Genomic DNA, 485476 nt, shown 5'->3' with positions numbered 1-485476 from the left:
AATTAAACATATATAAAAAGATCGTGATACAAACAAGAGCTTTTAGGAATGTGTTCAACAAATTACTTTTATCTTTCTTGTAAAGATCATATCTAAACTTGTTTATAAATCGCTGGTCCTTTATCAACGCTTTATACGACTGTTTTAAAAATCCGTGCCAGGAAAAGAAATACGTCTGTCATATTAAAATGCCATTACCTCGTATTTACCATCTGTAATGTCCTCCACGGCATTTTTGTACGCGATAAAACTGACATTTATGTATACCTAACGCGTTTCCAATTTCCTTTAGAGGTTATATTTTTATTATAGTTTGAAAGTGGCAATTAGAATTCTTTATCTGGATATTTTTTAATTTAAAAATTCCGATCGTTACTTAAAATTGTCAATTATATCAGTTTAGTAGCGATCAAAGCACTAATTGGAAGTATTTAAATGTACATTTTAACACTTTCAATTAGTTTTTTTTTTTTAACTATGTTAATTTTATTACAATGTTAGTTGGCGTTAAATATAGTTTCAAGACTTGTTTTGTTACATTTTAATTATAGCGATGATAAAAATTATTGGTTTCTATAAAAAAATTATGTCACCGACGTTTTACATGCCCATAAATGTATGAATAATTTAAAAATCATGCCTAAAATAGTACAACTACGCATGTTCAGTCGTTGTTATTATATTCTGTATAAAGTCAAGTACAGTCATGATTTGCTGTCCAAAATTCAAACTTCCTCACTGCGTTAGGTCTTAGGTCTTGTATTCAGACTTATGTAACCTGAATAATTGTGGGCTGATGCAAATCCTAACGACATGATGTGAATACGGAATGAATTCGATGATGCCATTTGATTTATTTTAGGTGGACAAATATTGATGGTATATGAAGAATCAAATGTATTCGGACGCTGACGTGACAGTTGTGATGCTGTCGTGACACTTGTATACCCATAGTATTACCATCTCCAGCATTTTGTCTAAAAACAGAGATAACGATATGTTTTTTATATATCATAAGGTGGCAAACGAGCAAGCGGCCACATAAAATCATAGAACATAAAAACATACGCAAAATTAACGAAGCGACGTTGCTCATTGACATCCGCGATTGCAGATGCGTCGCCTACTTTTAATCGACAAAGAGGGGACGCACAGAAAGAGGATATGTTCTCTTCCTATGCGTTCCCTTGATCGTCTAATCCACTCCCAAAAAAAGGGTGAGATGAGAAATAGAACTAAAATTAGGCATCCTGCACTACACTTATCAAACGAGATGCGGAATTGCTTCCAATTCACGCCTGTCGTCTGTGTGGTCGTGGTATTTCATCGGGCGAGCCGACCAATTCGTGCAACAGATATTGTTGCTGACGTCTACCACGGGTAAATAGTTTTAATGTGTAGAATATTTCTAGCATCAATGTAAAGCAGATTTTCAAATAACCTTTGATAACGTCCTGTTAGTGTAAACATTCGGCAAGCACAAAGGCGATCATCTCAAAGGAACTACGGATGGTAGCGGTCACGTAAACATTGCCAATAAACAATTTGTGTAGCAAATCTGTAGTCAAAGGAATGCGGAGTTAGGGTCAGCTTACGTAAATAATAAAGGGGAAAAAAGTTATTTCTTAAAGTTGTTGTCAAGGTCTGTTTGTGCTGGACCCATCCTCTTTCTGTACTCTCCCTGTCTGTTCTTCTTGATGCCATCTCTCTTCGCATCTCAGTCCTAAGAAGGTAGTAACTACTACTCTGTCATTAAGAGGTAACAAATAAATTTTCCTTAGTCTAGATTTAGTATGAGAAATATGCTCTGAGGGATCTGTTTAAGTAACCATAACATGACTCTGAGTATAGCAGTAATTAGTAGTGGAGTGTACTGATGGTACCAGGATCACATAACTTTCGACTAGTTAGATTGCGATTACTATTTAAAAAATTAACTGTGCTTGTTTTTATATCCAACAATTAATTGCCCCTATGTAATTGAAACTTGTGAACGGATCGAAATGTCTGTCTGTCACGCACGTTAGTGATCTGATCTTGACATTGCAAACGCTTGTTCCGCGGGAAAGTAACCTAACACCCGGACAACGGTGACACATGTCAGTCATAATTAACACAGCGGAAAACAAACGTTCGATTAAGTTGTAACTAACAACAACATACGGGTGGAATAGTTAACTAAACTACTCAAAACAAAATAGGGCCCACCGAAACTTTGTCTCTAATCGTGTTTATAAATAACTCATATACTTATCATTGACTAAATGAAGCACTACCACTTCTAGCACACATGTTTATTAGTTCATAATGATGTTTTAAAAGTTAACTTTTTTGTTGATTTCAAGTGGGGACACAAAAAAGTAAAGTGCTTACCCATTTACCCATTTCTTAAATTTTCAATCGTTTGTGTTCTCATTCTTGCTTTAAGCGCAATACTTTGATCACACTTTGTTTAGCTGTGTTTTTTCGTTTCGGCATTATTCCCGATTACAATGCCAGGTTCTCGTCGTCATATGGATGTGGAAACTTCGACAAGGGCAGTTCTTTTGGTTCAAGAGGGAGAATCGCAAAGATCGGTTGCATCTCGCCTTGGTGTGTCACGGCGAGCCATTCGAAACGTATGGGAGCGGTTCCAGGAGACGGGTAGTGTGGCTAGAAGACCTAGATCAGAAAGGATTCGAGCCACAACTGCTCAAGAAGACCGGTACATTCGATTGACTGCGCGCCGGGACCGCACGACAACCGCCCGGACCTTGCAATCCCGGCTAAGGCAATCTACTGGCACACGCGTTAGTGGTCAAACCATTCGGAATCGACTCCACGAGGACGGGCAACATTCTAGGATGCGTGTTATTCGTTTAAAATTAACAAGGGCTCACCGGGCAGCACGTTTGAGGTTTGCGCGTGAGCATTTGCACTGGACCATGGACAATTGGAGGACAGTACTCTTTTCAGACGAGTGTAAAGTCAAGTTTTTTAGCGATGACAGACGTGTACGTGTGTGGAGAAGAGAAGGAGAACGTTTTACTGAACCATGCATGCACGGTACTGATCATTTTGGGGGCCCGAGTGTGATGATATGGGGCGGTATAAGCTTGTTAGGCAAAACAGAGCTGGTGATCTTGAACGAAGGGACGGTCACTGCAGCCAGTTACGTCGAGCAAGTAATCCGACCTCATGTCATCCCATATTCACAAAGAGTAGGTGATAATTTTGTTTTTATGCAAGACAACGCTCGTGCGCATACAGCTAGGGTCACTCAGAGGGCACTTTCTGATGCCAATATCTCGGTTTTACCTTGGCCAGCAATGAGTCCTGATCTCAACCCGATTGAGCATTTATGGGATCAATTGAAAAGAAGTCTTAAAGAGACCCATAGCCACGTTAACAGCCAACAGGACCTCATAATCGCGCTGAAACTCTATTGGGAACGAATACCCGACCAAAACATCACTCATCTGATTGAGAGTGTTCCAGATAGGCTCAGAGAGTGCATACGGAGCAAAGGAGGTCCTACTCGATACTAAAGAAAAGCTCCCGGCAAGTTTATTAAAAACAAACAGTGACTATAAAAGTTTTTATTGACAGTCTACTAAGTGCACATTTTCTCTAAAAATGAGTATTTGAGTGTAATGCGATCAAATTAAACAATTCAAACGTTATTTTGTGTTTACTAAATGTGTAAAACCCTAATTCAACATCGACTAATTGTAAAAATTTAATAATCATGTATGCACATAAATTAAGGGGCAAAAAGATGGTGGGCCCTATTTTGTTTTGAGTAGTATATTTTAACGGCATATAACGATATATTAATTATTATGTTTATCTAACTTAAGTCAATGATGTAGTATTTCTAGTGCAAACTTTAAATTAGGTAATAAAAAATAACGAGAATTTAAAATCAAACAAAAAACGGGTAACTTGATCTTAAGTGAATATTGCCGTCGTCAAATATTAAAATATCTGAGCTTCAATGAATGAATAAATCTTAAGTCCTATTTCCACTAGCATGACTGCTGTCACTTATAAATACTGTTTTCAAATGCATGTTTTTTTTTTGTTCTTATGTGTTAAGCCAACCAGAAGTTAATTTTCTGAATCTCAACAAGTAACAAAATTTCTGCAATTGTCGATGTCACATTATGATATCACTATGACAACGCGGTAATAATAGAATATCATAAATTTCATCGGACGACACGACGATCGCACTTCGAATATTAATATTGTAGAATATTGTAATGGGTCATGCGCTATTGTTTTTTTTTTAAATAAATGTAAGTTGATAGACATATTTGTATTCTATGTGTGCTGAAGTAGCATACAAATGCACTGTTTATGTCAAAACAACGACTGAAGCGATTTTTATTTGTCGGGTCAATGTTTAGTGGCTACAATATCGTTGTGAGCGCGTAAAAGGAATTTAAAAAAAACTTAATAAGTAGCCTATGTGTTCTTTCACACTATGTTCTACATCCGTGTCAATTTTTTATTTATTTATATGTTGACAATAATATATGTGCATAACTACCTCGCCAAACCACTTACGTAGTTTGTAGGCGTCGCACAAATTTAACTAGATTCGTTCCGAGGATACCTTAAAACTTCATCCAAACATTCGCATTTATAATATTAGTAAGATTTGACGAGATCTAAAACGACAACAATAAATAAATTAATAAATTCAAAATTCATTTCTGTTTATAATATTCTGTTATTGATCGAATGAGTTCTATGAATAACGGATTTCAGAGATGATCCTAAGATAAATGGTTTTCAAGAACCTTTTATTCTGTTGAAAATAGACTATATACAAAAGTGTTATACTGCGAAACATATAAGTTAAGATCAAAGCTTTTCTGAGTTTTGTGGCAAACGTGTGAAATTCAAATTTTAAATTCAAATTGCGTTGACTGTAGTGTGATGACCGCACCGCACGAGCAAAGCTTCCGTTCGTTATTCAATAGTGATGTAATGATTTACCGTAAGTTCAAATCGATGTCAAGGTAACAAGGTGTAAATTCTCACCGCTTTGTGATTGTGCAACACGTTCGGACAAGTAATAAATTCTTGTAAACACACTTACAGAAGAGTTTAAATAAGAAAAACACCAACTGTTTTACAACAAAAATGCAGTAAGACAATGTTTAAATGTTTCATATAAGCGTGCATAAAATTATTTAAATATATGTTTAAGCTACTTACATATAAATATACCATAAAAAGTAATTGAAACACTTGTCAATTTTTTTATAGTTAGGCGTAAAGTGTCAGGGTATTGGAACCCGTTAAATTCTATTGTCGTGACAAGTGTAATGATGTTTATTTTTGTCTCGATTTTTTAAGCCAATGATAGTGTTATAAGAGGAAATATTATCTACTAATAAAAAGTCGAAATCGTAGCTTGAAGTAATTAAAAAGATCAAAACTGGCTCCTGAGATACAGTTCAACGTCAGTTCTTTAGCCAGAATAGTCGCCGAATTAATCTAAAGTCGATATTCTAACCAACTCGTGCACATCACTAGTGACGCCAACACGTCTACGCGGGCGCAGCATTAGCATTCTTTATAACGCGCTAAAAATACGCGCCGATGATAGCGCGTGTTATAACCATACCATTGCTAAGTGCTAACTTGTCTATGCCTTTAATGACTCGAAATTATAATGACTTGTGCAGCATTTGTTATAAACCATAGACTATGGTCTATGGTACGAAAACGACAATAAAATACACTGAAAACTCAAATCATAAAATAAATATTTTTTATTTTTAAGCCTCAATTTAAGCTATACAAAATCAATATTGTTAATTGCTTTTACCAAAATTGTTTAATTCCAAACATACTCAAGTAAAACTAATTTAGTTTTGCATAAAAACTGACAGTAGATAACTTTGCGTCCTATTTCAGTTTTAAGGTACCAAATGATTTATTAATTTTAATCTTAAATTTCTAAAAGGAATGACTTCTTAAACTAGATAGAAACTAAACGAAGTGTCCAATTTGTATCTAAATTAAAAATTTAATAATGACGACATGTTTCAAAAATTTTAAGCAAAATTTTTAGGTTAACAAGCATGGGAAACATGTTCCTAGAGTTTATTATAGTCGTTAAAGTCAATTGACACTTCAAGTCTAGCACTAAATACTGGCACATCTGTAATAATAATCTACCCGTCTGCCGAAATTGTTTTAGCCTAATTTAAGATTAACATAGCCACATGTGTAGCCTAAACTATCTCAGTATATGTCCATTTTAATTTAATACATAAGTAAATTCTTAAATTCTCTCCTTATGTGTATATTTTTTTATAAAGAGTTTTTAAAAATAGACGTTTACAACAATACTTTTCGATTACACGACGCGACGCGACCTAAACTAATGAAAAACTAGAGACAAATATGTCCTAAATAGATAATCGAATTTACCTAGTTACGAGTTAGAATTGCTTCTTACTTATTATTATAAAAGCGAATGTTTGAATGGATGGATGAATGTTTGCTAGAAGGTATCTCCATAACGGCTTCACCTATCTCCATGAAATTTGGCTTAGATGTAGAGTATAGTCTGGAAGAACACAGTGGCAACTCATTAACATTTTTTTAATCCCGCTCGGACGGAGTCGCAGGCGAAAGCTAGTCTTTTATAAAAGGTAATATATATGGAGGTTTAAGATAAACTTTTTCCATGGTCTCATTTTAAATAAAAATATCGAGATTCGTAAAGTAGCGCGTGAGTCAGAATCTCAACACATATAAAATCAGTTAAACCGCCTGTCAGTATCCGCACGAGGCTAAGAACCCGAGCGTTAAAATAAACTTATTTTTTCATTCTCCCAGCATTTTGCTGTTGAATAAATAGAATAAATAAACATCACTATGAACTTGCTCCGGTTATTGCAATAAACATACGGAGATTTTTTCTGTTCTGCTTAGGCCTATGATGTAGATATTTGTAGCAAACGGAGATATTAAAAGATATAGAGTCATTCCATTCACAAAACGTCCAGGATATTCTTGTATAATTTTCACATAGTATGTCATGTCAAGCAACTGTAGCAATTATTAGAGTCTTCGCTGTAGCAAATGATAAAAATAACCGAAAGATCGAAGTAGTAGCCAGCGCCAGTCGCCTTCTGTCATCTGTCAAAGTTTTCATAGAGTAGTTTTCGAGTTTGTCTCTTGTCAACCTTGAAAACTGGACTAGAAACTTAAGTGTCGTATACTGAAATTTTATAGTTTACACAAAAAAAAGCAGTGATAAAATGTAAGTTTTTTCAACGCTATTTTAAAACTTACGATAATTTCTTCTTCTCCTAAATCACATGTCAATGAAACTGTTAGTTTAAAATAAAACCATTATATAAACAAATACTATTTTTTTGTTTATGATTTTTCAATGGGTCGGCAGGAGTGCGTTTTAGGCGTTGATCGATCGCGTATCCAGACATTTAGTGTTCCTACGCACTCGCCCACAGAACTGAGGTGAACGCCTTTCGCTACCTAAATATTCAAATAATGTTAAACTAGACATAGACAAACCACTATTGGCACGACCTTGATGAATGTATACTTTTTTTTTGCTATAACGTAGTTTAGTTATCATCGTTATCATCATCATCAGCTCACTATACGTCCCCACTGAGAAGCTCGGAGCCTGCCCCAAATTTGGGGTGACTAGGACATAGTCAACCACGCTGGCCAAGTGCGGGTTGGTTGACTTCACACATATCATTGATTTTTTTCTAAGATATGTGCATGTGCATCACGATGTTTTCCTTAACCGTAAGAACGTCGGATAAATGTACATATGTAAATCGAGAGTCGAAAAATACATTGGTACATGGCGGGAATCGAACCCAGGACCTGCAGATTGCAAGTCAAGTGCTTAACCCCTGAGCCACCGACGCTCTAGTTTAGATATCGCTTATCGAGTGCCGCTCGAATAATTCTTATCATTTGCATAATGACTCATGAAGTTCACGCACCTACGAGATAGTGATGTACGTACTAAGCAAATACAGTATCGATATTTGTGAAATATTCTATGTATATTTTACTACTATGAGTAGGTGAATAGATGTTTATTTCCAGAACGGCTCAACGGATGTGGATGAAATTTGGCGTAGATATAGAACATAGTCTTGAAGAACACATAAGCTACTTTTTAATTTTTTTTTAATTTCACACAGAAGAAGTCGCAGGCAAAAGCTAGTAAATATAAATTGATTGTCGATTTGTTGCTTTAAGCTTAGATTATTCCCAAAGTGGTCCAGGTAAAAGGTCCTTCTAAGGTCCACGGAGGACCAGTCTAAATTGTATGATAGTCGGAAATAGAGTTGTGGGTTCAAAGTTGAAGAAACAATATAGCAGCAAAGGGTTTATCGAAACCAGTCATATTGAAAAGGGTCTATGAGGAAAAATTGTTTCAGCGAAAGGGATGACAGGACAAGCTGCGAACTCGAATCACAACTGTGAATCGTAAAAATCGTTTTCGTGTGTAGCAAGCATAAGATTACGCGGTAAGTAGTGATGTACCAATGAAATGAAACGATTCCTCCAACATTATCACAGATAAACTGTATCCGTTCAGTTTTATAGCATTACTCATTGTTTTATTGCGCGTAACATTTTGAGCGGCAAAACAAATTCACTATAAAGTTGCTTTTATCGCATTTCCAGAGAACTAAAGCGTTTAAATAATGATTTATAAGAACGTAATAAAGAATACAACGAACTTAGCATCATTTTGGAGCAGATTTGTTGATTAAATATATAAAAAAATCTGATTTTATCATACTACAAACTTAACGGTTTAAGTAAAAGCGCCGCAAATCTTCTAAAGTCAAGAATAGCCAAAATAGCTATCTTTAGAGAGATCGTGCATTGTCACGTCTTTGTCTAAATCTAGACACGGGAAAGATATTAAATTATTATTAAATAGGATCGCACACGATGAGATGTTACATCACGTATACATAACTATGTTAACAATAATTGTACTTATTTTGATATTTTATAGTCTACTAGCTTTTGCTCGCGACTCTTTCCGTGCTGAATTATAAGTAGCCTTTTTAATCTTCCAGACTATGTTCTACATCTGCGCCAAATTTCATCAAGATTTATTGTGCTATTCCGGAGATATCTTCAAACAAAAATCCATCCATCCATCTAAACTTTTGCATTTATAATATTGATAAGATAATATGATAGAAATAGTTGGAGCTTTTAAATATGAGGCCTCTCAATCTTGTTAAACTAAACATCAATAAAAAAACAACATAAAATGAAGACAGATTATTTCTAAAATGATGCTAAAATAATAACTAAAGCATGACCGGCAATATTAAAAACCAATATTATTCTTGACGTGCTAGCTAAGCTTTTATCAAATTATCAAGCATTAAGGAAAGGTAATACAGTAAGTTGTTGCGAAGCGCGAAACATTTCGACTCGAGTTGCAATGACTTTTTAACGGCAAAGTTACGATAGCCATAGTTACAGCCAACCAAAATAACACGATGTGTCATATTTGACGTCATACAGTTCATAGACCGAGAGGAATGAACTAATATATTACACGTAAACATAACGTTGTGAAGACAACCAACCCGCACTGGGCCAGCGTGATTGACTAAGGTCTAGTCACCCCTAACTTAGGGTAGGCTCCGAGTCCCTCAGTGGGAATGTTTAGTGGGCTGATGATGATGAAGAAACATAAAATTCTTATTTGGGAATTGTATAAGCTGTAGGTTTCCAATACGCTGCAATTTGTCATTATATTTTTATACAAGGTCATAAGCATTTTACCATACATATATGTTAAGAAAAGGCTCATGTAATACGATAAATAAAACGGCAGTTAAAGCCTTAAGTGGTTCTAAATCTGTCCTAAAAGGATCTTATGTCAGGGTCCATTTTCGTCAAATTGTCCGAATTGGTGCCACTTCGCCCAACAGGGAGTTAATGTGTCCCTGATCCATTTTATAGTATGCGGAACTGTATACGCGTTATTGTCTCAACTTATAAGACCTAATTAGTGCATGAGAACTGGGTTTGTTAAGACTGAATGCATCATATTAGGGTTTATGGTTGGTTTTATTTGGTTTTTATAGCGAACTAGCTTTTACCCGCGACTCCGTCCGCGCGGAATAAAAAAATGTACACGAGATAAAAAAGTTCCTATGTCCGTTTCCTGGTTCTAAGCTACCTGCCCACCAATTTTCAGTCAAATTGATTCAGCCGTTCTTGAGTTATAAATAGTGTAACTAACACGACTTTCTTTTATATATATACTAGCTTTTACCCGCGACTCCGTCCGCGCGGAATAAAAAAAAAATAGAAAACGGGGTAAAATTTATCCTATGTCCGTTTCCTGGTTCTAAGCTACCTGCCCACCAATTTTCAGTCAAATTGATTCAGCCGTTCTTGAGTTATAAATAGTGTAACTAACACGACTTTCTTTTATATATATACTAGCTTTTACCCGCGACTCCGTCCGCGCGGAATAAAAAAAAAATAGAAAACGGGGTAAAATTTATCCTATGTCCGTTTCCTGGATCTAAGCTACCTGCCCACCAATTTTCAGTGAAATCGATTCAGCCGTTCTTGAGTTATAAATGGTGTAACTAACACAACTTTCTTTTATATATATACCTAGAAGATAGATAGATGGTGATTTGGACAATTACATTTACAAAACATACTTTTTAAATATAACTTACTTTACCATAGATTTATGTAATTGGATAAAAATTGCAATATGTAACTTAACTTGGGAAAAACCATGTATTAAAGATGTTCTGATATAGAATATCGTAATTGTTTTTTGTAATCTTAAGGTCCGTATTAATTAAAAATTATAACATCACTGGATTATAAGAGTTTTCAGTGAGCAGTCATCCTAAGGATGAGCTCCAAGTAAAAGCGTGGAACTTTTAATCAAATTGGTTTAATTGTTATTCGCGGAACGGCGCTTGCTCGCTTGATCGACGGCACGAATATTGTTAATGTTAATTGTTGCCCCAGTTTAACCAGTAACCAGATATGTTTAAGCCTAATTATTCTGAATAATCTGTTTAAAAATTAATACTTACAGACAAATATTTTCGCTGTTGATTTATCAGATATGATCAAAATTTTAATAAATTTGTTGACAATATGTGGAATGAAACTAGGAATAAACTAGAAAGTAAGCAATATCGTTAAATTGTAGCCAGAATTTGGGTACAATTATAACCTAAAAATACTGTTACTAAAAATAATGTCAAATGATTTACGGCAGTATTTCTTGGCGACAATTACATTTATCAATTTATTGTTTCTATAAAAAGCGCCATGTCTAATTGGTCCGAATCTAGATAGGTCACGGGTGGTACGATCTAGACAAAATGGATCGCATGAATCAATTTGTATCGCGCCGTCTTAGATGACTGACTCGGGCATCGAACCCAATATTGTACATTAAGATTCCCATCTTTGTAATCTACACGAGTTCAACGACTGTGAAAAGATTCGGTTAGTTATTTAACGTGTTTCTGTGAGATAATTTAGAGGTTATGTAACCGGGCGTTTTCATTGCCGAAACATCAGCACAAAAATATTGTCACTCCTTTCATTTTATTTGACAAAACAGAGATGGATAATATGTTTCGTCAGTGGAAACTGACGCTTATGCTTTGTCTTCCTTCAGGAACGGGTACCGGGTACTAGGCTATCATAAATTCGAAGTTGTGTCCTCAATTAAAAAATATCAATAGCACTATAAAAATTAACCAAAATTAAACCTATTGTGTGTCCACGAAACCACTATTTGTGAATTGTGACGGCTGTGCCATAAAAAAGATTTATAGGTCTATTGAGTTTATGGTCACTGCCTACAACATGATTCCTAACGACAATGCTTTAAGTTTCCAATTCAATTTATACTCGGAGCGATATTTATGCTAAATTCATGAATCTGGAATCATTTGATTTTGTTAAGCCTTCGTTTTGTCACACGTTTATTTATTAATATAAAAGGTTTGGTAGAAAAAATTTAGGAGTAATTTTTTTCTTAATCACAATTAATTAACTATCTACCTACTTCTACTTGCCACATAAAACTTAGAAATATTCTCTAAATTATAAAGGCAGTAAATTTTAATAATCCGAAAAAGAGTTACCCACTATACTTAGAATTAAACGGCAACTTAAACCATTCCTCGCCTACGAAAAAAAAGACTATGGTTTTTCATAGGGGCATAAGAACAGCCCTCGCCGCGGAGGTCTCAGGGGTCCATTCGGCTCATTTTTACGACCTCGGGGGCGGAGTTTTATTTTTAAGGTTCTAGATAAACAAATATTAAAGCCATCAAGTTATTATCAAATTACTGTCGGATTTTATGGATATTAATTATGCGTTTTATATGAGCTTTTTTTAATTTTTTTTTTAATTTAATAGTATTTTTACATTATCAAGCAATATAACTGATTATTAAACAATACAATATCTTTTATGAAGACAATCGGTTTTAATTCTGATTCAATTTTGAAATGTGTTGAAATTCAAGAAAAAAATTACGAGTTAGAAAAAAGATTTTTAAGGTTACATCACTTCCTTGTCCAAGTTAGGCACCCACCGACAACAAACGAGCTAATGATATAAAATTTATATGCAAATCGATGTCTTTGTCATCGTTTCGACTACAATCTATTTGATACTCGACATTTACCTTTTATATTTAATGCAATCAAATAAAATACATATACCAAATAGGCCTGTCGTGGCGAAGACATAAACGAATTTATACCTTTTTGGTATTGGAGGGAAATCTTCGTATGATACCCTGCCTTTGAATACTTTACTGTTATTAATTATTTTTCGGAGTATCGGAACGTAATGTACTCAAATTTCAAATTTGGAACAGTTCTCTTTAACTTATTTTTCAAAAAATTCTATCAAAGTGGACAGAATTATTAGGTAACTATGAAATTAACTAATTTACATAAACCCTGAGGGTCTGCCGTGTGGGGTCCAAAATATACGTAAACAAAGACCAAACGAAACTAACAGTGATTTGACAGGTTTCTGGTTAATAAAAACAGGTTATAGCGAATCCAATCCGATAGAAACTGGATCTTTTATACACTCAGAATAACCTACCACAAGATAAAACTCAATTATTATAACTCTACCATAGATTAAAAATATCTTGTAATACTTAAGAAAAATGTTCTGCATTTTTTTTTAAATATTATCTGTTATAATAAAAATAATTGTTAATGTACAAAAATAAGGCAACAGAATATAAGATATTACAGGATATTTTAAAACTGAACAGTAATTAAGTTGGTCAAAACAAAATATACATGAGTAAACTTAAAAGCCCGTTTCAATTTATTTTCATTCAGTTTTAAATCTTGACTTGTTTGGAATAAGGCTTAATATAAAACAACTAAGCAACGACTATATTAAATCGATAATGTCCTATTTGCGCTATCACTGTATAACCTCTTCCAAGGTCAGGGTCACCAGGTATCCTCTCACCCTGGCCACCTTTTGGGACCGTACCTGTGGCAAGATGCCAGGCTAGTACCAGGAGTGCAGAGCCTAATAGGAGTTTGTTGCCTCACCTGACGCATGCGTCCTGTAACTCACCTGACGACTACCTGCTATTAACCACTTTATATAGACCTTCGTAAACTGCAGACTCATCACCGAATATGTAGTGAATTGTATGGTACTAGAGGGGCAGGGAAGGTCCACGAATCACGCATGCGTTCTAGTATTCAACTTATTTTTCCATCATCCGATTGTTTTATTCAGACGCACGTGATTGCTGTCTAACTTAGCGAAAAACTTTTTAAACATACAATATTATCGTTAAAAGCTACTTGAGGCTCGTGGAAACGCACCTTAATTTACGTGACGTAAAAAAAAGAGGAATTCTATTTCGAGGATGACAGCGTTTAAATAAGTTAAACGTTGAAAAATGAGATTAAAGTTATTTTAATCCGACTGGAGGAAGCGCGGGCGTACGGCCTCTGACCCGAAATGCCGACAGTGAAATATATTGAAACATTTACATCTCTGGTTACTAATACTTTATTAGAACGTATTGTTCTAAATACGATTTGCTGTAGAAGTACTCTAACAAAAAAACCCGCTGGGAAAAACTTTGCTATCTTTACAATGAGTCAAAACTCACACACACAAACTCACATACAAAACAATTTTAAATGGCTCGCCACAATTTTTGTTAATATCTATGAGATTATTTTCCATAAACGAAACTTATTTGCAACAATGTCAAATATTTGAAAAACAAATTTTGGGCAATATACCAATAGGTAAATGGCTTTGCTAAATTAAGTCAAGAGTGATTGTTAAGAACAGAATAAAGCAATTAACTGCTCGTATGGACAAACATTCGCGTTCTATTTGATGAGGAAAACATGTCATTTTTGCCTGTTTGTATTATAATATTTACTTTTGACTCTTTTTATATTTTCCAAGAAGAATAATTTCAAGGAAATGTTTTAAAATTAAAGAAAAATACCAGCATTCTAAATCAAATGCATTGTTTAAAGTTTATTAATGAAAACAACGAAACGTACCACCTGTCCAGTGTTATGTGGTCCTGGTGTAAAATTAGTTCAGGCGACTCCTTTCTATTAACTCGTTTTATCAATCCGCCAATCAGTTAACCATTTTAAGAAAAAAACCATTTTAGTAAAATAATATCTTTCATATATGCAGTTTCAAAGAAATTAAATTTCTTATAAAATATGACAAGCAGCGTGAAGTATAAAAAACCTGGCCTCTTGTGATCTCGAGGGGCTTCTAAGAAGGAAATGTTACTTACACCAAAAAGATTTCGAAATCGAGCGTGTCATACAATAACGCTTTTTTCAAAGGCACCAAAATAGAGTTGTGAACTTAATGCATATATCGTGTTCTTTAAACAAAAAGTGTACGAAATGATTTTTGTTACGTGCTTTAGTGGATTTTTGGTTGAATCACATTTGATTTACTCATGTTTTTTTTTAACACAGATCTTACTAAAATCATGAATGTTTGTTTGATAGTATCTCCAGAATTCCTCAACGGATCTGGATGAAATTTGGCATTGATATAGAACATATTCTGGAAGAAGACATAGGCTACTATTTAGGTAGTTTTTTTTAATTCCGCGCGGACGGAGTCGCGGGCGACAGCTAGTATAATAATAATATCAGAGTCGAATAGAACGACACTGTTTGTTTTCTTTTTCTTAATGTTCTTAAATCTTTTTGGTAAAAGAAAGGAGGCTGTAAACAAAAATAAAGAAGAAACTAAGATGTTGCTGTCAAATATGATTTATAGAAGTCAATTTGGTTGTCATCATATAGTTTTGGTTTAAATAAATGTATTAAGAGAGTTGAGAAATTGAACATATAATAATTAATTAAAATGGATTACATAATTCATTTAAATAATATTTTATTATTTACCAATTACTTTACAAGTTTCCCACAGAAATTATGTGTCTTATTAGAATTGTTCGTGCATTACCTCGTGTATGTTCATGTTGTCCTGGTTGTCGCGGTTACGCTGGTAGGTGTTACATTCAAGGGACATACATCCCCAAACCACACACCTACACATAAATAACTAAATCGCAGCGTTTTTCTGTGTACAACAGAGTTTGTCAGAGTTATCGAGCTCGTCTTGTAATACGTCTCTGTTTGAAAATGTATTATGGTTATAAAGAGTGACATTAGCCGACGATCAAGGGAGGTAGGGAGGTGGGCTGGTAGTAAAAGGTCTGTCTGTCTGGAAGTTCACATTTGTTCCGGGTAATCTCTGAAATGATTGGACCAATTTTGACTGCGCTTTGGAAGGTAACTTATCTTTTATTCTGCTCTGACGAAGTCGCGATATATCTATATATTTACTTATCTATAAATGTAAAAAGACTCAACTCAACAGCCAAAAGTACTAGGTCTAAAGTCTAGACTTGAATTGAAATTTTGCATATTGGTTTCTGTTATTACGTAGGCGAAAAAGGATTTTACAAAATTCATCATCTAAAGTTCTAAAATGGGGTAAAAAGTCTGTATGAAGTCGCGGGAAACAACTAGTAGTCTAATATTATAAATGAGAATTATTAAATACAGTAAGTAAATAAATAGATAAACATGTTTATAGCGACCAATTACGTCACACTTACGTCACTGTCTCGCATCAGATGGGTAGACATTGTACCAAGATAACATAACTTATTGGATACTTGTTGAACGTGGGTCGCGGTCGCGCTAGTTCATTTATCAACAACCAACAACTAATACGTAATTACATAATCCATAACAATAAATTAGCGACATTAATTAAAATAAAAATATTCAATTTATGTTGTTTTTAATTTATAAAGCCTGAAAGTAAAAATGTCTCGCATTGCAGTTTTTAGGTCATAACAAATCTGGTCTGGTTAATGTGATAAACGTTGGAATTAAGTGGTCAATACACGTGCAGATAAATGACTGTTGGCGATTGAGGGGGTGATGTTAGTAATAGGAGGTGTGGGGGGGTGTCCCTGGGCGTGGGCGTTTGGTGGGCGGCGGAAGGGCGGCTATCAGCTCGCGGCTGGAAGTCCGCTCCATATCGCCATCGCATTTACACGCCATTTGCCAATTACGCGCATTTTGTTCTAGCGCTAGTTATTTACTCACATACGAAGAAATTACTTATAGTACTTGGTTTTCCTGATACTGAGTACAGATCATAAATCTGTGGTATAAATCTCTATAATATTTTTAAATCCAACAATTAATATATACTTACCGCTACGAAATCAGCTACGAGTACAAACATTTTTTTAAAGTCTCATTTTTCTGTGGTTGGTTTAAGTCTTGATGAAATATTATAGACATATCGATGCGATACGATTTGAACTGTATTGTTTTACCTGGAAAAGAAAGAAATCACTTTATCTTTAAAGTTCAAAAACTCTAAAAAAATATTTAATTTTTAATTCAGCGCGGATGAAGTCGCAGGCAAAAGCTAGTTTCTAATACGAATCCTCTCATTTATATCGCTCAACGCTACGCGCGTACTAGGATAACATAGAAGTGACGAATGTTAGATTTCTAAACAAGAGTATTAGAGCGCCAACTCTGGTAAGAAGTAATTTTATAAATCTTCAATTTATTCTTGTTGACTTCAGTGACGACTGACGACGTTATTTTGTTTTAATTTCTTAGATGTTTTTTGTTTTTCTCTTTTTGCATTCTTCGTCGATTATAAACTTGTCAAGTGATTGGTCTATTGGTAGCTCTATAGTGCCGTAATACATGTTTACTGTTTTTATTTAGTTTTTAAGTGAATACCTGCTTTATCGTAGTAATTGATGTCATTGAATCGTAAATGATACAGGTTAACATTGTATTCTCATTGGATCTCGAGTTTTTTGACCTCTAACTCACACATTGACTATTATTGACAGATTGACCTACGTGTTTGTGTTTGGGGGGGGGGGCACAAGAGTGTGAAGGAGACAAAATAATTATTTATCTCTTTCGTCTAATCGGTCACATTGAAAATCACTTGCAGCTTAGTATGTTTAGAGAAATAACCTTGACATGCGTTTCGATTCGAACGTTTTGTTATCAGCTACTTTGTTAGATAACACGTATGAAAAAATGTGTGTTAGAAAAAAGACCGTTTGCTTAGCAAATTCTAATCTCTACACATACTCGTGTACCAGGTATTCAGAAGTTATCAGGAAGTATCCTAACGTATGCCTTCGTGTGGGGCGTCACACACTCCACTGCACGCAAGAACTAATGCCAAGGGGGTGTCGTACATGGGTGCTCTCTAACCTAAATTCACACATCCACACACGGTACGCAACCCTATCTAAGCATGCGGAAAAGAGACGTCATATCGTTTAACTTGTGAGGTGTTAGAAAGAGTTAGATATCTGAAGCGGATTGCGCACCAAGACAAGTCCGAGTCTGCGCATCGCGTCTTAAGGTTATTCTAAGGGTAGAAGTGATTTTACTGCTCGCGATATCTGGGTACCTGGTACATGTTTTCCATTTTAGGACAAAACTCGGTAAAAAAGGGCACCCCGAGTTTGGGGAACTCCACAGAGGGGGAGGGCGTCTGGGGGGTCGAAGGGTGCGTAGGCGTAAAGGTACGCGTCGTTATTGACATCAACATGTTTGTAACGTGGGACTAACAAAGATAAATTTTCCTTTACTTTTTACTTAATATTACCAAATAAAAGATTACATTAAAGCTATTGTTTTTTGGACAGTCATTATTTTTTGTTTTTTAACAGATCTTTTGGTCATTTTCTCGAATGTATTAAAGATCCTTGTTGATTAAGAGAAGAATTTCCCGCCAAAATCTTCTAATTTCATTGCTGTCGATTTGTATGAATCACAAAGTATTCGTATATTTAAACTTCTGTAAATATTAGGTAATACTTCATACCTACGTATCTTGACTCATTTAAAATCAGTTTTATTATTCGCATTTAGATTTAATCATGAATCAATGTATATGACGGCCATTTTAGCGTGTTGCCATGTTTAAATTCAAATAGCTGTATTGATAGTTCGCGTGCGTTCGATTCGGACGGTCAGTATAATGAGTACATTTCGCGCTCGGTTACCCAAACCGTCCCCATTGCTGAACAATTGTTGCCCGACGCGCCCAACGTCATTATTACTTCTAAAGCCCTAATTATCATGCTAGACTAGATAGTAATAAAAGATTTACTAGGCAGATTTACCCTTGTTAATGTTGATTTCTTTATTGCAATCAATACTGTTTACCGAACCTATTTTCGTTTTACTATTTATAATAACAACAAGAACAACATCATAGGAAATTCACGCCTTCATTGCGTATTCAATGTGTATGCATTTTAAGAAAGAAGAAAATCATATTTATTCACAAAATCTTACTGATATTATAAAAGAGATTGAAACACGCTTCGTGAGTCAAGCGAAATTATCACTTCTTTCTCTAACTTCCGTTGCCCATTCTTATGCTGCATGGAAATTCGACGGAACATTGTTTGCTCGTTAACCTGCAGCGTGAAACGAAACGCGGCCGCCATGTTTGTTTAACTGTCAACATTGACAATTGATAGGGTCTGTGACATCTCAAAATGCATAGTTATATTCAAAGAGATTTTATATTTCCCATAATATTACTAGTTAATTACTCCCATAATTTACTCTTTAATATTTTATGTTTCGATATTTCAGCTAGCAGCTTTTAACCTATATATCTAAATTTATTCCCTTCGCACGCATATCTTCTTTCATGCATTCCAACGATACTTTCTTCGGTCTTCCTATACCTTTGAAGCCATCTATAGTCTACCTCTATACATTTTAAGATACCTTATTATTGGTATAAATAATTTTGATATCAAGATGCAACACAATTATATGTAAAGCAAACAAATGAAATAACCGTTCCGTTTTTAAAATTTATTAACAAATTTCATTTTTATAGCGATTCAATAGGCTATTGTGGCCAAGAATTTGTCAAGGTTCTCAAGTGGGTAAACGCAACTATCCAAAAGTATGATTTCCGTCTGTCCACGTGGGTGTTAATACCGTGGGATTACTACAAAAGTAGTTGACCCACGGTAAAAGTTTATCATAAACAACTTTTGAAACATGCACAGCCCTTTGAAAACAATATTTTAGTATTAAAAACTTGTGTCAACCCTACGTTTGATGTTGCAATCAGTAATTATGCGTTCTATTAGGTTACAGGCATTTTATGACAATTTAAGCTAATCAGGAATTGTCTCTGAACTGGCGAGTCAATCGATCATCCAATTTAACATGATTGTGATGTGTTGAATCTATTATTCAACCATTACCGATTACAATGGACAACAAAATCTTAATTAAGTTTTCTTAAAAAGTTCAAATGAAGCGACAGCCAATAAATATTTGAAGGCGAGATTGTTTTCTATTTTTATTGAAAGCGTTATTAAGTATCGTAGTTTAACTTCTACTAGGAGTACATAAATAATACAAAAAACTAATTTAAACATTTCCAATTAACAGCATCCTTTTGATTGTATACCAATAAATAAACATCAACAAGATTTTTTTGTTCGTTGATCTTATTCTCACTTTCGATAACGCTGATCCAATTTATAACAATGAGGAAAAAACAAAAAAAGTTACACCTCATTCTGATATTTTAATAAGATCCCGTACAAAAAAAAAAGAAAAATTTCTTTCCCTTTCATCAGGAATGCACGAGCGGTGGAATCTGAGCCTGTATTTCTTTCTCTGTTGTATTTACTGTCCCTTTCTTGCACGTGGATCACAAACTGGTTACGATTTGATTAATTACTATTTTTTCTATTACATGTATGTCTTAAATAATAATTATCTATTGATACAACTCTTGTGCACGATCGAGTTCAAAGTTTGTTGGTAATCATTTTATACCCCCAGTCGCTGAGGGCGTGACCTCTTTGAGATTTATGTTTGCCTGGTACTCAGCTCGAATATGTTACGTCACTGTCGTGTGTTTGTTTAGTATAGTGTGCGTGTGTAGGAAAATTAATTTGTGGCTCTTTGATGATATAACATAGTAACTAGTTTCACACAGAGTCGTTCAAGTGGCCACTAAGGGAGACACACGAGGCTCTTACATTATAAATTTACCCTGAAGGGGCTCAATGACAACTCTGGGTTCGACTGTAAGACTTAACTTATATATTCTTCGCAAATTTAAAACTTTATTTCTAATCGCAAAATATTACAACGTCCGTTCTTTGCACGTGTTGAAAACAATTGGTTCATGAATGTAGAACAGGTCGGCGTTGGCGCCGTAATTCATTGATTACGTGGGAGTTACGCCTGGAACACCTTACGTTAGACGGTTTTAGGTTACTGTACCTATTATAAGATAATAATAGAGCGATTACTTTTTGTTTCAACAATGTTCTATTTTATGGTCTCCTGGTAATCTCAAAGTAAAAGTTACGTTATTCATAAATTATTTTTTTTAGTATATTTGCAAACGAGCGGCCATTACTGTTTGCTAGTTACATTTTTAATCTAATTAGAACCTAAGTTGTGTAGATTTTTAATTTTTTAACGTTTTAACATTATCCGAAAAGGGATAGTTTATTTAAATGAAAAAAAAAAAAAACGTTTGTCAAGATCGAAAACATTATTCAAGAGATTTGTTATTTTAGCTTACAAATTAAAAAAGTAAATAAACACAAAAACATTTAAAATAGGAATGATATCATGAAGTATGCAAAGTACTTTAAAGTGCGCGCCCAGTGACCTACATAGTTACGGACTGGACTGACTAACACGGGAGAGGTGTGTTTATTTGTTCTATCTCTATAAACTGCTCTTAGCAACGGTAGGAATTCGACGAGCCTCTAACAGGATGCCGGGAACTAATTCTGTGGTTCATCACCTCACTCGAGTTATCTATAACTTTTGAAGTCAATAATTTGGTAATTTTATTTCTTTTTTATTTGGATTCCAGCCAGATTATATTGATATGATCTCCTTGTCCTTATCCCACTAATATAGGGTCGACACACCTGGTTTAGGCCTCCATATCAAACTGTCTTCCATCATTCTAACCTTGTTGCATGTAACACTTCAAACTATCCATCTCTTAATGTTCCAATCCAGGAATATGTCAAAAGTAGTTAAAATTAAATTGGAAGATAGTATCTTTACACCTCAACTATACTCATATAAATCGATTGTACTGAGGCTAAAAAACAAAGCATGTTCATTTTAGAAACATTTTGACATTCATTTTCGTCCGGTAACAAATATAAACGAATGAATTTTGTTTCTCAATTCAAACTCGTTTGCACGTTCTTATTACAATGAAATAAGGTACATAATAGAGTAAGTAAATAACAATAAAAACCGGTTAATTCCGTCTTAATAAAACGGTGTTTGTATTCTCTATTCTTTTATTTATCAAAATATTGAATCTTATGTGTCAAATGACACTGCATTGATGATCATAAAACATAGCACAGTCGGTTTGTTTATAATTTTATTTATATCTGAAGTATTGTATAGATATAATCAGTAATGGATATACTTTTGTTTTCAATAAATAACTACAAAAGAAAATTTGAGTATTATTTGGAAAGTCTTGTTTATAACGCTCTTATCAACACTCATCTGAAATCCATGTTAAAGGAACAATTTTTAATAAAGGTTAAATAATTAAGGCTCCTGCATAAAAAGTAGTCTAGGATCAGAGTATAAAACGACGCATACAATAATATAAGGCATGAGGAAATTAATTGTTTCAACCTAATTTACTAATTTATTTTTGAATAACCACCAACACATTTACTGTAATTTAATTGATTATTAAATAAATATTAAACCATAAATAATATAAGCACAAATAAAATTAACAAACATCAAAAGACGTCAAACAAATAAACCCGTTTCTCCACAATTTAAGCTCACAATTGTGAATACAAAGCTCGTATTTGTATTACGTTTTGTTGAAAATTAAAATCTCATTTAGACTAACAAAAAGTTTTTCGGTCTGATGATTTTTTAATAATAATCCCTTTGCAGTTTTATTTCGTAACGCCAAATCATAACTTAGGTCTAGTAGTATAAAGTGCATATATAAGTGAAATAAAATCAAGCGGGACATTTCTTTTGATGAGACGATGTGCAAAAAATGCTCTAAACCGATCAAAGGAACAATAGTGATGCACGTATATCGATTTACCTATCGATAAATTGAAAAATAAATAAAATAAAAGTTATATTTTCCTCATTAAACGGTAGACAATTATTATTCAAAGTTTTTAGTTTTTACACAAGCTAGAAGGAAAAAATATTAATTTGATCAACTAAGTAGTAAAAAAGAAAAAATAATAGAATATTAAAATAAGAAATTAATAAAAAATAGTTGTAGTAGTTAACTAGCTCTTGTAAAAGCACGAAATAAGGATGTCTTATGAGTAAAATATTTTTATCGATAACAAACAACACAACATTAACAAAGAGAGGCGTATCCTAAAGGAACCCGGCTTGTTATCTCAAAGATATTTAACTTACTAATTTCATTAGGGGAGATATTCCAAGAATACTGTCTGGCCGTCTTTATATCAACTTTCAGTTATAAAAGTAAAGTTGTAAAATAGATAAACATGTCTATCAAACTATTCTTTGTATTTTTTGAGACTTATTAGAGCGATGTATAACGAGCATACTAAGTTCTTTGAAAAACGAATTACGGTATAACTTTGTTACGACACCTTTTTACGGAAATTAATTAATATTATAGCTTAAGTAATTGGTTTTTTTTAAATTACCCGTTGTGCGAGTAATTAGGCTCTTTTACACAAGGCGACGTACATAAGAAAAGGTTGGTTGTAATGTAAAATGTTAAAATAATTAGTAACCTTTAGCAGTCGTAGAATTTTTTCAAGTTCGTACCTATTTAAAAATGGGAAGTAAAAGAAAATAACAAGCGCCTTGTCTAATTATTGTAGTCATGGAAATTATTTTTCTTTTTTAATGTTTTCTTGCCCTTTATCCGTAAAACTTACTCGTTTAATATTATCACGTATACATTAAAGTGCCAAAATCCAACGTGAAATGTTATTAAAAACCTTCATAAGTACAACATGTTGCGATAATAAAATTTACGATAGCAATAACAGCGTTTCAAGAGAAGGAGAGTGGGACCATCAAAGGTCTAGGTTGTAAAGGCGATTAGCGACGGCACTAAACGGACTAACGGCGATGGTGTAAAATACGAAAGTCTGACAGGAAAGAGAAATTAAGTGAAATTTTACCGTGAAATTCAAATGACGTGATATTTGTATACAAACACTATTGTTGTCTCTATTTTTTCAATAATAATTATAGGGATGGCAATAGTATCTCAACACATGTGTCACGACAATGGAAATTCATCATACACATATTAAAAGAAATATTTTTACATAATCTGCCGGTTTCTTTCTTTTTTTTTTGTAAAATCGTTTTTACATTCAATGAATGAGGTTAAAAGGGTTATTTTTAAGGATAAGCAGTTTGACAAGTACCAGGACCTCATAGATTAAGAGAGATATCTTTATACATTTCCTATTTGGATTTAATAGATCATTTCTTCCAGTGATATGACAGTTTTTATACTAATCATTTATAAGTTATTTTGGACTAAAACTCGATAACTTGTAACTTAAGCCACTTGAACCATTTAAGGAGAAATTGTTTCATACTTATTTTGTATCTGAAAATAAAATGAGATTTTACACTTTAATAAAAGCGGCGAGGAGCAGACGGCGCGTGCTAGTCCGCCATTAAGTTAATGTTAAGTTAGCGTTAAGTTGAATTTAAGTTAAAGTGATAGGTTACATGTTTTATAATAAATTTATATGAAAATTACATTTAATGGAAATAAATCAGTGCTTTGATTTTTATACAAAATTATTCGATCGCCCTCCAAACTTTTCATTAAACATTTAAATTAATTATTAAAACAAATCATTTAAATAAACATTTAGGTCCTTACCTAAGGACCTAGATTTAAATTGATAATTGCAAATTCTGCGGATAAACAAAAATGGTTCAAGACCGACTATTTCTTTTGGAAGGTGTTAAAACTCTTTCGTTTCATTAAATTTCTTCGATCATAAAGCACTAAGAATGCCGTTACAGTACGGGAAATATGATTCATTACATGTTTTTAAGTTTCACGTGGCCACGACACCGTGGGAGCGGCCATTAGCAGCCCTGGGCGCATTTAAAAGCACATCAACTGCAAGCAACGCAGTTCATTAAGATAGAAAAAGCATTGATGAACTTTGGTAGAGGGATCCTATTTATAAATGAAGATAATTTTAAACTGTGTATACGAATAGTTTGACAGAAACTACTTTCTAAATAAAATAAATAAACTGTAAATCAACATGTCACGTTACAGTCACTGAGCGAAGGAAATAAGTGCTCGATTTTTTTGTTTGAATAAAGACAATCTTCAAATATGTTAGTCTAACCGTGGGTTTTTGAGCCCAATATCTCTTGATAAATCATATCGTCATCCCTGTTATTAACATAGAGATAAGAATATGTTTTAAAACAAAGATTGTGGTCTCAGAAATCCACGGTAATTTAACTAAACTAAGCTTTCCAATGTTCAGATAATTTTGTTACATATTAAAAGTGAGTATATTACGAATCTTGAAAATAAAACTAACTACTGAAAACTTATGATTAATTTTATAGTGAAACTAGCCGTCGCCCGCGACTTCGTCCGCGCGGTATTAAGAAAATAATTAGTACCCTATGTTTTTTTCTAGACTATGTACTACATGTATGCCACATTTCAGCCAGATCCTTTTAGCCGTTCTGGAGATACCTTCAAACAAACATTCATCTATCCATCTAAACTTTCGCTTTTATAATAGATTATAATATCTCATAGCCCGAATGGTTGTGCAACGATTGCAGTTGCAGTCAGTTGATCTGCGCCGGCGCATTACCTCAAACTTCACCGGACTGAATGGACGTGACGAAATTACTTCGCAACGCTTCTCGAAATGGTAATTATCCCGATATTAACGGATATCACATTCGACACAGTACAGTGTAATTATAGATTGGTTATTATAAAACATGCTAAGTTTATAAGTTATTAATTCATAAATGTTTAATATAATTAAAGAGGGTTAAAAATACTACAGACTATAGGGTTACAATTTTCACAGCAAAGATTTACTGTATTACTGCAAAAATACTGTTCAACACTGTTTAGTTAAACACGTGTTTCAACCCTTTGATCGCCGCTGAATGATATTATTGTCAACGTGGTTATATCTATCTATCTTATATATATAAAAGAAAGTTGTGTTAGTTACACCATTTCTAACTCAAGAACGGCTGAATCGATTTGACTGAAAATTGGTGGGCAGGTAGCTTAGAACCAGGAAAAGGACATAGGATAATTTTTACTCCGTTTTCTATTTTTTATTCCGCGCGGACGGAGTCGCGGGTAAAAGCTAGTGTTTCATAAATATGTATCACCGCAATACTTTTGGTATAAGTACTTCATTATTTAAAGGTAAATTTCACAATCCTACGCATAATAATGTCAAACAAATCGTTATTTTTCAAAATCCGCGCCAAAATGAATTTGAAACACTCGTAAGTTTTTATGACAAGGCCCTTAGAGGTCATTAAAATTAAATGACATTTAAATTATAATAATCAGTCGTCTTTCGTTTCTACTGTCTTTAAATCTCTGTAGTGGAAACCCGTAGTAAACTTGTTGTTGATCCCGTCACGTAATGACGCCGCTAACCACAAAGTAATCCCGACGCGACGCCGTGTATTATAATTTAGTTTTTACACAGAGTTATTTTTGATCCATGCACTTAGTGTACGTAATAATCGATCATCTACGGAAAGATTAAAGGCCTTAGTGAACTTTTTACTGCATTTAAGTGTAAAGACAGCCGTACACGTTTAAAGCAATCTGGAACGTCAAACGGAAGTAAGCTGCCGGGTGCTGGAAAGTGTACGTGTATGTTGGCCCTTATGCTGTCATAATTTATTTCAATTATTTCATTTTTTTATCTGTAATACTAAAATATCTTTAATCTGTGAACAATGTTGAAATTGTACTTATTAATTACTAGTAGTTTTTACTTACCATAAAATAACAATGTTGACAACCCTAGTACCTTAGTTACATATAAACGAGGTTTAGGCTAAGCGCCATCTGTGTTAAAGCCCGGTGAAACTGTAAATGTCTCTTCAAGGCAAACAGTGGCTACTCAGTCACAAAGAAAAACCTAGTGAAAAAAGTAATTCCTTGGAATATTAGTACCCATAGCTAATCTACATATATAACTTGACTTAACGTACGTAATTTAACATTTTCTATTTTTATATTTTCGTGTAATATATTGCAAACATGTTTTAAATAAATATTGTTAACGTGTTTATATTGTGAATGACTAACGGACAAACAATTTAAAATGTTTTCATTATACCTTTCCTCATTATAAGTATTTACATATTTCATTCCTGTTTACAAATTCAAGATAATTTAAAGTGTTTTGATTTGAAAGCCTTTAGTAATCGATTTCGTATTGCTTGCACGTGTGATAAAAGCAAGGATTACATGTTTTATGGCCTAAAGAAGAGAAACAAAAGTTTATTCTAAATTCGGATTTCTCATTTGCTGCAGTATTTCATTGGTATTTTGACACCAATGTGCAGCCATCAATTTTGCAACGTTTAATTAATCTAAAACATTACATTAGTTAATCTAACATCAATTGCGTAATTATTTTAAATTAATCACAGGATGTGACGTGAAAGAATTCAAAGATTTATAAAAAAAAAAAACTTTCGAGGCGATCATAAAAATGGCGCCAACAGACGCCCATAACCTATAAAATTGGAGCAACTTTTTTAACTTCAGCCGCCATACATCAAAATGGCGTGTTTTATTTTAAATAAAGAAAACAAACAAATTCTTTAGGCGAAGGGTTTGCATGTGCGGCCACATGCCCGCGGCACCAAATCCTGAATGTAAAAAATTCAAAGCAAAGAATACGTTTAATAAAATTTTAATAAAGTTAAAGCATTTCTTGACACAATAGTATTTATTTATTTTTATTTTATTTAAACTTTGTAGACATATAATTTTTTGACATTACATTAGAAATGTAGTGACGTACTAGAGAGCTTAACCCTAAAAGAGTTCTCTTATAGCTAACCACACCACAAAGAGAGGATGTTTAGTGGTTTAGTAGTTTTTAATGATAAAGAAATATAGGTCAGGTAATGCGAAAATTCAATTTTGTTTATTCAATATGTTTTGATTAATTATTGTACATAAGAATAGATATTTGAGTACGACTAATATTTTAACTGACACAAAATGAAAAATCTACTATTAATATTTATTTATTTCGGTATCAAAATTCTTTAAAAATTTGGCAAATATAAAAACATAAAATGAAGGTCTATTGAGTGCGTAACAACTGTTAATATAAACATTTCAAAATAGTTATGAAGTAATTTAACACGTGGTGCTGTTATCATCGCCCAATTAATATTGCTTAGCAGATTGTTTAGCTGAGTCTAGACCGGTTCTGAAAATTACGGACTAATATAAATAATGTAGTTAAAATGTAACGATGACGTAAGTTTACGAGATTGTTAATACGGTGTCATAATCTGTTCTAGCATTATTATGACAGGAATGATTTTGATGTTTGTAACCTGACTTAAAATACTTTTTTCAGTGTTTTTAAACTTGTGAACGAAAGAAAATGTCTATATATATATTAGTTAGAATGTGTTTTTATTTTCAATTAATTAAATTAGCTTTTAGTATTGTATAATGAATTTTATTTATCCAGTACCAAGGCATCATAAAATTAAACTAACTGTCTCTAATATTATGATGGGAATATGCAAGCACTTATGCGAATGACGCAATACAAAGTTATGTCATTTGCACGCATGTGCATTCATTGATAAGCCATATAAGCTATTACGATTCCCGTCGACATGTGCCAACTATTTTAACGACAAAACACAAACACAGAAATACCATATTTAGTCCTCATTTATTAAGCACTACAAACCCTTAAATTTTTGGTTCAATTTTAAGTGTTTGAAAAATTATTTGATAATATGTGTCACTGTATGACGATGTTTGAATTCATTTTGATACGTTTTATGATTTTTTTAATCTAATCTGACAAAAAGACTGGTGTTTTACTGACAGACAGTCAGTATACTTTAAAAGAAAAATAGGTAATTTTCTTCTCATTAATTTACTCAGAAATAGTTTTTAAAATATAATCTATCAAACTTTCATAAAGATCTTCAACTGGCATACAATTTAATATCAACTTAAAGTAAATTCATCATCAAGGCGTAGTGAAAGTCTATTTCCATTATATTAATCTTAGCTAGTAGATACGTATTTAATTTGGATTATATATTATCAATTAACCTCTGCACTTTGTATGGAGAAATCAACATGAATAGAGGCACAACCTCTATTTGCTACAATCTACAATGTCTTCCTGCTAGTTTATATTTATAATTGAAAATAACAATTATAATTAACTGTAAAATGTAGTACATAAAACTATGTATAAAATTTTATATGCTTTCTCTGTCAATCATGTTATGATTTAAGGTATTTTATAAGGAATAAAACTTTATTTATCTATGTATTTTAAATTCAAAATAAATAATATTGAAAAGTAAGTTATTCTCAATTATTTATCTTCAAATCTATATCTTGATATTATCCTTATTTAAACCTAAAAAATAAGTTTATTTTTAAACCAAATAGCTATTGGGTTTGCTCGCCACATTCTTTCAAATCATTCACGTAGTGCGTATGGGCACGCTGTTTATATTTTTTACGTTAATTGTATTAAGCAATACTGGCTGTCAGTGTCCGACCTGCCGACAAGCCAATGTTGAATCATTCTATATCAATAGGGTTGTCATTGGCAAAAATTATTCATAAAAATTCTGTAAATGTATTTTTTTAAGGCTGCGCCTATTCATTTAACGATTTCGTTACTAGATAATATACTGTTAGGACTGTTGAGGGTAGTCTCACAAAAGGTTTTATAAGGAAGCGTGCGCTGCTGCTCGAGGCAGTCTCTTTCCATCGGTCATTACGGAACGTCTGACATTTTTGTTTATTTACGTTCGGTTTGAGTTTATACTACAGCGAGGATTATTATGAAGTAGAGTTAAATTCATTATTTCGCTGTTAGTTTAATTCTTTTAAAATACTTTTGCATCAAATATCTTACAATACTTAATTAAAAAAAAATTAAAGAGATGTGTGAATTCCTGAAAGAAAAAGATGACGACGCGACTCGCAACCCGTCACGTTCCGTCTCCCGAAATGGCGAAATTTGGATTGCGGAGATTGGTTTGGCTTAGTTTGTAGTAATACAGTTCTTACAGCCTTCGTAGTATTATTTGCAAGTGGATTACTTTATAATTCAAAAAAAATCGTCTTAGAATAAATAGAATATTTTGAATATTTTTTCATAATTTTCACAGAATTTTCTGACTTGTAATTAATTATTAATAACAACTCAACTTCCACACTATTAAAAATCAACTTCCTTTTTTATTATGATAAGGGGCAACCCTAACACTGGTAGTTCATGTAGAAGAATTATGAATAGCTTTCAGGAAGCGGCGGTACACAAATACGCAAGAACGCGAGCAAGCTGCTATGTTTCACGCATAAAATTTCGTTGGGCGGAATGCCTCTGCCATCTTTAAAGCGTCATACACGCGCTTGAACTTGTTAACGTGAATTTCTTCGACCGAATAACTTGTACAAAAATCCAAACTAAAACTAAACAGAGTCTGCTATTTAAAAAAAAATAATTCGCGATACTTTTTATATTAAATACCGATGTTCAAAATCTTGTCCAAACCATAGACTAATGAATGATTTAAAACATACAGATGGCAGGTAATACATAAGTATAATGTCTTATTTCTACTATATGAAAGTTTCATCACAACACCATTGTCTATGAATAAAAACACCTACGATGTTTAATATAAATGGTGTCCATATAAAATGTTAGATAAAATCTAACATAATGTTAACTTCGTTAGTGATAAATGTTGTCTCTTATACATCGTGTTCCAATTTCCAACTATAGCAAAAAGATTACAGATAATTTTTCTTTTAATTTTTTTGAAAAATTACCAATATATTATGTATTATTGATTATATAAAAACAGTGTCATCACTTATATTCTTTCTCTGTTCTATCTATGTAACTGATAGTTACCATTAGTGACTAGCTGTCGACCGCGACTCCGTTCGCGCGGCATTAAATAAAACTTAATAAATAGCCTATGTGTTCTTCCTTTGATCTACATCTATGCCAAATTTCATCGAGATCCATTAAGCCGTTCTGGAGATACCTTCAAACAAGCATCCATCCATCCATCTAAACATTTGCATTTATTAGTAAGATTAAACTTCGTCAGTAGAAAATTGAATATAAGATCACTTTACTATGATTTATAATATCTCTGTCAGTTTGTCCAGGTCATCGTCTTCAAGCTATTTAATCAAATACGTATATAAATTCATACAAAGCGATCGAGCTAATTGGCCACAATTTATCGCCTAGGCCTTGTACAATAAATTGTTTTTAAATCAACCATTCATCAATATATACTCATATATGCAATTTTCAACTATATGGTTCGTATTTTTAAACTATGACAGATTTTATAATTCTAATATAAAACGCATATATTCAATTGAGGTTCGTTAGAGAAATGTTAAATAATCAAATCTTTAGAAGTAATGATATTTGACGTTTACATGGGTAAAGTATACGTAATATCGGTCAATCATACTCATGAAGAGCGGAAAACAGTTATTCTCAAAGTGGTCTAGGTGGACACGCAGTACTGGTATTAGGACTATAAGCGCTCTATGGTACGGGAAGTGTGCTGTTGCCCTCGTGTGTTTAACAGGGTTTCGTGAGACGCCTTGTTCTATTCAGCGCCCTGGGCGGTCACCTAACGGCGGTACTGTGGATATGCTTGGTTCTTAGTGAAGACTCGATAGGGGTGTACGGTAAAAGAAATAAAACAAGGGTTCATTGTTTGAAGAAATATAACAGTAGGGGTATTCCGCAACCACTCAAATTTTGAAACTGTGAGGAAAGTTTGAGAACCTCAGGTGTATAGCAAAGAAAGTTTCTTCAATTCGATTGTTCGACAAAGCATACGTTTTTTTTTGTACCATCCCACGCGAACTATTGACCTTATCCGCGGTCGCCGAACTGCCAGATGTTCTAAAAGTTGACCGAACGATATTCTATTTTCTTCTTCAATTATAACCGAATGCATACCGGACTCTCACTAACATCGCTAATTCATAGCGCAGCGGCATTCTACTGTTTTCGGTAACAATTACACCATTTAGAGCGCTTGTACGTATGCACACCTTTGACTATATAAAAACGGACTAGGTACAGCCGCGGTTGTACTAGGTAAAATGCGACATGTCGCTAGGTGTATGGTAAAGATACAAACACATTTGCATATCATTTATGACCGCATACTGACTAAATATGTACACACACAAATCACACAAGCAAGCAAGTTTAGAACTTTACATTTTTATTTGACAGATCCTGCCTCTTAATAGTCGAAGCCCAACACCATATCACGGTTCCATTTGCACTGTTTATCTGTTACGTAATAGACCTGCATAGCAGAATGTTTTGACAGATGCACATAAAATTTTGAAAATATTCGGTCATGTTTGCGTTACGTTGTCATAAAATGATTTGACGTTAACGAGCTCGGCTGCCGATTTTTTATTGAATACGTAACTTATATTAAAAAAATACTAAATTAGCATTTTGTTCAAGACGTGAATAATTTTTAACATTCACCGACGTATCTCTGATGTATTTTTTACAGTTGCGACAGCGGAAATGCATAAAAGGTTTAGGACAATGGCGTCGTTGATTTCAACAACCGAAACGGCCTGTTATGGTCAACATATTATGTTATCATTAACCTTGTAATTGAAGTTAATATGGGTGATATAATTCAATGTTGTAAAATAACTTATCCGACATAATTCTATGTAGAGCTGATAAACGGGGGCACATCAAACTCCATACATGGCAGCCATTTTGATATTTGACCTCCCATTAAAATCGGTCCAGCCGTTCTGAAGATTACCCGGAACAAACGTGGCCTTGTGCCAGACGTACAGACAGAGCAAACATTTTAAAAATGGATTTTTAGATATATGCAACCGGAAATACATCCTGTAAACGAAATATGACTTTTTTCCTTATTGCCCAATTTGATTCGTCTATACTATATATATAAAAGAAAGTCGTGTTAGTTACACTATTTATAACTCAAGAACGGCTGAATCGATTTGACTGAAAATTGGTGGGCAAGTAGCTTAGAACCAGGAAAAGGACATAGGATAATTTTTACCCCGTTTTCTATTTTTTTTTATTCCGCGCGGACGGAGTCGCGGGTAAAAGCTAGTTTTATATATTTACAGGTTTTAGTGTAAATTGTAGTTTGCCAAGTTCAGGGTTTTAGTTGGAATCTGCTAAAATAAGTTGTTACAAAACTCTGTGAAGTATTAAATGCGGAAAGTGTTCAATGTTCATCAAACAACTTTAGAACGGGTAACTTAATCCCGCGGGATAGATCAATCCCGTTGTAATCTTGTGGTCTAAGTACTGTTACATACTGTAATTAACTTTGATGTGGTTAACACGTGCTATTCGCCTTTGAAACCACAAAAACTGGCTTTCAGATAACGGATTTTTAAAGAAAGAAAAAAACTGTTATTAATTAAATAAAGTCGGGCGTATTTCATGTTTGGTAATCCAATATTAATAACGTTTTAAGTGTTATTATATGAACTTGGTGATATAAGTGACTAGGTAACAACCTACTAGAAACAAATAACAGTAGCTAAGGAAGTAGAGAGATAGTTTTTTCTAGTTAGTGTTGACAATTGAACTTTGACGTTGACAATTCTATTGAACAATACCAATATTTCAAATACTAAAAAAAACATTTTAAAACTAGAAATTAATGACACATTAATAAAACAAAGCCACTGCTACCGTAACTGTATTTTTAATCTGTCCCTTATAGCACTTCTCTACTACGCATGTGTGCGCAGTATGGGAGTGCGTCGGTCACAGATGACCGGCGAGTACCAGGCGCACAGGAGCATGCGGAGGTAACTTGTCACCTGTCTGACAGACAGAGGCAGGAATAGTCGTGACAGAGAGATCAGAGAGGGGTGTGTACTATGCCAAATTTCCCTAACCATTGAAGAATGAATGAAATGATCGATTTTCATCGAAAATGAATGAATGAGTAAATGAAATTTATTGGCTGTGATGTGAATTTAAACTTTTTTATACATTCAAGAGTGCCATTAATATGTTTTTTCAATATTTATCTCAAAAAGGTGATGCTTTTATACATTGACTTTTAAAAATCTTCAAAATAAACATTGTACCGGTTTTCGCAGTGAACACTCGTGTTCTACTAAGTAGTAAGCTAAACTTACACTGAAATAGCGTATGCGAAACTGTTCTTGTACATTACGAAACGGACGAAGCAATGGTTGCAGTTCAAACAATCTTTACGATTCGTTACCTAAGGACGCAGCAGCTATTCCGTTGCGTAGTTGGGTCACCGCACAAACAATATTTATTTATCACTCAACCCGGGAGCTAACAAATAATTACGATATTTACATTTCTTCTTGATAAATATTAGAAATATTTTTAAATTACTGAAAATTTTACATAAACGAGTAAATCTCTAAAATACCTGTTACACTTTGGTAGATAAATAGGTTCCAAATGTGAAAAATGGAAATTCTACTACTTTGAATCGAACTAATAATTTAACTACTAATTGATCTTGGAATTGAACTCGGTACAATAGCCGTCAGGTACAAAAAAAGTTAAGAATTTCTTCGATCAGTCGGTCGTTATTGGTGAAGTTACGTCACTACTCCCGCACGCAAGTACCAGGGAAACATAAATAATAAAGGTATGAAGGTATTCAAACCTTCTGTCATTCCTAAGATTCTTTTATAATTTCTATGCGTAAAAAAACTCTGAAGACATCAAAAAGTCTCACACGCCTTTGAACTAAACAGGCACCCAGAGTTAGTTTAGTAAGTTTGTCAATTATTGTTTTTTTCTAATTCATCAGATACAAATTATATCTTGCTTAGTCGTTCAAAATTAACTCCAATGCGTCGCGTCGAATATGAAAACAGTGTTGTGAACAAATAGCAAAGTTGAGTGTTTGCGAAGTATACTTGTGGGTGAAAGGCAAACATTAGCACAGTCTCGCTTTGCATTGAGAAGAAAAGCGAATATTTTATTGCACAATTTGTGCCTCAGAACTGGAGAAATAACTGTCAATGTCAGTTTACACATTGTTTATCATTTTTTTTTCATCATGTTTTTATTATTTTTCCCGGAGATTTCCACGTTTAAATAAAAAGGTACATTCAGGATAAAATTTGCTCATAGAGGCACATTACCATTGTTTTACCTTTTTGTACTTTTAAAAATGCTTATGGTTTCCTTTTCACATGATCCAAAAATATTTATAAGGTTTCCTATGGTAATACAAATTAAAACCACATCCTTAACACATTCCATGTTGGTTTGAACGGATAGTAAAAATAAAAGCTTTTAAAAAATTTAAGTAAGTCATACTTTCATTTCACTTGTAAAAAAAACTTTAAAATTTTGTTTGACACGTTGTTACAAAATTTGGGATTCTTGTAAGTTGTCTTGTAAGAGGTACCAGGATATTATACCTTAAAGGATATTAACGTTTTGTGAGAGAGATCGTTCGCTCGATATAGTCCGAAGTTGGTGAGAGCGATAAAAATAATTGGCCGGCAGCCGTGCCCTTTGCGTTGACTGTTATTTGTTTTTATTTATAGAGAGCACATGGCGAGATTAAGTGCTCCCAAGCCCTTAATAAAATGAGATAATAAAGTTTACCTTACACCGCCGCCGCTGATTGTAGTTCTCGGTAAACCGCGAATTATTCCTCTATTCGATGTAATTAATTTCCTCTCTTTGGTACACTTTTGGCCAAATTATTAGAATAATTTCGTTACACTGTTACATTATTATTTTCAAATGTAATATGAAGGAAGTCTCCATGGATGACTTAGTTCCGTATCAGAACTCTTTGTATTTTTGCATTCCAGTATATTTTATTACTGGACAATATAAAGTGCTTTCCTATGTTTTAATCTTGCATGCATTAAATCTTTACAACTGCGCTCAAAGATTTCTTCGTACTTTATAATTACTCTTTGATTTTTATAACTCAAGATTTTTAAGAACCTTTTCAGACGTTTTCTTTTTAAAATTAAACGTTATTGTTTTGGAAATTAAATCGAGATTCTAAACAATAAGTTTATGTGGTACTTACCACAATTAAAATTTACAATACCAGGCAAACATGAAAGTAGAAAGTTGTCAAATATTTATGTATGGGAATGTTTCGCAAGGGGGCAGGGGAACATGAATGGCTCGCAATAAAACTTACACAAGCGACTGTCAGAGCATGCGCCGGCGCAGCTCTGCGGGTGATTTACAGTTCATTGTTTGTCAACACTAGGGCTTACATCAATAAAATATTACATTTTCTATATAATTCAAAAAAAAAAAACACAACTTGTAATAACTATGTTTTAATGTATTTATCAAAAACAGTATGGAAGGTAAATTAAACTAAAAAACTAGGATATAGTCCGGTCGCGGAGCAGGAAGAATTTCGTACAATGACCTCTTTATCTACTGACAGAGGTTCCAAACGTTTTTGTATTAAGTGCGGTTTACATGAATTATTTGAAAGTGAAAGAAAATTTACCAACTTATAAAATATAGTTATTACTATATAAATCATTTATTTAGATTTAATAATACAAGTAAAAATAAAAATCTAGACAAGTATCTAATAATAAAAAATCAAAAAACAGAATCTGATTCCTCTGTTTCGGAGTAACTGTTACTTTGCTCTATTGTTCAATTTCGAGAAGTGAAGAATTCATTTGCATAATATTTTAAAACCAAAAATTAATTATCGGAAAGCCGGCAATAAAATAGATGAATGCCTGCACTTCCGTCTTTCAAATATTCGTTTCGATTGTTCATTTCGAACTAACCAATAATTAACCTTTTCGGTAATCCTTCTAACGGAGCCCATAAAATTTTTATTATGCAAACAAACAAACTAAAGGTTTAGAATCCCTGAGGACGGCGGCCTTTGTTTCTGTGCGAGCGAGACTCATTGTATTTACGCGGGAGCGACAGAGACAGGTAATGCGAGTTCAATGTACGAAATTCTTCCTGCTCCGCGACCGGACTATAACTATTTTGTATGTTAATCGACAAATAAATTAAGAGAAATATAAGTAAATAGTCCTAAATGTTAACCTTATTAATTTGCATACCTATCTATGCGTCAAAAATCTTAACACCAAGCACCAGGAGATCAGAAACTAAAACCCAATGTAGAACTAAACTGTTAATTAATTTCGTAAAGGGTATATTATTATCTATTTAAAATCATTAAAATGCAATTAGTAAACATAATCAAAGTTTTGCCGACGACGTCACAAAAAAACTTTAAAATGTTAAACATTTTTTACACTAGCAACCCTAAAACAAGTGCATATGTCAACCCCCGTGGGTGACACACATGGTACCCGGCTGCGACTCCCCCCTCCCCGATGATAGTTCCCACGTCAGTCATTGGTTACTTTCAAATTACACGTTTTAGATGAAAATTATGACATGTGCTGTCTGTAAGTGGTCTTAACTAGGTTACGAATATTTTAAAATGTTTAGTGTTTAAACCTTGTAGAGAGGTCTTATTAGACTAATTAGATCTTACACTAATAATCTTACTTATTGCCTACTAATATTATAAATGCGAATGTCTGGATGGATGGATATTTCTTAGAAGGTATCTCCAGAACGGCTAATTGATCTCGCTCAGATTTGACATAGATGTAGAACATAGTCTTATAGAACACACAGACTACTAATTAAGTTTTTTTATAATTTCGCGCGGACGGAGTCGCGGGCAACAGCTAGAGCAAGAGTATATAATAATTCATAAAAACAAATTTTCGTTTTATAGTACGTTTAAAACAAAAGAAATGAATCAATTTTCATAAACTTAATTTATTTATATTTATTATTATTATTATTTATATGGAGTTATACAGAATTGTCAAGAAAAAGGCTACTTAAATACAATATGAGTGATATAAAACGGTATTAAAAATACTAACAACTAAAACACTCGTAGTAACCTTCAAACTAGTTTATACAAATCGAATTCGAATTACGTTCTGGAAACATCGGAACATGGTTTTCAATGGCCTGAATTTAGTTTGCAAAATACGAAATTTGAATTTTATTATTCTAAATACATCAATATATGCCATTGTAATATTTCAATGTACTACATACTCGTAGAAGTAAATACTTCTTGGACTCTACAAGTCATCAGTAAACAGGCATTGTAAACACAAAACTATAACTGTTTCTAAGACATGTTTCCGTACAAATGTGTATTTAACGAACGGACACACTTATGACTAAACGTCCTAAGTTTCATGTTAATAGTCATAATAAACAATTTAGTTTAAAATAATGTAATGCTATAGAAAAAGCTCATTGTTTAAGTTTACTACTTATAGACCAACGATAGGTAGGTAAGTCAAACAATTATCACAAGAGCCCACTGTCACAAGATCCTTGTTCTGTCCTTCATGTTTTTTTTATGATTTTATGATGATTTTTATGCCAATGTAATGAATAAGTTTTACATATTTTTTGATAGTACTCCAAACATTAAAAAAATGCGATTTCCTCACTCAAGGTGTTGGAAATTTTACTAGAATAACATAAATATAAAAAGCCCACCAACGTAAACTTTTTGCCACACCTAAAGTTATGGAATCCTGGTCAAGTTTAAACGAAACATGGTAATTCCAGAACTTTCCCTAATTTCCAGCGATCGATGTATCCGGGAATGGGTCGGTTACCCGGGAATGCGAGACTCATGTTTTGTGCGTAACGAGCCAAAAAGAAACAAGACGGAACTTCGCGTGAGATTTTTACACGCATCGATAAATAAATGCGATATTTTGAATTAACGACTTGTAACTTAATTTAAGTTTTCCCCGAACATTTCATTAATAAACTTAGTTCTTACCTAAATTGAAATTTTATTACATAATATATTCACATATTTAATAGTTTAATTACGAGATTCGATGGCAGAAGCTTTTTGTAAGATTAAAACAGACAGACAGAATATGATGGACCAGTTCATTTTGTTGCAGCTCCAGGAAATGACGTCAGTTTGACACACTGATTACATTACATCCAACATACAAGTTCTCTTTACAATGAAATCATTTTATTTATCATAGAATAAATTTATTCGCGGTCAAAGGAAAAAACTAACAAAACTTTGAAATTGGGCAATTCCGAACAATAAAATAGTGAATTTTATCCCAGGACCTCACGAATTTCAATCCTTATTCTACGCAAGTCTTAACTATTGGTCACTAGCCGCTGCCCGCGACTCCTTCACATGTCAGACATGTTCTACATCTATGCTAAATTTCAGCGAAATTCGTTGAGCCATCCTGGAGATACCTTCTCAAACGTCCATCCATACATCCCAACGTTCGCATCTTTTGAGGTTTTTGTTTTGATTAACCCATTTACCTAATATATAACATTTCCATGTAGTTTTTAAACAAAACTTCAGTTAATCAAAAAAATCTCAAAAACGGATCGAAAACCTATAACATGGCGAAAAATCCTTAATTTACCTCTCTTTAAAACGCATATATAAAACTAATCTTTTATCTGGAATAGTAGAACAGTAATTGAAGACGGATTGTGTGTAGAATGTATTCCATCCCGTCGTTATCCCTGAATAGCTACAACGCTATACCGGGAACGTGGCAGGAAAATCTTTTGATATGGTTAACCAGAAATTTGACTATGAATATCCGGTTAATATTATAATTCTGTTGAAATTTAATAAAAGTGGCAAGATTTTAATTAATATACCTAAATAAATAAAACTACCTTATTTTAAATGTGTGTAGTAATTACTCGTATGTGCTGTAATTATATTTACGTTGATTATGAAGGTTATTTATATATTTTTAATTAACAATTAAAGTACTTTAAGAAACAAACGACTGTTTGTTTTTCCATGAAAAAATAAAAAAGTAATCCTAAAAGTCAAGAAGTAAGGGGGAAAGTCTTGAAAAATTAAGAGACCTAAGTGTTTTCGTATTAAAACCTAAAAGTACTAGGAAACCATAACTTAGCAGAGCACTATAAACACTAGATTTTATACACAGTTTTTATTCCATTCATTTTACATGCTGTTCATTCTGCGCAAATTACATTTGTTTATAAATAATTACTATAGAATACTTTTGTAACATTTGAAACCATGTATTCCTTAATTTTAGATCATATATCTTCCTTAATTACTTTAGATGTTACCAAAACATCTAAGTTCTTTTAATTTCTGATAAAACTACCACGCTCAAAATAAAAGTTAACTGTGGTCCCAGCATGAATATTTGTAACAATCGCCTTCGTATCGTCATCGAAAAAAAATGTTGTATTAAAATATTGTCGGGTGTATCGTTGTATTGTTATCTCTCTCTAAAAAATCTAAAAAAATCTCATACTAAATTTGTCATAATTGACGATGAAGATCCGAAGGCGATTGTCACAAATAATCGTGTTAAGTTAAATAAACTAAACGCAAAAAAAACATTGTACAACAAAACTAAACAGAAAGTTTGGATTCTGGTGTCCACAACTACAAGTACCAGGCGAACATAACTATATGAGATATATAAGCACTGGACTTGCTAGATTGACTATGTACAAACTCACTCGACGCGCGCATTAGTTAAACAAAAAATTGCGACAAATGCCCATTCATTAAGTCATTGTGTTAAAATCGCGAGTCATCTGTTCAGATGTTAACCAATTACTTGAGTATTATTTCAGTTTAACTTTGTGTGTGGCCAATTTGTATTTGTTAGTACGCTATTCATTATGCGACATTACGAAATTGTAGCACTTAAGCTTTGCGCGATGCGACCTAATTTCTGTGCGAGTATCGAATATGAAATTAATCTGAATAGGTCCTATAATGTGTTTGAAATGGGCCAATTTCGTCCGGTACACAATGCTTGCACAAGGCGTGTAAGGGTCGTGCCCCAGTTTAAAATTTAACGGGCACGAGAATATCTCGGCTTTGATGGCTATCACTCTATTGCGTTCGTTTGTTGACCGGAGACGACTGTTTATGTGCTCTAATTGTGTAAACCGAAAATGTGCTGTAAAAAGTATAAAAAACCTTACTAATAATATAAATGCGAATGTTTAGGTGGATGGATGGATTTTTGTTTGAAGGTATCTCCGGAACGGCTCCAAGGATCTTGATGAAATTTGGCACAAATGTAGAACATAATCTGGAAGAACACATAGGCATATTACGTTTTTTTAATAACGCGCAGACGGAGTCACGGCGATAGCTAGTATTCTTATAAGATTATAACCAATAAAGATTTTTCATAAAACTATTCTGATCCAAACAAAAGAGATGTAAAGATATAAATTGCGTAGTATGACTGGCATTTAAAAAAAAAAATCTGACAAGTTTAGGTCGCACGATTAATGACGGCTTCGATAAAAAATTCAAGCAACCCCTTCTCAAGGATCATGTTACAGAGGAAAAAGTAAAAATAATAAGTTTTAAAATTATATATAGCTTTTTGTCAAGCAAAAGTTATCAATAATAAATAATTGCAATTACTAACTTCATCAGTATTTAGTAAAGTAGTAATAAGGTCTTAAATATATTCATGATATACTAACTTTAGTTGCTTGTCAGTTTAATCCTATTCCTAGAATGAACCCAGATATAGTGTGGGTGAAATAAACGGCCTTATTTTTTTAACTACATTTATATCTTTCAATAAATCTTTCATTACAATTTCAAGTACCGACAAAACAGCACCAAAATAATCACAAAACGGAACATAACAATAAAACTTAAAAACGAAAGACTATATTCGAAGAAAACTGTCCATTTGACGCTACTGTTTGTAAAAAACTAAATTAACAGTATACAGTAAACAGTACTCTATTTCTATTGAGATTAATGCTATTTTGCTACGATAGTAATTGAGCTCGTATCTAAATCTTCTAAACGTTCAATTATACGAATCTGTTGTGACAAAACCGGAGATGAATTTATGCATGAGCGAGAGAAATTCCCGGCTCGGTAGCGGCGAGGCTCGGGTTAAAGGAACAATAGATTTAGTTTTAATCTCGCCTGTTTTATCCTTATTTTTTTCCTGTCCTCTCGGGATCCAGTTCGTGTGCGGGAGTGCACCCCGCCACCCCGCCACCCCGCCACACCGCATCCCCCTACTCCTTTAGACGTTAACATGACATGACCGCCAATTTGCGAGTTTTCGATCGCGTGCATTTGTTTCTAAAACTGGGCTGTAATTTAAATTGTACTGTAAATAGTTTTGTATATGTATCGAAAACACAATTAAATATTTTCATAGATATTTTATAGCAAAGAACAGTTTCGAATAAATTGCCTATTCAATTAAATATTTCTTACAATATAAAAATGAAAAGTTAGAGATGCGCCTCTGTTTACTTTAAACATTATTGAAGCCTTTTTGCCCTTATTCTGTGCCTGTTCCGGTATCTTTATAATAAATGATAAATCATCTTTGAAAAATCACTGAAGCATAAATTCACCAGCGATTGCGTTGATCCCTTAATAAGCTTTGATATGTGGCTTTGTAGAGCTTAAATTCCCTCCAGCTAAGACCACCCAAATTGGGAGATATATAGCCTTAGATCCAAAGTGGTTCGACCTATGTGTGATACTCGAAAAATTATGATTTATACCATTATATGTTGTTCATATTTTAAAGAAATATGAATTATATGATATATAATTTTCTAGAAAAGTTATAATACCAATTACAAACTAGTAGATTATAGCAAAATCAATTTATTTAAGATCAATTATAAAACACGGTCATACCTTAGCGTAATTAAGTTTTTCAAGTATGTTTAAGGCGCTGTAAATCGTACGTCGACAGGTAATTTTAGAAAATAGTAGCCCGTTAATGATTTAAGTGCAGGTGGGGCCGCGCATTCGCTGGCTAAGACCTGTGTGATGGTTAAATTACTGGGAGCTATAGTCAGCGGCCATTATTGTTTGTGAGTAACAAGGTGCTAGATTGTGGTTCGAGCTAGATGTTACACAATTTACCAATTCCGTTGGATTAACTAACAAGATTAATAGCTTTTAGTCTTCCTTGATCAAAATTCTGATAAGATAGTTTATGTGATAGTCCACTCGTTGAATAGCGCCTGGTACAAAACATCCGCAAAAAGTGATGACAACAAAATTTTTGCTATGATAAATTGAAAGGATGATTTTACGATGGGTAAAACTATGCAGCAATAAATTAGAATTTGATATGCTTTATGTGTATAGCTGGACCATGAATATGAAGAAAGTACCCGTAAATTAATATACTTTATCTATACCCGTTCTTTTGAAGTGGTTAATTGCTAAGAAATGTTCGATTCGATTCTCGATTGATCGATTCTAGATTAGATTAAGTTTTGTTAGTTATTTTTTAATTTTTTTTTTATAAAATGAAGATGATTTGCCGATTCCCGTTTCTTAATCGGCTTGAAATATCGTGAGAACTAAAAACAGGTTGTTTAATATTTTTATTTCTTGCCTCAATTTGATTGCAGGCTAAAATGCAACTTGCATTTGGCGCCAATAATGCAAATAACTAAACAACGCAGAATTTGACATTTGTTTTAATAAAGACAAGTTTGCGACCTTGGAATGAAATAAATATAGAAATATTGCCTTGGAATAAACCACTGTGATAAAACTAAGATTTTTAAAGTCTAGATTTAGCTTGTATATTGATAAAATACCGTATCCATTTGGTGCTTAAATAAAAAAATTTGACTAAGCTATGAACGTCAGCATTCGACAACAGTGAGTGTGAGTGAGTGAGATGGTCAGTTATGTCAAAACTAGTATGATATTTTTGATGTATTTTACGCCCGATACGCAAAAATTTGGGGCGCCGCTGTACAAATTATAGTACAAATTTCGTCAATACGATGGCAATTTCCACAAATATTCGTATTAGGCCCACAATTCACAACAATCTTGAAGAGAATCCTTCTAATATCATTAAATATTCACACTAATTATACGAATGATACTAAAAAATACAAAAATAACTTCAATAAAACTATAACTTTATTAACCAAATCGAAGGTTTTATCTCATATAATTAATTTCAATTAAGAAATCACGATTATTCGAAACATATTTCTTATTTTATTTGTGGTGAACATAAGTAACTAACTAATTTGTTTGCTCCTTTATTATATACTAGCTTTTACCCGCGACTCCGTCCGCGCGGAATAAAAAATAAAAAACGGGGTAAAAATTATCCTATGTCCGTTTCCTGGTTCTAAGCTACCTGCCCACCAATTTTCAGTCACATCGATTCAGCCGATCTTCAGTTATAAATAGTGTAACTAACACGACTTTCTTTTATATATATAGACTAGCTTTTACCCGCGACTCCGTCCGCGCGGAATAAAAAATAGAAAACGGGGTAAAAATTATCCTATGTCCGTTTCCTGTTTCTAAACTACTTGCTCACCAATTTTCAATCAAATCGATTCAGCTGTTCTTGAGTTATAAATAGTTTAACACGACTTTCTTTTATATATATAGATTTTCTTAGTGCTAAATAAAATTTCGCAAACCGTATAAACTAGCAATTTTAGATAGACCATTCGAAAAAGGTTTGAACCACGCGAACGTATTTTATATGCCTTATGTGTATTTAGTTTTTATCTGAATAAATATTAGGCATTGAATAAGATTTTAGTTTTTATAAATTGAATTAAATATTGTAACTCCAGTTGTGTTACAAAGAGATAAGAGCAGAGAGATAAATTGTCCACCGGACATTCGCTACTAGCGTTTTATTTATGGAATGTACGTCAAATGTACATCTTGTTACTATTAAATAAAACCAATATATAAAAGCTTGTGTGGCAACTTACAGACGCTTGAGTGGCAGAACAAAAGCAAGTGAAGCAAGGAAATGATCCCGAAGCAGCGTCACCTTTCTAGGGTTCCGCGAAAATAAGTTCTAAACATAATTAATGAAATACTAAAGCGGTACAATAAGTTTCCAGAGGAAAAATACGTCATCAGTTTCATAATACGTATCTGAAAAAAAGTTAGGACTTGAACGATCGTCACGAGAAAAGAATATCAAATAAATCGGTGTTCGATTATTCTAGGGCCTAGAAAAATCAAACTTAGAGTCTACGATTCTGTCAAATACTCCTCTTCATAAAGGGTTACGTAGCCAAAAAAGTTTGAGGACCTCAACTATAAAGTAACGTTGGTTAGGTCTTAATGTTCCACTGCCAAGACGAGATCTGTACAAACGGTAGAGAAAAATCACGGTTAAGATTATAAATCACTAGCTGTAGCCCGCGACTCCGTCCGCGCGCAATTAAAAAAAAATTAGTAGCCTATGTGTTCTTCCAGACTATGTTCTACATCTATGCCAAATTTTATCGAGATCCATGCAGTTGATCTGGAGATACCTAAAAACAACCATCCATCCATCCATCCATCTAAACATTCGCATTTATAATATTAGTATGATAGAAAGCTATAGGTAGAACTTTGTGAATCCCAACACTGTATCGTTAAGTCAAACCTCCTACTAGGAAACTAATATTACTTCGTTTCTTCCCTTACTTTGACGAACAAGGCAGATTAATTTGTCAATTTTCTAACATAAGTTACCATAAACTAAAAACACTACAAATTAAATGATTATTATTAGATTAAACTTTTTGGATAAAGTTACAGACTTTGTTTTGTTTTTTCTCAACAGGTTATTTCTCATTGAGTTATAACAGATATTGTTTATTTTTACTCTACGATAGTGTAAGATATTACTATGAGCTGTAAAAGCTCCTTGAAAATTTATAGGTTGACAAAGTAACTGATTTATACATTTTAAAATAATCTATTTTATTTATGCTACTAGCATTCTCATGATTTCGTCAGCTTGGAATTAAAAAAAATGTAACCCAACTTCTTCCTTCATGCATCAGTTACCTTCTAGTACCTAAAAGTCCCATCAATATTGGTCTAGTCGTTTCGAATATTACAGGAATAAATGCGGACTTTCGGTCGGACAGACAAAAATTAGAAAATTTGGTTTTTCGCTTTAAGCAACGTAAATATGTAATGTCCTTAAACAGACAGACGCTCAAATTTTATGTATTATACGAAAAGATATTTTTTTTCGTTACACTATTAGTTTTCAAAGATTTACAAAAATTTCTTTGCCTTAAATCGTCAAATATTTATGTACGTGTATATATTTATTTATCTCGCGGCAATCAATTTACGTTTGGCGTTCTTTACGTAAATAAAATATGGTACTGGAATAATTTGATCCTTATTAAAATTTGACTAGTTTTGTACTATTTTGAACAGACAAAGTGTAAAAACGCTAATATAATTTTTTCGTTTTTGGAACAATTTCAACGCTAAATAAAAAAATTAAATTAATTAAATTAAACATTGTGTTGCACATGTAAGTAAAAAATAACTATTTCTCAACTAATAAAAAAATACGCAACTATGAAAACAAAAATTAAAAAAAAACAAACCTTAAGCTAAACGGTGCCATCACTATTGCTGCATACCAGAAAAAGTCCGTAGCACTGAACACAAAGATTCACAAGTTCGGTTCCCGTAGGAGATGGGATGCGCGTGCGCAATGAAGCGCTATGTCGGCTGGCCGCGCACGGAGCGTTTGCGTCTCCGTCGAGTGGCGCCGTATGGCGAGCGCGTCGGCTCATCCCCACCAGTAACTCATTCATGAAAACTATCAATGGACTTAAGTTGTATTGCTTTAGGAGCTTTTTCACGAAATTATCTTTAAATGTAAATTATTATATGAATTACTTTACATTTAAAAATCAAATTAAACATACGATTTTAATGTATGCAATAGGAATATCGTTATTAAAAAATACAGTAATTTTATTGATAGAAAATATATTTAAGTTTGTAACGAAATTTCAAAGTTTGGAGAGTTCAACTGCAGCTCTACTATTTATTAGGAATTTAATAATGAAAATACTAGTAAATCGCTATGGTACTATATAAGCTTATGATGCTTTTAAAAAAAATCTCAAAAAGCAATGAATCAAAGTTTAATATCATGATCAAGATCACATATTGTTTATTAAGTAAGTTAAGAATTAAAACAAATGGAAAATGTAAGTTATCGATACTAAGTTAATTAACTTTGCCAAAAGTTACGTAACAACTGAGAATAGAATCTGGTTTTTTTTTTCAGTTTAATATATATTCTTGAATTCGTAAATGACAAAATATTTAAAATTATTGTAATTTCAAATACCTTCTCATGTATTATATATGACGTACGTAAATAAAAACGTTTGGATATAAAATAAAAGAATCGAATTCAAATCAGAATTGTTCACGTAAAGGTCACTAATCAATGATATTTTTTTTATATATTTATTTCTATTAAAGTTCTTAATAAAGCGAAATTGTTTTTCTTACTAACATTATAAATATGAATGTTTAGAACGAATCTCAGTAAGCCTTGATATAGAACATAGTTTGAAAGAACACATAGGCTACTTATTAAGTTTTTGGAACGAAGTTCCTTATCGCGCGTTGTGAAAGGGGTTAGACGGACAAAATTCTTACGAAAAGTTGTCACGACACTTTGTGCTATAGTAAGCTATTGTAAGCTGTGCGGCGTCGCATGTTTCTCTGTCTCTCTTATAGAAAGCAATCCAGATATTTTCATTTTTATTTCGCATTGAACAGTGTGGAGTCGCGACTTAAAAAAAAAATTATTACAATTCCTTCACTAATTAATTGAAAGGAACTTCGTTCCATCCGGGTGTCCCTTGACACCTCTCAAGTTTTTTTTATTTATTCCGCACGGACGCTGTCATGGACAAAAGCTATTTCTGATATATTAAGTAAGACAATGCTATTTTAACTAAGATCCAGGTAAAAGTATAATATAATGTTCGTAAGAAACGGGATTCTTACCTTACTTCTTACTATACTTCGAGTACGCGCACAAATGTGGACACAGTGTGTGTAGTTTGTCGACAAACAAAAATAACATCGAGTGCGGACTTAATGTACAGTGAGAACGCGGACAGTGGTAGTGGTCGCCGAATCAGAAAGAAGGTAGACCGATACGGCTACCTTTAACATTTTTTACACTACCGCACAACATCAGTCAACCCGTGAACATGGCGCATGCAACTGTGCCGAAATATCGGGAGCTCAAACAACCTAATCGTGGTAAGAATCCCGTTTCTTACGAACATTATATTTGTAAAAACCACGAAAGTTTGAAGTTATATAAAAGTATATATATATATATATATATATATATTATACTTTTATATAACTTCAAACTTTCGTGGTTTTTATATATATATATATATATATATATATATATTTAATCTTCACAGCCATATAGCTGGAGGTGTTCTACTTTCCATTTATCTTAAACTCAAGAGTATCACTAGGTCCCTTCCCTTTGAAATAACAGCACAGGAATCATCACTGGGTTCTGTCTAGGATGGAACCACTCAAGGTCAAATTATAAAACAAGCTGGTAGTAATAGTTGATCTAGTATAGGAAATAGTAATAACTATGTCTTTGTACGACTGATTAAAAATTAAATGCGATCGTTTCGAATCTCGCTCTGACATTTAACAAGAACGCAACAGCTGTCAGCAATATAAATGCAAATAAAAACAAACTTAATTTTAATGAAACATACATTTATAAAACAAAAAGTAACAGAACAAGTTTAAGGGCAGAAACCTATGAACAGCATTTACTATATTAAAAATTCAAAAAAAAATCTTTAGGTTGATCACAGTCTTTACATTTACGAGTACTACAAAAGTTTGAGTCTGGTGTAGACGGAAAATAATTTTAGGTTACAAAGAGTTAACTACCTTTTAACTATCACTAATACAAGGTCGGTATAGGGATTTTGACTTGCGTACTACCATTGCAATCACTTTGATAAACAATACTACTAAATAGGAAATTATGAAAAAATTGCAAATTAACTTATAAAATGGGAAAAAACTTCGGGATTTTGGGAATTACGACGTTTTTATACATTAATAATCATTGCGGTACGAACATCCGTCAAGTTTCCCCAATTTATTGAAGTAAAATAAAAATTGGTTTATTCGTGTAGCAATGTTATAAAAGTTTTGATAAGTCTCCTATGTGTTATGTGGTCCTGGTACTTGGATAACAGATCCATTCGTTCAACTATTAACCGCGTGGCGCTGGATGTGTGGCCTATGATAGAGATATTTAAAAACAGTTGTAATTTGTATAGTACAGAGGAGCCAATTTTGGCAATATTTCGCAACAATACGCACCTTATCAACAATGATGGTCACGGAAGCATTCTATGCTTTGCGCAACTTGCAGGAAACAGCGTATCACCACATCCGCCGGCCCCGCACTTACACTAATATATTGTTAGATTATAACAAGTTTTTTTATCATTAACAATTATATTTCACAGGTTATAAATAGGTGCTTTCATATTTATAAGACAATTTTATGTGAATAATTAGGACAAAATATTATATAATTTTTACCAAAATTATTACGTTTATGATCAACAATTTTCATACGTAATTAAAGATTCTATTCCCAGTCTGCATTATTTGTAAAAAATACCATTTTGCAACTACACTACCATGACCTTAGCAAAGAATACTAAGATGAAAGAGTATAAACTATTGTATTTGTCTAATTTCCAAAGATAATGATTTTTTGTTTTTAATTTTTTTTCTGTTTCGTATACATGAGTAATCGAATAGGTCACGCCTTTATAATCTATCAATGAACAATCAATAAAATTTATTTTAAATCAAATAAAAAGTATTAATTTACGCTTTAATTTATAAATACATGGATTATATTTTAAAACGGTAAGAAATACAAAAAAGGTGGAGGTTTAAATTTGATTTTAGCATGAATTAATATTTGAGAAATTTATTATCTTATTCCTGAGTACTCTTTCAGAGTGCCGGCGGGCGCGGGTGCTAGCGCGGGCGCGTGTAAATCAAAATGTATGCAGACGCCATTTGCGTTCACAGTGCTCCCGCGAGCTGCGCGTCTTCATGAGGCGGGCGCGGGCGCGCGTGGCGCGGGAGTTTCTAATGGCTCAGTCCGCCCGTATCGTTCACAGTGATATAGCGTCTGTTAGGCGACTACGCGTGTGGTTCTAAACCATTTTGATTCACCCGCCGAAGCGTCGCCAGTCGTCATGGATATCAATACTGAAGAATTTATATCTGCAGTACAACATCGCACTGCTATTTGGCAAAGCAAACATCTGCAACATTTAATAGTAATAAATCAGCGTATAATACATAAAATTCTCCAAAATTTTCTCTTCCTTTATTTAAATAGTGTGTGCCAAACTTCATATATTGAAATTTCCATTTCAAGTATGAATTTTCCATTAATAAAAACAAATCTTCATCCATGTCTTCATCATGTAGCAAAGTTTGAGAATGACCTATCACATGTGCAATGACACTCCTAGCTCGATCGCCACTGTGAATACGCAGACGCCAAGAACCGAGCGCCCGCGCCCGCCACCGCACCCGCTAGTGCAGTCTGAATAGGTCGTGAGAGTCACGACTCTTCTTGACCATCTATCGTAGAGTGTTGCTACTCTATGTGCGTTTCTCAGTGATGTGGATGGCATTGTACTATATTGCCTGTGACTCCGTACGCGAGTAATTAAAAAAACGTAATAATTAGCCGATGCATTCTTCAGGACTATGTTCTACGTCTATACCAAATTCCATCAAGATTCGTTAAGTCGTTTCGGAGATACGTTCAAACAAACATTACCTAATACCTAACAATACCTAAACATTCGCATTTATTAAATGCGAATAACTAGGTGTATTATTATTACCATTTGATCAGTCTAGGGTTAGAGCATACAGCAGCGCCATCTGGGTCTCTTCTCCTCAATTTTACTACTAATACTTTTACTACTGTTTTACTACTATAGGTGTGTTTTTCTAGGTTTTCGGAGGATCGATTTGTGACGTGACCGAATACTAAAACAACTGAGTCATACGGTGGATAGGCTTTTAGTGACTTGAGCTCTACAAGTATCGAGAGGTTTGTCCCGTATTTTCAGCATTTTGCGCCACCTCGAAGACGTCTTTGCGTTTACGATCCTCACTCAAGCTTAAGGTTCTACGTCTCTTCTTCATAAAAATATATTTTAGTTGGAATTTCTTATTGGAAAAAATTGTTTTTTGTTTTATTTTCGGTACTATTTAACTTATTATTTAAGTCTTAAATCTTATATGGATTGTTATTGTTATATTATTGTTTATATAGAATAGTAGTACTATAGATAAACATTTTCAGTAATTTATTCCTATATTTTAGGAAGCCATCCAACATCTTACTTTTTGTTTAAATGTTAATTCTTAAATAATTATCCCCATTAAAATGTCAGTTAGCTACACTCGTTCAGCTTTAATTGGACACGAAGGTGAGAACGTATTTAAATTCCCAACGTTTTAAAACATCCTTTGTATTTAAAAAAAATCTGGAATGGTAAAAGTTGAACATTCATTTATTAAACTTAAAATCAACACTACTTCGATTTAATATAATAAAATATAAGAATTCATTCAATGATTTGAAAATCCATACTGATCAAAATTAGTGTCGTTTTTATTTCTGACTAAAAGCTGAATAATCACTTTCATAAGAGTATTTATTTCAGCAACGTTATTCTGGCAAGAAACTGTCATCTGAGTTTTTATGCCAATTAACCGTCAATATCTGTCATAATTAATTTACTAGTTTCGTGACTTTATCTAAATTTATGTTTTTAAAAGATACAAATGTAAAATAAATAAAATGTGCGACAATAAAGAAAGATGCGAGCCATGTCGCACTATCAATTTGGCGAAGCACATAAACCAACCAAAGCCCGACATGCAAATATACGACAAATGTACTCCTCCGAGGAAGATAGAATGCGGTCGCGTTACAGGTATCTCCTCGTCTATTATGGTGCCTTGGTATAAAAATAACAACGTACCCCACACGTCAACTTGCTAAACAAATAAAAAAATCTCCCTTATTTTATTGGGTTTCTCTTAGCTAGCTGCTATCCCAAAGTTCTAGGAAAAATATATGCTTGCCTAAGAACAAAAACCCACTCACGCTCTGAAATATTAATAATTAATCAACCAATAAATATTTTAGGTTTAAATCTTTCGTCGAGGAAAAATATTCATAACAAAATAACTCTGAATATAAAGTTCAGAAACTTAAACTTAACGTACATCAGACACGAGTTTCGCTATCCTCCGTACAGAACCATCGTTACCCTCTTTATGCCAAAATTCACGGTAGCATCCACACTATTTTGTTGGTGTCTACTGGAATGTGTTTCAAGGATATCACGGCCCATGTCTGATATCCTGGTACAATAGGTGTCTATTTTGATCGGACAATAAATCGGCTTACCCATCTTCTCTTACCGGTATGTAAGGTTGGAAATGGATTTTCATGATTTGGTTCAATCTAACGTGAAACTGTTTTTCAAATAAGCAAGCGTACGTCATAGTTTCCTTACCGCCCGGCATCTCTGCAACTATACTTATACTTATGCTACACCAATAAGTCTGTCCTTGTCACTTACGTTAAGCCGATATTAGAATATTACAACAGTACTTCTTGAAGGCAATGTTATCCTGGTACTTATTACAAGTAATGTAATGCTGCTTGCCCAATATTTTTTTATAATAAAAAATCTTATTACATTAACAAAAAATTAGTCGCATTAGGCCATGAAAAAAATCGCTCTACTGTTGCCGTCGTGGTTTTTAATCTTGAGCTAACAATAAATTTTTAACGTTATCGTGGATTTTTCAACCTTTATAAAAATACACATTGTGGTCTCTGTTTTGTCAAAGAGAATGATAAGGTTGACATATGTATTATTAATAATTGTCCACAATTGAAATGTCACGTTAAAGTTGGGTATGATAAGATCAAATCCTTTTATTATTATAATGTTTACTACACGTTTTACACATTTTAATAATTTAAACTTTTTTAGAGCTTCCCATTCACCCCACGTGCATAAACATATGCACCAAGGAATTACAGTTAAAAAGTGCCAAGAAACTGCCTAAAGTGACTGCACCTTATGCTCACGGCAAGCTTATGTATTTAGTCAAAGTAAGTGACAACGTAAATCAGTTTTGTTGACTTAATAGCGTTTAAACTCCTCGTAACTTATAATTCTTTGGTACCCTGTCTAGGGAATAGGGAGGGGCGATAAACTCATTAATTTACTCTCTCCCCAGGCTGGTATCCTGGTAGGCACTGCGTATTTCACTTACTCGCAGGGAGTGTGGGGCGACCAGAATGACTCCACGGAATGTATACGACGCTGGCAAGAATACATGCGCAGCATAAATACGAGAAAACCGCCCTTATTCGACAAGTGTGGTCGTGTTGTTGTAAGTGTGCTCGAACTTGTTACCGCCCGATATCATACCTCCATTTCATCCGACCCTGGTAACAATGTTTACGTCATCAGCGAATTTATTCACAAGCTCTACGAACTAACTAACACAGCACGTTCGTATCAATTCACTTTCAAATAATACATGACACAATATTGTGTAAATTTTGTAAAATCCTAAGGACTATAAGTTTATTGTCTTAAACATCTGAACCATATTTATGAAAAATAATTAAATTAAGTTATTAAATTTTGTGTTAAACACACTTTCAAATAAGGATACGAGAACAGAATTAGATGTAATTCGAATTTATTTTCACCATAAATGACTTTGATTTTTTCTCTTTTAACATGCCTTTTTATTATGATAATTTTATCCTAAATTTCCTAAATTAATTACAAAATTAATCATAAATTGATTACAACTGAATCTAGTAACAACATTTACAAGAGAAGTCTTGTCTTAAACAACCTAGATGTTACTTCTTGCACAATTATGCTATCCTAGTTGTAGTGGTCTCTCACTGCAAGCATGCGACATCGCAAAACCTGCTCTCTCATTTCGTAAGATCTGTCCGCTTCCTACGATAGGCAACACGCCACTGAATTCTGCCGAGTATCAAAATCAACTTTCGGTGCCAATTCGATTATTAGATCTGGTATGAATTCCTAGTACATGCTACGGATAACTACAACCCGTACGAATTCCCACTTCGAAATTTCCTGTTTTATTTATTGTACTTGTAAATCAAGAAATGTGTTCGTAATATTTTTTCAACGTTTCAATAATAAATTAGAGTAATACTTATTTTTACAGAAAAAAGAAAATAATGAAAGCTTGTTAGCACCTTTGTACTCATTTTACAAGAGCTTTGTGACCACGTGTTTTTCAGGTATGCATAATGGAATACCTATTTTCAATAAAAAACAGTTTTTTTATAATGATAATAAATAATAACTTGGTTATCATTTCAAATATTACTTTAGTTACATATTGTCAAACTGAAAAAGTCCAAGTTCATATTTGAAATCCGATGTTTTTTGTAGTATTTTTAGTAAGAAATGTACTAATTTTGATCTTTTTGCTTTGTTATAGGCATCGTAAAAATTCCGGTACATGTAAAATGTGCATACCTCGACTACCTGAAGGCGCTGGAGAGGAAGGAAGCTGAAGAGGCAAAGGAGAGAAAATTACGGAAAGAAAGAGGTTAAATCTGATGTGATATGTTTTTTTACTTCTTGCAACATTGTTTAAAATTTTTAATAATGGTTATTTTGTACATTGCAACACTGTTTTGATAATAAAGTTTTGTCTTTTATTTTATTTTTTGATTGATGATTGCTATTAGTCTATGCGCACCTGGTAGTTGAGTAAGGAATATGAAGGGATATAAACAGCTTTTAAAAGCAGTCTTGATAAATTTTCTAGCAATTAATCCTACAACAAATTGGGTATAATTATAATATGTAATTATATTAAAAGTGCCAACCTTTAAATAACAAACCCAAACAATAATGTAAAAATTTTATCTAAATCTAGTCCTATAAAGTTCTTCTGATCTATATGTTTTTTACTTCTTTTTTTCTCTTTTTTTGTGATGAATCACTTTGCCATGTGAATTATTTTAGTACCTTTGCTGCTTTTGCCTCTCCGCGGCTTGCAGCTCGAAAAATGCTGGGTTATCTTCCGGTGCTCCTCCTGATAACATGTATTCTAAATGTCTGATGTAACATATAGCTATCCTGTAAAAGAAACAAATTCCCAAGAGGAATTCTTGCTTTTCCACAACTCGTTATGCAATTTAAATAAGCATCATGCAATATATCGACTGAATTTAAATATAAAATATTTCGTAAAAATTTGTTTTAAAAAATTTGAAAACATGGAACATTTAAGTTAAAAAAACTTGAGAGGTGTCAAGGGACACCCGGATGGAACGATGTTCCTTTCAAATAATTAGTGAAGGAACCAATGTTTATTCTATGAATAAAAAACTTTAGTCTTCACAAGAAGTACATTTTATTTCTATGAATTTTCGTTATATATTTTCACGTCATTGCCATGGTGAAGTAGCACTCATTCGTCTATAGCAAAAAGTGTCGTGACAACTTTTCCTAATAATTTTTTCCGTCTAGCCCCCTTTCACAACGCCCGATAAGGAACTTCGTTCCAAAAAATTTGAATGAAAAATTGAGAATATCTTGCAGTGGGGTAGATGATGTATCTTACCTAAGGCATTCGATTTTTGAATATTTCTTTTTAGACGGCTTGGTGACTGGTAGCTTGGAGCGCAGCAAGTCGAAAGCGCGGTTCATATCGCGCATACGAGTTCGTTCTCTGTCGCAAGCCGTCTTTTTATATTCTGAAATATTGTTAAAAGAACATTACTAATTATCTGGTAATTAATTATTTAAAAAAAACCTCATGGATAAGGTATTATTTAAACGCAGATACTGCAGTATTAAAATATGATTACATTGTATGATGGAAATACCTTTTTCCATTTGTAATGCTCTCTCTTTCCAATTGGTGACGTCAGTCTGGTGGTCGTCGTATTTGCTGTTGTCCTGTGACTCGTGCGAGAAGTCCAGCGACGACTCAGAGTTGGCCGCATCCTGCGCTACTATCGCATCTCTGTAACCCTCGTACTCATTGTATTGGAAACCTATATAAAGAATAAATATGGTACATGAATAATTTATGTACGTAAATCACTAAAATAACGGAATTTTTGATTTAGGCATAAAAAAAATTGTAGTTTTTGTTGCTGTTTTTTACATGATATTTAGAATTAAAGACACTAAACATATCGACAACGAATCAATTATATTTTTCCTTACTTCTTACTTTAAATTAACATACCTTCTTGTGGTAACGATTCCAACTCATGAGGTCTGAAATAAGTGATCCTTCTCGGTTCCGTATATTCATCTAAAACATAAGATCGATGATGTGATATCGTCTTGTCGTATTTTTTATGTGAGAAAGTAAGTTCTTCACGTGGCCTGTCATCTGGGCGTCCTATTTCTAGAATTACTCGATCCTCTTCCCGTTTTTCTTCATCAACGCCTTTAACTATTGTATAATTTGCTACTAAAGGTATTGGTGTTTCTTCGTATGTTTGATTGTACATTTTCACTTCTAAACCACTGAACTGTTGAATCACTTTTAAAGAAGATTAGTTATTTTTATTTTTCACAGTAATATTTACGTCCTCTTTCGTGTCTACACTGCCCGTAGCTGGTTAGGACTGTGTCATCCACATTTCAGTTCTATTGTCATGCATATTGGATCAAAGTTGTGTACACAAGTGTTACCGTTTAAATTTCATTTTGTATAAGGTTCTTCTTTTTGTCTCAGTAGCTGTGTCATACAATATGTATTTTTTCATAAGTCGTAGTAGGTACTTTTATTATAAACGAAATTATTCTGTTATTGTTACAAAATAAACTTAATATTCTCAATATTACTTTATACGTTGTACTTAACATAGGGACTTAATTTTGTGTTACTGTCGCTGTTCCCTGGACCCTTTAATACCGTTAGGTTTATACAATCCTAGTCCAATGGCAACGATTCGATTTAAAAATATTTTTTAAAACATTTCGTCCCATACGACAAAACCCACGATATCTATGATATCCTGGTAGCAAATAGAAGAAAAAATCACTAGGCGCAATTACAGTTATTATTTACGATTCATATTTAACAAAACTATATGAAACAGGATGGATGTATGTTTGTTACAAGTTACAAGGTATCTCCAGAACGGTTCAATGGATCTTGATGAAATTGCGCACAGATGTAGAACACGGACGGAATCGCGGGCCACACCTAGTATTATCTAAATTAAATTACAATAATTTTTTTATATGAAAAACCAAAGTCGAATCAAGCTCAATGTAGTATACAAACAGTAAAAACTCGCGTTGTTTTTCCACTAATAAACCTGTATCAACTTTCTTGCTTATTTATAGTACTGCAGTGTATTCTCGAACAAACGGATATACCGTCCTAAATTTACCTCGTCTATTGGAATTTCCAATTAGACATCTGGATCTTGCAAGCTGTAGTTACAAAGTTCGTAATTTTTACATCCCACAGTATTACGCCTAAAATCCCTAAAGCTATTGCAGTTATCATTGGTTTCTGAGACCAAAATATCAGTGTAAAACGTATTCTTATCTCTGTTTTGTCAAAGATACTGAGAAGGATGACGATATGTTATACAGGGATTTTGGTCTCGGAAACCGACGATTAATTTGTGTAATTAAAACTGAAATAACTACTGTTTGTAGATCTCCTAACTTAGGTATTTTCGAAGATTTAAAAAAAAACAGTCTTAATACCGCAAAGACATACCCAAAGTAACTTTTGAAGTAACATTTTTAATAAGTTCTTTTCACTAAACAAATTCTACAATCATGTATGTTTGTATGTATGATGAAAACAATTTAAAATGGTCCTTGTTCATACAATCAGTAGCTGATAGCGGAGGGATATCAAAACATTGAGTCACTCGGATGTGACCGCAATTTATATGTCATGGTCTATATGTGTCAAGGTACCCCTGTACCTTACATTCAACCCTATGTATTTTATATATTTATTATTGTAGCTGTTGCCCGCGAGGAATTAAAACAAAGCTTAATGCCTATGTGTTCTTCCAAACTATGCTCTACCTCTATTTCAAATTTCATTGAAATCCATGCAACCGTTCTAAAGATACCTTCAAAAAAACATCCATCTATCTAAACATTCGCATTTATAATATTAGTAAGATTATTTATTTTAAAAATTTGTAGTGTGTGTAGAGCTTATAGAGCCGTTGCCTTTTATAGTAAGAAACATATTTTTGAAATGGCAGAGCGAAATATCTTGTCTCTAAAGTCGTTAAAGAGTTAATCTAAACTTGACGACTCACTTAGGGGCCTCGGTTAGGACCGTTACTTTATTATTAGATTGAAATATAACCGTCCTGTCGCTCTAGATTGCAATAACTAGGCGCTCATAGATCATGCATGGTGTGATGTGGTGGCACGATTCGCACATGTACTCGCGCCATCTGTTGACAATATCGAGCCATTTGTCATGCACTCGCTTACAGGAACTAGGCCACATTTAGCAGGATGCAGCTGGCTAAGTAAAAATTGACCGGGTAATATTTTTCGCGGGTATATAATTTAAGGCCATCTAAATGCGATTTTCTGATGACTTTATAGGTATTTGCTCATTTTCAGTGTTTTTTTTTTCATATAAATAAGATAGTCCCCAGCATCAAGACCGGGATAGGATATTCGAAAATAAAACAGAGTAATGTGACAAGCTGTTTATATTTTGCAAGTTTTGGAAGGATTTTAAATACATACGCACTTAAGATATTTTTAAACTTTACGCGCCTTTTGCTAAACAATAGCAAAAATTCTACAGCATAACAATGTCAATAAAAAACGAAAAATTTAAATAACCGGAACTATTAAAATTTACTGTTTTTTTTCTTTCGATGTCTATACATTTACGCTTATGCTCTCCGGGTACTCCTTCTATCAAAATAATTAATAAAAAAATTGTCACAGATAAATAAAAATAAATAAATCATATGTTAAACATAGCATTAAATAGGAATCGCATATACCATAAAAATTGCATTTTCAAATACGCTTATATTTACAACAATAAAATATAGCATACATTTTGAGGTTATACTTTAATTTGTCTGATTTTGAAGAACTCTTGCATGACGTCATCGGTGACCTTAGCTCTGCGCGCCTGGTACTCCTGTATGATAGGTGTTATTGTATCTATCGCGATTTTCTTCAATTCTCCAGTCAACATTTCTCCGGATTCGTAAGATTTTTTAATCTGTGAAGAAAACACACAAAAATATGATGACGTTATTAAAAAAAACAAGCGCTTTGTTTGTGTTAGTTAAGCGTTCGAAATAAGAATGTACAAAAAAGGGGGTTGCGTAATTATTAACTAAGTTACGTAACCTCTATTTTTTTTTTTATTTGAGAGCTAAAATGTAATTTGAGCGCGGATTAATGCATATTATATTTCGAAACATAGCGTTTTGAAAAATAATTCATATATATATTATTAAGGTAAGGCAACATGTTTAGTTAATCTTATGTTATATTTAACATACCGATGCCAAATAATCGTCGTCTTCAAGGAAGAAGGTGAGATACTTGAAGGATATGTCAACGTCTGTGTTACCGCCTTTCTCCCTGTGCTCCTCTACCGTGGCCTGTCCGCCAGAGAACGCGTATTTGTTTATCTGAAATTATACCTATTTTAATACATTGTAAAGAACTCCACAACCAACCTTACCAAGTTTAATAAAAAAAATAGCTCTAATAAATTGAAACTATAGAATAAATATTTATTAAATATAGGTATTTTGTTAGAATTCGCACTTTCCTAAAGATATTTTCCGCACATATTTTCATTTATCAGAAATAAAAAACCAAAAAAACCTGAATAAATGATAATTACCTTGTTCTTGATTTGTTTAGCAGTATCATTAAGGAATATAGAAGCGTTGGGGTCGCTGGCGGACATCTTGTGCTGTGCGCCCTGCAGTGCGGGCAGGAAGGTGCTGTGTATGAGCGCCGGCTTCGGCAGCTTGAGGCGCGCCGCCACATCGCGACTCATACGGAAGTACGGGTCCTGGTCGATCGCGCACGGCACCAAACACGGCACCTACGGTATTGAGTATAGGAATTTTATGAATAACTCTTTTCAAGTATATTAGCGACACAAGGTCATCGGTGCCCTCCACAAGCATCCCTCTACGCACAACACATAAATTTATATTCTGCGCAGTGACTCGCCCACTGACTGATATGGCGATTTGAAAGCAAGCAAACAGAACTAAAGAAATTTCGTTCCAGCATGTTTGCCTGTCTGAACTGTTGTTCAGACAGGCTCACTACGTGAATATGAAGCGATATTGATGTTTCGTGTGGGCGTAAAATATAATTGTCAAAATCAATAATTGCGTAAATTATTTAAATTTCTAACATAAAATTTTTCGCTTACAACTTTATCGCCGAATATAAAAGGGAAAGTGGTTGAGAATGCCGGAGCTGCTTCTATTGAGGGGAATGTTATCTTGCCGATAACGTCCGACTCTCCAAAACCAAATATACCCTTGACTTGATTGAAGGTCACACACTTCTGTATCCTAACCATGTTCTGGTAGAAAGCTGGGCACTGCCTGGAATAGAAATATGCATAAAATACATCGGATTAAAAAAAATTAAAAAATTTCATATAAATTTACTACCCTAGAGTTTTCACTACTGAAAGACCTGTGCAAAAACATCTCTTCAAAAGACAATAAAAGATATTAATATTCTTTTGTACAAGTGTTTCAGCAGTGGAAACCTAAACAGATTAACACAAACTTGTACTATCAGTGAATCTGACAATATTGCACCTCAAACACTGGCAACACTCTTTTGAAATTTTTGTAAGCGTTGAGACAACGACACGGAAACAATAACCAAAAGGACTCAGTTTATAAAAACGACTCCAAAAAATGGTTGGTCCTCAACTAAATTCTTTTTATTATTATTCCATCTTTTTTGTCAATTTACTCTTATTTAATTGGTTAATTCGTAAGAAGAGGTGTAGCTTCTCCCGTTGCAAGGAACAAAGCAATATTTCTTCAAGTGGAACACTGAAAAGGGCCCTGACTGTACATATCAATTCTAATGTTTACACTTTTTATAACATACCCAATAAAATCCAAATCATTAAATATAAATGTGTTTGATGGGTCAAAGCCGACAGCAATAATATCCTTCGCGTTGCTGTGTGCCATCTTGCGTGCATCCTCAACTTTGATGTCTCTCCACATCGCCTTCTCATCATCGGTCAACTGAATAATCAGAGGTACATTGAAAACATCCTGCAGCCATCTGGAATGTGGAAATTTTTTATATTATCTACTAGCTGTCGCCCGCGACACCGTCCGCGCGTAGTTAAAAAAAAAAAAAATTAAAAATAGATGTTGGCCGATTCTCAGACCTACTGAATATGCTCACAAAATTTCATGAGAATCGGTCAAGCCGTTTCGGAGGAGTACGGGAACGAAAACTGTGACACGAGAATTTTATATATTAGATAACATTATTAAGAGTTAATTTTGACAATCAAAATTGTATTGGTACAAATTAAGTTTAAATTGCTCAATTGTCCCTTTGTTCAGTCTAGAAGTTTTTTGTAGTTAATAACAAGATTTTCTACCCAGAGTATATCCTAATTAACATACTATTTATATTGTAAATTCGTAAACTCAAAGTTTGAGGTCAAAATTTAAAAAAAACATGTTAGGAGCAGTACAATACTTAACAAAAAAAGAGTGGTCTTCAAAATTACTTACTTTGTAAACATAAATGGTATCATGTGACCAATGTGCATGCTTTCAGATGATGGGCCTCTGCCAGTATATAAATAAAACTTCCTTCCAGACTCATGTAGAGACAATATAGTGTTCAAGTCTCTGTGAGAGAAGAATATTCCTCGTCTGAGAAACTGATGTGCTGTGGAATAAATAGTTACATGTATAATGTTTATAATTTTGTAGTGGTTAATTTCTTAACTTATGAACGCTAAAACAATCTCCACTGTGTGATAGCAATTAAATTAGCAAAAAACTCCCCTTGCTATTTTTTTTAACTCCAATTCTTAAAAGTTTTGATGTACAAGACTGATGTTTATAGTGCGCAAAAGTTCCTTAAAACCTTGTTTTACGAATCTTTCAATAAAAACATGTTTGCTAAGAAAATTATTCAAACACAGTTTTGCCATGAACCATACCTTTCTTCCCAGTTACTTTTTCAAACTTTTCTATGAGTTCATCATCTATTTTTTGACTTCCAAACCTTTCTGTAATTAAAATAAAAATTATATTATGATAGAACTCTAACAACATAATTTTTATTACATATTCACATCAATTTTGGTTTACTTACTTATTAGTTTGTCATAATCAAGTCCGGTTTCCGATTTGGTTGAGACATTCCATGGGTCTACAACATCGTCTTCTTCATCTTTTAACGATATGTTATTCATTTGATTATCTACCATTTTTGAAACTGAAAAACATTTTTGTATGATCACTATTGATTTATCAAAAAGAAGTAAATATTGCAGCATGTCCATGCAAATGAAATAATAAAAAATAGCAAATAAAACTAACCTAATATATAAATGACTGATAACTTTGTTTATTATTATTTACAATTACTTATTAAAATTAAGTATTACACTTTTTATTAAACGTAGCCAAATTTAATAGCATTCAGTATTTCAAGCAAATTGCAACGTTGATGAAATACCGACCGACACTCCGCACGAAATGTCAATGATATTGAAATTGATAAATGACAAATTATTGCCAAACACAAACTACAGAACTACAATGTGGTGTTATTTATTGATATGAGACATAATTATTTTATTGTGATTTTATACGCTTAAAAAGTTATCTGTGCGACAAATAAGTATAAACTCCAATTTAGAAATGATCAAAATTGTTTTTGAATTTTAAGTTTTGACACAACACTGATCTTTGACCGCGTTTAGGGATGAGTCGTTGTCGGTTTTAGCGTTAAAGAAACGAAACGGTTAATTTGTTTTTTTTTTTCTCCTAATCGAAAAACTTGTTGAATTTGCTAACTAATTAACCATACATTCAATAAACAAAGACCCAACACCGGCGGATAAAAAAAGACGACCAGTGATTCCTATGTAAATTTACGTTGAATGTAATTAGTTAAATGAAAAAACAGTTAAACGTAAAAGGGTGATCACCGGTTGATTCAACTAGTTTGTTAAATCAACGCTCATCCCTAAGCTCGTTATTCTCCCTCCCCCTCTGCTCCTCATTACTCATTGCTTATTTTTCCAATGGTCACATTTGCGAATAGGATGACAAACGTCAGAAACTCAGATATTGTCAATAACCATCACACACAGCTTGCGCGATTTAGTTTATTTTAGAATTATTAAATAGAATAACAAACGTGTACGTCTTTGTCTTGTATGGCATTTTCGTGTTAAGCTCCTGGGAGCGTTAGTGTTCTTGATGGTTTCGGGTGACGATTCCAATGGTGGTCGTTTATCACGGAAAACTACGAGGTCTCCGAACCGAAAATCGAAAAAGGCAGATGCGAACCTAGCAAAGGGTTCAGCGTTGCGACATGACTCGCAACCTTCAGTTCATAAAAGAAATCTTTACGTCGTTTCTTACCCTATCATTATTTTGTTCAACGTCCTCAGATCTATTTTGTACCAGTTGTTTATAATTTTTAAATATTTGTATTCGGCTTCGCACCGGTTTATGCATAAGCCTCGTAAGAACGGCGAGTGTAATTTGGAAGTGGTGGTAAAAGACGGCGTGATATCGACTGAGTTAGCTCCAGAAGACATGTCTCACACACACAATGTGGGACCAGGGGACCCTCTACTGGCCAAACAGAAGCATCACCATCGCAAGGCTTTTGAATACATATCAAAAGCCTTGAAGATTGATGAGGAAAATGAGGGTAAGTGTTATTAGTCTATTCATAAACCCCATTGTTTACTTACATATGTTTTAGACATGATCTTTGTTCTTTTGTCTTTTGAAAGAATGATGTCATAAAACAATGAATCCTGCATTTTTCATATTTATAAAAATATTTTTTGAGTAAATACTCCTTTAAGATATAGTAAAATTTATTTATTTATTTATGATTAAAAAAATGGACATTAATGTAGTTAATCATTCAACTTTAAATACCATTTTAATAAATAAAAATAAAGTGATCACATATTTATATTATTCACTAACATATTTTTTAATTACAAAGTATATCACTGCTTTTATGATTTTCAGAATTATAAAACTAACTACATTTTTATTTACAAAATTATAATTTCCTAACTAAAGTAATGTTATAGCATATTTTCAACTCAATTTAATCCCAAAATATTCAATATTTTCATTTGTTTCAAGTGAACCTTGAAAATATTCACAATCACAATTTATGTTAAATCATGCAAATATTCAAGCAAGCAATTATGGAGCTTGCTATTGCAGAATATTAAAAAAAAGATTGACATTGGAACACAATAAGACATCCCAAATACAATATAGTATGCAAAATGTACATTTTTATGTGTAGATTTTTAATACCTTATTCCATTTATCAAAGTTTCATGAATATTAAGATAACTTAATTGGTAACTTATGAAATAAAATGTATCTTTAAGTGATGATTTTTCAAAGGCCTTAAAAATGTATGACGGAATAAACACCTGTCATTGTTGAATTAAACAGTGATAATTTATATCCCTGAAAAATCTATTGTCATAATACAATGAATGTTTATTTTTATAGATAAAAATATTTAATTTGTACTATTTATGACATAATAATAGGAACATGTCATTGAGATAATATGTTATTCTTTCTGAAATTACTGAAATTACAATATGTTTTTTTATTTATTTATTTAAGCTTTGTACACAATAGAATTTTTGTAACATTACATTAGAAATGTGATGGTTAGCTTAACTCTAAAAGAGTTCTCTTACAGCTGACAACACCAAAAAGAGAGTATGTTTAGTGGGGAATAACTATATATGTGTACAAATCGTCGTTTTTGTAGTATTTTCAACATATTAGTATATTATTTCAACTATATAATTGAATAAATTGTTGTAAATAACAAAGCACATATTGATATTTACTTCATTAGTTATATTAACTTTTTCACCAGTTTATGTGATGACTATTTTTAACAATAAGGCTCTTCTTACACAACAAGGTAACGTAAATCGTCGAAACTAATATTGTACGGTTGCTACTTGCGTTGCGCGCACGCCACACAAATAATGTAGAATCGTCGACATGAGTCGTCTATTCGGTCAGTACAAGCATAGCGAATACATGTCGACTATATAAATTTGCTCCACCATTTTGAAAATTGCACCTACTTTTACTGGCGATGACAGATAAATATGTCGGAGCTGTGTATGCTAAGCTCTATGACATTGTATTGCGTAAGTCGTTGCAACTTAAATCGCCCGGTTTTGAAGATTTACGTTGCTTTTGCTATTATTCATTTTCTTAAATTGAAAAAATAATAAAATATATATGTTTACTAGATTACTTCCTCAGTATATTAAAAAATATCATTAACAAAATTTTTGTTAAAAATACTCAAATGAAAAGTTATTATTATTTCTTTTACGCCCATCTGTAATCACGAAGTTCCCAAATAGAAGAATATTAAAGTCTCATTAACTTTTGAATTTTATTAATTATTGAAATTTTATAAATAACCATTTTAAAATATAAAAGAAAACTAAATCAATCATTAGGTAGGTTTACATCATCTGAATTCTACTGTAATATTCATACAGCATATGTTGGCTTCTCATCAATCTTTTATCAATGTTAATAGGCCAATAATTGTGTATTTATTTGATTTACTTTTCTAATTATTATCAAAAAAAAAAAAAACAATTGCCTACAAAATACAGATGCCAAGGCTTATACGAGGGGAGGTCCAAAAGTTCGCGGAATGAAAGGGTTGTCAATGAAATATAACAATAAATTTATTTTTCCTTTTCAATATAATCACCCTTAAGTCTAATACATTTATTCGATCTATGAATTAATTTTTCTAAACCATCGAAAAAATATTTTTTGTCTTTGGCCTCAAAATGGGCCGAAATTGCCTCCTTCACTTCATTATCGTCGGAAAATTTCCTTCCCCTTAGCTCTTTTTTTAAATTTGGAAATAAATAAAAATCGCTAGGAGCCAGGTCTGGACTGTAGGGTGGGTGAACAAGTGGTTCGAACCCATGTGTGTGCAGAGCAGCCATGGCAACTCGGCTCTTGTGAACCGGCGCGTTGTCTTGCAAAAGCAACACACCCTTGGCCAATTTTCCTCGACGTTTTTCTTTAATTGACTCCTTTAACTTTTCTAATATGAGTGCGTAGTATTCTCCGGTTATAGTGGTACCTTTTTCTTTATAATCAATGAGTAATATTCCCTTACAATCCCAAAAAACAGTGGCCATCAACTTTCCCGCCGATTCTGACACCTTGAATTTTTTGGGAGGTGGTGTACCCTTTTTGTGCCATTGCATGGACTCCTGTTTGGACTCAGGTTCAAAGTGATGAACCCATGTTTCATCTCCAGTAACAATCCGCTCCAAAATCTGCACGGGCTCGTCTCCACACAACTCCAAAAAGTGCTTAGACGCGTCGACGCGCTGCTGTTTTTGAAGCGGCGTGAGCATTCTCGGCACCCATCTTGCACTGACTTTTGTTATGCCCAGGTGGTCGTGCAGGATACGCAAAATAGTTGTATCTTATACTCCAACAAATGCAGATAATTGTTTCTTCTTCAAACGTGTGTCTTCGAGTACAAGTTTTTCGACTTTTTCGACGATGTCTGATGTGGTGGCGTCAGCTGGCCGCCCAGAGCGAGAGTCGTCTTCAATTGAATCTCGACCATGTTTAAAAAGACCATGCCACTTATAAACCATTGTTTTACCAGGGCACTGATCTCCATAAACGGCTTCCATTTCATTTAAAATGGTTTGAACGTTTTTTCCTTGCTTGGTAAGGAATTTTATCACAGCGCGATGTTCAATTTTCTCCATAGTTGCAGTTTGCTTCCGGATTGACTTGTTCAGCAGGCGAGTACTCGTAAACGAATGGCACTATAGGGTTGAAATGTTATATATATACTAATTATGAGTGCCCAATTAGTATGACACTAAGCGAGCTACCCTATCCCCACTCCATCCCCTCCATTCCGCGAACTTTTGGACCTCCCCTCGTACCAAACCTTTGCTTTAAGCACTCATTCAATGTCACCAGCTTTTATTTACATTTACTATATGATGAGTGACTTATTCTTACATATCTAACAACCTGTGCTTTATTTCTTTAGCCTTAATTAGTAATTTGGCATTCAGGTAATCAATGTTAGTTGTGCTAAATAATACAGTGCCCACAATAAGAATGTGAAGACTATATCATAAGTCTGGAATTGGGTTTGCGAGGGATATAAAGTTAAGGTATAGCAAACTGATATAAACAAATCGCCACAGGTCAGAAAGAGCTAGCGATAGAGCTGTACAAGAAAGGCATTTATGAGCTGGAGAGAGGTATAGCTGTTGACTGTTGGGGCGGCCGCGGCGATGCCTGGCAGCGCGCACAGCGCCTGCACGATAAGATGAAAACAAACTTGGGCATGGCAAAGGATCGATTACATTTCCTTGGTATGAATGGTGTCATTATCCCCTTTTAATTGCAATATGTTTCGAAATTTCTTCACCGCTACAATTATTTCAGCTATTCAAGCCTATTCGGTTATTTTAAAATTGGCTGTATGTCCTGCATGATTGCTTTTTTTATTATTATTTTTTAATACTCCTAACACCATACAATATTGTGAAGTTAATAGAAAACGTTGTCTCCGCCGTAGCCAACCTTGTCGCCCTCAGTAAGTTGGGCGTAGAGAGTGAGTCCGAGCGAAGCGACAAAAAGGCCACGGAGTCGCCTCTAAAGGGGCGCAGGCCCTTAGAGAAGTCCAAGACGACACTACTAGCGCATACAGAAAGTAACAGTGGTCAAACGAAGCCACCGAACGAAGGTAGATCACAGATATGTTTAGCTTCGTTTGACGTAACCTACAGCAAATTAAAACCAAAAAAAACAAACTCACAGACAATCACCATAACTCGTTTTGTGTTAACCATGAATGTTGGATACTGAATAACGATAATGTTTTAAGTACAATTGGCATGAGTGTTCATACGGCGATGTTTGCATGTGGGTTCACTGTGCTTGTCACGTTTTTTTTTACGCTTTCTGTGTTGTACACGGCACCCTATCATTTGTAACCGTGTCACGAAATTTTCCCGCTTAAATTAAAACATCATTGCAAACAGATTACATTATACTCTATAATCTAATTTTCATCGTCGAAGTAACCAAATACTTAAATTCATGATTTAAAATATTGAAAGAATATTTGAATACATGAAAAACAAATGTTTTTCTGTCCACAAAACCAAGATTTCATTAAGTTCAAAAAACCTACTCAAAGTGGACTTTCTCACGTCTATAGAAGTTCAGAAAGTTTTGTAAATTAATGCAAAATTATGGATATCATTATCATTAGAAACGTCAGTTTCTTTTGCGGAAATGTCTCCTGATCTTCACATTTAATACTTCAACTTCTTAAAATGCCTAAATCGGATTCGATCAATAGTTTCAGACGAGTAAAAAAAATTAAAATTAATTACGGAACCGGATAATCCGTAACGGATTGAAAATAGAATATGAAACACATTTTCAAAACAAAAAATGTTGACAGTAATTCAAGGACGATCAATCTTATATATATAAAAGAAAGTCGTGTTAGTTACACTATTTATAACTCAAGATCGGTAGAATTGATTTAGCTGAAAATTGATGGGGAGGTAGCTTAGAACTAGGAGATGGAAATAGGAACTTTTTTATCTTGTGTGCATTTTTTTATTCCGCGCGGACAGAGTCGCGGGTTAAAGCTAGTTAATAATATTTTTCGATCAATTAAAATTGGTTTATTGTCAGACTTTAACTGCTACCGTAATAAAATCGATCTCATTTTTTTTTTTGTTTTTAGGTCACATATTATGTCTCAATAATTTACATATATAGTATTCGTGTTAAAGTTCTTAAGACATTTACATGGCCTGAATTATGAAACTTAACCTTTCATGGTCGTGAGAAATTTTACGTTAATTTTTACGATAACTGCTTTGGACAGTTTTGAGGGTCGTTAACTATCGAATAACTTTTATGTATTTTTTTTGTTCTTACCAAATGTATCGTTATCAATTTCTCGATCAGTGTGAACGGGTTAAAATAACAATTACGCGAAAAAGTAATTTTACTGAATTGGGTATAATTTGCATATCAAGAACATTTTACTTGTTTTTTTTTGTACGTAAGAATTTCCACTCACTTTAAACTTTACAAAATTGAAACGATAATTACGTTAAATGGCGCGAAAATTTTTATATTTTGTAAGTTGAAAGAATAGACAACGTTCAACGAGTTTTTACGCATTTTAGGTGGAATAAAAACTCCTTGATACATTAATTTGGCGTCAAAATTAATTTTCAAATTGTAACACGTGGTAAATCTACTGCCGGATCAAGTCAAGGACCTTTATATGACTTCCGAATGCATTGACCGGGATTACATTCAAGGTAAAGAATTACATTATAACATTTATGATTTATTTCTTATAGTATCTTAGTTTATTCGTGATATTATAAATTTTACCATTGACTCCAATTTAACCAATCAAACTATTGCAATAGTAATAACATGATTTATTGTTTAGAGGGCGATCTAATAATTTTTGTACTCCGTTTCATGCAAAGTAATTAAAAATATCTTTCGGATCAAGCATCGGATTTTAATTTCGAACATAAAAGATGACCACTGCAGTATTCCGCGCGTGGTTAGTCAGCCGTATTCTGCGTTATTATTTACTAAACCACGTTAAACAGTTGAAAGAGATAGTCGTCCAAGGTGCTCATCCAACGTCGGAAGATTTATCGTGCGTGTAAAACAAGAAATTGGAGAATTTTCAACAATTAACCGTATGAATTTCTCCCAAACATCATTGCAGTTCTCTACCAGTGTAAATTAAATATGTTTCCAGACATCTTTGTGTTAGAACACAATGTAATTTCGAACAAAAGCGACCGCTGGTTGCTTTAAGCGTAAAAGCAAAGAAATATGAACGGGCTGTTTCAAAGAACATTTCTTTTATTCAACTTGTGTCTACGCTTTTCTGGGCTTAATCTCAGGTTTCTCATTTTTTGTCATAATAGTTGGTTGACTTATCAATTACTAGGTTCTTAACAGTAGGTTTATCAAATTATTCACTAACAAACAATTATTTCAAAACAGTGACAAATAATACAGCTATGACAATGTAAAGACAAGTCGCGATATGTTGTTAATAACAATTACTTCAAATTGAAGACAATGAACGTATTAGTGACAACAATGAATAGCCTAGACTATAGCAGACTGGCGAGGCTAGTATACCGTCATGCTAGTTTCACATTGAGGTAATACAGTAGAGCAGTGCAGTACTGCTGTTTTACCTCACTGGTTTGCCCTTGTGTGAAGCAAGCACAGACTATATCGATCGATTACTATCTCTGAACGGAGTGAGCTTGCATTACAAACTTTTTTTTCACATTTTAACAGGAAAATGTTGAAGTTTACAGCCTTTAATATTTAATATGTTAACTTCTATCACATCTCAGTTAAATTCGATATTAGTTATTTATTTCAAGTGTTTTAAAAATGTACGCGTACTTCATAACAATTGAATAACGTTATGTGACGTAATATAAATAGTCTAGCATTAAGTGTTTAAATTACAAAAAAAAAAACATCTTTCTTCGACTTTATATTGTCGTCAAGTCAAGCTACACTTATAAGTCTAAAAATATACTACGTTTATGTCGTTAATATTACAAATACATCTATAATCTAAGTGGAAATCTTTAAGACAATAAACATTTAATAAGCTTGATTTTGTTAATCTGAAGGCTGTTATCGACATGCACTTTTATATTCGAGGCCACATGCGAACAAAGTGAGATTGATCTTTAACACCGTTTCAGATTCAACTGGGTTACCTAAATCAGTGTGACCTAGTCGAGTCGATTTACTATTATCTCTGATAAATTTAATCGTCGGTAAATTAATTTCTAATTGTTTTGTGCGCCGCAATTCGATTTTAACGACGTAACGAATTTATTATTAATACATCGATAGACTAGTGGGTAGGAGGTTAGTTTTCAACTGTAGTATTCTCAGATCAAATTTGAACTTATTGAATGCATACGTTATTTTATTGTCTCTTTAGACTATTGTGTTTCTTGTTAATTTAAAACAAAGATTTTAACTTGACTAAATTTTTGTCTATATCTTTCCGAATTTATTAATTGTAAATAAAAAAGTCGAAATTAATTGTCGTTAATTTTTCACTGAGCTTTTATCTTGTTGTTTGAGGTCTATAAAGACCTATAGATCGGTAATTAATAAAAAAAAAAAACGATTAACTTTTAAGTGACTGATTTAATACTATGTTATAATATAAGTAAAACTGGACTAGATATTTTTTGCGTTTCAAAACACAGTCGAATGACCACTAGTCAACCAAGGCGATGCGTAGGTTCAATGAGGCAATTTACAGAGATTAAAATTGCAGACACTGGGTGTGGTCTAGTAATAGGTAACTATATGATATTTTGTTTGTCTCGAAAAAAAAAATGTTATGACAATTGAAAGCAAGGGCGCGAATAAGTCGGTACATTTTTTTTTTAAATAATAGAATCAATTTAAAAACTTCGCCCCCGATACAAGTAACATAGGCTTTTTGCTTTGTTATAAATTTTTTAAAAAGTAAAACTTCACCCGTGGAAAATAAGGACATGCCGCTAGTAATTATAATACCTACATTATAAATGTCATATGAATGCTAAGGATATTTATTTTCTTACACAACTTGATTATCATCTTGAATGATTTATGTCATATGGACCGGACCGCCCACACCCAAACATGACGATCTTATGTCGTAACACCTCTCGAGACACAAAAGACTCGAGAGAAACTTTTGCACTTCTATAAAGAACTCTTCGATGAGCTGAAAAGCTTCGCAGCCGCTTTAAAGTAAAATATAGCCAGGCGTTTTTTTGTAATGGAGTACCGAGTACGAATTCGTGAGAACATTTTTAGTAACGTCATCGACAAAATTTGTTGTAAAATTTTGACGTAATGTTTTATCGATAACAGTTCGAAAGCGCGTGTTGCAAATATTCGTGCTAGGTCCTCACATATTTCTTACAAATTATTAGTAATAATTTTTCATACTTGTTTTAGTTGTTAATATGGAAAAGCTACTGTTTTAGCTAAACGATTTTACTACTCTATCGTGGTTTTTGTTCTATTTAGAAGAAATCAACCATCATAGTTTTCCATGATTCAAACATAACTCGATTCCTAACGATTTTTAACCTCGCTATCGCATTTACCGAAGTGTGAAAACACGTATTGCGTATCTTAATAGAAGGCGTTATAAAGAAACTATAATGTACGTACAGCGTAAGATTAACGTTATCCCTTTTATATTGGGAAATGAAACATTACTCATGAGCGTGGAAACAACCTATACTGGAAAGCTTACTCACGCACCCAATATCTGTGCAGTCAAGGAAACAAATTCGTCTTCCACTTTGGATATTCATGACGCATGACATTAAAAGCAACCGAATATAGCTAATTAGTTGTCGCCTGCGACTCCGTCCGCGTGGAATTTTTAAAAAAAGGTAATAAATAGCTTATGGTTCTTTCAGACTATGTTCTACATCTGTGCCAAATTTCATCAAGATCCGTTGAGCCGTTTCGGAGATACTTTCAAACAAACATCCAACATTCGCATTTATAATATTAGTTCATACATCCGTCCTTGTACGGAATAAACCAATTTACACGCATATATTTTTTATAAGAGTCCTGTTGTGATGAGTAACTGCAAAACTTGTTTTATCTTACATTTTAAACATAATAGGAACAAAAAAACATAACTGCGCATTGCATGATTTCTATGTAACGTATGTAGGTCGGGTTGTGTACGGTTTTTGAGGTCGCCTTATTGTCCTTTTATAGTGCATTCACGAGGTGGACGGCCATGAGCTAAGTAAACATAGCACATAACTGAACAGTACTCTAATTGTTTTACTGCCATTATGATGTTTTATATTAGAATATACCTACTCTACTAAGTGGCCATGTCTGCCTATACTCTGGTTCAAATTTAATCCTAAACCATGTTAACAAAGAGTACATATCCGTTCATCTCTAAAAGGACGCTCGGTTTCAATTTAAGTTCACTGAATATCAAAATTGCCAAAGTTACATTAGTAAATGGCGACTATATTTTATCTCGAAATAAAGTCCTAACAAAACTATTCTTATACCTTAAGTAAAGGTGTCCTGTTTTAAAATGCGATTGTAGTTTAATCCGCAAGTTCCGGTTGTAACGACAGGTCAACGACTGTACTAAGGAGTAAGACTGTTAAGAAACTATTCATACGCCTGTTTGAATTTAGTAATCCTATTAACTTACAGTAGAGGACATTTATTTCCTACCCACGATGAAATGTCATTTGATGCTTACAATGTCGTTAAATTGACATAGCAACATCTTACTAATATTATAAATGCAAATGTTTGGATGTATTTATGGATGGATGTTTGTTAAAAGGTATCTTCGGAACGGCTGCATGGATCTCGCTGAAATTTGGCATATGTGTAGATCATAACCTGGAAGAACACATGGGCTACAAATAAAGTTTTTTTTTAAATTGTGTACGGACGGAGTCGCGGGCAACAACTAGTAGCATCATACATATGTGCTAAATTATTAAAAAACTCTTATAGTGTCAGTTTGCTGTACGATGATCGATCTTCAATGGGAAGCTAATTTCTTTCTTCGACTGTACAATCCAATGGCTGTCATTATTTACTTAAGCTACAATTACTTAATGCACTCTAAAACGCGTCTCAAACAGTAGGACGCCTGCTTTTTTTCATTTCTCGTTACTTACCGCCGACAAAAGAAAGTTTCTAGCACACGTCGTGAAGGAAAGAGTTTTTTTTTAGGTTATCACAGAAGTGAAAGAGATTAGAATCATATCAGTTATAGACCTACTTACAAAGTTTTTTAATGCACATTTTTTACAGTTACCTATTAAATTTCAACAATAAAGATAAGATTATTTAACTGGTAACTTACCTACTTTTGATATTTCCGTTAGTTCAATGGTATTTTCAGAAGCAAACAAGTTTATATTAATATTTTTAATTTACTCTCGGTTGTAGAAATAAACGCCTCACTTGTCTAGACGACGACAAACATACTGGAGGTAATGTATTATAATACTCGATTACGAAGTCACTGACTTAACTCTAGTTAGTTTACGCTTAATAGTTTATTGTCCATAAGCTAGAAATAGTCTCTCATAATCAGCTCATCCCACACAGTAGTAGTTTTTATTGTTATATAAATTTAATATTGACATCCCTTTCATTATTTATGAAAAAAGTGAGATAGTTATTTGATTTTTTACAATTTTTTTTTGCATTGGTAATACTATATTTAATATCGAAAGTTTGCACGCGTTAAAATAAAATGCTACTGTAAATTAGCCATGTACAAAATAGCTATACTTGTTCAGTTGTTTTTCGGTTCAGTGGCTCCGAGCCGGTAGGTCCTCTTTTTACCATGTCAGTGCCGATAACGGCATCATCGAATGTTTAACTTTTTTCATACTTCGCAACAAGATTGTCGCTGATGGATACTGTTATAAATCTTTTTGATGAATAATACATGTTCTGTCGATCCCGTCGTTGTGAAATGGTGTAATGATATCCCAGGTTCGGGAAAGCAGTCAAACGTGGAGACACGCATACGAATTTCACATTCGAGTCGTATTTCCGGAATGAGATCGTCATGGTTCATCAGACCACGATTTAGTTCGAACATTGACTACGCCTTATTTAATAATTATCAATAATCGCCCTTATTACATTGAGTTAAAGATGGAATTACTGTGATGTTGTGTTGATTTCTATAGGTCATTCAGATACGATTCCGTTTGTGTATCAGTCATCGTATTACAGAGATTTTCAATACCCAAAGTTACGGTCTGTTATCGTGAAAGTAAACCGATATATTTGATTTAGATTGACTAGAAATGAAATTTCAAATGTATCATTTATTTTGGTCCTTTTATGAATCATTTTTAACTTTAGTTTTTTTTTTGATTTTGGTTAAACGAAAAATAGAATTTAACAGGATTGATACAATGTGAAATGGAGTTATTTAAATAACTAAATTAATCAAACGGAAAAGTGACTTATCGTTGGTAAATTTTTTTTTTTTTATTTATAAATGTTATAACAATTTTTCGTAGTCGCGTCATAAGGCATGTTCAATAAATGCTAAAATAGGAATAAAACTGAAAAGTAGGGAGATACTATTAGTAAAAAAAAAAAATTGAACCACAAACAAATACTATACCAAGGTTATGGACGAAGTGATGAAGACAAATAAAAATCTATACGATCTATATTATTTCTTGTTAAAAGTGTCTCAGACCACTTTCTCTTGTAGGTTCTCAAAATATTAGCAACTAATGTAACTATAAACAAAGCTAAATTCTAATAATCCATCTGAAACTATTGATCGGTATCTTAGTTTAAATGCTAGCTACAATCTAGACAGAAACTTGCTAAAAAACACTAGGTGTTATTACTTTATGATTCTATATAATCCTGTGTTAATTATTTTTAAACTCTACTACATGTGAAAATTCGAATTTATCCATCTCAAAATTCAACAAAACATTGAACTTGTAAATGATCATTCAAACTAATGAACATTATATACATAGACTTGCACAATAATTTTGCACGTATTCTAGCATAGTCATGGAATATGTATTCAATCTACTGGCCATTTTCAACCCTCGTATTAACATATTGAGTTCAGACGAGCATTTTTAAAGGGGCGTTCAAAGGTTTCTTTCAACGACACAAAAAGCTCTTCAATTTAAATTTAGAACACACTTAATTTTGCATTCCATTTTTTAAAAAAATAACCGTTTAATAGAATTATTGGCTGTTAATAATTTGACAGTTGAGTGATGTTAAAATAGATTCGACCCTTGTTTAAATATCGGTAGTCAAGCATCATTAATTTCAAAGTGATGAAGATTTACTTGACAACGTTTCCATGTTCAAACTTGTACATACAATAAGGGACACTCAAATAAGATTTAAAAAAAAAGATAGAACGAAATATTAAAAAAAAATCCAACTGTACATATGTATTCGTAGAGGCTAATTTGTATACAGTACAACTTATATCGCTATTTAATTACATTTGCATACTTATGCTATTAAAATGTAAAGATCTTTAATTTCAAACTGTTCTCTTCATATCTCGTCACTTTAAAAAAAACACTTTATTTAGTTATACATGTGTTTTTTTAAAGTGACGAGAACTGAAACTATTCAGTCTAAGAGATCTTTATATCAAAATTTTTTTAGATCTCCCAAGGGACTGTTGTTCTAAATTACGCCTTACATAAGTTTAAACGAGAGCACTACACGAACGACCTTATTTTTACTTCATAAAGTTTTTAGCCAAGCCTATAAAAATAGAGCTAAAAACTAAAGCAATCTCTAAAGTATCTAATTAATTTTATGCCCGAACGTAAACTTTTAGCAAGAAAATTTAATTCGCGAATAAAACTTTGTGTGTAAATATTTAACGTAATTAAAAATTATGCTACTAATTAAGTTTAATTACTTTTCAAAAATTAAATTAGCAAGGACCTTATAAATATTAAATTGAATTTACGATGTCTATGTAACCCCACGGTTAATCCCCATCCCTTTTCCTATTATACTGCATCTACATACTTTGGCTTATCTCTACTATGTATTGTTAGAGACAAAAATCAACACTGTGCCGGTGTATCGGCGCAGCACTAGACATGTCAAATATCAACGCTTACGTCGCCTCACTACAGCTATCTGTCACTTGGTTTGGTGGTAACTTTAGCGCGCAATATGCTCGAGATGATCTTGACTAATAATTCTCTAAAAGTATTAATATTGCTACAAAGCTCTTTGGTAATGAACTAATTTCTACATAAAGTAGTGAACATCTTACATCTATACGTAATTAGATCTCGCGATAAACTCAAACCCTTATTGGGAGGTCCGAAGTGTTAGTTGTTATTCATGATTTCCAATTCATGGATTCCTGGTACATTTTTTTCGCTTCTCCATTCTATATGCATGCACGACCGTCAAAATACTTCTTGAAGGTTTTTTATTTTCGTCCCAAACCAAAATAATAAATATGAAAATCGTCATGAAAAACTATGAACATAAAAATATTGCCGTGTACTTTGAACGCTTCTTGTAAATAACATTAATTTAACCAAAATCACTTCAAATATCTTTGTACTAATTTAACTATCATAATTTATACTAAATTTCTATATACTAAATAATATTAAATATACTAGTTGCGGGTCGCAAGCTGACAACCGCAAGTAGACGTGTGCCGGGTAACGGCGGTGGACCCCTCATGAAGTCTCAGACACTACCCAGGTCCATGGGACGCTCTTCATCCCAGCCGAACAGTTCCAATGGGGGCTACGGTCGGTACCCCCTGAAACCCGCATCCACGCCCCCAGCAGTTAAACGACAACTTTCGGTGAGTTACGAAAAAATACCACTGCTTTAAAACTTTTATTAAAACTTAGTATTGTCCCTCTTTTTTGCAAAAAGAGTGACAGGGACAATGTTTTTATGCGTGGATAATATTAAACGCAGTTACTAGTGATATATTTAAGAGTCATTCTATAAAAATGTCTAGGAAGAGATTTGTTGTGTGTTTTCAATAAATGTTTGTAAATTAAAGCCTTACATGACATAGTTGAATTAACTAGTCAGTATTGTGACAAATGTCATTCTTATCTACAGTTTACCGATATGAATGTAGAAATATTGTTTTTTTGCATTATTGGTGTGTTCTCAAAAACCCAACTGGCATGTATTCATTAAACAGGATGTGGTAAAGACCAGAAAGGCAACTCCCAGACCAAAATATTATCGATCGGTACATGTAACTAACATGAATGCTCCCCATATGTTAGATATTGATGTGAAACATCTAAAGGCTCACTTGTAAACCGAATTGTTGGCGTGGCGACGCTTGCCGTGGCGACGGGTCGCCACGCTATACTGAGGTATTGTTTTAATTATTTAAATTACACACACACGGAAGTGTCCACTAGCATACTAGCTGTCGCCCGCGGCTGCGTTGGCACGGAATTTTGCTATATTTAATTCCTGTAATAATATTATCTTTTATGCATATTACTTGTACACACACGATGTTTCACATCTGCCAGGCGTCCCATGACGGCTCACATTTTTTTTAATTATAAAATAAGCTTAGACAACATAATTTAGGTAGCCTGTATCCAGGTTTCTTTTAATTTATACATATTTTAGTTTATTACAAAAATAATGAGGTAAGATTAGTTTCCTGATACCAGGAATTCAACACCGAGGTGAAACTACGTTTGTTGAAGTTGTCAATATAAATGGTAGATTACGCGGCGGTTAACCGCTGATCGGCAACTGGTAGCGACCGCGTAGTGCTACTAATCCCGCTTATGTCCACTTACATATTGCTGTGATCAAATGAATTTGTGATATTGTACTTTATAAATCAGCAAGTATGAATAAAAAAATACGCAGACGATTATAAGGATACTTGCCTTTGAATGTTGATTAAAAAAGTTTTTTCAATGTCGAGCAACTTTGGATGAAGTTCGTAGAAATTTTTATTATGAAATTATATCGTACTATTGTAGATTTTTGTAAGTCTAACAAAAAATCTTATTAAATAATTTGCTTAGATAGGGGTTCACCACAAGACATGGATTTTTATTTTGTACACACATGACATATTAGAATTTATCAGTCATTGCTCTCAAAACGTGTTTATAGTTCAATAGATTAGTGAAGTTCTACTTTCGCATCGCACCTTTAATATAGTCAATATTGGGTACGAAGATTAGTAATTAAATAAAACGAAAAGTATATCGTATTGTTTTCTTCCAACCAATTTTTCCTTTTAGGGTGGTTACCAAGTCCCAGTGAACGGTTCGCCAGTCCGGCGCGCGGGGTCACAACGAGGCACGCCGACCCGCAGCCGCACGCCGCAACCCCTCGCCGTGCGCGGGGTCGACCCCAAGCTTGTGCAACTCATACTAGACGAGATCATCGAAGGGGGTCCTAAAGTGCACTGGGATGATATCGCTGGACAAGAGGTAAGCATATGCCTTCTCTAATGCCTTCTAGAGTATGCGGTCTTCTGCTTCTTTTTTCCTTCCTATATACAGTATAGCTTCGTAAATTTAAGACCGCATTCACACAAGGAAAAAAACAAGGCTATACTATAGTAACTGACCAGGTGATTCATTGGCATGTAGTGCGAAAAACTTTTCTGGCTGACTGTTATCGTTGTTAGTTCTGTTAGAAAATATGTAAAACCTACCTAGACACAGAAAATGATAGCTGCGTCTATTTGCCCGCGACTTTGTTCCTGCGATATTAAAAAAAACTTAGTAAGAAGCCTATGTGTTCGTGTAGACTATGTTCTACATCTATGACAAATTGTATCAAGATCTATTAAGCCGTGATAAAGATACCTTCTTATAAATCATCCATCCATCTATCTAAGAGTCAATTTTAGTAATAAATAAATAGTGTCTGAAGGTTATTACAAAGCTGTATATTTTGAATTTTCTCTTAACAATTAGTAAACTCCGAAACATCAACGTTATTTCTCTTTTATAATTGCAGTTAATTAAATCGCAGACCTAGATAAAAATGTTCCCTTACTAATTAATATCTTATTGTTTCATTTTAAATTTTCATTTAAATGGTTGAATAAATGGAAGACATCCAAATTTCTTTTTGCCTTTTCAACCAGTGCACTAAGTTAAGACATTCATAAGTTCAGGTATCACGTAATAACTATCCAATTATAAAAATAATCATTTATTTAATAATAGCTTAGAAGCAGGAAACGGACATAGGATAATTTTTACCCCGTTGTCTATTTTGTATTTCGCGCGGACGGAGTCGCGGGTAAAAGCTAGTAAGTCGTGTATACCAGAAAATTACGAAGCAATAATTCGCAAACAAATATAAAATCTCTCTTCCCCACATTACATCACATACTGTGTTTTACGATGTTCTAGCGTAATCAATTGCTCATATAAAAACGTTTGTCGCAGTTTGCGTTGAATTTATGTTCGTTTGTTGTGGCTTACGTTCCCACAAACACAAACAGAGCATGTTAATGACAACGTAAAGGTCGGATTTTAACGCAATTAACATCCGCATTGTTTATAAAAGATAAAATCTCAAATACATATATGTATATAATGTAATGCAATACATATATGTTTAAAACGTTACTTGCACAATAATTAACGTATGTCTTAGGTACTAATGTTATAAATGCTAATGTTTAGATCAGGGATCCCCAAACAATTTTTATACGAGTGACCCCTTTTCCAAAATGAACTGTTACCTCAGACCCCCCATGACCAAATTACCTACTTTTAAGATCAACCCCCTTGTTCATAATGGTCCGCTAACTTAAAACAGCTGCTACAGAATGTTATTTTTCATTCTGACTTAGGTGAATAGAAGAAGACAGACTGAGAATTAGCAATGCGTTAAGTTAGCAGACTATTATTAATAGGGGTCTATTTTTAGAACTCGTCGACCCCCAAAATCAGTTTTCGTTTATGTCGACTCCTAGGAAACCACTCCGACCGACCACTTAGGGGATTACCTGGTTTAGATGGATGGATGGACGGCTCAGTATATTTCGATGGAATTTGGTATGAATTTAGAACAGTTTAAAAGAACACATAGGCTTTTAATTAAGTTTTTTTTTAATTCCGCGGGGTCGGAGTCGCGGGCGACATCTAGTCATTGATATTTTTTGTTAAATACAGTTTTACCAGTCTATATTTATTAAAATTTTCAAGCTTATGTTGAATTTTGATGTTTTAGATGAAAAACAATATACAGTCTTAGCTGGATAAGTGAAAGTCCAAGGAACCGCAATATTTTTCTCGCTTAGGCGTGTTCGAGGACAGAGTTAATTCGAAATTTGATCTTATTAAAATACAATAAATATCCGGCAAAATGATTAAAAACGTTAATTAGAACTGAATTTCGGATGGTTTTTTTATAACAGTTGTTAGATTATTCATTATCTGATAGTTCATTTTAAAGTTATTTATTCCAGGCAGCTAAACAAGCATTGCAAGAGATGGTAGTTCTTCCTTCGCTCCGACCTGAGCTCTTCACAGGTCTTCGGTCGCCAGCTAAAGGATTGCTGTTATTTGGACCTCCAGGAAATGGTTAGTTATTGACTGATTTGTCACAAATGATAAACAGACAATATTGTTCAGAGTTGATTTTATATGCGCGTAAACAGTTGACAAGATGTGAACAACAGTGGGTTTCTAAGACCAATACATCTGTTTAAAACAGAATTTAGTTTCTGTTTTGTCAAAGGTAATACCAGGTATGATAGTATGTTTCATATAGAGATTTTGGCCTCAGAAATCCACGGTAAGTTTGGCAGGTAAGTAACAAAATTATTTGGTGGTAAACAGCAGTAACAAATATTACACTTGTATACATTACATCGGATTAACTCAATTTGTCAAGTTAATTCAAATTTTATGCAATTTTGTTTGAATTATGTTTATTTTAAATAATCCGTGTATATTGTCAGGTAAGACGTTATTAGCTCGATGTGTGGCAGCGGAGTGTTCAGCGACTTTCTTCTCAATATCGGCAGCGACTCTCACAAGCAAATACGTGGGAGATGGAGAGAAGATGGTGCGAGCTCTCTTCCAGGTCGCCAGGGAACTGCAGGTGAGGGGACATACTACACTAAGAATCCGTAATCGATCATTAGGGGAGATCTTTAGTGTGGATTTCGCGTGCCGGAGGCCTAATTTTAGTTCTCTTTCCCTTTTTTACCTTTTTCTTGTAATGAAAAGATGGCAAGGGGACACTTCCCCTGTGGATTTGGCGGAGGAGGGGACGCATGTGAAAGGGAAATATTATTTTTGTGTGCATCCCCTCTTCCATCGATTTAAAGATAGGTAATGCAACTGCAATTGCGGATGTCGATGGGCAGCGGTCACTACGTAGGCGAATTCAGGACTCGCTTGCCACCTTATTATATAAAAAAATTCTGCATCTAGCCGTCCATAATATTTGTGGACGAAGTGGACTCTTTGCTGTGTGAGCGGTCTTCGGGTGAGCACGAGGCATCTCGTCGCCTCAAGACCGAGTTCCTGGTGGAGTTCGACGGGCTGCCGGCCACGGGAGCCGACAGACTTATAGTTATGGCCGCCACTAATCGACCACAGGAATTAGATGAAGCTGCCCTTAGGTAAGTTTAAGTTCTGAACGGATAGAACGCCTTCTAAGTAGTAGCGAAACCTGACAGTTTTTGACTATATTGTTATACTTATTGGTCATATAGAAAAAAGGAAGGGATAAAATAATAGATGAGAAATCGTGACGTCACAATATGGTGCCTGTTTATGTTAATTTTTATTTGAAACATATTGTAATTAAACGACTTCTTTCTGACTTCATTCAGTGTTATTAAGATAGCCGTAAATACTGTTTATAGAACACTAAGCTAACATTGTGTAGGTTTTACTGCAGTGAAAACTCACGGTAATATAAAGAATAATATATACCGCATTATCTTATATATACAATTTTCGTGTCACAATGTTAGTTTCTATACTCTACTGCAGTGATTCTCAACCACTGTGCCGCCAAAATTCAAAAGTGTGCCGCCAAATTTTGACTTTCGCTGACTTGCTGCACACGCACACTGTGTCTGTATTTCTTCGCATAAAAGAACAATGACAGAAAAATAGTAAAAAAAAAAATAAGCGTCTAGAAATGTCATACAGATACAATTAATTTTATACAGTAGATAAACTATTTATGCAGTGTGTTGTAGTAAGTAAATAATTTTTATCTTTTTCTTTGTGTGCCGCCAAATTTTTAAATCGTTAATTATGTGCCGCAACAAAAAAAAGGTTGAGAATCACTGCTCTACTGAAACGGTTTAGCAGATTTTTACCAAGTTTTATATGTATATTCAGTTCGTCTGAGAATCGGCTACTATCTTTTTCATACCTCTATTAAGTTTTGTCGAGGGTTAATGGCTCTGAGGTTAAGCACTTGATTTGTAATCCTTTACATTCTGGGTTCGAATTCCGCTATGTACCAATGTGTTTTTCGAATTTCTACTTATCAATGTACATTTATCCGACGTTCTTACGTTGAAGGAAAACATCATGATGCAACCTGCACATATTTGAGGAAAAATACAAAGTTATGTGTGAAGTCAACCCGCATTGGATCAACATAACTATAACTTAGTCACCTTTAACTTAGGACAGGCTATGCCCTCAGTGGGGATTTATACAGTTGATTATCATTAAGTTATTTTAATTCGCGGACAGAGTGTGTGGCGACAGCTAGTATCGATACATTTTTGTGCAGACGTTTCCCGAAGCGTGTGTACGTGTCGCTGCCGGACGCGCGCACGCGGGCGACACTGGTGCGGCGCGTGCTGGCTCGCGGGGCGGCGGGCGCGGCGCTGGCGGAGGCTGAGCTGGCGCGGCTCGCGGCACTCACTGACGGGTACTCCGGCAGTGACCTCACCGCGCTCTGTAGAGATGCAGCACTAGGACCTATTAGAGGTTAATACTGATTATAACCTAACTTAGAATCTTATCTAATCAATTCTTTATTAACAACTTACTATTGTGTGCAAAGAAATTAGTTTCATATTATTCCGCAATATGACCAGGTTTTTATATTTCTGATCAGACTATCTTACTAATATTATAAATGCGAATATTTAGATGGATGGATGTTTAAAGGTATCTCCGGAACGTCTCAACGGATCTTGATTAAATTTGGCATAATTGTAGACCATAGTCTGAAAAACACATAGGTTAATTATTACATTTTTTAATGTCGCACGGACAAAATCGCGGACGACAGCTAGTATTTAAATATTTTACAGTATAAAGGACATCTCTCCACTGCTGTTACGTAAACTTATGACATGTATTGTCATCCTTCATCTAAAATATTGTATATCTTAAAAAATACAGATTCAACCCATACTGAATCACGGAAAACATCTTTGCGATGACTTAAGTTATTTTTTTACTGAGCTAAGTTACAAATAAGTAATTTTTCTCATATAACTTGTATTTAACAATTTAAGGTACATTAATAATAACTACTAGATTGGATGTTTCAAGTATAACATAATCAAGTAACAACAGAAAATCTAGTTTATTCTATAAAAATACTACAATCGTGTTCCAGAGTTAGACCCCGAGGAGGTGAAGTGCCTGGACTTGTCTCTAGTCCGCAGCATTACATTCCAAGACTTTATGGACTCCCTGAAGCGCATCCGACCTTCCGTGTCCCCCCACAGCCTCGCCGCATACGAGAAGTGGTCCGTGCAGTATGGAGACCTCGGCCTCTGAATACAGGTACTATCAGGGAATATGGCGGTATTACACTTTAAAAGCGACAGTTGTTAGAATAGTAAACATTTGGACGTAGCTTTTAAATGGTCATTGGTACATGACTTGCTTTATACTATTGGAACGAAGTTCCTTATCGCGCGTTGTGAAAGGGGGCTAGACGGAAAAAATTCTTACGAAAAGTTGTCACGACACTTTTTGCTATAGTAAGCTATTGTAAGCTGTGCGGGCGTCGCATGTTTCTCTGTCTGTCTCTCTCTCTCTCTCTCTTATAGAAAGCAAGCCAGATAATTGAGCCTACTGATTAAGTTTATATAACATATAAACATTTGTTAATAATAAAAAAATGTTATTATAACTTAAAAAAAAAATATTACAATTCCTTCACTAATTAATCGAAAGTAACTTCGTTCCCTCCGGGTGTCCCTTGATACCTCTCAAGTTTTTATTATGTCGTCGTTTCCCCAACTCACTGCTACATCATTGGTTATTTGGTGAGAAGGAACGCAGTTTGTCTCGTTGAACAGAACAAGGCAATTTGTCTGTAAGTGGAACACCGAGCAGTGATCTGACTGTACTTTTTGTAGATTCGACTGCATTAATATTTGTATTGTAATCCCATACATTTTCTTTGACAAAACGGATACAACATGACTGATAAACAATTTGACTGTTATTTACAATCTTATATATATAAAAGAAAGTCGTGTTAGTCTATTTATAACTCAAGAACGGCTAAATCGATTTGACTGAAAATTGATGGGCAGGTAGCTTAGAACCAGGAAACGGACATAGGATAATTTTTACCCCGTTTTCTATTTTTTATTCCACGCGGACGGAGTCGCGGGTAAAAGCTAGTCTTTTATATTTAAAATTGTCTAAAGATGTCGAAAGTTAGTTGCAAGTAACTAAACGCAGTATATTTTTGTAGCCATATTTCTCTAGTGGAACTTCTAGCGCAATTTAAACTTTTTTTTTTGTGATTTTGTTTGCTATAAATTATTAATACAAATTGTTTTTTTACAGGTATTTACTACATTTAAAGGAAGTAAGTGTATTTTTACTCCGGGATTCCGTGAGTTGTTTCAATAGGAAGGGAACTATGACGAAAATACATCATGAATAAAGCCCTACGAAGATAACAGAAACGACGTTAATTCCATATTTATATTAAAAAAATGGAACTCCATTCGCACTAGTTTTAATAGGAAAAATTTTTCATTTGTTCATTTATATAAAAAAAAAAATTACATCTAGTCAGTATGATCAACTTGACAGCATTTTTTTTATTACTGCATCATGATGGCCATATAAAAGTGAGGAATAAAATTAGTGACGAAACTTTAGCAATATTAGAATTTAAAAAATCTGTTTTTTTAGAACTGCTAGCTTTATCTGTAGTAATGACAATTCGCCGGTACCAAAAAGGTCCAAAACATTTTTTACAAAAAAAAAAATCTATGACATGTCCACCTTTCAAATTTCGCCATTTTTTTTTCTTTAGACATTGAAATGCCTTTTATACAATTATGTTGATATTTAAAAAAACTTAATAAAAGGCAAATTATACAGACCAGTCTATGTCTACATATAAACATCTTGCCGTTTAATAATAATCTATCTATGTAATAAGATTAACAATGTTGCCAGTATGTAATAATATGTAATAATTCTGTTAGGAATTTTACAATAGTTTTGCCATTGTAAAATATTCATATTACAAATGGCAGTCAATTTGAAAAATATTATGAATTCATTTTTTATTTTAAACCGGAATATTTCTATTATTTTTTAATATGGCAATTTTTCATTATGACATTATATTTGAAAAATACTTTTTATTAGAATAAAATTGCATTTAAACTTTAAATTAATATGAAACAATAATTATCTTTTTTACTTGATTCTTTATGTGTGTATTTGCTTGTGTGTGTCCATGTAAATAAAATTTTATTGTTTTTTATCTAAAAAAAAAAAATTTGCCAATTATTGTTTTATCGATTTTTTTTTTGTTTGTTCGATTCGATGTTTAATCGTGATGAGTTTTATTGTTACCTTTTTTTATTATTAATTGTAGTTACGTTAATTTTGTTTTTAATTTGTATATTGCCAGCATAAGTATATATATAATAAAACTTTTTTCTTGTATATTATTAAAAAAAAACGCTTATGATAAATGGACGGGTACCATACAAAGACTAAACGCGGCATTGTCTGCATTTTGCTCATAATCGAAAAACATCCTCATTCCGAGTATTTATTAAAATTAAATATTTTTATAATTCATTATTAGAATGGAATAAGGTTGAAAATACCTTGGCAATGTTTAGAAAAATGCGGGTACTCACATTTTAGGAAGAGAAAGCATGAAGGAATGTTAATTGTAGTTACGTTAAATTTGAAATAAATTTGTAAGTGTTTGGTGTACAGTCGGGGAAATTTATTTCCTATCCATGTCCATGAAATATTTGATCGAAGACTTGTCAGCAATATATAGTGCGACAATCTTATCTGGCCCGGTAAGAGAGCTGTTATCACGGTTACTTCTGTCAGAGAACATATGAATAAAACACATACAAAATTACATGAAATAAAAATTTACAAAGCTACAGTACGACTAAGATCTTGTGATACTTCTTTTCATTGATAGGGGACGCTAGTGAGCTTTATAAATATATATATATTTTTTTGCTCATCGGGTTAGATAACTTTGTCTTTAAAAAAAAATCGAATAAAAAATTTAATATCGTTGATTAGCAAATTTGTTCTTAATAAAAGATAATTTTTGCGTATAACGTCAAAGTGACATATTGTGACGTTACAAGAACAGTGTTGCCAGATTAAAAATTTGATACCGATGATGAACGAAAGCTACAGTTATCTATAGTAATCGTTATCTACCTCAGCCAAAAATCGGTTGCGGAAAATAACTTAATTCATATGCACTCATCGAAACCAATGTTTTATAATTAATAATATTTTGCATAGCTGTAGTTTAGTGAATAGTAATAAATAACATTGCTCAGTAGCCCATATATTTTAGTATTTTAAACAAATAACCGAACTACAAATGAATCAATTACATTACATAATTATAAAATGGTTGTAGTGATAGAATAATTACAATATGAAAAATAGTGGCTGAATACTCCATAGCTTTTTATACAATTAGATTTTCTCTTAAACTTGTGTAGATTTAAAAAATAGTATCTATTCTTATAATAAAAATCTTTGAATCACACAAATAGTCTTTCCAAGTAGATTTAAAAATATGATCCTTTATCAAAACATCTGTCTTCTTGTATGGCAGAATCATAAAGGTCTTTCATAGTTATCAGAATATAGTTAGAAAAAAAATTTTATCAACATTCCCGCTTTTAAATTATCTTGTCAGAATTAATTTTTTCACAGTGTAGTATTTAGTCTGAAGCATCTTTTTTGTGTTGTTAGAAGTTATATATATTTTTTTTCACTTTCAACTAGTCAAAATATAAGTTTCCCGTCAACACTGACAATCTTCACGACAGTTTAAAAATCGTAATTTTATGACAAAATCGTGATTTTTTTGTATAATTCGTGGAATAACCTGGTTGTGGTATTTTCTATCTGTTTTGCTGTGCTTTTTTTTTAAATCAAAAAAAAAGTCAAATTGTTATATTTGGTGATTTTACTAATTGTCATTGAATTTATTGTTATGACTTTTTCTGATAAAACTTATTTTAATATTAAATCTTAATTTCTTGTGTGTTTGCTAATTCTCGAATAAAATTTTCTAGTTTGTTATATTATTCGATTAAGTTGTTATTGATAATAACGTGATCATATTTTGCACAAAACTTCAATAAACTTTCGACTGTCTTACATTATAACTTTTCGAATTGAATATTTAATATAAATGTTGCAATTTAAGAACAAAAAAAACAATAATTTTAATCGCGCTTTTGCGTTAGTTTTTACCTATTCGTGTAAGGCGACCAGGGAAATATATTAAGTTCTACTTTTTAATTAAAGCGGCAATTTGTCAGAAAATATTCTATAATATCGTCCTTAAAATGCAGCAACTGAAAATTAATAAGTTGTGGGCGAAATGACCATAAAAAAGCCGCAATTTCCTTGTAATCAGAGCTTTGTATGTCTTTAAATATATAAAAAATAACATTTTAAGAGTACTAACAATACATCACATTACGATTGTTTTAAGTTATTACGAATATGGATGAAAAAATCATACTTAAAAATATTAACCATAATTAACTTCATATTTTTCAAGTGGCAACATTCATATTCGTAGATGAATATTGTGTTTTTTTTTTACTTGTTACGAATTTCGAGTTGAATATGTCAGCTTCATTGAACATTCGACCATTCATAGATTGCCTTTAAACGAGTCACTTATTATTTGAATAAATATTTAAACCATACGGCACTGTGATATTAATAACGAAAGCTATGTCATGTAATAAACACACGATACTGTCATAATCTTTGACAAAAAGAGATATTCAATATGTTTCAAAGGGAGATTTTGGTCTCGGAAACCGACGATAAATGATTAAACAAAATGAAATCTACTTATGTGGTTATGTATGGTATCATAATAAGTACGTATACACACTTATAGCATACCACATATATTATGTTCGTGGACTTATACTGCGTTTTTTTCACATAGAGAACAATTCGCTGACCTCGATAAATGGGCTGGCTATAAGACGTAGTATTTTGTGCCTATTTGATTTTTGCCATTTTGTCGCTGATGGTAGCAGTGGTATGGATTCGAATTAATAATTTAGATAGAATTAACCGTCACGTAACATCAACAGGCGCTTTTAAATCGGAACAAAACAAAAGCTGTCATTTCTAAGAAATAGCCTATCCATTTATAGAGATCAGTGGAATAACTCCATTGGCTCGTGTTAAAATATATTGTCATCCCTTTCTTTCTCTTTGATAAAAATGAAACAATAATACAATAAGTCAGCGGAGTTTGACAGTAAGATGTGTGAATTACATGACAAATGGCGCCCAATTTAAATGTACAATGTTGAATCAATGTTGAATCTTTCATATGAATAATATTCTAAATAATTGAGGTTGTAATTAATTTTTACACGGTCGCTTTTACGCTAAATATAGTTTTAGTTTAAGCGCACGAATTTATAATCTCTTATCTCTGTTTTGTGTAAGTTCGCAATATGAAAGAGAGAAACACAGGGAGTGTATATTTTCATAATGTTGGTAGACTAATTACACTTTTGCCTAAAACGTCGTGAATGTACACAATGTGATACACGATTTATGTATATAATAAATAATTGATTTGTCATTATCTTGTTTTATTTGATTTTAACCTTTCATTTTTTATTATTCATTGTTTCAAAAGTCTTTATTTCGTTATATTTGTTTAATAATTACGACTACAAAATAACTACAATTTAATAACTTTTATGTCGAAGTATAAAAGTTAGACTATTTACCTCTAATAAAATATTTCTGTCATAATGAAGTTTTGATAAATGTTTTGTTTGCTAATTCCCACCTTTGAATAGTTTCAGAACAAAAGCAATTATAATTGTAATTTAAGCGAACTATTAAAGTTTCACTATACAGCGTGTTTCAAAATAGTGTACCTATAATTTCTACGACACACATTATAAATAGTCGTAGCCTTTTTTGCTATTCAATTTTGTGTATCCTCTATCTATGATATTTTTCTAAAGTACAAAGGACCTATCCATTAAACAGCCTTTTTTTAAAATAGCAAAATTCTCTACTTAGGTTAAATCTTAGTAATCATACTAATGGCTAACACTCGTATAATTAACCGTATTATAATGTCTTACGAAAATTTCAAGAATGTAAAAGATATTAAGTTAGTTGTTATAAAATTACACAAATATGAGAATTAATTTATACTTGTAATACCTTTACTAAAACAAAAACAACAGCCTGTGTACATAATACCATAGATATAATAAGAAATCCACTGGAACTAAAATCTCAATCCTTCACAGCAATGGCAGTAAACAGTATCGACCTATTCCTCAGTAGACCAAAGAGAGTATTAAAAGCTCTAGGAATATGGCTAACACCTGAAAGACCTATGTTTCTACATTCATTTTACACGGCATTTATAATGCTAACACAATATGCGTTTATAATATTTGAATTTGTCTATATAGCTGGTGTATGGGGGGACCTAGAAGCGATGTCTGAGGCGTCCTATCTACTTTTCACGCAAGCATCCGTCTGTTACAAAGTTACCGTTTTTCTTCTTAATAAAAATAATATAAAGGTCCTAATAGAGTATATGGAAATGGATATATTTACGCCAGAAACGGAAGAACAACAAAAGTGAGTATTAAATAACAAAAAAAAGTTATTTGTTTTATTTGCAGTATAATCAAGGCGTTTTATTTATCAATCTACATTTAATACATTTGTCTAAGAGCAGAGCCGAGGCTAGAAGTTCTTCAGCAAAATTAGAAGTTTAATTACTCTTTTACTCCCGTGTTGCGGATGTCCATGAGTGTCGGATCAACTGTTATTAGGCGAACCACTGTTCGTTTGCCCCTTCTGTATAAAAATTATTGTCGGAAAATATTAAAATCAAAGACATCATAAACTATACTTGGTTTATAATATTTTGATAATGAAAGAAAACCAGGTTTCTTGTTAGAATTTTACGCAGTGTGTTTAATGGACCCGATATATTTTAGAATTATGGTAAAACTGTCTAGTCAGATCAAGAAGCTGTGCATGTTCTTCCTGACCAGCGCTCTGACGACATGTACGCTGTGGGCGCTAATGCCTCTACTTGATGATACTGGAGGCAGGTTTTTTCCATTTAGAATATGGTAAGTAATTAAACAAAAAAAAAATGTGAGCCGTCATGGGACGCCTGGCAGATATGAAACATCGTGTGTGTACAAGTAATATGCATAAAAGATAATATTATTAAATTAATATATATATATATATATATATATATATATATATATATATATATATTATATACATATATATATATGTATACCTCACTATTGCGTGGCGACCCGTCGCCACGGCAAGCGTCGCCACGCCAACAACTCGGTTTACAAGTGAGCCTATAGATGTTTCACATCAAAAACTGTTTTAGTCGAATTTTATATTTAAGTCCTTGAAAAATCTCTTTTGAAATTGTATTTTGCGGGCAACACATAACCTTCAAACTCTATGGAAGGTTTTCTACTTTAAAAGTGTGTCTAAAATAAAAATATTTTTGGGTTGAATTTGAGTCAAAAAATAATGCCACCGTGGACAAAAAAAAACAAAAGATTCTACATGAATTACTTTTAGGATGCCTTTTGGGCCGGAGAAGTCACCTCAATTTGAAATCGGCTATGTATACCAGATGGGCAGCATCTACATCAGCGCTTTCTTGTTTTTTGCTGTTGACAGCATCACCCTCGGCATGATCATGTTCGGCTGCGCACAACTTGACATTATCATTGATAAAGTACAGAAGGTTGACCGTTTTCTAATTATTTTTATACTATTTATACGACGATTATTTTTTACAAATAACTACTTTACTTTCAGAGAAAAATAACAAGTCTATTTTGAATACCAAATGATTCCCCTAGTAACACAAATAATAATATTAAATTAATTCAGATGCAGTCAGTGTCATTATCTTCAAAGTTAACGGACGAGCAACGAACCATGAGAATTTCAAACAATAACAAATTATTTGTCGAGTGCATTGACCAACACCAAACTGTTATTAGGTAAACATGTATTATTGTACGATGAAAAAGAAACAAATTCTAACCTTTAAGATCACTAGCATCAACAAAGGAAAAAACAATGATACAAAGTTGACTCACTCACTGTCTCACTCAAAATCCTTTAAAACGTTAATTAAACCTTACTTAAATTTCTCTCACTAAATCTATAATAAGTACTACTTTAGGGACCATTTAACGTATCTGAATGTGGGAGTTAGACCTTCATCGCAGTTTTTGACGATCTTGTTTGCAGATTCATAGAAATAGTGGAAGACACATACCACGCAAATATATTTTTCCAATTAAGTGGTACTGTAGCTATCATCTGCATTATTGGACTACGTATTACTATGGTTTGTATTTTTTTTTATATCATAAGGTGGCAAACGAGCAAACGGCCACCTGGATTCGCCGCAATAGCGAGGCGACCGTTGCCCATAGACATCCGCAAATGCAGATGCGTTGCCTACCTTTAATCAACGGAGAAGGGGACGCACAGAAAAAGGAAGTTCTCTTTCATATGCGTCCCCTCTTCCGCCAAATCCAATTGTAATTGTATCAACTAATATTATTAATACGAATGTTTAGATGGATGGATTTTTGTTACTACGTATCTTCAAAATGGCTTAACGGATCTCGGTGAAATTTCGCACAGATGTAGAACATAGTCTGGAAGAACACATAACTTACTAAGTTTTTTAAATTCCGCGCGGACAAATTCTAAGGAAAAAGCTAGTCGCAATATAAAATAGTGTTATGGCTTCTATGACAAATTACATTTGTTTGTACCAAGTTCAAGTCATGATTTGATATCTATATATATAAAAGAAAGTTGTGTTAGTTACACCATTTATAACTCAAGAACGGCTGAATCGATTTGACTGAAAATTGGTGGGCAGGTAGTTTAGAACCAGGAAACGGACACAGGATAATTTTTACCCCGTTTTCTATTTTTTTTTATTCCGCGCGGACGGAGTCGCGGGTAAAAGCTAGTTGTTTATAATTACGTTGTTTAATGTTGTTCGTTAATTTTGAAAGTCGGAGCCGAGCAGTATTCAATTCTATTCTATGCTGAACTACATGGTGACAATGCTGTCGCAGCTTCTTCTGTATTGCTGGTGCGGAAGCGAGCTAACTACAAGGGTAATTAAACTAACATTCTATGGTATTCATTATGTGATGCTTTGACCTATATACATGCACAGATAAAATAATCTAAATTACTAGTACGTATCAATTTAAGCAATCTTAAGTCAATAAAAACAATGTTATATTACCTGCAGAGTCAAGAATTAAGAGATTCCTTATATCAAAGTCCCTGGTACGAACAGGATAGAAAATTCAAAAAGTTGCTGTTCATAACAATGGAGTGCATGAAAAAACCTATTGTATTCAAGGCTGGTCATTACATTCCGCTCTCTAGACCCACATTTGTATCGGTTGGTATATTATGACTAATAATTTAAAAAAAAAATTCTACGTTCAGCTTCCGTTCTTTTTTTTTTTGTAAATAACTCGATTTTAATTTTTCCAGATTTTACGTTCATCCTACTCGTTTTTCGCGGTATTAAACCAAACGCACAATTAATAAAAATAATCGAATAATGTTTTATTAAATTGTAGTTTATGAATCGTTTATCAACACTTCTGCAGTGTGTTAATCTTAAACCACATATATTCTTCTTAATATGATCAATAATATAGCACAGTTTGACTACATGGTGTGTTTCTTTTACTATCCTTTATCATTAATAGATTCTTATAAGAGGTATTAAAGAGTAGGAATGAATATTTTAATTCTAACGAATAGATACTACTTCTGAGGGGTAACTAGATATTCAAAAATTTCAAGGACCCGAAAAGCGGAATGGAAACTTTTGTCACGTTCTAAAGAGTCAATCAGACGACTATCGCATCGATAGGAATCGATTCGATAGTATATTCTGTGTCATCAATATGATGTGTCAAGTTGTCAAAATCAGCTTACGTCAGTAAAAGAAATGTCAACATGATAGCGGAGTACAAGAGTAATTTCTGATAAACAATTTTAGCGAATTTATAAAAAGGTGCCTTTGTAAAGCAATGTTGTTACCCCGTTAGAATGGAAAAGAATAACGCCGACTTTACTTTGCCGCCGGCACGAGGCTTATGTTTCGATCGGAATGATTTCATCAAGGTATTACTCATTATTTGTGATAAAAAAGTACAATTTCAACTTAAAATTTATATATGCCTTTAAAATTTTGTTATAGACAAATTTTTCCGTCGATACTTTTCTTACGGATCATCAAAATGTGGCCTCCTTGGAGAAAATGCGCGACGACCTAGGCGTGTATCTCAAAGTATTGAGGCTGGCTATGATAGAGTTAATTAATAAAGATTACGCTAACTTCGTTAATCTATGTGCTACGTTGATTGGTTTTGATAAGGCTATAGTAAAAATTCAAGTGCCATTGGAGCAGCTAAATGAAGAAGTGTTTGTAAGTTGCTATACTTTTTATTATTCAATAAAATAAAATCATAAAGCATAGATATTTCTAGGCATGATATGAAATGACATTGGCGATTTATAGTTTATTTTATCAATATCTAAACCATAGTTATAATTACATTATTAAATATGTTATTATAATGTACTTTTAGAGTGTGAAACAATGTTTAGAAGATGCAATGAAAGAGTTATCAATTTGGCTAAACCAAAGACACAGCCTGTTGAAGAAGAAACAACTTCTCAAACACTACAGCCAAACAGTAAACAGTTTAAGAACATTGGAGACTGTATTTAGAGACATTTCAGACAAGAATAAATTGGAGCAAATTATTGTAGCCGAGCGCACTGCCTTATTATACAATCAATTAAAATTCACTTTTTCTAAATGTGAAAACTTACTTAGTTCTGAGCAAAAGGAATTATACAATGATATTGGTGGAAAATTAATTCATATTCTAAATACATTGCTGTTTCATTTTTGGAATGAAAATGATGAAAATAATCTTCTAAAAACATTATTAATATTGACAACATTAGATCGTATAAATGAAACGGAATTATTAATACGAAAGCAAGCAATAGCTCCTTTATTACAGGACATTATAAATGAACCAGCTTTACAGAGAAGCAAGGATGGCTTGCAAGGCATTTACACCAAAATATTGGCATTATTAGAAACAAAACTGAAATTGTTTTTAAAAGTAATGCAACATTCCACTTTAACATTTCTTGCTAAGAAATATATATTTTTAGTGAATTGTTTTTGGTGTGAAGTGGAAAGTAGAATAGAAGTAAATTTAGCATCTATCTTTGCACCGGGAAATCCACAATTATTTTATAAGAGATATAGTGAAAGTATACAGTTTGTCAGGAAATTGGAAGAATATTGTACCGCTGAAGGAACTGTTCAATTATTACATGATACAATAGAATATAAGAGTTTTCAAAAGAGATGGAATTTACCAGTGTATTTTCAAATAAGATTTCAGGAGATTGCAGGTACCTTAAATAATTTCATTTTCCGTTTCACAAATAGTTATGGATAGTACATATACGTTATTAATTGTAGGTGGTTTTGAGTCATCATTGAATAAGAGTCCAACAGTTGAGAACAAAGATGGGTTTATTCATAAGGAAACACTAAAATGTTGGGTCAGTCTGCACAATTGTTGGTCAGATGGTATCTACATAGAAGCATTGGCGCATAAATTCTGGAAGCTATCATTGCAATTGCTTGCCAGATATGCATCATGGTCAACAAGTGTTTGTTCCCAGGTCTGTAAATTATATTTCTGTTCTATGTTTACACATATATGTATACATTTTTTATGTTCTGTACCAGGGTTGCAAAATTTCATGAAACATTGCAACAAACCGTAAGTTGTTTCAAGTGAGGACTAAATTGCATTAGATAATATTGTGACATCTTGTTTCAGCAGGATTCCATGCAAAAGTTGGAAACAACTGGCATAAACAACACATTAATACACAACAGTTTAAATATCTATGTAGACACTCAAACAATATTGCAGAAACTTCCAAGCTTTCTAGCGCATGTAGAAAGCAAAATACCAATCCAGAACAGTAAATCTCTGCTTAAAGAAAGCTTAAATTCTTCCATAGAAATCTTACAACAAACTGAAAGTAAAATAAGAGATTGCATTGTAAATGAATTGTATGACAATTTCAATATTCAATTGAAACAAGTTAGTGACATACCAAGGCTCTATAGGAAAACCAACCGCAGTATACCTACGAAGCCCTGTCCTTATATTGATGTGGTTACAAATTCTCTTAGAGAATTTAATGAGGTTGCCGTGAATAAAGTAGATAATTTGTTTTTAATAGGACTTTATGAAGCTTTATTTAATGTTATGACCGTTTCGTAAGTATTAACTACCACTTATTTTTATTGTAATATTTATCGCTAATATTCTATATGGAATGTTCCAGTAATACTTAATATCTGCTTATCTATTCATTTGTCGATCTATGATGCAAGTCTAGACCTTTCTTTAGCTCAAATTTTATAGTACGACCTTCTTTGAACTTTTATCTTGTAACATTATTATTTCAGGTACTATAAATATGTAGAAGATGTTTTAACCTCAGTGCAGAGAACCGAAGAATCATTGAGAAGACTGAAACAAATACGTGACATGGCCTCACAGCAGAACATTGAGAGCACCGGTACTACGGATGGTGATAAGATCCGTTTACAACTGAATGTAGATGTGTTGTCGTACACAAGGCTGGCCCAGTCCCTATCTGTTGAAGTACATAAGGTACACAAGTTCAACGAACTCTCGTCTATGATCACTGAAGCTGTAAAAAATATAGAAATTAAATGATATCTCAGTTATACATATTAATTGTTATTTTTCTTTCCTGGCCCTGTGTGCATAGAGGTAATCATATTTTTTTCTATGTTTATTAATTATTCTGTTATTGTTTATATTATATAAAGGTTGGTACAATAAAAAGCAGAACATTTTATAACATAAACATTGTATTTGATCTGCCGAATAAAAATTGTATGATTTGAAAAAATAGAAACCATTCATTCACTTATCACTTAAAGTAATAACCAAAATATATAACTAATGCTATTTGTGAACAAAATATTTCAAGATAGTGTTGGGTTTTGCTTTGTTCATGTTTCTAGGACTACTTCTAGGCAACTCTGAATTGGATGGATTCTTCCACATGGCCTTAAGCTCTTGCTGCATCTCATCAGGTAAGGCATTAAACACTTCTTTATCAACATAAGTTGGACAATCATCACAATTACCAGCATCGGAAACATCTTTCATTGTGTCTGTATCAGAAATTTCCTTAGCAGGGCTTGCTCTTGGAGTGAGAGATCTGTCCCTGGAGTTAAGTCTTAACTCGGAAACTTTCTCCAGCTCCCTAGAATTTAATCTGAGCTCACTAACTCTTAACTTACTTGGAGATGCAACTTCCCCTTTAGATAAACATCTCTTTTTAGCTATCCAATTCACTTTTTTAGGCTTTTTTGGTGATGGTTCAACTTCAGCATCAGAAAGGTCTGTTGTTGTACTGCTACTAGGCGATGCTGCTGAGTAGTCCATTGAGGAAGCAGAAGTATCGCAATCATTTGTGATGTTAAGCACAGATTGTACTGATATATCATTCATTAAATAATTTACAATAGAACCTCTGCCCGTCATTCGCTCCTGAAACTTTGTAAAAGCCAGTCCTACTAATGTCAAATGGAATGGTTTGCTTAAGTCAATGAGTTTGTTGAATAATCTCATAATTGAGGTCATTAACTTTTGCTGTCCCACTTCTGTTACAGTGGGTGTACCATTGTTTATGGTAAAGATGGAGGGAGAAACCTGACACTGCCTAGACTCTCGGTGACTGCATAATCTCTTGACATCTTTCTTTCTTAAAGTCACTCGTAGTGAAACTGGAATCCGACCATCCTCTCTCACCAACACGAGTAACCTTTGTAGTAATGTAGCAAATCTTTCTTCAACCTCACTCTTCACACTGACAGTTTTGAAACTATCTTCTAGGCCTATGCTCTGAGGTTTACCTGTTTGCTTCACTGGAGTATTATCTTCCCCTAAACTAAGATTTTTAAGTCTTACTGCCATATCACTACTAAAATGTTTTTTCAACACATCAACAGATACTTGCTGCAAATCACTCACAGTAACTATTTTTTGAGATATAAGTGCCTCAGTTGTTTTAGACCCAATACTTGGAATGGCCCGGACACTTTGCAATGTGGACATAAAACTGGCCCCATGTTCTGGATAAATTGTTGTTTGGTCATTTGGTTTGTGAAGTGGACAGATTAATTTTGCTAACAATTTGTTGTGTGCAATACCAGCACAGGTTGTAAAACCCAACTCATCAAATAGTTTCTTCCTCATCTCACTGGCAATTTGTGAAGCCACTTTGAGGCGCGTGTGACATCCACATATACATTCACTCATTGGCTCGCTGTACACATGACCAACAAGTGAAAACCCATCACCACCATTCTTAACTCTTTCCTCAACTAAATTTGTGACATCTATAAAATTCTCATCCATTCCAAGCTTTTCAACTGGACACTTCCAATGTAGAAGTGCAGCGAATATATTATTAGAGGCCGTCCTATAGTTGTACAAGTCTTCACCATTCAGTAATTTCAAACTGGGACAAACTTTCAGAGCATCAGTTACGAGCATACACTTCTTTATACCATATTTTCGGGCTTCGTAATTACTGGTTACGACGATGTTTTTTTGTTGTATACCAAGAGGAAGGGAGCGCAGCTCGGGTTTTCGCACCATCTCCACTTGAGCATAAAAACAGTCTACATCGATGTGTATGATACTTTTAGGATGATCGCTGCTGACCGACGAATGGTTGTAACAACTAGAGCTGCTTGATTCCATAATTCTGCGAATAAGACACATAGTTTAAAGAAAAATAACTTTGTTCTCTCTTGGTTGTTACCTGTTGCGATGTAACTTTGAACTATTTTTCAGACGCTCACCTATCGTCCATGGAAACTTCATTGAAAGACGGAATAGTTATTATCCTTTGTAAATACGAAAAGTTTGATTAAAATTATTGTTTTTCTTTCATAAATTCCAAAATATTGATATTTTATATTGGACAATCACGACACATCAACAGAGATGATGTTACCATAAAAAAATATTGTATAGCGGCACTTTTGGCATAGACTAAAAATAACGGGACTTGCAAACATGACGTTGGTTTAATAAAATCGGGACTGCCTCTTTACAATTTAAATAACAAATCATAGCAAAACTTAGTAATGCCCCATATGATTTCTCAGTTTTAAATCCAGAATACTATTTTGTTTGTATATCTAAAATGTATATGAATGAAGAGAGGAATGGCGTTACAAGTTTAGGCTTAGGTATATCTATTTCAGTGTGTTTTACACAGTAAATTTATAATATTTTTGTCATGTTGGAAAGTATTGAACTAAATATATAAACAAATAAAGAAATTTAAAATCAAAATCTTAAAAAAAATCTATAATGAAAAGTAACGTTATGAATGAACGTCATATTATTGTCATTTTCATTTTGACATTTGCAAGAAAGTGGGTGTTCAACTTCAACATTGTAGACAATCGAACAAATAAACAATATTCTTTATTACAAAGAACCGTAATGATCTCTTGAAGCTCTAGGGATGGAGGGCTTACCTTCAGGAGATATACAGGCAAAGTACCAAAAGTTGGCATCCGAATATTCAAAGGTACACAATATAGATCAAACATCGAGCGGCTTTTTGAAGCAAGTAATTGTGTAAATTTATTGTTTCCGCTTTCAGTTAAGAGTTCACGTGAAGGTATTAAAAAAAGGGGTTTTAGATGAGCAAGCTAAGTCGAATGAACTAAGAGAAGTATTAAAATCTAAGGAGAAAGTTATAAGGCAAGATGAATTGGAGATAGATTCATTAACTTTTAGAAATCAGCAGTTGACGCGGCGCGTGTCCGTCCTTCAGGATGAGCTCGATGCTTTGCAGGTCAGTGGGCTTGCAACAAAGCATTTGATTATGTTCACTATTTAGTATATGTATATATGTATATTTATTTTGGCAAACATGTAATATTGTTTGAGGCTTTACTAACTATATAGTTTTGGTATTTTAATCATGTTTATTTTCTTTTTAAAAGGTTACTTACAATGGCTATAAGCCATAAAATTATGTTCCCCATCTCATATGTATCCATCAATGTTTTACAGAATAAGTTAAGTAAGAAAACAAAAAGTAAAAGTGATGAGAAACAATCGACCAGCTCTGTGCCTGCACCGCTCGACCCTGGCCTGCTGCAGGAGGAGCTGCAGAAAAAGATTATTGAGAATGCACAGCTTGCATCACAGGTATAACCACAAACAATTGTTATCATATCTAAAGTTTATGGTGTCTCAAATCACATGAGATCCTGGGTAGAACATAGTTCTACATATTGGTGAGTCATAAAAAAATGTAGTGACTGGACCCATACATATGCTCACTTTCCTCCACATGCACCTTACTCAGTTTGACAAAAACAAAAATATATAAATCAACAGTTAAAATAGGATGATGTACTAATTTAACCAGCAAGAAAGTAGAACTAAACTGTCTTTTCATTCATTGACTTTCTAATGATGGGTTTCCGAGACAAAAATCTCCAAACAATACATATTGTTATCTGTTTTGTCAAAGATAGTGACAGGGATGTGATATGTTTCTTACAGAGATTTTTGTCTCAGAAACTAATCCTTTAATAATTTTGCTCGAAACTTAATAAACAAATATTTTTTAGCTTTCAGATAAGACTTTTGAAGTGGCTCAACTTAGAGCCTCCTTAGAAGACTATCAGAAACACTTTAATGAAAGTGAAAGTAGATATAAATGTGAGATAGCTAAATTGAAGAATAAAAACCAAGAGATCCAATTTACATTAGAAGAGTTGCAGAAAGATAGGGGTGGTAACAGGGCTGTAGCAACGGGCAGCCAAGCAAGTTGCAATGGTGACTTCTTGTCAGAGGCTGGTAGTCTGGTAACATTAATGTTTTTTATTCTAACTTATTTGTCATACTTACTAATAGAGTATTAGAACAGGATGAGGAAAGCAGAAATGCAAAAAATTCTGGGATTAATTTGGGTTTCATCTCCCTAACCTTGTTCCACTCTATGTGGGGGACATCTCACAAATTTTTCATCCAGCAAATTGATTATCCATTTAGTATTAGTTGCCACATCCTAGTAAAAGTATGATTCTTGAAACTAACAAATTATTCTTCCAAGATTTCCCAGACAAAAAAAATCTTCCATTATTGGCTTTGTGCTGACAACCTGGTCAATGTAATGTAACTTTACTGTCTTACTTTACTTACTGAACTATGATTTTTATAACCTAAAATCCCTTCTATAGTTAGCTATTTCATGAACATGAACTATTTTACTACAGTCAAACCAGGATAAGTGAGAATCTAAGGGACTGCAAAATTTTTCTCTTACTGTCTAACCCAAATTTCTCGCTTGTAAAGATTGTCTATTGGCTTTCATAAAGATATCTTGCTTATCCAGGTTCGACTGTACATAGATAAATAAAAATTTCAGATTGGCAGTGAAGATGCTCTTAGTTCTGTAGATGAGTTGAACATCAATGAACAACTCAGTACAAAAGCACTCACATTGGATCAGGTAAAAAAAAAATATTTTTGTCTTAACACATACAAGAGAGAAATCCAGACAAGCTTTTTTAATTTTGTAACTAAATGGACATGAACACTTTATTTCTATATTTTAGGAGAATCAGAAACTTCGGATGGAGTTTGAGATACTGCAGATGGAGAATGAAAGCCTTAAATTAGAAATAGCAAAGCATGTGTCCGCCGCTCAGAAGAGGAAAGGAGAGAGTCATGATTCGGGAGACTTCAATACATTTAATGAGACCTCTGTGGATGCCGAGGGAAAGATGACGGGGCTGCTTGGTAGTTTAGAGGTATATATTTATAACAATAATAAAAAATAAAATTATTTAAAGTGAACAACATGCTTTAGGCTATATATTTTCAAGCCATTTTTTAGGTTGAGTTCGTTGAAAAAAATTGTTTTGCATGAAAGGGATAAAAATTGTTGGCCAATAGCAGCAAAGATGGATAGTTGCCATGGTAACGGTAATTCTAAGTCAATTACGAAGGCCTTCATTGTCATTTGAGCATTTAAATTTTGACATTTGGAATTAAATGTTTCACGTAATGTTATTAATAAAAAAAAAAACTTCGAATGGAATGCGGATGAAGCCACACTAAAACAGTTAGTCAATTAGGGTAAAGTCATATGTTATTTGTTTGGTCTAGGTCCCATTCCTTCTGAATCATGAGGTTCAGGTGCGCGAAGACCGCGTGAAGCAGTACTTCCGCAGCAAGCTGACCGCAGCGCACGCAGACCGCGACCTCCTTAACAGCAAGACTGAACATTATATTAATGAGGTAATTAGTAGACCTAGTAATACTTAAACCCTTTTTCCACTTAGCTTCTAGCATAATGAGATAAGTAGGCAAAAATTTGATTTAGATGCCTTTTATTAGCTATTTATATGTCTAAATTGTCAAGTCGCAGCCGCTGTCAGTAGAATAGAAATCGATCTTTGGATATAAACGAAAATACTTCTAAATATGACCACACAAGACAGGCGTCAAGTGGAAGCAATTCCAAGTACAGTCTGATGAGTGTGGTACTGGAGTCCTAATTTTAGTCCTCTTTCCCTTCCCATCCTTTTTAGGAAAGGATGGGAAAGGGAAGTGGAATTGGCGGAAGGGGTGACGCATAGGAAGGGGAAATATCCTCTTTCTGTGCGTCCCCTTCTCCGTTGATTAAAGGTAGGCAACGCATCTGCATTTGCGGATGTTTATAGGCAACGGTCGCCTCGTTATTTCGGCGAAATCTGGTGGCCGTTTGCTCGTTTGCCACCTTTTGATATATAAAAAAAAATATGAGGAAGTTGGAATTATAAATATTTTTCTTACGTAGCGTAGGTATGATATTATGTGACTTTTAAGCTTGAATTTTGTTACGAAATTCTGACACCTGTCAGTGTAACACAATTAGTGATGTGAATAAATATTCTCGTACCGATTTCAGTGTGAGATGTTGCGACTGCGTTTCGAAGAGATGGAACGCGAGAGAGAAACTGACGCGCATACGATTGAAGAGAAACACAACACTATAAGCAGATTGGTTAGTATGATTTTTTCTAACGCTTGTTTAATTTAATATACTTATGTATAATTTTTTTATTTAAAACTAGCTTTTACCCGCGACTCTGTCCGCGCGGAATAAAAAAAATGCACACAAGATAAAAAAGTTCTTATGTCATCTCCTAGTTCTAAGCTACCTCCCCATCAATTTTCAGATAAATCAGTTCGACCGTTCTTGAGTTATAAATAGTGTAACTAACACGACTTTCTTTTATATATATAGATATAAAATATAATTTAAAATAAATTACTTTGAATAGTTTTTTCTGAGATTGAATAACGCCTTACTCTTTAAAATGAGTGAAACCGACATCACACAGTCTACATCACGATCCCCAAAATATTTTGAACAAGACCCCCTTTTCCAAAATGAACTGTTACCACAGACCCGCCATGGTCAAATTACCTACTTTTAAGATCAATTATTATTATTATTTTTATTATACATTTTGACTTAGGTCAATAGAAGAAGACAGAGTGAGAATTAGCAATGCTTTAAGTTCGATATCCACCCCTTTAGGAATCCCTGGTCTATGTCAGGAAATAAGCATAAGCAGTTGTTACTTATAAGTTATTGCGTTGTATTCAGGAGGAGGAGCTGCATTCGACGTCTCACAACTACGAGCAGCAGATGTCAGTACTGACGGAACACGTGGCAGGACTTAACGAGCAGCTCGCGCGTCAACATGACCAGCTCGAGCTGCTCAGACACCAGCTCGCAGCACGGAGGAAGTGACGTCACATCCCCACCACTACCAACACACGGTAATACCACAATTATAAACTAAAGAGCAATATTTTATTGAAAACACCAATTTAAAATGCGATCACCAACTAAAATGTTGATAGTTGCATGTAAAAGGATGTACTTTAACTTTTTCAAGTATATGTAAGTATGAAAAAAAGAAACGAGTCGTTTAAAAAACCAATATATGATAAAATCGATTCGAATTAAATCGATTTTAATGACAATTCCATCAATTTATTGTTTGACATCCCTAAAGTCGTTGATCTGACAGCTGTCAAATCGGAAAATATATGTTGCTAGATAGAAATATTTAATCCGTTAAAAAATTTTACTATTTCAATAATAGTGATTAAATTGCAATTATAAAAATGTATTTGAAATAATTTGAAGAGAATTTTAGATAATTTTTCGTAAGACCTTGAGATTTTGAGTGGAGATTTAATAAATAAAAAAAAAACTAAACAATGAAAAGAATATTGTAGACTCCACCGTTTCTTTAGTCTTTAAATAGAATGGCGCTATTATTCTTGATATTTTGATTTAAACATTAACTAAAAAAATGTGCTCCTTTTATGTAATATTAAAAATACGTAATAATATAATATGGCGGAAAAAGTCATGAGTTTTTTTAACATGTTTACTGCCGTCCAACCGTTCTGCGAGTCAGTTTTAACACGAACAATTTGTAGTGGCATTGAATGTGTTAAAGTTTCGTATATGACGTATTCTGGATTTCATATTCGAGCTGTCACAAGTAGTTAGTAAATTGTTTCCTTTTTATTTGAAAAAACTAGAAATAAATTCCTTAATAAAACGACGAAATCTTTCAGTACGAATAAAAAAAAATGATACTTTTTGACTTCAATCGATACAAGTTTTGGTTTGAGACTTTAAACGGTATACTGCTTATTTTTTACTATGGGAAGTAAAATTTCTTTTTAAACTTGTACATTCCCAACGTTTATTTAAATTATTTTGAGCTCCAAGTTACGTTTATGTTAACGAACGTTAAAACTTTAGTGTCCATTTCCACTTAGTGCTTTGTCGTGCGATATCACCGCACGCACTTTTATCACGATAGCAAAATAATACTGTATACTATTACTAAAATATGTAAGCTTTATTTCTATATCCAAAATTATTTTCTAAGGATATTATTTCTTTAAGGCCTAATCCCTATTGTATTATTTACGAAGCGGCTAGTGATATATATATAAAGTTTTAAACAAAGTGTATTATAGAAAATATAACGAACGTCTATGTTATTGCTTGTTTCATTAGAAATTAAGTAATTTTCTGTTAATCCGTCACTAAACTTTTTGGCAACATTCTGTTTTCTTACCATTAGTTTTAACTGCAAAAATACACATCGTTCCTTCCGTTTTATTACCAATAGAATAAAAAAGACATTGAAAACTTATAGTTAATAGTTATTTCACCTTATGTGTCCCCGTGTAGCACTAAATTTTCTTGTTTCCCATTCTGCGTTCAATTTGTGATTCAATTGGATTCCATATTAATTAATTTCAAGCTTTTGAATAAGGAAGTATAAATGATTGTGGTTATGATAAATTTTAAATATCTAAAAGTTAATTTTCCCGAAATAATTTATATTAGTTTTGAAGAAAAATTGAAACAAACTTGATTATTATAGTTAATTAAAAGACGTTTAATCTTTGGTCTAGTTTACTAATTGATATTAATATTAAAATTTTATATAAAGCATGTCAAATGTAAACTAAATTCGTCTTAAAGTACAGTACAAAAGCAATAATAGCAAGTGCTGTTTTAAATCTTTTGATATAATGTATATTTCGGCAATACATCTTTAAATGTTAATTATTTTATTAAGCGTATAAAAAAAAATATTCTGTACAGAATTCACGGGTTTTCACTACCGAAACACATGTAGAAAAACATATCGCCATCTTTCTCTTTGAATAGAGATAACATGTTTCTGTAGATGTTTCGGTTGTGGAAACACGGAGAAGATATAGGAATCGTGATTAAAAACTATATGCAATTGTAAAGTGTGTATAAAACTGTACGTATTTATAAATAATTTTAAACATCTGAAATTTTTGTATATTTATTTATCCCTTAATAATCGTTGATAACAAACTTTGTTGGAACACTCGTATAGTTATTTTTAAATATCTTGAAGGCTCGGAACACCGTACGAGTTGTTGCGCAGAACATAAATGCTAGATGTAAGCTGAGTGAAGATGACGCAAATTACCTTGAGTTGACAAATTATGACCTTGAAGGCTGTTGCGGCCTCGGGGTTGGATACAGCTTTATGCCTTTTTAAAAATTCTTCTATCTTGACATTATTTCAGTTTTGACGTTTTGTTTTTATATCTTATTATTTTTTTTAAGTTGTGCCTTTTTATATTAAATTTATAGTGTCTCGGGGTTGCATACAAAGACCTTTAACCCTTACAAAACCATAAGATTTCCAAGTCTAAATATGTCAATACAACACAATATTTTAGATACAATACCTTAGCACAGTTCTTTTTTTTAATTCGTTCAGAAACACATTTGCTGCTTTGGAAATGGGTTTTCTTTTGACATTTAGTAAATAAAAAATATAACTAACTAACTAACTAGGGTGACGCAGTGACCCAAAGTGGGCCTTGGCCTCCGACAACAAAAGTCTCCACTTTCCCCGATCCCGCGCCGTCCCGACCCAATCTCGGACCTGTAGGTCCCGAAGATCTCTAATAAAAAATATAGATTAAATAATAATTGGGCAATCGATAACGATTTTTGTAGAAGGGAAAAATATTTATCTTGAGCGTGAAAGGGTTAAAGCATATTGTTATACTTATTTTGCAATAAATATGAGACGATGAGAGAATTTGTGAATTAAAAACTCATTTATCTGTTCCCAATAAAACGCAAACTTATGCACAACTTTGTATTTTAACGATAATCATAAGCACCTTATAATATGTCATCTGTTACAATACTTTGATTTCAACAGTTACATTATATCGTTATAAATATTTATACAAAATTTATCCAATTTGTTAAATTATCGCGAACTTTCCGCAGTCACTCGCTCGCTCCCTCACTTCTTCACTTCACTCGTACAACAAGCGACTGCAGACATTGTGTGAATACAGCGACGGACGTAACGGAACAAAAAAAAAATCTTCAGTGACCCTTGTATATAGTTATATACATATTGTTGTCTATTTTTTTTCAAGAGGGCGAAGGCAACTAGCCAACTATAAAACTACAGTTTAATGGCCACTTAAGGAGTCCCATTAAATATAGACAAAATAATCTGACTAATTCTAATACTATAATTATCAAAACCTGTTGAAACATTCTAACAGACTGCGGAAATATAATTTTAAAACAAAATTAAGCATAAGTAAAATAAGACTAGATTTAAGGATAAGGATAGAAAGTAATAGATAAAAAATCTGTTCCGCCACGCCCTTAACACTTTTAATGCTACTTTGAATTTCACGTAATACGTTAACTCAAGGCGAACTGGTGGCAGTGAAAGTGTTAAGTCTTTGTACCCTTACACAATGTCTCTTTATTTATTACACGACATAATATGTTTACCACACTTTAGATTTATATAACAGTCTAATACAGTCACTTGCCTTAAATTTATATTCTAATTTAGGTAGACAAAGTGCTCGCTCCCAGACAAAGACCTCGAGAAAACAGTTTCTGGAAGCTTCAAAGCCAATAGAAGTATAAAAATATTACAACGATTCTAAATATATACACACATCAAAAAAGTCTAAGCAACACATACTATTTCAAGTTATTAATCAATTATTTTATCATTTTTTTACTAAGTAGGTAATACTTATGTAAACTTTTTTGATCTATAGGACATACTGGTGGGTGTGAAAAAAAAAAACGAGCATCATTTGTTTTTTTTTTTCACAAATTCAAAAGCGAATGCATTTGTTCGAATTTTACAGCGTTTTCTTTGCTTGTTAAAATTTAGTATTCGGTATCAATTTTAAGATTCAAACAATAATTAAAAAAGTTTTGAACAAATTTGAATTTTGAGACATTTTTTACGTTATGGAGCGACGTCATTTGAACGCAGATGAAATGCAGAGAGCTGTAGGGATGTTGCAAGCAGGAAGAACTCAATCTCAGGTATCTCGGTATTTTGGTATCAACAGAAGCGTTATTTGCCGTGTTCATCAGCGTTAAACTAACACGGGAGATCCTGCTGAGCAGCACCCAGGTCGAGGAAGGTGTACAACAACACGGCAAGATCGATACATACAACTGACTGAAAGACGCCAGCCGATGTTAATCGCCCGAGAGATAGGTTTGAGGCTACAAAATTCAAGTAGTGTTGTTGTTAGCTGCCAAACTGTGTGAAATCGATTGCATGAGTATGGCCTACGAGCACGACGGCCAATTAGGTGCCTACCGATACGTCACGGGAATCGCGCTCGTCGAAATTAATGGTTTAGGGAACACATTATATGGACCCGGAAACAATGGGATAAAATTTTATTTTGCGATGAGTCTCGATTTGGGTTCTAGTCTGATACTAGAAGGGTAAGAGTGTACCGTTGTCCTGGAAATACTGAAAGACTGAGGTGGCTTCAGAAAGTGGATCCATACAACGACTTAACAGTTATGGTATGGGCGGGTATTATGAAGAACCGAAGAACAGAGCTCGTTTTTGTAAATGGTAACATGAACGCTGTAAATTACGTTGAGGATGTTCTAAGACCTTATGTCCGTCCATTCGCACAAGCGCTTGGCTTCGATTTCACCTTGATGCATGACAATGCGCGTTCGCATACAGCTTTGCACACACGGGAGTACTTGGCAAGGGAAAACTTCCTGGTATTGCCTTGGCCTGCACAATCGCCAGACCTCAACCCCATCGAGCATGCACGGGACATGCTCCAGAGACGTGTTTTAAATGACTTGGATGGAGTGACAACAACCCAACAACTGATGGACTTACTAAAATTTCATTGGGAGCAATTACCGTAGGATCACATTAACAGTCTCATCGATTCTATGAATAATCGGTGCCGGCAAGTTCTCCATAACAGAGGAGACCACACTTTGTATTAATTTATGCAATTTTTGTACAACCATTAAATTTTACTTTAAGTTTAGTTGATTAGGGCACCTTACTTTGTACTACGTACAAACATTCCTAACTCGTATTTATTGGTAATTAAGATTATTAAAAAGTAAATAAAAAAAACAATTGCTGTTTAATATTAAAAAAAGCATTAATAAATAATAAAAGTACGAAAATACTAAGGATTTAATCCGAAAACACATTGTAAAATTGAAATTTATATGTGTTGCTTAGACTTTTTTGATGTGTATACATAGACAGTGACTGGAAACAATAATAAATAAAATAAACACAATTAAAAAAAAATCAATCAAATAAAATTAAATGCGCACATGCATTTCATACAGATTCATACATACACAGTCTTACGTGTTAACACGATGTATAAAAGGTCACAAGACGATGCCCATTTAATTTTGGCACAACACTGTACACAATAAAAAAATTGAAAAAAAATTATATACCGAAAAGCCCTATCGTGATTTTACAACATTTAATTTTTTTATTCTAGTGTCAATAGAATTAAAAAAAAAAGTATATATGCTTCAGTGATGTTTTAAAATGTCCATTGTTTTTTTAATATAATAAAATAAAAGCTAATTCAGTCACAATTATATGACATCCAAACTCACAGATTATATCACGAAAATGCTGTATAAATAAAATGTTATCAAATAAATACTGATAAGCGATCCCTAAGTACATTAAATTGATTTCATTTACAATAACAATTTAATACGGTGTCAAGTGTGTAAAAAATATAACATATAAAGGTGAATATACACTAGAGTATTTTCTCAAGCATTTCTATGTAATGTAACGTTCTTACGAATGGTATATTAAAGGTAAAAGCATAGTTTCCAAAGCACAGTTCCAAACATATCATAGAGCGGCTTGTTTTGTTACAAGTAAATGCTCTAGTCTATACCCACCTTTAACTGGACGTTATTACGTTATTACGTTATTACGTTCACTTAAGGTTCATTTTTAATATTTTAGATTTGCAAATGTTCCTCAATGTACAGTCGGCAAGAAAATCAATTCGTAAACATAAATTATATTTTTATTTCACCACTTTTGATATATATTTGTAGCTTTGTGGCAATTTACAACCCATTTTATCAAAAAAAAATATCGATGAGTGTACTTTTTTATAATGACCTTGGACAAGTGACATAAAAACAAAGAACAATGGCAGAAAAATAGTTGAAAAAAAAATTAGCGTCTAGAAATGTCATATAGATACAATTAATTTACATATTTTTTTAATAATTTACGTAAATAATTCTATTTTTGTTGAAGCCACAGAAACATTATAATAAATTAAAGATAGTATATTGACTAATCGGATTATCACCCATTAAAGTGTTCCCACCATTTAAAGAATGCCGTATTTTCGGAATTATATTTAGCAAAGTGTACGAATTAGAAATTATTATTATGTATGATATTCCAATACTTACTTTCAAATAGATACTAATTATTTATATTAGGTGTATACTTAGTGAAAAAAGATAGTTCTTTGGGCTTCAGGCATTTTTAAATGAATGCAAACCGCACTATGTTGTAACTATTCGCTTTTATGGTTATGGCAACATTTAAAATGTCACGCACGTCACAAATACTCCGCCTTGTGTCGGTTGAGTTCGTGTGGCGCTCGTAGCAAAGAGTACCAACATGCCGCGTGACAGCTAGTGGGCAGGTGGTGGTACTCTTATATTTTTCGAAATCAGCCACATAACTACTCGTAACCACCATCTGCCTGATTTATAACGATACAGTTCTGATTTAATATACAAAATAAAATCACGTACTAGATATTTACTTAAATAACAACCTTCATTCCGAATTTTCTCAAGCTGTCATTATGACGTAATCTTAAAAAACGAAAAATTAAAATCAAAATATCTATTTTTTGCGGCTTCCCCGGGCCGAAATTCTTTCAGATATTTGCTCCGCAACTAATTCTTATCGTTTTAAGATATTTTTCATGCTTAGACGCTAATATTTAGCCTCAACTATTTTGATGTATGGGCGGCTGCCATTGTTCTTTATTTATTCAAAAATATAAATGCTTATTGTACATTAGCTGTAAGAACAACAAGCGGACACTACGATTAATTTAATATTTAACTAACTATAATTCATACGGTGTTATTTACCTTGTGTTTTCACTGACGAAACATATACAAAAACATTGCTTTTATCAAGATAATATTATGTTTGTACAAGTGATACTTCAGTGGAAACAGAGCTTAGAGCGATGGGACGTTAATAAAAGGCTACATAAATAATATATAATTCTAGGTAAAAGTGTCAGAGGAAATCGGAATCAAATGCAAAATATATAAAAAAAATGTCTCGTCTCATTCCAAACCAACGTCATTTTAAAACGGACAATTTACGTTAAAACTCGTAAATTCCAAAAATATTACTGAAATAACAAATTTTTCCCACAATTTCACTTCATTTTATCTCACAATTTTCATAAAATAAAATTTCTGTTCAAATAATGATATAGCGTAATGGCCGCCATGTATTTATCTGACAAGATTGGAACAATCGTTTTATGTCGTCGATAATGTACCAAAGACGTAATAAAGGAATCGTCTTATTCGCTTAGTCGATACTAAACGCAAATGAATTAGCTGAGTGTAAGGCCTTATACAGATACGACCTACAGGCTCGTGACATACTATCAAAAAATGCATACAGACAGACGTAAACGTACTATATCACTATATTAGTGTCAACTTGCAACATCGCGCTATATATAATTGAATTCAATCGATATGAAAAATAAACCAATGTTAACAATTTTATCTTTCTATGGCTGTTAAAAACAGACATTTTTGTACCATCCAAAATATAAAAACTTGCCAAATTTAATGAAATTGTCATCCAGTGAAATATGTAAATAAAATTTCTCATTTCCTTTAGACCAGGGATCCCCAAAGGGGTCGAAGTTGGGTCAATATCGATATCAACCCCTTGGGGTCGATATTGAACTTAAAGCATTGCTAATTCTCACTGTCTTCTATTGACATAAGTCAGAATGAATAATAATAATAATTGATGTTAAAAGTAGGTAATTTGGCCATTGGGGTCTGAACCCTGGAGGTCTGAACTACTTTTAACATTTCATTTTGGAAAAGGGAGTCACTTGTCCAACATAGTTTGGGGATCCCTGGTTTAGAACATATGTCATTTCAGATATCTTGACGGTTCTTAACTTCGTGCGAGTTACTGCGCTGTACATAATGTTAGATGCAGGTGGGAGGAACTGAGCAGCGAGACTATGACCTTGGGCCGCAAAGATATTTGTTTAAAAAAGACCTATGTTATTGACTAATTATGAACTTCATTAGTTTATAAACGACAATAGTCCGATAAAGATATGTGACCCGGTGAGAGGTGTTACTATCGCGACTAAGTTCTGTCAGAATTTGATAAAGAAATTGACCAACAAAAGACTATATTAGTGTTACTTTTGGTCACCGAGCCAAATAAATTTGTCGCACTATATTGATATTTTATAATCTGTCGAGATTCACAATCTTTCGGCGAGGATATTAAGCTCATTTATTTAATTAACTTTCTAAATAGAAAGGAACTTTTTATAAACCAAAACCCTCTGTTTTTTTGGTTGCATTTTTCTGTTTCCGAGCAAATTCTTTACTAAATATATTTATGTCCTTTTCACTATGACATTTGGGGTATCATTTAATTAGTTTTCTGCCTCGGAGTGTCATACAGTAAATTTAAATTAAATACTAACAAAAAGCGGGGTATTCGATTTATCGTTGGTTTCTAAGACCAAAATCTTTGTGTAAAACACATTATTATCTATTTTGTCAAAATGACAGGGATAAAAATATGTTTTATTTCGAGATTTTGGTCTGAAAGCTGCGAGAAAAGATGACATATGTGAACATTATGTGGGCCTTATATTGTTAAATTATTTTTAATTTTTGTCTGTCTGCGTTGAGTTGCCATATATTAATTATGGTCTATTTAAAATTCATATTTCAAGATGTGGTTCAGTTAAAAAAAAAAAAAACTCCTTTTTTAGATTTAATTTTTTACGTGAAATCCATACACACATTAGAATAGTTTGTATAAAATAAGTACAAATTTAACAAATACATTACAACATGAGTCGAGCATTACCTGAATGGCAACTCATTACTGGCACTCATATTAAATATATTAACATTCAACATGTAATCGACTTAATAATTTCGATTACCAATAAATTACCGTATATTAATAGCTATAAAGTTGATAATCGCTTGTCCGCGATACGCAGCTATCAAGAAGCATCAGTCGGACAAATTTGAACCATCAATACATTAGCTATAAAACTGATTATCGCTTGTCCAAACACTACGATGGATTTGACAGCATCAGTCGGGCAAATTTGTGTCATAACTCAATTGCTATAAAGTACATATTAGTTTGTCCGAGTGCTAGCAGTGATCTACGTCGGGTGGTGTGGAGAGGAATGCGTCAGCTCGCTTGTGTTCAGCGAGCGCGTGTACAGTCGCCGTGTCCGCGGGCAACTCTGACTTCTTGCGGATCAATGGTTTACTGCTGTTGTTGAATACTGGCTTTCTTGTCTATAATCGATAAGTAAATTGTTTCACGAATTGGTCCGCTCCTTAGATACAATTGTAACCACACAGAAGACAGGCAATGGAAGCAATTCCATGTTTCGTCTGATGAGTGTGGTGTTGGGAAGACTAATTTTTGGTTTCTTTCCCTTCTATCCTTTTCTTATAGGGAAAGAAGGATAGGAAGGGGAAATATTATCTTTCTTTGCATTAAAGGTAGATAACACATCTGTAATTGCAATGTCTATGGGCACTTAGTTATTTCGGCGAATTCAGATGGTCACTTAAAAATATAAAAAAATTATTTAGTGACCTGCTAAAGACAATAAAGTTAGTCAACGGTGTTATTTATTTACCTCAGTCTGTTCGCGATCGATCCGACGCGCACTATCTGTGTTATTCCCGAGATGTGTGGGGTGTGTTGCGGGGGGCGGGGCGGAGTGCGTTGGGGGCGTGGTCTGCGGCTGTGTGGGCGGGGTCGTGAGCGCTGCGCTCTGATTGGCGGCGGCCGCACACGCCTCTATCCGCAACCATAACTCCTCTCGGTACAACAACCGCTCCCTTTCTCTACATATACAAGATGAAATTTCGTAACTTAATACGAAATAATTCAAATACTTTGGAACTACTTTAAAAAAGGACAATATAAACAAACTATTTTTTTTCTTGTATATGCAATGTGGTCAGTCAATAGAGAACAGATGGCGGTAATAAAATAGGCGCAAAGAGTAATAAAATATTTACATTAATTAAAACATTTATTTATAACGTAATATAAATATAGATAACTGGCCACTGAGAATACCTTCATCGAATTAAATTAAAAATATTAAAAAAGTAACGACGCTCAGGGGTTAAGCACTTGACTTGCAATCTGCAGGTCCTGGGTTCGAATCCCTTTTTCGATTTACATATGTACATTTATCCAACGTTCTTACGGTGAAGGAAAACTTCGTAATGCAATCTGCACATATCTGAGAAAAAAAAAACAAAGATATGTGTAAAGTCAACCCGCACTAGACTGTGATTGACTATGACCTAGTCACCCCTAACTTGGGTTAGGTTCCGAGCTCCTCATTGGAGATGTATAGTGAGCTGATGATGATGAATTATTACTAATTTACATTTATCTACAGTATGTTACCTTTGTTTCTCTTGTTTGTAATGTTGTGTGCACTCATCAAACAGTTTCTGGTTCATCTCCATGAAGAGTTTGAGTGCGTTGTAGACGAGGCCGTGGATGGTCTTGTTCCAGTGGCTCTTTGTGTTGCGATACAGTGATGGGAACATGATGGGCAGGATGTGTGTCGCATTGTCAGATATTAATGACATTATGTACTCGTTGTTCCAGTAGTATAGAGCGCGTTCCGCCACCTTGATACAATATACAGGATGTTTCATCAATATCTAAAACTAGGCAAATATCATTGCTAAAGTCAGTTACAGTTAGAAGCAATTTGAAAGATTTTGACTAAAATGTCTTAACAAAAATTCTTACTGATTTATTTACTTATCTAGACTTCAATTAAAAAACCATCATCCTGTAGATTTTCTTCTCATTGCGTTTGTCAATATAATATAGTCACAGAAAATCACTTCACCAATAAGTACTTTCAGTAAATGAGTGAATGTGGTGATGATGAAGATGGTGCAGGAGGTACCTGGAAGTGCGGGCTGGAGACGCACTTGGCGAGCTGGCGGAAGAGCGGGTCCATGATCTTCTGGAACTCAGCCGGCTCAATCACGTCCAGGATCTCCTCCATCTCGTTCAGGAACATCACCTCTTTGGGCGAGTGCGTCTTTGGCCAGTATTTTAATAACGCCCTGCAAAGAACAATATTATTTTATATCTTACTAATAATTATGAGCGTCGGTGGCTCAGGGGTTAAGCACTTGACTTGCAATCTGCAGGTCCTGGGTTCGAATCCCGCCATGTGCCAATGTGTTTTTTCGATTTTCGATTTACATATGTACATTTATCCGACGTTCTTACGGTGAAGGAAAACATCGTGATGCAACCTGCACATATCTGAGAAGAAATTCAATGATATGTGTGAAGTCAACCAACCCGCACTTGGCCAGCGTGGTTGACTATGGCCTAGTCACCCCTTACTTGGGGTAGGCTCCGAGCCCCTCAGTGGGGACGTACAGTGAGCTGATGATGATAATAATTATAAATTCGAATATTTAGATGGATGGATGGATGTTTGTTACTAGGTATCTCCAGAATTGTTAAACAGATCTCAATGAAATTTTGCATAGATGTAGTGTAGAACATAGTCTGGAAGATAACATAAGCTATCTAATAAGTTTTTTTTTTTATTTCACACGGACGGAGTTGCGGACAACGCTAGTATTTTATGAAAAGGTCAATTAGATATAAAATGTTGAATTCGACAGAATATTATCCAATTACCATCTCTACAGTCAAAGAATTAAATTCTCTTCCCATTTAATATCGAATATCGTAAAAAAAAAATTCATCACACGAACTATAATTGTAACGTGTACATGTTACTGCAAATTTTTGTTCTAATTGTGTTGTGAGCGTCAAATATATTTCATCAAAATTGGTAGGAAATAAAATCCTCGATTGTACAGTGAGGGCCATTCGCGGTGATCCACTTACAAAAAAAAAAGTCCTTGTTCCTCGCAACAAGACAAACTTTGCTTACAAAAAAACCAATTTAGAAGCAGCGACCTTTAGAATCGATGGCAAAATAGTAAAAAGCCAATAATCATGTACCACCAACGAACTTTTTTCAAACAAAAATATTTCCGTCGCTTTAAAGTGAAATACCGCCAGATTCCTCGACAGTACAAGCAAAAGAAAAAGCACTTCCTTAATGAAAATATACTATCCCTGTCTACCCTCTACCCTGTTTGTGTCATATTACCTGACAACAGGCTGCGTTAGCGAGGGGTCCTTCTCCAGGAACTGCACCACGCAGTACGCCAGCTGCGGATGATACACCGACAGAGACTTGGCTTTGTGCAATGGTAACAATACCTGCAATATATCACAAGATAACGTTTCTTAGTATTAAACAAAAATAAATAATTGACGTGAAAGAAGAAACTATGAAGGAAGAATTATTACACGAAACTGTTACTTTACGTCTATACAAAAACACATTTTCTTTAAAAACAAACTTAGTAAAAGTATTCCAAAGAAAAGAAACACCCGTAGATAAAGCTACAAATCTCTTGTGAAATGTGATAAATAATCTGTAACCTCTACCTACCCCATTATAAGTCTAAGTTTAAAGTAATGTAGGTTACAACTGACCCTGAGTAAGAACAATTTGTGCTCCTCCTTGAGCGGCAGCGCGAAGCCGTTGATGATGGAGCCGAGGATCTCCAGCAGCTCCGCGATGCCGTTGTGGTGCTCCGTCTCGTATATAAACCTGAAACAGCAATATATATCGTATAAAGTAAAAGTTACGAAACAAATCTCGAGACATGTTGTATCCTCTATATTTTATTGCAATTGTCTCCAAGCCCCTCCAATTTTAATATTCCTAAACTTTACGCGTCGGAGGCTCAGGAGTTAAGCACTTGACTTACAATCTGCAGGTCCTGGGTTTGAATCCTGAATTTCAATTTACATATGTACATTTATCTGACGTTCTTATGGTGAAGGAAAACATCGTGATGTTGCACATATCTGAGAAGAAATTCAAAGATATGTGTGAAGTCAACCCGCACTTGGCTGTGGTTGACTACGGTCTAGTCACCCCTACTTAGGGGAGGCTCCGAGCTCCTCAGTAGAGACGTATTGAGCTGGAGATGATGACCTTTTACTACCCCCATTTGATTTACCACCCTTCACCTTATACTACCGTTTGTTTTACAATCTATAAGTCTTTACGGTTTTCCTAGGCAAATTACAAAATGATCGCGTTTACGAATTGCTGGTTATATAATAAAAAGATACGTGCATATTAAATCAAATAGTGATCTCATCGACATACAATTTCCAGTCTATTGTCCTATTTAAACATTATTCTGCGGTTTGTTTGCGAATAATTATAAAAATAGATGTATGTTTATAAAACATGTGGAGCGAATTCGTGTGGAGCGAAAAAGGTCTACGCGGGTGATCGGATATCACTTGCAAATGCCTCGTGTTGTCTTTTTTTATTAACTATTTATAACAAAAATACTGTAAACACATCTACTCAGATGGTAACTAATGTTAAAATATGAAACGACTGGGTATAATACGACAAACTTATTTAGCCCGTTGAGGCGCTTTTATCGCGGTATCAGAAAATATGTAAAATCTACTTAGATCAGAGACAGCTACAGTCCGGGGTGTCAGAAAATTATTTTTTATGACAATACTAGCTTTTACCCGCGACTCCGTCCGCGCGGAATAAAAAAAAATGCACGACCGATCTTGAGTTATAAATAGTGTAATTAACACGACTTTCTTTTATATATACAGATTTTTACATGAACAAAGAGACGCTATTGAGCTTTTGTAATTTAGTTGTCTTACTTATGCTCAACGGGTCAGATAAGTTTGTAGGACTATATGACAATGTCACATAATAAGTATACTCACCTATAAAATACATTATTAATCTGTTTCCTTATGTATGCGCGCAACACCAAGAACTTGCCGTATATCCTGTGCAGCGTTGTCTTGAGGAAGTCGCGCTCGCGAGGGTCTTCTGTGTCGAACAGATCTAGTAACTGCAACAAGCGAACATCATATACAGTCGAACCAGGATAAGTGAGGAGACCGAAATACTTTTCTTGTTTATACCTCTATAAGTATATCTTAACCCATGTTTTTCGATTATGGAGGTCATCCGTCGGGACTGGAAAATTACTCGCTTATTGAGGTTTCTCACTTATCCAGGTTCGACTGTACTATTTAACATACTTATGTTTAATAATATGTACTGTACAATTTATTTACTCTACTTTCTTGATATGTATATTTTTTATATAAACTAATATTATAAATAAGAAAGATTTGTTTGTTTGCCTTGAATAGGCTCCGAAACTACTGAACCGATCTGAAAAAATCTTTCTCTGTTGGAAAGCTATACTATCTTTGGGTGTCATAGGCTATATTAATAACTAGATTTTCTTTTTTATTTCACGGAGAAAAAAGTCACCGGCAAATGCTAGTTACATATAAATATTGTAAACAAAATTCACCTAGTTCTGTCTCACGTCAAATCCTACTCGTGCACTTGACAATGCATTACAATGGATTTTAAATAGGTCGACACTGTTATTTACACGACAAGTCTAAATTGGCTCAGACCGAGGCAATTAGTAAATTTTATAACATAAGTACTTTAAAGGGATCTATATTTCATGAAAGTTGGATTACATTTTTTCCTTAACAATTGGAGAATTAAATAGGAGCTTATTTTTAATAGTAAAAAACACTGAAGTGATCTCTTCAGACCGTAAAAAAAGTACAAAATACCTGTAGTACAAACTTCTGGTCAATATATTTCTTGGCGACGTTGGGCTGGAAGTCTGGAGACTCGAGCAGCCTGAGGAAGAGCTCGTACACGAGCTGAAGGTGTGGCCAGGCCGCCTCCAGCGTCGGCTCATCCTCCTCCGGGTCGAACTCCGCACCGTTAGGATTGGACGACGGCGGTAATGTACGGAACAAGTTGATCGCAAACTGAAACGTGTTTAACAATTTCGAATACCAATTCTGGTATAATATAAAATTAAAATAATAAAATAATTTAGGTACCATTTGAAAAATGAAGATCAGATTCTCTAGTAAATCTCGATGCAAATAAAATAAAATCTTGTATTTTACGAGTATGTTAAAAATTTGATACTTCGATTAAGAAACAGAACAATAATATTTTTTAAAATAAAAACCGAATGTCTACAGCGTAAATTCATTTGTGCCCTTGAATTTCTCTCGCTATTATGTATATGGAATCAACCTTTACTTAGGAAATCTTTGCATTAGGTTATCCTCTCACCATATTAACAGCCTCCGGATATATGGCCTCGGTGACGACGCCGCGCTGCGAGGTGACGTACTCAACCATCTCCAGCAGCGCGGCGCGTTTCACCTCCTTCCACTTGAGGTCAGACAACGGCTCGTCCGCGAAGTCGAACAGCAGGCAGCACTGGCGCAGCTTCTGCACGAACAGCTGTTCCCGCTCGTTCGCCGGCGCATCTACGAATTAATCGTAAAACTCAGAACCTGCTAAGGTGCCGTAGCTAGCAGTAACAAACATGCTATAGTTCTCTAAATGATGCATTCGTTCGAAAGTCTAGTGATTTGTTAAGTTTCTCATATTAAATGTACATTAAGGGTCTGCCTTAGTATCTTTTACTCTCTGAGTGCCGGTGTAATCTTAGGAGGTATTCCTTCAGACTTAGAAGAATTATGTAGAGGCCATATACCTTGGCAGACGAAAATCTTAAACCAACCCTCTAACTGTAGTAAAAGTACACAATTTCCGACTTAGCGTCCAAAAATTTCGCATCCTTAGTCCATGCGTCTTAATGTAGAAAAGGAACATAAAAACGATGCTATGTCTTACTTTAAAACGGTAGAGCACAACATAATGCTCTGATGTACTCTACCGACAGCTTATTACCAATGCCGCTTTTATCTGGTCCAAACTAACTCTGTTAGTTTGTTGAATAACATTTACAGATGTCAACAATCGTTTTACAACAATAAAAAAAACTGGTTTCATCTACTGTTACATGTTTGTCATATCCATGTTAATATATGCTCACAAAATATATAAATAAAAAATATTTATATGCATACAAAAGAAAAATGTAAGGAAATTGTTCAAATTAAATTCTAGATACCATATTAACTTTTTACGTTATCTTATACAATAAACATTCATCTTTATATTTAATGGTGGAACCATACAGATATATTAAATTGTAGAGTGTAAGAATCTTTATGTACTTAGGTCGTAACGTTATCTGCTTCAACACATAAAACAAACTCATTAAGTATAAAGTGACAAAACGGATCCACTTTACCAAAGTACATATGTAACACATACAAACATAAGTGTACTGTGCTAATATGTCTATTTATAAACGTCCTTGCTCCGAAGTATTGACCGCTCTCGTTTCATTACCAGACTTGTTACTAATATAGGTTTTATCGCGGATTTGTCCGACATATTTTAAACATCACTATGCACAGATGTATTATGAATACCCATTAAGAGTCTAGAGTTTTGTATTATGCCATTCCATTGTGACCTTCTCTAGCCTAAGGGGATGGACTGATTTTGACAGGTGTCATTTGATTCATATTTTACCCCGGTGTATCATAGACACTGACAACGACTGCATTGAAATGACAGCTTTTGTTTTGTTCCGATTTTATCGCACCTATTGATGGTACGTGACAATTCATTCTATCTATATTATTATTTCGAATCCATACCATCACTACAAACCGCTATCATCAGCGTCATGGCAAAAACCAAATAGGCACAAAATACCACGTCTTATAGCCAGTCCATTTGTAGAGGTCAGTGATCTTAGAGATTTTAGACAGTTTCTATCACACTTACCGTCAAAACAGTACTGACACTGCGTATACGTTAAAGCAATAGCATTACTGCACTGTCTACTCCTCTGCTTACGTTTGTAACTGGCATTACAGTAGTAACAAAGCTAGCTAAGCACTTGACAAAATCTGTTCTATCTTATATAACTGTAGGTACAGAAAGACAATTGGACTGATAAATAAGGGTGGTGTCGAGAAAACGTTTTAAAGTGCGACAGCTTGATTTGTGCCAAAGCTCCAGAGAATCCTTATATTGTCGTAATAAAACTAGCGTACTGTAAGAGTACAAAATCGTTATCTATTGGAATCTTTTTCCATGGAAGCCAATGATGTTATTTTGTATAACTTACCTTAGGTTTCTGACATATCGTCATACCTAACAATATCTTTGAAAAAAACAGTGATAACAAAATTAATTAAACGTAGATTTTGGTCTCAGAAACGTACGGTTAGTGGTTGATACATTAAACTCTCTGTTTCAACTTCTGTCTCTCACTTCAAAATGCCGAATATCTTAAAAAACAATTAGTAGCGTTCAGAAACTCCTTTTATAACAAACTTAAGGGGTTACTAAGATTTAACTGTTTCGAGTTATTTATACTTTTTACAAGTTATTCAAATTTCTAAATAATTAAGCTATCGAAGAATAAAATTGGGAAACATCTATAACTTGTTTGAACTTAAGTGATCATGTGCAAAAAAGCTCATATGATGTACATAAAAATGTAGAGACATATGTCCTGGATTAAAAAGGGGCCACTTGAGCGTCAGGAACCAGAGCAGGAAGTCATTATGCCAGCCGGCTTTACATTTGGCGCTTTTTAAATGAACTAGTACACGACGAAACTAAAAAACTCGTATGAAAATGCAATCGTTGTATTTATAAAAATACAAAGTTATTCTCAAAAGAAATTATTAACATTTTTTTGTTTGTATGATATTGTTATGTATATTGTCGAAATGTTTTAATGCGTATGAAAATATATACAACGCGTGCACAGTAACATAAGGGTCAAGTGAAATGTGACGTCATCAAATCACCGTCTCATTACCCCGCATGCGCTTAGTACACTAAGTAACGAAGCGATACTATTTTAATTACATTCATAAAATTGTATGGCGATGAAATATTAAATAGTATTTAAAAATAAATGTGACGTCATTTCATTCGAATGTAGTCTGGATATAATAGTAAAAATTTACAAAGACAAAGCCGCGAACGATTCTTAATTCCATTAAGTTAATAAGAAGAGGCGTAGAAAAGAGTTGTTCAGTTTAAGTTAATATTATTGATTTTCATAATGTTGACATTACTGTCGTAAAACATGTACGACATATTGATTGGCAGTGGTCACTGGAAGGTCAAAAAGTATTTTTATTAAGTGAAACGGACGAATTAGCTAGCTATCTGCTACTGTTAAAGTGCTACAAGTATAGTGCAACAACAGCACCTAATTTTTAATCTTAAGTTGTGGGTTAACTCACAACGTCAAAGAAGATGGATGTAGCTATCGTCTATAGAGTGTATAACGCCTCAAAATTACAGGAATTCAGTATCGTCATGTACGAGTCCGAACTTTAACAAGGATTTTCATTATCACACGATGTATTCTTGGACAAACAAACGCACAGAATTTACCGATAAACATAATTACAAATCGACTCTCGATAAAAGTAAGCAAACTTTCTCTAATTTTTTTTTATGCTAGTACATCACAAATTAGCCGGTATTTTCAGCTGGTAAATAATTTGCCAAATCATCCATAAATTATACACACATCCGTGGTGATCGCTAACAGATAACATCCTCTCAGATAGCTTAATACCAGACCAAACAACGCTCGAGAATGGGCACGTCCCGTACACGTGACCTCAATGTGTGATTAACTGAGCTCAAAACAGCAAGTGTTATTTGGCTTTTTTGAGCTACGCTTATAGTTTTATAAGTAAAAAAATGTGACACAATTATGAGGCGCGCCGAGAACGAATTCCTATAGTCCGAGCAAGGCGCGAATCGCCAGCAGTCGGCTATGGCATTACAATGGGTCGATATATTTCTGCGGCGTTTTCGCCATTTGTCGTATACGTGCTTATCGGATTCGTTAGACATACGTTTCCACCGCAACACTAAGGAAATTACAAGGCGTGGGTAGAGACTAGCGGTAAGCACGCAATTCCGTTTATATTTAATGAATTTATCGACGGCGATGGAAATAGATGCGGGCCGCCTCGTCGATTCCAGCGACCGGTAACCGGCGAAGAAAGTCGATTGTAAACAATTAAGGTGATACCGTAGCAGCGGACCTTTCAGCAGCGGCAGCTGCACCATGAGGCTTTCCTTGTCGGTGGCGGGCGGCTGCGTTGGCCGCTCGGGGGAGACCGCCGCGGGGGGCGGTGGCGAGCGCGTCGAGGGCGGCGAGGCCGCCTTCTGAGGCGCCTGGCCCTCCATCGTGCCCGGGCAAGACACGGCGAAGCGGAACGCTCGCGCGACGTCGGAGGCACTCTCGGAGCGTTTGGCGACAGGGCCGGCGACTAGGTCGAGGCCCGAGTGGAACGACGGCGACTTGGGTATACCGAGTGGCGAGACGGCGCGACGCGGCTTGGCCTCAGCGGCGGCGAACATCGCTCGCGCGGCCGGCCCGGCGTGGACCATCGCAGGCGGCGGCCGGCAGCGGCATCCGAGCGGCGGCCGCGGCCCGGACCGGTGCGAGCTGCGGGGTCGGCCGGACTGCCGGCGCCGCGCCCGCTGCCCCCCACCGCCCGCCTCGCCCGGCGCCGCGGCGCGCGCACACACCCCGCACCGCGCCGCCGCGCCCTACGTCCACACCGCACGCAATCGCTCTATACAACCTCCTGTAGGGTTGTTGCTCATTTACATATCGTCACGTAACAAAGTTTAGTCACTATCAAAGTACTATCGGAATTTGACAAAAGGAAGATATTATGTGTCCTTTTGCGTAATTGTTAAATTAAATTACACGCATAAAATACTTTTGACATTGGATTTATACCTAACCATACCACACAAATACACTACTAATAAAAACTTAATTCAGTACATATGTGATCAATTATATTTAGTTGAACAAACACATACGTCATTTTTCAATCACGATAAATAAGAGTTAAGAGATTGCAATTATCTCTCTGAAGTCCTATAAGATATATGGTGTCATTGACCTGGACTCAGATGCTACGTATATAGAGTTATCTGCTACAAGTTGTTTAAGGAAGTGCTAGATGAGATCAACGACTAAATTGTTTATCTCTTATCATTGTATTCGTGTATTAACGTCGTGTAAAGTTTTATTATTTTATTTTTCATTGACTTTTCCTTACATCTACTGACTAATCAAAAAAGTTTTCATAGCATCCATTTGTTCACCCTCGACTAGTCCCAAGTTGAGCAATCAAAAAAGTTACACGTCGATACGTCACCGGCTTAAGATTTCCGAGAACAGAATGGGGGAGGTCTTTGTTGGGTTGTAAGGGCGACGGCGACGGCGACGCAACCCTCGTGCGTGGGGAGTGTGTACTAGACACCCCCTTCATTACACCATCGATCGATTTAATGGACCTTCATGGTGCAGTTCACTTCCGCTATTTCACTACCTATTGTCCTTGCTACTGATACGGCAGTCAAATATATAGTTAAATTACAAAGTAGTAGTACGCCTGGTTCCTAAACTAGGTTCGAGACCCGTATAGGAACCGGGACGCTTTCGTCTTAGTAGTACAGTTTAAATGACAGAATAGTAACATTTTAAAAAGTAGTTAAATGCCTAATTGCATGCTCGCTTTACTTAAGAATTAGAAAAATAAAATTATTCACAATTAAAAGGCTTAATTATATATATGTGTATGTAAATGTGTATATGTATGAATATGTATGTTTGCGATGCCACTAAAGTATCGCAAAAGATCGTAAGTAAAAAGAAATATTTATAAGAAAATACGGAAACAAAAACGTTCAGTAACACTTTCTGTATTTTATAAAATCATTTAGGGATGTACTAAATTGTACAAGAATTGAGTTGTAGATTGGCGAAACATTAGTACAGATAAGTTTGATAAGGCGTAATCTTGCCAAGCTGTCAGCGGTGCCAACCAAGTAGAATTGAATAGCAACGCAGATTGCCCTGCATTAGATGTGATGACGTGATAATGGAATAAACAGGGTGAATCAGAGCAAATTTAACACCTGAAATTTATTCGTTGATAAAGCGACGAATCCTAAATATTTTTATGTTTATTACGCAATAACATTAAAAATCTTTTAATATACGAAACAAATGAATTAAAAAATGTCGAAAAATATTATGTCATTGGCTAATCGATGAACAAAAATCGATATCTTTTGATATAAATATAATACGAATAGGTTTCTATGACAACGTCCTTTTCATTCTCTTTATAAAAAACAAAGACGATTCAATATCAGTGTCAGTGGTATTTCATTTTTAAAGTAAGCGGGAATAAACACAGGCACGCATTTACCTTGCGAACCACATTCACGGAATCTAATTTATGTTCCAACAATTGACATAATTTCCACACATCCTCGCAATACTGAGGTAAGTTTTACAATGAGCAATCAAGCCGTTGTGCCAACCTTATCACACCATTACGCAAATCAAAACTGATATTGTTTTTTTTAGGAGTGGAAGTAAGTGACACCATAAAATAGATTAATGTACCGGTCAGTAACTTGATAAAAGAATAAATTTATAGAATATGAATACACATGGGTGGTAAATAAAGCTTTTATATAACACAGTAAAAAACCAGAAGGGATACAAAAGATAAAATATTCAATACAAGAACTAGTCCAGATATTTTTTTCTAATACCCTATTTAGCACATACGAAAGCGCAGTAACGTTTTAGGTATGTGGTGACACTTATTAATAAAAGGTTTTAATTACTTTTACATAATGCTAACAGTTGTCAGGTCACTTAGTAACTGCTTAAGTACTCATTACAGTAATATGAAAAGTGTAATACAAGCGCCAACGGTGAAATGAATAAATGAAAATTACAACATCACACAGTCTAGTTACATCACACTTTAAGCAATGTTTGAATTTTTAACTAGTTACTCCGCAGTGGCAACTAATTAACTTGCTTACGCTCGTAGAGCTGAATACTACGGCGTAGCATCTCCTTTGTTACTATTCTTGCTATTCAGTTAAACAAAGACTGAAAAATACTTATGTTAATTTTTACATATTCGTATAATTGTTGTTATTCTCAGTATTAAGATGATTATTAATAAGCTTGCGCGTTATTCGTGCACACGCTATATAAGTGCTTGTTCATACCTAACTGGGGGGCGCGGGCGCTATCAACCACTTCATACCGGTTAAACCTACCATCGCGAGTCAATCGCGAAACCCCACCATTAGAACACTCTCAAACATCATATCTTTGAAATCTCGCGACTTCACCCGTATCCGATCGATCGCTCAAACGCCTGGCGGCTAACCTGAACATGCGCCCGCGCATAATTATGAACAGGCACTTAATGATAAGTAACACACCGATAATACTTTTATTCACATTTTAATTTGCCTTTTATAAAAAAAAGTAATTGAATTAAACAAATTCACATCTCGCTTTCAATCCTTTTTAGTTTTAACTTTAAACAATATTTTTATACACATTTTGTTTAGTTATTTCATTTCTTTAACCTTCATGGTATAATGCAGGGCCATCTGAGTAATTAAGATAAGAGGCATCCGAATGTCAGTTTCAAGAGGTTCATTGTTGACTCAGTTAAGCCAAATTAAAGGCTAGGACATGGTCTTCTTAATCTTGCACACAGAATGAAATCGGTAATCGAGTCTAAAAAAAATGCGTGTTGCTGACCGTAGAAAAGGTTATCGGACTAGTAGATTACATTAAATCCAGTGTTTTAATAACAAATTATTGCTTAATTTTGAACTCAAATGAGGCGGGATCCGTAACAAAAGCCTAACTACGTAGTCCGTACTTAATTATAAAAAAAACATCGTTGTAAAGAAATTATCTAAACTGACAGACACAAAAACAAAGAAAAGAGTCCAGTAGTAGCAGAAAACTACTAAAGATATGTGAGCGGAGATCGGAGCCTATTAATCAGGAAACATGATTCTTCAAACACTAAGCACATTACCTTAGTGAACGGTACAAAGTTTACAGAAATCGCTGTCGGCACTGTAGCGGAAAGAAACTGTAGTGAGGAAGCGAGGCGGAAAGCCGTAGGGCGTGTGCCATTCCATTCTACGTAGCACACGACCTGGTTCTAACAAATTGAAAACATTCATTGCGACTGAACACAGAAATATGTGGATACCTCTAGGCGTTAGGCTACGTGTCAGTATGTCGGGTAGATGTAAATATTAGGTCTTTACATATGAAATTGGCGTTTTTCGTACTGGCCACTTTAATCACGAATTTCTCCTCTTTGGTAAGGAATTCCAAATTCAAATTTGTACAGCTAAAGACTCATGTATTTGTGGTTCGATGACCGTCATTCATTTGTTTTTATTCTTCTGTTTTTTTCTGTTTGTGTCACTCATTTTACAAAACGGAAAACTTAAAATATCGCATTATTTACGAGTACGAGTTCCACCGTGGCACTAGTGCTGCGGAAACGACTCGAAGGATGATTGATGTGTATGGCGGTCGTGTTGCAAAAGAAAACACAGTTCGTTTTTGGTTCCAACGTTTTCGTTCTGGAAATTTCGATCTGCAGAACAAGCCCCGTGAACGGCCTGAGACTCAAGTTGATAATGAAGAGTTGAAGGCTATTGTGGAAGCGGATCCATCGCAAACCACGTCCGAGTTAGCTGCAGACTGCGATGTTAGTGATAAAACTGTTTTAATTCACTTGAAGCAAATTGGGAAGATTAAAAAGCTTGAAAGGTGGGTACCTCACGAATTGACTGAAGCAAACCGGCAAACGCGCGTCGACTGTTGCGTTACATTACTAAACCGGCACAATAATGAAGGTATTTTAAACTGAATCATTACTTGTGATGAAAAATGGGTTCTTTACGATAATCGGAAGCGCTCAGCGCAATGGTTGGATCCTGGCCAGCCAGCCAAATCCTGCCCCAAGCGAAAATTAACCCCAAAAAAGTTACTTGTAAGCGTTTGGTGGACTAGTGCTGGTATTGTTCATTACAGTTTTCTCAAATCTGGCCAGACTATTACGGCTGATGTCTATTGTCAGCAATTGCAAACCATGATGGAAAAGCTAGCGGCTAAACAACCTAGGCTGGTCAATCGCTCCACGCCACTGCTGCTTCACGACAACGCTAGACCACACACTGCGCAACAGACGGCTACTAAATTAGAAGAGCTTCAATTGGAAAGTCTAAGACATCCTCCGTACTCCCCGGACCTTGCTCCAACAGATTACCATTTTTTTCGAAATTTGGATAACTTCTTGCAAGGGAAAAAATTCAACTCCGATGGGGCAGTCCAAATCGCCTTCAAAGATTTTATTGATTCCCGTCCGACTGGTTTTTTTAGTAAAGGGATCAATGAACTACCTATGAGATGGCAAAAGTGCATAGAAAATAATGGTTCATACTTTGATTAATTAAATATATTATATTAAAAAATATTCGACTTTTTGTTCCTCCCATACAAAACGCCAATTTCATATGTAAGGACCTAATATTATGGTTACATTCCTTTTATCTTTACGACCTCAATCTTGAAAGAGCAAACATCTATCGGGGGTAGGCAGATATTGGAGAATTGACATAATCTTGAATCCACCACATAGGTATATGATGTAAATGTATAGTTACTTTAAAAACATTTTTTTACATCTGTATGACTTAAATTATCAAACGATAAAATCAAAGAAAACGTCTCCAAAGAAAATTAAGATTCACCCTCCAAGTTGAAAAGCCTTCTTTGATAAATGTTATGACAAAGTGCCTTTTGTCACGTCAACAATGGACCGAGTTAGTCAAAGCAAATGCCAATGTACTAAAACACGAGGGGGATAAAAAAAACGATTCTTATTATGAAGAAAGCGAATAAAAATGTTTAACTTATTTGGTTTATTTTATTATTGATATAAAAACTAAATATTAGTCATAATTCCGTTTTCGCATCATATGTTGTTATTCGGTTATTTATGAGCAATGTTCCCTGAACAAAACTTTACTGGAAAAAAACTGCAGGCGCAACATTTGCAAGCCGACTAACAAAAGTCTTGGGTCTTTTATTACAGTTATAACGTAAGCACCTTTATTGGCAATTGTCGAGGGACGTGTTATTTACGAAGCTGTTTTCATATTTATCATTAAGCAAATCTTCTTATATAATACAGCAATACTCACAGTCTTTAAGGGGTTAATAAGGAATACCTTAGCGTTTCCTTAGTAGATTTAGTATGAGAAGGACACACTGAATAATAATAATAATACTTTATTTAAACAAAAAACACTTATACATATTACATCAGTTGTTGGAGCATCCTTTTAAGTATAGAATACTTGTAGCAGGATGCTCCGTTCTTCCGTAACATTCAATTTTTTTTTTTTACATTCAATATGTATTACATTTAATAACTGAATGGTTGCTTAGGTCACCATTACATAACTTTGAGTTACAGTTAGAGCTCTCTAGTAGTCTCTCTTAAATGGCTACTAAGAGAGAATATAATTTAGTCTGCGAAATTTACACAAAGGACTAGTCCTGTTTAATTGCCCATCAATTAGCTTTGAATGCGGCAACAATAGCATCAAATGTAATTTGTAGACAGAGAAGCTTTTCTGTCTAGTTATTTTGTAAACATACCCGCACTTTCCTTAAGCTAGAGTCTAAGCCGTGTATTTATCCCAAGTACTTTCACAACAGCAGATCATCAGCAAGCCGTTATTGCGGTATTTACAGCAATCCACGACGACACACTGACCGCTTTAACGGAAGCGACATCTAACGGTTTTGATGGGAATCTGTTATTGTTCTTACGTATTATTTCAATGTATAACAACAACCATCAACCTCATCAAATCTCGTAATACAAATTATATTACTTTGATTATGCTTAGAACAGACTAGGAGACTATGAAGAAATGTGAAAAACGGTCTTCGTATGTGTAATTTCTTTACAGCAAGTTTTTTTTAATCCAATTCAATATCAAACCAGCTTCCACATTCTATAGCAATCATTATCATATTTCTGCTCGCCTGGTTCTTTAAAGATCGATTCGTATAAAAAATATCGTCTTAAACTGTCTTGCTTCAAAATAAACCGGGTGAGATGGTGCGTGTTGCGTGATCGTCCAAACCAGTTGTTATGTAACCCATGATTATTTTAATTGATTTAACGGTTATTAATAACAACTATTGACAGGTACGTATCTGTTATAATTTCAAAGCATTGAATAAAATCGAGGAGTACTTGACACAGTGTCGGAATTGAGTCTACGACCAGAGACACATCATACAGTGGTAGACGACAGCAACAACATCATATGTTGCATGAATTGGCTGGCTCGTCCAGTGAAATACTACGACCACACAGAAGACTGGCGTGAAGTGGAAGCAATTCCGCGTTTCGTCTGATGAGTGTGGTGCCGGAGCGAGCTTCACACCCTTTTCTTATTAGGAAAGGATAGGAAGGGGAAGTGGATTTGACGAAAGAGGGGAAATATCCTCTTCCCGTGTGTCCCCAGTCTCCATTGATTAAAGGTAGGCAACGCATCTGCATTCGCGGAAGTCTATGGGCAACGGTCGCCTCGCTATTTCCGCAAATTCAGGTGACCGTTTGCTCGTTTGTCACCGTTTGATATAAAAAAAACAATTTTCGAATACAATCATTATCATTAACTAACTACCGCTCTCAAAGTCTTGTCCTGTGATGCGGTACTTCTTACGGTAGATTTAGTACGTGAAATGTAAGGTTCTCTTTTAGTAACCAATCGATAACTGTATGTGGCAGTAATAACTCACCTTTAATTGGCGGTAGTTTGACGAGCTCTTGATTGTGATGCTGTACATTAAACCTGCTGGAGCCGTGTCGCCGCGGCTGACCGTTCCAACCGGGAGGGCGCGGGCCGTCCGCCGCGCGGGGCACTATCGCTGTAGGGGGCGGAGGGCGCGCCGACAGAGCTGGCAGTGGCTTCTCTGGACGGCCCTGTGGATAAAACATTGTTATTAAACACCATGTGTGTAATCTACTAATCTTGTAATACGTTAACATCTTATTCTACACCCAAAGTTGTTGACGTCATTAATTGGGCAACTCTAAGTACAGATTTCGCAAAAAATATACCCTTACTGACTACTAAATGGACTTTGAGTTCGGCAGTTTAAAACAGTTGTATTTAATTTGTTTTATCTATTACAACGCCAAACACAACATGTAAAAACTGTGATATTTAAAACAGATGCGTTAGTTATATATAGCATTTTTATTTTGTAATTTTTAACCATAATATTACGGCGAGTCGGAACAAAATTAAATTGGTTTCACTGGAATTCAAATATAATTTTGCTGCTCATTTCGCTACGCCAAAAAGGAAATAGTCTTGGCGTAGCTGGTTACTCTCTGGGAATGTAACTCGTAAGAAATAATTGAACTGCTTAATGTTTTGTATCGCTTAGTATTAATTGACGCCGTCATTCATTCATTTCTTATATTTAATACCTTAGAATAAATAAAGTATTGATTAGTTATTCATTAAGTAAAAAAACATATATATAAATAAATAATAAACGCTTAGTTTTTGATATCAAAAACTACTAAAGCAAAAAAACACCCTACGGTCAATACTAACAGTAATCAATTCGACAAAATTGCCTCGTAGTTACTCCAGAGAGTTGTTCTACAAATGAACATAACAAGCTGACCCTTACAGGATCCCGCGGGAAACCTGATTGATATTAAAGTTCCTCACACCAATGTGAGTGAGGAAAAAACATATCGTTATCCCTATTTTTTCGAGGAAAATGAGTGGGATGAAGGTATTGTACATGTCACAAGTTACCACAACAAACAATTCAATCAATTGATAAATATAATTTTGTGACATTGTTTAGTGAAACTTTCGTTTAACTTGATTTTATGGAGCACCTACAATATTACTTCAATTCATTTTTCTAAAGGTAAAAGCTTTCAAAAGCTAAGGCAGGATTGCTCGAGAATAACTAACGTACCTTTGTGACCGAGATCTATTTGTGAGAAATAACTTTTCAATATTTTCAATGCTACGTACTACATTGAAATAAAATTTCAACGTACACTTTTAAAAAGATTCCCTTCATGTTCGAGAGCCCAGAAACTTTTTAAGCCTAAACAACACAATTCCCTCCTGTAGAGGGTTAATTAAAAAAGTTTCTCCATTAAATTTACAAGACTGCAGTACAAAATGATCAGACCGAGTTTAAAACTACCGTTTAACTTTGAAAGTTTCAAATTTTTCAACAGCTTTAATTAGATTTTATAAGGTAAATTAGGAAAACTTAAAATTAAACGGAAAACTAAGAACATTTTTATTAATATTGCCTCCAAAAAACTGTACAAAATATCTATAAACCTATACCATAATTAGTTTTGTTGGTTCAGTAAATAATTAATTATTTCTACCATAAATCATCATCATCAGCTCACTATATATACCCAACGAGGGGCTCGGAGCTTACCCTAAGTTAGGAGTGACTAGACCTTCTTAGTCAACCACGCTGGCCCAGTGCAGGTTGGTTGACTTCATGCATATCTTTTAATTCGGAGATAAATGTACATATGTAAATCGAAAATACACATTGTTACATGGCAGAATTCGAGCCCAGGACCTGCAGATTGCAAGTCAAGTGCTTAACCTCTGAGCCACCGACTACCATAAAACAAGCAGGCAAATATGGCCTTAGTTTCGAATTTCAAATAATACTATGCACACACTTTGTTATATAAGGTGAATGTCCTGTTCATAACGTTATTCGTCGTCGTTAGTGAAGTTAAAAAGATAAATAACCGGTACAACGTCGTTGATAACGATACCTTCACCAATGCACAACGAATCCATTCGCTATCGATAAACTGAACCGTAACAACACTAACGAGTTATTTTGACATGCGTAACATATTTAAAGCAATAACAGTTACGTAAAAATGTGATCAATTTGACATATAATAGAAAGGAGTCCAATTACTCAACTATTTAAAACCAATCGACTTATCTAACAGCTACGTACACACTTAAACCACGATGCATCCAAAACTTCCAACTAAACGATAATGATTTATATTATAAAATGTAAAAGCGATAACTTATTCTTGATCACTGCTCAAATAGTTAACGAGAACTTATCGCAGCAAAGCATGATAAAAAAACCTACTGAAAATGAACAATTTTCCTATAGAGAATTTCTCTAAAAAGAGAAACGAAATAAGAACATCTAACGACAATTGACACGTCCCAATTCATAAGCTCATCCAATTTTTCCATTTACCTTATTACTTTAACTTCCGTCAATAAACCAATTAAGGGATCCAAAGGGAGTAATAAAGACGTCAATGATATAAAGGGGGACCCGTGACATTACTTACTGCGATTGTAAATAATATCGCAAGGGAATTATTAACTCACGACAATCGTTTAATGATGTAACATTTAAGTAAATTGCAATAGTAATTAATATTCCTAGTGTTTTTGACAGAATTCTACGATTTATTACAATTTAACACGTTCCCAGCCAGCGTAATTCTATCATCTGTGGGCCTAGCACGAATATTTGTGATAATCGACATCGTATCGTAATCGCCAACATTTGTACAGCGTATCGGGCGTAAAGTACACCAAATATCACATACTAACTTTGACATAATTGACAGTGACGATAAGAAGGCGATTGCCACAAATATTCGTACTAGACCCATTTAAAAATGTTACAAATTTCCATCCCCACGTAACCTCTAATATGCGTATTGTATACGTCATTCCTAGATCCGCCTACGTTCGTATAACGGCCGCAAATAAACCCCACTGCGGCGCGCCTTTGTTTTGATACAAGCCGGCGAACGTTGTAAATGCGGCCATGTGGCCTCAATCGTCAATCAAGGAATATATAACATTTTTAATTATAATCTACATCTCATAGAACACAAGTATATTCTGCTCTATATTTTTGTTTCTGCTTAGTGTCAAACTCAATAACCTAAATGTCTTTACTAATTTTGAGATTGGGTTGAAGTGCAGTCAGTTTTTATTGGATTTTAAATGAGCAATTTTTGAAATTTAAATTCTTAGTACTCATAATTTATCGTTTTAACCAACCGTTCAGAACTCCTATGAAACTACATTTCATGCAACGACATTGACATTTAAAGGAAAGCAGCTTTATACATTCAAAACTAACGAAGCTTACGTTCAAACGGAATGTGAGATCATCAGAGTGTACCGCATTGGGGATCAGCGGAGCTTGCGAGATTAAAGACCTGAGGTCAAATCTAGGTCGACTGAATTTACATATAAATATCTATACCACGGTTATTTTAAACCAGCTGTCGCCCGCGACTTCATCAGCGCAGAAAGAAATAGCCTATAATTGCCCTCATGCATCAGCTACCTTCCCATCATTCATCATTACCTCAAAACGAACGAGGACTTGCGGAGAGACAGTGACAAAAAATTAGCAACACAAATCCATGTTCGTAAAATATGATTTTTTTCGATAACATACAGACACTCCAATTTTATCAAGTGTATAAGATTTTGATGAAAATAATAAATATTCGTTATCTTATAACATCGTATTACAAGATGTTGATAAATTTTGTTTATTAGGAAATTTTCTGCTTTGTACCAGTTTTCAATATATTTAAATTTATATCATCTCAGGTTTGTGAACTGAAGAAACCATTAGTTCTAAAATCTATCGTGTAGAAAAAAATGAAGATATACGAGATAAATGACTTAGGGTTTTAAATATCAAAATAAACTCCGCATGTAACGTTTTCAAGTTTGAATAACACTTTACTCTGTATAAATTGCTGACGTACAAAGTTTATTTTTATCTTAACGACTTAAGATGAGTTTTTAATTGAGACGACGGCCACAGCCGTATTATTTGCAATAATACAGTAACAAATTATATATAAAATGAGTCGTATTTTTATGAAACTGTCGGTGAAATTAAAAGGAATGTACCATAAATTACCACCATCAAACGACCACATTTGACTTAATTTTTGACATTTAGTTGCTAGCAAATCCAAAATATTTAGCATTTTGACCTGTGTTTATTACAAATGTGTATTTGTTTTCTCCCATACTGATATGTATTTTTAAATAAAGCAGTTTAGAAGCTCTACATTTTCTTTTTATAGGTGGCAAACGAGCAAACGGCCACCTGAATTCGCTGAAATAGCCGACGTTGAGGCGATCGCGAGGCGGGGTAGAGCCGGGTGGGCGAGGAGTTGAAGAGTCCGCGTTAACCTTAAAAATGTACGGATTATGCTCCGTATAGCCTTGGAAGACAATTTATGATCCTTATCCCAAATATTTGTACTCGAAAACATCCTCTTCATATAGAAATACAGTTTATTACTTGGCAACGTTTTTGGTATGAATTAGGTATATATTTGTTCTTATTCTTTGATACTGTCGTTTAAACAAATCTTCGCAGTATAGCGATATATACTAAATTTAAGCTTCGGCCTTTGACTAATATTCCTGTTAACACCGCACTTGTATATGTGTCATATACCATAATAGTAGCCCGTGGGTTTCCAATGCTCAAACCCAGATCATAAAATATTCTATAGAAAGTACCTAACATTGTTTTTTTTATTTTTTTTTTAAAGAAATAAACAGGGGTATTCAACCGTAAATCTATACCAGACTATTATTGGTGCAGTAGTCAGGTATCGCCTGTATGTCATTCACCATAGAATTAGAATTCTGAGTGTATTTGTGAAAAACACGAATAAATTAGTATTCACAAAATTGAACAGCGTATAATCGTCATTTCACACTAGTGACCTTCCATGTTATCGCTTCAAAGTCGAATGTATGCAGCGGAATAAAGAAACCTTCGAAATACAACTGAAGAGTAGTCAAAAATATTTTGCAGTTTCTTTAATTTCTAATTGTGAGATATTTATCTCGAATAGTTCAGTATTAAACTTGGACTCGGTCTATTAACTATCTGAGGATAAATAAACAGCAGTTCGCAAGGAACTCAAACTATGACGTCATTACGAAGCGCATTCCAAATTTATAGCATCTGATGCACCCAGTAACTTCCACATCCCACATTAAAACATAAATAAACCTAGAGTAGATTAAAATAAATTGTGTTAATATACACTCTACGATTCTTTAATGGATAATCATTAATCACATCAAGATTTTCGTCAAATTGTTTTCATCTAGAGATGACAAGCTATTTGTACTACTGACTCTAATTGTTGGACAATCACTGGCTGAGAAAAAAACGCTAAGCAACAGATTATAAATTAAATATTCCTGACCTACACACACCTTTCATACTCTATGATAGAAATTAAAAGAAAATTTACCGTCACCATGGTGGGTCTTGTAGATCGTTTCTGGAACATACTCGATAACGAATGACGATTCAGGCTCGTCGATAGAGTCGATGATGCCAACATTTTGAACACAAACCCAACACTATTCAAAAATTTATAACACCATAAAATCACAAAATTTCTCAATTATTCACAAACTTATAAATCGTTTATTCCATCGATATTTCAGAGGTCAACACTAAACACTTAATTAATATTTCATGTATTATCGATTGTAGAATACCACCACAACGTATAAAAACTATATTTTTATTCACTTGACATTACGTCTAACATACTTGTTCGACAATCGCACCAGAGCTTCTAAGTACGTCACGCAAAACCAATATTTTGTCCATACAGCAAACAACCAAACAGTCCAACTTTGAAGTTAGATTTTAACATTATATCACTTCAAACTATCTAACCTATTAAAACGCTAGAGCTTACTAATCACACATGAGGCTAGTAGACTAATGAGGGGAACAATCAACTTTTACTAATAAAGTTTCACTGTGTATAGACGACAGGTGGCCAGCCAAGCGCCTGTCACTTCTCTACGTTTGGTCACAACTCAGAACTGACTGACTTTCTCTCCGTGTTTTTGCGTCGAGTCACAATCTGTGCAGTCCGCAAACTAATAAATCTCGACTTTTTTGTATACAAATAGAATGCTAAACTGATAAAATGAAAACGAATAGCGGGAATGTTTTTTTTTAGCAAAAGTACCGGAAAGAAGTTTTAAAGTATTTTAATAAAAACGAGGGTTATGACTTTTTATCAGTAGCACAAGTAGGACAGTATATCTTTCACCTCAAATACAAGGCTCACTGTACGTTCTTCCGTTGAACAATAAAAAAAATATCTATGAAAAAAAAAACATCACAGTATTTTGAAAACTATTTCAATTATTCATGAATTTAATATTGAAATGGACACACTAAGTATTTAAATGTTTTAAATCTAAACGTAAATACAAGTGCGGCAGTAAGTGTCAGTTAAATTAACCACTGTGAGTATGTCAGTCCAAGAGACTGTTACACTTATTGTATTCAAAATAATATAAATTTATTTTAAAAACAAGGGAGTTTTATTTGTGTCGCAACACTATCTAATATTTACAGCATAAAGCGCGGTGACATCAGCACTTGCTAAAATTAAAAACTGAGGTAAATCACTGTCGGAAGAATGTTTGTTTTACTACAATATATTTTACAGTTTTATTATTTTAAAAATTATGTGATTGTTTTTTTTTTGCAAAACTTTTTGGAGGTAATCATACATTATATCATTGTGGAAGAGATAAGAACGGGGTTAATATTAATAAAATTTTACGTCACGTGACTGTCATTTATGCACCACTGGTATGAAATTGGCATTCAAGTCTGCAGAAAAAAAACGACATTGCGAAAATAGATTTTGGACGTTAATCAGCTAAAACAATCACAGCACAAACATCGTAATTTTGTTTAAATAATTACTTTCATTGTCCTCAGCTTATACATGTCCCCTCCGAGGGACTCGGGACTACTAAACTAAACTAACTACTAAAATTAGTGGTGACTAGGTAATCAACCACACCTAGTCAAGCCAGAGGTTAGTAATCTACGCTATCAAAGAAAAATAGAGAGAGAAATTGATTATTAAATCCGCATATCGTTTTACAATAACTGTAGAGTATAAAAATGTTATTAAAGTATCACGTTTGCGTTATCACGTGTTATGTCAGCACGCGGAGGTAAGATAGCCGACGGTAACCGCCGCGTTCGCGTTACGGTACCTACCATTCATAAACGCAAACGGCCTTGATGCTCACGAGACAAACATCAATTACGAGAAATTGTGTACCCCATAAGCTGCGGGTGTAAACACAACAAAATTTAGAAAGGGCAAGGAGAGGACAGCAAACAAAATCCTATTGGCCACGTAATTATGTTTAGAATGATTGCAGCTTTATTTCAACATAAAATGCTATGTCTCATTAGACTAGTTGATATACATTTACCAATCTCCGGCGCCATTCGAACCGGAATCTGGCAAAAACGCAGTGAGAACTGAATTAGAACAGGAACAGAACAGTCTTTAGTTTAAATTAATTAAATATCGTGTAATTAATTTATGGACTATATCAAAATGTAGACAAAGAACTAGGGACTTATTATTTAAGGGATTAAATAATTATAAGTGACGTAGACGTGTCTAAATATATTTGGCTCTTTGACTGCGAATAAAAAACAAAATAGTTATGCCTATGTAGTACAGGCAGTGTCGCAAACAAATAAATAACTTGCGAATACGAGGCAGATATCGTCATGGGCTGTTAACGAGGCGATATGGTATGCAGCAAAGTTGACCTTCCGCAGCCGATGTCAATACGAGTACTAAAGCTTTATGGTGTGACATAAAGAAGATTGCTCCAGCGATATATAAAAATATTTAAAGTGACTAACACTAGTAGAAACCGTTGACCATTACTTTTAATTGATTAATAATAGCAGTTACCCGCGATTATGTCCACGCGAAATTAAAAAAATATCTAATAATATAGCATATGTCACCCGGGGATAGTGTAGCTTCCCGGCAGCGAAATAATTATTCAAATCGGTTCAGTACTTTCGGAGCTTATTGAATGCAAACAATCAAATCTTTCCTCTTTATAATATTACTAGCTGTCGCCCGCGACTCCGTCCGCGTTGTGACTGTCAAATAATAACAGACAAATAATTAGCAATAAATTAAAATTGCGACTATAATTTGAGGTTTAAACTATCCTATCTCTCAAGTTGGATCGAACTGCACATGGTGTGCGAATTTTATTATAATCGGTTAAGTGGTTTAGGAGTCCATTGAGGACAAACACGAGACAGATTTGAGTGACACGAAATTTATATATATTAAGATTATAGTTTAAACCCGCCAGGTTTCGAAGATTTACGTTGTCTTTTGTACGCCTTAAGCGGGTGTCAAACTCTAGACGACTGTAATAACATCAGTACTGTTGCAGATTTACAGTAAAACGCAAGTTGATAATGTCGCTGACTGAAGGTCGATCAGAAGGTAAGTATTGACGATGTAAATACGAACTGTGATAATTATATACAAACACAAACATCTTGTATTTGTAGTAAATATTAAGATAGCAAACAGTTGATGAACAAACATGTCATGAAACAACGCCATAATAGATACGGCAATAATGGTCATATAATACACTCGTAAAAGGAATGTAGAAAGATAAGATTATGTGTGTTAGAACAAAAAGGTCAGTGCCCAGTCTAATGTTATTTGTTGTTTTTTAAATCGCAGTCTCAATGTGAATTTCATTGCTCCCGTTGAGCGCTGTTATTGGTAGGGTAAGTAGGCGATTTAAAACTAAATTCAGTTGATTGCCTTTGAGGATAGAAACCATATTTCTTTGAACAACTCTTATGTCTAGCGTTGCCAGGCGTCCGGATAAAGCCGGACATAGGTAGGCTTTTTGATTGCGGGTCCGGCCAAAATAAACGGTTTTCCGGCTGTTGTTAGGCTTTTTACATTTCCCAAACGAGAGTGTTCCTGAGACAAAATCCTAAATAATATAGGATATTCGACCTTTCTACCAAAATGTCCGTGTTTCATTTAATATTTTCATTTTTATTCTTAACTATTTTAAAATTAGGTTTTTAATTGCAGAATGAATAAATATAGTTTATTAGTTGAAAATTAAAAATATAGATAAATTATAATAGAACGCCGTTTTAATTGTCTTTACAATTTAGTTGTAATGTATTTTAAACCGCTTCTATCCAGTCTTTATACTATCTTCTTACGTTATAAATAATATCAGAAATATTCCCACGGATACCTACAACTATAGTATCGTTAATCAGATAAAGAAATAATATCACTGATACGTCAAGTAGAATGTAGGCGTGGTGAATGACGCCGTCTAGGTTTGTTTATGCCAAACTAAAACAACTCATTAATAATGGGTTACTGAGACCAAAATACCCGTCTAAAACATATTATCATCTCTGTTTTGTCAAAGATAATAACAGACATGACGATATGTTTTATACTGAGATTTTGGTCTCAGAAACCAACATTAAATGTCGTAGATAGACATGTCCGTAATTTGACATCTAACTGCGAAGAGGGGGGAGGACAGCTTTAATAACAAAAACAAGAGGAACTAAAGACGTGATACCGGTCTTTGTAAAAAGGAAACCATTGCTTAATACAAGGAATCCTCTCTATGTAACCGCTGTGCGACTGAGTGACGCAATATTCATCAATAGTAATTAACGAACTTTAGTACTAGAGCAAAAACACTTATTTCTCTTACGCCTTACTTTCTGTTTTATTTGTGTTTGTCGTCTATTTCCAATACTGGCGCTGTGTATTTCAATGGTGGTTTATTTCGGACCGCATTGTTTGTGTTGAGCGGGGTGCTGGGTGAAGGGGGGGGGGGGCTGGCGTTCGCTCACAATCTCATTTATTTTAGACCAACGCAACGTGTAAATAGTACAAGTAAATAATTATTTAAAATTAACAAATACATCTCAGGGCGAGGACAAAATTACTTTTATATGATCATTGTGTTTTAGAAAAATCACATACAGAAAAATCTTTGATTTTCATATACGTGAGGAATAAAAGGGAAAGACTGTGGTCATTTTATCTTATCTAGAGAATTAAGAGACTGATCTTATCGGTAATGATAAATAATGTAACATAGACAAGAGGACTTAACTTCACAATGGAACTTTTAATACTTCAATGATGATGCAAAAATTTTGGCGAAAGGATTAAACTTTAATTCACCTATTACTATTAATAAACCATACAATGTACTCTAATAATGTTAAAACTAAAAAGAAAGGACAAATGGTTTCCTATTTACGACCAAGTTCACTACAGTTAACATCTAAAATTATTCCACAAACTATTCAAGTTTTATGAATTTAAATCTAACATTAGACAATTTTACGATTGATATTTTTCGAATAATATGAATAATAATCTCAACAGTGTAAATCTCAAGAGTAACACTTTCTCCGATAACGGTCTTGTGCATTAATTATAAAGGCGTGTCCACATTAACAACAAGTTAACAGACAAATTGTTGACCCACAAAGTGAAAGTAAAAACCGAAACACTACTAGTTTGATAAAATTACTACCTACTTTCAAGTTGCAATTTTAATGAGTTTCGGCTTTTATATATTTAAAATCTATTTAAAATTATATACTACTAATAATCAATAATAATACCAAGTAAATACTATAATACGTAGAAAAGCCAACACTAAAAAAGTTAGGAGTAATGCATCTTCAATTTGAATGAATAATTTCTTCTAAGGATAAATAAAAAGCCTTAAACCTATCACAGTATTGTTAAAACAAAGAAAAAAGATATGTAATAGTGAAAACTAGAAAATAATATATTCTACATCGCAGAATAAAAATTTGAGAAACAACTTTTTTTACACCACGTCACTCTTTTTTCTTTCGCCCAGTGCTCTAAATGCAACACTGCGTAATAAAAAGTGTCGCGTTTTAAAAACGTTGCCGTATGAACAGATACATGTATCTTGTAGATATCTTGCTCTAAAAAACAAAACTCGAGAAGATAACAATAAAGTAATAACGTCCAAAGAGGATTTAAGATGATAGAGGACGAGATGCAAAATAATTCTTATCACTACGAACAAAGGGATCGTGTGATCTTTATGAATTACGGTCTAAATTAAGGTTAATCTCCACAGATCATATTCAACGATCACAGCTTCAACTTTATAATAGTACAATCAAGATTATTGTCCGTTTTATCTTTACTATGGATTAAAATATTCAACAATTTTAGTATTATGATTATGTATACATGTATTAATTAAAAACTACAAATATCCGAATTAATGACATCCATACTGATTTTATAAAAAGATTTGATTGTTTGTTAGTTTGCATTGAATAGGCTACGAAACTACTGAATCAATTTAAAGAAATCTTTCACTACTGGGAAGCTACACTGTCCTGAAGTCCCTGAAGACATAGGGTATATTTGGTATAATATTTGAATTATAAAATCACACAAATGTATATCTAATATATAAAATTCTCGTGTCACAGTTTTCGTCACCGTACTCCTCCGAAACGGCTTGACCGATTCTCATGAAATTTTGTGAGCATATTCAGTAGGTCTGAGAATCGGCTAACATCTATTTTTCATTTTGTTTTTTTTTTAACTGCGCGCGGACGGAGTCGCGGGCGACAACTAGTTGAAATATATAACTAGCGATACAACAAGCTAACTTCGTAAAACAAGTCGGTGCTACGTTATCGCAAATAGAAACTCAAGGCAAATACAAAAACCGCATCATTACGACACTTAGAGGCCTCACATGCAAGGAAATTAAATTTTACCACTAATAAGGTTATTTAAATAAAACGCATATGAAATAATGAAATATTTGATGTCGTTAACTTTTTTCATATTTCTTTGAACTGACTACGGATCATTTAAATATGTCGACAACAATTCATTTTATCTTACTTATATTATAAATGCGAATGTTTAGATAAACGAATGGATGGATGGATGTTCGTTAGAAGGTATCACCAGAAAGGCTACAGGGTTATAACTGAAATTTTGCATAGATGTAGAACATAGTCTGGAAGACGGAAGAACACATAGAATACTTATTAAGTTTTTCCGTTCCGTTAAAGATGGTATTGGACGCCCGGATACAAAAATTTGTTTGACGCTCTTCAAGACTATTATCATCCATTGCCTGACACCCCCAAGGTAGGGGTTCTGACTGCCCTGATTCATACATAACCCGCATAATTTTTAGTTTATACATATTTTTTCAATGAACGCACAAAGCGTGGGTACTAGCCGACCCTTACGTATTTTATTTATTATGTGCTCGATTGAATAATTGATCGGTACGTAACCGTGGGGACAGCCCTCATTCAACCTGCATCCCGGCACATATTCGTGGGCCGCAATCAACGTTCGTAATAAATATTATCTGGTTTCTTTCAACTGACTTTGTTTCACAGTTGACAAAAGATTTAGATTTTTCATGTAATTTTAGACAATTCAAAAGGGATAGCTTTTTAGCGGGTGTTGAATGATTGTTTTTGTCATTTGGCCGATTGATTCTTACTGTCGGTATGCCAATCGGACTAACGGGAACAGCCTATATATTATTAATACATTTTAAAACGGCCCATATGCAAATATGACAGACTGGTGAACAAAATCTTATCGTAGAAAAGACAATAATTTTGTCTTACTAGATTTTAGAAAAGAAGTCTATATAGAATTTAGATACATTTCATTATGGATTTGTGGTTTTAAACACAGCCAAATAAATATTTATATCAGTGCGGTGACGTCGTTTGCCGACTGTTTTCGCAATGTACGAGTTGCAGTAATACCGTTGACTTTACCGCTAAAGCGACTGCTAAGTTTCTACAAAAAACTGTAAAAAGATGCCAATGTTTTTTTAAATATTTGGAAGTCTAAATACTTTTAAATAATTATTTAAAATTCCAAATCCAATTTTTATTAAAATAATTACTCAGTTATTTTAAGAATTTGTTCAGAACAATATACAAATAACTAAAACTTAGACCATTGATTACCAAAGTGGTCTAAGTGGGCTCCCTGGATTACACAAAAGACCTAGCGGGGGTATACTGTGATGGGAAATAAAGTTAAGTGTTCACAACTTGAAAAAAAGTACTATATTTTAGCAATTACTATCGTCAAAGGAAAGGTTTTCATATAATTCTTCGTCCACATTTAGTCGTCCGTAGAGTTCTCGGAAAATAAAATAAATGCTATTGAAATAACAAAGGTGTGCAAAACGAGGAGTGTCTCAATTTGCGCTCGCCCGCTAATTGGATGTGTTGTTTCCGAACCTCATAAATGTACTATTAGTGCTTAGTTACACATACTACAGCTTGTTTTACTTAAGCATTATTAAAAGGTACGTATTTATTGTATGTTTAATAATTGTAACATGCTAACTTTTAACGCTATTTCGCTAACTAAATGGGGAACATACTAGAAAATATATTTTCAAATTTATTCCAAAGAGACAGTCCTATCTTTCCTCTGTTATTGACTCCTCACTAGATTTCCGAAACTTTAATATTCATATAGACCACCATCTTACTAACCGTTGGTTTCTGAGATCAATATCCCCAAATTATATCGTGATCCCTCTCATTGTCTTTTATAAAACAGAGATAACTATATGGTTTAAACAAGTATTTTGGTGTCAGAAACCAACGATAAATAGTTTATTTGATAGAAGTCGTCTCACGACAATTACGTATCAAAGGAAGTTGGACACATTTGTTGGACGTGGACTGAATAAAACATGCCTCTAAAACTTTTTTTTGTGCTAAGACAACTCGTTTCAGATTTCGAAGATTTTTGATACATTCACACATACAAAGACATTAATTATAGAAAAAAAGAATTAACTTGAAAATATATCATTACAAATTACATTGCCTTTTATTTATTTATTGAACGATTCCACAACAATTTATATTTTTAACGACTCAATGGAAAATTACAAATATATTTAATCACATTGTGCTTTGCGTTTATTTAACTTAATCAGCTATAATTTATTTTTTTAAACACAACGCACTCAAGTACGTAATGGTAATAACTTTTCACATTCCCACCATCCATAACACGAAAAAAAATTACCATTTTAATCAATTCTTCAACTAATTTATGGTGATTTTTAGTTGGATAAAAATATGTCCCACTATACAAAAATACCTTCACGTATGCCAATGAGTCAATTGCAAATTGTGTGCAATGTAAAAAGTGAACGCAATCCGGTCCCTCCTTTAAAGTACTTAGCCCGATTTTTTCTAACTTCATTTGGAATAAGTAAATCTCAAGACCAGTTAAAAAATAAACACGATTTACTATTTAGAATCCAAGTGATAACATTTAAAGTTAAGAAAAAAATCAATAAGAATGTTGTACTAAGTGATATTTTATAACTCAAGATAACAATATGCACTTACGACAAAATAATTGATAACTTTAAAGTAAACATTTTTGTTATCGCAAAAATTTTTTTTACAAAATATTTACATAGTAAGACATATTAAAATGTATTTTACAAAGTAATAATCTTGAGAACTTCAAAATTATAAAGGAATGTAATACAAAACTCCCACTTCCCAGTCTCGTATCGCCGATGGTATATTTCCACTTTATGTGAACGTCAAAGAAACTCTAGTTATAAACAACACTAATATAAATATTCCAATAATAACGAAACGGATATTGATATTTACGAATACTTAGTAAATCTTCTAATATTAAACCGTACAGCGTTGCGTTCGTACGCACGCGTCGCTTCGCAAACACTGTTTTGTATGATACGTTATACGAGTGCCAAAACATTGTTTACAGTAAACTTACACTATTGACACACCGGCGATAGTTTGTGCTCTCTATTTCAAGGTAATAAGGTTCAATATCCGAAACTTTTGGTCAATGCGATCGATTGTGCAATATAATTCGAGTTAACTACGCATCGTGTGCAATTACGCGATGCGGATTTGTGTCAACACTTGCAGCAAAACAATCAAATAAAATATGTGCACCGTTACCAACTAATTTGCAACAGTATGTACTTCAATGAAAATAATATATATAGAACAAATAACAATATTTGTTTAATTAATAACAATTTGCAAAACTTATATTTTTTCATAATAAGACTCAAAGGTATAAAAACTAGGCTGTAATTCTTAATCATTACCTTTATCATTATCTATGATAAGTGTTGCAAGGTCAATATATAGGTGTATCTTACAAATATTTCATATGAGGCAACTGACCAAATCATGTTCCATTAAATTTGGTATTATCTTCAAAAAAAAAAAAAAAAAACAATTCTGAGCAAATAGTTTCATTTGGTTTAATAGGAGTTATAATTATGCTGGTAATTTTGTCAATTTTATAAAGAGTTCTAATAATCTTTCAATGATACACATATTTTTTTAATAAATATTAGAAGCTTAAAAAGCTCTATTATACAGAGAATTCCATTTCTTACAAAATCTATCTTTGAATTACAATTAAAGCAAAAATACTCTTTTAGTAGTAATTTCTCTTAATTATATCTAAAATTAAACTCTAAACTTAGGCAGTACACTACTGATGCATTATAAGCGATTTAAGTCATGGTTCCTTGTGCACACAGCAAAGTATTGGAGTAAGTTGCCGGTGTCGGTGTTTCCATCCAGCTATTACGTGTTTGCCTCCAAAAGTAGGGTGAATAGATATTTACTAAGTTAGTGCGTACCATCCTTCGGTCATATCCACTTAATATCAAGTGGGTTTGTGGTCAAGCACTACCTAATTCAAAAAAAAAAACCAGTATTGATGGTTATTACTTGAAAAAATTTTTTTTACTTTCTAGAACAATTTCATAAGTTTACTGTAATATTCAATAGTTACATCACTTGTTTTACTTTGTATTATTTAATGTTTCACTTGATTAGACATGCTGATAACATTTAGAGAAAAAATTTATAGTAAACAATCTATAAACATTTAACAGTTGAATTGGTTTTTTAAACATTTATTGCATAAAGTTTATGCACTTCAACTTGAATCTGAATATCATTAACATTTGTACAATATCATTTGTTAGATCACCCAATTTGCTCCATTTAACAAATTTTATGCTTCATAAATTAATAATTCATTTATAAAAAGTGGGTTAATAACATAGCGTGAATTTAAATAAATTATATCAAGTTTACTCTGACTTAAAACTGATTTTTGTAACCTAGATTTTCTGATTCTGAAATATATGATACTAGCTGTCGCCTGGGAATCCATCTGCATTGAATAACAAAAAACTTACTAAGTAACCTATATGTTCTTCTGGACTATGTTCTACATGTATGCCAAATTCCCTTCTCCTTCTCTCTATATCTGTCTAGCTAGTATCCCATATGATTGTGTGTTCAGCTTTCCTAATTAGCCTATACCTTGCTTGCCCACTTTGCTCTATCCTTGACATCTTCCTCTGAGACTTGGCAGTCACCCATGTCTTTGAACTACATCTTTCTAATATTACTTAAGCACTAAATTCAACAATCTAATATGTTTAAATGCATTAAATTGAACAAAATCCCTCTTTTGGAATGACATAAGAGTGTGCCTCTGACTCTCTCAATGTACATTATGATTATGTAACTATTGTTATTGTGATATATTTAACAAAAAATATTATTGCAGTTTACGTTTTATTATGTTTTTAATTATAACAACATGGCAAAGAGTGCCAAATGAATAAAACAATGGAAAAGACAAAATCATTTAAGACATATATCAAATTTAAATTTACAATATCGATAAGTAAAATTATGAGTGTACTAAGAAGAAACACTAATAAAATAAAGGAAGGAAACTACTTAATAATATAACTAAAACTAATAATACAATTCATGTATTAAAATGTAATTTAAATGATGATTGCTTAGTGATATATAATTGTTACTTGTAGAAATCGTACACTTACAGAAAAAAATTAAATTCCCAAAAAACTATACTTTCAAAAGTAGCGTCGTTTATAGATACTTATTTTTTTACAGTTACATATAAAGGTATGTTTATGTAAGCCATGGGAAATTTTTGTACAGAAGTCATAATTTTTTAGAAAATAGCTTATTACCTTAATAAAATGTTACATGAAAGATTAAAACTGAATAAATTAGTATTATAAACAACTCACCTCAGTTTCAGTGTCTCCGTTTTTGTTTTTATCAATTTTAGTCTTCATCGCCTCCTGTGAAAAATAGTTCTCACTAAAACTTTCACACTACTAATATTTGGCGCGATTCACAAATAAACGACGATATTACACGCGTAAATTATGCAGAAACACATACCATAACCGAACTGACATGGCATGCCATAATACTAGTTTACGAGTAGCGTATCTCAAATGCCGAACACTTATGATTCCACCGCTTTTGCACTATCATTAACTTTAATAAACTTCCCGTTTGATTTTTTATAATGCACTAAATTTCCAAACTCACCTGTTCTTTTTCAGGCATAATAAAACTGGTAAACAAAGCCTAAAATGTAACTCGATGTTACCTTCATGAAGTTTTTTAAACCAAATCAAAACTGATCTTTGATTGGACAAAAAAGTCACGTGACTTAATTGACGTTTACGAATAGTGAGGGAATGAAGTCGGCTAAAAATGGAGGTAGTGATGCAGAGAATCGATTTCAATAAATCGAAATATTAAAAAAACTGTTTTCGTGACACAATTTTACTCGGTTTTTCCTCGACCACTAAAATTTATTTATTAAATCTAAAGCCATTAAGTTGACGTGTTTCAAGTTTTCAGCTTGTACAAGTGACAAGTTTTTTAATCATTTGTCAATTTTATTATTTTAACTAAAGATTTTAGTACTGATTCAATTAAATTATATTTATTATTTTAATTTTATATGTTCCCTTATAATAAAAGAGGTTCAAGTAACGATATGGAGGATTGGGATGTTGTTAATGTTGTGAAGATCAAATCGAATGTACTTAGTCAATCAAGAACAGATAAAATTGAAGAGGTCAGTCTTGGACAACTGAGATCTCACAACAATTTTTCACATGCAATATTAATAATTTCAATCTTTTCATAACTTTTAGGACAGCGTAGCCGAAGAGAATTGTAATAAAAATGCGAACAAGTAAGTGTAAACAAAATTATCACATGAACACAACTGGGAGGGACTTTTAATTTTTATTCTCAAGGTACATGACACTGTAAACTTTTATAGGCTGCCGTTTATGACTGCTTGTTTGTTTGCAACTATTTTGGAAGATTCAATTACAACAATGCGTATCCTTGGTGAGTTACATTAATAATTCGATTTTAATAACTGCTTAAAACTTGTCTATACGTTTCACTTATTCTTTTGCTTTATTGTAAGATAGTTTCTTACTCACTTAGCACAGTGCAATAACGCTTTGCGTGTGGCAAAAGCTATGGCGGATATGGGCGATCTATTAGCAATAAAGTTTTCTGTTCCTCCGGCGCAGAATATCGATCCCTTAGGGAAAATCAATCCCAATGAGCTTGGCCGTGAAGAGTACAAACTAGACAAGCTAGAAGCGGATAGGTTAGCTGAATTAATTTATATTTAATTTCTGGTGTAGAATTTACTGTTTCTTTAAAGAGAAAATCTATTTATAAAATTATAATCTTTAATTTTGCAAGACGAGAAAGTAAATAACATTTACTGATTATTTATTTATAAAGGTTTCTTATGTCCTTAATCTTTTGATTAAACTAAGCCCTCATATTTACAGAAACTTCTTTTTAGAGGTCTTAACCTCAACATATGCAGACCTGTCGCTGGAGCGCGACTTCAAGTCGCTGGTTGAGCACTCCGCCTGCATGGTGGAGCGCGAGGAACATTACCTGACGCTGCTTGAAGATGAAGCTAGAAATAGAGTGTTAGTAATAAACTTTCTGTAGCAGTTGTTGTAACAGGTCTTCCAGATCTCAGCAATCTTTTTCAGTTACAAAATACATCTACATTTGGTCTTCTTCTAGAACTCGACGAGACTTGAATAGACAAATTCGTCAACAACGCGTGCATGTAAAGACCGTAACCTATGACACTGACGTGGTGATTGACAAGCTCAAAACTCAAGTGGAAGTAAGTATCAAACGCACTGCCCGTATCAATCCCGTCGTTCCTTTACCTTTTTTGTATGTTTTATTAGGATGCGGCGCTGAATGCCGAGATCCAGGCCCGGTATATCGTGAACTGGCAGCGGGCGCGGACGGAACAGCATGAGCAGAGCATCGCAGATCGCGAGCGCCCGCCCGCCTCTGAGATTGAGACACACAAGCAACGACTGGACCATGAACAGCGCGTACATACCGAATTCGAACTTCTCAACAATATCATTATCAATGTAAGCGTTTGACACACATGAAAACGTGGGCAGAACAGTAAGTCTTCATATAATGCAGTACACAGTACATCTATTGTCTGCTGTCTACTGCCACAGTAATCTGCCCTTCTGTGAAGTTAGTATAATTAAGAATCGGGTCATATAATTAGAAGTTACTGCCAAAAAATTGGTAAAATGTGTTGTGATCTTCATTTTTTGCAAATCGATCCTCTATTGGTGCTATAGATATCATTTGCCTTTATAAAACAGTTTATTTTATTCTTTAGGAAACTTTAGAAAAGGTCGAGAGTTGGATGAACAAGTACGATACGGACATGGAGGGGATAGACCTGAAGATCCAGATTAAGAGGTCCGATTATGAAACCACCTTAGAGAACAGACAAAAACTCGAGGAGACGGTATTTTTTTATCAAATTTCAATCTATATCCCCAATTAATAAGTTTGAGTTGTTTTTAATTCTTGTATAAAGAAACAAGGAAAAGTGAAGAAAAGGACACAAGTGGCATTTGTTTAATCCTCGAATTATAAAAAAAAATCATCATTTATTCCTTCTGTTTGACTAAATGGCCCACTTAGTAGTCTTTAATTAGCCATCGTCTTACAGTTGGAGAAACACGACAAGTTGATGAAGGACTGGGTGAATTTCAAAGAGGAGCGCGAAAAGGCGCGTCAGTACCGCGAAAAGATGTTCAACGCTGCTGTGGTGGTACAAGCCTGGTGGAGAGGACTCCTCGTCAGACAGAAACTCGGGCCTTTCAAGGAGGTCAAGAAGAAACCACCGCCGAAGAAGAAGTAGAGGATAACGAGGAAATAAGAACTAGATGTGGAACTAACTTGCAGAAGGTAAAAGCAATAAAGTTGTTGCTTTAGACTTTATTTCAGTTTTTATTCTGATTTAATATAATTGTTTATGACCTCTTGACCGAATAAAATCAATGCTTGCATATTAATTATTTTAAATCGATTGTCTCGATTGGAATTAATCGATTTAATTTATTGTTAACGATTCTAACCATTGTTTTGATTGTGCATTAGATTAGATCTTTGAAATTGAATCGAAATAAATTGAAAGGTAAAAGAAAATATAGGTTTTTAGTTAAAAAAAAACTTTATTACAGTCGTTTGCGAAATTTACATTTACGAAATGCGTTCTTCACACTAAAATGATTTAGAAATTATAATTACAGTTTAGAACGCATTTCGTCATTGGTCTATTGAATTTTAAATATAAAATGCATGTGCTTTAACGAGTAACATCACAATATTAAATAACTCGCCGCTGAATCACGACGCACACACATTAACCATGCATTTCCACTGTCGAAACATCACTAAAAACATATCTTAATTTTTTTTCAAGGACAATGGAAATCCATGGTTAGAATTAACAAAATCTATCTACCTTGTATGAAATGTAATACTTATTCTTTACAAATTGCTCTCAGTATATCATTTTATTATCGTTGTATTACACAGTGATATTTACAACAAATTAATGTCAATAACTATAGTCCAGTCGCGTAGCACGAAGAATTTTGTACAATGACCTCTTTACCTACTGACAGTGGTCACAAACATTTTTGTATTTAGTGCAGTTTACATGAATTATTTGAAGGAGAAAGAAAATGTACCAACTTATGAAATATAGTTATTATTATTATATAAATTATTTATTTAGATTTTATATTACAAGTAAAGTCAAGGTCAAGCAAACCAAGGACTTTTTGTCGGGCCTCAAGGCCAACCAAAACCACATTATACAAACAAGAACAAACCTTATAGTCTCCAGTAAAAGGTTTACAATCCCTGAGGACGGCGGCCGTTGTATCTGCGCGAGCGAGACTCATTGTATTTACGCGCGAGTGACAGAGACAGGTAATGCGAGTTCAATGTACGAAATTCTTCGTGCTCCGCGATTGAACTATAGTTATTGAACTACTACAATAAAATGTCGTTGCATATGTTTCGAGAAAGTTCATTTGGTAAATAAAAAAGTCACAATTAATACTGAATTTAAATAATATACATTAAAATATAGATATAAAAACAGATTACGCGTACAAAAAAAAAATATTTCTTTTGTATATAAAGTTGAAAGATGTAGCTGCAGATTTTACAAAACCACTATATATTGAAAGTGGTCTACGTGAAAAAAACAGTTTGACAAATTAACTTTGTTAAAACATTTGCACCTTATGTACCTATACTATACCTATATTATATACAATTCGTGGTTGTGAATAATTAAATACATAAATATAGCTATTCACATGGACAAGTCGTTTGTATGCATTTATATCAAACTTCAGTTTTGTCCAATAATCGCTGACTTAGAGATATTAGATAGATAATTAGAAATAAACAATAACAAAAAACAAACTTAAAAGATAATAGTAATTTGGAAATATAGTTTTCTGACTTATCAAACAATAAAAAAAACAGAATTGTCTATTGCACCCGAATAAGAAAAATAAAATATTAATTTGTAAATTGATAGATTGATGTAGAAAAAACAATTTAAAACTTATATTTTACATACATAAATATAAAAGATAGTAATAAAATTAATACAATTAACGAACAATGGTGAATAAAGTTTCAACGGGAAAATGTTTAAATGGCGTACACTAAGCATTTCCAGTTGGCACGTCTTACAAAAGCGTACTCTTGTTTTTGACGTGCCAACTTAAATGCGGAGTATTAAATAATACTTTATAGCGTTCGTAACGTGAGTAGTACGTGTTAAATACAAACTTAATACACGTGTTATACTTCGTTTGTAAATAATGGACGAAATATTAATATTATATTCATGGTCGAATCAACTAGTCGTATTTTATTGGTCGGATACCGATCATAAATCATATAATCCGACAAAAATATCTGACCCGGTGGCCATAAGTGAAACTAAATTATGACAGTTAACTAACGCCAACCTGTCAATGTCAAAAAATGTCACAAGATATTTTTTATACTGTAAATGTCACGTAAAGTTTTTTTTTCTTTTAAAACCATGTAGGTTTTATTTTCTGACAGAATTAGCGATAGCAGCGTCTTACTCTTCTATGACTATAATGAAATTAAAAAAAAAAAAATTTCTACTACATTAACTTTCGTTCGCGCAATTTAAAAAAGTGTACAATTCACATATCTAACTGCATCTGAGTTTTTTGTTGCTTCAAATAGACACAAACTCTTTAAGTGACCCTTAAACAACTCTGGCAGTTAATTAAAATTTAATTAAATAACAAATTATTAAATTACGACAAAAAAATAATAGTCACCGCATTTCGACGTTCAACATTGACTAGGTCCAAAAAAAAAAAAAACCATTCCTGTCAATTCTCAACAAGCATTGATTTAACATTGAAAATTTAAAAGATAACTTTAGAAAGATAGTGATGAATTTTTGTGAAAAATATACATTATATGATATTTGTCGAGAATTAACAAGAGTGTATGAGTTAAATGTATGTATGTTGCCATACAAAATACTAGGATATGAACTTTGCGATCTTATCGACTGGTATCGACCGCCGTCACTTGCTAGAGGATGGCTGACCTCGTTCTTCTGAAATGAACATTATTAATTCTTAACAAAGTATAACAATAATATGAAATACGAATGAAGACCGTTAAAGAATAAAAAAAAATTGTAAAATTAGATTTCTTCCAACTCGCATTCTTCGCTCTACAGTGATATAAAGGATGTTTCCTGTAAATGGGATTGGATCCAATGGATTTTTATCATTGGATCGATATGAATCCATAGAATGAATCGGCTCAATAGGAAAAAAATGACGTCAGAAAGACCCGTCATATAGTTTATTGTTCGTTTTTATGTATCGAATTCGTCCTTTTCACATAAGTGAAAAAATTGGTAGAAAATGAAAACCTTTTTGTAACTTGGATTATGAATTTATGACAGTGTTAAAATTAAAACATCTTAGCAATAATATGTAATATAAATTGTTAAGTATAATTACTTATGAAGATTAACTTATCATTATAAAAGGTGTTTGAAAACAATAAAATAAATATCAACACTCACTGTAATGTCTGAGTGCTTCTGCTCTCTCCTGTGCGTCGAAGTACCATAATGTTATTGCGTATCTAAAAGTAGTAATAAACATGTTATCAGGTCACAAAATGTAAAACGAAACTAATTTGAGTTTTTTTGCACAAGTCTAAATAAAGGATATTGTTTTTAAAAATAAGTCCAATCATGATATTTCTTAAGAACTTCACTGCACTGTGATTGTCATTCCTTTACGTCAATGAAATTTTTTTTTTTAATTTTTACATTATTATCAATCGAACAAAAACCTCACAGCAATCTTGCAGACCACTACTCAATGGGTATAAACTGTGACACCTGACTTAATACGTTTTATTATAGTATAATCTTAATAAGTACTATTTAAGACTTTTGATTTTGAAATTGCTACGTTTAAAGGCTTCACCTAGCTATATGCTTGGCTAAGGCTAAAATAAGCTAGACTGTAAATGTAATTATTACCTGGTGCTATATGCGGGCTGCACCTCGTGTGGGTTGCGACGGTCGGACCAGAAGAAGAGCATGCGATCGAAGATAGGCGCAATATCCGCTACCTGATTCGTGCCCTCGGGGAACACCCTGTAAGTTAGAATTTAATCCGTTTTTACCACAATACAATGCACAAAGAACAAAAGACTGAATAGGTCAGCTCGATCGGGGTAATACCGCAACTCTACGGAAAATGTTGTTGCTTGGTGGGCGAAGTGTTCCTGATTCAATTCTCTTCTTTTCATTCCTATTTCATTCGTTTGGGGGCGTCCATAAATTACGTGAGGTGTTTTTTTTAATTTTCTGCAACTCCCTCCCCCCCTGGTGAGATGTCGTGAGATTTTATTCAACCCCCTCCCCCATCTCCCAATCTCACGTGAGATTTTTCAAAATGTGAGTTTCTTACGTAAACGCGTTGGATTGACATTGTAAAAAGAAAAAAACAAATTTGCTTCGTGCTTTTATTTACGACTAGTTATGGCTAGTAATCAATGTTGCTGAGAGTTTAATTATAAGTGTAATAAAAATTTAACAATAGAATACTTAAATCGTAACTACTTAGATTAAAAAAGAGTATCTACTCTAATTCAGTCCATGGAGAATCATGCACGGTCTCAAGAGAGACTATTGGAACCAACATGTCCATATGATTTTATTCACATGGAATATAATTTTATTACTATTAACTAAGTTTTCTTTTCAAGTCCAAATAAACTTTTTTATTACTGTTAAATAAAATTTTCTTTCAGTGTATAAAACAAATATGGTGGTTTGACAGTAAGTAAATGTATAACGTCGAAGTATGAATGAAATTATTTTCTACTAGCTGTGCCCGCGACTTCGTCCGCGTGAAATACTATTTTGGGTAGCATTTTTTTGGGCTAATTATTTTATTTAACCAACGTGCTATGCTTTGATGTATGTAGAAGATCATAGAAAGAGGTGTGCCCGAACCGCGCCAAATGTAGGTCTCTGCCTACCCCTCTTGGTTACGGGTTGTGAATTATGTTGTTGTTGTGGTTTTTACTTAAACTTATAAAAAATGCCAAAAAATATAAAACTTACAAAATATTCACATAAACATCTTCCCATACAAACATTCATCCCCTATTCCGTTTTGTTACATTGCAACCTTGAGGGTAAAAGTTTTACAAATTTAAAATGTCAGCCTAAAAAAAAGGTTTAAAGCTTCTAACTGTAAAAATGACGATACTTCCATACAAATTTCCACCCTCACTTTCAGCCTCTTATAACCCTTTTTTCGCGTTAAAAAGTAGGCTTTGTCCTTCCTCAGGCTCTAGACTAAATATTGGTAAGGGTAACATCAAAACATATTAAACAAAACGTTCACCAAAACCTTACATATTGCCTAACAAAAATTTATCCCCTATTGTTATTTAGCACCCTTGGGGGTTAAATTTTACAAAAATTTAATTTCATATTTATCTTTATCAAATTAGCAGCCTTGAAAATAAGTTTCAACCTTCTACCTGTAAAAATGGCGATAATTCCATACAAACTTTCACCCCCACTTTCAACCCCTTACAACCCCTTTTTCGCGTTAAAATGTAGCCTATGTCCATCCTCAGACAATAGACTATCTGTGTACAAAATTTCATTTAAATCGGTTCAGTAGTTTTTGCGTGAAAGCGAGACAGACAGACAGACAGAGTTACTTTCGCATTTATAATATTAGTAAGGATATTAGTAAGGATTGAACGAATTAGTGAATGATCTTTATCGTATTACGATTACGCTTAAGATTAAATCTTATGCATGTACAATCTGGATTAAATGGACCAAAATAGTATAATATTTTTTTTGTTTCAATCAGAAAAAAAATTGCGTGATATTTGCCGAGACCCCCCCTCCCTCCAACGTAAGATTAGATGAGATTTGACTCGACCCCCTCCCCCCCTTAAACACCTCACGTAATTTATGGACGCCCCCTTTTTGATGCTGAAAATGTTTTTATACTAGTAAAGTCCATTGGTATCAAGATTAATGTCATGCAGATGGTACAGGATGATAAGCATCAATCACATAAGAGAACATCACATATTCTTTTTCTTCTTTTTTTCACAATTCTTCTCTTATTTTTTTATACGAGAAGGGGGCAAACGAGCAGCGGGAACACCAAGGTGTTCATCGACAACCCATGCTGTCGACAATCGCAAACGCTTTGCCGGTCTTTGAGATGGTGATACGCTCGCTTTTTGAAGGACCCTAAGTCGTAGCGGTTTGGAAATACCGCCGAGGACAGACCATTCCACAACGCGGCAGTACGCAGTAGTAAGCTACGCGAAAACCGCACGGTTGTGGATTGCCAGCCATCGAGATGGTGTGGATGGAACCTGGCGGTTTGTCGCGCCGTCCGATGTCGTCTTACCTCAACAGTCCTCCGCAACGCTTGATGTCCCAGTCGAGGTTGAGGTAGTATATCGCGGTGATGCAGCGGCCGTCCTTGTTAGGGTTGTCGACGTGCTTCACGTAATGGCTGCCTGAACCGGGGTAACACGCTACCATCGCCTGCAATATATTTAAACGTATATTTAATTAGCCACTTAGTACCAGGAGTTATTGGCTGAGATAATATTTCATATCAACCATAGATTTATGGAGATGGACTGTTTCTTACAAGTTTGACGTTCCGAGTTAGTCGATTTTAAAATTTTCATAAGTGGGAATAACATGAAATGCGACATCATTTCTCGATAAGAATCGATACGATTGTGCATAGTAATCTAAGGGTTATGAAACAAATTTCATCGTCGCGTACGTTGTGGCAGCATTGTGACAACCGCTGTTATTACAAACGACAAGACTTAATACAAAACAGGGCTCTTATGGAAACCGCAACATACGTTAGGAAAAAAAATCAACAATAGTATCGTTGGAATGAAATGTTAGGGAGAGTTTCCACTGCCGACACACACACAAAAATATATTGCTCACTTTCTTTGAGAAAAAAAGGAGACAACTTATGCTGTACCTATAATACCTATAATTTAAACGACTGAACCGATTGGGATGAGTGTAGTGTTATTCAATTCGTATTCTTTCTCAGTGTCATAGTCAGTCGATTTGCTTTTTTTTTAAAAAAAAGTGTTATTGTACCGTTGTTTTGGTAGGTTAAAGATACAGCAATTTAGGATACATGCATTGGTAGTAAAGTTTCTATCTGTGCTATGTTGATTACTTACTCCTTTAGTACTTTTTAATGTATTTTACCAAAATAACGCTAGGTAACGGTGCGGGCACCTTTTAAGGTGAGGTGAGGACAGGATAATGTGCCTGTCAGTATGTACTGGATAGTTTTATAGGTAGTTTGGAAGCTGGTCACGTGCACAATGCTCGCGCGTGTTGGCTCACTTCGCCGTGGGTGGTATGTGTAAGCAAAGCGTTGTTGTATGTCAAAAGATCAAGCAAAGATATAAACAATTCTTATCTGAAGTAATAGTTTTAACACGATCTTAGAGACGCACGATGAAATAATTTGGATCTATGAAACGCTTACAAGTGAAAAATTTAAATATCAACTGATCGTCCGGTTTAAATTTGAAACAATCCGTGTTCGGCCCTTAAAGAAGCATCTTAACAACAATGTGTGGCATCAGCTCATATATGTCCCCACCAAGGATCTCAAAGCCTACCAAGTTAAGGGTGATCAAGCCACATAGTCAATCATGCCAGCCCAGTGCGGATTGGTACCTTCACATATGTTTCAATTTGTTCGTAGATATGTGCAGTCAACCATAATAATATTGGTTGGCAAATCAGTACTTCCCCGTCATTAACAATGACTGTTTATAAATAGTCAGATAAGTCCACTCGATGACACAACATATGTGAATGCACGGTTTGTTTTCACTGTGTACCTTTATGTTTTATTGAGGAAAACGTTCGGAAATAGGTAACAACGTTTATACATATCATAATATTTACGTTTGCATTTCGGTGACGGTTTCCGAACTAAAACAAAATTAAAAAAATGTTATAACGCCATATTATTCGTTTAACAAAACAGTGGTCTAATATTTTTAATTCGTTACTCATATACGCGTTTAGCGCTGTAATTCCAAACCAGTGATTTAAAAACATGTTATGAAATCTTGTTATAACTTCAAGCTTTCATATACCTAGGTGAGTCAACGTTTAAATTGAGAATATTCAATATTGTGTGGGACGTTGCTCAGCTAATAATGTAAATAAGAATACCTCCAAAACGTCCGTCGGCCTAGCAGTGGTATACTTTCCAACAACGAATGCAATTGAAACGTTATTGCTTCATATATTTATAATCATGTGTAAGAATTTAACTTGGCGAGGCTTGCTGATTTGTTTCATACGGTTTGGAAGTTACTTTTGGAACCGGCTTATTGCCTGTCAGATATTTTCTTTAACTATTTTTTTAGTCATTATTTTGTATATAAGAAGTTGATTCGTCGATGGCACAGTGGTTAAACGGAATTGTAATCGTCAGGTCCGCGTTCGACTTTTTTAAATTTTTATATGTACATTTATCCGCCGTTCTTTTGTTTACGGAAAATATCATGATGCAACTTGCGATGAACTTCAAAGATGTGTGTGAAATCAACCAATTATCTCCGGCTCAGTGTGTTTGACAATGACCTACTCTAAATAATTTAGGGATGAGTATGAGCTAAAACAGACATAAAATCAAAACGAGTTTATCAACTTGAACAATGTTATGATATCACTTATAGATACCTTCGATGGAAAATAATGATCCGATGTCACTAAAAATAATAATAAGGTAAAACAACTCTGCCAAGAATTTGAAGGTTAACGCCGTAAAAGAAAAAGTAAGATCTTGAAAGATCGTTTTGGCGCGAACACGTGTACATTACGTTCTGTTTTACGATATTATTTAAAAGAAAGGGCGTGCGCACGTGCCGAAAGGGCAGGAAATGTTTTTGAAACGACCCTGCGCTGTTGTGTTCTAGTTACGAATGTGGTCAATTACTGCATCAATAACCATAAAGTGCGGTTAAATTTGTTGGCTACGTTCAACGTGATAAAGATGTTGTTTATATTACATTGCCAACGTCACAGGAAATGCACGTGTAACGCAAGTCCATACATCTTATACATTAGTATAAAGTGTTTATACAACAGAATTTTATATAAATGTTAGAAGAGTTACAGATAAATTTATCTGCATTTATAAATGGTCGATACTCTTTGGAGTTACTTTTTCATGTAAACACCTACACTATGAAAGAAAAGCACGTCGCAATGATCGATTCACCATTCTATGGCTGGCAGCTATGTAGGAAGGTCAACTTCACGGTTATTTTAAACCATTGTTATGTGAACGCGTGCGGTGACACGGTTTAATGTTTTTTTTTACACCATTGTAACTATTTATTTGTCGTAATGAGATTTTTTGTCGTATATTTATTTTAACTGTAATGGTTCACTGGCTAAGGAATTATAGATAAATATTCCGAATCCAAAGGTCGAAGAAGTAAAATGAATGAATGAGAAACGAATAGATTCAATTAAAAGAACTTCACTAATAATATTTTTTACTTCTAAAAAAGCAGATAAAATGTTTCCTCCTTTTATATATGTGTGCCAAAAAGACGTGTTATTATTTTTTTATAGGAGAAGGGGGCAAACGAGCAACGGACCGAAAGTTATTTCTCAATTTAAACATAATCAAACCACGTACATCGCTTTACTGCGCATAATTAGTTGGGACATAAAGAATTCTTGTGAAAAATTTTTCTATTTCCCTCGTATTATTATGATAATATGAAAGTATCATCGTAATCAATTTACAATTAAAACTTTTCTTTAACAAAATATACAATCATATCTGAAAACAATATTGAAAATTTTCAACAAATATAAAATGCTTATACGTCTATGTTACAACGGAATAGTTAGAAAGCGAAACGAATTCGGCTTTCATCTCAACTTCAAAGGGCAAGGGAGTTGTGTAGAGTATTGACAAAGTGCGCACGTGACGGAGCGTGCGTAGGGTCGTCTGACTCAAAACTAGGTCGAAGGGCTTCCATTCATAAAATGTGGGGTAACGGCACACTTTTTTGATTCTCCAGTTCTGACACAAAAAAGTATTTTTTAATCGAATTGTGACGTACGAATATTTCAGGTTAAGTGAGTAGATTGTTTTAATTTGTTTATTAAAAGAGGAAACTGCCTGACCTTTGACATGATAAACGCATTTTGGGGTAGGTCACTATAAAGTGGCTTTATTAGTAAATATTTATTCTTTTCTCGATATTTTCTCTATGCAGATATTTTTACTTGTTAATCGCTAAAACATTCGTATAGCTCAGGATTTCAAATCAAAATTGTCTAAACAAAGATGTTTATGAAAAATTAGGCTGGGCTACCTTCGGCAGTTTTTTTTGTGTAGGTAAATATATTACGAGTTATCCTTACGAAGTGAAAACATTTCAGTTAAAGTGCAAATTGATATGTGCCACGTAATTGTATTGCGGTTAAGCTATGCGTTACGTCCACTTGTGAATGTAAACATTGCATAACTAACCGGTTACAGAAAAGCGATTCATTGCTGTTAACTGCTATTGAATATTCCTGTGCACACAGCCTTATCAAACAAACCAATGAATGTCAAACATTTGACTAACGATTTGAAATATTCAGTAATTATTTAAAGAAAAAATAGTTCGTAATTTTATACAATCTATTGAAAAATGCTCAAGGACAAAATAAAAATAAATAAAAATATGTTTTTATTAATATTTAGTTTCAGAAACATTGCTCTTGCTTTTCATACTTTAAAGTTAATTTTATCTTTTAGTAATTCTCATATTTTTGTTAGTCTTCAAAGATTAAGAGTCGCATATACTTCTTTCTATTGCAAACACAAACATCCGACCCTAGTCTACAGTTTTATGAATGTTTAGATAAACTCTTTATAAGATTGTCAGAGTTTTGTCAACTTCCTACGAATTGATTACACAGGCTGTTATTAAATCCACAACGAGGGTGCGAAATGTACCGACTACGATGCAAACAGCAAACATGGGACGCAGTAACGTGGGACTACGTTCTTAGTTCTTACTAATGTTTACAGTGCACCCCGCCCGCGCCCCGCGGCCCCCTCGCCGCGCCATGCCGCGAGTCACGTACGCAGCGCCGATGCCGCGCATGCGCGTTCCCGCCTCATTTTGACGTTTTATCAACGACGCGCAAAATCTTGACGCCATGCGATAGTGATGGGACATAGATAACGCTATTGTGTTGGTTGCGTTCGCTAACGATACCCTCTTATTTCGCAACACTGTTATCTGTTTGATTTATTGTTATTTTTATTATCTAATCTGTTATCGTTTTTATTAATTAATTTAACGAAAATTGTTTACTTTGCAAATATTTTTTATTCTATATGTCAAATTGTGGGAAATATATATTTTGCAACTCGTTTAATATGTAGTTGGTTTTTAAAGGTAAAACTTAATATAGGTAGAATGAATATTTAGTAGAAAAAATGGTTAAGAAAAGGATAACCACACAGAGTATGCTGTTAAATTGGGATTTCCTTATCTAAAGGATAAAAGTGAATAAAATCAGTATACGTATCACGGCATAAAACCTGTCAATTATACCTACGTCAATTTTTTTAGGATTATGTCTCTTGTATTCCAGCTATTATGTTAGGGTAATAAATTCGAACAAATGGGTACTAAATTGTCATAAACATTAAAGTTAAACTATTTATAATAAAATTAAATAAAATAAAAGGGCAAGAATCGAGTTTATAAGCACGTAAAATTAAATCCAGTAAAAGTCACATATTTACAAACTGCATCGAGAATAATAAAGTAGATTATATACTCCCGGAAATAGTTCGACTTCGTCAACAAGCAGATACAATGAAGACAAAAAATATATTGAAATAATTATTAATAACCTTATCGTTACAGAACGTCATCTGGGATTTCATCGTCGAAACATTAAAAAAATCTGTTTGATAGAATGAGTGAAACAACAAATTTTGTACGAATTTTTCGGCAGTAAAAAACAATATTATATAAAGTCTGTTTATATAGCCTAGGTCTATAACATACTTGCACACTAGATGGGGAATTATACTATTTCGTACTACAATATTTTTTGTTGCAAATACATTGCAACGAAAATGTTTGAAATGAAAAAAAAAACATGTTACATATCTTCGACCACTCTAAGATTTTATTATGAAGAAAGATTCTTACTTGATTATGTAACAATCGATATGTAAAGCATCAGAATAAAACGTAAAACCTCACCTTCGTTCTGCCGTCGATGACGTAGTCGCCCATCTTGCCATTGTTGGGCATTTTGTTAGCCTGTAGTATTATTTTGTCTACCTGAAAAAAGTTACTACTTAGTAATTGTTCACTATAATTATAACAGTAACAGGAATATAACAAAACGGACGGCATCAAGAGGTATGCGAGTCATACTAATATTATAGATGCGAATGTTAAGATGGATGGATGGATGTTCGTTTGAAAGTATCTCCAGAACGGCTCAATGAATCTCAATGAAATTAGACATATCTGTAGAACATAGTCTGGAAGAACACATAGGCTACTTATCATTTTTTTATTTTAATCCGCGCGAACGGATTCGCGGGCGACAGGTAGTAATTTAAAAACAGCTTCCTCTTTTTTTATTAACATTCAGTTTAAAGCACAGATAACATACTATACTCAAAGTATCAACTCGGTTCATTGATGTATAACTGTGATTATTACAAGAAGTAAAATTATCCATCCACAAAAATAGGTCGCAACCTATTCAAGGAGAATTGGACTCAAAGAAATAGAATAGTATAACTATAAATCTTAAGACTTTTATGTATGCTGCTCGTATCTACTACTGTATACAGGTGCAAATATCAAGAATGCGAAATGCACCTAGACAGCTGAGTACATACTTGTCGAGACGCACTCGGTCACCGGCGCCTCGCTATCGCTCAAACACTATCATTATCCGCACTCAAACGATACTATATCAAAGTATTTTGTTAACCTACATGTGATTGCACAGGATCGCGCTTACCGTTCAAAAGTCGTTAGTGTTGCCATTAATTAGAATACAAGATATCATTGAAAACTTTTTATGTATAATTTTGCTAATTAGCGTTTAGAGAGGTGAAGCTAATGGTAACTATGTGTATCTTTCTTAAGTTCTTACAGACCTTGGATCATTTTCTTCAGAGATAATTATAGAAATTACACTATTATAGAACTAAATCTGATTAATTTATAAACAATATGGAAAACATGGATTGCACTATTGATATGCAACTGCATTGCCTTCGGGGAAATCCCGAATTCATCACAAATAATGCTCATGTATGAGTAACAATGTCTCATATTTTAAATATTCAACTTTATTATGTTTGTTTGTTATGTTTTATGATAAACTAGCTTTTAGCCGCGACTCCGTCCGCGCGGAATAAAAAAGTTCCTATGTCCGTCTCCTAGTTCTAAGCTACCTGCCCACCAATTTTCAATCAAATCGATTCAGCCGTTCTTGAGTTATAAATAGTGTAACTAACACGAATTTCTTTTATATATATAGATAGATGACAAACGTAACACAATACAATTACAGCCAAGCATAATAGATATACAGCTCATCATCATCTCTTTTGTCCTTGTACCACTTACTTAGGGTCGGCTCACTATGTCTCTGTCCCCCAAATCTATGTCAGTCGTCACTCTTCTAGGGGTAAAGTTTTTTGAGCGTACTATTACGGTACGCTACGTTGGTTCGAAATTTCCCATTTACGAGTAATACTCCATCGGCGAATAAGGGTCCGTTCACACAGACTGGGCCGGAGAGCAGATTTTTATGGCAAATAAAATTGATCGTTATACGTCTGAAATTGTTCTTTTTACGCTAGCTCTTGATAAGAAAAGACTTGCAAAGTAAAATTAAACATAATCTCAATCGTTTTAATTGGTTTAATTTTATTTTCAATAAAAAATGTGCTCTGTCTTCCGCCCTGGTCTTACTGGAACATAAGTCCTTAATCCTTAAACTGTATGTATTTATATTAATATTAGCATATATAACTAACTTGTGAGATGAGCTGCTTGATGTAGAAGCAGTGAGGCTCCTTGCCGTCTATCCAGGTGATGCGGTCGCTACGGATGGTCTGCGCCTCTGTGCTGGCTGGGCTTGACACGAGCTGCCCTGCCTGAAAGAACAGCGTTAACAACTGCTATTATAACATTCAAACATCCAACGAAAACAGTTGCATATTTTAAGAAATCATAAGAGAAGTAGCTTTTTTGAATGGGAGCGGGAGTGGATGAAAGAGCGCGTCTCGCCGTCTCCACGCTTTACGTCCCGCCTATACCTACACATACGTTTTGCACAGTCTCTCGTGCGATATTCCGAGCCGTCATAAAGTTTGCATAACTCTGCAGTACAATTGGGTTGTATTGCGTCGATGTCTTGTAATTGAAATCAAATTGATTGGTGACGAGATTTTAGTAAAAATACTCCACTCATAAATTGTATGAAACTCCTGACAGTAAAACGCACTTTAATCCGTTAAAACATAAATATTATATAAGAGATCATTTTAACGCATTGTTTACGAAACTATAGACATTGACCGTGGCGGCGCTAGATATAGCACTAGAACATAAACAAACCACAACACAGCGTAGTGAATGTTTGGCGCAAGAGAAACATTTACAGTTTGTAAACAATGAGGCTTGTAAAAAAATCACTTGAAACTGTTTTTGTGAACACAAATAATCAACAAACTTGATAAGGTCCCTTAGTGGTAAATACCAGTGCTAAAGTATCTTGCTTATTAAACACTTTTCTATACGATTATACTAGACAAACTAGATTATACTCTATATTTTTTTGGAGCCAGAACAAGTTTAATTAAACAAATGAACAATTGCGTTCAAATAACAGATGTTTCATTTGAGTATAGTCAATATTGCATCCAGTAGGTCGCAAAATGATAACATATAAAACTGCATTTCTCTCTGGGAAAACCTGAATGCAATACTAACGGAAAGACTCACATGTGCAAAATATAAAGTAAACAACATCAGTTGCCCGCACTATCACAACACCTGGTATATTTCCAATAAGAATATGTCACCAAATCAGCATTCAGATAAATTCACCAACATTTATAATATTGGTGCAGATTGAATAAATTTGACTTTTGTAAGACCTAAATCTTTGTAACAGCTATTTAATTCTTTATTAGAGATATTTTGAATTAAGAAACACTGATATTTAGGAAAATAGATTATTATACAAGTCACCAAAATGAGTAGCAAAAAATTACAAACTTTCCTAATTAAGGTTATGTACATTTTTTCATTTTTTAACTAGCTTTTACCCACGACTTCGTCCGCGCGGAATAAAAAAAAATGCACACAAGATAAAAAAAAAAGTTCCTATGTCAGTCTCCTAGTTCTAAGCTACCTCCCCATCAATTTTCAGCTAAATCACTTCGACCTTGAGTTATAAATAGTGTAACTAACACGACTTTCTTTTATCTTAATATATATAAATCTCGTGTCACAATGTTTGTCCTCAATGGACTCCTAAACCACTTAACCGATTATAATAAAATTCGCACACCATGTGCAGTTCGATCCAACTTGAGAGATAGGATAGTTTAAATCTCAAATTATAGTCGCAATTTTAATTTATTGCTAATTATTTGTCTGTTATTATTTGATAGTCACAATTATCTGTTAACTCCAAATGATTCTAACAGATGTCGATACCTTTCGACTGGGTTGAGTAAGTAATCAATAGATGGCGCTGCTATGGTAAATCTACGAACGTGTATATATATAAGCTTATTAACTGCGCGCGGACGGAGTCGCGGGCGACAGCTAGTATATATATAGATTATTAATCTTTTGTAATAATATCAGAATATTCAAAATATTGTAGAAAACAAAACAAAGTTCTACAACAAGTATAACTATGAAGCTTATATGACATCATGAAATAAAGACTTGACGAGACATAAAAACATAAATGATGTAATTTTTCAATGTTTGAACAGCTGGCTCTTGGCAACTGGCCATGTCACAATGTTTATTTGGCAACAGTCAACATATAAATGCAATATATATTATAATATTTACATTAAAAACAATGTTGTATTTAATTATAGTTTTAATTAAACCTTTATATATAAACTGTATCAAAAAAGAATCAAGGTAAACAAGCTACAGTTTATTTCAAAAGAGAAGAGAAGAGAAAATTATGCTCTTTTAAATGAAGACCAAAATTAAGTGAAAAGTATACTACAAAAGGACTATTAGACTTTTTACATATATAGTTTTGTGGATTTTTTTAAGGCAAAGTATTATTAACAGCTAATATTGTAAGGTCATTAGTAAATATTTTGAAATATGCCCATCCATGGTAGTTAAGACAATAGACATCATATAATAGTAAAATATCTTGGCATATACAGTCAAACCTCGATAAGCGAGAATCCAAGGCACTGCAATATTTTTCTCCCTTATACAGGTTTCTTGCTTAACCAGTACTCAATTATACTGATTCAACTGTACTGCAGTCATTAAAAGGTAATGTTAATAGTTATCAATAAGTTATATACAAGTTTTAAATGATATGATGCTTTGTTTATATTATAAGTTATTGACTTAAACATCTCACAATTATCATTCATCATAATTGTTTATTGTTGTGGAACATATGCAGTAAACAATTGAAAACTATTTATAAACATATCAAGTGTTTAGTTTCCAGTTTTCACTTCAGAAATATGTATGTTCTATATTCAAATTTATTATGATTAATTATAACTTTTTAAATAAAACAAATTAAAAAACTATTTTTATTATTTTTATTCAAAACTAGCTTTTACCCGCGACTCCGTCTGCGCGTAATAAAAAATAGAAAACGGGGTAAAAATTATCCTATGTCCGTTTCCTGGTTCTAAGCTACCTGACCACCAATTTTCAGTCAAATAGATTCAGCCGATCTTGAGTTATAAATAGTGTAACTAACACGACTTTCTTTTATATATATAGATGTAATTATGATCATTATTTTAATTAACAAAGCAATGTTTTCTTATTGTAATATATTAACAAATATATGAAACAATCTATGAAAAATTGAAAAGCACATCATTGTATATGTTTATGAATTAAATCATTAACTTGTAATCTATATATAAATTACAGATAACACGCTTCTAATACAGATAAGATGTCTGTCTCCAATTAAAAATAAAGAATTTAATTTTTATTACCAATTAATATCATAATTCTGATTAAAAAACTTTAATCTATTTGTATTTATATTTAAAATTTGTAATAGAAATAATTTTTACTTACTGTAAAAATGCCTGATCTGTACATTTCCAGGACTTCGTTTAGCACCAGCAGCCCTCGATCTTTACCAAGAAAATTGTCCAAAACACACACACCATACTGTGTCATGTCTCTGATGACTCTCTGGCAGATCTCATAACTAGGATCACTTGTGTCACCATAGTAATTATTCATCATAAACGCCCCGCTACCCTTCAGCGATGCTTCAGGGTACTCTTTCATTTTAGAATGTGTTTCAGGAACATACACAGGAATTGGAGGCATTTTTGCATTAGTTCTATTCACAGTCTTCAAAACATTAGTTGTGGCAGTCACAAAGTCCACTGTACTCAACTGTTGAGCAGATTCGTTCAGAATCTCCTGCTCTGATGACCCCTCGTGAATAATGGCACTCTGTTTTGTCAAGTCTCTATTTGTATACACTACACTAGATATGACACTGTCTTTTAAATCTGAAGGTCCTTTTAAATCACTTTCAACACTTTCATCGTCTCCTTTAGAAGTTTGTAATGGTTTACTTTCATTCGTTTCCACACTACCTTCTTTTTTCACGTTTTTTCTTTTCGATTTCTTCAACTGTCTAACTTCACTACCCTCTTGTTTTGCAGTCTCACTTTCTTCTTTACTTATGTCTTTCTTAACTACTTTCTCGAATTTTTCGTTCGTGGAAGACGACTGTTGGACAGCTTTAACGTTATTCGATGCCTGTTTTGGTAACTTTGAAACACACTCAGTTTTATGTCTGCGCCAATCTTGACGTTGGTGTTCCGTGTTACAATAGTAAATATTAAGACAGCGAGCGCATCGCCGATGGGTCTTCTCACTACAAACGGCGCAACAAGCGAGTACGCTTTCTTGATTCATTCTAAAATAATTTCTTATCCCTGGCCGGTCCCCAACAACTGCCAAAGTCAAAAGGAAATGTCAAAATGTCAAACCAAATGTTTAAAAGTAACAAGCATTGGATACTAAGTTTTGAACATCTGTTTCACGTCTATTTCCAAACCTTTTGTTCTTAAATTAATTTTGAAGTAGTTAAATACTTTGAATTTTAATTAAATACTGATCTGCTGACCAAACGTATAAAAAACTTTGCCATTAAGCAGATAGAATCTAAGTAATTTCTTGCAATGGCAATTATTATATTTGATAATATTTGACGTGTCTATTGTCAGAAGTGACAACTGTCATTTCAATGTGAGTTATTATCCTAATCTGAGTTCTTAATCTGAGTTATCAATATGTTACTATCACGTCAACATTCTAACATGCCTCTTGACACTGGTCCAATCCGCTGAGGGAGAGCCATAATCAAGAAACTGAACTGAACTGAACATGCCTGGTAAGAGCCTAGAGTGATAACCAAGAAGATTTGAGAAAGCTAAGGAGGAAAGAACAATTGCAAACAACGTAATAATTGGCATCTTTGAAAAAAGATGAATTGTTTAATGTTTTGGCACCCAAATCTTTATTGATATTGTTTTTCATGTAAAGAAAAAACTAAAGTAAAACAACATTAAGGCCTTGAGATACGAAATTTTATTTCAACATATTTTCTGAACGTGAACATGAACATACGTGAACGTGAACGTGAATATACAATACAGCAGAGACCTGGTTTTCGCTATAAGATTTTCAAGTATCTGTTAACTTTGGACTTATGCTCAAGACCTTTTCCCGTATTAAGTAGATCTAATTATTTTGGGTATATCAAATCTTCACTGAATTTAAAATAAACTTTCATAATAGCCTGTGTGTTCTTCCACACTATATCCTACATCTGTGCTAAATTTCAGAAAGATCCGCATGCTTTCAGGCAGGCAGTTATGTTGAGTTGTCTGATGTATGGTAAATCTTACATAGTAAGGGTTTAGTAAAAATTCTGTTTGTTTTCTATAAAATTATTTATTTTAAGGAAGTAAACATACATATAGTAAATTCATTCTTAATTATGATACATTTTTGTAGAAATATCTGTTGGTCAGAAGAATAATGCACATAAATATAAATAAATTTAGAAAGCAAATAAATGTTGCAAGGCGCATATCAGTATATTAAAAGAAAAAGTATTTACATAGCAAAAAAAAATCTGTAATCAAAAGAGTCAATGTCAGTATTGAATAAGAAAAGACTAGATTAGTTTTACGGCCAGCCATTTCTTTCATTGCAATATATAAAGTACCAAACAAAACCCTAGCAAATTAAAAGGCTGGACGTAAGGAACTAAAAGAAGCGTAAAGGCGTTCGTCGCATTTTACCGACGCACGTCTCTTCGCTGTCTTATAAAGTAGATCTACTAGAACCTAAGGTTTATGCTAATAACTTTACATTATATGTCAAATGCCCAATATGAAGTTTTTGACAATGTGTTACTTTTTTATTTATGAAAGAACTCTGCAGGTGTCACAGTTGTTTATCTCATCAAAATAAAGTTAAAACTTGACAATTTGCAGATAAATATATAGTATCTTTAATAAAGAAAACTGTTTAATTTAGTTGGTTGTTTTAGAAATAACATGTTATAAATCTTTTGCAGTCAATATCTGCAAAGGTTCCACTTTCTTGTTCTGAGTTATATGAATTTTTGTTAAACTATGAATAAATAACAATAAGTATGAAATATGTTTTCCTTCATACTCTATGTACAAGGTGATTTATATTGTATACAGAAATAACAGAGAGTGACTGCAACATTCACACTATAATTATTTTTTATTTATATTTCAAAGTTTAAATGTTATTCTATTATCTCTAAGAATCTGTGCAAAATGTGTAGAAAGATGGAAGACAAAAATGACTTCATATTTAAGACTTAATAATAGGTGTCTAATAAAACTTAACAATTACTAATTTATTATATCAAGTAGCAAATCGAATTGAAATCGAATCACAACTCGAATTGCCTATTTGAAATGTACAATTGCAAGTTTCATCTACGTTACTCAGAACTCTAACAGTTATTTGGACCCTATTTAATTTTTATAACCTGTACTAAGATTTAAAGTTGTGCGCCAAAGCGGTCAGCCGCGCCTTCAAGGTGAGTCATAAACAAGTAGAGATGCACTGACAGTTGAAGGATTCATTGTTTTTTTTTTTATTTAAATCGCTTCTTGTACTTTTCAATTGATAATAATAAAATAAAGTACTCGACACACAACACGAAGAACAGAAACGTGTTTTGTATGTTCTATTTGGTGAACAACAAAATGCAGTGCTATAAAAGACTATGGAGTAGAGTAACGTAAATGTCAAATTTGATAGCTACAGTTTATACTCTCTGGCTATCACTTTCTTCATTAGAATTATTAGGTGTATGTAAAGCTCTGGCTAGTTCTGCTTTCTCGTTGGCGGAGAGGACATAGACAGGTGGGGCTTGGGGCAGGAACCGCTCAGCCTTTTGGGGTTCGCGCTGCAGGCGCGCTCGGTACAGCATCACCAGAACGCACAGCACGCTGATGATGAACGCTGAAGTGGCTGCTAATACGATCAGCGCCGTGTGGTATGACGTTGCTGATGATACCTATAACGAAAATATATTAAAGTATACTAACAATGTTACATTTAGGAATTCTTTTATAAGACTAATTATTCATAACCTTTTGGTCAAAATGCCCATAAGTTTTTTTCGAGTTCTTTTTCTGGTACTAGATCTATTCAACAATGGATTTGCCAGTAGAATCTCTCATCAATCAGTTATATTTCTAAAAGATGATAAAGTAGCAAAAGATATTCAACTTTCTTGATAAGTCTCATAATGAAAATTGCTATTTGCATTTGTCTGCTATGTTGTACTTGGACGTGTACTTACCGTGGACTCAGTGACGATCTCTCGCTGCTGCAGAGCGGGCGCGGGCACGGCCAGCCGGTACTCGCTGCGGATCACGTCTGCGCCCAGCACCCCAGAATCTGACTTACGAACACCCGCTAGTTTCTCTTTTTTAACCTGTACAATAAATTAGGATACACTGTTTAAAAAATAATCACTAAAGTTGTGCGTAAAAAAGTCGGAATTATAATTACTTGTTGAGACCCCATCCTTTTAATTGAAAAAATATTATTCATTAAAGGTACATTTAAATAGACACGGAATATATCCATTATTGGAATATTTTGTTGAAATTCCCCGAACCCCACATCTTGAAAAAAAAAGATCTGTAAATATAAAAAAACACTTTAAAAGTTTCTAGTTTTGGATTGTAACGCTGACCATATTCTCCAAATGGAATGCCATGTCGGCAGCCCTGAGGCCGGCAAGTTGCACTCTCAGCCGGACCACGTGCTGGTCGCGCTGCACGGAGACGGGCACGCGCGCGCCCAGCGTCGCCAGGCGCGCTGACAGCGCCGCGCGCGCTCTCTCACCCTCGTCGTTACTCGCTCCCACTAGCTCCAATTCCAGTATTGCTGATTCAATTTGCGTCATTTCTGTAACAACCACAGATAATTATATTTAGGGTACAAGTCTGTTGTGAAAAGAGTGAGTTTACAAAAATTAACTTTGAGGAATTTAATTTTACTTGAAGGATATTTGACACATATGTTCAGCGTTTTGTATAGCCCGACTCTGAGCGTGTGATGTCTTCAGATCCTTAGGCTGTGGGTTCGTATCTTTGTATTATAGTACCAGATGTGAGGAAGTGAGTAGTTACCACACGTGGCGGTGGCAGGTTGCGGCTGCCGGCGCTGGCCCGCAGCATCCACACACCAGCAGCGGCCGCGGGCGCATTGCTGCGGTGCGAAGGAGCCATCTGATAGGCACCGCGGCTCTACACCTTCGTTTCCTGTAGGATAAAACAGTGTGTAAGTGTTTATTGGTATGACGGTAAAATAAGTATTGTGAAACTATTAAAGATCTCAGTTGTCACAGAGTTTTGTGAAATTGTAAGTGAGCCAAAGTCAAGTGTTCAATAAAATGAATTCATCTCCACTAGAACTACATTTTTTCACTTTTCATCATGTAAAGGTCCTTTACCTTTCTCCGCTTCTTCCAACAAAACTTGACATTTTGTTTTGAAGACGATCTTGTCTGAGATGACTACGGGCGCGTCATGACGCGTGGTCTGCGATAAGCGGGGCTCCACCACCTCGGACACCAGCACGGCAGCAGAGTCCGTAGTGCTCTCTTTCGACTGTTCAATATCTATCTCATCCTCTAGATCTTCCTCTTCTAATTCTTCTACTCGGTATGACGTCATCTGACGGATTAATTCTTCTAGCACTGAAATGAAAAATACGTTAAAATTATTACAAGCGCTTGTTTTGGTTCAATAATTAAAAGTATTTATAACGCATTGAAGATAGACATTGAAAGTGTTCATTAAATCGGCACTTATCTAAATTTCATTTTAATTTAACTTAATCGAAGCTCCTACTCAGTTTCGTGTAGTGAATATTAAAGAGTAAGGGACAGAAGAAGCTTAAGTAAACCGGCACTAATATACTTCTAGATTTATTTTGTAAAATCTCTACTGAGGAGAGAAGCCATTTACTGATTAGATTATGTATTAAAGATTAGCCAGAGACTGTTGAGTGAGAATGGATTTAATATCTTAAAGAAAAGAAATAAAATTCAACCAATTACAGTAAAGAGACGAACAATTATCATAGTGTTGGTGTTAAAATACCTTCATCTGCTCTGGCTCGTTCGTCGTCGGGGTCTCGTCGCATCCATTTGCGCGCCTGACGGAAGTTGCATGTAGGCCGCGCGCCGCGCACCAGCGAGCCCTTCTGCGGCTCTCCGCGTGCGCTCACACACCAACACACGTCTAATACACAACATACAACAAAACTATGAGTGCCCCTGCTGAAAGACTAAAAGAGATCGCAATATGTTTTGTTAATTTATTTCGGCTTTTGAATTTACACTGCCTGCATTTTTTTTTCTCAGTGAAAAAGTAGTAGCTATAATTGTGTGTGAAAACAACATTGTGTAAAAATGTTTGCAAACGTACATTACTTTCAACAAACCCAAGATTTGAACAAGATAAAATTACAACATATTTAAAGTTTAAGTTGCGATCAAAATAAATACAAGTAGACTTATTAAGCTTACTATAGATGAAATAAACAATTACCAATATGTGCCATGCACTGCACGGGCTGCCATCCGCCGGCCGCATCGCACTCGGGGATGAAACTACCCTTGCCGTACTTTTGCGTCGCCGCCTCGTTCTTCTCACGAAGTCTCTCGCAAGGACTTAATACTATTAAATAAATAAATAAAAAGATAAAGAGTGAGCACATATTAAAATTATGCTTTTCCATCAGTAGGATTTTTTTTTATTTATGTAAACATTCAAGTGTCGTAATACGATTTGCTGGAAAATGTTTCCGTAGGTTTCTACTGCCGAAACATTAGTACAAAAACAAAAAAAAAATTAAACAGCGACCATTTTTTGTTAATGAAAAGCGACCAGTTTCTGTATGAGGTGGATCTTAAATAAGTGATTTAACTACATTTTAGTAACGCTACATCGGTTCAAACGATTATAAAATGTTATACAATTTGGTGCTACCGACACAAAATTATTTTCTACATATTGCTTGTTTTAAATTTAGTTACATTGATCATAGTCAATATTCTTCAAAATTTCACATCATATTATAACAAGTACACAAATAATATTCATTCAACGTTCTAAAAGCAATAATAAATGTTAACCACCATATCATACACACGGATAATGTTAAAGACACGTGCTCCTTTGTGATTAGTTTAAATGATCATACATGAGCACGTGCTCGGGTGATATAAAAAATCAATAGACATGCCTCCGTTTTGGCCAATAATTTCTCGACTCTTCTCTTTTGTTAGTTTCGATGTTACCTCCTCCACTGTTAAAAGCAACATAATTAAAATAAAATAATTTCCGGGATGATGAGTTAAGTAAAGCATTTTTTTATTTATACTTAATCGTTTTAATTTTAATTTATTATTTTATTCCAAAATAAAATGTTTTAAATTAAAATAATGTCAAAAGGATATATGAAAAACAATTAACACAAAGTAGTTATCCGACATTTTGTATTCTTAACCTACTGTCGCAAAATAATGAGTAACATTTTTGCTACTTAAATCTAAATAATCTCTGGGAGTCTTTTCTTAATGACCAATTAACTTTGAATAGACAATTAGCTACAAAACTTTAGCATAGCTGTAAGGAGGTATGATAGTACCAGGACGTACCAGGACAGACGGCGTTACACTCTTCCTTGGTGCGGAAGTTGTTATGGTTGCCGGAGCAGCCGTGGTACGTGAAGCGCTCGCAGCGGTTGCGCGCAGCACTGAAGTGCCACCGCGTTACGTTCAGTCCGCCAGACTCGCACAAGCCCTCGTCTTTGCTCTCGAAACACACCGTTCCTATTAAGAGATGACAACATTGTACTATGGTCTGAGAGTACCGCCGTAAGTATTGAGTGTTAAAAACTTCGATTTATGGTAAAGCACTAATTTATTTTCACTAGATGAAGGTTCTAATTAGGTATACTTGGGAGATATATAAAGAAACCAACATCCTTAAGGATGGTGATGATGATTTTAATAGACAAAGACTCACTCGGCTTGGGGCAGCAGACGGCAGGCTGAGGGTCATGCGGGGCGAAGCGGCAGGCGTGCGTGGAGGGGCAGGAGGCGGCTTGGGGACCGCACGCGAGTAGCGCGCCTCCGCCTGGCGCCTGAAGCGGCTCACCCTCCGGGCACTGCGGCGCTGGCACACACCGGGCCAGCGGGGCGCATGTCTCGCCCTACAAAGTTGACCCTCAAGATTAATCTTTAAATATGCTTAAATCATTTATTTACATAAACTCTAGATGAACTGTTTCATACAAATTCAATACAATAGTGAAGCCTATGCTTAATACTAGATTGTGTTTTGAATTTGAGGAAAAGAATATAGTGTGGTACAAACATCGCAGTCCAATGGCACCAGCTCGCAGGTCTCGTCGTGCCTGCAGTTGACGTCGGCGCAGGGGTCACGGCAGACGCAGGTGGGACAGCCGCGGTCGTCCAGCTCCGGGCCGTGCGCACACACCTCCTCCTGGTTGCAGCCAGGGTCGGGGCAAGGCGCGGGCGCGTCGCAAGATGGCGTTGAGTTCGTCGATCTAGTTCCAGGAATCTAAGGATAATTGTGTAATTTATCGTAAGGAAAATTGTAAATATCGAAACTTGTTACGACTGTCCTATTTTAACTCACCTCATTACCAGCCGAGTCGACGCACCAACAAATCTTCTCGGACTCCTTGCATTGTATTCTCTTGTAAGTTCCGTCCTCTTCGCATTCCGGTATCCACGTCCACGAGGGTGGGCTGCCTTTCTCAGCTGCAGTGTGTAGAGCTAATGCCCTAACAATGTAAACAGGTATTAATCAGTAACAAATTGACTATGATGCTTTGAGCGAATAAATCTTCGACTGGTGGTTTATAATCTGTATTACAGCTTGTGTCAATGAGCAGTTCATGTGTACTGTTTGTGTGCGTTGCATTGTGGTGTTGTACGTACCTGGTGTGCTGGCAGGCGGTGAGATGGACTGCGGCGGTGCAGGCGGTGCCGCAGCCGGTGGCGCAGCAGCGCTGTCCGGGGCCGCACTCCGCGTCCGCGCGACACGCCCACTCGCACGAGCCAGTTGCCGGCACCAGGTACGGGCACTGCCCCGGTTTGCGAGGCAAACCTGAACGATGTTCAATTTATAATTCGAGAACTCTTAACGTATTTTAAATTATAACAAATGGTCTTATTTGTTATACTAACAAGCTGGCACAGGAGGGCAGTAATCAGCGTCGCATGCGACATCGACGAGTGCGCAGGCGCGGCCCTGGGGGCAGGAGACACCGGCGCAGGGGTCCCGACAGCGGCAGGTCGGGCAGCGCTCTGCGCCCAGCTCAAATCCGTAGTCGCAGCCCATGCGGCACGTCAGCTCCAAGCAGGACAGCTCGGCTCGTACTCTATATGGTAAATTTACATTTATAATATGATATTTCGTTCGTATCTTAAAAACTATTCAACAATTTGTGGATACATAGTTGGAAAGTAAAGTTGTTAATTTACCTGAAGAAGACAACAAGATAATAAATGGTCTTTCCGATGTTGTAGCAACAAGCAATTAAGTAAAAATTATTTGTCCGCTTAAACAATGAATTTGATAAAAAACAGAAGTAGCCATATCAGGAAGTCATAAATAGTAAGAGGTTACTCACTTCTCGCAATCTATTGAGGAAGCATTGTTGGTGCTGGTGTCGGGTATCTCTGTGCCGAAAGAGTCGACGCACCAGCAGCGGCCGGCGGCGCACTGCTGCGGCCGGTACGCGCCGTCAGCCGCGCAGCTCGGCGCCGGCAGAGCCAGCTTCATGCCGTCCACAGTGCCTTCCATCTTCTCGTCGAAGTCGCGCAGATATTCGCACACTGGTAACGATTATTTAAATTTACCTCAATATATTTAATGAATTCAAAGGTGTTTAATGAATTCTTCAGTTACCTTGGTGAAAAAGTTTATCATTCAAATAACAAGATCATGCAACATTTGTTTTAAAACAAAGGTATGTACAGATTATACAACTGCTATACTACTAGAAAATACAGGTGAAAACAAATGTACAAACGTAAGTACAGTACGATAATCAGATTTTTAAAGAGGACATCCGCAATAAGGAAATACTGAAACTGAAAGCTCATTTCACTCACTAGTAGGTGCATCGTCCACTCTGTCGGACTGCAGCCGCAGCTTGTCAGGGTCTACACAAAGCGGGCCGCAGGACGTGGAGCAGCAGACCAGGTTACCCTCACACGCGCCCTCAGGACAGCTACGAGTTGAATTCAGACCACATAGCGCTTCAACTTCCGGACCGCATACTTCGAAGTTTATCTAAAAAAAAGAATACAGATAAAATTTCTGACTAAAGTTTACAAGTAAGTAACTGATCATGATTAATTTGCTTGCTCTTTAAGTAGGGTATTAAATTGGCCTTTTGTTTTTTGAACATGATATTCTTCACATAATAGGTTAGGGATTTTAAGCTTAAAAAAATCTAAATGTGTTTTGTTACTTCGACATTATCGGTGTCGGTGGAGTTGTCGGCGGCTAGCTCGGGGCAGCAGACGGCGTGGCCGCTGCGCCGCGTGTGCTGACAGATGTGACCGTTGACACAGTCGGCGTCCACTTCGCAGTTTAGTACGCTACCCGCTTGGTCAGTCGCCGGCGTGCCGATTGCACACGGGTTCTCGTACGATACTCGTGGTCGACCTGTTTCGTTGACGAAATTTGTTTGTATAATTAGATTGACTAATCATGAAAGGGCTGGTAATTCCTGAAGTTATTCCTAAAGTTATTTATCAAGTATTCCCCAATAAACAACTTACAAACAGGATATCCAGTGCAGAGTTCGCCAACACAATCCGAATCCTTGACCCTGATGCACTCCTCGTCTTCAGAGCAGGGGTAGCCGGAGCAAGGGTCGTCGCACTCGCAGCTGGGGCAGCCGTCGGCCCCGCTCTTATAGCCGTACTCGCAGACGCCGGCACAGAGAGCCCGGGCGCAGGCGGTCAGACTCCTAGCCCCGGTGCGCGCTGGGCGAGGCACGGGCGAACAGTGCACTGACGCCGAGGGGCCCATTGAGCCACGTAACTTATTACCGTCGGAGTCCACACACCTAGAGTTCAAGAGAAATTAATATTGTCAACTTATACCATAGACTTGTTTTTATTTATAGACAGACACATTACAAAAAATTCTCTGATCAGATAAAGGTACACATATCTTGTTAACTCAAATAAGACTCACCAGCATACAAGTCCATTTCTGGAACACTGTTTCGATATAAACGCTCCATCTTCCCCACACTGTGGTACGTATCCTCTCCCTTCTTTCTCACTGACCACAAGCAGTTCTGCCAACATTTTCTGCTGAGTGCACATGGTTACATTGTGTGGGAGGCTGCAGTGTCGGCCGCACTCCCCTCCATCACAGCACTTCTGCATTGAAGGACATTCCAAGTCATGTGCGCAAGGAGTACCGCACTCCAATTCCGCAGTGGGATCCACAGCAGGGCAGGTACCAGCTTTTTGGAGCTCCAGAGATGCAGGACAGCACACTCCATAGTCATTACCTAGAAGAAACGCCTGGTAAATAAGGACAATTGTTTCCTATGCTTAAAACATAAACACGAGCAATAAGATGACTAGGTGGTTAGCGGTCATACGTTTATGTGTCACTTTTCGGTTACGCACATTAAATTAGATAAGACTTACAACAATGGATGATTAGAGAAATGATCGAATCGGTTCTAGATAGATGACGTGAACGTAATTATAGCACGGTAGCTCAATTTTAGTAGAATATTTGTAGACAATAGATTTCATCACATTTAAGTAGTTGTATCGCTGTAAAAATTAATTTACTCATACTGTTAGAATGACTACAGTAGTGAAACATTGTATGTTACCTGGCTCCACCAGACATCTGTAGAGCGGCGGACAATTGGGCTTGCCAGGATCGGTCCCGCACAGGAAGGGCCGGCTGGTCTCAGAGATCAGCAGGGGCTCGCCCGCTGGGCAGATGTTCTGTAGACTTCTTCCACGTTTACCTGACAAATTGAAATAATTAAATAACTTTGGATTGGGAATTAGCACACAAACCGCCTCACTCAGAGGCATGTGACTCCCTTTAGAAGATTGAGACGAGCAGTCTACACTAAGGGTCTCTCTAAATAAACAATAAACGACTGAGTGCTGCAGTAAATCAAATAAATAACATACATGTAGGAACTGGCGGACAAGGCGGCTTGAGGCAGTCTATCTCCTCGAGCTGGCAGGCGAGCTGCGAGGGGCAGGTGACGCCGGCGCAGGGGTCTCGACAACGGCACAGGGGGCACCCACGCTGGTCCAGCTCGAAGCCGAGTGGGCACAGCATGCGACATGTGTGTGCCGCGCACGACGCCTGCTGCGTGCAGTTCACCAGCGACGCCGCCGGTGCTCGAGTACCAGGAATCTGTTACGACAATCCATGAACCATTATTCTTTTATTGTTTATTTGACCAAAGTTAAAGTCGACTAATTTTGACCGAACTTAAAACTGAAGTTGGCCGACTTGTTCAAATTTACTGCATCAGGCTCAGGCCCACCCGCCGCTGTTGTTGATGTTTGTCGATGATGATGAGACATGCATCTAAACTGTACCTCAAAGCCGGCTGTGTCGACACACCAGCAGGCGCTGACGATCTCGTTGTCGCACTGCACAGGCTCGAACTCCCCATCGGAGGCCCGGCACCTTGGTGTTCGGACACCGGGCGCGCTTCGCCCGCTGCGGCTGTTCTCGGCTTGCAATGCGCGGGAGATTCGCTCTGACGACATCTTAATGTTCTCGCAACCTGAGAAAAAATAAAATAAAATATCATGTAAGATTTTTTTAATAATTCTTACATTATTTATTGTTACTATCATCATCGGACCATCTCTCAAATAGTAGTATAGAAGACGGTATTTGAAAGTAACTTCTGTAAAAAAAAAATATCGCGAAGATTCCTTGTTGGGACGGACGTTTACCATACTAATTTGAAAATTTAGTCAGAGTACAGTCGTGTAGTTAAATAAATTTTAACTGTATTTTCGTATGTGACAACTGACCGGTGTAGAGTGGGTCCACGCAGGCGCGGCCGCAGGCGGTGTTGCAGCATATCTTCTCCCCGCAATCATCGTCTACGCTACAAGGCGCAGCGCGCGCCGGACATGTTCCTCCTTCAGCCGGACATCTGCCTCGCAGCTCGGCGCTAGCTGCAGTAGAAAATAATATTTAGACCATAGATTCTCAAAGTGGTCCAGGTTGTCCTCCTGGTGTGAACAAAAGACGTCGTTTTTATGTGTGTGACGACGACGTGTCGTTTTTATTTCATTAATCGTTGCGAGGTCCATATTTTCAAATGTTTATATCTTATGACCGTTAGTCGTAAGACTTTGACATTTAATTACAGTAAAATTTTAATTATAATAACAAACAAACTTATATTGTATATTTAATCAGCACAATTTTAATGGTAAATATAAAATCTTGACGTGAGTAACATAAATTTGTCGCGGCAAGATTTACGCTAATGGTTGACACCGGGCTTCGAGTTTCGTTCCGAGAACTTGGCAATTTCAGATTTAATTATCCTTTGTCTTAAGTTCGGGATGAGAAGGATTCCAAAATAATGAGTCATTCAATTTCATTTTAAGATCTTAACTTATACGACAAATTTATACAAATAATTAAAGTTAAAGACCGCTTGCGTCTTGTAAAATGACTTCAAAGTACATAAAATTAAACGAAAGATTTTGAGAATGTATGAGAGAAACGAAAATAAAGCTACGGAAATCTTTATAATCATGTATATCTTTAAAAGTAACCATAACCGAGTTGACGATATTGGTATTTGAACGTACCGTATTGCAGGAGCAATGCGCACGCGCAGAGCAGCGCCGCTCTCACCGCGCGTGTTGACATGACGGCATCACCTCTGTGTGCACTGTAACAAACACATACACATCATTACTATTGAAATTTCTATATAGTCTTAAATATCCTAAGAGTTTCCATTGTTGAAACATATTGTCATCTCTAACATTCTTTTTGAAAACAATAGAGACCCTTTAATCGCAGGCAACTATTGTAATTAATGACGACTACTGTATTAATATAAATGTCGCAGAGAGACATCTTTTACGATCTCCATAACAATATCGATCGGTAACAAGAAGAGTTAAAGTCAAACCAGCAGTTGTTTCTTTAATGAAAAATATACGAAATAGTTGTTTAGATGTAAAAAGCTGTCGGGTCTTATCTTACTAATATTATAAATGCGAATGTTTATATCGATAGAGATAGATGGATGTTTGTTTGAAGATTTCTCCAGAACGGCTGAACGGATCTAGTTAAAATTTGGCGTATGTAAAAATAATCTGGAAGAACACATAGGCTACTTATTAAGTTTTTTAATGCCGCGCAGACAGAGTCCCGGGAGACAGCTATTCTTAATATAGTTTTAGTCACAAATAATAAGCTGTAAATTTAAAATTACGTGCAGATAGAGAAATCTAACAGCTGTGAACGTTCCGGATGTAGAAAAGTTTAAAGTCATAATCGTGTCGTGATTTCAGAAACATAATAAACAGCTATGCAAAGATTTGTTGTATAAACAGCTGTATAAAAAAATTAGAAATTCCTTTCTAATAAATTAGAAAGGAAAGTACAACGAAAGAAAAGAGCCGTTGCCAGCTAGCGTAATGAATCTTATGTAACTATTCTACAATAACTGGCTTCTAAAAAAATTCTGTTTAAAAGGCTTTTTAAGCAGAATTTTTTTAATAATAGATAAAGAAATCGTATTTACGGCCAGTATTATTATTTCATCAGTTAAACATTCTATTAGTAATTTACTTTTATAAATAACTAGTCCGAATGCATCAGTTACCTTCCCGCAAAGTCCCAACAAAATCGGGCAAGCCGTTTCAGAGGTTTCCCGGAATGTGTTCGAAATATGTCATTTTTTCAATATTACATACAGACAATCCAATTTTATTAAGTACTAGCTTTTACCCGCGACTCCGTCCGCGCGGAATAAAAAATAGAAACCGGGGTAAAAATTATCCTATGTCCTTTTCCTGATTCTAAGCTACCTCCCCATCAATTTTCAGCTAAATCAGTTCGACCGATCTTGAGTTATAAATAGTGTAACTAACACGACTTTCTTTTATATATATAAAGATATAGATGTAGCGAAATCTTTTGAGGATGATCAAAAGAGAAACAAATGAATTTAACAAAGGCAATGTGTGGCATTGTTCTACAACCGTGGGTATTGACTGCTGAAACATTTGTCCAAAAACAATATGCTATACCTCTCATTCCCTTTGAAGAAACTGAAATAGCAATATGGTGTATACATGTTAATACGAGAACGTATTTAATATTCAGTTAATGTTCCAAAGCTATATTTGTATGAAGTTTTGCGACGTGATTCATTGTTAGTTACAGATGGTAAGGTCTACTTGTTTGGAAATCGGCCTTGTAATAAATTATGTTATTTCATTAATTATATTCGAGGTTAATTAATAAAACTAATTTGTAGTTCTATATGGAACAATATAATAGGTCTCTTTGAAATCTATAACTATAGATGTGAAAATGTAAGCCATCGAATTGTAAGCCAACGAATTGTAAGCCAAATTTACAAAAACATCTAGTACAAGATTAGATGTTTTGAATGTTTGAATTATATTCTAATGTCACGTTATATTCTTTGGTTACAAATAACAATTATTATTTATGATTTTATCCTCTTTGCGTGCCTAAGCAATTGATAAGATTTTAATGAACTTTGTGAAGGATGTACTGAGAATGCACACAAGCTTTTATATCCAAAAAAACATCAACTATATCTGTGGTACAAAAGTCTGATTTTTTTTAGTAGATCATATGTTTTAATATATTATTACTTTAAAATAAATCATGTAACGAATATTACGCTCGTTTCAGCTATGAACGAATTTAGGTTAAGTGGCTACTTGTAAGTTCGTGCCCGATTGACGATGCTGCGTTTAAATTTATTAGGTAATTGGAAATTTATTAGTCTAATGCCACTGCCGGTGCTCTAACAATAAATTTATTGGAAGATATATTTTGGAAGAAAGTTTTACTCACTAGAAGTCAGACGTCCTTTTTTTTAGATATTTTTACAACGGATTCTCTATAACCGTACGATGAGAAAAAATATGATTTTACAAAGGCCCGACTTACACGATTCGTGGTAATGTTTTGTGACAAACATACTGTAAGACGAAGCAACCTTTATATGATTACGAGCTGTCGCCCGCGACTCCGTCGTTATGTGTTCTTCCTGACTGTGTTCTACATCTGTGCCAAAATACATCAAGATCCGTTGAGCCATTCCGTAGATACCTTCAAACAAATATCCATCCATCCATCTAAACTTTTGCATTTATAATATTAGTAAGATAATAAATAAAATTAGTGAGATTTAACGTTACATTTTTTAAATAATAAGTACCTAGCCCACTTTATTATCTTTGGACTCTTAATATAAATGGGCGAGGCGAGGCTTTTACCTTGATGTTTTTGATTAATCGACCACCACCAACAACATCTTGATAATTTTTAGAAATATTATTTATATCAAAGGGCTGATATAAAAAGGTTAAAAAAGGCGTATCAAAAAAAACCTTTTGTCTGTCGCGTTTATTTGATTGCTTAATTAAAATATCATAAGCACACATATATTCTATTTTACGTTTAAATATATTTTGCTCTAATTAAAATGTAAATACTCCTTTAATATTTATGTCAAACAGCCGAAAATTACTTATTTCCCGAGACAATAGAAGCTCGAATGTACAAAATTAAAATACGGCCCTAATTAATCTCGGCGCCGCGCTTTTGCGAGCTAAAGGCAAAGGACACAAATCTTTTGAGCCGCAAGCAACTGGCAAATGCGTAAATATTTTGAAATAATTTTCTCTCGGGTCTTATTTACGGGCGACGGTGAAGTTTACTCGGGATTTTGCAAATATTTTAGGAGGCTTTGTCCGGATTTAAATGGCTCCTTGAAATCTAAAATTAGTCCTCAGGGAAATCGAATCGAACACCGAAAAGTGTAAGATTTTTTTGTGAAAGTGCTGGTTTCTGAAAATAAACTCGCTTATCTATCTATACGATTAATATAATTGAAGTGTCCGTATTTAATATTCACAAAAATAATTCGCGAACATGATGTATTTGCATTGCTAATAGCGAAAATCTAACTTTGATTTTTTTTGTCTGTCTTTCCGCAAATCTACGTTTGTTCCGAGTAATCTCCGAAACAGCTGGACCGATTTTGACGGAACTTTGACGGGAAGGTATTTTTTAATTCTGCGATGATGAAGTCGCAGTCGACCGCTAGTTAGTTAATTTATTCTATGCTTAACCCGTACATCATTCCAATAAGACAAATGTCATAAATAAAAAAATAGCGATGGTCTTGCAACGTGATTTGGAATGCGCGGGAAAGCCCCACACGAAGTGGCGCGAGGACGCATGCGCAGCGCATAGCTCCGGAATATCGATGTTGTATTGACATGTCAGACGGGCACCTGACGAATCGTAAATACGTTACAATATGATGTAATTAAAGCAGGATAATATCCTTATAACAATATATAAAATTTTATTTTCAAGAGTGTTAAATGTTTCACAGAACAGCAAAGGAATTCGCGAAAAAATCGTTCGATGTCAATAATACAGCACAGAGATGTTTGTTATCAAGAAAATCGATTCTGTTTTAACGACCTTATGTTTCTTGAATCGATTAATTAACTCTAAAATATTTTTTATATGCCAGAGATTAAACAAATAAAAAATATACTTACGAGTATGACCGATAAATCTAGAAATTTAAGCATAGTGTTTATTTTTGGCGGTTTCGTGTCTATATAGAGTTGTTGGTCCATCAAACAACAACACTGGACAGAATTTAAGAAGTTAACGGCGAAATATTTCATGTTATTAATTAAAATATGCCTTATACCACAATTATAATAGTCAATAGTATATTTCGTAGAGTTACTACACTCACAAAAAAGACCGAAACGCAAACCAACTGGTACGAAGTGTGGAGAAAGTAACTGATTATCATGCACACAATGGAATGATTATAGCTTACGTAATATCCGCACATCAATCCTACGCAAGATGCGCCGTAATTTAAAAATATTTACATATTATGTATGAATATGAATAATAGAAAAATAATAAATTAATTATGATGAAAATTATGATGACGTTTAGTCAATGTTTTTTACAAAATAAATAACGCGATTAACCGTTAGTTTCTGAGACCACCATCTCCGTTTTAAGCATATTGTTATCTCTGATGTGTCAAAGATAATGACAGGGATAACGTTACGTTTTATACAGAGATTTTGGTCTCAGAAATCCACGGTAAGTTATTATCTTACATACTTTTCAGAATTTAATCTACATAAAACACGTACGCCGTAAAAGTAAGACATGAGTAAATAGTACATGAAATATATGACATATTTCAAAGAAACGTGTAATATAGTAAATAACTTTGACAATGAAATGCCTACACATAAGATTACGTTGTACAAAAAAAAATCCCGAATAGAATTACATCAGCATATCTGAAGATTATTTACATTTAAAAGCTTTAGTAGTTGGTTTGTTATTTGTATTGCGAAAGAATAAACTAATACTCCTTTGTGTTACTTCAAAAGTCATGTCGCAACGAGCAGAGTGAGTGAACTCTTGTCTCAAACCGAGTGACGCAAGAGCTGACTAGCTAGTGAAAGGTGTGGATGCTTGATATCACTAGAACTTTACCAGCTCGTACATTTATTTTAAGCTAAATTAAACTTTAAATCTAAGAGCAACAGAGACTAAATTAATATGTTATCAATAAGGTTTAGTAAAGAATAAAAAGTATATTTCACTAAACAAGTAGTGATCATGAAGTTTAGAACAGAACAATAATTTTTTCTATGAATTCTTGTGCCTCTCCACTATTGGAGGTTGGCTGTCAGCTTAGCGAATTTCTTCCTATCTTGCGCCAAGCGAATCAGGATTTCAATCACTATTATTCTCAATTTTTTTGAAACTGGATATGCATAATAAAGAAGTCAAGTCAGGTATGACGGCTGATAGAGATGTATGGAACAGTAGTAAATATTATGCCGACCCTCCCGTAGGGAAAAGGGCAAGCTGATATTGTTAATCATAATCCGTATTACAAACTCCTTATGGTATCACTAGTCATCTGTATCCTACCGTCTTTTGTACAGATATTTCGGCGTTGGAAATCACGCTTAAAACATACTGGAACATTGTTTATCTCTGATCTCTGCGACATTCGAAAGTGTCACACTGTAAATGTCACGATTGTTACAACGTCCTATTAACGTTACAATGTAAATTAACATAATAAGATTTTGTGACACTTATCTATATATGTTTAATATAACAAATTTATAGTTTAATCCCATCAGAGCTTACGTGAAGTGAAAGTTATAGTTCCATTTTAAAATAAAGTTGTTATTCTAATTATAGAGTTGTAACTGATAACAGTATTCGTGTAAATTCAACGAACATAGATTGACGCTTTACTAAGTACTCCTTCGAAGCTTCAAGAAACTCGCATAACTATATTGCGTAAAAAGTTATTCCACAGTTAATCAGATTATTATAATCAGGTATTTTTAAAGGAAGAAAGTATCAAAGCACGTAATGGATGATCTACAAATAAAGGTCATTGATACTATGTCGGAAGCACTTTCACTGCTCGATAGCGGTGACCTCTGCAGACATCGAATCGTTCGATACCGCTTTAACTCGCTAGTTTTAATGTTTAATGCAGGTGATTAAACTTTGAAACTTGTACATTAATTCAAAAAACAAATCAACCGATTGAGAAATTCAACAGCCATATTATAAACTGTTCAAAGAGAAAAATTATTATTACCGTTTGACAGTCAAGTCCGATTACAAAATGACGAACAGTAGTTTGTAGAATTTTTTTTTACTTTAAGATTTTTCCACCTCAACATATAGAAACGAAATAATTTGAATAAAAAGTTTATGAAAAATTTCTCATACAACATTTTAAAAAGAACTTTACTATAAATTAAAGTTTGCCACATTGTATAACTGAAGCACTTGTAGTTGTAACATCGACGTAACTAAAATGCAACAATATAACTAAGAGCAGTTTCTTGTAAGTTTAATGTTATACGTGGGCTAGGATCGAGTGTTTGCCAAATGCACCGCCAATGCTATATCAATTTACTTTAAAAGCTTTTTTTTTTAAACAAAGGCTATATACAAATTTGATTCTGAAATTCTTATGTATAATTTTTATATCCTGGCAGTATAGAAAAAAAATATCTCATTAAAAACAATAATAAGAATTAATAGTGTCATTTAACTCATTGTTTATAGTTACGTGTAATATTACAACGAATACAGCTGAGTCAATTTTTATCAAATAAGTAATTAAAATATGATAAACAAAAGTGTTATTAAACTTTAACGTGACCTGAGCGAATATTTTACTATTATTATTACTGCTACTTTTTTTAATTCTGCACTGACGAAGTCGCGGACAACGGCTAGTTAAGTAATAAATAAACATAAACAATTTCTTAGCTGGGTTAGATCGTGTTCATTGATCCCATGTTATGATAAACAAAACAATACTCAATGTGTGGGAAGTGCGTCATGCATTGTGGGCAAATTACGATCCTAATAGGCTCGTAAGAAATCGTTCGGAAATTGAACGCTCGATATCGACTTTCGAAACATATAGCGGATATGATGTCATTCATACTGTACGTAAAAATGTTTCCACTGTCGAGAAACATGTATAAAAACATATTATCATTTCTCTCATTCCCTTTGAAGAAATAGAAACAACAAATACAAGTATTAATTAATTGTTAATTGGTAACTAAATAAGATTCTTTAGTGTAAATTTCTCATACTTTAACTACACTATGAGTGAATTGAAAGACTGAGTGCAATAAGGATTAAGTTATACGTAGTATCAGATGTAAGATAAAACTTTTTAATGAACATTTAAAACATATCAGTCGTGGCGTACGTTCTGACCGAGTGGTCACTTTCGCCTGACTCATGTCATGCGACATACCGACATAGTGAAACCGCGACTCTCCGAGTCGGGAGAGAGTCCGCAATTACGATACTAAGAACATTGCTTAGCCTATGTATAACTATTTACATAATGTATAAAATAAATACTTCTTAGATATGTATTTAGTTAAAAAATTACGGATTTCCATTAGACAATATCCTAAGCAAACTATTCTTTAGACATGTTCAACGGTTACAAGTATATTTTTGTATTATAAGATGGCAAATGAGCAAGCGGCCACCTGAATTCGCCAAAATGGCGAAGCGACCGCTACCCATGGACATCTACATTAACAGACTAATTGCCTACCTTTAATCGAGGGAGGAGCAAACCTACAAAAAGATAATATTTCCTCTTACTATGAATCCCCTCCTTCATCAAATCCACTCCCCCATAAACAAGTATCCCATCCGTTCCTTATAAGAAAAGGATGGGAAGGGAAAAGGGACTAAAGACCTCCAGGAACGCACACTCATCAGACGAAACGTGGAATTAATTCCACTTCACGCAAGTGTGTGGTCGTGGTATTTCACCGGTCGATCCGGCACTTTCGTGCAACAGATGTTATTGTTTCTGGCGTCTGCCATTAAAGTAAAAGTCTTCTAAACCGTAAGTATCTAATACCCTAGTCTTACATATTGTCATCTCTTCCATTCTTTATCAGAAAAAAAGAGATAATGAATAATTTTTTGTACCGAAATTTGATTAAAAAAGAATGAACACACAAATTATTATAATTTCTTTTAGTCAAAAAATTCTTCATATGTATACAAAGCTGTCTGGATAAGCCAAGATTTTAATCAATTTTTAAATGACGCGAGGCTGGTAACTGCTGTGAGGTTGTCCGACACGCAGCTGTAGACAGCAGGCACAATGACGTGTGTCAACTTCTCCGTCATTATAGAAGTCTTTTCTATCAGTCTACGGTTGTGCCTACGAGCACCCTTTGCTACGACGTCACCGAATTCTTCCAAAAGACATCAACGTGAAATTACGATAATCACTTCACACAAATGGAATTCAGTTTACATAAAAAATTAATGAACGAACAATCAAATGAATGTGTGTTTTCATCTTGGAAACATCTATTGATAAATGTAAAACAATTAATACATGTCATCGTATGTATCGCAACGTTAAATGTTGTCATTTATTACTAGCGCCTGATTCCTGACTTAGCATGACGTATGACGTCATATGGCGTCATACTATGGATTATAGATCGAAGATCATCCTAAAAAAACTGTACTAGTACGAATTTTTGATAATGAAAATAATATGCTAATGAAGTAGAGAAATATGCACCGTCTATTTGGGAAGTGTACCAAACATTTAAAGAATATTCAAACAGGACCTATTAAAAATCTTGGTGATAATGCGTAAAATTGTTGTTAATATTGAGGAAAACTGATTTGTTTTTCTGTGGGATAATGGGACAAAGAACTGCAAACTAGAAAACAGTATATTTATAGCACTAGGTTTAGGTATTTATAATTTTGCATTCATTATTCCAAAGATCGGTAATGAAACAATTATTACACGCTTATGCTTTCTTAAATCATATAAAAATGTATAAGATTAATTTTGAAAGAAATAAGAAAGAAAGAAATAAGTCTTAAAACTAAAAACTTAAACTTAAAACTCAAAAATTAAAATGAGCAAGATTCTTTTAATTTGATTCCGATATCCTATCTAAATAATGGCCACCATTACATTCTATATCCGTGAGACGTGTTCATTCGTTGATTCGATGCTATGACTGAGTGTTGTTTATATAAACATCATATTGTCGATCTCGGCGCGACGTGACTGGCTTCCCAAACTCCAATACACAAAAGACCCGGCCATTGCCCCCTCGGGAACGTCTCACAACTTTATCTTACACACTTTGTTGCTTATAGCCTTCAGCTATCTTTTAGCTTTGACAACATATCCTTGTTCTTATCCGACTCTGGTTTTTGTCCTACTGATCGATCTTTCACACAATCCATCCATCTTTTCCTAGACCTTTAAACACTTTGTTGGACATATTTTGTTAAGAACACATGAAAATAAATTTAATGTTGTTTTATTTTATTCTTATTCACATGTTAAGTTCTTGCATTTTTCTCAATGTTTACGAGTTTGTACTACTTTCTCTTTACACGTATTTTTAACACTTTCTAGTTACAGGCCCAAAATCATACTGTCAATGCGAAAGGGTATAGGAATAGCAACCCAACACACGCCGTCTCTGGCATAAATTAATAACAAAATTGATTAAGAACAAAGAACGAAATTCAATGTTATCTGAGAGCATAACTTCCGTCTTTTTTTAGCCATCTACAGAAATGTTGGGGCGGAAAATATATACAAAACATTTTTTTTTAAACATTTTTGTGTAGAGGCTCTTCTATTATTTTCCGCCAGCGCCATATGATTTCAGCCACGGCCTACTTTAGACAATCCATTAGAGACTAGAGTTCCGATCTAATGTTAAGTCTAAAACACTTCGTGTATTTTTTATTAAAACACACAAATTCATATCCATTACTTAAAATCTTTCCTATATTCAAAAGAATAAATTATTCGATAAATTGGTTTGATTTTACGACTTTAATCAACTTGGAATTAGTAAAAATGCTTCAAAGATCAAATGAAAATTAGGTTCTGCATTTTCTAACGGAGGATCGACAAAAGCTAATAATCTGAAATTCGACCCACACAGTACATCGACCCACTCACAAATATGCGTTTTGAAAGCACTCAATTAGTGCGAAACACGAACGAGCGAATTATTTGAAACTCTATACGTTCTATATGTTGCCGTATCGTGAGTTTTCAACAGAAACATACGCTCATTTCATTCATTCCCTCTAACGAATTGGCGATAGCGATATGCTTGTGTGTATGTTCTAACAGTGGAAACGCACGTTAAGCTCTACTCAATACGCAATTCACCTCAATTTTGATGCTAATATAATTTCCTCTGACCTTTGTTGTTTTAAATACGCAGCGATTAATTTCTCCCTTTTTGTTTTTCATATATATTTTAACATAATCTGTTTCATGATAATTTATTTTAACATTTAACAATTTTTAATTGATTAATTTAATTTAACATTTTTTATTATTACGTAAAGAAGAACTAAATAAAATCTTTTATGTTATTTTTATAGAAAATATGACATTAAAATTGTTTTACGATTCGATATTGTTGATGCTTATTTTTAAATTAAATTTATTTAGGTATTTATTTAAATTTTTATGTTATTGAAATTTAAATGTTCAAAATTATCATAGCAAGGTACTTATTTATTACTAATTGTCGAGCACGACTCCGTCCGGAATTTAAATTTTTTTTTTTATCTGTACCAAATTTCATCAAGATCCGTTACCGTTCCGGAGATATCTTCAAACAAACATCCATCCATACATCCAGTTCGCATTTATAATATTAGTATGATTATTTATTTTTTCAAATGATAAAATAAACAAATGATGCATGTTTCTTTCGCTTTCGATTGCTATAAAATTAAAAATAATTTATTATTGAAAGGATTTAAACTGTTATTATCGATAATAACGTATTACCTGAGAAAGTGAATGACTCAAAGGCACACGGACTTTGCGCGCCACTTTTTCTACGTGAGTGAAATTCTGAATCGTTCGGAAATCGGTCGGCAGACAATAAGCTCCTTTTATAGTTCAATTCCAAAGGAATTTCAATGTTTTTGTTTTAATATATAAAAAAACCATTAAATCTGATGTTGAAGATATATTATATTTTATTTATTTTACTCAATTTAAATTTTTATGTGTGTATTATGTAAATTGTACAAGAAATGATGGCAAAAATTATCAGCTCTTTTGTAATACGACGTCAAAATTATGAATGCGTGTTAAGGCGTTTATCCGCAGCGGAATCGGTAACCTAGATTCACTCGTATTCACAATTAAACACGCTCCTCAGCTATTGTTTGGCATTTGTGTATGAATTTACTTGGCGAGGTGTCCATCGTACTGAAGGGTCCTTATATTTTTATTTGTGTTCTAGCAAACGCCCGCGACTATTCTACATCTGTGCCAGATTTCATCAAGACCCGTTGAGCTTTTCAGGAGATACCTTCAAACAAACTTCCATCCATTCATCTATCCATCCATATATTTATTAGTAGCTATCTTTTAATGATATGTGTGAAGTCAACCAACCCGCACTTGGCCAGCGTGGTTGACTATGGCCTAGTCACCCCTAACATGGGGTAGGCTCCGAGCCCCTCGGTGGGGACGTATAGTGAGCTGATGATGATAATCTTTTAATAGTAAAAGTGGGCAATGTATTAGTATGAAAATATATTTTCCTATACTCCTTTATCAATGTTATGATCTATGTATGTAATAACATTTTGTTGACTTACTCAAGAGTTGTTAAGTCTACTTTAGTGTAGATTTAATACAAGACACTTACAGTAAGCATTCGGATGCTTGTATATATATAAAAATACTAGCTTTTGTCCGCAACTACGTCCGAGCGGAATTTAAAAAAAAATTAATAAGTAGCCTATTTGTTCTTCCAGACTATGATCTACATCTATGCTAAATTTCAGCAAGTTCCATTGAGCCGTTCAGGAGATACATAGTAATAAACCATCCAAACATTCACAATTATAATATGAGTAAGATAATATTTATATCCCTTTCATTGTTTCTGTTTTAACGGAGACAAAAATACTATCAAAAACACGACTGAAAAATTCTAAGGTTACATTTTGGCATTCGTTAGTATCTAATGGCGTTGAACAATGTATCATCAAATTTTTGGCAACAAAGTGTCGAGATTTAGGTCAACTGGAGACTTTACGGCTTGTAGTTTATTGCAAATAATTTATTATATGCCATGACAGGAGCAATATCGCTGTATTATCAACGGTAACTGACGTGTACAGTGGCCCATTTCTAGTTTGGCATCAAATACCGTTTAATGAAAGCAGGTTAAGGTTATTTCACCGTAAAGAATAAATTTAAAAGATAGTGCGAAGAAGACAGAGTGCTTTGTAATTGGCAATGTTTAATATTGAGAATAAAACTCCGTGAAGACTATGAGGGACTATAATTTCCTCTACATCGCCGTGTTTTGTTTGCTCCTTTATTCTAAACTAGCTTTTACCCGCGACTCCGTCCGCGCGGAATAAAATAAATCACACAAAATAAAAAAGTTCCTATGCCATCTCCTAGTTCTAAACTACCTCCCCATCAATTTTCAGCTAAATCAGTTCGACCGATCTTGAGTTATAAATAGTGTAACTAACACGACTTTCTTTTATATATATATAGATATAATGGAAATGGGATATATATTTATGACGGGCAATTGAGGGGTAGCGCGGGCGAGGTTACAGCTTGCACAATTCCAGTTGTTATTGCAAAATGCACCACTGCGTACCGTTAACGTTTGCTCTGAGTTATAAGCGAATTTCTACAATAAAGAAGAAAAATGTGCATTTGTTGTAATTTTCCATATAATATTGTATAAATAAATCGAATTAACTTACTCGTTTTATGGTCAATGTCTTTTAAAAAATAAATGTCATAAAAATTTTAATTTTTTTTTAAATTTGAAATGCGACGTTTGCTTTGTATTCAAATGAACCACGGTACATATTCTTAGCACCTAGCTAGTTTTTTTTAACAATCCTGAATGATCTTTAACCAGCTGTAAATGTTTTCTGTTTCGTCTATCATTCTAGTGTATTAGATAGGTAGTATTTTTTACAAAGAAATACTACTATATAATATACTAGTCTTTTATGTCTTGCAGTAAGTGGCAATAGGATTGTCGGAGTGGAACAGTGGCGCGGCCCGTTACGACGGTGCATGAGCGGCTGGGTAACAGGGTTACTGATGCCATACCGCCGGACACGCGATACAAGATTTTAAATTTGCTGTTAACTTCTCAAGCTATAACATTAAACAGATGTTATAAGTGGTATTAAGAGCAGGTGATACTGACAAGCATGACTTCGTAGATGTATGAATGTGGAAGGATAAAGGAGAAATGGAAATACTTAATCACTCTGAAACCCTCTCTCTCAAAGCCCATTTATAATAGATGGTATGTTCGTCTAATTTTGGCCTCGTAAAGGCATTTAAAGTTGCTTCAAAGAAAAATAAGGATTTATGTGAATGTTTTCGTTAGTGAGAACTCATATTACAGGACACACAGGACTCAAAATTAGGTCGATGCGATAATATTCGCGCACCACGTACTTCGTTCAACGATTTCTACTTTCTACGTACTGAATGGCGCCCGAGAATGCCGTTTGGCGAGTCTGTAATCCGAACGATTGTAAATGCTATGAAGTGCGAACTTAACAAAGATTATCCGCGCTATGCAATATACAGATCTTATAATTTTTACACACAACAAATATTAAATGAAACAATTGCTAGCTAACAATTGACTGTAGTAGCTTACAAATAATATTTTTATGTGTGGTGAAGGATAATCAAATTTTTAACATAATACCAATAAAGGCAAAGAGAAACTAAGTATAAAAACGAAGAATTTATTACTATTGTATTTCATACCTACAGTTTATTTTTCAATATAATTAGTCAATATAATTGAAATACGGTATTCATAAATAAAACAAAAGAACGATGTAATTTGAATGAAAAATATATCGAATCCAGTTCGTTTGTCCATTTAGCAATGGGAGAAGTGTCGTGTGCGGACGGACAATGGATCCTTGGATATAAGCCAGTGAATACATTATCCCGACAGAGGTCGTCTATTGAAATATTCACGCGTCTGCATTAAGTGTACAAAAGCCTTTGTCACACCGATGGTAATAAAAAAGTATTGTTTTATCTTTGAATATGTTTTGATATGACACTTTTACCAAATACAGGCGAACTTCGATAAGCGAGAGTTCAAATTATCGCATATTTTTTTCGCTTGTAAAGGTTTCTTCCCAAACCAAGTTTTTCGCTCACGGAAGACCGGAAAATACACTTATAGAGGTTTCCCGCGTATCCAGTTCCGACTGCATTTAAGAACTTACGACACATAAGCAAGAGACCTTATCCCCACCGACCCAAGAACCAGAAAAACAGAATTAAATTGCTAAGTAACGCTAACATGAAATTAACTGTGGATTTTGTTTTTAGGTAAGCGTAAAAAAATTGATACAGCATTTTAGGAACAGTATAATACTTTTAGGAAAGACTGCGGTGAATTTCAACATTTACTTAGTAACTCGTTTCAGTAACTTTTAATAAAAAGTTTCCTCTAAAAGTAAGAACAGGTACGGATAAAAATTTTGCGCGTCGTTCTATATTCATGAGGGACTAATGAAATAATTTGCCAACAAAAGTTGCTTTTGCTCATAAAAAATATGACAACACATACAAATATCATATACTTTTTGTTATCCTTATTTTTTTGTTATCCGTTTTGTTGTCCTTTTCATTCTATTTTTGAAAAAAAAAAACAACGACATTTTGTTCTTGCACTTCGTACACGTGGTGTTGTATTTATGTTTTCGAATAAGCGTAAATTTTAGTTCAAGGAAAACATCAAAATATTGATTATCAACTGTAATACTAACAATTTTAACTTCCTACCTTTGTGTTTGATTTAAAATAAAATTCACACAAAACTAAATAAGCGTACAGGAAACTTCTGTATTCCTGTACGAAACTGGTATCTCGTTGGAAAATTTAAAGTGACTTTTTGTGCATAACGGGTATAAGTTTGTATACCGGTCAATTTGAAGATGTTGCCAATTGGATATAAGCCAGTATCGTTATGCATAACTTTCCAAGTTAGTTACATTGACCATATTGAGATGTATTTGTGTCAAGGGAATGCAAAAGAAACTGGTATAAAAACAGCAATTAGTCAAAGAACTGCAAATTTTCACTACCTAAACGTAACACAACAATATATCGACGTCCCTGTCAATCTGTTGAAAAAAAACAGAGACCATATTACAATTGTAACTTTCTACTCGTAAAAATTATGTATTTAAAACGACTCAATGGTTTCCGAGTATACTCATTACGAATGAAAAATTCTCCTCTCTTTATAATATTAATGTGGATACCAAACAAGGTTATATGTAGTAGATAATACGGACTCAATTCGCGTGCGGTCAGTGGGCCACGAAACAGGTGAAACCAGTCCGCGAATACAACTTATTAGAGACGATAAAGCGAGATTTCTCCGCAACATCCTAATTTAGAAGTCGTACATAAATATTGTTAATAATGAGGTTAGGTTATAGTTTCACCAGGATATGCAGTCATCAAAGTTGTAAAGAAACACTTAAATTGTATTAAGTGAGGGTCATTTTCCTGCTTACTGAGGAACTCGATACTACCTAAATTAGTCGTGATCAGGTCTTAGTGAAGAACGCTAATCTGTGCGGTTGACTTTAGACAGGTCTTTAAATTTGTTAAACGATATTCTCTTTAAATATCCCCTAAAACAATTACTTATATGTAAAACCAGTTGATGTATAAAACATGCAATTGACAGCATCGTAAAAATATAGAAAATGTTTCATAAATTTCACAAAGAATCTCAGAATGAAATGTGCCAATAACATACCTGCTTTGATTTTCTATATTTACACTACTCATTGACACTAGCTTTTTCGTTAAACAAACAGATGTGTTTTATTTTTTTTAAAACACTTTATGTAACAAAAAGTATACAATTAGATAAGTTACTGATTGTCAACTTAATTAATCAGATGAATTATTGATTAAATAATATTTAAGTAACAAAATGATACAAATAATAAAAAAAAATTACAAAATATATTGAATCCATGATCATTCGAGCAAAACCCACCATCGATTTCAGATTTAACGATCAAACTAAATTGTATCACAATCAAATAATTCCGTAACATATCGATAGGTGTAAGTCATTTCGTTCTCCAAAACCCATTCCTTCTTCATTCCTCCTTCTTCTCTACAAAAAATTACTCTATATCGTTTAACATAGTAAAGAGAAATAACATAAAACTTCGAAAAATAGTAAAAAATATGTTATACCTGTGTCTAGTATAGTCTGATACCTAGGTATTTTTAATCAAAGGCAAACGTATCGCGTTTTGTGGAAACTAATTGGTTTCATTTCATTGCGACGAGTGAATTTTGTTAAAGCATTAGCAAAACATTTTGCTGGAAAGTTGCTTCTCGTTTTAATTATGAACAAACATATGAACAATTTGATTTGAATTAACGTATAAAAATTAAATCTTTGTATATTTAACTTTATCTTTTTTTAATACAGTGACTATGTTCTTTTGTTTTCGTAACGGTTGATATAATGACGTGGAAGAAAACATATCGTACTAACTAAAGGTTGGTTAGGAAGGAAAAGATGAATACGTATATAAATTTCTAATATCAATATTTAAGGCTTTATAAAAAATGAATTACTATTTAACATATGAGTGCGTCGTGAAAAGGGTTAGCTCGACCGCATATCGATAAATCAGGATTCTCTAAAGCAAAAAACAAGGCCAGAATTGGTTAATGCAAAAACCCTCCCTCCGGCTTTTTATAACGCCAAAATTGTACCTCGACGAAAAAAAGAAGTCAGGGCCGTATTTCATACGATTATGGAAGTCACATGTCCTATAGAGAAATGATAAGAACAAAATAAAAATAAGTTTTATATAAGGTATTTTTGACGTGGAAAAATTATATTTATTAATTCAAGCAACACCTGATACAAATATTAAGTCTACTGTTAAAACATCAAAGTAAAAAAATAATAAAAATAAATTTAAAGGAGTAGTCCTTTGGTTGGACAAAGATTTTATCAAAATTTTCCTTAGAAATACGGCCCTGAGCTCAGGGAACTGTTATGAACAGTTGACTATAGGGAGTAACTGCTTCTCTTGCAAAAACCCCCTAGCTGTCATTGGGCGTCGTTGACGTCACAAAGTATATAAAATGTCCGACTCGCGGCAGTCGACAATTCAGTTCAATTCAATTCAATTCAGCGCAGTGCAGTCTACAGAGCAGTCGATAGAGTAGTTTAGTAAGTTTCCAATAAAGTAGTAAGTGTATCAATCGTGTGTTGTATATTTTTTAAAAAAAGGACCCACGGACGCCATCCTTACAAATTTGGTGTCAGAAGTGGGATCCCAGGAAAATCCGTGAGTACTGGGATCTATTAGGTGTAGGCGTCGCGAAATATCCACTCGTCTGCACCAATATTAATTGGTTCCGTGGTGTAAAGTCCTTTTTAAGTAATCGACGGTAAGCCTTAGGCTCTCCAAAAGCCTAAGCCCGCATTACGGTAAGCCGCAACACCTGCTACTACGTTGGTCGACGATCAGCCTCCACCTCTACGTGTGAGCCCGCACCACCTGGATCATCAGGTCTTATTGAGAAACCTAAACATCCGACTGCTCATCATCCATCATCAGCGCCACGTGTTCTGAACGCACTACGTGGAAGAAGCCGACAACGTGACGACGTGCTGTAATACGACTCCTTGAGTCGCCAGGCGTCGCCATTTCTACTGCGCCACGCGTGTGACATCATCTTCGAGAATGTTCCCGCGTGCTGCTGTTACATCGCTGCTACTGTGAGTTTTTTACCAATTTTTGTGAAAAGTGCTCTAAAGGCATTATATTGAAAGTGAATTTTCAAAATTATAAATAATAGTTATATTTTTATATTTACAACTTATACAATTTTTTTATTTAATTTACATTACATTGTTTGTGCATATATTTTTATTTAAATACTGATGTTCTGTAGTGTTTTAATTTAATTACGCATAAACCATTTCATGTCTCTAAAACACGAGATTTCCGAAGAAATCGCATCTTCATCTTATTCAGATTATTCAGAGGATAATTCTATTAAAACAAAGGTTAAAATGACCTCCATTACACTATCTGTCCTCACAAAGTTCATCAAACCCTACAATGGGGACCGCGATTTACTTCCCGCGTTTTTAACGAATTGCGAAAACGCTATAGCCTTAGCAACTACAGAACAACAGAATGTCTTGTGTAAATATATCATCTCACAATTAGAAGGCAAGGCTCAGTTAGCTTGTTGTTTAAAAAGATTTAATAACTGGTCTGAAATTAAACAATTCCTTAAAACAACATTTGGTGAAAAGAAACATTCCACTCATTTATTGGTGGATTTACAACAATGTAAACAATTGCCTTCTGAGGATGTGATGAAATTCTCTATTCGTGTAGAATCTTGTTTAACAAAATTACAATCTGACATCCATTATAGCTGTGAGAATGACAAAGAACTTTTAGGTCGCTTAGCCGCCATGGAAGATTTGGCCCTCAATACGTTCTTGTTAGGGTTGAACTCTAATTTCTCCCATATTGTGCGGTGTAGAAATCCAAAAACTCTATCAGAAGCAATTACACAAGCCATTGAAGAAGAGAAATTATTTAATTTATCCAAATTAACATCTCGCAACAATAAATATTGCACAACATGTAATAAAAGTGGACACGCCACTTCGGAATGTTTTAAAAATAAAAACAAACATTCGTTACTTCATATAAATTCACCGAACATAAATAATAATTATAAAACAAATTATAACGCAAATAAAACTTGCGCTTATTGTAAAAATCGAGGTCACGTTATAAGCGAATGTCGTAAACTTAAAGCGAAGAACAATCATAACGCTGAGTCGCGGAATTCCGCGCCACCCAGTGAACATGCACAGAGTTCAAATTACAAGCCGAACAAAGGCTCTAATGTGCATCATGTTGACATTCCTAATGAAAATACTTGTAATTTAAACTAAATAGGGTTCCGGTGTCGTGTCTGCCGAACCCTCAATATAATTTAAATGACACGAAAAAAAATTCTAAATCCTGTGGTTCTAAACCTTTTTCAACACAGGTTAATGTTATTAATAAACATACTTCAAGTCTTTCAAACTGTGTTCCTAAATTTTCTCTAACACAGGTTAGCGCAAATAATAAGACTTCGGGTCTTTCAAACTGTGTTCCTAAATTTTTCCCAACACAGGTTAGCGCAAATAATAAGACTTCAAGTCCTTCAAACTGTGTTCCTACATATTTTCCAACACAGGTTAGTGCAAATAAGGAGACTAAGAGTCTTTCAAACTGTGTTCATAAAGTTTTCCCAACACAGGTCGGCACAACTAAGGACAATTCGAAGTATTTTGACAATCCTCAACCTCGTAATAAATCGAGTTTTTCTCCTAAGGATTGTTCACATGAGATTTCGTTTACTATAAATAAAATTAAAAATAAAATTTCTCTACCTCATGTTTATTTAAAAACTAATTATAATATCAAGCCCTTGTGCTTTCTTATAGACACTGGTTCAACGATTTCTATTGTTAAACATTCAAGTTTAAATAATCCAGTGCTTAATCCCGAAATAATTAAACTAAAAGGTTTAAGTGATAACGATTCTTATTGTGAATCTCTCGGGTCTACTAAACTAAAGTTTGAACATCGCATCTCGCCGCAAGGTAAAATTTTATTTGAGTATTTGTTTCATGCGATTCCTGATACGATTAATTTAACTTACGATGGTATTATTGGTTATGATTTTATACAACATTTTAAAATAGATGTTCAATATTCTACCAATACTCTTAATTTAGAAGGTTATGAAATACCTATTTGTTGTAGTAAGCCATCATATATAATACCTCCTCGTTCAGAGACGGTTATTGAGTGTCCAGTTTCAAATTTATCTGAGATTAATAATTTGAAAGAAGCCTTAATATTAGATCATAAAATTTGTGAAGGCGTATTCTTAGCTAACTGTATAGTGAGTATAAAGCCGAATAATAGAGTTAACGTTTCCGTTCTTAACACTACAGAGTCTGAAGTCGAAATTGATAATTTTCAAGTTAAATTAACTCCATTTGAACTTCCATCTAATGAGTTAGACCACACTCAACTGGAAAACATTCATCAATTAGATACTGTTAACATTGACCGTTCTCAGAAAGTTTTAGAGCAGATAAGGTGCTCTCATTTAAACCCAGAAGAAAAGAAGACTTTAATGAATTGTCTTTCCAATTATACGGATATATTCCATCTCGATGGTGAATTCTTAACTTATACAAATGTTATTAAGCATTCTATTAATACTAGGGATGCAGACCCTATTCATGTTAAATCGTATCGCTTCCCAGAAATTCATAAAGAAGAAGTTGAAAAACAAATCAAGAAAATGCTTGATCAGAATATTATTCGTCCCTCTACTTCCCCTTGGAATGCACCTGTATGGGTGGTTCCGAAAAAGCTTGATGCATCCGGGAAACAAAAATGGCGAATTGTTATCGACTATCGACGTTTAAATGATGTCACTGTTTCAGAGGTTTACCCTCTCCCTCTCATTACTGACATCTTAGACCAACTAGGTCATTCTAAATATTTTAGTACGCTCGATTTGGCTTCAGGTTTTCACCAACTCCTTTTAGATCCTAAAGATACTGAAAAGACAGCTTTTAGTGTAACAACCAACAGCATTTCAGGTCAATTCGAATTTACTCGAATGCCTTTTGGGTTAAAAAACGCTCCTGCAACGTTTCAGAGGATGATGAATCTTGTCCTCTCAGGATTACAAGGTCTTCACTGTTATATTTACTTAGACGATTGTATTGTCTACTCCCATGACCTTGAATCTCATATGCAAAAATTACAATCAGTTTTCAACAAGCTTAGAGAAGCAAATTTAAAATTGCAGCCCGATAAATGTGAGTTTTTACGGCGCGAAGTCGCTTATTTAGGGCATGTTATTACAGATAACGGTGTTTCACCCAACCCAGATAAGGTCAAAGCTATTTCTAAATTTCCAACACCGAAAACTCCAAAAGACATAAAGTCTTTTCTTGGATTAACAGGTTATTATCGTCGCTTCATTGAAAACTTTTCTCATATAACAAAGCCTCTTACAAGCCTATTAAAGAAAGATATTAATTTCCATTGGTCACATGAGCAAGAACATGCTTTTAATACTCTCAAGCAAAAGCTCATCTCAGCTCCCTTGTTACAGTACCCTGACTTTTCACAGCCCTTCATTGTTACAACGGATTCTTCAAATTACGCCGTTGGCGCTGTATTATCTCAAGGTGAGATTGGTAAAGATAAGCCCATTGCTTATGCCTCTCGAACTTTAAATAAACAAGAAGGTAACTATTCTACAACTGAGAAAGAGCTCCTCGCAATTCTATTCGCTGTTAACACTTTCCGACCATATCTCTATGGTTATAAGTTTAAAATTGTCACAGACCATCGACCTTTGACATGGTTGTTTAATGCTAAAGATCCAGGCGGTCGTTTATTAAGATGGCGATTAAAACTCGAAGAATATGAGTACGAGATTATTTACAAACCAGGCAGAATAAACTCTAATGCAGACGCTTTATCTCGTTACCCAGTAAACGCTGTAACCACTCGTAGTTCTAGATTAAATTCAACTACTTATGAAGAATATTTTAAAAAACAATTCACTAAAACTAATTCTTTTTGTGATACTAGAATTGAAGAACACAATGAAAGTTTACATACGGCTAAACAAAAATCAATTGCATGTCCAGTTTCTTTGGATTTAGATAATTCAATGCCGCATTGTGAACAACTATTATCCATGTTAGATGATTCCGAAGAATTCCGTGCAGGTGAACGTGAACCTGACACTGTACAAATTATAAATTGTAAAAACAATAAAATACTTTATTTCTTATTCACTAAAGTTCATCACTTCGATGAAACTAATTACAGAACTATTTACAATTTATTAATTAAATTACGCGATGCAATTATTTCAAAAAGTGATTATGATAAAGAATTAGCTTTGCATGATTTTACTGAACCCTTTAGTAAATTGGTTTACATTAAAATTTATAATATGATATCGTATATTTTTCATTCTACTAATATTAAAATTCACATCTACAAAAATCAAATATTGTATCCAACTCCTGCCGAAATTACTAATATTCTTAAAGAAAATCACGGTTCGACCATTGCCGGTCACCCAGGTGTGAAACGTATGTTTAATAGAATCAAAGCCTCTTATTATTGGAAAGGTATGCGTTCAGATATAGAACGTTTTGTAAAAGATTGTAAAATGTGTCAAATTAATAAACCTCTTAGAACTTCTAATAAATCTCCTATGGTCATAACTTCAACCAGTACTAAGCCTTTTGAAAGATTAGCTCTTGACATTGTAGGCACTTTACCAGAAGCTGGTTTTCAAAAATTCAAATATATTCTCACTTTACAAGATGATTTAACCAAATTTTCATGCGCTTATCCTATGATTACTTGTACTTCGGATGAAGTTGCACGCAGCCTCATTCATTTCTTTTCGTTATTTGGTTTTCCTAAAATTATATTGACAGATCAAGGTACCTCCTTTACATCTGAATTGTTCAAACAATTAACAGAAATTCTAAAAATTAAAAATTTATATTCAACGCCTTATCATCCCCAAACAAATGGCGCACTTGAACGTAGTCATGCTACCCTTAAAGAATATTTAAGATCCTTTGTTAATGAAAATCAAGATGATTGGCATTGCTACTTAGCAACAGCGATCTTATCTTATAATACTACTCCTCACTGTTCTACTAATTACACACCTTTTGAACTTTTATATGGTTATAAACCATCAATTCCTAGTAGCATTTACGATTCTAACAGTAACACTACCTATCAAGAATATATTCGTGCTCTACAATACAGGATGAAATATTCACGTGAGAAAGCAATTGAAAACATGAATAAAAATAAAGAAATTTCCAAAAAATACTACGATGTTTCAGCACGTGAAAAAAATTATAAAATTGGCGACTTAGTGTATTTAAAATATCATCATAGACTTCGAAAGTCATTGTCCCCTGTGTGGAAAGGACCTTATAAAATAGTTATTATAATTATTATTATTATTATTATTATAAACAGAAAACATGTTAAATACCATGTTAACGAAATAAAACCAGCATAGATATATTGTTTCAGATGTCTCGTGTATCCAACTAGATCCGAGCCGATAGAAATTATCAGCCACAGTCCAGGAATTTATTTTGACCCGACATCCATCATCTATTTTCATAACGATTTTTGGAATGTCGTAACTTATGTAGACATTGTACCTATATGGCCTTATATGGAAAAAATTGAAAGGTCCACTCAAATTATCTCTAGCTTTTGCGACAAAGCTCGAAATCTATCAACTTTTAATTTAGATTGTAAAGACGTAATTAATCCTTTAGAAATTCTTATTAACTCTAATAATCTTAAGTTAGATTCTTTGTCACATCTCATTTCTGATAATCGCCAAAAACGCGCTATTGAATTCGGAGGCGAAATATTAAAGTTCTTTTTTGGAACTCTAGACGCTGACGATGCTAGAAAATATGATGAAGCTATTAACATGTGCGAACAGAACGAAAATCATATTTATTCATTAATGAAAGACAATATTCATATTGTTCGCTCTACAATTAATAATTTTAACGTTTCAATACAAAAATTAAATAATAATGAAATTAGACTTAACAATCAAATTGAAAAACTTAATTATATACTCTTAGGTAATTCTAAAACTAATAATAATTTAATTAATTTAGAAAGAATAAACTCTATGTTCAATGTTATTGAAGGATCTTTGCTATCTATTTCTAATATCTTAGACACTATCTTAAATTCTATTTTATTCGCCAAGGCAAATATTTTGCATCCATTTGTTATAACTCCAATGAAATTATATACTGAATTATTAAATAACATTAAATTAAAGAGAACATCGGAGTTCCCAATTTCATTATCTCTACAAAATATTCACACTATAATCGATTTATCAGAATTAATTGTGTATTATTATAATAATAAACTTATGTTTGTAATACAAATACCTCTAATAAATCCGACAAAGTTCAACCTTTACAAGAATTTACCATTGCCTACTCCTCGTGACGATAAGCATTATTCTACATATGTTTTAATTCATCCTTCTAAGCTTTATGTGGCTATAACAGATGACAGATTGTATTACGCCTTATTAGATAGTATCACTGAATGTAAACATGTTAATAAAGAATATATTATATGTCCTTTGGGTTCAATATTGTCAACAATCAACAACCCTACTTGTGAATCTAAGTTACTATCTGAAGTTACATTATCACTTCCAGAAATTTGTGATTCTAAAGTTATTTATGGCAATGTAAACATTTGGCAAAAACTTAATGATAACAGGTATATTTATGTACAATCTAAGCCTAAAAAATTAACTATGAAATGTATTAATAACATTACTGATTATATTATACAAGGAACAGGAATTTTAAAAATTGAAAGTAATTGTGTAGCTTATTTCGAAACTTTACAATTGTATACTTCAAATAAATATAACTCTACTGTACCGAGTCAAATAAGTTTAAAGTTTGATTTAACCCAAGATGATTGTTGCAAATATAATATAATAAATGAATCATCTCATTTTATAAACCCAATAAGTCTGTCAAACGTTGATTTAGAATCCCTTAATTTAGCTGCACATAAATTAGATAACTTAAACGATAAAATACATGAACATGAAAACCAATTTCACATTCTTAAGTATAGTAATTATTATTCAGGGATAACTTATGTGTTAATAGTAATTGTAATCTGTTTTATTACTTATAAAATCTATAAATGTCTTTGTCCCTGTAAAACCTCCTCTTGTTGCATTCAAATTTTTAACCAATGTTATAATTTAAAGAAAAACTCAAGAAGTAATAAAGTACATACATCTCTCGAACTAACGGAAATTTCGGAAGATTCCGACTATGAAAAAAGATCTGTTAAAAGCCTACCCAATATAGAAATTGGAAAAACTAATGCTACTTTCCGAAATTTTAATAAATCCAACCGTAACTTAAGCAATTTTTAATTTTAATCATTTTACTTAATTTTTTATTATTGCTTTTATCTTAACTTTTAATCTTAATTTCTATCTTGGGGTTTTAATGTTAAAATTAATACTAGTAAGTAAGTTCTATATTATACTAACAAAATTCTAATTATTTTTATGTAAACTGAGTTTTATTTTTCTTAAATAATTATAATTGATATTAAAATAATCCTTCACTTTATTCTTAAAAAAAAAATAAAGCTCAGTCTAAAGGGGGGAGATGTTATGAACAGTTGACTATAGGGAGTAACTGCTTCTCTTGCAAAAACCCCCTAGCTGTCATTGGGCGTCGTTGACGTCACAAAGTATATAAAATGTCCGACTCGCGGCAGTCGACAATTCAGTTCAATTCAATTCAATTCAGCGCAGTGCAGTCTACAGAGCAGTCGATAGAGTAGTTTAGTAAGTTTCCAATAAAGTAGTAAGTGTATCAATCGTGTGTTGTATATTTTTAAAAAAAAGGACCCACGGACGCCATCCTTACAGAACGTAAACGAGTCGTCTCATAATATTGGGCCATAAGCGGCGTAGAAACGAATTCATCAAGCGAATTAAAACCGAGTCTCATTCTGAAATACTCTGGAAATTACCCTGGTGAAGTGGGGAATTACGAAAGGGGCATTAACGAAGCTTCGACTAAATGTCCCTTGGATTTTGATCTTAAACAATATTGTAATACGGCATATATTAGCTTATTGCCAAGAGAAGCTTTAAAAGTGCTTTCGATTTTTCGATTTCTTCCCTTTATTTTTTGTGTTAAATGCATTTTAATTGGATATTAAAGAGTTTTTCTCACTAACATAATTAAAATAAATTGTTTAGCTCTTCGGCTCCTTTTTTCGAATTAAAAGAAAACAACTTCTAAACAAAATAACATACAATTTCACCTAAAGGTAACGACCTATCGAAGTACGATCAGACTCTAATCAAACTTGTTCCTTCATAGTACAGGTTCGTATTCTCGCAACTAACAGCGAACGGTAAACAGTTATCCTGCACTGGTGATTGGTTGTTAGCAACAGGAAATTGCAAGCGACGCGCGAAAAGCTCTGCTGCATTCCTGCATAACTACTTTATTGGGTGAGTAACTTATGGAACAATAGTACATTTTATAATCAATGTTTGTGACTAGCTGAACCATGTGATGCAATGCCAAAGTCAAAACAGTTTCAAAGGTTTTGATAAAAAAATAATATTTATTAAATTTCATAGAGCAAGCAAAAAGTTTTATGAATAACGGAAGCCTTATAAAGATTTTTAGTGCACAAAATTACTATGGGGTCCTTAAAATATTCTACGAAAGTATTATCAGAATAAAAGGTGCAGAAACATATCTTGGTAGTATTTCTTTTTTCGTAAAATTTTGTGTAAAATACCAAGAACGAAAAACATTTAACCTTAGTACGTCATCTTATTACCACCAAAATATAAGATTAATTTCGAAACTAACAAAACTCGTTATAAACACGGTCTATTTTGAAAGTTTTTCAATCATACCAGTCCCTCGGAAGACAGGGTTGGGCCGATGTAAGGCGGTCACGCGACCGCCCCATCTAATTTCATCAACTACACCTTGCGGCACAATAATGTGCTATACAACCATTACAGCAGAGGTTTCTAACGATGAACGTCTTCGAAACATTTGTGTGAAAGACGAACGCAAATAAGAAAGGTTAATATTACTGCAAATATGAATGTGGAGAACTATATCAGTAGGTTTTTATCACCGATGATTAAGGAAGGAATGACAAATGATCGATTTAGAAGACGAAATCCTGTTATGCAGAACCCACATACAGTGAGGTAAAACAGAGAGAAGATGACAAATAAATGTGACTGACTAATCTCACAAAACATTGTTTTTTTTTCAAATTATTAATACGTTCTGAAACTATACTCCTGATGTGCCGTAAGGTATGCGTTGTAATTTGATTTTCGTTTTTAAAAATGAAACATTGTATCTTAATTGATTATTTTTTACCAGATGCCACATATTCGTATGGTACCCATTTTCACTGGCCCGGACTGCGATACAATTTCGGTCGTTTACGGCTAATCGCTTAGTGAAAAATTGAAATCTAACTGCTACGTGTTATAACAATGATCGATAGCACAAGCAAAGGCATCACGGTATGGTACCGCTAATGACCTAGTAACAAGCCATTGCAGACACGAACGTCTTCGTGCATAAATTGATCAAGAAACATTATGCAAATTATTAATCCTAAATACGATATTAGACAAATGGACTGAATTATCTCCAAGACAATTTATGTTACTACTTTCTTTTTATAACATTACTTTCCTTCCCAAATATGTCTTGCAGAAAAGAAGGTAAGAAATGTCTAATGTAATTTTTCTTTATAAAGATTATCTTTTTTCCAATGCGGTGTGCATTAATCAAAGTTATACTTTTCTAGCGGCAATTGTTTACAAATCAGTAAAACGCCATTCGCAAATTAAGTTATTGCGTGTCAACGAGCTTTATAAAGCTTTCAAGGTTAATTTGCGTCGTTTAAAAAGCTTATCAGAGTATACTTGACCTTTCATAGTAATTTTACATGTGCTTTACGTTAAAACAATTTATTAAAATAGCTTTTCAAATTTTTATTGCAAGGTTTTCGTTATAATTATATTCCTTTTAGACTAAGTAACGAGATTTTATTCAACATTTTTTAAACCTATATGCCTAAATGTGAAAGTGGTCTCCTTTTATTGTGATCGTTATCTTTACATTTGTAATATCAAAGAGTAGAGTATGCAAGGACTTTTATATTCATATCACATCATACTAGATATCATTTCACATTAACGATGCATTCTTGTACAGGCAGTACGTAATGCTCTAGACGTCCAAAGCTCCGATGCAACAATAGAAGGAATATGCCATTGTCATACAGATTGATTCGCTCTCCACGGCATGCTCCGTAAGTGTACACGGACCTTTATTTGTAATCAGCAATTGTAAATATAAATGTTATATCTTCATACAATCACAATATAGATTATCTTTTTTTTTATAAATTACAGATCAAAATGTGAATAAGTTAATAATAATAAATAATTTAAATGTGTATATGCAACAAAAACCTGTGAAAATTCAAAGATGTGTGTAGTCAAAACTAGGCCAAAGTTAGGGGTGATTAGACTTTAAACCACAATGGTTTAAAGCCTAATCACCCTTAACTTGGGTATGTTTAAGCACCTCCGTAGGGACTTGTAATGAGCTTGGGCTGAAGACATTAAAATTTAGTACCACAGATAATACAATACTATACTAGTAACTTAATTATTATTTAAAAAAAAAACATTTTTTTAAACACCTGCCTCATAACGAGTTAGTTTATTTTTAGTTAACAAAGATATAATGTTTTAGTTGAATATTAACTGAAATTTGATATTTATTAAGAATTTTATTGTAATTTTAGCCAAATTTATATTTAACTTAGTATTACATATCTTAATTTTGTACGTAATATAGGCGTTAATTTTTTTTTGTAAACGTTTTGTAAAAAAAGCCTACACACAGCTTGGGGTGAAGGAGACGGCGGCATTGCGCCGCCCATTAAAAAGCCTTAATTATTTAAAATAGAAAGAGTGATTTACTTTGTATTCTATAGTCGTGTGTATTGAAAGATTAAGTATAAAGCCACAAGACTCAATATAAAACACGTAGCCTCTCTTCCCCGAGTATATCGTACTCCATTCTATTGAGTGGCTCTTCTTAAAGTATACGATATTTTCTCTCAATGCCAACTTTGATTTAATGCCAGAGATAAATTTGATGCAACTGCTTGTAATACCTACATATATGAAATCTGTTTACTTTATTATTCTTGTACGAGTTTATTATAAAATTTTAACAGACGTCAAACATATTATTGCATTTTAACAGCATAGTGATTCAAAATTAATGCAATTTAGTATGTTACTTAAATCTATTATATCAATATTATTATAGATTATATATAATATTATACATTATAGCTTTATATCATTTTTATTAGCACTAGCGGTCATCTTCAACTTTGTCCCACAGAATTAAGAAGTAGCATATATGTAATATACCGGCATGCATCAAATACCTTCCCGTCAAAATCGGTGCAATCGGTTATAATCAAAGCATTAAAAAAAATAGCTTTATGCACTTCTATTTCATGTGACCTTTAAATATGACAAATTCCACTTTTATCTTCGCAGTTTCCTTAAGAAGGGATAAAAAATAGTATATAGGATTCCTATTAAACTGTTCACTATATTGATCCTATGAGTTCTTAATCTAAACTGCTCTATAATTTTATAAAATAAACTTCCATATCACGTAACCTATTTTTTATTATTTTAACAAAGAGATTTATTTAAAAAGAAACACTTTTGTTGTAACATATTTCTGTAGAGCAGGCTAACAGCTTTAGGCGTTTGGCCTGAAAAATGTCTATTCTGGTGCATCTTCAAGATACCGCCTCGGGCATAAAGAGAAGGTGTTCATTCGTAGTGCCATTGTTAAGACCCTTATACACAGCTTGTTGAAATAAAAAACCGGACAGGCGCAGAAAAAAACAAAGTCAACACAGTCTTTGTAGTTTCAACTATGTCATCGTTAGTATTTTATCTTTCTCATTGTACAAATTATGTAAATTTTGTTCAAGTTAAGCACATTCGTTGTTTTGTGTAATTTTTTGTTTCTATTCAACATTTTAAAAATTCCAATATTATGCTTATTCGAAAATCTTATTGAAATTTTGTATGAATTTATAAGTCGTTATAAATTCGTACAATAATTTATAATCGTCGTTTATAATTTACATACTTAAGTAGACCAATAGTGCAAATTTCACAAACCAGATCTGCACTAAGAAAATTAGTGACCTGAGTAATAATATCGGTAAAACAATAAAGTTCTTCGAAAATCTTAACTTGTCTTAACTTAAGTGTTCATTAAATACCGATTAATTATAAAGGAAATCTTAGAAATCTCACGGCCTAGATAAGTCTGTACTCCTATATCGTGTGAACGTTAGAAAATCGCTACGGATACAAGATACAATCATATCATATTATATTGCAGATAGTTCAAAATCTTCAATTTTAAAAATTAAAGCAAACATTTTGTTCATTCTTAGTTTTGGCCGAAACACATGTTTAAAAAATTATCAATTGGCTTTATAAAAAAAAAGAGATAAAAATATTTTTTGACTGTGGTCTATTTATTCCTTTTCTCTTTTTGTTTTAATAATGAACGGATAGTATACTAATTAATTGCCTTAGTATCCATGGATTTGAGACGTAAAAATAATTTGACTGAGAAAACTATCTCATTTAATTGCTTGTTAATTGTTAATACCTTAACAAAGAGTTGTTAGCACAGACGGCAACACAACTAAAGCTGTTAAATCCGTATGATTATGCTTGAGACTGAAGCAAACGATTTGCATAGAGTATACTTAGCACGTATAATGCACTAGGATTATTGTTAATTACAGAGTAGAGTATAGAGAGAGCTCGAGTGATATGCTCTGTAATTTACTATGTCCACTTTCATTATTAACGCCTGTTAATTGGAAACTTTGTCATTAGAAAAATATTAGACCTTCAAATAATTGGTCATACACCTTTTAATCTATAGAAATTCCCAAATATAGACTACTAGCTATCGCCCGCGAATCTGTCTGCGCGACATTAAAAAAAACTTAATAAACCTATGTGTTTTTCATCAAGATCCGTTAAGCCGTTCTGGAGATACCTTCAAACATCCTTCCATCTAAACTATATAAACTATATAAGTAAGATGTAAAAACGTTATAAATTCGTACTTTCGGAATGATGAAGGATCTATTAAAGAAGTCAATATTACGTAAAAGACCGACGAAATATTACTTCCTGTGACATAATTCCGATCGTACATTAACCTATTTTTGTTCGAGGAAATATTAAGTGCGTTAACTTTTTACGATTACATTTCTATCACGCACAAACGTGTCATTATCTCACATACACTTCATTACACAGCCCCTAGAAAATAGTTTAGTTAATTTCTGTTTAATAGAAACTTCGATATTCTATATTTATAGTTATTAGAATATTATTTGGAAAAACTTTTGCATTTTTTAAGGCTCTATAAAACCAATATGTTGTAAATGTATGGATTTTAAAAGATATACAAAAAATCTTGCGCATATCAAATTATGTAATCTTACAATTGTCAGCAGGCGAAAAAATCTTTTTCACAGGTTAATAAACATCATTAATATCTAAGGCTACATCTCTATCATTCATCAAATTTCAATTCACTCCCTTCTTACACATATCCTCTTTCATACAATCCATCCATATTTGGTTCGGTCTTCCTCTACCTTTGTAGAAATCCACATTCAATCTCATTACTTTACACTTTGAGGTTATCTGTAAAATTACTTATATCTGTGTTTCAAGCATTCAAAAGCTACTACTAGTATGTTATTATGCGAGCGCACTTTATACATATTGGAAACTGTGTGCATTCATATTCATGATAGACTTCAACTTACGGACGGCGAAGCGTACGCTATTTGTATTTACATTGGTACTACCTTGTTATATAACCTCTAACTTTCATATTTTCTCTAGGTATAGATACTTTTGAATCGAATATTAATCAATAATAAATAACATACACTTAGAAAATAACTACATAATATTATAATAATATATAATAGTATATAAATTAGTATCAAGATTAACAAATATATTTATGATTTACGACCGCGAAGTCCTCAAAATAAACACTCGCTCTGAAGATGAACCCCCGAAGGGTCCGAAACTAGTCGGTGCCGACACTGGACAATCATACGTTCTTAATTTATTTATGATTTATCCTATTAAAAGGCTTGACACACTTTAAAATGTAATACACGACTTATTACCACTAGTAACAAGTCTAGTTTAACACGCAAACATGTGTATGAAATTTAGTTGCTAAAAATGTCCCCGCTGTTTACGATTATAATCTGTGAAATGTTATTGAATGTCCGCTTTATTAATAATTCAGGTATTTGAATCTCTAAAATCAATAACATGTATGTAGATCGTATCCATATGTTATGAAAATATGAATATTGAAAGATGACTTTTGAGATTCTTGCGAAAATCGGTAAGATGAAAGAGGCGGAAATTGTAAATGAGAACGGAATATTTTTTCCCTGTAATAATTATATCTCAGGTATATTAGGTTGGAATTTATTCCGTGAGAGTTTGAATCTGCTATTCAACTATTATGATTAATTCATAGCGCAAGCTTAAACTTTAATTGTAAGACACAAGAAAGATATAAATAGAATAACTAGAAGAAAACCCCGAAATGACAAAGGCTTTATTACATCTAAATATATCTAGAAGATGAACCATAATAAAATCAAGCTAATACAGTTAGTAAGTTATATGTAAATTATTTCATTCAAGACCAGTTCCCACGACCTACATCTAGTATAAGAACTGCCTAGAAATAAGACCGTAACGTCTCTTATATTTTTATCTATTTTTATTATTATATAAATGAATAAAGTAAACTTTGATTACGTGATATATCCATATTCTCTCCCTTTCTTATCTACAAGTTTTATCTTTCTTCTCTCTCATGTAACGAAATTTGATTTATGTAATTTTTTTTAATTTGTATAAAATTTTAATTTAAGTATATCTTACATAAAATATCGCATGGACATTGAAATACAAGAGAAACGGCTTTTCAACCATTCATAAGGTTTCACTTTGTAATTTATTATTAGTCTATTATCAGTTATGATAAATTCGCCTTCATTTATAAGAAAAGCAGTATAACAAGGTTAGAATTTGATTTATTTACTTATACACTAATCTAGAATTGGTCACTTTGTATTCAATGCAATAGTTTAGAAAGTTCTGATTTTATCCATTGTGTAAAAGTGAGATTCTCTTAAAAGCGTCAACTTGTATGGAACTCTCAATTTGTGGCTTGTAAAACTACTTTTGGATACTTTTCAGCAAAACTACTATATCATTGGGGACATCCTTACTTAGGCTTCGCCAAGATATACTTGTATATTGAGAGTCATAGTAGAAAGGAAAACATAATTATTAAAACGTAACATGCAAACACGAAGACGACGAAATCAACACCTATATTGTCACGAACAATTAAAAAGTTAAAAATACTAAATAAAAAAAAAATTAACCATCCATCTTGTTTATCAAGCTGGTGAAATAATAAATTCTTTAAGGGGTCAATAAACATTACCTAGTAACTAACGATGTAATTTAGTCATTAGATATACAAGGTATAGTTGAATTTATCCTATTTTTGCTTCTATATTTATCAAAATCTATCTAATTTTTTTTGTACATTCTGAACTAATAGAAAAATCAAGTACTTAGTAATCTTAAAATATGCTATAACTACATATTAATAGACTTATAATGGAAGACATAAGCATAATTTCTCGACGTAACCAACACTTTCACATTTTTTGCACCGACAGCGAAATTAAAACAAGTTTAATCGTTCGGCAACGAACAGAAAGCCGATGCATTCTCCATTACTCAACATATTTGTATTACAAAACATCTTTAGAATTATGATAACAACCCACCTCGTCAAAATAAATATACGCTCCAGTTTTATGTTTATTGTCGCACAGCACTTTTCACAAACACACTGTCACTCGCGTCGAGTTCCCGCCAAATACTTTCTCGTCTATACGTACGTTTATCGCGGACGACTGTCGAAGACTGAACGTAACTTGGCGGGCTCCGCCGATCGCTTGTATCTCGAATCAAGGCCATGCAAAACGTTGTTCTCATTTCCCCACAGTGGAAAGTATTCATATCCGTCTGCGGGCAGGTGTGGGAGAAAGCACCAAATAAAAAAAAAACACAAAACTCAACTGACTCACTCAATGATGATATCCGAACGATGGAAAGTGACCGGACTGGTTCGCGCCTAATTTGAAATTGAAAGGTTATGTTTGGCGCCGACATTATAGATAACATATGGCCTGTCACTTTACAAAATATGAAGGAATAAATTATAACCGCTACGAATGCATAAGTACGAATTTATAAAAACAGTCGTCTAAAGAAGATTTCATTAATGTTTGTTGTTTTACTAATAAACAAAAATATTAAGATCGATCGAAGATAAAAATATTAGGATCGCAATGATATCTAGCTTATAAAGTGCTGCGTTAATTAATAAGGTAAATGTTTGTCTGTTTTGCTTTGTATATAAAATTAAAGCACTAACTGCGCGGGCGAGAGAAGTCGGGACGTTAATGCAAATTTAATGACGCTGGTATTTTGAAATATTCAATGTTTTCAGCTCTTTAATAGAAATTCTTATATAATTATTGTGTAACTTACATTAATGTTCCTTTTGTAAAATTTATTATGAATACAAATTAAATTAGCTACACGCCCTAATTGATTTATCTATAAAAAATCTGCTGGATCGAAGAATTCTGAATAGGTGATAAGCTGTATAATAATATATGGAAAATGCTTAAGCTGTTTAATACTTATCACTTTTCTTACTTAACAATATCGCAATAGTATAAAATCACATGTAATTTTCATTGAAATAGTCCGTAAACTGTATGCTTGCTGCTATGAGAGCAAATCGTGGAAATTCCATTTTTAAAACGTAATATCGACGCTGGAAAGCATAAACGCTGTAACCCTTGAAATATATAATTTCAACCATTATCAAACGATAATGATTTCATTATAGGTTAGCACAAACTACACAACATTGCTAAATACCACATGCTTGTAGGCGTATCAGCTCACGAGTTATGATTTTGTGGCTCTCCTGTAAAGTTCATACTTTCGGGGTTACAGCGTTTACGCTTTCCAGCGTCGATATGTTGAAATGATTTTAATCTTGTAAATCTTTACCTGTAACAGATAAATACTTTTGTTAATGTAATGAAAACTTTTTGGTTGTGAATATTATTGTTATTATTTGCCGTGAGAGTTAACGCGACCCCTGTATGAAAATCATACAGACCTATGTATTTAAAACATTTTCATGCATTTATATTTTACTAGTTGTCGCCGTTCGCAAGGAATTAAAAAAAGCTTAATTAGTAGCCTATTTATTTATAATATTAATAAGATGTATACTATGAAAATCTTTTATGTCGGTAATTATTAATAATAGTAAATGAACATCTAAATAAAATTCGATTCTTTCGCGTGAATGGAAGCTAAGTATTTAAGCTATTTTATTTATTATTAAAACCTTTTAATTCAATCTAAAATTACATGCGCCATTAACTTGGAAAGGGAATTGCAACCGCTATTGTTATTATACTCTAAACTGTTATTATGTTATTGTTTTATTTTCACAAACTTCAATTACATTAAGGTGCATTATTCCGTGGCAAACATCTTAAACGGCTTTTATCTACGTCGGAACATTTAACAAGAATTCCAAATGTGCTTTGATAAAGCAACCGCCAGGGATCCTTTGAAAATGTTCAACTTTTGACATTCGCCTATTCCTTTACGTGCGCCAAAGATGTTTGGAATTTTACGAAAACTTTTTGGTAAAAATGTTAAATCAAAATGGTCTCTCTTATTGTTGAGTTGTTTAATGCTTAAACTTGCTTGCTTTCTCACGCAATTAAGTCAACCTTAGTTACGAATTAATGAATCTGAATATGGTTCCGAGAGTTATAGTTCATTTCAGGGATTTTTTTTTGTTGTTATTTTAATTTCATATATAATTAATCCATCGTTAAATATGTCTATAATTTATTTACGAATACCAAACGTATGACAAAGGATAAATTTTACTTGTTAAATGGTACTGCTTTGCAGCTATACATCAAAACGATGATGAATGGAACAAGGTTATTAAGTCGGATCTAAGCCCGACCTGTGAATCCGGAACGCGAGGTCAATGTGTGAAATAAGTGACGAATGACAACGCTTTGTAACACGGAATATTTAACGGATAAAACGATATGAATGATACGAAAATATTGTACCCTAGATACATAAATATATTTGATGTGATAATTGTTCAGACAAAAATTATATTCGAAGGAAGTTGTTTTTAATGTTATTTCAGAGAGAATTCTCGTTTTTGTTTTAATTTACTAGTTTAGAAGTGTAGTGTAATTTTGTTCATATGTTTCGTTAGACCAATATTCAAATTATTAATTTTAATAAAGTAAAGGGACGAGAAAATTCTTAACCGAATACCGATCAACTTCCAAAGCCTTGAGTTCATTAATTAATAACTGGACAGAAAGAGTAAGTAAAGGAATTTCGAACAAAATTATAGGTTCTCGTATATTGATTTAATACTTTTGTTAGAAAGTTCGTACACGTGTTTTTTTATAGTTCTTTCTATTGTGAAAACCTGCGGTTAATGAAAACAATGCTTTTGCTTCGAAAACCATAGCATTAATTTACTTAATCAGTATTCAAGTTAAAATTAGCATAGATAAAAGTCTGATTTATAGTATTTGTAGCACATCGGAACCCTACTGACCTAGGAAATAGGTCGGTTGATTAAATAAATTGTATGTAGATACATTTAGGCAAGAGTCGGTTAACAATATGTCAACGATGAAAAAGCTTTTCCAATAACTTTACCTTATCCATATTGGTTTTCTTTTCATTGTTTTAAAATATTTAGTTTACCTTACTAGATCGTGGGTTCGTTTGCAATTATTTTTAAACTCATCTTATTGAAAAATATGAGAGATCAAGATTTATCTTTTCTTTTGGAAGAAAGTTGTACTTTTATATTCCTTATAAATACTTATCTACTTCTGTACATTGATCTGTAAATGTTAACTTGAAGACTTGTTGAATCAAAATAACGTTGACAATTTGCAATATTAGTCTGGATTAGCAAAAAGTGTTCAACAGGAAAAGCTGGCGGATAACTTTGACATATTGGGAACGGGAACAGGATCCGGCGAGTGCTATCAATCTTCCAGCCTCCAGTAATCGATAGCAACCCACTTCAGTAACTTCGAGATACTTTATTAGATTGTATCATTATTTGAGCAAAATTCTTATTTATTAAAAGTATACAAATGGATTTAGAACCCAGAACCTGCAGATTATAAGTGGTTAACTCCTGAGCCACCGATCCTTCGCAAGTTTTAGAACGTGAATCTTTGTAAAGTAATCCATTGAAATTCAATAACAAAAAATGTGGCGTTAAACGATACGGTTGTGTAAAAACAAATTTTTATGTTATTTTTAAAAGAGTACAGGGATCCTTATTTTGTATGTGAAGTATGCGAATTTTGGAACCAAAGACAGCGTGATGCACAGCATATTCTTTTAATAGTACAGAATAGAAGTGAAACAAATCCTTTTGGCACGGCGACAGATCATTGACCTCACGATCGTTACTATTATGTAATGTTTTAAATTGCCATTTGATCAGAGACACATACTGTAAAGTATGTCAACTAGATTTTGCAACAAACTTAACTGTATTTAAAGGATGTGGACGGGAATTTCAACCTTCTTCTTTAGCAGTATGAAAGGTTGGTCTATAACTGGTTTTCCTTGTGCAATATCACAAAGTTTGTCTATTGTTATACTCTGTGGTTTCCCCATCATCCGTGTCAAGCTGCCAGTGACGTTTGGGATTTGCCGAGGGTCGTCAGTGCTGTTAACAATTTAACAGTATTCGTGATTATGAAATTACCTTACGGCAATGAAGTTTAAAAATGCGTCAGCGCATTTTGTAACTGATTTAGTAATTACGTTCTTGCAATCAACATATATAGTTGTTGCAGGATCTACCACTGTTAAAAGCCTCGTTTTCCACGCCCTAAACATCTGTACAATCCATTTTAATCTCTATTTATTCAACGAGAATATGTTCTTGCCGTGGATATCCATTTATTATATTAATCTAGGTTATTTCAACAGATGTTACGTCTTTTAAGGTTATATCAAATTCTGTTTTAGACTATTCACGGCCAAAGCGATTCAGTTATCTATAAACAGACATATTGTTTAAACAATTGGTTCTAATTTCATATATTTGCTTACTTTATCTTCACTGAGGGAGCGGAAGTTAAGCTAGGTTTTAGGCTGTAAATAAATGAAAAATACGAAGAAAGGAAAAGCGGGAAACATTGACCTCTTTAGCTTGTCATTAGGTGACGTAGAAGTCAAAGTGTCGTGACCTATTTCAACAAATTTTTTGACCCTTCCAACCGGACGCTACTCATTCCATCTAAGACACAAACATTTTTTCACGTTTCATCGTAGAAATTATTTTGTCTTTTTTTGTATTGTTGTGTAAAAATCAAAGTTTTATCGCTTTTCTTTAGGACGTATGCCAAGTCAGTAAAAACACAACGCCTGTGCGACGCCACGTCAAGAAAATTTTAAATCAATTTATTGCTATTTTATTTTTCAATTCGTGTATTTTTTTGGTTCAAAGGTTTTTTATGCTTAGAGGACTTCATTTATGCTGAAAATTATTCAAAATGATTGATTAAGTTTTCGTTATTAATAAATAGTTAGGTTAGCAAATTAAATAATAATGCTTGTGGTCACTTTTAGTGTGAATTTCATCTGTCGTATCACATCCATAACATTATCGTTATCACTGTTTTCTTAAGAGAAAGAGAGGGACGGTAATATTATTTTTATAAAAGTGTTATGACAGTAGAATTCCACCGTTAGATTAATACATATAACAACAATCATCGTTGTTATTTATGGCTACTAAAACACTCCTTTGTACACTCTAAAAGGAATATTGATGGTATCAAACTAAAATGTCCAAAGTACAAAAAGATATAATATGTAAATTCAAAATGCTAAAAAAAGGATATCGTGTTTTAAGAAAAGAGTAGACAATAATTTAAAATTATATTCAGGCATCGTTTGTGATATAAGGCCAACTGAGTACGGACATTTCCGACATATATAGTAAACAAATTAATCAAGTGCTCAAAAAACGGTTTATTATTCCCCGTGAGAAAAGAGATATAGTTAACAAGTTTCGTTCATATACAATTCTTAAAGTCTTAAAAGACGGAGTGAAAATCTGGAATAGATGGTATAAAAATTTAAATTACTTTCGAGATATTTACGTATTGTCGTCATGCGGTTAATTTTTATCAATGTATGCCATTGTTTTATTATTTGAGGTTAACGATTAAAAACGTCACTTGCTTCAGTTTAAACCTAAGTTTACATGATACATTCAAAGTTGCAAAAGGGGGCGTACTTGCACAAATAATTAAGGGTAGCCATACAATTGTTTCGTATAATGAAAATGCAATACATTTACTTCATGTTTAATGTTGAATTACGATAATTATTCAATAAATAATATAAGAAATATATCAGTTCAGACACGTACGTAGTACACGGAAATTTTCTTAGTGGTCAAGCTAAAACTAACTACTAAAAGACTAAAAAAATGCTAACACTGATGTTTAAAAATGTTGCTAAAAAAATTAATTAATTAAGTACAAGAATAATAAGTGTGCAGGAAGCCTAAAATCAACTTATAGTAGTTAGCAAGGAGCGCGGGAATCAGTCGAGTTGGTTGCGAGTTGCGACGCTCTCGCCCGTACACTTCTGTTGTAAATTCCCTTGTAACGATGAAGTTTGCAATTGCCCTATTGGCGGCTGCGTCTTTGGCTACTGGTATGTTTTTATTGTTTGCTAAACATTACATTATTTTAATAATTGAATATATATTTAAATAGTCAAAAATAGATTATTTTAAATAATAAATATATTATAAATATTGGAACGAAGTTCCTTATCGCGCGTTGTGAAAGGGGGCTAGACGGAAAAAAATCTTACGAAAAGTTGTCACGACACTTTTTAGCCGACTTCAAAAAGAAGGAGGTTATCAATTCGACTGTATTTTTTTTTAATGTGTGTTACCGCGAAACTCCGCCCCTGGTGGTCCGATTTTGATGAAAAATATTTTAATCGAAAGGAAGTGCTTGCAGATGGGTCCCATTTTTTTTGTTTTTTTTTTTTTTTATGCTATAGACGAATGAGCGCTACTTCACCATGGCAACGACGTGACAATATATAACGAAAATTCATAGAAATAAAATGTACTTCTTGTGAAGACTTAAGTTTTTTATTCATAGAATAAACATTGGTTCCTTCACTAATTAATTGAAGGGAACTTCGTTCCATCCGGGTGTCCCTTGACACCTCTCAAGTTTTTTTTATTTTCTAAGCAACTTTAAGTTGTTGAAGAAAAGATTTTATATAAAAAACGATGATCTACGATTCTCAGTGTTGATTCAAACAGCAACAACTTTTCTATAAGTTTTTTTTTTTCAAATGAAATTGACATTGTGTATTCACGCGACACTAGAATGTACCTACTATAAAATATAATTATAAACTATAGCTGTCGTCTACGAATCCGTCTAGGCGGAGTTATAAAAAATATAATTAGTAGCCTATGTGTTCTTCTAGACAATGTTCTACATCTATACCAAATTTCAGCGAGATCTGCTTAGTTCTAGAAATAGCAACAAATGTTCATCCACATAAACATTCCCATTATAATATTAATAAGATATATGATTTTTACAGCAATTGGTCTGTCATATTCTTCTCCAACCCGTAAGATAATTAAGGTCACTACATCTTAAACAATATTACGATGAGATATATTGCTATTTAATTGTTTTATTATTGTTTAAATTAATGGTCAATCGATTAAACTTGAGACTTAATCGAATTAGTTTAATATGTTATTTATAAACAGGTTTCCATAACATAATTTGTGTTGAATAATTTAGTATACTTGAGTAGCAATGACTTTTTTCAAGGTTACTATATGCTCTTCAATAATGATTATCAAATTTTTAGGCACTTTAAACCTATTTCTTTAATTACCCTGAATGTCTACTGCCAAAAGTACACTTGCTCTCTAGAGAGGCAGTCGTCATATCTGAATTCACAACCTATCCTCTTTCACACAATCCATCTATATTTTCTTCGATCTGCCTCTGCTTTTGTAACCATTCTAATTCAATCTCATCTTACTTTCTTACTTCACCAGTCACCTCTTCGCATTATACGTCCAAACTACGCTGATATTTTTGATACATATGTTCATATCGGTATACCGGACACATCGCCATGGTGATAGGGAGGAGGCCAGCTGCCTAGAGAATTGAAAAATGTGTATTAGATATAAAAAACTACTTCGAATAAGACCTTTATAATAATAGCTATCCCCAATAGACCGACTGACGATGTTCATGTCAGCGGTCTATTGGGGATAGCTTAAGAAACGTCTTTGGACACCTATTCCTTATTTCTGCTAAGCGTTGATTAGGTTAAGTAAATATGCCATATTACTACTATACTATACTTAGCAAACATTATTATGTTAATTTAATATTGTGTATTAATCAATTAATTCAATTATGGCTACCATACACGGACATCTTCAAGCAGTCGCCGCGCTGTTGGCAGCATTTTTAGCGGCAATGCTTAGAGCACCCCTTAGAATTATCATTAAAATATCTTGTTTTAAGGACCTGTTCTTTAATTTCTGTTGTCATTGTGTTTTTATTATTTAAAACGATACGATAACAATCGGCTACGGACGCATGTTATTCTCAGACAGAATCAAATAAAAAGATATTCCTTCGCGGAAAGCCTCTTCAGTATTTTATCATTTTTGATTTTTTTTTTTCAATTTTAATATTCAGATGATGTTGTTTAATTTGCAAGTTTTTTTAATCGCATTGTATTTTAAGCGTGAAGTAAATGTGTATTTATCTTCAGTGTACTTCTTATTAATATTATAAATGTGAATGTTTAGATGGATGGAAGGTATCTCCGGAACGGCTGAACAGATCTCGATGAAATTTGGCATTGATGTAGAACATAGTCTGGAAGAACGTATAGGCTGCTAAATAAGTTTTTTTATATTCCGCGCGGACGGACGATAGCTACTTAAGTTATATTTGGAATATCAGAAATGCTCAACAACCTGAATGAAAACCGAATAATAACAACATCAAAAATGTTTTAGTGGTTAATTTGAAAAGAATGTATCTACATTATACTAATTTAAATCATCTTAATTTCAGGTTTACAATATGACGGATTTCGAGGTAAATTATATTACAATATTTCTATTTAAGCTATCATAATAATGTTAATTCATTGCAAATTTAACAAAATTTCGATATGTATTCAATTAACACATGTCATGAAAACTAAGAGCCTCTGCTCTGATATTTTTTCATATCTCATCTAACATATAAAATACGACAAAGAATATGAAATTATTTTAAATTCATTTTTTACTTTTATAATCTAAAAAAGGTAATTATCATGTTTTATTATGTTTTTATGCGATAAAACATTTATTATGCAGCAACATAAAACGTACGACATTATCGTAACCATATCCGCAGGGGCCAGTTTCGCGCGGAACTGTAAAACTACTCCGTTTTTCACCATTGTTAATTTTAATTGTCAACATTGCAATACGGAACTAAACGCATTTAACTTCATTTTTTAGCCGACTTCAAAAAGAAGGAGGTTATCAATTCGACTGAATTTTTTTTTTTTTTTTTTTTTATGTGTGTTACCGCGAATCTCCGCCCCTGGTGGTCCGATTTTGATAAAAATTATTTTAAACGAAAGGAAGTGCTTGCAGGTGGGTCCCATTTTTTTGTTTTTTTTTTAAATAACTAGAAGAATAGTAGAATTTAAATATAGCTTCAAAATTTGTTGCGGAAATTAGGGACATTTTTGCTTTCAGCGCTTACGTAGGCTAAACTATAAGACCTACATCAAAATGATGTATGGCGAATTGTAGCTCTTTAAATGTGCTAAATAAAAGTCCGCGATAGCATATATCTATCTTTTATAGTTTTCTCACAATAACCATTTTTTTCTTTACGAAACATTAATTAAATTCATGCCCTATTTCCGACGCTATTATTCAAGTTCAGTATTAACCCTTATGTAAAATAATATGTTCATTATCAAGAGAATTTAATGTAGATTATATTTGCAATTGAAACTATTTCATTCTGTCTAATAGTTTAGGAGATATCGTAAGAATAAAATTACGCGGAAACGAAAAATGCTACATCGCGTTACAATGAATAGCACAAATTTGCTTTCTGGGCTTACGTAGGTCAAACTATATGACCTACATTAAAATGATGTATGGAGTAATTATAGATCCTTAAATTTGCTAAATAAAAGTCTCAGGTGGCATATATCTATCATCGATGGATGTCTCACAAAAACCATGTTATTGTGAACAAACTTCGATTAAAATGCACACGAAAAACAGCGTCGTAAACTTACGGCGCTATTATATTATATTCGATATGAATCCTTATCCAAATAAATATGTTTGATGGCTAGAGTATTAAATGCAGATTACATTAGCCTTTAAACTATGTAATTCTGATCAATAGTTTGGAAGATATTAAATGATTAAAAACTACGCGCATTCGAAAAATGCTAGTGCGGCGCGCGGCTGGACAAAATTATAGGCAAGCTACGATGTATTAGTTCGTTAATTTTCAATTTGTATACCGATTTTGATAATTAGTTCATTGTTTAAAGGAATAGTGGTTATCTGCTGCATTGTCTATTAGTTTTTGAGTACACACATATTAAAAAGGAAAGTCCTTTTCTTTATTTGTCTTATTTCTTTCCTCATGCGTATTAAGGAAATTTGTAATTGAACTTCAAATTCACTAAAAATTGTGAAATAAAACAAAAATTTTAAGAAAAAAAAATAGCCGACTTCAAAAAAAACAATCTCAAACAAAATGCACTCAAAAGTAACATAAAAAAACAATTTCAAACAAAATGCATTCAAAAGTACCATAAAAAACAATTTCAAACAAAATGCATTCAAAAGTACCATAAAAAACAATCTCAAACAAAATTCACTAAAAAGAAACAAAATAATGACATGAAAACTTCTTTCTTTCTTTCTTCTCTCTTTCAAAAACCCTCTAAACTCTAAAGAAAGTTCTCTTCTTTCTTGTAACATGTCTATATTGTATAATTATTGTTATTTTGGAGTCGGTTTCGGCCTAAGTAGGGACATAAAATGTATAATATTATATTTACTTCGGCCGACACCGACTGCGAAATAACAATAATTATACAATATAGACATGTTACAAGAAAGAAGAGAACTTTCTTTAGAGTTTAGAGGGTTTTTGAAAGAGAGAAGAAAGAAAGAAAGAAGTTTTCATGTCATTATTTTGTTTCTTTTTAGTGAATTTTGTTTGAGATTGTTTTTTATGGTACTTTTGAATGCATTTTGTTTGAAATTGTTTTTTATGGTACTTTTGAATGCATTTTGTTTGAAATTGTTTTTTTATGTTACTTTTGAGTGCATTTTTCACATAAATATTTTAAAGATATTCCTTCGCGGAAAGCCTCTTTAATCTTTTTTTTATTTTATTGTGTGTGTTTTTTTTAATTTGAACCTTGCCTAAAGGGACTCCTTTGAATGATATATGTATTTTACTTTTTATGTAAAAAAATTTAAGGTTTTAGATTCGTAGTAGAAGCGTAATTTATATTTGAGATTTCCAGATAATACTAATATTTTCCTAATGTCGTCTACAGATTACAATTATTTAAAAGACGGTAACATAAATTACATTTGTTTAAATAGTAAATTTTTCATCTTCAAAGAATCCTCACTGTACGCTTTTCCAAGTCATGATCTGAACGGACATACTCGAGGTGAAGTTAGTCGGGCATTTTTTGTTAAGTTCTTTTGTTTTTTTTTTAGTGAAATTTGGCTGGTCAGATGCACTAGCTGATAAAGAATACTTCTTCAGTCTGCCACGCGTTGTGAGCGATGCTGAGGCGAATGGTTGGCGACGCACCGAGCGACCCCCAGGGCCATTGCCTGAGCTTCGCATGTACTGCTCCACGGGCAAGAATGTTTGTCCGTTATACGATACTGCCGGGTTCATAGCAGGACTACAAGTCGCCGTGAGTAAAAACTATTGTATAAGGTGCCAAACGTGCACAGCCACAGTTTAAAAGTTACGTCAATTGTTCCTCGTGGTGTAACTTTAAGGGATTATATTATTTTCTTTAAATATCAAAGCAAAGCAAGGACACCCGTTTGACGTAATCCTTCCACCCTTCCTGTATCCCCACCCGTCTTATGCATTAGATGAAGAATTAGTTTATATATTTATATCTAAATTACATTTAACGACAAAGATATAACCTGTAGAAAAAAAAACTTTACGTGATGGATGGAATTTTCTCCGTTGCACAATCCATACAAAAGTATAAGTAATGTTATTAGATTACAAAGTATTCATCGCGGACGAAGGACCAATTGACCGCTGTCGTCGCGCTGCAGCGAGACGTTTATCTAATTTATCTTGAATTGCGCGCTCGAGGGTCGAGGACCGAGCACATCTGGAACCTTCAAGAATAAAAAGAAAGAAAAAATAAATGAGTTAACAAAACTTTGAATCCTGAATGAGTCCATTTATTGACTGTTCATGTCACTTTGATATAAAATCACGTTTTTGAGCATGACTCTGGACGAGCCTCATCTCATCTCATCAATCTCATGATCTCACTCGACATAAAAAGCATACCTATATGATGAGAACGGTTAAATGTGAAAAAATGTGTACCTATGTTCAATAACGTACAAGATGTATGTTGATTCTTAACTGCTATTAGAAAATGAAATTGTAAAACCTTTATCTTGATTGTTACTCTTATGGTTTATTGATACTTTGATTTCAGATACCAGTTGAAGGTTACGAATACCCTCCATTCTGGGTTCCGGAAAAAAAACTAGTGAAATGGGTCGCAAAAGCCTCGCATGGGGAGCCAGAGAAGGAGTACTGGACTGCTACACAATTCTACGTCTCCGAAGGTAAATATTACCACTATAACACCACCAATATAACCACGATCACATTTCATCCCCATAAAGTCGCTAATGGTTTGGTTCATCCACTCAAGGCAGGACACATGTAATTTCTCAACAAATAATATATATAAATAATATAGATTTGTCGCGTTACTATGAAAACGTTGTATTGTATCAAAGTTTCTTCCCACTACCCAAAGTTTCTTCTTATTATAATGTTTGTTGTTATTAAAGTTGTTAATTATTGCTATGTTTCTGCAAATTGCAGAATCACTGAAGGCAGGCGCCGGGCCAACCATAGAGAACGGTGCGACGCTCCAAGACGGCGGCGTGTGGGTGGCTGGCCCCGACGGCCGCCTCATGAGGATACCCAGCACAGAGGCTGAACTCAACACCACCTCGTGGAAGAAACAAAATTGCATTCCTAACATGGGTCAGATATTTTAAGAAGACTGAGAAAAAAGAAAAGGCTGAATAAAAAACTTAAACAAATTAATTTTTCGTCTTCCAGGTATCCACTACCACTACAATATGGCACCAGATCTGAAGTGCGAGGACTTGTTCCCTTGGTTCGCAACGACTACGGACACAGACCTCGCTGTCGTCGGCTTCCAGATAATTGGGAGAATACCCAAACAAAATCCTGACTGGTTCGAGAAAATCCCGAAGGAAAGCGCCCCGGTATTACGTTTATTAGTTTCCCTTAAAGAAAAGAAAAACAAAAAAAATCTTTTAAAAACAATTTTAAACATTTACGGTGGCATTATTAAGATAACAGAGTGTTTTAGGTAAATTGTCGGAAATAGATTTCGAAAATTCTTACCACGATTAGGCTTTTAGAGATAATTTACATGATAGTAACGGTAAAATAATTTTAAAAAGATATTTGGTGCACCTCCCTCATCTATCTCAGGGTAATTTTTTTATAAGACAAGGAGAATTACGAGCGGCGGGAACACCGAAGTGAACATTAACTCCCAAGGACATTCGCTATACCTGAGGAACAGCAGATGCGTCCGACCTTTATAGTAAACAGCTTTTAAAAATATGGTATATAAAATAATTCCATATTTTTTCAGATAACTATCCCCTTAGCACCACAATGTTTATACGACAATGTCGATAAGTACGGCGTTATATCTTTACACGTTTATTTTATCGATAAACCGTGGACAATCAAATGCAAGTAAGTCAACAATCACCTTTTTATTTTGAATTGAATTTCAGATAAATTTCCTATAATAAAAACCGATTTTAAATAGATATAAAAATATAGGCGTTACCTGCGTGTTGATAAGATATCTTACTGATAGAAGAATTTTTATTTAATTACTAATCACAACAGTGATTTTGTTCGCGTTAATTTAAAAAAAAAAGAATTATAGCTTATGCTCTGAATTTACGTGGGACTGTGCATAAAAAGCATTTATATATATTAGATGGATTATTTTTATTTGATTGGCTGTATGGAGTGTGACCGCCTATAGCCTAAACAAACTTAACAATTTAAAAAAAAAAGAGATGTGTCATTCAATACGTATTTCCTCCTAGTGATATTACTGGCCTAAGGATGAGCCATTCTCAACAAACTGAACTAAGCTGGCTTGGTGTTTCACGCGTGTTTCTTTTTTATTAACCATTTAATATAGAGAGTAGAGACGAATTATTACATCCTAAAACGTAATTTTAATTTTCAGAGACGGTGATTCGATCAAAAAACCAGGCGTCGTCGCGCGACTGATGTTGAACAGTGCTAAATACGCCAATAAAATTGTTGATGAAGTGAAGAACGTTTTTGGATGATTTTATAATATCTTGAGAACGCCATATTTTGCTAATTTGGCACATTACTTATTACCGATCATTTGTGAATAAAATTTACACACTTACTTTTTGTGTATTAAACTGGTTTTTGTAAACAATGTCCTCAATTTTTATTTTTAAAATGTATTATATCATCTACACAATTAAGAAAATTGGAGCTTTATAATATCGAAAAAAAAAACATATTTCTCAAACATGATGTGTTTGGGTTGCTTATAACGAAAATCCATTTATTAATATTTTTTCGTCCGCAAGTCCGCGTTTGTTCCCGGTAATCTTAGGAACAGCTGGACCGATTATTACATGAATTCACTGGATGGTGGTTGATAAATGAGGAAGTATAAGCCATTCTTTTTTTAATTTTGCGCTGAAAAAATCGCCAGCGACCGCTAGTTATAATTAAAATAAATATGAAGTACATTTAAATCGCAACTTAAAAGAAACTTATCTTACTAACATGATAATTACGAATGTTCAGATGGATGGATGGATGGATAGATGGATGTTGAAATCTCCGGACGGCTCAATGGATCTTGATGAAATTTGGCGCAGATACAGAACATAGTCTTACAAGAACACATAGGTTACTTATTACGTTTTTTTTTAATTCTGCACGGACGTTTTCGCGGGCGACAGCTAGTAATAAATATTCAAAAAATAATATGAATCTTTTTTTTTATTATCTTAAAAAGTACATTATCTAATATTAGTGACTTCTCACAGTATAAAAATAATTTATCATAATGATATGAAATTTATCATTCACATATATCAAATAGTGTATATTACACATTTTATTGCGGAAAAATATAATAAATCTGATTGTTATCTTTCATAATAATCATTTGCGCATACGTTTGCACAATCCACATATTATGACAAGGTACCTTGTATACGTAACAAATTCTTGTAATAACTAACAACGAACTCAATAATTGATTCATATCATCGATCCGAAAGTTATTCTAATTACTTTTAGGCAATTTTAGTTAAAGTCATTTGGAGCCCAATGGCGCGCTTTTGTTACCAAGAACCAAGGGGCAGATAGCTGTAGTGAGTGGACGTAAGCGTTGATATTTTTGTAGTTCTAGTGTTGATTTTCTTTCTAACATTACTTTGTACAAAGTACAAAGATGAATAAATCGTCTTATAAACGCCTTAAAAAGATCAGGATTTTCGATTGCTATTGTGATTTTTAGATCGATTAAATAAAAAAAATGTTAATCATTTTCAAAGAGGTACGATCGCTTCTTGAACAACATTAAGGTTTAACAGAATCTATTAATTTTCATTGCAAGTAAAATTTACCTTTATACGATTAAGACAAGGTTTAATTTTACTTTTCACATCTTTTTTCCCCTAGCTCTTGATAAGAAAAGACGTAAGAAGTATAATTAAACCTTTTTCCAATAGTTTAAAGTTATATTTCATTCGCGTTAAAAAATACTCTACCTTACTAATTAACACCTTAGTCATACTGGTCATAACCTAATGCTACGCTGCTTTTAATGACTAGGTACAAATGATTACTTATTGAATACTTCTGATAATCTTTAGATAAATCTTTCCGTTATCATCTTATCATATTTTTTTTAATTTCGTGGTTCTTTGATTAAGGAATACTAGTATATATCAGGTCAATCACTTATTTCCTTCATTTCTTGCTGTGATTTGAAGATACGACAATGAAACAACTAGTGATAATCCTAGCTTTGGTCTGCGGTACTTTAGGTGAGTCATTAACTTAATAAAATGTTCATTGTATTATACTGAACGATAGAATTAATATTTTGAAATAAATTTATCGGCGTAAACTAAACAATTAGATTTGAATAAAAATTAAGTTTATTGTACCTATAATATGTATTTTTCATTATTTTATTATTTTTTCAGGAGAATGGGAGAGCGGACTACGAGGTAAAATTTAACTGATATTATAATAAAGTAAACATAATTCATAATCAAATGAAAATTTTTACTTGACCATTGACTTATTTTGAATCTCGGGAAAAAATTTACAAATATTGTAATCGCCAGTAATATTTATAGTAGTTTTATTATATTAATTTTAACATTTAAGCGTCGCGCTAAATGAAAATCACTCATCTATTCTAACCCTACTGAGTTCTGTTGTATGTAATGCCTTATGTTACGTATTACAGTAAGGTTCGACGTCGGCCTGGGCATTGGCAGAGACTTCTTCATCCCGATCGCCCGCACCGTGGATGATGTGGTGTCGGAGGGCTGGACGCAGACTGCCCGCCCACCCAGCCGGTTGCCCTCCCTCGTTATGTACTGTGCGCCCGACCGCATGATGTGCGCCCTTTATGACACGGAGGGTGTCATTGCAGGATTACAAATCGCCGTAAGTATTGTGTCTGTCTGTAAGTACCATTCCACAGAGTATTAATTCGGGATACAATCAAATATGACAGCCGATAGAAATGCATGGATAATGGATATGTATCTTCTATAAAATCTCTATTCAAAACGCAATTAATTAGTGTGAGATTTATCCATTGTATTGATATTTTCTTTATATTCACGAGAACTGGGATCCTTACAGATAGCCCAAGATGACATCAGCGGATCGACGTTGGACTGGAAAACTCAAGGCTTCGTTGAATGGACTGCGACAACTGCTGACGGAGAGACTTTGAAGTACTGGGCTATTCAGCAATACTTCGTCTCCCAAGGTTTGCTCCTAAATTACGTTTTTTTATACTATAGTGTAGCAACTGTGTACCTTTAAACAACAAAGTAGGAGACGTACAGAAAGAAAATATTTCCCCTTGCAATGCGTCCCCTCCTCCATCAAATCCATCTTCCCTTCCCACCCTTTCCTTACAAGATAGAGTGGAAAGAGGACTAAAATTAAGCCTCCGGAACGCACACTCATCAGACAAAACGCAGAATGACTTCCACTTGACGTCTGTCTTCTGTGTGGTCGTGGTATTGCACCGGGCGAACCGGTCAAACAGATGTCGGCAACAGACGCCGACAGTAAAAATAAAGTCAGGGTACATTCATTGCATGTTTCTATTGCACATAGCAATAAAACTGAAATTTCTTTTCACAGACACATTAGATTTGCCCAAGGAAGAACGTGTCAAGATGACCAAATCGAAGGAATTGCTTCGTGAAGGCGCTATTTGGGTGACTGGATTTAACAACCAATTAATGAGAATCTCTGCCAAAGCTGAAGATTTAGAAAACAGCGGATTCACACGTCAAGCTTGCATTCCTTGGATGGGTAATAACTTTAATCTTATTAATAGCAGGCTGGTAAACGTTAGCACGTTATTCAACGACAACATTTATATCACCTTTTCATTTCCTTCTTCTCTTTCATTTAACGAATTGTATAATAACGCAACTTAAAAATTAAACGCACTGTACACTAACATAAGACTTTCTAATACTTCTTTGAACAAATTTAGCTAGTAGCTAGACTAAGATCTGACTAGATCCTGCTATGACCGATTTTATATTTCTCCGTGTATCTAATCTTACTTGATTATAATTTATTGTTGTCACAGGTCGTCATTATTACTACAATATGACTGAAACAGCGAGTTGTGCATCGGATCAACTATACCCCTGGTTCCCTATCGGCCACTCCGGAGAGACCATCGCTATGGGTCTCATAATACATGGGAAACTGGCTCTCAACAAGAGAACTAAGAAGAATTGGTTTGAAAATCCAGGAAAATTGGCAGTTATGGTAATTTGAACAAATATTCAAATTAAACAACATTCAATAGTAAAATTCTTTTAGCATTTAACAATAGGACTCAACTACAGATATTAGCTTATACAGTAATCTCCGTTTATAAGATTAATATTAATTAATAATTAAATAATAATGGATTTAGGGACAGTTGTAACTTTTAAGTTGCGATTTGCTAATGAGCATATTTGTTCTCTCTTAAAGACTTTTACCCCAACTACAATCTAATGGTTTTGTTCCAGGCTATCGTTCCTCATGGTCCTGAGTGCCTGTATGACTTGGCCGACAGTCCGGGCCTCATCACCATGCACATCTACTACGTTGACGCACCCTGGTTCATTGGTTGTCTCGAAAACAAATAATATCAAATCACAGTAGCAACGATGAAAAATATGAATTGACATTCTTAAAAAAATAAAATTATTTTAATGAAACTGGTATTTTTTTAATTTTTGATTATTTTTAAAAAATTGAGAAACATGTTTCTTTTAAATCAAGGATCGATCTCTTACCACAATCCAACCATGGCTTTAAATGGCGGATCCAGCCCGAAACCACACACCATTGATTGTTTGATTATTTTTAAATAAAAAATTATGGACCTAAGAAATAATACTTCTTGAATCAAAAACAACTAAGCTAAAGACTTTTGGTTCAGGACAATACGGGATTCAACAAACCACCTCGACATCGCTAAGCCTGCATTTCTAGGGCCCAAAGGGTCTAAACTTAGTGTTGTGAACCGTCAATAGCCCAAAGTAGAGGTTCAAATAAAATATCAAAACAAGACAAAGTGGTTGTTGGGTTTCTTCGGCGAGCATGTTTCGCTAGAGTAATTCATGTCCTACCCTCCCGCAAAATTCGCGTGCAGTTGCTTAGACCACTACAACTAAAAATAATGGACATGATTTACATTTTAGGACATATAGAAGTCAACATCACCTTATGATAAAAATAGGATCAAATAGATAATTACCCAACTCTTATCATTTTAATCCATCGTTGATATAATTAAGGATTAGAGCAGTGCACTTTATATATATAGAGATAAAAGTTGAAATTCTCTTTTACACAGTAGATTCTAGACAAATAACAATGAAAGAGTTATTTATATTTTTTACACTGATCTGCGGAGCATATGGTGAGTTTATATGTTAATAAATGAACTTTTGTTAGCTATTATGTGTATAACTTATATAACTACACTTCTAATAGTTTTCACAAAATGTAACTGATTTGTAAAAACAACAACAAAACAAACAAATAACTATCGTTTCATATAAAATTGAGTTAGCATATTAATTATTCTAGATTCTACATCTAGAACTATTCTAGAACTATTCTAGTTCTACATCTGTAACAAATTTCATGAAGATCCATTGAGACGTTTCGGAGATACATTCAAACAAACATTCGCATTTATAATATTAGTAAGATATATTTGCATAGAAGCTTGACTCTCTTACGAAATGTAATAATACATATTGTAGTGTTTATTTTATCAAAAAAAAAAGAAAGCGGAAATAACAAGTGTTAAATTACATATTGTTACAGGAGCAATGCAAAGCGGATTGCGCGGTAAGATTATTATCTTCCTTATTATTTATTATTATCTTATCCAATATTTTGGATAATAATTTTACTTTTCTGATTGTGTTAATCAACGACGATTAAAGGATGGGTATTGAATTATATAAATTTACAGTTTCGTGGCTTTGTTTCAATAATTTCTCGTTCTAGTAGCCAGTTTTAGCTCCAGTACTTCGGAGACAGTTGCATTTGCCATGGTCATAACCAATCTTGGGAAGAATTCCGGTTTTTACGAAGATCTTATTAAATTAAATCTAATTTGAATAGTGCTTGTTTTAAATCTAAGTGAAATTTATATCAAATGTTTTATCACGAAATCTGACAAAATGTTATGAATAAAATTATACGGCATTAACAAAAAAAAATCTATAAAAAAGGTAATGTTCATAATAGCATCTCGTGTTACCACTTACGTAATTAATTTTCTATGTTCAATAAAGTGGAATTAAAATATTTGTGATTTTTTTTAGGTTCATTCTTACAAAAATAATGAGATTCAATGAAGATTCAAACAGCTATTGATGATTTATAACTCATTTTAATAGCGTAATTCTCCGATAAGCTTTAGTAAAAAAAAATTTCAGGACGGGATTTTTTAGCCGACTTCAACAAGAAGGAGGTTATCAATTCGACTGATTTTTTTTTTTTTATAAATATGAACAATCGTATTTTTGGCTGAAGCCTTAACGAGATTTGACATGAGAGATGTATTCATGAAAATTAAATATTGGTATTTTAGTCAGGTTCGGTGTCGGTATGGCCATTGGCACGGATGTCTTCATCCCGATTCCGCGCAGGTTGAGTGGGGCGCAATCCCAGGGTTGGGCTAAAACAGCCCGGCCGTCAGGGCCGTTGCCCAGCCTGGTCATGTATTGTGCGGATGACCGCATGATGTGCGCTCTCTATGACCCAGAGGGCATTGTTGCTGGATTACAAATCGCTGTATGTCCTTTGAATTGTTTCTTAAGATTTTAAAAATTCAGTATATACAATTTTTTTTTTTATAGATAGCACAAATCGACATCAGTGGCTCGACATTCAATTGGAAGACTCAAGGCTTCGTCGAATGGACCGCGACAACTGCCGATGGAACAACTCTCAAGTATTGGGCTATCCAGCAATATTTTATCTCACAAGGTCTGTCTCAAAATTTATTTTTGCCGCATACATTGTTTTATCATATTACAAATTTTTGATTTTGGACAATAGCAAATACTAGCTTTTACCCGCGACTCCGTCCGCGCGGAATTAAAAATAGAAAACGGGGTAAAAATTATCCTATGTCCGTTTCCTGGTTCTAAGCTACCTGCCCACCTATTTTCAGTCAAATCGTTTCAGCCGTTCTTGAGTTATAAATAGTGTAACTAACACGACTTTCTTATATATATATATAGATATATTGATATATAATTCATAGATACGAAAAGAAACCTATCTTAACTATGGATTACTTAATTTTTCATTTTGATGTACACAGCAACGCTAGACATGAGCAAAGAAGATCGTATGAAGATGGCTAAGTCCTCGTCTCTGCTGCGTGAAGGCGCTGTGTGGGTGACGGGCTTCAACGGGAAGCTGATGCGGATCTCCGCGAACAGCGCTGACCTTGAAAAGAGCTCCTTCACTATACAAGCTTGCATTCCTTGGATGGGTAAGCAGAAAGGAGCGTAACCACGCTAGCAAAACCAAGTGAACCGCTAGGTCGTCTCATAAACCATAACCAACTTTTTACTAACCTGAGATTTTTAATAAATATGAGTTATGGTATGACATGTAAAGGGTATACAAAACAAGAGTGGAAAGACGAAATGAAAGTGGATAATTAAATTGATTAGAATGGCCCTTACCGCTTTTAAATTGTGGAGCCTTACTTGTCAATTCATAACAAAATATTTATTTGTATTCGACGCCTTTGTTCTATGAGGTCCTAGTACTCCGATTGAAGACGTATTGATGGACTATCTGCTGCTACTTTTGCTACAATTGTCTATACTCTATTGGAATAGCCTTTAAACAGCAGTACACTAACAAGTGTATTTATTGCTTAAATACCCTTCTTTGTAGGTCGTCACTATTATTACAAAATGACACCGACAACGAGTTGCGCGTCCGACACGTTGTTGCCTTGGTTCCCGATCGGCCACTCCGGGCAGACAATCGCCACAGGTCTCACAATGCACGGCAAACTCGCATTCAACAAGAGGACTAAGAAAAATTGGTTCGAAACTCAGGATAGTGCCTCAGTTCAGGTACTGACAGGGAGATAAATATATTAAAAAACTACTTAATAATAGAGATATTAAAAGCAAACAAAAGGCCACTTTTTAATAGGCAATAACAATAATAATACTGTTAGGTGTTAGGTGTTAGGTGTTAGGACTGTTGAGGGTAGTCTCACAAATGTTAGGTGTTAGGACTGTTGAGGGTGGTCTCACAAAAGGGTTTATAAGGAGGCGTGCGCTGCTGCTCGGGGCAGTCTCTTTCCATCCGTCATTGCGGAACGTCTGACATTTTTGCTTATTTACGTTCGGTTTGAGTTTATCCTATTGCGAGGATTATTTAGAAGTAGAGTTAAATTCACTATTTCGCTGTTAATTTATTTATTTTAAAATACTTTTGCATCAAATATCTAACAATACAATAATAACTGAAAACACTAATAAAAATAAATTTCTCTTTTAAAAAGATATAAAGTATTTACCTTGGAAATTTATAAAAATTCGGAGCGACCTTTAGAAAATAAAATTTTGACGTCAAATTTTCAGAATCCTTATATTATTTTACACTTAAAAAGATGACATGACGAGAAAAAAAAATTAAAACAAAAAAAATCTGATTTTCGGCAATTTTGGAATTTTTCAAAAATTCTGAGCGACCTTTTAAGAATTTTTTTTTAACCTGTCCTTTGGTGGAGGTTCTTAAAACATAGTAAACTCACATATTTTCACACGAGAATCGAAAAAAACAAAAATTTTATTTTTTTGGGCCACCCTAATATATATATATAATAAAATGTAACAATTAAAGAAAATACAAAAAAAACAAAAATCTAACTAATAGGCAAACTACATATATCTCAAACTAAAAACATAATTAATACGCCAGTGTGTTCGCATCCTAACATTGTAAAAGAATACCAACAACAATCAACCCTCGAAATTACTTGTTCGTCTAGTTAGTTCTATGATAAGATTTTATATTGTATAACTGGTACACTTTAAGTTGTTATTTATATTAGTTATGTAAACATATGGTGAACTGCGCAGTGCTGGGATAAACATTCCATGTTTAGTGGCACTAAGTCACACAATTGAGCAAAAAATTGTACATTTTGTTGATTAATAAAAATAAAAATAAAAACTAGCTTTTGCACGCAACTTCCTTTGTGCGGAATTTAAAAAAAAACAAGATGAACAATAGTAATTACTATGTTATTTGAAACTATGTTCTGTACCCCTGCCATATTTCAATCAGATATGTAGAAACGTTGCAGAGTTATCAAGTAAATATGGGAATCAAACGTATCCCACGGGAACCGTACATTTCCTGGATCATCGGTAGCCTATGTTTTCTTTCAGACTATGCATTCTACATCTTAATCAAATTTCACCGTTCTGGAAATACTTTTTAACAAACATTCATCCAAACATTCGCATTTATAATATAACTGAAAAGTAAAAATTTAATGTTGCTTGGTTAGAATAACAGTTTTTTTTGTTAAAATATCTTGAATCTTATATTTAAGCCTGTGAAATAGTAAGGTATAAGCCTTTTCAAATAACTTGACGGCCCAAGGTCATCGGCGCGCTGTGCAGTGCCCTCCCCCCGCATCCTAATATTGTGTTCTATACAATGACTCGCGCGAAGTTAGAGCCGCCAAGATATTTCAGAAAGATTATAATGTTTATGGCGGATTTAGAGAACCCATTTTGGTATCTAAAAAAGGTATTAACGTCTGTACCAACCTCTCTGTTTAAATTCTTTGTGCATTCTAACTCTAACACTGGTGATTTATAATAGTGTGGAATATTTAATAACAATTAGTATGTTTATTTCAGGCTGGTGTTCCCAGAGGTCCACAGTGCTTTTATAACTTAGCTGACAAACCGGGAATAGTGACCATCCACATCTACTACGTAGATGCACCCTGGACTATTAATTGCACTGGAAATTAATTCATCTTCAAAAAAATTTCAGCAATAAAATGAACTAACTCAATCCTATTTTAATTCTGGTCATTATTTTTCTTCTGGTATTCACAAGATTTTTTTTTATAATTACATAAAAGTATTTTTATTCTATGCCAACTAAATTTTGATGTGATTTAACATTAGTATATTTTGTAAATAAAAATACCAATGCACCAACGAAACTTACCAAATGAATTTCTAAAATTTACAATCATTGGTGGTTTCAAGATTAAAGTAATTATAAAAAAACAATTTCAAACAAAATGCATTCAAAAGTACCTTAAAAAACAATGTCAAACAAAATGCACTAAAAAGAAACAAAATAATGTCATGAAAACTTCTTTCTTCCTTTCTTCTCTCTTTCAAAAACCCTCTAAACTCTAAAGAAAGTTCTCTTCTTTCTTGTAACATGTCTATATTGTATAATTATTGTTATTTCGCAGTCGGTGTCGGCCGAAGTAAATATAATTTCATTTTATATTTGAGATGTATTAGACATACTTACGTTTATGTCCCTACTTAGGCCGAAACCGACTCCAAAATAACAATAATTATACAATATAGACATGTTACAAGAAAGAAGAGAACTTTCTTTAGAGTTTAGAGGGTTTTTGAAAGAGAGAAGAAAGGAAGAAAGAAGTTTTCATGACATTATTTTGTTTCTTTTTAGTGCATTTTGTTTGACATTGTTTTTTAAGGTACTTTTGAATGCATTTTGTTTGAAATTGTTTTTTTATGTTACTTTTGACTGCATTTTGTTTGAGATTGTTTTTTTTTTTTTGAAGTCGGCTATTTTTTTTTCTTAAAATTTTTGTTTTATTTCACAATTTTTAGTGAATTTGAAGTTCAATTACAAATTTCCTTAATACGTATAAGGACATAAATAAGACAAATAAAGAAAAGGACTTTCCTATTTAATATGTGTGTACTTCTATTCAATAACTAATTTAGAATGCACCAGAAAACCACTTATCCTTTAAACAATGAAATAATTATCAAAATCGGTATACAAATTGAAAATTAACGAACTAATACATCGTAGCGTGCCTTTAATTTTGTCCAGCCGCGCGCCGCACTAGCATTTTTCGAATGCGCGTAGTTTTTAATCATTTAATGTCTTCCAAACTATTGATCAGAATTACATAGTTTAAAGACTAATGTAATCTGCATTTAATACTCTAGCCATCAAACATATTTATTTTGATAAGGATTCATATCGAATATAATATAATAGCGTCGTAAGCTTACGACGCTGTTTTTCGTGTGCATTTTAATCGAAGTTTGTTCACAATAACATGGTTTTTGTGAGACATCCATAGATGATAGATATATGCCACCTGAGACATTTATTTAGCAAATTTAAGGATCTGTAATTACTCCATACATCATTTTAATGTAGGTCATATAGTTTGACCTACGTAAGCCCAGAAAGCAAATTTGAGCTGTTCATTGTAACGCGATGTAGCATTTTTCGTTTCCGCGTAATTTTATTCTTACGATATCTCCTAAACTATTAGACAGAATGATATAGTTTCAATCGCAAATATAATCTACATTAAATTCTCTTGATAATGAACATGTTTATTTACATAAGGGTTAATACTGAACTCGAATAATAGCGTCGGAAATAAGGCATGAATTTAATTGATGTTTCTGAAGAAAAAAATGGTTATTGTGAGAAAACTATAAAAGATAGATATATGCTATCGCGGACTTTTATTTAGCACATTTAAAGAGCTATAATTCGCCATACGTCATTTTGATGTAGGTCTTATAGTTTAGCCTACGTAAGCGCTGAAAGCAAAAATGTCCCTAAATTTCGCAACAAATTTTGAAGCTTATTCAAAATCTACTAGTCTTCTAGTTATTTAAAAAAAAAAACAAAAAAATGGGACCCACCTGCAAGCACTTCCTTTCGATTAAAATAATTTTTATCAAAATCGGACCACCAGGGGCGGAGATTCGCGGTAACACACATAAAAAAAAAAAAAAAAAAAATTCAGTCGAATTGATAACCTCCTTCTTTTTGAAGTCGGCTAAAAAGGAATTTTAATATGTGCCCAAATTAATCAAATGTAATTTTTTCTTGTTTTTATGATACTAAAATCTATTTTCAAGGTTCAATCCCTAAATGACTAGCACTAGTTCAGTAAATTAAATAAAAAAAAATTGTCTTTAGTATGCCATAGAATTAAAGTTTAAAAATTTCTCATTAATTTTATTTCGATATATTAAAAAGCCAGCAGTTTTGGTTTTAAATTTTATTAAATCATCAACTGTCTCCTACGGGAGCTTTATTTGAACGCTTCTTTATCTTTTGCTGTCTACGTTTGAGATGGCGCTGAATGCGACCGGTGCCCTCTTTCTTTAGTTCTTCATATTGATTCACCAATGTCTCAACACGAAGTTCAGCTGGAAAGAGTATCAACACATAAATATGCATATTTACTTGTTTATGAAAAATATTACTCTCTAGAAACATAAGGATACACTTACATTTATTTTTAAAGTAAGGCTGTTTGCCTTCTCTGAAGACTTTTTCAACATCCTTCTTCTGTTTTTCTACTTTTTCTCTTTGTACCCTAGCCTTTCTGTTAGCCCTGTGCTGTTCGTTCAAACTCTGCAGTAAACGTTTGAGCTTTAGGACTTTTTCTGGATCTGTTGTCTGTTTTAGCTCTGCCCTTATAGACTTTATGTCTTCATAAAGCATATCGGAGAGGAAATTGTAGTTTTCTGCAAATTCTTTCTTGTCAAACTCACCACACAAGGGATCAAATCTAAAAGCAGTAAAAGATAATTTAAGATTTTATCTAGCATATAAAATATAACATATCAGTTTTATTATGAATAAATTGTACCGAGGATCCCGAATCTCAGTTTTCTTCACTTTTCCTGTATCCCTAAGCATTCGTACTGGTCGTTTTGAACTCATTTCCCTTGATAATTTTTAAATAAAAAAGTATGGACCTACGAAATAATACTTCTTGAATCAAAAACAACTAAGCTAAAGACTTGTGGTTCACGACAATACGGGATTCAACCCACCACCTCGGCATCGCTAAGCCCCAATTTTTAGGGCCCAAAGGTAATAAAAGTATAGACTTAGCTTAGTGATGTGAACCGTCAATAGCCCAAAGTAGAGGTTCAAATAAAATATCAAAATAAGACAACGTGGTTGTTGGGTTTCTTCGGCGAGCATGTTTCGCTAGAGTAATTCATGTCCTACCCTCCCGCAAAATTCGCGTGCAGTTGCTTAGACCACTACAACTAAAAATAATGGACATGATTTGCATTTCAGGACATATAGAAGTCAATATCACCTTATGATAAAAATAGGATTAAATAGATAATTGAGTGTGTGAAAAATTTTTTTTTCTTTTAAAAATGGAAAGATCATCTATAAGTTTTGTAACAAAACAATTTTTATTTTTTTTATTTTTCGCAATAATTAATAAGTTATATCAAAATCAAAATTAATTTTTGAATCCAGTACCGAAGACGCGCCGAGAACTCCCGAACAAATCTGAGCGCGTGTGACGTCATACTGTTTTTTTTGTCAACTTGACAGCTGACGTATAATAGCTGTAAACGATGCATTTGGATATGTTCCGATATGCACTGCGAGCACTGCACAGTGCTATCACTGTAGAAAAATTCGTTCCGTTGTGGACTGCCAGTATACTGCCGCAGTACCCTAGGGAAATATATGACGTCATAAATCGCCGCCATATGCTACTGTGAGCACTGGCGTTTTCGAGGTAAGGTACTCGCAGTACCTTGATCACGTGATCAGTCAAAACCACTCGAGTGCCTAACGTCTTATGAACAAAGCTACAGTTTAATCAGAAAATTTTAAAGTTCTGTAATTAGTTTGGATTAATAAATAAAACAATGGAAGAATTGCAAAAATTAACATTATTAGACTGTGTTGATAATGAAAACATATTCTTTTTCATGAAAAAGTACTTACTTTTATTATATTATAAATTAAATTTAAATTTAATATTAATTAAAATATTTTTAATTTGACAGTACTCCAAAACAGTTTTTTTAATGTACTAGAAAACTTGAACACACTCATTTGAATGCTGTGTCAAAAAATGCTGCTGAAAGTAAACGGGATTGCGTTCCGTTTTAAATCGTAACCAGTATAACTGGCTATAAAGGGACGGACGGCTTCACAGTATACTGAATTGACGTCAGACTGTACAGTGGTCGCAGTGCATATCGGAACATACCCATTATGAATTTGCTAAACATTATGACGTCACAAGTGTTGTGGCTATCGTTCACATTCACGTGACTATAATTTAATTTTAAATCGCTTGTAATTAATTGAAAAAAAAAATTATTTTTCGTTTTTCACGTTACATATCGATAAAATTAATAATTAAGTTTTAAAATATGTATAAATATAAACATTATTTTTTTTTCACACTCCCAATTACACAACTCTTATCATTTTTAATCCATCGTTGATATAATTAAGGATTAGAGCAGTGCACTTTATATATATAGAGATAAAAGTTGAAATTCTCTTTTACACAGTAGATTCTAGACAAATAACAATGAAAGAGTTATTTATACTTTTTACTCTGATATGCGGAGCATTTGGTGAGTTTATATGTTAATAAATGACCTTTCACATTTTGTTAACTATTATGTGTATAACTTATATAACTATACTTCTGATAGTCTTCACAAAAAGTAACTGATTTGTAAAACCAACAACAAAACAAACAAATTGAGTTATCATATTAATTATTATTAAAATAGCTGTCGCCCGCGACTCCGTCCGCGGATTTAAAAAAAAAGCATAATAAGTAGGCTATGTGTTCTTCCAAACTATGTTCTACATCTGTGACAAATTTCATGAAGATTCATTGAGACATTTCGGAGATACCTTCAAACAAACATTCGCATTTATAATATTAGTAAGATATATTTACATATAAGCTTAACTCTCTTACGAAATGTATTAATACATATTGTGGTCTTTATTTTGTCAAAAAAAATGAAAGCGGAAATAACAAGTGTCATAATGTGCAATAGCAGTCGAAAGCTACTGTTCATATTATTTAGAACAAATATACATATAAAGGTGGGTATCCATTACGTTCGCGAACCTCTTGCGCGCTCCCGTAACCGCTCTGATGGACACGGGTTCGCGTATCTCCATAGGAACATGCATGCTCCACAGTCCTCTTGTGAACTTTGTCCGTTTGTGTTCGCCCAATTTACCGCTACCCGTTGGAGCGCTGAGCGCGGAGCGTCCACCTTACGCGCTCCAAGTTCGCAAACGTATCCACTATGCGGAGTTGTTGCAAGACCGCGGAGCGCAAAAGGTTCGCGAACATAGTGGATACGTTTGCGAACTTGGAGCACGTACGGTGCACGCTCCGCGCTCAGCTTTGGAATTTATGATACAAAAAGTAGCTTAATTTTTATATTGGACAATTGTTATCCAAATTTAAATTACGTATTGTTACAGGAGCATGGCAAAGCGGATTGCGCGGTAAGATTATTATCTTCCTTATTATTTATTATTATCTTATCCAATATTTTGGATAATAATTTTACTTTTCTGATTGTGTTAATCAACGACGATTAAAGGATCGGTATTGAATTATATAAATTTAAAGTTTCGTGGTTTTTGTTTCAATAATGTCTCTTTCTAGTAGCCAGTTTTAGCTCCAGTACTTCGGAGACAGTTGCATTTGCCATGGTCATAACCAATCTTGAGAAGAATTCCGGTTTTTACGAAGATCTTATTAAATTAAATCTAATTTTAATGGTGCTTGTTTTAAATCTATGTAAAATTATTATCAAATGTTTTATCACGAAATCTGAAAAAATGTTATGAATAAAATTATACGGCATTAACAAAAAAAAATCTATAAAAAAAGATAATGTTCATAATAGCATCTCGTGTTACCACTTACGTAATTAATTTTTTATGTTCAATAAAGTTTGAATTAAAATATTTGTGATTTTTTTTAGGTTCATTCTTACAAAAATAATGAGATTCAATGAAGATTCAAACAGTTATTGTTGATTTCTAACTCATTTTAATAGCGTAATTATCCGATAGCTTAAGTAAATAAAATCCCATCCTGAAAAATTTTATTAGCATTATTATAAATATGAACAATCGTATTTTTGGCTGAAGCATAAACGATATTTGTCGTGAGAGATGTATTCATGGAAATTAAATATTGGTAATTAGTCAGGTTCGGTGTCGGTATGGCCATTGGCACGGATGTCTTCATCCCGATACCGCGCACGTTGAGTGCGGCGCAGTCCCAGGGTTGGGCTAAGACTGCCCGGCCGTCAGGACCGTTGCCCAGCCTGGTCATGTACTGTGCGGATGACCGCATGATGTGCGCTCTCTATGACCCAGAGGGCATTGTTGCTGGATTACAAATCGCTGTATGTCCTTTGAAGTGTTTCTTGATTTTTTAAGATCTTAAAAATTCAGTATATACAAAAATTTTTGTTTTATAGATTGCACAAATCGACATCAGTGGCTCGACATTCAATTGGAATACTCAAGGCTTCGTCGAATGGACCGCGACAACTGCCGATGGAACAACTCTCAAGTATTGGGCTATCCAGCAATATTTTATCTCACAAGGTCTGTCTCAAAATTTCTTTTTGCCGCATACATTGTTTTATCATGTTACAAATTTTTGATTTTGGACAATATTAAATATATATAATTCATAGATACGAATAGAAACTTATCTTAGCTATCAATTACTTAATTTTTCATTTTGATGTACACAGCAACGCTAGACATGAGCAAAGAAGATCGTATGAAGATGGCTAAGTCCTCGTCTCTGCTGCGTGAAGGCGCTGTGTGGCTTCCAGGCTTCAACGGGAAGCTGATGCGGATCTCCGCGAACAGCACTGACCTTGAAAAGAGCTCCTTCACTATACAAGCTTGCATTCCTTTGATGGGTAAGCAGAAAGGAGCGTAACCACGCTAGCAAAACGAAGTGAACCGCTAGGTCGTCTTATAAGCCATAACCAACTTTTTACTACCCTGAGATTTTTAATAAATATGAGTTATGGTATGACATGTAAAGGGTAAACAAAACAAGAGTGGAAAGACGAAATGAAAGTTGAAAATTAAATTAATTAGAATGGCCCTTACCGCTTTTAAATTGTGGAGCCTTACTTCTCAATTTATAACAAAATATTTATTTGTATTCGACACCTTTGTTTCTATGAGGTCCTAGTACTCCGATTGAAGACGTATTGATGGACTATCTGCTGCTACTTTTGCTACAATTGTCTATACTCTATTGGAATAGCCTTTAAACAGCAGTACACTAACAAGTGTATTTATTGCTTAAATACCCTTCTTTGTAGGTCGTCACTATTATTACAAAATGACACCGACAACGAGTTGCGCGTCCGACACGTTGTTGCCTTGGTTCCCGATCGGCCACTCCGGGCAGACAATCGCCACAGGTCTCATAATGCACGGTAAACTCGCATTCAACAAGAGGACTAAGAAAAATTGGTTCGAAACTCCGGATAGTGCTGCAGTTCAGGTACTGATAGGGAGATAAATATATTAAAAACTAGCTTTTGCACGCAACTTCCTTTGTGCGGAATTAAAAAAAAAAACAGGATGAATAATAGTACTATGTTATTTGAGACTATGTTCTGTACCCCTGACATATTTCAATCAGATATGTCGAAACGTTGCAGAGTTATCAAATAAATATGGGAATCAAACGTATCCCACGGGAACCGTATATTTCCTGGATCATCGGTAGCCTATGTTTTCTTTCAGATTATGCATTCTACATCTTAATCAAATTTCGCCGTTCTGGAAATACCTATTAACATACATCCAAACATTCGCATTTATAATATAAATGAAAAGTAAAAATTTAATGTTGCTTGGTTAGAATAATAGTTTTTTTGTTAAAATATCTTGAATCTTATATTTTCGCCTGTGAAATAGGAAGGTATAGCCCGGGAGCCAGGTCCATTTTCGGTCAAGTATTTCTTCTCGAGCGAAACTTCGTAAAATGCATAAGGGACTTATACTATGAATACTGGCGACCGTCAGCTGCGACTCCGTGGGTGGGGTGGGCAGTGGCAGCCTCCCACGCATGGAAAAAAAAATTTTTTTCTGTCATTTCCTCTCATTTGATAATTTATCAGAGTATAGTTTATGTAGTATTTTGAAAGAAAAACATAGTCAGGTGACATTAACACGGTGGATTATACGTCAGCTGGCTCCTTGAAGATGAAAAAAAATTTTTTTTTCAATGATTTCCTCTCTCTTCCACTAAAAATTTACCTGGTGATCGTTTATATGCTACTATGAATGAAAATTAATGTTAGCTTGCTGTATCTCAGTGGAAAGTTTGTCAGCTGGTACCTTGAAAGGTGTAACGCAAAAGCATCTATGACCTACTGAAACTTATCAGCTGACGATTTTTCCTTTGACTTACAGCTAGCAGATTTTTTTTTATTATTTACTAGAGTATTTTAACAATTATCTGGTAAATTTTCGTCAAGTTTCAGGAGGTCATAGATGAGAGGAAATCATTGAAAAAAAAAATTTTTTTCATCTTCACGGAGCCAGCTTACGTATAATCCACCATGTTATGATCAGCTGACTATGTTTTTCTTTTAAAATACTACATAAACTATACTCTGATAAATTTTCAAATGAGAGGAAATGACTGAAAAAAAAATTCTCCATGCGTGGAAAGCTGCCACTGCCCACCCCACCCACGTAGTCGCAGCTTACCGTCGTCAGTATTCATAGTATAAGTCCCTTATGCATTTTACGAAGTTTCGAATGTGAGGGACTTGGTCATGAAAATCTGTCACTGGCTCCCGGACTAGTATAAGTCTTCTCAAATAACTTGACGGCCCAAGGTCATCGGCGCGCTGTGCAGTGCTCTCCCCCCGCATTGTGTTCAATACAAAGATTCGCGCGAAGTTAAGAGCCGCCAAGATATTTCAGAAAGATTATAATGTTTATGGCGAGTTTATAGAACCCATTTTTGTATATAAAAAAGGTATAAACGTCTGTACCAACCTCTCTGCTTAAATTATTTGTGCATTCTAACTCTAACACTGGTGATTTATAATAGTGTGGAATATTTAATAACAATTAGTATGTTTGTTTCAGGCTGTTGTTCCCAGAGGTCCACAGTGCCTTTACGACTTAGCTGTCAAACCGGGAGTAGTGACCATCCACACCTACTACGTAGATGCACCCTGGACTATTAATTGCACTGGAAATTAATTCATCTCCTAAAAAGTTTCAGCAATAAAATGAACTAACTCAATCCTATTTTAATTATGGTCATTATTTTATTTCTGGTATTCACAAGATTTTTTTTATAATTACATAAAAGTATTTTTATTCTATGCCAACTAAATTTTGATGTGATTTAACATTAGTATATTTTGTAAATAAAAATACCAATGCACCAACGAAACTTACCAAATGAATTTCTAAAATTTACAATCATTGGTGGTTTCAAGATTAAAGTAATTAAAAGGAATTTTAATATGTGCCCAAATTAATCAAATGTAATTTTTTCTTGTTTTTATGATGCTAAAATCTATTTTCAAGGTTCAATCCCTAAATTACTAGCACTAGTTCAGTAAATTCAATAAAAAAAAATTGTCTTTAGTATGCCATAGAATTAAAGTTTAAAAATTTCTCATTAATTTTATTTCAATATATTAAAAAGCCAGCAGTTTTGGTTTTAAATTTTATTAAATCATCAACTGTCTCCTACGGGAGCTTTATTTGAACGCTTCTTTATCTTTTGCTGTCGTCGTTTGAGATGGCGCTGAATGCGACCGGTGCCCTCTTTCTTTAGTTCTTCATATTGATTCACCAATGTCTCAACACGAAGTTCAGCTGGAAAGAGTATCAACACATAAATATGCATATTTACTTGTTTATGAAAAGTATTACTCTCTAGAAACATAAGGATACACTTACATTTATTTTTAAAGTAAGGCTGTTTGCCTTCTCTGAAGACTTTTTCTACATCCTTCTTCTGTTTTTCTACTTTTTCTCTTTGTACTCTAGCCTTTCTGCTAGCCCTGTGCTGTTCGTTCAAACTCTGCAGTAAACGTTTGAGCTTTAGGACTTTTTCTGGATCTGTTGTCTGTTTTAGCTCTGCCCTAATAGACTTTATGTCTTCGTAACGCATATCGGAGAGGAAATTGTAGTTTTCTGCAAATTCTTTTTTGTCAAACTCACCACACAAGGGATCAAATCTAAAAGCAGTAAAAGATAATTTAAGATTTTATCTATAGTATAAAATATAAAATATTAGGTTTTTTTTTAATAAATTGTACCGAGGATCCCGAATCTCAGTTTTCTTCACTTTTCCTGTATCCCTAAGCATTCGTACTGGTCGTTTTGAACTCATTTCCCTTGGCCTATTCTTGTTTTCCCTTTTAAAAAATTTTGCTTTTGGACTCGTTTCTGGGTTGTTCTTTTTTCCGAAAACTACTTCTTTGTAAAGTTTCGCACCAATTCTTTCTTTAAGTTTTTGAAGATCCTCAAAGGATAAAGACGATAACTCATTTTTAATTGCGATCTGAAAATTTTACACGATATAGCAATTCTAACAAACTGTTTAAAACAACGATGTTTTGTGATAAGTGATGTTTTCGAACATACCCTTTCCGAATCATTTTCTTCCAAATTGTTTTCTTCTGCGTCCGAGGACATTTTGTTTTCTTGGTTTATGTAGTAAATGTTTTATACAGTACTAGGATACTTAATTAAAAAATTTACAACAATACATTCCAGTTCATTTATATCGTTCCAAGCACATGATATGAAACATGAAAATGACAGACACTGACAAATGACAACTGACAACCAAACAACAAAGAAAAGAACAGAGAAACGTAAAAATGTCAAAGAAGAAAAAAGTCATTCGGAATCTGTTTGTATTTCAATACGAAATACACGAAATACATGTTGTATATTTTGCTTATATAGGGATTTTATTATAAAAATGATAAAAATATTTCATGTCATATACTAAACTTCAATTTGACTTTTTGACAAAAATTAACAAGATGTACTTTATTTTTTTAATAACCTAAAAAAAACGTAAATAATTACAATAAATGGATTTCGATGAAACTGTTACAGTGTCTAAAATATTAACACAAAATGGAGTTTGTTATCTCCTTATTTATTGGTTGGTAAATTCCTTTGACATATATTTAAACACCAGGGGAAATGTTTGGAGAGGAAAATTTTGTGCGGATCGACTAAAAAGCTTCAGTAAAAACCTTCAATTGAAAGAGGACGTTTACTATGCAAGAGTAAAGCGATGTTTAACTGAACAGAGAGAAGACTACAAGTATGAATTTAAAAACGGGTTTTTTTACTGGAAAAAGAAACTGGATCTTTCAATTATTATAGAGGGATTTCTACCATTAGATCTGGAAGAGAAAACAACCTGTTCAGAGACAAATTTAATTGAAGTGCTATTGAAAATTAACAAGAGCCTGAAAGATAAAGTTACAACAATTAATTCAAAATTAAAAGTTATAAAACTCGATTATTTAGAACATTTAGCAGACACAGAAGAATTTATAAATTTGAAAGAAAAAATGGAAAACTATGTATGCCAAAAATTCTTAAATTTGATTTACTTAAAGAAATCAAAAATAAATATGCTTGAGCCAGATACACACATTGAAAGTACAGGAGCGAGTGTAGTCAGCAATGAAGAAAATTTTACCGATGTAAAGTAAATGTAGAAAAAGTGGAAACTATATTTTTTTATCCAGATTGAAACGAATGTATGTCAAAAACAATGAATAGTCATTCTAAAATGTTGATTTTTCCATTCATTGTCGGAGTATTATAAAAAGGGAATAATCGTATGTGTATTAAATGAAATATATCTAAACAATGTAATATTGAAATAAATTTTACAATTTAATATCTAGTTATTACACTTGTTGTTTTAATATGGGTTCGTTCTAAAAAATTATATAACTTTTTCCCGCCACTCAGCCCGCGTGGGATTTAAAAAATATCGTTATTAGTAGTATTCTATTCGTTCTTCCACATTGTTGTCTACATTCTTCTAAATTATTTATTAAGTGCAAATTATGCGACGCTAGTAGTACGCTCGTTATAACTTGCGATTGTGTTTTTTTGACGGAGGAGCTGGAAAACTAGAAAAGGTAAATTAAGTTTATGAAATTGTTATTTTTTCTAATAACATTTTCACGAGCGTTTAGATGCTTACAAAAAGTAATGAAATTAAATTATTTTTTTATTATATATATGTGTTCCGCGATAGCAGCTCTTTATCTGGCCAGATATCCTTGGTCATGGGTAACTCAGCTATAATTAATGACCTGCAGATCAGCTCACGGTGCATATGTATAAAGCTGATCAGTGAACCTGCTCATAACTGAATTTATAACTGCATAGCGTTATGGTTTGCGTTTCGAGCTAGGAACTGCGAATCAACAAGCCGCTCGCGGCTCGTCGGCGCTGACTTTTAGCACATCGCGATGAGCTGTGATCTGCCAATTTTGTTGTTGATTCGCAGCTCAAAGGTTGAAGTCTATGTGGCCTAAACTTTTGAATCGGTTCGGAGTGTATTTTCACAACTCTAGATATCCTAGTTTGACTATAGAGGCAATTAACGTGGAATAAGTCCATAATACTAGATTTAAAATTTTAAGTGATAATTGATCGTTGGACGCAGTGGGACGTTTTGACGTAATTGTAGAATGTTTCAATACCAAAGAAGATTTTGATACTTTCATGACTGGAATGCTATATTTCTGGTTCGACTATATTTGTGGCTCTACACGAGTCATGAGTATAAATACATTTTATTCTTTCGTTAACATTAACTTTTTGGCTTAAAAGTGCCGTAACCAGTCCATAAATTTGCAATTTGTCAATTTTATATGTCAATGTCAATGTCACATGAAACATGTTATTGTTATTTTTTATCTTTTGTGTTTTATTACATTTATTGTATTATTTATTTTAATTATAGACGTGCATTATTTGCACAGAGTTAATGTATAGTTTTCGAATACCATTATTTAACACTACCTCGTTTGTTGTCGATACATTTCTAGAAATTTTTACATTGAATTTTTTTGTACCAGTAATTGAGGAAAAAGTAGAGTAATTGAAACACAAGCCCAGTAAATTTATAATTTCCTTCGCCTCTAAGAAAAATGGCCAAAGGGGAGACGACTGTGTCAAAATTCAACTTAAATGAAATATCCATTTATGCGAAAATTAATTGGTTAAATACTGAGACCACTGTGTTCCAAATTAAAATTTTTGATGATACTAACACATGGTCCGGTTCCTTTTCCAATGAATTGGCCGAAGAATGTAGAAAAGATGTTTTAGAAAAAGAAGATGAATATTACAGACATGTTAAAAATTGCTTATCTTATCCTAATGATAAATATATTTATGATTTTAAAGTATCTCAAAACACTGCTACATTTAAGTGGAAAAAACATTTTGAAGGAGTATCTGCTAAATTAGTTCATGGATATGTTAATTTAGACAAGGATGTTGTGACTGAAAGTAAAAATGCAATAATTGACTATCTTATAAATGAAAATACTCTACAGAGAAAAGAAATAGATAAATGTGATCTAAGGATAAAAGAAATGACACTAAAAATTGATGAATTGAAAGAAGAATTATCAAAGTTTGCAGAAATGAAAATAGCAATGGAGGATTGTTTGTACGGAAAATTTTTATCAATTTTAAACACAAAAAAATCAAGAATACAGTTTTTAGAAGATCAATTAAAGAACTATGAAAAAATTTAATACAATGTTTAGAATTAATTCTTTCTAAAATTGGTGACGATACAAAGAAAATAAAATACTTGTCAATGAAATAAGAAAATAAAATGGATTAATAATTTATTAAAAAAAATTTTTACAAAGCATATCAAAGCAAATTATTTTGTTCAATAGCTTCGTCCGAATAGTGTTATAAATTTGGGCTTGTTGTTGCACGCAGGATGGATGCAACGGTCTTCTTTTGTAAGTTCCCTGGGTTGCTTGAATGGTATACAAAGTGATTTGGCTCCCATAGCTGGACCCTTCACTTCTGCCGTGGGGTCATCATCTGTCTTTGCACTGTCCCCCTTGATTCTATCCTCACACGGTATGTCTCCACAGAACGGTGCCAGCAAAATGTGCTTCTGTTCCAAAGCTGCCACAAAATCTTCCCACTTATTCACAAGAGATAATCGTGAATCCCTCTCTTTTGTTGCCCTGGGAGTAAAAAAACATTTATAATTCATTGTTAAAGCCTAATTAAAACTATAAAGTACTAGCTTTTACCCGCGACTCCGTCCGCGCGGAATAAAAAACAGAAAACGGGGTAAAAATTATCCTATGTCCGTTCCCTGGTTCTAAGCTACCTGCCTACCAATTTTCAGTCAAATCGATTCAGCCGTTCTTGAGTTATAAATAGTGTAACTAACACGACTTTCTTTTATATATATATAGATAAATATTTATTATCTGTAAAGAAAGTAATAAAAATTGTGACATAGAAAGCAAAAGGCAACATACTGCCTTTTGGAGAGCAGATAATATCCCTATTTTAAAAGATATAAATTCTATATTTACTTTTCAAACATCTCTGTATGTGTTTGTTCGAGTAGTGCAGCAAGTTCAGTGGCCACAGCTTCACGCTTGATAGTGCGCTTGTCACCATTGACCCTTCTCACAGCTACCACCTCACCACGAGACATGTCTTTAGGGCCTAACTCCACACGGATCGGCACACCCTAGTAAAGGTTTATAATTATTTAAAATTACGGAAAGACTAATTTTAAATTAATAACTAAGCTTTGAATTTAAAGTTGAGAGTTTTAAAAATAAAAAAAAACTTGAGAGGTGTCAAGGGACACCCGGATGGAACAAAGTTCATTTCGATTAATTAGTGAAGGAACCAATGTTTATTCTATGAATAAAAAACTTAAGTCTTTTCGTTATATATATTGTCACATTGTTGCCATGGTGAAGTAGCGCTCATTCGTCGTTAACATACTTACTATAGCAAAAAGTGTCGTGACAACTTTTCGTAAGAATTTTTTCCGTCTAGCCCTCTTTCACAACGCGTGATAAGGAACTTCGTTCCAATCGTTCCAATACCAACAAGTTATAGGATTCATACAAATAAAAAATCAATGATGGAGTGAATGCCAACTAAAAGATTTAAGAAAGTGTTGCATAGAAAATATATATGGAAGTAGATATGTTCTTACCTTCAATTCCCAATGATTGAACTTCCAACCCGGTGAATAGTTGTCTCTATAATCCCCTTCAGCTCTGATCCCGCCTTTGACGAGGTCATCAACTAGTTGCTTGCAAGAATCTATCAGTGCTTTACGTTCTTCAGGTGTGCTAGATGCAGTTATACCACAAGGTACGACTATAGCTTGGATGTCTGCTACACGAGGAGGTAGAACTATACCTCGGTCATCACCATGCACTAATATCATTACACCTGATGGAGAATTTTTCTATTAGATATAACCCGAGCACCTTGAATTAGTAGAGTATTAAATGTAAATTATTTTTATACTAGTTGTCGCATGCGACTATGTCCGCGCGAAATAAACCAAACAATTCGTAACCTATGTGTTCTTTCAGACTATGCTCTATATCTATGCCAAATTTCATTGAAATTTGCTCAGTCGTTTTGGAGATACTTTCAAACAAACATCCATCCATCCATCTAAACATTTGCATTTATAATATTAGTATGAAGTATGATAATAGAAATTACCTAGTTACAGTAAATATATAGAATACTTTTTTTTTTTTAATTAATACTGTTCTGGATAAACACAAACATTAGTACAAATATAAAAAAAAAAACTTTAACCCTAAATAGCATAAAATAAAGTGGTCTTTTTTTTAATTAATCAAATTAATCGATAGTATACTACCAATAGTTCTAGTTGTGATGCCCCACGAGTTCTGGTAGACGTATTTCTTCTCCTGAGTGTCGGGGTCATCATACACTATCTCGAACATCTTGGAGAAGTTCTGACCGAGATGGTGACTAGTCGCTCCCTAGACAACAAATTACAAACTGTTTAGACCAAAGTAGCACCAGTTATCGAGAAATTGAGGAGCAGAAGGTTAGCGAGGTTTGGACATGTTATGCGGAGGGATGATAATCATATAAACAAAAAAGTAATGAGATTGAATGTGGATGGCTATAAAGGTAGAGGAAGACCAAAGAAAGTATGTATGGATTGTGTGAAAGAGGACATGCGTAAGAAGGGGGTAGATTCAGATATGACGTCTGATAGAGATGTATGGAGGAGTAGTACATACTGTGCCGACCCTTCATAGGAATAAGTTAAGATAAGTTATTTTCCTCTCAACACTATAATCTCTACGTGATTTCATTGCTGCATGACTTTTTTTTTGCAAAAGTTCAGTTTATAAGTGATTTTTTTCTTGGACAAAATCTTCAAACCAAATACAGAACTATATTTAATTATAAGTTTCACTTGTGTTAAAGTTAAGTTATATTAAAGTTAAGATTTCAATAACTTGATTTTTTTTTAGTTTCTTAGTTTAGTTTAGTTTCTTCTTACTTAGTTACTTCTTAGTTTTTTTTTTTTTTTTTTTTTAGTTTAGTTTTTTAGTATACCTGTATACCACGTCCACTGGCGGGTACGTAAGCCTCCACAGTTGTGGTGTAGTCAGCGCCTGCGAACTTCTCCTTCTCAGTCTTACGACCCTTTATCACGGGGATAGCGAGCAACTCCTCGTAGATGTAAGCGTAGAGCTCTGCAAAGAAAATATGCTATACTAGAAGTTATAAAACAAGGTACGGACATTGAAAAGTAGCCTGTAATATATCGTTGGCTCCTACGAATAAAGGAAAATGTGCAAATTAACAACTTTTTAGAAGAGTTTCAACCATATATGAAAATAGGCCGCATATCTCTTTTACTTCAGCAAAAAATACACTATTACACATGTAAATGTGTTTTGTTTAGTGCCTGTTGTTAAGTAAACTAAAAGGTAGCTTTTAACGTAAAAAAGTAAAAATCATGAATTTGTTACTTTGGCCCTAATACATAGGACCACAGGTGGGCACAGTTAATCGAAAAGTTAACTTCGTTAATCGTTAATTCGTTAATTAAAAAATTAACTTCGTTAATCGTTAAAGCGTTAAATTCTCGAAAATTTAACGCAAGTTAAAGTTAATCGTTAACAGTTAACCATACCAAAATTATACATACTAATTTCACACTTATTGTGGCGACACTTGTTTAAAATAGTAATTTGACTATACATTCTATAACACATTAGTATGAGAGACAAGTATGAATGCATTATAGTATATTTCATTACGAGTGCGAAAAGCCTGTCATTGCAAAGAGTTCCGACAATTGTCTACCCGAGCCGAGGCGCAGCCGAAGGTGAGGGTTGACAGTTGGAACAAGTTGTAATGGCAATTTCGCATGTGTACTAAACAACTATTTTTAATACAGTTGCGAAAAAATAAAGCAATTTAATATAATAATAAAAACACAATAAACTCAACTAACTAAAATGTTTGAAAAATGGTGCCAACCGTAAAAAAATACAGAGATTTTTTTTTCTTCATCTATTCTGGGTAGTCAAAAGGAACTATGCCCAAACGGCCAAGTCTTCAGTAGATTATTTTTATTGATATGAAATGATAATGAAGTTTAATGAGACGAAATAAAATGAAACCTAACCTAATTCATTGAATCAAATCATTAAATCTGATATTGTAACAAATTAGGAGCTTCTTTTTAGAAATTATTTGCTTATTTGTATGAATCATAAAAACTTCAATGATTTTTTTGTGAAAACTTCGTGGTTGGTTTTTTCTTTTTAATAGACATTATTTTGACAGTTGGGAAAGAGAACGCACGAGTTTGGAAAAGCTAAAGAAAAAGCACGAGTAAAAAAGTGTTTTAATACAGTTGCTCAAAAAGTGGCGTATTGCAGGGACGAAGAGCGTTCGGAATGTGGGCTATTACATACTCTTGCTTTTATATACTCGTAATGAAATATACTATTTCGAACCTTTTAATTTTGTCCTGTTGGTCACGTCTTTCCCGGACGCTCTGATGCATCACACTTGCACGCGAACTTCACGTATATCAATTATCAACTCGTTCGTTCACCATTCAAATCGCCGACAGTCGCTCAACATAGTTGAACTTACGAGCGTGGCGTGCCGCGTAATTTAAACAAAATGACAGCACGTCTCCAAGTTTCTAATTTAACGATTAACGGACTTTTATTAACGGAAGTTAAGTTTAACGGAAGTTAACAAAAGCGTTAAGACTTTTTGAAGTTAACTTAAAAGTTAATCCGTTAAGCAAAATGTTAACTTCGTTAATTAACGATTAACGGATTAACGAGTTAATGCCCAGCTCTGCATAGGACCCATCGATTTATGCCCTCGTGCATCAGCTCAAAGTACCATCTAAATAGATCCAGTCATTCCGGAGATTACCCGGAACAAACGTGGTGTTGCGGACAGACAAACAGACAAAAAAAGCAACGCTAATATTTGTACGAAATATGATCTTTTTTTATATATTTATTATAATATTACAAACAGACACTTCAATTTTATTAATATAAATAATAAATTTCATGTCAAAATATGTAACTAACCTAAGATTTGTAAAACTTCTTGGTCCGCCTCTTCTGTAGTGCGGAAGGCGGTGTGTCCTTCTTGCCAGAGGAACTCGCGAGTACGAAGGAATGGTTGCGGCTGCTTGAATTCCCATCTCTAGACAATAAGGTTTGGAATCAATTAACTATTGTGTATTTTATAATTACCTACTATAAATATGTACTGTGCCATTCAAACTATATGGTCGCTCGGATTGTGAGACGATGCGTAGAACATTTAGCTATTTACAGGACGTAAAAGAGGCGGGGCATAAAACGCACGCTATTCTACCCTCCTACCCACAATGAGCCGCCTGACACTTGCGGAATCGCGCTCTTAGTTTCCCGAGTGTCATAAATTCGATGGCTTCAATAGAAACTCTAAAAGTTTCAACCAAATAAGCCCCATAGGCAGTTTTATTTCAGCAAGAAATAACAATTACACCTGTAAATGTGTTTTTTTTTCATGTTGTTTACTAAACTAACACAAAAAAGTAAAAATCGTCAAATTGTTGCTTTGATCCATATACAGGGTCACAAGTGATATACTAACAACACTCGGTACTAGATTTTCGTGAAGTTTATTTAATAAACTTGGGTATTTTATAATATTCCAAATTTCCATATAAATATATGAAATGTGGATATAATATTAGTGACATTGATAAAGTTGATTTTGGTACAACGCGCCTTCACAAAGTAACATCGCCACGCCATTTCACGAGTAGTGGGACCATGCGTTGCGTAATTATTTAAAAAGAAGGTTCTCAATTCGTCTGTTTTTTTATATAATCGCCAAATATACCATACTCAAGAATCGTCTCATCAATCAGCCTGTATATAGGACTAATTAATTAAGACGGCACCGACTAGTTTCGGACCCGTCGGGGGTCCATCTTCAAGGCGAGAGTTTGAAGACTTCGCGTCGTATCGCGTCTCACATATGAATTAAGCCGTTTTGAATTAATTAATTATGTCTCACGAAAGTTTAAACAATTTAATCTATCTATATATATAAAAGAAAGTCGTGTTAGTTACACTATTTATAACTCAAGATCGGTCGAACTGATTTAGCTGAAAATTGATGGGGAGGTAGCTTAGAACTAGGAGACGGACATAGGAACTTTTTTATCTTGTGTGCATTTTTTTTATTCCGCGCGGACGAAGTCGCGGGTAAAAGCTAGTTGTATATATAGGACTCATTTATTAAATTAGTTACTTACAACGACATTGTTCCATTGGTTGAGTCTGTAGGGCAGGTCACGGTGACTTTGTATCCAGCGCGCATACGCAGGATACATTGCGGTCTCAGATGTTGGCCGCACCGCAATATGCTCAGCCAGCTCGGAACCCCCCGAGTGTGTCACCCATGCCACTTCGGGTGCAAAGTCCGCTATATGAGCCTTCTCACGCTCCAGCGCTGACTAAACAACGATTAATTGAAAAAAAAAAACACCTTCAATGCTATTAAGATTTCCACGGCACTAAAGTGATGCGACGTATCAGTATCATTCGAAGTGTTAAAAATTATTTTTAGGCGACTTCAAAAAGAAGGAGGTTATCAATTCGACTGTATTTTTTTATTTTTTATGTGTGCCTCTGGTGGTCCGATTTTGATAAAAAATATTTTAATCGAAAGGAAGTGCTTGCAGGTGGGTCCCATTTTTTTTTAAATAACTAGAAGACTAATAGATTTTGAATTTAGCTTCAAAATTTGTTGCGAAAATTAGGGACAATTTTGCTTTCAGCGCTTCCGTAGGCTAAACTATAGGACCTACATAAAAATGATGTATGGACGAATTGTAGCTCTTTAAATGTCCTAAATAAAAGTCCGCGATAGCATATATCTATCTTTTATAGTTTTCTCACAATAACCATTTTTTTCTTCAGAAACATCAATTATCTAGTTAATATGTACTTATATTTAAAATTAAACGAAAAAAGTTAGAAATATCACAGAAAATATTTACTAAGACGTTCAAATTAAGTCATATTTGAAAAGAGATGTTTACGTTTTAAATTTGGTTTGAGGCCATTTTTAACCTTCTCACCTTAGATACGAAAATCGGGAAGTATCCATCCTTGACACCAAGTTTCTTGAGTTCCTTGCTCAGGTAATTCCTGATATGTTCCCATATACTGTATGACCAAGGTCTTAGGATGTAGCATCCTGATATGTCGTAGTAATCTATCATCTCCGCTGTAATATATACATATTTATAATAACACTCCTGCAACTGTCATTCATATAAAAACATGGCACAAAAAGCCATAAACGAAAGTACACATAAATGTAAACTCCAACATCTTTGTTTATCTATAAATGAATACATCTTATATACTCGTATATAAAAGAAAGTTGTGTTAGTTACACTATTTATAACTCAAGATCAGTCGAACTGCTTAGAACTAGGAGAAGGACATGGGAACTTTTTATCTTGTGTGCATTTTTTTTATTCCGCGCGGACGTAGTCGCGGGTAAAAGCTAATATTGAATAAAATGCCGAAAAGTTTGTTCGCTCTAATCTCAAGAATTATAAATTGGATATGAAAATTTATTTGTAGCTTATAAAAAGTAATTATTAAATAAGGTTATACACTAATTAATATCACGCTAAGAGCTTTAACGGGCAAGCAAAATGGAAAATAGAAAGTGTAGTTTAAATTAACCGAGACATACTTAGCTAATTATCAACAAAATGCATCTGAAGGAAATATTACAATTATTTTAAATAATAAAAATAGTAAATCTGTTTTATAGATACACTAGCTTTTTCCCCCGACTCCGTCTGCACTTATTTAAAAGAAAAAAACTTAATATGCCTATGTATTATTAAAGATTATGTTCTACATTTGTGACAAATTTAATCAAGATCTGGTCAGCCTTTCCGGAGATATCTTCAAACATCCATCCATCCATCTAAACATTCGCATTTATAATATTAGTAAGATTTTCATACTTACATTTCGTAATCACTTGTGAGTACCATTCAGGTAGATCTGTCTCCTTGCTCGCTTCCAGACCCAGTCTAGTGATCTTCTTAACTCCGCTAGATGACTCCTCCTTTGTAGGTTTTGGCGACTGGAATTAAACTACACTTTAACAACATTATCGTCGCTTTCAGAATATTTATACTACAATTATTTTTAAATTATCTAAATAAAAATCTATATATATAAAAGAAAGTCGTGTTAGTTACACTATTTATAACTCAAGATCGGTCGGACTGATTTAGTTGAAAATTGATGGGGAGGTAATTTAGAACTAGGAGACGGACATAGGAACTTTTTTATCATGTGTGCATATTTTTATTCCGCGCGGACGGAATCGCGGGTAAAAGCTAGTATTGAATAATTTTGTCAAATGGATACTGACAGTCAAGTTTATTTTTTTTATATTAATTATGATTTGTTTAACTAAATGACTATTTCATTTCCTATTCTATAAGTTTTTTTTATTAGAAACTTAAAAGAAATTTCTTCCGAAAAAATATTTGTTTGATTAATGTCTAACAAAATTACAGAACCTATAGTGAATAAATTAAACATACCGGTTCTTTAACTTTAGGTTCCTTCTTTACTTCTTTAGGTTTATCTTTCTTCTCTTCTTTGGGCTTATCTTTCTTCTCTTTGGATTTCACTTCTCTCGGCTGCGTTGGTGCTACGTAAGCGGATCCGGTCTCTGTCTGGTATTGCGCTTTTAATTCTAGAAGCTTCTTCACTTCTGCATCGATTGTTGCCTGAAAATATATTACTATAGTTTATTAATAGTTTTAATTTTAAAAAAAGGAAGAAAATAAATTAAATGACAATTCTTCTTCATCAGCTCACTATAAGTCTCCACTAAGAGGCTCGGAAACTACCCCAAGTTAAGGGTGACTAGGACATAGTCAACCACAGCCAAGTGCGGGTTGGTTGACTTCACACATATCATAGAATTTCTTCTCAGATATGTGCAGGTTACATCACAATGTTTTCCTTCACCGTAAGAACGTCGGATAAATGTATATATGTAAATCGAAAAAGGGATTCGAACCCAGGACCTGCAGATTGCAAGTCAAGTGCTTAACCTCTGAGCCACCGACGCTCCTCCTGACCCAATCACTGTAGTATGTCATGCTAAATAAAGGCTTATTATTATTATTATAGTAAACGAATTATCTGTCGATTTTCGCAGTTATTACCTTATCAGCTTTGTTAGTTTTCAATTCTCTGACGCGATCTCCCTGACGTGTGATCTCCGCTGACAAAATGGCCGCCTTCTCCATGTCTCCGTTGGTCGCGGTTGTTTGCTATGAAATATATCTTATTGTTATAAATACGAATATTTAATTGCATGGATGTTACTAATTAATTAATTAAGAACGGCTTAATTCACGTATAATTGTCCAGTGACGGCACCGATTAGTTTCGGACCCGTCGGGGGTCCATCTTCAAGGCGAGTGTTTAAGGACTTCGCGGTTACGTCGCGTCTCACACATGAGTTAAGCCGTTCTTAATTAATTATTATGTCTCATAAAAGTTTAAAAAAATTAATGATGGATGTTACATTGAAGGTATTTCCAGAACCGCTCAAGGGAACTTAATGAAATTTGGCAGAGATGTAGTCTGGCACAAGTTTTTGTTTTGATTCCGCGCTGACGAAGTCGCGGACAAGGGCTAGTATATTTAAGTCAAATAATTTATTTAAGTTCAAAATAAATTTCTCTATTATATTAACACTACCGGCTGAATCAAATATCCACCTCCAAAATAGATAGGAATTTATTTTAAATTATTTGTTAGAAGGGAGATCAAATGAATAAAGCCCTCTAAATCTAAACGATAGATTAATTTATTTGATTACTATTCCAATTATTCAAGTAGCGGATGGATAAAAAAATAATTAAAAATACATTTATTACATTCTCTCTTTCACAATTGTTATTATGCAGTAAATAAAAAAGCAATACCTTTTTGTTATCCATTTTCTTGATATCCTGCGCCGGAGTTGCTGCGCTCGGGGTCCAATCTTTACCAGTTATTGCCTTGTACTGAGCTTTAAGGTTCAGTAAATTCTTAACCTATACGAAAAATACATTAAAACTATTACATAAAGTTTTTTTTATCATTATTTCATAACTTAGTAATGTTAAACTAAATCCATTGTGTGAAATTAAAAATTAAATTTCACTAATAAATTATACGACTAGCTATCGCCCGCGACTACGTCCCCGCGAGATTGAAAAAAAAACTTAGTAGGCTACGTGTTCTTCCAAACTATATTTTACATGTTGTAAATGTCAAATTTGTCTAATTACTACTAAAAGTTTCAGGAATTTATTTGGTTGGTTTTTATCTTTTTACCTTATATAGTTTTTTTTAATGAACATGTAAAGTATTTTATACCTCGACGTCAATAACTGTCTTTTCAGATTTAGCCGCTTTGAGTGTACGTATCTTGTCACCCTGCGCTGTAATGGCAGCTGACAGAGTATCTGCCTGTGAGTCAGTCTGCGCAGGCGCAGGCGCAGGCGCAGGACTCTGCTTGATCTGTGCTGCTGGTTTCCAATCCTGATTGTAATACATAGAAGGAATAAGTACAGTCGAGCCTGGATAAACGAGAGTTCAAGGAAACGCGATATTTCTCTCATTTATAGAAGTTTCTCTCTAACCCGAATTTCTCGCTAATGGTGGTCGTCAGTTGGAACCGGATAATGACTTACTCATATATGTTTCTCGCTTATCCAGTTCTCGCTAATTCAGGTTCGACTATATTCATTATATTTTTTTTTATGAAACTTAAACGGAATTAAAAAGTAATAATTTGTTGTCTATGTGTACTCCTATGTTCTACATCTATTCCAAATTTCATCAAGATTCATTGATCTGTCCCGGAGATATCTTCTAAAAAACATCCATCAATACATCTAAACATTCGCATTAATATTATTAGTAATATAATATTTAAAGATGACATGGATCTTTCAAGGAAATGTCGCTTTATATGTACGCGTAGTAATATTTGTTCAGTTGCATGGTTACTTGTTTAATTTATTCATTGCCTTGATTATTGTTAATTCAGATAATTGTTCAATATATTAAGTTACGTAATAACTTACACACAGGTGTACAATATTACTTGTTTTTACTTGGAAATTATAGATTAAAATAATCTTCATCTGACTTATATTTAGAACTATTTAGATCATTTAAGCTCTATAATCTATGACATGAAAAAAATATATATAAAATAACTTGTTGTGCCCGCGTTTTTCTTCCGCGAGAAATATTATCCTCAGGTAGCATTTTTAGTGAATTATGCTAATTATTTTACTTTAATATTATAAAATATTAAATTAAACCTTTTAAATACACAAAACATTCACATAAACCTTATATATTCCCATACAATCTTTCATCCCCTATTCCCTATTATTTTGCACCCTCGAGGGTAACACTTTTACACACTTTGAATGTGATATTTATTTAAATCAAAGTAACAGTCTAAAAATTAATTACAAGCTTCTAACTGTAATAATTACGACTTTCAACTAGCCCGTAGGCTACTTTTTAAAGCGAAAAAGTGGTCTAGACTATCTGTGTATCAAAATTAATTTAAATAAGTTCGGTAGTTTTTGTGTGAAAGACTGAGTTACTATCGCATTTATAATATTAGTAAGGATTCGAGTACTTACTTCTCCAGTAGCCAGTTTATACTTTGACTTGAGGTCTAACAGGAGCTTGACAGCTTCGTCTACTTTAGCTTTATCCGCTTTGCTGGCTTTAAGTGATCTCACAACATCTCCTTGTTTTGCGATCTCTTGGTTCAGAGCGGTCACTTTACTGTCCGGTGACGTACTAACTGGTGCAGCTGTGCCTGGCTTCCACTCCTGAGAATGAAGAAAAAGGAACTTGATCGTTTAATATTCTTACCTAGATACACGGATAATCTATCCACTTTATATTAGGTCCTTACATATGAAATTGGCGTTTTGTATTGGAGGAACATAAAGTCGAATATTTTTTAATATAATATATTTAATTAATTAAAGTATGAACCATTATTTTCTATGCACTTTTGCCATCTCATAGGTAGTTCATTGATCCCTTTACTAAAAAACCAGTCGGACGGGAATCAATAAAATCTTTGAAGGCGATTTGGACTGCCCCATCGGAGTTGAATTTTTTCCCTTGCAAGAAGTTATCCAAATTTCGAAAAAAATGGTAATCTGTTGGAGCAAGGTCCGGGGAGTACGGAGGATGTCTTAGACTTTCCAATTGAAGCTCTTCTAATTTAGTAGCCGTCTGTTGCGCAGTGTGTGGTCTAGCGTTGTCGTGAAGCAGCAGTGGCGTGGAGCGATTGACCAGCCTAGGTTGTTTAGCCGCTAGCTTTTCCATCATGGTTTGCAATTGCTGACAATAGACATCAGCCGTAATAGTCTGGCCAGATTTGAGAAAACTGTAATGAACAATACCGGCACTAGTCCACCAAACGCTTACAAGTAACTTTTTTGGGGTTAATTTTCGCTTGGGGCAGGATTTGGCTGGCTGGCCAGGATCCAACCATTGCGCTGAGCGCTTCCGATTATCGTAAAGAACCCATTTTTCATCACAGGTAATGATTCGGTTTAAAATACCTTCATTATTGTGCCGGTTTAGTAATGTAACGCAACAGTCGACGCGCGTTTGCCGGTTTGCTTCAGTCAATTCGTGAGGTACCCACCTTTCAAGCTTTTTAATCTTCCCAATTTGCTTCAAGTGAATTAAAACAGTTTTATCACTAACATCGCAGCCTGCAGCTAACTCGGACGTGGTTTACGATGGATCCGCTTCCACAATAGCCTTCAACTCTTCATTATCAACTTGAGTCTCAGGCCGTCCACGGGGCTTATTCTGCAGATCGAAATTTCCAGAACGAAAACGTTGGAACCAAAAACGAACTGTGTTTTCTTTTGCAACACGACCGCCATACACATCATTCACCCTTCGAGTCGTTTCCGCAGCACTAGTGCCACGGCGGAACTCGTACTCGTAAATAATGCGATATTTTAAGTTTTCCATTTTGTAAAATGAGTGACGCAAACAGAAAAAAACAGAAGAAAAAAAACAAATGAATGACGGTCATCGAACCACAAATACATGAGTCTATAGCTGTACAAATTTGAATTTGGAATTCCTTACCAAAGAGGAGAAATTCGTGATTAAAGTGGCCAAGTACGAAAAACGCCAATTACATATGTAAGGACCTAATATTTAGAAGACAAAATTAACACAACTTTGCATCAACCATACAATCCTTATTTCGCGTTAATAAGTAGACTGTGTCCTTTCTCAGGCTCTAGACTATCTGTGTATTACTTTAATAATAAGTTAATAATTTAATAAGTTAATTTATTCAAACTTTCGTGAGACATTATCATTAACTAAAATAGGAAACGGTTAAAACACTCACGTACATATGTCCGGTGTCGGCACCGACTAGTTTCGAGCACATCTGGGGCCCTTCATCAGAGTGAGTGGGACTGATATTATTTCGCGGACGCGGCCCGTCGCTCACTGAGCTACTCGGTGACGACACCGGACAAATGTACGTGAGTGTTTTAGTCGTTTCCTATTTTAGTTAATTTAAAAGGTTCAGTAGTTTTGCCATGAAAGTGCGACATATAGATAGAGTTACTTTGTTATTAATATAATTATATAATTTTTTAATGTTCGTACCTGTCCAGTAGTAGCTTTGTACTTCGCTTTAAGTTGCAGTAAAACTTTGACAGCCTCGTCGACTTTCTGTTTGTCGGCTTTGGCAGTTTTAAGGGAACGCACGAGATCGCCTTGTTGGGAGATCTGCTGGCAAAGAGATGACGCGTCGCCGGACGCTGGGGCTGCTTGTACTGGAGTGGTGCCAGGCTTCCAATCCTACAAGAAAGAATGACATGGAGGTACTGTAAACTCCAAACAAAATCTTAAAACATAGAGAAACCACAATTTACACTAAAACTCGCCAATCACAGAATATTTCTGGCAAATAACTTTTTCTCGAATAAATATTAGCTACCATTAATTTACTATACCATTCCGCTTTATATCACAATCTTACTAAAATAACTAAAAAAGTCAATTAACAACATGGCCGTCATGTATGGATTTTGACGTGCCTCTGTTTATCTCATTTAGGCAATGAAGTTGATTGACCAATAATTTGTACTAATACATACGTCAAATTGTTAATTTATTTTGTTTATAACATAAGGGGAAACGATCAGCACGAACTCGGCTGTGAGAATCATCTTTCGTGAAAACCGTACGGTGGTGGATTGCCAGCCATCGACATGGCGTGGATTGAACATGACAGATATTGTCCGATGACGGAACTCGACAGCAGGGATTGTTTCAAACAATTCTTCGGAGCATACCTGTCCAGTTGCCGTCTTGTACTTGGCTTTTAAGTCCAGTAAAACTTTGACCGCTTGATCAACCTGCGCCTTATCAGTCTTAGCAGCCTTAAGGGACCGCACCAGTTCTCCTTGTTTTGTAATCTCTTCGTTTAACTTGGAAGTGTCGCCAGCCGCGTCCGCTTTCGTCGCAGCTTGTTTGACAGACGTCGCTTGGACCGGCTTCGGCTGTAAGAATATCAATATTATTAAAAAAATGGGATAAAAAATAGATCATTAAATATGTTTTTTGGAACGAAGCTCCTTGTCGCGCGTTGTGAAAGGGGGCTAGACGGAAAAAATTCTTACGAAAAGTTGTCACGACACTTTTTGCTATAGTAACCTATTGTAAGCTGTGCGGCGTCGCATGTTTCTCTGTCTGTCTCTCTCTCTCTCTCTTATAGAAAGCAAGCCAGATATTTTCATTTCTATTTCGCATTGAACAGTGTGGTGTCGCGACTTAAAAAAAAAAAATTAAAAAAATTTATTACAATTCCTTCACTAATTAATCGAAAGGAACTTCGTTACATCCGGGTGTCCCTTGACACCTCTCAAGTTCTTTTTTTAATTTCAAGTTTAAAGACATAAAAAGAAACACCTCTATTTTGTTATCTGAACCATGTCCGTTAAGTCATTTAGATCAAAAGAAATGCACCGTAATCTTATCGTAATACACTATTTTCACTTCATTATTATAAAACTATTTAAACTTACGTGTGCTATTATTAGTAAAATTAATAAAAACGGCAGCACACACGTTTACGATATCAGCCTGAAGATACCCCGATAGGCTCGAAACTATTCGGTGCCGACACACGATTAACTGAACGTGAGTTTAACCATTTTATTTAGATTTAATTGACATATGGTAAAAAGAAAAACTTACACAAACAATGTATATAAAAATATAATAAAATACACTCAAGATGTCTTAGATAACACGTCCAATTAAATATGTAAATAAAATATACTTGATATTTTCAGTCACTAAATCAATATTTTACAAAAACATACGTGGACATAAAACACGTTGCTTATCCACAGCTGCTTTCTTTATACTACACATGCCTTGATCATTCGTTACAACGTGGAAGTCGAACTATCAAGCCTTTCACTTTTTTATATAGCTCAGTTCAACAGTTGAATCTCCAATTCGATATACAATGACTCATTTGTAGGCCCGAGCTTATCAAAACCTTAAGCGGAACCTTCAATGTAAACTAAAACTGATAACATAATAAATTAAAGGTTAAAAGTTACGTAAGGTTATTCCGATGGGGGTCAGAGATTTAATCCTTAAGGAAGTTCGAATTTCTTTTATGGACAAATTTTTACATGGTCTTTTATTTAAAAAAAATTATATTCCATGCTTCGAATCTACTCGCAGGGTAATCCCAAGATTAATATATAATAGTTGGATTCCACTGCTAAAACAGTTTAACGAAACATAATGTATTCAATATGTTTTTTTATAGTAGTTTCGGCAGAGGATGCCCACAGTAAAGCCATAAAAATGACAATACAATTATCAGTGTATCGATGTCCGTAATAAAAATTTGCTTTTACTGAGGCAAAATCTATCTACCCTGCAGAGGTTCTTAAACAACTATGAATACATGAAGTAAAAGTTGGAATATATGTACTTTTAAAACTACCCCCTATTGCATAAAAAGGATCACGGCAGTGAGAATTACTATCAGTATACCGGATTTGCCAATTTGTGGTATGTTTTAAGTATATTAATACATTATGTATTGTTATTATAATAAGAAAAACGCGACATACGGTGAAATGTTTTAACGGCGTTTCTTTTTGTTAACCTTAAAAAACTTAAATCAGTCCTAAGTGAACAATACCGCTCGTTCTTTAGGATGATTATGTTTTTTTGTAAAAAAGTGTTGTTTATTTTTGTAGTAGTGATAAAAATGAATGTCTACGTTTATATGACTCAAACTTTCTTGCAGAAAATGAAGCCACGTCACGTGAACAAACATTGATGCTCATACAATGCGAAAATTAAACAGGAATATAAAGGCATCACTAACACCGTGGGATAGACAAATAATTAAAAACGTTGACGTATGTTTTTCCTTAATTATATAAACTTAATTTTGATTAAAAGAATCTTCCCTTTATAAAAATTCTAAAGTATTAATAAAATACAACATAGGAATATTTAACACAGAAAATGAATAATGTAATAAATATCTAAAATAAGATTTTTTTAAGTTTTCTATATAGAGACAATCGCACGAACCTCGTGCTGTTTTTTTTTATTTAAAACTCTGTTTACGCGCGTCAACTCAACTGTCAGCTGACAGCTGTCAATTCCATTTCACACCAACGCAAATTGAGATTTGAATCTTGCGGTTTGATTTTAATTATATGTTTTCTGTTCATAAATAAATAAATATTACTATAAAGAAGATAAGAGTGGTAAGTTTTCTTACAATGTGTATCTTCGTCTGATTGCACATTTGTTATATCGCTTTTGTAATCACCGAGGTGTATATTTAAGACATTTTACATGTGTTAAAAAATAACTAATAATTTAATTGTTCAACAGCTCTAAGCAGTTAAAGTACGATTTTCATAAATTCATTGGTTTATAACTTAGATTTCTATTAAATAAACCGAAAATAGCTTTGAAATAGCAGGCGAATTGTTGTGGTTATTAATGTTACAGAGCTTACCACGACGATTAGTTATGATGAACCATGTAAAAATGGTTTTTACTCAAATAAAATTTAAGTTTTCTTGTTGACACAGACAATGAACTCAAAGAAACGGTACTTTTCGACATATCAAAGTCCTAATATTGTTATTGATCCTAACAAGTCTTTAATCTATTCACCAATTGTGAAGAAAACGAAAATGGAGTGTAAAAGAGTAAACACAAATTTACGAATTCTACGAGATAATCAAATACAAAAAAATTATAGAGAGGTATCTATACATATAATGTTTCTTGATAAATTGTATGATTGTGTAGTGTAGAAAAAAACTTTGACTTTCATCATCATCATCATCAGCTCACTACTATACGTCCCCACCGAGGGGCTCGGAGCCTACCCCAATTTAGGGGTGACTAGGCCATAGTCAACCACGCTGGCCAAGTGCGGGTTGGTTGACTTCACACATATCATTGAATTTCTTCTCAGATATGTGCAGGTTGCATCACGATGTTTTCCTTCACCGTAAGAACGTAGGATAAATGTACATATGTAAATCGAAAATCGAAAAACACATTGGTACATGGCGGGATTCGAACCCAGGACCTGCAGATTGCAAGTCAAGTGCTTCACCTCTGAGCCACCAACACTCACTTTGACTTTAAAACTTTTTAAATATTAATGCATTAATTAATTAATTTATAATTATAAATTAATTATTACAATTTTCTAACAAGAAATGAAAAACAATGTATATAGTTAAAATTATTAGTGTGTCAAAACTTAATCTAGTACCTTTCTTTTTCATTTCATTGTTAACAATTCCCATAGTGGAAACATGATCTTATCTATATATATATATACTAGCGACCCGCCCCGGCTTCGCACGGGTGCAATACAAAATATACCTACTACAGAATAAATGCACAATTTATTTAAGGTACTTAAATGGATAAGGATTAATGCTGTATTGTTTAAAATCACTTCGTAAAAGAATAAAAATGGTTATGCTGGGTTATCCCTAAGAGATAGACATATACCATCGCGGACTTTTTTGTTGAACTTTTTAAGGTGAACAATACTGTAGTACATTATTTTGGTCTATCTCGTAGGGTTCAGCCAGCGTTTGCAATATAAGCGCAAAAAAACGTGCTTATTTACGACATCACATTAGAAAACTTTAAATTTATCAGTGTTTCTCTACTATATTATGCATTTATTATACATACAAACCTTCCTTAAGAATCACTCTATCTATTAAAAAAAACCGCGTCAAAATCCGTTGCGTAGTTTTAAAGATCTAAGCATACATACGGACATACAGCGAAAGCGACTTTGTTTTATACTATGTATTGATATAAAAGAAAGTCGTGTTAGTTACACTATTTATAACTCAAGAACGGCTGAATCGATTTGACTGAACATTGGTGGGCAGGTAGCTTAGAACCAGGAGACAGACATAGGATAATTTTTACCCCGCCCCGTTTTCAATTTTTTATTCCGGGCGGACGGAGTCGCGGGTAAAAGCTCGTTTATTATAAATGACAGTTAAGTACAAAAGGTTGTTTGATTCTATTTAACAACCATTCTGATGTAATTTATAACTTTCAACAGATGGACCCCAATCTTATCAAAAAAGAAAATGAAGATAATTTGAACAAAGCAATTAAAAATAAAATTTCCATCAATAAAACTGAATTATGTAATAGTATTAATAAATCCAATACAATTATGATGGAAGAAAACAAAAACAAAATTAAACTTGAAGATAAATACAAGCCAGATAAAAGTCAGACAGAACATATATTAACTGAGGTTACTTCAGGAGAAAAAATAAATAGTAATACTTCTTGCATCAAACAAATAGATCTAAATTGTGAGAAACAAAGTTCTGAAGACAATATATTAAATAACAAATGCCATTTACCATCTACAATTAAAACTGAACTAAATAATAACTTTAATAGTAATATAGCTACATTTAACAATAAGATGAATTGTTTAAATAAGTTACCACCAAAATTGACAAACACTGAAGAAGATAACAAAATAACAGATGAAAATGAAGAAAACACCGATAGAAATAAGGCTAGTAATATATTTAAAAACAAAATTAAAGGCACTAAAGAGGAAACTATGTCTAAAAAAATTAATGAAGCAACTAAAAAGAATAGACCACAAGTGAATCAAAAATACGCAACAAAAGTAGTAAAACATGGCAAAAATAAAACTGAACAGCCTAAAAAAATTAAAATAACTATTAATATTACATATAATAATGTGCACAGCAAAAATAATGTCACATCAACAAATGTTGATGAAGATTTAAGTTTTCTTGACGATTTTGATGTAGATGAAGTGGTAGAAAGTTTATTCAATAGCAAGGAACAAAATAATCCTAATATTAAAACTAATATTGATATTGAAGAGAAGATAACCGAAAATTCGAAGAAACGAAAAACGACGTATACAGAACAGACAAATATAAATCACAAAGAAAGTTGTTCAAAGCACATGCAAAGGTAAGATTTCATTTTTAAATTTGACTATAAACTGTTATTAGCAGAGGGAATAAAGATTTTAACTCAGTTCTTTTCTAGGGTTGATAATAAGACTGAAGAAACCAGAAAAGCAAATATCGAAAAGGAAAAATCACCGGCAAGTATAGCAACAAAAAATAATAGAGGAAAAAATGATAATGGTGAAGTCAATTGTAGTGTTTTTCCTAAAAAACTTGAGAAAAAATCTGAAATTGGAATCATTAGTTCGGAATCCAAAATAGCTTCTAAAGAAATTAAAAAGGAGATATGTTCGGAAGAAGTTAAATGTATAGATGTAGGACATAATATACATAAAAAACATATTATTGGTCAAAGTACGTTAAATAAGTTTGTAACAAAATCTGATAAAGCTTTAGCTCATAATTTAGAAATGGAGATGTACGATACTTTGAAACAAAAATATTCCGTACTTGCGGTGACACATTACGGAAAGTTTTCAAAAATATTTAAATGTAACGACACATCTGGACATTATTATGCCGTGAAGATACTGGAGTAAGTTTTACCTGGATATTTTCAATATTTTTTTTTAATTTCCGATTTTAAAGCAACTTAAGTTTTTCAGTAATCCAGCAACTTTAAAAGGTAAGAAGAAAGAAAACATTCTACAAGAATTAAAAAAGGATATTCCCGAAGAAAATTTACACTGTATTCATTTGATGCACAGTTTTAAAATAGATAAATATGTTTGCTATATGACCAATTACTATCCAATTAACCTCGAGCAATTATTGACTGACAAAAAGTTTCACATTGAAGAAATACAACCTTTAGCCAAACAATTAGTTGAAGCTGTTACTGTATTGAGAAGCAAAAATATTGTACACCATGGTAAGTTAATGTTATACCCCGTTTACATTATTCCATTCCAGCAATAGAAACCAACATAATTTTCAGTGTAGAATTAAATTATTCAATTTGTAATCTAGCGCTAATTGCGATTACTGGACTGGAATAATGTAAACCGGGCATTATCTTTTAATGATATCTTTGCATCTATTGGAGGCATTTAAACTTTTAAGAAAACATTTCGTCGTCCCTCTCATTTTCTTTGTAAAAATAGAGATAAGAATATACTTTTCTATTGATCAGGTGTTCCCAATGGGGTTAATATTGAACTTAAAGCATTGTTAATTCTCACTCTGTCTTCTTCTTTCTTCATTTCCCTAAGTCAGAATGAATTATAATAAAAATAATTAATCTTAAAAGTAGGTAATTTGGTCATGGGGTGTCTGTGGTAACTGTTCATTTAGGAAAAGGGGGTCACTTGTCCAAAATAGTCTGGGCATCCCTAGTATAGATGTTTCGGCAATGGAAACCGACGGTTAGATTACAGTTAGACGATTCGTAATAAAAAACCTCTCATTGTTTCAGATATAAAACCAAGTCATATACTTCTAGACAATAAAGCTGAAAAGCTTACGCTATGCGGATTTGATGAAGCAATTTTTTATGTTTATTCAGATAATTTAAAATCTAACATTGGTACTGTAAATTATGCATCACCGGAGAAAATATTAGGTCACTCTCATGGTTTTCCTGTCGACATTTGGTCTACGGCTTTGGTGATTTATGAAATGGCAACAAATACTATGCTATTCACGGGAACAACAGATAATGAAGTTTTATTCCAACAAATGAGTGTTTTAGGTAACATACCTGAGAAAATTATTAAGGAGTCTAGATTTAAAAATGCACATTTTTGTGGAACAACTTTTATCAAGAAGGGTTTGAATCAGGTAAAATTAATTTTATAGACTTATAACTTAATAACTTATAGTGCCATTGTAATTTAATTCTTGTTAAGTTTGTCCCGACTACTATTTAAATTATTCTTTTAAATATTATATGAAGAAAACATCAGGCAGTTGTTCTTATCATAAAATAAAAGTTTATTTTTTACAGGATCCTGAAGTTAGGATAAATAATTTTGTGATAAATAATAACATATATACATCTATAATCGCTGCACAATATGCACGTGAAGATAATGTTGGACGTGAAAAGAAAAATATAGAGGTTAAATTACAATTATTGATTAGGTTATTAAGAAGAATGTTGTTAATAGATCCTAGGAAACGATTAACAATCGAATATGTCTATGCTGATAATTTTTTCTTCAAAAAAACAATTTGAATTCAATGAAAAAAAAGTCTAACAATGGGTTTCTGAGACCAAAACCTCTGTAATATAATATATTGTCACTATGTATATAACAATTTGTATTATCTCAGAAACTTTAATATGTTATAGTTTCTTAGTTCACAAGTGTCATATTCCTGTTTTCTTTGAGAAGGTATCTTATAATAATTAAAATAAACCTATTTTAAAGTAAATAAGCTTTTCTAACTTTCTCTTGTCTATGATTAGGCATTTCTTATGTTCGATACACAATTTCAGTTTTTGTGAAAAGTCAAACTGTTGAAATTACTGTGTGTAGAAAACATTTTAACTGTTCCGACTGTTCAGTTAAAACTGTAGGTGTAAAGCAAGGATTGAGGATTGATTAAACAAAGAAGCTGTGACTTCTTCACATATTAGTTATTGTGTTTCTTAAGAAATGATGTTTTGCTTTTCAAATGATTTTGATTTCTAATCATGGCAATTACCATAAATATTGTTTGTCTTGTAATTTTAATATGAAAGATTAAAGTTTTTGCTAGCAAGTTGATTATTGTTCTCCGAACTTTAGGAGACATAAATACATTTATTGTTCTTATAACAAAGTTAATTATTGATGTTAAGTTTTTGATGATTAAAAGATTAGACGATAATTAATTAAATGATTAATAGACTTTATTTTATTAGATTTAAAGATTAAATGATTAATAGACTTAACTGATGCTAACTCTATTGCAGCTGTAAGAAACTAAAAAAAAAAAAAAAAAACTAAAATAAGTATAACTTGACAACAAGTTTAATTAAATAATTATAAACCAACAAGAATTTCTGATCCAACAAACAAAAGTCAAAGTACATTTCGTAATTTACCTTACTAGTACCAATTCACATCAATTCCTCCAGGAGTTATATTCAGGCTGAATAAATTGACTAACCTGGTTTTAATATATTTTAACTAGAGCATCTCACCGGCTCAAATAGCTTTGTTTTTATTTATTTATTCATTTAAACACGCTAGCTTTCATATTAAATGAAAACATATTAAAAATTCACTGATACATTTTGGATAATATGCATACCAATTAAAGACATGTACAAATTACATCGGAAACATGTGTAATTCTTACTAAATCTATATATATATAAAAGAAAGTCGTGTTAGTTACACTATTTATAACTCAAGAACGGCTGAATCGATTTGACTGAAAATTCGTGGGCAAGTAGCTTAGAACCAGGACCCCGTTTTCTATTTTTTGTTCCGCGCGGACGGAGTCGCGGGTAAAAGCTAGTATATTATATTGTTACTAATTTGTATAATTTATTGACTATACTATTTATTTGACTGACAATAAAATAAAATATAATGACAAATGAGTCAGTACAAGTGTCACTATAGTAGAAAGTAACAGACTCACCTGTCCTGGCATCTCCTTGGTGTGTCCATCTGGTACATGGAAGAGGACCAATGGCACAGACCGGCCGGTGTGGAATGACACAGATCCTGGGGCCACGTCAACTCTGAAGAAGCCACGACGTTGCAACTGTATGATGTCACCAACTCGCACTTTGCTCAGCTCCGGCTCACCCAACATTAGCATCTCCCACTGACAAAGAAAAAATAACTTGAAAAAAGAAAAACAGATAACCATGCCTATGATGGTACAGGGAAGAATATGAATCGAATGACAGTTAACTCTTCGAAATCAGCCTAAGGCCCGTAAGGGTCCAAATAGAATGGAACCTATAAATATACTCGCATAAACATTATCATCAAGTGACAGAATCAAAATTGTATCATTTTGGTCTTGTGAATGCTGACTTATTACATAACTAGCTGTCGCCCGCGACTCCGTTCGCGCGGATTTAATTATAAACTTAATTATTAGCTTATGTGTTCTTCCGATGCTCTACATCAATGCAAAATTTCACCGATATCTGTTAAGCTATTATGGAGATACGTAGTTATAAATATACATCCATAACATACACATTTAGTAAGATTTTAATATATTTATAATCGTTTATAAAAATAAAAAATTGAAGTGAACGGCAAAACTCCTTTCTTTTAACCTTTAAGCTTCAATTTCGTATTAAATTGGTTGTATTTCCTAATTAAAACATACCCTAGTCTGATGTCCAATATATTGCTTGAAGTCTTCATCTTTCCCGAGCAAAGGTTTTGATATGATATGATCGAAGAACACACAGTACGTCTCCACAGTTGAAGATTCCACATCATCAGCTATCCAGGTCAACTTTAAGGTCTTCTTAAAGTCTTTATTCTCTAAATTAGGTGTAGCATCAATACTCGTTACTTTTCCATCTTCACCCCTAAAAGTGTTTAAATTAAATAAAAAGTCAACATGTTTTTTCTGACGGTAGATAAAATATTTAAAGTTACACTAACAGCTGTACTTAGTGTAATTTCCTCATACAGAATCTAGTGACATAAATCTATATATATAAAAGAAAGTCGTGTTAGTTACACAATTTATAACTCAAGATCGGTCGGACTGATTTAGCTGAAAATTGATGGGGAGGTAGCTTAGAACTAGGAGACGGACTTAGGAACTTTTTTATCTTGTGTGCTTTTTTTTATTCCGCGCGGACGGAGTCGTGGATAAAAGCTAGTCTATTATTAAATTCAAAAATTAAGCAATAAAACACTTACTTGTGTATCTTATCAATCATAATATTTCCATAGTTTATAAAGGTAGCATTTTCTCCTTTTTTCAGCGAGGCAGCATCTACCTGGTCGATTAGAAGACGAGGTGTCACCCACACGGTCTTCGTACCTATGTCAGAATTCTTGGGATGCAGTGGTACAGTCAACGCAGTCCGTCCAGTCACACCTTTCAGATTCACTGGCACAGGATTAGCTTCGAGAGCGGTATACCGCGGTGCTATAGGATCGATAACCTGAAATATTAATAGATGTTTAATTTAAAATCAAAGACAAGTAGTATCAATTTTTGCACTAAATTATCTGCCCCTTGTTAGAGTAATTACAGGGAGGCTGAAAACCAGCGCTGCCTTCAATGACAAACTGGAGATAACATCAGCTGAGCCTGTTCCCATTAGCCAAGAACAATTTTTTTTTCCCTTTAATAGATATCTTTATACGTGTTATTTGTTTTGTTTTTGGTCAATAAATTGTATTTTTTTTTGATACAAAATATATATGAAATAAAATAAAAAGGACATACATAAGGAAGAAAAATGTGTATGAAGAAGTAGGGTAAATGAGATAGTAATAGGTACCTTTTTATTGATTGCCCAGATCTTATCCCACTCCATGAAGACGACGGAACGACTGGAGCCTTGCGCTCGGATGAACTGCCTCAGCCCCTCCACTGTCATACCACGTCGCAGTACACCGCGTACTGTGGGCATGCGCGGGTCATCCCTAACAAACATGTATTAAAGATACATTAATATTAAGTCATAAAACACGCAGAAAATACATATATGAAATTCTTTTTCTGTTACTATCTTTTTCTTATTAAACAAAGAGAAGAAAATAAATGATTGTTATTAATTTTTATCTTACCATCCATCAACAAGTCCTTGTTCCACAAACCATGTCAATTTCCTCTTGGACAAAACTGTGTTGGTCATACTCAATCTGAAAGAAAGGTTAAAATCTTACTAATATTATAAATGCGAAAGTTTAGATGGATGGATGAATGCTTAGACAGTCTCTCCGGAACGGACCAACGGATTTTGATGAAATTTAGCCACAAATGTAGATCATAATCTGGAAGAATACATAGGCTATTTTTAATTTTTTTTTAAATTCCACGCTGAGGGACTCGCGGGTGACAGCTAGTTTATGTAATACAATTATAATAAATAAAAATAAAATAACTTTATTGTTTTCCCTATGGGTAAGGGACTGGTGTCCAAACTAGGGTGATACCCTGTGTGATGGATCACCAGGTCCCCGCCCCACAGACCACAAAATATACAATTCAAATCAAACATACTACAATCAAATTTTACAAAGTGGTTAAGATTTTAATTAGTTATGATAACAATGTTTATATTTTCTGCAGAGGTTTGCTATTAAGAGTTAAAGTGTGATGTGTGTATATGTGTGTGTGTGTATGTGTGTGTGTGTATGTGTAAGGTGTATGTTATTTTCGTATTAAGGTGAATGAGTGTTTGTGTTTGAATTATGTATGTATGTTACTTTGTTTAATTATTGTACAGAAGTTTCTCTGTTTGTTCATAATCTAGCTCTTCTAACCATTTAGAGACCTTTGCCTTACACAGTCTTTTAGTTAGTGGAAATAGATCTAAAGATTTGTTTAGTTTGTTGTACAGAATATTAGCGAGGATCGAATAAGATCTCATGGAGAATCCAGTGTGGGGTTTTATATAACATACGGTAAATTTACGCCTTTTTTCAGATAACACGCTTGGGTCGTAAAATAATTCAGAGTGTTTACGGGTAATCGTGGTGAGGATGTATAGTTGCCGTACGGATTTGAGTCCACACATTTTATACAAATCATTAGTGGGATACCTATATGGAAGGGAAAAGGCTGTTTTTAGTATTGCACGCTGTGCTCTTTCCAATTTTAAAAGTATAGTTTTTGCGGTCCCACCCCAGGTCGTTATACAGTATGTTAATAATGATTGGCATAGCGCCTGATATATCGTTTTTAAAATCCGATGGTCGGCTACATTCCGTAGGCTTTTAAATATATACATCAACTTACGTAACCTGGATGTTAGCATATCTATATGATTGGTAAAACAAAGCTTATAGTCTAATTGAACTCCGAGGTATTTGATTGTGTCAACAAGTTGTAGCTTAGGGCAATTACAGTTTACTGTCATACTTAAATTTGGGCAGCCATGTGAAGTGAGAGTTTGGACTAATTCAGGTATGTTCCCTTTTTTTCTGAAAACAATATATTTTGTTTTATCAACATTTAATGTTAGTAAGTTTTTTGATAACCATCTAGCAACCAAATTGAACCCATTTTGTGCATATTCAAAAAGATTTTCGTAACTATCAGCGTGGAAAATCAGCGCTGTATCATCAGCGAAAGATGTTATCTGGCCGTTTGGTAGTCCTTGCTGACACAGGTCATTTATGTAAACCAAAAAGAGGGTAGGAGCCAAGATGCTGCCTTGCGGAACACCGTAGCGGATAGATAGTTCATCACTGATGATGTTTTCAATCTTTACGCATTGAGTCCTTTCGTTTAAAAAGTCTTGAAAGAGTTTTAGTTGAGTTCCTCTTATGCCTATATTGTGAAGCTTTTGGATAAGCAGTGGAATCGAGACCGTGTCAAAAGCTTTGGCCAAATCGAGAAAGATCGTAAGACATTTTTTGTTTTGGTCTAGGCTTCGATATATTACATCAGTTAGTTCGTTAACCGCGTCAGCCGTAGAATGACCTGTTCGGAAACCAAATTGTGTATCTGCTAAGAGAGAGTTTGACTCAAGGAAGCTTTTTAACCGCGTGTTCATTATTTTTTCTAGAATTTTGGACATAGCCGGTAGTATAGATATTGGTCGATAGTTCTCGACACGGTCTCTCATTCCACTCTTATAAACGGGAAGGATTATTGACTTTTTAAAAGCCGACGGAAATGTGCCATTTGTTATAGCTAAATTGCACACGTGAGTTAAGGGAGGTACTAGGATATGTCTAAACTGTTTTAGCAAGTTGGCACTTATGTTATCCCACCCTACTGCATTACTTTTCAACGTCATAATCAGTGATTCGACTTCTATTTCGTCGGTAGATAACATGACAAAAGAACGTTGATTAGATTGGAGGTTGGGTGATATTTTAAGTTTATTACGTGGAGTCAATTTTAGTATTTTATCTGCGAGATTTTGACCTACGTTCGCGAAGTAGCTATTTACATTGTCAACTGCATCTTTGGGGCGTGTATGATTTATTAATAGTTCTGCTGCGTTGGACTTATTTTGTCGCTTACCAGTGATATTGTTTATAGTTTTCCATAAAGACTTCGTATTATCTTTAGTTTTATCTAATTCCTTTTTTTCATGTTCTTTTTTTAGTTTTTTAAGAAGATTATTACAAAAATTCCTGTATCGCGTGTAAGTTAGTTTGATAATATCATTGTTAGGCGTCCTTTTGTACTTCATATGAAGTTTATCTCTATTGCGTAAACATTTTAGTAAGCCGGGTGTTATCCATGGCTTGATGATTCGTTTGCGCCTTGTAACATTAATACATTTTGTGTTTAACTCTATAGCCTTGTTCACCGAAGAAATTATATAGTTTGTAGCGAAATTGGCATCATTTGAAAGGAACACTGGCTCAAAATCTATAATACCAAGGCTTTTAGAAAGCCCGTCTTGGTCAATCCTGGTGATGGTACTGTGTGAGTCGTTAGGGGTAGATTTACATTTTAAGTAGAATAGCACTGTTTCGTGATCAGTTAGGGATGTTTGTGCTATATAAGTAAAGGCCTGTAGCTTAGTTTTTAATAGGACATGGTCAAGACAGTTTTTGTGACGTGTGGGAAGGGAGTGCGCTGGTAGAAGTCCGTGGTAGGCTGTGAGTTCTAAGTATTGCAGCGCATTTGGCTCTAGATTGCTTCCATGTATGTTCAGATTCATATCGCCAATCACAACTATGTTTTTGATAGTTGAGTACTTCGAAAGAATTGTGTTCAATGAGTCAAGAAATGTGGAGATATTCTTAAACGAAGGAGAGCGATATATTGAAACAATCACTATATCTTTGAAACGCAATATGAGACAATTTGCCTCAGCATACTGCGGTTCATCGACTGTGACGGAGAGATTGTTTTTAACATAGATTACAACTCCTTCATTTTGTGTAGTATTGTGAGTCGTGAGGAATTTACGGTAACCGTCTAACTCGGGGATGTTATAATTTGTTTTAAGCCAACATTCTGTCAGTATTATGATATCCCAGTCGGTCTTTGATCTAGCTATAAGTACCTCTAGTCCGGCTATGTTACGGTTAATGCTGCGTATATTTTATAAATTAAAAATAAACAATTTGTTTTTAATTAATTAAAATTTATCATGACATCTGTCAAAATCAGCAGCAATGTAAATTATACATACCTACTATACTCCCATATGTAAGGTTTCCTCAAGCCGAGAGCATCAATGAACCAGTAGAACTGAGGGTCTCGGTCGTGGTACTCCATGGTCCGCAACACGTGGGTCACACCCTCCACTGAATCCACTATGGGACACGCGAAGTCATACGTCGGGTACACTCTGAAAGTATGAGGAATTATATACAGGGTGTTAGGAAATTATGCAAAGGCAACAAATTATTTTCTGTTAATACGACGATATCATCCTTAAAAATCTACTAGTCTTCTAGTTATTTAAAAAAAAACAAAAAAATTGGACACACAATGAGTTTTGCGGTAACACACATAAAAATAAAAAAATACAGTCGAATTGATAACCTCCTTCTTTTTGAAGTCGGCTAAAAAATTCACAATGAAAATTCAATCTTGAACCCAAATATTGTTTATAGTCAAGGGGTATGAAGCTTAAGCATACTGAGACTATGCACACATGGATTACACTGTGAGCTTTAAATAACAGATTTTTTTAATGACCAACAAAATATCTAAAAAAAAAATGTATTACAACATATGTAACATACTTATATTGATTGCCGGTACGTGGATGTGTTTCCGGTTTGCACCTGTATATAGTGGGATCACGCATACAACCGTTAGCAGATTGCATGTCTATCTTTGCGCGCACGCAGCACTGGACACCTATAGAACTACCCTTCTTCATCTCCTCCCATAATTCAAGATTCTTCTCAACAGCTGTGGGATAGATATTGGAATTTTAGATTAAGACCCTTAGTACACAAGGCAACGTAAATCGTCGATACTTATATTCTATGATTGCGTAGCGAAAATCATTGTACAAACATAGAAACATGTAAACTGTACAGATTTGTTCCGCCATCTTGAAAATAACTTTTGTTACGACGATCTTTTCAAACGGGTTGCGAGCAACTCTCATTGGACAAATGTCGGCAACGCGCTTTGTGTACGAATCTCTGTGACATTATATTGCGTATGTCGTTTAGCGACTAAAATCACTGGGTTTCGAAGATTTACGTTCCCTTGTGTACACAGGGCTTTACACATTTATAGTTTTTAAAATAACAAGATACGACTATGTTTTATTGAATAATTTTGACCATTATATAAAATCTACATTAAGGAATAATGAATGCATTAGTAAAGATATTTATTTGTAACTAGCTTTTACCCGCGTCTCCGTCCGCGCGGAATAAAAAAATAGAAAACGGGGTAAAAATTATCCTATGTCCGTTTCCTGGTTCTAAGCTACCTGCCCACCAATTTTCAGATAAATCAGTTCGACCGATCTTGAGTTATAAATAGTGTAACTAACACGACTTTCTTTTATATATATTTGTAATTATGGGCAAAACATTTAAGATTCTAATATTATCCATAGATGATAGTTTTTTTTTTGGTTTAAATTATTCAAATGGTCTAACAATATGTGAAGATGCTAAATAAAATAAATTTATGTACACTTACAATTGTTTCTATTTTTACTTTCGACTTTTTGATCTCTCTCATTCTTCATCTGCTCAGCGGGAGTGTCATCGACAAACGCTTTGTTCTCTTTAATTAATTTTTCACAGAAATTCATCATCATGTCAAAGTATTGTGAGGTGTGAGTGAACATGTCCGGTTTGATCTCCAACATTTCCACATCCTCTAAGATAACCTGGAAAATTCAGGTAGTAGTAATTATAAATAAGGGAGAATATTAATAATCCCTTTTAGAGTAAAACATAGCCAAAAATATTGATTCATCTTCATGATAAATTAACACATTTAATGCAAATTCAACATTCCTTCAAATATTATGAATGTAAACCAGTGTTTCCCAAAGTGGGCAATAACGCCCGTTTGGGGGCGTTTGAAACCTAGGAGGGGGCGATAAGGGGCCCAAAAAATGGGGGGCATTGAAATTAATTAAAATAATGAAATTGTGGTTTTTAAGTTTTAGGGCTGAATAAAAATTAAGGGGCTCTGAAATATAATTGATTTTCAAAGGGGGCGGTGCAAGAAACTAAGTTTGACAATCACTGATCTAAATTATTGTATTGATCTTGATAGTTAACTCATGAACAAAAGCAATACCTTTTCAAAATCTGCATTCTCTTTAGCAGGATTTGTGTCATCAAATCTCATAATTAGTTTCCCTTCAAATGCTTGCTGATAATATTGATTTAATAACGCAGCTTTAGCATGGCCAATATGCAGGTATCTAAAACAAAAAAAAACTGTATTAGGTTTTGACTATTTCTTCAACATGTAGTACAGTAGTTGCCAGCTATCATGGCGGCTCTTAATACATGTATTGTAGCACACCCATGACTTGGGGTCCCTTAAGATATTTGAAAAGAACTATAGAAGGCTTCGGTACCTGCAACTAAACTATCGCATATTTTGCATTTCTTTAACATGTAAATAAGTTGATAACTCTTTGTGATATAAAAAAAACTCACCCAGAAGCTTCAGGTGGGAACCTCACAACAACCTTGCCCATCTCAGCGTGCGGCAGCTCAATAAACTTTCCCTCAGCTGCTCGACCTCCAGCCTCCTTATTAGCTGCTGGAGATCTCCTGAAATTTATATTGAAATAGTCAATATTTACTTCAGTCACCACTCATACTTAATCAAACTTTATGTGGGTATGTTTATATGCAAGTATCGGAGATTTTTTTAAATTGTGTCATTGAATTGTTCCCTTTAGTATCAGTATGGGAATTAGTATAGTAGTAAAAATCTATTATGTATCTATATATATAAAAGAAAGTCGTGTTAGTTACACTATTTATAACTCAAGAACGGCTGAATCGATTTGACTGACAATTGGTGGGCAGGTAGCTTAGAACCAGGAAAAGGACATAGGATAATTTTTACCCCGTTTTCTATTTTTTTTTTATTCCGCGCGGACGGAGTCGCGGGTAAAAACTAGTTTTAAATAAATAAACTGACATAAAAAGAACTTGAGTATCTATTTAAGAAAGAAAGAAAGAAAAAACATTTTTCGCCACACTAAAAAAAAATATGAAATCAAAAAAAAAAAAAAACACACACACATACAAGGCACAAACTTGGTACAATAGTGTGGCAAAAAGGAAGTATTTACCACACATGTTTTATTATATAGATAATTCCTTACCTAGGCGACTTTGAAAGGTTCTCCAAAACATCATCTGGTATTTGATTAAGCACCTTCACAACTGGTTCTTGAGCCTGTATCAGTTTCATCCAACGGAGAACATTAGTTGGAGAAATTTTACCAGATACATCTTTAAATTTGCTGGAAACTAAAAGAAAAACAATTATTATAAAAAAAATTACAGGTCAATTGTGTTAATTATAATTTCAATTATGAGAACTTATTTGAGTCTTGGAAAGCAAAGGGTATATCTGTTACTTGGAATTCAAGTTTTTGTGATAATGTTTAACAGATCTATTGCTAAAACAAGATAAATATTGTAGCCAAATATTTACTACAAAGATATCAGTTTATGATATTAGATAAGCTATACTAAACTTTTAAGTGGAATTTTACAAAGTATTACACAAATGTAATTGGTTATTAAATACCTAATTTCGCAGATATGTGTACAGAGTATTGAAGATGGTGTTACTAACAGTACATAGCTGTTAGTACATAGTTTTCATTTTTTAATGACAAAGAAATACAAAATAACTTACAGTTCAATACACTGAATACTGCTAGATCAGAAACTGATAATGATTCCCCAACAAGATAGGTTAGAGGCCCAAGGATCTTGTCAAGATATTGAATTGATTGTGAAATGTCCTCATTTAGTACAAGACTAAATGAAAGCCAATGGTTCATTGTGACCTTCTGAAGAGGTCCAGCAGACTTGTTAAACTTATTCTCTAATATTCTTATCAAATCATTGCTTGTTCCATATGGTACCGGTTTAGACGAATCCGGGAGAAGAATGTGGGATTCACTCCCCCATACTATTTCTAAACCTTTCACTGATGATCTATATAGCTCTGCAGCCATTAAGCCTCCTGAAAATTGTAAAGTAAAATGTTTAAACAGATTAATTAATTAATTTTTATCGTATTTTTTCATCACTTATTATAATCAACTGATTTACCTAACGGAGGGTTAGTTTTGTTGCATGATATTTTCATGATGTATTTTTGTTTAAAAATATGAAGGAAGATCTTCTTTTTTTAATTCACGAATCTGCTATAGAATATCGACTATTTTATTAATAACTTAAACGGAACAAGTAGATTGAAATCGAACACGATGACGAAAAAGAGAACTGTCACTATCACTGTCAGTATCACGTTGACAATCAAACTCAAATTGATTTTCAAAGAGTAAATGATTAGTAGACGACGCAGGGAGTTAAAAAACATACTTTGCTGTTCTGTCATCTCACTCAATATAACCGTGGGTTTTCTCTGCAGAAACAATTTATAGATATAAGTATTGTCATCTCCCTTATTCTCTTTGAAAACGTAAAAACAAAAATATGTTTGTTCACAGGTGTTTTGGCAGCGAAAGCTTACAGTCAAAGGGAAAAGACGACCGAGAAGCCATGTTTGATTTAATCTTTGACTAGGATAGCGACCGGCTGTCAACTCGAGGAAAACAAAAATCAATAAATCTAAGTCCGTTTCGTTATCGTTTTCACTTTGCTTCCAAGCTTTTCACAGGGGTTTTTTAATTTGTTGTTCTCATTTTTCTCAGAATTGTGAAGATGAAGCGGCAAAACGTTCGTACACTCTCCCTTGTGGTGTGTACTTTTACATACTTGTTGATTGGAGCTGCGGTCTTCGATGCCCTAGAATCTGATACAGAAAGGAAGAGATGGGAAGTTTTATCCGGTATGCTTAATTTATTCAATCATAATTTTAGAATTCAATGTCATGAAATAATCAGCCAATCAAAGAATTGAAAATATATAGAAATTCTGAGATATTATGTCCAATTGATTGATACATATATCTCGAATAAATTTTTTTGTCTGGATTCCAGATATGAAGAATAGTCTGGTGCGGAAGTATAACATAACTCCTGAGGATTACCACATGATTGAAATAGTAATTATTGAGAATAAACCTCACAAGGCGGGTCCGCAGTGGAAATTTGCAGGGGCGTTTTATTTTGCTACTGTTGTACTTGCAATGATTGGCTATGGGCACTCAACACCAGTAACTGTTGGTGGAAAGGCATTCTGTATGGCATATGCTATGGTAATATTTGTTTAATTTCTCTAGCATTTACATAAATCAGTTGATTGGATTCAAAGATACTATTACATAGATTAATACTTAGATTTGGCCTAATTTAGTCCTCTTTCCTTTCTACCCTTTACTTAGAGGGAAAGAATGCGAAAGGGAATAATTTGAAAGGTAGGCAATGCATCTGCAACCTAATTTTGTTTTGATCACTGCTTAATAGTAGCAGCAGCTGCTTAACTGGCCACTTGCTTTTTTGGCAACTTATTTAAAAAAGTTATTATTCCAGGTGGGTATCCCGTTAGGACTGGTAATGTTCCAAAGCATAGGTGAGAGACTCAACAAGTTTGCTTCAGTGGTGATAAGGCGGGCCAAGTGCTATCTACGTTGTTTGACTACAGAGGCCACCGAAATGAACCTCATGTTTGCTACTGGAATGCTGTCTTCTATTATTATTACTACAGGTAAATGAAATAATTTAATTGTTAGTTCTGTAATTTAACAATTACTCAAAACTAGAAAAATAAAAATCTAGTATATTCTATGTTTTAGTTGCTGTTAAATTGTATAACAAAATAATGTGTCTTAAATCCAAATTATATTTTGTTTTATTCTTATTTTATTGAAGCAAAAAATCAAAGGTGGAGATACGGCAATAGGATTAAAAATTAGGTACATATCTTTACATGAAAGAGAAGAAAGATAATATTGAAATTACAGACATAAGTAGTAGAGGTATAGAATCATATATACTTTAAAAAAATTATCTTGTTACACTTCTATCACATTTGGAGCTAAAAACACAATTTTTCCACAGTTTTATTTCTTATCTTTTATTTGTTTGTTTAATTTTTATTTATTTTACAGCTTTTCATTTCGTTTGAATTTTTTTCGCTCAAGCTGATGCAATGTACTATGTGAGTATATGTATACATAACTGCCACTGTTTTCTGTTTTTTTTTTATCTTAAGTTTCACAAGCCATAGTAAAATATTATGACATTAATAAATATTAAATTTGATTGATGCTTTTTCTATAGAGAATGTAGTAAACTTAATGCTTTGAAACTTAAAACAAGCGATAATTTTTTCAGGGGCTGCGGTTTTCTCACGTTACGAAGGTTGGAGTTACTTTGATAGTTTCTACTACTGTTTCGTTACACTTACTACAATTGGATTTGGGGACTATGTTGCTTTGCAAGTAAGTTTTTTGTTAACAATAATTTTTTTTAATGGACTGATATCTCAGGGTTGAAATGGATTTTTTTGCTATTTAAATTAAGATCTTTTTTTTGCAATCTATTTAATTAAATAGTAAATTGTAATTTATTTCAGAATGATCAAGCACTAACTAGCAAGCCGGGCTATGTGGCTCTGAGTCTAGTGTTCATATTGTTTGGTCTAGCGGTGGTTGCTGCAAGCATCAATTTATTGGTGCTTCGTTTTATGACTATGTAAGTTTTTAATTGTATAAGATATTCACAAACCATTATATGTGGACTACATTTATAACCGTTGGTTTCGAGACCTACCTCTGTTCAACAATACAAACTCCATCATCCCTCTCATTATATTTGACAAAACAGAGATAACAATATATTTTAAATGGGGATTTAAGTCTCGGAAACTCACAATAAGTATTATATAGTTGTTGAACATATATATATTTTAAACAATACAAAATATATAATGATGCTTATAAAATTAATTAAATATTTGTACAGTTGAATGCAACAAATGCACTCTTTTATTGTATTTAACATTTTGTTATAAATTTTTTAGGCAAGCTGAAGAGAATATTCGCGATGAGGACAAAGATGGCTCCCGCACCATGTTGCCTATTGATGGCCACGCCATTGCAGTTCGTCAGCGTTCCCATGAAGACCAGGCCTCCGTGAGTTGATTTAATGTTATAATTTTTAAAACACATTAGTTACTATAAATAAAGGTAAAGAACCTAAAGAGCAAACATGTGTACAACATTGTCAACATTATTTGAAAATTTATACAGAAATATCAACATTTTAAGATAAATAATTATACTTTCTAGTTGGGATCTTGCCAGTTCACTATAACGCGCTATAATATAACGCTATCCGTAAATGAAGTAGTTACTACCACATCAAAAATTTGTTACTAAATTCCTTTAGTGTTTTATGGTAAAGGAAAACATCGTGATGGACATATCTGCGAAGAAATTCAAAGGTGTAAAGTGAACCAACCCGCACTGGCCATTTGCTAGGCTAGTCAATATAACTTGTTTAGGTTCCAAATCCCTTGGTGGGTTATATTACAATGGTGGCAATAAAATATTTAATGTATATAGGTGTGCTCGTGCAACTGTCTGGGTAACAAGCAGTGTGAGAGTGGTGCGCTGTTGGTGGAGCGAGCCCCGCGTGCGCTGCGTCGTCGCGCCTCTCTCGCCTTCACACCTGACCTCATTGAGCGTGCCAGCGTCTAGATCCTGTCTGTTACATGTGCAAAGTAACATAATTACTGCGAATAAATTGTACTATGGATGTATTATTTTCAGTACTCTTTGTTGTTACATTTATAGATATGACGTCAGTTAATATTTTTAAATGTCATGAATTCAATATTGGGTTAGAGTCATTTTGAAGAATGTTGTGGACGACCGTTTCTCCACAATTGTTGTGGATGTAATTTTAATTCCAAGTTCTTCCTATTTTCAATATATTAATATTTAAACATGTATGTTTAATGCAAGTGTATATCTTAAAATTATTATATGTATCTTGGTGTTTCAAACGCCTATTTTATTCTCTTAATATAAATAAACATTCCTTAGATAAATTGATTTTCATTTACTTACCCGCTGGCGTAGCGACCAAAAGTGGATTTTAGCCTCTGACTTCGCCTTTCATTTTATTGATTAATGGCGACTTAAAATGTTTGGACCTCCCATCGCCCTGATATCTAGAACGTTCATCTGTCTATAACCTCTAAATAATTTCATCATCAATGAGGATTTAAAGTACCAAATTCTACACTACTTCGAATGAGGATTAGTTTTCATCATGGTCATTATGTGGGCCGATCCCGGCGGCACTGCAATGCCGGGCCGACCCGTGACGGGAGTGGAGCGAGCCCCGAACATCCCGTCGCTTTACAAAAATCAGTTTAATATACTGGTCCCGCAGTGCGGGAACTTTCAGATATTAAGCTGAAAAGAACAGATACTACACTTTGATCTTAGCCAAAAGGCCGAGAAGCGATACCGAAAAATTAGCACTCGGGATCCTTATTCACTAAACAAAAAACTTAACATCACGGTTTACAAATTAAGGTTACTGGTTAGCGCCATCTATCGTTCTAAACTGCCTACCTTTTCTAAAAATCCCAGGTTGGCGCCATCTATCTCACCAATTCTATAACATTCTATCCATTTATTTTTAACAGGAATTAATTAATTTCTTGTTTTGCCTTTCCCTTGTTTATTATATCGCCGAATATATTGTAAAAGAAAACAATTACATACTTTTATGATATGTATGCGGTTATTTCAAGCCAATGACTTTTTAATAGCGATCCATCAAGTCAATTGCTTCTTTAGGCCAGGCTTCTCACAACTCCTAACTTTCCGTAACTATCCATGTCCGACATTTTAGTGAAATATGATTTTTTTATAAAGTTTTAGTTTTTGTTACAATATTCAAATTCCTTTTAAAATAACTAATTACAATTTATCTCATGGCACTGACCTGCGCAATAAGATAACTAATTACTTTGAAGGGCTTTATATAGGACGTCAGCTCCATATTATCAACAAAACTTACAAAATGCTGTTAAAACCGTGTTTTCTTACTTTGGCTGTAGTCTTCTTTATTCCCAAGGGAAGTTGTTTATTTTCAAGCTCATCTGAAATAGGTTTAAATGGTGTTAGGAAGGCACCCAGATGTAAGTATAACTATTATTTAAAAAAAGAAAACTAATATAGAATTATTTGCAATTTTACTCTAATATTTACTATTAATATATTATTTTTTTGGTAACTGAAGTTTGCGCATTATTTTGTTTATAATATTTTTACTTTTAACTTCTAACTTCAGTCGAATACCTCACAATTAAACAAATTTTTCAAGGATTTACATTGTTTTTTTCCTACTAGGGAACTTTCCATTCCTCGGTTTCGGATTCAGATGTAACGGGTGTCCTCCGCGCGGCTGCGAAGACGACGAGGCTATCATCCACGGATATTGTTGCGGGTGTGCTTATCCATTAGGTACTTTTACTAATTGAACTTCCCATTAAGCTAATATGTTAGCAGTTGCCCCAGAGTTCGTTCGTGTGAAATCAAAGTAAAAATATAGAAATAAATATAGCCTTTGTCACCCTGGAATACTGTAGCTTATCAACAATGAAAGAATTTTTAAAATCAAATAAGGACTTTCAGATGCAAACAAACAACCAATCAAATCTTTCCACTTTATACTATTAGTGTAGATGAAACCAAACTGTGTCGATAAGTATCCAAGGTTTTATCCCCAAATACTCTAGGTTATCTTACCAAATCTCTATTAACTTTTCGAGCTTTTAAATGAGGGGTTCGGAAATTAGATTAGCATTAACTAGAGGACGATTGGTGTGCTCACTATTTATTGTCTTTCAGACAAGCTGCCCGTGTTATGTCCGCAGTTCCTGCAATGTCCGCTCAACTTGCACGGTCTCTGCCACGACTATGAATACATGATGCGGTGTTGCTGCTAGCCAAAGAGCATACATATTATTTCTTGTGCATGTGCCGATCACTACAAATGGATAGGCGTTTGCTTGGAAATGACAGCCTTTGATTCGTTCCAATTTAAACTTGCCTGATGTTACGTGACAGTTAATTCTTTCTTTATTATTAGTTCGAATTCACACCGCCGCTACTATCTGCGCCAAGATGGCGGAAATCAAATAGGCACAAAATACTACGTCTTATAGCCAGTCCATTCATAGAGGTCAGTGAAGCGTACTAGATGGCAGTCATCTATCAATACTTTTTACTTTTCAACCTTCGTTGAAGTTGTAATTTTATCTCACATTTCTGGATTTAATAGCTGATGTAAAATATGCAATTTTTATATAAATATATAAATATTTTTTATCTGTTGCTTTTGTAAAACTGTGAATGTGTTTTGTGAAGGGGGAATGTAAAATAAAACATCTCTGTATAGCATACTGTTTTAATTTCTAAGAAACCCTCAATACAGAATAACATTGGGTTAGCAGATTGATTTAAGTAGATGAACTTAACTCTCACGTAATAGTACAAAAATAACGACTTGAGTAAAATTACATTAAAAAGATTGTTTACAACAAAAAAAATATATCCAATCCAATAATCCAAATATCTTTCCCTCTAATACTTTACATGTTTATATCTTAAGAGACGAGCGCGTATATTCTGCCACGATATTTGAAACATTGCACCGTTGTTAAAAAAAAATAGATTAAAAATGATACAGACCTGCTAGATATAGATATATGTCTTTTACTATGTTCCCGATGTGAATTGAATAGTCCGGCCACTAAATCTCTATACATCTGTCTAAACCACTAAGGCCAATACTGCTATATCTACAATTTTGTGTTCAAAAATGACACTAATTTATTAAAGATTTATTGGAACACAAAATTTCAGAACACAGCACAACCTAAGTACGATTCAGGTTATGCATATAAACAACACCCAGTGCGAAAGAGAAATTTCTTATACTTAGTACCGTGGTGGTGAAACTTTTATGTGACGAAGCTGGAATAATTGAAAAATAAAAATAAGCCTAGTTATATATATTTTAATGGACAACGGAGCAAACGCAAGCATTGATAACATATGATCAAGTGCTGCTTTTAGTGGTGTTACCTGTTGGGCCAAACGGTCCACTGAATGATCGGCCCAATGGGATTTTACCATTGATCCGATTGATTCTATGGAAAAAAATACATTGGACCGTTTGGCCTCACATGAAACACCCAATTTTAGGGATGTGCGATATTCCATTTAGACCGATGTTTTTATATCGAGTTCATTTATTGAAATTGAATCGATTCGTATGTTACTGGTGATATTCAGTAAAGAAGACAGTGTTACCTCAATAATATGTAATAAAAAAAATTATATGAATTATAAATAATATAATGACATTAAATGAACATTAATAAAAATTAAATCTTGATTGGTATTATTTTATTTTTACTTATTATAATTGAAATTACACAGTCTTCTAGATTCTGAAACACATTACAATATTTGAAATATTTTTAACCATAAAATTGTAGTTAAGTTTTACATCAATTCAAATTTGAGAAAAGTTTAATCTCTAGAATCCTATTATGAAAGAATCGATTCCAAAACACGTACAACTGTAATCGATATTTCTTATCACAACACCGCACATCCCTAGTACACAGACTCCATTCCGTTCATTCCAAATTTCAATTCAGATGATCCCTATTTTGGAATACAGCACAAAATAATTAACCTACGATATTCATTTTATATATAAACATGTATAAACATACACCCATACATCTCACCATCTTTTAACTAACAATATATCGGACATTAGCAACTTAGGAGAAGTTAGCTGGCGTTGCAGTGGGTTTCCACTGCACTTACTTGTATCAATACATATTTTAGTCTCTATTTTGTCAAAGAGATAACAATATGCATTAATATCAGTGCAGTGAAGTTATAGGGTTACGTAGCGCGACTGCGCACAACACTATTGTTAATTTATTTATTTAATTTAATTTATAATAAATTTGCGATCGTGAAAGGTTTTTTGTGGTGATTGCATTTGTTGTGAGTGCGGCGGCCGGCGCGCTCTGCATCTCGCTGCCAGCCTGTACATTATTAATATGAATTTACACTAAACAAACACACATACAAAAAAATCTTGAAAGAATACTTAGACGGAGAATTATTTTTCTATACAAACCCTCTTCCATCAATTAAAAGTTGGCAATGCATCTATAACTGCCCATATATGCAGCGATCGCATCGCTATTGCAGTGAATTCAGGTGGAAAACCATATTTGAAACCTTATTGTACAAAAAAAAATATTTGTTTGCATCTCACCGTGTGCGCATTCAGCAGCAGGAGGACTTGCCGGTATCCACTGGACGGCCCTGATCTATCTTGACTGCTGCACCAGGTGGTGCGCCAGCAGATGGCGGACCAACGCGTGCCTTAATCTCCGCAGCCATCGTCATGAACGCCTGCTCCACATTCGTAGAATTCTTCGCAGACGTCTCCAGGAACGGGATACCGAGCTGCTCCGCGTATTGCTGCAATATTCATTCAATAAATTTAATAACTTTATGACAAATGTAAAAAATATATACAATCTGTTGCAAGTCTTTATTGGTTATTGTTTAAAAAAAATTTCATTATGCAATGCATGCAATGCCAGTCAAAATTATTGACAAGATAGTTGTAATAATTGTGACTTTCCACAACACATAAAAAAAATATAGTAATGTAAAGCCATGAAAAGATTGCTGTAAACATATATCCAGGATACTCACATTAGCTGTTGTGTAGTCGACAACCTTCTTGGTGGTAAGATCACACTTGTTTCCAACCAGAAGCTTGTTAACGTTATCACATGCATAGCGGTCAATCTCCTCCAGCCATTGTTTCACATTGCTGAATGAATCCTGGAAATTTATATGGCATATTTAAAGATTTTTGCATTGATTTAAATCTTTAGAGATATTTTCATGACAAAGTCTGGACAGCCATATTTTGTTAGTAAAGTATCTAAACCTGGTAACATCATAATGCAAAAAAATACATTAGAAAAGAAAAGAATTTTCTTATTGTTACACATAAATCGACTCTTTAGTATATTTCTTGTCTCATTAATAAATAAGTAAACTATTCCGGGAAAGTTTAAAATCCCATTTACATATGCACTTTAACTGTATTTTCACCTTTCAAAACATTTAAATATAATCAAACTTGGAGAAAGCGAGAGTCAAAGCAATCATGATATTTTTCTTGCTTATAGAGCTTTCTCTAACCCAAGTTTCTTCCTAATGTAAATTCAACTATAAATATTTTTCCTCATTAACACTATCTTTTATAATAATTATGTATAACAGAGAAGAACTAGTTTAGATAGAAAGTAACATGTTTACAAACAGTAACACATTAGTGTTACAACTTGTTTTGGCCCGGAGCCAGCTGAACTGCCCAAGTTTAATATGCTCTGAATTATAACAACTTTCATATTATCACTTTCAATGGCATTAGAATTTTTACATACTAAAGCAAACTTGCAGGTGTTGGTGGCAAAAAATACACTTACTTTGATATATTAATTTACATAGTATAATGAAAAATACATATACAATTTTATGACCGATTGCAGTTTTCTATATGTATATCTTAATTATAAGAACATACTTTAGTACTATAGTAGTAAACCATGTCCTAGCACAAGCTTCGAGCTCATTTGGAATAGTAACAATAAATGTATGCAGAAATATTTCTGAAATTTGTAATTATCTGTAAAAATGTGTGTCTATCCAATAAAAATTATTATTATTACTTTAGTTGTTGAGTTAATACAAAACATACTCATATTTTTTAGCATAACTAGTCTATAACTTGCTTCAAATTCCTCATTTCTGAATGATTTCCTTTTAATTACTGAATTAATTATTATTTATATTGTTTACTAACTGTTAAACCGGTAAAAACAATAAATAAATATATCCTATGTCACCCAAGTAGGGTTGGCGACAGGCAGGCAGCCAAGTCAAAACTTGAATGTTCATAAAACCCTGTGTGCCGACCCCATATGAGTGGGAAACGACCAGAGAGATGATCCTATGTCACCCGGGGATAGCTTGTAGCTTCCCAACAGTAAAAGAATTTTTCAAATTGGTTCAGTAGTTTAAGGGCCTATTCAATACAAACAATTAAATCTTTCCTCTTTATATTATTATAGATTGTATTTACTTCACTACAAATTGAATTTAAAAGTTTTATATTAGTCACAACAATACTATTGATAAGTAACTAGGCTGTTAAAAGCAAAATAAAAAATCAACTCAAGGCTTTGTGTTCCTTTTGTTAACTTGAAAATGTCAGAGCATGATCAAGGATGTATCTTTGTTCTATACTGCAAATCAATATTTTTTTTACAATATATTATATGAATATGGCTTATGCAATGCCAGTCAAAATATTGTCAAAAAAACTGAATAATAAATGAGAGCATTGTAACTTTTAATAAGGTTTGCAATTTAAAAATAGCAAATTATAATTTGAAGTAACACACTAAACTAAATTTCAAGTTGACAATTGATTAAATATAATATCATTTTGTACTGAAATGCAAGAAAATCAAATTGTAATAAACAATGGCCACTGGTATAGGACATCAATAAAATATATGATTTAATCTATAATTAAAATTGACCTTACCTGATCTGTGCAGTCATAAACAATGATGATGCCGTGTGCCCCTCTGTAATATGATGATGTGATTGTTCTAAACCGCTCTTGCCCAGCTGTGTCCCATATTTGTAATTTTATTGTTTTCCCATCTAGTTCTACAGTCCGAATTTTAAAGTCTACACCAATAGTACTGATGTAGCTTTCTGTGTATGTATCATCAGCAAACCTGAGCAGTAGGCAAGATTTGCCCACACCAGAATCACCAATGAGGAGAAGTTTGAACAAATAGTCGCTGAAAATTAAAATATGTTATGATTAAATGGAGAAAAATTAGACTTAAAAGGATACAGTTATATATCTTACAGGAAGCGTTTGTACTCAAATGTTATCGACTGTCTAATCAAATGCGTAAATAAACAAGGGTAAGAAAGACAAAAATGATTTGGCCTTAACAAGGAGGCGTATCTTTGTTCCACTAAACAAAGGAGATTTTCGATCAACGTTTAAATGTTTGTTATATTTATAGTATTGATAGTTTCACAACAAAGGAAGTAGGGTGATCTTGTACGTTGTTCGATAGTACGCCATTCTCGTAGACTTTTACAAATACGTTTCGATACAGCCCGTACCATGAACGTAATGAGTCACCAGCTCGATTTTTACTTCTCTTATTTTTCTTATAATAAATGCGATATGGCAGTATCCAAAAGACATTGTTACGGACGTCTACATGTACGTATAACTTAAATATGCTAAATCATAAATTTTGGCCCATCCTTGATTTACAAGAGCACGAAAAGAAAAAAGTTAATACTTACTATTCCGGATTCATTATCACAGTATAAATATATTTCAACTGAAAATTATAATATTACAGATATTATAGAAAATAGTTAATTTCTCTGTTTTAGAAATACTTTAATGCAAAACAGCAAAAATTGCAATTTAATACGTAGAATAATGGCTGCCGACACCGAAACACCCACACTGACGTAAGTCAGAAATTCACTCGATGGCAGGAGTGCCACTTGGCAAATATTAATCTGCGTTCTAAATAATTCATCACTTAAACTCTGAGCACATTTTATTTTTCGGTGAATATAATGGCAAAATTGTCATTGGATTTGACAATATAAAAAAAAAATATTAATATTAAATTACTCTCGTTGTACCATAGCAATTAAAAAATAATTTTTAGTTCACCACATAATTTTAGTACAGTAAGCTTACGAAGAAGTATTTATTACAGTTACAGGTCACTCTTTTAATTCCAATTTCTGATTCAACGATTTATCCTTTTTTGCTCAATATAAATTTTTTTTTTAAGTTGAATTGAAAGTTTATTTTGCTCATCACATTCACCAATGTCATGTTCAAGGTCAATTAAAGTTTTTATTTAAATAGATCCAAAATATTTTGTGGTTTTAAAATGACTACTTTGCCGAAGAAGGAAAACATATTTCCATAAACAGTCTTGTCATATTTCAACTTTGGTGTCGGTAGGAAGGATAGCTGAACATCCTAATGTAAAAACATATAAAAACCACTTCGAATAAGAGCATATCAGTGGTAGCTGAACCCTCCCCCCTTACCTTAGAATTAGATCAGCTGGCGACTCCCGTGGTTGTATTTCTATTAGCTATTAGTGTATCATGTTTTATACACTCTTGGAATATTATGTTCATTTTCCACAGCCAATTATATATTTTTGTGGGACAGGAATGTAAATCATTGAAATAAAATAATGTTAACGTAATTTTTATTTCATGTAAAACTATATTAGATAATCTAAAGATTTATTATATACAAGGTAAACAGTTCTTATTAACAAAATAATTCAAATATATGGACTAACGTTAACAATAAACGGGAAACTACAATACATAATATATTCAAACTTATAAGATCATCTCCTGGAGTATACTTAATGGGATTTTCCATATACATAGACTTCTGTCCTTAAAACCGGCGATTATCTGAAAACAAAAATTGTTCCATTACACGAAATGCAGTTTATAAAAACTTATTACATGCCGCGTGTTAATTTCAAATGGAGTAGATACAGAGTGCAGCAATAACGCTTTTAATCTGGCAACACCGCGATTCTCTTGTTTGTAGCAAATGACATAGGTAGTTATTTAACATGATAACAGTCATGTTAGTAGGGGCTCAGTTATCCGCAACTCCACGACAAGAACGTATTTTGCGTGATAACAATCATACACTTTATAATATTTGTTTGAAATTAAAAGTGCTATTTAATAAATAACCTCATATAATCTATATATATAAAAGAAAGTCGTGTTAGTTACACTATTTATAACTCAAGAACGGCTGAATCGATTTGACTGAAAATTGATGGGCAGGTAGCTTAGAACCAGGAAACGGACATAGGATAATTTTTACCCCGTTTTCTATTTTTTATTCCGCGCGGACGGAGTCGCGGGTAAAAGCTAGTTGCTAATAAAAACAAATAAAGAAATATTTTGAATGTGAACTGGTCAGTGTTGCAATTTTCTAAGGCGAAATTAATTTTCTCCCATCTTTTATAAACACAAAAAAAGACGGATACGTCCTAAAGTTAGGACTAGTTAGAAATAGAGTATACCTGTTTCAGCAAAAAAAATTAAAAAATGTCTAGATACATAAAGCTTTTTTTATGTGAAAACTGAAAATAAATGACTATATCCCTTGGTGCCAGCCGTAGTACTTACCTTGGTGCCTAGTATAGCCAGTGAGAGTAGCATGAGTCCGGGGCCTCGTATCTGTGCGAGGGGCCTCGGCTCGCCCTCTCTGTAGACATACACGCAGCCGTCATAGCAGCCCGCGAACAGTAGACCTCCGCACGCGCGCAGACACACCGCGCCCTTACCCCCCTCGTGCACACCAACATGGCTGCCGCTCTGTTCATGAACAGATAAATAATCAATCTCTTACGGCAATAGATAAGAGAATATGGGATATTTCTGAAAATCGAAGTCGTGTAAGTTACACAATTTATAATTAAAGAACGACTGGACCGATTTTTATGATTTTTGTGTTTTTGTCCGGAATAGGATAAAAAGTAATTAAGTTCTTTTTTTTTTCAATTTAATGTGAACGAAGTCGCGAGTGTGAAACATGCAATGAATTATATATTCTTACTAAGTAGTGTTTGTTAAATTAATTTCTGCGAGCATAGAAATTTAAACAAAGCGTCTCTTTTATTTCAGAGAAAAAGAGCTAAAAGAGACATAGAGAGAGAGAGAGAGAGAAGCAGAGAGTGGGAAACAGAATGATTTTTTATATGACTGAAATAAAGTCCTACTACTTTCATTTAATTTTTAAATGTATATAGGTTAGGTACTGTAGCTCATTAATAATTATTTTACTAACCGTATAATCAAAAACTTGTATCTGATGATTGCTGGTACCACAGTAGACTTTGCCGTCTTCATACAGCAGTGTATAGACCGTCATCTTTGGACCCTCAAGTGTTCGTAACAAGAGTCCAGTTTGTGCATCTTTTATTGTGACATTCTCAGACCTTGACGCAACTAGTAATACTTTACGAGGTCCTTCTTTCATTGCTCGTAGTGCTAATATAGACTGGTCTGAGAATTTGACTGTGCTCACAGGTATAAGCATATTATTCTAAAAAAAAAGAGATAAAAATATGTTGTAAATAGAGATTTTGGTCTTAGAAACCCATGGTTAGTAGTATTGTTGCCATGGCAACACATGTCTGTTGTTAAAAATATCCTTTAACTTACCTTACACTCAAATTGTAAAACAAATCCGGTCCTGGTTCCTACAAAGACAGTGTCCCAAGCTCGGTCCATTGTCTGTATAGGACTAAGAACATTACATTCAGGTCCCTTTTCTATTCCTGTCTGCAATTAAAAAAAAATAATATATGAACTACATTGAGTTGTATTAAATTATATCGTAAGAATTTCACAAGTCTGAGGAACTTTGTGGCAATCAATGAGAAAGGTGATTCTAAACTGATGTAAATTCAATTAAAAAAAATGTAAAACATCAAACTTTTTCCATATATTATCTTACTGTTATCAGAATTAAAGATGCATATAAAATTTCAGATCAATCTATCAAAAGTAAGCAGATGTAATATCAATTATTACCAGAGCTGGGCATTAACTCGTTAATCCGTTAATCGTTAATTAACGAAGTTAACATTTTGCTTAACGGATTAACTTTTAAGTTAACTTCAAAAAGTGTTAACGCTTTTGTTAACTTCCGTTAAAATCAACTTCCGTTAAAAAAAGTCCGTTAATCGTTAAATTAGAAACTTGGAGACGTGCTGTCATTTTGTTTAAATTACGTGCCACACCACGCTCGTAAGTTCAACTATGTTGGGCGACTGTCGGCGACTCGAATGGTGAACGAACGAGTTGATAATTGAATAAGTGAAGTTCGCGTGCAAGTGTGATGCATCAGAGCGTCCGGGAAAGACGTGACCAACAGGACAAAATCAAAAGAAGGTTCGAAATAGTATATTTCATTACGAGTATATAAAACAAGAGTATGTAATAGCCCACATTCCGAACGCTCTTCGTCCCTGCAATACCCTCCAATCCCTTTTTGAGCAACTGTATTAAAACAATTTTTTACTCTTGCTTTTTCTTTAGCTTTTCCAAACTCGTGCGTTCTCTTTCCCAACTGTCAAAATAATGTCTATTAAAAAGAAAAAACCAACCACGAAGTTTTTACAAAAAAAATCATTGAAGTTTTTATGATTCATGCAAATATTTCTAAAAAGAAGTTCCTAATTTGTTACAATATCAGATTTAATGATTTGATTCAATGAATTAGGTTAGGTTTCATTTTATTTCATCTCATTAAATTTCATTTTCATTTCATATCAATAAAAATAATCTACTGAAGACTTGGCCGTTTGGGCATAGTTCCCTTTGCCTACCCAGAATGGGTGAAGAAAACAAAAAAAAATCTCTGTTTGTATTCTTTTACAGTTGGCGCCATTTTTCAAACATTTTAGTTATTTGTTTTATTAGAGTTGTATTAGAGTTTATTGTGTTTTTTCATTATTCTATTAACTTGCTTCATTTTTTCGCAACTGTATTTAAATAGTTGTTTAGTACACGTGCGGAACTGTCATTACAACATGTTCCAACTGTCAACCCTCACCTTCGGCTGCGCCTCGGCTCGGGTTGTCATTTGTCGGAACTCTGCAATGACAGGCTTTCCGCAATCGTAATGAAATATACTATAATGCATTCATACTTGTCTCCAATACTAATTTGTTACAGAATGTATAGTCAAATTCCTATTTTAAACAAGTGTCGCCACAATAACTGTGAAATTAGTATGTATAATTTTGGTATGGTTAACTGTTAACGATTAACTTTAACTTGCGTTAAATTTTCGAGAATTTAACGCTTTAACGATTAACGAAGTTAATTTTTTAATTAACGAATTAACGATTAACGAAGTTAACTTTTCGATTAACTGTGCCCACCTGTGATTATTACATTTGACACAAAACAAATAGAGTGAGTTGAATTAAATCTTTTAAAATGTGTACGAAATATGCTTACCTCCAGGTCATAATATCGTATTCTAGAGTCCAAAGAGCCTGTATAAATGGTAGTTTCATATTTATCTTTAACAATTGTCAGACAAGTAACAGCCAAGTTTGAACCCTTCAATGTATTGATAAGTTGACCATCACCACTGAAGTAATAGACATTGCCATCCAAACATGCTGCCACGAAATTATTGTCTATACACTGGAATTAAAAATAAATCAATTACCACTTTTATCTACTCCATGTGCATGGGATTTAAAAAAAAAAACTTAATTAATAGCCCGTGTGTCTGACTGATGTTCTACATCTGTGCTAAATTTCATCATTGTTGAGCCCATCATTAAACTTTCGCATTTATAATATTAGTAAGATTAAGAAAATTGATTATTTATTACATCCACTGATTTTACATTTTCACCAATAAAAATTGACAAATAACATGTAATGTTAAATACTTATTTAATTTGTCTAAGTACAGAGTGAAGGTGAAGAATAAGCTTCCATAGACATTGTAATATTCGATTATCGCTATCACTAGTAGAATCGTCAAAGTGTGCCAAAATGTATAGGAAAAATATGTGACATGCACATAGAAAGTATTCGTCACTTCCGTACATTTTTATATTTTTAACTAGCAATATAGAATGTAATTGTATAAGGAGTTTGTTGTACTTACTTCAATAGCAAGAACAGCATCAGCTTGCCCTGTGACACATACTGAGTCACGACGTAGATTTTCATCAGCGGCGAAATCAAATGTTTTGCATTCATTCTCTCCACTTGAAATTGGAATTAATGAATCTTCACTTGATTGACTATCACCGAGCATAATTTCTTCACTTATAGAATCTTCTGCTAACCCTAACTCTTTATCTTGTGCAGATTTTCCTTCATAATTATTATCAATGATTATATCTTCTGATACATCTAACATGTCAAGTTGAATATCAGAATTATCTTTATCCGGTATTTCTACAGCTTCAACAAAACTCGCACATTCTAATGGCTCATACTGTATAACTTCATGCTCATAATGTCTAGTGTTATATTCTGCCAATAGCTTATTTAAATCTTCTCTTACTAAAACTACCGAGCATTCCCTAATTTCAATTATATTAAGATCATTTAAGTCTATAGGCGGTTTTGCTGTTTTTATATTCTTTTTCTTTGTTCTTTGTACTCTTTGTGATTTCCTCCTTGTTCTCATAGGCTTTTCGAAATCGTCCAAAGTTATAATTTCTTCAAGTGGTCGATCATCTTTTAGAATCTGTTCTATAAGAGAAATATTTGGGGATTTATCTTTTTTAACTTTCTTTGTCGACCTTGGGCCGGCAGATTTTTTTCTTTCTTGCAATATCATTTGCCGCCGTGTTAGTTTTCTACCTTTTGGGGCATCAATGGTATTATTGGTAGTGTCAATTGTTTCATTATGTGGTTCAATATATACTTCTTTTGTGTTTTCACTTGTTAGTTCTACAAGATCATTTATGGGTATATCTACAACTTCTTCTATGATTTCATTAAAACCCAGACAATCTTTCTCAACATTTTCATCTTTATTCTCCTCTTCGGGCATGTTTAATATAGCTATTCCTAATGATTGTAAAGAATCTTCACTTGGTTCATTCATTCCTAATGATCTGTACAATTTTAATTTCTCTTCAACTAAATTTTGAATTTGTAAATCAATTTCTTTCATTCTTGCTAAAGGATTTAAAGCTTGAACAGGCTCCACTGCTATATGTGTAGGATCTACTTCAAGTTTTTCGACTAACCTAGTATCCTCAGATAAGCAACATCTTGCACAAATAATATCCTCATTTGTTTGTGTATCTTTCGACACTAGTTCAATATGAACTTGAGTTGCCGCGTCACGCTGAAATATTTTATTACTCACGTCCTTTTTTTTACGTTCGTCTTTTTCACTACTGGATGCAAATTTTGTACTTGGTACAACCGCAGTGTTTCGATGAGCTTGATGAATAATTACTTTCTTTGGTTTTTGTGTAAACATATCTATTGTTTTAAGTGTATTTTTAGGGTCTGTTTTAGGCGGAGTAATGGAAGCGTTACTATTAGTGACAGGTAAATTGGAATGACTTGATGGAGTAGAAGCATTTTTTTTTCTAGATCCATGACTATGTTTTTCGTGTTTATTTTTATTTTTTCGTTTAACATACTTATTCGAGTATTCTTTTTCACTAAATTTTATACGCTCAGCTTTATTAGGCAAAAACTTTGTTTTATGCACATTTTTTCCAGTTTTAATTTGTGCTTCCCCAATTTTTGCAGGCACATTAGTGATGTTTCTGTTGTCTTTTTTCTTCTTTGGATCAGGGGGTCCATCTTCTGATTTTTTTCGCTTTTCCTTACGATGAGATGATTGTTGGTCAATGGGTCTTTTACGTGAATTAGACGATGGTATAGATTTTGATGTAGAACTAGTATGAGATGTCTTTGATTCTGTACTTACATGATTATCACCAGGTACACATCTGTAATCTGTTGAACCTACTGACTGTTTGTCTGTATTTTGATAAATATTAGAATTTATATTTTCTCTTTCATTGATGTCACCTTTATCATTGTTTTTTGCATGAAGTTTTAATGGTGATTTTGCAATGTTAAGAATTTGACTATCAATTTCCTGCTTTACATTATCAATGTTATTATTCTCAGCACTGGAAGAGTAGCTGTTATCAAATAATGGTTGAACTGAACTGTCTCTTTGTGAGTGATGTGAACTTGAAGTATCATCAGCAATGAAATTAGGATCCACAGCAACATGATATTGATTATCTAATTCAGCAAATGGATCTTCGTCTTCCGATAAACTTTTCGAGTTTGGGTCAAAAACTGGGACTTCTTCAACTTTAAATGTATCATTTGATTTATTGTCAAGGCTATGTCTAGCAAATCGTACATTTTCTGTTACCGGACCTCTATCTTCATTGTAAGAACAACTTTTTGCCCTTTGTCTGGGTTCAAAATTAGGCTTATAAGTTGTATTATTTCTTCTAAGATTTACATCATAATTTTTAGAGATTTTTCTATTCATTCTTTGAATTTCTGATTTTTGGAAATTAGAAATTCCTTGATCTTCATATTCATGCAAATAATTTTCGTATTTACTTGAACTTGAGGGGTACTCATCATAACCAAATTGTTCATTATTAAGGTGACTAGAACTTTCACTATCTATGTGTTGCTGTTCAAAGTCTTCTAATTGCAACACTTTGGAGAGTTCGGCCATAACAAATGGTTTAATATCCTCAAGAAATACTGTGTCCTGTGGATCTAAGATACACTGCATCTGTTTTAAAAATGTATCTTCATAAATAGTATTATGGTCATCTTGAATGAATTCTGTACTTGAACCACACAATGATTTCTCAGCAACTGATCGCAAGTGACGATTGTAGCTATTTTGAGACTCCGTTATGAGACTACTTATAGCATATTCAAATTTGGAGGAAGAATTAGGGTTGTCCATAAGCTTGTGAATTTTTTCTTTGTCCATTTTAAACAACTGGTGTACTATTTTATTTTTTATTTTATCACAATTAGATTTATTCTTTTGTTTTTGTCTTTGGATCCTTCTACGTATAGGCTGTTCTTGTTGTGCATCATAAAAATGACCAAAAGACTCTTCAGGAAGAAAAGAATTGTTGTTAGAATTATCAATATTCAAATTATCTGAGGTATGAACAGATTCGTTTCTGTCTAATATTCTTTTTCTTATAATATCAACGGTATCATCTACAGTTCGGCTATAAGTTTTGGAATTTTCTATAATAGAGGTTGGATTACCTCCATAATGGTCAGAAGAAGGTGGTCTGTGGCCTGGGTAAGGCAATTTATGTAAATCTTCATTATATTTGTACTGTCTATTTTGATTTCTTTCTTCGTACTGATGTAATTTATGTTCAGGGGGATGAGCCCAAGGTGTAAATGAAGGCTGTTTGTGGCCTAAACGACTTGTATTGCCACTCGGCTGTCTAAGATCAATGTCACCGTGGCTATTTATATGACAGGCATTACTTTGGTTACTATTGTCATAAATATTTGAATCTTTATTCCTTTTTGTTGGACTAGTCAACTCACTATGTGTAAAATGTTTTGGTTGTTGAAACATCTGCCTTTCATTATGGGTATCATATGTTCTATTAACATTATTTCTGTTCATATATCTAAATTTGTTTCTATTATTTCCTGGAAAATTATCGGTTGTATGACTTAACCTTGATGCAATTAGAGGTGGTCTAAATCCTCTAGTAATTGGTGGCGGGAATCTGTAATCGCAAAATAATCAACTTTTATCTATTTAGCAATTAAGGTACATGTACCCACATCGAAATAATATTTTAATAACCTTAGTCATAACACTAGACAGTAGATATAGTCTTTTATATCACTCAACAAGAGGCTGCCAAGTTTCGCGGTAATATATGTGTTCCATAAACAGTGACAACAGTTATTTTCTTGAAGAACCAACTTAAGTTTTAACTTATTTTACCTGGGTACATCTAATGGTTGGTAGTCTCTAGGTATAAACTGTTGATTCCCTCCTCCTCGAGGTCTAAAATGTCTGATGTTTTCATTTCGCCATCCACCGATCCCAGCATGACCTCGTCTCATGATTTCACTGTTACTGCATATTACACAACAATAAATTATGGTTAAAACTTTTTTTGCTATGTAATATTTTGTTTTACTTTGAAGTGAACAAATATAATCAAATAAACAAGTTTGATCAATGTCCCGCTGAATAAAAACACGACAGACAAAATAATGCTTTTAACTGACATTTGATGCAATGTTGCCATGTTGCAAATTTTAAATACGATTGAAGTTCCATTTCACCATTTAATCTTAAAAGATTGCTATGGAACTCGGAAATATGCTAGGCATAAAGTAACACTAAACTAAATAATTTAAATTAAATTCCATTTAAATTTATGAATAAAAAAAAACCGGATAATTCGTAGAAAAATATGTTATTCATTTTTTATCCTTTTCTTCGTCCGCATGATAATTTAATAAGTTCCGAAATTTGTTTGGAAACATATATTTTTTTTGATTATATTATTTTTAGGAACGGAAGGACTTTTGGGGGTAGTCTCACAAAAGGTTTTTTATGGAAGCATGCGTTGCTGCTCGGGGCAGTCTCTTTCCCTCCGTCATTGCGGAACGTCTGACATTTTTGTGTACGTTCGATTTGAGTTTGAGTTTATATTATTGCGAGGATTATTTAGAAGAAGAGTTGTAAACTTACTGCTTATAACTCATATTTGAATCTCTTTGTTTATAGCCGACTACGTCTGAACGTAGGTCCTAACACCTGCGGTAGTTATATACTCTTTGTCTGCGGTATCACTGTGGTAAACGTTGGGGGTCTAATATGGTGATTGTGTTTGTCTAAACTCTCAACTTACAAATACTTGAAATTGTGCAAACGTCTTGCAAAATTGCGGGCCACCATGAGGTTTGAATGGCACTATACGGCCTCTGATTGTAGAGTTTGTCGAACATACATACATTACTGATGTGATGTTACGTTACGTTCTTATCTTACATTACTCACGTCACAGTTTTAACGTTTCTTTTTCTTATGTAAAGTATCAATTAGAAATAAGAAAAGCGAATAAATATGGTATGAAATCGTTGTAAAAACACTCAAAGACAAAAGTGAAAGACTGATATTTATTGGTAAAGACATTTACTATAACGTACAAAAGAGACAAAACAGTGTATGTATTTTTACTGCTACTATTAGAATAGCAATATCCTTAAAGTCCGTTCTAATGTGTATGTCTAATTCATACTCCGGCCAGAATAGAGGTCGGGTCTTCAACGCCTGCCTTAACTTTGCGCAGGAACAGCACCGCCTCGCGACCGTCTATCAATCTGTGGTCGTACGTCAGTGCGAGGTACATCATCGGTCGTATTTTAATCTGAAATTAAATAATACATATATAGCTAACCCACCCGTTATAGAAGATTATCAGAACCAATATAGTGTAATGCAAAATGTAGACAATAATATGGCGAAAACATGGAAAAATTCAAGGAGCCATCAAAATGTAGTCCTGACAGAAGTGTTCTAAAATGAATTTAATCAATCATGGGCTAGTTTTAAGTGACCTTCCTAACACAGAAAGATTAAGTCTCACCAAATCATAATCCTGGATTCGCTACTGACTGTATCTTAGTGGCATATCGTCGGCTATTATATTAGGTCCTTACATATGAAATTGGCGTTTTGTATGGGAGGAACAAAAAGTCGAATATTTTTTAATATAATATATTTAATTAATCAAAGTATGAACCATTGTTTTCTATGCACTTTTGCCAACTCATAGGTAGTTCATTGATCCCTTTACTAAAAAAACCAGTCGGACAGGAATCAATAAAATCTTTGAAGGCGATTTGGACTGCCCCATTGGGTTGAATTTTTTCCCTTGCAAGAAGTTATCCAAATTTCGAAAAAAATGGTAATCTGTTGGAGCAAGGTCCGGGGAGTACGGAGGATGTCTTAGACTTTCCAATTGAAGCTCTTCTAATTTAGTAGCCGTCTGTTGCGCAGTGTGTGGTCTAGCGTTGTCGTGAAGCAGCAGTGGCGTGGAGCGATTGACCAGCCTAGGTTGTTTAGCCGCTAGCTTTTCCATCATGGTTTGCAATTGCTGACAATAGACATCAGCCGTAATAGTCTGGCCAGATTTGAGAAAACTGTATTGAACAATACCGGCACTAGTCCACCAAACGCTTACAAGTAACTTTTTTGGGGTTAATTTTCGCTTGGGGCAGGATTTGGCTGACTGGCCAGGATCAAACCATTGCGCTGAGCGCTTCCGATTATCGTAAAGAACCCATTTTTCATCACAGGTAATGATTCGGTTTAAAATACCTTCATTATTGTGCCGGTTTAGTAATGTAACGCAACTGTCGACGCGCGTTTGCCGGTTTGCTTCAGTCAATTCGTGAGGTACCCACCTTTCAAGCTTTTTAATCTTCCTAATTTGCTTCAAGTGAATTAAAACAGTTTTGTCACTAACATCGCAGCCTGCAGCTAACTCGGACGTGGTTTGCGATGGATCCGCTTCCGCAATAGCCTTCAACTCTTCATTATCAACTTGAGTCTCAGGCCGTCCACGGGGCTTGTTCTGCAGATCGAAATTTCCAGAACGAAAACGTTGGAACCAAAAACGAACTGTGTTTTCTTTTGCAACACGACCGCCATACACATCATACACCCTTCGAGTCGTTTCCGCAGCACTAGTGCCACGGCGGAACTCGTACTCGTAAATAATGCGATATTTTAAGTTTTCCATTTTGTAAAATTAGTGACGCAAACAGAAAAAAACAGAAGAAAAAAAAAACAAATGAATGACGCTCATCGAACCACAAATACATGAGTCTATAGCTGTACAAATTTGAATTTGGAATTCCTTACCAAAGAGGAGAAATTCGTGATTAAAGTGGCCAGTACGAAAAACGCCAATTTCATATGTAAGGACCTAATATATCGTGTGACATCTGTCCAACAAGTGTATGTATATGTACCTCTCCATTGATCGCAACGGGCCTCTGTACGATGGCGTGCATGCCGAGGATGGCTGATTGTGGCAGATTGATGATGGGCATTGACAACAGGGACCCGAATACGCCCCCGTTGCTGATGGTGAAGGTGCCACCCTGCATGTCACTAGGCCGCAGTTTACCTGATCGTCACATAGGGATATTTAGAGTGCGAAAATCTTATCTAGCCTAGTTAGAGATACTGTTACACCAGTTAGTTCTGTCGAAGAATAAGTAAAAACCTACTAAGGCACTGAAAACGATAAAAAAGTCAAGGTATGATAAGACAGTTACGGTCAGTTATAAAGCTACGATCAGGATAATCTTCCTTTTTTAAATTAAAAAAATTAAAAAAATTAATCAAAATCGTTGTAATATTTCAAGTAATTGTACCTTCGCGAGCCTTGGCTGCCAGTTCGTTTATAGCTAGCTCTATCCGCGGGTAGTCCATAGATTCTACATTTCTCATGACCGGTACTAAAAGACCCTTCGGCGTGGCTACTGCCACTGAAATGTCTATGTAGTCCCTAAAATATAAGAATTAAATATACAAATTTGTTTGTGAGAAATGTATTAGAGCATATTATTGTAAGTTTCTAGAAACACTGAAATAAAACACTTTCTAGAAATACAAAAACATAATATTGATATCCCTTTCTTTGTAAATGTGTGTTTTTGAATGTGTTTAAATCACAAACCTGTATACAATGTTGTTATCGATGATGACAGAGTTGACAACAGGCTGGTCCTCGAGGGCGTTGGCCGCTGCTTTCAAGAATGGCGACATAAAGGAAAGCTTCACGCCGTATTTCTTTTCAAAAGCCTTAAGGTTAGCCTTTCGGAACTCCATGAGTCGACTGTGAACAATGATTCGCTTAATATCCTCTTTTGTAATTTCTATTTTTATAAGGGGTAACTTATAAACTATTTAAATAGGTACATGGGACTGTTATAGCAGTGGTACAGAACACAGGAGTTTTAGCTGCTGCATAAATGGCCCTTTCGACCGATGCAACATGAAAGACCATGTAAGGCAGACGCGAAGTGGCGGTAATTCCATCTGGCGAGTCAGCGAGCCGGAGGCCAAATTCAGCATTTTATAATAATAGGAGCACTTTCTATAAGGGGATATCTTGTAACAAACTAGATTTACATATGTTGATCGATCCTTTCTCGCGACCCGGGTTGATGACAGCCCTTTGGCATAGCGATCAGGTTCAAAAGATTCAATGGTCTGATGGAATGGCAGTGGTTTGTGGTCATAAGAATATCTAAGTCATCTCACGGAATGCGGGCCTGATCGATCAGTCAAGTAAAAAAGACGTAACGAGACTGGTTCAGTCGATCAACGGGTAGCGAGCGAGTGAACGAGACGACGGACGTTGCCATCGGCTTAAAGAAACCTGGATTATTTTTGGGCCTGCGACCCGATCGATCACGTAAGGATTGCGATCCAATCACAGTGATGTAATCACTCATGGCCGACATAGGTCTTTAACAAACCTCATATCGCATTCATTGAATGTGGTGAGCATGGCGGTGGTGTTCTGAGCCTCCTTCAGCCGCTCGGCGATGCGCAGCCGCATCCTGTTCATCGGCACAGGGAACTCGGACCGGCTGCCTGATATCACTTTCGTTGGATCGCCAATTTTTTGCGCAGCAAACTGGAATAACATTTAGAGTCATTAGGTAAATACTGTTCCCCTTATTGTACATACCTAATAGTTAAAATATCATAACTAGTTAATTTTTTAAAATAGTTAAATAGTTTAAAATAATTTTTTAACTCCGCACAGACGTAGTCGCGTGATAGCTAGTATTTAAATAATAAATGAAAGATAATATAAAAAATGCTTATTGTACACTATCAGTTTATAATGCATCTAGGGATTCACTTTAAACCACACACCGTAGGTCCTGCCGGTTTCTTAGCAGCGGTAGCAGTTGCTTTAGCAGGCGCTTTAGCCTTAGCAGCTGCGGCTGCGGGGGCAGGAGCGGGCGCAGGCGCAGCTTTCGCGGGGGCGGCGGCAGGCGCGGGAGCTGGTGCAGCCGCTGCTTTCGGGGCTGCCGCCGGTGCCACGCCTGTTACGTCGATCTACGTGTTTGAAAATACAAATAGTAAGCTGTTAAAAATAAAGACGAAACTTCCTAAAGAGCGCCAGAAAAATTGCGTTGTTATTCACAGCGAGATAAACACTACATTTTTTGTTACCAATTAGACTTCGCTCAAAACAGTAAAGCTATTGTTTTTTTTGAATTGTTTGTTGTCGACATTTGTCTTTTAAAAGCAGGCATGACATTCAAACGATTATCGCCTCAAAAGTGGTAGACCATTAACAAAGGAAACTGTACCTCGAACAATGGTTGCTGGGATTTGACAGCCTCGCCCTCTTTGACGAGCATCTTGACAATGGTGCCGTGTCCAGGCGCCATGACGGGCAGCGCCGTCTTGTCCGTCTCTATCTGCATCACTTCCTCGTCCATCGCTACAGCATCTCCCTCTTTCTTAATAAATCTGAAAAATTAGATAAATAACTAGAAATAAATTTTTTGTAATTCAACTAATTGACAGCAACATTATTGGTCTGGTAATTATTTTCTTACATTAAATTATTTCCAAAAAGTTAACATGTTTTTGAAGTAGCCCAAAGCAGAAAATATTACAACAGTTTAATAAATATGTTGTGGTTTTTAATTTGTTTTATATAAATATAATAATAAAACAGCAATAATAAAAAAAATTTACTAATGTTTTAGTTTTTTTATTTTAATTTTTTTCTTACACTACTTATTCGGAATTTATAAACATTTTCATTATACTGGTAAACATTTGTCATAGGATAGACATATAGAGTATAATTTCGGAGTAAGTTTTCTTATATACTGACAGATTATGTATCACTTACTTGACATCACCAGTTGACACAGAGTCAGGGAAGGTGGGGGCCTTGACAACTTCTTTGGCGCGCAGTGCAGCCAGCGAGTGCACAAAGCGCTGAATGTAATATGGCGCTATTCTCCATTGACTTGTTCGTTGTACTCTTTTGTGTAACAAGCAATTAGCAATTATAAAAACTTAAAAAAACTAGAAGAAAATTAAAAAGAGTAAGTAACTTTACGAATAAAATAACACCTCAGGCTTTAAAATAGTACGAGCTTATTCTATAGAATGTAAAAGGTACGGACATATAAATATTTTTTATTTTAATTTATTTTATGTTTTTGACAATAACAGTCAGTAAAAACGATTTGATCCGCAACGTCAAGATACCAATCACTTATCGTCAAGAGTTTTGTATGCTTATTTAAACAACAGACTTACTTTGTACACGGTCGTCGAATGTTTTCATAGGACGATGTTATAGGTACAAATGTTCCATGGAATACCTGTACCAAAGAGGTTATATTACTATTTAGTGCTAATCAGTAAAAGGTTGACGTCTACTAGAGCGCTGGGCGAGATTATTATGCTGTTCACCTTTTTTAAGTGGGGGTGGGGCTGACAAGGTTATATGGGACTGTAAAATTCACAGACTTGTGGCGACCCTTTCTGTGCAGCGCCCTGGGCGGTCGCCCATCTGCGCCCTACTGTATCGCCGGCCTTAGTTCTATTTTGGGATATACTTGAAAATCATGATAGTGGCGCTAGCTAACGAATTCCAAAGTAAAAAAAATGTGATTGGACGAAATTACTGAATTTTTCCATCAAGTACTTATTTTATTGTAACTTCAAAGTTATTTCTAACTGTCCTAAAAATGTATCTAAAATAATTAAATATCCTAGAACGTCTTTGTGACTTTTCGCCTTGTCATATCGTTCTAAAAAAAATTATCACCCATTTTGCCTTTATATCTATTTTACTAACTACGTTTTGAAAATTACAAAGCGGTAACTTACATTTCCAAAAAATAATCTTTTATACATATTATGATTTGTTAAAATAAAATGTTTAAACAGTACAAAACGTCACAATGTCACATGACGTAAGTCAACAGTTATTCTTTCTTCTAGATTTTAAAGCAAGAAAAGTGAAGGTTATAATGTATTTTAATATACATAGTTTACTTGTAATTTGTAATATACTTTCTTCTTCCTGTTTTAAGTCTTGTGGAGTTTCCGCGTCGTGTTTCTACTTAATAATAAAATTAATACAAATTTAGTGTTCCATACAGAATTTGGCATTCAAAAGTAAAGCTGATTTTCGTAGTGTATGTGAGTGTATTGTGTTTATGTGTGAATTGAATTTAATACTTATTAACATTAAGGTGAGATTGTAAGCATTATTTAAATTGACGGCTTGTTTATAACTTTTTATTAACTCTACTTAACGATAGATGGCTCTTAAGTTGGCGAATGGTTTTTTAAACTCGCCGCAAGATGGCAGTTGGAAGTTTGAAATTCTGAGCCTAATTAAAATAAATTATAGTTAACGATAACAGTATTAATTTTTATTTTTATTAAGTCATTTTGTATTATATTAGTCAAATCAAATATAAGATATTAGTTAAACACATATGCTATTCACTCCTTTTTACAAACATATTTCTCAAACATTAAAACACAATTTGATTAATAAAGAAAATAATCGTATCGGAATAACCTATTTGAATTATATAATTTGTACACGGTTGACGTTGGTATTTAAAACTTTGAAACATAAACATAATTTAGCAATTGTATAATCTATGGACAAAAAACATAGGCATCTTTATAAAACATAATGTAAATTTGTAAAAGGACACAGTTAAATGTATTGAAGTTAGGTTATATTTAAGTACTGAGTTAAAACTAACTAATGAATGTCTAATGAAAATACGTGGAAAAGGAGATGTAAAGGGACTTGGGTTGGCGCGGAGTGCTAATCGAAGTTTTCAATAGTTGTGTGCGTAAGAGAGGGCTCTTTGACGGTACATTAGTGGTGGCCACTCAAGACGTCGCTATGGACTCCTTGCTTATTTCATTTCAGGGTTGTCAACTGCAAATATTGATTAAAATATGGATTTTTTAATTTGTACGGTTATTCAGTTTAAATTGTTAATTTTAAGTTTTTAATTAGTATTACAAAAATCTGAATTTTTATCGTTGCATAAAATATATATTACAACGTCAAAAGTCTTTTGTCCGCTCCAGACGCTTGATGTTTGCTACAAACAGCGACAATCATCAAATACGTGCCAAACATCGAACACAAACAGGCATCCCAACGTTTGTCGAACATCCTTTGATTTTTAGAGAAAAACCACAGATACGCCGATCACTGGCACAAACAGCGAACACCAAACAATTGTTGTTTGGTGTTTGCTGCTTACCGTTGCCAAGCGCGTGTAGAGGGCTTTAGCAACCGCTGTAAGTCGATAGACTTCTTAGTCTTACATGTAATTTATATGTGTTTTAAATAAATGTGTTTATACACAGCCCTATTGGAAAAAGCAGGGGACGTTCCCCACTAATTTGCTAAGATTCGTGCAGCCCGCATCTTTGATTAGGAATCTATGACGTCCCCAGACGACCGCTCTGTGCCCACTGCGCTCTGCTCAGTACCGACTAGACATTGCTCATTTGATGCTATTTTCTTGTATTAAATATATAAACACTTAAGCATTTTCTGAAAGGAATTTGGTATACATTACTGTATTCATGTATAATTCCTATAACGGTTAGATTAAGTCAATGTGTTATTGGCGATTAAATTTCCTATTAAATTATTCCAGTAAATTTCTTCTTGGTTTTTTTTAGTTAATTAAGCATTGTGATGTATAAAATAGGGTAAATTTACGAAATACAAAGAAATAAAGCCACAAGTTAAATATTCCACTCCTTTAATACACAATAGGGATTTATAAATTAAATCTTAATTTTTCCATTTCGTTAATTGTAATTTATTTCAAAGAAAATTCCTTATACAGTAGAAACTAGAGAATCTCTATTACGGTGATTAAATGTAGGCTGACTCAGTATGTGCGGTAACAAGTTAGGAAGACTTAAAGCGATTAATACTTCGATATATTGTTCAGGTCCAGGCTTATTAAGTGACCAACGCTTATAACGTAGAAATACGCTAATATAAACTTGAAAATTAATAAAATTAATAATTTTTAAATTAGATTTTACTTAGTACTTTTTTAATGTGTAAATAGTTAATGCGCTATTGAGAATTGATTCTAATAAAACAAAGTAACAAGACTAAGGAGTACGCAATATTTGCATTTGTAAGGCGTTTTACAATACAAAGCACACAATTTAATGTTAAAAGAAAAAAAATACGTTGTTTGTTTAGTAATATAAAATACTAACTTTCGTCCGCGACTCCGTCCGCGCGGAATCAAAAATTTTTAAAGAAGTAGCCTCACATAGGCTTCCAGACTATGTTCTACATCTGTGTCAAATTTCATCAAGATTCGTTGAGCCGTTCCGAAGATACCTTCAAACAATTATCCATCCATCTAAACATTCGCATTTACAATATTAGTAAGATTGATCTGATTTTTCCGTAAAGTTGCTGCGGATAAATAAATCTTTATAATATTAACGTGTTTTCGTCTTAAATTTCAGACTGAAACGAAGAAGTTTATTAAGTTGAGCGGCGGAAGTAGCGTCAGCGGGCAAGTTGCGCCGTCTCAGGTAATAAGTAAGCCACTGTTTCAGCTTAAACGCTCTAACTTACCCGCAAACATTGGACCTTGCTATTTAGTGATGTAATCATTTCAATTATATCGATACTTTCATAGTTTATTAAACGTTTTTTTATCATCGTCATAAAGGCCTCAGTTGTGCTATTCGGTGGTGCTAATGTTGTCTGTGCTATTTTTGTTTTATTTATACGTTTTTGTAGTTATATTTTATAGCGGTGACTTATGCGCTGTTTAAACAAAAATTAGATAGAATATAGAATATCTTGGAATTAAAAGAACGAAAAGTTTGTAAAATGTACTTTGGTTACTTAGGCGTCATGAAAATTAGCACATGAACTTTTAACTACCATTATTATTTCTTATGGCAGATATTTTAGGTATGAAAGAACAGTATCAGTGCTCGCAAAATGTCACTAAATCAACTCTCGTTGAGTACTGCGTTTCAATCAATAATTAGTAATATATTTTTAAGTCATTTATAAATAATACGTCTGTCGATCTCTGGTTACATCCCTAATCGTGCTGGCAAACTCCCGAACAGTCCGATACTTTCTTCGTTCGTAAGTCCGGTCTTTGGCAAGTTGTCGATTTATTGAACAAATAGTTGCCAGTATTTGCGGAGATTTATAGTTTGTCTTGGCCGTGGAGCGTGGACGGACAATGCGCCAGTGGCGAAGCTCCTAACTGTGTGTTGACAAATTGTTGCCATTTACTTGAAATAGTTTTCATTGTTTATATTTTATAACTTACACATTTATTGTAATTTTGATAAATTGAGTGAATAATTTACGTCATAAATTTTATTTTTTAATGAGTAGTAAATAGATCAAATGTAGAATTGGTTTAGCAATATCCGATTTTATATTGGCACGTACTTCTTAGCAAGTATGGAGTTTCTATTTTTTATTTATTGCAATTTTAATAGGTTACCCTTTGCGATATTTATCTATATAAGGTTTTGTAAGGGATGATTAAACATATATGATAATCTATTATAACATACGCATATTATGTCGTCTATTCCAGAAGTTACCTTTAAGCCACATTATGAACTTTGTTTTACTAATAGTTGTTTAGTTGTTTTATTATAAAATGATAAGGTGTACTTTACTTTTTAAACCTGTTTGTAAACTCCCCTGGGATACCGGGATCAATCCAGGAGCAGTTGTCTTTTTTTTTAAAAAAAGCTTTCGGTAAAAGTTTCGTAGTTTGTAGTAACAAGCCGTCGTATGGTTACAATATTATCAAGCGACTAACAATGTATTAGTCTACATCAATAGGAGCTGGAAAAGTTTAGTATTGCTTACATAATTTCGAGACTGTTAAAATATCTGACGCCAAAAATGTAAATATATATTGATTGATGAAATCGGTGAACTTTATTAATTTCTCGAATCTAATATCTTGATTATAGAAAATGTAGATGTATAACTATGTATTATTTGTCCAATGCTATATGTATACGTTATTGTTTTAGGCAGGTAAAATTTGTTTACTTTTCACAAACTTTCTATATTGAATTAATAATAATTTTTTTTCATTATATACTTTAACTCCCAAACTAGGTGACCTTGTATTTCAGGTTCTGGTGCAAGTTTCGAGATTGCTTTTAAATTAAGTATGTGTGATATGTTACTATTTTTCAATTTAAGTATATTAATTTGCCAACTAATCAGATAACTTAATTTAGTAAGTATAGTTTCCACAGAGACAAAGACTTGTAAGCCGCATCGCCAAATTTATTGCGCGACGGAAATCTTGGGGAGGCCCTGTTCCCCGTTCCCCAACCCTCCCCCCGCGGCGCTCACAATGGCTCCTGCATCCGCTTCCGGTGTACACTTGAGATTCTAATATATTAAACTTCCTTCGCCTTAATTAATTACAACACACATATAGGTACTATTACGTAGTGTTTAATCTTCGACATACAAATAACATTTTCGTTCGAATCATACTAATATTATAAAAGCGAATGTTTAGATGGATGGATGGACGGCTCAACGGACCTTGACGAAATTTGGCATAGATTTAGAACATAATCTGAAAGAACACATGGGCTACTTATTATGTATTTTTTTCATTGTAAAACATGTTTACCGCAAACGAACAGTAGATCGACTAACATTAATTGGTTCGATGCCCATGGATATCCTCAAAACCAGACGAACCGCAGATACGTTGCCGGCCTTTGAGGATATGAGTATGCTCTTTTCTTGAAGGCGCTTTAGTCGTAACTGTTTGGAAATACCGCTGAGGACAGAGTATTCCAAATCGCAGCTGTGCGCGGTAAAAATATTTACAAAAAAAAAATAACACAGCTGGGCTAATGGGAGAGGCTTAACTAATGCCTGCCTCCAGCTTTTCACTGCAGGGCGCGCTGGTTTTCTGCCTCCTCATAATTTACTTTGTAAGATTCTGGTAATTTTGTACAACAGTTATAAGAAACTTGCCTTTGCCCGCGACTTCGTCTGCGCAGTATTAGAAAAAAACTTAAAAAGCCTATGTGTTCTTCTAGACTATGTTCTACATCTGTGCCAAATTTTATCAATATCAGTTGAGTCGTTCCTGAGATACCATCAAGAAAACATCCATCCATCTAAACTTTCTCATTTATAATATTAGTAAGATATAGTATTTTTCGTCTTTTTTTGTTTTTTTGAAACAGGTTTTAGTTTGAGAATTGCTTCAATAAACAAAATATGTATCTCCTTAAAAGAGTTTTTACTTTAATTTTACCACACAACATTAATATCACATATAATATTAAAGATATTTTCCGAATTTGTTGACAAATACGAAGGTTAATAGAATGAAAATTACGCCAACTGTGTAATAAAAAAAAAAACTTTAGCTGTTGTCGATGGCGGGAAAGTTCTTAACCTCATTAGCATTGAATATTCAATTCATTTACATAAGGAAAAGATAAAGACAAGAAGTCCCCTTAGCGTATCACAAAGGGGAGCTCAGGGGTCGTGTATTGGTGGACCGTATCGAGATTGCCGAATTTATTTCGACGCAGCTTACGTCTCATTGCATAACTTCCAATGGGTGTTTTTTTTATTCCCCTCGTGAAATAGTTCAATCGACTATTCTGTCATGATCGCTCTTTAAATCTGTCGAATAAAAGTAAATATTAAAAATTGGTTATGTTTTTTTAAACTATGAATAAAAACATTATTTTTTAATTTCTTGTTATCGAATATAGATTTAAAATATCCAGAATAAGTTAGTGTTAAGGTAAGAACTATATGGTGATAAGAAATTATAACTTTTGAATTAAATTCTTATTCATATCTTTACGATTTGCCTGTAAAAATTACAAACAGACTGCATTCACAATTTGTCGGTGACACCCAATAAAAGCGCCGAAACAAATTAAATTAAAAACGTAACGTAATGTAAACAAACATTAAAAATATTTTATACCGTTAACTTGGACACTGATTACGAAAAGTAAGATATAAATATTTTCTTTTAATAGCTGTTGCAAAATGTATTTTATTGAGAGGAAATACGGTTTAATATTTCACTAACATAAAGAGTGTTTGTTGTCGACAGCTGACAATCAATTCTATAAGTAAATGGTTAGATAAAAGTATAGTCACGTGGTGAAGGCATTTCACTCTAGAATGAATTCGTAATTATATTATAATGTATACAATTGAAAATGAAATTAATACTGAAAGTGTTGCGTGTACTTACAAATATGTAAATTATAAATTTGGTAGACTATTGCCGCTACACGTTCAGTGCCAGAGCCACTGCTAGTGTTAAAATTGAAGTGGAATTTTAACGTGTTAAAGGTAATCTTATTGAATTATTTTGATATTCGTATGTTTTTTGAAGTTGAAGTAAATTTTATGCTTTCTCATATACAATACATATTAAATTTTAAATGTTTGTCATCGTGTTAAATATCGTGGGCCTTATTATAAAAAACTTAGACATATTTTCTAATTCATCTTACTGTAATGTAGGTAGCTAGAGAATAACTGTGTGTAAAGTACCTTATTTGATGCGATGATTTTGTACGGCACTTGGCAATAAACATCTTGGACTGAACACTCGTGTTTCATTGTAAATATTACACTTACTAATGCGAATGTTTGAATGGATGGATGGATGTTTGTTTGAAGGTATCTCCAGACCAGTCCAACGAATCTTGATGAAATTTGGCATAGAGGTAGATCATAGTCTGGAAGAACACATAGGCTTAATATGTTTTTTTTAAATTACGCGCGGACGGAGTCGCGGGCGACAGCTGGTTCTAGCTCAAACATAAGTCAACCCTTTTATACCGTGAGACCGTGACTGTAGCGCCCAGCGCGGATTTTAGACAAATAATGTCTATCGAAAAATTACTAAGCGTAGGCTTACGAAGTGCTATCAATACCAATACTTAAATAATGAAGTACTTATACCGAAAGTATTTATGATGAGACATATAACCACGTTGTCGTCCATAATATCAATCAGTGGCGGTCAGAGTTAAAACACGTGTTAAACTAAATAGAGTCTAACTACATTTCTTTGGTTACAGTTTGTATTTTATACCACATTCAAATAAAAAGGTTTTCAGTTGTTTTGATACATAGTTGTTTCGTCATTGAATAACGTTGTTTGCTAAATCGACGTGAACAAGCGTAACCGTTAGACGAAGATTTAATTTGTCCATGCAAGGAGCCAGTCCATTATCCTTATGTAAAGTGGCTCCGCCTGGGGACAGGGATGCAAACCAATTTGTCTTACAAGCTCAACCCGTGTCTACAAGCTGGTGTCTGTTAGAGGCGTCTCGATATGTCTTATCTGAAGTATGGGACGTTTAAGTAACAATGTCGGAGAGGAGAATATTTATCGTCACTCATATTTAAATAGTACTAACCTCCGGTAGGCTTTGAACAATGAATTAAGTAAGAGCTAATAAAGTAGTAGCGATTGACCGCGACTTCGTCAAGGCAGAATTTAAAAGGAGCCTATAATACGCTTGCGTGCTTTCCGTCCAAGTCCCTACAAAATTAGTTCAGTTTTTTTTGATATTACATCCTGACTTAATATCTATAGACTTTCAGTTAATCGGGAACATAAAACTTTTATTATTAGTTATACAATTTTAAGATTTTAAGTAACTATTGGATCTAATTAGGTATGTTTTTTTTTAAAATTAAGTATCTATTAAGGGATGCAATTCTTTGAAATGTAAAATTCCACAAAAAAAAATCAAACACATTCTGGAACATCTAGTAAACTCGAAATGCAACTTTCTTTATATTAGCTTTTGCCTTGAAATAGGTGATTAGAAATAAATTAGTGTGAGGTGACACGTAGGCGTTTGGGAGGGCCGCGGCCGGAGGGCGGGAGCGCTTCCGCCGGAAAGACCAGTTGCTTAGCCTCCGATTGCGACTTCGATTCTGTCGAGGTTATTGGATTGAGTGACGATTTACTCACGGAAACGAAAATTACATTTGCATATTGCATTGCGATCGTAAGATTGTTATGTATTTTTATTTCTTTATATTACTACTAGCTGTCGCCCGCGACTCCGTCCGCGCGCAGTTAAAAAAAAAAATGAAAAATAGATGTTGGCCGATTCTCAGACCTACTGAATATGCTCACAAAATTTCATGAGAATCGGTCAAGCCGTTTCGGAGGAGTACGGTGACGAAAACTGTGACACGAGAATTTTATATATTAGAGTAATTAATCTCTATGACATTGAATTGCGTAAGTCAGTAAGACAAAAATCGTCGGGTTTTGAAGATTTACGAAGCCTTGTGTACGAAAAGTCAAAATAGACACCCGTCAAAATAGCTTATATTAAAACTTTTGTCTACAAAGATAGTTATGTGGCTTTGCCTATTGAAGGTGAACGTGGAGCGTTTCCTGGTAGTGTGTCACGTTTCAATTGGCGCACGCGGCTCGTCCACTTTTCAGTCGTCCCGGACGAAATAGGTTTGTATGCTCGTAGTCATAAGCGATTGGCGATTTTATACACGATTCACTATACTTCAATTAAAAAATAAAACAAGAGTTATTCAATAAAAATGTCAAATAGACTCTATTTTAAATAAAAAATTTCAAATGTTTGTACTTTAGTAGAAGAAGCGGTTCACGGATATTGATTCGATGAGTTGCTAATATTTTTTTGTACAGGCGTGTATAGTGTTTAAGATTGTGTATTAAAAAAACGGTGATTGAGATTTAGGTTTTATAAAATGGATTTAGTACGTTCCTATTTCAAATTTTAATTTTGATTATATTCTTCTTAAAGTGCCTCGGGTATTATCGAAGATTGGTAGTCAGTTAAGCATACTTTATCTTTGACGAGACGGAAATGTTTTCTTTAATCATATGTCTGTGTAGAGAAGTTTTCGCTTGTAACTTGTACCAGGCGTGGGTGAGCAAGTAACTCGTCTCAGCGGGTCTCAGTCGGGGGCGCATCAGCAGCGGGCTGCACTAGATAGATTCATTACAGCGTTATCCGTTTTCTACCTAAACATTGCGAAGGGACTGTAATAATTATATTTAAAACATAATCATAACTATTCCGAATTAGACGCGCTCGCTTGCACATTGATGAAGCACAATAAAATGTTGCTCACTCTCACGTGTTTAATAATTGATATAGACAGAAATAACAATTAATTCGAGACTTTATTATGATGTGGTGTAGAGTGTTATCTTTCTCTGTCGCTTATTTTTTCTATAGATTGTAATTTTATGAGTATTGTTTTTCCTGTATAATATGTCTATTACCTTTTGTAGTCCAAACTGTGAAGTATCAATGCCACTTCCATTTTTGGAACGAAGTTCCTTATCGCGCGTTGTTAAAGGGGGCTAGACGGAAAAAATTCTTACGAAAAGTTGTCACGACACTTTTTGCTGTCTGTCTCTCTCTCACTTATAAAACACGACACTCTGTCTGTCTCTCTCTGTCTTATAGAAAGCAAGCCAGATATTTTCATTTCTATTTCGCATTGAACAGTGTGGTGTCGCGACTTAAAAAAAAAAAAAAAATTACAATTCCTTCACTAATTAATCGAAAGGAACCTCGTTCCATCCGGGTGTCCCTTGACACCTCTCAAGTTTTTTTTCATATAATGAACTCATAAGATTACAAAACCAATTCATATAATATTTATTTTCACTCTTTAATAATTTATTTGTAAGTTAGTCGTCGTCTTGCCCGTTCTTCTCGCATGAGCGGTAATCTCTTTGATTTATTTTATATGAATAGATTACATTGGTGGTATTTGTATTCCTCCCCCAGAATTCCGCGGCCTACGGACGTTAATCAAATTCTAATAACGCAATCGATCAGTTATGGCTTCCACCCCTTGCATTTTATATACATTTATATACCACAGACAGATTTATATCACAGATTTAAGATGTAACCTTTCTTTGATAGATATATTTATACAAATCCTACTTCTTGGTGTTTATTAGTCAGTGTTTAGTCAGCTTATAATGGATCCGTGGTTTCGATTTGATAAAATTCTCAAGATGATAGTAAACACGTATACCTATTACGGATTACGGTATTAAGAGACGCGAAACTGATCTGTGCTTTATTACTATCTAATGTATAAAATTCTCGTGTCACAGTTTTCGTTCCCGTACTCCTCCGAAACGGCTTGACCGATTCTCATGAAATTTTGTGAGCATATTCAGTAGGTCTGAGAATCGGCCAACATCAATTTTTTTTTAACTGCGCGCGGACCCTGTCGCAGGCGACAGCTATATAAAATTAAGTCTGTACAATGTGTATATCTTGTTCAACTGTGTGGATATAAATATTCTCTTTTTCTGTATGAATGAGTAAATGTATGAGTGTGTAAGAGGCGAGATAGGTGTGAGAAGCTTCAAATGGCAAAGGATTTTTCAAATCGATCCACAACTTTATGAGTTTATTTACATACAAATCTTTCCTCGTTATAATATCTAATATATAAAATTCTCGTGTCCCAGTTTTCGTTCCCGTACTCCTCCGAAACGGCTTGACCGATTCTCATGAAATTTTGTGAGCATATTCAGTCGATCTGAGAATCGGCAAACATCTATTTTTCATGGACGGAGTTGCGGGCGACAGCTAGTTATTATATAAATAAAGATATATATACATTGTTATAATTTGCTTTTAAAATGCTCCTGACAGTGCTTGTGAACAATTTATATTACTAATATTATAAATGCGAAAGTTTAGATGTATGGAACGGCTGAATGGAGCTCGATGAAATTTGGCACAGATGTAGAACATAGTCTAGATGAACACATAAGCTACTTATTATGTGTTTTTCTTTTAATTCCGCGAGGACGGAGTCGTTGTCAAAAGCTAGTATTTAATAAGAATGTATAATTAAAATTCTAAATTACATTTACTGATACGCAAAGTTAAAAAAAAAACGGTTACTTATAGCGGTTGATTTCAATATGAATTTAAAATATTAGTAAAAGTAGACGTTCTGTAGTTGTTTTCTGTTTTTTTTTTATTTCATCTCTGTATGTAGGTATCATCGAATAGTAGCCGAATGTATTCTTCATCAACATATTGCACATCCGAACGACCACTTAACTGTTGTACATGTAGATTGAAATGTTTATACACAATAAGTGAATCAATAACTAGCTGTCTCCCGCGACTCCGCTCGCTCCGCGACGTTCGCACTAAGAAGAAACTTAATAAGTAGCCTATGTGTTCTTTCAGATTATGTTCTACATTCATTTTAAATTTCATTGAGATCGGTAGAGTTGTTCCGGAGATACTTTCAAATAAAGTTCCATCCATCCATCTAAACTTTCGGGTTTATAATATTAGTAAGATTATTAGTTTTAAGTATGGTTCAGATTATTATTAAATAACTTTCTCTAAACAACCAAGGTACTAAGTAATAACTTTGTATATGCATATACTTGTTTAAAATTAGTAATAAATGTAGTCATAAGAATAAATACAAATAAAAATCCAAGTAGAATTCAGTCAGTTATAATGATAACTAGGCCCCCGGCGTAAGAGATTATTATTTTATGTTTTTATACATACATTCATCTTGCAAGACACATCAAACGGTACAGGCACGGAGGGCTGCTATTTAGGGTCCTTTCTATAGAGGGAAAAGAATACAAAAAATCTCCAAGTAAAGACGCAATTACTCCTACGCAAATTTATATTTGCTGAATTTGAACAAGCGAAAAATGTTTTTCTTCAACTCATTGAGTCGAAAGTCGCTCGTTAATCGTTTCCGATAGCGGTAAATGATTCGGCCGCGTAGTTCGCTAAAAGCACGGGGCTGTATCAAAGAAATGCGTCTAATGAATCTATTGATAGCTCAGCCTATGTATGTGTATGCGTTAAGTATTTTTAAAACACAAACAAGTGTATTTGTGTGCGTGAAGGAGGGGTGAAGCCAAGAGATGCTTTCTTCGGTACCTTATTTCTTATAATGCGCTCGGTTCTGTTTGATACTTTTGATTGACAATGAATCGAGCGTTTTTATTTTATTGCTACAGAGAAAAATATAAAATTATTAACAACATAATAAATCAAAGTTGGTTCTTATTATATGAGAAAGTAAAACTCAATCAAAATATTTGGCACAATCGTGCAGTCACCAATAGTCCGGGAATCATTTCCGGAATCATTTCTATTACTACAATTTATCTCCTTTCTTATTACAGGGATTATTAACGGAAATTATACTAGCTTTTACTCGCGACTCCGTCCGCGCGGAATAAAAAATAGAAAACGGGGTAAAAATTATACTATGTCCGTTTCCTGGTTCTAAGCTATGTGCCCACCAATTTTCGGTCAAATCGATTCAGCTGTTCTTGAGTTATAAATAGTGTAACTAACACGACTTTCTTTTATAATATATAGATATAAAATTTCCATGTCACAATGTTAGTTACCGTACTCCTCCGAAACGGCTTTACCGATTTCTATAAAATTTTATATGCATATTCAGAAAGTCTGAGAATAGGCTACTATCAATTTTTCATACCCTTATTAAGTTATTTAACTGTGCACAGACGGAGTCGTGGGCGACAGCTAGTAATCAATAATATACTCGATAAAGGTCAGTGTATCTTGATTGATGTATCTTGAGTATCAAGTGTTTTCTGGCGCTCTACAAATCACTCCCCTTATTTTACACGACTCCGTCGATCGTCTCAAAGTTGCACGCACACATGCACACCAGCACTATTCGCAAGCTCTCACACACAGAGGCAATTCGCGAGGGGCGCGCGGCCCTTGCCAACTCCTCCTTTATATTTTCTTTGTTATGTAAAAAAATAATAATGGTAGAAAGGGGATCTTAAAATCGATACTCGAATTGCGACGGCTACCTATCGGCTAGCGAATTTTTTTTGGCCGTATTTACAAACGTTTGATTATGTATCTGTTTGTTGTTGGACAAATATGTCTGGGTAAATACTAAAACGTATTGTTTCTTATCGATTAATCTTACTAATATTATAAATGCGAATGTTTGGATGGATGGATAGATGGATGTTTGTTTTGAAGTATCTCCTGAACGGCTGTATGGATCTCCCTGAAATTTGCCATAGATGTAGAACATAGTTTGCAAGAACACTGGTTACTAATTAAGATTTTTTTAATTCCGCGCGGACGGAGTTACGGGTGACAGCTAGTTTCTAATAAGTTTCTAAAATTCTTATACGTTAGCAAAGGCAGTATAATATCGATGACTTTTTCACACTCATGATTGATAACGGAACGAAGTATTATGTTTTTAAATGAACATCATCGAATCATCAAACAAGTGGTACATTTTTCCTCATTGCAGACATAACATCCTGTATACAGACATTATGTAAACTGGAAAATGTTTAATCGAATTAAATTAGTACACGACTCTGGTACATACAAATGTTGCTATGCCCTTACAGGGTGTTACATGTAAGTTTTTTTACAATATAATTGTAAACATCAATATACCTAAGTACTGTAACATGCAATAAAGGAATGAATATGAATATGAATATCCCCACATTTGTCAATTAGAATGTAATTCAATCAAAACACTGTGTTGAAAAACTTTAGAATCGTTTAAAATAATTTATTGTATACTAGCTTTTACCCGCGACTCCGTCCGCGCGGAATAAAAAATAGAAAACGGAGTAAAAATTATCCTATGTCCGTTTCCTGGTTCTAAGCAACCTGCCAACCAATTTTCAGTCAAATCGATTCAGCCGTTCTTGAGTTATAAATAGTGTAACTAACACGACTTTCTTTTATATATATAGATTTCACTTTAAAATTTACACTAAGAGTGTCCTTTAGCGACCGTGTAGCGTCTCTTAATGTATTAAGACGTTTATTACGAATATAATTTACCAAAGAATCTTACCGATTTGATGAACGACGTCTCCATGTAAGTCATCTTGGTGTTTCAAGTTTAAAAACAAAAACAACCGTTTTTTTGATGTTTAAATTTGGTTTAAATTTTAAACCTTTGTTACATTCATAGATATTATTTACACTTAACATTTTTTTTAATGTAGATATATTTTTATGTTTTTTTTAAATATAGAGATAATAAAGTGACATGACGCATCGAGATTAAAACCAAAACTGAATCCGGGAATCTAAGTTTGTCCGTTGATGACCTAAATAACATCGGTGATTATGATGGAACCGGTTGGCATTGAGCGACTTTGTCTCTTCGTCGGGACAATGGTCCAGATGTCCGAAGGGATGCTGTTCCCCGCTTAAAGCTTTCGACCGCGAATCGAACTGGTTTAAGCTTTTGTACGAGCTTTTGTCCCGCGATCGGTTATATTTTTTGATTTATACGATTTTTAGTGCGCGGCCCGCGGACCGGTATAAAAAGAAGACGTTCGCTCAACAGGTACCTTCGAGTAGAGAAGTGTTAAAGTGTTTTATTTTTTATTTTAGTTATGTTTTAAAGTATTTATGCATCTTTTGATAAGTATTTAAGGTGGGTTTCCATTGATAAAGGGCCTTTAGAAAAACATAATATTGTCCTGACTACAACATATATTCATTTAAAATCTTTAGTAGTGAAATAAACATGCAAAATTAAACACATACATTCCATAGGTAAATACAATTTATTGTCGTAAACAATATGGTAACATGAAGTACAAACTGTGAGGTTAAAAGTACATTACTTAAAAAAATCTTACAAATATAGTTAATTAAAACAAAACACCGCAATTGAAAGTTTTAATTAAACAAAAGCACAAGGGAAAAAATTCTTAAAATTTAAACAATTGAAACACTTTTGTTAGCGACAGTACGTCGTATTTTTTATTCGTTTCTTCGGTGTCAGACTGCGCGTTTGTTCGGCTAAAACCCGAGTAAATGACAATATTTGTCCGCATACCCTCACGTTAACAGTTTAAACGATTTGTTGAAAAATATGAAACAATACGTCAGCCATTCGATTCTTTACGTAACAGAATTCTTTGCGAGTGGGAACTTTGTTCGATTTTACATTGGAATTCGAATATGTTTTTACAAGGAAACAATGACTAACTAAATATGACTTGTTCGGGTTATTTTGTCCAAAAACTATTTCGTATGTAGCGTAAGACATTTAACATCATATTAGTACATTTATCGTTGATTTCTGAAACCACAATTTCTGTATAAAACATGACGTCATCTCTGTCATTAAAGATAATCAAAGATGACAAAACATAGAAAACTATATGTTTTAACGGAGACTTAGGTCTCAGAAACCTACGGTTAATATCGGACTATCAGAAAAATCTTTTAAGTAATGATGTCTAAATAGACCTAGCCTGCCTATTTTATTACTCTGCGTTTTTGTAGATCTTGTCAAGGTAATGATTTTATCGTCAGTCAGATGGAATGAGACAAAAGAGAATGGAAATTTTATCAATATATTTTACTGGCTGACAATCCTTTATTGTCTATAGATTTATTTTGGAAAATGTTTAAAGTGATGATACAAGCATGTCTGTTTTTAATTAGTCTGTGATTACAATATTATAAAGGTTAAATTGTTTAGATAGAGATAATATCTAATTTCTATTGTATTAAACTAAACACGAATTTGTTCAATACAATTGATTAAGCTCTCGATGAGGTGGTGATGGTGATGAAAACAGTTGAAAGCGGTTAAGGGAGGAGTCTATTTTGCAAGGGACTTGTGTGTTGTTAGTCTTTGCCAGAAGTTTTGAACAATTATTTTCAAGTTGGGTCTGGAAAAGTTGTAACTTTTATGAAAAATCATCTTGATCCAAATAGAGTTTTATTTTTCCATCCTAGTTTTATTATAAATATGTACTCTAATCTTTTCATTGTCCTCGTATTAGGCTTTTTCATATATGTGGTAATTTTTTTTTGAATGATGGAACATTGTTCATAATCCATAGAAACAAGTATATTAATTATTTTTAAATATCATTTATAACTTTAAAAGACAAAAATTAAATGCCAAAGATACGCCATAATTCTACATTCCCTTTAATGTGCTTCCTTTTGATGGGTAAACATTTTTATTTTATTATTATTATTAAAAAAACCTTTTAAAGTTTGTTTAAAAATAATTAAAATTTATGTAAATTATTCTAATGTTACAGATTCCAAAGAATATTATACGTCCGGTCAAGGGGTTGTCCGGAGTTCTACTAAACTGGTCCGGCAGCTGTTGACTGTCGATCTGTTATTATTCTAATGCGCTTTGTGTTTATTTTAACATTTTTTCGATAGAACCGGACGCCGCTTCTCGATACTATAACAAATATTACGTTTCCAAATGTGTTTGCTTTTAATAAAATGGATTTTATCGTCGTATTGATGGCGTAGTTATGTAGAGTTCAGTTTTCCTATAAAATGCATTTTGTAGGTCTTTTTATTTTGTTTATACTTGTTTCATAAGTATATTACTTTTTTGTAGAAGATGTTGAGAAAAATCTCACTCTAACTCTTTATCTTACTCTAATACTATCGCCATTTATAATATAACATATTTTTTTTCATTTTTAATGTTTATTATTTTTACGGAATTAAGTCTTGATACGTGTTAAATTATTTTAATCTAAAAATTTTCATGCCATGTTTGTCTCATAAGTTTTAATACCTTTTAATATAATTTAAATGAAATCGTGAACATTATTTTAAACTGAATTATGCCTCAATACACATTTCCATTTGAACGCTAAAAAAAAAATCAGGAAAATTTATTTCTTCTACTCTACACTAGATGTCGCTGACAATCGCCACTACAACAGTGCCTCTAACAGAATAAATATGCACTAAAAATTGTAACCATGCCATCTGGCGTTGAAAACAGGAGTCTAATCTATGCTACTCTACGTTAGATGTCGCAGTGTGTGACTTTTTAACACTCATAATATTTTTAATAGTTTTGTATTATTTTAATATAGAACCAGGTCATTATGACCAGATTTTTAAAATAAGAAATTGCAATTTTATCTCATGGTCCAAAGTTTCATAAGTATTGAAAACAGAGCGATTATTTGCTATTTAAGAATTGTTTTTAACGAAATAAAATACTTAAAATACTATATGAATTTGCAATTAACGTGGGTTATGTTTGGAGTTGTTTTGTTTATCGAAGCCGATTATTCATTTTTTTTTAGTGTAAAACTAAACAGCTTCATAACAATTTTCAAAACAAAATGAGGTTGCGATAAACAGCGCTGGGCGCCATCTTTGAAAAACGTAATTTTTCGCGCCAATGAAGCGTTATAAAGAAATTTTCTGTACGAGGTTACTGTCCTAAATAGATTCTAAACACGACCACGTTTGCCGATTGAAAATTGTCCACTACACGTAATAGAAAGTGTCTAAAGCCTATTTTGGTCTGTTTATTGCAATGTTGTAATGAAATTGTTGGTTGTATTTATCTAAAATGTATGCAGTCATGACCTAATAGACAATAATGCGGTTAGTAATTTGCATTAGGGTTAATTTTCGAATAGTATTTTTTGATGTGGATAATGATTTCGACACGAAAAACGTTTTGCATGTAACTTTTTATATATATTACCATTTTTAGATAAAACCAACTATTAATAGATATACCAACTTTAACAGTGACAAGGTTTATTTTACACGACTGTAAACTTATCCGAAATAAACATAGTTCTTTATTATAACAATATTTAACATATTTTGAACAATAATAACAACTCAGCGATTCAGACCGTTTTGAGATGTTTGATGTATTAAGGTGATTAAAAATTATTTATTCCAATTTCGATTTGAAATGAAATTAAGTTTCTGTTTTCCATTTAACTGTTTTATGTATTTTTTTAATTCCTTATTGCATTTTCGCTGATGTTTTTCTGCTTTAAGTTAGAGGGCATTTTAAGTAATTTATAAAATAAAACAGTTGATTACGGTGTAAGAGGGGGTTATTTTTTAATAGAAAAATTAATATATGTAATTAAAATATTGGAATGTAATAAGTGACAATATTTCCAAACAATAATTTTAAATGCTTTTTACCTCATTCTCGACATTTTTATGGAATTATTATAATTCTTTGTACTTAATTTATACCACGATAGATAAAATAAAATGACAGTTATACAACAAGATAGTTAAAGCAAATAGAAAATAAAATTTTCCAATACTCCCTGTGATATTATTGCTATGGGTTAAAAAAAATTGTTAATCGTAAGGTTTAAAATTTGTTAATTGTAACATCCTTGATATTAAATAATTTTGTAATGCGTATTTTGCGAGGACTAAAATTTTGAATAATAACACAAAATCAACATTTTTAATTTATCTTTTAATTTTTTGTAAAATTATATTTGATGCTCAATTGTTTTACAAACAATGTCATAATTTAAAAAGTATTAATTAAAAAAATACGTAATTTTGCCATATTTTTTTTTTTAATCTTTTGTGATTTAATTTATCTTATACTTTTTTACATACATGTATGTTTATACATTTTTATACTATTCTAAAAATTTTAAAAATGTGCGGAAAATTTTCCAGTGTTGTCACGTGCGATTAGAAATATTTTTGGCGGATGTTTTTTTGGCGAGGGTCACGGACCTCTGATTTATGTGCGTCTTCCGACATAGCTTTCATTATGCTAATGATATGTTTTGAAAGAACAATGCTTTTCACTTTTACATACATATCTTACTATATAGCATAAACGTTATTTTTTGATGGCTAAAAATTTTAATTAAAATTTCGTTAAATTTCATTGCATGTAAAGAAGTGTGTCTATCCGTGGGTTTTTCTACAAATTTTCTACAAAAAAGAAGATACTAGAAGACTAGTTAAAATTCGTGGTCAATGTTGTTAATTTTTTTTAGTTTTGTGAAATAATAATGGATATTCGGTTTTACGACGTCGTTAGACTTGCGACGATGGTACTAGAAATGTGAAAAAAAAAACTTTTAATAGGTGCACATGATGAATTTTAAAATTACTTTTAAATTGTTAGTAAGTAGTAACTTAGTTTCGTAAATCAATTGTTTATAAATTTATCCGAAACTAATTGTCGTTATCATTAAATCGCCTACGAAGATTAAATTTTTTAATCTTACTAATATCTAAGATGGTATGGAAAGACTTAACGGATCTTGATGAAATTTCGCACTGATGTAGAACATAGTCTATAAGAACACATATGTTACTTATTAAGTTATTTTTTACTTCCCCGCGGAAGAAGTCGCGGGCTACAGCTAGTCTAAAATAAAGCAACAATATAAAACTGAAAACACATTTCTATTGTCTTACAATGATGCGGTTGTGTAATTGTTTTTTATTCAGTGTAACAAACCTACATCGTATTCACGCGGTCGCCTAATGGGATACTAATTGAAGTTTATTTTTAAAACAATTTGTTTTAGACTTATATAGATTTCTTTGAGGTAAAGACGTCCTATTATTATTATTGTTTTTGTAAGAGATTTATCAATATAATTTTTAGAGTGCGTTGAAATTATTTTACCTGTTTTTGTGTCTTTGGTGTATTTTTAAATTCCTTCAGAAATAGAAAGTAAACTTAAACGTTATAAAAATTACTAAAATTAAATTAAAAAAGTACAATTTTAGATAGAAAAGAATTTTTTTTTTAACAATTTTTATTTCTGTTGTTTAACTTGGTATATCTTAATAAAATTTTATTAAATCATTTTCACCATTGGTATCGGTTTAGAAATGTATTCTGAAATATTCTTGAAATATTAGCAAGTGTTGACGCAGACAACGACAAGAGGTACGCGGCCGTAAAACGTAACTAAACGCACACAGATGCGTTGTAAAACTACACAAACACATTGAAGCGTAAGAGGGGTGTCTTTGTTACACATTAAGGAAGAAGGGCATGAAGACGGGAGGGGTGGGGTGTAGGTAGGGGTGGCACAAGGGGTGGGCTCGTGTTTTGTATTCAGCGCGCTCGGTCGCTTGCGATTTCGCGGCAGCTCTTAGAGATTTCCATGGCGTAGTCGTTTTGATGATTCGCTATTCCTTTATTGAGACCATGTGGATACAAAGAGGTGTTTATTTACCTTTGTTCGATGTTAAATTTTATTTTTAATAAATCGAAGCGATTAAATTACTTTTATTACTATCCATTTTTAGGCTTTTGAATAATGGAATATTTCAACATAATATTATTATTGAAAATTCACAAAATATTATTTGTCACATAGACAGACCTAGATATAATTTAATTAAATTAGTTATGTTTAGACATAAATCAGGTCTTCAAAAACTTGATTTAATATATATTGATAAAAAATATGTAACGTAAATTTTATAATGTTAAACCTACAATCATCAAATTAATTCGGATTTATAATATTTGTAAAAAATCTACAGTCTTTTTTTTCTAGCCGTTTTCAGCGCAGGTAGAAATTAGATAGGTAAATAAATAAAATGAAATGCATCTCACTTGTCGGGAGACATCATAAGAAGTGAATTTTATGCAAATACGTTTCCGCTGCTTTAACATTCAAACAGCTAAGTGCTTTCAGGTACTGATAGCAAAATAAAATGCATAATCAAACTTATTTTTAAATAATATTATTTGTTTGATTTATATACATATTTAAGTTTTTTTAATTATTTGGGTAATTTGTGTTTTCTTAGCAATTAATACATTAATTATCGACTCACATAATAGTTTTATTAGGAATTTATTTTAAGAAGTTTTGAATAATTGAAAACTAAAAAGTTATTTCCTCTATTTGCTAAGTTATTTTTTTAAGACAGTTGAAAGCTTACTTAAGTACTAGAATAGTAAAAAGAATAAAAAAAACGAGTTTCACAACGGCGCAATAATCATTAAAATGTTTCGAATTACTTTAACAGGTTTCACTACTTTTTTGGCGTCGGTACCTGACGACAGCACGCTTCAGAATTATTTTCCCCTTCAGTCGTATTTACGAGTCATCGTCTGCGAGATTCTTCGCTGCGCTGAATTTACACTTTTGTGATACATTTTAAAATGTTAAATTTAAAATGAACTTTTTTTTCTTTAATTTAACGTATAATTTTATTCCATTTACGATATTTAGTATTTGTATATTCTGTATGTATTCTTTAGTATACATAATTTTATTTAGCGTACATTTGTAATTTATTTATGTACATGCTATTACTATGCGTTTCAATATGAGCGATGGTGACTTCAAATTTTCAATAATGTTGGAGATGAGTTGGAGGATATTAGAGATGTCAATCAAATATTATTGATAAAGGTAAATATTTCTTGTACATTTTTTTCGATTAGATGACGTCATGAAATGGCCAGATTTCATGTGCCATTTGACTGTAATAGAATTATTTAAATGGGAATTTTTAATGTTTTGATTCTTAGATTGCGTAATAGGACGATGCTATATTGTTTTTGAATTAATGGAATAAATGTACTTAGTTATTTTAGTTAAATGATTTATTGTTTCTAACAAAAAATATATAAGCCTGAAATTACTTTTTTAATTACTCTAATTTCATGTATACGATAAACCGTCGAATATATCAGTTAAAACAGAAATACTTACTTGAAATGTGAGACTGTGTAAACTTTATTTTAGATATTGCTTGTGATTTTTTTTGATATTCATAACATTAATTTTCTCTCTATTAATATAGTTAGTTAACTGAAATGAAATTCATAAAAGCTTACGGAATCTATACGTCATTTAAAATCTATAAACGTGTAGTGATGTCTTGTTATTTATTTTTCGTATCTTAATATTAATTCTTAACTTAAATTAAGTAATTTTTTTTTGTTAAATGACAAAAATTTCGTAGTTGTTTTTCTACTTTTTAGTGAATTTTTAAATTTAGGAATTTTATATTGAAATGATTTTTTGTTTTTATGATTATGAAAAAGGTGTTGTAAAACACACAGCATAGGGTTCATATTACAATTACATTACAACTTAAGTATTAAGATAACTACGTACACCTTATTCGGAAATATAACGCACAACAATGGAAACAATACAAATAATACGGGAGTGAGCTTTCGTTAAACAAAATGTGTACAATGCGCAACAAACGTCTCCTGAATGAATAGCCCTCGCTCTGATTGCGACCCCGTTAACTGTCTTAAAGTTTAGACCCCACTCACACTGGCGCGCCTCCACCCGACCCGCCAAGGAAAGGACCAAGATACATCCAACCAATCTAACTTGATCTCCTTCTCCCGACCCATCTCGTAATAACGACCACAAGAAAATTCAAAACTAACAGTCGGTGAATATCTTTCAAAACTGGTCCGTAATTTTGAGGGAGTTTCATACAGGGTGTTAAGTAAGGAAAGAAATACCCCCTTCAGTAACCGCAGCGAAAACTGGTGTGCCCCCCTTTAAGGAGCCTTACTGAGGCGTTTGTATTGATCTATCCCCTCCACATTTCTTAATGTCCAAATCGTATGATGGCCATTAATTACGCCGAGTGGCGTGAAATGGAAACCTTTTGGTTGCGGCCGATTCGGTCTTTGTGAAAAACATGTTTGTTTTGTACGAATTTAGTTCGCTACGATTAGTACCAATTGTTTTTGTAATACGATATGTTAAATTATTCTATAGTTCTAGTGATTTAAAAACAAATATTAATAGAGGTTTTTTATAATCTCATTTTAATTTCAAGCCTATTTAGAGTTCGATAGAAGAAATATCTTATTTTATGAGACAAAAGGCCATATATTTTATACGCTTAGAGCTGGCTGTTAAATGTCATATTTACTTTTATTTTTTATTATACTAATTGCCAATTCATCAAAAGGTACCAATGTAAGCAATTACTCAAATCAGTAATAAAGAAAATGCCATACTGCCAGGTAATTTAAAGAATTCAAACTAAACCTCTTTGCTGAAAACTATTTAAACGAGTTTAACAATGGAAAATCTAATGGTGAATAATAGTAAGCTGTTTTCAGTTTTCGTGTACCAAATAAGATAAAGTGCTTGTACACAGTGCAAAGGAGTATAGAACAGGCTAGAGTTATGTAGGTTACCGTTAAATTGTGAATTTCATTAGTTTGTCATCACACTAGTCATGCTGTAAACTGACCGCAAGTTTTTAGCTAACAGAATATAATGTCTTATAAATAAGTCTTTAAGTTTTAAAACCGTTGAAGAAAAATCGTCAATCTGTCATAAACAATATTTTTTAAACTTTAAAGATTTAGTTAAAATGCAAAAAGTGGAAGAAAAGTTATTATAATTTCATTTAATTTGAATAAATTATTCACTCAATAACTACCTATTTATGTTATAATACCGCTACTGAGATCATAAGCTGACGAAATTCGTAATATGACGGTGACATGTACAAACGAGCGGTCATAGCGGACTCCTCGAGTGGGCGATTAACTTGCTCTGTACACACATTAATCAAGTCGAGTTGTGTAAGACGAGAGCGGACGAAAGTATTCGATTACGACCCACTGATTAATTTATACTGGACTTTTTGATTAATATTAAACATGATGTTCCAAATAAGAAATAATTGAATTGGCCGGTAAGATTAAAAGTAATACTTTAATCGGAATCCTATTGACTTGTAATTTTGAGATGCCCATACTGAGATGTCTGTGTTGAACCATTGGAACAGTTATCATCGATGTTTCTTTTTGAACTTGAGATTTCCACTAATACTTTAAATGTATGTTTTGTATTTAAACTTTTGTAATTTTGTAAAAAATTTCAACAAAATAAAACAATTGAAAAGCTTAAGATACAACGATTAAAACCGTTAAAAACCTGGCCGTTTTAAAGTTGTGTCCACACAACCAATCATGTACAAATACTGGCACATATAAGTAAACATTAAAAAAACAAAATCTACTATAATGTATACTACGACAACTTTTTTTAGAATAGGCAGCGTATGAAAGTTCTAATTTTATCGTTTTTGAAGTTTGTTTTCCGATTTTACTAAACTAACTTTATAAAATATTTTTTCTGTGTCTTTGGGCTTTCTGTGCGAGTTACATTTTTGGATAAAGAATAGAAACTTCTTAAACGGATGCTTCCGAATATATTCGAATTACCTTAAAAGTGTAAATAACTGTGCTTGTTGAGTACATTTAGTAAATTAAAGACAAGCAAATCCTCAGGATTGGGCGCTCCTTGCCCGGCTTGCGGACGGCGGGCAGGGCGGGTTGCGCGGGAAGGGGGCAAGACACTCGATCAATACCGACCCGACTTTCAAACTGCTTTCACCCTCACGAAAGTCGCTCGGACTATGTCCGAGCTCGTCACGTTGGAACTATTAAGAGCTGTTATACTAACCAATGATTTAAATATGGTTACAAAGTTTTACATTGACCATATCGGTAATTTGCTAAACGGCGATACAAACCATTTCTCATACCAGAGTGTCTGAACAAGTTAAAGAGAGGAGTGAGTTCTACCAGAATGGTATCAAATGCTAAACCTTTGTTAGTCATAGATTCCTTTTTATATTATATGCTGCTTTTAAAGTTACGTGAGGGTATGTTACAATTTAAAAAATATGCAACCAACATGAATTTGTTCGATTTCGTATATAATGACTATTAAATTTTATCTTTCCACTTTTTTAATTCAATTGAATTTTTTAATTTTCTTGAGTGTGGAATAAGAGAATGTTTAGTTTTTTATAACGCTTAATAAAAATTAATTCTTTTACTGAGATGTAGCTTTTTTGATGACAGAAAATTCCAGATGGTTACAATATTGAGTAGACTTACATTATCATAACAGGACCCATGATATTTGTACCTGTTTATTGCAAATCAGGAGTTTGACATCCATTTGAAACATTTCTCAGTGGTGTATTTTTTGTAATTTATTTTCCGTTCTTCAATTTTACGCTGTTATTGTCTTGATGTCATCATATAGTTTGTATTTACAATATTTCTTTGTATTTTTGTGGACGTAGGAAAATTATTTGCTTGCATTTTATCAATTTGTCTATCACCATCTTGAACAGCGTTACCTGAAACAAATTACAGAATTTTATTTCCGTGTAACATTTTATGGTAGTTAGTTCTAGAACACTAAATTAAATGGGTATTATCATCTCTATATTAGTTCCTAGAGTCGCGTCTTCAGCGCGCTGTCTTCACGTACGCCTCAAACCACGACGAGAACATTTTGTTTGCCCCTCCCCGCTTCGCGCCGCTCCGTAGCCCCCTGCCGCGTCTTATCGGGCCGCGCAGTGCCCTGTAATTTTATTATACTAGCCTATGTTCTGTTTATGTAAACGCAACCTTCATTAGGCCTGCAGAGAAACTTTTGAACCTCATTATTCGAACTTCATTTACTTGTAAAAAAGCTTTAAGATTTGTTAGAAATATAACTTATTTTTATCATTTTCAATACTACGCGTTTGGTTGTAACACGTTTTTAAGCCAAGTCACATTCTGTGCTTTTATTCTGCTAAACAAAAATACTTAAATGGCTCTACTGAAAAATTTCTTTTATTGTCTTACAATTATATTATACGTATGGTAGCCGTTGCTCATTGTTTCATAGAAAAGATGTACTGACTGTTATTTAGTTAAACTTAACTATGACAACATCAATAAGATACAACAAAGGAATGGACCTGTTTTACAAATCTATAGAGATGCTGGGGTTTCTCGTGAGAAAATAAATAAAATCTCGGGGTAAGTTTGACCTTAGGTCATTCGGTATGGACAGATACTGACTTAAGCGTTGAATTTTAAATAACGGTCCTACAGACTGTATTTTTCATTATTTTAATTGTATATAAAAAGTATCTTAATACAACTTTATCTTGTTTATACATCACAACAGTTATTACGACAATATGTACTTACTACTACACCACATGTAGCATGTTGTGATGAAGTAGTATGTCAATACTGATATTTATTTTCTCAACTTTTCAATTCTTTAATTTAATTTATAGATTAAATTAAAATAATCAATACCGAGAAATTATTTAATTTTAATTTGATATGAAAATATTATTAAGTTATCAATGTTTTTGTCACCTGTACGAAACCTGTATTGTTCAGCGTGAGATTGAACGTTGTACCACAATACCATGTTAGCACGGGTCGCGCGGGTCAGGCCGCCCGACCTCGTGGGTCAAACCCACCACGATACGATGGGGTTAATATTTTTTTTTACAAACGAGCAAAGAATAGAATTTGTGACTAGACTTTTACTAGCCCAACCGAGCCTGCGACGCTAAAGTGAAAACCGTTTAAAATTCTCATCAAAATGTACTTTACACAAATTTTTATAGTAATTTACATAAAATGTAAATTACTATAAAAATTAAGCAAAGAGCTATAACCTAGAATTGCATTACGTTATCGCGATATTAAAAATAGAAATATAGAGACGCTGATACGCCTGAAATTGGTCGTCTGTTATACGCGATATTCTAAAACTAATAAATAATTCGTGGTCAAACATTAGCTCTTAAACCGGATCCGACATCGCGCAGTCGAGACGTAGCTCTTCGGTTTGAATAAATGTTTATTCTGAAGTGTACAGTTTCTAGTATTATCGTCCTTGCATTTTGTAACAAACGGTGGAGCAAACTGTCCACTGTAAATAAGAGATTTAAGCGCTAACCTAGTGGGCTATAAATTTTAAAGCAATTTAGACTTAATCGTTGAGTACGAAGCGAGCTAGGATCTTTCTCCGGGTTTGTGATCAACGTTAGGTAGTGACAACATTTGGACAAAGATAACAAAAACAATTTAAAAAAGGTACGACAAAATATTATAATTTCAGAAAGTAACTCGGGGAGAAGAGGACGCATAGAGAGAGTATATTCACTTTCTATGCATCCTACCCTCCGCCAAATCTACTTCACCTTCCTATCATTTTCTTTCCTTATTATAAGAAAAGGGTGCTAAGGGAACGTGGACTAAAATTTTGACAACTGCATCGAGTAAGATTTAACATAAAATTTAAAAAAATGTTATTGACCTCTGTCTAGCAGTTTATACGGTTCTATACGGTCCTCGGGAGCGCGGCCGCGTTGTAATAAAATCTTGCCGTCGACGGAAGCTTTATGAATATTGTTTTGGCGCAATAAAAGATAAGGCGTGCCAAACCACCCCTGATAGTTGTACGATTTCTTCACTAGCGTAACAATGTTCTAAAAGATTTTCATATTACGAGTATAAACAATTATGTCAGTTTTTGATTTAAAGTTATCCTTCAATAAATCCATTCCAGAGTTTTACAAATACAGACTTTTGCTCATTTAAAGGAATCTTTCCGAAGGTATTCAAACGCTATTCAATTGTTACCAGTCGGGATTTGTTTAGTTTATTTAACTATGATAAAAATGTCTGAATGATATGTATCTCTCAAACATGAATAAACCGATTACCTTCGAAAACATTTTATTAGTTAACCTAAAATATTAAATTCGTTATTTCAGTAACAAAGTTCGTACTCTAGAAGTAATTAGTAAGGGTAATAAAAGCAAATCGTAAAGCCTGTTTCTGTCGAGATAGTGAAAATCATTTAGGCTCACTAATTATTATAGTGAAATAGAGAACTAAAACAACAATACACGTGAATTCGGCCGGAAAAGCAGATTTATATTACGACCCAACTAAGATCATAAAAGTATACTATATCACCGACCCGTGTATTAATATTCTAACATTTATCATCCTGCCCCCTACACCCCCTTCTTTTGTGTAAGAAATACACCCGTAACAACCTAGCCCGCAAGTTGCGGCGGTCGATGCTATTCAAGCGTTCGCGGCCGACATCGCAACTTGTTTGACGACGTTCTTAACTCGGACGCTTCGGCGGCTGCTCTAGGAAATTTGGAAAATTTATACACTTTACACTAAAAACATTTCTACTGCCACGACATTAAAGTTTCATTTCGTTTAGGTTTAATGTTTGGTATCCCGAATAGGTGGTAGGGTAATATAGACTTTGTTGCTTTGTGATAAAGTTGTTTCTTCAGTTGATGTTTTGAGAACAGTTTCCCGGAAGGGTAGAGTCGTAAGGAAGTTCGACGATTATGTTTAGTCAGCGTTGGCAGTGTAATGGAAAGGAAGTAGAAATTGGGGCCTGTAAGATGTGGTCGTATAAGGCGGCCATTCCTGTTTCGTCTCCCCCTGCGACGCGAGTGGGGGGAGTGGGACGATTTGTTTGTTTCTAAGGTCCTTTCTATTCCGCAGCTGCGGGTAGGATTTAAATTTCGTACCTCTTTGTCCGTTGTGTCCTTCTAAGTAGCCTGATTAGGTGTCTCTTTACAAGTTTAAATTGAAGTGGGTCTGCGGCTTTTGTGTTTAATTTTGTTCCATATTAAGAAACCGTGGTGGGTCACAATGGTATTTCGTAAAATTTTTAATATTATCTGTTATGTATTTAAAATCAATGTTTTTATTATGTTTGATCAATTTATATATTTAATAGATTAATAGTATATAATTTATAGTAATTATTATAATTTATAGATTCCAAGAAAATTAAGTAGGTTTGTGTCCTAAAGTAAGTGTAGTTTTTATTTTTTATTTTCAGTCAGTCATAAAAATATTGTAGCAATAATTTGGATTAATCACAAAGGTTGGCCTGGTGAATAGAAAAAATTGTATTGGTAAATAACCGCTACTTCTTTTACATGTATTGTTAGTATTTATGTACCATGTTAAAGACATTGTAAAGCGTGCCTTAGAAAGAGTTGGCTAATAATAATAATGTACTCTGACCGCGAATCGCGCGAGAAACAGCGCGTGTGACCGCTTCAGAACTAAGTTCTCTACAACTCTAACAAACTGATAAAATAAGTATACCGAATAAAATAGAATACGAATCCAGAAAGATTTAAAACTTATATGAGTTTTTAGCAGCGGTTAAAAGCTAAATAAAATCTAAAAACTATTATTATATTAACATCTAAAGTATATCAAAATTCAGACAGCAGTACGAATAATATGCAAGCATGCTTTTAACTCAAAGATATCTGTTATAGCTTAATTATTTGGCTTGGTCGTGGTACATTATCATTTTTTAAATCTTTTTTTATACCAAAATGTGGCAAACGAAAAATTGGACATCTGAATTCGCCAAAAAAGCGCAGTGACCGCTGCCCATAGACATCTGCAATTGTAGATGCGTTGCGTACTTTTATTCAACGGAGGAGTGGACGCACAGAGAGATCTCAAATTCAACGATAAATCCCTAGCAACATAATTCCGTTCGATATGTTCGTATTATATAACGTAATATATAGTAGTGATACAAGGCGTATCGCTGAAGCCACACAAGTTTTAATGAAAACGCCCCTCCTCAGCAAACAGTAACATTGTGAACTATATATATGTATGTGTGCGTAGAGATGGAATACTTTACATACAAGGCGATAGTGAGACCGTCACGAGCCTGGATACAATGACCACAAGATTGTTGTCATTCTTCAAGCCTCGAGACGCGTAGGGTTCTGTAGGGTAACAATTTTTAATTTCGAATTACTTTATAAAATTAAATTTAAATTAACTTTAAATATTAATATAAATTAAATTTAAATAATCTTTTTCTTAAGTTAAAAGCAGAATTTAAAGTTAAATCTTAATAAAGCAAGTTAGGTGCGAAATTAGTATATAAATGAAATATTTATTTCATTAATCATAGTATTATGGTAAGATAATCATGTCCAGAGAAAGAAAATATTTTAATATAATTTTTTTGTTTTGTGACTGATATTTTCGATTTAAAACTTTTAAAGTAACAAAATAACCTGTAAACTGTTCACTATAACTTACAACTTACGCAGTAGAGGACCCGAGTCCCTTCACGGACGAGTGAAGGTAAAACGAGGGGGGGGGGACAGGAACACTCAAGGAAATTGGGTCATTTGTCCCTTTAGTTTTCCACTTGTTTTCGTCTAAAGATGTGTTTTGGCTGTATTGATTTATTTTCACTTTTACCTACCTAGTATTTATAAATAATTCGGATTATACAAAGCGTGCTTAAATTGCCTTTTAATTGCGGAAAAAAAACATTGATTCTCGTCTTTAAATGCGGTGCAAAACAACTATTGTCTTAATAAAGGATATCAAAACGTATACACATATCCATATTTATATGTTCTTATGACAATAAATGTTATAAGCAATAAAAAGTAGACGAAGACATGATTCTGAATGAAAGCCATTACAAAATGATAAATCTCCAACGAACAACGTTTAAATATTAAAACATTTATCTTTTGGTGTCTAGAAATAAGCGAAGTAAAATAATACATTGGCGTATCTCGTTAAATATAGCCAGTTTACCCCCACCCTGGCTCCTCGACCCTCTTATCAGTGTTATAGTCTTATTCACCCCACATCTGAAGCCGTTCACCCCGCTCCTCAAAACTGCGGCCCTTGCCCGCCTTAATATTGTGGGGGCGCCACCCGCGTCGATTATTAGCCCGCTACGTCAATCTGAGCCGTGGTTACAAACTTCAATATATTACTATTGCTAAATAAATATATCTTTCTAGCATATGCATGAAAAGAAACTAGTCACATTGGCTAGTAGTCATGAATAAATTAATATACTGAAGTATTCTCTTACCGAAAAAGCATATTGCAGTAGGGTTCAGTTATTTTTAATTTAGTAAAAAAGTGGGTATTTTTCATAAGAGAGCGATAAAATCACAAGTCTGTATCCATTTAGGTGTATGTTTTGATTACATAAAAGAATATATATTTTAATTTTGTAATATGTTTTATGTTTTAAATTAATATAAATTAGAACACTAAATTGCAAACCATTTTAAAAATCATAACACTCTGTAATAATAAAGAGTAATGATTTGATTGTTTTTTTGCATTGAATAGGCTTCGAAACTACTGAACCAGTTTGAAAAAATTTTTCACTGTTAGGAAGCTACACTATTCCTAGGTTGCATAGGCTATATTTATAACTAGATTTTTTTTAATTTACGACGAAGTCGCTAGAAATGTGAGATAGTAAAATTAGTACTATAACTAATTAACTATATAATGCATAGCAAGTTAAGGAACAAGGAAACAATTGTAGTATAAATTCCAATATGGCGCCGGCAACAGCAAGTGGCGGCGCAAAGTTCGCGACAAATTGCTTCGACCGCTAACGACTTGGCCTAACTACCTGGCTTCAGCTCTGCGCTGATCTGGTTAATGTCCACTATATCCTCTCCCCGGGGAAAAACGTCCACCTTAATTCTCTGAGGTTAACTATATATATTTATTTTATCTTCTTTTATTTTATTATTTGAAAATAAAAACAAAAGACTGTAGATACTGTGTCACTTATTCGTGTATACGTCTTTGTTGTTAATCTACGTGTACTTGTGGCTTGTTGTTCGTATTCGTAGTCTATGTAATAACATTTAAAAAAAAAGTGCCTATTATTTTTAAAAAGAACCGTTTATTAAAAAAAACTTAAGTATTCTCAGAACTCACTAACGAAAAACCATGTTTTTAATTATGCTTTTTACGTGAGAAATCACGTAGCACTCTACGAATTGCTATGGCGTAGGCATTGTAGCTACATCTACGTTCACGCTACGGTCGTAGTACACCGCTGTAATTATAGCTCCAGGCTACGAGATTCTGTTCGGGCGCGAGTTTATGAAAAATAAATTAGTCATCGCGTCCCTTTACACTTTAGTGATAAATATGAAAAGGAAAGTTGTACACTTTTAATTACACAACAACTTTCTAAGTTACTGAAATTTCCATACATAAATGTAACAACCGGTATAAAACAAGAAATACAGTATTAAGTTAGCCTTATCATACATTTCTATGTGCATTTATAAAAAAACTAGCTATCGCCCGCGACTCTGTCCGCGGAATTAAAAAAACTTAATTAGTAACCTATGTGTTCTTCCAGACTATGCAGAGATCCATGCAGCTGTTCTTGAGATACCTTTAAACAAACATCCATCCATCCATCCAGACATTCGCATTATGTAAGTAACGCGTAAGTATTAGTAAGATTATGGTAAGCAACGACGTATTTTCTATCGTTCATTGTTGTTGTTACAGTTTGGAGTCTGGAGATTTATACAATGTATGTATTATATTTTCGACGTAATTTTAAATTAGATCTCAAAGTTTCTACAGTATATCCCAACGAATGCGTTGGGAGACTCATAACGCTTATCGCTTAACCTTAACGTGCCTAAGTCGTTAACTAAAATTACTTGAGCACATTAACTTCGCTATCTGCCACCCCCGCCCTAAAACTACCCCTTTAATAAGTTTCCCATCGACCTGGCCGGCTGATGCTCGGGCTTAAGGCTCCATCCTTAATTCGTCGGCCCCCACGAAACACCCTCTAACCCCCTTAAGACATATTTCATCGGGACCTCCTCCTTAACTACCGCCCGCGGCTACAAACTTTGAGTAATATTTCAAGCGTAAATAATATACAAGATACGTGAGAATGGAGTGTAACTACCTCGTGTTTCGGTGCTTTAGAATCACTTAGTAATTTGCGCATGATAAACTGGCCCAAATTGCACAAAACAATTCCGCTGATTTACCGCTTTCCTAAATTAAATAACGCGATATCAGATGTCGCATGGAAATTATCTTATCGCCTAACATAAATGTTGCTTATGTACGAGTATTTGTGATTAGTGTGTTCATTGTATTATTGGGTTTGGAGTAAGACACATTAGTTTACTATGACACATCTGCTACGCCCCACAGTGCGCTAATCAAGACATGAATTTTACAAAAAAAAAAAAATAATAATTCTAGATTTCATGACGGTCTAATACTGAAACTTAAATGTAATTTAGTGAAGATTTAAAGCACAATTGTCTATGACCTTGAATCAGAATTTTCAATGAACTACGTTAAATATAAAAAAAAAATATCTTATCGATGTTCAAAGTTAATTACAGTTTCAAAAATAAATGTTTTCCCGCCCAAAATCCGCTTTTTCAGACTAAGGGTACACTTTAATTTAATAGAATTGTTTTAAATCATTACGTAAAGATTAAGTATAGAAACTATGTTTTGGTCCGAAATTTCACTCTCATTTACTTTAAATCGTGGCTTAAACTTAACACCCCATTTATAAGCAAGTACAAAATTGAAGGTACCCGCCGACGCCGACCACCCAGAATGTTTACGAAGCATTCGCTTAATAAGAGAAACTTCGGGGCGGTGGGTCGAATTCTCGTAATATCTAGTGTCGACGGTGCGGACACACTATTGCGACTAGTGATGTGCCGTGACACTTTCTACGCCATCATTTCTATATTAAAAATATTTAGCACTATTGGGGAAAAAAACAAGCTCTAGACTGTTATGCAATGGTAGCCTCGCTATTTCGGCGAATTCAGGTGGCCGTATGCTCGTTTACCACCTTTTGATATAAAAAAATCTAAGAAGTCCCAGAAAAGTAACATAAAAGTTTTTTTTAATTGAAAGACAGCCTGTACTGTAAAAATATTTCTAATGCATATACTAACAATACTTATTTATAAAAATTAAATACAAACCTGCACAGATTAAAAATAAATACACATTTATTTTGCAAGGAATGATTAAAGATATTTTAAATTGTCGAATCTATAGTTTAATTATCAATTTAAAAAATGTGTCAGTAGTTATATCAAATTTATTTAAAGAGGAGAGAAGTTCTTCCCAGTAGGGGTTTGAAGAACATAAATAGATATTTTGAAAAACTACAGACGTTTACTGACCCTATTATTTGTGAGTATGTAACTTACAAAATAGTCCAAATAAGACCTTTTCCACATCACTATCTGTCTATGTGTGCGAGTAGTTCTAGTAAAACTCCGAAGTTTGTGCGCCAGTGAGCGTATGAAGTAAGCGTTGCCATGGCAACGTATCTTAAAGATCTCCCCCCCGTTAGTCTCAGTTTTCTCCTTTCTCGTTTGCGCGCGTTTCTTGTAGGGAGGCGTGGATTGGTACCGTCCGCAAATTATGCACATAATCTTATTCTTGTCGTAGATTCCGTTTTGTTTGAAAAGAGTTTCATTTGAAAGTATAATGACTTGGGAATTTATGTAACAGTTTAAGGGTATTTTTTATTTTTATTCTTAGAATGTATTTTCTGTTTCACCATGTATTTTTTTAATGTCTTTGATTTTGGCATTGCAACGTATGCCTTGTTTGGTTAGTAATTTAAAAATTTGAGTCATTAAACTAATACAATGGATGTTACTGAAGGTTTGAGAATGTTGCAAAGTATATTACATTTACGAAAGTTAAAAAAAATATTGAAAATTTTAACCGTTGTTGAACAGTTGTTTTTCGGTTTATTCTACTTTTTACTAAATGAATAAGTGTGTAATTTGAAAGGCGCTGATTTTTTTCTCTCTAAATATCTGAATAAAAAATGTCGTCATCCCTGTTATTATTTTTGGTAAAACTGAGATAGAAATATGTTTTAAACGGGGATTTTGGTCTCAGAAACCCACGGATAGTCACTAGATGTTTAACGTTTTTTGTGCAAAAACAATTTGACTAGTTGATCAGATGTATTTGCGCACCGTACGTTAGGGTTGACCGTGTGCGGCTCCGGTCTCCACTAATGGAGTGGCGACGCCCTGTCCCCCTGCCCTCCCGCGCACCTCACCCCGCGCCCCGTAACCCGCGCCCTGCGATCCCACAAGCCATAAAATTGTAAATTAGTGATGAACCGGCTGGCCCGCGCGACGCTTATCGATTTATTGATAGTTTTAGTTCGTCCCTTCATACCATTTGATGTGACGAAACTTGGAGCAATACGATTGGCTACCTGCGCCTTCGACTGTAACTAATGTCCTTCAATTTTAAAGGAGAGTTGAAATTACCCGTTCAGAAATTGTAACCTTATTCAGTCTACTGTACATTTAAGCTCTTATTTCAACACTTTCTCTGTTTCAATTAGTTATCTATCTATGCATCTTATAAAGTAAATATTATTTATAACTTATTTTTTATTTTTTATTTTGTTCACGAGATTTGAAAATCGGAACCTATGGTTTGTAATATTTGAAAACTTTTCACAATTGTATTGTCACCTAAGTAACTTTGATCAAGCTGCTGAAAATATGTAGAGAATTGTCAAAATCGCAGAGCTTACGATCAGATATTTGAAAAAAATACACATTTACCGATAGTATATAAGACTAGAGGATAGTTAGCCAGAAAGTCACTAGTAATATACCATAGATAGTAATGTAATATTAGTACGGAATTAAAAAAAAATCTAATAATAAATAAAGCCTATGTTACCCGGGTTCGTATACCATTTGTTAAATAGTTTTGTGGCTACAAAATATTAAATGCAGATCAATGCAAACAAACAAATCTTTCTTCTTTATAATATTATTATAGGTAGCGTTAGAAAAAACATAACTCACCGTCCAGTCTTCAGTGTAACACTCACTAAGTTAGTACTCGTTAGTGCTTCGATGTTCAGAGCTGTAGACACCTCAGCATCTCTTAATGTACTAATCTTTAAATTTGAAAATATCACGATCAACATTTTCATTAATATTTATAAGTGTCCGGTTATATCCGGTCAAGGAGTTATGTAAATCGGACGCACTATTGTCTAAAACCGGTTCTTACGGCAAATTAAGGGTGCTGAATAAGTAACAATTATATTTAAGCATTCTTAAAAAATACTTATAGCTCTTATTGCTAGGCAATAAAGTTCAACATTGAGAGGTTTTTCGTTTTTTAATTGCACATTATTGGGGTTGTTTTGAGAAAAGGTGTGTGCATACAAAATAAGTTGGGTACAGCAGCATCCCCTTGTGTAAGTATTCTAAATTTGAACTCTTGGACATTTTGACCTTAAGCTGTATAGTGTCCATGGCAAATGTCGTGGGACAAACGATGAGATGGGATTCTGTGGGAACGTGATCGTAACAGAATATTTGAAGGCCAAGGATTTAGGATACCATTAAGACATGTTCTTTACAACTACATAGTTGTTGCCCGCGTATTAAAAATTTTATGAACATTTACTCCTTTTTATATTCTTTTCGAGTTGATTTATGGATTATAATATTTAAAAAATTTTGTTTTATGCTGAATGTATAACACGTTCAATAATTTTTAACATAATTATTACACTTGAAAGGAATATGTACCTTTTTACTATGTTATTACGTTTTAAATTCCTATAAACTATTCATATTAGGGATAGGTGTATGAAAAGACTCATCCACGAAGATCCGACGACTTTAATCAAGCTAAATGTGCTGTAGAGTACTAAAAGGCTAGGCAATCAATCAACATAAAGAAAGAGATACAAGATAGTTTTAACACTACGTAGAAAAGGAACAGAGATATTTCGTAGCAAACTAGGACTTTTGAGTATTAATTATTTGGGACATAGAAATGTTCAGAGCTAACTGAATCTTTAAGATCGATATTTTTAAAACGAACTCCAGTAGCAACTGCTTAATACGACATCGTTTGAAACGGTATCGTCGGCTAAACGCCATATAACCGCAGTGTCATCCTTCGTATACAAGGCTACTTAAATCTTCGAAGCTTGGCGATTATAGTCGCTAAGCGACTTACGCAATACAATGTCATAGAGGTTAGTACAGAGGTACGCGTCGCTGACATTTTGGTCTTTAGTCGCTAAAGCCAGTCGCCTGCTACCTGTTTCTCGTCGTGAGAAAAGACACTGCGATTTCCGAAATGGCGGGACAAATCTATACAGTTGACATTTTGTAAATTAGAGTTAGACGTGTAGTCGCCATGTCTGTACTGATCAAATAGACGAACCGACGACGACGTAAACTTGCGTCGCGAATATCTCGTAGTAATATACAAGTTTCAAAGATTTACGTTTCTTTATTTACGAAGAGCCTAAATGAGGTTGTAATCACTATTTTTTTCTTACTGATTTTTAATTAACGAATTCACACTGCTGAAATATTTGCATAAAGCATGTTATTATTATCTTACCAATTTATCATTTTTAACATGTTTTTTAATATATTTCTGTAGCCGTCAACTTCATTCAGACTACGTCAGTACTTGTACAGACGCGTGCTGAATACCAACTAAGATCCCGTGACCCTCCCACCTCTGTTCGCGTTCATTTCCGGTAGTAAATCGTCTCCCATCTCACTTTATGTTCAATTTGTTACTATGCATGTTATAACGTACAATACGTAGCATACACGTAAATATGTATAAATTTGGTTAATAAATCTACAGTATACCTATAGTTTTTCTCCACTTTTCCAATAATTATTATTAAAAATTAAGTGGCAGTAAGCTTAATAATATTTTTTTTCAAATAATTAAATTAAAAATATACATTTGTTCAAGATTGAAACAACTTCTGTGTTTAATGTGTTGGTAAAAAATTTAATTCAAATATGAAAGAAAATTCAAAGATACATAATATAATATTCTTTTGTTATTACACTATAGGTATGTTAAATAAAGTATAAACCCAACTACTAAGTTACTTTTATAGTACCTAATGTTTATTTAATGTTCATATTAGACTATTAGTAGAGTGCCCGAGGTGTCAATTGAAACTCTAGCCCGGGCTGAGGCTAGCTGAAGCAATTCCGTGTACAATGTAATCACAATAACGATACTTTACTATCACGCCCTGTAAATTACTTCTTAGCGTTTTAAGTCATAAGCTGAAAGCGTGAAAAAAATTATTGTCAAATTTTTATGAGTATGAGTAAAAGAAGGAAATCACGCCATTTTTATATATTGTAGAAAGAGTTTCTTACGAAGTCTGGCAAATTAAAAGTACATCCATAAAATTCACTAAGGTTATGGCTTTATATACACGCACTATTCGTTATTTTACATTTATATCAAGGTGATATAGTACGATTACACATGTTTTTTTGTATAAATTTTTTTTTTTAAATTAAGTAAATGCATTTGATGGTTAGCTTTCGTAATTTATCATGACCTTTAATACATACAATTTTAAAGATATTTAAAACAGCTATATTCTAGTTACTTGTACCACACGGCAGACGTCGGCCGCCTAAGGCAGTGCTAGATAAACACTTTATGTGCGTGCACGGAGCGGTTTACGTGCGTACTACTATCGTAATGGCCGGATCACTTTGTCGATAAGGTCGAGATTTGCTTAACAATGTAACAAGTTTATTGGTACTACTCTATCACCGTATCTACGATAGTGAAAGTGATATCGTGGGGAAATTTGCTATCTATTGACTATGTATTGAATCGGTTTACGCCGCAACTGTAGTTAGGTGATTTAATGCCTTGCTGTTTGTGTTAAGGCTACGTTGGTATTTTGGACTAATTCAATAGCTTGTGAATTGATTGATGTTTCAATACGAATAACTGTACACTTATATAAGGATTACCATATTTTCTAAATCTCTTTCCATCTGCTGTACCTTGTAGTATACAAGTTCAAAGTTTTTTTTATCAAAGTACTAGCTGTCGTCCGCGATTCCGTCCGCGCGCAGTTAAAAAAAAAAAAAACAAAATGAAAAATAGATGTTGGCCGATTCTCAGACCTACTCAATATGCTCACAAAATTTCATGAGAATCGGTCAAGCCGTTTCGGAGGAGTATGGCAAAGAAAACTGTGACTTTTATATATTAGACTTTTATATATTACGAGAATTTTTTATATTAGATATAAATATTTCATTTAGAATTCTTATGTTTAAAGACGAATAAACTGATCGTCTGATGTACTCTATTATTACCACTGAATAAAAAAAGTCTCCCATCTTACTTACTCCTTTATCTTACTAATATTATAAATGCGAATTTTTAGATGGATGGATGGATGGATGTTTGAAGGTTTATGAACAGCTCAACGGATCTTGATGAAAATTGGCACAGATGTAGAACATAGTCTGGAAGAACACATAGGCTACTTTTTAAGTTTTTTTTTTATTCCACGCGGAGGGAGTCACGGGCAACGGCTACTATATTATTATTTGCACTTTTTACTTCCGAAAACATGTAATACGCAAAGAGTTACCAGAATGACCAGCAAATAAACATAATAAAAATTTTGGCATCCCTAATAAGAAGCAACTACTGAATTATCTAATGAACCGTAAACTTGGTATTGGAAATCGTAAGCGAGGGTGGTAAGGGTACAGTTAAAGCGCCTTTTACGCACATAGTTTAAAAATACCCGTGCGATTTCTTATACGCCCCCCGTATTACATGCTCAAGTAAACAATGGGGTCAGAGAATATGCGTACATAGTCACATCACGCACCCCCAAGCCGGTCAGCCTTGATGTGTCTTTGTTTCTAGACTTGTTCTATTATTATTATAAATACTATTTCTGACGATATTCCTAGTGGTATAACTATTTTTGCTATCGTATTAATGTACTAAGATTATAATAAACTATGAATAGGTCACTATTCTTAGCGTTTTATATTTAGTTGAGTATTTTTAGAACGGTTTGGAATATATTACAGAAGTTCTAATATGCATCAGTGTCATATCAACTGTATAAAAATATTACTATCTCAGTTTTTTCAAAGATAATGAGAGGGATGGAAATATGTTTTTGTACGAGTTTTACGTTAGTGGAAACACATGGAGATATATAGACATGAATAATAATTATGTGCATTTAAGCTAAGCCTTATCTTTTAATTAAAAGATGTGGGAGATATTTTCCATAACAATACTTCATTGATTTATGTACTGATTTTTTTTTTTTTTTTTTGTGACTGAGTAGTCACTGTTTGCCTTGAAGAGGCATTTACAGTTTCACCGGGCTTGAGGTGGCTGGGCGCAGGTGGCGCTTAGCCTAAACCTCGATTATGTACTGACTAGATATTTTTGAAGAAGTTTAAAGATGACGATACGCATCGTAATACTATTCATTCATTTATTCTTGTTGATTATATATGTATATTTTCTACCTAATGTATTCGACATACAAAACTCCATCGTAACAAAGCTTTGGCAATCAGGCGGACGGCATAAGACAAACCCGGAGTTAGTCTTGTATCGCAGGTGCTCAACTAAACTGAACTGGCCTAAACTGGTTATAACAAGTTAAGGTTGTTGGGACGGGCGCGGAGGAAGGGGCGGGGAGGGGCGGTGAGGGTTCTAACTAGATTCCTCCCAACTTTCTCATGCTAGATAATGATCTTCGGTACGTGGGTGCTACGGGTTGTTGCCGACGAGCGGTTCGAACGCGACGTTATAACGCCCGTTTGTACTTGAAGTGACAATGCCTTACTTTTTACTGAGAGGCATCGGTATAATTTTGATTATTTGCTGTTTTTTTCTTTTATGCCGATATTCATATATATATAACTAACTTTTACCCGCGACTCCGTCCGCGCGGAATAAAAAAAAAAGAAAAGAAAACGGGGTAAAAATTATCCTATGTCCTATTCCTGGTTCTAAGCTACCTGCCCACCAATTTTCAGTCAAATCGATTCAGCCGTTCTTGATTTATAAATGGTGTAACTAACACAACTTTCTTTTATATATATAGATATATATATATATATATATATATATATAATGTTAGTTACCGTATTCCTCCGAAACGGCTTAACCGATTTTTATGTAATTTTATATGCATATTCAGTAAGTCTGAGAATCGGCTACTATCTATTTTTCATTTACCTATTAAGTTGTTTTTTAAATGCGCGCGGATGGAGTCGCGGGCGATAGCTAGTAATGTATATATAATTACACATGACATACACAGGAGTGATACTTGAAGATTGACATAATCTATCACAGTAGTGTAATTAAATATCGAAAATTTGACGTGAACGGAAAAAAATATTTCCGATGGTCATCTTCAAATATGTAGTATATATGAAGATGACCATCTACACGAAAAATACTTTTTCCGTTGACGTCAAATTTTTACATCAACTGTACAAGATAAGTCCCTCTCACACGGTTAGTTTGTGATCGCATTATTCTTTCTATACATAAATCTATTGAACTGACTTGTTGAATGTGTTGCAAACACATCATTGTAACATGTGTTGCATATCAGTTTACATTGTATAAATTGAAAGTATATTAAACATAGACATAGTTTATATTCTTACATATTAAATTATTAGTAAATTTATTCATTCCTTTTGAACTATTTAATTACGTAATTTAATTAGTGAAATGTCATCGAACTTTCATCGAGCAAAGTATTTCAGGCGTCCGCGTATTTACATATCTTCTTCAGTGAAAAGGTGGGGGGTTAAGATGATTTGGCGGAATTGTGAGCGGCGCGGAACCGTGGGGATCGCACCCCCAGGGCTGCGGGCGGGTCGGGGGGTACAGGGAGGGGGATGAATTAAACCCCAGAGGGATAATTGCTCGAAGAGAGCGCATGTCTTCATAGCACTCGTGTGACATTCCGTGAAGATAATTCGATTGGGTTTCGGGATAATTACTTGAGCGGACGCTTTGTACGTTTAAATGTGGAAATGTCGCATTTTGTTCCTGATATGTGTCACCATCTTATGTTACAAAGTTAGATTAAATTTCATTTTGAGCACTAAAACTTAAAGGTTAGAGTATATTTTACAAGCAGCGTTGAGATTATTGTTTATTATTTATGAAACTGTTCAATTATGTTTGAAAGGTTCATCTTGGGACACCTTGTTACTTGATATTTCGTAAGCCTATTTATTATGTTTTAGGTTTCATCTAAAATATCATTTGAAATGGATAGTAATATATATCTGAAGCGAATAAAGTTATCTTTTAAATTTTACCTTTTCTTGATCTGTCCATTTTATAACTTTGGAAAAATCTAAGTATAATAATTAATATCTTACACTTTTTGTTACTTGGAAACTACCCGTAATATACCAAGCAATCGCAAACAATATGTGTAACTGTAACAACTGTTTCTAGACAGTAATGCTAACAAATATTCTGTTATGCCAAGAATTATGGTGATCATGTAATTAATCGATTTAATCTTATAATATATCAAAGACGTCGTTTTGTTAATTTGAGTAAGTGTATATAAACGATTTCATTGTTAATGGAATAATATTTTAAATAGTCTATTTTCTTGTTTTTCTAGAGATACACCTTCTGCCATCTATCGTTGAAAAGTAAAACGATTTTGAAAATGAGTCCCGTGAATGCACCTTTTATTAATTAGCAGTTTTGTTTTATTAACAGTAAAATATTAAATGTTCATTAATCTTTTAAAATATTAATACCATTTCACAATATAATGTTTTGCTTTTCAACTTACTTGTTCAGTTTTCGGCTATTTATCTACTCGATACTAGATGGCGTTATTTTCCAGAGGTTAAGGTTGAGGGTTTTTTCGAATCTGAAATACCCTGTAGTAAAAATAATAAATTTCTAGATATAGTTCATGCAATTAAAATAAACGGTTTGAATTTTAAATTCTTGATCATTAATAAATTTTACTATTTCAAATTTTTTACCTCTATTCAACACTAGATGGCAATAAGAGTTAATTGTGCTTTGGAAAAAATTTTTTTTTATAAAAATAGCTTTATCTATAAAAATAATAAAAACAATAATCAGTTTACATAATCACTCTCCAGGACGTTTGCATGGATTTCGATAACATTTGGAAAAGATGTAAAAACTGCAACCGTTCAACACATCTTATTCCTATTTGTGACAGATTTTATAGAATATGGTCTCAAGTAACATATCAGTTACTTTTCACCCTTTTTTAAATTATGCGCAGACGAAGTTGCGGACAATAGCTAGTTAAAAAAATTCTGCTCTGTCTACATTTTCTATATACAAAAATGTATATTGATGTTAATGTTATATTAATTTATTTAATAAAATTTTGAAAGACCAAAACACGACGATTATGAAGACAAGAACTTGAAGTTTTTTTTTATTATTTATTTATTTATTTATTTGGTTTATCAACAAAAGTTTTACTCTTTTTATAATGTTTTATTACTATTTTTTTGTTAGAGTACCTATTTTTAGAAGTATTTTTTAAATATTTTGCTATAATTATTTATAATAATTTACTTTTAAGATATCCCTCTCAAATAGTAAAAAAATAAGCCAAAACTTTAAGGTTTATAAAATTTCGTGTAGGGATACCATAGAGGGGATGATGATGGTATATTAATATTTTTAATTAAATGGGGGAAAAGTTATGCGTTTATTAAACGTACGCTACTTGAAGTCTCTGTTGATATCTGTCTCTATTTTTGATCTTTTTATTTTATTTTTACATTAAATTGGTATAACATCTATAGAAATTAAAAATTTTCGCTTATATTAACAACGATTTTGCGGATTTTATACAATAATCTGATATTTAGAGTTAAAATAACATTTGTTCTATCTGAGCGAATCCTTGAAGAGTTAAAGTTTAAATGAAATGCAAATTCATAATTTATTAGCTATTGCCCGTGACTCCGTCCGGGTGAAATTAAAGAGTAGCCTATTTGTTATTCCAGACTATGTTCTACATCTGTGCCAAATTTCATCAAGATCGGTTGAGCTGTTCCGAAGATACCTTCTAACAAACATCCATTCATTCATCGAAACTTTCGCATTCATAATATAACATAAATCAGATACAATAAAAATTATGAATAAACTTCTAATTAATTTTTCCATTTCATTTAAATTAAACATTAACAATCTTTTTTATTTTATTTATGTAAAAGAAAGAAAAGATAGAAAGATAAAAGATAGAGATTCGACTGTGTTCGCCTCGGAGAGGCAAACCGCACCTCGAAATACAAATGTTTATATTTGTTTATGTAATTTATATTACAATTTTAAATTTAATAAATAACATGCGTTGATTAACATATAAAATGTACTTTGTAGTAACGGCAAAGTCCATCTCAAGTAAGGTCATCTTTAGACCACATCATCACTTCATCAGGTGGGATAGTGGTCAAGCGCTAGCTTATTCAATATAAAGAAATGGTTATTGAGAGAAGAACATCATTATATTGATAAACGTAAAATGTGTAACAGTTAATGTGAAGAAGAAGTGCATAAAGCAGTTTTAATAAAGAAAATGTTGTTTATAACTTATGTTTGAATTTCGACCAATGGGCTCTATTCTACTGAATGAACTCTAGAACAATGTAACTACAACAAACTGCATCGCAATCGCACTATTTACATTAAATCTTATACGTATTGTGAGTATTATTCTTTATTCGGTAGCTCACGTGGTATCAGGAGTAAAAAATAATATTAAAACATTTACGAGTCAAAAATACCGGAGTTGGTTCACCAAATATCAGTTTAGACGCAGATATTTCTTTTGTTTTAGTGCATATTAAAAAAACAAAAATCTGATTGATACTATTACCGTTTGTACAGTCGGGACACATTGCGGTGTTCCACTTTCAGAAAAATTGCCTTGTTCCTTTCAACAAGATAAACTCCGCCCCGTCTAACAAAATAACCAACTGTGTAGTTGCGCAAACGACAGCATAATAGTAAAAAGCAGTTAGTCTTGTATTACTGACCGAATACTTTTTCGTATAGAAATATTTAAAAGCTGCGTCCTATTGGTTCGTGTTTCCATGTCATCTCAGTGCTTACGAAACGTTCAAACGACTATTGACTGAATACCGCCAGAGTCCTTGATTGTTTCTACAATATCAAGCTTTTTTAAAAAAATAACAAAAATCTCGCTGTTAACGACCTAACATAATTGTACCACTACCTGAACAACTATAGAAAAACATTTTTGTGTTTTTTTTTTTGAAAAAAACAAATGAAACATTATTTTCGGTCAGTTGATTTTGCAGTAGAAACCTTGAACAACGATTATTTAATATAACAAAACCAATTTAACATAGGGAATAATAGTAACATTTTTTGTTTGAAATGGAATGAAAAAAAAATACAGTTTACGTTTTGCACAAAAGTCTGCTTTTTGTTTGTGTAAATATCGTTGCTTTTCAAAAAGTAATTTGCTGTAAAAGCTAGCTTAGTTTCGAGGAAATGTTTTTTTTAACTGAAATAAAGTTTTTCCGAAAATATATAAAAACATCAATTCCAATCTAAGGTTTATTTGGAGTTAATGAATCAAAACTCAAATTAAAATAGGTTATTTTTCTAAATTTGTAAGCCCTCTAAATAATGGTACTCCAAATGTACAAGTATGTATACCTACTCCGTGAGTATGTACAGCACGGATTCACCCCGTGCTGGGTCGCAAATGCAGGAGGGGTCCTCCTTGCACTTAAACTTGTGCAAGTATTCTGAGAACCCCCCAATGCCCGGTCAAAACTTGAACCAGCACGGGGTCCAACTCTATCCTCCGAAGTGCAGGGTAGGCCGCCACGGAAGCCGTGTCTCCATCCATATAGCGCCTGTTCCATTTGTCAAGCGTGTTCCACTAGCGTTCGCCCGTGACTTCGTCAGCGCAAAATTAAAAAAAAAAGTTACTTTCTCAAACATAAGCAACCGTCCAGTTTAAATTGGTCCAGCTGTTTCGGAGATTATCCGGAACAAACGCAGATTTGCTGAGAGACAGAAAGACGGACAAGAACATTAAAATTAATTTTTCTTTACAGGCATCCCAAATACATACATCGTGTTAGAATATAATTTTTATTTGGATATTGCATACGGATATGCAAATATTATTTGTTTAGATTAAAACAAAATTTACCTATATGCTATATTAGTATGATAAATATTTTAAATTACGCTTGTACGCAATGACGACTTTATATGTCTTCAGTTAAATCTTGATACACGTTCCTTTTCAGTTGACCACAATGCAAAATGTCTTTTCAGTCAGCTATACCTCGGTTTCAGTCATAGTTTTCTAGTTTTGGAAATCAATTTCAGATTTAGTTGATTTTATTTCCAATAAAAAGCTCACTGGCATAAAATTCTAGTGGAAATTATGCTCTTATTCTAAAAGGAATAAATAATTACATGCATTTAATTTTTTATAACCAAATATCTTATTATTACTTTATCTAAGATATCTACGAGAGTACTCTTACTTCTTATTATTGTTATTAATGCCTTAATATCTTTATTTAATTTATATAAATTATGAAACATTGCAAATTAGTGGATCAACAGTAATTTAATGTTTCTATGTAATTATTTTGTTTAATATTAAGGATTTTATAGTACATTCAAAGTTATAATTTCTAATTATTCTGTTAAAAATAAGCAAGGGAATTCTTATAATCAACGAATGAATTAAGCCGAAATTATTACAAGTCTTGTTGCGCGGCCGTCGGAAACATGATGGCCGCCGCCGCCGCCCGGGCTGAGCCCCTGTCCCCGTCGCCGCGCCCGCTCAAAACCGCTTACTTTTTTGCGAGAGAGAGACTTCCACTGGCCAAATGCTTTCATTCTAAAATATTTTCAACACTTAATCTCAAGTAAGCGATTTTTAATTTTAAAAGTAAAGGTGTAGAGTTGATTTCAGCTTGACGTATGATGTACACATAAAACCTTTTTCATTTCAACGTCACGTTGAAAAGTGTGAAAAACTGAAAGGGACGGATAGAGGCAGCCGTCTCGGGCGGGGCCCAAGTTTTCGTGAGTCGTTCGTGGCTTAGGCATTTTACTCACTCGCGCTTATTCGTTTTATTTGCGTGAAAGCGAGACGCAAATGTTTTTCTCGTTTTCTTTTTTTATTTGGTCTTTATCTTGTGGGGAAAAATGGTGCGTTCGGGGGTGGTTTTTGTAGGGGGTCGCGAGTGAGGTGTGAGTTCGGGCACCGCGTTGCGTGTAATGTTTTAGGGGGTGAATGATACACGGGTACGGTCGCACAAAATTGTATAGATAATGAATAGTGGTGTAGAATGTTTAATCACGGTTTTTGGAGTACTTAGCCGAAGCGCTGCGGAAAATATGAGATAATTATAGGACCAAAAATGATTTTCGATTTTGTTGGAAAATTACGAAATGCGAACATTAATGATAAGCCAATAGTTCAGTTCGCGTTTCATTCATATAATATAAACCTATTTTAAATAGATTTTAGACCAACATATTTATATTATTCATTTTTATTAAAAATTTAAATATGTAAATAAATAATAAAATTGTATTTCTTTTTTAGATAAAAAAAAGTTTAAATTTAATATCTTGGAAATTGTAGTTAACAATAATATCTATTATTTCTGAAAACCAAAACATACAATAAATCTTTTAGATTTTGTTCTCTGTTTATTTTAATTGTTACACCTAATGGGGTTTTTAAAATATCATCTTCTTTCAAGTTTGCGAGGTCAAAAATTCTCGTTTGATCAATGAAAGGGGTTAATTGTTAAAGATACTTATAACCCTTGAGGGGGTCGAGCGTGAGAACACGAGGTCAGAGGTCACTTGGACCTGTTCAACGAATATTCATCTTAAGTGACCCCGGAGCAGAGGTCAAGACTTGTGACCCCTGTCACATTATCATACGGATGCTGCTTTAAGAATAAGTAGCTTATTTGCATGAAGCAATTTTTTTTTCTAGTTACTCATATATTAGGTAGTCTCGTGGTAATTTTAATACGTTTGTAACGAAGTTGATTTTGTCATGATTTTAAAAGTTAATTTAATAGTTTGAAATGAAAATAATTGTTAGTTTCATTTACTCTATATTCGATAATAAGTAACATTAAGACTTTTTTTTAAATTTGTTGTTCAGTATAAATAAAAACATAAATACATATTTATATAATTTTAAAACAGTGTAAAAGTACACTTGAGATTTATCAAAAAAAATCGTTAACATTACATAATAATGTCGTCTAAACGTGGGTTTCTAAGACTAAAATCTCTATATAAAACATGTCATCATCTCAGTCATTATCTTTGACAAAACAATTATAATAAAATGTTTTAAGCGGTGTTTTTTGTCTCAGAAACCTACGATAATATGATATGATTAATATTTCAATATATTTTAATTTCACAAAATTGTAACTCTTCGAGTAAAACTAACAATAGTATGCCAAAGACTTGTTTAACCGAATCATAAAAATGACCGTTGTATTTAATTGCTATGCAAAATGCAAATTTCTTGCATAAAATTGAATAGCTTAATTTCTTTAAGAATCGCATAATAAATTCGAAGCGCCGTGAGAAATAAAGGGCATCTGCAATTTAAAATATCGAGACGACGGACGGCGAAAATATCTTAGAAATGACCCCTTTTTTAAAAGCTTGACCCCACCTGTTCCTTACGTTTTATAATTACTTATTTTACATAACGCGTCAGGATCTGCGATGTTTTCTCACATTTATAAGTGCCTCATTTCTCTCGTCTCTTCGTCGATGATGTGTAGCTTTGAATTTAGAGAAAATAAAGTATTAGTAAAATTTTGATGTAACGAAATTTTTTTTTAATGTGATTAGAGATTGAAATACATTTATGTAAGTATTAGTTACTAGTTTTCACGCATAGATATTTTCTGCTGCATAAAATTTTATCTTCAATGTTTAACTTATATATGAAATTCTCGTGTCACAATGTTAGTTACCGTACTCCTCTGAAACTGCTTAACCGATTTTTATAAAATTCTATATGCATTTTATTTTATATTCAGTAGGTCTGAGAATCGGCTACTATCTACTTTTCATATCCCTATTAAGTTCTTTTAAACTGCACGCGAACGCAGTCGCGGGCGACAGCTAGTTTTTTTTAAAAATCTATTTTCAGGAAAAAAAAATAACACTATTTACAAATGAATGTACGCCGAACCACTCACGTGTTTTGTAGGCCTCGCACCTTTTTAAAGTATAGTATTACTATATAAATTTATTGCTTCAAAAAGCTTTGCTCAGGTGTTGTAAATCTTGACTAAAACTAAAGCTAAAGGCTTATGAAAGTTTATTTGTTAAGCTATAACTTGTCAGATCATTAAGATTTTTGCACACAATTCGATGATTGTCAATGTAATTTACAGTATGAATTTAACAGCTTTTTGACAAAGTTACACAACATGTAATTCACGCAAAATTGTAAACCACATACAACAGCCACTGTTCATTAATCAGACAATATTCAAGCTATTAAGCTTATTAAGCTCATTTGCACCCAACAGACAGAAGAAGACGATGTTAATATGTTCTCTGTCTGTATCGTAAATTGGATTTATATCACGGCGTTTTCATTTAATTACAAGTACCTATAATACGTTTAGTTTGCGCTCCATTCCTTCTCCGGCATGTTCCGGCATTCGTTTTGTTTAATTTATTAGTTAATTCGGTTTCCGATTCATTGTTCCGCGCCTCTACATACATGTATGATCATATTTATATTGATTTTCGTGATAAGATTATTTTTTCGTTCGTAAGTGGTCTGAAAAGTTTGAGCAATCAGTTCATTTATTAAATAAGTACATAATTTATGGAAAAAGCTTGTTGGTTAAATTTGGGAACTTTGAGCTGCATAGTACGTAAAGTGGGGTTCGTATTCGACGAACTTTATTGACACTTTCTTAAAAAAATACCAACCCTCTTCCAATGCTTCCTTGCTTTAAAGTAAGGAGGTAGGTATTGAGTCGACAAGAAGGCGACAAAGTTTTTAGATGAAGATGTAAAATGGAGATAGGAACGTTACTACCATTTAGGTGTTTGAGTGAGTATTATTGATCGGTATTAGAAATATGAGTGGTGTAGTCGAAACCGATCAGTTTAATGTCCCAGTGAACCCGGTACGAAGTCGAAAAGCCGGGCCGAATGCCTAGTATGATCCTCCATTCAATATTCGAATTTGAAAAAAGAACTTCTAGGGATGTGACCTTGTGCGTATCCCGGCTTCGTTTTTCGTTTAGAACGCAGGCGCGTTTGGGTCCGGATCAATGCCGAAAAACGGGGCCCTACAAACCACCCTCCTCCTCCTACGCCTCCCGTGTGTCCGCCGCAAAGTAAGCTCGCGGCATCTGAAGGGTTGTTAGGCTGGGACCGGTTGCTAGGTAACCGCGCCTTATTTGGCCCACGGTCGATAATGGGCCGCGCGTTTGTAATTTTCTTTAATAGCAGTCGGGTTTAATGGTCGCTCTATCCGGATAGCTTTGTTAGGTAAAATTTTGTTTTCGGAATTAGAAAAATAGTCATATTTAGGCAAGCATTTGGGAAAATTGTTTTACCGATTAACAGTAAAAACAAAAATTGCTGAAATTTCAATAGAACAGACGAAATGGAATCATTGCATTTTACCTTTGGTAATTCTAAATAATTCATAATCATATCATATACGTTAAAAGGGTTAAAAATTTTGGTTTTTATAGACGCAAAATTAACTTTTACTGAACTCAATAATTCGTTTACAATCATGGCGATTTTTATGTTTTTTATAAATATTTGCAGTATACATTAACTCTGACATTGCATTGTTACCTGTATTGTTGATGTTAAAGAAATTGTAAAGAGCGTCATTTCAAAGTCTAGAGAAGATTTAATTAATCCTTAATTGTAACTGTATTATAATTTATTACGTAATAATGTCTAATATTCAAAGTATTTACGTATAATAATAGCAAACCGCATGAAAAGAACTCTGTAGGTTCTTAGTGTGCGACCATAGCTGAATTATAAAACGCCGCGCCGGTGGTTTTGTTCAAACTACTTAAGCTCTCCAGCGCTTTGCAGAACTGATGCACACAATGTGTTGTGTTCCACGTTCTTTTATACTTAATTATAAAACAAAATGCCTTTATCTAATGTCGCTTAGAAGATAAATTAGTGTACCAAAGAAGATTACAACAATGGGAAGAAAGTTATATTTCGTATTTTTCAGAACTATTTTTTTTCACTTACGAAATAAGTATACATATTTCGACTTATTCAGATAAGCGAGAATCTAAGAGACCGCTATATTTTTCTCGCTTATATAAGTTTCTCGCGTATCCCGGTTCTAGATATACATATTTTTATCTCAGTCTTTTCAAACAGAATGAGAGGGATAGTATGTTGTTTATAAGCGTGAGGTTCTACTGTCGATATTCTACAAACAACACTGAATGACTTATACATATGTGTAGTAAATCTTGTATACCAATTAACACCGTGTCAGTGTAACCTTGTGTTCGCTTTCGTAGCGTCATCTGCATACAGCGTACGTCTCGTCAAGTGAAAGTGCTCCTTGGATCTACATTGTTACATCGTCTACAGTCTCAGTTGAAAGTGAGATGAATCTCAGATGCAACTGTGCATATATGTGTATAGAAAGGAAGATACGCTTTTCTTTTGTTTAAAATAATGTGACTTTTCTATCATTTAGTGAGCAAAGTGAGTAATTGAAAAACAAATGATTGAATAATGCTCATTTTTTGTATGTGAATAAACGAAATAAAAAGCAAAAACTGCTGCTCATGTCACATTTCACGTTACTTAAACTATCTGAGTCCGTATCTGTAACAAATTCAGAAATATTACCTCAATTACAGTTGGTTTCACAAAACAAAATCTCAGTGTAAAGCATATCGTCATCCCTGTCATTATCATTGACAAAACAGAAAACAATATATTTTTAATGAGGATTTTGGTCTCGGAAAACAACGGTTAATTAGCCTAGGTTAGATGCTTGGAATCTTAGGTATTTATTTTACAAATTAATATATGAATTAACAAACAATCGAACGTACAACTTAACTGGTAGTCTTAACCTTGACCCATTTCGCAGTAATTGTAACCAACTGAATGCACCGAGCTATCTAATACGCAACCGCAGTGAGCTGAGGTCAAAGGCCAGCGAGAGTGAGCCGAGTTTGCTTGTGTATAGATCAGTATACATGTATAGATTGTACGCATCACTAACTACGATCAACAGGTGCTCTAAGACGGGCCGGTATAATCTAGTAACTGAATTGTAGCTTGACCAATAACACGCTGAATACCATCATGATTTCGTACGAGTTTCGCTAGGCGATTCGGTGACACTGAAAGTGTTAAGTTGCAATAGTAATTTAGTTGGTTAGTTGAACATTTTAATAGGAAAGTAGTCTTAGTACTTAATTAAGTTTTTGTTAATTCTGCGCGGACGTAGTCGCGGGCAACAGCTAGTACTTTTTATATTGCTTTATATGATTCCGTCTGCGCGGATTTAAAAAAAAGTAATAAGTGTGCCTATGTGTTCTTCCAGAATATGTTCTACTTCTGTGCCAAATTTCATCAAGATCCGTTGAGTCATGCCGAAGATAGCTTCAAATAAACATACATCCTTTCATCCGTTCATCTAAAGTCGAAACTTTCGTATTTACAATATTAGTAAAAATACACGTAAATGACACGACAATAAACAGAGAATGCAATATTGGTGTTTTAGTAATAACTTAATACTATCATCATCTTTGAAGACCGTACAAAAGCTCAAAGAGCTTAAGAAGATTTTTATACTTTTGTTGCTTTGAGCTTTCCTCTTCTCACTAAACATCTAAAAAACAGATTGTCAAACTATTTTTTTTTAGTTTAGAATGTGTATGTGTTGATGGAGTCACATAAGATGACATGAAACTCAACTCAACCTTAAAAAAGTATTCATTAATCTTAGTGAACTGCAAGTATTTAGTTAATGTTGCCATTGGTTAGATTCTAGTTAAATATGGACAGCAATGAAGAGGAATCGGCATAGTAGCGGCCGTGTTTACAAGCGCCACGTGTGCGGGGAAAGTGACCATAATGACGTCATTGCACCGATAGTGCATTAACCATGTAGTGGTGTGTGAGACGTACCGCCAGCAAAGAAAGCTTCAAAGTTATTTTTTATACGGAATAAAACAATGCTTGACGATGATCTCAGATGAGGTCGACTTCACCATATTGAGCTCAGGTGCGAACATCAGTCTGGTGCCTCTAATAGTAGTATTGCCATTGGTTGGCGCCCGCACCACTTGTACCCTCAGATCCACGGTCCTGAGTTAATAAATGCCTATTTACTCTTAAAGGTACACTTCGATGGAAACACTGACGCCAGCAATTTGTTCGCATCCTTTGCTGCAAGTATATATTTACTAAGAATGTTTTAGAAATTATTGAGAAGAGATTTAATTTGGCAGTGTGAATATAGTAGAATATAGTATCGTTAAGCGATCTGTGAATTATTAAATTTTATGCTAAATTTTTGAATAAAATTTGTAGTTATACTACATTTAGAAAAAAATCAAAATAGACTACATGTTTAGAACTGTTCTGCTGTCGCTACGTCTACGTTTCTAGTCTAGACCAATAGGTATCGATAATCGCTTAACCCGAGCCTTGATTAGCTAACACGTTGTATCAACTGATTGGCACAAATCAACACACACTATTACTTACACTGTTCTGCTACAAGCGTCGACGCCTTCATTAAACTCTCGTGTAGCCGGCAATGTATTGCGCTCTATTGATCAATTACATTGTTTATTATAATGGAAAGTTATATAGTAAATATTAGGATTTATTCATTAGTAAAATTATATCAGTGTTGTAATGTATATTACGTTGACCTCGTTTTATGGTGTACTGTATTGTTTTCTATTGATTAGTTACGTTGTTTTAGTTGTAGTTAGTTGTGCAAAAATTGCGCCGTACTGTAACATACGCCATTCTTGATTATGGTGCTATCTTACTAATTTTACAAATGCGAAAGTTTAGATGGATGCAGAGATGGATATTTCTTAGAAGGTATGTCCGGAATGGCTAAACGGATTTTGATGAAATTTGGCACAGATGTAGAACATAGTCTGGAAGAACACATAGGTTACTTATTACTTTTTTTAAATTTCGCTCGGACTGAGTCGCGGGCGACAGCTAGTAACATGTAATTTTATATATAAATATATAAGAATGCGATATATGGTGCAAATGCGAGCGTATATCTCGAACGTCGTTCCAAAAGGCGGGTTACGCTAATATAATTTCCCAATGTATCATCAATCATTTTGAAGGGTGAGTTAAGTCGACACATGTAAATTTTACGTCCAAATTTTACGGAAGGCGGGAGCTGGGATATTCAACGAAAGGCCTTAAAAAATTCGCTTAATTACATGTTAAAAAATTGGACAATAATGCCAGTTCACTTCGCTAATGATATCTAACTACACCATCTGAAAAAAATAATAATATTCGAAATAATCTACGAGTAAGAGATGAATACATTGACAGCCGGCTCTTAATATCCATAGATATTGATATAAAAATAATATGAGTAGCTGTTAATTGATTTTTATCGTGGAGGTTTTGTAAACAAACAATTGCTTCCAATTTAGAAGTAACAAAATAGGCCAAACGTTGGAAAAACGAGGAAAAAATGTTCGTGAAAGATATTTCACTCTAAAGAGCCCATTATAATGTTCTTTGTAAAAAGCAGGGCCGGACAAACGGATCGCATCAATTAGTGGAAGAGGAGGTAAACAGGGCCGGTTTAGGGTAAAGGTTTACGAACGGGGGTTTGAGGCCAAAATCGGCGGCTCATTTATCAGAACGCGGCCAGCGAGCACGCCTCCGCCTTGTTTACTAATCATTAGGCTATGATCGTTCACTGTTTACTGGTCAATATACGCAGGATAAAGTTCCTATAAATATTATTCAATATTAATACAAAATCTTATTCTATCTTTGACGACTATCGTTTTCGTAATTATGAAACTAAGATTCAGTTCTTTCGATTTCCAAAACATATATGCTTAATGTAATGTATATCTAAAGAAAATGTGAATTCATTATTTTTTTTATGTTAATGATATTTGAGTTATTTCGCTTGCATATGTCCTTATACATTTTTTTATTTTTTTACAAATTTCTCATATAAAATAGATTACTTTATTGTTGTGTATAGTGCCTTTTGGTTCTCCCTGACAGATAAAGAGGTGAGGAGACGACCTCAAAAAGTTGCAGATCGTTTGTGGACGAGAGAAGCCAGGGACAGACTGCAGTGGATATTTTTAGAGGAGGCGTTTGTCCAAGGGCAAACTGTAGATTAAGGATAGCAGTCGCTGATTTAAATTTATTTTTTTGCTATTCAAAAATAATGTAAATAATTTAAAAAAAAGGAAAAAAATAAGCTTTGTAAAGAAAATCTTCAGCAATAAAGGCTTTATTATTATGTTATAGTGCCATTTGATTGCTCTATACTTTTTTATACGAAGTAAATTATGTAATATAATTTCTTAGTATCACAAAAGAGGTAAGGCTAAAAATGAAAAATAAAAATTGTGACTAAATTGCCAGTATAGTGAACCTGTAAAAAAAAAAGAAAGAGCCTTATGAAATAACTCGAGCGATGTGTAACGCGCGCTTAATTTCCGCGCGGCTGTGTTCCCACCACGTTATTCTTTTCGCACCATTTACCCGTACGTCCATCATTTCGCAAAATTTTCCGTGCGTCTCTACCCCCGAGCCGGAGGGGTGAAAATTAAAGGGGTCCCCATGCAAATGAGATAAAGGCATTAATATTAATGAGTTTCAAGACACCTGTAAGGGTTGTGGGAAAGAAGTAACGGAATAGAATTTTCGAGTGTCCATTCTATGCATTCTTAAGTCTTCTATATAAATTATTAATTTACACATTTATATATCTTCACTGGAAGTAATTTTGGTAAACCTATTTACCTATTTAAAGGTAAAACATATTTTTATAACCATGTTGACGTCCATAATATCAATCACCGGCGATCAAAGGGTTTACACGTATTTAACTTAACATTGTCTTACTTAATTTTTCGGAGTAATACAAAGAAACTTTGAAAAATAAATCCATATATAATTAAAAACTTTGTCAGCCAGTTAAATTTGTGAATATAATTTGTCGTTTTCATTGAATTTCACTATCCATATGATGTATCTCTGGGATGTATTGGAATTCAATGTTAAATGAGAAATGAGTCTTATTTTTTGTTACATTTTAACACCAAAATTAGAAAATCGAATTCCAAAAATTACATTTAAAATTAAGCTAGATTAAAAAATATGAAAAGAGTTTATCTTGCCAGTAACTTTGGTTCGTTGGAGGTTTTATGTTAAAACTGAAAAGGCTCCATTTCTAAACTGTACCCTTCCTGCTGGCAATTTCCCACAAGAGATGTACGTCCCAGATAGTCGGTCTAATGACCTGGGTAACTTCAATGGCGTCGTTATACGGATGAAAATTAAAAATGATCGTGATACAGCGGATTCTTTTTTGCAAAGGGACGGAGGTAGAACCCGTTGAAAGAACATACCGTAGGGCTCATAACGACCGTCCGGGAGATGTGGGGGGCTATTATGTCAGAGGGGGATGCGAGGGCGTTGAAATATAATGAGATTCTTTTTAATTTCTTTGGAAATCGCATTTTCATTTGGCGGTAATGGGTATATTTTATAATATACATTTATGTTAGAAAGAATTCTATATACATCCTATCCATGCCTTTTGGAATTAATTCTGAAAAAAGTATATATGCAAAAAGTCCACATATAATAATTTGGTGATCTTAGGATTATTCAATTTACTTATGCAATGGAATCGTACAGTAACCAATAAAAATAAACGTCTATTATTTTAGGACCTTAAGCTTTAAATGAAAAATAATTTTATTATTAGCCCTGTTTAACAGGATTTTACAAATATTCTTATTAAAGTATGAAGCAGAAACGATGGCAAATATATTTTTTTTCCGTTCTATTTGATAAACAGTAACTGATTGTAACGTATAAAGTTTGCAGATGTAATGTTTGTACTAGTACAACATTGTACTGTTTAGATTAATAACTTTTTCAATACCACAGTGTGTTATATAGACTACGCAGTAGAATTATTTATAACTCGGTATTACCCGTGACTTCTTCGGCGCGGAATTAAAAAATAATCTGTGTAAGTAGCCTATGTGTTCTTCCAGACTATGTTCTATATCTGTGCCGAATTTCATCGAGATCCAATAACATCGTCCATTTACGCATCTATCTTATATATGTAAAAAAAAGTCGTGTTAGTTACACTATTTATAACTCAAGAACGACTGAATCGATTTGACTGAAAATTGGTGGGCAGGTAGCTTAGAACCAGGAAACGGACATAGGAAAGTTTTTACCTCGTTTTCTATTTTTTATTCCGCGCGGACGCAGTCGCGGGTAAAAGCTAGTTTATAACATTAATGTGATGTTATGATTAATCATATTAGAGTATTTTTGGAATTCATTATCATCCTTTCAGAAACATGTCGGCTACTGCAGTGCGTAGGCCTCTCACAAATGATATATGAGTCTATCTTGAGGGAAGTCTACTCACTCACTCTGCGTCGATATCTGTCCCGTCCATTCCAAGAGTTTATGGCTCTATTAGAGGCATTATAAAAAATATATATCACAGTTTTTTAAATAGGTAACCAACCCTGATAGATAATCTGTATCGCGTGTGCAATGTATATTAACGATGTTTTATACAATCGCATTAGTGTGCTGCCGCGAATGTAAACGTACCTTTAAAGATAAAAATACAGGTAAGAGTCGCTGTGAAATTATTATTAATGGAGTGCTTGGAACAAGAATATTTTTTATATAGCGGGCCTAAGCCTTTACTCGGGGTAAAGCGGGTAATTTAGGGCGTCGCGTTGGACCACGTTAATTAGTATTTTAATTAAAATTAATAGGCGATTATTTCAGAGAATATTCAAGGAGCGAGGTTTCGTAATGCTCGTTTTATTTTACAGTTTATTTTTTTGTTACATTTAATAGCATTTTAGATTTTTTATTTTTGATATAATTTTTTTTATAATAATCCATCCAAGTTCCACGTTTATTTAAGAATACTGACATGTTAAAGTAGTTTTAACACTAATTAGCTGTCGCCCGCGACTTCGTCAAAAATACTTAATGAGAAGCCTATGTGTTCTTGTGGTCCGTTAAGCCGTTCTCGAGATACCTTGTACCAAACATCCATCCATCTAAACATAGACATTCATAATATTAGGAAGATTTATAATTGGCTTTCCTGGGGTCATAGCCAACATTAATACACGTTTTACTGAGATTTTGGAAGAACTTTGGAGAAAAGGAAAGATCGAAACTGATATGAGCTTGTTACCTCGGCACCTGAGGTACTGTTTATTTTTACTTACCTTATCCGCTAAACTAAGTTATAAGAGTATACGTGACTAGTAGACGTAACGTTAGTAATTTATATATATATAAGGTATAATCAGACGTTAAATTGTATGTGTTTTTAAAGAAAATATATCTGACTATTTTTCAATAATTAATGTCAATTCTATAAAAATGACTGCGTACCTGTTTTTGCCCTAACAACCTGTTTCTTACTAACCAGTTTAAAGGCCGTGCAATCGGCGACCGCGACCGGGCCGCGTACGATGCCAAAAAAGCCAAAATTCTCACGCGTGAAAGTGGCGCGCTCCTTTTTACCTTTTTCCAATGGCTATCGACGAACCGCCTTTCGATTTCATTACGGACGTCCACCTTTTTTATTTTTAAATCACGCCAACCTCCACGCGGCTTCGGTTTTTTTATTCGGCCAATGTTTTCGTCTGTATTTTTTCCCGGACTCGTTTCTTTTTTTATATGCAACCGACCCGCAAACAATGCCATTCCGGCCACCGAATTAACTCCCAACTTTTCGGCTTTTGGCGCCAATAAAAATATTTTAATTCAGCGTGTGCGTGTTAATTAATAATTAATATTTTTCGACGGCGGCGGCGGCCGATTTTAATGGTGTTGTTTAACACGTGTTCCGATGCGATTGTTTTTTTGCCCGCGAATCGTTTTCATGAATGGGATGATGACGTAATAGGATAATGTCAGTGTCGGAAATTTTACGTTTTTATTGGGCGGCGTGTTGTTGATTTTTTTTTTCGTTACGAGCGCTCGCCGGTCAATGGAACGAATGCATCGGATTTTAATTCTCAATGTCATTATCACTTTCACAATGAGGACTCATGATTTAAATATGCTATTTATTTATAAGTAAATTTCATGTAACTTTACAGGTGTTTCAACAAACTTTTTAATTTTTTTTCTTTCTACGAAAATTGTACAACCGTTTTCAAATTAAATCACGTAAGGTTTTCAAACAAAAATCACATCGCTGATCCTGGATTAAGAATGAATGTATTTTATTGCTACGCTAGCCAAGAGCAAAAATTAAGAAAAAAAATTCTAAAATCTTTCTTATGAAAAGTTTTCCATTTGAATTGTAGTAATTGAGTATTGGGAATACACGCATCTTGCTTCTACTTAATTAATTTTTACATACTAGTGTTCCACGTTTTGTTAATATTCCTGGCTTGTATAGGTAAACGATTTCGTCAAACTATACGTTCTTGTTGTTCCTAGTAATGTTGCAATTAGTTCTTGCAAATCACTATTATAACTATACTTTACAAAAAAAAAATATGCCTTCAAGCTGTACCTCGATCAATACTTTTCACATTAATTTCCCTCTAATCTCGAGGCTCGCTAGGTATGGCGATATCGGGCCGTGCAATTATTTCACACTTAGTTACCCCGCGACGGACATAAGCTGAGCTATGTATTACCCGGTGCGTTACAAGGGCCTCGTCTCCCCCATCAGCCACCTTTTACGACGTAAACACTCGTTTCAATAGTGATACTCAAACTTTTATGCGAGGATTTTTATTTTAGCCATTTACATAAATCTATATAACGTCTCTCTTAAATGTCTCTGAGTAATCAACATGTATGTATTGTAAACAACGATGCATATGTTATAGTGCCTCATAAGTATTGTTGAGCAAATTGATTTTAGAGTGAAATCAACTTAACTAGGTATTCAAATTAAGTATTTGTGCTAAGAGATTAAGGCTAATACTACTTTCATTAAAATTATAAAATCGAACCGAATCGCTTGATAATTTCCCTGAATTTTTAAATAATTACATAAACTTTGAGAAGCGCTGGCATTAAGGGTTTTGCGGGGGTTGTCAGGGACAAATCGCCGCCGGCCGCGGCCGAGCACGCAGGAGCGTTTGCAAGACGCACCCTTCTAATCCCCCTCCCCTCCCTTCTCCTCCCTCGGAACACCTCACCCCCTCATTACATACAAGGAGGATAGTTAAATTCTACCCTTCTCTCCCTCGTGTGGCGAATTGTAAGGTTTTATGTCTTCAATAAAAATATCGCCGGGTTTTAAACCGTTTTATGCATATTTTTAACGTCGTTTTATCGCGCGTTAAGCCTAGCCTTTTAACATATGTATGTCTATTATATTATATGTTTAAAGTCTTATATGTTTTTGATATATGTATGCTTCGCTTCTCAACAGATACTTTTGAATACCCTATATTTTGAATACTATAATTTTCTTTACAATGTTTAAATTCCGACTAACAAGTGCGTAGTAATTTTCGCTGGTAAGTCTGTTCCATCATGCTCTGTGTGTCCTAAATAATTTGAGGAATTAAAGTTCATGAAGTTACAATTCGTGTTCTTCAATCGATTGATACAGGGTTATAGTCAGCATATTTTATATCGATTTACCGTGACTTTCTGAGACCAAAATCCCCGTTTAAAACATATAATTATCTGTGTTTTGTCACAGATAATTACAGGGATGACGATACGTTTTATGCAGAGATTTTGGTATAAGAAACCAACGTTTAAACACATAAATCTATTTGTTTTGTCATACACTAATCATAATTTTAACTACCTCAACCACATCCTATGGGATGAGTAGTCCTTCCTTACGTATGTATAAGGAAGGACTACTAATCCAGGAAAAATTGGTTCGAATTAAAAAAATACGTTATGTAGTACCTACATATTATACGTTTACGGCGGGCTCTCTGCGCGCTTGGCCCGGGATTACATACAGCATAGTTAAAGCCGGCCCTGAATAAATTTATCTCGTCAATAAAAAGGGCTTTTGTCCCTTTAATATAAAGGGATGTTTTTGTTATCTTGAGGATTGGCTAATTTGACAATAACAAAAGGGGCTTCCGTTTTGGGAATTGCGCCCATGTGATAATCAACGGGTTTTGTCCGTCTGTACGGAAGGGTCTCGCTTGCAATTTGCTCCGGCCCGTAAACAAAGGCCCTAATAAATATGGCCGCACAGGATAGCTCTTGACAACCCTAGATAAAAATTTAAGACTTTGGTTTAATTTTAAAACAAATATTCTTCTTCAGTAAATATAAATTTAAAGAATACTGATACTAAGCTGTGAAGTAACCTTTTCCAACAAGGATGAACAGTACAGTATTTGTCACTTTTTATTATACCAGATTCTTTAAATTGGTACATAACAGTGGCAAAGCTTGCATTAACATCTTTTGTCATTTGCCCGATGAGCCTGAGTCCTTATAATAATCAATGGCAGGGAAGAAGTGGTTTTGGCAGACGAGGGGAGGCATAGGAAGGTAAAAAATCTTCTTGTGCGTCCACTGCTATGTCGATTAATAGTAGACAACGCATCTGAAAATGTAGATATCTTTGGATAGCGGTCACTTCTCTATTTTGGCGAATACAAGTGGCAAGCTTGCTCATTTGCTACCTTGTGTTATAAAAAAAACTTACTAATGTCATTCCGTTATTGTTTTCATTGGTGTCATTGTTGCATCTACGAGAAGAAGAGGAGTTAGGGTATAGTACTTTTCAGATATCTTGGCTTAACTTCGCGCCAGTCGCAGCGTAGAACGCAATTATATATGTGGGCGTAGCGGAATGCGGGGGAGGGCACTGCGCAGCGTGCCGATGATCTTGGACCGGCAACATGTTTGAAAAGAACTATAGCTAGGTTAAGTAATAAAAATACCTGCCAGACATTTATTAATTAAGCTTCCTTATTAAATATATTCGTATGTGTGAGGTGATATATTAGGAATTGTATCGATTACGCTTCTTCATTACACTATTCCTCCGAATAGTAAAGTAAACAGAATGCATTCACTCATCGTTCAAACCAGTTTTATTTCTAAACAAAACGATTTACTGAGAAAATAAGCCGTCGCATTTGGAGTGGTCTGCCCACGGAAGCGCGCACTCGAACGCTAGCGCACATCGCCAGCCATAACACTTCAACACGAACCTAAAGCGTTTATGCTTTTTTACTATCACGTTACTGTATAGGTTGCTCTGTGTGTGAAACGCACCTGCGACCAAAAGTAACTAAGGTAACTCTCATTGACTAATTTTAAATTCCAGTAAGATTTACTGCTGCATTCATAATTTAATGATTATTTACACAGTGCCTTATAGATGCTAAGCCTAATTAAGGATCGCTAAACTGAAAACTAAGACAATTTTGAAAGTGCATATGTTGCATATTTTTGTGAGATAGTTATTGTTGAATTTGAAATTATACCGTAGTCATCGTTTTTAAGGCGTAATATCTGAATCCAAAAACTTATAGGTAATGATCGAATAAATTATACAGTATGTGACTTTTGTCTACTTTGCTTCGAGGATTGTTTTTAGGAGTACTAGTATAGATGTTTTCTGAGATAAAAATCTCTGTATAAAACATATCGTCATCCCTGTCATTATTATTGACAAAATAGAGATAACAATATATTTTAAACGGGGGCTTTGGTCTTAGAAACTCACTGTTGGTATATCAAAGGCGACATATGTTATTGACAATATTAATTACTAGTTCCCCGCACAAGGGGTTACTCGACGCCGTGACGTCACATCTGCGTCCGACACCTGATATCTTCAATAACCCTTGTCTTAAGTCAGTACTGAGTTAAGTTACCACTTAAATCTAGACCATAACATTTGCATTACAAGTATATCCTGAAAGCACGTTTTAATTAAGGTCAGTTAAAGTATAACAATAGAATTTATAAAGCTTAATTCTAAAAAGGTTAACACAAGTGGAATAGAGTTTTATTTTTTAATTGTTCGTAGTTAAAATGAATCTTGCAACATTACACAATAGTTGAATTTTCATGGAAATCTTACATTCGAACAATCAAGAATCAAGCAGTCAGTGGTCGGCTTTTTGTTCGCCATACACGGACTGCAGTTTGCAGTCGTCGTTAAATATGCTGTCTTACAGCATACTTGACACCCGAAAGCAGTCCGTTCGAGGGGGCCTTATATGTTTTTAACATAACTATACAGTTTTCTTCTCCCACACTATATAAGTGAAGGTATATTAACTGACGTTATTCAGATCTTTATTTGATATAATCAACATAAAAAAAAGCCTTTATCCTCAAGCAATAAAAGTATTTCGCATCAAAGGCAGGACCTTTATATTCTGATAAAGGTTGCCGGATTAAATACACAAACTTTGCGTGAAAAGGTTGTGAGATAAAACATCAAACAGTTTAGAACCATCCCTGCCCGCTTACCCTTACATGTGCTTAGATTAACGACTTCGCATAAGGGTAGGGTACACATAAAAACATGTATCTTTATCTTTAGACACAAAAATAATAAGAGAAAAAATATAATAGAAACAAGTGTTACATAAGTAAAAATTTTTAATTTTTAACAATACAATTAGGTACTTCGTACAAAAGGTAACATAAATCTTTGAAGCGTAGAGATTTTAGTCGCTAAGTTAGTAACGAAATACAGTGCCATAGAGCTTCGTACATGCAGTCGCTGGTAGTAGTTCGTAGTTCCTAATAGTAGTTCTCAAGGTCCGTCGTACACAAGGCGCAAGACGTATACTCGTATCTTCGAAATCCTGAAATTATAGTTGCTAAACGATGTTGCTTTGTGTAGGAAGGGGCTAACTTTGATTTAAAATGAGATTGCCTTTAAGAAAATAATTCTTAAGAGGTCTTTATAACGGTTCAATCGAGCACGTAAACTAATGTTTAAATTATTTGAACTAACTATCTTTTCACTGTAATTTTATTTGCGGTTATATTAAGTTTGATCATATACCTATAGTACAAAAATTCTTATGTATAGGAACAACAATAATTCCTAAACTTAAAAATTCTGTTTTATAAATTTGGGTGCGTTAAATCTTCTCAGTTTTATAAAACATTTTTCTCAAGGGTCGCACGTGGCGGGTGAGTTATGGCAGGGTTGTAATGCGGATGGGGGAGGGGATAAGAGGAGGTTTGGCCTAATTTTTTAATTCGAGTAACGGGCATTTTGGAGAAACGAGGGCCACTTGGTTATTTAGGGAATGTAGACACAAAGTATATCTATCTACTACATGAAAACTCATCTGATTTCATATTTTTAAATAATTCAACATAATTTACTAACAATATATACCTAGTATTACATAAAGTAATAATATGTGATATTAAAAGAGTATTTTTATCTTTGCAATCAACATAATAGTGCAGAAGATCAAATTAAGGCAATGATTTAACTACAGATTAACTTATCGATACTTACTCAAAGTATGATCGTGGTTACAAATACTTGCAAAAATTTATTTATTACGAAATAGATTATTTAATTGAATCATTTTTAAACGAAGGTTTAAAAAACTTTTATAATCGGATTAAGTAATGTGATATACAAAAAAATTATAAATCAAAATTAGCTAGAGAACACCCGGGACCGCACATAAATTACGAAGATTTAATTAATACCAACGAACGAAATCTTACGGCGGCCATTTTGGATACCCTTATTCTACTCCCACCCGCTGCCCGAAACAGACGATTACGCTTTGCAAAAATTCTGAACATATATTTAGTCACTTAGTTTAATATGATATGTATTCTACATTCAAGAAAATAAAGCTCATTTTTGAACGTGTTATATTTTGGTAATAGCAAAATAAATTTGTCGATTTCTTACCCCGATCCTTACGCGGGCATAATGAGGGACGCACCCTATGAGATGAGATTTTCGGCTCCTGTTTAAATTGATTCAATCGAGGTCCCATGTTTCGGTCGAGAGATTCCGGATACGAGGCGGTATTTTTTTTCCCTCATCCTCGGTAACTTTTCCCGGTATTAGGGATTAATTGGGGTAAGCAGGTATCCCAATTATAGCTTTAATTAGAAACACTAGGTCAGTAAATTTAAAAAGGTACCAGCCAGTTTGTATTTGTTGTACAAAGTAATTTTGCTGATAAACTAAAAAAATAATAAATAAAGCGATTTATTAATCAGCATTTCGGAAAATGGAAGTAATACCAAGAAATACAGAAAATTCGTAATATTATTTCTGTAATAAATTTTAAACATTTCAAAGATTAGACGCATTCAGTTAATATGGATTTTAACTCATATTTGACTTCGTTTCTTGTTTATTGTCCCATATAAGTTTGCCTATGACTCCCCCTCCTTTAACACCAACCAAAATAATATAATAATATATATATAATTGCAGCTATAAGTGTAATTATGATTAATTTATACATAATACATATTACATACATACATAATACATATTATACATAAGTGTAATCGAGATAATTAAGATGAGGAATATCTTCGTCCAACTCTATATTAAACTAATTCGTCTGGAGCCTGCGAAGCTTCAGTTTGGATAAATTATTTAACATGAAACTCTCGGCTATTTCCCTGCGGTGCAAAAGCTTGCTTTAGAATTATAAATGAGCGGAGCTTAAAGTTTAGGAGCTGACTGTGCAAGTGTAAAAGCTCAAGCGGAATGAGTTAGAAAGCTTTAGGAACGAGTAGTAAATTAAGTTTGTAAATTAATTGTAATAATTCTACTCAAGACTGGCAGAACTTATTTTTATTTTCATACAGCACGCTACATATAATAAATACTGATGAACCAAATTTGTCTTTGACACAAAAAATCAAAAATAACTGTACTGTAAGCTCCTCGCCTTCTCCCGCAAATCTAATCAAACATGATGCCCCTCGTAATCGCACCAAACTCATAGAAAACAAAATCAGTGACGGAGATCTCAAAAGTGCCGCTCGCCTTTTGTTCTCCAACGACGTGCTATCACCAGATACCCCTGACACCCTTCAGGCCTTACAAACAAAACATCCTCCAGCTCCAATAAACCCATATTTTCTTGACCCACCAACAGCAGGGCAAGCTTGCCTTCAAATTCAAAACAAAGATGTTACGGATGCCATTTTATCTTTTAAACCAGGTTCGGCTGCAGGTTTGGATGGAATCTCACCCCAACATTTGAAAGACTTAACATCGCGTTCTGTGGGTGATGCAGGCGAGCGACTTGTAAATTCGATCACTAAATTAATCAATTTTATGTATTCCGGTCATGTCAATCCAGAAATTGTTCCCATTCTTTTCGGCGCGAACCTCATTGCCCTCACTAAAAAGGACGGAGGGGTGAGACCAATTGCTGTTGGATCAACACTACGACGTCTGGCCTCCAAAATTGCTGTTCGACATATTTTACCAAAATTAAAACCGGAATTTGAGCCCGTACAGTTAGGCTTTGGTGTAAAAGGAGGGTGTGAGGCAGCCGTCCATGCCCTACGCTCTTTCTTAACTTATGGACAGCCTGACGTCTTGCTCAAAATTGATGTCAAAAATGCTTTCAATTCGGTAAATAGGGATACCTTGTTGACAGAAATAAAACATCATATACCGGAAATATACAATTATCTTCTTCTCAGTTACGCTGACCCAACAAAATTGCTATATCGTTCTAATGAACTGTCCTCGGAAGTAGGTTGTCAACAGGGTGATCCCCTTGGGCCTGCAATTTTTAGTTTGGCTATAAATCCAATAGTCAAAAATTTAAATTCTAAATTCAACGTTTGGTATTTGGACGACGGAACCCTAGGAGGTGATGTGGATACTGTGTTTTCGGACCTTTTTTTAATCAAAAATAATTTTGAAGCCATTGGTTTGGAGCTAAATTTTAGCAAATGCGAACTTTTCATAAATAACTCCAACTTAAATTTAAATGACGTAAAGCAAAAATTTAATATTTTGGCTCCAAATATTAAAATAGTTAACAGTGATTCCCTTCACCTTTTAGGTTCTCCAATTTTTGATGATTCTTTTTCTGAATATATTAATAGTTCAATTGTTAAATTTAAAACAGCCGCTGACCGTCTCCTAGAAATTAGTCCACATTATGCACTTTGCATCTTAAAATTCTGCCTTTTCGTGCCAAAACTTACTTATGTGCTCCGTTGCTGCTCCTTCTGGAATCACCCAGATCTTTTGACACAAGTAGACGACTTAATCAAAATTAGTATAGAATCGATTCTTAATTTACAGCTGAACGAGCAATCTTGGACCCAAGCATCTTTACCCATCCGTTATGGTGGTTTAGGGATTCGCAAAATTTCCAGTGTCGCTTTACCAGCCTTCCTATCTTCTGTCCATAGTTCAACAAATCTCATAAGTAAAATTTTAAGGGCATCCCCTTCAAACTTTGAGATTGCTGGCTTGGAAGAAGCTAGAAACGCTTTCTTAATTGCATGCCCAGGTCAAAATTTTCCAGTTTCTCCAAATTCACAGAGGAGTTGGGACGACATAAATTGCAAATTGACTTATGACAATCTTTTAAGCCGTAGTACAGATTCGGCGCGTGCCAGGCTTTTGGCTGTGGGTACGCATGAGGCCGGCTACTGGCTTCACGCGTACCCTTCGTCAAATACAGGAACTTTTCTTGAGCCTGACACGCTCCGAATCACAACCTGCCTACGGCTTGGGGTTCCGGTCTGCATTCCTCATAAATGTCCCTGTGGCAGTGATGTCGGCAGACTAGGACATCACGGACTGTCATGTCAAAAAAGTGCAGGCCGCTTCTCGAGACATGCCGCACTCAACGATATCGTGCGCCGGTCTCTTGCCAACGTCAACGTGCCAAGTCTTCTAGAACCGACTGGTATTGCCAGAGACGATGGCAAGAGGCCGGACGGTATGAGTTTGATTCCATGGAAGATGGGTCGGGTGCTGGTATGGGATGCAACCTGTTCAGACACACTGGCCCCTTCCCATCTACATGGAACAATCAACAGAGCTGGTGCGGCTTGTGAAGCGGCTGAAAAAGCTAAAGCTTGCAAATACAGGGGTCTGGGCACCGAATACGAATTTGTCCCATTCGGTGTCGAGACCCTTGGTCCGTGGGGTCCTAGCGCTAGAAAGCTTTTTAAGGAAGTAGCAAAAAGGTTAGTCGACATCACAGGAGACCGAAGAGCTGGCAGCTACCTCGGACAAAGAATTAGTTTAGCTATTCAAAGGGGGAATGCTGCCAGTATCTTCGGAACCTTGCCTAAAGGGACTCCTTTTAATGATATATTTTAGCTTTTATATTATATTTAAGATAGTTGATTACATTTAATTAGTTGTATAGTTAATATTTAATTAATTTGCACCTTCCAGTTTGTAAATTGCTTAAGTATTGTAGATATTGATAATGAGTAATGTTGCTTGTTTTAATGATTTTTTATTTACTGTCAAAGTAGAGGTTACTAATGATGTAGATAATGATTATTGACATCCTATTTATTATATTTGAACATTTTTATACTTTATTGATAATTCTTGCGCATTTACTGGTCTCCTGCACCTTCCTTTATACTGCTGAAGTTTAAGATGCTTGAGTGTATGTTTCGTCTTAAGTTCGTGGTTCTACGGTCATCTGAAAAATAAAAAATATTTTTTTTATAATACGTTACAAATTTTTAAATAACTTTATAAAACAATTTATCTTCTAAGTGTTATAAGCATTTTGTTTTATAATTAAGTATAAAAGAGCGTGGAACACAACACATTGTGTGCATCAGTTGTCTGCAAAGCGCCGGAGAGCTTAAGTAGTTTGAACAAAACCGCCGGCGCGGCGTTTTATAATTAATCTATGGTCGCACACTAAGACCTACACAGTTTCTTGTTTGCGGTTAATTACGTTTTAGTATTTTAAGATAAATCTTTATGTTTCACTTTAAGAACAAAGTATTTTTCATCATGTATATTAACCGGACTAAGAGAATCCGTTATTGACGAGTATTTATGTATGAATTTGGACGCGCCAAACGGAAATACGAATTTTATACCTACGCCTCAGGTCACATAATACCGTGTCGTAATTTTTTATTAACCGCGGTATAAAAAATCATCAGTACCCTATTTGTTCTTCCAGACTATGATCTAGATCCATGCCAAATTTCATCGAGATCTGTTCAGCCGTTCTGGAGATACCATCTATATAAACTTTCGGATTTATAATATTAATAAGATGGCTCTTTCTCAAGTAGGATGCAATTCTATATTTAACTCAGAAATTCCTGCACCCTACAGTTGACTATGCATGCCAGTGTATTACGAAATATCTAGCGAACGCCGACGAATCCCACTTTGCTTCGGGTTGGAAACACGTCAATAAGTAGAGTCCGAGTTCATAAATACTTAAACGGGCCCTGAGCAGTCGAGCCTCATATATTTAGTTCCAACTTATTGATCGTAGACATTTCATTCCATCCGCAGTTAATTCTTGTACTATTCTAATGTTATGTTAAATTGAAAATATTCAAATTGTCAATAAAATCTAAGTGAATTCTTGATTGTCGAAATTATCGCACTATAAGAAAAATTATTCTAGTCATTATTAACATTATAAAAAAAATTTAATATTAAAAAACAACTGAAGTTATAAAAACCGCTTTTATATTATCAACAAAAAGAAAAACAGAACAAAAGAACACAAAGCTCTAGCGCCTTTGTTACACGGCTTAGGTATAGACGGTGCGGGCTCAGATGGTCCTAGATTACGCTGGAATAGATTTAATTGGATCGCCCGTGCGGAGGACAAATAGTACTGTATTTATACACGTCTTATCCTGAGACCTATCGCAGCCCGGGATTTATGAATCAGGAAAATTGTTCAATAAAATATTTTTCTCGCCTAGAAAATTTTTAATTGATGCGATTACGAGTATTACTCATAAATAATTTTATTTATATGGAAAAATAATTATAAACAAAGATTTTTACTTGTAATTTATCTATAATATTCTAATTTTGATAAAACTAAATATACTATACTATATTACGCCATCGAGAGACGATGGCTCTGACGTTAATATTTGTATCTGGCATTTTACTATTTAGATAATATTAAACCTTTTTTTTAAACATATTGAATGTATTCTGTAATTTGTTTTACTACTGTATCTAATATTTTCATGCGGCTTAATTTATCGTGATGTTTAAAGTTTTGTTTTGTAAAATATGCTTTCTAAAAATACGATTATCTACGCAATAACTATTTATAATTAATATAATTATATCTGAAAATAACGCTGGAAATTAAAAAATACATTTTCGTGTTTTACAATAAATTACTTGTCGCAAAACAATTCCGGTCGCGTGACAAGTCTTTGTGGACAAAAAAAGCAGCGGTTGCAGCTGCCCAGTAAATTGAAAGTCTCCCTCATTAGGAGTACCGACCGCGCGTGACCCAAGACTGATGAGAAAGGAATTCACTACGGTTTTATACACTGGATAGCTGTTTTTTTAATGCAAGATTATTCTATTTTTATTAATGCATTAATTTAATTTAGTCAAATAAAATAGAGAAATAACAATATGTTTTTGTGTAGATATCAGAGGAAATGCTAGGTTAAAGAGAAATTTGTTAGTCTAATGTGAAAAGCATTTCTCTTTGTGCATTGTTCTACAAATCAGAACTATCTTATAGTGAAACAAAGGAAGTTGTCAGATTATGTAAATCAGGATGCTAATATTAATATTTAGTTACTACAAATAAGAAAAATATGCAGAAGTTTTTGATGTGCAAAATTTTTGTGCATTTTAGTCCCATGTACAGTTTCGTATTTTTAAAAATGATAGATAAATATTAAAAACTAGATTTTTCCCGCGACTCCGACCGCGCGGAATAAAAAATAGAAAACGGGGTAAAAATTATCCTATGTCCGTTTCCTGGTTCTAAGCTACCTGCCCACCAATTTTCAGTCAAATCGATTCAGCCGTTCTTGAGTTATGAATAGTGTAACTAACACGACTTTCTTTTTTATATATAGATAAAATATCCACGCTTTTTTACATCCGAAACAAAAGTTATATGTGGTGGACCACATGTAATTTTTGTTAAGAATTGTTGTTTACGTCGTAGTAAAATTTCCGTTTTTTTACGAAAAATATGTAAGTAAAAACTGAGTAAGTATAAACTAATAGATGTTTTCAATGGTTAGTATTTTCCTACTTACTTTTCAGCGCAAATTAATTATCTTAGATACTCGTTCTTTGCCATGTTATTGTCTGCCTCTTTAGGAACGCGAACGATTTAACATAATATTGTATGAAGTAGCTCGTTTATTTTACGTTCCTTTTGTCTGGTCATACAAGGTTTTCCTCATTTAAGTGAAGGCTCGACGGGAAATTTATATCAATTATCCCTTCACGTTGGCACAGAGAAGTTAATCGCAGACACTTCTTTTATTAATATTGCAAAACATGTTTTATTCTATTTACAGCATACAGACAAGTTATACATAATATATAAGTTCCGCAGTCTATGTATTTAATTTTGCATTTGTAAAAAAATTTAAAGGTCATTACTTTTCATCATTAGGAACATTTATTTTCTTTATTATAACTCATATTAAATGTTTATTATATTGAGTATGATTTATTCTATTTTGTTTATAATTAGTCTGTGGTCCGCCGGTCTCATTACATATTCTTTCAAAAGATATTTCTGACGCGCTCGCGCTCGCTGCGATGCTCTTACGGAGATAATAAATCCATTACTTGTGCTATTTTTGTTATGTACTAAATTTAAACAATATAGGAAGATTCACAAAGAATGAATTTGTTTCCATATAAGCTTTCGCCTGACTGGCAGAATAATGTTTAAGACGGTTATGTCTTTTCCATTATGACCACTTGTCGGCTAAACTATACCGCTTTTGCTGAATGATGTTTAATTTGATTCTTCTCGCTAGTTGTAACATTTATACACAAACATGTGGCATAAGTTTGAGAGTCGATGTAATTTAACTAACAATTTTATTATTTGATAGTAGGTAACTACTAAAGCTAAAGTAACAATAGGGTAGCAACAGCATAAATTTCACAGTAACTGACTGTACTACCAGGATAGCATACGAGGGTATAAAGGGCATCTGTATTCGGATTGTGAAAGTTATAGCGCTGCGTATTCGTGCCGTTTTAATGAGGGAATGTTTGCAAAGTCACGCGGCAATGTGGTTCAAGTTATAAGATTTAGCGGACGACGCCATGTTGTCAATTTTTTCCGAGAAAAATAAAATCAAGAAAACTACTTCGAGTTTTATTACTAACAACACAATAGTTGATTTTTTACATTTTTCTGAGAGATTTTTTTATTATTCTGCTCCTTTCGGAAAGCTGGATATATATGGACTAATGGAGGCAAAAAATTATTTTTTGTTTTAGTTTTATTAATAAAATTCATTCACGCGTCACTAAGCGACCATCAAAAATTAAACTTTAAAATCGCGGTTTTCTTATTACATGTACCAAAGATAACATTTTAGTGTAGTCAAGTTCTTCCTCAGCAACTGAAAATATTACGCACTTTGTAGGGCTGCGCCGGCGGCAGGCCTTTTATGACTGCCAGCGTATAAAACGTACAAGTGCCGAAGCAAATAGCCGCAACGTGAGCCCGAATAAGTCAACAAAAAGGTCATGTACAAATTAATGAAGTTAGTCTGGTATTTATATTCTGTGTATTTTTTATCTGAGATAATTTTGGTCTCTTATGTACAATGTAATATCAAGTAGACTTTTGTCAAAATTATCCATACATATTTGTTCTAGGAGTAAGTTATATAATAGATCGAAGCAATTGGCACTTGTATGTCTCTTTTTTCGACTATTGTTTTTTGCCAATGAGAACCTTAATTAAAACGATACTTTAAGCTAAACCAAAGAAATACATCGTAAAACCACGTAACCCATTTGAAATGCCGACCTATATTTTAAAATTCCACCCTCTGTTCTTTCCCATTTAAAGTCTTTGCCGACCCAGGATTTATATTCAACGGTCACTTCAGCGGACCCGAGAGGGCCATAAATAACCGCCGCAGAGGTCCGACTTTTTCCTCCTCCTCTCTTTCCCCGCGCACACCCTGTACACCCCCGTGCCGTCCGCAAACGACTAAGGTTACCCTACGGGGGAAGATGAAAGAACGCCCCCATATATCTTTTTCAAAGTGTGGATTGTTCGAGAATTTTAATTTTGCCAGGGAACTGGTCGAAGTTAGAAACCGTTTTAATTTTGTTCTCACTTTTATTTTAATTTATACTTTATGTGATTATATAAGTAAGTCTATGGCCTAGTTTTACACAATTCAGATTTTAAGAATTATTATATGTTTTATTTCTTACATATCTTACTAATAATTTATGAAAACGTGACTATTTAGATGTTGTTTGGCATCGCCAGAACGCCTCAATGGATCTCGAACGTGTCTAGAAAAGCTTGTAATATATATGTTTTTTCTTTTTTTGTAGCTATGATATATATGAGCGCAAGACGTTTTATTATATGGCAGTAAATAAGTAGCTCATAAACCGATTAACGTAAATATTTTTTAATAACATGTAATATGTATATATTTTGTACATAATTAGAATGTCTGGGTAATAATTAAGGATGGTAATTAATTAAGGGAAGGTTTACAGGGCCACTTCATTAAGCTCTCACTGACGTAGGTCAAATAAAGAGGGTTACGTTCGTCGGAGTACAATTCCCTGAGGTCAAAATGACATGCAAACAAATCGCATCACAAATAAAAGAATTGCTAAAATACCTAAAAAAATATCGTATTTATTTTGTAATACATACCTTTTTAATGACATTAGTAGCCTACAGTCTACGAAACACAGAAGCTTAAGAAAGTTATTAATTTTTTTATTATCGTGCGTTAAACAAAGCGATAACTTTCTATGTTGTTTTCAAAATTCTAAATTATTATTTCATGCAAGATAAATAGACAGAGACAAGATATTTAATTACAATACCTTAATTAGTCGTATCTATCACAAGTAAGCTACGATGTAAGTCCAGTTGCGTAGCATTCTCGTAGCACTAACGTAGTATCCGCGTAGCATTAAATTGTGCGTTATCACGTAAATATTTTTATAAATCATCATCTGAATGTTAATATGACAAAAATTCCAAGCACGTCTTCTACTATAAGTAGGGGACGACAGGAGTTCGTTAAGGGGGATTCTTTGGACAGGTAATGAAGGGTCCCTAATGTTGACGTGCCGCTGACATGATTGGACTGGATGAAGGTTATGAATCCATTTTAATAAGAATAATGTTACTAACAAAATTTTCGACCATTTCAATTATTTTAGTGCTGGTGCAGATTCTGTTTTAATTCGATCCTAACTTATTATGCTGTTGTAATAATAACAGATTGTTTGAAGATTTTGTTGTTGTTTAATGAATATCATGATCAACCAAATGTATCGTTTACCAGGCGCTCAGTTATAAAGGCGATATGATAAATAAGTAATAGTTGCTATGCAGAATTATGATTATAGATTATTGCATAATTATTCAGATAATTACGAATACACGAAAAGCATGAGTTTATTCTATTTGAATATTTTGTAATCCCATTACAACTCCAGCCTACGTGACCCTTGACGACGGTCCTTGAAATAACAAAACAGTGCTCGACTGGAGGAAAAAAAAAACAAAAACCCAAAAGGTTAAAAGTTGTCCTTATTTGAATTTTCATTAAAACTTTCTCCCGTCACGAACAAAGAACATTTATATTAAAAAAGTCGGACCGCGGCCAGATAAATATCTGTAGTCTCGAGAGCGGCCCAAAATTTAACTTCGGGCATAGATCAACGTCCAAAAACAGATGCGGCAATCTATATCTTTTATGTTACGATCGAATTATACCTGAGGGGTACGTCTTACTGATAACGTAAAATAAACCAATAGATACTCTTCGTTTCTCTTCTTCAAATGATGTCCCTCATTTATAGATAAAGTGTCTAAATTTGTTCACCTATCTTTTCTAACCTATCTATTTGTATTGGACTTTCTATCATACACAAGTCATGTAATAGTTACTAATACATTCGGTAATATAGATTTCTCATTCTTAATTTACAGAAAAGAGCTCCCTTATTGACCACTTAAGGATTCTGAGTTTGGAAATTAATTCAATACCTATTTCCGCGTCTATCGGCTAACTCTTGAATGGTCCAGGCGAGTCATTACCAGCAGGCGCCGCAAGACCCGCCCCGCGTGGCCGCGGCCCACTCCCCGGCCCGGCGAGTTACAACAGTTACTTGTAGTGATGTGCCATTACGGACATGAAGGCTATACTTTTATTGCTACACAGATCATGGTCAAAAAATTCAAAGTGTAATAGGCTTCAATTATAAAAGTTTGTAAAAACCAAATGTCCAGTTTAAATTTATTTTGAAAAGTTTAATTTTAATCTTTGATATTATCAATTAAACAGTATTTTTTTATTTTGTGCGGTGTTTTTTTTTAAGTTTTCCTATATTCTCTTTCCTGTCTTCTCTACTTGAAGAGATGAAATATATTATATTGTATAACATTGTAACAATATTGTATAACGTTATAACATTGAATTGAAAAAGTTAAAACACTTTAAGTAGTAATTTTACAAATATGAAAATGAGTTTACATTTTTGCCACAACATGAGAGGTCACGTGCACACCACTACACTCCTAACTTCTGTAACGTAGACTTTAGACGGTAAATGGTTTTCGGTTCCACCCAATCACATCCCAAAAATGGACTAATTTAAATTCTGATTACGGACACCCAGATCGATGATGACAATCTGTGGAGCTCACTAATTAGATTGCCGAGCCTGACTGCCCCCTTTTAGTGTAATGAAGTTAAGGCGACCATCTGTGCCACAGATTATGCAAGCTTTTCTTTCTTTTTCACACTTACGTATAATAATTAAATATAATGAAATTTTATTGTCACATGGGCGGCAAATACTGGCAACCGATTCGCATTTGTTTCGCTCAATATAACTTTAGTGTCTTGCAGATATTTAAAATTATAAGCGTAATTTTTGAGTTTACTAGCAAGCTTCTTTGTTTTCACTTGATAATTATTACTTCAAGTTATTTCCCTGCATTGTACGTGTTCTTTAAACTTAAATAAGATGCTTTTGTAATTAAGATACCAATGAAACTAACCAAATTCAAACGAATCCTCATTTTGAGTAATCGTACATTTGCTTCATTAATTTCTTGTATTTTGCAATAAATAACAACGTAACTAACGCCCGTAACTTAGAGGGATAGGCAGAAACCACGAATATCAATTTAACATCACATAATCAGCTCACTATACGTCTCCACCGAGGGGCTCGGAGCCTACCCTGAGTTAGGGATGACTAGGCCATAGTCAACCACGCTGGCCAAGTGCGGGTTGGTTGACTTCACACATATCATTGAATTTCTTCTTAGATATGTGCAGGTTGCATCACGATGTTTTCCTCCACCGTAAGAACGTCGGATAAATGTATATATGTAAATCGAAAATTGAAAAACACATTGGTACATGGCGGGATACGAACCCAGGACCTGCAGATTGCAAGTCAAGTGCTTAACCCCTGAGCCACCGACGCTCTAATATCAATATCAATTTAACGCTTTGGCGCAATTCATACAACTAAACAAACATGCTCGTCAGTTTCGGGTGCTCTTTATATCGTCTTTCTTCAGTATTTCATCTGGACTGGACAATCTGAACGTTATAAGTCCCGTCCGACGATGCCACTCACTTTCGAGTAATTCCCCTTTCATTCGTTTTTCCAACTAAACTATTGAAGCATACCTTCTTCAACTCTACTCATAATATTTTTTAAATTTTTATTTAAACTACACGAATGTAGTAGAAAAATGTCTTTCCTTGTAGCATTAACATAGAAGTTAGTTTTAGTTAAATAAGCAAATAATAGCTATTAACGTGAAACTCTACTCAAAGGATAAGTTGTCACTCGAATCTAATTTCGAAACTACTCGCCAGCTTTTAAATCCTCTAAAGTTGTTCCAACTGTTACCCGTACAGTGTACCATAAGGGACTTTTTCTAGATCTATACAACAGAAGCGATTCTGTCTCTTATTTATAATAGAATAAGTTTTATTATTGTCTGTAGCGAACAGTACTCAGTTATATACTTAAGGGATCTGAGTATACGAAGTTGATTCTAGAAATTCCGTAGTCGCCTAGACGTAACGCACTCTCAATTAACGAGTCGCGTCCGTTCAAAGTTAAAACCGCTCGTATATATCCATTATGTGTAAAATATGAGCTAAGAGCAAAGTTGGACGGCGCTATCCTTCGGTGGGTCTAAATTATGTGCGGCAAACTTCTGCTGCTTCCGTGGGGAGACGTGCAGTAAATTACACTCAGGAAATGTTGAAGTATTAACTCTTTACTTCCAGATATGCAAAATGTATGTTACGTTTTTGTTGCTGTTAATCTTTTTTTTGAAGTAATATCTAAATAATTAATTAATTAGTTTCAACATTAAACTACTTTTGCAAAGTTGCTCAGTCTTTTTGTAAAGTGAAACGAAGGTTTTTTTCAAAATATATTTTTGCGGACATGTGACGGCTTCACCAGTTTTGTAGTGTAAGAAATTTTGAGTTTATTGGCTTTCGTATCCGGAGTTTTGTAGACTTAAAGTTACTTGGAAATCTTAGATTACTGATTATATTCGTGACTAAAACTATTACATAGCTCATATATACACAGCTCTTGTAAGCATGAATACAACAACATTAACATAACTTACGTCCACAACCCAAAGGTCTTAGAACTCTGCCTAAGGACCTCCATTTGGCGTGGTCTTGACACAACTCTCTCGCTTCTTCTACATTCATACATTTACGCACACATACATGCACGGTTTCGGATGCCTTAATACCTATTCTTCTTGAGTACTTTATCAATATGGACGGTATAAGCATACATACGGTTGTTATATAGTAGTTGTCAGCGGAATTATAATTTTACAGTTAAGTTTCCTTTATAAAAGCGCGGTTTAAAAAAAAAATATCTTAGTAACTGATCGTCATCCCTGGCCTTATCCTACGTGTTGTTGACGCACAAGGTTGTATGAACCTTAAAGTTGTGGCATAATTTTTATGGCTTTAATATCTTAATAACTGAAGAATTAAAAATTTCCATGTAAATTTATGAATTTATTCCTCAAATTTGTACAAGCGTAAATTACTCCGTTCCCGGTGCGTCTCCTCATTAACATAGAACGTGGAATTGTACACGATACCAGCATGTTTAATATCTAAATCCGAACAAGTTGCAAACCATTCTTGTTAGAAAACTATTTAATGAAATATTACAGAACATCCTGTATAACATTTCGTAGATGGGAATTTATATTACAGAAGCAGAGTTAAATATTTCATTTACAAGAGATTTTGTTGTTTTTATAAAAACATCTTTTTCTTTTTCACAAATAGAGTGGAAAAACAAGTGTGCGCCATTACCGCTAAAAAACAACCCTTTGTCGTAAATCTTCGGTTTGAGGGCACTCCCCTGGTTGCCTCAGCCAGTATCAGTATTCTCGGCGTTGACATATCGAGTGACGTTCAGTTTCGCGATCACTTGGAAGACAAGGCCAAGCTGGCCTCCAAAAAGCTGGGTGTGCTCAGTAGGGCGAAGCAGTATTTCCAACCGGGCCACCGCCTTCAACTGTACAAGGCGCAAGTTCGACCCCACATGGAATACTGCTCGCACCTCTGGGCGGGAGCACCCCAATACCAGCTTCTTCCATTTGACCGCATACAACGGAGAGCGACTCGAATCGTCAACGACCGAGCTCTTACCGATCGGCTTGATACTCTGGCCTTGCGGAGGGACGTCAGTTCCCTCTGCATTTTTTATCGTTTATACCACGGGGAGTGTTCCGAAGAACTGTTTGGAACGATTCCTGCCGCCGAGTTTCGTCATCGGACGACCCGACAGACCGCCAGGTACCATCCATACCATCTGGACGGCTGGCATTCCACAACAGTGCGGTTCTCGCGAATTTTCTTGCCGCGCACAGCCGCGTTGTGGAATGGTCTGTCCTCGGCGGTATTTCCAAACCAGTACGACTTAGGGTCCTTCAAGAAGCGAGAGTATCACCATCTCAAAGGCCGGCAACGCATTTGCGATTCCTCTGGTATTGCAGATGTCCATGGGCGTCGATGAACACCTTGGTGTTCCCGCTGCTCGTTTGCCCCCTTCTCTTATAAAAAAAAAAAAGAAAAAATGAAGTCGACTACACCAATACCACTATGATAGGATATTTTTTATTTTATTTATAAGTTGCATTTGTTAAAACACTTTGGAACTCCTTTGAAAACATGTAACTAATTTGATGTGTTTTACTGCAACCTTATTTACAAGAAAAACGTTTTGTTAAATTCTGTTGTAAATATGTATTTTTCAACGTAGATTATTAAACATAACATATTAATGATCCATGTATCACACTTGCAGTGTTAATTTACTTTAGAAGTAAGTAAAATAGTTGTTACATGTTTTTAATTTTAATAACTTATTTCTATTAAAAATTGTATACGCAATATGTAACGCCACCTAGCGTCGAGGGGCGACATTCATCGATTGTGGCGTGAAGGGTCAGCTAACCCAACCCGACGATTAATTTCCTAAGGGAACTCTACACTCCCGCCCGCTACCATGAAACTTTTATTAAAATTTTATAAATATATATTTTTCACACTAAACTTACTTTTTAAAAATCTGGTTTATTTTTTTTGTTTACTGTTAATAAATATTAAGTTAATGCCGATAGCAATGAATAATAGATTAGATTAAGGAATAGTGAAAGGTTGTCAAGTTAAAAGGATAAGTAAAAAAAAGGTATTAAGAAAGTAAAATCTGTTGTGATTTTTTTTTAAATTTAAACGGGAAAAATAATAAAAATTATTTTTTCTTACATAATATCTACGTACCAAAGATGAAATAATATTTAGAATTGTAGATGTAAGCTTTAACTTCTCGGCGGCTTTTTCAAGTCTTTTCCAGACTCTACTATCTACGATGTCTACGGGTTGATCTGTAATAATAATATCCAAGATAAATTGAGACGCAATAGAGCTGGACCTGCGGGAGTTACAAGTGATGGACTGGCAGGAGACATCGTAGGACAGGTGACTATGGCGATCTTTTATGTCGGAGGCCAAGACCCACTTTGGGTCGCTGCGCCAGCGAAGTAAATAAAGTGAATTTAGGAGATACTTCTTTGATTCCTAGTGGAAATATAATAATTTAGAACTTTCAGGAATATCACTTTACTCACTTTTTTCATGCAATCTTTAATGATTTAAATAAATACTTCCATTAATCGTTGGTTTCTGAGACTAAAATCTCTATATAAAACATATCGTCATCCCTTTCATTATCTTTGACAAAACAAAGATAACAACATGTTTTATACAGGGATTTTGGTCTCAGAAACCATTAAACATTTAAAAATTTAAGGTTTTTTTGCATTTCTTAATCTTGGCTATGACCATAAATTAAGAAGATATTAACTATTTAGTACCATTGTCTTAACAATCTATTAGTAATCTCAATAAAAGGCTTTTTGTCTTCATGGATGAAAAAAAATTTTTTACCAAAAAAAAAACGTTTCCAGAGATGAGTTACATAACATGAGTTAAATCTTATTTCTGTTATGTTTTAATGAATCTATTTTGGTTTTAATGTCGTATAAAAAAAAAAAATTCTGTAGTAATCTTTGTATAAAAATTTGCTATTCTGTCGCAGTCGCGTGGTACGGGGGCCGGAGTCCGAGCTTATCTTTACGCGCGCGCGACTATCCCATGGTAATGTAATGAAAAATTACGCCCATCTGATACCGCCTGTCTCCGTGCTCTTTGTTCCTAGTTTCCTCCGGTGTAAGATACACGGACAATGCTATTCAATTACAGCTTTTATTGTAATACCCTAAGGTGTCAATTTCGATTCAAACATTAATTAAGGGATCGCAAAATGTGATTAATATTGAATGATGTGTTTCTGAGTTATATACAACAGATCTAAAAACAGTTTATACGTCAAGCAGACATAATATGATCATCGTAAAGCTCTCTTTAGAATTCCTTGCCTTTCACATGCCATGAGTTGGGACGAAGTGTTTTCAATAAAATCCCCGACAGATATAAATCCCCTATCAACTAAATCCAATCAAATACAAATGTAACAGAAGAACCTAAATAAATTATTTTCGATCCATGTCGACATAGACTGTCAGAATTAAATCCCAAAAATGATACCCTAGCATGATGAGATGAGGGCCTTGTGTGAATATTTGCGGCACGTACCTTCGTAACGTCATCAAAAAAAATTGAATGATATTTATAGTTGTACTCTACGCCCGGTAGGGGCGCTGCACAAATTTTAATAAAAATTTCAGAACGTTCTTACGAAAATTCGTGCTAGGCCCTCAGAAGGGTTGGGATCCCCTTACGTACAAATGAAGCACACCTAGCCAGATTGTTTTGCAATTGTTTACAAGTACTTTATAACAAAAAAAATACGTTGTTCCTTGAATTGTAACTTAATTTTTAATAATATTTAGGTCTCATAATTAAAATAGTTTATTTAATCTTTTAAATCGTATTTGGAAAACAAAACATGCAATGGTATGAAAAAAGAAAGTCAGAGGATCGCCTTCTGATCTAATTTTCTAATACAAACCTAATCAATTTTTGTTCATAGTTTCATAAAATAATGTCTTGTGTGTTCTATGAAGATACTGGATTATTGAATCAAAATGAAAAAAGTACCTAATGCTTTCATATAGAGGGAAAATCAATATAGACGGATATTTATGGAACATTTGACACGTCTTAACAATCCGAAGCTTATCCAAGAAATGCAACTCTCAACTTATTCGTCCCCAACTACACCCATTCCTATTATTCGAACCACCCCATCACAAACATGTTGGATGTAATTTATATTTCTATCTCTCTTTAACCATTTCTAGAATGCAGATGGCATTTTTAAACGCAATTTTTAAATGACTAATTTTACATTAAACAATTTGTGCAATTAAATACCTTATCCTATTGTGTTAAGGTTAAAAATTGTTCACACTCTCAATATTACTTAGAACTGTATCCGATTGTTTGTCCGATCACACATTCTTCGGAGAAACTGAACGTCGTCATGTTAACTGTAATTATAAATATGGACCTTATTGCATTTGAATAGAGTAGTGTTTCGAATATTGAATTAGTGTCGAGATAAGCTAATTCTGCCGCGTTGGGATGGAGGCGCAATCATTTAAGCAAAGGGTGGAAAGCGATGGTTAGTTCTTTTTGGAGTTTGTGCGAGTGAGACGTGCGTAGAGGTCGAGAGGGTGCGGGTTAAACGCGTCACAGGGACGTATTAAGAAGAAACTATAGAGATAATCTAGATTCTTTTGAAGCAGATTCTTTGGCAGTCACTATAAGTGTTGACTATTTAAAGTAAATAAGATTGCTTAGTACTGATACTTCATTTTAAGACCATTTTAAGAGTCATATTTTGAGTAAAGAAAAATAAAAGCAAAAAAGAATAAACCTTACCAACTTTTTATATAAATGCAATTGAAGTTCATCTCCAGTGCAGACATTAACACGGTTTCAATAATATCGTAATAACAGAATTGATAATTAATAAATCATTTCTATTCTGTACAAACTATATACCGTGGGCGTATGCTTTGTAGTTAAAACAAATGAATTTTAAACAATGCCCAATTTCGGACGCAATTATTTTTGTGTTACGTCATAACAATATTCGAGCAGATTTTAAATCCACGTCAAGTCCGTCCCTGTCTCCCATCAGCAGCCGAATAGGCCGACGCTGCGAACGCTAAAAACGCACCCCTTCAGCCCCTTTCCCCGATTTTTAAGCCTACTCCCACCCCCTCTAACTCCCAGGTTAGCCAGGGGTACATTTATGCGCAATAAATTTTGACCACCACCATCCATACAAAATGGCTTGACTGCGAACCTTTTTTAGAATAAAAGTCGACCTTATTTTTATATGTTTAAAAACTAAATTCAAATGTTTTACTTTTTAGTCTATGTAAAAGAACTCCCTCTGAATTTTGAACTGAATCCTTGGGTTCGTGCGATTTTAGCTTTTTTATTGCAAACATTTTAGGACGAAATTCGCATGTATGCAGATGATTGCATAAAGAAGGTGCCGGCTTTGCGGGCGGGTAGACAGACAGAGGTAAATAGGGTAGATATTGTCTATTTCTCATTTGTCTTGACGATAGTGCGATAATAAAATCCATTGTCCGGACCCGCAGTGCTTTTGAAAGGTCTCAAAAAGAGACCTGCTCTGTAAACAAAGAGCTGAGATCACAAAGGATCGGTGATTAACCCAGATGTAATTTGCTTTAACTTAAAATTTATGGTAGTTGACATATTAATATGCACTTTAATCTACAGGATACGGCTGTATTTTTTTTTCAAATCACAACATTGTTTTTAAAATTGTGTACAATAATAAATCTAAATCGTATTAGGTTTAAGTTTGTTGGGATGTTTGTTTTGTATAAAGACAGGCTTCGTCTAAAAATGATTAACAATTACCGTATAACTAAAAAAAAATCAGTTATTTAGCTATTTTACTTCAACACGTATTTTAACCCTATGACCGCTGGCGATCGATATTATAGACGAAAACGTGGTCATAAAAGAGTATATACCTTTCCAAAGTTTAGTTTCACTAAAACTAATTCCGGTAGTCCTTTAGTACTTGCCATGACGTTTCGTTTCGGAAACCTACGCTAAACTATATTTAAATAATGATGATCTGTATTGTTAATATCAGTGTGCGGTAAAGGATTAACATATGTACCAGTTAAAATGTAATTGAAACACTGTCACCATCAACCTGCCCTTATACCTATGGAGGGTCGGCACAATATGTACTACTCCTCCATACATCTCTATCAGCCGTCATATCTGAATTTACCCCCTTCTTACGCATATCCTCTTTCACACAATCTATCCATACTTTCTTTGGTCTTCCTCTACCTTTATAGCAATCCACATTCAATATCACAGTACTTGAAACACTGTCTGAGTTTTTTGTCTTTCTATTTCGGTTTTTGTGTGGTGATTTAGATGACCAAATGATCTTTGCACTAGAGAGACTTTATCAAGAAAAGTCAAGAGTATCAACGAATTCTGCTTCATGTGAAATGAGCTAACATGATTTACAGATAGAATAACTTTCATATTACGTATGCTTCAAAAGCTAGTTGTTTTATCTAGTAATTATAAAAGAAAACGTAAAAATGATTGCTATTATTTTGAAATTCTTTACTTCCAATAATTTTGTACACATGTTTTATACGTTTAAATATCAATTAACTAATATTTCATTTATATAATATTGTTATTATTATACATTTAAATCATTTATATAATAATTTCATATATATAACAGATTAAACCCTATTTACTTATCTGATTTTAAACTTGATCAAACTTTAAACTTGTTCTAATTTATTTCCTTATTAAATTTAATTATTTTATTTATTATACAGTTTCAAACTCTTTTGAAACTTTACCATAGACTTAACAAATATACATATTTCCTTTTTACTTTTTTATTTACCCCCCAAAATATCTGTATGAATCATATTGTTATCCCTGTCATTATCATTGATTAAACAGAGATAACAATATGTTTTAAACGGGCATTTTGGTCTCAGAAATCCACGGTAAGTCTGCTTTTAATAGATTTATCTGTCTGTTAGCTTCAATAAAAACTAACAAAGTTTATTATATGCATTGTCAACGACGTGACGCCATAGGTAAGGCTCGCTATAAACACAAAAAGCAAAGGCCCATTAGTATCGGAAGTGTGGGCCTCATCAAGATAAATAGAAATGTCACGATGATGGATTACAGCTTCAGGCTGCAACGGCCGCCATAATTTAGCTACAACACAATCCACACTATCTCCTATTCACATAGAAATAGAGATGAAAATCACGCGATTGTACATTTTTGTATTGCAACTAAAACTTTGGCTCCTGCAAGGCTGCCGCCGTGTTATCTGCAGTAAGTAAATAAGCGAGCCTGTGTGTGTAGGAGGGTGTTTATTATTTTTTTTTTTATGAAAATAAAAGGGTCGTTTATATTTGCTTTGGGTAATTGAGTACGCGATATGGACCCCATTTAGAAGGAAATGGGGTCTGAGCTACTTTATAATATTGCTTCAGTTTTAATAAACAACTATATATATCATGAGTCAGTACAGTAATTTTTTGGAATGAACTTTCTAGAATAGAATGGAACAAGAGAGAAAAACTGTTTTTTTTTTTTAACTCTAAAAACATTTTAAACTAGCTTTTGCCCGCGATTCGCGTGGAAAAAACTAGAAATGAATATGACCTACGTCACCCGGAGATAGTGTAGCTCCAGAAGTGTTCAGTAATTTTGGGGCCTATTTAATGCAAACAAACAAACAAGCAAAGCTTTCCACATTATAATACAATAAAATAAAATAATATAGAAGTAATCTAATTTAAAAAAAAACATATATTTAATTTGGTTTTAAGCATTCATTGCACTATTAATTTATTAACCTATGTACTCTTTTCTTTCTTTCTTATAAGAGGCAGATTTTATGATTCATTTCTCTTCCATTTGTTTTTCCTGTCTCTCAACTATAGATACTGCAACAGTTTGCTTTTGTTTATTGACGTGGCAATCATCCACTCATTTTTTTGTTTCTTAGAACAATAAAATAAAGTATTAACGTAGTCATTTCCCAAACTTGAACGGAATAAATGACGTTTTCAATAACTTACAAAAGATAAGATCATGGATGAATGATTTCAGAAGACATCTCCCAGCAGCAAGCTGAAATGTAAAAATTTTCTATTTAAATTTCAATTCAGGTAAATGTTCACATATAAATAAATATAAAGTACTACTAAATCGTTTTCTTTAGATTTTTTTACATATATTCGTTGGAGTTAGTCTTGAAAAAAAAATGTTAACATAACAGAATTATTTTAACCATTTTTATCATATATAGGCTATGATTATATTTATTTATTCAAACTAAAATTCAAATAACATGCATCTGAATATGCAATATTAAATAGTTAAAAAATACGCAACCTCTTATTTGCTCTGCGCAGGGAAAAAGAGGCAAAATAAAAATGGCGACAAAAAACAAAATGGATTCTAGCTTAGGCATAACTAGGATGAGTCAAAACACGCATGTGCGTGCCGGCGGCGCGGGGGAGGTTGGGGAGAAGCGGTCACTTGGGTGTAGCGGGCAAAGTGGGTGGGGTTTTATTTTCGTAGGTACTGTGTTTCATCCATCTTTCTTGAACATTTCCCTTTGATATATGAATAATCAGATGCGGTTTAATTTCGCAACCTTTCCGTTAGCGCGCATCGGAAAGGAGCCCTTTGTTTGCCGATTTAATTAAGGGAGGGGGGCGTTTAATTTCCGCATGTATTAGGCATTCGTTATAAAAACATGGGAATCTAATTTCGCTTTAGACCCTGACTTTGTACCGACATGAATTTATGATTTGTCTCCAGTATCAAAACGAGGGGTAAAGGAACGGAAAATGCTAACGTAAAGGTAGTTAATATTTCAATTCAGAAACTAAAACATTAATTTCACGCCTACTAGTTTTTTCATACCTTTAATCTGATATCGACTGGATCTTTCTGTTTTGAGATCATAACTATCACCTGCCAATTATAAAAGCGCCGTGCCACCTTGTTATCGTATAACAGCCATCGAGATAAAATCATCTTATGTTACTCACAAACAACGCACAGTCTAAAATCTACACCTACCCTTTAGTCAACCACATCCAAAACACTGAGACCCCTCGGAAACCTTACACTCAAAAATAGAAGCACTATAAAGTATTAAAGGCACATATGGGGGTAGGCCGAGGTAAAATGGGCGCAATGCCCATCCAGAATCGTATGACAGATGATTATCAACGGACGACGTCAAAGTGAATAATTGGGCTTTAGAACACCGACACAGTACGATGACAGTGCCATACAAATTCCAGTGAAATTGGTGCGCTTTTTTGAATAGATAATTTCGTTTTTTACTTCATGATGTTTTTATAACACGATAATATTTGAAATAGTGTTTTTTTATTATCATAGCTTTCTTGATTGTTTTATAATTAACAACCAAATCAACTTCTTGACGAATTGAATTTAATTTCAAATATTTTAAATATATATTTTTACGAGCTCCAATTACTAGGTACAAGCTGTCGTCCACGACTCCGTCCCGCGGGGTTAAAAAACTTAATAAGAGGCCTATGTGTTCTTCAAGAATATGTTATACATCTGTGCCAAATTTTAACAAGATCCGTTGAGCCCTTACGAAGATATCTTCTAACAAACAACCATCCAATTATCTAAACGTTCGCATTTTTAATATTGCAAAGATATGCATTTCCCTAATTTCGTTGTTGAAAACATTAAATTTAAAGGTAAATACTATAAACGTAATTTGTGTTACTTTCTAATTACCTTAAAAGTATTCTTCGCAGTATCCTGCGCCCTTTCAAACAAATAGGTCTAATGTAACCCCACTCGACCACGCTGTTTGTCCACCTTCGACAAACACTAGCTTGACCTCTTTAAACAAGGAAATGGACAAATGCTCCTAGTTTGATGTCTTTAAAATCTTTTAATTCTTATTTAGCATTCTAATGTGATAAAGTTATAAATAAGTAGTTATGTAGTTGTTAATAAATATTAATGTTATTAAAAGGCTAACAAAAAAGGTTGAAACGTTTGAAACGAAACGCTATCATTTGTTTTACACTTTTTTATAAAAACATTTTATCGATAGGATTTGTGTAATAGATGTGACTTACCGTGGGTTTCTGAGACCAAAATACTCGTTTAAAACATATTGTTATCTCTGTTTTATTAAAGATAATGACAGGGATAACTATATCATTTATACAGAGATTTTTTTTAAATATCAACTGTTAGGTGATGATGATGATTACTAGTATTAATGTAATTATGGTTTCTAGGAAGTGATAAGTAATGACTTTTGTAAAAAGTGTAAAAAAATAATCATGATAATGAATTACACGATATAACAACAAGGACTATATTAGATTTAGTTCTTACTTGAAATATAACCAAGATAAGTAAATTTAAATTATATACAAATGTTAACTAACGCTTTAGTATAACTTCCGTTCTTTTAAAAATAACAGTAACAATAGTTTGTTTAAAACTATTGCTACAGCGTTTTGTTTTTCTGTTATAATATTTTTTAATTAAAAAAAATCTTATAAAAAGCAATGACACTGCTGTTTCATTCATATACATATCAGTATTATATAAGTACCGTAGGTAAACAATGCGTAAAATATAGCCTTTATGTAATCCGGAAAATCCGAATAAAATTTTATCACGTAGCCGACAACGGAGACCTTCCAAACAACCCTTATGCCGGGGAAAAAGAGAATATTTCTTTTTTGATTACAACAATATAAAACTGGGACTTCAGGCGTGGCACAAACATAGGCGGTTAGATATTAATTTTCAAATTCAAGTTCGACCTTCGTATATGACTACCAACATATTTATGGAAAATATTCCAATACGTACCAACATTACCAAATTCACTAATATTAGTTTAATATGAAAAAAACCTTAGTAAAATGTAGTATAATTGAAAAATTATATAAAACTCATTTTTAGAAAAAATGCTGACATTTGGGAAACCAATAAATATAAATATGGAAAATATACATTATTGAAAAAATCCTCACCATTTCAGACTCTGAACCTTTTGAGTTAAAATTAGCCTCTTTAGGAAAGCCTCTGCATCCCATTTTCTCTTACAACATACGATGTCGAAGACCAGTCTTTTGTCAGTTATATTTTCTATTGGGAATAGCTTAAGAATTTTTTACCAAAAGAATCTCTATCGTTTACCTCTTAAACCAAGGCAAGCAACCCTTTTCCGACTACGGCAAATTAAGCAGGCCCGCCCTTTGCGGCTCCAGGCAAAAATTCAATTACGAACTTCGGGCCCATCCCAAGAGCACGCCTAAAGGGTGTACGCTTTTTGCCTCTAAATTTTTATGTGACCCTTTACAAAGCCGTAAACGAGGTGTTTTTTATGAATATTCCATTTATTTCGAACCTCCTGGGCATGGGGATGAATATCACATATGTATTGAAGCCTCCAACAGGATATTTATATATATAACACAACGTTTTTATTGTTATATGTTTTCTATTATCACGTTAAACATGAAGTCTTCTAAAAAATTGAGATCTTACAGCTTTAAAAATTTCATCTTTACAAAACTTTCGTTTAAAATTTGACATACTGTTATTAAAAAAATTATCCTATACGAGTTCCTTATTCAAATAATTATTTTTATATTAAGCTTAAGTAGTAAATTTTGTAAATCAGCAGGTGAACAAATAATCATGTATTAAAAAAAAAACTGACAAATTACTATGACATTTATTTTCCATATTAAACTTTTCTACTCAGGAAACAAATTAATGGGTAAGTCATATTTACACATGTAATTGATTTTTATGATAAATGTTGCAGTGTTAATTGAAATTATGTACTAAGATTATACTTTCTACAGAAAGGCAATCAAAAGAGTACCTCTAATCGTAAACCGGGTATGATTGCGAACATAAATAAAAGCAGAGAAAGTAAGAAACGTCTATCTGGATCGCCCTAAAAATAAATCAGTAATATTTCTAAGTTACTACCAGAACCGTTAGTCATTATTTATTTGGTGAAATATAGTAGTTGCCCGCGACTTCGTCCACGCAGAATTAAAAGAAAATCTATTCATTCCCGCAATTTCCTTCATAAGAGGTACAAAGTTTTTGCTTCACTTGTTAATATATTGATCAGTATAATTAACATGTATTGCTATCCTATACCGACTTGTTATAACTAACAAGTTTAGACAATTAAAGAATGTTAAAAGTGTTCTCTACAAAATTTTTTAAAAAATCGACAAAAAATCACGTGCATTTCTATTACAAAGAATATATTGCAAATACGAGCCAACTCTAGCTTGTATAAAAAACCAATCTTATTATTTAAAGCGTGCCATCTCCGCAAATCACCTAAACTGGCCGCAAAAAGCCGTCCGCATTTACATAATGACTTTATATTATACTCGCGAGTCGCCGCTAGCATTTTAATGCACCTCGTTTTTACATACACGCACACATGCGCATGGGTAATATACCTATGTGCAAACAATAGCTGCACACATAAACCGCTAGATCGTAGGGCTGACATGTCAACGCGATTGCATTATCAGATTTTATTGCAAATACTAGGTGTCGTCTGCGACTTCGTCCGTGCGAAATTAAAAAAAGTTTAATTGGTAGCCTATGTGTTCTTCCAGATTATGTTCTACATCTATACCAAATTTTAGCGAGATCCATGCAGCTGTTCGGGAGATATCTTCTAACAAATATCCATACATCCAAGCATTTATAATAATAGAAAGATAAGCTATGATCGTAGTGAAATTTTGAGGAATTGTACTACGATCCAAGGTTAAGGTTTTTGACAATTCTTATTGCATTTTGAAAATTCTGTTTGAAAAATATGGTTTCTGTAAAAGTATTACAGCGCTAAACAATTCATTTATAATAGAAATGCTACTTAATAAGTCTTGTTACACGATGTAATTGCAAAACAATTTATACTGCATGTTCTATTCATTTTCATTTGTGAAATTATATTAAATAAATATGCAAATATGTTAGTTGCACGTTATTTTAGAGTTTTTCCATTATATACGAATAAAATACGATAACAATAATTTTTTTAAATCATAGTGCCAACCCTAACACATAGATAGCAGTAACCGCAGCTCCCACTGCGTACTGGACTTAATCGCTAAATCGATAAAACACGTTTTTCTAGAGAAAAAAAAGCCACTATAATTACACCTTTCCACTCGAAGGTACAAGCTGAGGTAACGATTTAAAAAACTCGAACCGATTACTGGTCTCATTTAAACCACACTACTAATGCTGCGAAGTTTAAATTTAAAAATCAGCTTTGTAATGTTTTGCAATGTGGCTTTGAGTTTCTATGCTTAAACTTTAACCTTTTGGAATACTTACTTGCTAGTTAGCAAAAAGCGGTGCTTCAGGAGGGCTTGTAAAGCATTTTACCTTGTCATATTTTGTAAAGTATAAAAAAAATAATGTATAGATGTGAATAATTTAGATGTGAAAGAGTAATAGTTTCTTACTTAAGTGTACCACAAAACTGTTAACAATTTGGGATAGTATAGGACTCTTTTCGCCTGATAAATGATTGTATATTTTTGAGCTGGTAACAACAGTTATGATTTTTAACCTTTCAGTTATAAGTCCATAATTCCACAATGATTTGAAATAATCTTTGCAATTGCGAAGTCAATTTAAATGATTGTGTTCTTTAGGCAGCTTGTATTTGTCTAATGGTTTCAACTTCAGTGAAACTTGTATATATATATATATATATATATATATATATATATATATATATATATATATATATATATATATATATATATATTTGTCAATGTTTATTCAAGGTGAATATGAGAGATGATAGTATGTGTCAATAAAATTGTCACTGCAGTAGAAAACCACAGTCATAAATTATCAAACTTACATAAGATGCAATGTAGTCAAGTGATTCCATAGCATCTTTAAAGCGGTTCAAAGTGCAAAGCTTTTTTCTATATATAGTATATACAGTTATTTGTATTCACATAATATATTGATTAGGTGTTTTCGTTGGACCCTTAATGGACAGATAAGGGGTAAATCCCTGCGATTTACGTCACATCGTTAGTCATTACGTATTCCCGCGAAGGCTTTGAAGGTAAAATTACCGGCCCTTGGGGTGTGAGGGGGGTGATGGGAGAGGGGGGAGGTAGGTGGGGTCGCAGGGAGTGGATAATAAATGACGCGGCCGCGGCCCGGGGGACAAAGTTGCCAACTTTTTGTGACAAATTGCCGTAAAAGTGCGTGTTTCTAATTCCACGCCCCAATACAAGTTTTAAAATACCTACTCGGAAAGTAGGGGGAAAACTTTTAATTGATATATAAAATTGACCATAAATTTCTTTATTTCACTCTTGTTGAGAGAAAGGCGGAGGACCGCGTACTGTGGAAGGCATTGGGAAAGGCCTATGCCCAGCAGTGGGCAGATAAAGGCTGTTGATGATGATGATGATGATGACTCTTGTTGATAAAATAAACTTATGCGATAAAATTCAATCTCAAGACAGACCCCAATAATCGATCTGAAGATTGTTTTAATTATTTTTTACATAAAAAAGTACAAATGAGAGAGATCTCCATTTAGTCAATAGATTATTTCTTCCATTGGAAAGCTGATATGAATAAAATATGAAGCAAATGGATTAAAAAGTATTGTTTAAAAGTGCCGCAGATAAGTAAATAAAAGTAATTTGGAATTAAAATGGAGTAAATACAATAAACTTACATTACATTTCAGCGCTTCATCTGATGTGTGAGATTACCGAATCACTTATATACATATTTTTTCTTATCTTATCTCATCCAGTACTGTTTTCCCTGACCTGCAAAATAGCATACACGGACTATAAATAAAAAAAATAAAAAAAATGGGACCCATCTGCAAGCACTTCCTTTCGATTAAAATAATTTTTATCAAAATCGGACCACCAGGGGCGAAGATTCGCAGTAACACACATAAAAAAAAATATTTAGTCGAATTGATAACCTCCTTCTTTTTGAAGTCGGCTAAAAATAACTTAGCTAGTTTTCTGTTTATAATGTTTTCTTACTCATTTTTATTTTTGCTGTATTTTAAATTATTTATTTCGTATTATATTTAATTAAAAAAACTCCCCCAAGTAGGATTGGCGACAGGCAGGCGGCTAGTCGTTAAAACTTAAGCCAAAATTTTAAGGTTAAAACCTTGTTTGCCGACCCCACGTGAGTGGGAAAAAGCCAGAGAGATGATGATGTATTATAAAATAGCTTATTTACTATAAGATATATTCACGATGTACATAACAGAAAATTAAATTATATCCGTATACAAACACGATGAAGAACGTAGAGTTGTTACAAGAGCAACAAGGGTCGGCTAATGCGAAGCCGTTCCGTTCGCGCCTAAACAAACAACGCTTATTGGCTTGTATGTTTGTCCCCCCTTTTAATTAATTTTCTCATTTCCTATTAAACGAAACCGTGCACGTTGGCCATCTTGGATGCGGACGAAGTAAGCATTTTCAATTTGTCAATACGGTTTTTATAAACGCTGCACTTTTAATGGACTAGCAAAATACTTATTAAGTAGGTAATAATTAGATCTACCTATATATGAAAATTTTGAAAGATTATATTTAGATTTTACTTTAAGTCCTGAATTTTTGCAAACTTTATGTGATCATTGTTACAAGATTATTCTCGAAATCGATGTCTGCTTTCGTGATGAACAAAAAAAAAACAGAAAAATTCTTTTCTGTATCGTGTACTTTAATAATTCCAGTAGGCATTTGTATCCAATGAACAGTTTATCCTTCAAGAATATGCTCATAACGTATCAAAGTAACCGTAAAAAGATGAAATTCACATAATACAAGTACGAGCTCACCACAAAGATTCCATTAATCCTGGCCGCAAAACAAAATTCTTTGTCCTCCTCGCAGCGCAACAAACACCGCCCCAATTACAAAGGCGATCCAAAAAAAAGCCTCCGGTTGAAAAACGAAATAAAAAAGCTAAAAAAAAAACATTATTTAAATAAAACCAGGCGGCCACGCTCCGCGTCGCATAAATTGCCTTCATTAATTTCCGGACCCCGCGAAATATTGTCTTGAAAGGATAATCAAATACAAAAACAGGGAAATAGCGGTGCGTCATTTCCATACATTTCCCCTCCCCGTCATTTGCACCTACCCTGCCCCCCTTTTCGTACCATTCGGGCCCCTTTTCCGGTCCCTCCGTCCCCTTTATGAGTCTTCCAATTACAGTTCAACGGCAGAGCTTAAGGCTTGCATTAGAGAGAACGGTAATGGTTCCAATTACCGCGCTTACTTATATTTTTCTGTATTAAATGGAAAATCATATTAATCTTTTGTTCGTAAGCTACTAATCTCTCGACGTTTATGATGACCATTGTGCTGCCAGTGTTAAATACTTAAATTGTTCTCATTCTTTTATTAATTTTTATTACTTATTCTTTGTTAGTTTTAAATTCAAATTGGGTATTTTGATTCAAGTTAATAAGTAAGTATGCTAGATCGGTAAATGCGTGATTATTTTTATACATTTCTTGAGAATGTTCTTGTGAACTTAGCTTACGTAAGCGTAAGATTGTTCCTTATTACATATTGTTAATTTATAAAAGAATGTTTTATTCTAAAACCTTCCAGAAATTCTAAATATGAATGTGAGTATATTTTACTATGATTCTAAATGATCGAATTAGAAAAAAAAATGGATAATAACTATATGATTGAGGTATACACAGAAATTTCAGATATATTTTTTTTATTATCATATTAGATATCTCCAGAAAGAAGAAACGTATCTCAATTAAATTTGGTATACCTAGATGTGAAATACAGTCTGGAAGAACTCATAGGCTACCTATGAAATGTGTGGGATGTGTTTGTTTCACGTATATATTCGATAACTCCACAATATTTCAACACGTCTTATTGAAATTTACTATAGATTTGGCTTACTGTCTATGTTTTTTTTTTATTTCCACGCAAACAAAGTCGCTGCCAGAAATTAGTGTGCTGTAAAGGAAAAAGCTTAGCCATTCGGAAATTGTCAATCTTTGCCATCAAAGTCTTCAGGTGATATGAAAGTACAAACCATTTACTTGAACAAACTATTAAAACCTCTCCAAATTTGAGGAAAATATTAAGGCCATTAGATCGTATTACCACACCCAGAGTCAAAAGTAGTTCTGAAGAAGTTGCTAATTGTTGATTTAGTATAATAAATTTACACTTAAAGAAGCTTTAAAAGCAATTAAGAGAACTTCTACACTCAACGAATTGTGGCATTTAATACTAATCTACATATACATATAACGAAGGCTAACTATAAATAATATTAATCCTTTGTAAGTTAGTTTAAGTAAAAAGCGATTCGCACACAAGCTGCATAATTCTTTGTTGCGAGTTGCTGGTTGCGGAGATATGTCCGGCGTTGGCGTTGATACCCCACGCTGTCCACTCGCCTCCAAATCCCTCTACTTAAAATTTTGCACCAGCCCTTATTATACCTACAAACTTTACTAGCTACCAACATACACAAACATATAAAATCCCACTTTATTTCCAATGAAATAGAGTTTGTTTTACAATAATCAATTCAGTATTTGGTTAGAAAAATCTGCTTATTTAAAAACTTATCGTATTTAAATGAAAGTAGAGTTCAATTTGGAATAAAAGATTTCAAATGAGGCTTTGAGAAAATGCTCCTTATGTAATAAAAACATTTATTTTGTCCGTTTGTGAGTAAATACGGCCGGTATGCCCCTTATATACAGTGATTTAGTGCGCGAGAGATCGTTTTGATATAACTTCTTTCATATTTCGCTCGCTGGAGTGTTATCTGAGAACGCTCAAGTCAAATATACTTTTTAAAACTCCTGTTTGTTCTCTTTCGCATCTAGCGTTTGCTTTCCTTACTTTTATAGTAAAACAAAGTACATAGTATTTCGCTTTGAAACGTACTCGTTTTTAATTTAGTTGCTAGAGGTCTTGCGATTTTTAATGTCGTATGTCATGATATAAGAAGACTTTAAACATAAAAGCTGTTTTTTTTACATAACGTAAACTGAACTTTTACCGTATCTTGTTCACCATCGTTTTAAAGTAGGATTTTTTATAAACACTTTTGTGGGCGGGAACGCTTTGACTCTTAGAATTATTAATTAAAAACCTGAAGTACTTATTTGCTTAGATGAATAGGAAGGAATTTGCTATCGAATGTCATTTGTTTTTGAGTGTGAACGAGAGAGAGTATATGATAACGATTTATAACTAGTTTAGACGAATCTGTTTCTAATATGAAATAACGACTTTTTAATTCAATTATCGAACAATGCACGCAGCAAGGGCTCAGCGCCCGAGCGCCGCCACCTGACCTTTGCAGCTCGAAGTTTGCATTCCGCAATCATGCAGCGCTGCAGGATAACCCTTTTTTTGCCAACGAACTGGTTAAAACTGGTTTCCTTTTCGCATTCTTGATATCACAATGTTATTGTTCGCGAACTAGTTTAGTTTCAATTTACAATAACGAATAGAAATATAAATTCGCGAATGCCGGTCAGCAGTTAAATAAATTTAGTGAATGAATTTTGTAGCTGTAGCTGTCAATTATAAAAGTACGTGCCTAAAACGGTGTGTCGCTTTCAACAAAATATTGTATGCAATATAATATTATTAGTGAGTGAATGAAACGTGATCGAATTTGTGATATTTTAGTACATTTTTTTTAGTACTTTTTTCTACTTTTTTTTAGTACATTTTATATATTTTAATAAAAATATGAATGTATTAGAATGGTGGAAGATTAAAAGATTTACCTATGTACGCATAGAAGTACTAGCTATTGCCCTCTACAACGTCCGCGCAGATTTAAAAAAAATATTGAGAAGCCAATGTGTTGTTCCAGACTATGTTCTACATCTATGGCAAAACTATAGTGAGATCCATGTAGCAGTTCTGGAGATACCTTGATAAACATCCATCCATCCATCTAAACATTCGCATTTATAACATTAGAAATATTGGAGCAAATCAGTAAATATGTACGAAATATGTAATGTACGAAATAAAAATCCGTAAACATTGGCATACTCGCTTTTTTTGTGAAACATTGAATCTTTTATTTATCGTATTGTTTTTACTTATTACTAAAACAAACATGTACCTAACGTATTAAACAATAAAAAAACCTATTTCTAACACCATTAAAAATGTCAAAGCATCAATTTATCTCACCGAAGTAAAAAAAAGTACATAAAACAATATCTTGGTCTTAGAAATAATCCCTTTGTAGACATGAACACGAAACGTATGTATTTATGTTTTGTATATGTTTAACGAGCGGCCGAGAAAGGGTTGAACCCTTTGCGCGGAGCTCGATTCTGCAACAAGACCGCTGCGAAATACCTATTTACCTTATAACCGGGTACATAAAGGGTGAACATAAACACCCCGCGTAGTACGGGACGTGTCCCGAAAATAAAATACATTTGGGAAATAATTTACGCGGAATACCTAATATGTATGGATTATTTGTAATGTAATTGTAATGTAATGTAATTATATAAAGTATTTTTTAATAAAAGTTTTTTGTGTTTCATTTTACAGTATTTTTTTAGAGACAGTAAACATAAAGAGAAAAGAAATAATGAATCCGTATGCAAAAATTTCCCTTACTACCGAAGGTTTTTGAAATGAAAAGCTTTCGAAACAATTTCCATAGTCTATACTCGTAATACTAGTTACTTTACTTAAAGTTTTTAGTACTAGTTACTTACTTTACTTAATAAGTTAAAGAGCTTGCATTTAATTTATACTAACTTATTGTAATATTAGGTCTTACAATTTTATCACTTGATTAAATTTGCCTGTATCATGCGGAAGCAAGAATAACTGATTGGGTTATAAAATTCAAAAATATATTGTTTATTATTGAAGTGAACAAAATGAAATGAACAAACCAATAACTCAGCAAATGACTATATTTGAATAAATAACAAATAATTAAGAAATAGAAAGAACAAGGGTAATCGACAGTCAAACGTCAAGAAGGCAAAAAAAAATATATGTGTGTTTGTCAATAATAGAAAACTACATTAGCTATCAAAATAGCAAAAAGGTCCGCAGCAATTATGTTGTTAATTAGGTCCTGAGTTTTTATTAACATTTGGTCAACCTAATTACATAAGTAGCTCTCGAGCTTCGCCTGCAAAAGTACATTTCGCTTCTCGCTGCACACAAAGATACGCCGATAACCAGTTCGCAAACCATTTTAAATATACTTAAGTTAAAACACTTGCTAAACAAAAGTGGTCCCAATGCTTAGAACCATAAGGATCTATAATTAATTCTACAGCTGCATCAGTAATTTACACAAGTCTTATTTTGTACGCGATTTCTTATTTTGAATTTAGTTTAAAGTGGGAGCGATTCAAAATGGGCGGTCGATGCGAAAGTCGATTTTTATTTCGTCGAAGTTGTGATGGTTTGAAAATTTTGTTGATCAATCTCTTTATAATTGGGTACGTATTAAGCTAACTTCGTCGTACTGTTTTTATTTACTTAGTTCTAATTATAAGTATTTCTTAAAATCGCTTACACTTTGACGTAGTTTTCCTCTTCCGAATTAAAAAGAATAATAATAATATAAAGCTATCGTTAAGGCAGTTTCCTTTCCAAGTTTTCTGATTACGTAAGTTTTGAAAATAACAACATCTTATCGAATTTTGCTTTTATATTCAAACCAATTTTAATTTTTTCTGACATTTTATTTGGAACTGAACATTAGTTTTAAATTTCTTTTTTTTAATATATAATTTTCTTGATTGTTTAATAGCTGACCTGACAAACATTGTTATGTCTTAAATATGAATATTAAATGCAAATGCTTCGCAGTTTTAATGCACTTCTTTTTTTTCCTTCATAAGAATCTTATTCTGACAATAACAAACACACCAAAAAAAAAAAAAGAATTGTTACATCCACGTATGTGTGATGACCAAGGGAAATAGAGATTCATTTTTATATTTAAAGACTTAAATACTTTTACATTTAAAATTATTGAATTAAACCAAAATTATACTAAAACATGATTATAATCTAGACCAGTAAGTAGTAAACAATACATATCTATAACAAGAAAAAATTAAATCAAGTAAAAACAAGACCACCTCTGTATATGTCTGGATAAAGAAACGTTTATTTTTGATACATAAGATACGCATGCCATCTGGTGGACGCAGAAAGCAATGCAAAATAACAATTGACCGTGGACAATTGTTGTTGTGTATGCTATTGAAGAATTGTTCTTTTTAAGTTTAGAGTAGTCTGTTGCCTCCACGGCCTCCGAGTCGCGCTTTCCTTTTTGTAAAAGCTTCGTTTTACGAAAGCATGTGGTTTTAAAAAACGAATGTAATGTAAATTTAATACAGTAATTTTTATTGTTAAAATCGAATGTTATAAATAACTAGCTTTTACCCGCGACTCCGTCCGCGCGGAATAAAAAAAAATTCACACAAAATAAAAAAGTTCCTATGTCCGTCTCCTAGTTCTAAGCTACCTCCCCATCAATTTTCAGTTAAATCAGTTCGACCGATCTTGAGTTATAAATAGTGTAACTAACACGACTTTCTTTTATATATATAGATGAAATTACTTAACTACCTACTACTTACTATGAAACTTTTTCTTTCTTTCTGATGAATATTTGATGTTTATATGTTGATTCGTTATATATAGCAAAAAATATAAAAAAAAATATAGTGTTTGTGTTGCGTTATGTACCGGTGTTTTGCAGAGGAATCTCACGGTTATACACTTATATACTATATAATAGGTATAATAATGTAAAACTCAAACCTTTGTTGTATATACTATCGGAGAATCCGTCGGTGTTCCAACTTAAAGGTGACAGTCGTTTGACAGTTTTGTGAGCATTGAGACGTCGATGCGGGAACAATAACCAATGGGCGTAGCTTTTGCGTCTGTACGAAAAAAGATACTAACTGCATTTATCTCCGTACTGTGTACTATTCCGTCATTTGCGCAACTCAGTGCTACCTAATTGGAGGGACAGCGTTTATCTCGATGCAAGGAATCAGGCAATTTTTCTGTAAGTGGAACATTTCGAAAGGCACTGACTGTACCAGGAGAAAGCAATCGAGTTTTATCTCTATTTCGCGTTGTCTAAAATCAGACATTAGATTGGTATCACACTATTATTTCTAAATGTTTCTGCACCGCGAATGTGAATAAGACCTGAAATCAATAGTTTCAACATATGCAACTTGAAAGTTTGCACACAAAAACTCTTTATGTTTGACACTTAAACATCTTTATGGGACTCTTTACTATCAGAGTTAACCCATATATTGGATCAAGTTCGGCTTTCGGAGCGTAGTAACATTGGCGCGAAAACTCCATTCCATTGACGCGACCATTACAAGAGAAAATAGCGCTCAATTTAAAAATGGAACAACACCCTCTAACTCGGCCACGGGCGACGAAGTAAAAAGACAACGAGCAGTTACATATGGATCGGAAGGACTAGCGATTTTTGAAAATTTCAATTCCTCAACGATAATTTTCGAAGTTATTTAACAGATGGCACTGAACTACAACTAAATTAATTTAGATCGCGGTATCTTAATCTAAGTTGTTATGATTTTGGTTGATAAATATCAAATAAGCTTTCAATTACTTTAAGTATGTCAACGACGAATTGCGGCACACGCACTACTCCTTACCGTAAAAATATATTTACATCCTTTCCATTCATTTAAAAAATAAACATACCTATATTTATTTGTAAAAAAGTGCAGTGAAAACCCCGCAGTTAACACTTCCATGCTTTAGCATTAATATTTTAAAAACGCTAGTGTGTTATGGCCTATTGCGATTCGAATATTCTTTCACCGGTGTAGGATGCTTGACGTGTATCGATTCAACGATTCGACTACTCGCTCGCGGCACGACGCTCACGGCGAGAGTGAAATTGGTTCTATTATACAGTTGTGCGGTCAAAGTTAAATCTATTTCACGATAAATGTTTACATCTAACTGTCTTACAGTCGTTTAATGGTTAAGAAAAACTATAATCGTAGGTTTTATCTATAAACATACAAGTTTGTTAGGATGGCGTCCGTGGGTCCTTTTAAAAAAAAATAAAAACACATCTTACTAACTATTAATTTTTATTATTAGAGAAACACTATTATATTTAAACGGCCTGGTATAAAGAAAAGTAATGGAGTAATGGCTCGTGTTATTCCTGCTAGTTAGACAACTTATACTTGTGACGTGACGTCTAAGTGACGTCAATGACGTTCTAGGGGTTGTTTATAACAAGACGAATTGAGAACATCCTTCTTTTTGAAGTCGGTTAAAAAATCTAACCTAAGGAAAAACCAGTCTGGTGCCTTTAAAAGGCAGTAGCAGAGATAATAATAATCAGTTTTTTTCTTATTTATTTCGGAAAATTTTGTTTTCGTTTCACATGGAAATAGTTGAACAATTATTATTTTTTTCTTTCCATATTTACTTTACTACGTTATCCTTAATTATATTTATGTTTATCTATACTTAACTTAAACGGAAATTAATATTTACCTTCCATTTCCTGTTCATATTGAATTAAATTTCACCCCGTAATCGATACCTTGAGAATTGTAGATGACCACTTTAAGGTAACTTCGTCCCTTTGACGTATTAGCTATGTACTTAGTTTATTTGATCGATTTGGGTTTAAGTTAAAGTTATCACGTTAAATTATCAGTAATACTTACACGAGGAGTAAATTTGTAAGATTTGTGTTTTCAAAAATATTAATTTCTATCCATTAATTCATAAATCTAATAAATAACCATGTTGTCGCTCTTATTTCCGCTTCCATGCATATGTATTGCAGGATGACAAATAGATACGGTTTCTGTACTGACTTAATTTATATAAGCAGGCGTTATTAGCGATGTGTGTCACACTTATATTGTTGTTGTACATGTTATTATTATAAACTAGCTGTCGCCCGCGACTCCATCCGCACGGAAATAAAAAATAAACTTAATAAGTAGCCTACGTGTTCTTCCAAACTATGTTCTATATCTGTGGCAAATTGCATCAAGATCCTTTGCGCCGTTCCGGAGATACCTTCAAACAAACATCCATCCATCTAAGCATTCGCCATGTAATATTAGTAAGATAGTACGATTATGTTTAGTCCAGTATAGTACAATATAATTTAAAAGTCAAAGCAATCACACACAAAAAAAGCAAAAACACGTATGTTTTAGATAATATTATTAATCAGTAAGCCTGAGTTTAAAAACTGCAAACATAAATATCCTTACATATAAAAGTGAAACGTAATTACATAGGTATGCAAACAAAACGTGCGAGCGAAACTCCGCCATCTTGAATTCGCGTCGCGAGGCGTCACAACCGGGGTTTTTTGCTAAAAAAAAGGCCTAAGTACGGAGCATAATACATACGTATAATGGTGGAAGACTGGAGTGATTAACTATACATTCAGTTCCAATCGAAATTTCACTCTAACCGCATGTTTTAAAGTCGTTTTTTGTTTGTATTCCTTTTTGCTTTTTTGTTCAAGCGGGGTACGAAGCACATTTAGCGTTGCCACCCCCGCAAAGGGTGAGATTTCTTACATAGTTGATATATTATTAATATTCGTGGGGTAAAAAGGGACTGTCTACTAGGGAAAGGGTAGCTTTGTTCTTTATTACCGGGCCGGTGTTCCAAATGGCCTGGATTACGGAATGGCGCCAATGTGCGAAATGAATGTCAGTGTTCTTTTTTTTACGTTTTATTTTGTTTTATTAATGGTTTTGTTTTAAATTCGTGTCCCGGTTACTTTAATTTTTGTCATCATTTATTATAACGCTTACTTTTGCTTATTTTAATATTTTTAATATCGAGTTTATTTTAAGTTTTCAAATAATATGTGTAATTTATTTACAAGTGTAAATAATTATATTAAATTAATAATATAACGATATAAAACGCATAATACTGTTTAAATTTAAACAATTACTATTACAAAGTTTGATTCATATAACATATGATTGTTGTATTATTGTATATAACATATGATTGATGTACAATTTTAAACGATGAAAATAATTTAATTAAATCGCAACCGAACATTTTAAATCTAAAAATAAAACGAGTAACGGAACAAAATTGATAAAAGTTTAATTTTGTTTAATTCATCGGGGCACTCGCTTTATATTACTTCAATAATTTATTTCATTTCTAGTATATAAAATAACAAATAACAAACATCCTATTCACTCAGACTGGTGCGTTGTTTTTGCCGCGCGAGATAAAACTCTGTATTTACGACGTCGCGAGGCTTTTACCGCCAAAATGGCGACCAAATCTGCCATTTTATTACACGAATAGGCTTAAGAAATAAAGCCTGCTTAATTAAAGCTCCATACTGCCGTTTACAAAAATATAAAAGCTTGTTTATTTGCAAGCTTTTGTTTGAGCTTTCTTTTGTTTAGCATTTTTATAACAATACACGTTTGAAGACTTGACCTTGAATAATAATATGTTGACCTCCAGCGCGATTTTGGTTTTAGCATTTTGTTACCATTTAAGTGCCACTGTAGATCACGTCTAAATATACCAGGTTACCAGAAATTGTAAGCGATAATTTGGTATATATTGTGCCATGTATTAAATGTACTTACATTTTCAGAAAATCACCTGTTTAACGATGAACATAAATAAAAGGTAATTAAAATTCGATTATTGACTTCATCAAAGTATTTTACGACGGTATTCCGACGAAATTACATTTTGCACGTAGGAAACGGCATTTAATTTGTTGAACATTCAACGTTACTCATTATCGATTTCTGATTATAAAATATAATAGCTGTAACCTGTGATTCTGTCCGAGAGAAATGAAAAGAAAAACAAAATTAGTAGTCTGTACGCTATTCCAGGCTGTAAGCTATCCCTATTCCAAATTTTATCTAGATTCATTCAGCAAACATCCATCCATCAAAACTTTAGCATTTACAGTATTTGTAAAGTATTGTATGAAGAGAATAATTCCATATTCGAATTTTAACGAATAGATAACTTTAAATAGGTTATTTGCAGCTCTTCGCTATATTTTTATAGGTTTGAAAGGAGGGCCAATCCGCAATGGAAGAGCCATAATCAAGTGATGTAATTTTATTGAGATGGGTAATGAGTTTTGTATGCTTTTTAAAATTTCAAAATGTAAATAAATTTTATTTGGATCTTTATATAATGTTATATATAAAATTCTCGTGTCACAGTTTTCGTTGCCATACTCCTCCGAAACGGCTTGACCGATTCTCATGAAATTTTGTGAGCATATTCAGTAGGTCTGAGAATCGGCCAACATCTATTTTTCATTTCTTTTTTAACTGCGCGCGGACGGAGTCGCGGGCGACAGCGAGTCTGTGTATTATATTATAAAATTAAGAATTCGTTATATTCTATTTGGCTTTGTAGCTTACAATGGACAAATTTGTATTCACCTTAATCCTTTTACACTAATTTTTAAATGACAGCAATTTAAATTGTCCAGATGAAATAATATTGAATTAATTAGGTCTGTCCTATATATTACAAAACTAAAAGAAACTATTTGTTAAAAATTAAATTGTCTTTAATGTACATAATGTAAACCAGTAATATAATGTATACCAGTCGGAAATAAACGAGATCCGTCCGAATAAACACATAAAAGAAAAATCGCAAAAAAATTTTAAGCTAAAATAAACTTTATTCCTTTGTCATAGTGTTCACCCACACTGTATTCAACAATTTGGGAACCAGCCACCCTTGTCTAGTTATCTAGTGTACAATAGGGGTAACTATTTCTTTATTCCGAGGGCGGTTTTTTCTTTTCTAATACATTATTTATGTACGAATCTATTACGTGATAGGCTAATGCTATTTACCTACTATTTATATTAATATATTTAATAGGGGAAGTTGGGAATATCTATTAATCAGTTAAGTTTGCGACATGAGAAATAAATAAAATGAAAAAAGCTCGAGTTCTAATCAAATGGTTGAAGATCCTGAGACACTCATTGAAGCACTTAATAATGGCCACAGAGGGAGATTTCATTGGATAAAAAATCTTATATAACCCTATCTTAACCAAATACTAGATGTCGGTAGTATTATTATTACTAAGTTTTTTTTTGTTTTTTAATATAATAAACAACAAAGTGGGCAAACGCAAAGTTGTCTTTAAATAAACATTTACTGTTAAACTTTTTTTTAATATTATGTGCAATAATACCGTTTTAGTTTTTTCAGGTGCTATTATTATTGTTGCACACTTGGGTGTGTGCGTTTTGCTCTACGATCGACGGCAGCAGCATCTGCGTTTGAGCAACTTTCAATTTTCAGTACGTTCCGATAGATGTCGCCTTTACTAATTTATTTTTCAAATGTTTTTAAATAAAATTCAAGCAGCGATTTGAACAACTATATAACATACATATAGTTTATATTATATGTTATTTTTGAGAAATTTTTACTTGATAAATATATTGGTGACATATTCTACAAATTTAAAAAAAAATTAAATAACACATTTATTTAATATTTTTTTTTTAAATTTGTAGAATATGGTATTAGAATAGATAGATAGAATTAGAATATAAGGTGCTAGGATATTTTTAAATAATTTAAAATTAAACAACATTTTGTTTTACAAGTAAATACAGAAAGAAAACTGTTATTAATTAGTTATCTCAAAATATACATTGTTTAAAAAAGTAATTAAGAGTAAAATTAGTGAAATCTTAATATAAATTTGAGCGTATTTTATACCGTAATGTAAACAAAAAATATTCTAATATTTTTTTACTATTTTAGTGCGCGCAATGTGGATATGTGCTACTACTCGACGATAGGTGGCGTTGTTCATTTTGATGAAATGTGACGTTAAAACTGATTTCATATTTTTTAATGCTTATAAATTCTATAAAATTGAAAAGATTTAGCAGATTAGCAGTTGAAAAGAGTTAGCAGTTAAAGAAATAGAAGAATAGTAGTAATTAAATGTAATTATAGATGTCGCTGTTCTAAGTAAATGGTGAGAGACGCTTCGGCGGGAAAATTTTAATGTATTATAATTTAAAAGTATATTTTAATATCAAGAAAATAACGGAAACAATTTATTCCTTAAATAATTGAGACTTAATCAGAATCTATTTTTTATTGCTGCAAAACCAATTTAATGAGAGTTTCAACGGTGACGGTATTTTATTTTGGATTTTACTGTGAATGTATATTTGCATGTAAAATATAAACATTTTAATAAATTCCAACAATTATTCGCGGTAAGTCCACATAATATTTGAATATTTCTTAATAATATTTGAGGGAAACGCGAGCTTGTTGTATCATTGTAGCGTTGAGAGCGAAAGGGAGTTTAGTAACTGGTCAAGTACACTTATTTTTGTGATCACTTTCTTCATCCAGTGGAATCACAAAAATACGTCGGAAGTTATGTGTGAAAAATTTCTCCATTCAGCCATCTATTCAGATTTAGTCGTCCACTGCTGTTGAATATAGGCAACTTCCTTAATACATTTTTTTTAAATGAAGGAATTTTTCACTTTTTTTTTTAGAGAGATTAAGATTTAAAATTATGTTTCTTTTAAATATACTTTATTTTAAATAACTTAATTAATCATTCTTCTTTTTCGTTGTCCCTTCTATCTCTTCTTAATCATGTCACCTTTCAAGCAATCCATCTCTCCCTCCATCCAGTGAACAATTCGTCATATTTCTACTTATTTGGCAATGACAGGGACTAATTTGAACAACTCCTAGATCTCTTGAAGCATAATTTCTGACCCGACTGTCTGTGAAGGGACACGTTTTTTCGCGGATATTTTTTTTTTTTTGCTTATACGTGATCCTATAACCAGTACTATATATGACTGAACCGCTTTTAACTAATGAAGTGTCATTCGATTTGTGTTCTTAGTAAATAGTTTTTTTTTATTTTCTTCACTTCCCATTTGAATAAATAGCTTGTTGCCCATAGACATCCGCAAATGCAGATGCGTTGCCTACTTTTAATCACCGGGGAAAGGAATGCACAGAAAGAAGATATTTCTCCTTCCTATGCGTCCTCTGTTCCACCAAATCCACTTCCCCTTCCCATCCTTTCCTAATAAAAAAAGGGTGGGAAGGGAAAGAGGACTCAACGCATTTGCGATTCCTCTGGTATTGCAGATGTCCATGGGCGTCGATGAACACCTTGGTGTTCCCGCTGCTCGTTTGCCCCCTTCTCTTATAAAAAAAAAAAAATTAGGCCTTCGGCACCACGCTCATCAGACAAAAACGCGGAATTGCTTCCACTTCACGCCTGTCTTCTGCGTGGTATTGCACCGGTCAACCAGGTCCATTCGTGCACCTAACAAATATTGTTGTTGCGGGATCTAACACTGTTAAATTCATTCTTTTCATTGTTTTATAATTTAATTATGTATACTATAGATTATAGTATATAATTTTATTGCTTATTATCTTATATTGCTTATGTTTATTAAATATCAAAAGCCGTTAGAATTTCGCAGCGGCAACACTGGATAACGCATCGCTTGCCATATAATCACATCACAAACTGAAACGCGTCAAATCGTTCTGAATTTGAAATTGCGTTATGCGAGCGCGCCACGACGGGTTATAACCTCAAAAGCATTATTAAAAACACTGCTGATTGAAATTATAATTACTGATAAAAATAAAATTAACATTAAGTGTTTGTAACAAAAACAAAATAATGTTTAACACAAGTAAATTGCCAAGTAGTGTAGACCGAGTTTTAATAAGCAAGCATATTTGTCAATCAATAGAAAAAGATATAGAACAAAGACCGGTGTACGTTTCAAACTAAATATCGAATAAAAATCCACTAAATCTTAGGCGTTATCTTTTATATAATATTAATAAGGTAAATTAATAAGGTGTTAACTATCGATCCGCCTAGGTTGAATCTGATGGAATTCGAACCAAAGACTTCTAGTTTGTGAGCCAGGCGCTACTAACAGCTTAGCTGTGGGGTGGTCACGTCTGAACTTTTTATCAAAATTTGGCATTAATGACAGGGCATTGTTAGCAGTTTAGCCGCGCCGCTACATATTTATGAAAGGCCGTGATTAATCAACACCAATAGCGCAGTGCGCGCTTTATTGCATAGCTCTATTTACCCGCTATGCAGCGGTGACATCTCATTATATACCAGGCGACCAGGGCCCATATACCGCGATAGCCTATCTAGTACGTTAGCACGCAAAAATCTAGCACTAGGTGCTCTCCCGACGCGCGGCACACAGGGACACATGCCCCCCTGTCGCACGCAACATACGCACACAGCCGCGCCGCAAGGAGCGAGACTGCGTGCGAGAAAAAGACAGGCATAAAAAACACCCGCTGGTGTGAGGCGATGCCCCCAAAAAAAGCACCAAAAACGCAATCTGCGCAACTTTCCGGCGCAGAATCGTTAACGACTCCCGCTCTCTTTATCGTGCATGCCGTGCCTCCTATATTTCTATTTTTTCTCCGTCCGCTATAAGCCGTAAGACGGTTCTCAACTCAATTCATTTTAAACTCAATTCCAACGCAACAAAGCTCGGATTAGAGACGAGCGATTGTGGCGGATACGTTCTCGGCTTGTCGAATAACGCACACATAGACACCGGAACAGAAAATAACGATCGCATTTTTGACCGAAAAGGACGGACAGATGGCTGAAAAGAGAAGCAAAAAAACGACCACCATTTTGCTTGGCGCACCTACGACGCGGCGAGGTGAGGGTTTATGTATGCTATCTTTTTTTTTCTTTTCATGGGACAAAAAAACCAACCAAAACAAATGCACGTGGCCGAGTGTTATGACCGACGCGGAAAAAATTCCAACGGGCGCTAAGAGATGCCGTTGTCGGCGCGTATTTTTACCGTAGACCAATTTAGTTGCGAAAAAATTACACGGCGGCGCTTCTGTTGCCCGGGTAAAATTTCACTGATAATAAACATATTAATGAAATAATATACTTAATATTTGCTTAATTTAACTACGAAAATCTAATGATTTTATCATTAATTGCTAACAAAACCGCATGTTTACTTACAGGTAAAATAGACGGTAGACTTTTTGATTTTAAAACTAAGAAATATTTGCATTATCGTCTATTCTTCCTGTCACATTTGATACCTAATTAGAAAAAAAAGCCAAACGAACTCCAACTTAGTTAAAAGACATGATTGTATTTAACGTGACGTTATATTTTTTGTATTCTTAAAGTGCTTAACATAATTAATAACACAAGAGTTTTTGTAACTAAATGAAAAAATAAAAAATTGTATTTCAGCCAGACATTTCGATGTGCGTAAACAATGTTCGTAAAAAAACTTAAAAAAAGAACGTAGAAATGAATTTATTTAGAGGTGCGTATTTGATAGCAGCGTACAGAAAGTAGACGGTTGCGCGCCGCGCCGTGTGGACCGAGCACTACAAACGAGTCGTGCGTTATTAGTTCGATGGCGAATTCAGAAAAACACAACCCTTTTGAAAATACAGGTTATAAGGTAAATGAATTTTTTATTGAACATTCGTTTAAATTGTCTAGTTACATTTTAAGCGATCTTGTGATTCATTCTTACGTATAATGAGATTCAAAATGTATACTTTTCTTTACCTCCTTATTTCTTTTGATCATGGTGTCTTTGTTTTATTGTTTTTTTGGCTTTCCTACTTTTTCTCCTTAATTCCTAATAATGTAATTTTAGCCAAGCTTTCCAAGAGGAGTCTACGATAATATCCTAACTGTGGGTTGCTGAGATCAAACTCCCCGTTTAAAAGATATTGTTACCTCTGATTTGTTAAAGAAAATGACAGAGTTACGATATGTTTCATACCGAGATTTTGGTCTCAGATCCCAACGGTAAATGAAAAATCGATAGCAGTTTTTTTGTCCTTTTATTTTTTTTAATATTCAAGCGGCAGCGAAAAGCAGAAGCGTAGAAGAGCGCTGCAAGCTGCAGGAGCAAGCTGTAGGAATTTTCTTAGTTGCTTACATGATGTAGCACACCGTTGTCTCGAACGACCGATAGCGTGGACTGAGTCTGTAATCAGAAATTATAACATCATTAAGATCTTTAAACGTTCGTGAGACATTTTTTGTACAACGGAGGGACGAGCTACAGTCGAACTTGAGGTTTTTGATGATGCATCAATCTTATTAAAACAGTGATATCGATAAACTAATCAGCGATCGCCCGCAACTACGTCAGCGCAGAATTACAGAAAGTACAGCGTTTGATATGCCCGTATATTAACTACCTTCCCGTCAAAGTCCCATTAAAATCAGTTCAATCGTTCCCGAGATTACCCGAAACAAATGCGGCCTTTGGACAGACGTACAGACAGACAGAAAAAATAATAAATGTATTTTTTCGATAATACAAACAGATACTTTAATTTTATTAATATGAATGATTAAAAACGGGTACACTCACATACAGTTACCACCAGCCAGACTAACCGGTGTTGACATTAGATACGAGTGTACTTTACGTTAGTATAGCCTTTTATTTTTTTTATAACAATAACCTCGACACTTATAATCAATGTTTTTGAAAAGCTTGATTTTAGAACGTAAAGTTACTTACAGAATTAAAGGTTTGAACTGACACTGTTGTTTGATTTAGGATGTGTTTTTATTCTTACTTTTGACCAGGACAAAAAAAGCAGTATCATCAAGTAGAAAATAAATAAATGACGCTATTATTAAATTCTGAACCTACTTTTATGTATTTTCCAATAGGTATCATTTTAAAACTGGCAAATCAATTATTGCCAAACGAATGAAAAGCTGTTTCGAAATAATTAATAAATAATTATTTCTGGCAAATTAAACTATGTCAAAATTATTGCATAAAACTGCTCATCTATATAGATAAAAGAAAGTCGTGTTAGTTACACTATTTATAACTCAAGATCGGTCGAACTGATTTAGCTGAAAATTGATGAAGAGGTAGCTTAGAACTAGGAGACGGACATAGGAACTTTTTTATCTTGTGTGCATTTTTTTTATTTCGCGCGGACGGAGTCGCGGGTAAAAGCTAGTATATTTATATTTAGATAGTTTTAATTCTGTTCAAAACGTGTCACAATTAGACTACGTATGCTCATTATAATACATAAATTGAAATCATTAATTACGATTGAAATGGAAAATTATTATTAATGGAACATAATTTTTTTTTACCTGTACATAAAACTAACTCTGCTTTGCGGTTTTTATTGCCGCGTTTTAATTAAAACGAAATTAGATTGTTAGTATAATTTTCGTATAAACCTTCTTAAATACGGTGAACTTTCAAGGTTAAAAAAATCAGAAAAATCCAATTTCGAATTAGAAGTTTTTAATATATGTGATAACTTAATTCAGACATACGAAAGCTATAAGTACATTTATATTAACCAATCATTAGACGATCTTGTTTTCATAATACGAGTAAGTATGTACTTAACGAAAAAATTCGGATGAATTGTGTAAGAGAATATTTGCAAGAATCTAGTGAATTCAGATATGACTGAACATAAATAAAAATACTCAATACTGTACCGACTCTACGTAGACAAAAAAAAGGGATCAAAATGATTCACGTCCTCACATTAATTGAGATTGAAAGACTTACTATAGTTCCTTTTATAAATATATGTACCAATAGTGACATGAGAATTATTTTTATCTACAAGTTAGGGACCAACGAGTTGCGGACGCATAGAGCTTTGCCCTGTTCGCGAAGCGCTTGCGAAAAAGTTTCGCTAATTGTTTTTACAGAACTGTCGACGTGCTAAAAACGCTCAAACGTTAACTGTCGAAAATTATCAAAAACAAGAAGTGTTTTTGTTTCTGAATATGACGTTTTATTGTGAAGTTAAATTGCAATATAACGTATGTCCCTTTATACACATACTCGAACCTTCTTATCTGTGAATAGCAGAGTTGTTTACTCAATGTGTATACATCGTGTTCAACAATCGGTATATTATTAATCGAACCATAGGTAACCGATTCAATTATCTCGTTCTAATACCCTCCATTCGTCGTGTATATTATAAGTTAATTCTACGTAAGATTTATGAAGTGCTACGACTTGCGTAGCAATTGCGTAGCATTCATAAAACACCCACGTAGCATTAAATAAAATGCGAACAGATAAATAAACACTGTTATTGATGTAGCCGTAATTACGATATAATTATAAGGCCAAAACTTTTACAAAAATTATAAATGTACTCACATAGTCTGTTTATATCAATTTGGAGGCATGGTCACGAGGTTTCTTTTCCAATTCTTGATAAATCTCTGAAATTTTAAATTAGAACAATATTATTTTTGATAGAAGCTTTTAGTGAGATGTAGAAATTAATCATTTTAATTAAAGTTCAACGGGATATCTATCATTACTAAAAATATGAATGTCATGAGAGTTTGGTAAAGTTAAACAAATAGAACAATAGTTGTAGAAAGCTATATAAGAGCTATTATGAGATATATAGCTCATATCGGGTTTAGTTAATTACTTTACGAATGTGCCACAGACGCCGCCATTAAAAGGCTCTGGAGAAGCATTCATTTAGTTTCGCCGCCGCACTCGATGTTGCCATTAAAAGTTCTAGATTAATATAATTTACGAATTAACAACGTTTATGACTTTATTGTCTACGAGTCTTTGACACTGGTTAAAGTTTTGAGTAATAACTGAGTATACTAATTTTAGGTTCGTCTGTAAAAAAAGTAACGACGCAATCATCGGTCGGGACTGATTTTTTTTATACCTTTCTTGTACTTGATTTGTACTTTATGCTTTAAAAATCCTTGTAACTGTATATATTTTATAGTGTTATATAATGTTACTAAATGTAAAAGTACATACAAGAACCTACTCATTACAGTATCTATGTACGAAACTTAACAAGCAACCTTCCTAACCGCCTGTAAACTAATTAATAACCGTCGACCGATCAAGTCCGATGTAAACAGATTTCCTGCGCCCCAAAAACGATTAGATTAAAAAATTCTTCCCGAAAAATATTCAAAAATTGTACAATCAAAATTAACCTTTATTTCTTAGATCTTAAAGTTTAAAAAATATGCTTAACATGGCCGTCAGTCAAGATACAAACGAGATTAGAACGTTGTCTGCATAATATTCAAATTTGGAATCGTAGAGTCGGGAGAGGCGCATGGGGTTCGGCGATGTATGGCGACAAGTAACGGATAAATATGTGTCCGGGTGTGAGGACGAGTAGTTTCGGTCGGACTCGCGAGCAAAATGTGGGCGGGCACGTGCTCTTATAGTATAAGCAACTATTACAGATTATTTCCTCTTTGATTCTACACCAATTTCTAATTTTATAATCAGAAATACATAAAAGAAAGCAACTCACCTGTGAATCTATAACTTCTTAGATTACCGATCTTGGTGATAGACGTCGTTCGCTTCGTAGCCCCTGCGACTTCGCCATTTAAACTATAAAATAAAATTAACAATGTTTACGTTAGCACTATTGTAACACGAAGACATCTGAAATATTTTTAATAACTGCAATATATTTTAAAATTGGCATTAAATTGCCATTTATTTTACTTCGTAATGTTGACGGTCTTCTTTCAGATGGACTGATAAACTCACGAGGAAGTATTGGAGAAAGAACATGGAAACCGGTGGACTGATATGTAACGTAAGACAACAAAATTGAAAGTATAAAACAGAAAAAGATTCAATTTAATAACATTGGGTCTTTAATATCTACTTATCTTACAGTGCCCTTGTAAACTTCAATAATGACCAACACACCTATATGACCTCCAACTATTCAGACAAGAAGACGTTAAATTGTAAATTACAAATCTCCCTAAGAATACTGTTTAACCCTTTTTAATTCAATATTTATCTAGTTCTTAAACCTGTAGTGAGATCAACGGTCAAGCATTGCGACAGACAAGGTCGAAGTTCGACGCATTCGATTGTGGGAACCGCGGCCGCATTATAAAATCAAATGATCTCTGACCGGAGAGGTCTCACGCTGACCGGTTTCAACTCAAGATTCCTCTCCCCAATAAATAAAAATTTCTTTTTAAATTCTAATAGGTTTATAAGTCGCCAGGAATATTAATGTTCTTTTATCTATTAAACTTTAATGTTAGTAATCTTTTGTAGAGATATTTAAATTCAGAATGTTTTCACACGGGTTTTAAAGTTAGAACTATTTTTAAAACAGCTGAATTAAAGTAAAGAGTATTTATCTTTGGATACTTTCACAATACTGTGATTATAAGTTAAAAAGCAACAGTTTAAGGTCCTTTTCTATGTATATTATACATTGATTTTAATCGCGCATTATGCGTGTTTCTTTTTTGTTTTCTTAAGATAAGATTATATTTAATAAACAGTCTGCGAATTTTCACAGTACTACATCAAACTGCTTGAATTCATGCGATAGTAGTGGTGAAGGCGGCCCACTTGAGGACGGCATTAGATGTGTGAGGGTGTACAGTCACGCACACCACAACACGTATCTGTGTTAGCGCTTAGATCCTAATAACAAGATAATAGATATATGAAACGTTTTAAATCATACACAATTTATATAATCATACATATATTATATTTATATGTAATTATGTACGATTTTTTAATATTCCAGTAAAGAAAGAATTTCTTGATGATATAATTTTGGTTTTTATTATGTACTTTGGTGTTTTGTTTCCAGTAACTAGCAAAGACACTTGACGTAAAAGTTCTCGAACCAAACATTCATCTCGTAAAAGAAATTGTGAGCTGCCATGTATAGTTTAGTAATAAATACGTGCGTAGAATGTTAACCATTTAGACATAATTCAGAAAATAGAGCAGTCACGTTTCGTAGATTTACTACAAGAGACGTATGCTAAAGCACAGTAAACACAGTGCTGTTACTTAGGTTTACAGTACATAGCATCTGTTATTAAGATTATAATATACAAGCTTTTAAGTTAAAGTAAGTTTAAAACTTAATGAGTAGCCTACGTGTTCTTCCAGATTATGTTCTACATCAGTGCCAAATTTCATCAAGATCCGTTTAACCGTTCCGGAGATACTTTCAAACAAACATCCATCCATCTAAACATTCGCATTTATTATATTAGTAAGAAGTAGGATTATTGTATTAATAAGATAGTAAGTTATGTGTTGTAAGTTTGACAAGCGTTTTTTGACTACATAACATAACATCAGGTGGGATTCCTAGTTCTCGCTTACTTAATACGTGTGGAGTAACTGTAAAAGTGACTAATAAAATATTAAATATAAAAATACTGCTGGATAATTGAAATTACGAGGTTCAAAGGTTCTGTGGTTCAAAGGATTTAGATCTAAAGTCGTGACTCTACCCTGATTAGCTAGCTAAATAGTAAAACTTACATAGAATATTTGAGTTTAGTTCGTTGACCACATCCCGGGCTATTCCCGAAAGTTGTCAGCTATCCCGGCGCAAGACTTAACGAATCTAATCCCCCGCGAGTCGCCTCCGGCCTTACTCGTGTATATACGTCCTTGTGTGTGTGCACCGAAGTTAGATCGTCCACACTTTACCGCGGACCTCGATAGAAACTGTACACCCGGACGACACATTGGAATTTAATGACGATATAAACTTGTGTTAGGAAAGAATAAACAAACTTTTGTAACTATTTAACTTAGAAGATTTTTTTTATTGAACACGCTATTCTACCAAACTAATTTGAAAACTTGATTTAACATTTTACAGCACAATTAGTACCGAAGACGTTTTATTGGTAAATTTTACAATTCTTTCCAGTTCTTACTAAAGTTTATAATTAGGAGTTTGTCTTAAAACTCACAATATAACAATAGGTTCATTTAATTATCAAGATATATTAGTATATTTGTCTAAGCACGCTTAGAATCCAACATTTCCTCCGCCTGTGCACTGGTCAGCTCCTAACATCATTAATCTAACTTTCGTGCTACCCTTTATAATAGTTCGGTCCGTTCCCTGGAGCGGGGGGTCGCCGGAGGGGGTGTGGGCTGGGGTATGAGCGGGGTGCGGGTTGCGGGGGGATATTAACATACGAATTTGGAGCCGTCCACGCCAGCCTTCTTCTTGAGGGGGAGGTGAATTTAAGTTTTGCGTCGCGTATTGATCCACAACGTTTTTGTTACTGTAATCATATGTATGTTTTAGAGAAGTAAAATATGAATTATTTATACGATAATTAAATTTATTTTAATAACGAAAACGAATACTATTAATAAGGTACATTTTTTTGTTACATAACATTGTAAAGTAAAAAATAATACTCTATTTTGTTGTTTAATTGAGGATCAGTAAATGTCTACCTCTGCAGTCCCTTAATGTAGATTTCCACTAAGAGTTTTCTTGGTTACAATTTAATGAATCTGAATTTGGCTATTAGACTTTAATGAAGAGATAAACAACATGCACTATTTACGCAGAAGGCGTTGAACTATTTATGCATCTTTTGATCTCAGAGCTCAGCTCAGTGATTCAATGTCTCCAATGAACCGAGAGACCGATTCTCACAGCTGACATCACCAATAGATCTAAGTTACGTTTTCCCAACTTGATCACTAACTTTTTTGACTTAATTTCCTAGATTTTCGTTATAAATATTAATAGTAAGGGTACGATAATTTATTTCTTTAGTTGAATGTTACAACGATTATATATATTTATTAACTAAGAATTTTAATGATCAGTTTTGTCAAGTTATTTGAAAAAAATATTTTACAATTATTAAAATTTAATTTAAAATAAAAAAGTATGGTTTACAAATAAAATTCATTTGCAATGCATATCTTAGGAAACTAGATAAAGGCCTTTCTGAAAATCGCCTTCATAATGTCAAATAGGTAATATCTATCCTGTACGATTATTGTTTATTATCTTTAACAAGTATTAAAATATACATATAGGTACAATAACTATCATATCTTACCATGAAGTTTAATCCTCAGATTATAATATATCTTCTGAATCATTTTATGTCGAGTTTATTTTGAAATCACTCGTAGTTTTCGCATTCAATGTGAACGATTTGTAGCAAAAATTTTGAAGCTATATTCAAAATCTACTAGTCTTCTAGTAATTAAAAAAATGGGACCCTTCTGCAAGCACTTCCTTTCGATTAAAATATTTTTTATCAAAATCGGACCACCAGGGGCGGAGATTCGCAGTAACACACATAAAAAAACAAACAGTCGAATTGATAACCTCCTTCTTTTTGAAATCGGCTAAAAGTACCTGAAACTAAAGTATCCTGCATAAGTTGTGATCAGAGTAAATCTACATTGTTTTTTTCTATATAAATTAACTATTAAAAAGTTAAGAACGTTTTATACTAAGATAATCAAATCGTTTGTATTTTTCTTTCTTGTAGATTAAGGTGAAATAAAATAACCTTTGTCAATCAATTTACTTGAAGTAAAATTTCCTTTAATATAAATAAAATTATATGGTTCAAATAGCTAATTTATAGTCTACTAGTTGTCGGTCGTGGCTCCGTCCGCACGGAATTAAAAAAAAAAAAAACAATAAATAGCCTATTTGTTTTTCCAGACTATGATCTACATCTATGCCAAATTTCATCAAGATCCGTTGAGCCGTTCTGGAAATACCTTCAAACAAACATCCATTCATCCATCCATCTAAATTATACGCATTTATAATGTTAGTAAGATATTAATTAATAAAAAAAACGTAAGGTAACGTTTCATATGCGAAAGTTAGAGATGTAAAAGCAAACATTAATTCCAATGACCGGCGAGCACGGCCCCATCGCACTTCAAGTCCCCTGGCTATTCAAGAAATTGTCAAAATGGCTCCGAATAGCACCTAATATCTCTAGCGTCGTATTTTCCCGCGTTATTCCGCCCTCGCCCCCACCCTAGCGAATAGCCCACATGCTTGGGAGGGAAATTCGTTATCGTCACAGATTAAAATGATCTTCAATGCGTTTGTACATTGAATATATTTTGTGTTGTTTGTTAATTAATTATACAACTAATTTTAATAACATAGATTATTATGATTTATTGAGATATCAACGAATTTGCCAATATTAAAATTCTCGCCAAATAATAATATGTTTCGTTTACTTTTTACGTTATTACAGTATGACTTTTTTAATAATGTTGCTGATGGTTTTGTGTGAATGATTCCGCAATGAAAACCCACGCTTACAAAGTACATACACATGATATTTAATCGAATGTTTTTTAAATTTATGTCGCAAAATATATTAAAAAAAGTTACACTATTCTCTGAGTTACCTTGCTACGAAACAATGCCAATAATGAGCCACTTTCTTCCGTATGAAATATCAAAGTTACAAAGTAAATTGCTTAGATCTCCACCTCAGTACACTGTAGGCAGTCCTCAGTCCCTTTATTTAACCCTTCTCCCTTCTCCCGTTATCCCTTAGATTACTCTAAGATCGTCCGTACGCACTTCCCCTCTTTAATTGTGACTCCCGGATTCATTATTGCCGTATCCTTGTGCGACCCGCTTTAAGCTTATCTTTACATTCTCTATGTGTGTGTTATATTACCTCGCCATAAAATTTCTGGAATCGTCTTCATTAAAACAAAGGTCAATTAGGTATATTGATGTTATATAGCGTTTTTTGATATAATTTAATAATGATTTAACAATATGTGAAAAGTCGACCTAATAATAAAAATAGTAAAAATCACGTTACCAAAAAAAATGAGAGCCGTCATGGGACGCATGGCAGATGTGAAACATCGTGTGTGAATAAGTAATATGCATAAAAGATTATATACCTTAGTATATCGTGGCGACCCGTCGCCACGGCAAGCGTCGCCACGCCAATAATTCGGTTTACAAGTGATCCTATAGATGTTTCACATCAAAAAGGTTTCGTAAAAACAAGACTTGAAAAAGTAAGCTGTGAGTTATATTCACCTACATGTACTCGTATTATACTGTTATATACTTTATATTATTAACTTGCAGTAGATAAGTAAGATCAGAGCTTAAACACACGTCTCATCTAGTATTTATAAATCAAAGTAAAATGTTAGTTGGCTGAATATTGTTTGTATACGTCTATGTGGGGAACTTCAATGTGTTTGTTTCATTAATATACGCTGTTTTCAGTTTTGAAACAGAATAGATACAAGAACAATTAAGATGATATGAGCGCTCACTTATTGGCAAGTCAATGATAATTATAATCCTACGCATTTCCATAAACTGTCGTTTGACACAATGCAAGCAGACTAATACTTGCTACAATCAACATATACCTGTGGTAATATACAGCTCTAATGGAGACAGTTTCTTGTACTATACAAGGCCTAAAGAGGGAAGCAAATTGCTTTGAGTATACATAAAATGTCTTTAATATTCAAATCTCGAGACTTTTTAATTTTTTTTTTCTGTTCTAACCACTTGATAAAGAACAAGTCAAAAAAATTAATGGGATTAGATTCCCATTCTGCAGTAACTGGACACGGCGCGTCTGATTTGCGGCATTCGGAAGCTACCTAATACGTGTTACTTTGTGCTAATCTCCTTACAAAGGATTTTACTGATTAAACAAAACTCAACTAAATATAATACCATTTTAGAGCTCACTTTCGAAAAATGTTTCAATATTTTAGGGAGATTAGACGTTTTAAAACTAAGCACATTGAGCGAACTGTTTCGAATTCAACGTCATAAATGGGAAATTGTCGACTTTCGAAATTGTATTCGGATAGTTGTTAAAGTTTTAAAAAGGTAATTTTAGATGGAAATTTGTAACTAATGAATTTACAGTCTTTTGTATCAGAAATCATGATTATTGTCATCTTAATTAAACTCAATATACGCATATTGTACACAATTGTACACACACATATTGTTGTATATATGTAACACATAAGTTGTATTAAATCAAAGTTAAAACGTAAAATTACGTTAGTTGATCAAAGTAAAGTTGTAAAATCTTTTCTTTAGTAGTGTACTGTGTCAGTGTTCAGAACGTACTCACTAATTACGAAGTTAAAATTATAAGTTATAAAAAATGTTGCGCGGCTTTGGTTGTAGATTGCGTAACATGCTGGACATGTTCACCAAACTGTACTACACGAAATGTCAAATATAAAATTGATTTATGTTTTTTCTGGATACCAAGATTGACAATCTGTTTTTATTGATTACAAGTATCTTCTTGGATATGTACTTAGGTAATAATTTAATATAAAACCGAATTTATGTACGTGTGGCATATTACTAACATAATGTTTAGTAATTTGTCAATAAACAAAGTTTCTCTACCGTGAATCCAAAGACAGAAATTAATCTAAGTCGAGATAATGTCGGAATGTATGTACGGATGGCGAGCACGGGAAGGTGCGAAATGGCGCCGAATAGCGCGGGAGGAGCGATGGCAGCGCCCATGGTGGCAAGGCACGCGAACACCGCGCATCCCACGATTAGGGCTGGCTTGGCTTGGCTTATTATTTGACTTGTGGAGTATATTTAATCAATAAATTTATGTTTACTATTTTAATACTGCATGCGGTATTGGTTCGGTAAAATTAATTTCGAAGGTTGTTAAAAAAAATATTACACGCAACTAATTCAACCAACAGAATCTTCATAAGGGCTTTTGCTTTACACAAAACATTATTAGGCCAAAGCACATGAAATGGCATTGGACCATAATAATGAATAATTATTTAAGGATGCGTCCTAACAAAGTAACGGCTTACTTCTCCTCATCTTACTCTTTTCATTTCTTTACCTTTTATATACATCAAAACTAGCTTATTACCTTCCTAAGTTCATAATAAATCAATATTAATGTAGCACAGCACATAACAACATAAGGCCGGAGCAAAATTTAATATTATATTAATAATTTCTGTCTACTTCTTTAAGTTATGTCCGTTAGTTATTGTTAATATATCCGTACATAGTAGTGGCCCGGAGTCCGGACACGCAAAGCGATAGCCCTGAGCGATGCGAATAGCTCGCGAGCTTTTCGTAATTGAAAACGTTGTGTTTCCGGACAGTTTTAATGGCGCCCACCTGATGTTATGTCGAGGAAATTATTCAACCTGTGTTATTAGATGTCTACTAGTTTTGCTTTGAAACTATATAATTTGCTTTGGTATTGATGTATAAATTACACAATATTATGTGTTAAAAATGTTTTTTTTATGGTCGATCTTATTAATTGGTCCAGTCGATGATTTGTGTTGTGATCTTACCTTGTACCTGTGTCTTCAAACAAATCAAATATAGCAATAGTAGGTATTGGTATGTAATATCCAAATATACCCACTCGCAACGAATGCAACTAAAATGCCGCTATAGTAATTAAATGCAACACAAAGCGACTATTATTATATACGAAACTTTAGCAGCGGCGAGAAAGGAGCGCAAATTTAGTTCTAGTTCTAAAATAATCCAACAATGTACGGAATAGTTCGCTCAAAAACGGAATAAACAGTAAAACTACGAGCAAAACTTTCAGAAGCCTGCTTAGGTAATTGTTAAACCTAGCGTGAGCGCTTTTTGCCACAACATTACGCCAACTTCTAGGAAAAGTTGCCAACTGCTGGCAGTCGGCGGAACTGGAGCTCTAGAACTTTCTAGACTATATAGAAACCACAAAGGTACGACCGGCGAGCGTATCGCTGCATCTATGCTATCTGCTTTTGAATGCAAATGAGTTGGAAAAGTCCGTCTAACTAAGAAAACTAGCGGTCGCTGCGTGTGAGCTATAAAATGGCGCTTGACAGTGCAACGCATTGTAGGTGTGATATATTTAAAATCATTTTAATACAACTTTCGTATATTAGCACACCAATTTATGTTATGACTTAAGCATCGCTTAACTCGCAGCCATGAAAAAACCTTTCTACATTTTACGTTCAATGTAAATCAAGAGGGTAAATCATTTTTTAAGAAGTTAGTTTATACTGCTATCAGCTAGGATAGATACCTAATGAAAACGATATTGAAAAATAGTAAAACATGTCAACAAACAAACATTAACTGATTAAAGATTTTCATAAACTCGAGCACCTACAGAACATTGTAACGGGTATCGATTTTTTAATCCGATGATAGCAATTGACAACAATCTAGTTGATTGCAACATTTAATAATTTAAAAACAAATTAAATGGCCATTCGAAATTCAATTTGAAGATGGCGATGAATTGTTTATTGGCGCGAGGGGCGAGCATCGTCAAGGAGCCGACCATCATAGGGTGTGTGCGGGGGTTACGTGGCAGCGGGAACAGCAGGGACAGGTCCGCGGGGAGGGGCGAAAGTTTGCAATAGTTGCGGACGGGCCCGCCCTCGGCGAAGCGCACTGCTACTATCGTGATTATACATTTAAAATATTTAATCTATATAATCAATATATTGGATTGTTTTTATGTAATGTCGAAAAAACTTATGTAATTGTTTTAGTTATAACAAAAAAACAATTTTTTAAATTTTCAGAATAATCTCCGAAACAGCTTGGCCTATTTTGACGAATCTTTGATGGGAAGATAGCTTATGCAAGCGAGAATGTTTAGGCTACTTTTTTCTTATTCTTCGTTGACGAAGTCGCCGGTGACCACTAACACTACTAGTATTAAGTATAAACTCTAATTCTTAGACCATTAATAACTTCTTTACCTATTTATTACTAAGAAGACATAAAAACCTTATATGTCTTTTAACTGTACTTTGATACACAGAAACTTTCGCTATGTAGTCAAAATGTAATTAATTTTATAATATTGCTTTATCGAAGTGTTTGATTATGCAGGACACCAGAAAGAACTTTACTTTTTACGAAACCTGAATCGTTTTATTAGACCTCAAATGATACATCGGACAAGGACAAGAGTATTCCATGCAGATCCAAAAATCCACAGTAATAGTACATATAAATGAAGAAAGGATAAGCCACAAAATTCGAGAATAACTGTAAATTTCACAATTGGCGATACTTCGACAGAGAAAATAACGATCGCCTTCGACCCCAACTTCCCTTTCTTAATTCGGGTTCACTGACCTGTTAGGCCCCGTAGGATTAATGTCCAAGGGGTTGCAAGACTCGCATGGAACGTAACATTAAGATGACCCCTCATCGCCATCTGTGACCCCCACAAACCCCCTCTTGTTTAATACGCTGAAAAGAAAATGGGGTTCATTGTTACCCTTCTAATGGCGCTGAAGAAATTTGTGATTGTTCTTACTACACTTGCATACATAATTAATGTTTTTTGTTTTATACATTACACAATCGTACATATGATCCATTCATACTTTATGTATATAAGATTTGTTTTATTTGAATTCACTACACTCAGATATAAAATCGTACACTCACACAACTAACCTTAATTTAAATTAAATTATTTCTTTAAATAATTTGAGGACACCATGTATTTGTATTTATTTGTATGTATTCGTAATACATTGTTGTATAATATTTCTATTGAATTCTAATCCTAATAATAATAAAAGCAGTAAAATTCATTACGCAATAGAATTCACGTCAACTTTATATTGGTGACGTGAAAACTCCTTTACTATTCGAATAACTAAAGTTTGACTGTTAAAAGCTCGCGTTGTATGCAAGGATTCGTCCAGTATGAGGTTAGGGTTACCACGCGTTTAGTTTTTTTATAATATACCTATTAAAGTTCCGGATTGGATGTAAAAATAATATATTTGAAAATGGCTGTGAAAATAAATAAATAACACAAGTTTAAAGTATTCTGTTTAAGAACAAAGGTAGATTTTATAAGAGTGGTAATATATATAGAATATAAAACAAACAGTCCGGTTTCTCTGATTAGGCAAAAACTTGCTTAATATCAGCATCGTCTTAAAGATGAATTTTAATTAATTGAATGATAATTATGTAAACAATATACAGACGACTGCATCTAAAGTAAACGCAAAATTAAATTTTCAACTACCTCTCCCATTCCCACTTGTCCGTGGGGCGGTAAGTCCCCACTATCGGACTGTTTGCTTTTGTAACTAAAATTAGTTTCGTTGCCGACCCTTCCGGGAATTAAATTATACCTCATATCTATACAGATAAACATACGCACCAGTCTGCAGACGCTCTATTCAATTATACGATTTTTGTTAAAAATCATCGCAAAAAATTGCTGCGTTAAAATTAGGTTTCCATGAATTTTTATAGTGCATAAGGTTTTGAAGCAAAATACACTGAATGCGTACACAAGATCGTTTTTCATATATATTACATTGTTTTATTATAAATTAATATTAAGAAATTATTACAAACGCAAGCTATACTGTATGGTATTTGCTAAACAAAAGATTTTTAAACTTCATGAAATGTACTAGTCTTGTCATAAATATGGGAAGCACGTATCTTATCATCTTGACAGCTTCTTTTTGACAGGTTAAGAAATTGTACCTGCATGTCGGAAGAAGAATACAATACAAGATGTAAAATTGGTATTAATAAATTTTTACCTTGACTTTTGTAACCCCCAGAAAAGCAAATTCGAATAACAAAGCGTCGAGCTGTAGACTCTAATATTAGTTATTAATTAGAAACAAAGTAATTTGAAGCAGGCTCCAATTGCCACATTGTAATAATATGTAGTTTGAGTAGTGGCCGGTCGTGTTGATTGTTGAAATGAAGGCAAGCAATTAAAACTTCTTTGTGGCGGTGCACGGGGCCGCGGGGGAGAGGCACGGGGCCGGGGGCGGGGGAGGGGGCTAGGTACTTGACTGAGTACGTAATTGGAAAAGTTTCCCTCCGGTTGGCCGGCAAGCAATGATGAAGGTTACTTGTGTCAATTCAGCGCTTTACGCTTAGTTCGGATATTAGTTGTAGCTATGTGCTTTCTAGATATACAGACTTTAATGAGATCAAGTATATATTTTTTAGATTTTAATAACAATGTGGATTTTTTAAAAACAAAAAGACACTATAATAACTGTATTGAAAGTAGTCGAGTTTCATTCAAACTGATAAAGGCGATTGTATTCTAAAATATTTGTCCATTTAGAGCCGACGTATGCGGACAGTTACATACAGACACCAGCGGCATCTTTAAGTAGTCTGCGTACTACAGTATTGTCGCCGCAAACAAGTCCGTGTACTGCGACTCTTCCGAGTTATTTTTCAACACCAAGATAAGTGTATAAAAAAACAAAAAGTATTAAATAATTTCATATTACTCTGAGCTTTTACTTATTCGGAATAATAAACCAGGCATACCAGTATAGAAAAGACAATAACAGGTACTATTTTCATCTAGATAGAAGAGACGGAGGTATGTCCATAGATATTGAGAACATCTTTACTGTTCTCGTAAGACAAAAGACGAGCACCAATGGACGGCGGCCCATTGAAGACACCGCGATGAATAGACTGTTTGTATAATTAAATTCTATTTGTATATGAATGCCATAAAGAGTTAAACCTTATTTTTAAAGGTTTAAAATTTATTTGCTACATATTAATGTAGCAAATAAATTAATGTATTAAATAGGAATGTGTTTTTAAAAAGTTAAAGTTTAAAGTGTAAGTTTAGTCCTTTTACATAATAAGTATCTAATCAAGTATTATATACATCGCTGCACATTGTAAGTAGAGAGACCTTTCTTACAAAATAAGAGTTCTTTTTCTTCTCCACGATAAGCTTAAGAATGTAAATAAGTAGATAAGTAAATAACATTACTACTCATTTTTCTAATTTAATCTGTACTAGACAATATTCTCATGAAATTTTGTGAGCATATTCAGTAGGTCTAAGAATCGGCCAACATCTATTTTTCATAACCCCCCCCCCCCATTTAGTTTTTTTTTTTTTTTAACTGCGGGCGGACGGAGTCGCGGGCGACAGCTAATATCTGTAAAACATATTGTCATATCTCTTTGTCTCATTATCTATGACAAACCAGAGACAATTTTTGTCTCAGAAACTAACGATTAGTGATTCAATAATAATTTTCATTTAATATTTCATAGTTAAAAATTTATAATGACCGCGTCATTTATGAAAACAAAACTTATTAAAACTAAACGGGGCGCTGTAAACGACCCAATTTCCCAAGGAAACACCCTTCGCCCCACCGGGAGTTCCACGATAATTGAACAAAGCCGAACGACTATATTTTATATGAAGATATTTCAAGTTACTGTAGTATAAAAGTACCATAGATTATAGATTTTCAATAAAGGGATAAAAAAATACTTAGCTTATTATAACTATTATATTTATTTATTATAACTTATTAAGTTATTACAGTAAATACAATATTCAGTTAAGTAAAACTTATTACAGTAGCTAAAATATTTGTAAATACAGGCTAGCAAATATAAAAAAAAATATTAACAACTAACAGCAACAGCAAATTGAAATTGATTAGCTTAAAATAATATGATCTTTCGTTGCTTTACCTCGTATGTGTATTTAGTATTAAAGTTATGTTTTCAAACAACAAAAATACAAGCTATTTCAATTTTTAATCTTAAATTTTGGATATCGTTAATAATTATTTAAGCAAAAAATTCTGAAAATAATAAATTCAGAGAATGCTCTCTATTTGAGAGAATGTTATTATAATGATTTGAAAGAATTCTCTCTGATTCTATCCAGAATATTTTCTCATAAAAATTCAAACATATCTTGTCAAACGTGAAACCAAACATCACAAAGTAAACGTGCGAGATTACAAATAAGTTAAAATTTAAACACGAAATTAGAAATTAAATATTCTGGAGGAAAATGAGGGTGGAGCAAACAAACTTACGCTACCGATGTTTACGTAAGCTAGTGTTTAATTACAGTGTTTACTTGCTGACAAGCGAAAACTGTAACGTAGTCCAAGGATAACGTATGTTTATTTGTAATTAAAAATTAGAAACAGGTATCTCGGTACAAATTCTTAAAATCCTTTCCTTCTGTTATGTATACTTTTTCATTTAATAAATAATACTAGTTATATAAATACTATGACACCTGGGAAAAGGGCAATTGTATAAGTCCCTTGTTGCCAAATGTATGGTAAATTTTTCTTTCGGATTGCACTTCCCCTTTGTAAGGTAAGGATGGGAAGGGAGGTGGATTTAGCAAAAGAAGGAATGCATAAGAAGGGGAAATATCGTCTTTCTGCTCTTTATAATAACGTCATAGTCATCCCTCTTATTGTCTATTAGAAAAAGATAACATATTCTTATACAGGTATTACGACAGCTGAAATCCACGATTATGTAGATATGTCTAATGTCATCTGACCATAGACGTAGCCTTACCACAACAGTGACTCACTAATAACAAGGATCTAGTGACGTCACAGATTATGTAGCCGTAGCAGGTGAAATACAAAGCAACCAAAGATCCAAGTCAACCAAAGAAGCAAGTCTGTTCCGACAGATGATGTTAATTTAAGCAGATGAGCTTCCTACTTGGTAGTGTTATACTACCTCTAAGGCTTCACAAAGTGGCGCAGGATGTTAACGTCACGACATTGATAGAATATTCTAGGGCAAAGATTTATAAGACAGACGAGAACGTATTTAGTCCCTGTACAGTAAACTGCATAAATGTATACATATACAAAGCTTGTGAAACAAAAATATGTATGCACATATTCGCTCGTATGCTTCCGACCATAAGTACATAGTATTGAAGAATACGTGCATACGTATTTTTTGGTACCGAATGCCTACATAAGTGTCTAAAGTTTTGTAAATATTTTACATGTTTATGCTTATGTTTATGACTGTACATTAACTATATATAATATATGGTGCATAAATATAATTAAATGGTTTTTATTTGAACATACCAAATAAAATGAACAAGTAACATAAAAAAATTAATTTCAAATCCTACTTAGTTCGTCGAAGAGAAATTTTATTTTTATTTATTTTTTAGTAAGAAAAATAAATAAGGAGTAGCAATCGCCAATACATCGTACTAATATTATAAATACGAATGTTTAGACATTTGTTAGGTGGTATTTCCAGAACTTTCTTAACAGACCTCGTTGAAATTTGCTACTAATTAAGTTTTTTTTCTTCTGGGAGGACGAAGTCGTGGGCGACAGGTAGTGAGTACACAAATGTAATATTTCAACGCAAAAAAAATGCAAACCATTGTCTATATAAGCCAGTAGATTTTTAAATAGTAAATCAGCAATTTGAGGCAAATGAAATGTATACAATGTCGGTTTCATGAACAAGTAATACAAACCGATCCGACCGATGCATGTAAAAAGCATATGGCGGAAACTCATCGGAAATTCACCAACGAGGAATTCATTAGAATAAATTTTGGCCGCTCTCGTTAAACTAAGGCCCAAACTAGCAAATTAATTATAAAACCCGTCAGCGCAAGGCGCGGGTTCGAACCCATCTGAGACGCACAAAGGGTGGCCTTAATTTAGGACGAGCCCTTTCACCCTTATCGCAAAGTCGGATCTCCCCACCATCGATCTTAAGGGTGACTTGACCCCTTAGGGGGAGGGATGAAAGAAAATCGCGAGGGTGGTTTTAGATTATTTTCGGGGGGACCCAACGTCCGCTGCTGAGTAAGATTATGTAGGGTTAGTTTTCGTTTGTCATGCTCCTTTGTAATTTGAATATGGAATGAATTTGATGGAGGTGTATGTAACCTGAATACTCGTATATATTCGTGGAAAATATATTTGTATATTTCACAAATATATTTGTATCAACTTTTTATTACTCATATGTATTCTTTTATTGAAATTATCATGAGAAGGTATTGATGACTCAATTCCACTTAAATTGATAATCATTGAGGCAATCAACGGAGGAAGCAACGAAAATGTGTAAAAGTCAGCACCTATCGCCGACAGTGTAATAAACTTTGATGAAAGGAATTAAACGAAAAAGTCATTGCTGGAAAGGTAAAAAAATACATGTACAAATTTTACAAATGGTGTAAAACTAATGCTCATAATTTCCGAGGTTCTCGTGATAAATATTCAACAGCTTTAAGGCGCAAATTGGCACCTTAAGCCACGTAAAACTCGACGCCATGCAAGACTCGGTAATAGCTGAATTGTTAGGCGAGTCACGAATTCCCAATGTACGAAAGTCGTCCCAATCTACAAGGCTGGGAGTTGTCGTAGCATGGACATTATAAATAACCATTGCGTTACGTACACTGAACGTTTTGTTCGGAGTATCTAAGAGTTTTGCAGTATATTCCAAGCTATGAACATGTGACGTACGATTTTTGACAATTTAGCCGCAAGTGCAGTTACATAATGAAGGGGCGGGCGTCATCTTAGTGTGGGTGGGACGTGTCTGTCCGGAGGGGGAGGCTGGAGGGTTTTATTATAGGTCCGTGGAGCGGTCTGCGGCCTGAGCCCCGCGCCGGGGACACTTCTTACAGCTATTGACGGAGGGTTACCATGTTTAGAAAAGATTTACTGAACACCATTTTTTATTACTACATTTTCTGAATCTAGGCAACGGAACGTTTGTGAAATTTAAGTGTTTGGAAGCAAAGTTTTTGTGCTGTCTTTGTCACACATTTCGAACATCATTAAATGAGACATTTACGAAAGCAAAAAATAACGATAACCGAAAAGACATTTCTGACAATCCTAATCCTGAGACCACGAATTCCGTATAATTGTGTCAATTACCTGTACAACCGATTCTTTTTTTAACCCGAGATTATAAAACATTGTTTTCATATTGAAAGAGATATGGTTTAATACATCTAGAATTATAAAGCTGTTGGCAACCCTAGGCGATATCTATAGTGTACCCTCATACCGCGTTCGGGCACAAGAAATTACATACTTTAATCTTATCGTCGGAGTAAAATAGAATATTAAATCGAGCTGTCGCCGACAAATGGCGACCGTACTAAACAACGCGGGCGCCGCCGGGACGCGCACATTTCATTTGTCGGATCTCTACAGTCGCTATCTTTAATGTCCTCAGGAATGACCTTATTAAAATTTTCATCAAATACACTACAAGTATTTACATGAATGTTTGGTAAGTTAGACTAACGCACTATATACTTTAAATATTCACTGATACAAACTGTTCAGAATTGTATGTATCAAATTACTCTAAGGCTATTATTATCACATTAATAATAATGCGAAAGCGAAACATCTAATCTATGATCTAAGTAATTCTCGTCGCCGGAAATTCCTTTTTTCAAGATACTTGTACTATTTGATATCTATTTCTGTCTAACTTTGAAAAGAAATATGAGTTGACATGTTTAATTAAAATAATCCGACTATCTAATGAATCGTGCTTACATTCAAATTAATAAAAATAATTATTTAATGTAAAACCCTAATGCAATGCGTTTTTTATTTACCTTGTGTTAATAAAAAACGTTAACTATAGATACCTAATAAAATATATTAGAAAATTATATGACTATAAAGTTTACTTAAAGTAAACTTAACACCAAAATTTAATTTAAATTTAATATTCAATAATAAACAATATTCGTTCACAAACAGACCAATCTCTCGGCTCGACAACGTCCAAGTGTTAGGGGTTTTCGCCCACTTTCTCCTTATCCTTCCCCCCACAGCCACTATGTCCGACCCCACTGAACCCCAACCCGCCATAAACAGCGCTAAACACAGTCCGGGTGAAATTGTAAAATTCGTCCGGCGGACCGTTTTGTCTCTCTCTAAGCGAGCGTCAATTTGTTAAGATAACATTGTTACCGCTCGCCACAGGCCATTATTTACGACAGGGAATTAATTTTAAGGTCAGTAATTAGGAGACAGGATATTGGATGAGATTCCGATTGGAAGTCCGCACAGACGGGGAGGCTAATCGAGAACGAGAAGTAATCATTTCTCGATAGTTTCGTGCAAGCCAAACTATAAGAAATAACTCTATCCAACATTGAATTTAAATCAATTTATACACGTTAACTTTATTATACACATTGACTTAGTATTTAATTTACTAAATATTATTAAGTTTTTAAAAATGTGATAGTTTAAAGATAACCAACATATTAGTGGGATAGAAACCAACAACATATAATTTGGGTAATAAAAAAAATATTTTGATAATTTTTATGGATATTTTTTTTAATTTGTTTAACCAGACAGTAGTAATCTTAATAAATCTTCGATATGAAGGTTCGTAATATCGAGTTGAAACGGCATTAAAATAGTATCAATGAGAGATAAATTCAATTAAGCATGAACATTAATATTCTAGCACCGTGGTCGTCAAGTGCCGCTGGGGGGATAGTGCAGGTCGGGCCCCCTCCCACAAAAAGAGTGGAGGGGCGGTGGGAGTCGGATGATGGCCGAAATCCACGTTTTTAGGCCTACAAAGCTTTTTAGTATGGCGGCCGCGTAGGTTTTGTGGAAAATTTGACGTGTTTATTTATACTCTATAGGTATAGGTATGTCGATGGTATTAGTTGATTAACGATTGATTATGGACACGATTGACGCTCGAATATTTTGTGTTACAATAATGAACTGGTTTGATGATGCTTTTTTGTTTATTTTTAACGTTTTGCAATTGTATTATGCCTCAATTCGGTTTAACAGAACTTTCTATTTTATTTTCTCCAACTCTGACTGTAGAATAAAATGTTGAATTCAATTTTCAATAAACAAAAGACGAGCAGTTATGTTAAGAATTTTGGTAAGGCAGTGTGTTTTTCAACGTGCAAGAAGTTGAAAATACTGATGTACAGAAATGCAACGTAAAAGATTATCAAATGAATTTGGTTGGAATGAAAAGAAGAATGTTGTTGAAGAATGTGAATGCTAACAGGTTGTTACTTAAGTCAAGTTATTTACATTTAAAAGCAGGAATCGTAAAGTATTTTGAGTTCATTTGTCAATTAAAGCAAATTAAAAATAAGTATCGTAATTATCGTGATAAGGGTGAGTACACACTGCGATAGCGCTCACCGGCCAGTGTTACTTGACACCTCGTTGCTGACGCGCCACTATTAATCATAGAAAATGACGCGGCGCATTGTGTGACTCCGTTCAACTCAAAATTGTGAAAACCTACCCCCGGCCCGGCGCGGCGCAGGCGGACTAATAACGCGCTACGCTCACACTTCGGAAAATACCCGCTAGGGGGGTACTGTCTGCAAAAATAAAAGGAGAAAAAAAACTATTTTTTTTTTATATTCATTCAATGAAAAATATATTTAGGTATCTCATTACAGATTGTGGTTTTTTAAAGTGCAAAGTGTCATTTAACTTGTATTCGTTCCCGGACCGTTAAACGGATATGGTTTCCTGTTATTTTTTTATTTTTAATTACTACTTCCCGCAGTCTGCAGCTTTTCCTGCATATATCTTTTTCATATTTAAACATATCCTTTTAGTCTCAATGAAATATTGAAACTTGTAAACACTTCAATAAGTTGTTATTGTCCAAACAATCAAACGACGATCAAAGTAAAAATAGATAGGTACATGTTTTAATTTATTCGACTGACCATTGAACCGAAAATTTTATTTTAGAAAAAAAAAAGTCTTTTTGTTGTTTCTTTTTCCTGACCTTACTATGCTAGAGACTGACGATGACGTCACGCACTTGTGTGCGTACCCGCGTGCCTGTGTACGCGTGTCGCTCTGCAACCGACGTGATATATTGAGAACTGCACCAAAAATCGCTATACCTAGTTTTACGTAACGTAACATTTAGCGTTACGTTTTGGTGCGTAAGGTCGTATAACTTTTTGTTCGAATATTTTTTCCAGCGGTAGATACATAGGTACAGAAAGAACATTGATAGATAAATTTGAACGTATACAGCCATAGCTTGTCTATATAAATATACTACTATATATATATACTACAAGCTACTTGCACGTTCGATCTGTGCTCCAAGTAAATAATTATTTATAAGTAAATCTGCAATAGTTTTGGTGTTAAATTGACATTGATCAACCACTAATATTGAGACACATAATAATTCATAATAGTTTAGGAATTTGGATTCGTTAAATCTAAGTAAAAGTGAATTTAAAGTTATATTTCAATCAATCTACTGGTGATTCCGCGAGTGTTCGACAAAAACGCGTAAGCGACGCAATTTACACGGCGCTTACGACCTTTCCGCCGCGAACAAGCCGCTGATCACTGATATCAACTTGCGACTGTCGGCAGGTAAATAAGCTGTTACCCACTATTATAAAATAAGAAGTAAACTAATAATGGAATGCGCAAAGTGTAATGTTTTGAAGGCGGAGGAAGTACTTAAATGTGCAAGTTGCCGAGTTTCGATGCACTACTCTTGTGGTGGCTTATCAGAGAAAGATCTAAACAAAATACTACCGATGAATAAACCAAAATGGAAGTGTGTGCCATGTAAAAGTGGCCCGAGCAAATCCGCATCTGGCAAAAGCCCCCCAATGCCGCCTTTATTAATAGACAATACACACCAACCGCGCTCAATTGTAAATATAGATATTGACCAACTAAAGGCCCACTTTGATCTCAGTTTTTCTACCATAAATGCCAATATTGAATCCCTTAGAGCGGATTTTACTGAACAACTTAAAAACCTGACGTCAACAGTGAGCTTGTGGGGAACGAAGATCGTGGAATTGGAGTCTGAAGTAGGTGCCTTAAATAAAAAAGTTATCAAGCTAGAATCAGATATAGTCCAACTATCAGAAGATAAGGAGAAAATTAGTGAAGAGTTATTGTTCTTGAAGAGACAAGTCGATGATTCTGAACAGAAGTCACGCTTATGTAACATCGAAATACAAAATATACCGGAGAGCAAAAACGAAAATTTACTACACATTGTGGGGACAATTGGCGTTTTGTTGGGAGTTCCAATCACGGAAGACCGCGTTCGAGATTGCCACCGTGTTGCTCACAATAACAACTCGACTAATCGTCCCAAAAATATTATAGTACAACTAACGTCTAGGCGCCTTAAAAGCGAGGTCATAGCGGCAGCAAGGATTAGGAAAAACCTTACTCTTGAGAAACTACGTAAAGCAACTACGTCTTTGAAGCCAGGCGAACCCACTACTTATGCCTCTGGAGGTGACTCATCACAGCGAATATACGTTAACGAACACCTTACCCTCAAAAATAAGATTTTGTTCTCTAAAGTCAGAGAAGTGGCAGTCGCTAAAGACTACAAATACGTGTGGATAAAAAATGCAACCATACTGCTCCGCAAGAATGATCAATCGAAGGTGATTGCGATTCGGCAAGGGGATGATTTAGAGAAGTTGTGACTACATCGACATTCTTATCTCACCATTCTTCATTGTGTACTCTTTACGTTAATAAAGCTTTACGCAACCTATATAAGTTTAAATAATCTAACGTCGAAAGCCCAATTAAATTTCATGTGTGTAATTCTATGTCTAACTCATGCCCATAAATACATTATACATTGTGTGTACAAAATCATACATAGTTGTTCTATCACAAATGATACATGATACACTTTCATTTTACTACCAAAATTGCCGAGGGTTAAGATCGAAACTTAGTGAGTTACGTTTGAATATACTAAATTCAGATTTTGACGTTCTGATTCTCACTGAAACGTGGTTAAGGCCAGGCATATTTGACACAGAGATTGTCGACACCAGGTACAACGTATATCGGGCTGATAGGGATCTAAATAAATCAACCAAAACTGACGGAGGGGGAGTACTGATAGCAGTCAAGAAAAGCATTCAGTCAAGCTGCCTAGTTAGTAGAGAATATCCATGGGAGGAGATTTATATTTTGTTAACCACTCCTGAAAATGAAGTTCTTTTAAACGCTGTTTATTTACCCCCAAAATCTGGAACTAGGTTGTATAAATTATATCTGGAAAATCTAGAAAGTATTTGTAATAAGTTTACTAAACAAAAAACTGAAGTATGCATTGTTGGTGATTTCAATTTGCCAGACATTGGTTGGACTCAGGATATCGACAAAGCTTTAAAACCGATTATATCAGGTCTGAATGAGGAAAGTATATCGCTAATTGAAACATGTGAAATGTTAGGTTTGTATCAATACAACCATATATTAAACTCGAATAATAAACTTTTAGACTTGTTGTTTTGTACTTCAGGTTTCATTTCACATATTGAAACAGCTATTCCTTTAACAAAAATTGACAATTATCACCCCTCCGTACAGTTCTTTAGCAAAAGAAAAAGGTCTCCCCATGTAATGAAAAAAAACTCACTTTTGACATATAATTTTCGGAAAGCAAATTACCCAGAAATAATTAACGCTTTAAAGCAAATTGATTGGCAGGCAAAACTAGGTAACTTGGACACTAACACAGCTGTTAATACGTTTTATGATCTATTATTTGAGATAATTGATGTCCATGTCCCACTTAAGATTAAAGGAAAAACTCTGTATCCTGTATGGTTCTCATCAGCACTGAAAAAGACACTTAAACGTAAAGAAAAAGTATGGCGCAAGTGGAAAATTTATGGATTATCGGCGGATTATCGCGAATATAGTTTACTCAAGGCGCGTTGTAAATTATTACTAAAAACAGACTTCAAGTGCTACACCAATTCTACAGAAAATTTGTTATTAGAAAATATGAAATCATTCTGGGGTTTTGTATCATCTCAGCGTAAGTCAGATGATTGCTATCCGAATAAAATGTTTTTTGGAGACAAATCTGCCGATAATCCACAAGATGTGGCCAATCTGTTTTCGGATTTTTTCAATTCAGTGTTTGAAAAAAAAGTTAGTATAAATGCAGAGGAACTAAATATGGAAAGTGAACACATAAGCGCAAGTAATATCACCAATATATTGTTAACCGAGGAAATAATCGCAAAACAACTAGAAAAATTAGATGTCAATAAAGGGCCAGGTCCAGACAAAATTCCACCTATATTTATTAAAAACATTAGGGCCGTGATATCGTATCCATTGTACTTATTATTTAATAAAAGTTTGACGGAGGGAATTTTCCCGGATCGATGGAAAATGGCTCATGTCACACCTATTCATAAGTCGGGGCCGAAAGCTTATGTTACCAATTATCGTCCTGTATCTGGTCAATCATGTTTGCCAAAAGTTTTTGAATGTTTGATACATAATGTAATTTATCCACATATAGAAAAACACATAATCAAGGAACAACACGGGTTTGTTAAAAACAAATCAACAACAACAAATTTACTTTTATATAGCAATTTTTTGTTCAAGTCTATGGATAGTAGAAACCAAGTCGACGTAATATACACCGATTTTCAAAAAGCTTTTGACAAAGTAGACCATAAACTTCTTTTGCAAAAGTTATCTTATAATGGTATTAAGGGGAATTTGTTAAGGTGGTTTATATCATACCTGGACCATAGAATACAAAAAGTTACTATAAACGGCTATATGTCCAATGAGACAGAAGTTACATCTGGTGTTATACAAGGTTCCGTACTCGGTCCTTTAATGTACATTATTTTTGTGAATGATATCTCGAGCTGTTTCAAACATGCATCTTTTTTGATGTTCGCTGACGATCTTAAAATATATAAAACTGTCAAAAACTTCAATGATTGTATATTGATACAAGAAGATTTGGATCGTCTGGAACAGTATTGTAAAAACAATAAACTATATTTAGCCTATGATAAGTGCATGCAAATATCTATTACAAGAAATAAAAATAACATTGCAAATACATATAAATTAGGTAATATACTGTTAAAGAAGGTAAAATTAGTAAAAGACCTTGGAGTTTATATCGACGAAAAATTAATATTAGATCATCACATTGAAAATATTATCAAAAAAGCATATAGAATGATGGGTTTTGTATTACGCATTACCAAACCATTTAAAAAGCTCTCAAGCTATCTTATTTTGTACAAAACTTTAATTAGATCTCAATTAGAATACGCATCAGTAGTGTGGAACCCACATTATAATACCTACATAGAAAGACTAGAAAGAATACAGAGAAAATTTCTTTGTGCGGTGCATCTTCGCTTGTTTGGAAAACCTTTATCATATAAAAAACTTCAAGAAAAATTTAGTATAACTACACTTAAAAATAGAAGGCAACAAATAGATGCTACTATATTGTACAACATATGTAATGGCAAGTATAACTGCCCTGCCTTGTTGGCAGAAATTCGTTTCAGAACCCCCGCTAGACGAACGCGATCGACGGCGTTACTGGACACAGTTTCGTGCTCCACTAACGCCGGCGAGCGAGCTCCTCTACAAAGAATATGTAAATCATATAATATAATATTTGGTTCTACAAACCTTTTCGGCAACAGCTTATATAAATTTAAAAAAGAAATAAAAGCTATTGTGGGCTAAGATTTATCTATGTGTAACGTAGGTATATTTACAATTAAATTTATTACTATCTGTAATGGGCTTATGACACTTAGTAGTAAGGTTAAGTAATTAAGTATATAATATTAAATTAAGTAGTTAAATTACCCTTGCACATTATACACTTGTAAATATATAATTTACTGTTTTCATCGTAACGTGGCTAATTTGTTACCGGGCAGAATATGTTTGATTGGACTCTTTACATATTATTATTACTTGTCACTTTACACTTACTATGTAATCTTACTTTTTTGTAGCTTCTTTTGCAACTATGTATGTCTCAGTGAGAATATTTTAGGATATAAGTTTTTATGTACTTATATATTAGACTGTACGCATGTAACTATAACATAAACTTGTGTCTGTTAATTCTCCGAATAAATAAATAAGTAAATAAATAGACTAGCTTTTACCCGCGACTCCGTCCGCGCGGAATAAAAAATAGAAAACGGGGTAAAAATTATCCTATGTCCTTTTCCTGGTTCTAAGCTACCTGCCCACCAATTTTCAGTCAAATCGATTCAGCCGTTCTTGAGTTATAAATAGTGTAACTAACACGACTTTCTTTTATATATATAGATATATGTTACATACTAAAAAGCGACTTCGTCCGCGCGGAATTAAAAACAATCTAGTAATAAAAACACCCTATATCAGAGCTATAGTAGTTTTCCAACAGTAAACATTTTTTCAAATAGGTTCAGTAGTTACTAAGCCTACTTAATGCAAACAATCAAATCTTATCTCTGTATAATATTACAAGATGTCCCGCGCAACTCAGTCCGCGGGGAATTAAAAAAAATCTTAATTAGTAGCCTATGTGTTCTTCCAGACTGTGTTCTGCATATTGATGGTTACGGATAGGCTCTCAAAGTTTCAACGATATAGGAAAATAGGCCATTTTACTTCAGCTAAAAAATAACATTTACACCTGTAAATGTGTATTTTTTTCAGTGCATGTTGTTAACTAAACTAAGAGGTAGCTTTTAACACAAAAAAGTAAAAATCGCCGATTTGTTACTTTGGCCCTGATACGTAGGACCCATCGATATATACCAAATTTTATCGAGATCATCCATCCATCCATCTAAACATTCGCATTTATAATATTAGTAAGATAAGATTTAAGATTTATTAATCATTATCTAGTAACTATGAAAAAAAATTCAATTAAATTATTATATCCTGAAATAAAAGCGCTCTTACAAACACTTCAAAAATATATGACAAAGACAGAAGCACATACATAGGTTTTGTCAAGATTGTCTACGAAATTGATATGAAATAATACTTTTGTGTTTACAGTTTTAATAGAATTCTTAAACGTTAAAAAACCGTGTAAACATCACAAAGCATTATAAAATCAAACGAACAAATAAATTCCTTCCTTATTTTTGCTTAGAAGAAATCAAGTCAGTCATCAATATAACAATATAAGAGGTTACAATAGACCATACATAGAATCGTATATTTTGAGTTAATAATTAAGTTAATAACCCAAAAGCAATGGCGAAAATAGTAAGAATATAGAAAGAACTCGTCAAGATGAACATGTCTGCATTTAAATGTGTGAATATACTAGATGTCCCCCGAAATTCCGTACGCGCGTATTTTAAAAAAAAACTTAATCAGTATCCTATGTGTTATTCCATACTATGTTCTAAATCTATGCCAATTCATTCAGATCCATGCAGCGGCTCTGGAGTTACCCTCAAGCAAACATCCATCCAGCCCTATAACATCTGCATGTTTTATATTAGAAAGAAAGAAAGAAATACATTTATTCAAATATATTAGTAAAATAGTCAAATTCGATGGAAATGAAAAATTATATTTACGTATTCCATTGGCTGCCAGTGTTATTTAATAGCTTTAGTGTTTATATTGATGATATAAGTCTATAATTACAGCCTTGTAAAAGTAAAATTGTTAGATAGATTTGTTATCTCCGATCTAAACACTTAGGTTACCTTGATAGGCTCATATAGTTCCATTGCATTATATATTCATAGTCTATAGATGAAGGCGGAGGCAAGCTAAGTAAATCGAAATCCGTAATCTCTTTCTACTCCAATAAGTTATGGTCGTGAGTGCTATTCAATGTTATTGTTCTAGTCAAACCATACGAGTGGTATTTCAATTTAATTTAAATAAATTATTTTTAATACAGTCAATAAAAATTGAATAATTTAAACATTTCAAAACGAATTTATATCTTCGAACATAATTACCAATTAAATGTCGCTACTATTGACATGGCCTAACAAACGCGTAACCAAACGCGTTTGTCAATCGATTTTTATAAAACAACAGCACGCTGGGACCGACAACTAGCTACCGCTGCTGCATAATTATCGAAAAAGCTCTACATTTTAACGTTTTCGAACGATTTGCGTGCGTGTGCTAGTCAAAATAAATAAAGCGAAATAGCGCATTGGTTCCACTTCGCTGGCTATCTCATTTGCGGTTCTCAGAGGAGTAGTGCCTATCTGCCTATATTTCCGAATTTTATGCCTACAACGAACGCGCCCCTTTGCGTGGCGATGTGTGAGTTTAGTTCCCGCTCGTCCGTGGGGCCATTTTACATCGACCGGTGCGTTAGCGGGCGCCGCTATCGAATCGCTCCGTGTTTTATATATCGAGAGGTGAACGGTATGGGTCAGATTAAAATTGCCAGCGTCGTAGTATGAGTTAGAAGTTGAGCGATAGTACAGTGCTGCGCCACCCCCGGCGCGTCATCGCACTGACTATTGCGCGTGTGTTAGAGAATGAACATTTAAAATGCCCACCCCTTGACGATCACTGTGCCGCCATTTTGTTTTTTTTTTGCAATGATTTTTTTTGGTCTATTTCAATTACTGTATTATTTAATAAATGTATTATCAGTAAAAAAAACAATGTCTACAATTACTTGTTTAGTTATAAAGGAAATGTTATAAATTTAAAGTTTGAATGGCAATAAGCCACGACATAAGTTCACATTGGCTGATCGAATCCGAATGAAGGAACAGCTTTGAACAGTACTTAGGCCAAGTTTTTTTAATTCCTTGCTGCTGCATTAACCGTCTGGCTACATTATCTGTTTATACTCCCATTGTAGTAACCTATATTAGCTGTAAGCTACCACGTCATAAAGTTTTGTTGTTAAGCCATAATCTTTCAAATTGCATTACTCCACGTCTGCAAATCCTTAATCCTGCATGATAGAAAACCTAACATGATTCAGTTCAACAATTAAAACTATTATAAATGCGAAAGTTTAGATGGATGGATATTTCTTAGAAGGTCTCTCCAGAAGGGATCTTGATGAAATTTGGCACAGATGTAGAACATAACATGATTGCCTGCAGGCTAGATTGTAAATATGTAAGTCACTACCTAAAGCTCCACATGGCGGTGAATAATTGTATGTAGTATCCAATTATATTGTTACTAACATAGTTAATAAGTGTTTTACTAAAAAAATTATTAGCATAACATTTGTAGCTTGAAATAAAAATTATTATTATTATAACATGTCTGGAAGAAAATATAGCCTACTAAATAATTTTTTTATCCCGCACGGACATAATTGTGGGCCATATCAAGTCTTTTAATTTATATCATAGCAAAAAAAAAATACAAACCTTATCATTCTCCAGATAAAATTCAACTTGTAAGCTCATTGCCAACTTCACCATTAACAATTTAACTTTATCACCATATCACTATATTTCTCTGAAAATCACAGCATACTTTATACAAGCATCTTCCAGTCGTAAAAGAACGATCCGTATTGAAAGAGGAACGAAGTTAAAATGTTAATAAGTGAATCTATAAGGGCAACGGTCACTTGAATTTCTCACATAAATTTGTATTTATTAACATTTACTTGGTATGACCGTGAGATAAAGAGGGGTCATCTCAGGTGAAGGGTCGCGCAGAATCCAACCGGTTCTCAGGCTAATGAAGTCGTAGTAGTCGATTTATTATTTCAATTTTAATAGATAAGAAGAAACAAAACTTCGTAAAAAATATAAAAGCTCAGTCTTGCTTCGCTTGTGATACGCTTTAGAAAGCAACTGGTAAATTGTTATTTCAAAACAAATTGTCGTGAAAATCTTACTAATATTATAAATGCGGATGTTAGATGGATGGATTGATGGATGGATGTTTGAAGGTATCTCCAGACGGCTACATGGATCTCGCTTAAATTTGGCATATAAGTAGAACATAGCCTGGAAGAACTCTTACGCTACTAATTAAGTTTTTTTTTTAATTCCGCGTGGGCGATGTAGCGGCCTACAGCTAGTTGGCTTATAAAAACTAGACTATAATAAAACTAACTACAATAACTTTCATGTCATGTCACAACTTTTCGTAGCGGAAGTTGCTTAGAGATTAAGTAATCTTTAGCCGGCTTCAAAAAGAAGGAGGTTATCATTTTGTCTGGATTTTTTTTTAATGTTATATACTAGCTTTTACCCGCGACTCCGTCCGCGCGGAATAAAAAATAGAAAACGGGGTAAAAATTATCCTATGTCCGCTTCCTGGTTCTAAGCTACCTGCTCACCAATTTTCAGTCAAATCGATTCAGCCGTTCTTGAGTTATAAATGGTGTAACTAACACGACTTTCTTTTATATATATATAGATATTTAAGGGTTTAATAAAATTCCTCGATAATAAAACGTTTCAATAAGTTCCAAATATGTATTATAGCACCACCCGTGGTCAAAGTGGGATACTTCACAAATCAATTCTAATCAATAGAACTGTTGTGTTTAACAGAAAGAATCGATAGATGTCGCTTAAATTAATTTCTTAGGGATCCAAAATTTTAAAAACTAGACGCGACAGTTTCCAACATAATAGTAGTATTGGTTTTCTTGTCTTTTATCATAAAAAAAAACTTTGGAGCACCTCGAAGGCCCTAACACCGTATGATATGTACATATGTTCAGATACCACCACTGGACTGTCTCTGTGATCGGATTGATATTGTGGCAGGCAGTGGATATGACCAGCAATGGCCAGCTTGTGATTACTATGATAATGATGATTTTTCTTTGTTTATCAAGAGTGAATGTTGTATTTATCACTTAATCAATAAGAGGCAAAACTGAATATTTCGATAACAAGATGTGGCCGAACTAATGCAAAAAAATGGCTTACATCTATGATAGAAAACATTAATTTTCTTTCAAGTTTTCTTATTCGTCCCTGCAATCATTTCATAATCGCGCACGTCTAGGGTTGCCAGGTCGCCAAACCTAATAGCCGGACAGACCAGCCAGTTTGGCCGGATATTTGGATGGAAAGGCCGGACACGACCGTCAGTCGACTCTCGTCGCCGGCGCTCGGCCACTCTCGTTTGCGAAATGTAAAAAGCCTAACAAAAGCCAGACAATCCGGACACCGTTTATTTTGGCCGGACACGTAATCAAAAAGCCTACCTATGTCCGGCTTTATCCGGACGCCTGGCAACGCTACGCACGTCCAGTCATATAAGTAAACTCCAAGTACCGCCAACATAGTTTAAGTGAATACAAAGTGAATGTTCAGATCCTACAGGTAATCGAATAAAGAGATTTTACAAAGTGCAATTTAGATTTTACAATCCTTACTATAATATTATAAATGCGAAAGTAACTCTGTCTGTCTGTCTCGCTTTCACGCCAAAACTACTGAACCGATTTAAATGAAATTTGGTACACAGATAGTCTAGAGCCTGAGGATGGACATAGGCTATATTTTAACGCGAAAAAGGGGTTGTAAGGGGTTAAAATTGGGGGTGAAAGTTTGTATGGAAGTGTCGCCTACTATTGTTTACTGAACCGATTTAAATGGAATTTGGTACACAGATATTCTAGAGCCTCAGAAAGAACATAGGCTACTTTTTAACGCGAAAACAGGGTTGTAAGGGGTTAAAAGTGGGGGTGGTAATTTGTATGGAAGTATTGTCATTTTAACAGTTAGAAGCTTGAAATTTCTTTCTAAGGCTGCTAATTTGATAGAAATAAATATGAAATTAAATTTTTGTAAAAATGTTACCCTCCAGGGTGCTAAATAACTATAGGGGATGAAATTTTGTTCGGGAATATTTTAGACTTTGGTGAAAAACAAAACTGTTTAGTATGTTTTGCTGTTACCCTTACCAATATTTAGTCTAGGGCCTCAGAAAGAACATAGTCTATATTTTAACGCGAAAAAAGGGTTGTAAGGGGTTGAAAGTAGGGGTGGTAATTTGTATGGAAGTATCATCATTTTTACAGTTAGAAGCATGAAACTTCTGTCTAAGGCTGCTAATTTGATATAAATAAATATGAAATTCAATTTCTTTAAAATTTTACCCTGAAGGGTGCTAAATAACAATAGGGGATGAAAATTTGTTTGGGAATATGTGAGGTTTAGGTGAATGTTTTATTTAATATGTTTTGCTGTTACCCTTACTGATATTTAGTTTAGAGCCCGAGAAAAAACAAAGACTACTTTTAACGCGAAAAAAGGGTTGTAAGGGGTTGAATGTGGGGGTGGTAATTTGTATGGAAGTATCGTAATTTTTACAGTAAGAAGCTTGAAACTTCTTTCTAATGCTGCTAATTTGATATAAATAAGTAAGAATTTCGATTTTTGTAAAAATTTTACCCGTAAGGGTGCTAAATAACAATAGGGGATGAAAATTTGTTTCGCAATATGTGAGGTTTTAATGAATGTTTTGTTTAATATGTTTTACTATTATACTTACTGATATTTAGCTTAGAGCCTGAGAAAGGACAAAAATTAATTTTTAACGTGAAAGAGGGTTTGTAAGGGGGTAAAAGTAGGGGTGTAAATTTGTATGGACGTATTTTTACAGTTAGAATAAGCTTCTAACTTCTAACTTTTTTTAGGCTGCTAATTTGATATTAATAAATAGGTCATTTAAAGTTTGTAAAAGTTTTACCCTTAATGTTGCAATATAATAAGGGAATAGGGGATGAAAATTTGCATAGGAGTAAATGAATATTTTGTAAGTTCCATTTGTTTTGTTGTAATTTTTTATAAGTTTAAATAAAATACCTCAACAACAACAACTTAATTCACGCCCATAACCCAGAGGGATAGGTAGAGACCAAACACCTACATTTGGTGCGGTCGTGGCACACCTATCTCAATGTCTACATCCATACATCAACGCATAGCACGTCGGTTAAGTAAAATAATAATCCTTAAAAAAATGCTTAGCGAAAACAGTATTTCACGCGGACGAAGTCGCGGGCACAGCTAGTAAAGCATAAATATACCTAACCATACGAACGCCTTTCACAGTAGATATGAAACATTTTTTAGTATTTAGGAAACCCCGACTGAAATGTCCATAGATCGGTTAGGAACACAAACTGCCATACCCAGTCACTAAAGTTACACGAACATGAGTGAGGCAGAAATGCTTACTTCCTCAGTAATACTATAAATGCGAAAGTAACTCTGTCTGTCTTTCTTGCTTTCACGCCAAAACTACTGAACCGATGAAATTTGGTAGGTAACAGATAGTCTACTCTAGAGCCTGAGAAGACATGATTTTTCATCTTTCTCTAATTATGTATCTTGATCTGTGGGTGCAGGGACTTGAATAATCTACCGTTGTTGTTTATATTCTGTTACTAGCTTTTACCCGCGACTCCGTCCGCGCGGAATAAAAAAATGCACACAAGATAAAAAGGTTCCTATGTCCGTTTCCTAGTTCTAAGCTACCTCCCCATCAATTTTCAGCTAAATCAGTTCGACCGATCTTGAGTTATAAATAGTAACACGACTTTCTTTTATATATATAAGACTAGCTTTTACCCGCGACTCCGTCCGCGCGGAATAAAAAATAGAAAACGGGGTAAAAATTATAGCTGCCCACCAATTTTCAGTCAAATCGATTCAGCCGTTCTTGAGTTATAAGTAGTGTAACTAACACGACTTTCTTTTATATAATATATAAAATAACGGCGATTCTATTTGATATTCGTTGGAAGCTACTTATCTTTTAAATATATTTTACTAGGAATCCCATTCCATATATTATACACTTTTTGTTTATCACAGGAATAAACAATGTATTTCTCACATTCTTACAATACGTTTTAGATACAATACATTTATAAAAACAAAAATATTTAATATATTACACAAAAATACTGCACCGCCGGCTTCGGAATCCCAAGACTTAAGCAACCAGGGAGACAGGGTTGCAGAGACTTATTATGATTATTAGTTTGACAAAGGTCGGCTCTGAAGTATCGAATAAATATCGCATGAGGATTAATTTCGTACTTAATGGACGGTTGTCAAAGTGGTATAAAATTAATCGGACAAATACTTACTTACTTTTTGTATTTATTAAAGTTATTTGGCGATGTATTCCACAATTAACTGAAAAAACTTCTTTTTTGATTGTCAACATCTCATTTTTTGATTAAAAGATCGTTTATTTTGTAATACAGGAATAATTATGTAATTATCGATTAAAAGCTCTATGAGAATAACCATCGAAAATCGAAAATATTCATAACCGGTTGTACTCAACCCATCTCTTGTACATTGTCAGCTGAATTGTCAAACTAATTGGATGACATTGTACTAAGTAACAATAGTCAGGAAATTTATATATGTAGGTGTGTTTATTATAACGTATTATCATCTACATACATTTATGCCACGCAACTGTCTATTATTAATAAAAATAAATAAATAAAATAAAATAGCCTTTATTGCTTTACAGTTTGTTTACAGTTAATATTAAATGCCTATTTACTAAAAACTAAATTGATTAACTTATTTCTAACTTGTATTTGAAATGTTATAATTATCGGCAACTGGTAGTTTGTTTTGTAAAGCTTGTCTGTCGACAAAGGCCTCCTCTAAAGATTTCCAGGTATTCCTGTCTCTTGCTAGGCGGATCCATAACGGTCCAGCTATTTTCTTAAAGTCATCTTCCCATCTTTTGGTTTGCCTACCTCTATTTCTTTTTCTATCTCTTGGATACCATTCCGTTACTAACTTGGTCCATTTCTCTTTGTTTTCTCTTAGCATATGTCCCGTCCAACGCCATTTAAGCTGTCTGTAGATCGTGTGTGCATTTTTAAATTTAGTTTTTTATTTAATTTCTTGTAATTTCACCCTATCTTTTCTTTTTATACCTAAGATACTCCTTTCTATTGCATTTTGACATACTTTTAATTTACTTTCTTGTAGTTCTGTTAAGGCCCATGTCTGACACGCGTATAGTAAGCATGGCATAATGCATACTTCGTATACTTTCTTTTTTCCTTTCATTGGCATATCTCCATTCTTCATTATTTCCCTAAGAGACCAAAACCGTTTCCATGTATTAGTTATTCTTCGCTCTATTTCTTTATTCATACAATCATTTGTAGATATAAGTTGGCCCAAATATATATATATTCATTTACGTATTCTATTTGTTCGTTATTTACTATTATTTGTCTGCCGGTTGTTGGTTGTCGGGAGTTCGTCATAATTTTAGTTTTAGTTAGGTTCATTGTCAGGCCGGCCTTAACACTTTCATCAGATAGTTGCTGCAACATTATTTCTAGAGTTCCAGCATCTTCTGAAAACAGAGTCAAATCATCCGCGAAGCGTAGATGGTTAAGATATTCGCCATTTATATTGAGGCCAATTTTGGTCCATCTTAGGTTCCTGAAGATCATCTCCAGCACTGCTGAAAATAATTTCCTTTTTACACATATAAAAATGGAAGATCAATTTCAATTTTTTTTTGTTTGTCTATTATTATTTTCTATTAATTTGGTATGACGGACAAGATTATGTATGTATGTACTAGCTGTCGCCCGCGACTCCGTATGCGCGGATTAAAAAAACCTAATTTATAGTCTATGTTTTCTTTCAGACTCAGACAGACTATGCTCTACCTCTATGCAAAATTTTATTGAGATCCGTTGAGCCGTTTTGGAAATACCTTGAAATAAACATCTTCATCAACGCTTTTATAAGTAAGAGTGAAAAATACTTTTCCATTATACCAAATTATTATTTCTGCTAAAACTCAATTAACTTGAACAAGTGAATAAAACAAACAGTTTTAAAATGCTCGTATATATTTTATAGATTTCCATAAAGAATGTGTCCAATTAAATTTAATACAATAGTACTAATAACAAGTAGGGCATGGTCTGCCACGACGACCAATCTTGACTACAAATTGCTTGCGAGTTAGCAGACAAGGTCTACGAATGCCTGGGCGTCCTCTTCTGATCACTCCTCCACTCGACGAGCTGGAGGAAGCTGAAGACGCACTTGAGCGTCGTTCGTTGATAATAACCAATGGTGACGAAGCGCCTTGGTAATTGTAAGGAGCATAACCTCCAGCCGCTAATGCACTAAAATAGGGAGTGTTGGCGCTATATGTGTTATCGGTATTAACCAAAGATGTGGCAGAAGCCGATGCATCACTTGAAGAGGAAGATCCTTGGCCACTTTCGTTAATAATCACGGTTGGAGCGAACAGTTCATTTAATCCACCAATGCCAGATCCAGCTGCTGTTGTTGCGGCGACTGCAGCGGATGATGCTGCATTACCGCCACCATAGCCAAGTCCTCCCAGGCCATTATAGCCGGCGCCGTAGTTGTTCAATCCGTTGAGTCCCGATCCAGTTCCAGAGTTTCCGGATCCAGAGGATGAAGCTGCGGATGATGCCGCAGCTGCGCTTGATCCCGATGAGTCTGAACCTGCTTCGTTGATTATTAGGGTCTGACCTCCCGCTCCATTGCGTCCACCGAAGTCAGAAGCAGCAGCTGCGGCTGCTGCTGCTGCGGCTGCTGCATTACCGCCACCATAGCCAAGTCCTCCCAGGCCATAATATCCGGCGCCGTAGTTGTTCAATCCGTTGAGTCCCGATCCAGTTCCAGAGTTTCCGGATCCAGAGGATGAAGCTGCGGATGATGCCGCAGCTGCGCTTGATCCAGATGAGTCTGAACCTCCTTCGTTGATCACTATCGTGGGACTACTCGGGCCATACAATGAACCAAGTCCTGAACTACCAGAAACAGCTGCGGCTGCGGCTGCGGCGGCGGCAGCGGAGTCAGCAGCATTGCTGTTGCCATATCCCTGTCCTCCATATCCTCCAGATCTACCTCCAATTGATGAAGATCCATCGGAAGACGAAGCTGAACTTGAAGAACTTGAGCCAGATGTTCCTCGATTGACTATGACAGTCGATGGCTGTTGCCCGTATGGTGCAAGTAACACATCAGTACCATAACCCATAGGTCCAAGAGCAGAAGATCCGTAAATGGAATCACTGCCAGAAGAAGCTGACGAGACAGCAGTTGAACCAGATGAGGAAGATCCACCTTTGTTTATCACGATAGTTTCACCACCTCTGCGGTACTGCGGGCCGAGTCCAATGAATCCGATTCCGTTATTGCTGTAACCGTTTCCGGATCCAGAGGATGAAGCTGCGGATGATGCCGCAGCTGCGCTTGATCCCGATGAGTCTGAACCTTCTTCGTTAATTACCACGGTCTGACCTCCCGCTCCATTGCGTCCACCGAACTGAGAAGCAGCAGCTGCGGCTGCTGCTGATGCGGCTGCTGCATTACCGCCACCATAGCCAAGTTCTCCCAGGCCATTATATCCGGCGCCGTAGTTGTTCAATCCGTTGAGTCCCGATCCAATTCCAGAGTTTCCGGATCCAGAGAATGAAGCTGCAGATGATGCCGCAGCTGCGCTTGATCCCGATGAGTCTGAACCTCCTTCGTTGATTACCACGGTCTGACCTCCCGCTCCATTGCGTCCACCGAACTGAGAAGCAGCAGCTGCGGCTGCTGCTGATGCGGCTGCTGCATTACCGCCACCATAGCCAAGTTCTCCCAGGCCATTATATCCGGCGCCGTAGTTGTTCAATCCGTTGAGTCCCGATCCAATTCCAGAGTTTCCGGATCCAGAGGATGAAGCTGCGGATGATGCCGCAGCTGCGCTTGATCCCGATGAGTCTGAACCTCCTTCGTTGATAACCACGGTCTGACCTACCGCTCCATTGCGTCCACCGAACTCAGAAGCAGCAGCTGCGGCTGCTGCATTACCGCCACCATAGCCAAGTCCTCCCAGGCCATTATATCCGGCGCCGTAGTTGTTCAATCCGTTGAGTCCCGATCCAATTCCAGAGTTTCCGGATCCAGAGGATGAAGCTGCAGATGATGCCGCAGCTGCGCTTGATCCCGATGAGTCTGAACCTCCTTCGTTGATTACCACGGTCTGACCTCCCGCTCCATTGCGTCCACCGAACTGAGAAGCAGCAGCTGCGGCTGCTGCTGATGCGGCTGCTGCTGATGCGGCTGCTGCTGATGCGGCTGCTGCATTACCGCCACCATAGCCAAGTTCTCCCAGGCCATTATATCCGGCGCCGTAGTTGTTCAATCCGTTGAGTCCCGATCCAATTCCAGAGTTTCCGGATCCAGAGGATGAAGCTGCGGATGATGCCGCAGCTGCGCTTGATCCCGATGAGTCTGAACCTCCTTCGTTGATAACCACGGTCTGACCTACCGCTCCATTGCGTCCACCGAACTCAGAAGCAGCAGCTGCGGCTGCTGCATTACCGCCACCATAGCCAAGTCCTCCCAGGCCATTATATCCGGCGCCGTAGTTGTTCAATCCGTTGAGTCCCGATCCAGTTCCAGAGTTTCCGGATCCAGAGGATGAAGCTGCGGATGATGACGCAGCTGAGCTTGATGCCGATGATCCTGATCCTGCTTCGTTGATCACTATCGTGGGACTACTCGGGCCATACAATGAACCAAGTCCTGAACTACCAGAAACAGCTGCGGCTGCGGCTGCGGCGGCGGCAGCGAAGTCAGCAGCATTGCTGTTGCCATATCCCTGTCCTCCATATCCTCCAGATCTACCTCCAATTGATGAAGATCCATCGGAAGACGAAGCTGAACTTGAAGAACTTGAGCCAGATGTTCCTCGATTGACTATGACTGTCGATGGCTGTTGCCCGTATGGTGCAAGTAACACATCAGTACCATAACCCATAGGTCCAAGAGCAGAAGATTCGTAAGTGGAATCACTGCCAGAGGAAGCTGACGAAACAGCAGTTGAACCAGATGAGGAAGATCCACCTTTGTTTATCACGATAGTTTCACCACCTCTGCGGTACTGCGGGCCGAGTTCAATGAATCCGATTCCGTTATTGCTGTAACCGTTTCCGGATCCAGAGGATGAAGCTGCGGATGATGCCGCAGCTGCGCTTGATCCCGATGAGTCTGAACCTTCTTCGTTAATTACCACGGTCTGACCTCCCGCTCCATTGCGTCCACCGAACTGAGAAGCAGCAGCTGCGGCTGCTGCTGATGCGGCTGCTGCATTACCGCCACCATAGCCAAGTTCTCCCAGGTCATTATATCCGGCGCCGTAGTTGTTCAATCCGTTGAGTCCCGATCCAATTCCAGAGTTTCCGGATCCAGAGGATGAAGCTGCGGATGATGCCGCAGCTGCGCTTGATCCCGATGAGTCTGAACCTTCTTCGTTGATTACCACGGTCTGACCTCCCATTCCATTGCGTCCACCGAACTGAGAAGCAGCAGCTGCGGCTGCTGCTGATGCGGCTGCTGCTGATGCGGCTGCTGCTGATGCGGCTGCTGCATTACCGCCACCATAGCCAAGTTCTCCCAGGCCATTATATCCGGCGCCGTAGTTGTTCAATCCGTTGAGTCCCGATCCAATTCCAGAGTTTCCGGATCCAGAGGATGAAGCTGCGGATGATGCCGCAGCTGCGCTTGATCCCGATGAGTCTGAACCTCCTTCGTTGATAACCACGGTCTGACCTACCGCTCCATTGCGTCCACCGAACTCAGAAGCAGCAGCTGCGGCTGCTGCATTACCGCCACCATAGCCAAGTCCTCCCAGGCCATTATATCCGGCGCCGTAGTTGTTCAATCCGTTGAGTCCCGATCCAGTTCCAGAGTTTCCGGATCCAGAGGATGAAGCTGCGGATGATGACGCAGCTGAGCTTGATGCCGATGATCCTGATCCTGCTTCGTTGATCACTATCGTGGGACTACTCGGGCCATACAATGAACCAAGTCCTGAACTACCAGAAACAGCTGCGGCTGCGGCTGCGGCGGCGGCAGCGAAGTCAGCAGCATTGCTGTTGCCATATCCCTGTCCTCCATATCCTCCAGATCTACCTCCAATTGATGAAGATCCATCGGAAGACGAAGCTGAACTTGAAGAACTTGAGCCAGATGTTCCTCGATTGACTATGACTGTCGATGGCTGTTGCCCGTATGGTGCAAGTAACACATCAGTACCATAACCCATAGGTCCAAGAGCAGAAGATTCGTAAGTGGAATCACTGCCAGAGGAAGCTGACGAAACAGCAGTTGAACCAGATGAGGAAGATCCACCTTTGTTTATCACGATAGTTTCACCACCTCTGCGGTACTGCGGGCCGAGTTCAATGAATCCGATTCCGTTATTGCTGTAACCGTTTCCGGATCCAGAGGATGAAGCTGCGGATGATGCCGCAGCTGCGCTTGATCCCGATGAGTCTGAACCTTCTTCGTTGATTACCACGGTCTGACCTCCCGCTCCATTGCGTCCACCGAACTGAGAAGCAGCAGCTGCGGCTGCTGCTGATGCGGCTGCTGCATTACCGCCACCATAGCCAAGTTCTCCCAGGCCATTATATCCGGCGCCGTAGTTGTTCAATCCGTTGAGTCCCGATCCAATTCCAGAGTTTCCGGATCCAGAGAATGAAGCTGCAGATGATGCCGCAGCTGCGCTTGATCCCGATGAGTCTGAACCTCCTTCGTTGATTACCACGGTCTGACCTCCCGCTCCATTGCGTCCACCGAACTGAGAAGCAGCAGCTGCGGCTGCTGCTGATGCGGCTGCTGCATTACCGCCACCATAGCCAAGTCCTCCCAGGCCATTATATCCGGCGCCGTAGTTGTTCAATCCGTTGAGTCCCGATCCAATTCCAGAGTTTCCGGATCCAGAGGATGAAGCTGCGGATGATGCCGCAGCTGCGCTTGATCCCGATGAGTCTGAACCTCCTTCGTTGATAACCACGGTCTGACCTACCGCTCCATTGCGTCCACCGAACTCAGAAGCAGCAGCTGCGGCTGCTGCATTACCGCCACCATAGCCAAGTCCTCCCAGGCCATTATATCCGGCGCCGTAGTTGTTCAATCCGTTGAGTCCCGATCCAATTCCAGAGTTTCCGGATCCAGAGGATGAAGCTGCAGATGATGCCGCAGCTGCGCTTGATCCCGATGAGTCTGAACCTCCTTCGTTGATTACCACGGTCTGACCTCCCGCTCCATTGCGTCCACCGAACTGAGAAGCAGCAGCTGCGGCTGCTGCTGATGCGGCTGCTGCATTACCGCCACCATAGCCAAGTTCTCCCAGGCCATTATATCCGGCGCCGTAGTTGTTCAATCCGTTGAGTCCCGATCCAATTCCAGAGTTTCCGGATCCAGAGGATGAAGCTGCGGATGATGCCGCAGCTGCGCTTGATCCCGATGAGTCTGAACCTTCTTCGTTGATTACCACGGTCTGACCTCCCGCTCCATTGCGTCCACCGAACTGAGAAGCAGCAGCTGCGGCTGCTGCTGATGCGGCTGCTGCATTACCGCCACCATAGCCAAGTCCTCCCAGGCCATTATATCCGGCGCCGTAGTTGTTCAATCCGTTGAGTCCCGATCCAATTCCAGAGTTTCCGGATCCAGAGGATGAAGCTGCGGATGATGACGCAGCTGAGCTTGATGCCGATGATCCTGATCCTGCTTCGTTGATCACTATCGTGGGACTACTCGGGCCATACAATGAACCAAGTCCTGAACTACCAGAAACAGCTGCGGCTGCGGCTGCGGCGGCGGCAGCGGAGTCAGCAGCATTGCTGTTGCCGTATCCCTGTCCTCCATATCCTCCAGATCTACCTCCAATTGATGAAGATCCATCGGAAGACGAAGCTGAACTTGAAGAACTTGAGCCAGATGTTCCTCGATTGACTATGACAGTCGATGGCTGTTGCCCGTATGGTGCAAGTAACACATCAGTACCATAACCCATAGGTCCAAGAGCAGAAGATCCGTAAATGGAATCACTGCCAGAAGAAGCTGACGAGACAGCAGTTGAACCAGATGAGGAAGATCCACCTTTGTTTATCACGATAGTTTCACCACCTCTGCGGTACTGCGGGCCGAGTCCAATGAATCCGATTCCGTTATTGCTGTAACCGTTTCCGGATCCAGAGGATGAAGCTGCGGATGATGCCGCAGCTGCGCTTGATCCCGATGAGTCTGAACCTTCTTCGTTGATTACCACGGTCTGACCTCCCGCTCCATTGCGTCCACCGAACTGAGAAGCAGCAGCTGCGGCTGCTGCTGATGCGGCTGCTGCATTACCGCCACCATAGCCAAGTTCTCCCAGGCCATTATATCCGGCGCCGTAGTTGTTCAATCCGTTGAGTCCCGATCCAATTCCAGAGTTTCCGGATCCAGAGGATGAAGCTGCAGATGATGCCGCAGCTGCGCTTGATCCCGATGAGTCTGAACCTCCTTCGTTGATTACCACGGTCTGACCTCCCGCTCCATTGCGTCCACCGAACTGAGAAGCAGCAGCTGCGGCTGCTGCTGATGCGGCTGCTGCATTACCGCCACCATAGCCAAGTTCTCCCAGGCCATTATATCCGGCGCCGTAGTTGTTCAATCCGTTGAGTCCCGATCCAATTCCAGAGTTTCCGGATCCAGAGGATGAAGCTGCGGATGATGCCGCAGCTGCGCTTGATCCCGATGAGTCTGAACCTCCTTCGTTGATAACCACGGTCTGACCTACCGCTCCATTGCGTCCACCGAACTCAGAAGCAGCAGCTGCGGCTGCTGCATTACCGCCACCATAGCCAAGTCCTCCCAGGCCATTATATCCGGCGCCGTAGTTGTTCAATCCGTTGAGTCCCGATCCAATTCCAGAGTTTCCGGATCCAGAGGATGAAGCTGCAGATGATGCCGCAGCTGCGCTTGATCCCGATGAGTCTGAACCTCCTTCGTTGATTACCACGGTCTGACCTCCCGCTCCATTGCGTCCACCGAACTGAGAAGCAGCAGCTGCGGCTGCTGCTGATGCGGCTGCTGCATTACCGCCACCATAGCCAAGTTCTCCCAGGCCATTATATCCGGCGCCGTAGTTGTTCAATCCGTTGAGTCCCGATCCAATTCCAGAGTTTCCGGATCCAGAGGATGAAGCTGCGGATGATGCCGCAGCTGCGCTTGATCCCGATGAGTCTGAACCTTCTTCGTTGATTACCACGGTCTGACCTCCCGCTCCATTGCGTCCACCGAACTGAGAAGCAGCAGCTGCGGCTGCTGCTGATGCGGCTGCTGCATTACCGCCACCATAGCCAAGTCCTCCCAGGCCATTATATCCGGCGCCGTAGTTGTTCAATCCGTTGAGTCCCGATCCAATTCCAGAGTTTCCGGATCCAGAGGATGAAGCTGCGGATGATGACGCAGCTGAGCTTGATGCCGATGATCCTGATCCTGCTTCGTTGATCACTATCGTGGGACTACTCGGGCCATACAATGAACCAAGTCCTGAACTACCAGAAACAGCTGCGGCTGCGGCTGCGGCGGCGGCAGCGGAGTCAGCAGCATTGCTGTTGCCGTATCCCTGTCCTCCATATCCTCCAGATCTACCTCCAATTGATGAAGATCCATCGGAAGACGAAGCTGAACTTGAAGAACTTGAGCCAGATGTTCCTCGATTGACTATGACAGTCGATGGCTGTTGCCCGTATGGTGCAAGTAACACATCAGTACCATAACCCATAGGTCCAAGAGCAGAAGATCCGTAAATGGAATCACTGCCAGAAGAAGCTGACGAGACAGCAGTTGAACCAGATGAGGAAGATCCACCTTTGTTTATCACGATAGTTTCACCACCTCTGCGGTACTGCGGGCCGAGTCCAATGAATCCGATTCCGTTATTGCTGTAACCGTTTCCGGATCCAGAGGATGAAGCTGCGGATGATGCCGCAGCTGCGCTTGATCCCGATGAGTCTGATCCTCCTTCGTTGATTACCACGGTCTGACCTCCCGCTCCATTGCGTCCACCGAACTGAGAAGCAGCAGCTGCGGCTGCTGCTGATGCGGCTGCTGCATTACCGCCACCATAGCCAAGTTCTCCCAGGCCATTATATCCGGCGCCGTTGTTGTTCAATCCGTTGAGTCCCGATCCAATTCCAGAGTTTCCGGATCCAGAGGATGAAGCTGCAGATGATGCCGCAGCTGCGCTTGATCCCGATGAGTCTGAACCTCCTTCGTTGATTACCACGGTCTGACCTCCCGCTCCATTGCGTCCACCGTACTGAGAAGCAGCAGCTGCGGCTGCTGCTGCTGCGGCTGCTGCATTACCGCCACTATAGCCAAGTTCTCCCAGGCCATTATATCCGGCGCCGTAGTTGTTCAATCCGTTGAGTCCCGATCCAATTCCAGAGTTTCCGGATCCAGAGGATGAAGCTGCGGATGATGCCGCAGCTGCGCTTGATCCCGATGAGTCTGAACCTTCTTCGTTGATTACCACGGTCTGACCTCCCGCTCCATTGCGTCCACCGAACTGAGAAGCAGCAGCTGCGGCTGCTGCTGATGCGGCTGCTGCATTACCGCCACCATAGCCAAGTTCTCCCAGGCCATTATATCCGGCGCCGTAGTTGTTCAATCCGTTGAGTCCCGATCCAATTCCAGAGTTTCCGGATCCAGAGGATGAAGCTGCGGATGATGCCGCAGCTGCGCTTGATCCCGATGAGTCTGAACCTCCTTCGTTGATTACCACGGTCTGACCTCCCGCTCCATTGCGTCCACCGAACTCAGAAGCAGCAGCTGCGGCTGCTGCATTACCGCCACCATAGCCAAGTCCTCCCAGGCCATTATATCCGGCGCCGTAGTTGTTCAATCCGTTGAGTCCCGATCCAGTTCCAGAGTTTCCGGATCCAGAGGATGAAGCTGCGGATGATGACGCAGCTGAGCTTGATGCCGATGATCCTGATCCTGCTTCGTTGATCACTATCGTGGGACTACTCGGGCCATACAATGAACCAAGTCCTGAACTACCAGAAACAGCTGCGGCTGCGGCTGCGGCGGCGGCAGCGAAGTCAGCAGCATTGCTGTTGCCATATCCCTGTCCTCCATATCCTCCAGATCTACCTCCAATTGATGAAGATCCATCGGAAGACGAAGCTGAACTTGAAGAACTTGAGCCAGATGTTCCTCGATTGACTATGACTGTCGATGGCTGTTGCCCGTATGGTGCAAGTAACACATCAGTACCATAACCCATAGGTCCAAGAGCAGAAGATTCGTAAGTGGAATCACTGCCAGAGGAAGCTGACGAAACAGCAGTTGAACCAGATGAGGAAGATCCACCTTTGTTTATCACGATAGTTTCACCACCTCTGCGGTACTGCGGGCCGAGTCCAATGAATCCGATTCCGTTATTGCTGTAACCGTTTCCGGATCCAGAGGATGAAGCTGCGGATGATGCCGCAGCTGCGCTTGATCCCGATGAGTCTGAACCTTCTTCGTTGATTACCACGGTCTGACCTCCCGCTCCATTGCGTCCACCGAACTGAGAAGCAGCAGCTGCGGCTGCTGCTGATGCGGCTGCTGCATTACCGCCACCATAGCCAAGTTCTCCCAGGCCATTATATCCGGCGCCGTAGTTGATCAATCCGTTGAGTCCCGATCCAATTCCAGAGTTTCCGGATCCAGAGGATGAAGCTGCAGATGATGCCGCAGCTGCGCTTGATCCCGATGAGTCTGAACCTCCTTCGTTGATTACCACGGTCTGACCTCCCGCTCCATTGCGTCCACCGAACTGAGAAGCAGCAGCTGCGGCTGCTGCTGATGCGGCTGCTGCATTACCGCCACCATAGCCAAGTTCTCCCAGGCCATTATATCCGGCGCCGTAGTTGTTCAATCCGTTGAGTCCCGATCCAATTCCAGAGTTTCCGGATCCAGAGGATGAAGCTGCGGATGATGCCGCAGCTGCGCTTGATCCTGATGAGTCTGAACCTCCTTCGTTGATTACCACGGTCTGACCTACCGCTCCATTGCGTCCACCGAACTCAGAAGCAGCAGCTGCGGCTGCTGCATTACCGCCACCATAGCCAAGTCCTCCCAGGTCATTATATCCGGCGCCGTAGTTGTTCAATCCGTTGAGTCCCGATCCAATTCCAGAGTTTCCGGATCCAGAGGATGAAGCTGCGGATGATGACGCAGCTGAGCTTGATGCCGATGATCCTGATCCTGCTTCGTTGATCACTATCGTGGGACTACTCGGGCCATACAATGAACCAAGTCCTGAACTACCAGAAACAGCTGCGGCTGCGGCTGCGGCGGCGGCAGCGGAGTCAGCAGCATTGCTGTTGCCATATCCCCGTCTTCCATATCCTCCAGATCTACCTCCAATTGATGAAGATCCATCGGAAGACGAAGCTGAACTTGAAGAACTTGAGCCAGATGTTCCTCGATTGACTATAACAGTCGATGGCTGTTGCCCGTATGGTGCAAGTAACACATCAGTACCATAACCCATAGGTCCAAGAGCAGAAGATCCGTAAGTGGAATCACTGCCAGAGGAAGCTGACGAGACAGCAGTTGAACCAGATGAGGAAGATCCACCTTTGTTTATGACGATAGTTTCACCACCTCTGCGGTACTGTGGGCCGAGTCCAATGAATCCGATTCCGTTGTTGCTGTAACCGTTTCCGGATCCAGAGGATGAAGCTGCGGATGATGCCGCAGCTGCGCTTGATCCCGATGAGTCTGAACCTTCTTCGTTGATTACCACGGTCTGACCTCCCGCTCCATTGCGTCCACCGAACTGAGAAGCAGCAGCTGCGGCTGCTGCTGATGCGGCTGCTGCATTACCGCCACCATAGCCAAGTTCTCCCAGGCCATTATATCCGGCGCCGTAGTTGTTCAATCCGTTGAGTCCCGATCCAATTCCAGAGTTTCCGGATCCAGAGGATGAAGCTGCGGATGATGCCGCAGCTGCGCTTGATCCCGATGAGTCTGAACCTCCTTCGTTGATTACCACGGTCTGACCTCCCGCTCCATTGCGTCCACCGAACTGAGAAGCAGCAGCTGCGGCTGCTGCTGCTCCGGCTGCTGCATTACCGCCACCATAGCCAAGTTCTCCCAGGTCATTATATCCGGCGCCGTAGTTGTTCAATCCGTTGAGTCCCGATCCAATTCCAGAGTTTCCGGATCCAGAGGATGAAGCTGCAGATGATGCCGCAGCTGCGCTTGATCCCGATGAGTCTGAACCTCCTTCGTTGATTACCACGGTCTGACCTCCCGCTCCATTGCGTCCACCGAACTGAGAAGCAGCAGCTGCGGCTGCTGCGGCTGCTGCATTACCGCCACCATAGCCAAGTTCTCCCAGGCCATTATATCCGGCGCCGTAGTTGTTCAATCCGTTGAGTCCCGATCCAATTCCAGAGTTTCCGGATCCAGAGGATGAAGCTGCAGATGATGCCGCAGCTGCGCTTGATCCCGATGAGTCTGAACCTCCTTCGTTGATTACCACGGTCTGACCTCCCGCTCCATTGCGTCCACCGAACTGAGAAGCAGCAGCTGCGGCTGCTGCTCCTGCGGCTGCTGCATTACCGCCACCATAGCCAAGTCCTCCCAGGCCATTATATCCGGCGCCGTAGTTGTTCAATCCGTTGAGTCCCGATCCAATTCCAGAGTTTCCGGATCCAGAGGATGAAGCTGCGGATGATGACGCAGCTGAGCTTGATGCCGATGATCCTGATCCTGCTTCGTTGATCACTATCGTGGGACTACTCGGGCCATACAATGAACCAAGTCCTGAACTACCAGAAACAGCTGCGGCTGCGGCTGCGGCGGCGGCAGCGGAGTCAGCAGCATTGCTGTTGCCATATCCCCGTCTTCCATATCCTCCAGATCTACCTCCAATTGATGAAGATCCATCGGAAGACGAAGCTGAACTTGAAGAACTTGAGCCAGATGTTCCTCGATTGACTATAACAGTCGATGGCTGTTGCCCGTATGGTGCAAGTAACACATCAGTACCATAACCCATAGGTCCAAGAGCAGAAGATCCGTAAGTGGAATCACTGCCAGAGGAAGCTGACGAGACAGCAGTTGAACCAGATGAGGAAGATCCACCTTTGTTTATGACGATAGTTTCACCACCTCTGCGGTACTGTGGGCCGAGTCCAATGAATCCGATTCCGTTGTTGCTGTAACCGTTTCCGGATCCAGAGGATGAAGCTGCGGATGATGCCGCAGCTGCGCTTGATCCCGATGAGTCTGAACCTTCTTCGTTGATTACCACGGTCTGACCTCCCGCTCCATTGCGTCCACCGAACTGAGAAGCAGCAGCTGCGGCTGCTGCTGATGCGGCTGCTGCATTACCGCCACCATAGCCAAGTTCTCCCAGGCCATTATATCCGGCGCCGTAGTTGTTCAATCCGTTGAGTCCCGATCCAATTCCAGAGTTTCCGGATCCAGAGGATGAAGCTGCGGATGATGCCGCAGCTGCGCTTGATCCCGATGTTTCGGAACCTCTTTCGTTGATTACCACAGTCTGACCTCCCGCTCCATTGCGTCCACCGAACTCAGAAGCAGCAGCTGCGGCTGCTGCATTACCGCCACCATAGCCAAGTCCTCCCAGGCCATTATATCCAGCGCCGTAGTTGTTCAATCCGTTGAGTCCCGATCCAATTCCAGATTTTCCGGATCCAGAGGATGAAGCTGCGGATGATGACGCAGCTGAGCTTGATGCCGATGATCCTGATCCTGCTTCGTTGATTACCACGGTCTGACCTCCCGCTCCATTGCGTCCACCGAACTGAGAAGCAGCAGCTGCGGCTGCTGCTGCTGCGGCTGCTGCATTACCGCCACCATAGCCAAGTTCTCCCAGGTCATTATATCCGGCGCCGTAGTTGTTCAATTCGTTGAGTCCCGATCCAATTCCAGAGTTTCCGGATCCAGAGGATGAAGCTGCGGATGATGCCGCAGCTGCGCTTGATCCCGATGAGTCTGAACCTTCTTCGTTGATTACCACGGTCTGACCTCCCGCTCCATTGCGTCCACCGAACTGAGAAGCAGCAGCTGCGGCTGCTGCTGATGCGGCTGCTGCATTACCGCCACCATAGCCAAGTTCTCCCAGGGCATTATATCCGGCGCCGTAGTTGTTCAATCTGTTGAGTCCCGATCCAATTCCAGAGTTTCCGGATCCAGAGGATGAAGTTGCGGATGATGCCGCAGCTGCGCTTGATCCCGATGAGTCGGAACCTCTTTCGTTGATTACCACAGTCTGACCTCCCGCTCCATTGCGTCCACCGAACTCAGAAGCAGCAGCTGCGGCTGCTGCATTACCGCCACCGTAGCCAAGTCCTCCCAGGCCATTATATCCGGCGCCGTAGTTGTTCAATCCGTTGAGTCCCGATCCAATTCCAGAGTTTCCGGATCCAGAGGATGAAGCTGCGGATGATGACGCAGCTGAGCTTGATGCCGATGATCCTGATCCTGCTTCGTTGATCACTATCGTGGGACTACTCGGGCCATACAATGAACCAAGTCCTGAACTACCATAAACAGCTGCGGCTGCGGCTGCGGCGGCGGCAGCGTAGTCAGCATCATTGCTGTTGCCATATCCCTGTCCTCCATATCCTCCAGATCTACCTCCAATTGATGAAGATCCATCGGAAGACGAAGCTGAACTTGAAGAACTTGAGCCAGATGTTCCTCGATTGACTATGACAGTCGATGGCTGTTGCCCGTATGGTGCAAGTAACACATCAGTACCATAACCCATAGGTCCAAGAGCAGAAGATCCGTAAGTGGAATCACTGCCAGAGGAAGCTGACGAGACAGCAGTTGAACCAGATGAGGAAGATCCACCTTTGTTTATCACGATAGTTTCACCACCTCTGCGGTACTGCGGGCCGAGTCCAATGAATCCGACTCCGTTATTGCTGTAACCGTTTCCGGATCCAGAGGATGAAGCTGCGGATGATGCCGCAGCTGCGCTTGATCCCGATGAGTCTGATCCTCCTTCGTTGATTACCACGGTCTGACCTCCCGCTCCATTGCGTCCACCGAACTGAGAAGCAGCAGCTGCGGCTGCTGCTGATGCGGCTGCTGCATTACCGCCACCATAGCCAAGTTCTCCCAGGCCATTATATCCGGCGTCGTTGTTGTTCAATCCGTTGAGTCCCGATCCAATTCCAGAGTTTCCGGATCCAGAGGATGAAGCTGCAGATGATGCCGCAGCTGCGCTTGATCCCGATGAGTCTGAACCTCCTTCGTTGATTACCACGGTCTGACCTCCCGCTCCATTGCGTCCACCGTACTGAGAAGCAGCAGCTGCGGCTGCTGCTGCTGCGGCTGCTGCATTACCGCCACTATAGCCAAGTTCTCCCAGGCCATTATATCCGGCGCCGTTGTTGTTCAATCCGTTGAGTCCCGATCCACTTCCAGAATTTCCGGATCCAGAGGATGAAGCTGCGGATGATGCCGCAGCTGCGCTTGATCCCGATGAGTCGGAACCTCTTTCGTTGATTACCACAGTCTGACCTCCCGCTCCATTGCGTCCACCGAACTCAGAAGCAGCAGCTGCGGCTGCTGCATTACCGCCACCATAGCCAAGTCCTCCCAGGCCATTATATCCGGCGCCGTAGTTGTTCAATCCGTTGAGTCCCGATCCAATTCCAGAGTTTCCGGATCCAGAGGATGAAGCTGCGGATGATGACGCAGCTGAGCTTGATGCCGATGATCCTGATCCTGCTTCGTTGATCACTATCGTGGGACTACTCGGGCCATACAATGAACCAAGTCCTGAACTACCATAAACAGCTGCGGCTGCGGCTGCGGCGGCGGCAGCGGAGTCAGCATCATTGCTGTTGCCATATCCCTGTCCTCCATATCCTCCAGATCTACCTCCAATTGATGAAGATCCATCGGAAGACGAAGCTGAACTTGAAGAACTTGAGCCAGATGTTCCTCGATTGACTATGACAGTCGATGGCTGTTGCCCGTATGGTGCAAGTAACACATCAGTACCATAACCCATAGGTCCAAGAGCAGAAGATCCGTAAGTGGAATCACTGCCAGAGGAAGCTGACGAGACAGCAGTTGAACCAGATGAGGAAGATCCACCTTTGTTTATCACGATAGTTTCACCACCTCTGCGGTACTGCGGGCCGAGTCCAATGAATCCGACTCCGTTATTGCTGTAACCGTTTCCGGATCCAGAGGATGAAGCTGCGGATGATGCCGCAGCTGCGCTTGATCCCGATGAGTCTGAACCTCCTTCGTTGATTACCACGGTCTGACCTCCCGCTCCATTGCGTCCACCGAACTGAGAAGCAGCAGCTGCGGCTGCTGCTGCTGCGGCTGCTGCATTACCGCCACCATAGCCAAGTTCTTCCAGGCCATTATATCCGGCGCCGTAGTTGTTCAATCCGTTGAGTCCCGATCCAATTCCAGAGTTTCTGTATCCAGAGGATGAAGCTGCAGATGATGCCGCAGCTGCGCTTGATCCCGATGAGTCTGAACCTCCTTCGTTGATTACCACGGTCTGACCTCCCGCTCCATTGCGTCCACCGAACTGAGAAGCAGCAGCTGCGGCTGCTGCTGCTGCGGCTGCTGCATTTCCGCCACCATAGCCAAGTTCTCCCAGGCCATTATATCCGGCGCCGTAGTTGTTCAATCCGTTGAGTCCCGATCCAATTCCAGAGTTTCCGGATCCAGAGGATGAAGCTGCAGATGATGCCGCAGCTGCGCTTGATCCCGATGAGTCTGAACCTCCTTCGTTGATTACCACGGTCTGACCTCCCGCTCCATTGCGTTCACTGAACTCAGAAGCAGCAGCTGCGGCTGCTGCATTACCGTCACCATAGCCAAGTCCTCCGAGGCCATTATATGCGGCGCCGTAGTTGTTCAATCCATCGAGTCCCGATCCACTTCCAGAGTTTCCGGACCCAGAGGATGAAGCTGCGGATGATGACGCAGCTGAACTTGATGCCGATGATCCTGATCCTCTTTGGTTGATGACAACGGTCTGACCACCCAATCCATTGCGTCCACCGAGGCCAGAAGCAGCAGCTGTGGCTGCTGCTGCTGCGGTTGCTGCATTACCGTCACCATAGCCAAGTCCTCCCTGGCCATTATATGCGGTGCCGTAGTTGTCCAATCCTTTGAGTCCCGATCCAATTCCAGTGTTTCCGGATCCAGAGGATGAAGCTGCGGATGATGACGCAGATGCGCTTGATCCAGATGAGTGTGAACCTCCTTCGTTGATCACCACAGTCCGACCTCCCGCTCCATTGCGGCCACCGAGGCCAGAACCTCCTATTTCGTTGAATCTGGCACCGTTGCTGCCATACCCATTGCGTCCCAAACCTCTTAATCCAGAAGCTGACGATGCCGATGCATCTGAATCTAATCTGGCTCGATCCGAGTTCGGAACGGTCGTTTCGACAACATCAGTCTCATATATAGTTTCTTCCCCATTAGGACCCGACTCTATTGTGAAAGTTTTAGTAATCCTTTCACCTGACTTATTATGTTTATGTCTCGATCTATCTACGTATTTTTTCTTTATTATTTGCCTTTCCACTAATGTTCCATTTTTTTTTATTACTTCATCTGATTTCGTTTCGGTTGTTTCTTGAAAGTTTTTGTTGCCCTCTAAAAATCGGGTCATGTCTTCATCTAAAACTGCATTATCATCTGCAGCTACATATTGCTAAACAGAGAAGATTGAATAATTGTAAGTATTATTTTCGTACTGATAGTTAAATTTATATAATTGCCATTTATATTATTTTAGTCAATTAATCATCGCTACTACATTAGGAAATTCCCTTCTTCTATCAGATGCATTATTTTAATTTACCCAAGTTACTTAACCCTTGCCATAAAAGGTATAGAGAAGCGCGATAGATTCGTGAGACTTGGTTACAACAGTTCCATGCATCCTCTTTGATGCTAACACGGATCAGCTAACCAAACAACTTATAAGATGTAACATACACTTATACTTTGGCATACTTTATAAATAGTTTACAAAAACAAGAGAAACTATGATATGCGCTATCGAAATAATTGTATAAAAAGATATTGTCTTACCTGCAATGCGCAGCACAGGATCACAAAGGTTGTTACTCTCATTTTGCTGAGAGCTGTAACCGAACTGATGCTGATGTTCCGTTTTGTCGAGCTTTTTATACTGATGCCTTTTTTTAGTGACGCACGACATCTGTTATTTGAATTCGATAATTAAAATAGTTCAAATATTGACAAAATTAACAAATAATAACCATCTTTTTGTTTGACACAATCTTACCTTTATTGAAGTTACCTTGCGATTTAGAACAATAATATTAATTTTCGCTTGATTAAACCATTGTCTTTTAACGTCGTCATGTATGTGTTCGCGAACCTAAATTTTTAGGAAAATATTTCATAACTAGCTGTCGCCCACGACTTCGTTCGCGGGGAATTAAAACAAAAACTCAGTAGCCTAAGTGTTCTTCCAGGATATGTTCAACATATACGCTTAATGTCAGCGAGATCCATGCTGCTGTTCTGGAGACATCTTCTTACAAACACTCATCTATCTATCCAAACATTCACATTTATAAAATTACCAGCTGTCGCCCGCGACTCTGTCCACGCGGAATTTTAAAAAAAACTTAAAAAGTAGCCTATGTGTTCTTCGAGACTATTTTCTACATCCAAATTTCATCAAGATCCGGAGATACCTTCTAAAATCCATCTATCCATCCATCTAAACTTTCGCATTTATAATATTAGTAAAATAATATAACTGAAAGTAAGATAGTAAGATTTTGTTTTGGACTAATAAGTAAATCGTTAAATTAAAGATATCAACATGTTATATATAGTTATATTTAGTTTTTTTAGCTTTATATACATACTAGCTTTTACCCGCGACTCTGTCCGCGCGGAATAAAAAATAGAAAACGGGGTAAAAATTATCCTATGTCCGTTTCCTGGTTCTAAGCTACCTGCCCACAAATTTTCAGTCAAATCGATTCAGCCGTTCTTGAGTTATAAATAGTGTAACTAACACGACTTTCTTTTATATATATAGATAGATTACGAAATTATTATTTTTCGAAATAATACAATCGGTGTAAAAAATATTCTTATTAATATGCATTTTCTTTATTTTTTACTCATTGACAACTCCATACTTTCCTAATATCTTGGCCGCCCAAGGTCATAAACGCGCTTCGCAGTGCCCTCCCCCCCGTATCCCGCAACGTCCCCTGGAACTAAAATTGTGTTCTGTGCAGGGACTCGCGCGAATGTCAGAGCATCCACGACATCTGAAAACTAATTTTGACTTCGGCCCACTATGTCCCACTAAGATTATCATTGTGCATTTATTTACTTATAATTATTTATAATTTTTTTCTTTGTGTATTACGTATTGTGTATTGTGTATTATGGTGACAAGTTTATCTAGCGTAGGTATATTACACGCTATAAGTCGAGCTATGAACCTAAAATGTAAAACGTTAATAATAATGAGCCATTGTTTGTTACTGAAGTTTGATAGACAATGTTTTCTTTGGCGTTTGCCTAGGTACTAGTAATAAAAAATATATAACCGCTTTTATTGGTAAACCGAAACTTATGTCGGAAAAAATAAGGTTCAATTTACAACGTTAACAAACCTGACACATATGCTCGTTTGCTTCTTGTAGGTGATGATGACAGTCATGAATTTATAAAACATTTGCTATCACTTGTATCAATAGTTTGATTACTTGTATAGAGATGTAATTTGTTCGAACTTCGTATTCTGCCATCGGCAAACAAACGCTAACAAAGAATTATTCTCTGCGCAATAATACAACTTTAACGAAGCGTTATAAATAAATATTTGATTTGTGTAAACTATGAATGTAGAAGTATATAACTGGTGAAAATTTAGTTTTCAGGCTTTTATTCTTTTTTTTTCTTACTTACACATTTGATATACGATGAGGTTAAATTTATTATAATTATGGTTAAATTTATAACGAAACCCAGAATGTTAAGGGATATGAATTAATGTGAAGATATGGATGTATGGATGGATGGTGTATGTTTGTTTTACGGATCTGTGATATTTGGCGAAGATGTAGAATTTAGTCTGGAACGCATAGACCAGTTTTTTTTTATTCCGCGAGGACGAAGACGCAGGCAAAAGCTAGTAGACAATACGGCCTATTATACTCTGACTGTGCTTTTGTATTACCCCATGGAAGAAAAAAATTAAACCACCACCGAAAACAAGCTGTTTATGCTACAGGAGGTCTTTACAGGGATATACAAAAATGCAGCCGCGAAAAACAATTTACGCTTTAACAAGCCAGAAATGGCTTAGAAAAATGTTGACACCTCACTGTTCATTGTCTTTCTTATGCTAAGATGTGGTTAAACTTTAGTATTAATTTGGTGGAAATCGATGCGTACCCTGTATTATAATAAAGTTACTTTGTATGTTAATATTACAGCCTATTTGCAAGGATTGTGTCCCGTCAATTTCGTAAGATGTGGAATTTGAATAAGTTAATCTTGCGTCCGATCTTCCAAGACCTTAATCTTAATACAGTGTTATTCACGCACGATATCTTAATTTTCCATCTATATGTCTCCAATTTTGTATAAGAGTTACGAATTAATTCTATATTTTTATTTAAATCATTAGTCGTATTTTGATGAACGATCTTCAGTTAGAAACTGACTTTAGGTATACTATTTAACTATAATTACTTAGAGAATCTATAAAAGTAAAACAGACTTAAACACAGACAGATTAAAACTACTTCGCAATACTAAGATGGCTTCATGTAGTATACATAGATAACTAAACAATGGTTTTTTTATACATATAAATATTACAAGGTGGGAAACAAGCAAGCGGCCGCCTGAATTCGCCGAAATGGCGAAGCGACCGCTGCCCTTAGACATCCGCAATTGCAAATGCGTTGCGTACCTTTAATGGACGGAGGAGGAGACACAGAAAAAGAGAATATTTACCCTTTCTCAAATCCACTTTCCCTTCCCATCCCTTCCTTATAAAAAAAAGGCGGGAAGTGAAAGAAGACTAAAATTAGGCCTCCGTAACCACACTCGTCAGACGAAACGCTTAATTACTTCTACTTCACGCCTGTCTACTGTGTGGTCGTGGTATTGCACCGGGCGAGCCGGCCCATTCATGCAACATATGATATTGTTGCTGGTGTTTATTACTATCAAACTGGCTTGTCAGTTTGTCATTAAAACAGTAGACGACATGTTGAAAATCATTCTTTATAATAACAAAAAATATAATTTCACCTTGATCATCGACTAGCCCCCACGTAATCAGCGGCTTGCGATGCCCTTGACGTGTTGAGAATTTGTAATTGCTGACTATTGATATTACTATAAATTTTGGCTTACAACAATTATTACACTACGGTAACGTATCCCTACCCTTTGGGCACTCCCTTCACGCGTTATTAAGTCGCGTTGATAAAATGTCAGTCTTAAGACATGCCAGCTGTTTAAAAGACGGTAGGGTGCACAGCTGTCTTTCTTATCAGAGTCCATTATACCTTGAACCCTTAATCGATAGTTTACCTTTTAACACTTTAAGGAAGGGCATGACTCAATTTACAATGGTTGCTATTTAAAGAAAGAAGGTGTATTTACATTAAAGTGTTGTTGTACTTTTTTTTATAATTACTGTATGCTTGACCGGTCTAACTTAAAATATTTTACTTAGTGATACGTTAAAAATTTAAGAAGATATGAGTGAATCATAAAGGTACGATTAGAATACGACATAAATTTCATCCTGAATGTCTGACATTATGTCGGTACTGTGTACATTGGTACGAATTTTCACACAGTGGCTGACTGGACAATAATAATTGTATCGCAATCAGAGGAGACACTCGTACTCCCATAGAGTACCATAAAGACACTAAGTGTACCGTGTACCGTCGTAGTCTAATCGTACTTTTTTATTATATGAAAAAGTGGCAAACGAGCAAACGGCCATAGACAGCCGCAAATGCAGATGCGTTGCCTACCTTTAATCAACGAAGAAAGGGACGCACAGAAAGAGGATATTTCTCCTTCCTATACGTCCCGTCTTCCCCAAATCCACTTCCCCTTCCCATCCTTTCCTAATAAGAAAAGGGTGGGAAGGCCAAGGGGATTAAAATTAGGCCTTCGGCATCACACTCGTCAGACGAAACGCGGAATTGCTTCCACTTTACGCCTGTCTTATGTGTGGTCGTGGTATTTCACCGGTCGACCCGTCTCATTCGTGCACCCAACAAATATTCTTGTTGCGGGATCTACAACTGTTAAAGTAACCTTAAATATGACCAGAATTACGACGTACATAATATATATCTTTAAACAGTGTAATTAAAATGGAAGCAAGTTTTCTTAAGTGTCACTGAACTGGGATTTAACACACTTATTGGTTACGAATTAATTGTACAACAAACGTTCATAAATTAAAATTTATCAATTTAGCCTGATTGAACTAGTAACCAGAAGTCTCGCTGTCCAGGTTTAAGAATAAAACCGTTACATGTCAGTTAAAGTAACTTGTGGGGTTTATTTTATAGGCAAACAATAAACCAACTGTTTTTCAATCGTTCGACAATTTTTCAACTTCACTCTGTCACAGTTGGAGTTCATTAGAAAAAGTTATAATTTTTTTCTTGCCCACGGACACTTAATGAAGGGATACGAGCAAATAAAAACTCGTACAACACGGTTCAAGAATGGAGGGATTTGGAATGTGGGTTATAAATTTGTCAATGTCATAAGTTATGCATGATTTGAATGTATTGGAACTATGTTTTTCAACTTGTAGCTCTTTTTAAAGAAGAAGATAAATGCTGCTAAGTTGGTAATTATACAAATTCTAAAAAGACGTTTAATGTTTATAAAAGAATGGTAAAAAAAAAAGATGAGAGAGGAAGCGATGTTTTCTAAGGCCTGCTCTGCTATAAATTTAAAATAAAACAATGGATTTAACCACACTTGATTAAAAATATTTAAAAATGCAAACTCTTTAAAACCTACAACTTTTGTACCGAGTATTAATCGTGAACTCATTGGAAATACGCAACAAACTTTTTTCAAAATTCGCTTAAGGAAGCGTACCCGCGTTAAATAAAACGTCTTTGCAACATGTCGACACGCATACTTAATTGCAATTTTATTTTTTATATCTTAAGGTGGCAAACGAGCAAGCGGTCATCTGAATTCGCCAAAACAGCGAAACAACCGCTGTCCTTAGACATCCGCAATTGCAGATATGTTGCCTACCTTTAATCGATGGAGGAGGGGACGCTTAGAAGGTGGATATTTCCCCTACCCAGGCATCCCCTCCTCCGTCAAAATCACTTCCCATTCTTTCAGGTTCCAAAAAGGTCATCAATCTCAAACTACTAAATAACAAAATTTCTGTTTTCCAGCAATAGCAGCATCATATGAGAAATCTACACTAAAGGTCTTCCTTAGTGGCCAATCGAAAACTCTGAGTGAAACAGAAAGATAGCAACGAATCTATATTATTTCACACTAAGTTTACCATATTCAATGTTGCCTTGGCTCCTTAACTAGTAAAAACTGTATTTAAGGAATAATAGACTTCCCTTATATGACATTACATCCTTCTTTATAAAAACAATAGATTAAATAATTATAAACAATAATTTAAAATAAACGATCAAAAAAGTTTTTTTTCTTTTCCCGTGTTTACGATATTTTAGCCGCATTTGATATAATTAAAATCAAAACTTGCTTCCTAACATTGATAAATAATAAGAAACTTTTATAAAATAAGAGCTAAACTCATTAACAATCAAAGTCACCAATATGTCTGACAAATAATTTGTACATTCGCCAAATGTTTGAAGAGGTCGACAAATATCGTAACGGTGTTCTTCGATCGTAAAGCGACCCTCCGCCCGGCCGGTGTCCATCTCAAAGCGGGGCCTTAATTAAGTGTGCCTCAGATTTATAGTCGACTTGAGCAAGCACGGCCTAGCCTAATAGGATTGCGGTCGAATTTCTATCAACGTATTCGAGAATTTTCTTATATTGTGAGTGTCATTTACTTGACCGATTTTGTAAAGTAAAGAAATCTAGTTTAATTTGTAGTTTAATATTTAACAGTTTAAAAAAATGTTAAAGACATTGTCGAAAGCCATGAGCAGTGAATTGACACAGGCTAATAATGTTGAAGTAAAATTATTGCGGATATTATTAAACCACTTTGGAGACTGAATGAATCCAAAAAATAATATGTAAGTGTGATGTAAACTATATCTGTGTCAAATTTCATGAAGATTCGTTGAGTCGTTCCGAAGATACCTTCATACACACATCCATCCATCGATCCTTCCATCTAAACTTTGCCATTTATACAATTAGTAAGACTAGAAATTTAAAGAGTTATTTTTTCATACACTTATCGTATGACAATGTTTGTACTACATACATTGATACATAAAATGTGTAGTACTGACATTTTTTTATTAAGCCGTTGAATTTTTTTTTTTGTCAAACACCTTCTGTCAGATTCGAACTGTCGACGGCTCATCCAAATTATGACATCATTATTATTCAACTTCACAACGCAATTACGAAGGAATCTTGACAAACTTTAACATGCTGTTTTCGAAATCAAAAAACCCTAACATTTCTTAATACTTAAAGTACAAATCGATTGCTGGTATATTTTTGTAAAGGTTTAATTATACAAAATAATCTCATACAGTTTAAATAGATGAAAAAGACTCTTATTCCTTACAGATAAGGATCACTTGACATGAATAGTTAATATTGTTATAACATTGGGAGCTTCTGTAATGGGGTACAGTAAAAAATCTAACATAAGGTTAAGTATCCTTTTTTTCCTATTATAACCCCTAATA

The 485476-nt window shown here is 34.5% G+C and overlaps 27 protein-coding genes and 1 non-coding gene across 38 annotated transcripts; 15 read left to right on the top strand and 13 right to left on the bottom strand.

Annotated features, from left to right (window-relative positions):
* Window positions 1-51742: 51742 nt before the first annotated feature.
* On the top strand, window positions 51743-54710 carry LOC106716160. Its single transcript, XM_014509612.2, has 5 exons — window positions 51743-51923; window positions 52998-53119; window positions 53248-53403; window positions 54226-54301; window positions 54505-54710. The coding sequence occupies exons 1-5, from the start codon at window positions 51788-51790 to the stop codon at window positions 54618-54620; spliced, it is 606 nt and encodes a 201-aa protein (XP_014365098.1). The 5' UTR covers window positions 51743-51787; the 3' UTR covers window positions 54621-54710.
* Window positions 54711-55000: 290 nt separating this feature from the next.
* LOC106716158 lies at window positions 55001-56642 on the bottom strand. Its single transcript, XM_045681945.1, has 4 exons — window positions 56272-56642; window positions 55904-56074; window positions 55639-55771; window positions 55001-55151 (listed from the first exon to the last, which is right to left on the bottom strand). The coding sequence occupies exons 1-4, from the start codon at window positions 56540-56542 to the stop codon at window positions 55034-55036; spliced, it is 693 nt and encodes a 230-aa protein (XP_045537901.1). The 5' UTR covers window positions 56543-56642; the 3' UTR covers window positions 55001-55033.
* Window positions 56643-58787: 2145 nt separating this feature from the next.
* Window positions 58788-62772, bottom strand: LOC106707656 (tryptophan--tRNA ligase, cytoplasmic). Its single transcript, XM_045681854.1, has 9 exons — window positions 62621-62772; window positions 62394-62516; window positions 62239-62307; window positions 61802-61961; window positions 61155-61337; window positions 60454-60631; window positions 59908-60114; window positions 59558-59689; window positions 58788-59271 (listed from the first exon to the last, which is right to left on the bottom strand). The coding sequence occupies exons 2-9, from the start codon at window positions 62506-62508 to the stop codon at window positions 59110-59112; spliced, it is 1206 nt and encodes a 401-aa protein (XP_045537810.1). The 5' UTR covers window positions 62509-62516; window positions 62621-62772; the 3' UTR covers window positions 58788-59109.
* Window positions 62773-63346: 574 nt separating this feature from the next.
* Window positions 63347-85908, top strand: LOC106716139 (spastin). Of its 2 annotated transcripts, XM_045681778.1 has the most exons (11): window positions 63347-63968; window positions 67537-67707; window positions 67914-68081; window positions 77614-77804; window positions 79240-79431; window positions 81432-81546; window positions 81927-82069; window positions 82405-82595; window positions 83732-83931; window positions 84572-84741; window positions 85762-85908. In XM_045681778.1, exons 1-10 carry the CDS (start codon window positions 63509-63511, stop codon window positions 84733-84735), a joined length of 1995 nt encoding a protein of 664 aa, XP_045537734.1. In that variant the 5' UTR covers window positions 63347-63508; the 3' UTR covers window positions 84736-84741; window positions 85762-85908. The 2 variants fall into 2 exon arrangements, with proteins under 2 accessions (XP_045537734.1, XP_045537735.1); XM_045681779.1 differs by lacking the exons at window positions 67537-67707; window positions 67914-68081.
* Window positions 85909-90718: 4810 nt separating this feature from the next.
* Window positions 90719-94092, top strand: LOC106716156 (odorant receptor Or1). The gene is made up of 8 exons (XM_045681865.1): window positions 90719-91089; window positions 91455-91592; window positions 92074-92242; window positions 92392-92504; window positions 92758-92857; window positions 93543-93647; window positions 93788-93943; window positions 94039-94092. Exons 1-8 carry the CDS (start codon window positions 90752-90754, stop codon window positions 94090-94092), a joined length of 1173 nt encoding a protein of 390 aa, XP_045537821.1. The 5' UTR covers window positions 90719-90751.
* A 371-nt stretch (window positions 94093-94463) lies between these two features.
* LOC106716167 (conserved oligomeric Golgi complex subunit 2) lies at window positions 94464-97382 on the top strand. 2 transcript variants are annotated; one of them, XM_014509627.2, is made up of 6 exons: window positions 94464-94680; window positions 94757-94984; window positions 95148-95994; window positions 96065-96270; window positions 96432-96880; window positions 97073-97382. In XM_014509627.2, exons 1-6 carry the CDS (start codon window positions 94606-94608, stop codon window positions 97344-97346), a joined length of 2079 nt encoding a protein of 692 aa, XP_014365113.2. In that variant the 5' UTR covers window positions 94464-94605; the 3' UTR covers window positions 97347-97382. The 2 variants fall into 2 exon arrangements, with proteins under 2 accessions (XP_014365113.2, XP_014365114.2); XM_014509628.2 differs by having other exon boundaries at window positions 94467-94680; window positions 96435-96880.
* Window positions 97383-97517: 135 nt separating this feature from the next.
* Window positions 97518-99655, bottom strand: LOC106716168 (DNA polymerase iota). Its single transcript, XM_014509629.2, has 2 exons — window positions 99512-99655; window positions 97518-99414 (listed from the first exon to the last, which is right to left on the bottom strand). The coding sequence occupies exons 1-2, from the start codon at window positions 99520-99522 to the stop codon at window positions 97602-97604; spliced, it is 1824 nt and encodes a 607-aa protein (XP_014365115.2). The 5' UTR covers window positions 99523-99655; the 3' UTR covers window positions 97518-97601.
* A 433-nt stretch (window positions 99656-100088) lies between these two features.
* LOC106716112 (protein phosphatase 1 regulatory subunit 21) lies at window positions 100089-104676 on the top strand. 2 transcript variants are annotated; one of them, XM_045681881.1, is made up of 9 exons: window positions 100089-100251; window positions 100327-100521; window positions 100743-100880; window positions 101309-101533; window positions 102109-102192; window positions 102299-102493; window positions 102852-102983; window positions 103636-103731; window positions 104341-104676. In XM_045681881.1, exons 1-9 carry the CDS (start codon window positions 100186-100188, stop codon window positions 104485-104487), a joined length of 1278 nt encoding a protein of 425 aa, XP_045537837.1. In that variant the 5' UTR covers window positions 100089-100185; the 3' UTR covers window positions 104488-104676. The 2 variants fall into 2 exon arrangements, with proteins under 2 accessions (XP_045537837.1, XP_045537835.1); XM_045681879.1 differs by having other exon boundaries at window positions 101309-101545.
* Window positions 104677-113076: 8400 nt separating this feature from the next.
* Window positions 113077-149468, bottom strand: LOC106716173 (serine/threonine-protein phosphatase 2A 56 kDa regulatory subunit gamma isoform). Of its 4 annotated transcripts, none has more exons than XM_045682028.1 (12): window positions 149383-149468; window positions 149073-149126; window positions 131716-131899; window positions 120183-120382; window positions 119663-119866; window positions 118781-118911; window positions 117500-117617; window positions 117108-117220; window positions 115872-116034; window positions 115355-115584; window positions 114567-114777; window positions 113077-114216 (listed from the first exon to the last, which is right to left on the bottom strand). In XM_045682028.1, the coding sequence occupies exons 1-12, from the start codon at window positions 149398-149400 to the stop codon at window positions 114067-114069; spliced, it is 1776 nt and encodes a 591-aa protein (XP_045537984.1). In that variant the 5' UTR covers window positions 149401-149468; the 3' UTR covers window positions 113077-114066. The 4 variants fall into 4 exon arrangements, with proteins under 4 accessions (XP_045537984.1, XP_045537983.1, XP_045537982.1 ...); XM_045682027.1 differs by lacking the exon at window positions 149383-149468 and adding an exon at window positions 149230-149368; XM_045682026.1 differs by lacking the exons at window positions 149073-149126; window positions 149383-149468 and adding exons at window positions 137285-137492; window positions 146652-146666.
* Window positions 149469-149839: 371 nt separating this feature from the next.
* Window positions 149840-152197, top strand: LOC106721427 (dynein regulatory complex protein 9). The gene is made up of 9 exons (XM_014516363.2): window positions 149840-149920; window positions 150000-150040; window positions 150131-150201; window positions 150304-150472; window positions 150663-150809; window positions 150910-151015; window positions 151083-151277; window positions 151544-151675; window positions 151883-152197. The coding sequence occupies exons 1-9, from the start codon at window positions 149840-149842 to the stop codon at window positions 152072-152074; spliced, it is 1134 nt and encodes a 377-aa protein (XP_014371849.1). The 3' UTR covers window positions 152075-152197.
* A 2410-nt stretch (window positions 152198-154607) lies between these two features.
* On the bottom strand, window positions 154608-170110 carry LOC106721680 (egl nine homolog 1). The gene is made up of 7 exons (XM_045681862.1): window positions 169204-170110; window positions 165918-166037; window positions 164113-164193; window positions 158214-158353; window positions 155798-155914; window positions 155330-155391; window positions 154608-154849 (listed from the first exon to the last, which is right to left on the bottom strand). The coding sequence occupies exons 1-7, from the start codon at window positions 170062-170064 to the stop codon at window positions 154818-154820; spliced, it is 1413 nt and encodes a 470-aa protein (XP_045537818.1). The 5' UTR covers window positions 170065-170110; the 3' UTR covers window positions 154608-154817.
* A 2171-nt stretch (window positions 170111-172281) lies between these two features.
* On the bottom strand, window positions 172282-216664 carry LOC106721428. Of its 3 annotated transcripts, none has more exons than XM_045682039.1 (25): window positions 216432-216664; window positions 182606-182688; window positions 181811-181957; window positions 181364-181554; window positions 180944-181175; window positions 180631-180771; window positions 179970-180294; window positions 179549-179838; window positions 179236-179432; window positions 178874-179054; window positions 178390-178594; window positions 177944-178137; window positions 177695-177863; window positions 177390-177537; window positions 177105-177311; window positions 176754-176940; window positions 176384-176557; window positions 175969-176031; window positions 175272-175400; window positions 174822-174962; window positions 174170-174415; window positions 173847-173978; window positions 173408-173622; window positions 173009-173143; window positions 172282-172720 (listed from the first exon to the last, which is right to left on the bottom strand). In XM_045682039.1, the coding sequence occupies exons 2-25, from the start codon at window positions 182664-182666 to the stop codon at window positions 172469-172471; spliced, it is 4362 nt and encodes a 1453-aa protein (XP_045537995.1). In that variant the 5' UTR covers window positions 182667-182688; window positions 216432-216664; the 3' UTR covers window positions 172282-172468. The 3 variants fall into 3 exon arrangements, with proteins under 3 accessions (XP_045537995.1, XP_045537996.1, XP_045537997.1); XM_045682040.1 differs by having other exon boundaries at window positions 173847-173969; XM_045682041.1 differs by lacking the exon at window positions 175969-176031 and having other exon boundaries at window positions 216432-216663.
* A 5709-nt stretch (window positions 216665-222373) lies between these two features.
* LOC106721573 lies at window positions 222374-230630 on the top strand. Its single transcript, XM_045681908.1, has 8 exons — window positions 222374-222486; window positions 224919-224942; window positions 227612-227817; window positions 228598-228730; window positions 228996-229160; window positions 229239-229408; window positions 229807-229913; window positions 230425-230630. The coding sequence occupies exons 1-8, from the start codon at window positions 222441-222443 to the stop codon at window positions 230528-230530; spliced, it is 957 nt and encodes a 318-aa protein (XP_045537864.1). The 5' UTR covers window positions 222374-222440; the 3' UTR covers window positions 230531-230630.
* Window positions 230631-232188: 1558 nt separating this feature from the next.
* Window positions 232189-234678, top strand: LOC106721582. Its single transcript, XM_014516545.2, has 7 exons — window positions 232189-232282; window positions 232445-232468; window positions 232714-232916; window positions 233118-233247; window positions 233631-233804; window positions 234091-234275; window positions 234524-234678. Exons 1-7 carry the CDS (start codon window positions 232237-232239, stop codon window positions 234641-234643), a joined length of 882 nt encoding a protein of 293 aa, XP_014372031.2. The 5' UTR covers window positions 232189-232236; the 3' UTR covers window positions 234644-234678.
* Window positions 234679-235840: 1162 nt separating this feature from the next.
* On the top strand, window positions 235841-240085 carry LOC106721429. Its single transcript, XM_045681936.1, has 6 exons — window positions 235841-235859; window positions 236611-236813; window positions 236879-237008; window positions 237349-237522; window positions 237936-238120; window positions 239930-240085. Exons 1-6 carry the CDS (start codon window positions 235841-235843, stop codon window positions 240044-240046), a joined length of 828 nt encoding a protein of 275 aa, XP_045537892.1. The 3' UTR covers window positions 240047-240085.
* Window positions 240086-242307: 2222 nt separating this feature from the next.
* Window positions 242308-250899, bottom strand: LOC106721575 (ribosomal RNA processing protein 36 homolog). Of its 2 annotated transcripts, XM_045681788.1 has the most exons (5): window positions 250743-250886; window positions 250489-250659; window positions 242920-242993; window positions 242558-242838; window positions 242308-242473 (listed from the first exon to the last, which is right to left on the bottom strand). In XM_045681788.1, exons 1-5 carry the CDS (start codon window positions 250791-250793, stop codon window positions 242334-242336), a joined length of 717 nt encoding a protein of 238 aa, XP_045537744.1. In that variant the 5' UTR covers window positions 250794-250886; the 3' UTR covers window positions 242308-242333. The 2 variants fall into 2 exon arrangements, with proteins under 2 accessions (XP_045537744.1, XP_014372024.1); XM_014516538.2 differs by lacking the exons at window positions 242308-242473; window positions 242558-242838; window positions 242920-242993 and adding exons at window positions 249803-249968; window positions 250053-250333 and having other exon boundaries at window positions 250415-250659; window positions 250743-250899.
* LOC106710184 lies at window positions 244596-249404 on the top strand. Its single transcript, XM_045681787.1, has 7 exons — window positions 244596-244675; window positions 245553-245576; window positions 246288-246490; window positions 246566-246695; window positions 246848-247021; window positions 247436-247620; window positions 249225-249404. Exons 1-7 carry the CDS (start codon window positions 244630-244632, stop codon window positions 249339-249341), a joined length of 879 nt encoding a protein of 292 aa, XP_045537743.1. The 5' UTR covers window positions 244596-244629; the 3' UTR covers window positions 249342-249404.
* A 301-nt stretch (window positions 250900-251200) lies between the features above and the next one.
* Window positions 251201-251954, top strand: LOC123721882. The gene has a single exon (XM_045681946.1). The coding sequence runs from the start codon at window positions 251201-251203 to the stop codon at window positions 251834-251836; it is 636 nt and encodes a 211-aa protein (XP_045537902.1). The 3' UTR covers window positions 251837-251954.
* Window positions 251955-253075: 1121 nt separating this feature from the next.
* LOC106721594 (DNA repair protein XRCC4) lies at window positions 253076-253942 on the top strand. The gene has a single exon (XM_014516557.2). The coding sequence runs from the start codon at window positions 253295-253297 to the stop codon at window positions 253907-253909; it is 615 nt and encodes a 204-aa protein (XP_014372043.2). The 5' UTR covers window positions 253076-253294; the 3' UTR covers window positions 253910-253942.
* A 110-nt stretch (window positions 253943-254052) lies between these two features.
* Window positions 254053-286917, bottom strand: LOC106721610 (bifunctional glutamate/proline--tRNA ligase). Its single transcript, XM_045681807.1, has 29 exons — window positions 286737-286917; window positions 286315-286647; window positions 285773-285920; window positions 285093-285209; window positions 284725-284851; window positions 284113-284305; window positions 283191-283362; window positions 282632-282790; window positions 279096-279170; window positions 278807-278951; window positions 278217-278464; window positions 277669-277876; window positions 276961-277149; window positions 268174-268380; window positions 267482-267676; window positions 265459-265653; window positions 264170-264334; window positions 263734-263844; window positions 262966-263073; window positions 262333-262521; window positions 261746-261863; window positions 260833-260981; window positions 260005-260205; window positions 258782-258899; window positions 256767-256906; window positions 256051-256177; window positions 255364-255605; window positions 254723-254883; window positions 254053-254362 (listed from the first exon to the last, which is right to left on the bottom strand). The coding sequence occupies exons 1-29, from the start codon at window positions 286771-286773 to the stop codon at window positions 254053-254055; spliced, it is 4887 nt and encodes a 1628-aa protein (XP_045537763.1). The 5' UTR covers window positions 286774-286917.
* Window positions 286918-287183: 266 nt separating this feature from the next.
* Window positions 287184-290463, top strand: LOC106721553 (potassium channel subfamily K member 9). 2 transcript variants are annotated; one of them, XM_014516512.2, is made up of 8 exons: window positions 287184-287262; window positions 287342-287478; window positions 287630-287847; window positions 288122-288296; window positions 288926-289032; window positions 289167-289285; window positions 289614-289725; window positions 290158-290463. In XM_014516512.2, the coding sequence occupies exons 2-8, from the start codon at window positions 287352-287354 to the stop codon at window positions 290290-290292; spliced, it is 993 nt and encodes a 330-aa protein (XP_014371998.1). In that variant the 5' UTR covers window positions 287184-287262; window positions 287342-287351; the 3' UTR covers window positions 290293-290463. The 2 variants fall into 2 exon arrangements, with proteins under 2 accessions (XP_014371998.1, XP_014371999.1); XM_014516513.2 differs by lacking the exon at window positions 287184-287262 and having other exon boundaries at window positions 287273-287478.
* Window positions 290464-290875: 412 nt separating this feature from the next.
* Window positions 290876-291068, bottom strand: LOC123721913. Its single transcript, XR_006756332.1, has one exon. It is a non-coding gene; the product is annotated as a U2 spliceosomal RNA (small nuclear RNA).
* A 563-nt stretch (window positions 291069-291631) lies between these two features.
* On the top strand, window positions 291632-292591 carry LOC106721432. The gene is made up of 3 exons (XM_045682016.1): window positions 291632-291749; window positions 291961-292074; window positions 292462-292591. Exons 1-3 carry the CDS (start codon window positions 291632-291634, stop codon window positions 292557-292559), a joined length of 330 nt encoding a protein of 109 aa, XP_045537972.1. The 3' UTR covers window positions 292560-292591.
* Window positions 292592-294175: 1584 nt separating this feature from the next.
* Window positions 294176-298250, bottom strand: LOC106721493 (ras-related protein Rab-1A). Its single transcript, XM_014516435.2, has 5 exons — window positions 298069-298250; window positions 297278-297542; window positions 295369-295500; window positions 294920-295128; window positions 294176-294683 (listed from the first exon to the last, which is right to left on the bottom strand). Exons 1-4 carry the CDS (start codon window positions 298080-298082, stop codon window positions 294931-294933), a joined length of 609 nt encoding a protein of 202 aa, XP_014371921.1. The 5' UTR covers window positions 298083-298250; the 3' UTR covers window positions 294176-294683; window positions 294920-294930.
* Window positions 298251-299123: 873 nt separating this feature from the next.
* LOC106721666 lies at window positions 299124-307595 on the bottom strand. The gene is made up of 7 exons (XM_014516685.2): window positions 307316-307595; window positions 303476-307091; window positions 302809-303000; window positions 301003-301122; window positions 300626-300883; window positions 299965-300153; window positions 299124-299226 (listed from the first exon to the last, which is right to left on the bottom strand). The coding sequence occupies exons 1-7, from the start codon at window positions 307435-307437 to the stop codon at window positions 299149-299151; spliced, it is 4575 nt and encodes a 1524-aa protein (XP_014372171.2). The 5' UTR covers window positions 307438-307595; the 3' UTR covers window positions 299124-299148.
* A 1005-nt stretch (window positions 307596-308600) lies between these two features.
* LOC106721591 (dihydrolipoyllysine-residue succinyltransferase component of 2-oxoglutarate dehydrogenase complex, mitochondrial) lies at window positions 308601-328412 on the bottom strand. The gene is made up of 10 exons (XM_045682014.1): window positions 328380-328412; window positions 313700-313764; window positions 313284-313418; window positions 312730-312892; window positions 312287-312472; window positions 311881-312041; window positions 311076-311234; window positions 310771-310904; window positions 310363-310520; window positions 308601-308753 (listed from the first exon to the last, which is right to left on the bottom strand). Exons 1-10 carry the CDS (start codon window positions 328410-328412, stop codon window positions 308619-308621), a joined length of 1329 nt encoding a protein of 442 aa, XP_045537970.1. The 3' UTR covers window positions 308601-308618.
* Window positions 328413-447356: 118944 nt separating this feature from the next.
* On the top strand, window positions 447357-448397 carry LOC123721907. Its single transcript, XM_045682013.1, has one exon. It carries the CDS (start codon window positions 447357-447359, stop codon window positions 448395-448397), a length of 1041 nt encoding a protein of 346 aa, XP_045537969.1.
* Window positions 448398-461555: 13158 nt separating this feature from the next.
* On the bottom strand, window positions 461556-478712 carry LOC106707395 (fibroin heavy chain). The gene is made up of 4 exons (XM_045682012.1): window positions 478638-478712; window positions 477488-478254; window positions 471840-476317; window positions 461556-471071 (listed from the first exon to the last, which is right to left on the bottom strand). The coding sequence occupies exons 1-4, from the start codon at window positions 478677-478679 to the stop codon at window positions 461620-461622; spliced, it is 14739 nt and encodes a 4912-aa protein (XP_045537968.1). The 5' UTR covers window positions 478680-478712; the 3' UTR covers window positions 461556-461619.
* Window positions 478713-485476: the final 6764 nt, after the last annotated feature.

Source organism: Papilio machaon, chromosome 17, assembly GCF_912999745.1.
Source record: "Papilio machaon chromosome 17, ilPapMach1.1, whole genome shotgun sequence".
NCBI classification, from domain to species: Eukaryota; Metazoa; Arthropoda; class Insecta; order Lepidoptera; family Papilionidae; genus Papilio; species Papilio machaon.
This window is presented reverse-complemented; position numbering and strand designations above follow the sequence as displayed.

Excerpts from the sequence above, each read along its gene's own strand:
- LOC106716160 (XM_014509612.2), top strand. The coding sequence starts at position 51,788 with ATGTGCGACAATAAAGAAAGATGCGAGCCATGTCGCACTATCAATTTG. Across the intron at positions 53,120-53,247 it reads AGCTTATGTATTTAGTCAAA|GCTGGTATCCTGGTAGGCAC; the intron begins GTAAGTGACAAC and ends CTCTCTCCCCAG. Across the intron at positions 53,404-54,225 it reads ACAAGTGTGGTCGTGTTGTT|AAAAAAGAAAATAATGAAAG; the intron begins GTAAGTGTGCTC and ends TTATTTTTACAG.
- LOC123721882 (XM_045681946.1), top strand. The coding sequence starts at position 251,201 with ATGGATTTCGATGAAACTGTTACAGTGTCTAAAATATTAACACAAAAT.
- LOC106707395 (XM_045682012.1), bottom strand. The coding sequence starts at position 478,679 with ATGAGAGTAACAACCTTTGTGATCCTGTGCTGCGCATTGCAG. Across the intron at positions 476,318-477,487 it reads TCCGCAGCTTCATCCTCTGG|TAGTCCCACGATAGTGATCA; the intron begins GTCCGGAAACTC and ends GTATGGCCCGAG. Across the intron at positions 471,072-471,839 it reads CGCAGCCGCAGCTGTTTCTG|GTCAGACCGTGGTAATCAAC; the intron begins GTAGTTCAGGAC and ends ATGGAGCGGGAG.
- LOC106721428 (XM_045682039.1), bottom strand. The coding sequence starts at position 182,666 with ATGTCAACACGCGCGGTGAGAGCGGCGCTGCTCTGCGCGTGCGCATTG. Across the intron at positions 177,864-177,943 it reads CTGCCCTCCTGTGCCAGCTT|GTTTGCCTCGCAAACCGGGG; the intron begins GTTAGTATAACA and ends AACATCGTTCAG. Across the intron at positions 177,538-177,694 it reads ACCGCCTGCCAGCACACCAG|GGCATTAGCTCTACACACTG; the intron begins GTACGTACAACA and ends TTACATTGTTAG.
- LOC106721432 (XM_045682016.1), top strand. The coding sequence starts at position 291,632 with ATGCTGTTAAAACCGTGTTTTCTTACTTTGGCTGTAGTCTTCTTTATT. Across the intron at positions 291,750-291,960 it reads TGTTAGGAAGGCACCCAGAT|GGAACTTTCCATTCCTCGGT; the intron begins GTAAGTATAACT and ends TTTTCCTACTAG. Across the intron at positions 292,075-292,461 it reads CGGGTGTGCTTATCCATTAG|ACAAGCTGCCCGTGTTATGT; the intron begins GTACTTTTACTA and ends ATTGTCTTTCAG.
- LOC106721594 (XM_014516557.2), top strand. The coding sequence starts at position 253,295 with ATGGCCAAAGGGGAGACGACTGTGTCAAAATTCAACTTAAATGAAATA.
- LOC123721907 (XM_045682013.1), top strand. The coding sequence starts at position 447,357 with ATGGAATGCGCAAAGTGTAATGTTTTGAAGGCGGAGGAAGTACTTAAA.
- LOC106716112 (XM_045681879.1), top strand. The coding sequence starts at position 100,186 with ATGGAGGGCTTACCTTCAGGAGATATACAGGCAAAGTACCAAAAGTTG. Across the intron at positions 100,252-100,326 it reads TGGCATCCGAATATTCAAAG|TTAAGAGTTCACGTGAAGGT; the intron begins GTACACAATATA and ends TTCCGCTTTCAG. Across the intron at positions 100,881-101,308 it reads ATGCACAGCTTGCATCACAG|CTTTCAGATAAGACTTTTGA; the intron begins GTATAACCACAA and ends AATATTTTTTAG.
- LOC106716156 (XM_045681865.1), top strand. The coding sequence starts at position 90,752 with ATGGCAGTAAACAGTATCGACCTATTCCTCAGTAGACCAAAGAGAGTA. Across the intron at positions 91,090-91,454 it reads GAAACGGAAGAACAACAAAA|AATTATGGTAAAACTGTCTA; the intron begins GTGAGTATTAAA and ends GATATATTTTAG. Across the intron at positions 92,243-92,391 it reads TCATTGATAAAGTACAGAAG|ATGCAGTCAGTGTCATTATC; the intron begins GTTGACCGTTTT and ends AAATTAATTCAG.
- LOC106716158 (XM_045681945.1), bottom strand. The coding sequence starts at position 56,542 with ATGTACAATCAAACATACGAAGAAACACCAATACCTTTAGTAGCAAAT. Across the intron at positions 56,075-56,271 it reads GGAATCGTTACCACAAGAAG|GTTTCCAATACAATGAGTAC; the intron begins GTATGTTAATTT and ends TTCTTTATATAG. Across the intron at positions 55,772-55,903 it reads AGCATTACAAATGGAAAAAG|AATATAAAAAGACGGCTTGC; the intron begins GTATTTCCATCA and ends ACAATATTTCAG.
- LOC106721582 (XM_014516545.2), top strand. The coding sequence starts at position 232,237 with ATGAAACAACTAGTGATAATCCTAGCTTTGGTCTGCGGTACTTTAG. Across the intron at positions 232,283-232,444 it reads TTTGGTCTGCGGTACTTTAG|GAGAATGGGAGAGCGGACTA; the intron begins GTGAGTCATTAA and ends TTATTTTTTCAG. Across the intron at positions 232,917-233,117 it reads TTGCAGGATTACAAATCGCC|ATAGCCCAAGATGACATCAG; the intron begins GTAAGTATTGTG and ends GGATCCTTACAG.
- LOC106716167 (XM_014509627.2), top strand. The coding sequence starts at position 94,606 with ATGGAAAAGAATAACGCCGACTTTACTTTGCCGCCGGCACGAGGCTTA. Across the intron at positions 94,985-95,147 it reads AGCTAAATGAAGAAGTGTTT|AGTGTGAAACAATGTTTAGA; the intron begins GTAAGTTGCTAT and ends ATGTACTTTTAG. Across the intron at positions 96,271-96,431 it reads CAACAAGTGTTTGTTCCCAG|CAGGATTCCATGCAAAAGTT; the intron begins GTCTGTAAATTA and ends ATCTTGTTTCAG.
- LOC106721553 (XM_014516512.2), top strand. The coding sequence starts at position 287,352 with ATGAAGCGGCAAAACGTTCGTACACTCTCCCTTGTGGTGTGTACTTTT. Across the intron at positions 289,286-289,613 it reads GTGCTTCGTTTTATGACTAT|GCAAGCTGAAGAGAATATTC; the intron begins GTAAGTTTTTAA and ends TAAATTTTTTAG. Across the intron at positions 289,726-290,157 it reads CCCATGAAGACCAGGCCTCC|GTGTGCTCGTGCAACTGTCT; the intron begins GTGAGTTGATTT and ends TAATGTATATAG.
- LOC106721573 (XM_045681908.1), top strand. The coding sequence starts at position 222,441 with ATGAAGTTTGCAATTGCCCTATTGGCGGCTGCGTCTTTGGCTACTG. Across the intron at positions 228,731-228,995 it reads ACAATTCTACGTCTCCGAAG|AATCACTGAAGGCAGGCGCC; the intron begins GTAAATATTACC and ends TGCAAATTGCAG. Across the intron at positions 229,161-229,238 it reads AAATTGCATTCCTAACATGG|GTATCCACTACCACTACAAT; the intron begins GTCAGATATTTT and ends TTCGTCTTCCAG.
- LOC106721429 (XM_045681936.1), top strand. Across the intron at positions 237,009-237,348 it reads GCAATATTTTATCTCACAAG|CAACGCTAGACATGAGCAAA; the intron begins GTCTGTCTCAAA and ends TGATGTACACAG. Across the intron at positions 237,523-237,935 it reads AGCTTGCATTCCTTGGATGG|GTCGTCACTATTATTACAAA; the intron begins GTAAGCAGAAAG and ends CCTTCTTTGTAG.
- LOC106710184 (XM_045681787.1), top strand. The coding sequence starts at position 244,630 with ATGAAAGAGTTATTTATACTTTTTACTCTGATATGCGGAGCATTTG. Across the intron at positions 244,676-245,552 it reads TCTGATATGCGGAGCATTTG|GAGCATGGCAAAGCGGATTG; the intron begins GTGAGTTTATAT and ends GTATTGTTACAG. Across the intron at positions 246,491-246,565 it reads TTGCTGGATTACAAATCGCT|ATTGCACAAATCGACATCAG; the intron begins GTATGTCCTTTG and ends TTTGTTTTATAG.
- LOC106721427 (XM_014516363.2), top strand. The coding sequence starts at position 149,840 with ATGGAGGATTGGGATGTTGTTAATGTTGTGAAGATCAAATCGAATGTA. Across the intron at positions 150,041-150,130 it reads TGTAATAAAAATGCGAACAA|GCTGCCGTTTATGACTGCTT; the intron begins GTAAGTGTAAAC and ends AAACTTTTATAG. Across the intron at positions 150,810-150,909 it reads GATGAAGCTAGAAATAGAGT|AACTCGACGAGACTTGAATA; the intron begins GTTAGTAATAAA and ends GTCTTCTTCTAG.
- LOC106716173 (XM_045682026.1), bottom strand. The coding sequence starts at position 137,377 with ATGTTGGCATCATCGACTCTATCGACGAGCCTGAATCGTCATTCGTTA. Across the intron at positions 131,900-137,284 it reads CAAGACCCACCATGGTGACG|GGCCGTCCAGAGAAGCCACT; the intron begins GTAAATTTTCTT and ends TTTTATCCACAG. Across the intron at positions 120,383-131,715 it reads CAAACTACCGCCAATTAAAG|ATGCGCCGGCGAACGAGCGG; the intron begins GTGAGTTATTAC and ends ATTAATTCGTAG.
- LOC106721610 (XM_045681807.1), bottom strand. The coding sequence starts at position 286,773 with ATGAAAATATCATGCAACAAAACTAACCCTCCGTTAG. Across the intron at positions 265,654-267,481 it reads ACAAAGCTACTACTGGACAG|GAGTGGAAGCCAGGCACAGC; the intron begins GTACGAACATTA and ends CTTCATTCTCAG. Across the intron at positions 264,335-265,458 it reads ATAAACTGGCTACTGGAGAA|GATTGGAAACCAGCAGCACA; the intron begins GTAAGTACTCGA and ends TATTACAATCAG.
- LOC106721493 (XM_014516435.2), bottom strand. Across the intron at positions 295,501-297,277 it reads TTTATGACTGCACAGATCAG|GATTCATTCAGCAATGTGAA; the intron begins GTAAGGTCAATT and ends ATAAATTTCCAG. Across the intron at positions 295,129-295,368 it reads TCGACTACACAACAGCTAAT|CAATACGCGGAGCAGCTCGG; the intron begins GTGAGTATCCTG and ends TGAATATTGCAG.
- LOC106721575 (XM_014516538.2), bottom strand. The coding sequence starts at position 250,793 with ATGTCCTCGGACGCAGAAGAAAACAATTTGGAAGAAAATGATTCGGAA. Across the intron at positions 250,334-250,414 it reads ACTGAGATTCGGGATCCTCG|ATTTGATCCCTTGTGTGGTG; the intron begins GTACAATTTATT and ends TACTGCTTTTAG. Across the intron at positions 249,969-250,052 it reads GCCTTACTTTAAAAATAAAT|CTGAACTTCGTGTTGAGACA; the intron begins GTAAGTGTATCC and ends TACTCTTTCCAG.
- LOC106707656 (XM_045681854.1), bottom strand. The coding sequence starts at position 62,508 with ATGGTAGATAATCAAATGAATAACATATCGTTAAAAGATGAAGAAGAC. Across the intron at positions 62,308-62,393 it reads TGATTATGACAAACTAATAA|AAAGGTTTGGAAGTCAAAAA; the intron begins GTAAGTAAACCA and ends TTTTAATTACAG. Across the intron at positions 60,115-60,453 it reads TTATATTCGGCGATAAAGTT|GTGCCGTGTTTGGTGCCGTG; the intron begins GTAAGCGAAAAA and ends TCAATACCGTAG.
- LOC106721666 (XM_014516685.2), bottom strand. The coding sequence starts at position 307,437 with ATGAGACGAGGTCATGCTGGGATCGGTGGATGGCGAAATGAAAACATC. Across the intron at positions 300,884-301,002 it reads TTTTACAATTTGAGTGTAAG|AATAATATGCTTATACCTGT; the intron begins GTAAGTTAAAGG and ends CTTTTTTTTTAG. Across the intron at positions 300,154-300,625 it reads TACAAGTTTTTGATTATACG|AGCGGCAGCCATGTTGGTGT; the intron begins GTTAGTAAAATA and ends GTTCATGAACAG.
- LOC106721591 (XM_045682014.1), bottom strand. The coding sequence starts at position 328,412 with ATGACTTACATGGAGACGTCGTTCATCAAATCG. Across the intron at positions 313,765-328,379 it reads AGACGTCGTTCATCAAATCG|GTATTCCATGGAACATTTGT; the intron begins GTAAGATTCTTT and ends TCTTTGGTACAG. Across the intron at positions 312,042-312,286 it reads AGAAACCGGCAGGACCTACG|TTTGCTGCGCAAAAAATTGG; the intron begins GTGTGTGGTTTA and ends ATGTTATTCCAG.
- LOC106721680 (XM_045681862.1), bottom strand. The coding sequence starts at position 170,064 with ATGAATCAAGAAAGCGTACTCGCTTGTTGCGCCGTTTGTAGTGAGAAG. Across the intron at positions 158,354-164,112 it reads TCATCGACGGCAGAACGAAG|GCGATGGTAGCGTGTTACCC; the intron begins GTGAGGTTTTAC and ends AATATATTGCAG. Across the intron at positions 155,915-158,213 it reads CGTTGCGGAGGACTGTTGAG|GGTGTTCCCCGAGGGCACGA; the intron begins GTAAGACGACAT and ends TCTAACTTACAG.
- LOC106716139 (XM_045681778.1), top strand. The coding sequence starts at position 63,509 with ATGGTTTCGGGTGACGATTCCAATGGTGGTCGTTTATCACGGAAAACT. Across the intron at positions 67,708-67,913 it reads GGATCGATTACATTTCCTTG|CCAACCTTGTCGCCCTCAGT; the intron begins GTATGAATGGTG and ends TCTCCGCCGTAG. Across the intron at positions 83,932-84,571 it reads AGCACTAGGACCTATTAGAG|AGTTAGACCCCGAGGAGGTG; the intron begins GTTAATACTGAT and ends ATCGTGTTCCAG.